The sequence below is a fragment of the Trichoderma camerunense genome (assembly GCF_050948025.1).
Source record: "Trichoderma camerunense strain CBS 138272 chromosome Unknown V8C40scaffold_22, whole genome shotgun sequence".
Lineage (NCBI taxonomy): Eukaryota > Fungi > Ascomycota > Sordariomycetes > Hypocreales > Hypocreaceae > Trichoderma > Trichoderma camerunense.
The window spans coordinates 1-511,138 of NW_028145348.1; the positions used below are offsets into that span (position 1 = coordinate 1).

At 50.7% G+C, this 511,138-nt stretch overlaps 155 protein-coding genes and 2 non-coding genes across 157 annotated transcripts in view; 90 read left to right on the top strand and 67 right to left on the bottom strand.

Annotated features, from left to right (window-relative positions):
* Window positions 1-1,978: 1,978 nt before the first annotated feature.
* On the bottom strand, window positions 1,979-2,068 carry V8C40DRAFT_t195. Its single transcript has one exon. It is a non-coding gene; the product is annotated as a tRNA-Val (tRNA).
* A 3,504-nt stretch (window positions 2,069-5,572) lies between these two features.
* On the top strand, window positions 5,573-10,364 carry V8C40DRAFT_256356 (ABC transporter B family protein). The gene has a single exon (XM_083218258.1). It carries the CDS (start codon window positions 5,919-5,921, stop codon window positions 9,939-9,941), a length of 4,023 nt encoding a protein of 1,340 aa, XP_083068380.1. The 5' UTR covers window positions 5,573-5,918; the 3' UTR covers window positions 9,942-10,364.
* Window positions 10,365-11,367: 1,003 nt separating this feature from the next.
* On the top strand, window positions 11,368-14,100 carry V8C40DRAFT_283246 (uncharacterized protein; the record flags this gene model as incomplete). Its single annotated transcript, XM_083221914.1, has 2 exons — window positions 11,368-12,348; window positions 12,397-14,100. 2 exons carry the CDS (start codon window positions 11,368-11,370, stop codon window positions 14,098-14,100), a joined length of 2,685 nt encoding a protein of 894 aa, XP_083068381.1.
* A 389-nt stretch (window positions 14,101-14,489) lies between these two features.
* Window positions 14,490-15,242, bottom strand: V8C40DRAFT_256359 (uncharacterized protein). The gene has a single exon (XM_083218259.1). The coding sequence runs from the start codon at window positions 14,843-14,845 to the stop codon at window positions 14,576-14,578; it is 270 nt and encodes an 89-aa protein (XP_083068382.1). The 5' UTR covers window positions 14,846-15,242; the 3' UTR covers window positions 14,490-14,575.
* Window positions 15,243-15,877: 635 nt separating this feature from the next.
* V8C40DRAFT_256360 (uncharacterized protein) lies at window positions 15,878-18,883 on the top strand. Its single transcript, XM_083218260.1, has 2 exons — window positions 15,878-18,266; window positions 18,358-18,883. The coding sequence occupies exons 1-2, from the start codon at window positions 16,601-16,603 to the stop codon at window positions 18,555-18,557; spliced, it is 1,866 nt and encodes a 621-aa protein (XP_083068383.1). The 5' UTR covers window positions 15,878-16,600; the 3' UTR covers window positions 18,558-18,883.
* Window positions 18,884-18,939: 56 nt separating this feature from the next.
* V8C40DRAFT_256361 (nucleoporin Nup186/Nup192/Nup205) lies at window positions 18,940-24,789 on the bottom strand. Its single transcript, XM_083218261.1, has 5 exons — window positions 24,490-24,789; window positions 23,821-24,432; window positions 20,034-23,753; window positions 19,537-19,958; window positions 18,940-19,399 (listed from the first exon to the last, which is right to left on the bottom strand). The coding sequence occupies exons 1-5, from the start codon at window positions 24,677-24,679 to the stop codon at window positions 19,343-19,345; spliced, it is 5,001 nt and encodes a 1,666-aa protein (XP_083068384.1). The 5' UTR covers window positions 24,680-24,789; the 3' UTR covers window positions 18,940-19,342.
* Window positions 24,790-24,922: 133 nt separating this feature from the next.
* On the top strand, window positions 24,923-34,857 carry V8C40DRAFT_256363 (DNA-binding protein kinase TEL1 domain-containing protein). The gene is made up of 8 exons (XM_083218262.1): window positions 24,923-25,315; window positions 25,372-25,419; window positions 25,479-25,521; window positions 25,572-26,966; window positions 27,019-27,356; window positions 27,414-31,878; window positions 31,936-34,379; window positions 34,457-34,857. The coding sequence occupies exons 1-8, from the start codon at window positions 25,270-25,272 to the stop codon at window positions 34,474-34,476; spliced, it is 8,799 nt and encodes a 2,932-aa protein (XP_083068385.1). The 5' UTR covers window positions 24,923-25,269; the 3' UTR covers window positions 34,477-34,857.
* A 327-nt stretch (window positions 34,858-35,184) lies between these two features.
* On the top strand, window positions 35,185-38,510 carry V8C40DRAFT_283250 (non-ribosomal peptide synthetase; the record flags this gene model as incomplete). The annotated part of the gene is made up of 1 exon (XM_083221915.1): window positions 35,185-38,510. The coding sequence occupies one exon, from the start codon at window positions 35,185-35,187 to the stop codon at window positions 38,263-38,265; it is 3,081 nt and encodes a 1,026-aa protein (XP_083068386.1). The 3' UTR covers window positions 38,266-38,510.
* Window positions 38,511-39,072: 562 nt separating this feature from the next.
* On the top strand, window positions 39,073-41,579 carry V8C40DRAFT_270207 (cullin family protein; the record flags this gene model as incomplete). Its single annotated transcript, XM_083220164.1, has 3 exons — window positions 39,073-39,492; window positions 39,555-41,464; window positions 41,522-41,579. 3 exons carry the CDS (start codon window positions 39,073-39,075, stop codon window positions 41,577-41,579), a joined length of 2,388 nt encoding a protein of 795 aa, XP_083068387.1.
* Window positions 41,580-43,480: 1,901 nt separating this feature from the next.
* Window positions 43,481-45,705, top strand: V8C40DRAFT_283255 (uncharacterized protein). The gene has a single exon (XM_083221916.1). The coding sequence runs from the start codon at window positions 43,555-43,557 to the stop codon at window positions 45,493-45,495; it is 1,941 nt and encodes a 646-aa protein (XP_083068388.1). The 5' UTR covers window positions 43,481-43,554; the 3' UTR covers window positions 45,496-45,705.
* A 605-nt stretch (window positions 45,706-46,310) lies between these two features.
* Window positions 46,311-47,920, top strand: V8C40DRAFT_116522 (PIF1-like helicase domain-containing protein). The gene has a single exon (XM_083210861.1). The coding sequence runs from the start codon at window positions 46,454-46,456 to the stop codon at window positions 47,729-47,731; it is 1,278 nt and encodes a 425-aa protein (XP_083068389.1). The 5' UTR covers window positions 46,311-46,453; the 3' UTR covers window positions 47,732-47,920.
* Window positions 47,921-50,179: 2,259 nt separating this feature from the next.
* Window positions 50,180-53,488, top strand: V8C40DRAFT_256374 (YjeF-related protein N-terminus-domain-containing protein). Its single transcript, XM_083218263.1, has 2 exons — window positions 50,180-50,952; window positions 51,058-53,488. The coding sequence occupies exons 1-2, from the start codon at window positions 50,835-50,837 to the stop codon at window positions 53,160-53,162; spliced, it is 2,223 nt and encodes a 740-aa protein (XP_083068390.1). The 5' UTR covers window positions 50,180-50,834; the 3' UTR covers window positions 53,163-53,488.
* A 382-nt stretch (window positions 53,489-53,870) lies between these two features.
* Window positions 53,871-54,319, top strand: V8C40DRAFT_256375 (uncharacterized protein). Its single transcript, XM_083218264.1, has one exon. The coding sequence runs from the start codon at window positions 53,921-53,923 to the stop codon at window positions 54,185-54,187; it is 267 nt and encodes an 88-aa protein (XP_083068391.1). The 5' UTR covers window positions 53,871-53,920; the 3' UTR covers window positions 54,188-54,319.
* A 636-nt stretch (window positions 54,320-54,955) lies between these two features.
* V8C40DRAFT_116542 (PalH/RIM21-domain-containing protein) lies at window positions 54,956-57,952 on the top strand. The gene has a single exon (XM_083210863.1). It carries the CDS (start codon window positions 55,218-55,220, stop codon window positions 57,690-57,692), a length of 2,475 nt encoding a protein of 824 aa, XP_083068392.1. The 5' UTR covers window positions 54,956-55,217; the 3' UTR covers window positions 57,693-57,952.
* Window positions 57,953-60,075: 2,123 nt separating this feature from the next.
* On the top strand, window positions 60,076-61,954 carry V8C40DRAFT_116553 (TLC domain-containing protein). Its single transcript, XM_083210864.1, has 2 exons — window positions 60,076-60,660; window positions 60,740-61,954. The coding sequence occupies exons 1-2, from the start codon at window positions 60,478-60,480 to the stop codon at window positions 61,913-61,915; spliced, it is 1,359 nt and encodes a 452-aa protein (XP_083068393.1). The 5' UTR covers window positions 60,076-60,477; the 3' UTR covers window positions 61,916-61,954.
* Window positions 61,955-64,120: 2,166 nt separating this feature from the next.
* Window positions 64,121-67,823, bottom strand: V8C40DRAFT_116575 (uncharacterized protein). The gene is made up of 4 exons (XM_083210865.1): window positions 67,705-67,823; window positions 67,147-67,599; window positions 64,805-66,990; window positions 64,121-64,738 (listed from the first exon to the last, which is right to left on the bottom strand). Exons 2-4 carry the CDS (start codon window positions 67,588-67,590, stop codon window positions 64,375-64,377), a joined length of 2,994 nt encoding a protein of 997 aa, XP_083068394.1. The 5' UTR covers window positions 67,591-67,599; window positions 67,705-67,823; the 3' UTR covers window positions 64,121-64,374.
* Window positions 67,824-72,744: 4,921 nt separating this feature from the next.
* Window positions 72,745-73,947, bottom strand: V8C40DRAFT_116626 (uncharacterized protein). Its single transcript, XM_083210866.1, has 2 exons — window positions 73,309-73,947; window positions 72,745-73,061 (listed from the first exon to the last, which is right to left on the bottom strand). Exons 1-2 carry the CDS (start codon window positions 73,753-73,755, stop codon window positions 72,858-72,860), a joined length of 651 nt encoding a protein of 216 aa, XP_083068395.1. The 5' UTR covers window positions 73,756-73,947; the 3' UTR covers window positions 72,745-72,857.
* Window positions 73,948-79,055: 5,108 nt separating this feature from the next.
* V8C40DRAFT_256401 (uncharacterized protein) lies at window positions 79,056-80,545 on the top strand. Its single transcript, XM_083218265.1, has 2 exons — window positions 79,056-79,595; window positions 79,680-80,545. Exons 1-2 carry the CDS (start codon window positions 79,468-79,470, stop codon window positions 80,047-80,049), a joined length of 498 nt encoding a protein of 165 aa, XP_083068396.1. The 5' UTR covers window positions 79,056-79,467; the 3' UTR covers window positions 80,050-80,545.
* Window positions 80,532-84,057, bottom strand: V8C40DRAFT_256403 (AAA family ATPase CDC48). The gene is made up of 6 exons (XM_083218266.1): window positions 83,769-84,057; window positions 83,668-83,695; window positions 83,550-83,605; window positions 83,246-83,495; window positions 81,692-83,183; window positions 80,532-81,626 (listed from the first exon to the last, which is right to left on the bottom strand). The coding sequence occupies exons 1-6, from the start codon at window positions 83,810-83,812 to the stop codon at window positions 81,037-81,039; spliced, it is 2,460 nt and encodes an 819-aa protein (XP_083068397.1). The 5' UTR covers window positions 83,813-84,057; the 3' UTR covers window positions 80,532-81,036.
* A 1,037-nt stretch (window positions 84,058-85,094) lies between these two features.
* Window positions 85,095-86,465, bottom strand: V8C40DRAFT_116703 (chromatin associated protein KTI12). Its single transcript, XM_083210867.1, has 3 exons — window positions 86,305-86,465; window positions 85,215-86,191; window positions 85,095-85,101 (listed from the first exon to the last, which is right to left on the bottom strand). The coding sequence occupies exons 1-2, from the start codon at window positions 86,308-86,310 to the stop codon at window positions 85,223-85,225; spliced, it is 975 nt and encodes a 324-aa protein (XP_083068398.1). The 5' UTR covers window positions 86,311-86,465; the 3' UTR covers window positions 85,095-85,101; window positions 85,215-85,222.
* A 651-nt stretch (window positions 86,466-87,116) lies between these two features.
* V8C40DRAFT_283259 (uncharacterized protein) lies at window positions 87,117-88,169 on the top strand. Its single transcript, XM_083221917.1, has one exon. It carries the CDS (start codon window positions 87,264-87,266, stop codon window positions 88,050-88,052), a length of 789 nt encoding a protein of 262 aa, XP_083068399.1. The 5' UTR covers window positions 87,117-87,263; the 3' UTR covers window positions 88,053-88,169.
* A 4-nt stretch (window positions 88,170-88,173) lies between these two features.
* Window positions 88,174-89,417, bottom strand: V8C40DRAFT_256411 (Smr domain-containing protein). The gene is made up of 3 exons (XM_083218267.1): window positions 89,275-89,417; window positions 89,105-89,205; window positions 88,174-89,054 (listed from the first exon to the last, which is right to left on the bottom strand). Exons 1-3 carry the CDS (start codon window positions 89,306-89,308, stop codon window positions 88,461-88,463), a joined length of 729 nt encoding a protein of 242 aa, XP_083068400.1. The 5' UTR covers window positions 89,309-89,417; the 3' UTR covers window positions 88,174-88,460.
* A 6,513-nt stretch (window positions 89,418-95,930) lies between these two features.
* V8C40DRAFT_277623 (guanine nucleotide-binding protein subunit alpha) lies at window positions 95,931-97,207 on the top strand (the record flags this gene model as incomplete). The annotated part of the gene is made up of 4 exons (XM_083220977.1): window positions 95,931-96,048; window positions 96,138-96,480; window positions 96,548-97,104; window positions 97,164-97,207. 4 exons carry the CDS (start codon window positions 95,931-95,933, stop codon window positions 97,205-97,207), a joined length of 1,062 nt encoding a protein of 353 aa, XP_083068401.1.
* A 1,805-nt stretch (window positions 97,208-99,012) lies between these two features.
* Window positions 99,013-100,515, bottom strand: V8C40DRAFT_116814 (DUF3716 domain-containing protein). The gene is made up of 2 exons (XM_083210869.1): window positions 99,650-100,515; window positions 99,013-99,475 (listed from the first exon to the last, which is right to left on the bottom strand). Exons 1-2 carry the CDS (start codon window positions 100,332-100,334, stop codon window positions 99,066-99,068), a joined length of 1,095 nt encoding a protein of 364 aa, XP_083068402.1. The 5' UTR covers window positions 100,335-100,515; the 3' UTR covers window positions 99,013-99,065.
* V8C40DRAFT_116813 (cell proliferation protein CDC123) lies at window positions 100,516-102,118 on the bottom strand. The gene has a single exon (XM_083210868.1). The coding sequence runs from the start codon at window positions 101,937-101,939 to the stop codon at window positions 100,698-100,700; it is 1,242 nt and encodes a 413-aa protein (XP_083068403.1). The 5' UTR covers window positions 101,940-102,118; the 3' UTR covers window positions 100,516-100,697.
* A 313-nt stretch (window positions 102,119-102,431) lies between these two features.
* On the top strand, window positions 102,432-102,987 carry V8C40DRAFT_277625 (U2-type spliceosomal complex subunit CWC21; the record flags this gene model as incomplete). Its single annotated transcript, XM_083220978.1, has 2 exons — window positions 102,432-102,661; window positions 102,717-102,987. 2 exons carry the CDS (start codon window positions 102,432-102,434, stop codon window positions 102,985-102,987), a joined length of 501 nt encoding a protein of 166 aa, XP_083068404.1.
* A 715-nt stretch (window positions 102,988-103,702) lies between these two features.
* Window positions 103,703-105,069, top strand: V8C40DRAFT_256419 (uncharacterized protein). Its single transcript, XM_083218268.1, has 3 exons — window positions 103,703-103,918; window positions 103,974-104,111; window positions 104,164-105,069. Exons 1-3 carry the CDS (start codon window positions 103,757-103,759, stop codon window positions 104,863-104,865), a joined length of 1,002 nt encoding a protein of 333 aa, XP_083068405.1. The 5' UTR covers window positions 103,703-103,756; the 3' UTR covers window positions 104,866-105,069.
* Window positions 105,070-105,186: 117 nt separating this feature from the next.
* On the bottom strand, window positions 105,187-106,579 carry V8C40DRAFT_270225 (BRCT domain-containing protein; the record flags this gene model as incomplete). The annotated part of the gene is made up of 5 exons (XM_083220165.1): window positions 105,187-105,543; window positions 105,645-105,875; window positions 105,939-106,042; window positions 106,107-106,304; window positions 106,396-106,579. 5 exons carry the CDS (start codon window positions 106,577-106,579, stop codon window positions 105,187-105,189), a joined length of 1,074 nt encoding a protein of 357 aa, XP_083068406.1.
* Window positions 106,580-106,963: 384 nt separating this feature from the next.
* Window positions 106,964-109,601, bottom strand: V8C40DRAFT_256423 (indole-3-glycerol phosphate synthase domain-containing protein; the record flags this gene model as incomplete). Its single annotated transcript, XM_083218269.1, has 2 exons — window positions 109,092-109,601; window positions 106,964-109,035 (listed from the first exon to the last, which is right to left on the bottom strand). Coding segments are annotated over exons 1-2 (2,282 nt in total), but the record flags the coding sequence as incomplete, so codon positions are not given.
* A 134-nt stretch (window positions 109,602-109,735) lies between these two features.
* On the top strand, window positions 109,736-115,945 carry V8C40DRAFT_256424 (nucleoporin subcomplex protein binding to Pom34-domain-containing protein). Its single transcript, XM_083218270.1, has 4 exons — window positions 109,736-110,006; window positions 110,065-110,986; window positions 111,038-114,172; window positions 114,235-115,945. Exons 1-4 carry the CDS (start codon window positions 109,936-109,938, stop codon window positions 115,570-115,572), a joined length of 5,466 nt encoding a protein of 1,821 aa, XP_083068408.1. The 5' UTR covers window positions 109,736-109,935; the 3' UTR covers window positions 115,573-115,945.
* On the bottom strand, window positions 115,643-116,679 carry V8C40DRAFT_256427 (protein transporter TIM9). Its single transcript, XM_083218271.1, has 3 exons — window positions 116,593-116,679; window positions 116,445-116,514; window positions 115,643-116,344 (listed from the first exon to the last, which is right to left on the bottom strand). The coding sequence occupies exons 1-3, from the start codon at window positions 116,598-116,600 to the stop codon at window positions 116,159-116,161; spliced, it is 264 nt and encodes an 87-aa protein (XP_083068409.1). The 5' UTR covers window positions 116,601-116,679; the 3' UTR covers window positions 115,643-116,158.
* Window positions 116,680-116,848: 169 nt separating this feature from the next.
* On the top strand, window positions 116,849-120,708 carry V8C40DRAFT_256428 (uncharacterized protein). The gene is made up of 2 exons (XM_083218272.1): window positions 116,849-117,201; window positions 117,282-120,708. The coding sequence occupies exon 2, from the start codon at window positions 117,406-117,408 to the stop codon at window positions 120,586-120,588; it is 3,183 nt and encodes a 1,060-aa protein (XP_083068410.1). The 5' UTR covers window positions 116,849-117,201; window positions 117,282-117,405; the 3' UTR covers window positions 120,589-120,708.
* Window positions 120,709-122,630: 1,922 nt separating this feature from the next.
* On the top strand, window positions 122,631-126,904 carry V8C40DRAFT_256435 (Rho GTPase-activating protein). The gene is made up of 3 exons (XM_083218273.1): window positions 122,631-123,483; window positions 123,887-124,042; window positions 124,101-126,904. Exons 1-3 carry the CDS (start codon window positions 123,330-123,332, stop codon window positions 126,512-126,514), a joined length of 2,724 nt encoding a protein of 907 aa, XP_083068411.1. The 5' UTR covers window positions 122,631-123,329; the 3' UTR covers window positions 126,515-126,904.
* Window positions 126,905-126,966: 62 nt separating this feature from the next.
* Window positions 126,967-129,243, bottom strand: V8C40DRAFT_256439 (protein GPI10). The gene is made up of 3 exons (XM_083218274.1): window positions 129,010-129,243; window positions 128,650-128,880; window positions 126,967-128,566 (listed from the first exon to the last, which is right to left on the bottom strand). The coding sequence occupies exons 1-3, from the start codon at window positions 129,211-129,213 to the stop codon at window positions 127,106-127,108; spliced, it is 1,896 nt and encodes a 631-aa protein (XP_083068412.1). The 5' UTR covers window positions 129,214-129,243; the 3' UTR covers window positions 126,967-127,105.
* Window positions 129,244-130,940: 1,697 nt separating this feature from the next.
* On the top strand, window positions 130,941-132,462 carry V8C40DRAFT_270232 (ornithine-oxo-acid transaminase; the record flags this gene model as incomplete). Its single annotated transcript, XM_083220166.1, has 3 exons — window positions 130,941-131,399; window positions 131,496-132,197; window positions 132,325-132,462. 3 exons carry the CDS (start codon window positions 130,941-130,943, stop codon window positions 132,460-132,462), a joined length of 1,299 nt encoding a protein of 432 aa, XP_083068413.1.
* Window positions 132,463-132,957: 495 nt separating this feature from the next.
* Window positions 132,958-133,425, top strand: V8C40DRAFT_256445 (uncharacterized protein). Its single transcript, XM_083218275.1, has one exon. It carries the CDS (start codon window positions 132,967-132,969, stop codon window positions 133,345-133,347), a length of 381 nt encoding a protein of 126 aa, XP_083068414.1. The 5' UTR covers window positions 132,958-132,966; the 3' UTR covers window positions 133,348-133,425.
* A 3,851-nt stretch (window positions 133,426-137,276) lies between these two features.
* Window positions 137,277-138,259, bottom strand: V8C40DRAFT_117069 (uncharacterized protein). The gene has a single exon (XM_083210870.1). It carries the CDS (start codon window positions 137,926-137,928, stop codon window positions 137,380-137,382), a length of 549 nt encoding a protein of 182 aa, XP_083068415.1. The 5' UTR covers window positions 137,929-138,259; the 3' UTR covers window positions 137,277-137,379.
* Window positions 138,260-140,503: 2,244 nt separating this feature from the next.
* V8C40DRAFT_117081 (serine/threonine protein kinase ATG1) lies at window positions 140,504-144,016 on the top strand. Its single transcript, XM_083210871.1, has 3 exons — window positions 140,504-140,879; window positions 141,080-143,588; window positions 143,650-144,016. Exons 1-3 carry the CDS (start codon window positions 140,751-140,753, stop codon window positions 143,790-143,792), a joined length of 2,781 nt encoding a protein of 926 aa, XP_083068416.1. The 5' UTR covers window positions 140,504-140,750; the 3' UTR covers window positions 143,793-144,016.
* Window positions 144,017-144,770: 754 nt separating this feature from the next.
* V8C40DRAFT_283277 (uncharacterized protein) lies at window positions 144,771-146,192 on the top strand. The gene has a single exon (XM_083221918.1). The coding sequence runs from the start codon at window positions 144,935-144,937 to the stop codon at window positions 146,036-146,038; it is 1,104 nt and encodes a 367-aa protein (XP_083068417.1). The 5' UTR covers window positions 144,771-144,934; the 3' UTR covers window positions 146,039-146,192.
* On the bottom strand, window positions 146,193-148,469 carry V8C40DRAFT_283279 (kinase-like domain-containing protein; the record flags this gene model as incomplete). Its single annotated transcript, XM_083221919.1, has 7 exons — window positions 146,193-147,232; window positions 147,291-147,581; window positions 147,641-147,687; window positions 147,745-147,945; window positions 147,998-148,289; window positions 148,346-148,386; window positions 148,464-148,469. The coding sequence occupies 7 exons, from the start codon at window positions 148,467-148,469 to the stop codon at window positions 146,305-146,307; spliced, it is 1,806 nt and encodes a 601-aa protein (XP_083068418.1). The 3' UTR covers window positions 146,193-146,304.
* Window positions 148,470-149,871: 1,402 nt separating this feature from the next.
* V8C40DRAFT_256462 (DNA-directed RNA polymerase I subunit RPA49) lies at window positions 149,872-151,562 on the top strand. Its single transcript, XM_083218276.1, has 3 exons — window positions 149,872-150,056; window positions 150,118-150,428; window positions 150,494-151,562. The coding sequence occupies exons 1-3, from the start codon at window positions 149,915-149,917 to the stop codon at window positions 151,355-151,357; spliced, it is 1,317 nt and encodes a 438-aa protein (XP_083068419.1). The 5' UTR covers window positions 149,872-149,914; the 3' UTR covers window positions 151,358-151,562.
* A 202-nt stretch (window positions 151,563-151,764) lies between these two features.
* Window positions 151,765-152,988, top strand: V8C40DRAFT_256463 (ClpP/crotonase-like domain-containing protein). The gene is made up of 2 exons (XM_083218277.1): window positions 151,765-152,101; window positions 152,283-152,988. The coding sequence occupies exons 1-2, from the start codon at window positions 151,914-151,916 to the stop codon at window positions 152,911-152,913; spliced, it is 819 nt and encodes a 272-aa protein (XP_083068420.1). The 5' UTR covers window positions 151,765-151,913; the 3' UTR covers window positions 152,914-152,988.
* On the bottom strand, window positions 152,904-155,960 carry V8C40DRAFT_117199 (COG1/VPS51 family protein). The gene has a single exon (XM_083210873.1). It carries the CDS (start codon window positions 155,596-155,598, stop codon window positions 153,010-153,012), a length of 2,589 nt encoding a protein of 862 aa, XP_083068421.1. The 5' UTR covers window positions 155,599-155,960; the 3' UTR covers window positions 152,904-153,009.
* A 63-nt stretch (window positions 155,961-156,023) lies between these two features.
* V8C40DRAFT_256465 (rRNA-processing protein SAS10) lies at window positions 156,024-157,556 on the bottom strand. The gene has a single exon (XM_083218278.1). The coding sequence runs from the start codon at window positions 157,424-157,426 to the stop codon at window positions 156,062-156,064; it is 1,365 nt and encodes a 454-aa protein (XP_083068422.1). The 5' UTR covers window positions 157,427-157,556; the 3' UTR covers window positions 156,024-156,061.
* Window positions 157,557-159,607: 2,051 nt separating this feature from the next.
* V8C40DRAFT_256470 (chloride channel) lies at window positions 159,608-163,529 on the top strand. The gene is made up of 7 exons (XM_083218279.1): window positions 159,608-160,250; window positions 160,360-160,736; window positions 160,807-161,937; window positions 162,001-162,333; window positions 162,399-162,779; window positions 162,840-162,950; window positions 163,016-163,529. Exons 1-7 carry the CDS (start codon window positions 160,037-160,039, stop codon window positions 163,076-163,078), a joined length of 2,610 nt encoding a protein of 869 aa, XP_083068423.1. The 5' UTR covers window positions 159,608-160,036; the 3' UTR covers window positions 163,079-163,529.
* A 1,417-nt stretch (window positions 163,530-164,946) lies between these two features.
* On the top strand, window positions 164,947-166,441 carry V8C40DRAFT_277637 (aminotransferase class-III-domain-containing protein; the record flags this gene model as incomplete). The annotated part of the gene is made up of 2 exons (XM_083220979.1): window positions 164,947-165,146; window positions 165,232-166,441. The coding sequence occupies 2 exons, from the start codon at window positions 164,947-164,949 to the stop codon at window positions 166,439-166,441; spliced, it is 1,410 nt and encodes a 469-aa protein (XP_083068424.1).
* A 1,209-nt stretch (window positions 166,442-167,650) lies between these two features.
* On the bottom strand, window positions 167,651-169,206 carry V8C40DRAFT_117278 (uncharacterized protein). Its single transcript, XM_083210874.1, has 3 exons — window positions 168,975-169,206; window positions 168,790-168,904; window positions 167,651-168,732 (listed from the first exon to the last, which is right to left on the bottom strand). Exons 1-3 carry the CDS (start codon window positions 169,002-169,004, stop codon window positions 167,939-167,941), a joined length of 939 nt encoding a protein of 312 aa, XP_083068425.1. The 5' UTR covers window positions 169,005-169,206; the 3' UTR covers window positions 167,651-167,938.
* Window positions 169,207-171,057: 1,851 nt separating this feature from the next.
* V8C40DRAFT_117283 (uncharacterized protein) lies at window positions 171,058-172,255 on the top strand. The gene has a single exon (XM_083210875.1). It carries the CDS (start codon window positions 171,426-171,428, stop codon window positions 172,122-172,124), a length of 699 nt encoding a protein of 232 aa, XP_083068426.1. The 5' UTR covers window positions 171,058-171,425; the 3' UTR covers window positions 172,125-172,255.
* Window positions 172,256-177,168: 4,913 nt separating this feature from the next.
* V8C40DRAFT_117337 (uncharacterized protein) lies at window positions 177,169-180,382 on the top strand. Its single transcript, XM_083210876.1, has 3 exons — window positions 177,169-177,695; window positions 177,805-179,423; window positions 179,518-180,382. The coding sequence occupies exons 1-3, from the start codon at window positions 177,302-177,304 to the stop codon at window positions 180,277-180,279; spliced, it is 2,775 nt and encodes a 924-aa protein (XP_083068427.1). The 5' UTR covers window positions 177,169-177,301; the 3' UTR covers window positions 180,280-180,382.
* Window positions 180,383-181,253: 871 nt separating this feature from the next.
* On the bottom strand, window positions 181,254-182,698 carry V8C40DRAFT_256483 (25S rRNA (uracil2634-N3)-methyltransferase). The gene has a single exon (XM_083218280.1). The coding sequence runs from the start codon at window positions 182,486-182,488 to the stop codon at window positions 181,499-181,501; it is 990 nt and encodes a 329-aa protein (XP_083068428.1). The 5' UTR covers window positions 182,489-182,698; the 3' UTR covers window positions 181,254-181,498.
* Window positions 182,699-184,826: 2,128 nt separating this feature from the next.
* Window positions 184,827-189,042, top strand: V8C40DRAFT_283289 (uncharacterized protein). Its single transcript, XM_083221920.1, has 3 exons — window positions 184,827-185,763; window positions 185,882-185,977; window positions 186,126-189,042. The coding sequence occupies exons 1-3, from the start codon at window positions 185,275-185,277 to the stop codon at window positions 188,940-188,942; spliced, it is 3,402 nt and encodes a 1,133-aa protein (XP_083068429.1). The 5' UTR covers window positions 184,827-185,274; the 3' UTR covers window positions 188,943-189,042.
* A 56-nt stretch (window positions 189,043-189,098) lies between these two features.
* On the top strand, window positions 189,099-189,488 carry V8C40DRAFT_270246 (uncharacterized protein; the record flags this gene model as incomplete). The annotated part of the gene is made up of 1 exon (XM_083220167.1): window positions 189,099-189,488. The coding sequence occupies one exon, from the start codon at window positions 189,099-189,101 to the stop codon at window positions 189,486-189,488; it is 390 nt and encodes a 129-aa protein (XP_083068430.1).
* Window positions 189,489-190,502: 1,014 nt separating this feature from the next.
* Window positions 190,503-192,806, bottom strand: V8C40DRAFT_256486 (E1 ubiquitin-activating protein AOS1). Its single transcript, XM_083218281.1, has 2 exons — window positions 192,234-192,806; window positions 190,503-192,159 (listed from the first exon to the last, which is right to left on the bottom strand). Exons 1-2 carry the CDS (start codon window positions 192,478-192,480, stop codon window positions 190,778-190,780), a joined length of 1,629 nt encoding a protein of 542 aa, XP_083068431.1. The 5' UTR covers window positions 192,481-192,806; the 3' UTR covers window positions 190,503-190,777.
* A 1,602-nt stretch (window positions 192,807-194,408) lies between these two features.
* V8C40DRAFT_277641 (uncharacterized protein) lies at window positions 194,409-196,067 on the top strand (the record flags this gene model as incomplete). Its single annotated transcript, XM_083220980.1, has 2 exons — window positions 194,409-195,184; window positions 195,257-196,067. 2 exons carry the CDS (start codon window positions 194,409-194,411, stop codon window positions 196,065-196,067), a joined length of 1,587 nt encoding a protein of 528 aa, XP_083068432.1.
* Window positions 196,068-196,564: 497 nt separating this feature from the next.
* V8C40DRAFT_117396 (uncharacterized protein) lies at window positions 196,565-197,753 on the bottom strand. The gene is made up of 2 exons (XM_083210877.1): window positions 197,076-197,753; window positions 196,565-197,010 (listed from the first exon to the last, which is right to left on the bottom strand). The coding sequence occupies exons 1-2, from the start codon at window positions 197,657-197,659 to the stop codon at window positions 196,884-196,886; spliced, it is 711 nt and encodes a 236-aa protein (XP_083068433.1). The 5' UTR covers window positions 197,660-197,753; the 3' UTR covers window positions 196,565-196,883.
* A 988-nt stretch (window positions 197,754-198,741) lies between these two features.
* V8C40DRAFT_256493 (uncharacterized protein) lies at window positions 198,742-199,457 on the top strand. The gene is made up of 2 exons (XM_083218282.1): window positions 198,742-199,308; window positions 199,380-199,457. Exon 1 carries the CDS (start codon window positions 198,876-198,878, stop codon window positions 199,074-199,076), a length of 201 nt encoding a protein of 66 aa, XP_083068434.1. The 5' UTR covers window positions 198,742-198,875; the 3' UTR covers window positions 199,077-199,308; window positions 199,380-199,457.
* A 396-nt stretch (window positions 199,458-199,853) lies between these two features.
* V8C40DRAFT_117489 (uncharacterized protein) lies at window positions 199,854-201,798 on the top strand. Its single transcript, XM_083210878.1, has one exon. It carries the CDS (start codon window positions 200,148-200,150, stop codon window positions 201,630-201,632), a length of 1,485 nt encoding a protein of 494 aa, XP_083068435.1. The 5' UTR covers window positions 199,854-200,147; the 3' UTR covers window positions 201,633-201,798.
* Window positions 201,799-202,540: 742 nt separating this feature from the next.
* On the top strand, window positions 202,541-205,252 carry V8C40DRAFT_277643 (CCR4-NOT core DEDD family RNase subunit POP2; the record flags this gene model as incomplete). The annotated part of the gene is made up of 3 exons (XM_083220981.1): window positions 202,541-202,552; window positions 203,685-204,110; window positions 204,242-205,252. 3 exons carry the CDS (start codon window positions 202,541-202,543, stop codon window positions 205,250-205,252), a joined length of 1,449 nt encoding a protein of 482 aa, XP_083068436.1.
* An 804-nt stretch (window positions 205,253-206,056) lies between these two features.
* V8C40DRAFT_256500 (glucose-induced degradation complex subunit FYV10) lies at window positions 206,057-207,939 on the bottom strand. The gene is made up of 3 exons (XM_083218283.1): window positions 207,735-207,939; window positions 207,102-207,641; window positions 206,057-207,030 (listed from the first exon to the last, which is right to left on the bottom strand). The coding sequence occupies exons 1-3, from the start codon at window positions 207,783-207,785 to the stop codon at window positions 206,404-206,406; spliced, it is 1,218 nt and encodes a 405-aa protein (XP_083068437.1). The 5' UTR covers window positions 207,786-207,939; the 3' UTR covers window positions 206,057-206,403.
* Window positions 207,940-208,578: 639 nt separating this feature from the next.
* On the bottom strand, window positions 208,579-209,658 carry V8C40DRAFT_270254 (uncharacterized protein; the record flags this gene model as incomplete). Its single annotated transcript, XM_083220168.1, has 1 exon — window positions 208,579-209,658. One exon carries the CDS (start codon window positions 209,656-209,658, stop codon window positions 208,579-208,581), a length of 1,080 nt encoding a protein of 359 aa, XP_083068438.1.
* Window positions 209,659-210,633: 975 nt separating this feature from the next.
* V8C40DRAFT_256503 (metallophosphoesterase family protein) lies at window positions 210,634-212,741 on the bottom strand. Its single transcript, XM_083218284.1, has 2 exons — window positions 212,066-212,741; window positions 210,634-212,006 (listed from the first exon to the last, which is right to left on the bottom strand). Exons 1-2 carry the CDS (start codon window positions 212,244-212,246, stop codon window positions 210,856-210,858), a joined length of 1,332 nt encoding a protein of 443 aa, XP_083068439.1. The 5' UTR covers window positions 212,247-212,741; the 3' UTR covers window positions 210,634-210,855.
* Window positions 212,742-212,955: 214 nt separating this feature from the next.
* V8C40DRAFT_256504 (uncharacterized protein) lies at window positions 212,956-214,565 on the bottom strand. Its single transcript, XM_083218285.1, has one exon. It carries the CDS (start codon window positions 214,357-214,359, stop codon window positions 213,115-213,117), a length of 1,245 nt encoding a protein of 414 aa, XP_083068440.1. The 5' UTR covers window positions 214,360-214,565; the 3' UTR covers window positions 212,956-213,114.
* Window positions 214,566-215,081: 516 nt separating this feature from the next.
* On the bottom strand, window positions 215,082-217,784 carry V8C40DRAFT_117549 (F-box/WD repeat-containing protein). Its single transcript, XM_083210879.1, has 5 exons — window positions 217,178-217,784; window positions 216,508-217,097; window positions 216,079-216,441; window positions 215,652-216,000; window positions 215,082-215,587 (listed from the first exon to the last, which is right to left on the bottom strand). The coding sequence occupies exons 1-5, from the start codon at window positions 217,628-217,630 to the stop codon at window positions 215,354-215,356; spliced, it is 1,989 nt and encodes a 662-aa protein (XP_083068441.1). The 5' UTR covers window positions 217,631-217,784; the 3' UTR covers window positions 215,082-215,353.
* Window positions 217,785-221,072: 3,288 nt separating this feature from the next.
* V8C40DRAFT_256514 (Mn(2+) transporter ATX2) lies at window positions 221,073-223,396 on the bottom strand. The gene is made up of 4 exons (XM_083218286.1): window positions 222,934-223,396; window positions 222,861-222,877; window positions 221,781-222,788; window positions 221,073-221,724 (listed from the first exon to the last, which is right to left on the bottom strand). The coding sequence occupies exons 1-4, from the start codon at window positions 222,964-222,966 to the stop codon at window positions 221,538-221,540; spliced, it is 1,245 nt and encodes a 414-aa protein (XP_083068442.1). The 5' UTR covers window positions 222,967-223,396; the 3' UTR covers window positions 221,073-221,537.
* A 1,147-nt stretch (window positions 223,397-224,543) lies between these two features.
* Window positions 224,544-226,478, top strand: V8C40DRAFT_117607 (MFS transporter). Its single transcript, XM_083210880.1, has 5 exons — window positions 224,544-225,007; window positions 225,080-225,094; window positions 225,155-225,556; window positions 225,616-226,069; window positions 226,131-226,478. The coding sequence occupies exons 1-5, from the start codon at window positions 224,729-224,731 to the stop codon at window positions 226,433-226,435; spliced, it is 1,455 nt and encodes a 484-aa protein (XP_083068443.1). The 5' UTR covers window positions 224,544-224,728; the 3' UTR covers window positions 226,436-226,478.
* A 433-nt stretch (window positions 226,479-226,911) lies between these two features.
* Window positions 226,912-228,124, top strand: V8C40DRAFT_256518 (uncharacterized protein). The gene has a single exon (XM_083218287.1). It carries the CDS (start codon window positions 226,969-226,971, stop codon window positions 227,959-227,961), a length of 993 nt encoding a protein of 330 aa, XP_083068444.1. The 5' UTR covers window positions 226,912-226,968; the 3' UTR covers window positions 227,962-228,124.
* V8C40DRAFT_t194 lies at window positions 228,045-228,123 on the top strand. The gene has a single exon. It is a non-coding gene; the product is annotated as a tRNA-Arg (tRNA).
* Window positions 228,125-228,576: 452 nt separating the features above from the next.
* On the bottom strand, window positions 228,577-229,256 carry V8C40DRAFT_270261 (uncharacterized protein; the record flags this gene model as incomplete). The annotated part of the gene is made up of 2 exons (XM_083220169.1): window positions 228,577-229,065; window positions 229,209-229,256. 2 exons carry the CDS (start codon window positions 229,254-229,256, stop codon window positions 228,577-228,579), a joined length of 537 nt encoding a protein of 178 aa, XP_083068445.1.
* A 3,454-nt stretch (window positions 229,257-232,710) lies between these two features.
* Window positions 232,711-235,444, bottom strand: V8C40DRAFT_277649 (stress-activated map kinase interacting protein 1-domain-containing protein; the record flags this gene model as incomplete). Its single annotated transcript, XM_083220982.1, has 3 exons — window positions 232,711-232,830; window positions 232,988-235,337; window positions 235,422-235,444. 3 exons carry the CDS (start codon window positions 235,442-235,444, stop codon window positions 232,711-232,713), a joined length of 2,493 nt encoding a protein of 830 aa, XP_083068446.1.
* A 312-nt stretch (window positions 235,445-235,756) lies between these two features.
* Window positions 235,757-237,281, top strand: V8C40DRAFT_256524 (mitotic checkpoint regulator, MAD2B-interacting-domain-containing protein). The gene has a single exon (XM_083218288.1). It carries the CDS (start codon window positions 235,872-235,874, stop codon window positions 237,057-237,059), a length of 1,188 nt encoding a protein of 395 aa, XP_083068447.1. The 5' UTR covers window positions 235,757-235,871; the 3' UTR covers window positions 237,060-237,281.
* V8C40DRAFT_117669 (uncharacterized protein) lies at window positions 237,199-239,144 on the bottom strand. The gene is made up of 2 exons (XM_083210882.1): window positions 238,351-239,144; window positions 237,199-238,227 (listed from the first exon to the last, which is right to left on the bottom strand). The coding sequence occupies exons 1-2, from the start codon at window positions 238,965-238,967 to the stop codon at window positions 237,339-237,341; spliced, it is 1,506 nt and encodes a 501-aa protein (XP_083068448.1). The 5' UTR covers window positions 238,968-239,144; the 3' UTR covers window positions 237,199-237,338.
* A 1,151-nt stretch (window positions 239,145-240,295) lies between these two features.
* Window positions 240,296-240,802, bottom strand: V8C40DRAFT_256529 (uncharacterized protein). Its single transcript, XM_083218289.1, has one exon. It carries the CDS (start codon window positions 240,746-240,748, stop codon window positions 240,317-240,319), a length of 432 nt encoding a protein of 143 aa, XP_083068449.1. The 5' UTR covers window positions 240,749-240,802; the 3' UTR covers window positions 240,296-240,316.
* Window positions 240,803-240,861: 59 nt separating this feature from the next.
* Window positions 240,862-242,848, bottom strand: V8C40DRAFT_117646 (GMC family oxidoreductase). The gene has a single exon (XM_083210881.1). It carries the CDS (start codon window positions 242,725-242,727, stop codon window positions 240,976-240,978), a length of 1,752 nt encoding a protein of 583 aa, XP_083068450.1. The 5' UTR covers window positions 242,728-242,848; the 3' UTR covers window positions 240,862-240,975.
* A 1,507-nt stretch (window positions 242,849-244,355) lies between these two features.
* Window positions 244,356-246,664, top strand: V8C40DRAFT_283298 (catalase; the record flags this gene model as incomplete). Its single annotated transcript, XM_083221921.1, has 11 exons — window positions 244,356-244,383; window positions 244,476-244,611; window positions 244,691-244,714; window positions 244,781-244,991; window positions 245,049-245,141; window positions 245,214-245,221; window positions 245,310-245,433; window positions 245,521-245,808; window positions 245,900-245,984; window positions 246,055-246,468; window positions 246,536-246,664. The coding sequence occupies 11 exons, from the start codon at window positions 244,356-244,358 to the stop codon at window positions 246,607-246,609; spliced, it is 1,485 nt and encodes a 494-aa protein (XP_083068451.1). The 3' UTR covers window positions 246,610-246,664.
* A 1,705-nt stretch (window positions 246,665-248,369) lies between these two features.
* V8C40DRAFT_283301 (uncharacterized protein) lies at window positions 248,370-249,611 on the bottom strand (the record flags this gene model as incomplete). Its single annotated transcript, XM_083221922.1, has 2 exons — window positions 248,370-249,169; window positions 249,242-249,611. The coding sequence occupies 2 exons, from the start codon at window positions 249,609-249,611 to the stop codon at window positions 248,370-248,372; spliced, it is 1,170 nt and encodes a 389-aa protein (XP_083068452.1).
* A 1,598-nt stretch (window positions 249,612-251,209) lies between these two features.
* Window positions 251,210-252,931, top strand: V8C40DRAFT_256534 (Dyp-type peroxidase). Its single transcript, XM_083218290.1, has one exon. It carries the CDS (start codon window positions 251,339-251,341, stop codon window positions 252,551-252,553), a length of 1,215 nt encoding a protein of 404 aa, XP_083068453.1. The 5' UTR covers window positions 251,210-251,338; the 3' UTR covers window positions 252,554-252,931.
* On the bottom strand, window positions 252,813-261,951 carry V8C40DRAFT_256536 (uncharacterized protein). The gene is made up of 7 exons (XM_083218291.1): window positions 260,878-261,951; window positions 260,651-260,822; window positions 256,084-260,594; window positions 255,960-256,011; window positions 253,677-255,889; window positions 253,545-253,604; window positions 252,813-253,449 (listed from the first exon to the last, which is right to left on the bottom strand). The coding sequence occupies exons 1-7, from the start codon at window positions 261,641-261,643 to the stop codon at window positions 253,352-253,354; spliced, it is 7,872 nt and encodes a 2,623-aa protein (XP_083068454.1). The 5' UTR covers window positions 261,644-261,951; the 3' UTR covers window positions 252,813-253,351.
* A 1,272-nt stretch (window positions 261,952-263,223) lies between these two features.
* Window positions 263,224-264,492, top strand: V8C40DRAFT_117741 (uncharacterized protein). The gene is made up of 3 exons (XM_083210883.1): window positions 263,224-263,421; window positions 263,502-263,552; window positions 263,644-264,492. Exons 1-3 carry the CDS (start codon window positions 263,354-263,356, stop codon window positions 264,227-264,229), a joined length of 705 nt encoding a protein of 234 aa, XP_083068455.1. The 5' UTR covers window positions 263,224-263,353; the 3' UTR covers window positions 264,230-264,492.
* On the top strand, window positions 264,493-265,885 carry V8C40DRAFT_117745 (uncharacterized protein). The gene is made up of 2 exons (XM_083210884.1): window positions 264,493-265,077; window positions 265,134-265,885. Exons 1-2 carry the CDS (start codon window positions 264,756-264,758, stop codon window positions 265,703-265,705), a joined length of 894 nt encoding a protein of 297 aa, XP_083068456.1. The 5' UTR covers window positions 264,493-264,755; the 3' UTR covers window positions 265,706-265,885.
* V8C40DRAFT_256541 (nucleolar complex-associated protein-domain-containing protein) lies at window positions 265,837-268,071 on the bottom strand. The gene has a single exon (XM_083218292.1). It carries the CDS (start codon window positions 267,990-267,992, stop codon window positions 266,001-266,003), a length of 1,992 nt encoding a protein of 663 aa, XP_083068457.1. The 5' UTR covers window positions 267,993-268,071; the 3' UTR covers window positions 265,837-266,000.
* Window positions 268,072-268,298: 227 nt separating this feature from the next.
* Window positions 268,299-269,719, top strand: V8C40DRAFT_256542 (rRNA-binding ribosome biosynthesis protein RPF1). Its single transcript, XM_083218293.1, has one exon. The coding sequence runs from the start codon at window positions 268,366-268,368 to the stop codon at window positions 269,608-269,610; it is 1,245 nt and encodes a 414-aa protein (XP_083068458.1). The 5' UTR covers window positions 268,299-268,365; the 3' UTR covers window positions 269,611-269,719.
* Window positions 269,720-269,766: 47 nt separating this feature from the next.
* Window positions 269,767-271,003, bottom strand: V8C40DRAFT_270274 (triose-phosphate transporter family-domain-containing protein; the record flags this gene model as incomplete). The annotated part of the gene is made up of 4 exons (XM_083220170.1): window positions 269,767-269,842; window positions 269,891-270,081; window positions 270,136-270,771; window positions 270,845-271,003. The coding sequence occupies 4 exons, from the start codon at window positions 271,001-271,003 to the stop codon at window positions 269,767-269,769; spliced, it is 1,062 nt and encodes a 353-aa protein (XP_083068459.1).
* Window positions 271,004-271,485: 482 nt separating this feature from the next.
* V8C40DRAFT_277658 (Phophatidylserine decarboxylase domain-containing protein) lies at window positions 271,486-272,865 on the bottom strand (the record flags this gene model as incomplete). The annotated part of the gene is made up of 1 exon (XM_083220983.1): window positions 271,486-272,865. One exon carries the CDS (start codon window positions 272,863-272,865, stop codon window positions 271,486-271,488), a length of 1,380 nt encoding a protein of 459 aa, XP_083068460.1.
* Window positions 272,866-275,674: 2,809 nt separating this feature from the next.
* V8C40DRAFT_277659 (dTDP-glucose 4,6-dehydratase) lies at window positions 275,675-277,221 on the top strand (the record flags this gene model as incomplete). Its single annotated transcript, XM_083220984.1, has 4 exons — window positions 275,675-275,765; window positions 275,853-275,988; window positions 276,079-276,614; window positions 276,671-277,221. The coding sequence occupies 4 exons, from the start codon at window positions 275,675-275,677 to the stop codon at window positions 277,219-277,221; spliced, it is 1,314 nt and encodes a 437-aa protein (XP_083068461.1).
* Window positions 277,222-277,594: 373 nt separating this feature from the next.
* V8C40DRAFT_117811 (uncharacterized protein) lies at window positions 277,595-281,048 on the bottom strand. Its single transcript, XM_083210885.1, has 6 exons — window positions 279,920-281,048; window positions 279,539-279,842; window positions 278,612-279,474; window positions 278,220-278,534; window positions 277,972-278,147; window positions 277,595-277,908 (listed from the first exon to the last, which is right to left on the bottom strand). The coding sequence occupies exons 1-6, from the start codon at window positions 280,488-280,490 to the stop codon at window positions 277,771-277,773; spliced, it is 2,367 nt and encodes a 788-aa protein (XP_083068462.1). The 5' UTR covers window positions 280,491-281,048; the 3' UTR covers window positions 277,595-277,770.
* A 13-nt stretch (window positions 281,049-281,061) lies between these two features.
* V8C40DRAFT_256549 (ankyrin repeat-containing domain protein) lies at window positions 281,062-287,637 on the top strand. Its single transcript, XM_083218294.1, has 6 exons — window positions 281,062-281,536; window positions 281,602-282,032; window positions 282,097-282,739; window positions 282,805-283,432; window positions 283,500-287,255; window positions 287,311-287,637. Exons 1-5 carry the CDS (start codon window positions 281,395-281,397, stop codon window positions 286,945-286,947), a joined length of 5,292 nt encoding a protein of 1,763 aa, XP_083068463.1. The 5' UTR covers window positions 281,062-281,394; the 3' UTR covers window positions 286,948-287,255; window positions 287,311-287,637.
* A 2,213-nt stretch (window positions 287,638-289,850) lies between these two features.
* On the top strand, window positions 289,851-291,699 carry V8C40DRAFT_256552 (glycosyltransferase family 71 protein). Its single transcript, XM_083218295.1, has one exon. It carries the CDS (start codon window positions 290,036-290,038, stop codon window positions 291,515-291,517), a length of 1,482 nt encoding a protein of 493 aa, XP_083068464.1. The 5' UTR covers window positions 289,851-290,035; the 3' UTR covers window positions 291,518-291,699.
* Window positions 291,700-292,475: 776 nt separating this feature from the next.
* V8C40DRAFT_117851 (SMP domain-containing protein) lies at window positions 292,476-297,017 on the top strand. The gene is made up of 3 exons (XM_083210886.1): window positions 292,476-293,392; window positions 293,456-293,970; window positions 294,028-297,017. Exons 1-3 carry the CDS (start codon window positions 293,102-293,104, stop codon window positions 296,846-296,848), a joined length of 3,627 nt encoding a protein of 1,208 aa, XP_083068465.1. The 5' UTR covers window positions 292,476-293,101; the 3' UTR covers window positions 296,849-297,017.
* Window positions 296,994-298,167, bottom strand: V8C40DRAFT_117855 (uncharacterized protein). Its single transcript, XM_083210887.1, has 3 exons — window positions 297,672-298,167; window positions 297,291-297,597; window positions 296,994-297,229 (listed from the first exon to the last, which is right to left on the bottom strand). Exons 1-3 carry the CDS (start codon window positions 298,013-298,015, stop codon window positions 297,140-297,142), a joined length of 741 nt encoding a protein of 246 aa, XP_083068466.1. The 5' UTR covers window positions 298,016-298,167; the 3' UTR covers window positions 296,994-297,139.
* An 809-nt stretch (window positions 298,168-298,976) lies between these two features.
* On the bottom strand, window positions 298,977-301,278 carry V8C40DRAFT_117877 (kinase-like domain-containing protein). The gene is made up of 5 exons (XM_083210888.1): window positions 300,834-301,278; window positions 300,171-300,785; window positions 300,008-300,105; window positions 299,275-299,960; window positions 298,977-299,211 (listed from the first exon to the last, which is right to left on the bottom strand). The coding sequence occupies exons 1-5, from the start codon at window positions 301,185-301,187 to the stop codon at window positions 299,084-299,086; spliced, it is 1,881 nt and encodes a 626-aa protein (XP_083068467.1). The 5' UTR covers window positions 301,188-301,278; the 3' UTR covers window positions 298,977-299,083.
* Window positions 301,279-301,743: 465 nt separating this feature from the next.
* On the top strand, window positions 301,744-304,296 carry V8C40DRAFT_270283 (protein kinase family protein; the record flags this gene model as incomplete). Its single annotated transcript, XM_083220171.1, has 5 exons — window positions 301,744-302,562; window positions 302,631-302,912; window positions 302,963-303,370; window positions 303,431-303,693; window positions 303,756-304,296. 5 exons carry the CDS (start codon window positions 301,744-301,746, stop codon window positions 304,294-304,296), a joined length of 2,313 nt encoding a protein of 770 aa, XP_083068468.1.
* A 352-nt stretch (window positions 304,297-304,648) lies between these two features.
* On the bottom strand, window positions 304,649-308,669 carry V8C40DRAFT_283309 (uncharacterized protein; the record flags this gene model as incomplete). Its single annotated transcript, XM_083221923.1, has 3 exons — window positions 307,520-308,669; window positions 306,658-307,459; window positions 304,649-306,611 (listed from the first exon to the last, which is right to left on the bottom strand). Exons 1-3 carry the CDS (start codon window positions 308,496-308,498, stop codon window positions 304,649-304,651), a joined length of 3,744 nt encoding a protein of 1,247 aa, XP_083068469.1. The 5' UTR covers window positions 308,499-308,669.
* A 2,468-nt stretch (window positions 308,670-311,137) lies between these two features.
* V8C40DRAFT_270285 (carbohydrate-binding module family 1 protein) lies at window positions 311,138-312,683 on the top strand (the record flags this gene model as incomplete). Its single annotated transcript, XM_083220172.1, has 3 exons — window positions 311,138-311,913; window positions 311,981-312,600; window positions 312,664-312,683. 3 exons carry the CDS (start codon window positions 311,138-311,140, stop codon window positions 312,681-312,683), a joined length of 1,416 nt encoding a protein of 471 aa, XP_083068470.1.
* A 1,106-nt stretch (window positions 312,684-313,789) lies between these two features.
* V8C40DRAFT_270286 (uncharacterized protein) lies at window positions 313,790-314,807 on the top strand (the record flags this gene model as incomplete). The annotated part of the gene is made up of 5 exons (XM_083220173.1): window positions 313,790-313,882; window positions 313,943-314,248; window positions 314,384-314,512; window positions 314,567-314,648; window positions 314,701-314,807. 5 exons carry the CDS (start codon window positions 313,790-313,792, stop codon window positions 314,805-314,807), a joined length of 717 nt encoding a protein of 238 aa, XP_083068471.1.
* A 268-nt stretch (window positions 314,808-315,075) lies between these two features.
* Window positions 315,076-315,976, bottom strand: V8C40DRAFT_283312 (type 1 glutamine amidotransferase domain-containing protein; the record flags this gene model as incomplete). The annotated part of the gene is made up of 3 exons (XM_083221924.1): window positions 315,829-315,976; window positions 315,151-315,763; window positions 315,076-315,092 (listed from the first exon to the last, which is right to left on the bottom strand). The coding sequence occupies exons 1-3, from the start codon at window positions 315,901-315,903 to the stop codon at window positions 315,076-315,078; spliced, it is 705 nt and encodes a 234-aa protein (XP_083068472.1). The 5' UTR covers window positions 315,904-315,976.
* Window positions 315,977-318,160: 2,184 nt separating this feature from the next.
* Window positions 318,161-319,822, top strand: V8C40DRAFT_270288 (ankyrin repeat domain-containing protein; the record flags this gene model as incomplete). Its single annotated transcript, XM_083220174.1, has 1 exon — window positions 318,161-319,822. The coding sequence occupies one exon, from the start codon at window positions 318,161-318,163 to the stop codon at window positions 319,820-319,822; it is 1,662 nt and encodes a 553-aa protein (XP_083068473.1).
* Window positions 319,823-322,480: 2,658 nt separating this feature from the next.
* V8C40DRAFT_256565 (uncharacterized protein) lies at window positions 322,481-324,017 on the top strand. The gene has a single exon (XM_083218296.1). The coding sequence runs from the start codon at window positions 322,499-322,501 to the stop codon at window positions 323,849-323,851; it is 1,353 nt and encodes a 450-aa protein (XP_083068474.1). The 5' UTR covers window positions 322,481-322,498; the 3' UTR covers window positions 323,852-324,017.
* Window positions 323,714-327,813, bottom strand: V8C40DRAFT_256566 (cation-transporting P-type ATPase PCA1). Its single transcript, XM_083218297.1, has 2 exons — window positions 327,236-327,813; window positions 323,714-327,175 (listed from the first exon to the last, which is right to left on the bottom strand). Exons 1-2 carry the CDS (start codon window positions 327,690-327,692, stop codon window positions 324,234-324,236), a joined length of 3,399 nt encoding a protein of 1,132 aa, XP_083068475.1. The 5' UTR covers window positions 327,693-327,813; the 3' UTR covers window positions 323,714-324,233.
* A 2,404-nt stretch (window positions 327,814-330,217) lies between these two features.
* V8C40DRAFT_256569 (kinase-like domain-containing protein) lies at window positions 330,218-333,451 on the top strand. Its single transcript, XM_083218298.1, has 4 exons — window positions 330,218-331,563; window positions 331,620-331,919; window positions 331,983-332,364; window positions 332,432-333,451. Exons 1-4 carry the CDS (start codon window positions 330,735-330,737, stop codon window positions 332,811-332,813), a joined length of 1,893 nt encoding a protein of 630 aa, XP_083068476.1. The 5' UTR covers window positions 330,218-330,734; the 3' UTR covers window positions 332,814-333,451.
* A 399-nt stretch (window positions 333,452-333,850) lies between these two features.
* V8C40DRAFT_270292 (uncharacterized protein) lies at window positions 333,851-334,681 on the top strand (the record flags this gene model as incomplete). The annotated part of the gene is made up of 2 exons (XM_083220175.1): window positions 333,851-334,018; window positions 334,043-334,681. The coding sequence occupies 2 exons, from the start codon at window positions 333,851-333,853 to the stop codon at window positions 334,679-334,681; spliced, it is 807 nt and encodes a 268-aa protein (XP_083068477.1).
* Window positions 334,682-335,101: 420 nt separating this feature from the next.
* Window positions 335,102-339,228, bottom strand: V8C40DRAFT_270293 (uncharacterized protein; the record flags this gene model as incomplete). Its single annotated transcript, XM_083220176.1, has 3 exons — window positions 335,102-336,554; window positions 337,291-337,758; window positions 337,826-339,228. The coding sequence occupies 3 exons, from the start codon at window positions 339,226-339,228 to the stop codon at window positions 335,102-335,104; spliced, it is 3,324 nt and encodes a 1,107-aa protein (XP_083068478.1).
* A 2,733-nt stretch (window positions 339,229-341,961) lies between these two features.
* On the top strand, window positions 341,962-343,738 carry V8C40DRAFT_117953 (FAD-dependent oxidoreductase). Its single transcript, XM_083210889.1, has 2 exons — window positions 341,962-342,218; window positions 342,288-343,738. Exons 1-2 carry the CDS (start codon window positions 342,176-342,178, stop codon window positions 343,499-343,501), a joined length of 1,257 nt encoding a protein of 418 aa, XP_083068479.1. The 5' UTR covers window positions 341,962-342,175; the 3' UTR covers window positions 343,502-343,738.
* A 39-nt stretch (window positions 343,739-343,777) lies between these two features.
* Window positions 343,778-344,899, top strand: V8C40DRAFT_256580 (ubiquitin carboxyl-terminal hydrolase). The gene has a single exon (XM_083218299.1). The coding sequence runs from the start codon at window positions 343,976-343,978 to the stop codon at window positions 344,732-344,734; it is 759 nt and encodes a 252-aa protein (XP_083068480.1). The 5' UTR covers window positions 343,778-343,975; the 3' UTR covers window positions 344,735-344,899.
* Window positions 344,900-344,976: 77 nt separating this feature from the next.
* On the top strand, window positions 344,977-347,307 carry V8C40DRAFT_256582 (general substrate transporter). The gene is made up of 3 exons (XM_083218300.1): window positions 344,977-345,285; window positions 345,347-346,140; window positions 346,206-347,307. The coding sequence occupies exons 1-3, from the start codon at window positions 345,105-345,107 to the stop codon at window positions 346,824-346,826; spliced, it is 1,596 nt and encodes a 531-aa protein (XP_083068481.1). The 5' UTR covers window positions 344,977-345,104; the 3' UTR covers window positions 346,827-347,307.
* A 1,001-nt stretch (window positions 347,308-348,308) lies between these two features.
* V8C40DRAFT_118020 (actin interacting protein 3-domain-containing protein) lies at window positions 348,309-352,132 on the top strand. The gene is made up of 2 exons (XM_083210890.1): window positions 348,309-348,951; window positions 349,035-352,132. The coding sequence occupies exons 1-2, from the start codon at window positions 348,754-348,756 to the stop codon at window positions 351,876-351,878; spliced, it is 3,042 nt and encodes a 1,013-aa protein (XP_083068482.1). The 5' UTR covers window positions 348,309-348,753; the 3' UTR covers window positions 351,879-352,132.
* Window positions 352,133-352,497: 365 nt separating this feature from the next.
* V8C40DRAFT_256587 (Elongator subunit IKI3) lies at window positions 352,498-357,284 on the bottom strand. Its single transcript, XM_083218301.1, has 4 exons — window positions 356,847-357,284; window positions 354,962-356,691; window positions 354,560-354,902; window positions 352,498-354,493 (listed from the first exon to the last, which is right to left on the bottom strand). Exons 1-4 carry the CDS (start codon window positions 357,002-357,004, stop codon window positions 352,810-352,812), a joined length of 3,915 nt encoding a protein of 1,304 aa, XP_083068483.1. The 5' UTR covers window positions 357,005-357,284; the 3' UTR covers window positions 352,498-352,809.
* A 372-nt stretch (window positions 357,285-357,656) lies between these two features.
* V8C40DRAFT_118067 (DUF3984 domain-containing protein) lies at window positions 357,657-359,261 on the top strand. Its single transcript, XM_083210891.1, has one exon. It carries the CDS (start codon window positions 357,958-357,960, stop codon window positions 359,041-359,043), a length of 1,086 nt encoding a protein of 361 aa, XP_083068484.1. The 5' UTR covers window positions 357,657-357,957; the 3' UTR covers window positions 359,044-359,261.
* A 2,672-nt stretch (window positions 359,262-361,933) lies between these two features.
* On the top strand, window positions 361,934-363,701 carry V8C40DRAFT_118083 (uncharacterized protein). Its single transcript, XM_083210892.1, has one exon. It carries the CDS (start codon window positions 362,208-362,210, stop codon window positions 363,198-363,200), a length of 993 nt encoding a protein of 330 aa, XP_083068485.1. The 5' UTR covers window positions 361,934-362,207; the 3' UTR covers window positions 363,201-363,701.
* A 36-nt stretch (window positions 363,702-363,737) lies between these two features.
* Window positions 363,738-365,277, top strand: V8C40DRAFT_256595 (uncharacterized protein). The gene is made up of 2 exons (XM_083218302.1): window positions 363,738-364,347; window positions 364,516-365,277. The coding sequence occupies exons 1-2, from the start codon at window positions 364,193-364,195 to the stop codon at window positions 365,006-365,008; spliced, it is 648 nt and encodes a 215-aa protein (XP_083068486.1). The 5' UTR covers window positions 363,738-364,192; the 3' UTR covers window positions 365,009-365,277.
* A 20-nt stretch (window positions 365,278-365,297) lies between these two features.
* On the bottom strand, window positions 365,298-367,150 carry V8C40DRAFT_118095 (uncharacterized protein). The gene is made up of 2 exons (XM_083210894.1): window positions 367,089-367,150; window positions 365,298-366,990 (listed from the first exon to the last, which is right to left on the bottom strand). The coding sequence occupies exon 2, from the start codon at window positions 366,898-366,900 to the stop codon at window positions 365,548-365,550; it is 1,353 nt and encodes a 450-aa protein (XP_083068487.1). The 5' UTR covers window positions 366,901-366,990; window positions 367,089-367,150; the 3' UTR covers window positions 365,298-365,547.
* Window positions 367,103-369,046, top strand: V8C40DRAFT_118090 (uncharacterized protein). The gene has a single exon (XM_083210893.1). The coding sequence runs from the start codon at window positions 367,304-367,306 to the stop codon at window positions 368,387-368,389; it is 1,086 nt and encodes a 361-aa protein (XP_083068488.1). The 5' UTR covers window positions 367,103-367,303; the 3' UTR covers window positions 368,390-369,046.
* A 2,221-nt stretch (window positions 369,047-371,267) lies between these two features.
* On the top strand, window positions 371,268-372,073 carry V8C40DRAFT_118150 (uncharacterized protein). Its single transcript, XM_083210895.1, has one exon. The coding sequence runs from the start codon at window positions 371,429-371,431 to the stop codon at window positions 371,879-371,881; it is 453 nt and encodes a 150-aa protein (XP_083068489.1). The 5' UTR covers window positions 371,268-371,428; the 3' UTR covers window positions 371,882-372,073.
* A 1,611-nt stretch (window positions 372,074-373,684) lies between these two features.
* On the top strand, window positions 373,685-375,546 carry V8C40DRAFT_256607 (signal transduction histidine kinase). The gene is made up of 4 exons (XM_083218303.1): window positions 373,685-373,778; window positions 374,074-374,326; window positions 374,387-374,541; window positions 374,750-375,546. The coding sequence occupies exons 2-4, from the start codon at window positions 374,306-374,308 to the stop codon at window positions 375,009-375,011; spliced, it is 438 nt and encodes a 145-aa protein (XP_083068490.1). The 5' UTR covers window positions 373,685-373,778; window positions 374,074-374,305; the 3' UTR covers window positions 375,012-375,546.
* A 763-nt stretch (window positions 375,547-376,309) lies between these two features.
* Window positions 376,310-377,565, top strand: V8C40DRAFT_118211 (kinase A anchor protein). Its single transcript, XM_083210896.1, has one exon. The coding sequence runs from the start codon at window positions 376,674-376,676 to the stop codon at window positions 377,421-377,423; it is 750 nt and encodes a 249-aa protein (XP_083068491.1). The 5' UTR covers window positions 376,310-376,673; the 3' UTR covers window positions 377,424-377,565.
* Window positions 377,566-377,932: 367 nt separating this feature from the next.
* V8C40DRAFT_118216 (uncharacterized protein) lies at window positions 377,933-380,242 on the top strand. The gene is made up of 3 exons (XM_083210897.1): window positions 377,933-379,147; window positions 379,232-379,444; window positions 379,542-380,242. Exons 1-3 carry the CDS (start codon window positions 378,295-378,297, stop codon window positions 380,039-380,041), a joined length of 1,566 nt encoding a protein of 521 aa, XP_083068492.1. The 5' UTR covers window positions 377,933-378,294; the 3' UTR covers window positions 380,042-380,242.
* A 2,047-nt stretch (window positions 380,243-382,289) lies between these two features.
* V8C40DRAFT_256621 (uncharacterized protein) lies at window positions 382,290-384,163 on the top strand. The gene is made up of 2 exons (XM_083218304.1): window positions 382,290-383,005; window positions 383,076-384,163. The coding sequence occupies exons 1-2, from the start codon at window positions 382,728-382,730 to the stop codon at window positions 383,557-383,559; spliced, it is 762 nt and encodes a 253-aa protein (XP_083068493.1). The 5' UTR covers window positions 382,290-382,727; the 3' UTR covers window positions 383,560-384,163.
* Window positions 384,164-384,469: 306 nt separating this feature from the next.
* V8C40DRAFT_256623 (tRNA lysidine(34) synthetase) lies at window positions 384,470-387,344 on the bottom strand. Its single transcript, XM_083218305.1, has 2 exons — window positions 387,009-387,344; window positions 384,470-386,951 (listed from the first exon to the last, which is right to left on the bottom strand). The coding sequence occupies exons 1-2, from the start codon at window positions 387,136-387,138 to the stop codon at window positions 385,012-385,014; spliced, it is 2,070 nt and encodes a 689-aa protein (XP_083068494.1). The 5' UTR covers window positions 387,139-387,344; the 3' UTR covers window positions 384,470-385,011.
* Window positions 387,345-388,027: 683 nt separating this feature from the next.
* V8C40DRAFT_256624 (uncharacterized protein) lies at window positions 388,028-390,377 on the top strand. Its single transcript, XM_083218306.1, has one exon. The coding sequence runs from the start codon at window positions 388,427-388,429 to the stop codon at window positions 389,960-389,962; it is 1,536 nt and encodes a 511-aa protein (XP_083068495.1). The 5' UTR covers window positions 388,028-388,426; the 3' UTR covers window positions 389,963-390,377.
* A 207-nt stretch (window positions 390,378-390,584) lies between these two features.
* V8C40DRAFT_283318 (uncharacterized protein) lies at window positions 390,585-391,447 on the bottom strand (the record flags this gene model as incomplete). The annotated part of the gene is made up of 1 exon (XM_083221925.1): window positions 390,585-391,447. The coding sequence occupies one exon, from the start codon at window positions 391,445-391,447 to the stop codon at window positions 390,593-390,595; it is 855 nt and encodes a 284-aa protein (XP_083068496.1). The 3' UTR covers window positions 390,585-390,592.
* A 658-nt stretch (window positions 391,448-392,105) lies between these two features.
* Window positions 392,106-393,506, bottom strand: V8C40DRAFT_277681 (bZIP transcription factor; the record flags this gene model as incomplete). Its single annotated transcript, XM_083220985.1, has 2 exons — window positions 392,106-393,362; window positions 393,429-393,506. 2 exons carry the CDS (start codon window positions 393,504-393,506, stop codon window positions 392,106-392,108), a joined length of 1,335 nt encoding a protein of 444 aa, XP_083068497.1.
* A 1,759-nt stretch (window positions 393,507-395,265) lies between these two features.
* On the top strand, window positions 395,266-397,118 carry V8C40DRAFT_283320 (major facilitator superfamily domain-containing protein; the record flags this gene model as incomplete). The annotated part of the gene is made up of 3 exons (XM_083221926.1): window positions 395,266-395,507; window positions 395,572-395,854; window positions 395,924-397,118. The coding sequence occupies exons 1-3, from the start codon at window positions 395,324-395,326 to the stop codon at window positions 397,116-397,118; spliced, it is 1,662 nt and encodes a 553-aa protein (XP_083068498.1). The 5' UTR covers window positions 395,266-395,323.
* A 45-nt stretch (window positions 397,119-397,163) lies between these two features.
* V8C40DRAFT_256628 (uncharacterized protein) lies at window positions 397,164-400,517 on the bottom strand. The gene is made up of 2 exons (XM_083218307.1): window positions 399,289-400,517; window positions 397,164-399,181 (listed from the first exon to the last, which is right to left on the bottom strand). Exons 1-2 carry the CDS (start codon window positions 400,183-400,185, stop codon window positions 397,688-397,690), a joined length of 2,391 nt encoding a protein of 796 aa, XP_083068499.1. The 5' UTR covers window positions 400,186-400,517; the 3' UTR covers window positions 397,164-397,687.
* A 1,255-nt stretch (window positions 400,518-401,772) lies between these two features.
* V8C40DRAFT_256630 (mitochondrial carrier domain-containing protein) lies at window positions 401,773-405,132 on the bottom strand. The gene is made up of 6 exons (XM_083218308.1): window positions 404,723-405,132; window positions 404,530-404,610; window positions 404,188-404,395; window positions 403,166-403,893; window positions 402,915-403,080; window positions 401,773-402,837 (listed from the first exon to the last, which is right to left on the bottom strand). The coding sequence occupies exons 1-6, from the start codon at window positions 404,892-404,894 to the stop codon at window positions 402,285-402,287; spliced, it is 1,908 nt and encodes a 635-aa protein (XP_083068500.1). The 5' UTR covers window positions 404,895-405,132; the 3' UTR covers window positions 401,773-402,284.
* A 199-nt stretch (window positions 405,133-405,331) lies between these two features.
* Window positions 405,332-407,093, top strand: V8C40DRAFT_256634 (uncharacterized protein). The gene is made up of 2 exons (XM_083218309.1): window positions 405,332-405,636; window positions 405,708-407,093. The coding sequence occupies exons 1-2, from the start codon at window positions 405,477-405,479 to the stop codon at window positions 406,514-406,516; spliced, it is 969 nt and encodes a 322-aa protein (XP_083068501.1). The 5' UTR covers window positions 405,332-405,476; the 3' UTR covers window positions 406,517-407,093.
* V8C40DRAFT_118393 (Alpha/Beta hydrolase protein) lies at window positions 407,084-408,648 on the bottom strand. Its single transcript, XM_083210898.1, has 2 exons — window positions 408,077-408,648; window positions 407,084-407,967 (listed from the first exon to the last, which is right to left on the bottom strand). The coding sequence occupies exons 1-2, from the start codon at window positions 408,462-408,464 to the stop codon at window positions 407,114-407,116; spliced, it is 1,242 nt and encodes a 413-aa protein (XP_083068502.1). The 5' UTR covers window positions 408,465-408,648; the 3' UTR covers window positions 407,084-407,113.
* Window positions 408,649-409,477: 829 nt separating this feature from the next.
* V8C40DRAFT_118415 (uncharacterized protein) lies at window positions 409,478-409,856 on the top strand. The gene has a single exon (XM_083210900.1). The coding sequence runs from the start codon at window positions 409,564-409,566 to the stop codon at window positions 409,774-409,776; it is 213 nt and encodes a 70-aa protein (XP_083068503.1). The 5' UTR covers window positions 409,478-409,563; the 3' UTR covers window positions 409,777-409,856.
* V8C40DRAFT_118407 (uncharacterized protein) lies at window positions 409,632-410,545 on the top strand. Its single transcript, XM_083210899.1, has one exon. It carries the CDS (start codon window positions 409,872-409,874, stop codon window positions 410,349-410,351), a length of 480 nt encoding a protein of 159 aa, XP_083068504.1. The 5' UTR covers window positions 409,632-409,871; the 3' UTR covers window positions 410,352-410,545.
* Window positions 410,546-410,879: 334 nt separating this feature from the next.
* On the bottom strand, window positions 410,880-411,742 carry V8C40DRAFT_256639 (uncharacterized protein). The gene has a single exon (XM_083218310.1). The coding sequence runs from the start codon at window positions 411,696-411,698 to the stop codon at window positions 411,411-411,413; it is 288 nt and encodes a 95-aa protein (XP_083068505.1). The 5' UTR covers window positions 411,699-411,742; the 3' UTR covers window positions 410,880-411,410.
* Window positions 411,743-411,797: 55 nt separating this feature from the next.
* Window positions 411,798-413,172, bottom strand: V8C40DRAFT_256641 (uncharacterized protein). Its single transcript, XM_083218311.1, has 2 exons — window positions 412,980-413,172; window positions 411,798-412,916 (listed from the first exon to the last, which is right to left on the bottom strand). The coding sequence occupies exon 2, from the start codon at window positions 412,574-412,576 to the stop codon at window positions 412,085-412,087; it is 492 nt and encodes a 163-aa protein (XP_083068506.1). The 5' UTR covers window positions 412,577-412,916; window positions 412,980-413,172; the 3' UTR covers window positions 411,798-412,084.
* A 1,948-nt stretch (window positions 413,173-415,120) lies between these two features.
* Window positions 415,121-416,063, top strand: V8C40DRAFT_118484 (DUF4452 domain-containing protein). Its single transcript, XM_083210901.1, has 2 exons — window positions 415,121-415,519; window positions 415,589-416,063. Exons 1-2 carry the CDS (start codon window positions 415,262-415,264, stop codon window positions 415,871-415,873), a joined length of 543 nt encoding a protein of 180 aa, XP_083068507.1. The 5' UTR covers window positions 415,121-415,261; the 3' UTR covers window positions 415,874-416,063.
* A 1,765-nt stretch (window positions 416,064-417,828) lies between these two features.
* V8C40DRAFT_256648 (uncharacterized protein) lies at window positions 417,829-418,251 on the top strand (the record flags this gene model as incomplete). Its single annotated transcript, XM_083218312.1, has 2 exons — window positions 417,829-417,931; window positions 418,025-418,251. 2 exons carry the CDS (start codon window positions 417,829-417,831, stop codon window positions 418,249-418,251), a joined length of 330 nt encoding a protein of 109 aa, XP_083068508.1.
* A 374-nt stretch (window positions 418,252-418,625) lies between these two features.
* On the top strand, window positions 418,626-419,990 carry V8C40DRAFT_256649 (mitochondrial carrier domain-containing protein). The gene has a single exon (XM_083218313.1). The coding sequence runs from the start codon at window positions 418,875-418,877 to the stop codon at window positions 419,748-419,750; it is 876 nt and encodes a 291-aa protein (XP_083068509.1). The 5' UTR covers window positions 418,626-418,874; the 3' UTR covers window positions 419,751-419,990.
* V8C40DRAFT_256652 (WD repeat WDR48 family protein) lies at window positions 419,790-424,088 on the bottom strand. Its single transcript, XM_083218314.1, has 6 exons — window positions 423,633-424,088; window positions 423,320-423,401; window positions 421,923-423,240; window positions 421,644-421,854; window positions 420,451-421,580; window positions 419,790-420,373 (listed from the first exon to the last, which is right to left on the bottom strand). Exons 1-6 carry the CDS (start codon window positions 423,664-423,666, stop codon window positions 420,164-420,166), a joined length of 2,985 nt encoding a protein of 994 aa, XP_083068510.1. The 5' UTR covers window positions 423,667-424,088; the 3' UTR covers window positions 419,790-420,163.
* Window positions 424,089-424,168: 80 nt separating this feature from the next.
* V8C40DRAFT_256654 (uncharacterized protein) lies at window positions 424,169-425,173 on the bottom strand. Its single transcript, XM_083218315.1, has one exon. It carries the CDS (start codon window positions 424,963-424,965, stop codon window positions 424,762-424,764), a length of 204 nt encoding a protein of 67 aa, XP_083068511.1. The 5' UTR covers window positions 424,966-425,173; the 3' UTR covers window positions 424,169-424,761.
* A 1,461-nt stretch (window positions 425,174-426,634) lies between these two features.
* Window positions 426,635-428,720, top strand: V8C40DRAFT_118589 (uncharacterized protein). Its single transcript, XM_083210903.1, has 4 exons — window positions 426,635-426,859; window positions 426,917-428,271; window positions 428,335-428,488; window positions 428,544-428,720. Exons 1-4 carry the CDS (start codon window positions 426,811-426,813, stop codon window positions 428,672-428,674), a joined length of 1,689 nt encoding a protein of 562 aa, XP_083068512.1. The 5' UTR covers window positions 426,635-426,810; the 3' UTR covers window positions 428,675-428,720.
* A 2,019-nt stretch (window positions 428,721-430,739) lies between these two features.
* Window positions 430,740-431,668, bottom strand: V8C40DRAFT_118585 (uncharacterized protein). Its single transcript, XM_083210902.1, has one exon. The coding sequence runs from the start codon at window positions 431,552-431,554 to the stop codon at window positions 431,036-431,038; it is 519 nt and encodes a 172-aa protein (XP_083068513.1). The 5' UTR covers window positions 431,555-431,668; the 3' UTR covers window positions 430,740-431,035.
* Window positions 431,669-433,527: 1,859 nt separating this feature from the next.
* Window positions 433,528-434,487, top strand: V8C40DRAFT_118613 (uncharacterized protein). Its single transcript, XM_083210904.1, has 2 exons — window positions 433,528-433,591; window positions 433,692-434,487. The coding sequence occupies exon 2, from the start codon at window positions 433,881-433,883 to the stop codon at window positions 434,187-434,189; it is 309 nt and encodes a 102-aa protein (XP_083068514.1). The 5' UTR covers window positions 433,528-433,591; window positions 433,692-433,880; the 3' UTR covers window positions 434,190-434,487.
* A 149-nt stretch (window positions 434,488-434,636) lies between these two features.
* V8C40DRAFT_256665 (uncharacterized protein) lies at window positions 434,637-436,058 on the bottom strand. The gene has a single exon (XM_083218316.1). It carries the CDS (start codon window positions 436,039-436,041, stop codon window positions 434,785-434,787), a length of 1,257 nt encoding a protein of 418 aa, XP_083068515.1. The 5' UTR covers window positions 436,042-436,058; the 3' UTR covers window positions 434,637-434,784.
* A 1,496-nt stretch (window positions 436,059-437,554) lies between these two features.
* V8C40DRAFT_118651 (aspartic peptidase domain-containing protein) lies at window positions 437,555-440,076 on the top strand. The gene is made up of 3 exons (XM_083210905.1): window positions 437,555-439,119; window positions 439,197-439,344; window positions 439,399-440,076. Exons 1-3 carry the CDS (start codon window positions 438,196-438,198, stop codon window positions 439,704-439,706), a joined length of 1,380 nt encoding a protein of 459 aa, XP_083068516.1. The 5' UTR covers window positions 437,555-438,195; the 3' UTR covers window positions 439,707-440,076.
* A 3,679-nt stretch (window positions 440,077-443,755) lies between these two features.
* On the top strand, window positions 443,756-445,538 carry V8C40DRAFT_256676 (fructose-2,6-bisphosphatase; the record flags this gene model as incomplete). Its single annotated transcript, XM_083218317.1, has 3 exons — window positions 443,756-444,404; window positions 444,485-444,598; window positions 444,723-445,538. Coding segments are annotated over 3 exons (1,282 nt in total), but the record flags the coding sequence as incomplete, so codon positions are not given.
* A 158-nt stretch (window positions 445,539-445,696) lies between these two features.
* On the top strand, window positions 445,697-446,595 carry V8C40DRAFT_283326 (uncharacterized protein). The gene has a single exon (XM_083221927.1). It carries the CDS (start codon window positions 445,829-445,831, stop codon window positions 446,561-446,563), a length of 735 nt encoding a protein of 244 aa, XP_083068518.1. The 5' UTR covers window positions 445,697-445,828; the 3' UTR covers window positions 446,564-446,595.
* Window positions 446,596-448,030: 1,435 nt separating this feature from the next.
* On the bottom strand, window positions 448,031-450,826 carry V8C40DRAFT_118734 (LIM-domain binding protein-domain-containing protein). Its single transcript, XM_083210906.1, has 6 exons — window positions 450,301-450,826; window positions 450,024-450,235; window positions 449,349-449,951; window positions 448,989-449,291; window positions 448,591-448,908; window positions 448,031-448,533 (listed from the first exon to the last, which is right to left on the bottom strand). Exons 1-6 carry the CDS (start codon window positions 450,605-450,607, stop codon window positions 448,060-448,062), a joined length of 2,217 nt encoding a protein of 738 aa, XP_083068519.1. The 5' UTR covers window positions 450,608-450,826; the 3' UTR covers window positions 448,031-448,059.
* A 3,381-nt stretch (window positions 450,827-454,207) lies between these two features.
* V8C40DRAFT_256682 (HbrB-like-domain-containing protein) lies at window positions 454,208-457,366 on the bottom strand. The gene has a single exon (XM_083218318.1). The coding sequence runs from the start codon at window positions 456,892-456,894 to the stop codon at window positions 454,378-454,380; it is 2,517 nt and encodes an 838-aa protein (XP_083068520.1). The 5' UTR covers window positions 456,895-457,366; the 3' UTR covers window positions 454,208-454,377.
* Window positions 457,367-458,777: 1,411 nt separating this feature from the next.
* On the top strand, window positions 458,778-459,306 carry V8C40DRAFT_118775 (uncharacterized protein). Its single transcript, XM_083210907.1, has one exon. The coding sequence runs from the start codon at window positions 458,862-458,864 to the stop codon at window positions 459,162-459,164; it is 303 nt and encodes a 100-aa protein (XP_083068521.1). The 5' UTR covers window positions 458,778-458,861; the 3' UTR covers window positions 459,165-459,306.
* Window positions 459,307-460,142: 836 nt separating this feature from the next.
* V8C40DRAFT_277691 (uncharacterized protein) lies at window positions 460,143-471,263 on the bottom strand (the record flags this gene model as incomplete). The annotated part of the gene is made up of 9 exons (XM_083220986.1): window positions 460,143-462,577; window positions 463,013-463,016; window positions 463,289-463,416; window positions 463,472-464,600; window positions 464,661-465,795; window positions 466,996-467,000; window positions 467,173-470,100; window positions 470,187-471,074; window positions 471,135-471,263. The coding sequence occupies 9 exons, from the start codon at window positions 471,261-471,263 to the stop codon at window positions 460,143-460,145; spliced, it is 8,781 nt and encodes a 2,926-aa protein (XP_083068522.1).
* Window positions 471,264-472,045: 782 nt separating this feature from the next.
* Window positions 472,046-474,216, top strand: V8C40DRAFT_118832 (uncharacterized protein). The gene is made up of 3 exons (XM_083210908.1): window positions 472,046-472,784; window positions 472,855-473,554; window positions 473,617-474,216. The coding sequence occupies exons 1-3, from the start codon at window positions 472,295-472,297 to the stop codon at window positions 473,948-473,950; spliced, it is 1,524 nt and encodes a 507-aa protein (XP_083068523.1). The 5' UTR covers window positions 472,046-472,294; the 3' UTR covers window positions 473,951-474,216.
* A 215-nt stretch (window positions 474,217-474,431) lies between these two features.
* Window positions 474,432-476,774, bottom strand: V8C40DRAFT_118852 (major facilitator superfamily domain-containing protein). The gene is made up of 5 exons (XM_083210909.1): window positions 476,660-476,774; window positions 475,978-476,530; window positions 475,303-475,911; window positions 475,106-475,248; window positions 474,432-475,032 (listed from the first exon to the last, which is right to left on the bottom strand). Exons 2-5 carry the CDS (start codon window positions 476,526-476,528, stop codon window positions 474,587-474,589), a joined length of 1,749 nt encoding a protein of 582 aa, XP_083068524.1. The 5' UTR covers window positions 476,529-476,530; window positions 476,660-476,774; the 3' UTR covers window positions 474,432-474,586.
* Window positions 476,775-478,845: 2,071 nt separating this feature from the next.
* On the top strand, window positions 478,846-480,417 carry V8C40DRAFT_118859 (acyl-CoA N-acyltransferase). The gene is made up of 2 exons (XM_083210910.1): window positions 478,846-479,901; window positions 479,967-480,417. Exons 1-2 carry the CDS (start codon window positions 478,885-478,887, stop codon window positions 480,327-480,329), a joined length of 1,380 nt encoding a protein of 459 aa, XP_083068525.1. The 5' UTR covers window positions 478,846-478,884; the 3' UTR covers window positions 480,330-480,417.
* Window positions 480,418-480,494: 77 nt separating this feature from the next.
* On the bottom strand, window positions 480,495-482,725 carry V8C40DRAFT_283335 (uncharacterized protein). Its single transcript, XM_083221928.1, has 3 exons — window positions 481,725-482,725; window positions 480,959-481,668; window positions 480,495-480,897 (listed from the first exon to the last, which is right to left on the bottom strand). The coding sequence occupies exons 1-3, from the start codon at window positions 482,390-482,392 to the stop codon at window positions 480,554-480,556; spliced, it is 1,722 nt and encodes a 573-aa protein (XP_083068526.1). The 5' UTR covers window positions 482,393-482,725; the 3' UTR covers window positions 480,495-480,553.
* A 1,253-nt stretch (window positions 482,726-483,978) lies between these two features.
* V8C40DRAFT_118914 (non-ribosomal peptide synthetase) lies at window positions 483,979-489,801 on the top strand. Its single transcript, XM_083210911.1, has one exon. It carries the CDS (start codon window positions 484,263-484,265, stop codon window positions 489,678-489,680), a length of 5,418 nt encoding a protein of 1,805 aa, XP_083068527.1. The 5' UTR covers window positions 483,979-484,262; the 3' UTR covers window positions 489,681-489,801.
* Window positions 489,677-493,435, bottom strand: V8C40DRAFT_256711 (DUF4050 domain-containing protein). Its single transcript, XM_083218319.1, has 2 exons — window positions 492,735-493,435; window positions 489,677-491,712 (listed from the first exon to the last, which is right to left on the bottom strand). Exons 1-2 carry the CDS (start codon window positions 493,021-493,023, stop codon window positions 490,232-490,234), a joined length of 1,770 nt encoding a protein of 589 aa, XP_083068528.1. The 5' UTR covers window positions 493,024-493,435; the 3' UTR covers window positions 489,677-490,231.
* Window positions 493,436-496,682: 3,247 nt separating this feature from the next.
* On the bottom strand, window positions 496,683-498,917 carry V8C40DRAFT_256716 (PAPA-1-like conserved region-domain-containing protein). The gene is made up of 3 exons (XM_083218320.1): window positions 497,390-498,917; window positions 497,189-497,295; window positions 496,683-497,119 (listed from the first exon to the last, which is right to left on the bottom strand). The coding sequence occupies exons 1-3, from the start codon at window positions 498,345-498,347 to the stop codon at window positions 496,880-496,882; spliced, it is 1,305 nt and encodes a 434-aa protein (XP_083068529.1). The 5' UTR covers window positions 498,348-498,917; the 3' UTR covers window positions 496,683-496,879.
* A 1,311-nt stretch (window positions 498,918-500,228) lies between these two features.
* On the top strand, window positions 500,229-501,653 carry V8C40DRAFT_119075 (peroxisomal membrane anchor protein conserved region-domain-containing protein). The gene is made up of 2 exons (XM_083210912.1): window positions 500,229-500,652; window positions 500,714-501,653. The coding sequence occupies exons 1-2, from the start codon at window positions 500,356-500,358 to the stop codon at window positions 501,503-501,505; spliced, it is 1,089 nt and encodes a 362-aa protein (XP_083068530.1). The 5' UTR covers window positions 500,229-500,355; the 3' UTR covers window positions 501,506-501,653.
* Window positions 501,599-506,138, bottom strand: V8C40DRAFT_256720 (uncharacterized protein). The gene has a single exon (XM_083218321.1). The coding sequence runs from the start codon at window positions 505,600-505,602 to the stop codon at window positions 501,886-501,888; it is 3,717 nt and encodes a 1,238-aa protein (XP_083068531.1). The 5' UTR covers window positions 505,603-506,138; the 3' UTR covers window positions 501,599-501,885.
* A 653-nt stretch (window positions 506,139-506,791) lies between these two features.
* Window positions 506,792-508,136, top strand: V8C40DRAFT_283339 (ras family-domain-containing protein; the record flags this gene model as incomplete). Its single annotated transcript, XM_083221929.1, has 5 exons — window positions 506,792-506,812; window positions 506,893-506,905; window positions 506,989-507,378; window positions 507,435-507,515; window positions 507,578-508,136. The coding sequence occupies 5 exons, from the start codon at window positions 506,792-506,794 to the stop codon at window positions 507,709-507,711; spliced, it is 639 nt and encodes a 212-aa protein (XP_083068532.1). The 3' UTR covers window positions 507,712-508,136.
* Window positions 508,081-509,677, top strand: V8C40DRAFT_256729 (ribosome biogenesis protein BRX1). Its single transcript, XM_083218322.1, has 3 exons — window positions 508,081-508,532; window positions 508,593-508,810; window positions 508,875-509,677. The coding sequence occupies exons 1-3, from the start codon at window positions 508,411-508,413 to the stop codon at window positions 509,441-509,443; spliced, it is 909 nt and encodes a 302-aa protein (XP_083068533.1). The 5' UTR covers window positions 508,081-508,410; the 3' UTR covers window positions 509,444-509,677.
* Window positions 509,678-510,221: 544 nt separating this feature from the next.
* V8C40DRAFT_119229 (histone deacetylase HDA1) overlaps window positions 510,222-511,138 on the top strand; it is a 3,163-nt gene continuing 2,246 nt past the window's right edge. Inside the window, exons 1-2 of the mRNA XM_083210913.1 lie at window position 510,222; window positions 510,556-511,138. The exon at window positions 510,556-511,138 is cut by the window's right edge and continues 1,128 nt beyond it. Coding sequence (XP_083068534.1) covers window positions 510,693-511,138 — 446 coding nt within the window. The 5' untranslated portion in view covers window position 510,222; window positions 510,556-510,692. The remainder of the gene's footprint in view (window positions 510,223-510,555) is intronic.

The window sequence follows — 511,138 nt, forward strand, 5'->3', positions numbered from 1 at the left end:
AATATAATTATAATAATTAAATATTAAGTAATAAAAAAATAAAAGAATAAGGTAAGGACTTATAAAATAAGAAGTAGGTTACTTATACTATAAAAAGTAAAGTCTTAAGGATAAAACTAATAAAAGGGGGATATTATATTACAACCTAATACTTAAGGTTATAATAATAGGCTAACCGACCAGGTGTAAACGGATTAACTATAATCTAAATAGCTAATTAAGTCTTACTTATCTTACTTATTTAATAAGCTTAGTAAGCTTATACTCTTTATACTTATTTTATAAGCTATATAAGCCTAAATTTAACTAAGTATATAAGTCTTATTTATATACTTATTAAAATAGTTTAAATAGCTAGTTGTAAATATAAAATAATACTTAATTATACCTACAAAAGTATTATCTACTAGTTATATAAACAAACCCTTTTACCTTTGTTAATTACCTACTAGTCCAGCTTAGCTTATCCGCTAACATAAACCTAGCATAAGGTTTATCCCTTAGGAATTCCTCTTATACTAACTATATAGGAGCTCAGCTTGTTATAATAAACTAATTAACCTTAGCTTATTACCTTAGGAACTTACCTTATATTATCTAATATTAGGTCAGGATATTACATTTATAGAAAGGCGTACGTCAGCCTGCAGCATCTGCGACGGATAGCGACACTACTCATCGTACCACTTTATCAGCGAATACACCATATAGGAAAGTAGGTGTATATACACACGGAACAAAATAATGTGCCGACAATTTCATAGATACTAGGGAGGTAGAAGTCTTTTCGGTGCAGACAGGTATATGTATTTTGGATACCTGTTGGCGGCGAGCTTCAGTCACATCCGACGGAGGTCATTTGACGGCAAGTACAAGAGATGAGGATCTAATTACGGGAACTTGTATAGACTATCGTTAGATATTAACATGAGGGTCGAGAGCATGAGGGTGGGATGCAAGGCCTCGAGTTGAACCTTCGAGTCAAACACTTATGTCATCGAACGTAGCTGTTTTGGCGGACAGGCCATTGTCATACTCCTCCTGCCTCGGCCTATGACTCAGTGATGGCATTGTGGTCAGATCGGCCTCTTGAGTGAGATGAGGCAGCACTCTGCCTTTACATCTGTCCTGTGATATGCACTCGAATTTAGGCTCTCTTGTTCTGATCTAAAATATCATGATGTAATCCCTCTACATGCCGAGCGAGTGGGATGTTGCCCCTCTTCACAAACTGGCTGAATCGACCGCGAATATTGGAAATCCTGGAGGTAAGACCGTAAGCATACTTTATGTAGCTGTGATTTGCTCGGCAATACGCACTCGGTTGTTAACATAACTCCGATACTTGATTTGCCTTCCTCTGTTTTTACTAGTAAAACGAATTAGGTAGCATTTTCGATGTTGGTACCAGAGGAACACGATTTCAGGCATCAAAATTTGCGAGTGTCGGAAATAAAGGGGGTTCAGGCAACAATGTAACGGATGGAATATCCCACGTAACAACATCCCTCAGACGCTGAATCCTTTCCACCGTCATCGTAGACTAGTCAGGCATCTTTCAACTCCCCGAACCCCGTGTTTCTACTCGAGCGGCGCTTTCAACGTGTTGGTGACCGTGTAATCTCGTCCAACTCAGGGGGGCATGATGCTTCTTCATCAGATATGATAGATTCAAACGCCTCGTTTACGCCTTCTGTCTAATGACAAAATTGACTGACCCCTATATTCTCATTCTAGGTAGTTTTGCACTCCTTCAAGTTCCTGCAGAGACCAAAAAGTACCTGCCTTAGGTATGGTGTTTGAGTAATCTGACGTCGGCCAACGGATCGAGCAGTTTTACGAAGTAGCCTTGACTGTACCCCACGCGTGATCTCCGAATCCTCGTAATGGAAATAAAATCAAAAATAAAATCAAAAAGTAATGAATGTGATTTACGATGTAAAAAGTGTTTTAAATTATACACTGAGGGCAAAAAGAATGATCTCGCCCGGGCTCGAACCGGGGACCTTTTCGGTGGCGTCAACAGATGTTGTTAACGAAATGTCATGACCAACTAGACCACGAAACCATTGATTCCAATTTGGATGCCGAGTATTGGTGTCTCCAGCACTCTTGAACGATTCAAAACTACGACTGACGAACCGTCCCATCTTGAGATGGCTGCTGAAGCACACATTACCTCGCTGCTGTGAACTTCGGGTAGGTGTTCCGGATGTCGGTAATGCTAAGAGCCCGGATGGGGCCGTAAACGGGACGACCGCCGCCAATCAATATACAGTGAGCAAGGAGCGTATTCGGTCGTATTCACCCTCAGCTAGCGGCGAGGTTGAGACAAGGGGTGTAATTACATGGACCATCTTCTAAATCATGAGTTGATGCCTATTCTGCGTTCTACTCATCCAGCACAAGACGTCTGTCTGAATATGTAAATAAACAAACTTAAGAGGGAATACGTGACGGACAAATAAAAGAGATTATAATCTGGCTGCCAATTTTGGGGGATTGATTACCTTTACAGCCAAGTTGAGTCATCCCGAGGAGAAGGATGACGAGCTATTGCCACTTACGAATTACGAAGTACGATATGCTGCCGTTACACCAATCTGCGCGACAGCCGGACTGTACAAGCACCCCGACCGAAGGATTGATCCACGCTGATGATACAGCAGTTTAAACATAATTTTCACACCATCCTTGCAGCGCGCATGGCTATCGCTAGATTGGCTTTCTGCTGCTAGCTGTTTGGTAATGTCGGGATTCAGCAGTTTAGATGAGTAACGGGGTTATGCCGTCGGGATTCGGGTTCGCATGGCAGGGGGCATGACACTAAGCTGTTTTCTGAAAACGAAAAGTAAACGAAGCTGAAGGTATTATTAGCACCTGCAAAGCAATGATTGATTATATCTGGAGAGAAATTGAGCTTCAGTTGACCGAAGCGAAACAAACGAAGCATGAAGTAAACGGTAGATCTTCTTTAATGATTGATGCTATTTGATTTATTCACAGGCATTATTCATCTATACATAGGGAGTATCAAATCTTGTGCTCTGCTCCATAGAAGTCAATAGTTCTTTGCAACGGAAAATAAATGCGTGACCGCGTAAACCATAATCGGTGGTCGGAGAATATATATCATATTTCGTTCCCCGGGCGCCGCAAATAAACAAGCTTTTTGCCAGTTGGACTCCCCTATCATCCACCGCATAGTAACCTTGAAGTAAGGGATGGCGCCCCTCCTATTCGTGCTGGCGGTCTGGATTTCGGCCATGTTCTGGAGTGCGAGAAGTCGCAAATCTACCTTTGAGTACTGACGTCAGCTGACAATTCCTCATAAAGGGCAGATGCAGCGAATAAAGATGTCTTTTTCGCTTTCTACAGCGCAGATAATAGAAAAAGCCATATCATGCATGTCCTCTTGGCCACATCTAGATGGAACGTCAAAAACGTGTTTTGCAGCGTCTAAAAAGCACATGGCATCAGTAAGCATGTACCAGCCCGCCGTCGGGTCGGGTTTCAAAGCTTACGCCTTACCGCAAGCCTTACCGCAAGCCTTACCGCAAAGTAGGGGCTCTGCTAGTTAAAGTGGCGGCGCGGGGATACCAATGGATATGTTTTCAATGTTGGCAAGGGCCCCTGCCTCAGCTACGGAGAAAAGCCCTTCGAGAAGCGCCACCACGTTAAATCGTGGCGTCTACGGGATTCGGAGTCGGGCAGCGCCCCGGTGAAAGCTTGAAGGATGCGCAAAACAAAGCGAGGAGTCATTGCCGCAACCATTGCTCCATAGTTGTTAGCAGGAGCAAACGTTGGTGGCACACTAGAGTGATGAGTCAACTAATAAGGGGGACAGAATTCAAGGAAAATTGATCATGAGAAAATAATGGTATCCTATTATTATTTTTGTTGATTTTCTGTACATCTAGAAGAAATGGGTTGACGTGAGATTGGATTGATCGTCGCCAGGGGGATGACGTCCTTGCGGTTGGTGCTTTGTTTTGTCTTCAAGGTACCTATGTACCAGTACCTCTTTGCGCACAACCGCAGGGACGGATGCGGGCGGTGCCGGGGTGATTTGTGCAAGCAGCATCAGATGCGTAATATTACTGCATAAAAGTAGACTTGCCGACTCCGGTGGAGATAAGATAATCGTATCTACATACCAGGTTTTCAGGTAGGTAGGTGGTGGTGAGAGGATAGGTGAAGAGGCGGATGTATGGACCTAGCAAGTAAGAAACATACAACGACCTGTTGTACTTCGCAAAATCTAATCAATCATGGCAAGACACTGGTTTCACGGGTGCTACCCTTTGTTCTAAGCACAGTATCAACGTTGCTGTACTTGTGTCGGCAAGATGCCTCGAATCTCGCAACTGGTGAGCGAGATACGCGTACTCGCACTCGCGCGGCGAGAACTGGAGACAAGATACGGGCGACAGCAGGCGCCGTCGCTACGAATACAAGTAAAATGTATGGTGTCTTACTTGCATTTGCAGTCGATCGCCGTTGAGAGTGAGTGAGTATCTCAAACATGGCCCGGTAGCATGAGACATGACGTGGTCGAAGAGCCGCCTACGAATGCCGTATGTATTCACTCTACAACATTAATCTCTTTCGCCGGGTTTCGTCTCATCTTCATCTGAAGCTGTACAAGGTCTCTCCAGTCCTCATGGCGCTTCTCCCCCACTGTCGCCCGCAACAACTAGCCGGGTTGCGTTGGTGGACTCGGCCTAGTGGTTCAATTAATTGGCTGGGGAGACAACGGCTGATTTTAATGAAGCTGCCCGGGCAAATGAATTACACGTATTACCAGAAGTACTCGTACTTTTGTTCTGTACCGGTACATATATGCACTTCGTACTTCGTACACGCAAGGGCATTCAAACAACTCCGAATCCCTCGTCCAGCCCCGGCAATGTGGCCCTGCATGAGGCAAAAGGCGGACAGAGAAAAGAGACTGTTGCGCAAAGGAGAAACAGGTTGAACGACTCGCGATACGGCGCCTACAGTGCAGTGGAATGCCTGGTGCTCTTCCCCTCAATAAGCGAGAAACATCCATACCTGCAATGGATCGTATCGTATCGTACCAGCGCAGTGGAGTTGCATGTTTCCCTCCTATTTCCAGCCTCTAGTGCCAAATAGCGGCCTTCAATCTCGCCAGCGCTAGGTTCGTCGGGTCCAGCCCAATCCCGTATCCCAGCTCGGAGTAGCCTAAGGACTTTTTTCTTCTCATCCCCGAGCGCATGCATCCTGGAATGCGTGGCATTCTATCCCCAATTACGGGGGTTGTACGTGTACCTACCTTATCTGTACGAGCATCGATGCACGTACCAGGGAAACCGGACCAGGAATTTCGTACTCTGTGCGAAGGCGCTAAGGCTGTTTGGGCAGTAAACGCAACTGCAAGTCGCGGCCAGGAAACGTGCATGTCGTTGTAGTGCAGCAGGCACCGGCTTTGGCTCTTTCCGGCTCTGCTTCATTACTAGGTATTCACTTGCTGGGTGGGGCCGTGCCGAATCGATGCCTTCTTATATTCTAGGTCGTTGCTGCCTCCGTGCTTTCTGGATCCGAGCTTCGCTATATCTTTAGGCGCCTCGCCACGTTGGCCTTTGCTTTCATCTTTCCTATTTCCTAAGGCCATCGTCTATAATACAAGGCATCACCCTTGCAGCAACCGCAGGGGCGCAGCTGTTTTGTCTTGTTTCTTTTTTTCGCATCTCGTTTGATCTTGTAGCGCAACATCAACTCACTCTCGTTTGCTGGAGTGACGCGCTGCTCATCTCGTCTCCCCCCGGTCGGTAGAGTGAGGTCCCGATCCTTGGCTGCATCGAACTGCACATCTCGAACTGGCATAATTGGCCTCTCTTTCGAATAGCCGCCATTTCTCCGTCTACCCGCCTGTGGCAGGCGCGGCAATTGAGACGATGACCGCCGACATATCGGAAAAGTCGCCTATGGGCGCGCAATCAGTCCCGACCTCTAGCCACAGCGCTTCTTCAGATGTCGATGCCACGCTTTCATCGAGACATGGCAAGGAGGCGGAAATCGACCTGACAAAGGTCGACTCCAAGCCGCCTGCTCCTCCCCCTCCCAAGTCGGACGACATCGATGAGCTTTATGCTCATCTGCCAGCCAACCAGGCTGAGATCCTGAAGCGTCAGGTCTATACCCCGGAGATCAAGGCCGGAATCAAGGCCGTCTATCGATATGCCTCCCGCACTGATCTAGCCATCATCTTCGTGTCGGCCTTCTGTGCCATTGCTTCTGGTGCTGCCATTCCCATGATGACTATCATCTTTGGTAGACTACAAAATACCTTCCAGTCATACTTTTACAGCGGCGGTAGCATGACCTACGACCAGTTTATCAATGAAATGAGCCACTTCGTCCTCTACTTCGTCTATCTGGCCATTGGAGACTTCGTCGTCACCTACATCTGCACCGTTGGTTTCATTTACACTGGTGAGCATATCGCTGCCAAGATCCGCGAACACTACCTACAGAGCTGCATGCGCCAAAACATTGGCTATTTCGATAAGATTGGTGCCGGTGAAGTCACTACACGCATTACGGCTGATACCAACCTCATTCAGGATGGTATTTCGGAAAAGGTTTCCCTTACCCTCGCAGCTCTGGCTACTTTCTTCACTGCATTCATCATCGGCTTTGTCAATTACTGGAAGTTGACTCTTATCCTCTCATCCACTGTGTTTGCCTTGCTTCTTAATGTTGGCACTGGCGGCCGTCTTATGCTCAAGAACAACAAGGCTTCTCTCGAAGCGTTTGCTCAGGGCGGCAGCTTGGCTGATGAAGTTCTCAGCTCAGTTCGGAATGCTATTGCCTTTGGAACCCAAGATCGCCTTGCCAAGCAGTATGATAAGCACCTCGGAAAGGCTCAATACTACGGAGTTCGGGTCAAGTCTGCTATGGGCGTCATGATCGCCGGCATGATGCTTATTCTGTTTCTGAATTACGGTCTGGCTTTCTGGCAGGGCAGCAAATTCATCATCGAAGGAATTGTCCCACTGTCCAAGATCCTGACCATTATGATGTCCGTCATGATTGGTGCTTTCCAACTTGGCAACGTCACCCCCAACATCCAGGCTTTCACCACTGCTCTTGCAGCAGCTGCCAAGATCTTCAACACCATCGATCGAATCTCTCCGCTCGACCCTTCAGACGACAAGGGCGAGAAACTTGCTGACTTCAAGGGCAACATTCGCCTGGAAAACGTCGAGCATATTTATCCCTCTCGACCCGAAGTCAAGGTTATGAATGGCGTGTCGCTTGAAATCCCTGCTGGTAAAACTACTGCTTTGGTTGGTGCTTCCGGATCTGGTAAGAGTACTATTGTTGGTCTCGTTGAACGATTTTACGATCCTGTCGGAGGAACCGTTTACTTGGACGGCCATGACATTAGCACCCTCAACCTGAAATGGCTGCGTCAGCAAATGGCCCTTGTTAGCCAGGAACCCACTCTCTTCGGAACGACCATCTATCACAATATTCGCCATGGCTTGATCGGAACGGAGCACGAACATGCGACTGAGGAGAAACAGCGCGAGCTCGTCATGGCCGCAGCTGCCAAGGCCAACGCTCACGACTTCATTTCTGCCCTCCCTGAAGGATACGAGACTAACGTTGGTGAGCGCGGCTTCCTTTTGTCTGGTGGCCAGAAACAACGTATCGCAATTGCTCGTGCCGTCGTGTCAAACCCAAAGATTCTCCTGCTGGACGAAGCCACATCTGCTCTCGATACCAAGTCTGAAGGTGTTGTCCAAGCTGCCTTGGAAGCTGCCTCTCAGGGCCGAACCACAATTACCATCGCCCACCGATTGTCCACTATCAAGGATGCCCACAACATCGTCGTCATGTCCCAAGGTAGCATTGTCGAGCAAGGTACCCACGATGAGCTCCTTGAGAAGCAAGGTGCCTACTACAACCTTGTTTCGGCCCAGAAGATTGCTGTCACTCAGGAAAACAACGAAGAAGAAGAGGAAATTTCCGAGAAGGAGGAGATGCTTATCCGCAAGATGACCACCAACAAGGAGGAGTACACCGTTGACCCTGATGATGACATCGCCGCTAAACTGGATCGATCTGCTACACAAAAGTCGGCCTCGAGTATTGCCCTTCAGAAGCGCAAGCAAGAGGAGGAACAGAAATACAGCCTGTGGACTCTTATCAAGGTCATCGCTGCCTTCAACGCCCCCGAATGGAAGCTGATGCTGGTCGGCCTCTTCTTCTCTACCATTTGCGGTGGCGGTAACCCAACCTCTGCGGTCTTCTTCGCCAAGCAAATTGTCACTCTCTCGCAGCCCGTCACCCCAGCGAACGCCCACCACATCAAGAAAGACTCCGACTTTTGGAGCGCCATGTACTTGATGCTCGCCTTTGTTCAGTTCTTTGCCTTTGCAACCCAGGGTGTCCTTTTTGCCATCTGCTCCGAACGCCTTGTCCACCGCGTCCGAGACCGTGCTTTCCGCGCCATGCTGCGTCAGGATGTTGCTTTCTTTGACAGGGATGAGAATACCGCTGGTGCTTTAACATCGTTCCTCTCCACCGAGACTACCCATGTTGCTGGCCTTAGCGGTGCCACTCTCGGTACTTTGCTCATGATGTCTACAACTCTCATCGTTGCTATTGTCCTGTCGGTTTCGATCGGATGGAAGCTCTCGCTCGTTTGCACTGCCTGTATTCCCATCTTGTTGGGATGCGGTTTCTTCCGTTTCTGGCTGCTTGCTCACTTCCAGCGTCGCTCCAAGGCCGCTTATGCTGCTTCGGCCACTTTTGCTTCTGAGGCTATCTCTGCCATCCGGACTGTTGCTGCCCTTACTCGTGAAGAGGACGTCCTGAAGCTGTACCACGATTCACTTGTTGAGCAGCAACGACGCAGTCTTAGGTCGGTGCTGAAATCCAGTTTGCTGTACGCTGCCTCGCAATCGTTGAACTTTTTGGTCTTTGCGTTGGGTTTCTGGTATGGTGGTACCCTGATTGGCAAGGGCGAATACAACCTTTTCCAGTTCTTCCTCTGCTTCATGGCCGTCGTTTTCGGCGCCCAGTCGGCTGGTTCCATTTTTTCCTTCGCCCCCGACATGGGCAAGGCTCATCATGCCGCTCGGGAGCTGAAAGTCTTATTCGATCGTCAGCCCACTATCGACACCTGGTCAGAGCAAGGCCAGCCGTTGCCCGAGGTCGAGGGAAGCCTTGAATTCCGCGATGTTCACTTCCGCTACCCTACTCGTCCGGAGCAACCAGTTCTGCGAGGATTGAACTTGACCGTCCAGCCTGGACAGTATGTTGCCCTGGTTGGTGCCTCTGGCTGTGGCAAGAGTACTACAATTGCCCTCTTGGAACGATTTTACGACCCATTGACTGGCGGTGTATACATTGATGGCAAAGAAATCAGCACGCTCAACCTGAACGAATACCGGTCCCACATTGCTCTGGTCAGCCAAGAACCGACGTTATATCAAGGAACTATCAAAGAGAACATCCTGCTTGGAACTGCGGACCCAGATGTCACAGACGAAGCCGTGGAAATAGCTTGTCGCGAGGCTAACATCTATGAATTCATCATGTCTTTGCCCGAAGGATTTAACACCATTGTTGGTAGCAAGGGAGCTCTGTTGTCTGGTGGTCAGAAACAGCGTATTGCTATTGCTCGAGCCCTTATTCGCCACCCCAAGATCCTTCTTCTTGATGAAGCGACTTCTGCTCTTGATTCCGAGTCTGAACACGTTGTGCAGGCTGCCCTGGACAAGGCTGCTAAGGGCCGTACCACCATTGCCGTGGCCCACCGTCTCAGCACGATCCAAAAGGCGGATGTCATCTACGTCTTCAACCAGGGCCGCATAGTCGAAGCCGGTACTCATGTCGAGTTGATGAAGAAGGACGGCCACTATGCGGAGCTTGTCAAGCTCCAGAGTCTGGCCAAGAACAACTAGAATCTTTCTCTCCTCTTTTTTTTTTGCTTTTTAATTTTTTGCGCATGAGATATCCGGACAGCAAAAAGCTGCCCTATCCATCTATTGGCGTTGATTGGTGACATAGACTGAAGAAAGTGCATGCATTACACAGCCTTTCATCTAGGGAGAGGACGAATCCATATTTTGTTTTATAAAAGTTGTATCTAATTGCGGTTACTCATGGTGTATTACCCAGGACCACACTCTTCTCTTCCTTGTTACTCTTGTCTTATATTTTTGTTTTAGTGATGGGGCTCTAGAGGGTTGTTTGTTTTCATTTACGCAGTGTCACAGGGGAAAGAGCAGGGGATGAGATACGGAGACCCAAGGTCAGACACGCAGATATGTACGACATGATCAGTGCTCAGCGCTGAAGATGGATGAATATAAAGACAATTCAAGACTTGAAAATGAACATTGTAGTGATTGTACTTTGAATCCTGTAGTGTGGCTTAAAATGTCTTGGTATTTTATGTGACGAGACAGCGCTGCTATTGACGCAGCTTGATGTTCTGGTCATCGCGCTCCTCTCCCATTGATCACCAGACCTTGGTGTCACCAACGCTAATGGGAGGAGAATCGGTTACAACAGCCGGCAAGACATGACGATTAGATGATTGGAATAATTGCGAATTGCCTCGGTGATGACATTTCTCCTTGAGATAGCATCCGTGAGAGCGGTCGCCTTTCTGTTGAGTGCCGGTACTCCATGCTAGAAAGCTGGAAGGATCTTCTTATGACTTTACTAGGTGTACTTGTAGAGCAGTGAATAGGGCTATATAGCGTAATAAAAATTCAATTCGGCATCTGTTGGAAAGAAGTAAAACTAGAATGGATACATTTTGCATGTCGAGCGTTGGAACCGCAATGTGAGGTGGGCTAAAAGTCAGGCACTCTGGGTCATGAAGACACAATCTCCTCCTCTTTTTGGCCGATCGGCTGCTAGTAGAGTTCAAAGATGTTAAATTGATTCGCATATGTCCAAAATGTGGAAAAGGAGCCTGGCAGCTGTCCGCCGACAACATATTTTGAGGAAGCATGTCACATAATGCTCACGTACCAACATGAAAGGTAGTTACTGAGTACTAGGTGATTCAAGATAATGCATCGTCGCTCTCAATTGACGTATTGTAATGCTAAAAAGAGAAATTGAGCCTTTGGACAATAGAGTGACATTATTGCTTATTGAATTGTCTATGGGAATGTTATTTCAGTTTTTATTCTTGGGCGGGTCAATGCACATTGCATGCTGGAGTGATTGAAAAGTGAAGAGCATGTCAAAAGCGCTGAAAGCAGCAGCGCGCACTCGAGTACATTATTCGCACCGACTGTTGAGAATGATGATGCCTTCAACTCTCTTCAATCATATATTTCACACGTTATTGCATCGACCAAAGAAGCCAATATGACATCCAGCAAGCCTATCGCCAGTCGCCCTTATATCCCTGGCGGCCTGGTATTGAGCGACTCGAAAAAATACCAGCATCTCGAACGCTTTTATGCGGAAAACATGAGCTTCATTGAAACGGCTCGCAAACTACTCTCTTACTTCAGCCAGAGCCCTCCGGATCTTGAGAAGAATACCCCCGTCAAACCTCAGCCGTCGAACAATCAACACCCAAAGTGGACATGGAAACCGTTGAGGGGCCGAGCGTTTAGGTTGTCGGGCATCAGAGGCAAGAAGAGAAAACGAGAAAACGATGATGGATGCTTTCATCCACAAAAAAACAGACTGCTCGAAGGAGGCGCGATCAAACATGTCACGGAGGAGGAGATCAAATACGACGACATAAAACCTCGCAGTTTACGCGAAATACTTTACCCTGAGCTCGATGATATGGGCCCAGATTTCACAAACTGGCCGGCATTTGCATTGGAAGAGCTGGAGGCGGAGCAGGAGAAGGAGAGGAAGAAGAAGGTGCAGGAGGAGAAGGACAAGGAGAGATTTGGAGACTCAACATCGGACTTGAGCGACACATTGGACAATCTCACAATCTTCGATGGCGATGACACCCTCATGCGTACGCCATATACGAGTTCTGAAATTGACAATGAATCCGAAGTATCTATGATGGAAAGCATTTTGGACTGGGGAGACTGGTACCGTTCAAGAAGACGCGATTCCGACAGCTCAATCACAATTCCTCTTCGCATCGATGTCGACGATGTCGATATGGATGAACTTCCTATTGATCCTCTCGATCAAGTTCCTGTTGTTCCTGAAGGTGCCACCTTGAAGGAATTATTTTCTCTTCTTGGTCAAGCTCCTGTTGTTCCCGAAGGTTTTATCATGAATGAATTCTTTGGTCTTCCCGGTCAAGCTCCTTTTATTCCTGGAGATACCACCCTGGAAGAATCATCTCCTCCTTCCGGTCAAGTTCCTGTTGTCCCTGAAGGTTTCGTCATAAACGAATTATTTGGTCTTCCCGGTCAGGATCCTTTTATTCCTGGAGATGTCATCCTGGAAGAATCATTTCCTCTTTCTGGTCAAGCTCCTGTTATTCCTGAAGATGCTATCCTGCAGGAAGAGTTTCCTGCTCCCGATCATGCTCCGGTTGTTCCTGAGGATGTCATCCTGAAAGATTCGCCCTACCCTCCCGATACTGCTCCTGCTATTTCTGAAGAAGTCATCCTGAAAGAATCATTTACTCCTTTCCGTCAAGCTTCTCTATTTACTGAGAACATCATCCTGAAAGAATCGTTTCCTGCTCCCGATCATGCTCCGGTTGTTTTTGAGGATGTCATTCTGAAAGACTCGTTTCCTCCTCCCGGTCAAGCTCCTGTTGTTCCTCAAGATATCATCTTGAAAGAATGGACTCCTCCTCCCGGTCAAGCTCCCGTTGTTCCTCAAGATGTCATCCTGCAAGATGTGTTTCCTGCTCCCAATCATGCTTCTGCTGTTTCTGAAGGATTTATCATGAATCACTTATTTCCTCTCCCCGGTCGAGCTCCTTCTTTGCCTGAAGGTGTCATCTTGAACGAACCGTTTCCTCCTCCCGTTCGTGATCCTGTTGTTCCTGTAGATGCCAGACTGAAAGAAGTGTTTGTGTGGCAAGAATACCGCATGGAGGCGGCTCCGGGGCCCGAGTGCAGTATGGGAATGAACGGTGAGGCGGAAGAGGCAAACGACGATGCCAGTATGAAAGCAGCGTCGGAAGCGAGTTGGGAGACGGCGACGGAAAGAGGAATCGGTGCCGAAAGAGAAGTTGAGGCCGAAAATAAAGCTGCAGCCCAGAATGAAGCTGCAGCTGAAACAGACGTCGAGTTTAGGCCATATGTGGGAATCGAAGTGGAAGAAACAGGAACAAGAACAGCAGTGAGCAAAGGCAAAGGAAAGGCCGGCAAAAGGAGTTATGAAGAGTTCGAAGACGCCGAAATAGGAGACGCAGATGCCAGTGCCAATGGTGAAAGAACAGGGAAAAGAACAGCAGTGGACAAAACAAACGTCGGCAAAAGGACCTATGAAGAGTTCGAAGACGCCGGAATAGAAGACGCAGATGCCAGTGCCAGTGGTGAAGAAACAAGGATAATTCGGGTGCTAGAAAGAACAGAGACAGAGACAGAAACGGCAGATTACAGTACACAAGTGGAAGAAGCAGAGGAGAAGAAAGGTGTAAAAGAAGCAGACGACGTTGAAGGAATGGAAGCCCGCGAACCTACACCTGAAGACGCAATGGATGGCCTCGAGGAGATGACATCGGAAATAGCTCATATGAACATAGTGGCAAGCGAACCAGAGCCGGCACCTTCAACGCCAACACCACCTTCAACACCAACACCAGAATCAAGAGTGATGAGAAAACAAAGATCTTTAGTGACACCAACACCGCCTTCAACACCAACACCAGCGTCAAGGTCGGTACCAAAACTAAGATCTTCAGTGCCAGAATCAGCAGTTGCAGATGAAGTTGCAGATGAAAAGGCTGAATTGGAGTTTGCATATCGAGAAATGCAGTCGCTAGCCGACCAAGTTGACAACATTGGCGACAATGACTACGGCTATGGAATTGAGCTATGCGACGACTGCAGGCAGGTAGACGAGGATATAGCAGAGCACGTCCGAGATGTGCGAGAAAGGATCATGGAAGAGTTGCTGGTCATTGAGCAGAAGCTCCGACCTTATTGTGTTGGAGAGTGAGGCTGAGAAATGAAGGGGATGTGGGTATGGAGAATGAGGTATCTGGTTGGCCTTTCTGATGCATATATTTTTCTTTTCTCTTTTGTATCTATCATGGCGGATTTGGCTCTCATGGTTTTCATTGTTTGATACCCGACCCTCATTGCAGGCTTCGATGACGGGATATTACTGTCCGATGGTTATTTCCTTTCTGTCAATATTTAGTGGCTGGCTCACTTCAATTCGTATATCGTCTCATTAGGCTGGCACCTACAATGAAATATTAGATGTGAATATTGTCTTTATCCTTTGGTGCTTGAGTGGCTACTATATGTCGATTTGTTACATGTTTTCTCGGAGAACAATACCACAGTATCCTTCTTCATGGCTATCAACTATTGACGCGGGTTCATTATACTTACTACCTCATGTCCTCCAGGATGGACGTTACGACAAGGAGAATGGCTGAGCTCGGGCAGCAGTGCCTGATGCGCGTCTAGTACCTCTTGGCCATAGACATCCATGGAAAGGCTTTGCAATCAATGCGCTTGTTTTTGCTAGATTCCAATCGATGGCCTGTTAAGTCTAGTTGTCGCGTGCTCACCATGGAATGCAGCCACATCATCAAATTTGTAGGCAGAGGTGATTTCTCTGGAGTCCAAGCTCTTGCAGTTGGAGCAGCAGCTCGGAAGAAATGGACCACAGGCAGGATATAGACGCTGGCACAGGCATCAATATTAGCAAAAGAGTCCCTTGCGCGAGGCATCAGCAGACATCTTCGTACATAGCCGTCAATGTGCGAGGCGAGCTGCAGGGCACGCGTGCATTGGTCGTAGCGAGGACTTTCCAGGAGTCCTAGTTGCTAATACTTCACGACCGGCTAATGATTTGGAGGGCCTGATACGTTTCTAAGCAAGGTGTAACAGAAGCTTGTATCACAAGGGGGAGATATGAAGGGGTTTTGGGCTTGTGGTTGGTTGTTGGCCAGCAAAGGAATTGGGTGCAAGGGGCCTTGGACATCGTCTATCATGAAAGGCATTCTAATTTTATCACTGCCAGGTCATCATCACTCACAAAGCAAGGGGGGAGACGAGACGTCGCCCATCACATCGTTTTCTCAACAAACAAAGGCAAAAGACGTGACAGAGATGGAGAGCCGAGCCGCCTTGAGCGTGCAGTGACCCTTCTTCCACTGAAGCGCTGTGGCTCAGCGAGTATTGATTGACACATAGGCCGGCCTTGGCTGCATGCTTGTTGCCATTCATTCAGCCGCAGCTGGACAAGCAAACAGGCGAATCGGCGAGGCGGCGGCTGTTTGTCTTCCAGTTGTTAGTTAGTCGGCGGGAGATGCCGTAATGTTACGAGTAATAAGACTAGCATGTCGTGATATAAGCGGCCGGCGGTCGTGGCGCCACCTGGAAGACGTACCATCTGCGGTAAACGACGGCCTTGAATCGAGGCAAGCAGTGAGTATCACGATAGCAAGAGGAGATTTGAGAGTGAAAGGTGAAGATGGGAATCGCAAGTAAATTCAAGATGAAAATCACGTAAACACACAAAAGTACATGCAGGGCTTGTCTTGGCAGGCGGTGGATCGATGAAACGAGAGGCGGCAAATTGCAAAGTACATACTCGTATGTACGGATACCCATGAAAGAGATGGATTCATCTAGTACCGCGGAAGAATAAAAAACAAATATTCACACCTTCTATATACCCTCAATATCCGTACATCTGCTTTTTTCATCATTTTATCTCTGTATATTTGCGGTAGATGTGGATTAGTAGGAGCCATTGCCACTACCAAAATCATTCCCTGGGCCTGTACTAAGCATATACCGGTAGTACCAATATTTCCCACCTAACAATTCCATCAACCCTGTCTTCCTCTTTTTTTCACTCTTCCGGGGCTCGGTCTCGCACATACTTTCCATGTCCCGGCAAGACTCGGCAGAACCCTATCAAAAGCAAGCAATCAAATCAACAAACAAAACAAGCCTGAGACTGAGACATGCAGCCCAATTGCCTCTTTCTTGCTTCATTTCCCGCTAGCTTTGGGTCCGGGCTCTGACTCGGTGCGGCTGCAACAGCCAGCCTCGGCGAACCCGTGGTCGATATTACGGCTGTATTACCACACCTCCGCCTCATTTGTCTCTTTTTATTTTTCTTGCTTTTTTTCTTCCTGTTTCCTTCCTTTTCCCATTTATTTTGCTTTTGCCTCCAAACTCTGGTGTTTGATGCTAGTAATCATGGTTCCTCTTCTCCTCTTTCACATTTCCCCCGTCTTAACTTAAAGCCATTCAGCCCCCTCCCTCCGAGGTTAGCTGCCGAGATAGAAAGACAATGATATGCTACGATGCAAAGATTGGCGCCCATGATACCTATCCGGTGATTGATTATTAGCATCTATCTATCCGAGAGCCTATATTCCCACTTGCTGCCCTTCTTGCCTGCACCTCGCTGGTGTCTGGCATTCATCCTCGTCTGTCTTTTTTCCTTTGTCTGGCCTTTCGTCAAAGGAATGCGTCAGTCAATGGCTCCACGCCGGACATCTGGTTCGGGCCCTGGCTTTGACTTGGGCATGGAGACGCAACCGTCGTCGACTCTGACTTTCTCGACGTCTTCAGGATCGGCATCGATATTACTGCCGCTATCAGCACAAGCACAGACACAGACACAGTCGTCAGCATCAATATCGACATCGACATCGATTTTGCCGCCTTTACATCGCTCGTCGCGGCCACCTGCGCTCTCTGCGGCCTCTCTATTCTCTGCTTCAGCTTCAGCTTCAGCCGCTGCTAGTCCTGCCTCTGGTCCTCCGACTGCTACTGCTACTGCTTCACCATCTACCGCACCGCCGCAGCGACTCTCGTTTCCCTTTTCACCACTTCCAGCGTCTCCCGCGGCTATTTCTCCCTCGGCCTCTGCGTTTGCACCGGCGCCTTCTACAGCTTCAGCTTCTGCATCCGCTTCTGCTACCGCTGCTGCTGCCTCATCACCATTTCCCACCACCACCTCCACCGCCCGCCCGATTCTGCCGCCGCTGCCGCCGCTGCCTCAGGTTTCGCCACTCAACCGATTCCTGTCGGAGCGTCCTCACGCACTCTCACACTTGTCCGAATTTGCCTCTCCACGGCCATTCCCAGTCAACCTCGATAGCCTCACCACGCTGCAGCCTGATCCCTACTCGCCCCTCAACTCGCCCTTCAGCCGCCATCCGCTGCTGCTTGGCCCGCAGTCGACGGGCTTTTGGTCGACTTACCGCACCCAGCTCGACCAGCCAACCGACTGGCTGCAGGATGATTCTGCCGCACCAAACATCGGTGTCCTCGCTGCCAGAGCCTTTGGTTTTAACCTGAGCGACTTCGCATCCTCCTTGACGCCCTTCACTTCGCAGCCGCCCTTGCTCCAGTCACCAACGCTGCCGCCGCGACGTTCCCCAGACCCTCGCTTCCCGTTTGACTCCGGCAGCTCTCCTGCGCCACCTCCGGCCTCAATCGTCAACTCAGCATCCGCTTTGCAAGCCAACTCCGCTACCACCTCGGCGTCTGCAGCGCCTTCTTCACGTCATCTTCATCACGCTCGCGCGCCGAGAGCAACATCCACTAGCCGGATTAGCGCTACGACGGATACTCCAGCCTCGCCACCAGCCTCTGGCCAAGGCTTCGCTCATCCCCCAAACTCTGCTGAAGCCGCTTTCGATAGCGATAACAGTGCCCTCGACGAACTTTTCTACGAGCTTGACGGCTTTCCTGGCTTCCCGCTGCCCATCGCCGACACTACCAACACGCCTTCTCTCTCCACATTCACCACCATGCCTCCGGCATCAAGGCGATCGCTGCGCAGCCGGGCTCAGCAGCCGCCCGAGGATCACGACTCCTCAGCTTCTACTCCAAATGCTAGCAAACGGCGGAGGATTTCTACCTCTGCCGCTCAGCCCACATCCTTAGAGACAGTGATCGACGACGATGACGGCGAAAACTGGCCCTTGTTCGGCTCCACCCCGCCGAGACCTGGGTCGAGCGCTGATTTGAAAAACGAGGATTTTACTACGATCGACCTCACCGAAGTTAACGACGTCCCTGAGGAGCTGAAAAAGCCGGAGGTGGATAACAGAGTCAAACTGTCCGCGTTCCAGTGCGTAATATGTATGGACGACGTGACGGGACTGACTCTCACGCATTGTGGTAAGCTGTGCCTCGCTTTGTCTTGCAGGTTGCAAGCTGCAAACTGCAAGTTATGGATATAATATTCACGTAGAATGCTAACAAACCCCAGGACACCTATTCTGTGCCCAATGCCTCTACTCCTCGCTTAGCATCGAATCAACAAGGGGCAAATGTCCCATGTGCAGAGCCAAGATCGACATGAAGCCTCGTGATAACTACTCAACCAAGACAAAAGGATACTGGCCGCTGGAGCTAAAACTCATGACGAGAACGCGCCAAGGCAAACGCAAAGCGCAAGCCATGGAATAATAACGCCATACTTACACCTCTTCTTCTTTTTGTTAACAACGCATTACGAACAATGATACCACTACCTGTTTGTACGGATACTTCAGCCAATGACGCCATTTTTATCAGTCTCACCGTAACCGAAATCCTCTCATATATCATTCGGCAATACCATCACGACTCCAGCGATACATCTCAAGGGCACAGACGTTATTTATCGAGAACTGTTGCCCCTCTTCTATTCCCACTGCAGCAGAAGTCGTTAGCTAGACTCTCGATTGCTTTCGCATAAATATTCAGGCTTGCATATGACCATATAACCTCTTTATATATAGCGTTACTATCACTACAAAAAAAGAGAAAAATATACTAAATTTGCAGTCAATCTAATTTTCGATATCCCTTTGTAAGATTTTTGCCTGTGACATTTTCATGAAAAAGCGACAGAAATCTGGTAAAACACACACCACATCAACATGTTTCACTGTGTCAGTGACTGCATCTTGATAAAGCTACTAGGTATAGACATCTATTGTCTCTAGACGACCTGCTTTCTCTTTCTCTACCGCCACAATTTCTCCTGCTACTACCATTCCTATGAAACATTCATAGTTCATGTCTGCGCAATCCATTCCATGCAAACGCCCATCTGTTCTTACTTTCATTCAAGAAGAAACGAGCAACAACTCAAAAATCAAGAATAAAAAAAAAACCACAAAAATAACAAAGCACCTTGCCATTATCATGCCTTACATATTTCTAGAAAAACCTTAATAAAAACCCAGATCCTCTCTCACGCTTCTCGCCTAATGAAACAGCGCATGGTCAAGCTGCTTGGGCTCTGGCAGGATATCATTTTCAAACTATGAAAGGATAAGGTTAGCACTTTCACGTAATTCTCTCAAACGGTTAGAAGACCAAAAAATAAAAAGGGCTCAAAAAAAAAGTCTCAAAAGAAAAGTGCTCAAAAAAAAGTGCCCAATGGCTTGAGTTGGCTTACTTCCAAGAAGCTTGTTGCAGCAATGACGACCACCAGTGCGTCGGCGAGTTCTTCGATCCGCTCTTCCAGGCGTTGGTCTTCATTCCCGGTGCCAATGCCCGCGCTGCGCTTCAAAGCATGGCTGACAAGCATGCGGTGATCCGTTAGGAACTTGCGTCCTTGCGTCACGTTGTTATTGCCGCGACTGAGAATAGCTGCGCCAATGATACGCACAACTCTGGCAAGCAGGTCGTAATGCTGCTCCAGGGCGCGAGGGTTTGCTGCGTCGATCTGTAGCTCAGGATCGGCGGCGAAGAGACCAGAGTTTTCGAGGGTGCGGAAAATGTTGGCGTGGAGGATGTACTTGGCGCCGGTGCGAGACTGGGCCAACTGGAGGATGATGGAGAGGCGGGCATTTTGGAAGTTTTGCTGATCAGTATTGTCTGGACACAAGTATCGTTAGCATGAGTATGAGACCGGCTTCAGGGTTCTGAGAGAATGGGGAGGGGGGAACGTACTGGAAGCAAAGACATCATGCCATTCCTTCATAATATTTCGTAGAGAATCAATGAGGATACCGATGAAATTCAGCTTGTTAAGCGTCTCAACAATATAGTTCTCTCGCTCTTGGCTGTCCATGTGAACCAAAGCGCCCAGGAAGATCAAGGCCGCCGTCTGGCATGCCGGCTCTCCGCAGTAGGCATCGTCGCAAACGACATTAATGAGTCGCTCGCCATATACCTGAACAGTTTTGAACGTCTTTGGGCGGCTGGCGCTCAGTGGCCCAACATCTTCTGACATGCCCGTCAGATACCGGTAGCAAATCTCGTAATAGACAGATCTCAACTGAGGAGAACCTGCCCACTTGCCAATGGCCTGGAGACAGGTTTGGAAAAGCTGGTACAGCTTGTCGCTGACTAGGTTGCCGATAGTTCTATTACTTTTGTCATCGGCTGAAAGAGGCGAGAGATCAAGCTTGAAGAGCAAGACCCTTGCCAGTTTGGCCAGCTCCAAAGCTTCCTCCGGACGATCTGCAGCGAACATTTCCAAACTCGGCAGAATAGCCTGTAATGCTTGAAGGAAGAATGAGGTCTGTGCTACACCTTTGTAGTCACAAGATTCAACCATGACCAGCAACACCTTGATCCATGACCGCAAGACTCGGAGGCATTGCGAGGCAATTTGTTTTTGCCTGTCAGACGAAATAAGATACTCCATAATCATAACCTCTTCTCTTTCGATAAGCGCCATGTCATTAGCCGCGATGACTGCATTCTGCTGCGCTTCTCCTCTCTTTAGCAAAAGGATCTCTCTGACTCGCTCCAGGTTGTATACTTGGTTGGCGTCGGCATCTTGCTCCAGGCATGCAGAGAGATCCAGGTCTTTGTAGAATTGAATCGACGGCGGTGGGATCTCCCAAAATCCATCTGGCAAGAGGAAGTCGAACAAATCGAATACAGTCGGGGTTTGTATTGTCTCATTGCTCTCTGAAACAATCTGGCCGTTGAGGGCATCAAATATGCGTCTCTTCACACCAGGCATACGCCCCTGGGCTATTTTGCAAAGTTCCATGGCTATGTATTCCATAGTCATACTTCGAAGGGTCAGAAACTCAATCAGCGTCACGGCTCCGTCAGTCATTGGAAATTGTGAATTTCCAACAGTTTGGCCTTCCCAGGACAAGTCTGGCTGGATAACCGTCTCACGAGTAAGAAGATGGAAGAGAAGTTCATTCTCTCGAAGCTCTCGGACGACAATTCCGGATGACAGTGGTGAACTCCAAAGAATATTTAATATACGCATCACGCGAGATTTGATGCCAATCAACCACTGTCTCATGCCGCCGAGTGCATCGTTGGAAGGAGACTCTAGTAGGAGCCCCAGTATACTGTGAAAGAGTGAGGTGCGGGATGCAAAAGAGCTGTTGACTTCGACCGAGAGCGAATCCAGTCCGCATTTAAAACCCAGCAGCAAGTGCGCAATGGTAGGCTCCTTTGGCGTCATTCGAAGGCACTGATATAAAAAGTCCAAGATATACACCTTTGTTACATAGAGAGGTGAATCTGCTCCGCTCCCAGCTTCAAGAGGCGTCATTACTTCGGCGATGAACGCTCGCGATATGCCTTCGTGCTCTCCATTTGCTTCCATGGCAACGATTGCTTTGTTTCTATGGGCGTGGCGAGTAGTTCCAGACCAGGCAGCTGTGATCTTGGATGATGAAGACATCTTCTCCAGCAACTTGAGACAGGCTAAAGTCAAGTCAGGGTGACCAATGCCGCAGTACTTGCCCAAATCTACCACAAGATTCAATCTCGTCACCAGCCCATCCTGGAACGAAGCATACGCAGCATTGGCGACAGGTTGCCTACGTGAACCAGACTGGGTTTTAATTAACGGACGAACAAGATCGAGGTAGGTGGTTTCAAGGTCCAGAACTTTCGTTATGACCTCTATCGCACGCAGCACACCCAAGATGAGCGGTGAGTCCGGAGTCGCGTTGCCGATATCGACAGACTTTTGGTGAATGGTGTTAAAGAGGGCGGTCATCACTTTGTCGTTGAACATCCACTCCATCACCCGCGCAAAAGGATGCATCTTGACATATGTCGCCAAATCCGTCGTCGAGACCAAAGAGTCGATAGCAATGTTCGTCTCGTTCGCCAAAACCAGGAGATCTTCGTTAAATGTAGTGAGGCAGGCAAGGATAAATTCCAGGCAGCTGAGTCTGAGCACTCTTGTTTGGTGAACGTCTTGAAGATCCTGAATCTTTGATGAAAAAACAAGACCAATCACAAAATCGATATAGACTTCAATTCCAGGCGCTCGAGAGCTGGCACCAAGGTTCTCTGGAAACGGCAATCCGTCGTTCAGAGGGTTGGAATCGCTTGCAGGGGTAACCAGTTCGAGCAAGAGCCTAATGAAAGACTCGGGATCCTCAAAGCCATTGCTCATCTCGTCAAAAATGCGATCCATTGATACCAGGGGTGCTGGTTGCAATGAACGTATCGTGCCCGCAGTTGTTGCACCAACGTAGCCACCCGAGATCCAATTCTCTAGACATCTCCACATGGCATGGTTCTCCTGAAGACTCTTGCGGCTAACCAGAGACTTCAAGGCCAGGAAGACGCAGCCACGCAGTTGTGAAGGTATAGGGCTGCTAGCCAACTCGTACAGCATATCGACAAGATTGTAGCCCGAGTTCAACAACAAAAACTGTCTAGTAATCTCACTCTCGCTCGCCAGTTTCGTTATCAGGCGCAGATAGCATTCAAGCATCATGGATGACTCAGGCTCGGTTTCTATGACGTCGGCAGCCGGCTTTCCGCCCCGAAATCTAGTTGTCTGGGCTGGAGTAGGCTTCTGCTTAATCTTGTCGGAGAAGAAATCAAGCTCTTTGAATATTTGAGCCCATGTCAGGGATTGAGTCCTTCTCATTTTGCCAGACGAGTGATGGCCTTCGTCTAGGAGGAACTCGTGGGCTGCGGTGGCACATTCGTCATTCACGGAAATAGCCTGGAGCATCTCACAAAAGGCTGCAACTAAAGGCGTTGAGGCTCTCCGGGAAGCCCAGTGCATAAATCCAGCGAGATTGCTGTCTGGGTCTTGCCAAAAGTTTGCAGAGGCATCAGGTCGCCCCTCATAAGCGTATGCGATGATTAAAAGGAACCTCTCCAAATCCAGGTCTTGTTCGTGTGTCTGGCTGAGCTGGCGCTGCTCATCTTCTTCCACTCTGAGCTTTCGGAGGACATCAGGTAGATTGGTAATGAAGGCATCAACGAAAACCTCTAGCTGCGACATCAAACACAGCTGAAAGAAGTTGGAAAATTGGGTTCGCTCGGAAACCAATGGCGATGACTTTCGTTGCAGCCATTTGCGCATGCCAGCGCGAACAGAGTCGTGCCAGTCTGGAGATCGAATATCTCCAGCCACCGAGAGCATGAAGTCAAACGCGCCATCTTTTAATGAGTCCAAGAACTGCTTTGACCTCTGACGATCCTCTTCATCAAGGTCAGTGCCTGGCGGGATAGCAGATTCGGGAGGATCGTCTAGATACCACCCGCTATACTCTGCAAGCCACCAGGCACGAACTGTAGCATGTAGAAAGGGAAGCGGCCAAGTGGAGTCATCTGAGGGTGGGAAAATCTTTGTGTTGAGCTCTCTTCCTTGCCTCAAGTCATAGCCTCCTTCAGATGATGCAAAGACAGACATGTAGGCGCCGATTGCAGGAACGAGGTGGACTATTATCCGGATAAGGTACGCGTTAGTTCATACGTCTGCTGGAGAGAGGCACGTAAAGGTACTGACCTAGTAATGTGTCATACTTATCCCACTTTTTCAGAACGGAGATGAATTCTGTAAACTCGGCGGTTTCGGCTTGTCTCTTGTCCACACACTCGCACAGGATGACACCCAAAGCTTCGTGCTGCTGAATCAGGCTCACGCGAGAGAACTCTACGGTTTCCAACTCCTCTGGCAGATCATCCGTGGGCACGTTACCCAGAGTCTGAGCAGCTGTCATTTTTTCTCCCAGCTTTTGTAGCCATGACTTGATTTCAACCATGGTCTGTAAACAAGTCGAAGCAAGGCGCTTTGATCCATTATGCGTTTTCCGCAGTAGGCGGTTTTCGACGTAAACTTTGATGGCCTCTAACGCGCTCGGCTCTTCTCCTTCGTAGTCCTGGTTATTCAGCTCCAGGAATAGCCTGAAAGAATCCAGTGCGTACTTCCGCTGCTGGTGAAATCGGATCACAGCACACTCGAGAAGCGATCGCCCCAGCACAGAGACATCATCCTGAGAGTCGAGAAGGTATCTGGCAGCTTCCACCTCGTCAAGGTCGATCTCGTCCGATAGCGCAAACACATCTTGCTGGAACTTGTCGTTGACCGAATACTCGCTGCCGTCAATAGAGACCTTGCCTAGAAGATGTGAGCTCATGTCGTTCCCTCGCTGGTTTGCAAAGTCGTGCATCATACCGGTCTTCACCGTACTGCGGCTCTTTTCGCTCTTCTTCGGACGCTCCCATAGTCTCCCCAACTCCTTCTCAAATATTTCAAGCAGCAGCTCGTTGCTCAAGTTGTCAGAGCTGCTGCCCCCACCGCTGCTCAGCGTCAACAGCTCGCGGTGCAGGGCCTGGAGGGCGTCTAGTGTCGTAATCTCGGCCATCTTGGCAATCAAACGCTATTGCATATTGGAATTGGAATGAGTCGCGATATCGGGAGCCGCCCAGAACCGCCAGACGCGCAAATCGGTGCCAGCTTGAGGAAGCGACCGTGTTGGTGGATTGGAGCTTCTGGATATTTTGGCGATTCTGCCAGCCTCGTTCGCGGCGCCCTTTGGGAAGGCGGTGAGGATTTTGCCGGCACAATCAACAAGTCCACGCTTGTGCCTAGCTCAAAACGCAGTTCTAGGCAACGGGCCGCAGCTCGTGGAAAGCCTGGAGACAAGTGAATTGTTCGTGATTTCAGCGTAAAAAGTGGCCTGTTCTTATATATAACTTGTGCTTTTTTTTCTGTGATTTTTTCCTTCTTTTTAATCCAGCTCGTTGTTTTTTTCTTTATGATACTCTCATCATAGACGCTCATACGCACTGCTGCTGCTCCAACGGCTTATTGACGGCTGCAGCACTGTCGCGACGCGAACCATTCTATGGCCAAAATACATATAGAAACCCGATACGCATCAGCAAGCAAGCAATAGTCATATTATAGAGATTAAACTTGGCGATTCATTTTTTTTCGAATGCAAAAATCACAATGGCATCCTCTGACTCTCACGGAGAGAGCGTCATGCTCCTTGCGAGTGCGTATATCGTCTTCTCTTATAATGTGTCTTATTCTCACTAACAATGACCCCAGACAAGGTGAAATCAGGCAACGTCAAAGAACGTGAGAAAGCTGTGGATGGTACGTGAAGAGCCACAGTTGCCCAAATCGAGTTCAGCATTATTAATATTCTTCTTAAGATCTGTCCCAATTTTTGAACCCAAGAAATAGATCAGCGAATCTGTATGACCTACTCTCCCGTGTATGGTGCCCCTAGCTCTAACATTATTCAGGTCTAAGCTGGGAGACAAAAGCTACCACGAGATATTCGAAGCCATATTTAACTTCGTGCTCCGTGAAAAACCAAATTATTATGACAAGAAAAAGTCACAGTCGACAGCGAATACTGCCGCAACACGGCTGTCCAAATGTGCGGCCGCAGTCAGGATGGCAGCAATCCGCGGAGCCGCCAAGATAGGACGAAAGACGATGCTTGCCGTCATAGATCACATCACCCAAGTCCTGCCTGGACCTGATGAGGACTTTGTGCGGCCGCTATTGCAAGGTTACGTCAAAGCATTGACAGAAATTGTGTCTCGGCAGGCTAACGCTGAGCTCTTTGCCAGAAAAAAGGCGGAGCCATGGCAGGCCTGTGTCGACTTATTTCTCGATATTGCCCACCATATCCTTCCGAATGAATCCAACACAGCTTCTTTGCCTCATACTACGAGGCCCTCTCCCGCACCGACTGCCTCTTCTCGGACCTTGCCAAGGTCAAACTCGGCAACACAAGCCCAACGTCATACTGGACAGACAGAAGGTGGTCCATTGAAGGATGCTCTTGAAGGACTCTATCACCTAGTCTCAGCGGCCAATGCTCCGATTCTTCGGGGAGCGCAAGACATTACCAACCTAGCCCTGAGAGTCTTGAATACCAAGCACCTTAGCCCCGGTTCCACGCAGACACTGTGCTTTTCAATCATCAACACAGTCTTTCGAGCCACTGAAGCAGATAACCTTGACGATGCGATTGCTTTGGCGAAAGACCTGCTACCTCATATGGGCTACTGGTGGCGTGCGGAAAAGGTCTCTCAGGATGAACTCATCAAAGCTCTAAGGAATGAGATATGCAGGAGTATATATCTTATGCATCTACATCTGGAGCATCTTGCGGTTAATCTTTGGGACGCAAATGTACGCAATGAATTGGAAAACCTGATCGAGCCCCTATGGCAAGAGTATTCCAAACGAAGCGAGGCATTTCGTCTACAACTTGCTGATTTGACCTTCACCCCATCACCATCACGAGGACATGTCATGCAACTTGGCCTATTTGGACTCCGTCCTCACAATATCGAAGGAGAAAGCCACTGGGCAATAGTTCAGAACCTTGCCCTCTTGGAGGCGATATTGTTACGTCCTAAAAAGGATACCATCGACAACGATGCCGACAATAGAGAGCAACCCAGGAAAAGGCGACGGATCCAACAGGACCCAAATCCCATCAGAATCAAGCTCAAGTCGCAACATGCCGGAGTTGTTCGAACTGCTTTGCAGCTGGTTCCATTCATGCTTGTAACCAATACGTTGAGTCACCACGAAATCGACGACCTTCTTGTAGACCTTGTTGGTTTTGCTGGAGATAAAAATACCATCACAGCGTCTTGGGCCCTAATTGCCTGCGCCAGGTGAGATCTCGAACCGCGCCTGTGCCTACCACTGCTAACCATGTTTCTATAGCTGCGCTCTATGGTCCAAAGAGTGTCGACTTCAACAGGATATATGGAGGCAAATATGGCATTTGGCTGCCCGTTCAGTCAGCCTTCCAGCTACAAGTCGTGCTGCTTGTCTCTTACTGCACAGCATAATCGAAACTGATATTTTGCCATACCATAACCTGTCCGACGATATAAACAGCATAATTACAACAGCAGATATCAACGGACCTGGTGTGTTATGCGACACGTCTCTTGCATTGATGTCACATTTATTCCATGTTCGCAATTCAAGGCTGCCCAGCGCTAGCCATAGCACCTCGAGCCACATCATACGATGGGGTTTCTTACGGTGGAATCCGAGTACGTTTCAAGGTCAGAAAACTCCATGATACATGCTAACACCGATATACTAAACAGGTGAGCTATCATATGCATCATTTCAATCCGCACATACACGCCCCAATGATCTCGTCAACATTTTGCATCTATGCTGTGGAGCCCAACCCATTTCTTTAACTCGCCAAGATTCTGCCTCTGGTGGTTCATTGGGCGAGACATGGATATCCCAGAGAGAGATTGGAGATTTTAACGAATACCTTCTCTTATTGGGACATGAAACTAGCGATACCATTTCCAACGAGTGTTGTTATTCATCGGCTAAGGAAGCTCTCCCTCTGGCTGCTGATGCCACCAGCTTTTTCGCTCTAAAGAAGCTTGTTTTAGAACTCCTCTATCCCAAGCTCGAAGAGCTGAAAGAGTTGTGTGTGTCATGGACGAAAAAAGCCAGTGACGGCGGAACCCAAATATCATTTGACCGGTTTCGAAGCCTCATGTCTGCTTGTATCATGGGAACGTTACTGATACCACATCTGAACGACCTTAATTCGACTCAATCTTCTTCCCTCGAGACGCTTCTATTGGAGCTAGCCGAGGGCGGTATTTCAGCTGCATTGAGTTCTGTTGAGCCTGCAGCTTTCATCGAGTTGACTTTGAAAGAGCTGAGGCCCTGCATACCCGAAATCAGCACAACCAATCTAGGCCAGATGTGTGCGAATAGCCCAGGCATTCTCAATCTTCTTTCCAAGATGTCCGAAGTCATAGAGCATCGACAGGCAAGTCAGCGCTCAGGAGACCATTCAGACTTCATGGATCTGGATGACGATTTCGGCTCCTACGACAGCCAAGTTGTGACGGCATCCAATGCTTATTCAGCCCCAAGGCAGAATATACAGCTCTGTCTAAATTCCCAAGCATTCGACATCGACACGAGGCTGCGATTAACACTTCTGAAACTCATCTACCAGGATAGAAGTCAACTGGGCTTATTGACACCTTCATACATCAAGGAACTCTTGGCACTGTCCGATGACGAGCTACTCTCATGCCAGCGTCTCTTAATAGAGATTGTTAGATCAGATCTTATCATGGATGGAGAATCGGCTTTGGATATAGTCGAGAGGCTTGGAGAGATAGTCGGGAAACCCGAATATCAGTCATGTGAAGTTGCCCAGACCACTTGCATTGAGGTGATCGATGGCCTAAGCAATACCTGGCTTCATGATAACCAGAATCTGGCAGATCGTGTTGGTGATCTTTATGATCACTTTGTCAAAGTCTGTTTGCCTTCCAACATTCTTTCTCCCAAGACTCAAATGTCTCTCGCCCGCTTATTATTCACTCTTTTGAGAATCAATCCTGAGTACGGGAGTAGCCTGGGGCTTGATTCATGTCGAACCTCGTTGCTTCTCATACTGAAGAAGGGTCCAATGAAAGTCAAATGCTTCATTGCAGAGAGGGTGGCTGATATATTTGAGCTCTATATTTTAATGTTGCACGATGAGGTTTTTGTCGACATCTTAGACAACCTTCCAGCAGACCCTGACAATAGCGCAGGCATTGCCTTCCGTTTGTTGGTTCTATCCAAGATCGCTTGCAGCTGGCCTACTCTTCTCAGGAGATGCACCTATCATATTTTTGAAACTCCGGGCAACATATCACAATCAGCGGATTACGCAAAACGATGCTTAGCTGACATCTCCCTTGTCCTAAATCTCAAGTCTCCAACAGAACTCTTTCAGCTGTTTTCTCGCCAGCTGCTATACACTTGGCTAGAAATGAAGACTGTTGAGACCATTCCGTATTCTATCTTTGGATATGCCAGCCTTGGGGATTTGCTGAAATCTGCACAAGCTGAAGCCATCGGTCTAGCAATAATGCGAGGACAGGAGAATACAAGTGCCGACATAGCTCGACTCGTCGGTATACCAGAGAATCAGCTTATCCAACAAAACTTTGCAACCGCGCTGTCATATGGCTTACTATATGCGACTACGTTTGGGAGCCAAGAAAAGATAAAGGGAGAAGATCGCATCAAGCAAAAACTGGGCACAAAGCCATACATCGAGTCGGTATATGTTCATTTCATCGACATTGTTGCCCTTTTGTTTGATCTCATTGATCAAGAAGACCCCGTAGAGAAGGTCTTTTTGAAACAAGCGCACCTCAAATATGCTGGTGAAAATTTGCAAGCAATCAAGGCTATTGCACATTCACCTGCCAATCTTCCGCCGAATCAACAACCAATGTTCAGAGCCAAGCCTGTGTTCAATGAACTTATCCGTCTTTGCCAAGGCACGGAATTCCAATTTCACGATCTTTGGACACCAGCCGTGGTAGTTGCGATTGCTCGGAGGCTGTTCAATACAGTGCATCCGGCGCTCGGCTCTCTTCATGCATGCTCTGTCCTTCGCAAGGTGAGGATTCTGGTCTGCTTGGCTGGGCCTGTGGCTTTAGAATCGTACTGCTTGGAGATGCTCTTGAGCTCTATTCGAGGCTTCATTGTGGACTCAGAATGCGCAGACGATGCGCTCGGAATGAGCCAATATTTACTCTCTCGGGGTAAAATATACTTGACCCAAGTACCATCGTTTCTTGCTGGCTACTCTCTGTCCGCCTTGGCATCTCTGAGGGTTTTCCTTGAGTCCAGTCAGTCCAGCACTACACAGGAGAGCCAGTTCAAGGCCACTATGAGTAAAGCACAGAAGTTCCATGAGTGGTTCAGCCAGTATCTTGCAGATTACACATCCCCAAGATTCGAGAGCCAGTCGCAGAATGACCTATTCAAATCCATCACACTGTCGGCAGCCCATATACGATCTTCCGGGAATGCGGAGAAGAATACTTCGGAAAGCAAGCTCCTTTTAGATATACTAAATGATGAAACAGCAGAGAGCCAGCTCCTCAACGAAGCTTCGCGCCAACTTGCTCTTGGCCTTCTTTGTGGCGATTTTACAATCCCAACACATAGTAGGAACGACGTTGTTGATAGCGATCAGAGTGCCATTGCTCATGCTTCAGCGGTATGGAAGAGTTGTGGAGCGCAAAGCCTCAGTGAGAACTATCTATCCTGGGTAGGACGAGTCGTCGGTCGTTCGTTTCTAGCCTCTGGGACCATACCTGAAGATATCTTGCGAGAATCACGGCTTGATCAATACGAAAAGATAGCACCAGGGCCTCATGGATCCGAAATGGGGCTTCTTCATCTCCTTCAAGGTCTTACGATGGATCCCAACTCTGTGACAGCCGGTTTAGCTGAAGCCACTTTGCGAACCGCAATATCGCAAGCCGTCGTGGAAGATGATGGACCCCTTGTCACGGCGGGGCAGCGAAGCTTGTCTGAGTCGCTTTTCGTTGCATCTCAATGGGGCTCATACCGCACTCCCCCTTCAGAAGCGGCATCTGCTGAACTACCTGAAGATGATCAGTTTTCTTGGGGTGAAGATGTTACGTCGCAGAACTGGCTACGGCGATTGAGTGCATTCCTTGCTCAATCCGTACCCAGTTCAATCCTTCTCTCTGTACTTGCGCCAGTACTACTAAAGGTCAATGGATTTGCTGAAAAGGCCTTCCCTTTCATCGTCCACCTAGTGCTCTACTTCCAATTGGAGCAACAGCAAGCTACGAAGAAGTCGCTGTCTGGTGCCCTGAAGCAATGGCTAGGGTCGACTGAGCCTACGGCTAGAGATAACATCAAACTCCTGATCAACACAATTCTCTATCTTAGAACCCAAGAATATCCCAAAGAGGTATCTATAGCAGATCGACTGCACTGGCTGGATGTTGATTACTCTATGGCAGCAGCATCCGCAACCCGTTGTGGTATGCACAAAACGGCTCTCCTATTCGCTGAAATAGCCACTTCGGAAACAGCCCGCGCATCTCGAAGGGCTTCCATTGCCAAAGAAGCGGATATCAACGAAACTTTGTTAGCGATCTTCGAAAATATTGATGATCCGGATGCGTACTACGGCCTACCTGAAGATGCAAGCTTGTCAAATGTCCTATCTCGTTTGGAATACGAGCAAGAAGGAACGAAGAATCTAGCATTCCGAGGCGCGCAGTACGATAGCCATATTCGCCTGCGACAAAATGCTTCGGAATCAGACGCCCATGCCCTAGTGAAAGCGCTTGGCGCTCTTGGATTTGCCGGGTTGTCTAATTCTCTAATGCAAACCCAGCAGAATCTTGGCTCAACTCCGTCTTCTATAAAAAGCACGTTTCATACTGCTAGAAGACTCGAAATATGGAACCTTCCCGTGCCAGCCACAAGCGACCACCATGCTGTCGTAACATATAAGGCTTACCAGACTATGCATCAGGCTACGAACCTCTTATCAGTCCGGACAGCTGTATATGATGGTTTTGCTCGTACGATGAAAAATCTAGTCGGCGGCAACCGCAATGCAACAGCATTGAGGAGTGGATTGGGAGCTTTGGCAGCACTCTCTGAGCTAGACGAGATTTTAAACATTGCAGATGTAACAGAACTGGAGAGTCTGATGAGCCGATTCCAGGAACGTAGCCAATGGATGAAAAGTGGCATGTAAGTGAAAATGTCCCCAAATGTCAAGTGAAGCTGCAGCTACTAAGACGCATACAGATATGACGACGTCAGCCAAATCCTGTCTTGTCGAGGAACGACCATGAGTATGTTTACTCAACACGCATCACTTCTTGGAAATGCCACACTCTCCGTGGCAGGCATACGGCAGATGGAAATCAAGTCGATGCTTTTAGCTTCCGGTATCTATCGCTATCACCAAGCTACACAAGAATCGCTAAACATTTCGACGGCTCTAAGTGATCTTATAAAGCCTTGCGAAGACTTGGGCGTTCATGTCGATGTTGCTATCAAGATAGAAGTGGCAAACTCATTATGGGATCACGGAGAGATGACCACATCGATTAAAATGCTTCAGGGCATCGATAACATTACAGCGTTGAAGAAACAAGCAATACCTGTGAGCCGGTCTGACCTTCTTTCGAAGATTGGCCATAGGATGTCCGTTGCACGTTTGGAAAAGCCCCGAGATATACAAAAGAAGTATTTAGAGCCAGCACTTAAGGAGCTCAAAGGCGGCGTCGAAGCAAAAGAAGCGGGCTTGGTATTTCACCAGTTTGCCGTCTTTTGCGACGAGCAGCTCCAAGATCCGGACAGCTTGGAGGATCTCACACGTTTGCAAAACTTGAAGAAAGGCAAGAATGATGAAGTTGAGGAACTAAAATCGCTTATTTCCTCCACGAGAGACTCGCAACTCAAAGCCAAATACACACATGTCCTGTCAAAAGAAAAGCAGTGGCTTGAACTTGACGAGCAAGAGCTACGCCGTGTGGAAATGACTCGCAGCGAGTTTGTTCGTCTAAGTCTTGAAAACTATCTGCTATCACTGGCGGCTTCTGACGAACATAATAATGATGCCTTGCGATTCACGGCGCTGTGGCTAGAAAAGTCGGACGATGAAGCGACAAACAAAGCAGTAACGCGACATCTCTCCAAAGTCCCTACGGCCAAATTCGCAGGCCTTATGAGCCAGTTGACATCACGACTGCAGAACCAAGATTCACCGTTTCAAGAGCTGCTCTCAAATTTGGTATACAATATTTGCGTGGATCACCCTTACCATGGTATGTATCATATCTGGTCTGGCACAAAAGCGAGAGTGCAACAAAAGGACGAGGTTGCAGTCCTTCGTGTCAGGGCCAACGACAAAATCGCAACAAAGCTTGCAAGCACAAAAGCCGTTGCCGATATCTGGGTTTCGATTGAGAAGACAAGCAAAGGCTATCACGGCCTTGCTCTAGAAAGAGACCAAGCGAAGTACAAGTCCGGTGCCAAAGTTGCGTTGAAAGATTCTACAGCAGCCAAAAATTTGATGAACTATCTCGCAAAGTTTCGCATACCTCCCCCGACCATGCACATCGAGGTCAATACCAACAGGGATTATTCCAGGGTCCCCTTGATCTCAAGACTCGAACCAACTATGACAATCGCCTCGGGTGTGAGTGCACCGAAGATTATCACCGCCATTGGAACGGATGGCGCAAAATATAAGCAGTTGGTGAAGGGTGGGCAGGACGATCTTCGTCAAGACGCCATCATGGAGCAAGTCTTTGCGGCAGTGTCGTCCCTGCTCAAGCTTCATAGAGCTACACGACAAAGGAACCTAGGCATTCGAACATATAAAGTGCTTCCGCTGACAGCCTCGTCTGGACTTATCGAGTTTGTCCGCGACACAATTCCTCTACATGAATTTCTCATGCCAGCACATGAACGATACTACCCACGCGATCTTAAGGGCTCGCAATGCAGAAAAGAGATATTCAATGTCCAGAACAGAACGGTAGAACAGCGTATCAGCACATACCGAAAGGTCACGGAAAGGTTTCAGCCCGTCATGCGATACTTCTTCATGGAATACTTTGTAGACCCCGATGAGTGGTTCGTAAAGCGGCTAGCATACACGCGCAGCACGGCCGCTATATCGATGCTTGGACATGTGCTCGGCTTGGGTGACCGCCACGGCCACAACATCCTGCTGGATACCAAGACTGGAGAGGTCGTCCATATTGACCTGGGTATCGCGTTTGAGACTGGCAGAATTCTGCCGGTGCCGGAGCTTGTACCTTTCCGCCTTACCAGAGACATTGTGGATGGTATGGGAATAACAAAGACAGAGGGCGTATTCCGCCGCTGTTGTGAGGTCACTCTTGATGCTCTCAGAGAAGAACAGTACTCAATCATGACAATCTTGGATGTGTTACGATACGATCCTCTGTATAGCTGGTCCGTGTCTCCGGTACGGCTGGCCAAATTGCAAAAGGCCCGACAAGATGATGACGGAGCCATTGATGACGCCGACCAAGCAGATGTGGACACGAAGAAGGGAAAGAAGTCTGGCAGCCATCTGAATGAGCCATCTGAAGGCGACCGAGCCCTGGAGGTTGTGAGGAAGAAGCTTTCGAAGACGCTGAGCGTGACGGCCACAGTCAATGATCTCATCAACCAGGCAACAGACGAGCGAAATCTTGCGGTGTTGTATTCTGGTACGTAATACTGAGACCTTTTCTAATCTGACTTCTCACTTGGTGTGACAGCTGAATATACTAACTCGTCTTTATAGGGTGGGCTGCTTATGCATAAGATATCGGTTATAGCCCCGATATGGGCAGATTGACAGGTGGCAAAGCAAATCTGAGATTGAGGAATGTTATGATGTAGTTAATTGAAACATAGTCTGACAGCGAATCATGATGGGAACTAGAACAGGCTCGAACAGGCTCGGCCCTGTGTAACACGACAACGAGGTCGGGAACATGAAAAATTGATCTTGTAATAACACCAAATCGAAATCGAAAACACACACATGCTTTCATATCATAATTAACCCAACCATGGCACCGCAGGTAACCCTGAGTAAGAAGTTAGTTTGTAAATTATCTTGTAAGCTTCAAGATAATTACGAGTGAAGTTTCAGCTTTGTTCATACATCGTTTAGCTGGCGTCACTCCATCCTTTCGAACCGGCCATTTCCATATAGAGCGTGGGCGTCATTATGATCGTGATTGTGATCAATCGTATTAGATTTTTCGTGACATGGCCGTGATGCTGGTTTCCCCCTCTCTTCTTGATGGCCGTTCACGAGGCTTCGCTGACCTGAGCAAAAAACTGTGAGTCGAGCATATGGGGGGATTTGCGTAGATATTTAAACAGAATGATATCCCATGTTGTCAGAAATCCAAACACTACTCCAGTAGCAATATCTTGGTCACATCATCTGAACTTCTCAATTCTTTGAAACCTTCGTTGTCTTGCCAGAGTCCTTTTTTCGTGACGATGTTATCCTTAAACATGGAAGAAATGGGCATTGGCCCGATTGTCGCCGCCATGTCCCGCAGCAAACCAAATGATATAGCCGTCATCTTCGATGAAAGCACCATTACGTACAAAGATCTCCATCTCATGGCACACTCGCTGGGCCATGAATTAGTGGAAGTTGGAATTGCCTATCAAGATATTGTGGGCATTCTTACTGGACATGGCGTCCATCATATTGTTTCCCAACTCGCCATTGTCTATGCAGGGGGAACTTGCCTTCCATTAGAAGAAACGCTTTCCGACACAGATATTCATGCGCGTCTCACGTTCGCCAAGGCTAGATACCTGATTGTTGATGACATTAACCAAAATCGCTTGCAATTTGGTGGCTCGACGATCAATGTGGATATTTCAAAGCATCACAATTCCAACTCTTTCACGACAACTCGTCCAGGCCAAGTCCGTTTACCAAAAGACACCCCCTATGACTTTCGATCTCATGTTATATTCTCATCGGGAACTACTGGCATGCCGAAGGGAATTCAAGTTCTTGGTCGTGGCATTGTAAGGTTGGCTCTTGATGAAATCTGGAGACAGTCAACAGTCAGTGGGCAAAGATTTGGTCATATTAACAGCATTGGCTTTGATGCTTCGCTCGTCGATATATGGGTTGCTTTGCTACTTGGTGCCGCCATTGTTGTGGTAGACCGGCGGGAGCTCCTGAGCCCTGGCAAATTTGCGGAGACTTTGGCGAGAAGAGATGTTACAACTCTGGTGACCACGTCGAGCCTCTTTAGCAACATTGCAAGCTTCAGTCCAAATGCCTTTTCCAAAATACACACGCTCATAGTGACTGGGGAGTTGCCCAGTATCGGGGCATGCAAGATCGTCTTCCAGGAGGGTGCGCCGAAGCAACTCGTCAATGCTTATGGTCCAGCTGAGTGTTCTATCTTTTCATTTTTTCATCTTATAACACAAGAAGATGTTGATCTGGGTCGCATGCCTCTCGGAAAGCCCGCATATCAAACAGAAGCTTATGTCCTCGACGAAGATGGAAAACTCGTCACCAGTCCGGGGTCTGGGGAGCTTTGGCTTGGTGGACCTGGTTTATCCCCTGGCTATCTCTTCGACGATGAGAAAACATCGGAATCCTTCATTTCCATGGTCCATCCTTACAATTCAAAAATACACATTAGTCTGTACCGTACAGGTGACAAGATTGACATATACGACGATTATATGTGTTGGGCGGGTCGCAAGAATCGGGAGGTCAAGCTCAACGGCCACCGCGTACAATTAGAGGTTGTTGAGATGGAGCTTATGCGAACAAAGCTGGTTCAAAATGTCGTAGCTTTGAAGCACACAAGTTCCATCTCAAATGCTAACCATCTTATTGCCTGCGTTGTATATGGGAACGGACAAAGAAATTTCTATGAGCTTCTTGTTGAGGCAAAGAGGAGACTGCCCAAGTATATGATTCCGGAACTCATTGAATTCGAACAGCTACCATTGAACAGCAATGGTAAAATTGCCCATGGAGAGATGTCAGAACTGTTGGAACAGAGGCTCCAAAGGCGTCACGCCTGTATCTTGGCCGCCAACACGCCGGATTTTGGAGGACTCAACGAGACGGAAAAGGGACTGAAGCAACTCTGGGCTCAGATTCTCATCGCAGTTCCTACAGAGGCCATAAATATAGAGAGTAACTTCTTTCTCCTTGGTGGGACTTCTCTTGGTGTCACGGCATTGATAGGGCATATCCACAAGACTTTCCATGTTGCTCTTCGGACTGATCAAGTCTACGAGAACCCACTGTTCAAGGACCAGGTTTTGGTTATTGAGCAGGCCCAAAAAGGCCAAAAGTCGGGCTATGGGAAATCAGTGACAGCCATGATGCAGGAAGATGTCAAGCTGTTCAGCGGCAAGATCAAATTCCTGTCTAGCAAAGCTCCACAACGAAAAGACATACGCAATGTGCTTTTTACTGGAGCAACCGGGTTTATAGCGCCCTTTCTGTTACAAGAGTTATTGAAAGTGCCTGAAATCGGCAAAATTCGCTGCCTCGTGCGAGCTACCACGGGCGATCAAGCTTTGAAAAGGCTGTCGGATAACTTCAAGCGGTACGGCCATTCCATCACTGAGTCGATCAAGTCCCGGATTGAAGCGGTAGCCGGTGACTTTAGCCAGCCAATGCTAGGCCTCGAGACGAGTGCCTACAATCGCTTGGTCGATCAGACGGATGTCGTCTATCATCTTGGAGCACATGTCGATTACACGCAGCCGTATTTGAGCCACGTCGAGACCAATGTTATAGGAACATATCACTTACTCAAATTCGCTAGTGATGGGCATTTGAAGCCGTTCCATTACATTTCCAGCATTTCTGCTTTTGGTACGACTGGGTTGATGAAGGAAGATGGCTTGCTTAAAGAAGACGAGTCACTGGAGCGATACCTTGAGCCAGCTCTACAATATGAGAATGGCTACGGGCAGAGCCAATGGGTGGCAGACGAGATGGTATCTTGCTTGATGCGTCGAGGGTTTCCGGCAGCGATTTATCGTCTCGGCTTTACACTATGTAGCAGCACCAATGGGATGGGAAATCCAGACGACTTCATGGGTCGACTTCTCTCAGATTGCACAAAACTTGGCTCCTATCCTCTACTGCTCAATCAACGAACGGAGATAATGGCTGTGGATCATGTTGCAGAAATCATCAAGGCCATATCAACATCGGATCAGAACCTAGGCCATGCGTACCACATCACGCCAGACGTTGGGAAATCGATCGACATGAACGAGCTTTTCGAGTTGACTGGAGAGCTATGTGGGATCGAGCTGAAAAGTCTTCCATATGCCGCTTGGATAAAGCAGCTCAAGACTGCTCAAACCAACACGCCTTTGAGGATGTTTCCATTGCTCCCAATGTTAGAGGAAGAGGTGCGTGGCCACAAGACCCGATGGGAGCTGTATGAAGGAATGGCACGCTTCAGTGTTGATAATACGGTGCGTGCTCTTGAACGAGCTGGTGTAGATGCGAGTATCTTGACGTCTGTTACGCATGAGGCACTTAAAAGATACCTTGATAATTGCTTGGAGATTGGCAAGGAGTAGGACTGTTTCTTACGTGTATCTACCTCGATATCTTCTTGTCAGATGTTATCATGGTTATCTAAGTTTGCTATAGAGAGAGGAAATCCAAGAAAGCGGCAGGATTTATATTTAAACATCATGGCACATTGTGAGATATCATGTAAAGATGTGGCTAAAGGATTTTTCTCGTCATGAATGAATGAATGAGTGAATGGGTCATTGATATCAATGGATTGGATGTCAGATGATGCGCGTCAGTAGCTGGCTAGAGCGCTACGATCAACTTTGAAGGGGTTCTGCAGCGCGTTAAATGCTCTATAGCGCGTCGCTAGGCCAAAAACAACTCGCCAAAAACCCCCTGTAAATCGACCCGTGGACCTCAATTGGGCAACTGGGGGCGACCTGAGAATTTCGTTATCGCGGGGTCCCGCCTAAACTCCTCCATCTCCATCCATCATGACATAATAATCCAAGCTCCCAAAGTTCGACCCAAAACCGCCAGTCCAAAGTCCCACCCGATTACTCGATCTCCCCCAGTGCTACAGATTACGGCATCTGCTAGCAAACAGCGACAAACCTCCGACTAGCCCGTCTCGTCTCGTCTCCCGATCATCGAGTCTGCCGTGCGTGCCACAATCCCGGTCCCGGATCGCTATCTCCATCTGTCAACAATCTTGGGTTGCGCCGAGTTGCCCGTGCCAATCGACGTTCATGCAACCAGCGACTGTTGAACCGACCTCTCCCTCTCGCCGCCGCCCACGCCTTTCCTCATCGTCGTCGACTTCACCGTCCGCAGCAAAGAGGCCTAGGTTCTCCGACAGCTCGACCATGGCCAGTGCCAAAGCGAGGGGCAAGATGCCCGAGGTCATCGACCTGACAAAGCGCCAGTCGGCGTTTCAACCGCATAGCGGAGCGCGGAAGCTGGTTATCAAGAATCTGCGCAGCCCCGTCAACCATGAAGCGCGGATCCAAGAGTACTATGCACGGACGGAGAGAGAGCTCGAGGAAGCTCTCGACGCAATATTTAGCAACAAGAGTCCGGCCATCCCGCTGGAGCGTCTCTACCGCGGTGTCGAGGACATGTGCCGCAGTAACAACGCCGAGAAGGTGTATCGGACGCTCAAGGATAAGGTTGACAAGCACCTCAAGACCATCGTCTTACCCAAGATTCAAAGCGCGGCTAAGGTCTCCAGCCTTGAGGTCTTGAGGAGGACGCTGGCAGAATGGAAGACGTGGAATTCTCAGACGGTGTGGTTGCACCCTTCTCATTTGATCTGTGTATCATGGCATAAAGCTAACTCGATATTTAGATCCTCATCAGGTCGACTTTTAGCTACCTTGACCGTACATATCTGCTCCTTAAATCCTTCACATCAATAAACGACCTGGCTATTACGCGCTTCTGTAGAATGGCCTTCTCGTCACAGGCTGCTCAAGCAAGCCCAACCATTGGAGCGGAAATCATCTTGGCAATATGCGAGCTGATCAATTTCGATCGCCGAAATGACAGCCGGAAGGAGCCTGAGCTACTCAAGGATTCTCTCATGATGCTGTATGTGCTGGGAGTATATACAAAGCAGTTTGAACCCGTCTATTTACAGCACTCCGAGGCGTACTTCAAAGAGTTTGGAGAGACCTGCAGTCCTCTAAGTTTGAAAGAGTACATCGAGAAATGCGATCGCCTCTTGGAGCTCGAAGATCGGCGCTGCATGACATACAACCTGGACAGCACAACACAGAGACAATCGATGACGCTGGCGCACAACATTCTTATCGACCAATATTCCGACAAGTTGCTTCATGGGGGTAGCTTGTCCAATCTATTGACCGATCGAGATGTGAAGTCCCTCAAGGGATTGTATGACCTTCTTAGGTTGTCGGGCATACAAAAGAAGTTGAAGACACCTTGGAGCGATTACATCCGGGAAACAGGGGCTTCGATTGTGGCTGACAAGGAACGAGGGGATGAAATGGTCCTTCGCCTCTTGGACCTGCGGCGAGCGCTGGACCTGACAGTGCGTGACGCATTTAACAAAGATGAAGATTTCCTTTGGGGAATGCGAGAGGCGTTTGGCAATTTTATGAATGACCGGAAGATTGCCGACTGCTGGCCATCGGGCACATCCAAGATAGGCGAGATGACTGCAAAGCACATTGACATGCTGCTTCGTGGTGGTATCAGAGCACTCCCCAAGGAACTTCTTTCCGATGTCAAAGATCGAGCTGCAGCTGAGAAGGCAGGTCATGCTAGTAGCGCTGACGAAGATGCTGAGCTGGACAGGCAGTTAGACCAGGCTCTCGAGCTGTTCCGATTCATAGAAGGCAAGGATGCCTTTGAGGCCTTTTACAAGAAAGACTTGGCTCGCCGCCTTCTCATGGGCCGTAGCGCTAGTCAAGATGCCGAACGCAACATGCTCACCAAGCTGAGAGGCGAGTGCGGCTCAAACTTTACACATAATCTGGAGCAAATGTTTAAAGATCAGGAGCTCGCCAGGGATGAGATGGAGGCCTACAAGGAGTGGTGCCAGGGCAGCCCCGACCGCGTTGGCAAGGTGGACCTGCAGGTTATGATCCTGTCTGCTGCCGCCTGGCCAACGTATCCCGATGTAAGGCTCAATGTGCCCGAGGAGGTTGCCAAACGCATCGACCAGTTTGATAGACACTATAAGAGCAAGCACACTGGCCGAGTCTTGACATGGAAGCACTCTCTGGCGCACTGTGCCATCAAGGCAACCTTTCCCAAAGGAACAAAGGAGCTCCTCGTCTCGGCGTTCCAGGCCGCCGTACTCTTGCTCTTCAACGACGTCACCGGAGATGGGTTCTTGGCATATGAGCAAATCTCGGCCGCCACGGGCCTCCAAGGCGGTGATTTGGACCGAACACTTCAGTCATTGGCCTGTGGAAAGGCGCGTGTGTTGACAAAGCATCCTAAGGGGCGCGATGTGAATCCTACGGACACATTTACTTTTAACAAGGCTTTTACCGACCCCAAATATCGTGTCAAGATCAACCAGATCCAGTTGAAGGAGACCAAGGAAGAAAACAAGGCTACACACGAAAAGATTGCGCAAGATAGGCGGTTTGAAACCCAGGCTGCCATTGTGCGCATCATGAAGAGCCGTAAGACTATGGGTCACGCGGAGCTGGTGGCCGAGGTCATCAACTTGACCAAGAAGAGAGGCAGTGTTGAGCCGGCCGCCATCAAGAAAGAAATCGAGAGGTAAGCATCTTAAAAGTCTCCGAGAGTGACGACCAGATAAGCTAACTACTGCAATAGCCTGATCGAGAAGGATTATCTTGAGAGAGAGGAAAACTCTTACACATATTTGGCATAAGGGGGCTGTAGTTGGATGTTTGATACACACATTTGCTTATATTCGTTTGCTTTGGCACTGATAGAAGGCGTGGCGGGCCAAATGGTACATGAGGCGTGTTAGAGTCACTCGAACAACTTGGATTTAGCAAGCAGAAAGCATGTAGCTACATGAATTCCACGATCCCATGACGACCGCGTGTTTTGGTCCTTGCTACGTTTTTTGCCCCTTATTTTACTTGCTCCTTTTGCCCGATCTACGTTGTACACTGAAGTCGAGAGATTGGATGCTCTATTACAAATCGGTCTGCTATCAGGGAAGACAAGCGTGTAAGAAGGATTGCATATTTCTACGACTGATTGGTGATTTTCAGTGCGATGGGAAAATCCCTCACACCGCAACGTCGATGATACTCATAGTGCGGCATCTGAACGTGTGCAAGTTGACCATCTAACGGTGAGGTTTGAATAAGGCGACCTCCTCCGTGCTCTATACTATTTGTCAGACCCCTTTGGAGTTGATTCTGGCAGATGGAACGAATAGGCCGCCAAAGTTGAGTGAAAAGAGGCAACCCAAAAGCAAAGTGCCTTGTTACGTTTTGTTTGCCAGTGCATCACCATCCACAAACTGCCACGTCAAAGAGGCTTGCGGGATCAACCCACTGAGTCACTACACTCGAGCCTCCATTCGAACCGATCGTCGCGTCTTGTTCTGATCAGATCCCACTGGCGATTCCGACGGTCAGCGTGGCACGAGGAATGCCTGGTTTCGGGGCTGTCAAGCCCATGTAGATGGTTGTACAGAGTACCGAGTTTCTCCTCAGTGTAACACGGCGGGAAGAATCTTATGTTCCGGCTAAGACTTTGAAGCTACACAGGAGCACAGACGTGCTACCAATTCTTGTTACTGGATAGTCTTACTGTGCTGCAAACGGTGGGATTAGACACCTGTGGTTAAATGAAGACTCCATTTAGAAACAGGGACGCGTTCGCCCTCTTACACGTAGGGTTGGTGTTTCAAGAACTACGCGGCGTGTCGAAAAGTGAGGCTTCACAAGCGTGCAGGCCATTCTCGACTCACGGCATTTACGGCGCAAACAATCGGCATCCCGTTTTCGATCAAATGGTAAGGCGGCTAGTTGCCTCATTGGAGCTGAACAGATCAAAGGTGTCCAAGGCTAATGCGGCGTGTCGAACTGGTGGGAGGGGGTGGGAAAGATAAGGCGTAATTACTGTACACTATTGATGCAGGGATCCCTGCATATTCAAATGTTTCGATGATGATATCTCGCAGAATGTGAGGCGGAAGTGCTACTTTCACATGTTTCCCCTCGGACAAAAGGGTGCTGCAACACTTACACAAGAACTACTTATTAGACTTAGTACCAACCAAGAGAAAAGAAAAACGTGGTCTACATGTACATGAGGAGAACCTCCGTGTTTCATTTGTGAGGCTGATGCGATTACTTGCAAGGCCCCAGATGAGGTTAGCACACAGCTTGCACCATGACAGCTGCACGCTTAGACTTGTTATGCACAACATCCCCCGCACGGAGGATTCCGAACCAAAATCCATCCAGCTCACCGAAACCAACCAACTAACTATCTAAGTACCGAATGTAACATTCCTGTATTGTACATGTATGCATACAAGTATCGACACCATTTCAGGACAAGAACAGCTGGCAGCTTTCGCCTCACTATCCTGTCCGTGGAGTCGCTACACACCACACGTACTAGTATTCAATGCTCGGTCAACCCATTTCGCAGATTTGCTTCTTGTGTTCCGCCTCACTTTTTTGATTAGCTGATTCTGCCACTTTTAGCATCGAGATATAGGTAGATGTAGAGGTAGACGTAGAGATAGCTCGGCATATATAAATCGGGGTGTGTCTTCAATGTTTATCTGCCTTGCCTGGCTTCAACTCTCTTCCATCATCATCAAGATATCAATCAAATACTACAAGTCAAGTCATCTTTTGAAAGCCCGTCTCAATATGATTTCGGGCTTGCCTGAGGGTGTTGTTCAGCTCAGCAGCAATCGCAGAGCTGGACACCCTCGCCGTCCCGAGCCACAGCAATCCTCTCTCCAATCATCAGTTCATCAAATAGGAGATCGAGGCCTTGCGCAAATGTCTCTTCCAAGACAGTCCATGATGCAACCTCGTCCTTCATCATCATATAATTCACATATGCCCCCCATCCCAGCACACAATGCGCGCACATCACATCAGCCAATGTCCGAGTCTCAGCCACGGCGAAATGTCGACATTATTGATACCCGCGACGGAAACATCACTGAATCAGAAGCTCGCAAGCGCCTCTCCTCTCTCATAGTCATCCGTATAGAGAGATTAGCCGATCCATACGACCTCGACGATGAAGGCAATCCCATGCGTCCAACCTGGGACAAGGCAACACACACGGTACGAAGAGACATATCTCAGGAAGACGCGAGACGCAAAGTCCGTGAGCTGAATAAGGAAACTGGCTCTGTGACAGACAAGAAGAACGAGCTTTCGTCGGCGATCCAGAGGCAACTAGAGCATGCGTGGAATAAGCTGGATAATATGGAGTCGGACCCTCGCTTGGTTTACACACTCGCTCAGTTGGATTGGAAGTATAAGAGAGTCGAAACTAGAGGCCATGGTGGGAAGCATGAGAGACGGAACAAGGATAAGAAGAAGAGCAAAGAGAAGCACAAGTCTAAAAGGTCACCGTCAAGATCAAAGCCTAAGAAAGAGCGAGTATCAGTGACGGCATACTTTAGGAGGGAGCCAGGACGCAATGAACATTGCTTGAAGATGCTGAGGGCCCAGAGACAAGAACATGGAAGCAGAAGTCTGCCTCTCAATGAGCATATACCCATGGTGATCCCGGGTCAGCCACCTCGCCCACAGCCTGTTCAGAATAACACTGCCCGTTCTCTGCCACACTTTCAGACTCACCAGCCTGCATTTGATCCTCAGGTTCAATGCCGTTTCCCTTTGAGCCAGCCTTCAAACGCATTGGCCGCTCGTCCTAATGGATCAGCTCCTCCACCTCCTTTTCCTCCTCCTCCTCCTCCGCCTTCATCTCAGCCAGCATTATCATCATTGCCGGCCCGGATTCCCCCTCCATCAATTTCTTCACGAAGCAACCTCTCTCAAGCAATCGAGGCCCAGAATCGCAGGATCCAATCAAACGCACCTAGAATGGAGCGCCAGGCTACAGCAGAGTCGCACAACTCCAGAAGCTCCGTCACCTCCTTCGACTCCCTCTCCAGCGAAGACTCCGAAGATGACATCCTGACACCAAGCTCTTCTGTTGGCCACAGTCCTCCTCAGCATGATGGGCAAAGAGGCCGAAGCAGGTACCGCCAGCATCAGAATGGAGGCGAATCCGTCGCTCTGGAAGTGGCCCGCCGTCAGAGGCCAGCCGACAGGTTCGTTGGTATTCCTCCTCCAGCGCCTGATCCTATCAAAGCAGTGCCCGACGCAGAGATTCCGAGGCGCGTTGAACAGAGAGCGTACCGCGAAGGCGTCATAGATGCACCTGGAATGGCAAGATCCATGCCTACGGGGAACATGAGCTCATCACGCCAGCCTCGAATCATACATGATCCTCCAGAAAGTCAGAGATCTCTTCCTCATCGCTCAGGAGGGTACTCTCTGAGCAATCAAGACATGGATCGATTGGGAGAGAGGTTCAGCCGGACATCATTAGCAGATGAACCCAGAAGTCGCCCGGAGCCAGCAAGACGATACCGCGATGATTCCGATGACGAAATCATGCTACCTGGATCGAGTCGCGGTCCATGGAGAAGGCAAGATGCTCAAAGATATATGGCAGATAGAAAGCGTACTGATCAAGATGCGTGGGATCTGGGTAGGAGTGGTCCGCTGCGATATGAGGAGAGCCAACGGAGGGCATCGACTTATGCAGGATATGAGAGATAAAGAATGATTTTCTTGTAATTTGATGTGTAACATTTGTCTTGGTTCAGGTTTGTTCTTCACACTGGACAGCTCATTACATAGCTGTTCTTTGCTAGCCAAACTGGCAGTACGACTGAATTAAAAGAAAAAGAAAAAAATACTAAGCCTTTCAACTCTTGAGATCAAGAAAGATCAAGTATTGCCTTGCAACTATAATGACTTTGAGCTGTGATAATAAGCTGTCGTTCTTTTCCTTCTCCCTAGGTGGCTACTACCCACCTAGGTAGTAGGCAGCATTTATACTGAATAGGTACTTGGTGTTCGCTGTGTATAGAAGCTAATTTCTCCACCAAGACCATCTTCATCTAGCAATCAAGTAAATATACATAAATTTCATATATATACAGATAACATCTATCAATTTTCCGTAGCACTCTCTATATTGGAATTATGGATAGCCAATCTCTTGGTCTGTTGCCCCAAAGCTCGACGTTGTAGGTTAAGTACGGGAATGACGCAAATGCTTATCGTTAGAGCTTGAATGGACTAACACACACCCATCGCTATTAGCCAGGTACCGCCTAACCCCCCAAATGTATGTTACACAAAATATGTTACTCGATGGCTCGTTGACAAGATTAAAATTTTGACCATTCATTCCCCTTATTGCTCTATTTCCTTAGAAGGGTTATCGTCAATGGTAAGTGTACATATGTAGCAACAAATGCTTAAGAGCGTGCAGCGTGTAAAGTGGTCAATCGCGGATGACTAAGCATGTCGTGTACAAACAAAATAAACCAAAGCTTGCATGGATACGCGATCCCCAGCGCGTTGATTGATTGCACAGGCCCTAGACGCGCCTTCAATATGCACTAGCAGCATCTCGATCTGACAAGTACCCAGGCAGTAACTGATTGATGGTGGTATTGGTTTGATACTGCTATTCTTCCAGGCCTTGCCTCCCCCTCGGCACCTGTATATGATCTCTATCTTCAACCTCGCTGTTCGACCCTCGCCGACCTCGCGGAGCCTTCAAAGGGCAGCGCACCTTGCCCATGTCCACTCGACTCGCCCGTCTTTCGACCCGATGTTTGCAAAGGCTCACAAGACGTTCAAGGCCAATGAACCCCCCGGTCGCAATGCCCTAGCCAAGCAGCTGTTCCCGTCCAGCAGCCCTGCGGCTCCCGTGACCGACATTCGGGATCAGCTCAAGAAGCCTGTGGCTAATGCTAACAGCGTTTCTGTCCCTGCTTCTGCTTCGTCGGCGAGGACAGCCCCGTTTTCGAAACCTCTGCAGGACCGATCGTCGGGCCTCATGCAACAGCAACGGTCCATGACCACCTCGAGCAGCGCCGCCACGGGATCGCTGGCGACGCTCTACACCAATTCGGATTCGTTTAAGGACGTCGACGTCGTTGACCTTACTGGGCCCGACACAAAGACAAAGGCAAAGATTCAGGAAGTTTACTTTGAAGAAGATGATTTTAGCGACGATGCGGACCTCGATCTTGATTTCAAGCCCCCCTCTGGGGTTCCTGTTCTCCCCGACCCAAAGCCAAAGCCGATAGAAGAAGATATCCTCCCTCCGTCTTCTGCTGCATTCCCGCCAGCGACTCAACCATTAGATTGGTCCTCTTCTCCCACATCACATTACTTCCCACCTCAACTTCAAAAGACAGCTGCTTCTTTGAAGCGTGATTCATCTGGAGAGAGTGAGATGACGGGATTGCCCGCACCAAAGAAAAAGCGAGTGTTGCCGGCAAGCTTCCGCTCCGAATCCAGTGACAGCCAAAGCCAGGATGCTCCGGTCGCTGCGATTGCCCCGCCTACAAAACCACCGCGCATGTGGGACGCTCCCGTCAGTGCCATTAACGAGCAAAAGAAACAGTTCAAGATTCAACAGGCATCGCGGTCAGAATCCCAAGGGCTAGACGAACAACCCCCCCAGTTTGGCAAAACCCACGATGGGGCTAAAGGCGATGCCATCCATCTGAGTAAGGAACAGGAGCATGTGCTCGACCTTGTAGTGAACCAGGGGAAAAGCGTGTTTTTCACAGGCCCAGCAGGAACTGGAAAATCTGTCTTGATGAGGGCCATCATCAACCAGCTCAGAACCAAGTATGCCCGAGATCGCGAGCGGGTGGCTGTGACAGCCTCGACAGGTCTTGCGGCGTGTAACATTGGAGGAATTACTCTTCACAGTTTCTCGGGTAGGCCACACGTTGACATTGCCGCAGGCCTAATGCCCGTCGGTTGATGGTTATCCAGAGACACAAACATAACTAATACTTTGGGGATAGGTATTGGCCTTGGAAAGGAAGACGCAGCTACTCTTGTCCGCAAAATTAGAAGGAACCCTAAAGCCAAAAACCGATGGCTTCGTACCAAATGTCTCATCATTGATGAGATATCCATGGTGGATGGAGATTTGTTTGACAAACTGTCACAGATCGGAAGAACCATTCGCAACAACGGCCGACCTTGGGGCGGCATTCAACTCATCATCACAGGTGATTTCTTTCAGCTCCCGCCGGTTCCTGATGGGGACAAGAAGCGTGAAGCCAAATTTGCCTTTGATGCTGCTACTTGGAGCACATCAATAGATCACACGATTGGCCTTACACAGGTTTTCCGTCAGCGCGACCCCAAATTCGCTGCCATGCTGAACGAGATGCGACTGGGGCAAATTACCCAAGACACAGTAGACACTTTCAAGAAGCTTGCAAGGCCACTCGAGTTCAACGATGGTGTGGAGTCGGCCGAGCTCTTCCCTACGCGAGCACAGGTAGATGGGTCCAACGAGAGAAGATTGCGAGATTTGCCTGGAGCACCAATTAAATATGATGCAATAGACACAGGAGATGTCAACATCCGAGACAAGCTACTGGCAAACATGATGGCGCCGAAATCCATCGAGCTCAAGATGGATTCTCAAGTCATGCTCATCAAGAACTTGGATGGATCCCTGGTGAATGGATCACTTGGCAGAGTCATCGCCTTCTCTGACGAGAGGACATTTGACATGACCAACATGGACGACTACGATCCGTTTATGGACGACGCCATGGCAAAGGCACGCAGGAAGCTGAAGGCCTTTAGCCGCGAACCTGACCCAGACGGTTCAGGCATGAAGTATCCTGTTGTGCGCTTCATTTCCACAGATGGAGTGGCGCGAGTAATCCTTTGCCAGCCCGAGGAGTGGAAGGTGGAGCTTCCCAACGGAGAGGTTCAAGCCAAGAGAGTCCAACTTCCCTTGATTCTCGCGTGGGCCCTGTCCATCCACAAGGCCCAAGGCCAGACTCTGGAGAGAGTAACGGTCAATCTGGGACGGGTGTTTGAAAAAGGACAAGCTTATGTCGCGCTCAGCCGTGCCACCAGCCAGGAGGGGCTGCGAGTCTTGGGCTTTGACAAGAATAAGGTCATGGCCCATCCGCGCGTCATTACGTTCTATCGGCAGCTCTACAGCGCCGAAGAAGCAGCGGCGAAAAGGCCAAATTCGATTGCGGATTTTATCTCAAATCGGAAGGGCGTTGTAAATACCCAGGTTCGAGAGGTTGTTGACCTGGACTCGGAAGAAGAGCGCGCAATGGCATATTAGCGAGACTTCACTTGTTTTGTCATGTCGAAAACCGTAGATCAGTGTAATCTATGAAAGCATTTGTATCATCACTTCATCATTCTTACTATATGATTCCCCCCTCATGAATATCTAGATACGGGAGTGAGGGATAGTTGCGATGTATCGTCATCACCAGACTCAATTTTAAGGGGTTCTAGACCAGCCCCAATGAAAGACAAAGGTCTCAGCTTAATATAAAGTTGTCAACACCCAAGACTCAAGCCTATTGATCCCGAGAGTTGCAGTCAGGTGCAGAAAAGTCTTAGACAGGCCTGCATGTGCTTGGGGGCGATTGGGTGCGGACGGACGGAAACTCCGGGGGGGCACGTTGTCAGAGATGCAAAAACATCCACTTGATCCATAAAAAAACTGTTGAGAGACAGGGGAATATGAATCAGTCAGCGACTTAGTCGTGTCTGTGTCTGGATACGGAGTCGTATTACACTGGAGTAAGAAATGATGCTGGGAGTGAATCCCGCATAGACCCCACGAAGTGATGGTTAGGATGACAGACAGTACAGGGGAAGGATACAGTGAATATGTACCTATACGGAAGACTCGATGTGGCCATCCTGTGTTCTGCTTATTCTGTTCTCTTAACATGTTCTGTTCACCCTAAATTAGCATCAATTGTATAAAATAAATAAATTAGAAACGCAGTCGGAGGCTCCTCTTCTGCAAAAAGACACATAGCTATCCCGGGAATATTCTGGGGTATTATGCCAGATAGCATCCTCGTGGGGTGTGGTAACATTCGGTCAACCTAGACTTAGTAAGAGGAGCTCGAGCTTATTACTGCAGAGGGCAATCTGATCCATATGATGGCATCTGGAACAGTCATTGGAACACCAGAATTGGACTGGAGTGTGACAGCGGGCTAGGGATGTGCCTGCAGGTGCCCGCACTGGTTAGTGGCTGGCTGGGCAAGTAAGATCCAGTTGAGGCGCTGACTATGTTACCACAGCGCGATTGCCCGTTGCTGCAGGGGGCTTCTTACAGGCTCCTTCAAGCTGCTACAGGGCTCCCACCCAGCGCCGTTTGGCCTACCTAAGCATAATCCATCCATATCAAGACGCGAAGGGCTCTGCTCGGCAACCCGTTTGAGCCTAGCGCAGCCACATCCCAAACCGCTTTCTTTCCGCCCGCCAAAGTTGCCAGCCAGCAATCCATATCGTCCACCAAAATTTATCGTCTTCATCCATTTCTTTCGCACGCACTTTTCCCACGTTCTCTCTACCGAACCGGCGGAGGAGAGGCAGCACCAGAGAGGAGGCCCTTTGAGTTTTCTCTTTGACGCTGTTCGAATTGTCCCCACGACCACGGCGACTGCGCTCGCCCTCTTCACGACTCGTCTCCGACTGCGCGCGTGTCCCAAATTCCTCCTGACGTCGTTGGACCTGTTCGGAAGCTGTCCTCCACCTGCGCTGCTCTTCGTGACAAGTCACCGCCGATCGAGCGCCCACCGCGCCTCCGTCGTCTGGGATTTCTTCTGGCCGATTACAGGAGGCCGGAATCCGTCTCCATTGGGACCTTCACTCTGCAATCATCTCGTCTTTACTTCCCAGAAGAAGCCTTTGTTGTGAGGGCTTGCCAGGGTAGTGGTTTGTTCCTAGATGACAGCGTAAAGGCCACAAACGACGGAGATTGCCACTCCCTTTGTTCTTTCTGACCATCAGGGAGACGACGCAGCCGAGCTACGAGGGATTGGACCAGGAGCTGCCGGGCTGACTAGCATCTCAACATGGCGAGCCAGTTCACGGGCCTGCAGATGCGGGTGGTGCTGAGGGATCCTGCTGAGTACATGCTCACGGGCACGGTGAGCGATGTGCAGGCAGGGAGCAGCCTCACCTTGACAAATGGTAAGCGCGTTCCCTTTTCATCTTACTTGGTGCTATTTGCTTTCTTACTTTACGCCCCGAAGACCACGACATCTAGTATGCACAAAGACTAACCCACCGATACAGTATTCATCGATGCGACGCGCGAGTGGGTTCCTCATATTCGAATCGACGCCTCCAACATTGCCGATCTCGAAGAAATTGGTTGCGATGGACCGGATTCGAAGCCGCCAGTCCCAAAATACCCTACCCAACAGTCACCCAGTAAACCGCTGGTACAACCACCCGCGCAGCCAACTCAGCCGGCCTTTGTTGACCCAGCTATTCTGAGTCTAGGCAGGCGGCCCAAGTCGAATACCTTGAGCAGTCAAAAGAACCCACCTGAAAAGCAAGGCGATGAGACCGACGCAACGGCGCTGCCGGGAGTCCTGTATGGTATACATGTGGGGCGACCCTCGCTCGACTCGGGCGATGATGAGAATACTATTGTGGCGTCGGTTAAGGATTTGAAGATAGATCCAGTAGTCATCCTCCCCAAGGATGTGTCCATTAGTAAATCTCGACCCTCCAAGGAGGTACCAGGTTCCGCACAACAGCAACAGAAGAAGAAGGCAAGGCGCCATCCCAAGGCTCATAAGGAGCATCTAGGCGAACCGCAAGTAGCCGTTCAAACCCAGGGACATGGAAAGGGCTGGCGGCAGACCCCTATCTTACAGAGCACCGCCTCTTTCCAGCCCTTCAGTTCCCTCAAGCGAAATGGCAAGGGCGTCAAGAATCTCAAGGACAATGGATGGGCATCTGAGGACGTCACCGAAGAGATGGGAGAGTTCGACTTCGAAAACAACCTGGCCAAGTTTGACAAGCACAAGATCTTTGATCAGATGAGGAAAGAAGACCAGGTTGACGATGCAAGCCGCCTTGTAGCACACAACCGCCGGCCTAAGCCCGGAACGGCTGGAGGCAAAAACCTGCACTACTCTGAGAATGTCCTGGATATGCCTTCGACCTCACCGGCGCCAAATGCCGACTACTGGAACAGTGAGGCGGATGTTGGGGCTAACGGATCAGAGAGACTAAGCGGCCGTGAGCCCAAGAATGGCAGCCAGACTGGCAAGCGGCCCGACAGCAAGACTGGAGGTCGGCGTTCACAGTCACGCAAGGCGAGCACTGCTGCTCCGGTTGGATCACAGCCCCTTAGTAGGGTCAACTCCAGCCTACGATATCAGGCATCTCGCCGCTCGAGCCCCACGACGGGGCATCGCAGCACCGACTACGAACAGCAACAGCACCAGCCTGGCCTCTACCTCATTCCTTCAAACCGTCGAGTGGAAACGATATCTACGCTTCAGATGCTCAATATCGAGAACATTGCCGCCAACGAGATTGGATTTAGCGAGACCCTGATGGCGGAAAATGCGGGCAGGGGCATCGCCGAGGTGGCAGTTACTGCGCTGTCGGATCCGGCTATGAAGGTTCGGTTCGAGATGGTCGTGGCCGGAGCGTCCAGCGAGGCCACCGTGCGCTCATCTACGATTGTGATTCTTGCCGGTAACAACAAGTCAGGCATCCGTGCGCTGGCCGCTGGCCGTCACCTACGAAACAAAAACTTTGACGTGGTTGTGTGTCTGGTCGGTATCGAGCGCGAGCGCGACTTGCTGGAGGATTTGAGGCGGCAGATCCAGCTCTACAGAAACTTTGGAGGCAAGGTACTGAGCAAGCACGACTTTTTCGAGTACCTCCGAAAAAGTTCTGCAGCCCCTAACGGCCTATCCATCTCTCTCATCATCGATGCGTTGCTGGGTCTTACCATGTCGTTTGAAGAGCTGAGAGTGGGTGATCAGGCGTCAGTATACGAGCTGATGGAATGGGCAAACCGGAACGAGGCCTTTGTGCTGGCGGTCGATGTTCCTTCGGGGATTGATCCGACGAGCGGCAAGGTTGCCATAATCGACGGAGGCCACTTGTTCGTCAAACCACGCTACGTTGTCGCTATAGGAGCACCCAAGAAAGGGCTTCTAGAAGTCGTCACACCCCCTCTCCACGATGATCCCTCCCTATCAACAAGCATTGCGCAAGAAGATGAATGGCGTCTGTTCATTGTTGATTTGGGCCTGGGCAGTGCAATCTGGAGAAAAGCTGGCACCAAAATACGGAGAGGCATCGAGTTTGACGGTAAATGGGTGCTGGAAATGAAGTACCGCGGAATCGAGGAGGACGAAGACGAAGACTAAGACCAAAAAACACACACACCACTTATATACATATAGCTAAACGTTGTTACGAATATCAAGACAGAAGAACCAAAAACAGGATGGGAAAAAAAGGAGGGGACATTGGGTTGAGAAACGTGATAAAGAGGTTATTATGCATCTGCCTGGCCGGGGATCGGCTTGCGGAGGCTTTTCAAAAGGAGTATAATAGCGAACTGTAATTATAACACAGCATCATGAGGCGTCAAGAGGAGGTCGAATTCGAGTTTTCGACAAGAATGTATTCTGTATTCTAGCTTGAGGAGGGTTGATACCAATAGCAATACATGGAGGAGAGATTTCCAAACTGAATGCCTGGCTCGGTGTCTATTATTGTATTCCGCCTTAGCAAAGCTGCTGCGAAGGGTACGGTACCTCCTCATTGGACCTATTACTGTGCGTGCCAAGGTAGCATGAAGGTAGCATCGGCTCCCGGGTTTTCTAGAAGGTGGTAGGTAAAGAACTACCAAGTCAAAGGAAGACGAAGGCCTGCACCGCGCGAGACTTTTGTGAGGATAGAGCAATGCCAAGACTGCGGGATAGCGGAGACAAGCTTTGCCAAGAAGACGGCGCGCTGGGCATGGGCAAAGACGCAAATGGGGGGCCTCTTGCAGTTCGCCGTTCGCGTTCTGGATCTTCCATTTTAAGGGGTCGCTGAAGATTTCTTGGGGTTCTGGAATCATGCATGCAAGCACCTTAGTAGGGCCTCTTGGCTGCTGTTCTTTGGGTGGGATGGGTTCATGGCATCATCAATGCTTGTTGCTGTTGTTGTTGTCGTTTTCAACAGGGATGCAACTGGCCGGGGAGCTGAGATAAACTTATTGTGCTACTTTATTTTTTTCGATGGAGCTCCACACAAGAGTGCAAGGCAACAAAAGTTCTCGCTCGGGGGGCTTATGCCGACTTGCCTCTTTTGTTGTCTGGGACGGTTCGCCGAGACACGTGGGAGGGCGAAACTCTGTGGCCGATTGGGGAGATTTTGGCTGTTGGATGGGCTTGATGCATGAAGGACGCTGAGCATTGGTATCTGCATCTGCAGCTATATCTGCATCTATCTATGCATGGAGTCAATAGCATATACTACTGTATTTGATGCTTAGTGAGAATGGAGGAGTAATAGCGAATTGACGCGAAGCCATCTCTGACAAATGTTCATACGACGCATTACGGCACAGTACCACTGTGCAGACACTGTACTGTGTGCCGCACCCTGAGCCACCGCCGAAGCCCATTGGCCCAGGCTCTCTGCAGTGCCCCGTCCCCGCTCCCAGGACAGGCGCCGCACCACGTTGTACCGCCACCAATACAGTGCAAATTGCCAGCACTCGACATCCAGCTCCTCGAAAAGGGTGCCCAGGAAGAACAACACCAAACTCCTCTCTCGACCCCTCTAACGACATTCGCTCCGTCTCGACGTTGCCAGATCGATCGCCGATATCTACCGCTTCAGCCTTGACGATTACTCAACTACTGAACGAGACGACGTTTCTCTGCTTTTTACGAGACTCCTGATTTTGAGCGCACGCGGAAGTCCGGGGCTGAAACAAAGGGCTTTTTTTTCGCGATCGAATCATTGTTACGAAGTCTATGTTTGACAGCCGCCACTGATTGATATGACACTCGAATTGCTCACGCCACTCTGAACCCGACGTCGACTGAATATTCCTTGCCGCGATTCGATTTTCGGCTTCCTCCAGAGATCTCTCAGAGCGGTGCCGCTGACTCCGCCTGTCCGTTCGATTTCGCGGATCGACTCATCATCTGTCAGCGTGTCTTAGATTTTGCGAAGCTACCTGAAGTTTTGCTCCGCCTCAGTCCCGTCAAAACAGGCGGAAAAGGAGAAGAAAGCATTGCCGGGGCCTGCTTCGATATCACGCCCACAAGCATCTTCCATGGCGCACCTGCGATAGGACCCCCGACTGGTCACCTCCTCCCTTGTCGTCGCCGTCTTGCCGGCTGACTCTTGTGATACCGCTTACGTCTTTTCGCTTTTTTGATATCCCGTTTCGATCCGACTCCCATCCAACGATAGCGGCCATGTCGATAACGGCCATGGCCAACGTGGCCCTCGCGGCTACGTCGTCGATGGAGGCGTCCATGGCGCTGTGCACCAGCACGTGGCTGCCGGCCAACGGCATCCTCTCACTGGACGGCCAGTCGGACGACGCCATCCTGACGCTGGATAACGACGCCCTGTTCCAGGCGCCGTGCCCGACGGCCACGATCCCGAGTGTTTCTGTCGCCATCAGCGACCCGGAGACCACCAGCAGCGGAGGCTCGAGCCTGGACCTGCAGGACCTGGGCGACGGCGATCCGGACGACAGCCCGCACTTTTCCGACTTTCGAGACCCCTTTTACGCCTCGAGTTTTCCCATCTGCTACGCCCTGGCGGCTACCACCGTTACCGCCTACATGCTCGTTATTATGCTTTTTATCACGCCACGGTCCTTTTTCGACAGCGGCGTTGTCTATCTTGGCCGCCCCAACAGCTTCACCAACAGCTCCTCGGGAGGTGTGAACATTGGTGGGCGGCCGTGGCTACAGAAACTAGCCGCCTTGACGGTCGCGATATCTCTAACGATTGCCACGGCGGACACATTCCGAATCGCGAAGATCCAGTACATATGGGGAGTGCAGAATGCAAAGGTACTTCAGAACGAGGTCATGGGGAGCACCGAGCTCAAGGCCATCCGCATCGTGTCCGACACGTTTCTCTGGCTCGCCCAGGCGCAGACGCTGATCCGCCTGTTTCCGCGCCATCGCGAGAAAATCATCATCATGTGGGCTGCTTTCTTCCTCATCAGCCTCGATGTCATCTTTAGCGCTCTCAACAGCTTTCTGTACTCTGACCCGGACAGTATTGGGAATTCTATGCCCAAGAGTTTTGCTCATCCCATCCCCGCGCTGAGTTACCTATTCCAGCTGGCGCTGGGGGTGCTGTACGCCGCGTGGGTTGTGTACTACGCAATTATGAAGAAACGATATGCCTTCTATCATCCCCTGATGAAGAACATGGTTTTGGTGGCCAGCATTTCTTTGGGCGCCATCCTGATACCAGTCGTCTTTTTTATCCTCGATATTTCAAAGCCAGAGTTTACTGGCTGGGGTGATTATGTGCGGTGGGTTGGTGCGGCGGCAGCCAGTGTGGTGGTGTGGGAGTGGGTGGAACGAATTGAAGCACTGGAGCGTGAAGAGAAAAAGGATGGAATACTTGGAAGAGAGGTGTTTGATGGAGACGACACGCTAGAAGTGAACGCAGCAGAACTCCCTTGGTCACGAAAGCGAAAGGGATACAAGGTGGAAGGTGGTGGAGGTGATGGCAGAGGAGTGATGGTTACGGAGAGGGAGCAAAGACCTCGAGAAGGCAACGGTTGGCCCGGTGTACCGGTCATGAGCGGCCGAAATCGTGAAAGAGAGCGCGGCAATGGACACGGCCGCGATGACGACGAAACTGGCGGCGGGGCAGCAGGGGAGAGGACATCAGGACATATTTTGAGGCCGCCAGTGTGGCTCACGCGACCTGCCCCAGCCATAACACAAGCTAGCAGAACAGAAACCACCAGCGCTGCCAGCAGCACCGTTTACGCCGTGAGATACCAGGGAGGCTCCGATACCATGGCGAGAGCAGCTGATCTGGCGAGAGCAACTCAGATCCGACCCACGACAGAAGCCTCGAGACCCGAGAATCACCCCCAGAGTCGCCATCCTGCTGTGGACGATGGGGTTTCGACAAGCCAGTCGCCTACATCCATCTCTCCAGGGGACTCTCCATCCGTTCACATTGCGATACGGGAGCCGGAGAGGTCGATGGATTTGGAGGCGAACTCTAGCTCGGGCGGCGGTCGTTGGCAGTCACTGCTGCGCCGTGGAAACGGCAGCCAAGTCCCTTCGCCGCTGCAATCGCCTAGAGGACTATCAGATGCCCGCTCAACCTTTACGACAAGAGCCCGAATCGATACCAACAGATGGGATATCCGGAGCAGGCTGGAAGAGTTTGCCGTGAGCCAAGCCGACAGGATCCGAGAAAGGTTCCGGCCTACGACGGACACGGACAATCTCCCCGTGACAGTAATACCGGCGCCAGCACGACGAGGCGCGGCGCTGCAGCAGGTTCTGGAGGAGGAAGGCGAGGAACTAAGCAGCTCGGCGGCATCGGCCATACGGCGAGCGCGGGGATCCAGCAGCAGCAGCTCTTCTGAGGAGGTGTACGAAGTCAGGGGCCGGAATAACATGGCGCCCAACGCATACTCGAGAACGACAGCATCAGCGCACGAGAGGCCCATACCGCCAAATAATCCGCCGCTGTGGCCGGGGGTGCGCAATCGACATCTCTATGACGACGACGATTACTCGTATGACGATTCTGTAACGGAAACTTCGTCTGTGATTTCACAGGAGCACGAGCATGCACATGGACACGAGCGGGAACGAGAACGAGAACGAGAATCTGAACCAGATACTGGACAAGACGACGGACGCACGATACCGCCTGGCGGGTCTGGTGCCTCATAGAGTTCTATGGTTCTCTCTCTTCTCTTCTTCATCGTTGTGTGCGTTGCTTGGCTTGGTGTTTTACCGTTACGAAGCGTGTAATGAAGGAATCTTGTCTTTGAGCGAGGCGTTTTTTTGGGGGGTCACGGTTTTTTTTTCATGTATATGCGGTGTTTGAGTCCCTTTTTACTTTAGGGGGAGAGGTGTATGAGTATAGTATATAAAAATGTTGATGGATGGAGATATGGTGATGACGATACCCGGGGGCTTTTTTGAGGAGATTGTTATAAGAAGTTTATTTGGGAGGAACTATGTGTAGATGGGGGGAACGGCTGTGAGAGCGAAGGTGTTGCTATATTGTATTTAGGCTCTATGTCAATATTTACCATGAACTACTTGCTAGGGTTTATCTGATGGCAATGAAAACATGGTTACACAACAAATCTTGACGTTTAAGCTCATTCAAGGCGATATTATAGAGGGCCACAGGAGACTCGATTGGATAGTTCATCATATATACGTTCGGGGCTCTTCTGCACAATGCTAGGCATATTAACGGATACTATTCACAGCGTTTTTAACCTCCCCCCGGGTCGTGAATTGAGGCTGTCGTTGACCGAGGAAATGCAGATTACTCTTCACAGCATTTTTAAACTTCCCCCGGGCCGTGGATTGAGACACCCTCAGATTGCTCCATTACGTCACTTTCCGAGGAGACAGGGATTCATCGCAATCACAAAGCTCCGTAATCCGCCTCAAAAGCAGCATCGTCAAAAAAAGAACCAAGAATGCAATATAGTACAGTACAGCAACGGAGTACATAAGCGGACCATTCGGGTCATCTCAGGCACGAGCTACCAGCGCCACACGGAGCTTTCGCAACGACCATTCCGCCGTGATTTTAGTTTTCTCGGACCCTGGATTCGCTGCAAAGTTCCGACACTTGGGAATTAGTAAGTATACGCGTAACCGGCTTCCCGTTGAATCCACTGATTTTATGTTGCATAAGATACCAAAAAGCGATATATCGTACTTTTGCGCGGATAGTCGGTTATTACGTTGTGCGCTAAGAGGAAATAAGAGAATATGGGAACAAAGGGAAAAACAAGGCACGGGTGGGCGGCCAGGGGAGACCCCTGCATCCCGTGGTAGGGAAAAAGCGAGCTAGGCCTGGCAGGGATTTGGCACTTGGGACTAAGAAAGAAAAATAATTGGGGCGGAAGTGGGACGGGATTGTCAGGGGGAGTTGAAAGCAGAGAAGGATTTGATAGATGCTACAGAATGTGGTTTGTTCAACTTATTCAGGAGATGCTATTGTGACGAGGGGACTTAGTTATCTATTTGGTTGGAGGACTAGGAGTAATATTACAAGTACAGTAAGCAAATAGCGATCAGTGTTATCTCAGGCTCTTGATATAGTACAACTAGTTCGTGATTTTCCTTGGCGCATCTACCACTAATACCACCCAGAGCCCGCAGTAATCATACAATGAGCTGATCAGAGAGGAGAGACACGGGATGGAGCCTCTCATTAGCTACTAAGTGGGAGGGAGCAAGACGAAGGACAACATTTACAGAGCCAAGGCTATACTCAGCGAGGTGATCTGTTTAGGTATGAATTACATCAATAATTCAGGGTCCAGCAGCTGTCAAAAAAATAACTTTTCGCCATCAACGAAGCTTAACGGAACCCTGCGCCATGTCAAGCCTCTGCAATGAGATACAAAACAAACAAACAAGTCTCAATCCGATTTGGCATCTGTCAACAAGGGTAGTGTAGCCGGCACTTCAGCTTGATTCCCTCCTGGTCGTTGTTGGTTATGCACATGTCTGCCGTTACATGAGTCCTACTACAGTAAGGCTCAGGCACAGATTCCCCCCCGATACCCATAGAAAAAAAGGCACCTGCCTCGGCACTCCCCTGGGTACCGTCTACCTGGCTGCATCCTCACCAACAACAGTGCGCATCGGTAGACTCTACATTTCCGTTGGGGTGATCTGATCTGTGTTTGCCTCCGCCCAAAATTTTTCCATAGCTGAGGTGCCCTGCACTTTTACTGTACCTTAACTGTTTCCCTCTTTTTACTCCTTTGCATCTTTCTTTGTCCTACCAAATGCCGGCTTTCTCTCCTTTTACTTGAACCCTAATCTAGATCCCGCCTGGTAGCAGACGACAACGGCGTCATCGAAATAAAAAGAAGTCTCCGTCAAATCTCACTCGGCGTCTCCAACAATCGACGTGGCCTCGCCGTCCCGGTCCTGCGTCCTCCCTCTCCTTTTTTATATCCTTCATCTGCATTTGCCAATTGGACCAACAGCAGCTGTCGCTTTACTCGTATGCCCAAGAAAATAGACCGCTATTTTTGACACTCGACCCCTCTGACGGTTCATTAGACCGAAGCCTCTTATTAGTCCCAATTGTGAGACGAGACAAGCGGATAAGCCCACGCGAGTCTCTCACCCCAAGACCACCAATCAATTGCGCTTGCGCCCCGCGACGACAGGGGTGCACAATAAGAGGCCAGCGATCCTACTTGGAGTAGCATCGTCTGCTCAGGTTCGACTTTTCGTCCCCTTTTATCCTCCTCCTCCGCCGTGCAGCATCCGACCCTTTCGTCCCCTCTTTTGCTTGTGACAAGAGGCAACTTTGCGGCGTTTCGCGACCAACGAAACAAAGCCGCCCCGAAGCTCAACCGAGTCACAGCGTTGGGACGAACAATTCTCGAGGCGACAAACCAGCGGTCGAACTCGAACCAAGACATAAGACAGACAATCAACTTCGTTCGTGCTCGACTACTCGTATACAATGGCGGGGGTCGAGCCTTTCCCGCTGCTCAACACTTCGGCAGACCAGCTGCACAGTGCTGACGTCAACGTTGCGAGGCGCAGGCGTAAGAGCAGCGGCCTTGGAGGCGAGATTCGTGCTGGCGACACGGGCGCGCCAGCACTGGCCTCTAGCAGAGTCAGTCTCAATGCCCAGGACTCCGAGGTGAGATGAGATGACTTGAGAATTCCCACTGTACGAGGCTTTCGTTTCATCAGGCTGACCTGACCGCCACAATCAACAGCACGACTCGTCTGAGGGCTCAGAAGATGCCTCTGGCGCTCCCAAAGTTTCCAAGCGCCGTCGCACTCGCGGATTCTTTTCCCAGGCTCGCCAGACCATGGTTAAGCACACCTATGTCCTGCCCGCCGTCCTGCTGCTCGTCTTCCTGACTGGCTATGCTGTCAACCCGTCGGATTCCAACCCGCTACACCACTTTCTCTTCTTGTCGTACCCGATGCCCCAGGATGACCCCCTCAAGCCCATCCACTATGGCAAAGGCAAGTGGGACATTGCGTTCGTCGCCTTCTACACCATCGTCCTGTCCTTTGCTCGCGAGTTCATCATGCAGGAGGTCTTGCGCCCATTGGCCCGCATGACGGGCCTCAGCAAGGGCAAGCAGGCCCGTCTCATGGAGCAGATGTATACCGCCCTTTACTTTGGCGTCCTTGGACCTGCTGGCATGTACGTCATGAGCCGCACGCCCGTCTGGTACTTCAACACCCGCGGCATGTACGAGGGCTTCCCCCATCGCTCGCATGAGGGTGTCGTCAAGTTCTACTACCTCTTCCAGGCTGCCTACTGGGCCCAGCAAGCCATCGTCCTCCTCCTGGGAATGGAGAAGCCGCGAAAGGACTTCAAGGAGCTTGTGGGTCACCACATCGTCAGCCTGGCCCTCATTGGCCTGAGCTACCGCTTCCATTTCACCTACATTGGCATCGCCGTCTACATCACCCACGACATTAGTGACTTCTTCCTCGCCTCGTCCAAGGCTCTCAACTACATTGACCACCCCATTGTTCCTCCTTACTTCGCCAGCTTTGTCGTCGTTTGGATCTACATGCGCCACTTTATCAACCTAAAAATCATCTGGTCCCTCTTCACCGAGTTCCGCACCGTTGGTCCCTTTGAGCTCAACTGGGAGACTCAGCAGTACAAGTGCTGGATCAGCCAGTACATCACCACTGCCCTGCTTGCCTCCCTTCAGGCCTTGAACCTGTTTTGGCTCTTCTACATTCTGCGCATCGCCTTCAGATTCATCCGCGATAAGGAGGCGACTGATGACCGATCTGAAGACGAAGATGACGATGTAGATGAAAAGCCGGCCTCAACCAAGCACAATGGCAAGATGGCTGTCCCTTCTCTCGAGGTCCACTACGAGGCCGATGAAGACAAGGCGACTGCTTCTGCCAAGCATTAAAGAGTGCTTGACAACATACAGTCAACAAGAAAGGGGGGTGCGCATTATTTTTGGGTGGGTTGGAAAGCGCTATTAGTCTAATAGACGTACGATTTACGCAAAAAACAAAGCAAGCGGATTTGCGAAAAACAGATGCAATTTATAGGAATAGCGGTGTGAGAAGCAAGTTTTTGAATCATGCTTCTTTTCTTTTGGTCTTTACGTCTTGGAGACGGACCTACAACAATAACTAAGGGGAGAGTCTGTCCGGATATTGGAGGGCCGGAGACAGAACGTAGGGGCATGGGAGAACTGGCGTTCATCTTGTTTTGAACATGACAAGGGGAAACAAGAAAAAAAAGAGAGCCTTGGGTTTTAATACTAATTTTAATTTGATGATGCTTCTTCCTCCTTTTTCGGGGAGGAGAGGAAACTTCTTGATGCAAACTTTGGGAGAGGCGAGATGATCGATGAAGTATTTAGGATTTGGACAAAAAATTGCAGAGTTGGAGTTCTATTGCAATACGCTTTTGGAGAGGAGAGAAGGGGGGCGTGTATGTGTATTCAAAATCAAGCCTTGTTTCCTTTCATTGGTAGTTTTTGATCTTCCTTAATGAGAGGTTTGAAATAGGGATTCGGGTTGGATGAAATGAGGGTATACATAGGCAGGCAAGGGGGGAGCTACGAGGAGAGAGGGAGCTTCTTTCTTTTGCTTCTTTTGCAAATAACTTGAATGCCTAATATACTATATACTTTGTAACTATTTAATCTTAATGACTCAAATTTCTCTCAACGCATGTTCATGCTCCTCATCTCATGAGTATCCGTACAGAATCCGAACATCAACGCCATTCATGGACACAAATACATCATCCAGACAATAATCTACAGCAATTAATTCCTCAACTACAAACATCACATTTCACTCACAAGCAAAGACAATTTTTTTTTTTACCAAAATTGTTTTCTGTTAATTTTTCATGCTACCTAAGTTATCAAGGCTCGCCCTATACTTCTTAAGCAAAGTGGGAATATCCGTATCTGGTGCCCGATTTTTTTGTCATCCAGAGACCGTTTCATGGTCTCGGTTTCCCTGAGGAAAGAATCCCAAAAGTGTATGTTACCGACGCAAGTTAAATCAGAATAAGAAAAAAGCACAAACCCAAACGGTGAAAGCCATCACCAATCCCGGATATCCATCCAGTCCATAGGGCGTAATTTCGAAATCGAACAAAAAGAACAATGGGAAAACAAAGCCAGGTCATGCATTCGTTGCCCGTGAACAAGTCAAGGTCCCTTGGGCCTCGTCAATGGGCGTCCATAGTCAGATATCCTTCCAAAACGAAAATAAAAGAGCAAATCGTGTCATCAACATGTCCCCCTTCCTCGTCAACCTCTGCTGTCGACATCATTCGTCTCATTGACTCTCTTCGAAATGAGGAAAAAGTCGTATGAACGGGTCAAGGCCCCTCAAAAGACGATAGCTGTGAAACAGAAAGTGCTTTCAGGAAGGAAATGAAAAGGAAAGAAATTGTTGCAACCAGTCAAATGATCTCACACATAATCTCAACATTGAAACTTGATACCTCATAGTCAAACAGCAACCGGCGAAAGTCCATGAATTCGGGGTGCCCTCGACAGATGATGAAACAAAAGAGATGCAGAGCCGATGCAAGAAGCAGTGGTAAAACAACACACATTATATGTCTCCGCCTGTGATTGCGGCTATATCTTGTCTCCTGACGAAAATTCAGAGGTGTATTATTAAGTCCGATCCATCAGGATAGATTCCAGTACGAAAAAGTTGAAGTAAAGAAAAAAGAACAATGATGGCAGCAGTTAGATCCGAGTCCTGTTGCTCAAATGGTCGCGAAATGTAAAAGATTTGAAAAGAACAAATAAAAAACAGAGACGTCATCGTCGTATTGAAAGCTCTAATCTCAATCGAGTGTTGAAAATGCTTCGCATGCATAAATTTGACGTGAAACAAGAGGCCGTCTCCAGGCTTCAAAGGATCGAAAGAATCAAATTTGGCCGGCTAAAAGGCAAAGTGTCTTATGCTGCGCGCATAGAAATGTTGAATAAAAGAAAATAATAAACAGTAATCCTATTCCCCAACGCCGGTGCGATGCAGTCATCATGCTAGGTCGAGTATGTGAGGTTTTGTTGACATCAATCGTGTTGTTGTCCGATGCCAAGGAGGGAAAAGTGAACAGACCTGCGTTTTCGAAGCTGAATGGGAAAATCGCAAAGATGATGAAATAAAACAACGAAACAAAGCGAGACCGGCCTGGAAATATGCCGGTAGGTTGATATCAGACGCATAAATGGACGAAAACAGAAATGCAATGATTTGCAAGAAACATGCGTACCCATAAAAAGGTAGCGTGTCTATGCCCGGGTGGTTTGGTATCTTGAGAGCTTTCAAAATTGGCTTGGTCAAAGCGACAACCAGCCTTGTGAAAGAACCAGAGCGAAATCTACTGGCGCTCGCGGGGCCGCTCCTCTTCGTGAGTCGACTCGTTGTCCGACGAAGATGCCGAAGGATGAGCCTCGCCGTTGAGTTGAGGCTGCTCAGTAGCGGAGCCGTGACTCTCATATCCGTCAATTTGGGCCGCTGATTTGTTCTTACCACCCATGTTTGCGGCCCTCATAGCACGTTTGGCTTGCAAGGAAGCTTCTCTAGCGACATCCAAGGCGCGTTCGGCTGTGACTTGCTTCTGCCACATGGAGTAGTAAATACCCTTGGCAGCGAGAAGGTCGAGATGGTTTCCCTTTTCAACAACAGTACCGGCATGAAGGACGATGATTTGGTCGGCATGCGTAATGGTGGACAATCGATGCCTGGAAGAAAGGAAAGGCTGTGTTAGTTTCCGTAGAGCTTTTATATCACAGATGAGAGTCACTTACGCGATAATGAGCAGTGTGCGTCCCTGGCCGATACTGGTCACATTCTTCTGAATTTCCTGTTCTGTGTGCGAGTCGAGGGCTGAGGTGGCTTCATCCAACATGATAATTCTAGGATCCTTGAGGATGGTACGGGCAATGGCCACTCGCTGCTTCTCACCACCGCTGAGTCTGAGACCTCGCTCTCCAACCTGGGTGTTGTAACCATCTGGGAATGACATGATCCGATCATGAATGCTAGCGGCCGCACAGGCAGCGTACACTTCCTTATCAGTGGCTTGCGGGTTAGCATACTTGAGGTTGTACATTAGGGTCTCGTTGAAGAGGGTGGTGTCCTGGGGGACGACTCCGATATGGCGGCGAACCGAGTTGATTGTGAGATCCTTGACATTCTTGCCGTCGAATTCGATGCTGCCCTCGTCACAGTCGTAGTATCGGAACATGTGTCGGAACAAAGTAGATTTGCCACCACCAGACTCGCCAACAAAGGCCGTTGTGGTTCCCGGAGCGCACTCGAAGCTGATGTCACGCAGGGCAGGTCTTCGAGCGTCATAGGAAAAGCTCACATTCTTCCATCGAACGTGCCCAGTAAAGTTTTCGAGGGGCACAGCATTGGGCGAGTCAACGACGGTAGGTTGAATCTTGAAGAGCTCCAGAAGACGCTCACCAGAGATCATGGCCTGCTGGACTGTTCGATAAAAGGAGCCGAAGAAGTTGAGAGGACCCTGAAGCTGGGTCATGTAGGACACGACGACGAACCAGTCTCCCGTAGATCGCATGCCAACCAGGACTTGCCAACCGCAGAGCAGGGCAGCCACTATTCTACCCAAGTTGAAGACGAGAGTCTGGCAGATATTCATGAGGACCATGCCAGTCTGAACCTGAGCCTCGGCCTTTTGGAAGACATCGACCTTGGCTCGGTATCGGTTGGACTCGTACTCTTCTGCGTTGAAGTATTTGACCGTCTCATAACTAGAGATAGAGTCGTTCTTCACCGCCTCCTCTTCGCGATCAGCGTTTGTCATCTCTCGTCGCTGGTCTGCTCTCGTGGCGGCCATCTTGATTGTCATGTAAAGGTACCAACAGGTGTCCACCAAGTTGAGCTGGGCGTAGAGGGGACCAAAGTTGAAGTAGAAGACGGAGATTGAGAGGAACAAATCGAAAAGCATGGGGATCACCTGGAACGTCACTTGCTCGAGGAAGGCATTGATGGCAGAGCCCTTGTTGAGTGCAGAGAGAACTTCGCCAGTGCGCTTCGACAAGTGGAAGTCGAGGCTGAGAGAGTGGACATGGTTAAAGGCCGCGGCTGTCAGTCCTCGATACGAGTATTGCGAAACGGGTATCCAAAGCAAGGATCGCAGGGAGCCAAGAAGGCCCGACTGTCCCTGTAGCACCCAGAGAATGCCCAGAATGAGAAAATCTCTGAGGGGGAAGTTGTCGCGGGTGATGGGCTCGCCACTTCGGATGACCTTTTCCAGTTGGTTGACGACTTTGCCGATCTGCCAGGGAACATAGACGTTGACCAATCGTTGAACAATGACTAGAGCAAAGCACAGCAGTACCTGAAGCTGCAGCTTGACAGAGTCTTTGGGCCAAAGATACGGGAAAAACAGAGAGTAGCCTCTAACGTACTCTAACCATGTCTTGTGGGGGATCTTCTTCTGACGGTAGAAGGCAGCTTGGTCATCCTTGCGTGCGTAGGACGATGCGGAGGGCTTGGCAGCGTTGGAGATGGTTCTACCACGAGACCGTCGGCCATTAGCCTCAGAGCCTGCGTTTGATCGAGCGTCAATGGAGGAGCGAGGCTGCCCGTTAAGCAACAAAGGCGTGGTTTCAGTGATGGCACGTCCTTCTTCGGCCCTATCCTCGACGCGACGGCTCTTGAGAATCCAAGCAACGCAGAAGAGAGAGATTGAACCGATGATGTGGAGCAGACGGACGAAATAGAGAACGAGGTCAATCTTGGTCCACGAATCAATGCAGTTCTGGTCCTTGGTGGGGTCTTCTTGCTGGACAGTACGCAGAAAGTGGCAGTCTGCGGCAACAATGGCAGTGGAAATGAAGAGGATGAGTTCACCAATGAGGCCTAGAACCCAGATGGCCAGATGAACAACGTTGGGACCCTTGCGCCAATCAAACAGCGAGAAGAGAATATAAAGGTAAAAGAAGGTAGAACCCAGGACGTGAACCTATGAGAGAAGCTGGTTAGTGGATTACAGGGAAGGGAGGGATTGGGCGCGAGGCCATTGGACAAAATTTCCAACAAGCAGATGCTAGTCGAAGCTCGGCCCAAGTGCCTGGGACCGATAGATGGAAAGACAGAGCATGGGGGGGTGTTATCATACCACAGACCACTCGCCAGCCCATGGAAGTCCATCCTTTGACCATTTATAAGGGTTCTCATGATAGAAGGCATGGACAAACATGGAAATCCCGGTGGCCACATAGCTTAGGAAGACAACAGCAGCGAGATAGCGAAAGACGTTCTTAGCGATGCGGCCAAAACGGGGACCGATCTTACGTTCGCCGTCGTTGCGTCGCTTGCGCTTGGTGATGGGAAGGGGCTTGCCTCCAGGGCCCTTCACCTTGGGCTGGACAAGGTCCTCTTCTTTCTTGGAGTTGAAGACAGAGTACCAGGCCGCAAGGGAAATGAAGGCAACGAGAAGAACCAGAGAGTAGACATATTGGGTATCGCGAAGGAGGATATCGGCCAAGGTGAGGTCCTTGGCACCGCCGGGGGCGGCAAAGGCGCCACGAACGTCGTCGGGCGGCGCGTCGTCAGCCAACATTTTGGCAAGCTGCGAAGGAAAAAAAAAACAAATGGTTAGCAGAGGTTCGTGGCGTGACGGGCGATGGAGAAAAGCTTTGGGGGGGTGCAGAGAATGGGGAAGGGGGAGAACTACTAGGCCTCTCGAGAGCAGCAGATGGAGGCAAGGCGAGGCGACGGATGCGTGATGCTGAGGCGGCGCGAGTTGCGAGAGGGTGTGTAGAGCTTTTGCTTGGGATCTTGGGATCGCGGTGATGGAGTTTGGATAGTGCAAGGCAGAGGTGAGGTGATGTGATGCCGAGAGAAGAAGTGGGAATGGCAAGGTCAAGTGTTGCGGCTGTCACGGGGGGGCAAAGGAAAGAAGAAGGATACGAGGGAGCAGGCTTACAATGAATGCTGGGGCCAGTCACCTGAGATGAAGCATTGCCGGGCAGCTGGCAATTGGCAGCTGGCGATGAGGGGGAAGTGAAGTGAGCAGCAAAGGAGAAGAAAAAAAAGAGGGGATATGGATGTCGAGAGACGCTCAGCTGCCAAAGCGAGCGAGCGATGAAGAGGGCAAAACCTGAAGTGGTGATGGCAATGCGAGAGAAGGAGGAAGTACATACACACGCAGAGCAGAGACCAGACGTCAAAAACGACGGTTTTGGGCCCTTACTGGCCGATGCACAAGTGGATGCAATCCATTGATTCATGTCCATAGGCCCATTTGATCGCTTTTTGGGGGGTGCGGTGGAGCTGCCTGTCTCCGTCTGCTCGGTGGTGGCCGGTACGCTACGGCACTGCACTGCGCTGTGCTGCACACTGCAGGCCGTTCTGCTTCTACCCAGCTGCCAGCGACAGGGGGGGAGGGGTGTGCCATGACCGCTGTAGCGCTGTAGCGTCTGCTGCAGAGGCCCGCATGCAGTTGGGCCTAGCGCTGTGCGTCTCCGGCACAGGGTGGTCTGGTGGGCTAGCCGCCGCACCGCACACCAGCTGACTTGAGGGTGTGGTCAGAAGGCCCAGCAAATGCAGTGGCGAAAACAAGCCACCCGCAACACAGCAGGGCATGGCCACAGCACACAACAGGGATTGAGGGGCAATGGATCAATACTATCCATATCGAATTGATGAATTGACGCTGCTACTCTACTATACGGCCTCTCGCAGCTATGCTATGGACCTCTTCTCCGCAGGGCCTCTCCGCACTTATTGTAGTGTTTTGGAATAGTCGGTTGCGGCCAGCTTGGCGCTATCTCGACCTATCGTCCAAGGCACGGCACTAAAGCATCGCAACACCAAGCTACCAGCTGCTTATCGAAAGTTACGGCCCCTCGACGGTGCTAATTGATATTAATAGCTGGAGCCCTGTGCATGTAGCCTTGGCTCCCCCGTCCCAAGCTAAGCAATGGGACAGTTTGACGTGCTCTCGTCAGACTCAGCAACGCGTCCGTCCCTCAAGCTGCCACATAAGACATAAGACATAGGAAGACACAAAGACACAAACCCTCCCGAGTCCCGCGGCAGTGCGAGGAGGAGGGTGACGGCTCTGCTGGCAGACGGGACGGCAGCTTGATTCACGAGTTGATTAACTGACGAGTCTAGTTCGTTCGATTTTCCATCAGCCAGAGGCAACCAGAGGCAGCCCTGCCCGACCAACGCCAACCGTGCTGCCCACCCCTGGAAGAAGAGCTGCCATGGCCCGCCAACCGCCTTGTTTGCTTCGTTCCTTTGGCTCGTTTCTCCGCCCCGAAACCCAAGGAATCGGAGCCGGGGTTATTGCTAGATGGTGTGAGGTGAGGGGAAGCTCGGAGCTGCCTGCATCTAGAGCTGTGGGCATGGGGCTGGAGCTGCCTTTTGCTCAAGCTCGTCAGTCTGTGGCATATGCACCTCACTCCCCAACTGCTGCTACGTACTCGTACTTACACCAGAATATTAAAGTTATTTGGGGTATGCTGCTCATGCTCATGCTCGTGCTCATACAGACAAGGTACTCTAGGTACCCAAGCTAAATAGACGTAGGGCGAGGTGGATGTGTTTTGTCCTTGTCTCGTTCGAGATCCCGTTGTGGGCGGCCAACAAACAACAAGGACCACTCGGAGCTGCAGCTCGCTTGCCGTCAGTCAAACGGGATAGGCTTCAAGTGATGCCAGCGCAAAGTTGCAGCATTTGCTATCCATGTGGTGTTACCCTCTCGCTTCGTCCACGTAGGAGCAATCTGCTCCAGATGCCCATCAGACAAGTCGGCTGGCCGCCGTTGGGCAACATTTGGGTTTGGGTTTGAAGCGGTGACGAGGAGCTTGGGAAAAGACACAAGAAACAGGGAAAAGTCCGCGCGGCCGCTTTGCCTATCTACCTGTACTCGTACATATGCGTATGTGCCTTGAGCTTCTGCCGCCAGCCGAGCCGGTTTAATTGCTTTAATTGCGCATTCCTGCAGCCGCCGTTGCGGCGATTATCACTGCATGCTGTGACAATTAAGCGATGCCCTTGATTAGACATGGATGCCGCGCCAATTGGGCAAGCTGCTGCAAAGGCAAGGCACTTGTATCCTGGACACACACATCTAGCCGACGAGTGACGATTCTGCCTTTAATCAGGCGCTGCTACTGTCCGCCTCCCAAATGGCCGACATGGCCTTGCCAACAACACCCCAAGAATAACTCGGAATAACTGGGGAAATCGGCAATATCAAAAACGGGCACGAGTGCTACTCCCAACGGCCGCATGCGCTGCATTCGTGGCATCTCGCTGCACTGTTCATCTTGCGCTCCGGGAAGCTGTGATCTGTACCGTAGCCTCCTGTAACAAGTCATGGTTAGGCAAGGCGACGCTCAGATGGGCCGTGTTCCAAGCGAATGCAGCACGCCCCCAGGCGCTTTGAATCGGGATCTAATCGGAACAAGCCCCGCGATCCGCATGCTTGTCATACGAGCCTCAGCAAGGGAGCGTGAAACGTAACGGCGGCGGCGGCGGTTGGCAACGGATCGCAGGTTTCGATGCCCGTGCTTGTAGTGCCAAGCATCTAGACGATGATGCCGCTGGTTGCACGTTATGAGCCATTCTCGTACGTCCCTTTAACAATTGTAAGGCTCCGTACTCGTACGAGCAACGCCCGAGGCGCTGCATACCTGCCTGTATTCGTATATACTCGTACATGTAGTTAGATTAAGAGGATCAAAGAGGGTGTGGCGGCGGCAGCTGTCGTGGTGGTTGACAAAGAGGTGGTGACAGCTTAGAGGCGCTCTGTTTGGCCGCCTTCAGTGCGCCTCGTTCCCTCAAATTCGGAGCTGCGGTCAGAGCTGTGAGTGTGTGACGCCGATTTCCAGCTTTTTACGAGGCACCAGTGAGGTAAGCTGCCTCCCGGAACCGCTAGGCAAATCAAATCGCAGAGTACTGCTAGTGCGTGCCTCATCAGTCAATTGTTACTCATCGATGTGAGCAGTAAGATATTACTGCCTGTATTCTCGATTGCCCAGAGTCCAGCATCTGGCGGCCATTGGCCAGGACATGAATCCTTTGTACGTGTCGGCCTTGCGCCCGCCGCATGTCTACCTCGCATGTATGTAGCTCCTCATATTACCTGTCCCAGTACGAGTTACATGCGGTTTTCCAATGCAGCACACACTTACATGGACTTACATGTGAATTGCGCCGCCCACCATGCGCGGCAGGCCTAGCTGCTGCTCGTCGATAGTATGTGCAGATGCATAGAGTCGTCGAGACCTCGGGACAGTTCATGTACCGGCCTGCAAAATCCATGCCATTGAATGCGAGTGTGCCGCGTGCGTGTGCATCTTGTACGCCTCGCTGCCTTAATGGACCCTTTATTGTCCAGTCTCTGGCCGAGAACCCCGAGCCCAACACTGTCGGGAAGTTGGAGGGGAACACGATATTGCCTCTTGTTGGAATGACTTCCTCTCGCAAGGGAAAAGCGAGGCGGGTATTTCAGTCCCAGCCGATTGGACAGACCCTGTTCCCAAGCCGCTGTCGATGCAGTGCCCCTAGCCTTCGAGTTCGGCATTGGCAGAAAGAAATGGACCCATGCTTGTGCATCAAGCTGTTGGTTCGATGGTACTTTGTAAGGGAAAATATGTCAACACCACGCAAAGATGCTTGATCTCAACATCTGCAGTAAGAGGGGGTGCAGAGAAGAGCAATCCACCTTTATGGCCGAGGGCACTCCGCCAAAGAAGCATACACAATCTCCCTACCACTTCCCTTCTCTTTCCGCCTGTCCGTATCTCTCGAATTCCAGCTGTACCGTTGCTCGAACGGGTACTTGGACACCCAAGAGTCTGCATCTGCACGTGTGGGGTATCCAACAAGGGGTGGCAAGGGTGCAGGAGACGCTCTGCGGCCTGACATTCAAGATCCAGTAGCACCGCGCCGCTCGTATATGTGTACCGCCCAGCCGGAGGTGTGTGCTAGGACGTGCCGTCTTTGCTCCCACCCACAGGCGGCCATAGCTTGCAGACGCCGTAATACTCGTACTTGGACGGCCAGTAGCACTGCTCAGCACCGCTCCATACGGGTACGATTCCTCCATTCTTGATTGTGAGCGGTCCACGTACGAGCTCGAATGGGCTCCGGCCAAGACTCGAACAGGCTACTGGGCCCTACAGTAGTCGGCTCCTCCTACCTACTGCAGGTCCCCAGCTTCCGGGTCGCACGATTGAGAGAAGAGAGAACAGGCTAATGGCCTTCCTGTGACTAGCCCGAAGGAGCCATGATGCTTGTTTGGTTTAGTGTTTGTTATTAAAGTCAATCGGGGCATGCTTGTTGCTCGAGGACTTGTTGGAGATTGTTTGTGCCAACAGGCACGGAAGGGTAATGGTAGGGCTGCTGTGGAGCTTGGTCCATATCCGGGCCTCTGCTTCTCCTTTGTCTCCGTCCGCCTGGAAAGCAACAAAGAAGTGAGCTGTCGCTTTTGCCGACCAACGAATCATGCTAGCAGCCATGTTAGCACTGCTTGCTGCTCGGTGACGGTATGCGCGTACCCATTCAATTCCTCCCCGGGCGGGGACCGCGCCTGTTGGCCAAGGGTCGAAGGGTGAGCTGGCTCCAGCTCGAGCATCTAGAAGCATTCGTGACGAGAACAAGACGTCAGTCGGAAATGCGCGAGCTCCAGCCTGCGCTCAAAATGTAACAACCTAACTTATTCACCGCCTGCTACCTGCATTGCTGTGGTGGTGCCCCGTAATGCATACCAATGCAAGACCGTATGCAATCCGCGGTGTGGCAGTCCAAAGCGCGGGCAACAGCCGCCGTCTTATTGCTCAGCGTCAATAGAGAGGAGTCCAGAGTCCAAACTCACGCAGGAGAGCCCAACACGTACACGTACTCGTAAAACCAGTGACTGGTCCATGCTGCGCTTTGAAGACCAGTCGAATGAGCTGGCCACTCGAACATGGGAGCCACGAGCACTCGTACGTCACCGGCAGGCAGCTCGATGTTGAGAGAGAAGAGAGACCCCAGGGCGTCACACTGGTTGCATCGCCGAACTACCGCGGCAATCTGACATCGGTCCGTCAGTAGCTGGACGAGGATGTTCTCAACCATTTTCCTCCATAATAGATAGTAGTCAAGGTATTTGATTGGGCTTGCAAGCCACTATGAATAGCATCGTTCTCTCGTGTAAGAAGGGAGTATGGCACTTGTCCAATAAGAGCCAACCCGGCGCTAAAACCTTACTGGCCTTTCCAGGAGCTTCTTCTAGCGGCATGAAAGCTCCAACAACTGTAGACAAGACAAACACACTTACGGAGTAGTCTCGATGAAGATCGTCATTGCTCGGCAATACTACCTGGAGCAGCAGTGTAGCCATCGTTGCCCAAAAGGGGGAGAACGGGCTCGGTAGCTGGCACAAAATTAGCGAGAAAGGGAGAGGGAAAATAGAAGATAATTGGGATGCAATAGCGGTCGGCGAACGGCGCGGGTCTCGGAGGCCTTGCCAACTCATAGATGGATGCACTCCGGCCGGTGTTAATCGACCTGGCCATTCGGCACTCCCGGTTTCTCCCACAACACAGACAAAAAAGCTCACAGGGATGCGGGATTCCATGTTTCCACAAAGTGCTCGAGAATAGGCGATGCCGAAAACGTCCATGGCCTGGAGCTGTGTAACGCGAGCGACGCCCTTCTGATACAAGTCGGACGGAGTAGTACATATATGGGCGTCGAGATGAATCCTGGCCATATGCAAGGCCATGGTTGAGAGAAAATTTTTCTCTCCCAACGCGCAAGGTATAGAAACTAACAGTCTCCAGGTTCCCTAAACTTGCCGTCTACCTACCTCAAGGAGCGCACATGCAGCTTACCTACTGTACTCTTGGGGACTTGAGCCTCTTCGTCGGCCTCGCCATAGACCTGAATGCAACTCCCATCTATCGTTTCTCTCCGTTGATGGTTGATTTCAAATAAAGAAGTTGCTGCTGCAAAACGTGCTTGAAATGCTCCCTGCCTACATCCATAGTACTTGACAGATTCATTCACCGGCCCAGCCCTCGGCACGGTTGACAGCCGTCAGCCATACGAGTACGAAGACGCATCCCAATGTCACCTTGTTTTCCGTTGACCAGACGGCTACACTTGAATGAGCAACAACTACGCCGGTGCCCGCATTGCGCTCCGAGTACCTGTCACGTACTCCATACCGATCTCCTCTTACCAGGCAAGGGCCGAGGATGGATACGCCTGCCACCTTTATAATCGCACCAAGGACGGAATACTACCGGCAAGTATGGGGAAGGGAGGGTGCATGTTTCTCTTGCCAAAATTAGCGCGCAAGGGCTGCGGTACGGGGGTTCCTTCCTGGTAGCATCCGTCCTCAGAAGCGACCTTGAGGTATCCGCAACCACGAGGGCTTCCTGCCGGTCTCGTCAAGGGACTTGGCGCTCTGTGCCGTATCTGCTACTCTGACATGTACCTCTAGCTGTACTGTACGAGTACTCTGGACTACCTTAACCTCTTGGGCAAAAGATTCCCGGAGCTCTAACTCGGATGCAGCCTCAGGCTAAACTAAACTTCATTACCTCGACACCTCATCCATCCTTTGGGCTCTTGAGAAGCTCTTCCACAAGCTCCCGCGTTCGTCCCACCGCCGTATTCCATGAGCTTAGGGTCCAGACTTGCTTGGTTCGTGCTAATGACCAATAGACAACCTACGCAATTCGTCCAGCGCAGAGGCTGCTTTCCGCTCATCATGGAATCCTTGCTTGCTTTGCGAGAAGAGAAGCTCGACCGCCGCATAAGTGAGGGTGGGGAAAAGGCCATCTGGACAGCTTCATGTCCAATTGCCCGGTGGACTGCAGCCCCCTCAGCCATTTTCCTGTCTCACCTGTCGATTGCCATTCCATTGACCGGGTTGCGACATGTTTCACTCGCTGTCCCAGCTGCATGAGAAAAGCATCCAATTCCATCCCCTGCAAACAACCCCGGTCAGCCGGTCAACCTAACCTTGCAGGAGCCAGGGCCGCCTCTCCCCTCCCTGCCTCCATACGCTGAGCATCAAATGCCACCTGTTGTCGTCACCGCTGTTCAACGAAAACTTTGGGGACCGTCCACCTCGCCAGGCACAAGCACATAGCATGGGCTGAGTTGCATATCATGCTATGGCCCTGTGTCATCATCGGGTTCCAGCTACTACTCAGGAGCAGTGGAGCAAGTAATTGGCAAAATGATTATATTCACGACAATGTTATACTACTATCAGGGTCGTGTTCAGTGAGCTTCAGCCACAGCATCAACGTAGCCGGCGTTGTGTGTCTGAGTTTCGGCCTGGGAAAGGCAATGTTTCGCTGAACCTTGATACCGACAGTCACGCCATGACCTGTGAGGGACAGCGACCGAAGCAGAGAAACCCGGCTGGTGAGATGTCCTAGTGCCTGTCTTGACATGCGTCGGGCATAGCTGCAGCCGGTCAGCCCGGTTTTTCAAAGGCCTCGTCTTTGCTTAAACGGCTCAGAGAGCGACCGCCTCTCCCCCAGCAATCTCGCAGAAGCTACTAAGCACAGCTGCACATCTCAAGATGATCATTCTAGACAGGCCTGTCTCTTACACACATTGCATCTACTCCATCAACTTGTCATTGCTTTGTGGTGTGTATAAGCAACCAGCTGGCCTACATCAAATCATCTCGGCCATATACGATTATGCACTCTCTCCGTCTCTCAGAATCTTTATTATCCAGCTCCCTTTCCTCCGAAAATACACACACAACAATGGCAAGCCCACTATTGTTTGTACAACAAATCCCACTACTGAGTAGCTGCCTGCTCATGTTGCATATTGTGGGTCATGGGATTTAACCTTGCCAGGCATTTGAGCCTTGGAACCCGATCATGTTGGAAGTTGCAAAAGCGTACTGCGTGCCCCAGTCTCAATTGCTTTTTTTATCTTCGTTCAAGCCACTGAGACGGGGGCTTTCTTCTTCTCTCGGCTTCTACACTCGGATACATGGCATTATTACCCAAATGACAGTTCACAAATGCAGTCCAGCTCGCAAGCCACCATGTCTTCCAATTACGGGTGAGAGTCAGCGGGATCAGCCATCAAGGACAGAGCACGTCATACATCCCAAAACCACCTGCTACACCGAGTTATTCTCTCGACGGGATCTCTTTTCCTGCCTTTAAGTAGTTAATTGTCTTGGCATTGCTCCCCCGCAGCTTGGTGTGTAGTACCAGGTCTTCGGATCGTCGCCCCCTGGTCTTCCGATATGGTCAAGCTTTTTGTGATACAACGGCTGAACTCTCTCAACGTAAGACGAAGACTATATCGGTTTATACCCGTCGTTGAATTTGCAAAATCACATGGCTCAATGGTTGATTTGGATACCGGCATGGCTATACTTGCCGCGTCCATCATGTGGTTAGGCGTGTTGGCACGAAATTGCATCGAGGCCCATTTGTGGAACATATTTCCTTTTTTCAATCACACAGACATCTCCTCACCAAAGTTCAGGATGCTAGCAGTTGGGCACTCACCAACATCGAATGCCATTTTTTGCTCCCTCTTTTCCATCCAAAGTTATCTCGGGCTCCCTGAGTATTCCCATTCATACACTGACACCTCTCCACCCACAATTCGAAATGGTGTGGGAAAGCACAGTTCTCGCCCACACACGACATGATACCGGTATCAAACCAAGTCACGCGTATACGGTATATTTTTCAGCGGCTTTGGGGCGTACAAGTACATTAGCTCTGATTTGTCCATTTGCAACCCTCGCGATGGGAAGCAACTCTGATTGGCCACTTTTGACGAATCAATGAGGCTATTCTCCTCCCTTTTCCCAAGGGAACAAGAGGGCTTTGCTTTTTGCAGGTCTAGAACGGGTATAGACATCGCGGCATTGATTCCCCGAGATCAGTCGAGTCCTGCAGAGAGATAACTTTTCTGCTGCAGCTAAGCTCGCCGGCGCGACGCAAGGCGCAACCCGGATTGTGACAAGCTGAGACAGTGAAAAATGGCCGTCTGTACTCCGTGCTCCATACTCCGTAGGGGGGCATATTGGTATGTTTCCCTCCTAGGCAAGTAGCTTTACAAATATGTCTCACTTTCTCTCCGGTCTGGCGGCACGGGTGCAAGGGAAAGACCGTTATTCATGTTCGTGCAACATTCTCCGCTCTCTGAATCGAATTGGTACTACTACTGGATAGGAAAACCCGCCATTGGCCAGCGATACGCAAACCTGGCTTTTCCGAACCAACCTCCGGCCATGGCGGGCCGGTACTTGTGCTTGCCTGCTATTGGAATTGGTAGTCTGACAAGGTACACAGCGAAAGGGCCAACCCCAACCCAGACTCTTACCGCCTCGCAACGAGCTAGAAGTGGCCGGTGTCTTTGCCATTAATCGTTTGCAACCATTGCACTCATGATAAGCTAATGATGAACGAGCTGTAAAATGACTTGAGAACCTCCACAAGGTAATGGTGCTCTTGCGAAGGACCAGTACACTCTGAATCAAGTTGGAGGATACCGATCTCGTCTCGATTATCAAGCATCACGACAAATGCCATGAGACAACGCCAACATTGGTATCTGGCTCCATTACCCTGCCATAATAGAGACATATGAGCCTCAAAGTTCGTAGAGGGTGTTATCAAGCGTGTTAGCCCATGTAATCATGTCGACTACCAACTACACCCGATAATGAAGACTAATTTGGCCATAATAACCACTGGAGGACTGTAGGCCCATCCTCCGATGAAGCAGTCTTTTCCATTCAAGATATCTCCAGTCGTTACGGGACAGTCATCTTCCTGGGGCTGTAGCGTGTCCTTCTTCAACTAGCACTTCGGACTGGTTAGTAGGAATGCTTCTAAAGCCGGTTACAAGGAACTCATCTTTCCCTTCTTTTCTTTTAAAATAGTATATGAATTGTGACAGCTGGTTCGATAGTTCATTATGTCCAGCCTTTTGTATTAAACGCCTTGAAGCAATCTGTACGTTGCCTTTGAGATTCAAGCTGTACGAGTGACAGATAAAAGTTTCGAATAACTACTGTCCAGACGGGATCTGTGCCAAAGACCCAAGATATAAAGCCCCGGGAGGACACAACGAAAGAGAATAATATGATACTTTATTATATGCGATCATGTCAAAGAAGATTTTTTCTTTGGTAATTGGTCTAAGCCGAACTAAAAGCAACTCAATCTAAGCCTTTCATAAGCCCCATTAGACGAGTCTATACGCCCCTACAACCACGGAAGGGCACTCTCAAAGTCTTGACAGACGCAATATGCATGAGAGAGGTATCAAGAAAGTAATGACAACGCCAGGGGAGAAATACCGGTCGTGTATATCTCCAAATCATTCTCTATGCCCTCGATCCCAGTAGAACAAGAGCCATGCTGCTGGCGCCCTCATCGAGATATCACTGCTCAAGCAACTGTCTTGTGGCTAGTTGAACAGTCACTTGACCATGGCTACAGATCCGTACGAGATACAAGCAACATAAAACACACCGAATCCAGCACCTTGCAAGATCTTTTTCTCCCACGTGTCTAAGAGAAATACCCAATCCAAAGCCCCATTTCAAAAGAACCCAGGTACATACTGATTCGACTCCCCCGGCCTCCAGCCAACCAGCTCCATCGACCCCATCGACTCGACCCCACCTCAGCCTTGCGGCTCACCGGCTTATCTAACCCTCCCCGCCACACGCCCAGCCACACGATGCCTCTCCAGTACTAAGCAAGAGAGCCTATCACGGACCAGACGCCTTTGGGCACGCAACCAAAAGCTCCTCCCGCCGGCCGCATCTCCATCCCGTCAGCTTTGCACAGACGCAAACGCACATTGGCAGCCTCAGCCTCGTTTCCGACTTTTTGCTTCCCAAAGGCTCGATTTGCAACCCCCCGCCTTTCCCCCTCGTCCATTGGCCAATTCTTTTCCTCGCTTTCGCTTTTCTGTTTGGCTTGGGGACGGTTTTTGTATGCTGCCGTCTTGCTCCGTCTGGCGCGCTGGAGTGGTGTTGAGACTGTGAAGTGGAAAGCTGCGTCTGTTTCGCCATCGCCCTGGTGAACGAGGTAAGCCATTGTGCTGTCATCTTTGTCTATTGCCTTTTTCTTTCTTTTTGTTTCTTCTTCTTGTGCTACTGTTTTTATTGGCTCATCGATTGGTTTGCTAACGTCTATTTTAATAATCACAGTTGCCCAAAGCGAGAAGAGAGAACAACCCCCGTTTCTTCTCCAAGTTTCAACACCATCCACCGGCAGCCTCCCGTATCCTTGCCTCCATCTACAACTCTAAACTTGTTTCAAAGTCATCCACTTCGAGGACAACTATACTCCTTCGGAAGGCTCTACCGCCTCACCACCTCCGACTAATACTTTTCCTCATCACTTTTTGCTCTAACATTGCGCCATCATAACTTCGTCCTCCTCGACTGAACCGCCACACCAAACTTCAGCCCATCATGTCCCAGCGACCATCTACACCCGTCAAGGTGCCGCCCTCGGCAGCAAATTACACCCCCGCGACGCTAGACCCAGACTTGCGATCGCAAATCAACACAATCCTGCTGAAAGACGGCCACGTTACCAAGTCAGTGCCGTCACCACCCTTCTCCTTCTTCTCCTCATCATCATCCCCCCGAAAGCAATTCGCTAACATGCCCCAACCGTGTAGAATCCAAGAAGCCCTCCTCCACGCCCTCAACTCCAACTCCTCCAACTGGCCCACCGCCATCCAGAACCACGCCCTGACCCTCCTCCGCTCCGGCGAAGTCACCACTTTCCCCGCCCTCCTCCGCCGCGTCCTCGACGACGTCCGCGAGGGCCAGCCGTCCACATCATCATCATCATCATCAACATCCAGCGCAAACGGCAAGTCATCCGCGACAACAAACGGCAACGGCGACACCAAGAAGACAAACGGCGCCTCCTCGTCCGAAAAGCTGCCCCTCGCCATCCCCACCTCCGTAATAGAAGAGGCCCTCCGCATCACGAGGGAAAGCCTCGACGCCGTGGTCGAGATCGAGGAGAAGGGCAGCGGCTAGCAGCCTTCTTTACCCCTTTCTCCTCCTTCTGGCATTTTCCCTCCTCCTCTTCCACCACCACCTCCTCCTCCTCAACCTCCATCCTCGACAAAGAAGCGTGTCTCGCTATCATCGGCTACAAAGACACCTCGCCAAGGCATTTTTAAAACAGGGCGCGCACGTTCGGAATAGTTTTTGTTCACTTCACTTTTCTTTTTCTTTAACAAATGCTTTTTTTGCTTTTCTTCTTGCTTGATTATACTGTGATATAGATAAGGGGATGGGAGATGGGTTTTTGAGGACATAGTTCATAGTTGCTTTTTATCTTCTTCTTTCGTCTTCTTCTTTTTTTCGCACAAGTTGGAGGAGCATGGTACATTATATACGAAATGAGCTATCAAGGCGCGTATGAGGAAATATGATACCGGCCATGCAACTATATAAGTTTGTTCAGAGCCATACTAGCTTTTACGAAATAATCCAGCTTCCCTGGTCAAACAATCCAGATGCTTCACACTCACATGAGTCAATTCCTTACCATCTGCCAAGCCATCATCTGCTGGCAAGATGCTAATTACATACAAGTAGTCGGCAAATCTCGTAGATTTTCACACAAGATTCATACATCAAGGCACTACGTCTCTTATTGTTTACCAAATCAATTTCATTCGTCTATCAAGCTAACGTAACCCTAATCTTGTGGTCCTAGATCCCAGTAATCACCGATCCTCAACTGAATTTCGTGTCCTGGGAATGTCTTGATGGCTGAGTCTGTAACGCCACACCCTGAGCTAACCTCCCCTTCGCTCTTCTGCAACTCTAATCATTCTACCGCCCTCCCGGGTCGAAATAGTGTGCCACCCGATGCCGTGAATTAGACTCCTACCCGACCAACTTCGGGCTGATGGATGCAGATGTAGGAGGAAGCTATTTTTTTATATTTCTTTTTTCCTTTCAAATACAAGGGATCCAGGGTGCTGTTTCTTTATTGCCCATGGCCGCCATACTTTAGTCGTAGAGATCGTCATCGTTACCGGCATCACCAAAGGCGTTGCCAGCGTCGCCACCAGCACCACCCTCAGCTCCGTCAGGGAACTTGAAGTAGGCACCAGGCCCAGCGTTCTTCATCTGCTGAGCAAAGGCCTCATATCTGCGGATCTCAACATCGCTGACGGATCGGCGAGCCATCTGCATGGCCTCCTCGAAGTGGGCCTTGGTCAGCTCAGGAACAGGGTCCTCAGCTTCCTCATCGACATCCATGTTGTCGCCAGCAGCCTCACGAGCCTTTGTACGCTCAATGTCTGCTGTGATGGCCTCCTTGATGGCAATCTTGACGGCGCGCTGGGTGATGAATCCCAGATCGGCACCAGAGAAGCCGTGAGACTTGGCAGCGATGTAGCCGAGGTCAACGTCGGCAGCGACAGGAGTCTTGCGCAGCTGAGCCTTGAGAATACCAAGACGGCCAGGCTCATCAGGAAGAGGCACGTAGATGAGGGAGTCCAGACGACCAGGACGGCAGAGAGCAGGGTCGAGCTGCTCGGGTCTGTTGGTAGCACCAATGACGAAAACGTTCTTCTTGGAAGTCATACCGTCCATTTCTATCAAGTTAGTTAGCATAAAGATCCACAGGTTATGTTAAGGGCGCCGGCGGCGGAATACTTACCAGTCAGAAGCTGGTTGACAACACGGTCAGAGGCACCGCCAGCATCGCCCACAGAGCCACCACGAGCCTTGGCAATGGAATCCAACTCGTCGAGGAAGACGACGCAAGGAGCAGCCGCTCGGGCCTTGTCGAAGATGTCTCTGATGTTGCTCTCAGATTCACCGAACCACATGCTGAGCAGCTCAGGTCCCTTGACGGAGATGAAGTTGGCAGCGCATTCGTTGGCGACAGCCTTGGCCAACATTGTCTTACCGGTACCAGGAGGTCCGTAGAAGAGGACACCTCGGGATGGGGAGAGACCAAACTTGAGGAACTTTTCGGGGTGGTCGACGGGGTACTGGACGCTCTCTCGGAGGTCCTGCTTGACTTCCTCCAGACCACCGATATCCTCCCAGCGGACGTTGGGAACTTCCACGACTGCGACCTCGCGGAGAGCAGAGGGGTTGGACACGCCCAGGGCGAATCGGAAGTTCTCCATGGTGACACCAAGGGAGTCCAAGACTTCGGCATCAATGGTATCCTCGTCAAGATCAATGAGATCCATCTTCTCACGAATCTGCTGCATGGCAGCCTCGGAGCAGAGGGCGGCAACATCAGAACCGACGTAACCGTGGGTCTCAGCAGCAATCTGCTCTAGGTCGACGTCATCGGCCAACTTCATGTTCTTGGTGTGGATCTGGAGAATCTCCAGACGGCCAGTTGGGTCGGGGATACCAATGTCCACCTCACGGTCGAAACGACCGAATCGTCGCAGAGCCGGGTCAATGGAGTTGGGTCGGTTGGTGGCGGCCATCACGACAACGTTGGAACGAGCCTTCATGCCGTCCATGAGGGTAAGGAGCTGAGACACAACACGGCGCTCAACTTCACCGTTGGTCTTGTCTCGCTTGGGGGCGATGGAATCGATTTCATCGATGAAGATGATGGCGGGTGAGTTCTTCTCAGCCTCCTCAAAGGCCTTTCGCAGGTTCGACTCGGATTCACCAGCCATTTTAGACATGATCTCGGGACCATTGATGAGGAAGAAGAAAGCGCCAGTTTCGTTGGCAACGGCACGAGCCATGAGAGTCTTACCGGTACCAGGAGGACCGTAGAGCAAGACACCTCGAGGCGGCTTGATACCAATGGACTTGAAGAGCTGAGGATGGCGGAGAGGAAGCTCAACCATTTCTCGGATCTGGGCCATCTGCTTGCGGCATCCACCGATGTCGTCATAGCCAACCTCGTTCAGGTTGTTCTCCTCCTCGTCTCGCTGGATAGGCTCACCCTCACAGTGAATGACGGTATCCTGAGCCACGATACCATATTCTGGAGGATCCACCTCGACAACCTTGAACTCGACTTGCCTCATGCCACCACGGACGATGAACAGGTCACCCTGCTTGACTGGTCGGTAGGCTTCGCGGAAGTATGGGGCAAGGAAAACGTCGAAAAGGGAGCCAGTGAGGCCCTCGACAGTGTCGGCAATGGGGAGTACAGCAATTCGCTTGGCCTAATTGTAACGGTTAGATGTGCTGTTTTCTCGTTAAGGTGGCTGATATCGGGGGTACTCACATATTTGATATCGGGGCAAGGGGAAATGGTAATCATATCGCCGTGCTTCACTCGGAGGTTGTGGCGGACGACTCGGTTGATTCTAGCACTTCCCTCATCAAGCTCCTCATCGGCAAGAACGATGAGCACTGTCTCCTTTCTCTTCTTGCCTCGTACGAGGACGGTATCGCCGCGGAAGAGCTGGAGGGCGTCCATGGTAGCCTCGGACAGGGCGATGATACTGTTGTCATCGTTGACGGCATCGGTAACCCTGGATTTTCGTTAGTATGTGATTTCGTGTTGTTCGTTCGAGATGAGCACATACATCAACTGGTTGGGCTTCTTCTTCTTCTTGAGGATGGCAGTGGCAGTGTCATCTTCCTGTGATAAAGTTAGTTTCCCCGCCCTGGATATCTAAGCAAAGCAAGGTGGGCTGAACGAACATGCTTGATCTCCGCGCCGGAGGGGTCGCTGTAAATGAGGTGGTTAGCTGGTTCTACCTTCTCGATAGTTGGGCCAGATCATCTCCAGAGGCTATACGTACGTCAAGTTGACCTTCTTCTTGTGCTCTTCAGGCTGAGAAGCCATGGTGTCGGATGACGGCTGCGTTCACGACGATGTGGGGTGAGAACAGGACCAAGGCCGGGGCTCGAGGAAACGAAGAAAGAAAAGAATACGCAGATGCTACCTCCTCAAAGCTGGTCTGAGAAAGAGGGAGGAGAAGGAGAGTTGATTCTTGAACTTGTAATCGGGGAGAGAATGGTATGATGAAGGAGAGAAGGTTAAAGCTAGAGGTGTCCAGAGAGAGTTCCCATAGATCTGGCACACAAGGCCTAAACGTAGCCACGGGCACCCACACGCCCCCGGAGCAGAGGGGCACGGGCCAATGACAGCGCGCGCTGCCCTGAGCGGAGCGGAATATCGTTGATGCAGGGGGCCTTTGAGCTGCGTACCGGCTCATTGTCGCTGGCGAGGCTGCGCTATGGCCGCCGACAGTGGAATCTTCTGCCGACTTCCACTGAAAGAGCGCCAGGCAACTGGGGACGCGCAACAGGCTACCAGTGGCATGTACCGGCAAGGTCGCTAATCAGCGCCCACACACACAGAGCGACTCCCTGGCGACCTGCCCACAGAGTACGATGACGAGCTGCAGCCTGGGCAGAGCTGATCGAATAAGCAGATTGTTGCACGTATTGCCACAGTACTGGAGGCATCTACCAGCTTCTATTTGCCCCCTGATAGCGTTGCGATAACCCAATTTGAACGTTTTGATACTGTTAATTTTATTGCCTCGCTGCGACGAGCCTGGAGGAAAGTACACGACTACCTACAGGTACTAAGGTAACCTTGATGTCCGCTGGCGTTGACATGGGTCCTGGTATTGTGATGAAGTCATCCTTAAGTATCTATTGACTCCATACTCCATACATTTTTGTTACTAAGCAGATGCCGAGGCCATCGTAACGTCTCACAACACTTGCATTCTACTGTTATGAAGCGCCTTTGAGTGAATCTTCCTTGATGTTCAGGGGGGGTAGATTCAGGTATTGACATTGAATGTCTCCTAACTGATTTGTTGTAGCTTCCGTGATTCTCCTCGTGGCGCGCGTTCGGCTTTGTTTCCCGCCGCCACTGAACCTTGCCTGCTGTAAGCATGATCCATATGCATCTCTTGTCTAAAGCATCAAACCAGCCTCCTCCCAGCATCCCATCAGCGTATCTGATTACATGCATTGAGCAATTACCAGGCATCCAAACTTCGGTCACCCTCATCTATATTCCATTGGCTGGCCTCTTGATTTCTAATTCGTGGCCTACTCTCTCCCCATGTCGTCTACCCTGCAATATTTTGTAAACCCGTGGGGCAACCCTATGTGCTATAGAAAAGAACATGTTAAGCCTGCTATCAGAAACGGCAAATCTGAGAAGCGCACGGAGTCTGTGAATCCCCAGCAAAAAGGTAGAGACTGTAGGTATCATCCGCGCTTACTAAACGTCTCATTCATTCTCAAATGCGTTATTGAGGTAGTTGATAAATGACTCCCTCAACGAGTCGGCAGCCATGTTGGTCACCTTCTCCAGCCCAATCCCCCCTCTATTCAACCCCATAAAGGCTCTTCGATGCCTCTGCAGCTCCGGCAAGCCAATCTTTCTCGCCGGCAGCTCAACGACAAGTTCTTTCTTGCCACCACTAAGGGAGACTTTGACCTCGCCGCCGCCATCATCGCCCTGTTGGTCCAGGATTCGCTTCACAATGTCTTGCGTTTCGCGATCTAGCATGTACAAGTAATCGCCACTGGCATCGCGCCCTCGGGGCTCCGTAGCCTGGTTTGGCCTGATGATTTTGCGGCCGTCTCCCGCAACGGCCTCCCAAAGAGAGTCAAACGTCTTCTTGACCTGCTCGTCATCGTCCTCCCATATTATCGTAAATAGAGGACTATCCCAGCGAGTCATGGGATTAGGCTCCTCATGTCGAAAGACGAGGTTCTCCCAGTTTGCAGGCTCATACGACTCTGCAGTGTCGCCCGTTATGTCGGCCCCCTCCTCATCAGCCGTAGCCTGGCTTCGTTTTAGCCTGTCCTCGTTAACCTGCTGCGCGCGCTCCTTGGAGCATCCAATCTGTAATATGCAGCTCGGCGTTCGAACGGCCTTCGCCTCGCAGTGTAGCTGGTACCGCCAGCCTTTGATGTAGTTCAGGCCATCGAGGATGACAATGTCCTTGTCGCTTAGCACTCTCTTCACGGCGCCGTATATAGCTGCCCTCGCATCCTTTTCGCTGGCGTTGGCCGATCTTGTATGCACCGGCACCGTGGAGAGGTCGTACACGGATCGCGATATTGAAAGCGAGTCGTCTGATATCAGGTGCAGCCTGTACTTTGTTCCGGGGATGCGCTCGGCGAGGTAATCATGCAGTTGCTTTGCCCGTGTCGACTTGCCCGACGTGGGCAGTCCCGTGAGGATGATGAGCTATAGAGAAACGCATGGCGACCATGTTAAAAATGGGAACCCCCTCATTTTTTTACAGAGTGATGGTGACGATGGGCTTGCGTGCGGAATGACGCAGCGAGTAACGTACGTACCGGCATCTTGTTGCCGAGCTTAAGGACTTCTTTGTGATGCTGTCGTTACTGGTTTATGTGGGGGAAGAGGAATTTTGTGTGGCAGTACTCTTAGTCGGCTTAGTGTGAATTTTTTTGGTGGTGAGAAACGACAAGTAACGTCACTCGGCACAGTAGTAAAGGCGTCCATCTCGCCCATGGATGATCTTCGCCCATACATAGCCTCAGCTAATTAAACAGCCTGAGTGGGTAAGAGCAAGAAAAAAAAGTCTTTGTTCGGGTACGCCGTCCTGAAAGGGCCAAGCTGGACAATATATCAAACAAGAGACTGACGAAACATGACTCCTATTTCTCTCAAGCCTATCTCGCGCGGCTACTGCACCGCCTCACGGCCTACTGAAAAGGCCCATTCCATTCGAGCAGGATGCAAATCCTTCTGCCGGAGGTCGGCAGCACGGAGGACGGACCGCCGAAGAACGGGCGCTAACTCATGCCTGGCTAGGGGACTTGGAGAGATCAAGAGAGATGGCGCTTTTCCGCATCAGGAAATCGATTCAATCTGGCCAATCAGGCGTGTGTTCCTGGAAGCGACGAGGCCTCAGGCTTATCGAACCTATTTCAGAGATGGCCATTCGAGGAGTGTTGCAATTGCTCGTTTTCAGCCTAACAGGATGCCGGTATCCGTAGCGTTCATGGTTATGGAGAAGCTTACAGGTAAACGCGTAACTGGGATGAAAATGAAAAGTTATATAACCTGGGGTTTCGTTGCTGTTGAGAGAGTCCAAATCAGAACATCATCAACCTCGCAACACAACTGAATAGAAGACTCAGAAGACACTTTCGTCTTATCTTTGAAAATCATAATATTATTATTAGACATCATATTATTGTTTTCGTTCCCACCTCTATTACTTCGAGAAACATAATCAGTTCAGTTCAACTCAACTCAACTCTCCCCTTTACACATTACACAACCAACCATGGGTCGCCCTCTCCAATCATACGATGACATTGCCATCGCCGAACTTGCATTCTATCTCTTCGCCCTAGCAGGAGGCATATTCCTCTGCCTCAAGCATGGCTTCGCCAAAAACGCCGGCTTCCGAGCCCTCATCATCCTCTCCCTCGCCCGTATCATTGGCGCCTGTCTGCGCTTGGCGACAATTTCCTCCCCTGACAACATCAACCTCTACATTGGTTGGATGACACTCGAAGGCATCGGTTTGGCGCCTCTCATCATGCTTGCTCTTGGCCTCCTTACCCGCGTTTTCGAGTCCATCCAGACCAAAGGCCGCACCCTCATCCGACCCCAGCACCAGAAGTTCGTTGAGCTTCTGATGCTCCTCGCCATTATCCTCCTTATTGTTGGTGGCACCGAGTCTGACTTCACCATCGTCGACGGCAAGCCAAAAGTCAAATATTCCACCGTCAGCCACGCTGCAGAGGGTATTCTGGTAGCCATCACGGCTCTCCTGGCCTTTGCCATTGTCCTCGCCATCCTCAACCAAAGCCATGTTGGCGCCGGCGAGCACCGAATCATCTTCACCGTGGCCGTTTGCTTCCCGCTTATTCTCGTGCGCCTCATATACTCGTGCCTCCTCATCTTCGGTGGCATTACTTCTACCCCTTGGCTCTATCTCGGCATGTCCTCTCTCATGGAGATGATTGTTACTCTTCTTTCGGAGATCCTTGGGTTCAACTTGGACAAGGTCGTGCCGCAACCAATCCCCCGAAGCGACGAGGAGATGCAAGCTTTTAGCAGTAAGTAGGAGAACTGCTTTGAAGGGGTCTGCATTGATGGGGTTTTCAGGATGGATTACTAAGGGCGAACAAAGGTTACAATAGGATCAGCGCGGAACGGCAATGGGATGATTAGAGAAATACCCCTTTGATATTTGACTCGGTATAGCTTGGCATAAAGAGCTTAGATTGTTTCATTCTTTCACAAATAGTATCAGTTTTCTAGAATCGATTAGTTTCTGATTTTGACCTATTTGATCTCATTGGTGTTGTTTATTGAAGCGTATCATGGTAGAAATGCATGAAGCCAAGATCCCATGTGGTATATGTGTGTATCTAAAACAAAGGTATTTGAAAAGCAAAAGAGGAATCTCCAAGTATCACTCAAATAGCCAAAACTAGCAACATTGACGCCGTGGTATTGCTTTGCGTCCACTCTACATGACCGCGCAGCAAGCCTTTTCCAGCTTTTGCAGGAGGAGAGGAATAAGGCCATCGGCCGTCTCTTCCTCTTGTTCTTGATGTTGTTGGTGATGCTGTGGAGGTCGGTGCTGTCCACCGTGCTGCTGTCCCCCATGGTGAGGAGGCTGGTATTGATCTTGGTGGCCTCCATATCCGCCGTGTTGCGGCGGGATAGGCTCTCCGCCCTGGAGGTTGATGTATATCCTGCCAGCATTCTCCTCTGTGCTGTACTGGAGGCCCAGTTCGCGACACAGCTCCTCCACCTTGGGCTTGAGCTTCTGAACGTGGTTCGACGAGTGGTTGCCCTTGCCGACAATAGCGTGCAAATGCGTCTGGCCACGGGCCTGATCCGCGCGAATGCGCTGCTCGAGAATGCGCTCCGCCTCTTCGACGAATTGTCCGTGAAGGTCGATGCTGTCGCCGTCGACACGGCCGGGGGCGTTGTTCTCGCGGAAGATGTAGTCGGAAGCCTGGCGGTTGTATTCCTTCATCTTGGCATCGTGGGCCTTGCCTTGGTTGGACAATTCCTTTGCTCTGGCACCGTCGCCATCTTCGTAGGCGCGTTTAGACTAGGCATGTCAGTCTACAGAAAGTCGTCTCTCGGGTCGGTTCAACGTACACGTTCGTAGCAGTCGCCGCGCTTGTCAGCTTCGGCACGGGCAAGAGCGCGTAGATTATCATACTCGCGCTCTACTTCTGGGTTTTCTTCGTGATGGAAGGCTGCCGTCTTTGGGTCAGCCAATTGCGCCAGGTCGAGAGGTCAGTAATCAAGGGCAACAAACGACTTACCACGGCTGCCCAATTGCGTCATAGGAATCGACATCTTGATCTCTGGGAAAGCGGACGCCTCGATGGTGCTCAATTGCGATCTGGGACACGAGTGATGCGGCGCGGGCGAAAGGGGCTGTCGACAAGAGCAAAACTCGGTGATGTGCAAGTTGGGCGCTTGCGGTCAAGCAACTTTTGGCCGATTGGAGGCGGTGCCTGGCGCCGGCTGGAATCCGAACCAACCAGATCTGAAAGATCGGTCACAACGCAGATCTGGCGCCTCCACATGCGACCACTGATGGCCATTGTATTTTGGCCCTGATTTCTGATGTCGACATTTACTTCATCACATTGTTCTGGGACGATGCACAATCGAAGTTTGCTGCCTTTTTCTGCGTCAAGTTACATGTAAACTGCGGTTGCATCTTTGGTGCTATCGATCTCTATGAGCACAGACAAAAATCGTACTTGACACCTCTGACGTAAAGACCTAGAGGAAGCGCCTACCCAGGAACAGCCTCAAGGATGCCTTGATAATTCGTCATTCTCGCTACTTTTTTCCCCCTATAAAATGGCGAATACTTGAAACTGACTCTATAATCTTCTTAACTTAAAAGCGACAGTAGTGTTAAGCTCTTCAATTGTCGGCTGCTTATGCCATCTGTACACAGTCCAACTACTCTGTAGAAAGCGCATGATTACCACCATATTGCTCATATAACTCATTTCTTTCTATGCTCTCTGCTTTTGTGTAATATCTCTAGTAGCTAGTACGCTGTGGAATCTTCTATTCCGTGTGGATCATGAGTGTCCGAATAGAGATCTCATCTCCATGGTAAACACCATCTCCCTACCTCCAGATCATAACCCCTACAAAGGGAGATGTGCACCTGGCAACCATGTGGCTCAACCCCTACTCAGCTAAGGAGTACCCATCTCATAATTGCGCCACCACGAGTATTCACCTGTGAAATTGGAGAATTACAGCCTTGGCACGGGCGATGAAATTAGGGATGCTACTTGCGATTTCTTGGAGGAGCCGATGTAATCACATGCGGCCACTGCTTCAGCTTGCTAATATAACTGCATGATACAGAGGCTTGTCTCTCCCATATTTACTCGGAGAACACCGCATTTGATCAGAGCAGTTCATTTCATCACTATAAATATCTTGAAACTCATGAGTCCGATGAGGTGACGGGAAGCCCCATCAACCCGACGATCCACGTGGATATTGTCCGTCGTAAGGCGCAGAATGTTGAAGAAAGGACTAAAGAATTTGACCCAGAATCCCGAGAAAAAGCAAATATGGAGAGACTGGGCATTTGAAACCATTCGTAGCTGTAACGATTGGCCGCCCGTTATAACCATGGAGTTAGCAGTAAGCCATCCTGTTTGACAATCTGTAACAAGATCTGCATATGTTATGCACTTGCATTGACTCCCGTAGAATGTCCCTAATGGAAGCTACCTGTTGAAACTGCTACTACAACGGCTTCAAAGAGAAAGCGAGACAGAATAAAGAAGCGATCTTCCCTCCAAGGCAAGGATGATGCTAGGCGCAATACGAACTTCAGGCGACGACTGGGGATGAGACAGGCATCCTAGCATAGACTGTTGGAGATCACATCGCAGTGTTCCAGGTCAATTTCAACATGGCGCGCTGTACAAACCGCTGTTGTCAAGCCATCGTCTGGTGTCAGGAGTCTAGTACGCTGGTTTTGGCGTTTGGGGTTTCCTGCTCGGCAGTTGGAGTTGCTCCCGTTGTTTGGGCGCATGCAATCACATGCCGTCCTCGGGATGTTCTTACATTGCCGTGCCGGCTGTTCTAATGGTCATACGTCTGGCGCATTATCGAGTGGGTTTCGACAATGCTGTATGCATGAGCCAAGTTATTTCGCGGAGTTTTTTTCTGTATCGATATATGACTCTCAACTATCCGCACTCCGCATATAAGTATGAATGCAGTGAGAGTCATGCTCATGTGCAAATACTGATGATCGCGATGATCACATCGCCCCTTCGGCCATGTTGACCGGGAAATAGGCGACGGCCGTTACATAGCAAACAGAAAACCTACAGCAGCCTACGCGAATGCCATGGATCGGATATAAGGTCGATTAACACGCAACGGTTTGGGCAGTACGTACCTCCAGGCGGTTTGATGCCTGTCAATCGGAATTATGTATCGTCACGAGCGGAAAGGTAATTGAATACGGTGTGGCATCAGAAACATCAATGCGTCATTCCCGATCTCTGCTTGCTTATGTTGCTATAACGCGGAGAAATATACATAGTACGAGCAACGGCACGGGGGCACGCGCACAGACACTGCAATAAAAAACGGCTCCATGGCTTTGCATTTGCCCAGACTTGTCATCTCCTGCAGCGGCGCGGCCCCGGTTCAGGGGATGGGGATTGGTGATGAGTGTCTCATCCGCTCTTGATACAAGATCCACATGCGAGAGAAACAGGCTGATCACGACGCGCTACACGCCAGGCACCTGTAACTGTATCAATCATGGGGGCATGAGTACGCTGCTGCTCCGTGCTTTCAGCAGTCAATACGTAAATCGAACGTTCAAACACTTCTCTGCGGCATCAAGCAGAGCGAGACGAGATGCGAGGCTCTGCGGGCGCATGCTTCGGGTGAACAACCTGTTCCGAGGATGATGTGTATAACACTGATGTGGTCAGCATCTTGTGTTAGGATATTGGCGTACTCGTATGTAAAGAAGTATTACAGATCGCTTCCTCACCGAGTATGTGATGGGTGCGTGTAATACTCGTAATACTAGCCGGGCAATGTAAGTGATCGAACGATAGGTAACCCACGACTCCAGGGCTCGCCTGCACTCATGTCCGTAATCGTGCAGCCAGCGATTCATATGGGACATTTGACAATTGATTGATCAATCCAATACTCTCTTCTATCCACCCAAAGTACATGTACCTGTTACGGTATTCATCAACTCTGTGGAGCGAGCCAAAATGAGGGTGCTAGCGATTCGGCGCAGATGAGCGCTCGACGGCTGCCGCGGCGTTTGGGGACCTGTAACTACAGTAATAGCGTCTGGCACCAGTCTGTATCATCAATGGAAGCCAGCATTACTGGAGTAACGTGAACAGATGCAGATACTCAACTCGTAGTAGTACGCACTAGGTAATGGTAATACTACCCGCGGTGCTTGGAAACCAAAGCGCTGATGTTTGGTTGTGATTGCGCGGGATACGAGAAAAGGCATGGGTGGCACTGAAGCAAATGGAAGTCTCAGTACCTGCGACAGGACTCGTACCATCCAGGTAGTTGCAGGTAGCTCAGGTTACAAGCTGGTAGCCGCCCCCATATTCGGTGCTAGGAAATCATACCAGTTGGCCCCAGAATGCCCCAAGCTGCTAGCACCACGGAGCAGTGGGGCATAATGTGTGAGAAAGGTGGTACGTAGCGTCAAACCGGGCAATGGATTTCTGTCCATGTTCCCTCTGAACTTCTGTTCCCCTGGCCATCATCGTGCTGTTTTTTTTTCCTGCGCTTGGCGTGGCCGGGGCCCCTTATTTTTCATATGTTGTTTTTCTTTTCTTTTTTGCCCTCAAGAAGACAACGAGGCTGTCTCATGCTACACTGTTTCAGCCTACTACAAAGAGGAACAGAAGATTGATCCTTTCTACCTCTCAAAGTCTTGTAGTTCGTACAAGTACGAGTACATTAGTATGCCAGCGCACTCCATGCCTTTACGGTACTAACCAGCTTGCGGCCGGTGAAAAACGGTGGCGTTTTCTGGGTCTTGATGCCGCTCGGCTGGACGCAGATGCTCACATGTAATTTGCGCCTGCAGGCAGATGGACTAATGCGCCTTCGTCTGATTATGCTCCGTAGTCTTGCTCCGTAGCGGTACTGCTGTAATATCAAACACGATGTTTTCGTCTGGTCTTTTTTTAAGGAGAGAAATTGATTGATTGTGTTTAGCAAATATTACCGCGCTGTACTTGGAGTCAGATTGGATCAATACAATAATAGCTGGGTGCCTTGTTAGCAGCAGCAAACAGGGCTGTGGCACCAGCATATGCGCGGAGCCATGAGGGCGGACCTCTGGCTGACTTTTGCTGCACGGAGTAGTCCGTGAAATCGTACGGAAAGAGTCCAAGCGCGCCGAGACCGTTGTTCTGGTAATACCTGTAGGACGGAGAACCTGTAACAGAAGGCCAGAATTTGTTCGAGAAGCCTCAAGCTACGCGACTAAAGATCAAATGGCTCCGTTTCTGCGTACGGAGAAAGTACCTGTACTAGCAGGCCCTGGTCGAGGACCCCTGACCTGCTCGGGTATCCGCTCTGTAGCATTTATTGCCCTGGGAGAAAGATTTGAAGCCATTGTGGCGATCATTAGCGATGGCGAGCAGCAAAAGTGCGGCCTGCCATGTATTTGTTGCTAGTAGATGTTGTGATTCATCCATCCTGTATGATACTGAGTGGGCGTATAAGTTAGTACTAGGTAGATGTTTCGTTTCTAGGATTTAGACATTAGGATGAAGGATTCAACAAACAATAATCCCGTCACAAACGCAGCAGCTGTACTCGTACTGTAGCAGACGGCAACAGGCAAACGCGCGCATCAGCATCGTCAATGTTAAAATTGAACGTGATGGATGAATTGCCCTTTCTCCCTGGCTCCAGAATCACATTTGCACCCACCCAGGCCAGGGGGCCCCCTGTCGTCGCCTGCTGCTCTAGGACAGTCGCTCCACCGCGATAGTTGGAACTCCAAACCTGCTCCAAGGGCTCCCGGCGCTCTCAGTGGCCCAGACCAGGGGCTCAATTGAACCGGCTAATGCTCGAACCCCCGTTCGTGCCAAATTGAGCATCCCAGAGTCCATGTGGCATGATGATTGGTCGCTTAATCAAGATGAGTGAGCCTGGGACATTAAAGTGCAAGTAGGGAATACCGCGTAAGAGTAGTGCGTGCACAAGTCCAGCGTTAGTACGGAGTACATACGATTACTCGTACAGTAGACAGACGGCACGAGGCCAATTGGCCTGCGATGCCATCCATCAGATCCATCCTTTTCTGCGCTTCCTCTGCCTGCCAGCCTGCCCGCTGCCTTGCCGTTGGGCTGCGTCGCACCGCATTGCCTTGCGTCAAAGCGTGTGTGCGTTGCGGTAGAGCCATCGCCCAATAGGGATCTTGATCCGTCCGCCATCTGTCGCCTACTCCGACGTGAGGCTGTACAAGATGCTCGCCCTTTGGACCGACTCGACTCGAGCTTCAAACTGCTTGCTCCTGCCAGCCCAGCCCATGCGGCCGCTGAAATTACAATCATGCTCGTCCGCCTGATAGCTGCACAGTACGCGCCACTGGCCCGTGTAACTTAGCAGGTCTGCGGAGGCGCTTGATCGGGGATGCAATTAAAAACACATCATGTATCTCTGTTGATCCTGGTCAAGCCACCCTGACGAGTACAAGCACTAAAAGCTGTGCTGTGCTTTTGGCAATTTGTGGTGGAGGTGCAGCAGAGCAATTGCTTTCGCCAGGTACAGGTACACGGTGCCGCAAATGGGGCAGGCCGAGTGTCGGCAGCCGTGCGCACCGTGTACAAGCGCAAAAGGAGATTCATAGTGCGAAATGGCCTTGTTTCAGCGCCTTCGCCTCGTCTATGCACTGTGCAATCCACCAGTTCGGGCTGCTGCGCGCACTTCCCCCGTCATAACGTGACGGCACCTCGCAGCGCGCTCCCTGCTGCAGCAGCGGTGGAGCCGCTGAAGCTGGAGCTCTGGCTAGGCAATTGCTAGGCTCTAGCCCGCCCAGACAGACCCTGGCGGCCCCGGCCATCTCCACAGTTTCCAGGGCGGATTCAGGTACGGTGCTTGCCAAGTACATCCGCGCTCCCTTTTCTCGCGCTGGAGGCAGCACTAGTACAAGTACTTGCATGTAGAACGTAGAATGTAGAATGTATAGGAGCTTGGCCCCCCAACACTGAGCCCCCCTACGGCAATAGTACCTCCTTCTCGGCCATACCTTTTGGAGCATCCTCTCGCTCGCATCCTCCCCCAGCCGGTTTTGCTCCTCTCGCCCCCCCCAATCTCCATTTCCGTCGCGGATCTCATTTCCACGACACCTAATTCTGCGTCTTCAACCTGCGCACCAAACTCTTTCCTTGGCCATCTTCTCTTCTCTGTTTGCGATTTTTGTTCGTGTCCGCCTTGAATTGCCCTCCATTGGCATTCATTCCTCGCCTAGCAGGCCGTGTTCTAGTAAGCTTCTCTCTTCTCTCCCTTTGCTTTTCTTTCTTGCTCTTCGTCCATTTTTCTCGGGGAGCATTGCCTCGCTTTCCAGTTGTCCTTTTTGCGCTGCCAATAGGGCTTCATCGATCGCGACTGCGCTTTTCGGTTCCTCTCGACCATCAGCCATCTCGTGAGCAACACGACGCGAAATCCTCGCTCAGAGCTTCTTGCTTTCGACGCTCTCTCGCGTGCATCGTCGCGATTGCTCGTGCGACCCAGCAGGCCGCAGTGTTTTCCCTCGACGAACCCCTGACTAACAGAATTTGCTCTCCTACAGTATCAACGTCGGCATCATTGGCGGTTCTAGACACGTAGCATACGCGAATCATTCATTTTCATCTTATTATAATTTTCATTCTCAAGACGAATTCTATTCATACCATCCCCCACAGTCGCCAAAATGGGTTGCGGAATGTCTACAGAGGACAAGGAGGGCAAGGCCCGGAACGAGGAGATTGAGAATCAGCTCAAGCGGGACAAGATGATGCAGCGAAACGAGATCAAGATGTTGCTTCTGGGTATGTACACCATTCGGTCGTGTTTGGTGCAGAATCTACGCTGCTGCTCCCTGTCGAGTTCCACCACCCGACTAACGACGGATTGATAGGTGCTGGTGAATCTGGAAAGTCGACCATTCTCAAGCAGATGAAGCTGATCCACGAGGGTGGCTACTCTCGCGATGAGCGCGAGTCGTTCAAGGAAATCATTTTCAGCAACACTGTTCAGTCCATGCGCGTCATCCTCGAGGCCATGGAGTCTCTTGAGCTGCCCCTCGAGGATCAGCGCATGGAGTACCACGTCCAGACTATCTTCATCCAACCTGCTCAGATCGAAGGCGATGTCCTGCCCCCGGAAGTTGGCGGTGCCATCGAGGCTCTGTGGAAGGACCACGGTGTACAGGAGTGTTTCAAGCGATCTCGCGAATATCAGCTGAACGATTCAGCCAGATAGTAAGTTCCCTTTTCTTTTGGCTCACGCTATCAAAAGCTGCATTCGCGTGCTCACCTCTATCACTAGTTACTTCGATAATATCGCGCGAATTGCCGCTCCCGACTACATGCCCAACGACCAGGACGTTCTCCGATCACGTGTCAAGACCACTGGTATCACCGAGACGACATTCATCATTGGTGATTTGACCTACCGAATGTTCGACGTCGGTGGTCAGCGATCTGAGCGAAAGAAGTGGATCCACTGCTTCGAGAACGTCACCACCATTCTCTTCCTGGTCGCCATCTCCGAGTACGACCAGCTGCTGTTTGAGGACGAGACAGTCAACCGAATGCAGGAAGCTCTGACGCTCTTCGACTCAATCTGCAACTCCAGATGGTTCATCAAGACGTCCATCATTCTCTTCCTCAACAAGATCGACAGATTCAAGGAGAAGCTGCCGGTCAGCCCGATGAAGAACTACTTCCCCGATTACGAGGGTGGTGATGATTATGCGGCCGCGTGCGACTACATCCTGAACCGATTCGTCAGCCTGAACCAGCACGAGACGAAGCAGATTTACACGCACTTTACTTGCGCCACAGATACCACCCAGATCCGCTTTGTCATGGCAGCAGTCAACGGTATGAGATGAATCCCTTGAGACCTTTATATGAAATCATAGCTAACTTTGTTATTTTAGATATCATTATTCAGGAGAACCTCCGTTTATGCGGTCTCATCTAGACGACTTGTTCTTTCTCTTTGTTTTCTATTTTTGTTTTAAGACGCACGAATACCCTCAAACTCGATTACGACCGCCACCAGATGGGCCACGGAGATACGGCTCATGATCTTGATTGTACTCCTTGCGCCAGCGAGACGACAGCCAGCTCAAGGAGCTTCTTTTTTTTCTGCGGGCTTCTCCTTCGCAATCTTGAACTGTCCTAGATAATGGTACTTTTTTTTTCTAAAGCTAAGACTCTATGGCGAACATTCGGCATTTACAAGACTTGTGAGAGCTATTACAAGGATTGTCGGGAGATGCTGTGTATCAAAATGAAATCTTCTTTTTCAATTTCAAAAGAAGAGGATATGGCCAACGTCGTGAAAGAAGGGAGGCCGTCAAGGGAGTGGAAACGGCGTGGCAGCTCATGGGAAGAAGGGAAACTACTTACATCTGACACGATTGTGCGAATGGGCGGCGGCCATTTACTTTGTTTAATTATGAAACCACATTTTTTTTTCACTCGGCCTGTCTCACTAAAAAAAGTGTATTGTCATATATTCCAGCTTTCCAGTTTTCTGTACTCGCATATTCAGTTTTTTTTCATCTTGTCACTTTTCTAATGTGTCGTCGCCTGAGTATTTTTTTTTTTTTTGTCTTTCTCTTATTCATTCTTGTTTTTTTCTTATTTTCTGAATCTGAACTCATGCGTAAAAGACCAGTTTTTTTCTTCTCGTTTGCGCGTCTTTCCTTACTGTCTTTGTTTCTCTTCTCTTCATTTTCTTTTCTTCTTTTTATTGCGATGGCGAGCCGAGGAGGGAAAAGGACTTGGGCATGGCAGTGGGTGGGGAGAGCGGGAGCGGGTAGTACGATCTTTGTTTTGCTTTGGTGTGTGAGAATTATAGCATGGAGGAGGCTGGGTGTAAAATTCGAGTATTTTATGTAATAGTCATGAATTGTCTACAAATACTGCTGTGTCTCGTGCGTGATTCTGTGAGTTTCCGTAGTGATTGCTGTTAACGAGTAAGAGTGTAGGTATAGAATAACCCAGTCGTATGAGAAAACATGTCTACTAGGGAATCACATCGAGTCACATATTTTATTCATCATTGGGGCAATTGTAGCTGCAGTTATGAAAAGTCAAATGGGTATTGTACGTCCTATAAGTACCAAAGCAGCAAAACTAAAAGGGGGTATAAATCCTCTGAAATAGCAGCCAACTTCTCAAACTCTCCCTGTACGCGTAACTCATGACCAAGTAAGTTCGTTAGTTCGTCAGCAAAAGTGATAGATGCCCAAAGTCCACCGTGTATGTGTACCAGATATGAAAGAAAACTGGCTAAAAAAATGATGAAGGAAATCAAATAAAAGCACGCAAGCCCACGGGCAAAAATCTGGGTGTTTTCAAGATCGAAGTGTATATGACGTCGAAATTATGAAAAGATGAAGGATCTTTTAAACTTTCCAATATCTCTCCCAATGTGGGATATCGAAACAGTAAGGCATCCAGAATGTGGCTTTTTTTGTTCATTGAATGAATACGGCTGGTATGAGCTGGACAAATTGCTTGATGATGCATCGCTAGTTGTAGCTCTTCAGTAGCCAAGCCTGACCTTGACAGAGCAAATAATAAAGAATTGATGGAATAATCTGCAGTCAAGAAAGTCAGTCCTTGGACGGAAGCAGTAAACTCGAGACCACGTACATACCATGTTCTGACCGACACCTTCTGGCCAAGGTCGAGCTGTCAAAAGAACTTTTCTGACATTTGAAAGTAGCATATTCTTCTTTCGTTTCTGCTCCCTCTTCTTTCCTCAGTATCATCGCCGTTCTGAGATGTAGCAGGTAATGGTAACAGCAAAAGTAGTCAACAAGAGCTCAACTCAGGACTTCGTCAGGAGGGGCATCAGCCATCGAAGCCTCAGTAGCCTGCGTGTGGCTATTCTGGGCGCGCTCCCTCTCCAAGGCAGCATTCTGCTCCGCCATGCCCTCAGGGGTCCTGAGGAACTCCTCGTATTCTGCAATTCGCATGCCGAGCTCCTTAGCAGCGGCTTCGATTCGCGCAAGAAAACGATCCCTTCGAGAGAAGGTGGCTACGTCAGTGATTGTCTGGGTGATCAGCTGCTTGGTCGACTCAGAGAGGCCCCACTGGGTGATGTCTGCGGAGAGATTGATGTTCGCGTTGGGCGATGTAGACTGCGATAGCACAGGTGGCTGCAGAGCCATGAGATTTGCCGAAGCAGCGACAGATGCTGCGAACAAGGTTTGCGGTTGCGGATGGTTGTTCTCTGTGCAGGATAATTAGTATTGAATACTTTATCTGATATGATGAAGGTGAAGTGTTGGTGACGAGAGCTGAGAGTGGAAAAGTGAAGGAGGAGGAGGATGAGATGAGGCAGAAGAGAATGTGTATATGTTGCTAATTTTGATGTGCAATTGATAGAGATGAAATCTTAACTCACCATGAAACGTGCACCTTGAGCCACTTGCGTTGAACCAGCAGTTTGTACAACTTCCACACATCTGGCCGTCATACACAACGCACTGAGTCCAGGGTCCATGACCCTTGTGGCAATTCTTGCACGGCTTGGGAGCGCTCTGTCCCGTCATGTGAGCGAGCAGGGCCTCAACGTTGCTTCGACGCTCAATGTTGAGCTTCTGGTCGACGCGACGTTGAGTCGGCTCTCGCAACGCAACTTCAGCGGCGAGCTTCTTGCACAGCGCACTGTCGATTTTCACCTGGTCTCCATAGGCGGCATAGGCCAAGTCTGCTGCAGTTCGAGCTGCTGGATCTTCTGGGGATGAGTGGTCGGGCATCTGGTGGTCATCAAGCTGAAAGTCGTCGGCGGAGCGAAGAGCACTGAGAGATGAGTGAAGAGGCGTCATTGAACCTCCATTGGCGAGCATGTTGATGGCTGTGAACTTATCGGCAGATTCAATTGGGCTCTCTTCAATGGTGTCACGCTCAGGAATAGCTTCATCGAGCGTTGTAGATTCATGGTTGACAGTGGAATTGGCAGCTTCTTTTGCGTATTGCTCGAGTTGTTCTTGAGCTGCAGCAGATAAAGACGATTGACGGCTGCCCCTGCGAGCACCAGATCCTGGTGCGGGCTTTGTCACTTTGTTTGGGCGTGGTCGACTAGGCATGATGGCAATTGAGATAGCATCAAACAGTTAATTGAGATTCCTCAAGCCAGAAGCTCTTGATGAACGTGTAAGTGAGGTCGTGATGGTGATGTTTTGGGTTGGAGCGGCAACAGCTGGGCGCAGCTGTAGAAACCCGGCAACGCAATAGAGAGTCTGGGCCTTTTTAGGCAGATGCGTACTGTGCATAAATAGTGAAATTTCCGTAGAGGAGTCGGTATTTCGCACAGTGTTGATACTCTGCCGCTTGTGCAATGCTTCAGATTCAGTTCACTTTTTGCTGACTGACGTTAGGGCATCATTCAGAGTTAGCATCAATGGCCTCGCTTATTATTCTATAGCATTCACATTTGATTTTATTTTCTCTTACGTGCTAGCATTCAAGTTGCTCGGCTGCTCCCAGATTCCCTGGCCGCGGCCCTCGGTAATCTCCTTCCATCGCTGGGCAAACTCTCTCAGGCCACCCTCTCCTGCAAGACTGGCATCGACAACCTCCTTGGGAAGCTTGTGAGCAGAGTACTGTGGGGAGCTGAAGTTGTACGCCTCTGGGTCGTTCTTCCTGACAATGCGGACTTCTGGCTGGCGATCTGGGCTGTACTCGGCATCGGCATCGTCATCCGTCTCATCGGCCGTCTCCCCTCCACTCTCATCCGCACCCTGACCCTCCGAAACGGATCCGTACAAGGGATTCTCAACTTCCATGGTGAGGAGCTCCTCCCATGCAAAGAGAAGGCTGTCCGTGCTTGGGGCCCATGGGTTAATATCCATGAGTCTCACCTTTCCCAAGCCATCTTCTGCAAAGGTGTTTCCAGGGATATAGATGTCAAAGACAAAGGAGGAATCGGGGAAAGTCAATCTCAGCTTCTGGCGGAAGAACGTCCTGATCTTCTTCCACAGCTGTCCCTGAAGCCTTTCCAGAAAATCGTAATGGTTGAGGTCTCGCTGGGTAATTCCAATGAGCGACCGATGCTTGACAAAGCACCTAAATTCCAGAGCAACATGAGGCGTGAAGAAAGGTCTAAGGACAAGAACCGGCGTAAACGGTCTCATTGGCGGAGTATCTGTGCAGTCGTCGAATGCATGAAGAAGGTCATGCGAGACGAAAGAAGACGACTTCAGGAGGAGATAAATGTCGTTTGGAGTTGTGCATTTGAGCGTGTTTTGATGCGGCGATATCCATTTGGCGTCTTTTGGAGAAGACCAGTTAAGCTTCGGCGCGACAGAACCGCCCAGTTCGGCGATTTTCTGTTTGATTAATTCGTGTGTTTCCGGGAAGCGCTTGTTAGGAGGAAGTCTCTCCTCCTCTTCCTCGTCCTCGTCGTCAGAAGAGTCATACGAAGAGATCCGAGGATGCGTAGCGGCAGAGCTTGACCATTCTGCCTCTTCTGGCTCATTGGCCTCGTCGTCGTCTGCGAGAATGATGCCGTCTTCATGGAGATATGATATAAATGCCGGTGGAAGAGGTATTATCCGCGACTTGAGACATGAGCTTCGATATTTGGGGAACCAGGCATCGTATGAACAATTTTGAATATGGTCCCTAGTAACTGGTGGGAAGACAACCGTTGACTCGCCCTCTCTGGGGAGGATCTCGGGAAGGTGTGGCATTTTGGAAGAAGAATGTGCTGTACAGAGGAATGATCGATCCAAGAGAAAGCTGGGAAGAGCGATGACAATAAATAACTGTCTATATGACTATGTAGACAGGCTAAACGGGTTAATTCAAGATGTTGACTCATAAGGATGCATCTCGCATGTAATAATGCAGGGTAAGAAAATGGCAGAGGGGCACATTTTGCCCCTCCGTTATCGAGTTCTGCCATGACTCTTTCACCTTTATCAGCGGGAAGCTTTCACCGCCCAGCGCTATTCTCCATTCGCAGCGCTTCCGGCAGCTAGCCGCAGTGGACTTTCCAGCAGGATGGGCGCTAGAGCCGCTAATGATGACAGTTCCAGTTACCTGCAGCGCTCTGGCTCCAGCAGAGAACCTTGAACCTTGAATTTTGAGTCTCGACGCGACACAGCCATCAAGCTCCATCTTCGAGCTGCCATTGTATTGTATCGCCGCAGATGACGCTTGAGAAATACGTAACAACGAAAATGTCTGATAATGTCGGTCTGTCGACGCCGCGAGGCAGTGGAACCTCGGGCTATGTCCAGCGGAACCTGGCCCAGGTCAGGCCGCGTGATTACGCCGCGCCGTATCCCAAAGATCGAGACAGCATGCGACACAAGCAGCGACAGCCAGACAAGGCAATTCTCGAGCACGATCGAAAGAGAGAGATTGAAGTCAAAGTATTTGACCTAAGGGATCAACTTGAGGAGGAGGAGTATGTCATCTCCCTGGTGAACACGCAAGTGGCAGCAATGTTAACCATCTCATAGGGTTGAAGAAGAAGAGATTGACCGCCGGTGCGACGAACTACGAAAGAAGCTGCTTGCGGAGATGAATTCGAAAAACAAAGCCAATGCGCCGAGGAGGGCTTTCAAGGAGCATCAAGTGCACGAGATGGCCGATGCCAAGATCAAGGAGAGCGAGCGTCTCAGGAGAGCCCTGAAGATTAGTTCCGACTACGAGGAAGGAGGACACTGGAAGAAGCAAGAGGAGAGATTACAGGAGTCACTGGCAAAGAAGGAAGAGGAAGAAAGGGACTGATTTGCCCATTCGGCGCTTCTATCGCTTTTGATACGAAAAAGCGATATGCTTGGCTTTATCTGTGCTACCGGTTTGGTACTCATTGGGTGGGCGATATTGGAGTTTTGGCGTTTCTTGATCATGCGAATCTATGGGGGGACCTTTGTTTTTAGCCATGCTGTTGGTATTGGCGAGAGGGACGACGAGGTTAATGTTTTAAGCAGCTCAATAATTCGTGTTGAGTAGCGTCGTGATGCCGAAGAAGGACTGGTTTAGGACATCAAGGAAGCTACTGCTAGGTTTCTTTTGAAGACTACTACTTGGTTGAGGTGTTATAACCACCCTCTTGGACTTTGATCCAAGCCAATCTTAAAATCACAGCCTTGTTCCAGTCTCCAGAATAAGTTGTATAATTAGAAAGGCAACTTCGTGCTACTCAGTCTCCTCTCTTATGTGAGTGTGGTGGTAACGGAACAAGACATCACAACACAGGATTCTCCATTGATTCGCGGGATTAATGAATCGGCAGAGAAGAACGAAAGCGACGATCCTCCACCCTCCACAGCATTTTAAAGCCCTCCCGGGGTCTTCAAGCTCGTTCTTGTGAAATGTCAGCTGCACCTTGTAAGTGACCTTCTGGTGGCGGCAAACTGCCTAAACTGGTCAACTGTGGCGCACTGTGAAGCTTCAGCCACATATACCATGCCAGCGACGTAATTCTACATGTAACAGATCACCTTCCTGTCGCAAAACCAACCACCAGTCACTGCAATCTATTCTCATAGCGATCATGGCGATACTTCCAAATCTGCCTGCTGGAGAATCACCGAATCTATCTCCGGTAGAGCTTGCGCAGCTCCTCTCCCGGCTAAAGCAGTCTGTGCTGCATCCGAGCCCCGAACGCGAACGAAGGCTGCGCAACAGCGAGTTTGAGAGGACAAGGGTCGAGGCTGTGAGACTGGAGCAAGACATGGCTGCTGCTGAGTGTCGCTAACTCCTTGGCATAGAACCTTCAATATGCGCGAGCGGCGCTTACGAAGCTAGAGCAGACGCTGCCGGGACGGAGGACGGATACGCAAGGCGATCTCACGGCACAAAAGGAAACCCTGGATCTACTGTTTGATTGGCTAGAGGACCTAAGAAAGGTATATTAATGGTCCTCTCAGCAAGATATAGAATAATGCTAATATAAGCTAGGTGGCCGTAGACGAAGACGACTCATCCGAAGGCGAAGACCTCCTGGGGGACATCATACAAACGCCGAGCGAGAGCCAGGACTCTAGACGGTCGTCGAATGCGCCGGCGGGAGAAGGCTACTTTGAAAACGAAATACCGGATGCAGAACCCCCCTCACCACCCTCACCCCCGACACAAGCTGAATCTATACCCGAGCCCTCTACGACGACTACTCTTGCACCCACCGAGACTGTCAGCGAAACTCTACCTACACAAACGAGTCAAACATTGCGCGCCCGCCCCTCTGCATCATCCCCGACTCCCTCAGCTCACAGTACAGCTCGTGCTGCGCTGTTCGCCAACCGCGCCGCACCCGCAAGTCCTCAAGCAACGACAGCTACAGCAGAGGCCATCCTGGACCAACAGCGCGTGGAGCAAGATGCCATCTCAAACTCTATTCTCATGATGGCGAGTCAACTAAAGGAGAGCTCGAAGAGTTTCTCGGCAACCCTCGAAGAGGACAAGAATTTACTGGACGCCGCTGGGTCTAGCATGGAGAAATCGGGGCACAGCATGGAAGCAGCCCAGGGGCGGATGGGATCTCTCAGAAGAATGACTGAAGGGAAGGGTTGGTGGGGGAGGATGATGCTGTATGCGTGGATATATGGCTTGATGGTGTCGTTGATACTGTTGGTGTTTGTCTTTCCAAAACTGAGATTCTGAGAGGGCTGGGGTTGCTGATATGGAATGATGTATCATGATGGGATTGGTTGTTACGATACCTGTACAGCATAGACGAAAGCGCTGACATTTCTTGATTTCGATGTAATATTAAGCGGCTAAACTAGCTTTTCACATATTGCTTTTCTTGTTCAACAGCTTGCCTTGTGCCTGTGGCCTTTAGAAAATGGATATATAAGAATTAGATGGCTCAGCATTTCACTTATGTGAGATCTGGCATTAGCTCGTGTTTTGTTGTATATACGAGATTCTGACCGAAATTCTGACTATCCGAGATTCTGACTATCCGAATTCATTGACCAGTCACTCAGAATATGTCATTGATACATCCGGATCCATTGCTGCAGCATCATCGGACTCCAGTAGCGTTTCCTGTTCATCTGCTTCTCCTTCATCCTCCAAGATATCCTCTCCTGTATCATCGACATCGACACTAACATCTAAGCACGTTCCGGAATTTTCGACAGCCTTTTCATTGAGGGGGGCCCTTTCATGACCCTCAACATCAATGGCGATGTCCTCGGGTTCAGTTACAACATCGTCTTCTTTGACCTGAGTATCTTCTACCGGGGGCCAAGGCAATCCCCTCAACTGGGCGTTGATTTCCAGACAATACTCGTAGCAGAATCGAAGGCGGCGACCAACGGGCTTTCCACCTGTCTACACTCAGTACGTTTAGCCTCCGCCACATAAATGAGCACACTTGATGCAGCGTTCCCCAAGAGACATGTAATCGAAATCTTGGGAGGGAATCAACTTACCGGCGGTGTGTACTGAAAGAACGAATTCGACATGGTATTCTGCCCAATAACACGATCCTGCCATTCGATTCCCGTCTTGATACGGAAAAACTCCATGAAGAGATCCATTTCTTGACGCCAGGGGGCGGAGCAGGGGCTTGGCCGGTGGAAACTGGGCTGGCTGTCTCCCTTCTTCTTCATGAACTTTGCGGTGAACCAGTAGAGATGGGGCTTTGCGTTGGATTCCCAGAGCTATATCGTATCTTCTGTTAGAGAGCAATTCAATAAACCTTTCTTGTACTCATGATGTCTTACGCAGAGAGTATAACGCTGCCCTAGCTCTCCTATTTCAACGTCGTCGCGGGTAATATCAATCTGGTACGAGAAGAATGTTCGATCACTATAAATGTGGAAAAAGTCTAGCCAAATCATTGTCAGTTCAAGCATTTGGTCTCTTATATGGCGTAGAAGTATGGACCTTACTCGTATTCACAGCTCTCTCGCCCTCTCTCTTCCCCTTTTCAATTCGAGCTCGTTCCCGTTTCTCTGCATTTTGCTTGGCGATGATATTCCTCATGGAATATTCCCGTTCTGGTTCTCTCTTCTCATTGACGGCGGAGATTTCGAACCAGTCGCAGTGGACGATGTGCTGTCGCTTCCCATGGGCAAGGGCCTCTTTGACTATATACATAGAGTAAGCGACATGCTTAAAGCAGGGGCAAGGAGAATGTATGAATCTAGAGGGAAAATAAGGAAAGGAGAAAAAGATTACTTCTCGGGAGTTTGCGGTCGAATTGCTCTCGAGTACAGAGGAGATGCGTGACTTGCTCGTCGAATTCCTCTGTGAAGGTGCCTTTGCGGATGGATGTCCATTGGCGGAGGTTGTCGACGGTGAGTTGGCCAGGCAGAGGGCCTGCCGTGGCGATGACGAGGTTTTTGAATATGCGACGAGGCATTGTTTTGAGTTGGTTGCAGAAGAGGAGACGACGTTGGTGGGAGAATACAGGAAGAATAAGGATATTGGAGGGAGATGGTTGAGATTGCAGAGTATCGAGAGAATCAAGTTCTAGGTAGTAAGCTGAATGAGATTGTATGAATTCAGGTTTGTAGCCGAGGAAATTGTAAGGGCATGATGCAGTACGAAATTGCATTGGCGGTGTGGTTGTTAACGAACTCAAGACAACTTACACGCGAGATTGGAGTTGTCTGGTGGTGAGTGGACAGATGCTGTTACAACCAGCTGCGGCACTGACACAAACCTCCTCGACTTGATTGGAAGTTACTTGGCTTATGTGATAGACAGACAAACACTGGCTATAGATAGCGCATCAATGATGTTGTGAAAGATAACAGACGACTTTTATTGGGCTGGCAAATTTAGTTCTACCCCTGTATTTGTCTATCAATATCTCATAGCGAGACCATTGGCATCTCTTTATTGAGAATCTACCTAATTGCTTTCCCGGCATTGACAAATGCATTGATTTTGGCCAAGCTTTGCTTACCATCTTCCTCAACACCACTGCTTACGTCCACTCCAATGACTTGGCTGCTAAACTCTCCCAGAGCATTGACCACTTCTGCAACATTGTCGGGGTTGAGTCCTCCGGCCAGGAAGATCTTCAAGCCAGGGTCCTTTTGAAGTAGCTCCTTGACGTTTGAAACGTCCAACAGCTTTCCAGAGCCAGCTCCAGAGTCTAAGAGAGGAACAACGTGATATCCCCGGAGACCGACAGCGGGATGGTCGGGCTTGAAGCAGCGGATGACAGGCACGGGGATCACCTTTGCCCATTCAATCGGTTCCTCACCGTGAAGCTGAACAAGGTCAAGGTTGTAAAGCCTCTGCTTCTCCAAAACTTCACTCAGGGGCTGGTTCTGGAAGATGCCCACCACCTGTGTACGTGAGGTCTTGAGATTTTGTGATGTGAGGGAAAAGAAATCCGTGGCGCCTGATGCCGCGATCGGTAGCTTTACAGAGGCTTCTGATGACTTGGAAGTTGCACGAACTGCTTCTGAGATGGCCAGGGCAACATCGTGAGGAGCAGCTCTCTTCGCTCCGGGGACGAAGTTAACGCCGATAAAATCAGCACCTGCCTTGACTGCTTCTAATGCGGCCTCGACGGTTCGGATTCCGCAGATCTTGACGTGTATTTTCTCGGGAGAGTTGTTTTTCGACGGTGGTTTGCTTCCGGAGCAAAGTTCACTGATGAAGGTTGTTGCATCTGGTGCTTTCATAATGGCCTCGCCCACCAGGACAGCATTGATTCCATCCCTCTTGCAGTCAAGCACGTCTTGATGCTTGTTGATACCGCTCAATGCGCAAATAATGGTAGTATCTGGTACCATGCTTCGCAGCCGTCCCGTTGTGTTGATGTCGACTTCAAATGTCTCGAGGTTTCGGTTGTTGACGCCAACGACCTTGGCACCAAGCTTAACTGCAATCGTCATTTCGTCGGCGTTTTGAACTTCCACCAGGGGTTCCATGCCGAGGGATAGCGAGTACTTGTACAAGCGCTCTAGTAGCTCGACCTCGAGCATCTTGACGATCAACAATACTGTGTCTGCTCCAGCTAGTCTTGCCTCCAGAATTTGGTACTCCTCAAAGATGAACTCCTTCCGAAGGATTGCCGGTCTGTTTGGCATACCATCCAAAACCTGGCGGACAGCTCTCAGATCTTCAATGCTGCCCTTGAACCACTCAGGCTCTGTCAAGACAGAGATCACACTTGCACCAGCAAGCGCATATTTGCGTGCCTGAACAGGAGCCTGAACTTCTAGCGCAAAGATACCCTTTGATGGGGAACCGCGCTTGATCTCTGCCATCAGGGCCACATCAAAAGGTGACTGCTTTAGCCGGCTGACGAATGGTACCAAGGGGGGAGCAGCATTAAGGTCGTATGCGGCTTGAAGGTCGCTCATTCGCTGAGATGGAATTTCCTTCTGCTTGGCTACGGCGGCCTTTCGGTTTGCGTAGATGGTCTGGAGAATGTTGTTCTTTTGCGGCTTAGGCGCAGCGGAGGTGGTGTTTGTTGATGATGCGGCCTTTTGGAGTCGGGTGTTCTCTTCCCAGGTACCGCCCTGCATGTGGAGGAAGTTTCTAATCATAACACGGCCCTCAGCAGTGAGGATACTCTCCGGGTGAAACTGAACACCCTCAACGACATAGTTCTTGTGACGAACTCCCTGGATGATGCCGGCCGAGCCATCTGGCTTAGCCACCCAAGAAGACACTTCAAGGCACTCGGGCAGAGTGAGATGAGTGCCAGCAAGGGAGTGGTATCGGGTCACAGGAAGGCCCTGAGGCAGACTGGCAAAGACGCCCTTGGCGTCGTGAGTTAGGGGAGAAGTCTTTCCGTGCAGCCACTCTCCAGCGGAAGAGACTTCGCCGCCATAGACGTCAAAAATGCATTGCCTTTTTCGCAATTATTAGCCACATGAAGAATTGAAAGGGTATTTCAACAAACTCACAAGCCCATACAGACCCCCAGGACGGGGATTTTGCCAGCAAAGTGTCGAATTGCATCTCGACTGACTCCAGAATCAGTCTGAGGATGTCCAGGGCCTGGGCTGATGATGAGCTGAGTTGGGTTGTGCTTGATCAGCTCGTCCACAGTGATCTTGTCATTTCGAAACACATGGACCGTGGCACCCTCGAGAACTAGGTACTGGTAGATGTTCCAAGTGAATGAATCGTAGTTGTCAATGAGGATGAGGTTGGACGCTGTAGCCACTGGAGGAGACGGATCTGGCTGATGAGGCGAGTGGTCGATGATGTCGAGCGAAGGCATCTTGAAAAAGCCGCAGATACGGCGATGAGGGGATAATTGGACGGGAAACGCAGTCAGCAGAAGGAAAGAAAGTTTCGCCCTCGAGAGTTGAACAAGTGAGAGTGAGAATGAGAGTGAGAATATCCGTTGCTCTACGATTCTCGGATACGTTCATATGAGTCAGCTTCACTAACACCAAGAATTTCTTGTGGCGCTACTTTAGGAATACAGTTGATTGTCGCCTCCGCCCAAGTGCCGATAAAGCCCCGATCTGACAAAAAGGTAACTTTGTACTTTTAATACAGTACAAATATCTTAAATTGCTGCTGAAATAGCACTGTGAAGCATGGATCCCGGCTGATCCTCGGGTTCCTGGGAGCTTCACCAAAAAAGTCAACATGCAGCTGTTGTTGATGCTACCGACTAGAATCTAGTCGCCAAGTTTCTGCCAAAAGCGCGTCAGACGTGGATTTTCAGCATCCTCGCACCAACAGGCTCAAGGTGATGCGGCGAGCGTCTCTGCCGCCTTATTGACACTCGTGGCAATGGCGCCGCTGTCGGATACCAATTATTTTCCCTCCGTGGGACAGTGCCTCTCTGGGGAGAAAGTGCTTCTGTGAGTACCTACTGTCGCATGCATTTTGATGGCGGATGCAACTAATCGCAGTGTCAAGGCCTTGGAAGCTGGTCGCCACAGCTCTTTCGGATGGCACTGGCAAACGGCAGACGAGCTCTGCCATCACAAAGTTCTTCGACGACGACTATGTCCGTGCCCTTTTGAGCGAACCCTCGACCGCGTTTGCGCCGCCTGACGAGGCTACAAACAAGAGCTTCGAGACCAAGATAGCACCAATTAACGTCACCTCGGCCTCGACTGACCGATACGATATAAATCAATTCAAGGATGATGCGAAATGGCTAAGCAACAATGCAAAAGTCAACTTGGTGGCCGCCCTGCGAGTCGTTATCATCGAGTACCAATCCCGCTCTTCAAGCCATCTTTTGGGTCCTCTGTCATCCCATGACGCCGCCAATCTCCAAGAAGCTGCAGGCTTGCAAAATGGCCAGGGAGCAGCATTTTTGTCAGATTTGGGAGCATCAGCCGCGTTGGATGCCGATGAGATATCAGCAGAATTCGACAAGCCAGAGGCGAGGAGGCGTCGCTTGTTTGATACATTCTTGACGGAGCGTCGCTTCTTTATAATGGCTGCGGATTATGCCACGTCCATCAAACTGTATCGACGTTTGCCCATTTTTGCTCCTGGGGATAACAAAATCGCCGACCTGTACAAATTAAGGATGTCCTCTCAACCGCGTGATGAGATGGAGGCGATGCTGCCAGCTTATTTGGATGTCGTGTCCAGCTGCATGAGCGGGATCGAGGCCGGCATGAGAGCATTCACGGACGAAGCTTTGCTGCTCAACGATGAAGTGGAGCTAGAATGGCTGCGAAGCCTCTTGACTGAGATCGTTCACAGCTTGTCTGTGGTTCTCCAACTGGTGGACTGCTATGGTAGTGACTTCCCCCCATCCTCTGCTATCAACCAGTGGTTTTCGTTGATGGAAATCTACGGCTTCTTTGATTCTATACAGCCAGTATGTGTCCCCTTGAACCCTTCACTCTGTATTGACTAACCGCGGAAACAGATCAACCAAATCACTGCTGAGTTGATTATGCCGATGAAGGCCCTGTCTTCGGCCATCTCCATTGGCTTGCTCAAGCCTGCACGGGCACTTGCATATCTATCTGATCGAGACGAGGACCCAGCACAAGCCGACGACGTGTACGATTCGTATTTGCTTTCGCCAGATGTTTTGGAGCAGGTCCACAAGAGCATCCTGGACGCGGCTGGGTTAGACTCTGAGACTGCTTGCCCCGTCATCTTCACGTGGTCGTTTCTACTACACCGACTCAATGTATCCTACCAAACTAGAACCGACAAGCGGGACAACTTGATACAGCAAAGCGCCCGCGAAAAATTTGAAACTCGGAGCGTGATGCGCACACCCACTCGGCGAAACTCTGCTGGAAGCATCTACTCCATTGAATCTTCGAAATTCGATGGCTTTCTTGAGAATTCGTCTAGTCAGAGGGATATGCAGGTTGTTGAGCAGCTTGCTGCTGTCGCTACGGCCCAAGGCAGAGTCTTTGATATAATGTCAAAGATGACTCAAACTTTGGGTCCGTCTATTGACGGCAGCTTGTCACCCCTGATTAGCTCGCGCCTTCGTGTCATATTTCTAGAGCTATTGAAAGTTTCGTATCCATTTGTTGGATATCAGTCGGACTCCGTAAGCTGTCTGCACTCCCTTCTTTCTCCTGGCCGAGGTTACTGGGAGCTATCCGCGTCGGAGAATATGCCCATCGCCCAGGACATCCTTGGATCTATGCTGCGAGATGATCTAGCCATGGACTTCTTTTTCCAGCAGGCACTTGATCGGTACCCTTACGAATTCCTTCCTTTTATCACGCTCTGTCGCACGCTCTGTACTGCCCCACAATCGATTCAGGACGATAGGACGGACATAATTCTCGAACTGCTACGTAAGACTCCGACCATCACATTCACATTACCAGATACATTTCAAGGATACGAGCTGGTCCAAGAAGATGAAAACACAAACTCTTTCTGCCTTTTAGAGGAGGTTCCTCTGATCTCTCTATCATCCTCTTGGAGTCGGAGGTACATTGAAGATGACGCATACAGAATACCAGTGGGCACCTACGGGCGATTTATTACAGATACCGGCCGCGTTGTCTTGATGGACTACCCTCATTCAACCTTGTCGTTGCTGGGACGGCGACTGGAGATTAGCCTTTCCCAAGAAGGCTATCGTTGCGAGCTGGGAATGTTGCAACCGGAAGAGACAGCTGAAGTCATTTCGTTGTTAGCGTCACTACTTCGAATGGAGCAGCTGAAGCTGGCAAAGCAAGCGGATAGCCGCGCATTGGTTCATTACGATGACGACCTGCTATCCGAGACCAGCACACACATCAGTGCTGGGAAAGATATTGTCACTATTGTGTGCGAAACGATGGATTATTACATGCAGGATGAGTTGGCCATGACTGAAGATACGGCTGTGGGCGTCCTTAACGCATGTGTTAAGTTTCTGCATGCTGTTCTACAGGTGCAGCCTAGCAGAGTGTGGTCGTACCTCGCAAGGACAGAGTTATTAAACTCTGAATCAAGAGCTGGCAAACTCACCAAGATTACGGGCAGTCTTGACCTGGTCTCGGAGAGATTCGAATTCCTCTCATCCTCACTGTCACTGTTTTCCGCACTTATCGACACAGTCATGTCTTCCGCCGTCCAGCGTCGGGCTCAAAACAAACCCCTGGGCCGACAGCAGTCAGAGTCGAATCCGTGGATTGGGACTGCCGACAAGGTGCTCTCCAAAGTTAGCTTCTCGATTGCACAGACGTCCGTTGATGTTTTTGAAAACACGTCGACGTGGATGTTTGACTCGGAAACGAGTAGAACATCGCTGCTGCAGACAGTCGTGCCCATTCTCAACAAGATTGTCACTTACACCTATGGCATGGGAGATTCTCCTAGGTCTGACAATCTCACATCCTGTCTTCGACCCGCCGCTTCCCACATCATTGATTGCTTCTTATCGCCATCGAGCGGAAGCCTGCGATTCCAACCTCTTCTCTCCTCATTCATATCTACCCTCACAAGACCAGATTCAACCCTATATCCCCTGCGATCCCAAGCCGTTCGAAGCGAAGTCACGTCAGTGCTCGACTTTTCTACCACTCTTCTTCGGGTTGCAAACTACCTTGAACGTTCTTCGACTCTAGTTGAGACGTATCTATTCAAGACTTCGACGTTATCAGCCCGGCTCTGCGCAGTATCAGATCACTTCCGCGGGCCGGCGTTGTCGCTACTGGAGGCGCTCGTCATCAACGCCGCTCAGTCCACCGGTGAACCACCCTCTCTTCTAGGATATCTCGGTCCCCAGGTTTCAAAATCTTTCCTCCATATCTTGGCAGCCATTGGTCAGCCCTATGCGTTGGCCAACGAAGTAAAGATAACTTGGAGATTCTTTTCTTCGATACTCAAAAATCGACAACAGTGGATGTCTAACTGCCTGCTCACAGGGCAAACGCCACGAGAGGCAATGAAGAAGGATGCTAAGAAGAATGAAACGTCTGAGGATTCTGTATTTGCAACGGCATTATCTAAACTCAAAATTTTGAAAGATTTAGAGACTGGGGAAGCTCTTGTTATCTTGGATTTCGTTACATCCGCGCAGAATTACTGGCCTTGGACGGTGTTTACTCTTCAGAAGGACACAGCCTATATGGATGGGCTTCGAGCCTATGTGCGTGATCTGAAGCCCTCTCACCAAACTGTCAAATCAGACGCAGTGCTAGCCAGCACTCAGGCGAGAATCGCTGCGTACATTGCGGAGACATTTGCAATGCAGCTCTACCATTCGCGCCATCTTGGTAACGCGGACACATTCGCCAAAGGACTGACCAATGACTTGGACTACTACCTTCGTGACGGTGTTGAGGTGGCTAGCTACAACAAGTCTCTCCATAACAATTTTGCGAAGAACTTTTCCAATAAGTATTTCGGAACCTCTTTGGACAACTTTAAGCGTACCTTGGTGAGTCCAAGGGAACTGGGCGAAAATTATTATTACGACCTGGATCGTGCCGATGAGGTTCTGCGATTTGATCCCGGATGGCAAGGGAGGAGAGGCTCCGGATTCTTGAACGAGATGAAACTGGCAAACGCCAACCTGTCTTTGGTCGATGCCCAAATCGTAAGTGTTACCTCTCAATCATATGCACGTAAGGTTTATTGCTAACCTCTAACTTCTTCAAGGCGCTCTTCCACGCATGGGAGCTTTTGTTGCTTGAATTGAGCACATGCTTCCCCGAGAGCGATGCTACCCATAAGCACATGATGCAAGTTGCTCAGCAGTGCCTGAATGCCAACCAGCTGGTCCCTGGCCTTGAAAGCATCTTCCTCAAAATTGTCGACAGAAGAGCTAATCTGGCTCTCATTCTAATTCAGCGCTTGGCTCAATCCACTCTCGCAATCAAGGATGTTAACCAGCTTCTGGAGACTTTGATTGGCACGATTAATAGTGTTGATGAGCCGTTTGAATCTGAGTCTCTTGGTTATTACCGCACACTTCTGAAGGCACTGTTCGTCACGCTGCGGGCATATCAAACAACATCCAGCAAGATGGCGGCGAGTTCACAAGCAGATCTTGAGGGATCCATGGTGACTGTTACCCAAACCATTCTCAACATACTTGACACTGTGGTTGCAAGCGGGTTCCGGTCATTGGTTAGCTTGATTCATGATAAGGAGACAGATGTCTTCCCAGAGGATGTTGCTCTCCTTACAGCAATCATGCAGGCTTGTCTCAGTGTTCCTAATATTGAACAATCTCAGACTCAAATATTGAACATCATGGCATCACATGACGCTACGCATGCAGCAACATCACTGTACTCATGGGCTGACAAGCTGGGCGAACATGGCGATCCCGTCTATGGCGAGCTCAGCATCTTGTTCTTACTGGAGCTCTCAACTCTTCCGTTGCTGGCGGAGCAGCTTGCTTGTGACGGAGTTCTTGGTTCTATTCTCTCAGCTAATCTCACCAAATTCATGCTGAGGACTAACGTCTCGCCATATGCGGATGCGTCGATTGCACAACGGTGCTACGGAATATGGGTCAAAGGGATGCTTCCACTCATGTTGAATTTGCTCACTGCCCTTGGAGCAACAGTTGCCCCAGAAATTACATATGTTCTGAACCAGTTCCCGCATCTCCTGCAAGCTAGCGTGGAGCGATTTGAAGCGCCTGGAGCCAGTCGAACCAAGGAGAAGTCTACCCAATACCTGACGCTCCTTGGCACCTCGGAGATTCACTCTTTGGCACTACTCACGCGCGTGCTTGCGGCTCTTCGGATGAACAATAGCAGAGATATACCCCCGGTCGAATGGGATGCGACGGGACTTCTTGAGAATGTAGACTATTGGCTCTCCAGCAGACGGCTTTTGAAGGAGCGACTCCTGCCTCTAGGGCAACGAGAGATGGAATGGAGAGGAAGGAAATTGGCGGGGGATTGTGACAACTTGCTGGAGGAGAAGGTGGTGGCACAGCTTGAGACGGTTCGAGACGTGCTGGGCGAGGAATTTGAAGGTTGAAATGAATAAAGGTCGGATTTTGCGGTTCGAGTTAACGCAACTAGAGAAACATGGGGATGGTAATGAATTTCAGGAATAGGCGTTGGACGTTGGGCTACTACTGCATCAGATGTATCATACAAGTCCTCCCGTGGATAACAGGGTTGTGTTTCGGTTATTGACTCGAGCATCTAAACTTAATTCCCATTGAGCAAGATTTTTATATACCGCGTGGTGTATATCGGTTGATGGTTTCCAACAATGAGACATGACCAGAACACCTCTGCCCCCACTCCCAACTACTCCTTCATATCCCGTAATAATGATACAGTAGATTTCATCTCCATGAGCCAAAAATGCGTATACCAGCGATTGCATCCCAGCTGGGTTTCCTTCCTTTCTTTTTTGTTTTTGTTTCCCTTTCCCACCATAACGCTTTGTATCATACAAGCTCTCGGAAGTTGGGGAACTTTTCCCTCAACAAAGACTCAGACGCCTGGAGGGAGAATCAAAAACCCCCCTCCGTCGATCCCGTCATCGATAGCAAAGATTTTTGTGTCGTGGAACAAGTCGTTTTACGTTTTTCAATTGTGTTTGTTGTATGTCTTTATTTCTGCATCTGCTGCGTAATTTGGGCGTTGTGCTCCTGGAAGCGCTCGCTGACGCGCTGCTGGGTGGCCATCCACTTGAGGACGCAGCGGTTGAGGCAGCCGGTTTCCTTGGAGGAGAGGGACTTTGAGGTGAAGTCGTCGACGCAGGAGGTGAAGCAGTGCTCGACGAGGCCGCCGAAAGCCTATACCACGGGTGTTTATGTTAATTGAGGATTCTTATATATATGCTTTCGGATCGCATATGTGCGTAAGTGGCGGGAATGAATAGAGATGGAGACATACGCCGACGAATTCCTTGACTTGACGCTTTTGCATGCGCTGCTCGAGAGTGCGCTGCTCGGCGGACGTTAACCTGGGAATTGGGCGAGGAGCGTTAGTTGAAAATGCATATGTTAATGGATTATAGGGAATGTGAAGGGGGAAGCTGTACATATCCATGGTGGCGGTGGTTTTTGGGGTGGTTGGTGAGAGGGATGTTGAGGAGGAGGTTGTTTGGCTTGGAGGAAGCTCTTTGGACTGATGACGATGAAATTTTGAAAGTATTCCGCATTCAAGATGTTCCACCCCCACATTTGGATTGGCGTGTGCGAAGGTTGTTATTCGCACGGACTGGTGGCGTGGCTGTTTTGGTGGACGGTTGGAGGTTGTACAGTGTGAGGTTTTTAACCTCTGGTCCACTAGTAGTACCTACATATGCTTGTCTGTTCAAGATCTACAGCATTGAAGATACCTTGGACTTTATTTGATACTTCTACTGTTACCGGCATTCGTAGATTTATATTCATACAGGTCATGAGATTCTAATACGCAAAATGCTTTCGTATCTGCACGCAGTATCTTCCTATGCTCACAATGGCTGGGGATTGCCAATAGAGGAAAGTATACTATGCACCCGTAAGGCGTTGCATTCATATCGCCGCTCTTCAAAGAATTTGTTAATCAGGGCCCAAGTCAGCTGTATAGATGCTCACAAATCGATCTATCGGATATACTTCTACCTGAAGATAGCGGTAGTAGAAGAAAATAGTGAGAGTAGCTGGTAAGTACAAGGGAGTCGCTCCTTTATATGCAACCAATGATGGCGCAGCCCCTCACATGGTAACAACCTCACTCTCTCAGCCGCACGCCAAGGGACGACTTGAAGCAATGGAAGATAAGCCCATCATAAATCGGCTGCCATCCTCTTTATCTTCTAGTATCGCTATTGTTTGCTTCTATCGCTACTTTCTTCTATGCAAGCACAATGTCAAATGGTACTAGTCCAACTCAACCGATACGGCGGAGCGACTTCAAAATAGCAATCATCTGCGCCCTGCAAGTCGAATACGATGCAGTCTGCCTCCTTGTTGACGAGTTCTGGGATGAGGACTTTGGCCGAGCAGAGGGTGACCAGAACTTTTACACGGCGGGCTGTGTCGGCAACCACAATGTTGTCATCATCCTTCTCGAGAGCATGGGGAAAATCAGCGCTGCCAAGGCTGTTGCAAATATGCGCGTGAGCTTCACTGCCATTCAGCTGCTTCTGCTTGTTGGAATATGTGGCGGGGTTCCGTCAGGCCCACGGGGAGAGATTCTGCTAGGCGATGTCATCGTTGGCGATGAAGTGAAGCTCTACGACTACGGCAAGCGATATCCAGACGGATTTCGACGCTCAGAAGACCCTGGATACAACATAAGCAGCTTCAATAGGGGTGTTCGTGGATTGCTGGGTGCGATACAGACAGATAGGGGCATGCGGTCATTTGAAGATCGAATAAGCCATCATCTGCAACACCTTCAGGAAGTGGCCAGCAGCCAGAAAATCATCAAGTACAGTTATCCAGGATCAGCAGAGGACAAGCTTTTTGCTTCTGGATATCGCCACAAACATCATCAACGTGCACCATGTATTTGCCGTCGTTGTCTTACCGACTCAGACCCCATATGTGAAGAAGCGATCAAGGCTTCATGTCTTGAGACGAATTGTGATACAAGCCACATCATTCCGAGGGAAAGGATAGCTGCAAAGCGAATGCTAGGACCGGAAAGGGCCAATGAGGCTCAGCATCCGACTGTGCACTTTGGACGCCTTGCGTCAGCGGACATGGTCCTAAAGTCTGCAAAAGACCGCGATGCGTTGAGCCAAGAGCTCCAGGTCATTGGATTTGAAATGGAGGCCGCTGGATTTTACAACGAGTTACCATACGTGGTGATTAAGAGTGTTTGCGACTACGCTGATTCCCACAAGTCCAAGGCATGGCAACCATTTGCGGCGGCAACAGCTGCATCTGCTTGCAAATCACTATTAGAACGCTATCACCGGACCGATTCGATCCCACAAGAGCTCTTTATAGATCACGGAGCTAGCAAAGAAGATCGTGCACATGCAGCCATTTGGGTTATCCCATTGCTCAAGAACGAGCGGTTCGTCGGCAGACAAGATGTCTTGGAGAAGCTTAAAGAAATGCTATTTCACAAGCAAAGCTTCAGCCGGGCTGCATTGGTGGGATTGGGTGGTATGGGCAAAACACAAGTCGCCCTACAACTTGCATACATGATGAAAGATGTGTTGCGAGACGAGGGTGGTAGGGAATGCTCCGTTCTTTGTATTCCCGCTCTAAGTGTTGCGACGTTCGAACAAGCCTGTGCCGACATCGCGAGGCACATTCCCCAGTCAAATAAAACGGGAAAAGATGATAAGCAGATTGTCAAAGACTATTTTAGCACAAAAGAAGCAGGCAGATGGCTTCTTGTCTTGGACAACGCAGACGATCACGATCTCATATTCGGGCACAGTTCAGCGCCGGGAGGTTTATTGCAGTACCTACCTCGAAGCGACTTGGGCTGTATTTTAGCCACCACTCGTGATCGTGGAGTTGCTGTTGATTTTGCTGAGACTAATGTTGTTATGTTGTCAGAAATGGGCATGGATGAAGCGGAAACCTTTTTCCGAAAGTCATTGATCCAAAATGGCTTTGTCGGTGTCGACGAAGATATCAAGTCATTGATTGAGTTTCTCGAAAGAATCCCACTGGCAATTGCTCAAGCAGTGGCATATATGAACGTCAACCAAGTCACAATCCGAGAGCTTCTCAGTCTCCTACAGGGCGTTCCGTATGACCAAATCAGTATCTTGAGTCGACACTTTCGAGACTCGACGCGGTATCAAGAATCCCAGAATGCGATTGCCTTGACATGGCTGGCGTCATTTGAGAAAATCACTCAGACAGACCCAACAGCGGCAAAATTACTAGCATTCATCTCATACATTGAACCCAAAGGCATACCGAGATCTCTACTTCCTGAAGGAGAGTCTCGGGAGGAGTTTCTGCATGCTATCGGTACTTTGCTCGGCTATGGGTTTCTAACCCTACAACGGGAAGACTTCTACGACATGCACAGACTTGTACATATAGCTGCTACTGTATGGGCAAGGCAAAGATTTACAGATGCCATGAATCCGAATCTTGCTTTGGAGCATGTTGCGTCTGTCTTCTTGGGTCCCCAATACAACAACCGCGAGAAATGGATGGCATATATTCCGCACACACTGAAAATTTTACATGACAGATTCAGGTTTGATAATGAGAGTTCCCTAATTCTAGCTTGCCGTGTAGGGCAATGCATGCTGGTCGAAGGAATGACCCAATTGGCTGTGTCGATGCTGGAGAACCTAGTGGCTTACACGGATATGCGAGGTGACAAGGACTCAGTCTGGCAATCACCTCAACATGAGCTTGCGAGAGCATACTATTACGACAGGCAATATGAAAAGGCGGAATCAATACTGGAACGTGTGGTGGCTGTGCGAGAGGAAGTCCTTGGGGAAGAGCACGAAGAAACAATAAGGTCACAGGATGTACTTGCGAAGGCATATCGCGAACTTGGAAAATACAAGGAGGCAATATCAATACTGGAACGAGTGGTGGCCGTTCGCAAAAAGACCTTGGGCGAAGAGCATCAAGAAACAATAGGATCACAGCATGCTCTCGCAAAGGCCTATCGCCAAGATGGACGATTAAACGAGGCGAAATTGATGTTGGAGCATGTAGTGGCTCTTCGAGAAAGGATCTTTGGAGAGGACCACCCGTTTCTCCTAGTATCACAGTTTGAATTGGCAAAGATCTATAAGCAAGGGGGGCCGATAGACAACACGAAGGCGTTTTCGATACTGGAGCGCTTGGTGGTTAGGGGGATGAGAACGAATAGGATAGAGGATCCGTTTTATTTGAGCTCACTGCACGAGCTCGCAAGCTTGTACTATGCAAACGACGAGACGGACAAGGCGGTGCTGCTGCTGGAGTTTGTCGTGGCGATGCATAGGAAGATATTGCCCGAGGACGATTATCGCCGTGCGCGGTCTGAGAAGAATCTTGTGCAGATGTACAGGTCTTTGGAAACAAGGGCACAGCATCGTGATGGAGAATGTAGCGAGAGTAGCAGGTAGTAGAAGGATATACCTATATAGCAAATGCTGGAGGAATATAGCAATAGCAGCAGATACTAGAGGAATATAGCGATAGTAGCAGACACTTGCAAATAAAACCTCCTAAGGCTACATGATTCGCAATCGGTTACACTGACACAGATGCACTGATATCTACAGTCGTATCAGGTAGCAATAGCTACAATCCTGCCAGACTCCTTTTCCAACATGTCTGATATACTGACGTACGATATCTTCATTTGTCATTGTACTGATAATACGATGGAGCCACTTTGGCTGCTCGTAATTTGGACTCACCGGACGCATGGCTGGCTACGAAAGTTTCTGAACGAAGCAACTGCAGGACATTGTGCATCTCGGACCTGAATAGCTTCAAGTCTATGCCCAGCCGGTATTAGCACCTGAATATGATTTTTGCCTTGGTCTACCGTTAAAAACACACACAAGAGCTGATAAGAAAGTCCGTATTGCATTGCTACCTGAAGTGTTGGACTGCAGTCATCGTGAGCCTTGAAAAGCCGAGCGCAGCGTGGCTATGCTCGGTGTTGGTTTGTTCTTTGTAATGCGGGCAAAACAGACACAAGGGCTTACCTGTACAAGTATTTATTGGCTCTGACAGGACCGAGACGACTTCACGATGATGATATACGGAGTCACTGACAATGTCTCTATTCTCTATTCTCCATAGCCCTTGTTCACAATTCACAACCTACTGGTTCGGGCCATGTTCGATACGACGCCAGTCAGCCTGGCCCCCTTGACCTGCCCAAGCCACAACGGCATCGTGAGGGCGCCTTGGCATAAGCCTGGCGGCGATTTGATGGGATTTGGAAGTCGATGATGCGCCTGTCGCGTCGGGAGTAAACAAATACGAGAGCAGTCCGTGAACGCCTGGGAGGCTAGTCGTTTGATAGTGCTAATTGACGCGTATATGCAGGAATAAAGTTAATTGAGCAAAAAGATGCTTGTTAGGAGTTAGGCCAGGTGAGAGAGAGACAAGCTGGATGGAGAAGGGACGGATTGGATCAGCAATTGACTAGCACGGACAGGCTATGCTAAAAAAAGACACAAGATGGAGTAGTATTAATCAATCCATCCTGGGCCTTGGTGATGATGATGCCCTTGATTTGTACATGTATGTGCTCTCCATCTAGGCTATTATACGAAGTACTCCTACCAGGACGAGTAAGACCAACATGAAAATGCACCAGCTTACAGTTAGTAGGTTCCATGTTGTTACAGGCTCCCTCGCCCGTTCTGTACTGTAGGACTTGCGCAAGGCTGCAGCAGCACGAACATCCATGTCATCATCCCCCTCGCTCGCTCGCTTGCTGCAAGCTGATGATAATGATCCAGCTGCCGACTAAAGTAGCCCTTTTCCTGGAACAGCCAAACAGCTCAAATTAAACCACAGTCACCGTCACGGGTCCCAGCTGAAAAGGATCAGGCGTGTCTCTAGCTGGCCCCCTCCAAGAAGTCCAAGAGCTCTCCCTCACCCGTTTTTTGCAGGGATCGTGGCCTTGTTTGCGCAGCCTTTGGAGATCCAGGCGCCGATCATCCCAGAGCGAAACATGCTGGCCGCCAACGTCATTCGCCATTATGCCAACCCCTCGTTCGGCCGTGCACCGCCTCATTCTTTTTCCCCTGGCATGTTTTGGAGTCTGTCAGTGGTGCATCGTATCAGGTTGTTAGAGTAGAGGTAGAGGGGCTGGTCGGAAAAAGTCGAGATGCTTGCTGCAAGTGCCCTGTAGCCTGTAGATTTGGGCACTGACTGTGCTGTGCGCAAGCACCTGCCACTGCAGCTTGTACATGTTTGTAGCTCCGCGTCCCGCCAGCCGTGCAGATGGCCTGCAGGTAGCGGTACCTTGTGCCTTCCCTCCCACCGGTCCCTTGGCGCCTGTGTTTCACCCAAGCCTGCTGTCGCCGCCAGTCATCAGCACGCTCAGCACGCAGACAGTGGCTCCAGCAACTCCAGCTAAGCCCGCGCCACACGAGTGCCTGCAGCCCCATGTACCGGTACCGAGCGACGTTCCCCCTCTCCAGCCATCTCCACGAACCATTGGCCCTGGAGCTGCAAGAATACGACTGCGCTACCAGGAGGTACGCCGGCCTTGTAGCGCTGTGCTGTGCCACCCGCCACCAAAAACCTCAGACAGCGACAAAGTGCAACACCACAGCCAAACGCCGTGTCACCTCCTTCATCCCCGTATCTTGATCCTCACCTCTTCTTTTCCTCTCTCCGGCTTCTCGCTCCTCTGCTCGCTCCTCTCCCCGGAATCGCCTCCCTCATGTCTCTATCCCGTCGGGGCACCTCGCCGCTAGTTCACCCTCACCCTTGGATCGCCCGCTCTCAAGCCCGCCTCCCTGCTCGGCGAAGCGAATAGCTGCAAAGGCTAGACGGTCGAGACAAAGTCTTGGAGACGCTGTTCTTTTACATCCTCTCATCCTCTCATCCTCCCGCCCCGATTGCGCTGCCCGCCCAGAGATCGTCGACTCTCGTTTCCTTCGCGGGCCTCGATCCGACCACCTGCTGCGCTGCCTGGTTGCTTTGGCATTTGCCTTGCACTCTCGCTTTTGCCGCCCCTCGCTCGCTCTCCTTCGGGAGCCGCATCGCTCATTGCGCCCCCCCTCCCGCCAGGGCAATCCGGGACCTCGTCGAGACGCTCTGCCCATTGAATCTTGACTCTGGCCGCGCTGCCTCTTTCTAGTCCGCCGGTCCTCCGTGCGCCCGCCCGCCTGCCATGACGTCTAGCAATCCGAATGCGCACCAGGGCAGCCCGCCTCCGCAGCCTGCGCTGCCCAACACGCCCGCGTCGCCGCCGAACAAACGCGATCTCAAGTCGTGGTGGAAGAACTTCAAGCTGCCCACCAAGCACCAGGAATCGTCTCCGCAGGGTACGCTCTCAACCTCAGCCTCCAGTACCTCCCCTCCCGCCGGTCCCTGTGCATTCATCCGCAGACACCTTGCCTCGCTTAGGACGCTCTGGTCGCTATTCAGGTCTTCTGGTATCGATTTCAATTTGCTCGGTTCCTTTGTGTGCTGCATAGGCCTGCTGATGCCAGGGACTTTGGTCGCAATACAAATTCTCGTTGGATAGCCTCGTCTATTGAGGCAGCGTGTCAAGCGATGCAGATCCTTCGCCCATGTTTTGCTTTCTTCCTCCGTCTTTTCAACCCCACTGTCCCTTGGCTACCTCTCCCCCCAAGACGAATGGAAGAAAAGAAGGAGAGAAAAGAAAACATATCAGTATATTTTTTTGGTCGTATTGACATGTGCAACTAATGCCATGAATTTTAGACAACCGCGGCCCGGGCATATTTGGAGTTCCTCTCCGACAGAGTATAACATACGCAAACGTTGCCATCTCTCTTGTTGACGAGAATGGCAAAAGCTACATCTATGGCTACGTTCCCATTGTCGTCGCCAAGTGTGGTGTCTTTTTGAAAGAAAAAGGTACGTTGGATGGAAGAGCAGAAATCAATTCTACGCCGCTACTAACACCTCGAACCAGCTACTGGTGTTGAAGGCATCTTTCGATTGAATGGATCCGAGAAACGAATCAAGGAGCTCAAGACGATATTCGATTCGCCTGATCGATATGGCAAGGGACTCGTCTGGGACGGATACACCGTCCACGATGCCGCCACCGTACTCCGAAGATATCTCAACGACCTACCCGAGCCTGTAGTGCCTCTGGACCTGTACGAGAAGTTCCGCGACCCCCTTCGAGGGGCTACAAAGCAGGCAGTCGGCGATACAGACGGTCCTCAATTCGTTGAAAACTTTGACGAGAGGGGAGCCATTATCAAATACCAAAAGGTAATTACTGAATTGCCCCCGCTTAACAAACAGCTGCTTCTTTACATCCTGGATCTGTTGGCCGTCTTTGCTGCCAAATCCGATGAGAACCGCATGAACTCTCAGAACTTGGCAGCCATTTTCCAGCCCGGCATGCTCTCTCACCCCTCTCATGCAATGGCCCCGGAGGAGTACCGCCTGAACCAATGCGTCATCATCTTCCTCATTGAGAACCAAGACCATTTCCTTATTGGTATGCAAGGCACTGAGGCAGATGAAACCACGATGCAGCAGGTGGCCTCCGGGCCTTCCAACGGACCCCGTACGCCGAACCCAGATCGGAGCTCGGGCCTGGGGAGAACGGCGTCCAACGCCAGTGCGGGCGCTGAGAACGTTCGAAAGGATGGCATGATTCGACGGAACCGATCTGTCTCCTCCAGACATTCAAGGGTCGACGGCGCAGCCACTCCCAACAGCCCGGCCCTAGCAGCAACGCCCACTGGCGGTGGTTTAGCTAGGAGCAACACCGTACCATCCAAGAAATCTCCAGCTTTGGTCGGGGGGAAATTCAAGAAGACCGAGAGCCCTGCTCGCGCGCCGCACTCCCCGGCATTAGAACCCTTGACACCAGCTCACCCACCCGCGGAGACCAAGCTGGAGGTACCCGCACGAGTTTCCACGCCGAACGAAATACATAGGACCTTTGATGAAATGCATCTTTCCCCAGATCGTTTGCTATCACCTGGTAGGAGCCAGGAGAGATTGCTAGACTCGCACGAACCCTCCACGCCATCGAAGCATCACCACCAGAATCTACAGAAGCTGGAGCAACTGTTCCACAACGATAAACGGCAGCCGAACAAGCTGAAGAAGAAGCGGATACCAGGTAGCATGAGCATCAGTGCACAGAGCTCGGTTACGTCGCTCCCGCATTCTGCCTCGCCAGGTACAGAATCTGGGAACCCCTTGGAAGCGGCGCCGGCTTTTGCACAGCCCATAGCACAGCCTCAGTTCCGCCCGACTGCCATTCCTCATTCAGTGCCTCAGCCGTCGCCTTTTGCTTCGGCGCCCTCTGTGGAGACTCAAAAGCAACCAGATTTACATCACCAGCACTCGACCCCTGTGATTCACCAGAATCATGCTGATCACCACCACAATCACTCAGTTTCTCATTATCAAGAGCAACTGCGACCTGAGGATATCTCACGGGATATCCCACAGGGGAAGAAGTCCCCCCCTGGTTCGGTTAACTCATCTTTCAATGACGGCTCGGACTTTGAACAAGTGGCTCATGAGACGCCATTGCCCGCAATCGTCGAGACGGCCGATAAAGAAAAGAAGAGTCGATGGAGATTGTCGAGGCCCACCAAGAAAGATGACTCTGCAAGTGGACAGGGCAGTCCCAGGGCATCGCCACCGCAGTTTAACATAGGCTCAAACAATAACGCAGATATTAGCACCACCTCGATTGGAAGCGCCATTGCTATGCCCCGGAAAAGCTTTACTGGCGAAAGTTCAGAGCATCTACCCAGTGGCAGTGATCGCGCGTACACGTACGAAAGCTCCCGGGACGATGATAAGGACGCTAAAGGCCCGATTGGTTGGATAAAGCACAAGTATCGAGAGGCCAAAGAAAACGCCGACCAGAAGCGGACCAAGTCTCCGCCTCCTCCAGAGCACCATCAAGGATTTGGCCCAAGTCTGACGGCGTCACGCGGCAAGAGCTTAGATATAAACCGAGACCTATCTCGAGAGGAAGTCAACTCTATTGGAAAGCCAGCTCAACAAGATGCTTTTAAAGATTTGCAGAAAAACAGGATAAATGCCCCACCAGAGGCGTACAGAAAGCTTGGTCAGACAGAGGCAGTTCAGAGGGAGCCCGCTCAGGGCATGACGATCCACAGGGTCATTAGTGATACAGAGAAGGCACCGGCAGAACCCATTGCTCAGAAGGGCGTAACACTCGTTGACGCCCCCATGGATGACCCCCCCATGGAAAAGGCTCCCGAGACGAGCGGCCAGCCCAAGACACAGGTTTCAACAAATCCTCCCTCTGAGGCGGTGCCACCTGTGGAACAGTCATCGACATCTGCTGTAGATAAAGAGCAGGAGGGAAAACAAGCATAGTGACTTTGGTTGAAACGCTTTTTTTCCCAATGAGACGAGATGTATCTAGGATTACGAGGAGTTGGCGGGATGTTTTTTTTTTCTTCTCTTCTTCTACCACTCCCCAATTTTTTGTTCCAAATTTTTTTTTTAGAATTAACGAATTTCCTTTGTCGTCATGTATTCGATGGTTTGTTTTCCCCCGCGATGAAAGAGGAGAGAGTGGAAAAGGAACTTTTGACGTCTTAAAAACATTGGTTGTATGTATGTGAGGAAGCATGTTGGAATTGGGAAACCACTTAGGTACGAAACTATTTAGTTTATGAGAGACATGTGTCGGAGTTGTGCCGTTGTGCAAATGTAAAAATGAGATGAGAGAAAACAAAATACAAGTGATAGAATCTAAACAAGTTGGTTTTTTTTGTGTTAAGAGGTGAATTATTGTGAGAGTTTGCCGATTACTATATAATATTCAGGTGAGAAGTAGGTAGATTATTATGCATATCTAAATATGTGTCGTACGAATTAGTCGCTCGCTATTTTTCTCCTCCTCGTGATGCCAGTACATTCCAAACAAGAAATTTCACAAAACCAAAACCCGCGAAATCGCGATCAAGCTTTTATGCCAGATTCTCCGTAAACCCCTGTATCCCAAACCATCATATAACCAGCCCTCCGCCAATCCTCGTTGAAAAACCCATTGAAACCAGCCCAAACAGGTGTAAGTTGCGATATACCCAGCCCCTTACCCTCAGGAGTATCCAGAAACTCGCGCAGCCAAGGTTCCACGCCTTCGAAGCCGACAATGTACCGCGGGACGGGGACAACGGGGTTCTCTGGGGCGAAGAGCTCGTGGCGGAGGAACGGGACGGGGTTGTCGTAGAAGCGGTCGGCTTCGTCGCGGTAGAGGTCGCGCTCGGGGGTGTTTGGCTGGGTGTGCAATGGGGGTTCGCAGGTGAGTGCGTAGGCGGATAGGCCTGGGTAGACGAGGTGGGAGCGCCAGGGGGTGGAGTGGCAGGGCATGAGGAAGAGGGCGAAGAGGTCTTCCTGCGTGCCGTTTGGGGGAGAGCTGTAGTGAGTTGCGTGGGCGGAGTGAACGGCGGAAGGGTGGATGCGTTCGTATTGTTTCCTGAGGAATGATAGGACAGTGAGAGGGGCTGGTTGGTGGAGGAATGATAGGTAGCCGGCGAGGATGACGTTGACGCCCAGAGCAGTGAGGAGGAGAGGTTTGTTGCGGAGGCGAGCGCGGCGGACAGTGGGTGACTTGGTTCCGGAGGGCTGGGGCGCGGATATCTGGGCTGCGGAGGAGATGGAGGGAGGTGGGCTTGTCTTGGGGACGGTGGTGAAGAAGGCCGCGGCTCGCGGGGCGGCGAGGACGCTGAGGGCCGGGAGCAGAGGGTAGATGAAGCGGACTTCCTTGTGTGAGATGAGAGAGAGCGCGGCGACGGTGCTGAAGACGGTACAGGAGAGTGTCCTGAGGATATTGGCCTGATCAGTGGTCTTAGATGAAGGCTTGATAAGTGCCGGGAGGACAAAGGGCAAGCTGGTGGTGCAGAGCAGAGGAATGCCCTGGAGGAGATAATAGTGCCAGGGGTTGCGACCATAGAAGACGGCAAGCGACTTTGAAATGTTGAAATTGAGCCAATTGTAAGGCGGAAAGGTCCAGAAGCCAAAGTAAAGACGATCAGCCGCAATCGAAAGGCCGACGACCAAGGAGCCGCACAGGATGGCCTCTCTGAAGAGAACCAGGACAGAAGAGAAACTCAATGGCGAGTTGCCCTGCAGCGTGATCCTCGTCAGGGCAATGAAGACAATGGTGAGCCAAATGAGGACATTGGTAGGGCGCAGGACGACGGCAAAGGCGGCGAGGCAGAGCGAGGCGCGGAGGCGCCAGAGCTTGCCGCGCAGGACGTTGAAGGGATTCGAATTCTCCTTGATGGAATAGGGGGCGACGCCGACGAGTTGCCAGGGCCAGTAGCTTAGGGCCATGACGGTGAGGGTTGTCTCTAGGGAGTTGGAAAATGTCCTGGTGGAACAGTACCATTGCCACGGATTGAGGAGTTGCATGAAGAGCTGTGTGAGATGTGAGTATGAGTATGAGTATGAGTGTGAGTGTGAGGTCCGGGGATGATTCAGGGGGTGAAAGTGAAACTTACAGCAAAGAAGGACACATTGCTGTCAGAGCCGTAGACGTTGGCGGCGAGATGCCAGGTGTACCAGTCACCCAGAGCGGCAATGAATGCCTGCAGGATACGGGGAGCGGCAATGACAATGGCAGAGCGGATGGCGTTTTCTGGGGGGAAGACGGCGGAGAGACGATCTGCGGCCATGTAGGCGCCTGAGAAGAGGAGAGGATGGAGTGAGGATCTCAGTTGATAATGCCATTCCTATGGAGTTGAGGAGAGTTGTTAGCTGGCATAGTCAAAGATATGAATTTTCCAGTCGATTTGAAGCTAATATTGGCCTCCAATTGATAATGTATGAACATATATGGATGGATATAAAAGACAACATACCCATGTGAGCCACGCGCCGCTGTTGGCACCAAAGGCGAGGCGCCAAGCCGGCTCCAGAGCCTGGAAGAACTCGTCCGGCTGGAAGAAGGTGGCCAGATACCAGGCATTGACGAGGCGGATGATGAAGATGTCCCGCAGGGGAACGGGGGAGAGGCGCGGCTTGGCCTTGAACGAGGCCGACGGAGCGCGTCTGTGGCCGGCCATGATATCGGGTGAGTTGGCTGAGGATTTGGCCAGTTGTGTTAGTGGTTGATTTGGAGGTTCCACTGGGGGAGAAAAGGGTGGTGGACGCGGGTTTACAGGGTTTACAGGGGGCGCTAGAGGGCGATTGGTGGCCTAAGCTGCCTGCGTGGTTTGCGTCTAGGGGACCTCGGGAGCAACTATTGATTCTTGGATGGATGGCATCAACCTTTCAATTAATCAATCAATGGGAGCAGAGGAATTTACAATTGATTTGATTGCATTTGTTGTTTGTTTGCTTGTATTTTCAATTTGTCAACAATACCTTATAGTCAATACTACCTACCTAGCAATGCTATGGGGATCGGCTTCAGTGATAGCTACCATACCTACAGCAGTATTGTTGTGTATCATGTACACCTTGATAGCATTCAGACATTGAGACTCTATGATAAAGCACAGTCGAACATTACAGCACATGGATTACGCTATGGATTCATCTATTACTACCTGTACCTATTTCTATCAACACCGCTGAACCTTCAAATGCACCGATACTTCACCTTATCTGTTACCGACAGATCAGCAGCATCATCACATCCCCCTGCAGCAAGCATTACATCATCTCACCTGAGCTTGTGATTGTGCCAATCCATGATTCAATCACACACTTCGAGTTTGCTTGCCAATGCACGGTACGTAATACTGCCACGGTCATTGGCTGGACACCGCTCTTGACACGCCTTTGCCCCCACTTTTATTGCAGTAACCTGAAATCATGGCCAAACTGTGACTGTGGGGGTTTTGCTGCACTTGCTTGTCCATTCCGCGACTCTTGGAATATCCAAGACATTAAGAGAATCACCAACAAATTACTGCTGATTGCTCTTCATAGAGCTAAGCCTACCAAAAGGATGAGCTATCCAGGTAGCTTCCGTCTGTCCGCCTGCTGTATGCTTATTTGGTTCCAGCTTCAATCCAATCCCTGCAACTCTTTACATTCTCCGGATCCTCGGCCAGCCAGCCAACCCACGCACTAATAGCCCATCTCGATGCCCCTCCATCCGCTGGGTTAACTTGCTGATTAGGGGTCCAAAACTACGGAATGCCGAAGCCAGCCGGCCGCTCTCGTCTCGTGGGCCATCCGAATCCTGCGAGCCTCGTCCTCCGGTTCGGCGCCACGGCGTTGATTTGGCGCAACATGTTCCGCATCTCCACCCGCTTTCTACTCCCACTTGCACTTAGGGGTATAGCGGCGGCGTATCTCGTCTCCAATGCCTGGATCTGGGTCGAGTAGTTGACACATTGATTCCACGCTTCTTTTCTCGACTGGGCTGCTTGTGCCTAGAATTGCCTTGCCCGGTCAGGTGGTCTCCGACGCCTGTAGGTGGGTTTCGCCAAACACAAAACTTTATATACCCACTCCGTATCTTTGATCGGCTCCGACTCACAGCTTCTTTTTTTCTCTTCTTCTTTTCTTTCCATAGCAATCGCGTGAATTTCATCATCCCCTCCTTCAGTTGGTATGTTATGTCCATTGCACAACAGCTCCGAATCACGGCTTCCTTTTCCCACCCTTATCTCTGCCCCTCCCCCCTCCTGCATCGGCTTATCGTCGATACCCTTTTCTTCCGACATCTGACACCACCTTCATATCTGTTCCATTTTGCTGTTGGTTCGTCATTGACTAACGCCCCGGACCTAGACCTAGACCTATTCTCCTCAAATACAACATCAGCAATCTATTCACCATGGCGTCCGCTTCCCGCTTCCACGCCGCATCCACCGATGCTGCCATCGCCGCCGAGAACGAGTTCGCTGCCCACAACTACCACCCTCTGCCCGTAGTCTTCTCCAAGGCCCAGGGCGTCAACGTCTGGGACCCCGAGGGCAAGCAGTACCTCGACTTCTTGTCCGCCTACAGTGCCGTCAACCAGGGCCACTGCCACCCCCAGCTCGTCAAGGCTCTTGTCGACCAGGCCTCCCGTCTGACGCTGAGCTCGCGAGCCTTCTACAACGATGTGTTCCCCAAGTGGGCCGAGAAGGTCCGCAACGTCTTCGGCTACGACATGGTGCTGCCCATGAACACCGGCGCTGAGGCTACCGAGACGGCCATCAAGATTGCCCGCAAGTGGGCTTACAAGGTCAAGGGCGTTGAGCAGGGCAAGGCGCTGGTCTTTTGCGTTGCCGAGAACTTCCACGGCCGAACCGTAAGTGTGCCAGCCTATTTTGGGCAAAATGGACTGATTCAAGAGAATCAGTACTTGAAACGCAGCTCAAGAGGTGGTAACTAACATTGTCTCCAGATGACCGCCATTACTCTGTCTACCGACCCCGAATCCAAGGACAACTACGGCCCCTACGTCCCCAACATTGGCGCCACCTCTCCCTCCACCGGCAAGCCTATCCGTTACAACAACGTGGCCGACCTGGAGGAGGTTTTGGAGGCCCATGGCAAGGACACCGCCGCTTTCATCGTTGAGCCCATCCAGGGTGAGGCTGGTGTTGTTGTCCCCGACGAAGACTACCTGGCCAAGGTCCACGCTCTTTGCAAGAAGCACAACGTTCTCCTCATCTGCGACGAGATCCAGACCGGCATTGGCCGTACCGGCCGACTGCTCTGCTCCGAGTGGGCCGGCATCAAGCCCGACATGGTCACTCTCGGCAAGGCCATCTCTGGAGGCATGTACCCCGTCAGTGCCGTCCTTAGCAGCAAGGAGATTATGTTGGTTGTTGAGCCTGGAACTCACGGTTCGACCTACGGCGGCAACCCCTTGGGCTGTGCCGTCTCCATTCGGGCTCTGGAGATTCTCGAGGAGGAGAACATGACTGCCAACGCCGAGCGTCTGGGCAACATCTTCCGCGACGGCGTGGCCGCCCTCAAGTCGCCCATTATCAAGACGATCCGCGGCAAGGGTCTGTTGAACGCTGTTGTCATTGACGAGTCGGCTGCTTCTGGCCGAACTGCGTGGGATCTCTGCCTCCTGTTGAAGAGCAAGGGCCTTTTGGTAAGTCCTATGTCTGCCTATCAGGCATCTCTGCGTTTTTATCACGGCTGCCTTATTCTGCCTCGTGTCCCTATCATCATTACCCCTCTTTCTCTCTGAAGTTCCTTTGCTAACGACCCTCCTCTAGGCCAAGCCAACGCACGGAGACATCATCCGCTTCGCGCCTCCTCTCGTCATCACCGAGGAGGAGCTCAACAAGGGCCTTGGCATCATTGCCGAGGCCCTGAAGGAGCTTCCCACTGCCCCTCAAACCAACGGCCACTAAATATGATATTTGACGACTGCTTCCTCTAGCAGTCTGAAAAAGTGGTGGTGGTGGTGTGTGGCTTGACGGCGTACCGTCCTACGAGAAGTAGACGCAGCTGCCTCGTGAGCGCGAGCTCCGGGAATTATGAGGGCGACCCACGCGGAAAGAGAGACGAAAGAATTTCCTTTTTGATTTAACACGTCAAACATATAAGATACCCAAGGGATAGCCAGGACCGGTCATGAAGCAGCATAGGAACGGGAGCATATTTGGATTTTGTTTTGGGACTCTGTCTCCCCATTTGGGGGGATATTTTTCTTTCTTTTTTTATTAGCATCATTTGGTTCCGGAAGCGGTTTTTCCCTGATAAATAGTCAGGTCGGACAGAATGCCATTGTCCGCGGCGCAAAATGGTTTTTTTTTGGTAGTGTAGGCATACCTGTTAGAAACGCAGGACGACGACGAAATGAGATGAGATTTGTCAAAGCTAGGCCAAGGCAGAAGTCTATTTCTGCCATGTGAATGTATGCGTGTCTGCATCTACTAGCCGCATGTCTACTCGGAACAAGTTTGTCAATGATTTCTGTCACTACCTACGTGTCAAGTCTATCGAACTTTGTATCTCGTCTAGCGGTCACTTGCATTCAAGCGGAGAAGCTTGGGCTTTCAACACCACGAATCCATGCATCTACATACTTCCGCAACTACCTTTTTACTACTGATTGGAGCGGCTCAAACGGCATCCGGTCTGCATATTCCGCCTCTCATCCCATTCGTGTTTCTGTACTCGTACGACGAGAAGCCAAAAACCACTTGGGCTTGGCTGACAAGGTAACTGTCGTACGCCCCCCTCTCCCTAATCGCCGGCGTATTTTTTTGAAAGAGCAGGCGTTCGTGCATTAACGCGGTGGCCTGGCAAGCGGAGGACAGAACAAACTGAGACTGAGAAGATTTCGAACACTTTCGAGTTAAATCATACGCCTACAGAGGGAGGAGCTGCTAAATCTACATTTCTTTACTAACTGCTGCTATATATAATATTTCTCTAGTAACTGCTATTATATATAGGTTTCTCTTGATTACTACTATATTTATATTTCTTTAGTAACTGCTACTTTATTTATGCATTAAAATTTAAGTGTTAGCGGAATTGGCGTTCTCCTGCGAAAGTACTCCTCGATGAGTTCATTAGGTGGTCATATTACTCAATGTATGTACGTATTCATTTTGCAGTCTCACTTTTTCTGACCTTCGCTTTTGCCTGGTCTGTTTAGGCCGTGCCCTATCTGTGTGCAGTCCTCAAGACTATTGACTATTGGAGCCTGTAACATATATGCAAGGACACTCTAGGTCAACGTAAGTGGCAGAAGCGCGTGTGGTTCACAGCATTAAAAAGTCCAACTCGGGAAACAAGCCGAGACATGGCCGATAAGAAAAATGTCTTTTCTTTTTTTTTTTTTCGCTCCCCGAGATGGAGTTGGTTATCTCGGAGGGCCTTTCGGGCGCCACAACAAGGCAAGGGAAAGGGAAGGGTGTGCTGAGTCTAGATTCAGGCCATGGCCAATGGGATGGCAGGCTCGGTGCCTAGAGGAGTAATTCGGGATGGGTTAGCCAAGGCAGCGTTATGCAGGAGATATGGGGTTTGAGAAAGCGGGGGATAAGAGCGAGTATATGCAAGGCTTGTAAGGGGCGTGTGAGTGTGTGTGAGTGTGTTAGTGAGCCGAAGTGTGTGATGAGCTGTGTGATAGTGTTTGTGCTAGATATGCAGGACTAGACGGGGTGAGTAATACAACAAAAAAGAAAAGGGGAGGGTCGCATTATCTTTTCAGGTACTGCGTGGCTTTGATATTGATTGATGGAACGGGTAGAGTCACAGTTCTAGAGGAGCGAATGTGTGTGTGCGCGTTAACCATTCGATGTGATAGGTTCATGGCGATGGCGTTGTAGCGTTGGATGCCTGGATTATGGAGTAGCAGTCTATAACTAGGATAGACGGGGGGTAACACTGCCATCTGTCTATAATGCCTCGTCTGCCTGGGGATTGTAGAAAACAACGTGGCTATTGGATTAGAATAGCCATCTTGTCAATTTGACGCCTTGTCGCCGCAAGGTTTTACCCGCAGGATGGAGACGTAATGTGGGTGGCAATGAGGAAAGATTCGTTCTCTCCGTAGGCCTGCAAGAGGCTCAATGTCGTATTCTCAGAGGCCTACGGAGTATAGAATCCATGTGAACTTGGTCAGCATGCATGAGACAAGCAACAAGGTAGGGCAGACTGAAAAAGCCCAATTCGGCAAGCCTGGTCTATCATCTTGACTTTTTTCAGAGGCCCATGATTTCAGTGCCATGGGGTAAATTCCGACAAGCCGACTAGTGGTGAATTGATTGCGGCTTGCAGATCTTGTGTTTTTCTCACTGACTGATGTCATGATGCGCGGTGTAGCTTCAGGTTGGGGTTTCTCCTCATGAAGGGGTTCGGGTGCTTGTGCTTGGGACGTGGTTCACCATGATAGGACGTGAGAACGGCTTGTGTTGCCGTGCGTCCTGCTGTGGCTCATGTCTAGCTGAGGCCGTCGTGATCGATCGATGCAGCGCCTTATGCAGGGCGGGCTGTTTCGACGGTCCTGTAATCTAGAAGCCGGGCCCCAGCTCTTAGAGATTAAGGTAAACTGACAGCCCAGCCCACGATTGCCTCGATGTTAGCGCAGAGCCGTACCGGGCCAAACAGGGAACAAGCCCGGCTTGATTCTCAGCTCCTCCTCACGTCGATCCATGGCCCCCTCCCACGAGAAATACAGCCAAAGCCGGCGCATCGGTCTAAGTAACAGCCAACCAGCCAGCCGCATGGGACACGACATGTCACTATGAACACAGGACTGAAAGCCGCGAAGCCGCCTCAAGCCGCCTCAGACACGGGCGAGCACGTTGGAACTGAACTGGCGTCGAGATCCTTGCCTTGTGTGCATGAGGAGATGGGAGAAAAGGTGTGTTGTGTGATATACCGTCTTTTCATCACCATAGGATCGCACGTGTCGCCTGGCTAGCAGCTCAATGGTGATGGCGATGCAGTAGTGTGGAAGAAACGCATAAGGTAGGCAGCGTCAGGTGACGGATGAGCGAGTGTTTTGACGTGATGGGAGTTGAACTATGGGAAGGGAAACTCGTCGTTTTTCTCACCTCAAATCTGATCAGGCAATTCGAGGCCATGGGGCCTGAGGCTGGTGATGTCAAGGGCCGTCAGCGTTGACCGAGTCGAGCAAGCCAAGGGTGGCTGGATTTGGTGCATATGATTATTGTGATGATGCCCATGAGATGCGATGCGATGGGTCCCCAAACCCGCCTAGAACGAACCCCATCAAACGGATGCTAAAAATAAAATAAAAAAAATCCATGGAAAATACTGTGCTGTACAGTAACTCCGTACGCTCAGTGCGACAACGTCCCCTCGCGTACAGATGAGAAACAGCCCGTATTCGTGAAACCCACCCCCTTGGAGCGTCAAACGAAGAGTGTTGAGCGCTGGTGTTGCTAAACGCTAAAAACAAGGCCCATGTCACAGGAACCCCCGGACCTCGGGATCAATTCGCTATTACCTTGGTACTATTAGACTGTAGCAAAGTAGGTACACACCACAGTTCTGTACAGTTCTGTACAGGCGCTGCCTCTCTTGAATTTTATTTTGTTGAGTTGCTGGATGACGAGTCCCAGCTGCATGAACGGGTACGGTATGCAACTATGCAAGGACGGGTCCAGGATATGGAGTCGAGAGTTTGATGTATAGACAACTCTGCAGCAGCACCGCCAACTCCTCTCCTCGATTGCGGACATGGGATTGGCCGTGACTGCGTTGAGCAGGCAGGGGGGGCCACTTGCGAGTCAAATCAAGCCATCCCACGTAGGAAACGGGCTGGCTGATTTGACGCAGAAAAAAAGATGCATCAAGTACACGCTACAAAGCACAAGGTGTGTAAGGTAGAATGTCGCGCGGCCTTGGGATCAGATTGGGAGGGAGGCCTGGACATGATCATGATTACTTGCACGGAAGCTGTTTGGTTCTCCCCCGGAGCAAAAGTGCGAGCACGCAGCGGTCATTGAGAAGGGCCCATGTTTCACAGCAACGGACGATGGCATCGTGGAGAAAGAAAAGTGAGGCTGGGAAAGCTTGATTTGGGATGCGACAATCCGCTCGATCTTGTCTCAAATCGCCAGCAGCCATTGGCGGCATCAAGGCATCCGCCCGCTAGCATCGGCCTGACCACGAAGCAAAAAAGCAAAATGAAGATAAAGGCCGGAAAAGGAAGAAAAGGCGGGGGAGCACGAGCTGTCAACACACACCCAACACAGCAAGTAAGAATGAGGTAGAGAAGACGCAACAATAACAGTTCGAGTGCGGTGAGCCTAATTTAGGCCTCGTTGGGAGCAATGTCCGGCAGAATTTTAGTGACCAGTCGCCCGCTTTGGCGGTGGCCGTTGTGGGCGTACAGTAACCTCGATTGGCTTGCAGCAGCATTTCATGTCTCGTACTCGGTACATGACGCAGCGGCAGCCGGCAACACCAGACCAGAACGGAACAGAGACGATGCATGTATGGATGTACACATGCGCTGTTGTGCGCCCGCTGGGTACAAAGTATAACCTGGTATGGGCTGTTTTGTGTATACTTTTTCCCATGGCGCCGCCTCTCGATGCAACTACTGGGGAAGACGCCCTTGCATGGACTACAGTATGACTATGACCATCCAGGAGTAGCACCGAGATGCCGTCCTCTCTCGAGTGTGAATCCATCAATCAATCAATCATTTAATCCATCCGCAAAGGTGCTAATGGAGGCAGCCGTGATGATCAGACAGAGAGGCAGTGCCCTCCTCCTCACCAGGCACGCGGACGAGGCATCAATCACTCCAGTCGTCCAGACTGTCACCGGCCTAAAAAGTCCTACATGAATGACCAACAGCAAGAAAGAGTGGGTTTTAGCGCGGCCTCAAGGTGGTTCCCCGATTTAAGGGTCCTCCGGCTGTCTCGCGGTGGGTTCCAAGCCAAGGCAATAGCTGGCGGAGATGGGGGTTGCAATCCGTCGACGCTAGAACTCGCGGAGCCTTGAAGTGCGCACCTTGCGAGGTTTCCATGTCCAATGCTCTCCCAGGATGTCATTATGTACGAGCGCTTTGTATGTATGTACAGAGAGGTGCTTTGTACTGTTACAGACTCGTACGTGCTCGTCTCGGAGCCTGCTTGGCCACGGCTTGCTAGCCGCTCATCATGGAGGTCCCAGTGCATGTACGGTGTCTGTCTGTCTATCCCGTCAATAGTACGAGTACATACGAGCACTAATTGTAATTGATCCGTATCCAATGCAAAGGAGGGAGCAAATGATATGATAGGTACCCTATGATGCATCAAACGAGCGACTTTGGCTGCAATGCGCCGGCCGGGCTTCTCTCTTTGCCACGACTCGCACAGATGCACGGTGATGCAGCACGCCATTCTCGGTCTATGTTTGACAAAGCACTCGCCGGGCTCCTTCTAGGCAGTTCCGCCTGCGAATGAATCATGATTCTAGCCTCGAATCTTATTCCCAAGTACCGGACGGGACTTGGTCGTAGCGCAATGATGCGAGTCTCTCCCAAATGCACGCCAGCCGATCCCCGGCCCCAGCGGTATCGTTTGTATGGCTGGTCCGGAGCTTCACCAGCGCTGCACGACCCCAAACGCTGCCGCGATAAGGGTGAGGTGAGAAAGGGGCGGCAAAGAGACGGTGTCCTTGCATCCGCCAATTCGACGAGCGCGTTGTCTGCAGGCAGAATTACGAGAATTATATTGTCGGATGCTGGATTGCACAGTATTGGTTGCTGATTGCCCGGCCGCTATCGCTGCTGCTATCAAATCTCTTATCTCCAATGCAAGACTCCATCCAATATCGCAGTCAGCGACGCAACAGTCTGCAAGGCCGCATCAGTGCTTGTGCCGCTTGGCGCCTCCGGCGATTCCACACACCATCAATCCATCAATAAAAGGTAGGCGTCCTAATACAGTACCCATCGTACCAGTTGTACATGATTAGTACGTACATGCATTGGATGCGCTCCAGCACCGCACCGCACCCTTATCAGCGCAGCTGGTGGTTGTTCCATCATTGATGGCAATTGGCCTACTAATTGGCGTCTGCATTTGCAAGCAAACTGCGCGAGTACATGTACATTGATGCCGTGTGCCGTAACTTTAGCGAGTGCCGACCTATTTGCAAAAGTGCTCAGTGATCCAAGTCCCCTGCCTGGTAGCAGATGGACGTTTTCTGCGGTGGCGCATTCTCGCTCAGAGGTACATACGAGTACGGGCTGCATCATCATGATGGATCATCTTCTTCTTCTCGAACCATTTGACCCACGAGTCCGCTTCGGGCTTTGGGTGTTCTGCAGGTACCGCGCCATATGACATGGGGTCCAATTACGCGTGCGTTCCGCGGGGAAGCCTGTTAGGGATGTACTTGCGATATACTTCCATGCCGCCCGTCGTCCTGCACGAGTACAGGTACTCTTAGTACTTCGTGCGTCACAAGGTACTCGTACAAACAAAGAGCGGTACGAGTACGTGAACGTGAACATCGATGAATATGAGCACAATGCCCAGTCCAGTCGTTTGACGGGGGACCCGCCGGCTTTAGCGCCGACCTGCTATCAATTCAAGGAGCTGGTACAGGTACTTGTGTTCTCCGTAGATTGCGGCAGATTGCGGCAGCGACCCCCTGCGGTGATGCGCTCTGGCCAGCCAAAGAATCCAAAGACCAAAGAGGTACCCAGTACTGCGCAACCCCGTCCGCGGCTGCTGCAGTACCCGCCACTTTGCAAGTCGCTCCATGTACCTACAACGGCATCACGAGCCCTTCACAGGTCATCCAGTCCAATGCAGTGACCTTCCGCTGTGTGTCTCGTCTCGTCTATCTCTCTCTTTTTTCCCTCTTGCAGCCACGGCGCCATCCTCTTCCATCTTCTCGCCATCCTCTCGCTTTTCTTTTTTTTTCCCTCCCTTTTTCTTTTTCCGTTTCTTTTATCCCCGGCCTTATTTCTAATCTTACCTTTCTCCCTAAGTTTTTCTTGCCGCACTTCTAGTTGCCGCTTCGAAACCTTCGCACTATCATCCTTATCATCTGACCACCCTTGATCTGGGACCCTCGGTCGGATCGATCACACAGCCCAAGACCAGTCCTGTCAGTTTGGCTTTTCGCCCCAAGAGCAGCCCAAACCCCATCAAGCCCGCCTAGCTTGTGGCGTCGGTACCTACGCCGTGCTATCTGAGTCTCAGTCTGCCGTCGTGGTGCGTTATCTTGCTCCTTGTACCTCGCTGCATGGGCGATAACCCAATAACGACCCCCGGCCCTCGTCTCCATTTCTGCATCACTGCGCTGCAGCCTCTTGAAAGCCTCCCACGCAAACGCCCCGCAAACCCAGCGTCCATCAGGGTTGGCTGCTTCGAGTCATACTTGTCGTCGTCTTGCGTCTTCGCCAGGCGACAGCGCTCCATCTCCATCCAGGTGCATCTCATCTGCTTCCTAGCTCCAGCGCTGGGCTCTCTCGACGTCTCTCTCTCTCGAAACCTGACCAGACCAGACGAGACGAAGCTACCGCTTGCCAGTGCGCCGTAGCACGGCTCTCTTTCAAGTGTTAGTCACGCCCTCCCCCATCCTTGTCACCCCCAGCTTGCAGCAGCTACTGTATCCCTTCCGATCCCCAACCCGGCCACAGGATCCTGCACGCCGGCGCTCGTCTGACTCGGCTGCGGTCTCTCTCCGACAGTCCCCTGGCCTTCTTTTGTTTTGTTTCCTGTTACCATCTTTCTCTTTCTCTTTTTATTTTTATTTCCTCTTCATCCCGTCCGTCGCCGAAGATACCCTTTTCGCTCCCTCCGTTATCCATCTACTCCGTCATATCTGCTGTGTTGCTAACTCTCGTCACCATCGACTCTCAGCAGACCCTACGACATATATACACTCTTCACCTTATCGGACACCTGCCGTTTACCTCATACCATCGACGACTTTCCATTCTGGGTCTTCGATTCCCGCTACACCGACTTCCCATCTTGTTTCATCTCCCCTGGCCCGTTCGCCTTAATAGCCCTGTCTCGTCGCGTCTCATCCAATCTCGCCCTTCTACTCCATCCTTTACACTCTTTCTGCCCGTCTGGAGCTTCTTCCATCTAGGACTACATGACAGCTTCGTTCGACGGCACACACCCTCGAAGCTTGTAAGCCCCCGGGCTGTGACCGACCTCGCTCTCTTCCTGCCATCGACAACGTAACACAGGAAGCAATGGCGAGCCGACAGGATGGTTCCTCCCTCGGCTCCCGGCGGTCGGGTGGACGGAATGTAGGCCAGTTTGCCATCGACAAAGAGATTGGCAAAGGAAGCTTTGCGCAGGTCTATATGGGCTGGCATAAGGTGCGATGAACCCTATCCTAGTCATGTTTCACCAGCCAGTTTGCTCTCCGCCATCGTCAACGGTGTACCGTACCTCTTTGGATGCGGTCAGGTTGTCCTGGCCGGCTTAACAGCAACTCTCATCTCTCCTTGCATCTTCAACCCCCAACCATTCCTTCTTCATTGAGACGCGCTTGCTAACCATGCTTTGCATTCAACAGGAAACAAAGGCTGCAGTGGCCATCAAATCCGTCGAACTAGATCGCCTGAACAAGAAACTGAAAGAAAACCTATATGGCGAAATCCAAATCCTCAAGACCCTACGGCATCCGCACATCGTTGCTCTCCATGACTGTCTCGAATCCGCTACACACATTAACCTTGTCATGGAATACTGCGAGCTCGGTGACCTTTCCCTCTTCATCAAGAAACGTGACAAGCTCATTACCCATCCTGCCACCCACGACATGGCCCGCAAGTATCCCAGCGCCCCTGACTCTGGCCTTCATGAGGTCGTCATCCGCCATTTCCTCAAGCAGTTGGCGAGTGCCCTGGAGTTCCTACGGAGCAAAAATTACGTCCACCGAGATGTCAAGCCGCAGAACCTCTTGCTGCTGCCCTCACAAGCATTTAGGGAAAAGCGAAACCTCCCCATCATGGAGGCAAGCCAGGATTCGTTGATACCAATGTCCGGCATCGCTTCCCTACCGATGCTGAAGCTTGCTGACTTCGGATTCGCCCGTGTATTGCCCTCAACGTCTCTCGCCGACACCCTTTGCGGCTCGCCCTTGTACATGGCCCCTGAGATCCTCCGTTATGAGCGGTACGACGCCAAGGCTGACTTATGGTCCGTCGGCACTGTCCTGTATGAAATGATTTCGGGGAAGCCCCCTTTCCGCGCGAGAAACCACGTCGAACTCCTGAGGAAGATAGAAGCTGCCGAAGACATCATCAAGTTCCCCAAAGAAGTGATCATTACATCTGAAATGAAATCCCTAGTAAGAAGCCTGCTCAAGAGGAGCCCCGTGGAGAGGCTGAGCTTTGAAAACTTCTTTTCCCACCCCATCGTCGTTAATGAAATCCCCGGACTGGTCGAGGATGACATTCCTAGGCCCGCCAGGCGTGAGCCAAAGTCAATCCCCCAAGCAGAGCCTACGGCAACATCACCGCGCGTTGGCTCTCTGCGAAACGGAGGCTTCGAACAAGCCCCTGCTCGATCGTCTCGAGAGCAACTGCCTCGGTCATCGCCGCTGATGGAGAGTCCCAGCGAGGGCCGACATCGGCCGCCTTCCGGTGAGATTCACCGACGGTCAAACTCACCCCGGGAGACTGGAGCCGCAGGCCTGGGTATTCAGCGCCCGACGGTACCACATGCAGCCTCACTCCCGAATCATCCCAGAGTTTCTAGGCAGTCTTTGCACAACACCTCGCCGCCTTCCTCCTTGAGCCAAGACATCCGCAAGGCTCGGATCCCAAGCAAGGCTCTGACAGAGGAAGAGGAAAAGGCGGCTCAAGATGTCATGTTCGAAAGGGACTATGTGGTTGTTGAGAGGAGGCACGTCGAAGTAAATGCGCTTGCAGATGAGTTGGCCGCAAACGAGAAGCTCGCCTCGCAGAGCCCGACTTCTCTGAAATCGAAGCCACTGGTCAGGCATTTCTCGCAGCAGGGGCCCCCAAATTCTACCACTGGAGCCGTCGCAGCTCCCCCATCGCGGACGCAGCTTATCACGCAGGGCCGAGCCGGCCAAGACCGGCGCTCGTCATACGAGAAGGCCTTGTCTGCAAGCCCCGGGTCGGCTTCGAGCGCCATCACCAAGGCCATCCAGGATGCCAGCCTCCGCTTGTTTGGTGTCAGGATGCCCATTCGCCCCAAGGGTCAATCTCCACCAATGTACCAGCCGTTCCCGGCCTATCCGACGCCGCCAACCTCGGCCGGACTCATTGGAGATGGGAAGAACATTGCGTCAGAGGACGACGATGTCCGCTCCGCGACCTTCATTGAAGACCTCGCCACCCGAAGTGACTGTGTCTATGGATTCGCCGAGGTCAAATACAAGCAGCTTGTCCCCATGGCACCATCCACAAATCATGGACTGGGAGGCATTGCAGCCGACCAGTTATCAGTGGACGACGAAGGTCTTACAGCCGAAGCCGTGGTGGCACTCTCTGAAGAGGCTTTGGTACTCTATGTGAAGTCACTTTCTCTTTTGGCACGGGCCATGGACATTGCCAGCATATGGTGGTCCAAGAAGAGCAAGGGAGATGTTACCACCGGCCTGTCGGCGGCAGTCTCTCAGTCTGTCGTCCAGCGCATCAACGCCGTGGTCCAATGGGTGCGACAGCGCTTCAATGAAGTGCTGGAGAAGTCCGAGATTGTTCGCTTGAAGCTCATTGAAGCTCAGAAGCAGCTGCCAGAGGACCACCCAAGCCACCCGTCAAACCAAGGAATGGACTCGATCATGTCCTCGGCAGGATCTGGGATGGATCAGGTATACCTCACACCAGGCATCACAGCTGAAAAGCTGATGTATGACCGAGCTCTCGAGATGAGTCGAACTGCGGCCATTGATGAAGTCACAAATGAGAACTTGCCTGGTTGTGAGATCTCATACATCACGGCCATCCGCATGCTCGAAGCCGTGTTGGACAGCGGTGATGATGCAGGTCTTACACGAACCAAGGAGAGCTGCAGCGATCTCGAGAGCGATGAGGAGGCTCATATCCGAAAGAGTAAGTTGCCTCATTTGTATAGACCCGCCAGTCCTAGAACAATAGCTAACAAAATTGCTAGTGATTACTATGATCTCAGGCCGGCTTTCCATGGTCCGCAAGAAGCAGCGCATGATTGCCGAAGCCAACAGCAGAACACAACTAACCCGTCGACGAAGTGGCGATGTTACGCCTCGCAGTCCCCTCTCACAGGCGTCGACTTAATCTGACTGCGCGAAGAAAATAAGAAGTCTTTAAAAGCAGCAATAGCAGCACACATCAGATACGATACGATAAACAAAAGGCAAACCCCTACATAACACTGGAAGCCTCACGGCTGGACATTTTTTGGACGACACCAGTATTATTGCTCGAGGTCCCGAGCACCTCTTTCTCTTTCCTTCTATGGGTTTTGCCCCTTTCTTTTGAAGGCGTTGAGGCAGCTTGCAAAGACAAGCACCAGAACAGAATCCCCGCTCAGGTAACGGAAGCGGGCGTTTGGATGATTATTTGATATTTCAGTGTTTCAAGGTTTTAGGCATATCCATGGCCAGGCGTTTTATTATATTTCTACTTTTTATTTCGTTTATCCTCTTTCCCAGCCAGGGTATGGCTGACTATGTTTTATTCTCTTTGGCTTGTTCTTTTCTTTCTTTCTTTTTTTGGTCTAGGGCTATACTGCATATCCGAAGCTAGGGAGACCAGTAGCTGCTAGCAGGCGCAGACGACCAAGGGATTGAGCAAGAGAGTGAGCACGCGTTTGCTCTTGTATGGAACAGCTCTGAACAGCAGTTTTCCTTTGCCTTCTTACCTTCTCTTTACACTCATCTTCTTTCTCGTTATAAGCTCTAGTAATCTCTTGTCCATCTTTGGCTTTAGCCATTTATTGTTGCTATTTTCTGGATTTTGGGATACTTTTCTATCGTTTTTGGGACATGGCAACGGGCAACGTGGGTTCGGATGGGTCTTTCTTCAAACGGGACGGTATCGATATGTGACCAAGAAAGAGTCACGGGTAGCGGTGGGAACGGATATGGGCGAGGACTGGTTCTTGTGCGTGAATTTGTATGATTTTAGATTGTTGCGTTTCAGCGCGTAACCTAGTCCATGATACCAATACCATTGCTGCCAACGTTTTTTGGAAACTGTTGTGTTCTCTTCCGCCTTGTGATGCTGTATGATTGATGGGTGAATGTAGTTTACCTCTATGACGGGACGGGTTTGTACAGAAGCAATTCACTATAGGCTGTTTTAAATGGCTGTGTTTTCAGTTTTCATCTTGTGTTTGACCAGCTCCTTGTACATTGTAAACACTACATCTGAAGGAGCAGAGAGTGTGTATTCAACGCAAGGCTCGTTCCCCCAAAATGTCTTCCACGCAAATTACACAACCGTCACTCGCATCTGACCACCCAAGCCAACCATCCAACTCATATCTCAAGAAAGCAGAGAAGATAAACGACAATCACCAGCCAGCAGACCTCTTACTCACAATCAGCCATGCCGCCGTAAAACGCCAGCGGGAAAGCATTCAGCAACGAGAGAACCAGAAGAGCTTAGACCGCAAGTGGAAGGAAGAACACGTGTTGAAGCCACAAATGGAACGGAAGGCAGAGGAAGAAGCTGAAGAAAAGGCCCAGGAGTTGGTGACTGAACTATTTGAGAAAGAGTTGACAGAGTGGAGAGAGCAGCGCGACAAGTCTTCGGCGAGAAACTATCTTTCGAGAGCAGAGGTCGATGAACAAGTACACAGATTAGTGGAGGCAGTCATTCAGGGCATCGGCATGGAAAAGCGTCGCATGGAAGATGGGACGGAAGAACCGCACGAAATCTGGCGCTCAAGAATGATTGCCCTAAGGAAGCAAATAACCGCCGTCTGGAACGACAACGACAGAAGGATTCTCATGGGCGTGCCGCGTTATGTCGAGGGATATCCGGTCAGGGAAAGGATTCGGCCTCCAATCTTTTTGGCTTTGAGGAGGCAGAAGATGTCTGGGCTGAGGGGGTGTTTGCAATGTGAAGTGAAGGGATTGATGTGTTCGATGAGTGTGCAGGGGAGGGTGTTGGGGGATGAGTTGATGGATAGAGGGTGTAAGAGGTGTGAGGCGGATGGGGATCGGTGTATTGTTGACTGTGAGCTCATTGAGGAGGAGGAGGAAGAGGGAAAGGTGAAGGAGAAAGTCAGCCATGTATGGGATTGGTGGGATGGAGCACCGGAGCGGGAGCTGGACGAGGATTCGGCAGAGGAGGCCGTGGAGATGTGGGAGCGCCGAAGAAGGGGAGCGAGGCTGGAGCTGATAGGGGGCGCCATGCAGTGGGTTGAGGTCAGAGGTTTCGCGCCCCAGGGCGGTGACAAGAGCGATGGTGGTGATAATAGCGAGAGTGGTGACAAGAGCGAGAGTGGTGACAAGAGCGAGAGTGGTGACAAGAGCGATGGTGGTGACAATGGTGTTGCGAGTTCGACGGCTTGATTCAAAGAGGGCATGCTTATTTATGTGCATTGCAGAAAAATAGAAAATGTTGTTTGAAATGTTTCATTCTGAGGAATCTGGTGATATATCTGAAAAGCATCATCTGGATTCTCTTGCATATCTATCTTCTAGATGGAGTCATCAACCTACCTAAGTGATTTCATTTCTTTTCAATCCTCAACTCAAAGAGAGTCCAAATCTGAAAACATTCACTCCTAAATGAGTCGACTCATTCGCAGCAGCTCACATCTGCAAAACACACATCTTCACTGGAGAGATTGCCGTTTTTCCCCCGCAGGAGTGAAGCTCTTACTTTCCTCGCCTCCAGTGTCCCCATTCTCCATAGCAGCCTGCATGGTATCAGTCAAAAATTTTGCATCCAGTCTTTTCAGCTCTGCCAAAACATCTTGTCTATGAGTCTTGGAGTGTGGTGGCTTCAAGTGCCTGTCAAGGCCAGGCAGAGGGAGCTGAAGCACATCGCAAACTCGCAGTTGATGGGGTGTCATAATACGGGTCCCTGGCTTGCGGTCCTCGCCATGACGATCCCGAAGTGGTGTATTCTGGATCTGTTCCTCGTTTCGAGTCACATCGGGGCTTTCTTTTGACAGCTTAGGCTTATATGTTAGCACACCAGTTCCATGCGGTGGTGATGGCAACCCTGGCAATGGCCCTACCCTAGCCGCCTTCATGTCTTGTTGGAGACCTCGAAAGTACCCTGACGTGTCTGTGCAAGGTGGCGAACTCCACCGTATCGATTTATGAGCACTATTGGTAGATAATTTGGTAGGTACTGATAGGACTGGAGGAGATTGAAGGCTAGCCAAATCCCAGGGCATTGGCTTGAGCTGAGTGTCGTCGCCCAGGTCTGATAGGCACCGTCTATCAAGCTGTTGAAAGAATTCAAAATGCTTTTGCGGTGTACAAAACCAATCGTGGCATTCTGCCTCGGCGGCAGTTATTCGGTTTTCTGGTGTTAGCTGAAGACATGCCAAAGTAAACCTTTGGCTATTTGAGGAACGTTTTGGCGAGACGTCTTTGATCATAGCCTTCACCGTCTGTTCAATGGATTGTTGATCTATGCGAGTCAGATTTTCGAAGCTCTCCACATCAGAGGTCAGCAATCGCAGCGCGACAATGCCAAGTGACCATAGGTCAACGGCCGTAGTTTGGGCCTCTCCGGTTGAAAATAGTTCTCTATAATATCCTTATTAGCCAAATTCTTGCTGAAAAAGCAATAGATTCTTCGTCTTACGGAGCCTTGTATTCAAATGTGCCAATATCCGTCACCATTCGGCTGCGGCGAGGAACAGCGCAGGCACCAAAATCCGACAGCATAATTCGATGATAGGCAATCTTGGGAGAGTATGCCAGCAATATGTTTTCCGGCTTCAAGTCTCTGTGGATGATGCCCTTTCTGTGAAGGTATGCGAGGCCACGTACCACTTGTCGGAGAATAATTCGACAATCAAGCTCTTGAACAAATTCATGGCGATTGATGAAGGAGACAAGATCACCTCCGGACGCAAGCTCTGTGAAAATGTATCTAGTTATATAATCAATATTTTGGCGGTACTTGGGGGGCGTGTTAGATTCGTTGCTCACAGAGAATGCGGAGAAATAACAGCGTCAATGTAAGGCAAGATGTTGGGCTAGAGCAAGTTAGCATCCTGTTGAGACGTCCAAGTCTTCATTGGAAGCAGACTCACGTGCTTGAGCTGACGGAGAACATCAATCTCCTGAAGTTTCCGATATAATTCCTCTCGAGGCATCTTGCCATCTTGTCTACCCAGGTTGACTAACTTGCAGACAAGCTGCCGCTTAGTCTTCTGTTCGACGGCCAAGTAGACAGCTCCCTCTGCGCCGGTGCCAAGGCATCGTGGAGATATGACATATTCGTTTTCAAAAACCTTTTCTTGTTAGAACGAATGAACACTAGTAACGGGGGCGAGGAGGACGAACTCGGCATTCGTCTTTCTGAATGGCCGTTAGTGGCCGAGGTGGAGGCGTTCGAGGTTGGTGGAATATGAACTTCCAATGGGGTCGAATTTCAATGGAATCACCATCCTGTAAGAGATATCCAGAAGATATTTGGGGGCCAACGCCAATAATATGGCCGTTGACAAAAGTTCCGTTGATAGACTTGCGATCTCTTACATAGACGTGGTTGACTGATGGTTCGTAGACAATCACGTATATCTCACAGTGATTTCGAGACACAAGGTTTTCTGAATCGGTCTGAATAGAGAAAGCGCTGCAAGTATCATCAGCAACGCAACTCCACAGACCAGATATTAGTCCACAGCCTACTTGGCATCCGGGTCTCGTCCAATTCTGAAGATTTCTTGCTCCTAGATCGGAAATTCTTCAATAGGCTGGTCACTGATCCGGCTATCCACCAAACGGAGATATGCAGCGGGCAATTCACAATCATCATCGCAGCTGTTGTCTAAATTGGCTGTTGCAGCTTCCATGACGAGCAATTCAGTATCTCAAGAAATATCAAGAGACTTCAAGGTGCATAGAAGGTCGGCTAAAGGGTCAAGAAATTCACGAATGCATATTTGAAGGAAGAAACCCAGAATTCTCAAATTGAGTTTCCTCTGCTTTCCTATCGACGCTGCTACCCTAGAAATTCAAGAATACCAGTAACCAACCGACTTACAATGCCACCTTCGCTCCTGCTCTCTCAGTTGCTCCATCATGAAACGACACACAGTACATACACGGTGTTTACTCATATAATTTGCACAGTGTATCTTGATGCCCATGCACGGGCCTCAGTGAGGGGCCCACGTGATACCCGGGGGGTTTGTGCCCTACAGCGGCCTTGTCAAAGTGCTTGAAATTCCCCCGCTCTCGCGAAAGTTCCTTTCTTGTACCTCATCCCAACAACGATTCTCATCAAAGAACAAGTAAGGTTCCCTGCCCCGCGGTGCATTTGAAGGCATTTCGCATCGACAAAGGGCATTGGCGTTGTGCCAATGCTTCGTCTGATGCGAACGCCGCCGCCTTGCTGCTAGAATCACCCCACTAACAAGCTCCCAGACGCATCGTTCAAGATGAGAGCCAAATGGAGGAAGAAGCGCGTTCGTCGCCTTAAGCGCAAGAGAAGAAAGATGAGGGCTCGCTCGTAAGTTCTATCCAATTTGCTGTTGCTGCTGCACAAGAAGCTTGAAGCTAACTGGATAACCAGCAAATAAACGACTCGCTCTACTACCTGACTTGACACATCTTTCACATTTTGAATGAGTTCACGATAAAACACGACAAACAAGGCTGCTGCACCACGGTACCACACTATGAACGATTACGACCATCAAGTTGGAATCGGCATATCGGTGCGCTTCGCCAATTCAGCTACGGGAGTCAATGGACGAACGCGAGAGATGAGGACTGGACAACTTCAGCCAGGTGGAGACATCGTTTTGAGGACGCGAAGGCCATGAAGCAAAAAGCTGCTGCAAGAGGCACGCTTAGGATCGATACGTTGCTTGACAAGATCAAAGGCAGAATTTACTTCATTTCCAAACCATTTCTAAAGCTCCTACGTGACGTATTTTTGTCGTAATTGTTGCAATGGTAAGCATTGATTGAGCTGGTGAAGCTATGATGCTCGTGTGACCTAATTTCTCCAATACAGTTTGTGTGCGAGCTGGCACTTGCTACCGATGGAGCTCTGCAGCTATGCTCCCCTGCTGCCATTAGTGACGTACATTGCTGGGACTTTAGCTGTGTGGGGTTTCGTCTCTCACCGCCCGCCCGGGTAAATACCGGCGAAAGATTTCCTGCCGCCCGATAACCAAAATTTTTTGGAGCAGATATCCCACTTGGCATCAAATTCAGGTCGAAGAAAGATTGCAGACGCTCAACGCAAAAATGTCGGATCTCAGCAACAAGAAGAGAAAGAGAGATGGGGAAAAGGCTGGTTCTGCAAAGAAAAAGGTCGTCATTGACGCACCGGCTTCAATTGCAACCGTCTCCTCTGTTCTCCGGCCCAAATCATGCCCTCCTGTGATTGGTACGCGGCGCATTTCGTTGTCGAATTGGGTCGTTTGCGCATCTGCTGACAATCCATATAGCAAACACTCCAGGAATGGAAATGCCCTCGAATTTGGTTTTCAACTCATATATTCCCAAGAATGCCTCCTCAAAGTCCAAAAAGGCAGCCGACAAGGCACTCCTGCTGCACTCCACGACGCACCGGAATCTGGACTACACGGCAAGAGAAGAAGAGTCGCGCGACTCAAAGCCGCTTCTGAACCACTTTATCGGCATCTACGATCCTAAGACTGGCAAATTGCAAGTTGTCGAAGCAAAGAAGATGGTCGTACGAGGCGCCGTTCGCTCTAAACAAGTGCCAACTTCTTTAGATCAGACGGAAACCAAGAAGGTAAGGGCTCACACCTCAATGCGAAATCTTCTGGAGATACAATGTGAAATTCTAACGTACAACAGAGCATCATGGACCAGAGGACAGATCTTGGACAGACTTTCGGAACGAAGAAGGCCAAGAAGGTTATTCAAGACAAGGTGTTGAACGCCATCGCTCCGCAGAAAAAACCTGGCGACTTCAGCACGCCCAAGTTGGACGATGCCTCCAAGGCTATCCTCAACTCCATTGGCGCAGTCACATCCACAATGGCCTCAAGAGAAGAGCTGCAGGCAGTTATCGACGAAGCCAAGCCGGTACCCAAGGCGAATCTCGACGCAGAAGACATTTACGACGTATACCGCCCCGAGGAAATCATCGGAACAGATATTCTCAATCTTGTTCCTATTCGAGAATGGCAGGAGAAGGCGAAACACGGCGAGAGCATCCAGTTCCGCTCTCGATATGTCGTCTCTCGCGTGCAAGCCATTGCCTCCAACGAAGATGCCGAGATGCGACTGCGCGTGCTAAGATACCTCTCCATCGTCCTGCTGTTCTATCTCTACTCAAAACCCGGCCGCCAAAAGGGCACTCGGCAGTTGCCGCCCCGAGAGAAGCTCCGGGAGCTGCTTGCTCCAGCCCCTGAGGCGGTCGTTGAAAATATTCGTCGCAAGTTCTCGGATAATGGCCAGCTGAGGAAATTCCACATTGACCTGCTCATCGCGCACTGCTGCGCACTTGCCTGCATCGTGGATAACTTTGAGGTGGACACGCAGAACCTGAGAGACGACCTGAGGATAGAGCAGAAGGTGATTAACCAATACTTCCACGAGATCGGAGCCAGGGTGAAGCCTGTAAAGGACAAGGCGAAGGATCGAATGCTGCACATTGCCAAGCTTGCGCTACCACTAGACTTTCCGAAACAGCGACAGATCAGAGCTCGTCGATGATGGATATAGTTTGTACGAGGGGTCTGAAAAAGTGATAAAAGACAGAGATGTGAAGGGTTTTTACAAATGGGGGGAGTTTTGATTCTACGAGCGGGCGCTGTGAGATATATATACATATTTCCCATTGTTCGACTGCTCTCACTGCATAGAGGCGTCGTTTTTCAGAAATACACAGTTTCGCATTCACTCATATCGATAATCAGCCATTAAACTAAATAATCCACCGTGAGAAACATTACAATTTATTCTTGAAGGCATTAGATTGACAGGGTAGGCGCAAATTGCACGAATTGGCAGCCAGCGGGATCTCAAGCCGTCTCGATGCCCCGCAGAAATGTTACCCGTAGACCTCGGTATGTCTGGGGTAAAAGCGCCGGGATCTCATCTCTCACCTCCAGTCTTACATACATATATAACAAAACAGAGAATCACTGCTTTTTCTTTTCTTTCTTTTTGCGATTTCCCCTTAGATTCATTGATTGTTATACCATTCATAAGATTTCGCTATATAAAGTATCGTTAAAAGAATTGATACAGGAATAAACCAAGCACAAACATGTCGTCCAGCGTAATCTCCATCGAATACCGCGGCCGCGTCGCCGTCATCACCATCGCCAATGAGAAGAAGCTCGGCGCGATGAATCAAGCGCAGTACTTTGAGCTATCGCAGGCGCTGAGGGAGGTGGCCAAGCATGATGAGGTGTTTGTCACGGTTCTGCTGGGCAAGGGCCGTTTCTTTTCAGCGTACGTGACTCTCCTCCAATGCAATCTATTATTCTCCTATCTATTTAAGCGGCCTCTTTTTTCCCTTTCTATACATGTTTCCATATCATCATGAGAGAGATATTCTCATCATGGGGGAATGTGAAAGAGACAAATGAGTTGAGAAATCTCGTGTATATCTCATAGCTAACCATCAAAACAGCGGCGCGGATGTCTCCATCGGCAGAACAAGCCCCAGCGACCCCGACGAAGCTCGCAAGCAGTGGCTCCAAACATTCGTCGCCTTCAACCTCAACATCACAGAGGCCTTCGCCTCACACCCAAAAATCCTCGTCGTAGGCCTCAACGGGCCCGTCATCGGCCTCACCGCCGCAATCGTCTCCCACGCCGACTTCATCTACTGCGCGCCGCACACTTTCCTCCTCACCCCCTTCTCATCCCTAGGTTTAGTCGCCGAGGGAGGCTCCTCGCGCGCGTTAGTCACGCGGCTTGGCCCGGCGAGAGCGAATGAGGCGCTCATCATGAGCAAGCGGATTACGAGCGCGGAGCTGGAACGGTGCGGCTTCGTGAACAAGATCTTTGAGGATGTGAAGCAGGGCGAGGATGAGAAGTTTAGGGAGCTGCTGCTTAAGGAGGTGGATGAGAGGTTGGGGGAGCATCTTGTTGGCGATAGCTTGGTGGGTATTAAGAAGCTGATTCGGGGGCCGGAGCAGAACATTGTGAACTTGAGCAACTTTAATGAAGTGTTTGCTGGTTTGGAGAGGTTTGTTACTGGAGTTCCGCAGGAGGAGTTTAGGAAGATTGCGAGTGGCGAGAAGAGGCACAAGCTGTAAATATGAAGAATGACGTTTCTAATTGTATGTACTTAATCCGTAATGTCGTGAAAAAGACAGCCCGCTGAGGGAAGCATTGTGCTATATTTGCGTGTCTCATGCTAATAATCCAAACAACAGGCTCGTCCGGCTCCAAAAGTGCTTTGCTGCCTTGCCGACGTGTTGACGTGATGAATCTTCGAGACCAGTGCGGTCATACACCGCATCTTCCAGCTTTTGGAACTCATCCCCCGTCTCACCCGCTTCATTTCCGACCGAGAGACGAAGGAGAGAAATGTCAAACAACCACTGGACACAAAGATCTCGCAGTTGGTCGTTGTTAGACGTATCGTTCTCTTCTTTCTCAGCCTCTTTCCCCTTCTCATCATCAACGGCCTCCTTCTCCTTCTCATCATTAACGGCCTCTCCCTTTTCCTCGATCTCTTCCTTTGCATCTCCGTCGTTTTCTCCTTGACCATCTTCTTTTGGCTCCGCCTCTTTCTCGGTATCTTCTTTTGGTTCTTTTTCTTCCTCTCCATTGGCCTCTTCCGGCTTGGTTTCTTTCTCCTCATTCTCTTCTTTCGGCTTTTCTTCTTCCTTTTCTTCTCCCTGTTCAGTCTCCTCCTTCTCCTCGTTGACCTCCCTGTCAAATACTATGCTCTGGAGTTCTTGATTCCAAGCTTCACATAGTCGCCGGCTAACATGTTTCTTCAAAGCGGCTAACGCAGCCGCAGTCCACAGATCAACTCCCGCCGCCGATAGAGAGAGCAGTAAGCTATGGAGGAATTGGAAAGTCTCTGGTGATGGCTGATTTGGTAATGCAGGGTTGCCCTCCCAAAGGGGTCTACCAATTGCTATCCTCACAGAGAGTCCAGCCGTCACGAATTCATCCACAGGGGATTCTGATGCTGAGAGAACAATCGTCTGGTGGAGCGCCGGGACCATGCTCAGGCCAAAATTCTTAATGGTGTCGCGCTGTGGCAGTTGGCGACGAATATCTCTCAAAACTCGAACCAGATACATAGCGATGGCGCTGCTGCTGCCACTCTCGGATTTGCCGTCCCACAGCTGCTGCATCTCCTTTTCGAGGCTCTCAAAGGACGCATCAAGACTGATGTCTAGCTTCTGCTGCAACATCTTCGGGTCGTCCTTACTTAACAACTGCTGTCTCGCCTCTATAGTCTCTTCATCTTCGATTTCGTCAAAGTCGTTATCCCATCGCTGCTTCTCTAGTTGCCCTACAACCTCTTTTACGTCGTCGATGATATGAAACCAGGGGTAGTAACAGTTGATTGCCTTGGAAACAGCATCGCTGCGGCCGTAGAATCGTGAGGCGACCTCTTGCAGGAACGGGCGAGCTCCGCTGGATAGGGCATCCTCGTAGCCTTCTTCATCCCATAGTCCTGGCACTTTCCCTGTCGTGCCATCTTTCCAGCTTTCCAGCGTAGCCTTAATCTCGGAGCCAACAATATGAAGTTTGGTGACTTTCGAGTCCAGAACGGCAAGCATTTGCGCATTGACGGCCTTTCGCAAACTGTTTTGCATCTCTTCGGGATCAATCCCTCGCACCTTGCTGCCTTCACGTATCCATAGCTGAAGAAGGGTTGTTCGCAGCTCCGTTATAGATTTGAAATCCTGCATGGTCTCTAGCGTCTTGTTCAAACCACGAAGCAACACCTCTTGACCCTTTTCAACCCAGCTGTCAAACATCTCCCTCGCCTGCGTCCCGTCAAGGTCGTCATGTCGAATAAAGGGCGTAAAATATTGAATCTCTTCGCCACACCACCTCTCGAAAATGTCGAGTCGTAGTCCTTCCAGCTTCTGCAGCGAGGCGTCCTCTAGAAGGGGTTTCTTCGTCAGGGCATTGAGCGCCTGTGAGAGCTTGTTCGGCACCAAAGCCTGAACATCCAATAGAGTTCGGGCGTAGAGCGTAAGACTCTGGATCACATCCTCTGAGCTTCCGACGCGCTCGTCTTCTTCGGAATCCAAGGCCACCGCTAGGGCTTTGAAGCGCACTTCAAAAAAGTGCCGTAGAGTATCCTTGGCACCGGAGCTATTTGCAAGACTGTGCGCAGCCAGAGCCTTTAGCACGTCGTCCCTGTCAGAGTCGGCACCAGCCTTCTCCATGGTCTTCTCCAGGGTTCTCTTGAGCCGGCGGCGCAAGCTATCGAGCTTCTTCTTGGCCGCATCGGCGGCTTGTCGAGCCTCGTCGTTAGGGAACTCAGTCCCTAAACTCTTGACCAGGAGGCGGCTCAATACCCATACTTTGGCCGTCAGCACCAGTCTGTCGCCTGTTTTGATGCTCTCGTCCAGCTCTCCACGACCCCTCAGTAGCCTGCCGACTACCAACAGGCACCCATCTAGCAACCTTTGCCTAGCAGCCTCAGCAATATCTGACTTGCGCTCCTTTTCAACAAACTTGGCCATGCCAGCAACCTTTGTCGACACCACTGCCCTGCCACACCGCCAGCCCATGTTACCAAGGAGCTCCTGGACCGCATCGTTGTCGTTGCGCATCTGCACAATGGTATCGGCCGTGCCCAGCAGATCGCGATAAGACCCGCCTACCCGCGTGCGCAGGCGACTTGCTTTGTCCTCGATCTCGACATGAAGGGCCTTGTGAATGGAGCGAATCTGCGGGAGTGTGTGGCTCGCGGAGAAGATCTGGTCGGAGGTGGTGAACTTGCTCGCGTCGGGAGCAGCCATTGCGGCTTGGTTGCGTGGTGACTGCGAAGCTTGAGACTGAAAAGCTATCGTATGAATGACATTGAAAGATATGACAGTCTGTAAAGACAGCTAGTTGCAAGCTCAGGATTGCTATCGTAGCTTGGAGATGATGGTGTAGTTGCGAAAGGTAACTTGACAAGTAATAGGTCGTGATTTAGTATGAAGGTGGGGCTGAAATGACAGCTCGGGTGGTTCTTAAATTAGCACCTCAACAACGCCTAGTTACCATGAACATCAAAAGAACAAGTCCATGGCCACGCTCCATCATAAAAATGACGTTACTCTCTTATGAAATGCTATTATAAAAGGAGATTGAGAAAATATTTAAATATAATGATGGCTCATAAATGATGTCGACAAATGTCTCGAATTCACTTTACAAATTTACAAGTTATAAGTCGAGTTGGACAATGTGATGTGTATATTAATCGCAAGAAATATTCTACAGCTTGGTGCTCTTGATAACGGTGGCATTGATACCGCTGACTTCTCCCCGGTAACCTCCTTTGGGCTCGCCGCCCTGCCACACTGGCTTCATGCTCTTCAGCTTCTTCTGCTTAGCCTCGAACTGCTTTCTCCTCTTGACTCTAGGGTTTCGCACGTCCTTGCTTCTCCTGGGTGCCAGGCCCTTGTTCTTCTGGATGGCATATGTAATCTTGCGCTTGCCATCCTCCCCGATGACCTCTGTTTCTACCACCCTGTCGGCCTTGCTTGCGGCCGCATAGGCGGCAAATCGAGCAGCCTTGTCGTCCTTCTTGGCCTTGGAACCATGAGCCACCATGTCGTAGTACTCATCTTCATCATCGCGAAGTGCATTGGCAGTCTTGGTGTCGTCTTCGTCGCTATCCTCGCCAAGGGCCGCGCCCAGCTTGGAATCTCTCTTTCCTCGCTTCTCGGCCTCGGCAAGGAGGCGAGCTTGACGATCTCGAAGACGCTCGCGGTGGGGGATATCCATGTCACCGCCGGCGTCACGACCAGCACCGGCACGACGGTTGGCCTTTTGCACAATCTGGGATGTGTAAAACTTCAAGCTCTTCTTGCGTGCTGCCTTGTCAGCAGCTGCACGAGCATCCAAAGTTTCCTCTTCACCAAAGTCTGAGCTGTCGTCATCCTGGTCGCGCAACGTCTTGTCCTTGCTCTTAGCCTTGGATTTTGTGTTGATAGGCAGGTCATAAAGATCAGCGACTGTCTCCTCAATCGCCTTGGCCTTTGCCAGCTTCTTGGCCTTGCTTGCCGCAGAAGCCGCACTCTCCTTGGCCTTCTTGGTCTTCTCCTTTGTCTGTACGATTGATTCGTATTCGTCCGCCTCAGGGATAGAATCAATGTCTTGCGCCAATGATGCGTCGGTGGTGCTGAGTGATCTCATGTCCTTGACTCGCTCCCACGCCTCGCGGCATTGGACCAAGGTCTCCATCACATCGTGGTCACGAAGCTCGGCAGGATCAATTGTTTTCTGTGCTTTGGCGGCGTCTCGGGCCGGTGATGTAAGGATGGCCAGGTAACTAGCCAGTGAAGCAACGTAGCAGCCAAGCACCCAGTATTTGATGGCTGCCAGAGACTTGCCGGTCGAAGCCTTGGCATCTGCCCTTAGAACCTCCAGCTGGGGCTGCAGCTCTTGGAAATCCTTGACGAGATAGTCAAACTCGGGATATCGAGCAGAGAGCAGCTTCAATCGCTCCTCGGGACCCATGTCGTCGGTGATCTCGACCTCCTTGAGAACCTCGGTCACGGTTTCTGCGCTTTCTTGTTCTTCTTGCTCAGCGGCAAGCCACTCGTCTCCGTCAAAGATGAAATCCTCTTCTGCCATCTTTGACAGCTTCTTTTGCTGCAATCTCTTGGCCTCGGTCTCTTCCTCGAGAGCATCGGCCTCGGTCTCGATGTTGTCCGCATTGTAGTATTCCTTCTTGAATGCACCCCACCAGCCCTCCTCTTCACCCTCCTCTCCTTCAGCTCCGTTCTCTTCATCTTCTGAATCATCGTGCCCTGCGGCAGCCTTTCGTTTTGATTTGCTCGGCCGGGGCTTCTTTTCTGAATCTGAGTCTTCGTATCCTAATACTTCTTCGTCTGAGAAGTCAATCTCTTCTTCGCCCTTTCTCCGGCGCTTCATGTTGGGCTCGTCGTCGAGCATGATTGTGTCTCGGTTCATGAAAAATTCGTCTTCTGAGTTGGCCACATCTTCGTATGTGTTGACCTTGAGGCGAGCGTCTGCCGGGTCCAGCTCTTTTGGCCCGCTGGACTCGGCAGCGCGGGAAGCCTTTCTCTTTTTTGCCATGGTTGGAGATGTGGAGTTTTGTATTTGGAGGATTCAAAGACTCAATCCGCGTCTCTGGAATAGAGTCTGTGAAGCCTTGGTTTAAAAGCTGAGAGTGGTGTGTCGCTGCGCCAGTCGATGGCTACGGCCGTTGGAACTTTTCGACGGGGCTCTGAAATTTTCCTGGCTGATAAGATAAGAATTTTGGAGTTCCTGGCACTACCAAGGTACGTACCTGCAAGAGTGCATCCGCTGCGTTTCCACCGGAAATACGTGCGTCCGCCACCATTTTAGTAGCCGCCTAAACCGCCGCTATTACAACCTTCAACTCCCAAGCTGACTTGCAGGAAAATGACACGGGATACTCCAGACTCCATACGGGGTATAAGGACGCTTGCTTTCATCTGATCTGGGGAAATAAAAGTTGCAGATAGACTATCGTGGAGGTGCTGATGCCGCATCGTCACATGAAGAGTGCATTTTCTTGTACTAATACCACCCAACACTACCAAGCCCCCTCTCTGCTTTCCATGGAGGCGAATCATGTAGACGAATCATGTTAACGGAGGACCGAATAAACTTGGAAGCTTGTTTCTATATCTACCCACTAGACATAGAGGGGGGCGATGTATAGATGGCGTGACACCTCGAAAATAACGATACGACTTTAAAATCCGTATTTCCCGCAACCCTTTGATAGCACCAGCAATACATCTTGAGGCTCCCTCCCACACCAACATCAAGCAACGCCTGGAGAAGATGCAGCCATAACGTGAGATGCTTAGATCATCCCTCCACCAACAGCAGAGGCGCACACCACACAAAAGCCTCCCCCACCCCAAGCATTGTTTGGCTGCCGCCCGCCTCAGCCTTTAATTGCGCCTGTGGCGCCCTTGTGACAGGCACGATTCGACTGCGTCTCTTGATCTCTCTTGATCTTGTGTCTCCCGCATGTGATATGCTCCCTCCCTTAGTACAGGCACCAACTAAACATGAATTCCAACCCCGGACTCCCGGTACTTGTCATTGATCCGGGGTAAATGGTGTTGCTATATACATCCAGCCAATGCATGAGTCGTTAACTGTGAGCTGTACTCGTAACGCTACTCCTGCTCACATGTTGCAGCATGTACAAGCTACCGCTGCAAGGCTGCTGCTTGCCCGCAATGCATGTCGGATGATGAAATACAAGGCCCACTCAACTGAACCCTGAGCATTTGTGGTCCAAGATGACGCACCCCCGATTCTTTGCCGAGCCAGTCGCAAGCACGGCCGTGCATCGTCCAAGTTGCGATAATGCGGCCCACGACCCTGCTTGCATGGCGGATTCCTCATGCCGAAGGCGGTACTGTACAAAGCCTTTTTCCATGTCTTGGGTTCAATGCAATACTACCTTGCAGGTACAGCAATGCCATGGACTTCCACCTATCGTAGCAGAATATTGTTTGTTATCTGCGCCTATCTTGCTCGTATCGATGCACCAAGATCAACAGCCAAAAAACAAAAAAACCACCCAGCATGGACCCATGGCTGCCCAAAGACCCTCCGCCCATCAAACAAAAACCCAGCAATCAGTTCACCTGACGGCGCTGATGGGGATGCATGTGGAATAGCTCAGCACCAGTGGGCGGCGCATGGTTGCTAGTTCGGCAGGCGAGGCGCTTGGCGACCCCAGAGCTGGAGCTAGAATAAATTACAGGATAGGCGCTGCATCCCCCGAGACGCGCCGATTTTAACGGTCAGCCTTGCCTTTAATCACGAGTATTATCAGCTGCATCATTTTTATTTTGATGGCTTCAGTTTGTTGTTCCGTGGCTTCCTATAAGCGTCATTGATACCTGCTGTGTTCTGTTCTTTGCCTTGTGTCAACCCAGAAACCAGAAACAGAGAGACACAGACAGAGCCTTGCCCCCCTTGCCGAGGGTACTCCGTCACTCCATCTCCGAGCCAGGGCCTGATGACCAACCTACCTCTTACCTAGTGCATATCATATCATACCTACCTAGTACTACAGAACTCGTACTATTGCAGTGACCTTGATAGCCCACGCCCCCATCGAGGCTTACCGCATCCATGAGTCCGTTATAACTCCATCATTTCTCGTCTCCTCTTGTCATTTACTGTACTTGTACTTGCTTTCCCATCTTCCGCATCAAACCCACCGCCATGGCGGATCGAGATGGCTACGGGTCGGCATCGCAGCCCGCGTCCCCCCGTTTGTCTCGCCGTCCCTTTCCCATGCGCCGTCAGAACTCGGCAAATGAGCAGCCTGACGAACGCTCCCCACTGCTGCTAAACAATTCTCGATCGCGTATCCGAATCCACGGCGGGGCAGCCTCACCACGTCCCAATTTATCCCGCGACCAGAGCTACTCAGGAGGTATGTTCGGACGGAAGAGATAGAAGAGGGGAGCTCTTTCATCGAGGGGATTCCGAGGGTCGCATGCAGCTTCAAGAGACTCGGCTAACAGCATTCCGTGATTTCACAGACAGCAGCCGCGGAACTCGACACCACAGTCGCCGCTCTTCTTGGAGCGCACGCCTCGTCCATGCCTTCTCCGAGCGGTCCATGTCAGAGTCCAAGGGCTCCATCTTCCCCGACGAGCGCGTGTGGTACGATCAGTTCACGAGCACCGACTGGGTGCACGATACAATCGCCGATTCCTACCGTGTGAGGGCGCTTCGGAGTAGGAAGGATTTTTGGGGCCGAGTCTTGACAACCATCGATGGTAGCCAGGGATGGATTCTCAGTGCCCTCTGTGGCTTCGTCATCGCCTTGATAGCGTATACAGTCGACGCGGCCGAATCAGTGTTTTTCGATTTCAAGGATGGGTATTGTTCGAGAGCGTGGTATTTTGACGAAAAGGTAGGGGCAACTCATATGAAGAGAGGGTGAGAGAAACGGGTCACGGAGTGTTCACTAACATCATATCCAGAGATGCTGCCCCGGTGGGCGCACTGAGTGCACAGACTGGAAGACATGGTCCCAGGCGCTGCATTATCATCCGTTCGGGGAGAAATGGACGGATTTCCTCATCTACGTCGGCTGCGTCGTTGGCTTCGCAGTTGCTTCGTGCTGGGTCGCCCTGTGGACAAAGACGGTGGTTCCCTCGGCCTACCGTTTGACAACCCTCGACGAAAACCTGGCCGCCGAGACTCCTCAAGCCGCCGACGAAGGCCCCGGTGATGATAGTGCCAGCCCCCGGCAGGTGGTCGAGAGGAAGCCTGAGAACCCGCCAATGGTCTACTACTCAGCAGCAGGTAGTGGTGTCGCCGAAGTTCGAGTCATTCTCAGCGGCTTCGTTCTTCACGGATTCCTTGGTCTGAGAACATTAATCTTGAAGATGCTGTCACTGATCCTGAGCGTCTCTTCGGGGCTGAGCATTGGCAAAGAGGGTCCGTTCGTCCACATGGCGACCTGCGTTGGCAATATCGCATGTCGTCTCTTTGCAAAGTACGATCGCAACGATGCCAAGAGGCGAGAGGTTCTTTCGGCTGCTGCAGCTGCTGGTGTGGCTGTTGCATTTGGAGCACCGTTGGGAGGTGTTTTGTTTGGTCTGGAGGAGGTGTCATACTTTTTCCCAGCCAAAACCCTCTTCCGCACATTCTTTGCCTGCATCATCGCCGCGCTGTCCCTCAAGTTCTTGAATCCATACGGCACGCACAAGATTGTCATGTTCGAGGTCCGCTACCTGGTTGATTGGGAGTATTTTGAGCTGGGATCCTTCATTTTCGTTGGTATCGTCGGCGGTGCCATGGGGGCGCTCTTCATCAAGGCGTCCAAATACTGGGCACAAACGTTTCGCCGAATCAAGACCATCAAGAAGTACCCCATGCTGGAGGTGTTCCTCGTCGCGGTTGTGACTGGCCTTATGAGCTATTGGAACCCCCTGACCAAGGTCTCTGTGGCGAAGCTGCTCCTCAACTTGGCATCTCCGTGCGACCGCACCAAGGGCGATGGACTTGGACTCTGCCCGAGATCGGTGGATGATATTCCTGAGATCTTGAGAATGTTAATCATTGCCTTTTTGATCAAGGGTTTCTTGACCGTTATAGCCTTTGGAATCGTAAGCTCCCTCATATCATTTTCTCTTCCCGTTGCTCCGAAATCATACTAATTCGCTCAACAGAAAGTCCCCGCCGGTATTTATATCCCATCTATGGTCGTCGGCGGCTTAATGGGCCGGATTGTTGGTCACCTGGCACAGTGGCTGGTTCTTGTCACACCCGACTGGAGTGTCTGGGGTGGTTGCGCAACTGCATCGGACGGAACCTGCATCCAGCCCGGAGTTTATGGCCTAATTGCTGCCGGTGCAACCATGTGCGGTGTCACACGGTTGTCTGTGACGTTGGCTGTCATTCTGTTTGAGCTCACTGGCAGTCTCGACTATGTGCTGCCATTCTCCCTATCGATTCTTGTGGCAAAATGGACAGCAGATGCCATTGAGCCAAGCAGTATATATGTGAGTGAAACCACAATGGGTGGAGGCGGCTGATGAAGAGTGACGTACTGACTCGAGGATGATAGGATCTCCTTACAAACATGAATGCCTATCCATTCTTGAACAACAAACACAAGCCCATCTTCACAGGCGACCTGACGGAACTCGTTCGACGTTTGCGAAGGGAGAGGGTGATTGATATTACGAATTCACCAATGGTCCCTGCCTCGAGTCTCCGCACCAAGCTCGAGCTCCTTCATCGCCATGGTGAGCTCGATGGCGGTTTGCCCATCCTGAGGGAAGATGTCCTAGTGGGCCTCATTCCGGCTCCAGACCTTCAGTTTGCGCTAGACCAGCTTCAAGACGAAGGCTCAAACCTCTGCTTGATGGATCAGATCCCCAGCATCGATGACGACGACGTTGGCAGCGAGCCCGATCCCACGGACTTTACACAATTCATCGATCCGGTACGTATTCAGTGATAACACAAGATAGAAAAGTTTTTGGTCCGTGCTAATAGCGTACAGGCACCTGTTGCCCTAGATATCAGGTCGTCGATCGATCTGGCGTATGAGTGCTTTGTTAAGCTGGGTCTGCGGTACGTTTGCGTCTTGAGAGACGGCAAATATGCTGGCATGGTAAGTCACAGTCCGAAATCAATTATCTCTGGGCGGTGAAGTTTCTAAACATGAGTGTACTATAGATTCACAAAAAGACATTCGCCAAGTATACTCGAGAACTAGAAGAAGAGCAAGGCGGCCATTGAGAGAGACTATCGACGTGGACGTTGGAGATTGTACCAGTATAGAAAACAAGTTGTACATCCGAAGAGGAAAGAGGTAGACTTGTTGCTTTGCATGCATATTCATGGCGCATTTGGTGTGACCGATGGGATTCCAGTCGGCCAACCACGGGTTGTTTTTTTGTTGTTTTTCTTCTTTACAGAGAGCAAGCATGTCGACTTGCGCGCTGCCTATTGGGCGGAATATTGCATTTTTTGGATGTGTACATGTACACATTGACAGAACATCCTTGGAGATGGGAAACGCATTGAGATTGCGCAGCTACAGGTTTACAGGCCGTGCTGCAGGATTCGTTTTTGGCGACAAGATCGAAAGAAATTACATTATAGATGCTTCTATTTAAACCGAGATGCGACCGTATAGTGAAACAATCCATTCTCTTCTATGTAACTAAGATGTGAAGCGCGGCTCAGGTCAGTAATGCTTATGTTCCTATTGGAGTCGAGCCGGGCCGGAGCCGGAGCCGGTGATGAGGAGCTGACCGGAAGCCATGACAGAAGCTCCCGGGACAAGCTCTTGTACACCCCTTTGGGGGAAAAAAGAAGCCCAACCACTTACTCAATGGCAGCCGGCATTACTCAATTCCATATAGATAATGACACGAAATACAAAAGAGGAAAAAGCCTGTTCTTCCCGTTCTAGACAATTTCGTAATAACTGCAACACTCGATACGGCGGTGCTAATCATGCACGCCTTTACATTTTATTGCCTTATCTTGGATCCGATTACAACACGCGAATCGGGGCCCCACGTGGTTGTCATAGCCATAACGGCAAAATGGCGTCAGTCAGGCCGCCATAAACTACTCGACTTGTACTGGCGCGCCCTTGACGCAGGACCAACTAAAACGTAAGACGAATGAAAATGCATGGCCCGGCGATGGTCAGGTGCGGAAGGGCGGCGTTGGAAGAGATTGGACAATTAACTGGGGGGAGGAAGGCCGAGGTCGGATGGGGGGATTATGGAGATTTGGAACGCTGATATCGAACATTGAGTGTTTGGATGGAGTTTTTCGGTGTACTTAGATTTAGAGCTGATGGAATTGAATTGAGGCTTGGGACACTATTCAGAACTAGCACGGGAATCTGATCACAGGAACGAGAGTAGAATCACGACCAAACGATTACCCAAATAGATCGCCTGCCCGACTTGGCCAGCTTGGCGGAACTGTTCACCACGGCCGGAGGATCCAAGATGCTAAACAGCCAATGGGCGTCCACCCGGGATCCCGATTGCGGCTCCTCGACGGACCCCAAGCAAGAACAAACCCAGACCCTCTAAACATCCATATGTTGTTTTGTTGCTTGTAGCGGTTTAGTTTAGCTCAAACGCCGTTTCGGTTCCAATTGCAATCATCTCTCTCTTCCCCCGCATTCCCCCCACATGCACTGATAAGCCGCCGCCATCCGTCGATAAAAAGGGTCGAGGGGTCGCACCCAACCAAACAGTGTGAGACGGGTTGACGGAATCTGTTTTGAAACCAAATTACCTGTGTGTGACCATCTTTTTGAGAGACATCGGCTAGGTGCAAACAGGCCATACAAGTGAGAAGCCTCGCCAATTGGAGCTGCACCGTCGCCCAATTGCACCTCACGTGGCTCTTTGAAGCGGGGAGACGGAAGCGAAGCTCTGTCTGTCATAGCTACGACACTGACGACTCGCAACGACATACCACAGCAAACAAACAAACAAATTACATAAAAGCACACACGCAGCTCGCCCAAGATGCCTGCCCTCCGTGCTGCTCAGGCATTGCGTCCTGCTATCCGATCTTCTCTGCGCGTTTCCTCCTCCTCTTCCTCTTTCTTGAACCGCAGCCTCGCTGTCAGAATGGCTTCGTCCAAGGCCTTTGTCCAGGGCGAGCCCGATGCCCCCGTGCTCAAGGCCAGCATCCCTGGACCTCAGAGCTCCAAGAGGATCGCCGAGCTGAGCGAGGTGTTTGACACGCGCAGCATCAACATGATGACCGACTACACCAAGAGCGTGGGCAACTACATTGCCGACCCTGATGGCAACTACCTGCTCGACGTGTAAGTGCAAACAACACGCCCAACCCAAATTCCGAATCCTGCGCTCTCCCATTGCTGTCAACTGCTAACACATCTTGAAAAACAGATATGCTCAGATCGCCTCCATCCCCGTTGGCTACAACAATCCCGCCCTGGCAAAGGCCGCGTCCACGCCCGACATGGTCAACGCCATCATCAACCGCCCTGCCCTGGGCAACTTCCCCTCGCACGACTGGGCCGAGATCCTCAAGACGGGCATCCTCAAGGTGGCGCCCAAGGGCCTCAACAACGTCTTCACCGCCATGGCCGGCTCTGACGCCAACGAGACCGCCTTCAAGGCCGCCTTCATCTACCGCCGCCAGCAGGAGCGCGGCGGGCCCGACGTCGAGTTCACCCAGGAGGAGCTCGACTCCGCCATGAACAACCAGGCGCCCGGAGCTTCATCTCTTTCCATCCTGTCCTTCAAGACCGCCTTCCACGGCCGTCTTTTTGGAACCCTGTCCACGACCCGCTCCAAGCCCATCCACAAGGTCGACATCCCCGCCTTCGACTGGCCCCAAGCATCTTTCCCCAAGCTCAAGTACCCGCTGGAGGACCACGTCGAGGAGAACGCAAAGATTGAGCAGGCCAGCCTCGACGAGGTCGAGAAGCTCATCAAGACGTGGCACATCCCCCCCGCGGCCGTCATCGTCGAGCCCATCCAGAGCGAGGGCGGCGACAACCACGCCACCCCCAACTTCTTCCGCGGCCTGCGCGCCCTGACACGCAAGCACAACGTCCTCCTCATCGTCGACGAGGTCCAGACGGGCGTCGGCGCCACGGGCAAGTTCTGGGCCCACGACCACTGGAACCTCCAGGACCCCCCGGACATGGTCACCTTCTCCAAAAAGGCCCAGACGGCCGGCTTCTACTACGGCAACCCGGAGCTGCGGCCCAACAAGCCCTACCGCCAGTTCAACACCTGGATGGGCGACCCGGCCCGCGCGCTGCTCTTCCGCGCCATCATCGGCGAGATTGAGCGCCTCGACCTCGTCAACCACACCGCCCGCGTCGGCGACTACCTCTTCACCAAGCTCGAGGGCCTGCAGCGCAAGTACCCGGAGCAGTTCCAGGACCTGCGCGGCAAGGGCCAGGGCACCTTTATCGCGTTCGACAACCCCAAGCGCGACCAGTTTTTGGCAAAGGCCAAGGAGTTTGGCATCAACATTGGTGGTAGCGGAGCCAGCGCCGTGCGTCTGCGTCCGATGTTGACGTTCCAGGAGCACCACGTCGATATCCTGGTGGATGCCCTGGAGAAGATTGTCAAGGCTCTGTAAGGGAGAGATGAAATATAAAATAAAAACAAATATTAGCGTTTTGATATATATAAAAAAGTAATGTATTCTGTTATAGTTACAATGACATAGCAAAAATTGAATCAAAACAGAATTGAGAACCACCTTTGATGACTCTTTCAAGAATGTCTACAGAAAACTATCCAAAAAGAAAATGAATGTGTATCATGAGTGTTAACCAAAATGTGCCACATCGATTCTTCTCATGACACCTCAAACACATTTCTACTAAATCAGTCTCTCGTCTCTCTATCTAGTAGATTTACATCTGCCAAATACTCAATATTTGGAGATATATCAATCTCCCATTTCGTACTGCCATATCCCTCTCACTTTGCAGTACCATCCATTCACTTCATCACCAAACCAGCAAACAAAAAACCAACATCTAAATCAAACACAAAACAGAGACATCCGCAGTATCAAAATAGATTAACTCCCCTATTTTTAGAAACACACACTCAACATCCCGTTGCCAACGATTTCTGTCCAATAGCCAACATCCTCCCTTGCCAACGATTTCTGTCCAATAACCAAGTCCCCTCCCCTTGCCTACGTTGCTGCTCCAATCGAACACCCATGTTCAACCCAAGACACTCAAAACGCCTCTTTTTTTTTTCGTGCAATCACAGTGCAGCAAAATATCTATCACCCCTTGAGCAAAATAGAGAGAGAGATGAAAGCATTCTATTCGTCGCTATCCAGTAGAGACTATTCCGTACCAATACGTACTCGTATTCTGCGTGGTATACGTGTGCACATTCCAAAGGCCAAAGGTACTAACTGCAGTCGTTACATCGAGAATGGACAAACTGCAGAATACTACCTCCCTGGCCATACCCCCCCGAGCGCCTCTATAAACAAAAGATAACCTACCAGCCAACCTCGTTGATCTAATCCACATACCTGAATAGTACTCATACAATCTTCAGATGCCAAAAAGAGATTTTGCATCGTCGAATTCCCTATGGTGCAGAAATGAAGGCTACCCGTGGTTGTGAAGAAGGAGAAAAAAGGGGGCCGAGGTGCCGTTCAACGGCAAGCCCAGCCAAATCTATCCGTAACATGTAAAAGGAATGAAAGCAAGTGCAAGATAGCAGATAGCCCACCCTATCATGAGATCATATCATTCATGATTGCCTAACTCATTTGCCAAGCCCAAATTCATCATGGTTCATTTAATCCATCCATGTCAAAGCGGCCGACTTCCAGGCCATGCAGTCACCAGACGCCGCTGGCATGCTTCGTCCCCACACAGTAAAAAGGAAGGAAAGGGAAGAAAGGCGGTAAACAACAAGATGCAGGTAGAAAGACAGAAAGCCGCAAGAATGCAATAAAAAAGACAAGTTGAGGGTATATAAAGTCACTCTGAAGGAAAGAAAGCTGAGAAGCTGCATCAAAAACATAAAACGTATCCCTGTGGAGCATCTCTGACGCCGTTGGCCGAGATGCGCTTGAAAAATCGAAACCACAACGTTGCTAGGCCTTGATCTGAGATGGTGGTGCCGCAGATCCAACCGGCATGAAAGGTGACTGTCGTGGTTCCGGCTCCAGTGGGACTGGGCGAGGGGGTTGGATTTGCCCCGACTCGCGAGCACCTGTGGAGTCTGTCTCACTTGACGCTCGCTGCGGCGATGGAGTTAGACAGAGAATATGTAGGATCTGCGTCTTGCAACTTACTGGCCGATTACCATAGTCCAGAGACGATGGAGGCGTGGTAACAGGAGGTAGATAGGGACCAGGAGGAGGCGCAGGAGGAGAGGTAGAAACCGAAACTGCACCCATGGCCGTTCGTCTTTTCTTCCTACCTGGCGGCGAATCGAGAGGTGGTAGGGTATGAACCGAAGGATGCGGCTGAGAGTTTTGAGCATCGTCCTGTCGTTGAGCTGCTGGAAGAATAGTTCGAGGCGTATTCGGACCGGGGTTGAGCTGAGCAGGCTTGGGGGCGATGGTGGCAAGTCGTGCCGGAGCGGCTGTCTTTCGGTCTATTCGCGAGGGGCGTCCTCTCTTCTTTGGAACTTGAGTACTAGGGGCTTCGTACTGAACGGGTCGTCTATCTTCAACGCCATCCGCCAGCTGCCACGGTGACATATTGCCAGGCGACGTCGGCATGGCCCCAGGCGTTTGGCCGCCAGGGCTCGTTCTCGGCGCAATCTGTCTTGGCTGGTTCATACCGTTGCTGATCAAATGATCATTCTGAGACATTGAGGATCTGTGACCTGGGGCTGTCGATAGGAGGTTCGCGACTTGCATGCACTGTTCTAGGTTGCGGCCTATGTAGAGTTAGAAAAAAACGAACCCGTCACAGTAATGATATATCGTCACCATACCTGTTGGTATTTGCATGGTCATCCACTTTGGGTCGAGCACATTGGACTCAACAAATCGTGCCAGTCTTTCGATATCAACAGTGCTGCATTTGATCATCTCTGCGAGAACAAACCGCTAGACAAAGACACTTTTGTTAGATTTTGGCTTTCAACAGGGTTTCCAACGACTGTGTGATCCAACATACCTTCTCATCCAGGGAAAACGAAGCAGCCATGGTTTCTGATAAGGTGGGGGAAATGGTGTGGTGAACGTCAGAGAAGAGAAGAGCAAAGGAGAATAGAACGTGATGCCGATTCTCGTGCAAACATTGACGCTGCGGTAAGTATAGGGTTTGAAAGGACCGCCGAAAGAAAGAATATGACGAAAGTCAAAAGATACAAGTCCAGAAAGTAGTCGAGATGAGGGAGTTTATCGTCCAACTGCAACGCTGCGAGGCAGGGCGAGAGAGTGTCGTAGTACGGCTCTGATCAAGATAACCTGATTGTGGTGGTTGTGCAGCCACTCCTCCACGAGACCCCTCTCAGGCAGATCTCGCAGGGCCAACAGTTAGGACAAAAAAAAAGTAGGCCAGAAACTAGTCGAGAAACAAGGCCTGGTCAAAAAAAACAAGCCCTGCAGATGGGCGTTGCTCCCCCGGCAGGCAGTGGAGGAGGGACTGGATCCTCCGTTTTCCCTGTCCGTCAATGTCGTCTCCAGCCCACTATCGTGAAGAAGAAAAATGCACGACACCGGCTAGCAGGCGCGCGGCTTTTTCCAAGGGCCTCGTGGTTAATACGAGCGGGTTCTTGGGGGTCTCGAAGAGAAACAAAAACAAATGGAGAGGCGCGGGTTGTGCAGCGTCGATCCGCGACATGCAGTAGCACGCTTGTTGCAGGCAATGAAGCGAGCAGATGCAAAGAAAGACGAGAAGGGTGCAGATTGCCGGGATGGAGAAAAAGCACGGCCGGTTGCCAGATGTCAAGCCGTACGTAACGCACCCCCGGCGGTTTTTATGATGACCTGACCTGATGCGAACGAGCTTGGGGGTCCGAAGTGAATGTGTCGACAGTTGCAGCAGGAGGCGAAAGGAGAAAAGTTGAGAGAGGAAAGGAATCAAGGTCCAGTTCCAGCCCGTCTCTCTTTTAAGAGGTAAGAGGGACGTAGACAAGAGAAAAGGTTGCCACGGTGGGCTGGGGGAAGCCACCACTTGTTGCGGGATGCTGATGAACCAGGACCTCTTTGGGGAAGGGAATAACGGATCCAGATCGAGGCCAGACCAGAGAGCAGAGCAGAGAGAGCCTGCGAGGCAGTTTGTCCAAGATCCGAGAGGCGAGGCGTTTGCAAGCGTAGCGTCCAACAGGCCGCGCTGCGCCGCACGTCTAAAGCACCTGCGTTTGAAATGGAAGTGGACTATAGCCAACCTGGACGTGATCCTGTACCCGTCCGTCCTCGTAGGCGCGGTGAAAACGGTGTTGAGTCAGTCAGTACAGCAGCAACACGCTTGTTGGCACCTCAGCAGCAGGTACTACTAAGTAGGTATGGAGATAAGCAGTCTGGTGCAGCAGCCAAGCAGCAAGCAAGCAAGCAGCTTCTCCACGGCCCGGGTGATCGATGCTCGCCCTGGATCTGGGTTTGGTTTCCAGGTTGAGTGAGTTGCTCTGGTGCAAAGCCCAAAAAATACTACCCGCCCAGGGCCCCCCTGGCCTGTCTAGTGGTAAAAAAAATCGATAGAGGCGATTCGAGTGCTCGTGCTTGTGCTTGTGCTTGTACCGTCTGTACAGTAAAGCAAAAGAGGCACAAGTACAGTGACCACGAGCTGGAGCGTAAAGGAGCGCAACTCGCACACAAAAGCAGAGGCCGGCACGAAGTACGTGTACCGAGGGCCGTACCTCGTACTCCCGCCCGGCCAGAGCCACCATCTGGGAGGTACTTTGCACATCAAATGATATGCCCAGGCCTCGTAGCTATTCTATTTTAGCACCCGGCAAGGTCGAGTATGACGGCACCCTGCAGTGGCGATTTGACACAACGATCCAGAGGCCGCCGCACTAATGTAGGGAGGGCCGTCGACAGGCTGGCGGAGGGCGTCTGGGTGGCGTGTCTAGGTCTAGCCAGTTGCAGCCGTTGGCCAGTAAAGGTAAAGGCAAATCCCAGGTCAGGTCTGTCAGGTCTGCCGGGGAGCTGCAGCACATCGTGAGATGGAGCCGCGTCTGCATCCGGACCGTCTCAATCTGTGAGTGAGTGCTCGCGACGGAGCCTGGAGGGGCCCCTGTGGGCGAGCGAGCCGGGGTCTGTGGAGGACGGATTTGACGCTATACGGACGGCGGAGCGCTTCAATTTCACGACCAGCCAGACTCAACGGAACTGAACTGAACTGAGCTCAACAGAGCTGCAGTTGCATTTGCACTTGCACTTGCACATGCGTCTGCCGCATCCACTGGCGCATCCACCACGACCGGCCAATACTTGCACAGCTGAGCTGAGCTGCGATGTGATGCGATGCGGGAAAAAACAATAAACAAAAATAAACATCCCCCAGGCCAATACCTGTCCTGGCCTGGTCTGCTCATGCTTGTGCTTGTACTTTGTGCTTGTACTCGTGCTCTTGTGCTTGTATCTTCAAGGGTTCCTTTTCCGCAAGTGAGTGAGAGTGAGCATGGGCCATTTGCATGCCTTGACGGGCGCCTGTTTAGCCGGCGGGCGGGCCTTGCGGTGGCACGGGTACCAGACGAGACGGGCAGGGCCTCCAAAGCGGGATAGGCCCTTGTCTGCGTTGCGGTTGCGGACAAGTACCTTGAGTAGTTGCACTTGGAGGTGGTGTACTTGTTGTGTACTCGCACCTGGACAAGGCAAGGTCCAGGATGGACCCAGGACTGGGTACTCGTACAGTATTGCCTCGCCTCAATCTCGAATCCATCCATGGATCTCCATCGGCGCGGCTGGTGAGCTCTCGGCGTCTTCGCTCAGCCATCCATTTGATCCTTCACGGATCTCTCTCCAGGACATGAAGACCCTCCCCCAACAACACCAACACCAACACCAACGCCAACAACTGCGAGCAACAGCCACAACCCGCATCGCATCGCAACGTAACGCTCTCGCATCTCCATCTCTCCATCTCTCTCTCACTTCCTCTCTCTCCCATCCCGCCCATCGTCATCCAGCGTATGATAAGTCACTGCCTGGCCAGCATGACCAAGGTTTCATTCGTCCACCTGCGTGCGGTTGGGCGGGTCCTCTCGCACATACGCAGTCGTCCACGGCCGCCTATGTTTGGCCCGTCATACCAGGGCATGGCAACTTCGGTGAATGTCGTGGCTTTGGATCTGTCCTGACTCCATCCTGTGCAGTCTGAGGACCCATGGACTCTCGACTTGTCGCTCTTAGACCACCCTCATCCCATCGATCCCCCCCTCCAAATCCTCCCTCCCTGATGTTGCTTGTGCTTGTTCTCCCTCCCTCCTCTCTCCTCCGCTTGGTGGTCGGCGCAACCATCAGATCGCCCGACGAATTAATCTAAACAGCGCGCGAACCACCTTGGTCAGTACCGCCAACTACCGAAGAGGCCCTTGAGTCCTGCTGTCGATGGATCCCAGCAAGGCCCCGGGTGCTGGGCATGGCCACGGCGCCATCCGATTTGCTGCGCGCTACCACGCCTAGGCGATGCGACACACAGCCGACGCTCCAGACGCCGTCAAGCACCTTTGTCGAATGGGTGTGCCCATACCTGACGTGCAGCTGCATCGTGGCGGACCTTGTTGCGCTGAATCGGCCAATCCCACGCCAGCCATCGGCCGCCTGACTGTCTTGCTTTGCTTCCCGTCCCTCAGCACCAAAAGCGGCAAGCCTGCTTTTCGTCTTTGCTGTCTCTGGTCTCTCTCATTGTTGCGTCTTGGCTCTCGTGTCCTTCGTCCTGGTTCCCTGCCCCGGGTGGCTGCTTCTGCTGGCGGCTCTCATCATCTCTTGCCCGCCTGTCTGTCTGTATGTCTGACCCAACCTGAGTGATCCTGACCAAAGGTGGGGGTGGCCTCTCAGGTGGCCGCATCGCACCAGATATGCATCACGGTGGCCATTCGCTCCGTCGCGGCGGGCGACAATCCTGTGCTTGCACCATAGTACATGATGCAAAGTAAGGCTCCGGAAAAGAGATTTGATAAAAACATGTCGTTTGATTGCCCGCGTGATGCGGCATGGCGTCGAGCTGACTGCAATTCGCCCATTGGCCGCGAATGCTCCGTACCAGAACCAGAGCACATTGGATGGCCACAAGACCACTGGATGGCAGCGCACCAATCACGCCGCGCTCTGCGCTCTTGTCAGATGTCTCTGCCGCAGCGCAATCCACAAGTTCGTCACCAGTCACTGGCGAGACTCAACGCATGGCTGCACAGAAGGTCATGCTTGGACGGTGGCGGGCCCGTCCCGTTAGCCGCGCGATCCAGGCGGGCGAGGCATCGCGACCACATCTCGACGATTGCTTCATTTTTTTCTGCCATACGCTCGACGACAACAGGACTTTACCTGGGCCCAACTATCGGTGTCCGCCTCTCTTATATAGGCTCGCTATTTGCAAGACGAACCGGTTCTTTTTGGAGGCCAATACCTCATGCATAATGAGCTGGCACCCACCAGACCCACTCATGTACAACACATCATAAAAAATTCTCTGCGCAGAGGCCGAACATGATGCTGGCCTTCGATGACTGCTTCTATTTTCCGGCTCGGACTCCCCTGGAATGATAGTTTATCATGTCCGCCTTCCAATTGCATTTTCGAATTCAACATGGTCATACCACTTGCAATGCCCTGTCTTTCTGTTACGTCGCCACGTGGCTGCGGCATCAACCGCTTGCATGGTTAAATCTGGGGTTGACACTCTCTATGCAATTCGCTGGGTTTCAAAGTACTCTCTACCCAACGCAAACAGTCGTTGTCTGTCGGCAACTCTGGCCTCTTCTCCCTTGCGTGCACGCCAACTATGACTTTCCGCATGTTTCTAAACCTTCGTTCCAGAAGTCGGCGATCCCGATGTTTCCCAACTTGGGGTAAGCACTGTTCAAATGGCGGTCAAGATGGGATTCTGCGGTTGTTCTCCATACGTGGCCGACGGTTTCTTTAGCCTTGACGCACGAGATGTCATTGTTTCCCGCCCGGCCGGTACAAAAATTCCCAAAGTTGGGAAAGCATGCCTTTTAGCTGCAAGGCCAACAGGACCCAATGTAAGTGAACCAAGTCAATTGCAACTGATGCCCTGGGAGACTCTTTGATAGTTGAACACAAGGCTGAGGCTACGGCCAACCAACCAACGCTGCCGCACGCATCGCTTGGGAAGCGGTGCTTCTGACGACATCCCAACCTTGCCAACTCATCCGACACCCCCTTGCGAAAGGCGCTAAACAGCTTCCATGTTTGGCGCCGAATGTCTGAGCCTGAGATGCTATCATTGGCCCATGCAGTGTCTGTCACAGCGTGGCTCGTACATTTTGCAGCTGAGCAACCCTTTCTAGAACTTCCCCTGCAGCCCTGCTCAATTCGCCAAAAAGAGCCTATACGGAGTGCAGTTGAATGGGCATCTATGTCTCTCGATTAGCCAACGATGTGCTGCATATACACTCCGTGTAATATCCGTGAAATTAAGTGGCTGCCATCACAAGCCCCCAGCAATGCAACTCTCTCATCCTTCCAATTAGAAGTCTTCCCCATTTTCAATTCAATTGCAGTTTGTAACGGAGCTCTTGGTCGCGTGTTGAGTCTATTCAGTGAATGCGTTAATACCACAATTGATCTAACATCTTCATTCGAGAAATACTTGATGAATGATCCTCTGTACGCAGTCCAAAGTCATGTCAATTGAACTTCAAGACGTCATCGGCCATGTGTGGTCGATCACGTGATGTGTTCATGCAGGTACCTGCTCATCTATAAACATCCCGGGCAATAGACGAGGGTCTTAAAAGAGATGCAAATTGCAGAACTAGATTGCACAAGTGTTTCATGGCAAGAAAAGGAATTTGCAGAGAAATCGTAAAGATGTTTGACATAAATATCTAGATTTATAGGTAGATCTAGGAGATCTACCCTACTAAGTATGGACGGATGTTGTGCATGTAGATGGATCAACGAGATGCAGATGGATCTACAGCATAGGTAAATCTTCTAGATAGACAGGTATGTATGCCTGCAGTAAATATTGACACTTAAAGAATCGATAATGATCATCTGCTAGTAGGCATTGGATGCTATTTATATATATATATATATTTATTTTTAAGAAAAATGCCAATTGGTAGCCGCCCATTTGGCTATTATCAGCTCTTCCGCCCAATATCAACCGTCCTCGTCACTTTTCCTTTTACATTATCACCTCTTCCTCTTTTCCGAGCATCTTACGGATATTTCATATTTAGCAATTATATCCAGAAATACCTCTCGAATGTGGAGAAAAGCCTCGATGCTCTGGAGCAAAGCCGTACCCAAGAAAGTTTGTACAGGTACAGATGATGCGCAGGAACAACTTCAGATGCCGACCATTGTACAAATTCCTATACCGTCCAACGTGGGCTTTTTAATTATTTACATGTAAAGGGAAACAAAACCTCCGCTCTCACACGAAATCTACACATGTCTGATGTTCGAACGATACAATTGACTGCTTCTTACTATGCCGCATCTATCGACATCTACTTCTCGTCGGATATGGGTAAAAATGACGGAAGTGTGCCAAGAGAATGGATGAATCTGAACAGGTCATCTATCTTGTTTGTCGATACCTATAGCTACGCATGATGGCGAATAGTTTGACGCATTTTGCCAACAAGTCGCACCCGTCATATAGCGCATGACAACTCTTCGCACATTAATCTGGCACGGCCTCTCGTTACCAGATACCAATCTGGCTGGCATGAATGTAGTAGACGTTTTAACCCATAATTATGTGGTCTTTGGAGAGAACACAGCCGATCTCATTTACAGATTAATTTGGTCTTGTGCAATTGATTAGGCATCACTCTCTCGCCGTTCGATCGACTGACAAGCAAGCTGCCAAGTTTGACCATTGCAAGAGCTTTCTCACCCTTCTTTTTTTTCCCCCTCAATGAAGAGTTGCTCATTTTCCACATCAACGTCATGAGTATCTGAGCGGAGCTTCATCTAGTCCTCTCTAAGGGTGCTTTGACCAAGTTCCATTTCTACCTAGGTAACTATGCAAAGATTAGCCGACACACCCAGTGACGACTATACCGGCTTCATAAGGCAATTTAGGGTGCAGAGCATGTCAAATACTCTCGATGATCATCCAAATGGATTAATGACTTGGACCAGTAATTGGTAACCGACTGCAGGTTCATGGAGAATATAGGCCGGCCTACTATATCTCCTGCTCTCTAGCCTCAATGAAAGATGGCTGATGAAGGTCCCCGTATCGAAATCTGTGCATCCACTTGATAGCGATAACAATGCAAAATGGAGGTGCCATTTATCTCCGGCCATCAGTCAAATGTACATGTCTATGCATTTCAAGATGAAATAAAATCTCAGATCTTCTCAAAATGTCTTGATCGACGTCTTCGAGTCGTCAAAAAGGTACAAGAACGTGTTCGCGGATTAACCAACGGACCGGACAACCAATGATGGACAAGATTCGCTATTGATCATCCGTCTAAGTGAACGCACTACCTTTTTAGGAAGTGGCTTGTTTCGCGAATGTGATTCTCGGAGATATTTGAGAACACCATTAAATCCAGTCCTCTGCCATTGACTAGGTACATAAGGTAGATGACTTGGGTCGTCCCATCATTTTAGAATAGTAAGTATCTTTACACTATTTGAGTAATTCAACATGTGCATTGAATAAGTTCTTGCAATCATTACTGCGCTTTTATCCTCAACCTGGGGTATTGCGCATTCAACACATTTTTTTGTTTTATATAATTACTAATACTAGTGTTCGTGAATGCCAGGTAAATTTGAGGGAAAAGAATAGATAAATAGATGCTATTTCTCTGTTCATATGATATAAAATATAGTATATAAAAGTTTTATCGAGTTTCAATATTAATTAATTAAAATTACCTAGAATCAACCCTCTCCAGGGTAGGCAGATGCGTCCCCGTTTAAAAAGCGTTAGTGCTGGAGCGCCTTCCTGGGCCTTAGTCCCTGCCAGCGGCTGGGGAGAACGGCGTCCTTGGCTGCAAGTCCAGGTCCAAACCCGACCTCGAAAAGCTTCTTTTGTGTCTTCATTCCAACTCCCTCAGCCCTCGACCTCTGAAGCGAATCCTGATGCAGCCCGTCCCTTGATGCATTCGCTTGCCCGCCGTCCTCGCGTTTCTACCCAATCCCGCCCACTTCGCTTTCTACACGTGGTTCCCTGCCCTGCGCGTACCCAAGGGGACCGAGGAAAAAAAAAAGGCTGCTACCGCGACGCCCTTCTCTTCAGCCTCCCGCCCTTGAACTGAGCTCTTTTCCCTGTGCTGTCCCAAGAGCAACGTCGCCTGTCTTGCCTCTCCGCACCCGCGCTTCAGACCAGGACGTCAAATGGAGGATGACGAGAACACGACGACCAGAATGGAGAAAGTGAAGCTCGAGGATGCCGCCGACAGCGGCGCGCACTTGGAAAGCGCAGCGAGAGCCTCTACCTCGACCCCGAAGCCGCGGAGTAGCGAAGCCCCGTCTCCTGCCTCACTGGATGGCACAAAGTCGCAGAGCGATAGCGTCGGAACCCCCAACTCGACGGCCAAGCCCGCGCGGTCGTCGCGCAAGTCGTCACAGAAGCCCACCGCTCGCGAGGTCCCCTTGTATACCCACCTCCCAGACGTTACCGACGAATCTTGCCAGACCTTTCAGGTCATCCCCGACTGTCTCTATGGATCCAAGCACCTGGGCTCGACCGACAATGACGCCCTCGACTGTGACTGCAGAGAAGAATGGCGTACGTCTAGAACTGCCGGCCCCCTTTCTTACCCGTATCGCCCTTGGATTTTCTTGATTATTACCTGCATTCTTCTTCCCTTTTGGCTATTTTTACTGACGGAAAGCAGGAGATGGCGAGAATTTTGCCTGTGGCGAAGATTCAGACTGCATCAATCGCGCGACCAAGATGGAATGTAGCGCTAATGCGGGAAACTGTGGTGGCGGTTGTCAAAACAGGCGGTTTCAACGTAAACAGTACGCCGACGTGACAGTCATCAAGACTGAAAAGAAGGGCTTTGGCCTTCGCTCCAATTCAGCTCTAGAACCCAACGATTTCATTTATGAGTACATCGGGGAGGTTATCAATGAGCCGACTTTTCGGCGACGGATGCTCCAATATGACGAAGAGGGCATCAAGCACTTCTATTTCATGTCGCTTAACAAGAACGAGTTTGTGGACGCGACCAAAAAGGGAAACCTGGGTCGGTTCTGCAATCATTCATGCAGCCCCAATTGTTTTGTGGACAAGTGGGTGGTTGGTGATAAGCTTCGCATGGGCATTTTTGCTCTGCGCAAGATTCGAGCAGGCGAGGAGCTCGTCTTCAACTACAACGTTGACCGCTACGGCGCAGAGCCTCAGCCATGCTACTGCGGAGAAGCAAATTGCGTCGGCTTCATCGGAGGAAAGACACAGACTGAGCGCGCTACCAAGCTGCCCACCGCTACTGTCGAGGCACTGGGTATCGATGGCGCTGACAGTTGGGATACCCATGTCCCCAAGAAGCCCCGCAAGAAGCGTCCCGACGAGGATGATGAGGAGTATGTCAATAGCATACAGCCCAGAAGCTTGGATGAGGACGATGCTCGCAAGGTCATGGCCACGTTGATGCAATGCAAGGAGAAGTGGATTGCAGTCAAGTTGCTGGAGCGAATCCAACGCTGTGACGAGGAACGCGTCGTTCATTGTGTGATGCGCATGCACGCATACCAAATCCTGAAAACAACTCTCAACACATTTATCGACGATCGCAACGTGGTCATGCAAGTCTTGTCCATCTTGGACAAGTTTCCCCGGTTGACGAGAAACAAGATCCAAGACTCCAAAATCGAGGCGACAATCCAAAACCTGGCCGAATCCGAACATGAAGACGTGGCCTCTCAGTCCAAGAAGCTCCTCGACGAATGGAGTAAACTCGAAGTCGCCTACCGAATACGAAGGCGAAAAGTCGACCCCAACGCGCCGGCACAGAATATCATTGATGAACGAAGGGGGCAAGCCCGTGAAGAGGAGGCGGCAGCGGCAGCATCCCAGCCAACTCCCAAGACTGCGTCTCCACGTCCCATCGATGCCCCCAAGGGACCGCGAAGCAATGTGCCACAAAGGAACAACTCATTCTACAACAACAATGGCCATCGTCAGCGCAGACCGTTCCACAACTCCTTGCCTGCAGGATGGTTTACCGCCAAGGATGCGGGCGGTAACACGTATTTTTACAATAAGCAGGGCAAATCAACTTGGGAGCGGCCCACACAGCCAGCCGCGGAACAGACGCCAAAGGCTCCGTCCAAGGCTATACAAGAGCAGCTGCTCATTCAAAGCATCATTGACAAGGTGACAAAGGAGGGCACACCCAAGCAGCCAGCTTCGCAGACTCCAGCGCCTGCTGAGGCGTCTCCAAAGGAGCCTAAGAAGGACAAATGGCGGTCTCTACCGGTAGAGAAGCAGATGAAAGTCTACGAACACACGGTATGTTGTAATATCAAAACCCGAGCCTAACACGCACTATTTCCTCGCATTCCCATCTTCCATCTAGGCTGAGACTGACATGGCAACTGCGTAGGTGTACCCCCCGGTGAAGCACGTATTGGACAAATTTCGACACAAGCTTCCCAAGGAAGAGCTAAAGAGGCTTGGAAAAGACGTCGCGAAGAAGCTTGTGGCCTCTGATTACAAGAACAATCGAGTCAACGACCCTGCCGCGCCGCTTACCGAAAAGCAAGAGCGCAACATCAAGAAATACGTGAAAGACTTTTTGGACCGTGCAGTTGCCAAGTTTGAGGCACATCACAAAAGGAAGGCATCCGAGACTTCAAAGAAGGGCCCGGACACGGAGCAGGGTGCCAACGGGAAGCCAACCCCCGACGCGGAAAAGGCTGGCGAGAGCCCAATCGACTCTCCCCCAGAGCCAGAAGCTGCCGCGGATGACATTGTTCTTAGTGATGTGGAAGATGACTCGCCCGATGCCCCTGATCGTAAACGAAAGCGTGATATTGACGCCGTGGAAGCTTCTGCAGAATCGCCTCTTGATGGTCCTGACATGAAGAGGTTAAAGGAGGATGGTGCAGACGGTGCCACTCCTCCACCCCCGCCTCCGCCTCCTCCAGAGAACCCTGGTGCAAATCGCACGGAGGCGGAACTGGCTTTGCTTAAACAAGAAGAGGAGCTGATGCGAGAGAATGAGGAGGCGCAGAGGCTCGACGACGAAGAGCAGGCAAGGAAGAAAGAGGCCGCCTCGCGGTTGAACCCAGATGGTCCGGCTGGACAGCAAACGTCTATGGACGAACATGGTAATGCCCGACAACAGGAACTGTTGGGCCATTAAAAGTTACCAGCATCTTAATCAGGCTATCCTGGATTGCACATATTACAAATTAATGCACAAACCTCTGATTGCATGGGAGTTTAAAGGGTCACGATAGAATCTGCATTGTACCATATGGTTACTTTTCTTCTTCTTTTACCCCTTCTTTTTCAAAACGTGGGGTATTTGTATATCATATCCCCCTCGGGTTTTATTTTCACCTATAATGGGAGCGGAGGAGATGGATTGTGCTTCAACTCCTCTCTGCTCCCTCTTTATTTGGCTTTCTTTATTCTCTATATCTACTCTTTTTATGACTTTAGGAAGCAGCAAAAAAAGGAATCTGTTTTTGGTCCCACGTTTTCTTTCTTACTTTCTGGGACAGTAATTTGGGTTTGGTTTGGCATACCGGGAAATTGGAGGTGGAGGCTTAGGGAGGGAGGGGATTTTACTACGAAATGGAATGGATGTTTTTTTACAGACAATGAGGCGTCGTCGCCAACGAAGTTCACCACCGGTGTCTGCGTAATCGGAGAGGAGGGGACGGGACAGGACAGGAGCAAGAAGGACGAATTTACCTCGATTTGAACAAAAGGGCTTCTTTTTCGGAGGCTTGGGAGCGACTCGCTATATTTGATATACCTCGTTCTTACCTATCTCTGTTTCTTCCTTGAGATGACATCTGTGCTTTTGTGGCGTTTTAGGCTTGTGATTTGCGGCAGGGTATAGGGGATGTTTTTCCATTTGTTGGTGGGTTCAGAATGTGTTTTGCATATCGCGTGCCTTGGCGCGGGAAATGGGACGGAAATATACAGGGGGAAAAGATGTTGATTTTTGCTTCTCTCTTTTTTTTTTTTTGCATCCCGAGGTTGATTTGACGTGATCAACGGGGCCATGGAGTCTTGGATATACTTTCATTTTCATTTTCATTTTATTTTGTAGATGACACGGGAAGATTCGGAATGAGATGACACGGGACGATTTCTTATGACTGTGCCAGGGTAACGTAATATTGAATTAACTTCAACTTTAGAGGATACAATAAAGGTAGAGACCATGTCCCGAAACAAAACGCCACCATGCCGCCCTTGTCCAAATGAAGATGCCGTGATTATCCTTATAAAACGCTGACCTTGGGGTTGTCAATTATATATGTACAGATGTGTTGCCCATTATATACCTTAGGTAGGTGTCTATATGCTGAAATGAAATTATATGGTAGATGGATCGCATGATTAAATTACTCGTCATCTTCGTCGCTTGAAGAGTCGTCGCCAGATCGCTTCCGCTTCTTGCCAACCTGGCTCTGTATTTCCTCCTTCCTCATAAAAACATAGCTCCTTGCGGGTCTGTCCTCGCCCTTCCAGCCAGAGCTTTCCTCCCCCTTCTTGTTCCTCACGACGCCAAAAGTGCGAGCGTGGTGATAGCCCGGATACGAGTCGGCCTGGAAGCGGAAGCTGCGCTCGAGCTGGAGGCCAGCGTGGCGGCCGAGGTCGCGGATGTTCCAGAGGGTGTAGGGCTCGCTCTCGAAGAGGGTGACGACGATGGAGCCGCCAGGGGCGAGCGGGGCGGCGGGCGAGGCGAGGGCGCGCTGGAAGAAGGAGACGAGCAGCTCCTGGTTGTAGCGGACCTGGCGGTTGACGTCTGTGGACTTGCCGCCGACGTGGGGGAAGTTGAAGATGATTCGGTCGTGGGGGACGCGGGCGACGGAGGGAGGGAGCTTGGTGGCGTCGACGTTGTAGACCAGCTTGTTGTTGACGATCTTGCGCTTCTTGGAATTGACAGCGTCGGAATTGTCGTCGTCCTCGTCGTATTCCTCGTCTTCATCGTCGTCGTCATCGCCGTCCGGTTGACCGTCTGCATCGGCATCGGCCCCGGCGCCGTGACTGGGGGGATCCGGGCGGCGGTTGACGACGGCAATGTTGGTATCCACGGCGGGGTACTTTGCTAGCAGCTCGGCATGGTCCTTTTCCAGCACCGTCGCCGTGACGTTTGTGCAGCCGTGGTGCTCGATGATGGACGCGGCAAAGCTCAGGTCGCCCTCTCCCACCAGCAGGATGCGGTCGCTGGGGCTGAAGGGGATCACCGGCTCGTCGTGCTGCTGCTGGCGGTGCTTCTTGGCCGGCTTGGGTTGGAGGGGCTTCTTCGATTGGCTCTTTTCCTTTTGCTGCGGACGCCCGGAAGGTCGCTGTGCTGCCTGTTGGCGCGCTAGCTTCCGCCTTTTTGCCATTGGACGGTTATTGGAAGCAGCGCAGCTTCAAGGGGTTGCAATTCGTGGGGGAGAATGCGATGTCGAATGATGCAAAGAAGCGGCATGGAAGAAAAAAAAAAGCTGAGGTAGCTGAGGCGGAACCACTTTTAGGGCGTGTGCTCCCAAAGAGCAAAAGGTCGAAAAAAGAAAAAAAGGGACCAGTTACAAAGCACAAGGGGAAGATCTCACGTGCAACTACGGGCGGGATGGCGGCAGCGGATTGTGAGATTGGACCAATCAGTGATAAGACTTTGGGGGTCGACGCCCAAATTAGGTGCCGCCGTCCAGAGCCGCGCTAAAATCGTGCTGTAAAGCCCGCTGTTTAACACGATTGCGGAGCACTGCGCTACAGCGCTTCTGCAGATGACGGTAGATCGTGTGCAGCGGTGGTTTTTGACATCTGAGTTGTGAGGCGGGTCGATGCGGGATGCGAAAGGACATGAGAAAATGGGTAAAGGAAAATAAGTAACAAGTTAATTTGTAGTAGAAGAAGGAGAATATCCGTCAATTATTGCTGATTCCTATAGTGGTTGGCTATGAAAGCGGAAAAAAAAGCAAAATGTTGAAGATCCATCAAGAGGTATTGAGGCATCAATTGCATCCATCAATTGCGGGCAGTTGTTTGTAGGGGACTAACACCACTGTGGATGGCACCGACTAACAGTGGCAGCAGCCCTGAGGGTCGTCATAGAACAGGTCTGGTAGGCGGGCTAGTACGTACCTCTTTTTTATCGCGCCGTCACAATCCTAAACAGGCAATTCAACTGGTGGGGACAGGGCGGACCTGTTTTCGCTACTGTGCTCGTGGCCACAGGAATCACTGCAAAACAACGTCAATGAGACAGAGGGGGAGCAGCCTCAAACAAAGGGGGGGCATCGTGTCGTAAAAGGAAGTCGGCGTCTTTGTACTCAGAGAGAGAGAGAGAGAGAGAATGTGTGTGTGCTCTGCGATTCGATTCTATTGTCGTGGATCTTGTATGGGGAGTTTGGTGGCTCGCTTTCGGAAGCCTCATCACCGAGACGCAGCAGAAAGTGAGCTCAACGTGATTTTCGCCAGGCACCTTGTTGCGCAATGCAGCTTTTAGGCTCTTTTTTTCGGGGCTTCACGGATGCCAGCGGTCCACCTCCCAAAAGAAGCTCAATGGGCAGTGACATGAAAGTGAAATCAGGCTCTGCCTTGCATATCGTGCCCAACGCACGCACAGCAGGCCCGCGAGCACGACGCGGGAGACGCGGACAGCGCCGGCATCTGGTGTCCCGACATGTGCATTGGTTTGCATTTTGCAGCTGCGCTATGGCGTGTTCTCATGAGATGGCAGCATCTGGCCATCAACCATCTACCCACGTAGCCACGGCGTTGTTCGTTGTCGCGGCACCCCTGGAAACGATGGACCAGGGCTTATTCTTTTGAACATGTCCATCGTCAGAAAGGTCGCCGTCATGTCAATAATGCAAGCCTGCAGCGTAAATCATCAAATGCTTTCCTCGTCTCTCGTAGCAACCGCTTCTTCTGGCGTTACTCAAAAGTGAGCGCATGTTGAAGTTCTCGCAGCCGCGCTTCTCCACTCTGCGGTGAAGAGGAGTCTCGTCTCGTCTGGCCTGTCCCCTGCAAGTCACCGGTACCTGCTGCCACTCAAAGTCCCCTTCAAAGTCCCTTCCCCAGCAAGCCCACTCGAGCGCGGCAGCCGGAGATTCACCTGGTCCGCACCAACCAGAGGCGCGGGAATAAACAAAACCGGTCTAGAGGCGCTGCGTCCGACTGCGTGCAGTGGGCGATGTGCAATGTTCCCGGTACCACGGAGTGACCCTTCCCCCCCCGTCCACTGCTGTAAAAGTACACGCACCAGCTACCTAAGGTACGGTACACGCCTGGCGGTTGGGCCGGGGCCCAGAAAAGGGATTGGCCGCACTGGACCTTTTTCGTTCTCGACAGCGTTGCCGCGTTTCTTGAGCTTTCACCGTCAAAAATCTTCCCGGCACCTCGCCAGCGCATTTCATTTCATCTCAGCAGCTGCTGCGTGCAAGTCTTATTATTATTATTCTTATTGTTCTCGCTGCTCAATAGCTGCTGCTCCTTTCCGTGCTCTGCCCATTGTCTGTGCTGCGCGGTGAGTGAGCCGCCTCGCCAGTCAGACGAAAAAGCCGGTGCTCTGCCCAGCCTTTTTTTCTCGTCCGGCCTATTGCAGTAGACGCCTCAGTACAAAGTCAGCTTCTCTTCACTTTCACCCCAAAAGCGGCACTGCGGTTCCCCAGCCTTAGTGGCTGCTGCTATTGGTGTACGTACCTCGTGCACTTCACCAGCCGGACCTTTTTCTTTTCAAACGCTTCCATGTTTGTGGCTGCTCCAACCCATCAACACAACATCGTCAAAACTCGCATTCTCCCTCTTCTTCATCCATCTCGTCTTGCCTCATCCCCAACCCTTGCACCGCATTGCTGCACTTAGGTCTGCGTCTCTGTTCTTTTCGTCGTCGTCAAGCTTCTCCTTCGGCACCGCGGCGCGCGTGCTCTTTCGGCTTACTTGACACTCTTGGTTGGCTGGCCTGACCCCGGCTTTACAACTCACAAGCTGCGTTTTTGTTCTCTTCTCTTCCCAGACACCAGGCCTTTTCTACGCCTCTCTCCTCATCTTCACACACTCAGCTGCCCATCTAAACATCCCCTCGCCTCCCATCTTCATCCTCTCATACTCTTCCATCATCGCCAACTCTCACCCGCAACGCCACACTCCTTCTCTTCATACATGGTCGGGCTAGTCTCTCACCATGGCTGCTGAGAACGAGTCGCTCACACGGGAGCCTGCCACCCGTGGCCGCGGCAGAGGTGGGCGCGGAGGCCGTGCTGGCCGAGGTCGAGGCGGCGGTAGAGGCGCTTCCTCGTTGACTGGAGGCATTACCAAATCAACATATACCAAGACCGGCCGCGGTGGCACGCGGAGAGGTCGAGCCAAAAGCTTCGCAGACTCTCGCGTCCAGGCCGCCTATGAGCGCCAGAGAGATCTCAAGGCCAACTATCAGGCCGTGGCGCATGCCCTCAAGCCCGCCCTGCAGGAACTCGCCGACCGCGCCATCGAGGAGATCCTGGCAAGGTCGGACTCACTTCGATTCTCCAGTGAACACCTGCCGGTCCTGCAAGAGCTTCACGATCGCCTCGAAGAGAAACTCAAGCTCTTTGACCGCCAGCTGGAAGCCAATTTAAAGCTTGCTGAAGGCACTTACGATGCCGAGCAGTATGTTCTAGAACAGGAATTTATAGTACGTCCATTTTCCTTTCATCCCTACCCACGCCGAGTTTTTTCCCCTTCGGCTTTGCTTTTTTTTACACCCATTCTTTCCGTGGCGGCACCCTAGCTGACAGTTCTCCGTCTCGCAGAATGGTCTTCAGGACATTGAAGAACAGTTTTATGACGGTCAAGGTAACCGTCTCCGCATTCTTGCTGCGCTGGAATCAAGAGATCTCCCAGTCGATGTAAGTATTTTGCTGTTCTATTAGTCATGGGATGCCCTGATCGGCACACCGTCCCCCCTTCCACCCTCCTAGCCTCTTTTAGCCTCCGCTCGAGGGTCATGGGTGCAGCTTTATCCAGACGCTTTTTACTGACGCGATACCACCACAGATCTCCGATGACCAGTATGAGTACAAAGTCATTACTGATCATCAACTCGACAATGATTTCGGCATCTATGAATGCTACAAGGATGGCCACTTGGTGCCTTATCCCTCCCGCGTCGAGGGTACCGAGATGTGGCACAAGGTGCGCGATGCTGAGGCTGCCGCCGCTGCCGTGACTACCACCACGACCTCTTCTGGCACTCGAGGAGGAAGAGGTGGCCGAGGCCGAGGCAGCAACAAGCGCCGCGCCCAAGACCAGCCGGATGGCCAGCCCACACCCAAGAAGACGACTCGCAGCAACTTTGATAGCCAGCTTCTGCCCGCCGCCCCAATTGCTCCCGCCAAGGGTCTCCTCGCAACTGAAATTGAGGCTCACATCGAAGGCGCTCCGGCCGAAGAGGACTCTGCTCCTGCCTCTCCCGAACCCGTTGTCATTCCCAATGGTGCCACTTCTACTGCCGTCGTCAAGTCCAACGGCAAGCAGTCAGCTCGTGAAAAGAGCCCACCTCTGCCCAAGAACATCTCGGAGCCTGACGAGTATGGCTGCCGCATGTACAATCAGAGACCGTCCATGAAAGAGAAGGGCATTAACAGCCGCCTTCTCGCTCCGCGACTCTTCTGGTTTGATGATCATGACATTGGCTTCCGTGACAGCTCCAATGACTCTTCCAAAGGCCACACTCGCGCCAAACGAGGTAAATACCTCGACACCCCCAACAGCAATGGCATGCACTTTGACTACTGGTGCAACGGCTATGACTACTCCAACACTCGTCCATCTGATTTCGACCAGGAGCTCGTCAAGAAGCATGGCCTCCACCCGAAATATGGCATCTTCTTGCCCAACAGCACAAACGAGCCGGAGCCTACCATGCCGTTTGTCATGCCCGGAAAGCCCGTGGTCTACATTGCCGAACCTTCTGGTCGCATCTCTCACGCTTCACGCTCATTCCAGAGGACGATTAACTATCGTCGTGTGGAGGATGCGCCTGTGAGAGTGAAGATGAATGCGGCTATGCGGCGCTTCTGCAAGATGGGCGACATCCCCTTGGAAGATATTGCCGTCACAGAATACGTGTACACCGATGAAGAACTTCGCGCCCGATCTCTAGGCACGGCAGCCCTGGAGCTCGAGTCTAAGCCCGAGGTCGTCGAGACCTCGCCCGAGACTGATGAACAGGTCGCCACCGAGGAGGAATCTGCTGAATCGTCTCAGGGTGGCCTTGCTGCCATGTCCGTTCTTACCTACGCGACTGCATTTGTGGAGGCGGAAGAGAACACGCGAGTTGTGGTGCCTGCACCAAAGCCTGCAAGATATGATGCCATTAGAGATGTCTTCACGGATTCCAAACCTGCTGGGGCACCTGCCGTTGAGACGAACAACAACCTCAACCTCAATTTCCTTGCTGAGCTGTGCAACGTCGAGACTCGTCTGCAGGAACCCGAGGGCAACACCATCAAGGCCCCGACTCCTCTCATGCCCATGCCCATGCCCATGCCCGAGCTGGAATCTGATATGAGAACCACGCGCGAAGATTTCCCACCCGTTGCTCCTTTGAGCCATGCTCCCATCAGCAGCCAGCATGCCCCTATTGAGCCGGTTGGAGGATACATCCGAAATCCCCAGCCGCAACGAGAGCTCCAGCCAGTGCAGCCAGTCGGCCCAGGTCATGTAGCCGTCTCTCACCCCCCTCACCACGCTGTACCAGAGCCAATTGCCTATCAGCAACCTCCGCCTGAGCAGCCTATGGTTCATGCACCTCCGCCAAGAGCTATGGAGTATAAGCAGCATCCTGCACCTCCCCTTCCTCCACAAGCGCCTCCTGTCCAGGAACAGCACCAACCCTACTACTCTTCCTATGGGTATAATGTGCCGGAACCTCGAGACATGCATATGGGCTCTGGACGGCCAATCGAGCCAGTCTACGCAAGTAGCCGCATGGCAAACTATGGCCCCGAAGGCCCCGGTCCGGCGCCGGCTCCTGCACAAACTGCTCCTGTGCCTCCTCCTGGCCCCAACACAGGATATCCCCGTACCTACTGGTCGTCCCAGCAGCCTGCTACTCAGGCGCCGCCGCCACCACCTCCCCAACAGCCGCTACAGCCACAGCCACAGCAGCATTATTCACAGGCTCCTCCTCCAAGGATGCCCTTCTCTCATAACCCAAATCCCGAAACACTCCCGCCTCAACCCCTTCCCCCCCTCCGACCACCTCGGGGCCGGGCTCAGCCTGTCCAGGATGACATGATGCGAGACCCTATGATGAGGCCAGCTGTTCATAGCATGAACAGCTATTATAATCCTGCTCCGGCTCGATCTTACCACCATGGGTACCCTGCTGCCGAACCCCTTGCTCCTATGCCATCAATCGGACCGGAAAGAATCCTGCCCAACCCTCAGCAACAGCAATCCTACATGGGACCATCCGGTCCTGGCTACGCGCCTCAGATCCTGTCTCCAACTTTTGGAAACCCGCAGCCCATGTCCGGCCCTATGGCCCAAAGCCCCCCCGGGACGCCACAAGGGATGCACGGCTCTATGCATCGCCATCGATCCACACCTTCGGGATCTTCTGATGCTGGATCTGGAAAGTATCGCAAACTACAGCCCGCCCCAGTCCCCGCTCATCGAGCATGGTCAAACAAGCCCGAGTTGAAGACCATTCCCTATGATCACAAGGAAACGGGCTCATTGGCTGCCCTTCCGAGCTCTGGTCCAACGCAAATTAGAGGATGGAATGTTAACCAACCTCGGAAGCGAAGCAAGGCTGATAAGCAGGACAGAGCAGACTCAGGAAATGACCGGGATGATTCCAGATAGAAACGGGAAACACCTGGTCAACCAGTGGCTTCAGGGGATTCTATTAACCACGAGGCTGTGGCCCCTCACCCCAACTGGTCTGTTCGATTTGCCGAGCCAATCACTCAATTGCCACCTCTATTTCCGCGCAATCCCCCCCCTGTTCCACGACGGACAATGACTCTTGAAATGGATCTCGATCAGCCCTTTACACTGCCTGATGAAGGTGCTGGCAACCCTATCGAGTCAGCCGTTTCTACTATGGATACCGCCCCTGCTGAAGCCTCAGCTTCTCAGGATGGGACGACCTCATCACGTCGTCTTCGCCCAAGAAAGGCAAAAACACCCGCAACCCCCAACATCACCGCTTCTACTCAATCAACTGCGCCCCGCCGTTCTCGTGCTAAGAGCACAACATCTAAAAAACCAAGCCGAGCCGCATCAAAGAAGAAGGCTGCTCGAAGGGAGACTGCCCTGGCCACCACCCAAGCCGAACAGCAACTTGTTACCGAGACTCCAGCCGCCGCTCTTGACTCTACATCTCAGCCAGAGGCTGGAAGCAAATAAAGGATAATAGTCCCCGCCATGGACTTTCTAAGAAAAGCACTCACCTTCGTCGGATGACGTATATATAAACGATCACATCTGGTCCTCCTTTTACCACCCTTGCGACATTTATCGCCACGATTATACCCTTTCCTCATAGCAGTCATTGGACCAAACCGGAACATGCAGGAACCAAAAAGAAGTCTGTTCAAAGAAGATATGGCAGACACGAAAAGTATTCAGATACCAAAAGCTACTTAATTCGGCATTTTGTCGGCGTTCAGAGGAGATATGAACTGAATCTTAGCTCTTCTTTTCAACGGTGCATTCCTATTCTTTGTGCTTATGCTTCGGCAAGCCTCGTCTTGCATTCAATTTGCAATTTATTCTTCTTGTTTATGAGGGGCTCCTCCCCCATTTTCCCATTTGGCTTTTGAAACCACGGCTTCGACTGCTTTTTGGCGGATAGCAGTGACTTACTTGTCCATTTCGCTCTCGACTTTGATGAGGGTAGGAAACAACGGAAAGATTTACGACTTTTTTTCTTCCCAGTTTTTTGATTTCCGGCTTTTCTGGTGTACCAATATGAGATCTCAGTTTCTTTCTTACCTTTTCCCATTTCTCTTTTCATAGTGTTTCCCATCGGTCAGTCTGGAAGAATCGGGAAGCTACCATCTGGAAGGACTCGTTGTTTGTGGTCTACTCGTGCCTTGGAAGGCAGAAGGGTTTGGAAGGGGAGAGGGTATAAAATCTGGGACACTGGTTGCTGGTAGCATACGGAAGGGAGGGGGGCAACAAAAATTTGGGAGACTCTGATCATTAGATGCTACGACGACGGCTGTGATAGATGGGAGGAAGTGTTGGTATTATTTCTCTTTACTTTACGTTTTTATTTCTACCTGTGCATTGCATGAGAGGTAGCCTGCGACATGGACTCTCTGGTAAAAGAGATATAGGATGATGGTTTCTTCTTCTTTTCCTTTTATAGGAGTTGAGGGAATAAATGATGAGAATTCTACTATGATGACTACTCTTGACTTGATGAGTGATGTTTCTGTGCTGTAAAATTTGCAAAGATCTCTTGAGGCACGATTATGTGCCAACTACTATGAAAGTACACTCTTAACATACAATATGCCCAAATCCATTTGTTTTCTGTATCCTGTCCACCTCCCCTGTCAGTTTGTATTTATCGACTGTCTTGTTTCTTGCCCCAAAACGTCTTGTATATCGTAAATCTCGTCATCATTTATACTATGGAGCCCAGATGTCCCTTTCCCCCCTTACGTCTCGCTGATGAATGCTTAATCTCAGGGTGCGGCCTGAGCTGGTGCGTCTGTTGAATCGTTGGCGCTTGTGGTAGCTTGCGGCTGAGCTGGCGGTGCGGGCACGGGTTCACTTCCAACTGCTGATACAGGTACTTGGCCGGCATCAGGCTGAGGAATGGCAACGTGACCGGCCAGATCGGCGCCTGTAACGGCGGGAAGAATGCCCATGGGCATGCCGTGCGACTGGGCTAGGGCGGTCGGATCCAGCGGTGGCATGACCATGCTGGCGTCGAGGCCGAGGGGCATGTCGGGAGGCATCATCATGCCGCCGTTGGGAGCCATAGGGTCGACAGGGCCGCCAAGGGAGAGCAGGTTTGCGCCGAGGATGCCCTCCGGGTGCAGGGGGTACATGAGGGCCTCCATGGTGGTGCCGTCGAAGATGACCATGTTTTGGATGGGCTGCTGTTTCTGGCCCAGCACGTTGATGACGTCTTGCGCCAGCTGGCCGCCGAGGATGGCCGTGACGGGAGCAATTTCGCTGCCTAGGTTTTGCAGGAAGCTGCGCAGGAACTCGGGCTTGAGCGTCTCACTCGGGAGGTTTAGCGCTTTGTGCTTCTGCGTGGCGATCTGGGTGAAGAGCTTAAGGTCCTCGCGGTTGCCTGGTAGACGGCCGCCTTGGATCTGCATAAACTCCCACAGGGCGCGTAGACAGGACAGCGTCGGGGACACGCTTCTTAGGCGGCGCTTGGACTTTGTGTACTCCTCCGGCAAGCTGGCGACGTCGCTGGCAAGGAACCAGGTGGAATAGAGCTCCCGTTTTGTGACGGACTCGATGACTTTGGGGCCTTCCTTCTTGGTCTTGACGTCGACAATGGACCTGGTGCGCGTTTCTTGCTTGGGCTCTGTGGCGACGTTTCCGAGGTCGCGCTCAATGACGTAGTCGTGTTCTATCAGATCACTGAAGATGAAGCCGTACATTCCGTGCGTTCCTGCAGCGTAAAAGGCCTTGCCATTGAGGCGAGTGGCCGTGTTGATGAGATTGAATGAGTCTGGATCGAGATCCGTGGCGATGACAATGTCGAAGCCGGCGAAATAGCTGGGCCCCTTGGCCTTGACCCCTTCTGCGTCGACGTGGATCTGGACGCGGGGATTCAGCTTGCGCAGCGCGGCGCTGGCGGCCTCGGCGCGGTTCTGGCCAACGGGGTCCTCGATCTCGGAGAGAAGGAACTGCGCGCCCAGGTCGGCCTCGGTGACGAGAGCGTTGTCGAGCACGGTGAGGGAGCCGACGCCGGCGAGGACGAGGTTCTTGGCGATCTCGTTGGCGAGGGCTCTGATGGTGATGAGGAGGATGTTTGCGCTTTGGATCTTGGCCTGGGCGGCCATGCCCCAGAGGCGGATTTGCCGATCATAGAGAGCGATTTCATCTGTGGAGAGAAAATGTGTGTGTGAGATGAATGAAGCTTGTAACGAAACATTGGGAGAGGGGATGAAGTTTTACCTGCTGTGATGGCCCTGTCGGGCATAGCGAGGCCAGCAGCGGGATTCCCGTTGTTGAACATTATGGGAGCCATGATTGAGGGATCTGTGATGGCCGTGGCGGCGAGAGAGCCGTCTGGCATGAAGCCTTGGGTGGACATGATCATGGCAGCCATGGCATCGGGATTCATCGCAGAAGCGCCGCCGTTGGTGTCCAATATGGGTGCTGCGCCGGCTTCACTGACGCCGTTATTCGGCTGTTGCTCCATTGTCACCGGTATTTTGAAGGGAATGATGAGATGTGCGGTGAGAAGATGGATATGGCTGGCCCAAAAGGTTTGAAGCTCGGAATGAGGCGAGGCTGCGAAGTTCTGGTGGGATCTCGAGTGACGGTTTTGAAAGATGAGTGACGCAGTTGATGCCGGAATAAGACCGTTTAAATATCCCCCGTCAGCTCTGGCACTGGCGGAGCTCCAGAGACATGCATCCAATGCGATGCAGAGTGACTTTGGTGGTCGATGTAGAGAGCAGGTTGGATATCAAAGCGGTTGAAGATGCGTGCAGCCTTGCGTGTACGTAGCCGTGCAGTGGTGATGCTGGGGGAGTGGCGCTAGGGACAGCGAGATTGTGCTAAAAGGGTACTGGGGTGGCGGCGCGATTTATTGCTGGGCTACGGTAGCATTTTAACAGTGGGTCGATGGAGAGTTGCTGTACAGGTACTCGATGTCTGGTAACCAACCAACTGGCCGGGCTGGATTCAAGTTCCGTTGCTTCAGTGAGATATTAGATACCGACTATATGATTGTGCGTGAAAGGTTCTAGTTGAATTGATTTCATGTCATTGGTCTAATTCAGCACAACAAAAGATGACTGGCATTGTCAGATCAGCCCGCAAGTCCCGGGTGTCGGTCAACAGCTGTAATCAAGCACTTCTCCAGTCTCTCTCATGGCCATGGGGTTGGATCGGCTACTAGCTAACCGTCAAGTTAGAGTCTCCAATTCTACGACGCAATGCCATGTCTCGTGAGAACCTTGACAGTAGAAAGTATCCGCACGGCTCCACCAGTTGAGGGGGAAGAGGACAAGTGCGTTGGTATGGTATGCAGGGTCAAATTAACTTGTCCAAGCACGAGTAACTGCATCTCCAGAGCTTCACGATAACGGATACAGCACTTGTCAAATACGGCACTGCGTATTAGCGGGGCTGGCTGTAAGTCCAAAGACGCCATCACCGGCATCAAACTAGTATTATTGGCCCCAGATAGCTCTCATGCATCTTTACCTGCAATGTTGCACTGCTACTGCTGGAGCTCGCAATATCAATCCAATGTCTTCCATAACCTTGTCCTGGTCCTCGGCGGCTAAGGCAGAGGGTACAGCCAGTTAGCGGCAGGACTAGCACTAAGCGACCCCGCGTTGGACTCGCCAACTCTGCCGTCCCCAGCACGCGCGAGAACTTGAGAATTGATGACCTTCAATCTTACCTTAGTACGAGTACTCCTACCGATACTCACGTTTATTCTCTTTGTCCTTTTTGTTTTGCCTCACTCGACCATACGGATCTTCAGACCGTGACTGACTCGATAAACCCAAGACACTCGAATCCTTTGTCATCTCTGTTCCGTCAGATTGGGCTTCGGCTTCAGCATCGATTGGGTGAGTGAGCAGCTGAGGCCGGCCATTAGCCGTTGTAGCCCTCTCAAGGCCAATAAGGCAGAGGCAAAAAATACACCCGAAAGAGACAATGAGCTGATCAGGCCGATGACTCTTCCATAGTGGCGCGTCTGGCTCTTTATTAAAACATCCATATTACCTATCTTCTCTACCTCATTTCCCTTTGCACCCACGCGTCCATCCATCCTTTGCCACTTCCCAGCACATCTCCTCTCCTCCATCTAAACCCTGCTAGGTGCCGTCCCTAGTTCTCAGTGGCTGAATTCAATTTGCCGGCTGCCCATCATCTGCAGCCGTTTGGGTCACTTGAGCACCGCCCAACTCACGCCTCTGCCTCGTAGTCGCATCGACAGCCAACCCTGGCAGCTCGCATCGATCAAGAGTAGCCCAACCATTCAACCGTCCTTGTCGCTGGGCCAGAGCCATCCTAACCCTCTGACCCTCTCAACCTCTCAACCTCACAGCAGCTGTCTTACGGCGACGTCATCGCCAGGGTCTAGGTAGAGTAAGTCGCTGTTCCGCCATGTCGTCGAGGTCGGGCTCGGGACAGAATCCCCAGCGGCCTCGAGACTCGCTGCAAGACTTCCCTCCGCTGTCTCCGCCATCGACGCTGTCCTCTCTGCGCACCCTCAACTCGCCGCGAGGCCGCGATGGCGCTGCAGCTCCCCGTTCGCCACCGCGATTTCAGTGGACTTCCACGGCCGCCCGCAGAGCCGAGCGGATTCGAAACCTTGACGAGCGCCTGGCGTCCCGCGCCGAAGAGAGAGAGCGCCATCCAGACTACGGTGCGCGCTATTCGCTACGACGATTTCCTCGCATGCATGCTCATGCCACCGAGGGCCGAAGTTCCAACTTTGAGGAGCTGGACCGGTCTCTCGACGAGGCAAACTCCAATCTCAGAGCACTGCTAGATCTGACCCATTCCGCCCTCACTCACTCCTCTCTTACTTCACTCCCCCAGCCTCTCCGCTCGCATGATTCCCCAGAGGACAACCGCCGGAGCAAGCGCCGAAAGCTGGACGCGGACCGACTCGGCTCGGGGGGTGTCAAGGCCTTCCGATATGGCAGATATGGACAGGTAGAGCCGGGCCATTTGCGAATGGAGATTGTGAGCTGCGACGGCGGCATGTTCTCCAACCAGTCATCGTACGCGGCCGAAAACATCCTCAAGGACGACAATTCAGTCTACTGCACCAAGGGGAACAGATGCAATATTATTCTGCAACACCAAGGCGCGACGGTATTCACCCTGAAAGAGCTCATCATCAAGGCTCCATGCGCCACCAACTTTTCCCACCCGTACGTTCTGTCCGGCATCTGTCCCTTTGGTGGGTTTTAAATAGTTCATTGTTGCTAACTCGATTTCCACAGAGTCCGGGAGGGCATGATTTTCATCACCATGAACCAGGACGATATGCTGAATCGCACGGCTCAATATCAGATCCAATATGGCCCGACTTCGAGGCAGCGGTCACGAGCTGGAGAAGGGGACAGTGCATTGGTCCTGGAGCGAGAACCTCGCCATATAATTTCTATTCAGCACCATGACGACGGCACCACGAGTACCAGAACAAGGACCTCCTATGTATATCGGCCTGACGACGACGAAAATCATCTGCCCGAAATGCCTGAAGAATTTAGCAGGGAAATGTCCGATTTCCGCGTCACTACAGAGTGCAGCGATGAGGAAGACGACGACGACGATGGCTTTGACGGGCCACGATTCCATCGCACCCCCAACCGCATTGGCTCTCTTCCCTTTGAGAGTCCAGATTCTGACGCGGAGGATATCGTCATGCCTTTTAGCCCTCAGGACACTTCGGACGACCATCTTCTTCATCACACCCGTCGCCACAACATCATCCATAGGCAAAGGGACAGAAGTCACGACCATGCGCCCAGCTTCTCGCTCTCTGAGGCAATGGATGCGCATGCTACTGCCACCCAAGAAGCTGTTCGTGCGGTTGGCGGCGGTGGTTTACTTGCTCCTCACGCGCGGTTCTACATTGAGAAGAAGAAGAGCAAGTGCACCATCAAGTTTGATCCACCAGTCTCAGGTCGCTTCATCCTTCTGAAAATGTGGAGCTCGTCCCAGGACCCAGGGAGCAACATTGATGTTCAATCAGTCATCACTCGAGGCTTCGCTGGGCCACGGTACTTTCCTTCTGCTGAGTTGCGATGAGCACGGACAGGAATTAATGGAAAGGGGGGCGAACAAACTGATGGACGTGCTCAAGCGGACACGCCGCTTTGTTATTTTTTTTTGGTTAAGCGAACTATGCACTGTACGAGGACATTTCAGGCGCAGGGGTTTGGCAGGGTATATACGGGAATTTGCTTTTTTCTTGCCATTCTGTTAATTTCCCACTCAAGGCGTTTCTCTCAAAACATTGATTTGGACGATGGAATGACTGTTTTGGAGGCGAAGAGGCGCTCGGGTGTTGTTGAAGGATATGATATGACATGGCGCTTCATCACGGTAAGGGTACTAAATGGTACATCCATTTCAATGCTTTCATTTCGGAGTTGATCATCCGGCACCCGAGGCGGAAGCCGTGGGTACTGGAGTCAGTTTTCAGTTTTTCTTCTTGCTAAACTACCAAGGACGGATCTTTTTTACTACTGAGGAGGCAATAATCGAAGCTGGAGGGCTTTAGCACCTACTAGGTACCTAGTTGTTTGACGCTGTCCGGCCTTGGCATACGAATACGACTACCAACCTAATAATGGATGATTCAGTTTGCAATTACTCGCGAGCAATGGACAACTCATGATGGATTGCGTGCTGAAGATTCTAATTATCAGACTACCGGTAAAACAATGTACGTGCGTAGCCCAACACGAGCCCCAATGAAACCATTTGGGCACCAGCGAACAACCTAAGCACCCCGTCAGTGCACCCAAACTACTCGTACTCACAACGCACCGACAATCTAGTGTAACAAGGATTATCCGTATTTCTTCTTCTTTTCCCTATCCTATGCCTCTGTGATCTGAATTATGCAATGGGGAGAAAAACAAGGCCCTTAGACCCCCGATCTTTACAAGCATGAGCAAGAGTATTAGGAGGTGCGATCGGGTGGCAGACGGCGGTGGAATATCCTGCGAGTAAAGCACCAATGAACCTAAAAAGAAGTATCAATAGTTGTATCCTTCGTAGAAGAATGAATAACGGTACATATACACTTACAAGTTGATGTGAAGCAGTATAAAAGCTGGCAATGTCTCCCTCCACGGGTCCATGACCTCGAAAATGAAGCCGCCCCCAATCCCTCTCAACGGTTTCTGAAAAGAGTGCGTCGCGACATCATCGTCAAACCCGCGAGGGAACTTGAGAATCCCAGTCGGCTTGTCGGGCGTGCTCCATCCGATCCAAGTAATCGTCATGAGCGGAATCAGGGTGAAGAAGACTCCCCGAAAGACCCAGATGGGATCGAGGGCGGAAGGTTTCGGCCTGAGGATGGATGTGAGGGCCATGAAGGAGGCCGTGAAGGTGCTGATGGAAGCGCAGGCGGCGACGAAGAAGTAGAGGCCCCAGCGGGTGAAGTCGCAGCCGCCGGATTGGCCGTAGGAGGAGTTTTTGCAGGGGCCCGTAAGGATGCGGGAGCGGGCGGCGATCCAGGCGGTTGTGGAGAGGAGGGTGAGGGTGAGGTTGAGGAGGGACCATATGGGGACGAGGTAGGCGAGGAGGGTGTTTGAGAAGGAGTGGAAGCGGATTGATGCTTGGGACACTTGGGATGTTTGTGATGTTTGTCTTGGTTTAACTCGAGGCATCACGGAGGAGATGATGATGAGGAGGAGGATATGACGTTTGTTTGAGAATTAAAGAGCGTGTCTGTATAATCTGTTATTGTAGTGGTTTGTATATCATGGACGGCCGTAGTGATGATATTAACGAGAGAGGCTTTGATGAGAATGACAACGATTGGAGACGTTTCTCTATGTTGTATATGGAGTGCTTGGTTTAAGTCGGCGAGAGGCGTAGATGTAAGTACACGGAGTTTAATATTGAACAGGGTTTGATATAACGATGACAGCACGTACCTGCCTCAAGGGGCTGTGACGTTGGGGCCGTGAGACGTCATTTTTGGAGAGAGGAAAGAAATACTCTTTGGTTCCAACAGGATGGGTAAAAATGGCTGTTGATTCTCTATTAAACAAAAAACAGCTTTTGTAAATGATGTAGATGGCACCGGATATATGCAACCTGGAAGCTTCCCAACTGACATCCCTCACCCAAATCCAGATTGTGAGTGTACGTGCCATCTACATACGACCGGTGCTTAATCAGTCATAATTTCTTTCACTAGGTATATTAAGTTAAATGTTGAATCATTACTGATATTTTGTAGCCATCACAGGGTTCTCCATATGCTGTTAGTCGAGGATGCGTTGCTATGGGGCCTGTCATTTTCCCTCAATGTACGCCGTACCTATCGATAGGCTCTTTAATATGACGTCTAGCCTTACTAAGCAGCAACTGAATGCCAGTTTCGATAATGAGCATTGTAGGAGTTTAATGGTTTCCATCACCCATCGAGGTCTCAGCCATTCTACTTCCCAACAGCCATAGCAACGAGAAGAGTGGCTGACAGAGCTGAGTGAGCCCGCTACACATGGTTCGACCCCAATGCAAGTTGAATCTTTAGCGACGTTAGTGGCCTTTAGTGAGCCCGACGCACTGGCTGGCTGCTGCTCCGGACTGGCTGGAATCGCCGGCAGCTGAAGATGGTTGGATGGGCCCCCCACCACCCTCGGACTGGCACAGGCACACGATGGGCTCGAGATGCAGAACAAGGAACAAGGCACATCAGAAGCGCTGCACTTAGTGGCCAGTGGTTCTCTATCTATACCTACGATACGGATATACGGAGCACATACTTTGGCGCGGATCTCTTTGCATGCAGCGCAGCAAGGCCGCCACGTTGCGATGCCTGCTGTAACTGCAATTGGCTGCGGGAAACAGAGAACAGATCAAATGTGACTGCCCATGTCCCTGCTATCTATCACAATCTGCAACTTTCTTTTTTTCTTTTCCCCTCACGTCCACGTTGCACATCCACATCTACCGTACCCTTTGCATACCAGTGCTGTGCTATTCATCATTTTGTTTTTTGTCTCGCTTTGCCTTGCTTTCTCGCTGCTGACTGCATCCGCTTTGCTTGCTTGCTTGTTTTTGCTCGCTGCCTAGGCCAGGTACAGCTTCACCGACTTGCCATAACCAGAGCCCGCCTTCGTTGCGGATCCCCCGACCAGCACAACCAACGAGTGACAGACAGACAACGCACAAATCTGGGGAGCCCAAACTGCATGCTCCATCCCGCACGCTTCGTGCTCGCAGGTACGCCGAACTAGCTTCACAAGGCTTGACATCTGATTGCAAGTCTAGCCTCGAGCTGCCCGTTTCAGTGGGCCGCCCAGAGCTGACGTCCGGTGTATCAGCATTCCAGCTGGGCCTCTCACATGCCGTCGCTCCCACGCATCTGAGACATACAGGTTTACCAAGTGCCTTAGACAGAGACATTCTCACAGTCTCGCCTCAGTGAAACAGAAACAGACTCTGTTTTGGTCGCGAGGACAACGGACCCGTTGGGCTGACGGACAAGAGAAAAAGACAAGGAGCCCCCCGGACGTCTTGACTGGAGTCTTGCTGCATGAGTCGAGTTGTGCGTGACCGCTACACCGTTCACAGCATCCTGTGCATGCGCTTGCAGCCGACCTGCAGCTCTGCTTGTACGTCTGCATAGGTTTGCATACCGCATACATTCAGGTACACGCTGCATCCGTTTGCGCGCACACGTTGCTTCTGCTCGGTCGCTTTCCACTCTGAATTGCGCCCCGGTGGAGCCCGTCGTTGTCCAAAGAGCGAATAAGTCGCGGAAGCGGGATCGACGTCGAAACTTGCGCCGACTCTCGGATTCAAAGGGACCGCCAGGAAAATCGGGGTCACGTTTCCTGGTTCTTCGAGGTTTCCATCATCCAGAGCTCCTCTAAACCCTTGACTAAAGCTTGTTTTTCTCTTCCCGGGTCGAGACAAAGAAATAAAAACATCTTCTTCTCAACCCAGCTCTTGCATCGAATCAAAGTTACAGCGAAAGAACTCAAAAAAAATCCTTCAAACGAATAGAAAACAAGGCCGCTGTGGCGTCTAGCATCGGTAGCGATCGCGAAATATACTGGGGGGGCTGGTTGCTGGTCTGGTCCAATATTCCGTCCACTTCTCCACTCCACTACTTTTCTACACCGCGCCAGACAAAGTGCAATGGGCAGCTCGACTGCAACCCCCGGCCAGGGGTATGAGCAGACTCAGACTCCTCCTCTCTCACCGAGCTTAAGCTTGGCCCTGGATTCTCCATCAACACCTCGTGCGACCCCGACGCCTCGTCCCAATCCTCGCCTCTCCGTCGACCGAAGAGACGCCCTGCTCAATGTGGGACCAGCTTCTCCTCCGAAACATCAATCTCCTCTCCGTCAATCTACTAGCATCTCCTATCAAGACAACAACGCTGGACGTCCCGACTTGCCGCCGTTTCTGAAGCCGAGGCACAATACCAAGCTTCCCAGAGGCCATTCGAGGTCGAGATCAGAATTCGCAACCACTACTAGCAACATTCCTTTAGCAGTTGGGCAAAGCCCCGAAACATCGTCAACAGTACCCTCAACGCCCTCTTCGCATACTCAAGTCCCCAATTCGTCTCTTGCGACGCGTCGCACTTCATTTGGAGAAGTCGGTCAGGATAGACGCGCGTCGAACCAAAACGACTACAACAGGCCCAGTACCGCCTCTTCGCCCACCCGTAACTCTGCCCTCTCCTTTATTACTTCTAGGATGCCGGCCATGAAGGTTCTCGCCCCTGCGCCCACCGTGGTGGCGCACAACGACGAGCTCCTCAACCTCAACATCGAAACGTCTCTCTTTCCCAAGGGCAGCCCCCCCGATGGACAGGCATTCTCGCCATCAGCTTTTATGAACCTGCAACAGACGGCGACCGGCCTGCTGAAGAAATTCCAAACCGCCTACCACCGCCAGAACTTGACGATCCAGGAGCTGATGGCTGAAAAGGAGGCGATGGATGACGAAAAGGCCGAAGCCGACACCAGAACACGGCATCTCAAGATGCAACTGGAAGGCATGGCTCAGAAGCTAGCCGACACTGAGAATGTGATGCAGGCGCTGATGGAGGAGCTGAACAAGGAGAAGAGGCTGAGGATGGAAGAGCGAGCAAACGCCAGAGACAAGTTCCTGACGCCATCCGAAGGATCGATATCAGAAGACCTGTGCGTCGAAGACGATCAACGCAAGCGAGGATGGAGGCGCAGCGGTGAGACCTCCAAGACCGATTTTAGCTTCGAGACGGATGAGGATAGCGTCGAAGCTGCCAGCATCTTCTCTCGACCTCGCAGCCCTACCAACACGGCGCTAAGCATCATATCCGATGTAGACAGTCCTGCGGCTCCCATCCCGCTCTCAAGGACATCGACCTTTGGAGGATCCGCAGCCCCTCGGCCACTCCGGAACTCTCAGCCGCCGCAAATGTCCACGTTCCAGAAGCTGTTCAAGGGCATCTCTGGCGACCCCAACAAGGACATCAACGGCTGCCGCAATTGCCAGGGCCAAGATGCCAGCATCGCCTGGGACACGGTGGGCCTCCTGAAAGCCGAGAACAAGCATCTCAAGGAGAGGGTCGGCGATCTGGAAGCCGCCGTCGAAGAAGTCCTAGACGTTGTCAACGGCGTCGGGCAATAACACGACCTCTTGCATATCTGAGTTTTTGGCATGTCTGGGTGTTTTTTTACAAATAGCCGGTGTTATCAACAATGTTCTGGCATGAAATTTGGAGTCGGACTTTTTTTTTTTTTTTATGATGACATATTTCTTTTTTTTTCTCGACTTTCTTTTTGTTAATCTCTTGATTTTTTTTTTCTCCCCCCTTTTTCCCTTCGTTCATCCTGCGCGGTATACGGTAAAGGCATGTCAGCTGGGATGAGCTCTCAAAAAAAAAAGAGGGAGCTCCAGCTGCGGAGCATATCCCGGAAGCAAAGAATGAAAACTAGCGTTTATATGAGAGACGTAGAATTATGATAGGAAACATGATTGAATTCAAACATTGTTTATCTTTTTTTTTTTACTCAAAGAGGAAGGGGTTCATGCTTCAAGTGTACATAGTGATATCCATTGAAGTGTTTGGGCAATCAAGCCCCCTACAATTTGTTTCTTCGCATGGAAAAAGGAATGTCATCTTCTTGTGCAGCTAGGCATATACCTCACATTGTGTTGTTTTTTAGCATAGTTTCTTTCGCTACACCATGTTCTAAATAGAGTTTATATTGATTTGTGTTGGATTCATTTTTGCCCGCCGAAAGACCAGGCCTGAGTTTTCTTCTCTTCTGAGAGATGTATATACATTTCCTCTCTCTTGCCCTCTCATACACAAGTCCCTCTTCTCAAAAACCCCTCCTCACACCTCCTGACTGCCCTCGCCCGCAAAAAAACGCTCTAGTGGTGCCCCTCGCCATGTCCCTCGCCGTGGTGTTCGTCGTTGAGGAAGAGATACTCGTAGGCGCAGTATCCGGCAAATGCAACAGACGCAATTCCCAGGCCGGGAAAGCCGCTCCGGAATCGGTTCCATCTGGAAAAGGTGCCCTTGTATCGCCATGCCTCGCTGTGTGATGATATCCCCAGTTAGCTTTCACTCGTCCATGTTCTTGCTCTCTGGCACTTTCTCCCTCTCTTGCTTGACATTGGAGGAGGTTGCCAGAGGGGAATTTGAAAGGGATAGACCAACGCTCTCTCCCAAGGGTCGTATCGGGGCTGGCCAGTGGCCTCTTTGAGGGCTCGCATGTTGAAGCCGGTGATGTTGGGCTTGGGCCCGTGGGCCGCTCGGAGTGCTCTGTCGGGGGCGCAATGGTTAGCCATTCGGTAGATGCAAAAGCGGTGTCAGCTGAAGGCATTGTCGCCGTACCTTGTCGCCAGCATGATGCCAATTGAGGGTGCCTGCAATCTGATCTGATCTCGACAGGCCGCTTGGATGGCTCGATTGGAAGTTCCGCAGCTGGCTCAAGATGCTGTGCTGGTGCCGGAATAATGCGGTGGCCGAGAAAATGGTGGCTGCTGGGCGGCATGTGGTGCACGGGCCATCTCCGGCTATTAGGATGGGCTTTCGCTTCCGTCACCTCCTCCAGAACGAAACACCAGCGATCGTGTTCTTTTATCTTGATAAACATCTTCCCCTCTGCAACATCCACAGAGCGTTAATCAACCGCACGAGTATTTTGTTACGGACTAATTCAGCCAGGTGTACGCACAGGCAAAAGACGAAAAACGACCAAAAAAACAGAGAGCGAGAGAGAGACAGCTGCAGGTGGAGGAAAGCCCTGTTCAGTACACTGCAATTATCTGTTACCCAACACTATTTGATATCAACCGCCCCGCGACGACGTCTGCTGTCTCGACCACAGCGCCCGAGTCACGAGCCTCGCCGCAGAACCGAGAGCTGAGAGCCGCTGCCGCCTACTAAAGGCCATTGTTGCGCCCAGCCCCTCGTGCCCAATGCAAGCCCGAAGAGGCCGTGGAAATTCAAGATATTCCCCCCCTTCGTCACGTTAGAGACAGCCCGAGTCCACTCCGCAACAACAGCGCTCCAACAGCAATTTTCGACGACGCGGCGGCCGCCTTCGACGATACAACAGCTACCCGCCTCCCAATCCTCGGCAGGGCTACTACGCTGGCCCCGTCGACCCTGAACCCTTTCATCATCAGCTTCCGCAACACACAGCACCTAATCTCATGCCACCCCAGCTCCGGGCCTTCGGCGGCGGGCCCGGCGTCGGCGCGCCTTTCCACCAGCCCGGCTTCCCCTCTCACGGCCAGCCACAAGGAGGACCCTTGGGCAACCAGTATCTCAATGCCAATGCCCAGCTGAACCCCTTCACGCCGAATAACATCAACTCGTTCAACGCCGCAGCCCTCAATGGCGGCGCTGCCTTCCCCGACACGGGCTTTGGCAGCCAGAGCGCAAGGATGGGGTTTGCGCATGGGCCGGGGGCGGCCCTCCAGCAGCCGCAGCATGGCGGCCAGGTGCAGCACAATGCCTTGATGGACCATCCCACATTGCGGACGCAGCCGACTAATAAGGGCCGGATACGCGAAGTCTGGAAACACAACCTCGAGGAGGAGATGGCCGTGCTAAGAGACATCATTGACAAGTACCCTTATGTAGCCATGGTGAGTCTTGTCTTGTTTGAGGCGTTGCGAGCCCATTGTTGCCATTGATGATGATTTTTGCCCTTCTTTTTATCTTTTTTCTTTATGGAGGATCAATCCCGCTGACCGAGTGGGGTGGTAACTGAAAAAAGGACACGGAATTTCCTGGTGTAGTAGCAAGGCCCATGGGTGGTTTCAGAGGGAAGAGTGACTACCATTACCAGTGTCTACGGACCAACGTGGACATGCTCAAAGTCATCCAAATCGGCATCACGCTGTTCAACGAAGACGGCGAGACACCACCAGCACGACCGGGTCCTGAGCTGGGGCTCAGTGCGGCAGCCAGGCGGCATCTTAACGGGGGCCCATTCCCTTACTCGTGGCAGTTCAACTTCAAATTCTCTCTAAAAGACGACATGTACAATGAGAAGTCGATTGAGTCTCTCCAGCAGGCCGGCATCGACTTTAACCTCTTGGAGCGCGACGGTATCGACCCTCACCAGTTCGCCTCTTTATTGATACCGTCGGGTCTGGTATGCTTCGATAACGTCCGATGGATATCTTTCCACGGTGGCTACGACTTTGGCTATCTCACAAAGCTGCTCATCTGCACCCCCCTTCCAAACGATGAAGTGGACTTTGACCACAAGATGAAGCTGTATTTCCCCATGACATATGACGTGAAGCACCTGATGAAGTTTGCCATCAAGCTTCACAACAATGGGATGCTCACCCCCACCGACCCTGGCACCACTGAAATCCTGCAAAAGTTTGAGCACAAGTCGGGCCTGGAGAATATTGCGGAAACTCTCAAGGTTAAGCGCATCGGGTCTGCTCACCAGGCTGGCTCGGATTCCCTGCTCACCGGCAAGGTCTTCTTCCAGATGCGCGACAGAATATTCAACGGTGAGATTCCCGACGACCACCTCGGCAAGGTCTGGGGCCTGGGCATCCCCGACGTCGGCATACCCATGTCCATGATGGGCCAGGGCGGCGATCAGAACGGCAACACTCCCAGCACTCCCAACACGGGCACGGCGCATCTCGCGACGACTCCGGCTCAGAGCCACAACACGAATGGCCTGCCCAATATGGGACCCATGACTCCCGGTGGAGGAGGCGGCGTTTTTGGTAATTTTGCATTTGGAGGGAACGGCAGATAGGGTCCTGCCCGGGAGCATATGTCATCTTATAATTGAATGATGGCACCTTTTTTCTCTTTTCCCTTTGCTTTTACATCCTTATCAGTCCCATTTTGGGTCTTTGTGTGCTTATAGCAGCTCTTTATATCTCTTTTGCACTCTCCAACTCCTCTTCTACTCCATTCTCCGAAAGCTTTTTTACTTTCACTACTATAACATTGTAGCCCGGAAGACAAAAGGCAGGAGAAAAATCGGAAGGAGAAGAACAGAAAGTGGACAGAGGCGTTAGACAGGCTTACTTATTAACCCTTGCTAAACGGCTTTCGTTTTCATGTCTTGCCTCGTTACTGGCTTTGTGTTTCTCTACATCCCGCTTGTATTCTCTGGTTTTTATTCCTTTTGAAACTTAGCAAAGGTGGGAATGGGAACGAGGAAATGGAATTTTAGGGTGGGAGCAAAACTGAAATAACAAAAAACGGGGTGGCGATGGGGAGTTTTTCTTCTTCCTTTTATGGGGGGTTTTGCTCGATGATTATGTAGTTGGAACTCTTTGCAAGGGAGAGACGGAGTGGGATAAAAAAACAAAAAGAATGGGAAGAGGTGAAATGCTGTTACACAAAGACAACTAAACTGGCGAGGGTTGAATTCGCTTTTTGCGATATGGGGGAGGAGGCTTGTTTGTGTGGTGGATGTATTGAGGGAGCTTTTTTCTTTTTTGTTCAAGGGATTGGGTTTAAGGAACATGGTATGCGTGTTCTGTGTATTGTATGGTACTTTTGGAGGGTCAAGGGAGGAAATTCAACGTTTTTGCTTTTCTTGTCTGCCCCTTTTTATTCATGGCCTTCTACGATGTTATGGCTTAGTGAAACATGATATGGTAAAAGAGGTGATTATTGAATGACTTGTCAAGAATACTCAAAAGTCATGATTTCAAAGTAACACCCTGGCTAAAGAACAACAAAAAGGAGAAGGAAGAAGTTGTGCAGTCCCGCAATAAAATGCCCATGCTGTGAATCTGAGAGTACCAACCAAAAACAAAAACCATTAAACCAACTGACCATTTCCTAATGCCCAAGAACTATCATGCCATGTCAACAAAAAAGAGGGGAGAAATAACGGTCTCCATATCCACACGCAAAGTGAAAGAATAATAGCAAAAGTAGCAAAAAAGCTCAAGTGATAAACACCTTCTTGAGCAGCTCATTAAAGAAAACCTCCCCAGTAATCGGATCCTTGACCATGCTAGGCGGCAAGCCCGACTTCCTAGCATAGTCGTCCAGACGCTCTTTACCATACACCCTGCCGTTTGGAAGCAAGAAGAGGTCATGTTCAACGTGGCTCTTCGTGTGATGCGCATAAGGCACATTCCGAGCCAAGTCGTTGAGCTCAGTCGAGCAAATAGGACAAACGCCGTGACCCAGCGTAGAAGACCCCGCCTCGTTGTAAGCGTCGTCTGGATTCGACGAGTGGCAGGCCGGCGTTTTGAGGGCCGACAGTCCCGAGGACAAGGCAACGTGCAGCAGCGGCACGGACGGCAAGGCTAGAAGGCTGTTGTGGGCGGTGGTGAAGACGTCGGCGAGTTCGTTCCAGCGAGAGGCCTTGTACAGGTCGCTGTAGATGCCGGTTGTGGTGCCGTCTGGGGGGATGGCCAGAAGGCCACATGCCTGCTTGACCTCCTTAGGGTACGTTTTCCAGTAGGGCATGAGGTACTTTCTGGCGTGGGCGATGGCCTCGTTATCTGAATGTGTGCGGATGAGCTCAATGTATTGCTGCATTCGCAGCATGAATTCCAGCTTGCTCTGCCACGTTGGTTAGTATATGGATGTATATCAACAGGGGAATAAATGCATGGCAGCTCAGCATGACTCACATCCATCTTGCGTAGTTCTTTTTTATTCTCCGTACACCAAGCCAACGCCTCGACAACGCTCTGATTCAGCAACGCCTCTCGAATCCGACTCATGGCAACAAACGTCTCGACATCGACCAGATTCTCCATGCCCTTCTCGCTCGCCAACTCCTTCGCACTGTTGTTGTAGCCGTGCCTCAAAAGGTAGTCGGTCAACAATCGATCCAGCCGCTTCCTGCTCCAAGCTTCGTACTTGACGTCGTCGACGCTCTGCATCGTGTACAGCTCATTAAGGTGCTGGATCCGCGCCGCCGTCTGCTCGTGCAAACGCCCTTCTTCCTCGGCACAGGCGCCGAGCTTGCGCTTGACGCCTCGCATACGACTAATCATGGAGTCGAGATTCTTTAGCACATCCTGTTGTGAGGCTTTGCCGGCGATGGCTGCGGTCGCTGATTCTTTGAGGAGGGACTTGAGCGACGAGGTGTCCTTCTCGATGGTGAAGTGTGCAGCGCGGAAGTTTTTGCGGAGAAGTTCGTGGGGGAGACGTAAGAGGGGTTGATCCTGAAAGAGAGGTGGATGCATTAGCAATCAGAGATTATTCAGAGGGAAAGGAAGCTTGGAGATGGGGAGCAGTAACTGCGAGGATGGGCTTACCAAGAGCAGGTGGTCACTGTGTTTGATGCTGGAGTTCTCGTGGTCCGCCATCTTGGAGACCGCAGGTTCGGACGATAGCGGTGCAGTATGATATATTTTCTGTTTCCAATTCTTTCTTCTGGTCTGAGTGTCAAAATTGAATGAGCGGCGGCTGGTTGGTGAAGAGGCAAGAAAGAAGATGAGCTGCAGGTTGGGAGAGGAAGCGAGAGCGGATGTCTGGGGGAGCTTATCGATACGCGGCAGTGATGCGATGTCACCACCAAATTGGGCTAGATTCAGTAGTGCAGGGTAGCTCTAGGGAGAGAGTAATGCACTTACACATTCACTTAGTTGAGAGACACGGGCAAGCGGAGGACAGAAAAAGCGACATTGCAAATAAATGAGTGCATACATTCAGTAATGTAAGCACTTGACTGGCTCATTAAGTGGTGCTTTATAGGAAATGCCCAGTATTTAACCAGCCCCTAAATTTTACGATATAACTACTATAGCATTTACTAGAGAAAACATTAATATAATAGCAGTTACTAGAGCAATATAAATATAATAGTAGCTACTAGAGAAATGTAGATATAGTAGTAAATATTAGCGAAATGTAGCTGTAGTAGCAGATACCTTAAAAACAGGTGTATAATTTACCGCGTGGGTGTTCGAAATCTTCTCGGTCTCGGGTTTTCTGTCCCTCGCTTGGCAGAGTGGCAGAATCGATGATGCACTTATACATTCACTTGAATGAGAGACACGGGCTGCTAATAATCATTATCAATTTTATTAATATTATCTAATTCCCAACTGTTACTATAAACTTGCAATCATAAACATACTCCATCTAATCATACGCCAGCTATCCACGATGGCAAAATACCCTTTTCACAAATCCCTTGACACGAGACCTCATCCCTTGCCTAATAGTAGCCTTCTTGCTGAGTGTCTCTAAGGCTTCCCTAACCCCAGCCTCAGCAAGACCAATCACCACCAAATTCTTCCGCTCAAGCTCTTTCTCCAGCTCCTTAATCCGCCTCGTCTGCTCATTGAAAAGCATCCTCAACACACCAGTCCTGGCCTCCATACGACTGGCCATGTACATCGAGCTATGGAATGCGAGGTGATCCAAGTCTTCCCAAGTATCGTGGATTTGCTCGGGAGTCAGACTGGGAAGTTGATACGTTTCCTCCCAACTGAGTTCCTGTAGATCCTCTTTTAGATCTACATCCTTAAACCACTTAACGACGTCCATGATTCCGTGGAAATCAACTTCCCATTTGAGCCGCTTCTTTTTGTGCGGCGGGAGAACTCTGACCAGTTTTGTGAAGTTATCCCTGATTTCCCTCGGGACGTCTGCACACCCGTACCTTTCCTCGAATAGCTCCTCGATGGAATGGTACATTTCCATTGCTTCGGCGCGAGTACAAGTCAAGACTTTGCGCTTCGTGACCATGGGGACAGCCTGAGGCGCACGCAGGCCACGCTCGACTTGTTTGTCGTCATTATTCCAGACCATGTACTGCCCGTATGTGCCCTGGAAGAAATTCTCTTCTTCTTCTTTATCATCATCGTCTTCACCATCCCTTGGATCATGATGATTTTGTTCATTTTGTTCCTCGTCTCCAGTATGTCGTTCGACTCCAGTATACTCGTCGTGTCCAGTATGCTCTTCGACTTGAGTGTTTTCCCAATCTTGAATGTCTTTTTCATCTTGAGTACACCTTTCGTCTTGAGTATACTCTGCGTCTCCAATATACTCTTCGTACTGAGTATACTCCTGATCTCTAGAGTACACCCCGCGACGGACAGACTCTCTGACTGAAGGATGCTGCTGACGTTTAGCTCTTCGTATATGCTCCGTCAAAGTGTCTGGCGCCACTGGGCGAGGGAATGGGTACTCGGCAACATCAAATCGGCGACGGAATCGTTGTGGAGCCATTGTTGCTTGTTGAATTGTTGCTTGTTGAATAGTAGACGATGAACACTGAATCGGCGTGAAAGCTGGCCTCTAGATAATCCTCGTCCTAATTGATATTGGCACAGACGTAGTGGGCTGTAAACAAGTATATTGTGAAAGTGTGTAATTATAGAAGAGAAGAAACAACCGGATAGGAGGCCTGGGGATATCCCATACTTATAGAAGAGCAAAAAAACCCCAAAAAAGCCCCAAGCAACTCGAAATGTGCGATAAAAGACTTTAAAGATAACTGAACTATAAGACTGAAGACTATTGGGATATCCTATGCGCCACCACAACTTCAACCCGGTTGACTTCGTCTGTGAGATTTAACTTCAGGAGCATGACTTATCAGTGTATATACCTCTTCATTTACACTACCGATACTTTTAATACTTTATGAAGAATATCATAGTCTTAATGAACTGCTCGCTGGGATATAGTCTTTCATTGGACTAGTTATTACAATTTTACTCGACTTCATCAATGTACCTAGGGAAATATCAGCCATCACCACAAGCCCCCTACCTTTTACTTACGCAAAGGATGAGTCAAACAACATCACAAAGTATGTTAAACGCCATCTCGAGAGAACGTACAAGGAAGACGCCAAGACCTGGACGCCGGCCATGATGAAAGAGTTCAAAAGACTGGCACCGCAAATGAACTTCGCCATCTGCGAAACCACAGGCACTATCACGAGCAACCGCATCCATAAAAATGGAGTTAGAGATGGCACGACCTGGGTGCACTTCTGGTTTCTGCGAGAAATGTTCGGTTCTGGCTTCTGCGAGAAATGTTCGGACCATACGGTCTGTCAACGCGCAGTTGGTTTGAGGGGCTTGCAACAAAACATCCGTGGATGAGGGATGACGACCTGTCAGGCAAGGTATCCAAAGTCCCATATCTCAAATGTAACACCACATCAATGATAAGTAGAAACTAGAGAAACATACTGACCGTAAAAGATACTGGAATAAAGTCTTGATAGCTATATAAATTACCCAGTAGCCACAGTAGTAGATACAGCAGCAGTATACAGAAAACACAAATCAAGTCAAACTGTAAGAGAACTTGGATAACAGAAAACAAAAAAGGTCATATCTATCCAATACATTCTAGACAAAAAATCAACAATACCCAAACCATAAGATAGAACCCCCTCTTCTTCACCAACACTCAAACCCGGCGGCGCACAGGACGAACCTTTTTCTGAAAGGACCCCGGCCCCGGTGTTGTAACAGAGTAATCGCAAGTCGGACAATATGTCTGGTTGTTCGGAGTCTCAGGATACCAATCATTCCCGTAGGTTGCGTTCAACGACACCGAGCCCACCACATCGCCGCTCTCCAGCCTAATCCACGTCTTCGCCTCCCAATTCTCACGAAGAGTCCTGAGGTCCACGCTGACCTGTCGAGAGCCACGGATCCAATTGCCATATCCTCCGTATCCGGAATGCTGTCCGAAGCAGAGGTTGACGCCTGTGCCCGCTACCGTCATCCCTGGGACGAGTTTGTCCCATTTGTAACACCAGGTAGCGCCATGATCGTGTCCCGAAAAGACAGCCATGAGACCTGGAGTCGAAACGATGGCCTTCATAAAAGGAACATCTTGGCCACCATAGGTGCATGATCCATCGTTGCGTCCATCAGCACACCATCCTTGTGCTTGTTGAGCAACTGGGTAGTCGTCATTAATACCAGGCTGGTAATTCCGATTAACGGTGTCTCGCCCAACCTCCGTCTGTAGAGCCTGTGAAGCCTCAGTCGGAATGTGAACAAACGCCAACGACGGTATGTTTCGTCCATGCTTGGCCACAAATTGCTGATTCGTTTGCTCGAACCATCTCACGACGCTAATGTCAACCCAATCTGGCTGGCCGACCTGGCTCCCATCCGGATGGCGCTCCTGAAAGTAGAATCCGCCGCGGCTGTCAAAGAACCAGAGTAAAAGTTCAGGCGCGCAATCCAGCTCGTTGCACCCTGCGGCATAAACCGGTAAATAGTAATTGGAAGTACCGGCATCTCGTCCCGGAACCATGCTGCGTGTACGGGCATTTGGCCAACGATGCTCTCTCTCTAAGATGCCTTCACCAGAGATGTTGAAGCTGTGGTCGTGGTTTCCATATGTAGATGCCCATGTGAGGTGTCTTTCGATAAAGGGCTGAACAATCTGGTCGATGTAAACAGTGCTGTTTTCCAGGAATCCATTCTCTCCGGTGATGAGGTCGCCGTTCAGAACGACAAGTCCAGGAGACTCTTGATCGAGCACTTTGTTGATGACCTTCACCGAGTTGATATCCTGTTGAGGGCCCCAAGTATCCCAAGCATCTGTTAGAAGCATCATTAGCTTAACTGGATCTGTGCTCATGTCGTGTAGTTCAACTCACTCTCTCCAAAATGAAGGTCCTCAAAGATGGATATCTGAAAGGTCCCATTCCGAGTAAAACTCAGCGGTTTCGATAAAATTCCATCATCTTGTCCAAGTTGAGCCTGTTTCGGCTCTGGAACCAGCCTGTTCGTCGGCATCGCCAACACAGGCGCAAATAACAGCAGCGGAGTAAGCAACATGATTCTCTGCTTGTGTGTGTTTGTTTGTTTATATCTTTTTGAAAATTGCTGAACAGGATAGATAAAGCGCCCAACGCTCTCTCTTTATATAAACAGACTCTAACAAGGTTTTGGGCTTGCCATGGAAACGTCCGTAACCTTTTCCCACTCACAACAAAACAACGAACGGCCACCCTATTTATAATTCAGCCATGCCCATGGGGAACTTTCCGAAGCAGCCACCGAATGCTACAACGCACAAGAAGAATTTACCACAGTGAGGAGGAAAAAGGAAAGCAACGAATACAGGGGGGTGTGAAGGCCTTCGGCAGCTGCTTTGGCTTTGCCCACAGAAAATGGGATCATCCGACCAAACGGAACAATGCCGCCGCCGTGATCTGCCGCAAGTTCACATGAAAAGATAACGGCAGATGCAACGAGATCAAAGAAAGAGATTAACATGGTTGAGTTGTGGTTACATTTCGGCGACATTGAGCATCCAGTCGAGTTCAAGGAATGCGCAACGTGCGTCTTTTGTCTTGCGCGGAGGATCAGCAGGCTAAATGGCAGTTGTCACGGGTTTGGTCAGAATCACACTGTTAGAGAGGTACCTGCAGTGAGGCTGCAGTTTGCGTGGTAGACCAAGTACAGTTACATCTTATTCACGGTTGTATGCCCTCAGGTTGCCGTGGCATCACTCATGATCTGAACCTTTATTGATAATTATAATGGCTTATAGTTTTTACTGTTTATGGCTCATATTTCCAAGGTTTATCGGCCGATGAAACCCAATCTAGGTTGCGATTCTGGTCATTTGATCCAAAAGCTAATCATCCCAGCCAACTTCTATTATACATTGTACACATCAAATCCAATCTCGATACAAAACCTACTCCTTCTTTGACTTTGTCTCCTTCTTCGCAGAATCAGCAATCTTCTTCGCCTTCTCCTCCTTCTCCTCAAGAACCTTCTGGATATCCCCCAGCGTCTCCTTCAGCAACTGCTCCCCTTCCTCCTTATGCTCCTCCGCCACCCGTCCCATCTCCTCCAGCTTGCTCAAGATCTCGCTGCCCTGCGGTATCTTGTCCATGTACTTGTTCAATGACCCCCATCCGCTCTCATCAGCCTTGTCGCTCACTTTCTGCGCAGCCTGCTTGATGTACTGCTCCAAGTCACCCACATCTCCAGACTTGGCCGCGTCACGCACCTTGCCGAACAACTCCCCAATGTTTCCCTTTTTCAAAGCATCCCCATTCTTCTCTAGTAGTTCCTTAATCTTGGGACTCTTCTCAAGATACGGCTTCGCCTCTTCCAGGCCCTTCTTCCAGGCCTCGTCTCCCAGCTTCTGCACCTGCTTCACCTTCTCATCAATGAGCTCCCGCGCCTTTGCCAGGCTCGAGGCGCTGAATCCGCCGGCAAAAATGTCCTTGACCTGCCGCCATGTCTCGTCCACCTGCTTCTTTGCCTCTGGGCCGTACTGCTCGCCCATCTGCTTCAGCTGATCAATGTTGCCCCCAAGCTTCTCCTTCAGCTGCGGATGATTATCCACAACATCCGAAAGCGCATCTCCGGCAAGACTAGCAATCTTGCTCGCCAAGTCCGCCAAGACTTCAAACGCCCGGGAAGCTGTCTCAAGGCTCAGGCCAGACTTGGAAATCTCTTGAAACTGCTTGTATGCATCGTTGACCAGCTTATCCGCCTCGTCGCCGTGCTCCTTTCTCACAGTCTCCCAGTCCTTGAAAGCCGCATCCACGTAGCCGCGGCCACCAGGTATCCAGCCCACGTAAGAGTAGGCAAACTGCTTGATGGAATCGACTGCCTGTGACGCGCTGGGAGTGTTTTCCTGCAGCTTCTTGGCGGCTTCTTGGTACTTCTTCTCGGCTTCTTTCACCGTCTTATTCAGCTTGCTTGCTGTTCGTCCAGCTGGAGTGAAGGAGTAGATGCCATAGAAAAGCGCTGCTCCGGCCACGCCACCCAAAACACCCGCTCCAAATGACCCATTGGAAGCTGCAGTGGTTGATGATGAGGAGGTAGACGAGGTTGACTGGAAGCGAATTTGGTGGCGTTTTGGGGCTCGCAGAGCTACTCTGCCCTGAGACAATGGTAGTCTGGCGACCGATCTTGTGGAAATCATGTTGAATATGTTGGATATGAGATGATGAAAGCGGTAGATGAATGAATTGGGTGTAGAAGAAGGAAGTAGATGATGTGAAGTTGAAATTGAGTAGTGAAGATGAATACTATATTTTGTCTACTAGGCAGTCCTTGATATATATGTATATTTTCACACGGCAATTCAATTGCTGATGTCAGTACGGAGCAGTAAATTTTAAATATGGCATCGTGACGCAATTATTAGACACAGATTCACCGTGCTCGTCTAAACCAACAATGACGCTCTGGAATCATGACGTCAATCATACTCTTGGACTACGGCTCACATGGAAAATATCCACTCCATCGGCTCGGAACCTTCAGCTTGGCCTGAAACGGAACAATTCTTGGGGTCGGGCTAAAGCTACCTTAATTAAATAGACGGGTATGCATATTCTAAGGTAATCTCGAGAGGCTATCAAACCTGGCATCTGATCTGCTCCTCTCCTCTCCCCCCTGTCGAATCGAATCTACCTCTACCTAATCCTATATTCACTGGTATTATCGCTAGCAATACTTGAGTGCCCATGATCCCGAGTCGCTGGCGCTCATCCTAGAAGGAAACAAAAACCCAATCTGCAGCAATAAAGGAAAGCTCCACGACCCTGTCGTTTTCAAACTGATAAACATCCCAAGCTTCATGCCCTTTGACGCGATGCAATTCCCCCCCAGCTATGCATGAAGTACCAAATGATGCAGCAACGCAGCAACGCCATTGAAAAAAAAAATAAAAAAATAATGCTCCCACGAGATCCACGCCGCGATCTATAGCCTAAACCGCGCGCCAAGTATATAAAAAGCCAAAGAGGGCGAGCCAGCCGCTCCAATCAGCTTAGCCCTTGCCTCATTAATGAATCCTGTGTGATTCTTATCTCATCTCTGTCTCTCCCAGCAAAAAGTCCCAGGCCGTAGCCATCATTGCGCCAGCGATTGAGGCCGTATTAAAACAAAACTTTTTGTGAAAGCTGTGCCGATTAATCATCGCGGAAAAAAGTCCCTTGGAGCGGAGCTGTTGATGGGCCGGCATCCACCATGTGCATGTCTTGAGATGAATCGTCTCGGCTCAAACCCGCCATTGTCACATCACCACCTCGGTAGTCAAACGCCATGGCACTCATCGGGCGGTCAGGATCATCTTCAAGAACGCGCTGTTGAAGCGAGAACGGGCGATCATAGAGCACATCTTCTGGAGGAGAGAATGACCAGACCTATTCCAGTATTAGTAATTAGCACTCTGGGTTAATTTCAACCTAGGCGAAAGTGTTAACTTACCTCCATGACGGTGCGGCCTTGCCTCAAAGCCAAAGCAACACACTTTTCCTCTTCAAAAGCAACCCGCCAAACCGCCTCGCCTTGAGCAATCAGTTCGCGCACAAGGTGGCCCGTCTTGAGATCCCAAATCTTGACTCTGCCGTCACTTCCTCCGCTGACAACGCGGGTGTCGTCGAATTGCAAGCTCGTGACGCTGTTATCATGGGCAGCAAGGCGATGGATGGGGCACATCTTCTCCAGGGACCATACTCTGACTGAGCCGTCAGAGCCTCCAGTCACCAGAGTATCACCTCGCATCTGCAGCTGCCCGACAAGAGACGTGTGGCCTTGAAGAATGGCAAGGCACTCTCTATTGATGATAAGAAACATGTGGTTAGTAACAGAGTTTCTAGCTTAAACGACGACTGATGTGACGAGCACAACTTACCCAGTTTTGGGGTCCCAGACTCTAACGTTAGTATCCAGACTCCCAGTCACCACCCTCTTGCCGTCAAACGCAATAGCATAGATCTGACTAAAATGTCCCTGCAGCGTTTGCAGGCATCGGCCCTCTGAAATGCTCCAAACCCTGGCAAACGTATCGTAGCTACCGGATACTACAATGTCGCCCTTGATCTCTAGGCACCGTACACTAGACTGGTGTCCAACCAGGACGTTCTTGCAGAGACCGGTGCGGATGTCCCAGATTCGCAGAGTGGTGTCTCGGGAACCGGAGATGGCGGTGTTAGCATCAGCCATCTTCAGGCATCGAACAGTCGATGTATGGCCTCGCAACGTATGTAGACAAGCGCTGTCACGAGGTTAGCATCACAAGGAGAGCAGAGCGCAAAGCTGCCATTCGCAGTCTTGGACTTACCCAGTCTTCAAATCCCAAACGCGCACGTCTCTATCGCAGCCACCGCTGACCATGGTGTCTCCCCAGGGTACCATGGCCCAGACTCCCATGACATGGCCCTGCAAAGTCCTCTGCGAGTTGCCATCCGTGTCAAAGACGTGAATCTTTGCATTGTCGAGAGCGACAATGATGTATTTTGGCGTCAGATGCAAACTCGTAACCACGCCTCCTTCTTGTGTAATGTTGCGGGTGATGCTTGTGCCGCCGGACCGCCAAGCCGCCTCCACCAGATATCTCTGCTTGAAGTGAGACTTGTATGAGCGTATCTTGGGCCTCCTGCTGTCATAGCTCATTGAACTTGAACCGTGTGAAGTGAAGGGGAGGGCCCCAGGGAAGCTGCTGGACATTTCGCTATCCATATCGACGGCATAGGCCGAGGACCTCGTCGTCATGATTGGAGCAGAGGGTGACACTTCTGACAAGCGGCGACCATAATCGTGTTTCTCGCAAAGGTTCTTCCACGTCATGTCGTCGCTCAGAAGATCTCGCCACCTCTTAGACACTTGCGACGCTCGCGCAAGAACTTTGGGATCATCAATGAATGACAATATCTGAGAGAATGTCAGCGGAGAGAGATCAAGGAGAAGAGGGAAAATGATGTATCTGCAAGCTGCAGGCTGCGAGTTCGTACCCGTAAACATAGCTCATCCGGAAGACTGGTAAATGGGTCCTTCTTCAACAACGGGCTGACAAATTGGTGAACAAAGCTGAGCTGCTGGCTGGTACAGAGATTCAACAAATCGGCCAAGATTCTCGTTCGTTGAGGACCGGAACAGTTCTGAAAGTGATGTCGAACTTTGGCGAGGAAGAAATCTTCATCATCGGCGGCATCGCTCCAATCCGGCTGGCAGTGCGCAGGTCCTGGAGACGCGGCTGGGGTTGGCGGATCAGGAGCCGATCCCGTCAGCTGCTGATCAAAGTCGGCGGCCGGCGTGGGCATGCTCGGTGTTGGTGGCCCTCTCATCTGGCGCTGTTGCTTTTCGACTCGATTTAATAGCAAGTTGTTGGTGTTGAGCGTCAGCTCTTCGCTCAGCAGGCTCCCTCTCCTCTCGGAAAAGCTCATCGGTCTACCGTAGCCAGCCATGGTCGTCTAATTAAGCAAGAGGCGTCGCGTCGCAGTCGTCGCCCCGGGAATATGGTCAAAAAGAGTAGTATGCTACCAAGTCGGAATCAAAACTGGAACAGGCTTGACTAAATAAGAGTGGGAAAGGAGGTTTCGGACGTGTAAGGCGAATGACGGAATGTATGGAGAAAGCAAAAAGAAGGCCCTGGCCTAGTCTAGCCTGGCACCAGGCGAATGTCAGCTTATACGTGCTTGTACGTGGCTCGCAGGAGATGTCGGTGGGAATGAAGCGTGCTGGATAGGATTATTGGTTTGCTTGCTGTGTAAGCAGTGAAAGATGCATTACTGGCACCGCAAATCCAACGCCGTGCAATATTACCAATCAGATATTGAAAGGGGAAGAGTGTCAAGGGAACGCAGGGAATATTACACTACTGGTGCAAGTGATGGAAAACTGGCAGTAGAAGCAGAAGCAGAAGCAGAACAAGAGCATACCGATAGTTTAGGACATGGGTCAGCCTCCTAATGTCTGCTCAGAGAAGCGGACCAGAAGGGTCCAAAGTCCAGAAGACCAAAAACGAGTGGAAGCCTGCCGGTGTACGAGTAGGTACAGTACGAGTACTAGGGCGAATGAGAGCCCTGGAAGACGTGTCGCGCGTTGCTGGACTCCCTGATGATGCGGTCTGGATGACGGAGCAGTGCCGAACTATCGAAGGGATGATGAAATGGAGTGGTGGATGCGAGCGTCGACCGCCTTAGAAAGGGATTGGGACAAGACAATCCCTGGTTCCTGATCTGCTCGGCAGGGCCCCCGTAGTGTCTTTTTTCGGGTTCGGGCAAGAGCCGGGGAGAACGCGCAGCAGTTGGATTCTGGCGTCGGATCGGTCGGGGTTGGAAAGAGGCGAGGCTCTGGAGGCACGATTCGACCTGGTTGTTGTCGTCGATTGCTCAAGTTGAGGAAGAGCTGGAGGTGAGCGGGAGGGCGAAAGAGTTCCAGCGGGTGGGTGACTTCAATTACCTGAGACCGACCGACTTTGGGCGTCCCGGGGGTGGTACAGGTACATTGAGCGTAGGTGTAGCGGGCGTACTGTACCTTGCGAGTGCGTGCCAGGCGGTGGTGCGTTGCAGTGTGTCGCATTGCACACACACGTACCGGTACAAGGAACTCGAAGCGACTAATGTACCCGGAAGGTGAGGGTGGATCATCAGCATGACCATGGCGCCAAACCTGCTGGGCCGGTCTTAGCGGTTTGGGTACCGATCTGGCACATGCCCGCACATGTCCCCGCGCAAAAACGGGGGGAGGCACGGCACAAGATACGCTGCTCGCTAACACAGCGCAACGACCCATGCGCGTCAGGCGTTAGGGCGTTAGGGGCAGCACTGTGTCACTGTCACTGGGCTGCTGGACTGAGACGCAGACAGCACCAGCGGCTACTCAGCCGGATGCGGCGCCTGACTGGCCCAGCGTCCGGCAGGGGGACGCCCTGGAGGCCCTTGCAGCGCCAGAAACCTGAACACCGTTTTAACGTTACGGAGAACCCGATGGTGGACGGGCGGCTTCTTACTGAGGCTTTCAATCTTTTCGTGTATCGGGGTTCCACTGCGCCCCGTTCAATGTCTCAATGTCTTTCTGATACTCCATCTTCTCCTCATCTGGCCTCTACGAGTACATACACTCTCTGCTAGTTTAGTAAGTGCTGTATGTGCAGGTGCATGGATGGTATTGACGGTACATGTGCGTGCTCCTCCATGCAAAACGCTCACATACCTCCATATGCACCTGGGCTGATTGTTGGTCACCAGACTTGCCATTTTACCCCATACATACTCCAGGCCAAAGGTGCCAGACAATATATTGCTCTCGGCATTGCCTCCTCCTCCCCTCTTTCTCAATTGCTCATTGCTCATTGCTCATTGCCGCTTCAACCGCCCGTGCCTTAACAGCTGTACAAGGCCAGACCAAGTAAACATGCGTGCTTGTGATGTGTATGCTCGTCACTGGCTGGCCACATGTATGCTTGCATAAGGTACCTAAGGCACTGCACATAGGGTACCCTCGAAGCATGCATGTAAGAGGTCAATGCTTCATACGGCGTCACGTAACGGAGCGAAACATTTGATGAAAAGAGAAAAATGAGAACAGACGAGACTGTATTGATCATTAAACACTGTCAACTATCCACTTACGACAGAATGCCATCAATATTACAGTTTGGTACTACCACAGTAAGGGCGCTGAGAACCGAGCATCGAAGGTTGAATCTCGGTCAATTGTCTTATTCAAGGGGCAGGCCAGGCTTACTCGCTGGTCTCCATTCCCACACCACCAACCACGGCCACCGGATGGAATGCTGACCATGTCGCCTTTGCGGAGCACCAGCCCGAGCCCTTTATTAGGATAGGATTGATAGGATAGGAAGCTCATCTCATCGGGGCATGCAACTCACTGCCGCAGCAAAAAGTACATACAGTACTCGTACATACATACATACCTTACATACCACTATTAGGCACATACATACAGACTGGCTACAGTACAGACACGCATCAGTGGCCTCATCTGACCACTGCGTCCTGCGTCCATGGCGGCCGAGGTTGCACAGAAGCGTACATCATGTACATGTGCCTAAAGCCTGTTGCTGAAGATTTTCAATGGTTTTGGTTAGGTTCATGTTGGTGTTGATCCGTTTCAAGTAGCACCCAATCCTAGTCCTACATGTATTATACGAGACACGAAGCTGCAGCTCGGAGCAAATCCTTCAGCAGGAGGGGCATTGATGTTTTATTACCCAATACTATGTATTTCGTACTATGTATTAGTAGATGCCTTGCCGTATCCCTGGCCTGACAAATCCGATCGTCCATCTGCTACATACCGACAAGTCCAGCAAGGCGGCGGCACCACGTACATGGGACTGAACTGGACTCAGTTTCTCCATTTCAACGTGGCCTCGTTTCACTTGGGCATTCAAATCCCAGCACGGAACCTGGAAAAAATAGTAAAAAAATATTCGCCGCTAGATGTCCAGCATCAGCAATCGGCATCGGCACCAAAATGACCCCCATCAGGGACCCATCTTGGCCTAAAAAAAGTGTCCGTCCAGGCAGGGGTCCTTTCTTCATCCCAACTTGCAGCTTGTTTCATATTCATGTCCACTCGGTCACAGAAATCATAAGAGATTGATTAATTTTTCCATTTTCTTTTCCACAACGTTACTTTGGCGGCGCGCGCGCGCATCGTGCAAAGGCACAGATCTAAAAGATTGGATCCAATCCCCTTTTGCGCTACGTCATTTTATCTACTGGCCAATCCAGACGGGGGGGCCTGAGTTGTGTTACTGCATTGACCCCGTTGGGCATGAATCTGATGTTGAATGAGTGGGCTCATGGATAGAGTTGGCGTGTAATGCGTTGGCCACGTTTTTGCACGAGGACAGCTTCATATTATGGCGTGATTTGCTATGATCTGAGAATAGCTGCAAATCAGTCCCATCACTTGAGCAGATGGTAGACACATCATATCAAGCGTAGGGTGCTCAATGGCACAGCTTACTACACCAACGAACATCTACTTCCCATCTTAATCGCTTTCATCCTTAATTGACCAAAATCACCAATGCTTTTTGTCTTCGTCAGCTAGGCCAGACATCTATCTCGTACTCTATATAATTATATGCTGTGTTTGATCATCATCACAGCGACTAGATGTCTCGCTCTGCAAAGTGCAATTCTATAGCCATCCGCAAATCCGTCTACATCTGTGGTAGATCATCCCACAACAATACTCGCAGTAGTGCTGTTTTAATAAAAAAAGGAAAAGAGATATAAGAAACAAAGGGGAAAAGTAAAACAAAAACTCAGAAACATCTCTTCTTTTTAATACCATCTTCAAGCCTCTAGTAGTATGTGATACTGGGCACAGCATCTAATGGCCCATTTGAGCAAGAAGAGGAATCATCATGCCCGCAACAGTGGCTAATGTGTCTCGCATCTGAGGACCCTTGGACTTTCGCTGGTGTGCCGAGCTTCCATCCGAGTAGCCGTTCATCCCAGAGCTGTGGTCGTGGATATGGACACCGCTGTCTTCTTGCATGGCGTGCATGGCGACATATCTATCCGTGATTAGTCGACTTCTTACTGACCTAGAATCCTTGACAACAAAACTTACAAAAATGTTCCGCCCGAGAACAGCAGTAACATGCCGGTCCACCACTGCCCCGAATATCCTTTCAAGTGGTCGCCACCAAGTAGTGTAATCATAAGCCAGGTTGTCAAGGCACCCACAGGAGCAGCCAGACTAAAGATGACCAAATGGCCTCGAGCTGCCCGCTTTGACAGGCCCTGCTTCAGCAAAACTGACGTTAGGCCAAACGCTGCGGGAGCCTTGTGAATCATGATGGCAATGAAAATGACAAAGCCCAGCCTGAGGTTGGATGAAGTCGCGGATGCTCCCATGGCGATGCCGTCAGCTGCGGCATGAATTACCAGCCCGGTGGTTGTTGCCAAACTGCGAGCTCTGCGGGGGCTTGGCGTAAGGGAGTTCAGGAAGCCGTCTGCTTCTTCGTCAATGGACGCCGTATCGCCTCCTCCAAGATCGTCCAGACTCATATGGTGAGTTTCTGGCGTAGACCGTAGGCTCTCAGTAGCGTGCCTAGGAAGTCTGTCGATGAGAAACATGAGAATGAAGCCTGAAATCATGGAGAAGCCTATTTCCAGCGTTGGTACGTCGTGGGCGTGCGGCTGCTCTGCGTCGGCACCACTGTCTTCGTGTTCCTCGTGCTCGTCGTGTTCTGGGGTAGGTTCGGGTGATTCCTCTGGTATATCTTCATCATCTTGTCTTTTTGTAGCTCTATAAGTCTCCGTAACCTCGATTCGTGGTGAAATGCTGGCCAAGTCGTCGTGGATCGTGTTTCGGGCTACTGTCGTTCGTACAACGGGAAAAGCTTCGACAATGTCGCGTGGCTCAACGCCAAGGGTCCATGGTGATCTGCGCACTAAACTCCGTGCTTTGTGAAGGTGTGAGGCTTCTGCGGGCGTTACAGCAGTTTCAACGCCCTCGGGTATGATGACTATAAGAGATGTGCCAACCAGCACTCCAACTCCAATGCTTGATATCAATCGAAGTTGTGATTGTGAAAGTGTCATCGATAATGGCAAGGCTCCGGCGAGAAATGAACTGTTTCACGAAGTCATACATCAGCCATGTGTTTCCATATAATCGCAATCGTCGGGTAGAGGTGCAGCTTACGCCACTGCCATGACAATCTACACCGGCCACAGTTAGCATGATACGCGACCTGAAATCGATAGAGCAGACTTACGCATAGGCCAACAAGTAAGAGAAGGCCGCCCATAGTGAAGGTGAATAGCGAGCCGGCGCAAACTCAGCTTGTTCGTAGGAATAGGGGGGTTCTGTTATCGCAGGCTCATCTGCGCGGCATGGCCTCCTCCCCAACCAGCGCTCGCCTCTCTCTCTCTCCTTGCGGACGAAGAAGGGATTCGGTCGCCAAAACTCTAGAAGCAGGCGCGTGTTAGACCAGACGAGACGAGACGCGAGAATTTACTCGTAGAGAGGCGATGCAGCAGAGGCGACGTGGGCAGAGGTTGGATTTTCGGTTTGCGATTCTGTGCACAAGGCGATTGATTGGCCGAGATCAGCCAATTCGTGTCCTAAAACCCCCGTTGATCAAAGCCACAGCGAGGCCCCACTTGCCTGGATGGCTTATATCCGCCTGGCTAGGCTTGCTAGGGTTCTGGCGATTAGGGAGATTGGCTTGGACCGGGCACTGGATACAGTTTACATGTACTACAATACAGTACTCGTAATTGTCAGTTGCGGAGATGTTGCAGACGAATCAGGATTGACATGTGGTAATTGGATTCGTGTTGTCGTGAATCCTTACAAATGCGCATGGCGCAGCTGAGATGGCGCATGTTGCAATTTGTTAGTGAGATTGACTTCATACTGTAATGGGCACTCCAAAGAGCATTCAGTTGGAAATTGATATTAGTACTCCTCCAAGGTACTTTTAGTGTTTCATCAACTCAATTGTCTACATATTTTTTTAAACATTAATATATGAATTGATAATTCGAAGAGATGATTGATTAAATCAACAACTTACAGATCTCAATGCACCACTTTCCAAGTATGGGTCTATACATGCGTGCTGCTGTTTCAACTCCATCTTGTTCACATGATACGATGCTCTACATTGACTCATCTTAACACTTTGTCATCATCTTTGCCGATTCATTACAAACCAGACTCCCCCAAGATGATCCTTCGGAATATCCGTTGACACGCCCTTTTTTAACTGAGAATCTGGCATTTTGGCTTCAATCGAACGGCTCCACAACCGCGATGGACCTTGAGAGATACCCCACAGAACAAAGGATGACTCTTTGGAAGCTTAAAACTCGGCACAGCCTCGTGGTCAATGCGGATGCCCGACATTCCCCGATCGGTCGCTCCCCGAACCCCAGCCTCGGTAGCTTGCAACTTGAATGCTCTATCAACAAAGGATCAAATCGCAAGTAATCTTTTAACTGCTTATTGTCTATAAACCACCAATGGGAATAACTCTGGATGCTTAAACAAGTCATTTGTGCGATTGGATCTCCATATCGTCAAAGCGCTAAGCCATTAGCACCCTTGCCCCCATGGGTTGAACTATCAAGATTACGTGCCGGCTTTCTGATTAAGGCTTGCCCTTGTGACCGCCTCTGGCGAATCTGGCTTTGACAAGTTTTGTTTTTTTACGTTAAAATAGGAGCCGTGACAGGAACACTAACTCGCCAGATCGCCGCTAACATCCTGCTGCTTGGTAATTGCTCCCCGGTGAGCAGAATCGGGTAATGTTGCAAGTTGTAGGGGAACCCACGCTACTGTTCTAAATATCCGATTCACCGTCAACTTGAAAAGCAACACTTATGCCGGATCTCGCGAATGATCCGATTGGATCCCGATGAACACCCACCCCCGCCATCGTTCATTGTATTTATATGAGCAGCGTCCCGAGAAGGACTACCATTCTATCATCCAATCTTTGAGACAGCATCTCCTGGCTAAAATTCCAATCTAGCTACACCTTCCGCTGTTGCTGCCCATTCAGCATGGCAACGTCCACCATCACCGAGACTTTTCACCCCGCAGAAGAGGTTCCGCTCAGTGTCTTGCAGCCAAAGGCAGTCCTCAAGGACAGCCATGACTCCGACAAGCCGTTTGTAGATGCGCCGATTCTTGAGCCGGCCATTGCAAGTGATGATTCTGCCGCTCCCGAGGATGCCTTCGAGGCCAAGGTGAAGTGGAACTCGCCGCCGATCAACAGATATCGTGTCCTTGCTACCTTTTGGGCCTTTTTCGTCTTGGGCATGAACGATGGTTCCTATGGTGTAAGTCGATTGAAGCCTCAGTTGCCATGTGGGTTGCCACATTCAACTTGCTAACTACCTGTACCTTTGTAGGCTTTAGTTCCTCAGGTATGGCTTTCGCTGCCGGGCTCTCTTAATATTGATGAACAGTATTGACAAGTCCTTTAGCTGGAAGAATATTACCACTTAACCTACACAGTTGTTTCGCTCATCTTTCTGTCCCCGTTCGTTGGCTATACTTTGGCCGCATTGGTCAACAGCCCTCTCCATGTTCGTCTTGGCCAACGAGGTGTGAGCATGATAGCGCCGCTATTTCGCCTCGTCCCATACCTCGTCATAACGTTTCATCCACCGTACCCAGTCCTCGTTGTGATGTATATCCTGGTTGGTTTCGGCAATGGCATTGTTGACGCTGCCTGGAGCGCCTGGATCGGAAACATGGCCAACTCGCACGAAATTTCCGGAGTTTTGCAGGCCTGCTACGCTCTGGGAGCGACAATAGCCCCCTTGATTGCCACTTCTATTAGTTCGCATGGCCGTGGTGGTTGGTGGACGTTTTACTACATCATGGTATGAAGCTGATGCAATATTGATCAATATGGATACATTTCTGACTTTAATGCTTGCAGGTCAGCGCCTCAGCACTCGAGCTGGGCGCCAGCACAACCACATTCTGGACCCAGACAGGCAAAGTCTACCTGAGCGAGAACCCACACCAAAAGGCCGGCGAGAATGCCACATCAGGACGAACACGAGAAGCACTGAAGAACAAGCTGACCTGGTTCTTCTCTCTCTTCATCTTCTTATACGTCGGTACCGAGGTCTCTATCGGTGGCTGGATCGTCGTCTTCATGACCAAAGTTCGCAACGCCTCTCCGTTTGCCGGCAGTGCCACCGCGACGGGATTCTGGGGTGGCATGACAGTTGGGCGTCTGGTGTTGGGTTTCGTCACCTCTCGAGTTGGTGGTTTTCGGGCAATGATTCTGTATCTCGGACTGGCCATTGCCATTGAGCTTGTCTTTTGGCTTGTTCCGAATATGGTTGTCACTGCAGTGGCATCTGCCTTGCTGGGCATGATTCTGGGTACGTCTCCTCTCTGCTGTGACTACTCTCTCATACCTACATGTATACTGACTTAGAACAGGCCCCATGTATCCTACCGCAGTGGTCCTCATGACCAAAGTCTTGCCTCGCTCTCTCCACATCAGTGCCATTGGATTTGCGACAGCCATTGGAGGCTCTGGCTCAGCTGCTTTGCCGTTCGCGGTCGGTGCCATCGCACAAGCAAAGGGTGTCAAGACTCTACAACCTATTGTCCTCGCCTCGTGCGTTGTGATGACGATTGTGTGGTTGTTCCTGCAACAGCACCGACCAAAGGATAAAGAGGAGGGCCTCAGCATGGCCGTGTTCAAGCGGCTAGGCGAACGGGTCCGAAAATTGGTCAAATAAGTCGAACCGCTTGATACTGCAAAAGGAAATGTTCACTGGCAAATGGCAAATGGCACCGGAGATTTGGCTGAATATCGTATAGAATTTAGTTGTTTGGTATTGTCTGCCTCTTATAGATGAGAGAAGCTATGAGTACTTGTAGAGTGTTTAGGTGGTGATTGCAACACAGTAAGGAGTACGTAGTATATTTAGAGAAATAACGTCGTTCTATGCCTGTTAAGCTATCTTTTCTTTCTCTTCTACATATTTTACTTATTATAAGTTCTGAGAATCCCAGTTTGGGTATAAATTCCCCCTAATACTTTGCTTTCTTCAATGCAGAAGTGATATGTAAATTCCGGGTAACGAGATCGGGGCGCGATGGCTTGTACCCCACACGCCCACTTTCCCACTAGGGGCTTGTGGTGCCTGGCAGGTACATGTACTCGTACCTTAGCTTCCATGCTGGTCTGGCTTCTGTCCCTTTCCAACCTTGACGAAACAACATCTGAAGCAGCACAACTTTGGATAACGTCGACCATGGCGCTCCGATCATGAGCCATGAACCACCGTCTCCCAAGAGGCGGCACATTCTTTCATCCATCAACCCGGAGCAGTCACCAGAGAGACGCCAAAGAGAGAATCCACGGGTCGCTTCGTCAAATGACGTCAAGCCAACCGCCGAAGATGGTGTTGACGATGCAAACATGGACGCAACAAAGCCCAGACGGTCGCGGCTGAAGCTAAAGGGCGAGAAACGTCGTCGCCGCTCTCGCAGCAACGAGCGAGACCATGAATCCAGTCGCCATCGGCATCACCACCATCGCCATCGTCGGCGACGATACCGCTCTCCCACGCCGCCGAATCCCCACGAGCCCCCGACTCTTGATCCAGACGCCGCCTTTCGAGAATCGCTATTTGATGCCATGGCTGATGATGAGGGCGCCGCCTACTGGGAAAGCGTCTATGGCCAACCCATCCACGTCTACTCTGACGACAAGGTCGGACCAGCAGGCGAGCTTGAGAAAATGACGGAGGAGGAATACGCAGCCTACGTTCGACAAAAGATGTGGGAGAAAACCAACGCTGGTCTCATTGAAGAGAGAGAGCGGCGCGCAGAAGAGCGCAGGAAGAGGAAAGAAGAAGAGAGACAGAATCAAAAACTACACGAAGAAATGGATCGCAGTCGACGCCGAGCAGAAGAACGACGCCGGAGAAGACGCTGGGTCGATGGGTGGGACGCGTATACGCAAGCCTGGTCGAAATGGGATGGAACTTTGGACACTCTCGCTTGGCCGGTGCTAAGTGGACAGCGAAAAGATGTTAACGAAGAGGCTGTTCGCGAGTTCTTCATTCATGGCATAGGCTTGGAGGATGTTGGAGAGAAGGAATTTGCTGCGAAGCTAAAGGAAGAACGAGTGCGTTGGCACCCCGACAAGATACAGCAAAAACTCGGCGTACAAAGCGGCAGCGACGTTATCAAAGATGTAACCGCCATCTTCCAGGTCGTGGACAGGCTTTGGGGACAAGCGATGAAGAAGCCTTGAGCCATGTTCTTCCCAGACACGATTTGCGACTTCGAAACCGCCAGTCTTTGAGGCGAATAGCGACCGTCGCTTTCATCAAACAAGGCCGTGTGGCTCAATGGCAGAGCGTCTGACTACGATTAGTATATCAGGAGGTTGCAGGTTCGACCCCTGTCTCGGTCAAGCAAAATTTTTTTGCTCTTTTGCTCTTTTTTCCAAATGCTATTTTCGGTAGACGCCATTACGCCAAAGTGGATAAAGCTCATGGCGCTTTTTTAGAAATGGTGGAACAAGTCACATTATGGAGCAATTAGTTGCAAAAGCGGGCACTCAAAGGTGAATCAAGAAATGACAGTGTAGTAGATTCGCCGACTAATGCAGCCTCAGACCGTTATTCATAAAGACTCATCTCAACAAAGAGCCGAGATAATACAAAACAGCTAGGAAAAAAGAAAAAGAAAAGCTCTCAACCAATGTGTGCCATGTGTGCTCTCGCGAATTTAGGGGTATTCCGTTATCCATCCTTTCTCATGTTTTCTGTTCCCATGCCTCCCAGATAGAAGTACACTCTAGTATATTCCACCCACTCCTCTCCATTTCAGCAGACTTGATTTCCTGATGATAGCATTCGCTACCTTACATGTTGGCCAGGACAGCAGCTCCGCCAATCAGGGCTCCCATTGCGATATAGGCAGTCTGGACAGGAGCAGCGTCGTGGGACTTTGTGGACGCAGCGGCGGCGGCCGAGCTGGTCGCACTGGCGAGAGAGGCGCTGAGCTTGGAGATGTCGGCGTTGACCGAGGAGGCAGCTTCGCCAGTGGCAGTGGCGGCAACGCTGCTGAGAGAGCTGAACTTGGAGCCGGCTTCGGAGGTCAGGCTGGCGATGACGCTGGAGGGTCCATCGTCGAAGATGGATTTGACGGCGCTGGCTGCGGCGCTGGCCTTGGACTCGTTGGCGTCGACTTTGGACTGGACGTGGCTCGCGAAGGAAGAGGCCTCGCCAGCCTTTTCGGAGAGCCAGGTCTTGACGTCGCCGGCCTTTCCAGTGACCCAGGTAGAGATGTCGCCGATAAAGTCGCCCAAGTCAGGAGCGGGAGATGGGGCGGGAGAGGGAGCTGGGTTGGCCTGGAGATGATGTTAGTTCGCGATGATTCTCGATGATGTTTATACTAGTTGGGTTTTGTGAATGTGGAGATGTGGAAACATGAGAGTATGTTGATATGAATGGGATTAATAGTAGAGAGGGAGATGAGCGAGTCTGATCATACCTGCACAAGGGCCGCAACGGCGAGGATGGCAAAGCTAGAGAACTTCATGGTGGATGTGTAAAAGGAAGTTGTTGTTTTGGTAGATTTAAAGTTTTCAGGAAACGATGTTCGGTGCTGCAGGAGATAGATGGGTTGCAAGGATGAGAGATATCGAAGAGATCTGGCTAGGCTTGTAATGTGGACAATGTGGAGAGCAAAAGGGAAAGTTCGAAACGACGAGGTGGGAAAGGCTGGAGATTTTATAACAAGTGCAACGCAGCTGGAAGGGTGTGCTGCGTTTGACAGCCCAGCCCTTTTTTGTAAGTAAAACTTGTGAGACAAACAGAACCAAGGAAAAACTGCCTGGGCTGCCTCACTGGGGTGTGGATGGGGAGGGATGTAACACAAGCACAGCAGGTGGCTCAGATTTCGGGATGTACTTTGGTAGCCTCTTTTTTTTTGCCCATCACCAACAACCCAACGGGGCTTGGAGCAGTGGAGAGTCTGAGGGTTAGTTAGTAGCTAAAAGTAGGGGGAAGAAGGAAGAGGAAAGATGAGACATGGGAATTTGGTGGATACCGGGATGCTGCAGTACATCATGGGAGGGTCTTGGTTTGGGCCGTTGTAAGCTTCTTTTTTTTGGAGGGGGGAGCTATGGGAACGAGAACGATCGGGCCTTGAATCTGGCCTTTTTCTTTTTTGGCTTACTGGATTGTAGATTTAAGCGAGCTAGATAGATGGAGAGCTGGGCTGGGAATGGAATCCTACGAGGGTTTGCGATTGGCGATGGAGAGCTGGGTTTGTGCTTCATGTTGAGCGAGATGCAGTGCTGGTCTAACGCCAAGTCATACAATACAATACAGAGAGGGAGGGGGGAAGTTTGAGAAGCTGCCATTGAGGTACTTGGACAAGTCATAGCCATAATGCAGAGACCAGAGTACGCTCTGTGCCGTGATGTGCTGTGTTTTCGTATGGCATCACATCATACCTCACACCTTACGGCAGCCAACGAAGTTGACTAACATGGAAATAAGATCAATGGTCAATTAGGGGGCGATGCTACTGTAACTGGTACCCAACGGGAGGGAAATCCCTGTCCGGTATAGTAATATATCGAGGGTACGTATCGCACAAGTACCGCGCCAAGATTTGGCTTGGGGCGGGACAAAAGCGAAAAGAGCCAAGATTGAGAGCCAAGTTTTTGAGGGAGCGACGAGAGTACGTACTTTTGTTGCACCAGCCACCGCCACCCCGATTTAAGAGGAATCGAGTAATGGTATCGCGATAGTTGGATTATACGAGGCATGCTGTGTACTATGAGATTTATTTTTAATTCATTATTGTATTTTTTTGATAATTGTCTTGTTTGCTTGTTATCGGTATGCCCGCACCCGCCTTTGCCCCTTCGTCTAGACAGACGCAGCATCCCCAAAGCGCCGTGTGCCAGCTCAGCAGCCGCCGTAGGATTCTGCACGCAGGGCGGCAGGGCGGCTTTTCCATGTCTCGGAGGTTTTTTGCGAGTCTGGTATGATTGGAGAATGTCTGGCCCAGTGCTGGGATGATTGGACAGAAAGTTTGGGTGTGGCAGGATTTCTTTTTTTTTTTTCTTTTCGCCTTTGCCGACGGGAGAAGGATTTCAGGAGGATTTATGCTGTTGGTTCTATCTTCTTTTTCAGCATTGTTACAGAATAGATGCTAGTTGAGGTTGCTGAAGTGGCCGCGTTTTTGAATGCAAGGCTCGCGCTTAGTAGCCGTTTTGTTGTTTTGGGTGTTGAGTGACATTGGATCCGCTACTCTTCATGTTGTTTGTGTTGGGTGCTGTGTTTGCTACATGCCGTCTATCCGTTTCAAAAGCCGCTGCTCAGCCACACTTGACATTCTCGTAGCAATTCTTTTCTTGTTCTACCTAGGTATGGAAAGTACTCTTTTCTTCAGCTCAAGTTGAACGGGTTTTAGAAAGAACCCTGATAAAAAGTCCCAAGAGGCATCTGATGTCTTAATAGATAATTACGTCACTGGTGGGCTTTTATCGCGACAACGATGCCAAATTGCCTGCGCGGATCATAATCGTGTGGATCGTCCAGCTCACATCCCCCCTGTAAGAACCCGGTCGTAGCAGGGGTTCGCCTGCAGCGCCTGTAAACGCAAAATGGGGTCATTATGGATGTGGTAATACTGTATCTGAGGTCTTGAGAAGGGCGCAATAGATTCAGAACAAGATATCTTGGCTGGAACCTGAGAGACATATACCTGTCATGGTGATGATGACAATGACTCTGGTGCCCATGAGGCGTGTCTTGAGCGAGACCGTTGAATGAGTGGCTAATTCACGCCCGTAGTACAAAGCGACGCTGTGCCAAGGAGCAATAACGGTCGACTTCAAGGCTTGTAGTACCACGGAAAAGTCCGTCAATTACATCCAAGATGGCATCAATGTCTCATAGCTGCGCAATTCATACGTGAAGCATTGTGGCCGGGCATTCTTGTGCCACGACAACGGCATCCCGAACCGAGACATTTGCCTCGAAGCCAAGAAATCACATAATGCTGCGTCTTCACAGCCCCTACCCTCGCACGGGCACGCAGGATTGTTGCATCCCTTGTGGTAGCTGTGTTTGTATTCACCGCTCTATGTTCGAGAAGCCGTGTATGCCGTGGAATTCTACGCTGTGTGCCGTTTGTGTAGGTAGGTATTCTATATCAGTAATTTGGTCAAGATATCTAATTTTCGATTTCCCCATTCATTAATGCAGTACCTGTGCTAATAGTTTAGGCAGAATATCATCACATCTAGCATGGTACTGCCCATTAAACTCATCGGCCTTGGCCGTGTCGATCAAACGGCCCTCATCAAACTTAAATGGCATTCCATGTCACATCTTGAACCAACCCCCGTATCTAAAACCACCTTCTCCTTCCAACTCTGTAATGATGAACCGCTCAATCTAGTACAATAGTGAACATCATCATCATCATAATCATCTACATCATTTCAACCCCTCCTCTGTACATCAAGTCCTCAATCAATCCGAGACCCAACCATCTGACCATACTCGTACACTGTTCGATCGACATTAACAGCCCCCCCAGAGTGTCATCCATGGATCGCATCATCCCTGTTGTACGTAATACCGGTACCTGCGCTGAAAGTACCTCTAAAAAGCTTCCGGCCCGCCTAAGAAATGCTCCGCAGCGGGCCATGCTGCGGCTACTTTAGTTTCTACGTGCCGCTCTCACCATCGTGAATTTTTGCTAAATTCTCAGCCACGCCTCGTCATTCCGTTACGCAGAAAATGGCAGCAAGACATCGTGAACGCGTGTACAATTCGCCTCGCATGGTCGTATGACTCGTTACACAAAAATTTCCACCACCATTTACACAATGTGTTTAGCAACAAGAAGATGGAAAGAAAAAAGACGCTGCCGCTACCCGTAGTAAGTAAGCCATTGGCCGCGTAACTCGTACGTCCCCTCATATTCCAAACATAACTCCAGTCTCCAAACGCCCCCAAGCAACACGCAATCAAACCTCCCTATAAGGCGAAATGCCCTTTTTCAGCTCTGCCACAATCTCGGCAGCCTCATCAGCTCCTCGAGCCTCGAAATCGTAGCGTTTGCTCTCTGTGGCTTTGTAGACGACGAGCTATTTTTGGACATGTCAGTGGTTAGACAACAAATCTAAACGAGAGCGAGGCTGAGTGAGCTCGCCACGCAACAACAACTCCACATTCTGCGGGAAGCCATCACGAAGAAGAGAAAGGAAAAAAGGTAGTGAAGAAAGTTGGCAGTCGGTAGCTTACCTTGACGTTGGTGGGATGCTTCCGAGGCACCTTGCATCCTATCACGTTGCTGAAGTGCACCGTCGTCGTCTTGCCTCCACCTTCTTGAACGGCCTTGCCTCCAGAGGCCGGCACAATGTGAATGTACTCACCATCAATCACCAGCACCCTTTCGCTCATTCCCACAATCCGCATCGGCTGTTTGCGCCAGACCGTGTACCTCTTGTAGTTGGCACTGGGGAGCTCGTCTGGCTGGATGACCTCGCGCGCCAACGGGTGCGAGCCAGTCGTGTAGCCCTTCTTGTGGCCCTTTCGCGGCGCCGGCGCGTCCATCATCGGCACCACCTTGGGCGACGAGGTACCTGGCGAGCCCGTAATGGCCAGCGGCCCGTCCGTCGCAAACCGACGTCTGTAGAGCTCCAAATCCGTCACATTTCCTATCGACGACACTGGCCGATCCAGCATGACAAGTGCTCCCGATCCTGGCATCTTCAACACGTGGTTGGCCTTGTCGAGGTGTCTCTTACGGCATACTAGATCCAACACTTCCGCAAAATAGGTATCAGTAGTGATGTCGAGCGTCACCATCTGACCGGCCGCCACGTCAGACGACATGATGTAGATCCGTAGCAACTTCTGCTGGCCCCGCATCGCGTTTGACACAGTCGTGCGCGTTTGAGGGGCATCCGCCAAAAGTGCGTTTGGCCGGTAAGCCGTCGTCAATATCGGGTTCGGGCGGGGATGCACAGACGATGGCGGAGATGACATGCCACTGGCATTGGCACTGATACCGGCGCTTGCGCTCTCGCTCTCTCTTCTCATAAGCGTCCCCTCTTCTGCAATGCTGTCTTGAGAGGGCTGTGCTTCCTCTTCCTCGTCTTCCTGAGGTGTTATTCTCTGGTTGGCCTCGTATTCTGATTCCGTAGCAGCCACAATGGCAAACTCATCGTAGACTTTTGAGTTGGACCGCATTCGCCCGCCGCCCCTCATGTGGGCGTTGTTGACGGTAGTGGCTGTTGTCAGAGGTTTTGTCCGGTCAAACGGCGGGAAATCATCGTCGACATCGCCGCCTTCTTCCACCATTCTGAGCGTATACCAGTTGATGTTGCGCTTCTTAGGAGCAATAGGAGGCTCTCTCTTCTCTTCGTTGTACTTATACAGGCCCAAACCGATCAAGTCGGCTATGGTAACGGCTCTCTCCACCCCCTGGCCATTTTGCACTCTGGGCCGGATGAGCACTTCCAGAAACTTGTTAGGTGTCTTGGAGAATGCGGCATAGATGCGGATAGTCATGGCCCCTTGCGTTCCCTCTCCATTTAAATGAGCAAACTTCTGAAAGGGCACACTTGACTTGTACCGCTTGGCTTTAATCGCTGCAGAGAGCAGACTTTGAGGTTGAACGACGCTGAGGGGTCGGATGGTGCTCATCGGTCGTGGAGGCGGCAATGCTTTGAAAACTGATGAAGGAGCAGGAGCTTGTGATATTCGAATCGTAGACTGCCTGGTAAAATTCCTCGGAGGTGTACCCACCACCTGCCGAGTAGGGGATGCGTCCATGGGGTTGTTTCCCACGACATCGAGAATGGAGGCCTCGTCAATGCTTGCAACGTACTCTCCCGACATGTCTGAGCCCTCGTCCGAGTCATCATCGTCCTCTTCCTCTTCGCGGAGTAGTGAAGGGTCGGCGAGCTGCACACCTGGCGAAGGCTCTTCGTTGATCTTATCTTGCATCCTCATTGCCCTAGTTGCCGCTCGTGCGGCCTCTCTGTGCCTGTACGCGACTGGTACGTCAAACTCGTTCTCGGAGGACACTTCGCTGCTGGTCACTGTGTCTCGTCGTGGCCGCCCCGGCAAGATGTTGAGCGATGACTGTGAGCCCCGCCTGGGGGCTCGGGGAGAAGTATTCATGGGTTGAAGGTGCGATGCCTGACCAGGCGAGGATCCCGCGCGGTGTCGTACGGGCATCTTGGCAAACTTTATCTGCTGAGCCGCCCGATGTTCAGATTCATCCTCGCTCTCGTCGCTAAAGTCGCTGCTATCGTCCTCCTCCATCTGCTCACGGCGCCTGCGCCTCTTGGTTGCGGCTCCCGGACCCATGGTGTCGGCGCCTCCGCCCGTAAGCAAACCGCCATCTTCGAAGCCATCTTCCAGCGTCAGACCAGCTTGCCGCGGCGCCTGGAAATACTCTGATGCGATGGCTGTGGGGATCGGTGGAGAATGCGTGCGTTTGACATGTGAGGAGTTTGGCCGCCAGCCAGCTGACTTGAATGGCACGGTGTTGATGCTGCTGTCGTTGACGCTGATGAGTCGCTCGCCTACACCGTCGGCGATTTCGTTGAGGTAGCCGGTGCGAAGCTGGTAGGTTACAAGCCTAAAGCGGAGGATCTGGTTAGCCCTGCGCATCAACAGTAGTCGACGAACCATGTCCATCGTCCCATGGGACCTCCCGACTCACTCTTCTAGCTGGATGAGAGACATGGTGAAGGATGGTGGTTGAAGCAAGCCGGCGAAGCGGTCGGGGCTATTTCGAGCTGATGTCGCGTTGATGGGATTGAATTTGATGTCTAGTCATGTGCCATTGAGCGCTCACATGTTTGCCCAGCACAAGCCGGGCTTGACAGGGAGCAAAGGGTGATGGAGAGACGTTGCTGGAGCGAGGTCGAGGTCGAGGGAAGCTTATCGTGGGGTAGGATTATCAGGACCCCTGCTTTAGCGCCTGAAGCACTCACATGCGCTAAAGCGACCGAATAGCTGCCGTTTCATGTATCCACCACACGTCACTTTCATCGAGGTGCAACTCGAGTTTTCTGCTTCTGCAACTCTTTGATAGCCACGACTTGCAATCGCATCCTCATAACCGTAACCACACAACCCAACAGCCCACCCTAAGCTTCTCAACAGCAGTATGGGTCTTGTCGATTATTCCGAATCCGAATCGGAGCCCGAGGTTGACGCGCCGAAGCCCGCCGTCAAACCTGCCCCGAAGAAGCCTGCGTTCCAAAAAGTCGTCGATCGATCAAACCCGGGCAAAATCATCGTCAATCTCCCCCAGGCGGCCTCTTCCAACGACGAGGGCGCATCAAATGGCGATGGACCACCGGCGAAACGCGCGCGCACTGGTGGGAGTGGCGGTCTCTTTTCCGGCTTCAACTCGTTTCTCCCGCCGCCAAAGAACGCGGCAAAGGCGACGCTGAGCAAACCCTCAAGTGGCCAAGCTCGCCCAATGATCAATCTCAAGACCAGTGCCGAGAAGGGCTTCAGCCGTGATGAAGAGCCTTCAGGCACCTCTAGCAACGCAGATGCTGCGCCTGGAGGACTGAGCTTGCCACCTCCTAAACGATCAGCCGAACCATCAATACCGGATACGATGAAGCCCGCCGAGGAAGTCAAACTTGTGGGGAAACCGTTGATGTTTAGGCCACTGTCTGTTGCGCGGAATACAAAGAAGAAGCCTATCAAGAGTACGGCCGCTCAGGCGCCCGCAGCTTCAACGGCGAAATCAGTAGCCTCAACTCAAGCCGCAACCTCAACGGCTAGCACAGCGCCAGAACCGGTTGCAGCTCCAGCGCCGCCTCCGAAAAAGACATCACTGTTCTCACTGCATGTAGAAGAGCCGTCAGCTCCAGCATCGGCGTCAGTAGAAAGGGGGGCGTATGAACCACTCTTCGAAACTGAAGAATCCGCGAATCCATATGCTATGAATGGCCCAGACCCTTATTCCCAGCAGATAAACAGTGGTCAGATGGCTACCACCGCAGTGGCACCAGATACGAGAACAGAGTCGTTGGACAGCATCGCCAATGATTTGAATCTTTCCGCCGCAGCGAGACGAGAGCTGTTTGGAAGGGGAGGCCAAGGACAGACGGCACAGAAACTCATCAACTTCAACATGGATCAGGAATACCAACACAACGAAGAGCTCAGAGCCGCTGGCGAACAACAAACGCACAACCCCGTCCGCGCCATAGCCAGCGGCAAACACAGTCTCCAGCAGTTGGTGCGGAATGTGTCCAACCAACGAGAGGCCCTGGAGGAGAGCTTTGCAAAAGGCAGAAGCAACCGCCGGGAAGCTTCAAGCCGCTACGGCTGGTAATGAAAATTTCAACGGCATTCTTGTGATTTGGATACGTCAAACTTGTTTTTTAGCGACATGAAATCATTGAAGTGTATTTTTTTCCTCCCTAAATGTGTGCGAATTACATCGCCAGAATACCCTCCCCCCGGAGAAGAAAACGCCTATTCACCGCGCTTGCCCAAACGAAAGTAGAACTAATAGTATATAACATGAGATTTTTGAAGAGAAGAATGAAAAAACGTTCATATGCCACGTTACTTTAGTCAAACATCTTCTGAGAAGAAAAAAGGGGGGGTATCAGAAGGTTTCCACCGCAGCTGTTTTACCTATATTCAGCCCGTTGCCGCCCATGAGGAAACCCCATTCTCCCCGCGTCACGGGCGATATGTCGTCGTATGCGTGAGGCGTCATGGGCCCTATGGCGGGTGAGTGGGCTTGCAAGTCCTGGTTGGTTCCTGGACTGAGCATCTGGTCGATTGTAAACCTGCTATTCCACATGGATGCGTTAGATCGATCAATAGGCCGTGCCGTGTGGACTTCCTCATCGGAGTCGTTGGCCTTTACTGCTATTGACTTTTCTTCTTCATCTGGGATTTCAGGTTTGGGTGTGAAGTCGGTCTGTAACTTCAGCGAGGGGCCGATCCTGCGAGGTGTCGGCGGCCGGGAGAGTTTGACGGCCGTCATGGCGACTTTCACGATGCCCTCATCGAGGATTGTGCTCGAGGGGCTGATGGCGCCGTCCTCCCAGTCATCGACGAATTTGTTCTTTGGAGGAAGATGGAGCACGAAGGGTTGGGGTGGACGGTCCAGGGGCATACCGGCGATGCCGCCGACACGGTCAGCACCGCCGTAAGCTCGCCGATACATGCGGTCGAGCTCGGTGATGGCGGTGTTGCTGACGCTGAGCCAGTCGTAGGACCGAAGGAGGTCCGCTCTGGTGACCTTTCGGCCGTTGTTGGCCAGGACGTAGCGGCGCAGCTCGTCGACGGCGTCTTCGAGGCGTAAGGCCGAGGATGTTTTGGAGTAGTTGGATAGAGCGCTCTTGATGCTGTAGAGGCGGTCGAGAGTGAGTAGAGTCAGGCCGTCTGACGAGAAGAGAATTTCGTTTTGGACGACGGAGCTGTGGAAGAGCTGGGTGCTGAGATCGCGGGTGCTGGGGCTTGTGAAGGGGACAAGCCATCCGCTCCTGGAGACGAAGCCTTTGTTAATACATTTTCTTCTCTTCTCTCTTTCTCTCTCTTCCCCTGGTTCACACTCTCTTTCGAATCTCTACTGAGATTGAAAACTGGGGAGCATGTATTGCGCTTACCCAACGCCAAATTTGTTCCCCGCCTTGATGAGGGTGCTCTTCAGAATCTTCTCTGTTCGAGGCGACACATCGCCCGAATGGAAGCAGCGGAGGCCAGTGCAATTGGGTGTCGGCGGCCCATTGCTATCGGTGGTTGTCAATGACGATGTCGTGGACGGCGTCATCGGGGGTGGCGACAAGGGCGTGGTGGGGGAGAGCGGCCACCGGAACCGAGGACTCGGCGATGGCTCGGTGATGGGAATAGGATACGAGATAGGCGGCACGGCGCTCCTAGGACTCGAGCCAACGACATGCTGCGAGGCGGATCGCATGAGATGCTTCAGAGCTACAACGGGGCTGGAGAATCCGAGCCGACTGCTGCTGCTGGAGCTGCTGCCACCGGTGGGCAGAGGCGAGTCCGGGGTTCCGGGCATCGAATGGGGGGTTGGCGAGGGGATCGAGTTGAGCAGCTGGTAGTCTCGCTTGACGATGATGAGGGTCAGGTGGACGGCCTTCTTCGCCAGTTTGCTGGATGTGTACTCGAGCACGGGGACGAGATGAGGCGCGATGTGGTGGGCGTCGAGAACGGACGGGCCGGCCTCGAGGGGGGAGGAAATGCGGTCCTTGAGCGGCGCCATGGTCTGGATCTCATTGAAGGGATCACACAAGAAGATATGCAAAAGGAGAGTGAGTCAGACAGAGAGAAAGTCGTCGCCCCAGAAATGCCTCTTCCCAGCTTCTTCGACGTTTAATCATACCCCTCCTCTAGGGTGAAGAAGAAGAATCTGGTTCGATGCTACTGCTGCTTCTACTGCCGCCGCCGTCCGGGACCCGACGTCGTGGAGAGCAGAAGAAGAAGCGGAGCCGGAGACGGACGGCCGGCGCTCAAGATATATCAATCTTTTGGGGATCAAAACAAGTCAACAAGCCCTATCGAACAAAGAACAACACAGGCAGGGCCCGCAATGTCACCTGAAGAAGAGCCCCAGAAGTCAAATCAGCGGAGCCTTGCCCCTGCGTCGAGTTATTTTTGACAATAGAAACCGTTGCTTTTTTTGCTTTGTTCGAAGAAGTGGAAATACCAACAACGCTAGGCCGGCCCATGCAGCAAGCCCGGCGCCTAACCGGGGGATGGAGGGGGGGATACACACGAGACGCCTGCTGCTAAGCTTTATATGGAGCAAGGGTAGGGGAAGAGATGCATATTCACACACGTTGTTGCCGGGGCATGGGAACATGTGGCCGGCCCTGGATCGAAGAGAGAGAGAGAGAGTTTCCACTTACATGGACGCCATGCAGAGGGAAATGGAATTGTGAAACTCGCCCTGTTAGGCGGCCCCGCTGCGGGAGGGCAGGTTGGGAACCATTCGGAAAAGCTTGTCCAGCTTGTTGACGAGTGAGGCAAAACATGTTTGTGTGTTGTCGGTCACGTCACGATGAAAAAGGCTGACAGGATTCGGGGGGGGAGGGTTTCACAAACGAGCCTCAGACGTCAAGTGTCCTACCAACAGAGAGTCCTACAGTACAAGGCAGCAGCCGCAAAAACAAGAAACAAGTGATGAGCAACACAACAAGGTGATTCCCAAGGCCTGGGGTTATTTTCTGCAATGCTCTTGTTTTGGGCTGCTCGTCACACCCCTGTCACCGCTAAGATTCGATATTGATGGTGGGGAGCGGTGTCTGATTCGTCGGTCGCGTCACAGGCCGGCGGCTAAACAAGGTTGGGGCCTATTTTTAAAGACGGGATTCTGAATGGTGATTGGTCGGACGAGTGTTTGTCGATGCGCTGGGAAACCTTGTATCGAACAATCTGCATGATGCTTTAGCGTTGGTGTTTCCGAGAGTCGGTTGGGATTGTGATGCGATGGGCAAGGGGGGAGGGACAAAGGGAAAAAAGAGTGCGGGTTTTTTCTAGAATGGGGTTAGGTGATGTGATATGGGAGAAACTGGTGGGACAATAACAATGAGGAAACTAATGATGCTATTTTTAATGTTTCTGGATGGAACGGAAATGCATTGCGACGTTGGTTTCGGAGTTGATGGCGATGGGGGGTCTTGTTTCGGGCCCCTCCTTTTTGTCATTTCTTTTCCATGTGGGAGAAGGAGAGGAAGAAGCTGGATCTAGTGGGGATATGGCGGGGTTGTTTTCTTCTTTTTCTCCTTGGGATTGATGCGTTGTCCCTGCATAAGGAGAAAGGCTAGATTCGATCGCTGGGATTGTTGTTGGTGTGGTTTTGATGCGGCTGAAAAGGTAGCGTGTGATTGAGGTTGAAGAGGGTGTGCAGGTGGTGATGGTGAGTGGATTGTATTGTGACGAGTGACGCTGTGGCTGGATATGCTGTTTCAGTTGATGCTGTTTGCCGATGATATATTGGCTTTGGATAGGTAGATGCTGGATCTGTTCGGTGAATATCTGCATTCTTTATTGGAATCATGTTAATTAGTTGCCACTTCACTTTTGCTGCAACGTGTTGGAAACAGTTGTTTTTAGCATCATATCAATTAAAGACTATCGTGTACTCAACTATCCAACTAAAACTCGCTCACGCCAAAACTCGCGTCAGTGTAAAACACACAAAGGAAATCTATGGTATCCACCCAATTAGAACATCCTGGAGGTAACAGTTGAAAAGCTTTCTCCCAAGCTTAGTAGAGGTCCTTGTAGGTAGCCTTGATCATGTCGGCACCCTTCTCGCCAATCATGTAGACCGAGTTCTGGATTCGGCAGTCGGGGATGACGGGCATGATGGAGGCGTCAATGACACGCAGGTTCTTGACACCGTGGACCTTGAGGGCCGGGTCGACGACACCCTGCTCAATGTTCTTGGAGAGACGGGCACTGCCGCAAGGGTGGAAGGCGGTCTGGCATCGGTCGAGGACGACCCTGCGCATCTCCTCGTCGTTGTCGAGGGGCATGTCCCAGGGGTACTCGTCGACAACGAGGTCCTTGAAGCCCTCGCCCTTGGTCAGGAGGTCGTAGCTGAAGCGGATACCCTCGCGCATGGCGATGATGTCGAGCTCGCTCTCGAAGAAGTTGAGGTTGATGTTGGGGTTGTCCAAGTAGTTGTTGCTGGCCAGGGTGACCTCACCGGGCTTGGAGATGGGTCGCACCAGGTCGACAACGACGGTGGTGTGAGCACCGACCTTGGGGACGGGGTAGTGCCACTGGAAGGCGCTTCCGAAGATGGAGACAAAGTCCAGCTCGAAGTGAGGCTGGCCATCGGGGCAGAGAGGGTCCTTTCCACCGTTGGCCTTGACGGCGGCGCTGTAGACGGGGTCCTTGGCAAGGTACTTGTCAATGCGAGGGAAGCCAACCATCTCGAGGAAGCCAGAGCCAACAGGGCCGGAGAAGTCCTTGTCGTAGGCGGCGTGGGCCTGGACGTTGGCCTGGTTCTTGCGGAGGATGGTGTTGTCCATGCCGTACTCGTCCTTGACCTTGAGGACGAAGGGCACAGCCGGGTGGTCAATCAGGTTCTGGCCGACGTGGCGGGAGTCGACAATGCACTCAATGTTGTGCTTGGCCAGCTCGCGAGCGGGACCGATACCGCTGAGCATGAGCAGCTGAGGGCTTCCGTAGACACCCTGAGACAGGATGACTTCGCGGTCGGCGTAGAAGCTGAGCTCCTTGCCGTCGGCGCCGACAACGGTGACACCCCTGCAGGTGCGGTCGGCGTAGTCGATGAGGAGCTTCTTGGAGTGCACCTCGGTGAGGACGGTGATGTTGGGCTTGTTCTTGAGGAAGAGGAAGCTGCCGTTTCGCTGACCCTTGTAGATGGTGTCGGCGCAGTGGTACAGGCCAATCATCTCACCATCGTAGATGTTCTCAGTCAGGGGCTCGCCCATGGAGGTCCAGGCCTTGGTGAGGGCATCACGGAAGGGAGCCATCTCAGGGAGCAGTTCGGCGTGGGAGACATTGATGGGACCGCCAGTGCCAATCTTGGCGAGCTCAGGGTCGTAGAGGCCCTCGTCGTCGTGGTAGGTGACACTCTTTCGCAGGTAGGGGACAAGAGGATCCCAAGTCCACTCCTCACCACCGTACTCAGCCCACATGTCAAAGGTAGGCTTGCATCCGGGGATCCAAGTGAAGTAGTTGAGAGAAGAGCTGCCACCGAGGATCTTGCCACGGGTGTTGGGCTTCTCGATACGCTCGTAGTCGTCACGCTTGACAACGGTGGTCTTGTAGGCCCAGTCATGCTTGCTGCCACGGAGGTTCATGGCGTTGGAGGGGGTCATGATCTCCTTCAGCTGGTCGGGGTTGGCAACACCGGCCTCGACGATGAGGATGCGGACATTGGGGTTCTCAGCGAGACGACCGGCAACGGTGTTACCGGCAGTGCCGCCACCGACGACGATGAAGTCGAAGCGGTCACCAGAGTTGACGGGAGTAGTGGAAGGCATGATGATGATGATGTTGTTTGTTGTTTGATTGGATTGGGTGTTAGGAACTGGTTTGTGTGAGGTGGTTTGATACTGAGCAACTATATATATGTTGGATGTAGATGCTGTATTGAAAGGTGTATTTGAAAGATGAAATTAAATGTTGATGCTTGATTGTTGGATCGATTGCTTTGATGTGTTGATTGATTGCTTTGATGTGTTGATTGTGTTGATGCTGTTGTGAGTGATGAATCCCAAAACCAATGCCGTCCACCACCTCCCTCTTATATCCTTCATCCCTCACAGCTTCACATCTCCAAGCCATCGTCATCGCCTCTAGTCTCTACAAAACCTCGGGTCTTCGGCATCCCACTAAACCGCATCAGATACGCCATCTGCATATCCTACGCGAGCCTGCCGGGCGTCGCCATGCAAGATCTAATGCAGCTGAAAATCCACCCACTCTAAATGACGACTGGCACTATCAGGTAGTGAGTGTAAGAGTGTAAGCCCAAAGAAAAAAGAAGCCGAACTTTGTTTTCTTCGGGTACAGCGCAAAGGGCCCCACCATGGCGAGGCTGAGCCGCCCGTTTCTCGGCATCAAGCCACAGCCGGGCTCCAGATGCTCATTGGCAGATAATACCAATTCTACGTCATCCCCTGCAATCCCGCGTCTCCCATTGGCGCATTATCCCTGTCAGGCTCGCGGCAGGCTCGCGGTGGCTCGCTGCGGTTCGGCGTCGCTGTCGGTGGGGCCCTCCGGAGATTTCTCGTCGTCCAATCAGCGTCTCCCCCTTGCTTCGGCTGCTGTGGCTGCAGCAACGCCTCCGATTGGTCGAGAAAAATGCCTCCTATTTCTTGGTGAATTTTTCTTGGAGTGTCACTGTGCAGTTGGCGTGTATGCCGAACTTCCGAGTTAGAGCCTGCCGGCGAGATTTGCAGCAGATTTTTGGTTTTTGCAATAGTTTTATTCGTCCATCTTAATTTGAGCTGCATAAGGCTGATGGCTAGCCAAAAGAACGATGTCACGAAGTTAGGGGTGCTGGGTTGTGAAGTCTATCACGGAGATGTCAAGACACGCTGATTGGAGACTCATGTCAAGACTCCTCTCCTAAAAGCTAAGCTATCTAACAAGTACATACAAGACGGGCAAGCGAAGCACTTGCAGGGCTTGATACGGATACTTCGTACTAACTACCTGATACTGCTCCGTAGGCTGGCTTTTAGCTGGCTTTCCATTGGCTCCGGCTCTGCAGGCTCAGGTCCCGATTGTGGACCGAGACGGCTCGGCCCCACTCTTATGACCGAAAAGTTTGCGACGGTTGGAACTCGGAATCGGGAATCGGGAGTCAAGTGTCATGCACAACTACGACATAGACAGACTTGAGTATACTCGATCGGGTCTATAGCTTAGCTACAACGTGTTGGTGTGAAGCGAATACATGTCATAGCCATTGCCGAAGTAAGAACGAGACAGTAGGACGTAGATAAAACTAGCAAAGCAGAAATCAAGTATATCAGTCTATTCATCCCCGAGGCTCATTGCACATCAATCATCTTCCTTTCCATCTGTGTCACTCTCCTCCCTCCTGAGACTTACAGAGACTTAGTCTATATCGCCACTCTCATAATCTCAATACTCCATCAACATGACTTCCTTTTACACCGGCGCCGAGGGTATGCCTATCTCTCCTCATTTCCACCCAATAACATCAAAGACTCTACTCTTTAGCCATCCAATTGTTTCGACTAACACCATGTCTTCCCAGGTTGCCCCTACCCCAATCCTTCCACAAGCGTTCAAGTCCGCAACCCCTCAGGTGGTGTTGGAGGCCTTGTGTTGCTTCAGGATACCCAGTTGATTGAGACCTTGGCTCACTTTAACCGCGAAAGAATTCCCGAACGGTACGAAAAGATACTCCAACGTAACATCAATCTCGTAATCTCAAGTACACAGTGACTAACATGATACTTTCGATTTCAGAGTTGTCCATGCCAAGGCTGCTGGGTAAGCCCGTTCTCACTTATACGCAGATATACAGCAATCAAGTCAACTAACAGTCTAAACAACCAGTGCTTATGGTGAATTCGAGTGTACACATGACTGCACCGACATCACTTCTGCCAGCTTCCTCAACACCATTGGCAAGAAATCAGACGTCCTGCTCCGTATCTCAACTGTTGGCCCCGAGCGAGGCTCCGCCGACACCACTCGCGATGTCCATGGTTGGGGCATGAAGATCTACACTGACGAAGGAAACCAGGACTTTGTCTGCAACAACATTGTGCGTCGTTAGAGTGACAACTGGTTGATTTAGTTTGTCTGCTAATGCATCCTATAGCCCGTCTTCTTCGTTCGAGACCCCATCAAGTTCCCTTCGCTTAACCGCTCTCACAAACGCCACCCCCAAACAAACTTGGCTGACTCGGATATGGTACGTAATTTGTCTATCTAGACTGCTTCTTAGAGGCCAAAGAGGATATGCTAACGTGGATATCTCGCTTAGTTCTGGGAGTAAGTAAACTTTTCAAATCAAACCAACGGCATAGTGTTCTCCTCAGATGAAATAAGAAACGCCCGTCTAACGTGATGTTACCTACAGCTTCCACCTCGGCAACCCCGAAGGTATCCACGCCCTCATGCACCTGTTCAACGACCGAGGCACTCCAGCTTCTCTGCGTAACATCAACGCCTACAGCGGCCACACATACAAGTTCACCAAGGAGGTAAGATGAGAATTTCCTTCCTACTTCAGACTAGGCCTGGACGCAACAAAAGATGCTAATTAAGTCGATTTTTTTCAAAAACAACAGGACGGCAGCTTCAAGTACATCAAGCTCCACCTCAAGGCCCAAGATGGTGTCAAGAACTTCACCGCCGCAACCGCCACCAAGGTTGCGGGCGAGAACCCGGATTTCCTCACCCAGGACCTCTTCGAGGCCATCGAGCAGGGCAACTTCCCCAAGTGGGACGTCTTCGTGCAGGTCATGGACCCCAAGGAGGCCGAGACGTACAAGTGGAACATTTTCGACATGACCAAGGTCTGGCCTCACAAGGACTACCCGCTTCGCCAGATTGGCGTTCTGACGATGAACCGTAACGTGAGCTTACCCCTCATTTTTTTCTTGTTTCTTCCTCGCTTGGTGCTTGGTTTTCGAAAAAGAGGAGTTATCACTAACCTTCGCTGTCTAGCCTCAAAACTACTTTACCGATATCGAGCAGGCTGCATTTTCGCCATCCACCATGGTGCCCGGCATTGCCCCGTCTGCTGATCCCAGTATGTGTTACAAACTAGGTCGGTCCTTTTTTTTTCAGCTGCTAATCAAATCCCCTCTTCAAAATTACAGTCCTGCAGGCTCGCATGTTTGCCTACCCCGATGCTGCCCGATACCGTCTCGGTGTTAACTACCAACAACTGCCGACAAACCGCAGCAAGGCGCCCGTTTACACGCCCTACCAGCGCGATGGCTTCATGAACTTCACAGACAACTACGGGGCCGACCCAAACTACGTCAACTCGTCGCTCAAGCCCACAACTTTCAAGGCCGCCGGCAAGATTAACTCCACCATCACTGAACACGAGAAGTGGGTTGGCGAGGTCAGCAGCTTCACGAGCGAGATCACTCCTGTGGACTTTGAGCAGGCTACAGCCCTGTGGCACGTCCTTGGCACCCAGGAGGGTCACCAGGACCGGTTCATTAACAACCTGGCTGGCCATCTGTCCGGAGCCAAGAGTGCTCAGATCCGAAGCAGGGTCTATGGTGAGTTAACGAAATGATATTTCCCCTGTTGACGGAGATTTTTGAGTGCTAATGGGTGTGGCGGTAGAATATTTCTCGTATGTGGACAAGGATCTTGGAGCTCGCCTCCGGGAGGTCACTGAGGCCAAGGTCGCCGCGTAAATTGCCAGGGATAGGGACATGGGCTGTAATTGATTCATAGATACCTAGGAATGGCAAAAAAGATACTTGGGACCTTGTTTTCTCCTGTGATTTGGAATGTAATGGTCAGCATACATGAAAATAAGAGCAACATAATCAGCATAATCAACATAATCAACATCCCAATGTCTCCATACGTGTTCACTTTTTCAACATCAACTAGATGTACTAGCTTGTTTACTGGCCTCTTCGGCTGACGCGGCGCATTTCTGGTTTAAACCTGCCCGTGCTCCACAAAATTATGGTTGATTTCTCTTAAAAATATCCATGATAAGAATCTTCTGTATGGTGGGGAACACCAGGGCCTATGAGGCCTCTCCTTCATACACTCCACGAGTCAATGTGCCAGTCTAACAGGCCCTTCTTGACATTCCCCCGGTTGTGTCTGCCGAATTTGCCTCTTTGTAGGCCCCAATACAAAGTCCTAACCTTCTCTTGACAGCTGCCAATCTGTATCGTCGTGTACCAATTCCAGATCTTGGTGTAGTAGCACAGGACTATCTATGTAGTATTGGCAGCTAGTAACACACCAGGAGCTCTCCAGGGGTGTTCACAGATCTAAACAATGTAGTTTTCATGTCTTCGCTGGACAAGACAACGTCTTGCGGAATGTGGGGGGGCTTGATGCCTCACTTACAAGATGCCGGAGGCAATAAAAGACACGTAAATGAGGAGAATGCTACTCCATTTTTGCAATTGTCTCCTCTTCATCTGCCTAAAAGTTTCTTGCAGCGCTAGTAGGTCACAGGTAAGACGTGAGACTTTTACACGAGATTTTGAGGCGCGATTTCGTGCTCGCCCTGTTTGTAGTGTTGAGTTCTTGGACAGCTACGTCTACTCCATACAGCTGCAACACATTAGCATTCCCACATGCCAACCGTTCTTCGGCAGTAGCACCTGTGGGGGTGAAGCCGCATCAACCGAGTCATTCATCCCACAGGGACACCGGGAGTGTTCGCCAGGCACCCCCTTGTAAGCGATCTAGATACTTGTTGATGTACCTATCGGCCGAGCGGTGGCGGATTTTGAATGATCCCACGTCTAGCGGTCCATCTCATTGCCACTTTGGCCGAGAGATGGGGTAGTTTGTGTCCGCGGACAGACTCGGAGGCCCCTGGGCGCGATGGAAGTGGTCGCGTCAGGGGGGGTTGTGTATGGTGTCCCTGCGGACCCCTGTTTTCGTCAGATACTATTGGATCGTGATCCAACAATTTTCCCGCACTCTCACAGCATGGACATCAAGGACAGAATGCAAGAAACACGAGCCGGGCAGACGTCATAAGCGCGGGGGTTTTACGGATGCATTCCTACATTTGTTGGGAAGACTTCTTGAACCACCCTCGCGATGAGAAACACTCGGCACGCTCTTCCGGGAAAAGCATTAGCACCACGATTGATTGCTAAGACCAGCATTACGGCTGCCACGTCAGTGCGGGGGATGAATATGGTGGGCGACTGAGTGGAATAATTGGAAGAGAGAGATGGTCCTTGATGCACGTCTTGAGCACGTTGTTGCGATAGGGTTGTTTGGAAATCAGGCTGATTTAGCCTACTCATTGGGCAGCGCCGACTCTAACTGCAGCTGTCTATCTCTGGTATCTGTACTATTGCTGCTCTCTTCTTGACTCTGGTACTATCGCTGCCTCCCTTCTCATATCTGCCACTACCGTTCCCCCCTCTTCTCGTATCTGCTACCATCACATTTGTCTTCGGGCCAACCATCAATATTCTTTGTCTTCAAGCCAACCATTGACATTCATCACGCGAGGACGGCGATTCAGCAGTTCCCAATTATCTGACAGACCAGACATCGCTGCGAGCCGTGCGTTGGTCCATTGTATATCAATCATCAGCTTCATCTTGACTGCGTCATCTGCCGGCATATTGAGGCTGAATACTTGCCCGGTCTCGAGAAGGGAGGAGCTGTATTCTTGTGATTCAGCAATAGGATCATCGTCTTGCTCTGTTATCTGAAGCATTTCCTGGATCATATCACGGTCTGGCTGAGCAGGATCTTGTGGACTAATATCATGACCCCTAGGCATCCAATAAAACTGTAATTGAATGGCGTGATAACCTACTTCATGAGAAAAAGGAATCATGCCTAAGTATTTAAGACCAATGAGACATTTCCTCCACCAGTCTCGAAGAGTCGGATGCAGGCAAAGCATGTTCCAGGCTTTGTCAGAGCAACCAAGCCCCGAACCAAGAAGCCCAATAACCTGGGCATGACTCTCTTTACCCAGGAGTCTGGTTAAGTGAGAGAATTGCTCACGATAATGTGCAAGGCCTGCCTGGGTTGCGTTGATTTCGAATGGCACAATATGGCAGACTTCTGGGTAAGCCGCTCCGGTGAGGACACAGACTCCACCATCGCGGGCGATGCACTTGGCTCGTTCGTCTGCATTTTCTTCAATAGGTATATCGCTGCCTGTAGACAGAGTGTGTGTGTCGTCGGGGGATACTGAAGATGCGGTGCCTCTATTGATGATGGCATCGTCCGGCAGTCTGCCCAGAACCACTAGATTACAAGATTAGTATCCAAGTAGACAGCAACCTGTAGGTCAAGCATTGAAATCAAGGAAGTGCTTACTAAATAAAAGATAATTCTCTATATTGATATAGGGTATGTAAGGAACCATTGGCGTGGCACTGATGCCACGCAAATGTTCCATAGGTATCACTAGAAGATACACCAATTGTAAAGCCGTAAACTGGAAATCCCCGTCAGGGTCGCGTTGCGCCATGCTGGGTGACTCGTGATAAGCCATTTGGATTACAGCAATCAACTCCAGTCGTGGCTCGATTTCCTCCAAGCAGATGATTGGAGCAGCATCTCTAAGGGATGGTCGGGTTTCCAGATACCAAAGGAGCTTGCGTTTGTCTTTAAGACTCTTGCCCGATGCGAGATATCTCTGTAAGGCCCTTTGAAGCTGTATACCTGCCAATAAGTGTGGGTTCATCCCGGCGATGGGAGGAAACATAACTAAGGGAGAATAGATTGAAGAAATGTGTCTAAGATGTTTTGCTTTTCTGAAGAATATAAGTCAAATTTTTTTATTAGGGAGTCTAGGGTTTGTGAAGAATATAAGTCAAGATATTTGATTGGGGAGTCTGGAGATGTTATATATATGTTTAATTTCTGCCTCTTATCGCATGAGGCGAAAAAAAGGAGTGATGGAAAGTTATTGAAAAGTAAACCGAAGCCCATAACCTTGGAGTGAATTGTTCAAGTTGCGAAAAGCGATAGTACCTATATATTCGCCGGGTCTTCCTATTTTCACCGTAGAATATTACTACTTTCACCGTAATAGCCCGTGCCCGTACAAAAGCTATTACGCGTACGCCACAGTTCCCGCGAGGCCACACCCAATTACAGTATGACGCCCTGGCGTATTACATATGTTACAGCATTACACAAGACTATGATATCGTGATTTCTTCACCACAGTCGATGAGGGGCTCTCATTTATATACAAATTCGCAGGCTATAAGAACTATAAAATGACAATCGAAAAGATCTGCAACAGCATTTTCTATGGCGAGGCTGGCTGCGACAGCTGCTACGTTAGAGACTGACCCTAAGGCTGACCCCGAAGCTGAGGAGGTTATTGAAGTTATATGTATGCTGGTCTCCTAATCCAGAGTCAACGAGCTGTATGAATAAGCCGGTTTGCGAGAAATGTTGACATTAAATTTGAAGTGCCGAGATTTTTTTTTTTTTTTTTAAATTCTGCTATACTGTAAATCCGTATGTAGGTGTTGTAATTGCGACTGAGGGGGTAAATGTGGCTTGTGATGTGGAGCACCACGGTGAACATAGCAATATTCTACAATGAAAATAGGAAGACTCTATTCGCCTGTGGCTTGAAAGTATGGTGATTATCTCTCAGCTTCCTTAATAGATAAAGCTATTCTGGAGACTATGCTTTTTTCCAAAGCTGGGATATCGCAAAATTAGCTTCACAGCCTTGATGTTAAGTACAATGGCTTCAATGCGGATATTATTGAGAGGTACCTACTAATTATACAGTTGAGGTATCCATAGGTATGTAATAACAAGGTAGCTTCTAGAAAAAACAAGAATACGCCCGTGTAACTTATGCTTTCCACCGTAGTCATCTAGATGAGTCTTACTCGACATCCTCATTATCTAATAAGTATACACGATCCCATTACGAAGCACCACAAAATTAATGTCCGCTACCGGAGTCATCTGAATGAGTCTAATTGAACATCCTCATTATCTAATATCAATATACTACACAATCGCATTAATTCAAAGCACCGCAAAGTAAACAATATACTCGTCTCATTCCAGGGTATCCCTCCAAAAGCAGTAAAACTCAGCGAGCTACCTCCCCGCTGACAATCCCCCAACCCCCGATTGGCCGCACGAATCTCGGAATCCCTTCGGATCTCCCTGAATTGGGTCCGTTGACGTCAGAGACAACTCGCCCAGCATCTGAATCTCACTAGAACCATCTTCAGCTTCCCATCCCAAAGAGAAAAAGCACATGCAAAGCTAAACTACATAGTGAAAAAAAGGAGGCTAATCCCAATCTAAAATTCACTGCTCATAGAACACCTTTAGCTTCGAAATCACACCATGAGCTTTTTCCCTTTTGTAAATAAATAAGCAAAACCACCTCATTTCTTCTTCGTCTGTTCCCCTTTTTCGAATTGAGGTATGGACGCGATAGTCAATCGCATTGCTCCCAGTGCCGTGCAGCTTCGAAGCCAGAGACTCGTCCGATTTGATTGCGGCCATCGTCTGTTTGTAGCTCAGTCTCAATCTCAGTCTCAATCTCATCGATTCCGTCAACTAAGACCCCGCTCGTCCATCTCAGCATCACGACGACCCTCACCCTCATCCTCTCACTTATATAAATCCTCCTCTGCCGCTCTCTTTCACTCATCAGTATCAAATTTCAAAAACCCAGTCAAATCCAGCACAATGAGCGTCCCCCAGGCCGTCCAAAACCCCCTCACAAAGGCCGCCACCTTCCTCGTCCTCACAATCAACTCCTCCTCCCCCTCCGCTATCCAAACCGTCCGCTCCGTCCTCTCCAGCGTCCAGGATCTCTCCAAAAACGTCTCCCTGCGCGACCTCAACTCCCAGTTCTCCTGCGCCGTCGGCATCGGCTCCGACGCATGGGACCTTCTCACGGACGGCATTTCCGGCCTCCGTCGTCCCAAAGAATTGCGGCCCTTCCGTGAGATTGCCGGCGCTCGCCATACCGCCGTGTCTACCCCCGGCGACCTGCTCTTCCACATCCGCTCCGACCGCCGCGACATCTGCTTCGAGTTTGAGCGCCAGCTTCTTCTCAAGCTTGGTGATGCTGCGACGGTTGTTGATGATACGCAGGGCTTCCGCTACTTCGACGCCCGCGACCTGCTGGGCTTCGTCGACGGCACCGCCAACCCCGTCGGCCCCTCCGTCCCGGACGCCGTGCTCATCGCCGACGAGGACTCCGATTGCGCGGGAGGCAGCTACGTCGTCGTGCAAAAGTACGTCCACGACATGAGCGGCTGGACCGGCCTCTCAACAGAAACCCAAGAGGCCATCATCGGCCGCACCAAAATCGACAACATGGAGCTCGACGACCAGCCTGACGGCCACCAGCAGGCGCACAAGACGCTGGCCACAATCGAGGACGACGACGGCAACGAGTACAGCATCATCCGCGACAACATGCCCTTTGGATCGCCAGGAGCCGGCGTCTTCGGCACGTATTTCATCGGCTACTCGCGCCGCCTGTGGGTGATTGAGAAGATGCTGGAGCGCATGTTCATCGGTGACCCTCCTGGGAAGCACGATCGCATTCTGGACTTTTCTACGGCTTTGACGGGAACTACCTTCTATACGCCGCCGGCTTGGGTCTTGGACCGGCTCGGGGACTGAGGTGTTGTTGTTAATCTGATGTTATATAGGAGGAAGTTGGTGACAAGACGTTAGATGGCATGCACTTCAAATCACGTGCATATGTATATACTTACATCAACTGTATATGTCACATTGACATGGTTCATGTAAATTAAAGTGACATTCCCAGAGGTGGCTTTACACTGCACATTCAGACACGTTCTGTCTTGTCGGCCCAGTCTCGGCATCTTCCGGGGTTGCCGTTTCTCACAAGCAAATGACATTCACTACGGCTTGCATAAAAAGTGACGCGGTGGTCCTCTGCGAGAAAACCAACAAAACAGAGAAGTGGGAAAATAAATAAAGAGAAAATCAGTGGTATAACATTGCTTCATACCAGTCTATTCAGTCCTTGCCGCGATTAACAAACAAACCCTTCTCCTTGCCCCAGTTCGTGATTTCGTAATTGCTATCTCATAGTGAGCTGGGATTTCCCTGCGCCTTTCGCCCCAATGCTATGCCCAAATCCATCACTATGGTCTTACAGAACCTGCTCACCCATGCGCTTCTATATGTGCCTGTTGTTGTTTCAGGCGACGGCGGTTTCCTGATTAGTCCGTCCGGGTGAGTAAAAACGACATAGGGAGGAAGGTGTATGATGAGACCGGCAGGAAAATAAAAGAATAAAGGAAATAAAAACAAGACCAAGAAAAGAAAAAAAAGAAACAGTATCAAACAGTAAACATCAACCTGGACCCCGTAAACTCCACACTTGCCTTCTCTATCGAAATCAAGCAAGTTTGTCAAATCACCCTTCTGTCGGAAGCAGTACACGCCTCATATAGCGTTTGCATCATCCGGCTCCCCAATTTGCTGAACTCCAAGGTCTGGCGGGCAATCCACCGGATCTGATGAGATACAAGAACCCTCCCAGTCTAGAATGTGTGAAAGCAAGGTTAGCAACGGGGGTCGCTAAATCTTCTGAAGCGCAAGCGGCGGATGCGCAACTGGTGGGTGGCAAGCAGCATACCGGAACCATCATCCTCTACTTCTTCATCAACAACAAACCTCCTCAAAGAACCTACGACTTCTGTGTAGATGGCGTTAGCATTAGGAGAGCCACTAGAGCTTCTTTGTGAGTAGTCAAGAGGTATATGCGTACCGTTTTGGAGCATTCTGAAATCGGCACCATTGTCGTCACTATCCGGGTTTTCGCTGAAATAAGCGCCGCATTTACTGACTACTCGCACCACAGCGCTCGCACTCTCACGTCCAATGAGTATGCGACGCCTAATATGTGCATCGCGGAGGTAGAGCAGGCACGCTATCCCCAGCCTTTGGATAACATCTCTTACGGCCTCTCGTCCATCGTGCATTGTTGTGTCTTCTCCAGAGACCTCGGGCGCTAAGCTGAAGAGCTCTGTATCCAGAAATTGCTCGGTATTGTACCTCAGTTCGCTGTCTGGGATTACAAGAAGATGAGGTACCCAATCTGGCAAAGTTTCGAGGCTATTGGCTGCCGTGATTTGAGCCATGGAACCGTCTCTTCTCTTCAAATGTAACGATGTCTGAAAGTGCTCCAGAAACGCCATGCCTTCAGTGCTATGTAGGCTCTGCGCCTGAGCGGCTATATGCCGTGTGAGGGTCTGGCCGTGGTTAGCAGACAGAGTGTTTTCTAGATAAGCGCTGGCGCCTCGCAGGAATGGATCCAACGGCTCCGTCGTCGATTCTCCTTGAAGCTTTCTCCGTAGCGTGTTAAATACCCTGAGATCCATTTGGGTCGACACTGCTGTTAAGCGGCCCAAGATATTGTGGGTAGCCTCACGCGCTTGATCAATGGCGAGGAGCTTTTCGACGAAAATGCTCGACAGCTGACGCTCGGGGTGGTCGTGGATGATGTGGACTTCATCGGAGGTCCAGGGAAACGGTGGCTCGCGGAAGGCCAGTCGTTCTTCTGGCGCGTCGACAATATACTGCGCGCCTAGTGTAGGCTCGAGCTGCGATAAAAGGTAGCTAATGAGCTTTAGGATCGATGCATATGGCGGTGGACGGTTAGAAGGTCGCCGATAGATGCTGTGCAACATTTTTGCGTAGTTGGGCTGCAGGTCCATGGACGCATCAGCTGCAATAATGCGCAACAGCTTGACTAGAAAGTCGTTCCCCAACATATAAGCAACCTCCCGTGGCCCGAGCATGGCAAACTGGAGCATCATGCCAAAGACTTCATCCCAAGAGCGAATATGGAACTGAAAGTATCGCCAAAGACGGTCAAACGCGACCATAACCTCTTCCAAGACGTATGATTTCGGAGGAGACTCTCCGCGGCCTGAAGAGTTGGACTCAGACTCACTCACATCATCATCCTGTATCGTAACTGGTCGATCGTAAATATGCGGTGTCTCAGTGGCGATTTTACCCAATACAATAGCCATTGTGGAACCAGTAAAGGCACGGACGTTGGCGTCTGGATTTCGTTGCACCAAGCCCCTAAAGGCCTCGTGATGGACATGGAAGTAATTGAAAAACGAAAAGGCGCAGGCTCCGCAATCGACTACGGCTGAGCGGATCATGGCCGCGAATGAATCAAAACTTGGTGTGCCTTCGACTCGAGTAACCAGTTGGTCAAAATGGCCAAGAGCCATCTCCATTGCTAGGGTTTTTAATGCGTGAGGCGGTACGGTTGTTGGGCCATTGTCTGAACTTTGGGGCTGAGGCTGACCTGGGCTGGGAGAGGATGCATATTCGAGAAATTTTGCGTGCCTGAAACAATGCTGTACAAATTCTACGTGACTGGGATCATACAGGCAGTGTCGTTTGAGCAGCAGCGTATTGTCATCGAGAATATGTTGCTTCAGGGGGGTGTCGGTGTCAATGTGCAGAGGGGTTATGGCCTCCTGAATATACGGCGTGGTTTGCTCTGCAACGAGGGATGAAGAGCGTTGGTAGAACAACATGTAGGCGCTGTAGGTCTTGTCAAAGCTTGAGCCACCGGAATCAAGGCTCATTTGCTGGCCTGCGCTACCCCCAAAGGCGCTGGCCGCCATTTGACGCGGGTCCCATGGCGTTACGACATCGTCATTGAATTCTACCCAGCTGGGACGGTCCACCGTCGATGTTCGCTCTCGGATATAAGAGTAGTAGTGCCCTGATTCTGCCGTGCCCGCATGAATAAGGATGCCCACTAGCTCAAACATATCCTCTTGCTGATCCGTATCTATAGGGTTACTGAGGTGGTCGATTGTATATGGCCTCATATCGATTGTCGAGGGGAACGAGAAGTAGTCATTGATTTTACTCCGTTGCTGTGTACGAAGATTAAAGTCGAATCGCTTAAGGTGGAATATCAAGTTATCTGGTACTTCTTTCAGGCATGCCCTGTAAAGACGCTCCATTAGTAAATTGCCAAGTCAAGTTATTCCTTTCCTTCTTCTTTATCAAGACTGACCTCTTCACAGCATCGACGTGTCGGTCGCAAGAGGAGCACTTGTACTTGTTATCTGGAGAATTGCTCTTCGTCAGCCAAAACAACCTGAATAAAGCAACACATGATATGAGTGCGGTTCACTTACCACCTTCCAATACCTCTCCACGCACATAAGCCTGTAGGCTTTCCTGCAGTGTGCTCTTCCCATGTATATCGCATTGTATGGCAGAAAATGGCTCGAGTCGTTCAGATACATGCTCACACTCTTGCGACTTGACTTGCTGGACAAGCTGCCCACCGTAGATTGACCGCAGCGCTTTCTTCTCGTCATCTGTCATACCCTGTGACTCTAACCGGTCGAAAAATAAGCTGTAAAACTCTTCCACGTCCATTTGGTTGTGAATGTCAATTAGGACGTCATCATAAGTCTTGATAGAGCCGACCAATAGACCAGGGTCGACACAGCGGCGGTAACTATCTTGCAAATAGCCGAATACCTTTTGCGTGTGAAATAGCAACTGCTGAGAATCATCGGAATCGTCAATTTTGAATTCGAGTATGAATCGACGGAATGCTGTGTTCATAAAGAGCTGAGTGAGTAATGAATTCAAATAGCACGTGTTTGAGAGATTCCGCAAGCCCACATAGCCGTGCATTCTGATGGCCTTGTTGCGAGCAAACTGGTATGATAGTTCGTAGATATAGGGATCAATGCCATCTTCCTCATCCAAATAGTAGGGGACAAGATCATTGAGACACTGTAGTAACGAGCTGAACCTGGACCGGTTTTCCTTGATCAATGTGAAAATTGCTTCATACAATTTTGCTCGCGTGTCGGTTCTCAGCAGCACCTTTTGTACGGGCTGTGCTGGATGAATTCGCCGCTGTGGGAAGAGGTGCATATGAAATAGTGTCTCAGCAAGATCATCTGGCAAATTCGCAGAAATAGGCAGCGTGCTATCTATTTGCAGGCATCTGAGAAGAAGAGTCAACAGGCCATCTGCCACAAAATCCTGCGAATCTGGTTGATCGAGCCGTTCCTTCGAGGTGTGGCTGAGCAGCAGCTCACAGACCTGTCCCGCGAAGAGCGGAGTATTGACCTCGCAAGGTATGGCCTGGGCGCCTTTGCAAAAGAGGTAATCGAGCCCATCAAAGAACTCCTGGCATTGGTAATGAGAACCAACTGCTTCCAAGAGAAGGTTTGAAGCAACCAACCAAAAGTATTGCATCAGAGGAGACGGTGGTCTGGCATCTTCCGGGAAGGCATTTATAGCGGCTTCTTCCATTTCCACTGCCTTTTTCATCATACCGACAACATGCCTCCTTACGGCTGAGCGGGAGTCAAACAGAATCAGCCTATGGAGGATACTCTTAAACGAAGGAAGATTCACAAGGCCGTTCATAAAGACGCTGTGCATCAGACACAGTTGCAATATGGAGGAGAGCGTGGTGTCGATTAAAGCCAGCGAGGAATCCCCTTCCCCACCATTCACCGCGTCGGTCAAGATGTCGACAAGGCGACTTGGATCTGGATACGTAACTTCGTAGTCGGTAGGCGATGTTGCTAGTGCTCGTGCGCTTCGTAAGAGCTGTATAAAAGTATGCATTAAAGCTCCCATAATCTCAATCTGCAACGCAGGATTTATTTGATCCAGAAGGCTCTCATCAGACATTGCCTGTGCGATCAAGGTGGAAGACGTTCTTAGAATCTCTTTGTAGGAGACTCGGGAGACTCCACGATCCTTGTCCCATCCAACTTCGTCGCTATTAGATTCCGCCAGGCGAACTGATTCAATGTATTTGGAAAACGCATGGACAGCATATAGACATTTGTAAGGCTGGCCTTGGGGGAAAAGATCCGTGTACACAGTTGTTGGGCTCTCAAACAAGTCGATGATGTGACGGTCGGTGTGGAGCTTGACTAGGAGGCTGTACATTTCCTTTGCGATCTTATCTTCCATACCTAGGTGGCTCCAGAGCTCCGAAAAGTGAGACATGACCTGAATCTCGAGTGGTGATGCAAAAGGCGGGACTTGAGTCGAGCTTGAAAGGTCATTTTCCTCGCGTCTTACTAATATCATGCCTTCTTCAAGGTGTAGCCTTTCTAGAGACGTACGCATCTGCTGCGTCAGGGGGAGGAATTGTCGCCCTTTGTAAAACGCACGATAATTATCGAAGCCGGTCTCGAACTTCAAGTTGGATAACAGATGAGCTGCCGTGTTCAGCTTTCCAATGCGCAATAATTTTATTTCCGTTGCCTGGCCACCGTCAAAAGACTGGTATTTGAGCGTTGTGAGATCCCCTTCAGCTTGGCATGGCGTCTCGTAAAAGATTGATCGGAAATCGGGAGCGCACATGGTGGGTTTCGTATAATGAAACTCCAAAAAGACCCGGAGAAGCTGCAAAGTTCTGGTGAAGATACGCTCCTGCTCTTGCACCTCCTCTTCGGTTGCGACAATCACCATTGGCTCATCTTCACCGCTCGAGGTTCCATCGCTCGATGCTTTAATTTTCCTTGCAGAGTCATTCAACTGGACCAAGCAGCGGTCGACAAAAGCTGATTGAACGCGACGGGCTCGATTAAAGGGATATGTCGTAATGACTGGACTTTTAATGTAGACACCAACGGTCAAAGTGCCAATTGCCTCCTCTGCAAGCGCCGCATGGTCGGTGCCCATAACAAATCTCCAGAGTTGTTCAATGCCATTTTCCTCTAGAAACGTATCGTCGTCGAGGTCACAGTCGACATCAACATTATTAACTGCTGCGAGGACCATTTTCTTGACACAGAGGAGCATTCCTCGGCCAAAACAGGAAGAGGGGAGATTGGGCAAATATTGAGAGAAGCAGAGCTGCAGAAACGGATTTTTGGATACCTTCCCAGGGCCAATATCTATGAAGATATCCCAGCCTGAATTTCTATCGTCATCACAAAGACAAGCTGGTCCGACGAGCAGATCCCAAAGCTTTTCCCCCAACTCTTCGGAAATTGCGTCTGGTCGGAGGCGAATGAGATTGGCAATGAATTCTTTTCGTGGTAGGTTGAAGCGTCCGGAGACCACCGAAGGGACACCGACAGTCCTCGCTAGCTTAATAGCATGCTCCAATTCTTCCACCAGCAATCGTACAAGATCATGCTCTTGAATGAGAACGTTCATTTCGTCAGCCATATTTGGGCGAATGGCCATTGATAAACAGCATAAGCTGCCCAGTGTGGTGGGTGACTTGTCCGCAATATCTTTGACACAGCTTGAGTATAATTCTTGACGCCCTTGGCTATCTGGACCAAATTGCAAAAGGACCCTGAACCTATCCATAAGCGTTGATTGTGCTTCAAGGGTGAACGACTGAGAGGCGGGTGAACAAAAGAATGCCTGTCTGAGCAATCTCAAACAGAGGTCATAAGGAAGAAAGCCGAGCGTTATTCCCTCCGCTCTGCATCGCAATGTCAGTTCCGTGTGTAGCGTCTCCCAGACGGCCCTAATTGCCTGGCTGAATTCTTTGGGCGGAAGAGCTTGGAGCTTCTCATAGATGGAGATGATTGCAGGATAGTCGAGAAGATTTGCGATTGAGTTTGTCATCTTAGCAACAGCTTTCGCTACGCGGGGATCCTGACTTTCCGTAATTCCCTGCCACAAAAGATCGAGATGCGACTTCTGGTACATTTTAGTAACAACCAAATATCCAATGATGTTGGAGCTCTCAGTAATAAGTTCCGGATGGCAGGTGGGGCCGAGAATGTAATCTACCAGATTTGTTTGGAGAAGGATATGGCCCAGATGGTCAGTATAACGGCGGTTTGGGACAGCACTTTGAAGGCCGTGTCGTTTCCAAGCAGTGACGAGGTCAGAACACATGGTAGAAACGGAATTGACCCGTAGCTGCATCTGGCCAGATCGAATCAGCTTCTCAAGGATGCCCACTTTCCACCCCCATACAATGGCATCAATAACTAGCGGTCCTTCAAGATCCGGATACTTTGCCTTGTACTCGTTGAGCATTGTGATATTTCCCTCGTCATCACATAGAAGACAAAGTTTGAGCAAATCCGCCAATGCGGCGATTTGCACAGGAACACCATCACTGCTCAGAGTTCCCACATGCTTTTCAATGATTGCGAGTAATAGCGTCGAAAAATCTCCCCAAATGCTGTAGACATGGATCAAATCTGACTTGGCAGCGGCCTCATCCAGTGTGCTTCGGCGCGAAGTACGATAAGACTCATTCAGACAGTCTGTGAGAATCTGAATTATGGGCGTGAGAATATTGACCAGTCTCGGTAATGCTTGTACGATTTCGATGAGGCGCGTTGCAAAGACGCAAAGGGACTTGATGACGCCTCTAGCAAAGTCATGCAGTTGTCGTGTGAAATATGCAACTAAATTTGGTCTGCCCAATACAGCAGTATTAGGCGAGCCAGGATCGGTGCCGACTCCGAGGTTGTTGCGCTGCGCCAACTGATGGAACTGTCGAAGATAGTCCAGAGAAATCAATGGCGGGGCTTCGGAACTAGTTTGCAAAGCATCGATCTGCCAGTCGCGGACAGTATGGAAATCGACGATTACAAACTGCGCCGTGAGCGCAACGAAAGAGTGGGACAGCGTCAATGCCAATCTCTGCAGGATTGGCAGCCTCGGAGGGGCTGAAGGGGAGAGGCTAGGTAATGTCAGCTGGCTGATCTCAAATATTTGATTTGCACCCTGATGACATACTTTTTGTTTATAATTAGAGCGCAGAGACCCAGGAACGATTGCCAGAAGGCTCTGTTGTTATAAGCCGACTCACATATGACTTCCGGGTCTCTGGCCTTTGCGAACTCGACGAATAGGTCTAACCATACCCGGAGCTGCTCACAGATGCCCATTTCTTGCTCTATGGGTGGCTCTACAAAATGATTAGCTTCTCGAGGCCAGAGATGAGGATATTGCCAAATACAGACGTTCAGATAGGAATTGACGTAGACGGTTCACAGTCTCTGGTAGAGTATCTGAATCAAGGTAAGGAAACTGCATGGTAGGGTCTACAGGAGGAGGAGGATTGCCAGCATCGAGGGGGCTGAATGTGTCGGCGGCCAGTTCGATCCCTGCCTGGTCTGGCATCTCATGATCGGTAGGGAACAGCTCTTCAATAGGCGGGCTGAGGGAGGCGCGCCAGCCTGTGGGCGGAGTTCGTGGACCGCCATCGTTATTTGTAGTTACGTCAGGCTCAGCTTCTTCGACGCTCTTCTTGGCCTTGTCCTCTTCTGGGGTTGCTTCTCGAAATGTTGATGGAGAGACGTAGCGCACGGGGGCAGTAGGGGAATATCGCATACGGGTAGGAGATGCTGATGATGCTCTCGACGGCGGGTTTCTAAGATTAATAGTAGTGACACGGCTCGACGTCGGGGGGTCAGGAGGAATGGTCGGAGAGTCGACATTCTGAGGCGGGGTGCGAGGCTGTTTGGATTCCTGGCTGGGCTGGACGGTGCCGTCAAGGGAAGGGATGGTGTTGACCGTTGTGTAGAATGGGCTCGAGCCCGAGTCGGACAAATAGACGCCTGTCTCGACCGATGCAGATGGCGAGCCCGAGCCCGAGCCCGAGGCAGACGTGCGCCGGCGCTTGCGGGAAGAGACGTCGCTGTCGTCGAAGGGATTCGGCCGGGTCGAGCTTGGCTCAGGAGAGGCCTTGGGCCCCGGAAACTCGGACGTCGCTGGAGCCAAACCCATCTGGCCGGTGTGCGGGATCGAAGCAGCACGAAGCCTGGAGGTCCAAAGACGTCACGGCGACGCGAGGGCCGTCTGGGCGGCAGCTACAGAAAATTAACATGTGTGAGAGGATGAGTGCGGCGAGATTGAGATAAGCATGAGTATTGGGGCTGTGACTGTGACAGGGCTGAGAGAGAAGAGGCTGCAGCTATGCACCGTAGATGGAGATGGAGGACAAGCAATCTGGAGAGCCAGACCGATGCATCAACCCCAATATCAATCCCGGAAGAAAAAAAAGTGGTTGCAACTCGCGATCAAGCCAAATCGGCATTGGAGGGACGCGGTGCTTGTGTGGAACTAAGGCGAGGGGTAGCTATCAACTGAGGTAATGCTGTGGTGGGGAGGGCCAAAGAGGGAAATCGGGGAGCTTAGCAGCACATCAGGTATGCGGCTACTAAGGTGCCATCCATGGATGGTTTGCCTTACCTGGGGCGGGTGTTAGCGCAGTACCTGCGGCGGTAACTGCCAGTGGATCAGGCGCCGACAGGTACCTGATTCGTATATACTCGTATGGGTATTACTGAGTCAGTCAGTACTGGGGAGATAAAAGGGAAAGAAAGCAAGAATGCGTTGGTGCCTGAGCGGTCGTGATGGATGTGTAAAGTAATGCGTGCAGTAGTAAGGATGAGGCGAGGGCACGAGAAACTATGGGTGCTTGTAAGTTGTGAGGCAGCCGGTAGGCAAGTTATGAATGGCGCAGCCTGGATCAATGGATGGGTTTTATAGAGAGGGCAGGGCAATGGAAAAGGCACCTTCGATCAGCCAGCCAGTCCGTCGGGCGCAAAATCCAGCAATGCTTTGGGCTGCGTTTCTGCGCTCCGGCTGTGACTGATGCCATTAACTTTGCAAACGCCTGAATGCGCCACGGTGAGTGCCTGCCTTGTCCCTTGCAGCCGTGTCCAGCGTGTGCGAGCTATATAACCAGTACCTGGAGGCAACATTAACTTGTACAATTCTCGTCTCTGCCCTATTAGCATTGGGAGTATCTACGGGGCTGCTCGACTAGATACCAGGTACAATATAAAAAGAAGAAGAACCCTTAGGTATTTCTTTTAATCACTCACCAGGCTTAGACATTCTGCTGCTCTGTAAAATACACGATACCTCCTATTCACAGCTGATTTATGCACGTTTTCTGCTGCCAATAACTCCTAGGCAAGTTTTGCAATGGAATGGTTTTCGACTTTGATATTCTACTGTACGAACCAACGTTCTTACAAATATGGGTAATTTGTGAAATGCCCTGTGAAAGTTATCTAAAATGTACACATCAACCAATGGGAAAATTGGCCGCAAATATCTGGTACATGTAGCTACTATACTGATTTTACGGAAGTTAATTTGTAAGGTAAGTTTGATATAAATCGGTTTTCGAGCGCCACAGTGTTTTCTCTCGTCAAGGTAATTCTCGTTGGAGAGTTTTCCGCGGCATTTCGCGGCGACTGAGAAAGGCACGCACTGTATTATGCACTGTATATCTCGGACCTAGAGGTACGTACCTACCTAGGTGATTTGAGAATTTCCAGTGCCAAGCCCGTGGTGACTGAGGACAGCCATCTTCATACTCTCATCCCCATAGATACTCTCAAAGCCCAACTATTATTTTTTACCTTTTGGGTCTGATTCACCGTTCCTTGGTTTGATAGTCGACTTGACACTTGTCCCTTCGTCATGGCTGCGCCGTCAGCGAAAAAACGGCTTGTCCACCACCTTGACACGCCTTTCTCTACCTCATCATGGTACGTCCTCTTCAACTCTATATACCTAGAAGTACCTAGGAGTTTGAGCATAGAACTGGTGACGTAGCTAATTCCAATAGGCCCGAAATCTCAATTGATGACCAAGACTCAATCTTGGAGCTCCTTTGCCAGTATGTCATTTCGCCTCACTTTTGTCGTTGCAAACCGCGATGTCTCGTCGTGGTCTGAAGTTGACATCATACTGATAAATGACACCAAAAGCCTTTTGAGCCCTATAGGGCAGCACCGCCGAATCCACACAAAAACCTCCAAGGGAAAGAGGGCTGCAAAAAGGGAAAAGAGAGCCAAGTCCAAGGTAGATGAGGTACCAAACTCAGTCAAGATACCGACTCCGCCCAGTCCGGAGCTCAGTGCAAGCGTGGACGTTGGCTTTAATTCAATTACTAAAAATCTTGGATTGAATACATCACCTCCTGATGAGTCAAACAAGCACAAGGACTATTCCGTGATTTTTGTCGCTAGGGGAAGCCAGTCACAAGCGTTCAACCAGCACTTTCCACAGCTGGTCGCGGCCGCGTCTCGAAATTTACCCGACAAAGAGAAGATACGGCTTGTCGGATTTTCCAAGCCATGTTCCGAGAAATTAGGCAGCGTACTCGGCATACAGAGAGTCTCGTCGGTGGCTATTTCTCGACATGCGCCGGGAGCGGACGCTCTGTTTGCTGTCGTGCAGAATCTTGTGGCCCCAGTCGACTCGCCTTGGCTTAATGAGACGCCTAGCACCACCTACAAGCCAACTCAAATTGGCTCTGTGGAAACAACTATTGGAACGAAGCGGGAGAAATGAATCGAAAAGGTGTCATGTTATTATTGGGCAAGGTCTCAACAAGCAGTCCTTGGGATTACCGGAGCATAGTAGCGAAATTTATACCATAGAGAATCAAGCTGAGTGACCTATTTGCTTGAGCAGGCGAGAATCTAATTATTACCCGTGGGCACTATATTATACCAGAATTATTTCTAATTACCTACTAGATACTAGGTAAATAGCAACCTAAGTAATTTACAATTAAAATGCTGTAGCTGGTGAAGAACCAGCAGCATCAGTTTGATGCTCTCAAGGCACCCTGCATACACTAATACTATGAGCACGCTGCACTCTCCTCCAGGGCTTTTATTTGGCCTATGCAACACTGAGATGCCTACCAGCTGCCCAGTGCTCTGTTCTAGGTTGTTTTTCACGTGCACGCATAAAGGGCAGCTGCCATCACTCCTCAACCTCAACCTCGTCCTCACCTTCACTTTCTCAACTCTTCAACTACCTTATCTATTTCATCGCCTCAGAAATCATCTGGATCAAACCATAACAGGAAATGAGTGGCTTTGGTGATGACGAGAAGCTCAGGGCAGCAAGAGAGCTTGCCCAAAGCTTCTCTAAATCCAAACCCGCAAAGAAGAAGAACGTCGGTGGTGGTAACTATGGCCCTCGTCCGGTCATCTACGTGCCGCAGCATCACCAACCGGCACCATTGATTCGACATCATCCAGTTGCCAGGCCAGCTACCCAGAATATCCCCCCTCCCAGTAAGAGAAACTACTCTGCTACCACCACTTTCTCCACTGGTAGGGCAGGAAAGTCTGTCATTGGGACTTCGGGCTTGGATTTTCTCAAGGCGTCTGGTGCCAAGGCACGAGGTAAGCATAAATAGTCCGACCAGTTTAATAACAGGTGGCTGACTGGCTTCTTTCAGATACTGCGCAGCCTCAGCCGAGCACAGTCTCTATCGCCAGTGAAGTAACCAGCACCATCAAACAAACCGAGGAGACCAACACCACCAAGCAGACCGAGAAGATTAGCACTATTAAGCAGACTGAGAAGATCAAGATTACCAAGCAACCCGAGATTAGCAATGATACTTCGACAAATGCTCACCTTCCCACTATACCTCCACAAGCACCAGGAACTGCTCCCTTTGGGAACATCCTTGATGCTTTTCTATCCATTGTTGCAAAAAAGCCAAGCTTAGATCAAGAAATCGACACGTTGACCAAAATCTTGCCCAAGACGTTGGATCTCAATGCTACTGCACCAGCGGCTTCAGATGCTCCGCCAGCCAACGATGACAATGTGCCTCAGGGATCCAATGTTGGAGCAAGTCAAAACCGAGTCTCAGATCATTCGCCCTCAAACAAGGTCTCTCCCGTCGCCACAGCCGTCGTCTCGAATAATGGTAAGGCCCAGGGACAGACTGTCCGCACAAATCGAGTGTCGAAAGTCTCTGTTACAGTGACAAAGGGATTGGCAACCTCGTCGTGGGCATAAAATGTAACTATAGGAGCCAACTATTTCTTTCAGGCCGCTTAAGGTCCTGATATTCTGCAGATCTATCTGGCCATTGTTGCCAGCGACAGACATACCATAGGTGGACAAAAATGCTATCAGTTTAGTGGTCAGGAATTATTGCTTGCTCATATGGGCTCTGGACAAGGTCGGTCAATTTAAAATGATTTATTATCTTGACACTTTTATACTATAATGCAGTGATGTAAACCGATGCCTTATCCAATTTTCCCATCTAAATCAGCGCTCCCCTGCTCGTCTCTAATTGCATGTTGTATTAAGATGATGTGGGCAAACTCTTCTCAAACAACTTCAACCCTTCTCTAACCTTTGGTGAAAAATGCTTCTTCAAAAGCTCGCCCTCCCACACCGTCGCGGCAAAAGGATTGCTGCCTTCGACTGTATCGCTTAGGGCGTTGTGGCGCCCATCTCCCTTGCGCTCCTCGGTGTTCCACAAGCTGGCAATCTTCTTGCCGTGGGTGTTCGCCACGTCGTTGAGCAGGCCGAGAGTAGCCTGGCAGGACTTGTCGGGCAGTTGCAGCGCGGCCGTCATGAGCTGCTTGCTGAAGGCGGCCAGCTTGAGAGGCGGCACAGAACGGATGTTCCATGCAGGGAGAAGGATTGCGGTGAGGGAGCGGAGGAGCAGGACGGTTGTGGTTTGGACGTTGATCTTGGAGACGTTTGATGTGGAGTTGGCCATCTTGGTGAGCTCGAGATCGGGGTGGATCGAGAGGTTGAGGAGGGAGGTGAAGAGGTGGGTTGTGAAGTAAGTGAGGTCGAGATGGAGAGTGTTGCGCGAGTTGTGGGCATCCTGGCCCTCGAGGAGGGCGAAGGCGGTGACGGTGCAGAGAAGAGCTTCGCGCGTCAGGTTTCTCATGGAGACGCTGTCGTCGCCCTCATGTTCGGCGGCGAGGTCGGCATCAACATCGTCATCGGCGTGTCGGATCAGATCCTTCAGCGCCTCGAGCAAGTCACCAAAGAAATCTTGGTTGATAAGGTGAGCGTATTTGGCTAGACCCTCGAGCACGGCACCCATCAGATGGGGAGCGCGCATTTTCAGGATGCGAAAGTACGTGGCGAACACGAGCTTGAGAGTCTCAGACTGCATCTTCTCTCGTTCCTCGTGGTCGACCAATGCATCTGCGGCGGCCATGTCCTTCTCCAGGGACTTTTGCTCCTTCATCGCCTTTCTCATTCGCTTCGTTCGAAATTCTTTCTTGCCCTTCTTCACTTTAGCAGCCTCAGGGCGCTCAACCGTGTCTTGTGATGCCTTGCCGGCGAACTCAGATAGTAGGCGAAGGCTGAGGAAGAGGTTAAGAACGCTTTCTTTTACCTCATAATCTCGGGCTTTCATCATTTTTGACAATAGTGAAACTGCCTCCATTGTTGGCTTGCCATCCTCGTCTTCGCGGAACAATGTCTCCAGCGCCTGCAGACACTTGACCGAATTGTTATCAATCTTCTTCCGGCTCAGCTTGTTTACCAAGATCCTCAGTAGTTCAGAGCGGAAGTTGAAGTGCGGGACTGCTGCTATCAAGGTGCAGGCGCATGTGATGGCAATGCCGGAAACACTCTGTCCTCCTCTCATTGCAGGTGTTTGGTCCTTGGCGCACCTAGCCAATTCCTTGACAAAGTTCTGATAGCCAGATACCAGCGCCTGTTCATACTGGCGCATTGTGCGAACTTCCTTTGACACCTTCTCCGTCGGGCCGTCTTCGGTCTGAGGCCGTATGCGATATCCAGGGATGATGTCTTTGTATACCGACATTTGCGTCATGAGGGCCAACATCTGAATGGCAGGGATCTTGGACTCGCCAATCGTAGCTAGGGTCTTGAGCGAACCGACATGTTCTTCTGGATTTTCATTCAGAGCCGTGGCAGCCTTGGCCAGCTCTTCTTGCGCCTCTCGGATCCGCTGAGCCTCGGAGACGGTGGGCGCCTCTTCTTCCACCTCCTCGGGCTCTGATTCGATGTCGTCCTCTCGGCCCTCTAGCCATTCCGTGTCGCTCTCGACAGATACCAAGTCTTCCTCCTTCTCAAGCTCCCGAAGGACCTCCAGGCGACCGTCGGCGGTCTTAATTGGGAGCTTGGTGCTTTCTTTGCTGGCCTTTTTGCTCTTGCGACGACGAGTCTCGTAGCTGTCTTCAAGATCCCAATTGGCGGCCTGTTTGAAGAAATCCTTCTGAGCCTTTCTGGATGCCGTGGCTTGCGACTCGTCATCCGAGGCATCGTGGGCCAATTTTCTCCTCTTGGTACCGTTGGTCGTCATTTTTACTGTTGGGTTCCCAGGTTATGGGAAGTCGACCGGAGAGAGGTGAAGTTTGTTCAGCGATAGAGACACCAGCCTCACGATAAGAGATTCTTGTCTCAAAACTTTTTTTTCGAGCCAATTTTGTTGATATATGAACCCTGGCAGTAGACATAGTAGCACTAGACCCATCTTTTCTCACGATTCAGCCAATTAAGAATTGTAAATGAGATTTTTTTCTTATCTTTATCTAATCGCATAGGCGTGAATATAGCAAAAAAAGTTACATGCCGCTAAAATTTTCTGACAACTTGATGCGTCGGGTCTTGGATTTTACCATCAGCCATTTCTCCAACACTAATCTCTCGTCGCCGACTGTCAAAACGTTGTCACGATGGGTTTCTCAAAGCCTCCCGTGCAGGCGCTCAAAGTAGCCAACAAGGTGAAGCGCAAGGAATTGTTTATCGCACACAAGAAGGCGAGCAACAAAGAACGCCACGAGGAACGACATCGCCGCCGAAGAGAAGAGAACCGCGATCCCGAACTCAAGGCCGCCCGTCTTGCTAAGAATGTCCCGCGAACATTGGAACACAAGCGAGTCTGGGACGATGTTGACGATGATAGTCTTGGAGCTGTTGTGGATCTCGAGCAATTGAAGAGGAGACGCATCGAGCAGGCCGAGGCCGAAGAGCGAGCGGCAATCGAGGCAGCAGAGAAGATGGATGAGGATGATGACGATGACAACGACAGTATGCTGGATTCTGACGAAGACGAAGACGAGGAGGCGCGAGAGGCTAGACTAGAGAGGCAACGAGAGAAGCGAGCTCAGAGAGTCCCCAGCATTGCTCCATCAACAACGAGCACAAACCTCGACCTTACGCCCATCTCACTAGCTCTCAAGTTCCCTTCTCTCTTCAATGACGAGCCTCCTCCCGAACCCAAGATTCTCGTTACCACGTCCCTCAACTCCACCCTTCACGACGAGGCACACATGCTCTGCACTCTTTTTCCGAATTCCAGATACATCCCGCGATCATCCCACCGCTACGGATACAAATACTCTCTCCGCGAAATCTGCAAATTCTCCGCCAGCAAGGACTACACTGCGGTCGTCCTTATGAAGGAAGACCTCAAAAAGCCCACGGGTCTTTCCATCGTTCACCTGCCCAAGGGCCCCACGTTCCACTTCACAATATCCAACTGGATAGAGGGCAAGAAGCTTCCCGGCCACGGCAATCCTACAAACCACTACCCCGAGCTGATGCTCAATAACTTCAAGACGCCGCTGGGCCTTCTCACTGCGAAGCTCTTCCAGACTATGTTCCCCCCGCGCCCGGAGTTCGAGGGACGACAGGTTGTCGCGCTACACAACCAGCGAGATTTCATCTTCGTAAGACGCTTCAGATACGCCTTCCGTGATAAGCGTGCGACCGAAAAGAGCGTCGTCGATGCTGAGGGCAAAGCGCTTGAGGGTGTCGAGAGCATTCGCGCTGGATTGCAGGAGCTGGGACCACGCTTCACGCTGAAGCTGAGGCGTGTTGATAAGGGTATCGGACGGGCTGGAAGCGAAGGCGAGGATGCTACTCAATGGGAATGGAAATCTAAGATGGAGAAGGATAGGAAGCGTTTTAATTTGTAATTTATTTATGGCATTGAGAATAAGACTACTAATTTTATGTTCACTATGTACCATGTTGACATTTTCTTGACAACAAGATGTGCCCTTGGGATAGTTCGCTAAATACATCCATCGACATATGTATGCCATACCCTCTCTCGTCTACGTTGACTTCCATCACTTTTCATCTACGGGCCCAATTTGAGATCTATTTGCTTTCATCTTCTTGTGCTTTAACATGATGATCGAGTATCTACTCGGTTAGCCTTCAATAGCATTACGGGTGTGTGGTAGGACTTACGAAGTGATGCCTGCAACTGCTATCACAACTCCAACTGCAGATTTATCACTAACCGCACGACCGGACATGGCCCATCCAAGACCCACGATGGTGCAAGTCTTGACGTGGCCGACAACCGTACTCGATACGGGACCTGTTTGTGCCACAATGTAGAATTGAGAAAGATTGACCAGTGAAGCAAACACTGTGGACTAATAATGGTAAGCTGAAATTTCACGAGTTGGGGGCGGGCAGAGGAAGCCTACTACAATAACAAGCACTCGTGTGCTCAGTCGAGTCGGCACATACATGGCGCTTGGAAAGTCATCGACAAGTGGAATAAAGAAGAGGAGAAAGAAGCAGGCCATTGGCGCTTGAAGATAGAGAAGTTGCATGCTGTTCATGTTGAGCTTGCGATGATAGCCCGCAATCCAGACCGTGTAGAGAGAAGAGGCAAAGATGCCCGTGAACGCAAATATAATTCCCAACCTGGAGGTGGTCTTGATGGCTTGGTCATCTACTGGAATGGAATCGAAGTAAGTGACCAAACCGACTCCTACGCAGGCGGGGATTAGGGAGAGAGTAGCTCCTCTGGGAAGACTGCTGCCGTATAAGAGGAAGTTCATGATGGCGACCGTTGGTGTCAGCAGTATTCGTGCAATTTGGTAAAATGTGACAGTTGAGTAGGCCAAGGATAGATTGGGCAGAATGACGTTGAAACACATTGCGGTACCCAGTGGAATCAGGTGCAGCCTAGGAGCACGACGAGGGACGAAGATGCCAAATGGTGATCGAGAGAGAACAAAAAGGAGAAACCAAGTCATGAGAAAATGAATAAAGGCAAACGTAAGCTGAGATTGCTTCCACCGCAGCTCCGAGAAAATGGCCTTGTTGGTGAAGACCTAATGCATTTGTTAGAAGGCACACATATATGCTAGCGTCGGGTGTGTTTTGGGGATTACTTGCTATGCCGACAGTCGCCAGAGTATTGACAATCATCCATGCGATGGCATGGAGAGGATTAGCCCTAGGTTTGGGTTCTGCGGTCCCGTCAAGTGCCAAGAAGGGAGGTTCAGAGGTGGCATCTTCAGCGGGATTTCTGCCTCTGTTATCCTCAAGGTCATGCATTTGCATTGCTGAACTTCGTAGATTACTTGGACAGACGAGAGAAGACAGATGCGAAGCTGTAACAGCGCAGCGAGAGCGGTAGGAAATTTACAGAGCTGAATATCATCTGCATCAAGTTCCTCACCAGGATGCTGTTGTCTGGAAGAGATGGAAAATTTAATCGTTGGTGAGTTTGACAAATGTTGGGAAGCAAGAGTTGGAAGGAACACGTTGCTTGACCGCACCTTACTTGTATTGAGTATCGCCAAATGGCGTATCGGCTTATAATACTGTAATGTAATTGCATATCATCAAAGTTCAGACGATGGAAGAAATTTGGATTTTGGATTATAATAGAATAAAAGATGCCTTTGTCTCGGGGTGGGATATATCTTTGCTAATACAACATGAAAATGGTGGGCTTCCGATGGTATCTTGATCACATCTACTCCCCCCTCTTGAATATATACCTGATACTAGTAGATTACAGGTGCAGGATGACATCAGCATTAATACGCAACCGCTAGCGGACTTCGAATTGGCAAATTCTTCTCCCTGTTACCCGGAATGGCTCCTGTAACAAAAGCGAGTTTCACTCCATGTCGGAAAAGGAGGCAGTGAGTAGAGCCGCCGTGATGGAATAGCCCAATCTCCTCTCCCTTCTCAACACTGGCAGGAAGAGATTTGGCGTCGAACTTCTGCAAGATCTCGCAAGACGAAACGTCAGCCATGCCGATATACATGGCTGCCATGAGACCAATTGGCTTCGGAGCCTCGATGAAGAAGATGGCTCGCGTGGCAATGTGACTGATATAGCTCTGGACGCGATTGGGGGAAGCTGGATCAGGGCCGTCTGAGGATGTGAAGCCCTTGGTGACAGGCTCTGAGAAATAAGTGCCATCAACAACTTCGGTATGGACAACTTTCCCAGACACGGGCGAGCTCCATCTGTGGTAGGACGTGGCGCTCAGAAATGCCTGATACACAGTGCCACCGACAAACTGCTCGGCGAATTTATGTCCATGAAGCATCTCGCTGACTGAGTATGCTTGACCTTTAAGCCAGAATGAGTCGTACTCTTGAGCATTCGACTGCAAAGCAAAGGGCTTGGACTCGCAAGAATTTGCTATCCACTCTGGCTGCCCTGGAAAAGCGACTGGACGAATTTGATCAATGTTCTTGAACTTGCGAGTGAAGAAGTCATCCCAAGATTTGAAGCCCCAGTGTTTAGGATCTCCTTGAGGATCACACTGGAAGATCTGCTGGAATGTCAACTCCTGGCCAGTAAGATTGGTATCGTTTTCGATGCTCATCAGAGAATCTTGGCTGAGCCAACCATCTTCACCGGTCGTGATGACATGTTGGGATTTCGAAGTCATCAGAACTTCGGATTTCCAGGTATTGAGGATGTATTTGAGCTTTGAGTTGACCTCGGGCTTGAGGAAGAAGGCATAGCCGCTGGCTGTAGCCATTGGCCAATCCAGGATGGCGTTGAATGGGAATCCAATCAAACCAGCATCGTATTCGAGCTTCTTCCAAGAGGGAGCCTTATTGTTCATAACAAAGTCGAACATCTCGAGCATTTCGTGGTATGATTTGATTTGTTTGTTCCCAATAGGATCCTCATTGTAAGGGGCTCTGTCTGGCACTTCGTCAAACATGCCTGAAGCCAGCATTCGAAGCTCAGCAGTGCTTTCAATAAGCTCTTTTAATTGCTGTACTGGTTCACTTAAGAATAGTGAAGTTATAGAGGCATCGCGCTTGTGTTTGTTGACTTCGGCGACTAGATCTCGCAACCAGCTGATAAGAAGCTTGGGATTTTGGGGCAGCCAACCACCGACCCGGCAAGACTTCTGCTGAGAAGCTGTAAGAGTACGCGAGGGTATCATGTTGATGTTAGAGAGTGGCTTCTCTTTTTCTTCTGGATTGATGAAGACATGCATGATTTTTACTTGATAATATATGTAGGCTTTGCTAGATGCTTAAATGATCAAAGTGGAATGTTATTTTGACCTGATATTTATACAGTAGATTCTTGATCGAGTCCATCTTTTGACTAAGCCTGTCAGTCTGACTGATGCATGAATTGCCTTGCATATTTTATTAGTTGTATGATGTGTGTTACATGCATTCTCAGACATTCAGCCGTCATATCTCCACTCTGTGTACTCAGAAGCTCCCTTGAATTCCCAAGCGAAGTCTATATTATCAATAGCTTAGAACCTGCCAGATTAATGCTGCACGGACAATTAAACGTACCTAGGTATTGCCATGGTAGCACCAATATTGAGCACCGGCCAGATTCGATGACGAGAATTGAGTGGCCGTTCAAGTAGCACATTCGTGTGTGTAACAGCGGCTCACAAATTAGTTGATTAATCTTGCATGCTGATGAATATGCGTGACAACACCGAAACCATGGCCGATACAATCCAATGTTGGCAATAATGCAAATCGGCTTCAATCGGCAGAGAAGTGTTGCCCAGTAATGGAGAATAAGACAGCTGGGCAGCGGCAGCAACGGTTGACTGGTGGTTGGCCCGTGGCATTAACTGCATGCATAGATTCTCAGCCGCTGAATTGCACACTTCTTGTAGTTAGCAACATCTTCATTGGCATGGCAAAGAAATGCGAATCATCGTCCTCATTGGTTGTAGAGCGCGTTTAATGGTCGTGTCTAGTTGCTATCGTGATCTAATCTTGACGTCTGTTTGGAGTATTTGTTCCGATACTACGTGCATCCGATGAGTGAAGGCTGGGGCTGAAGTGAGACACCTGGTGGTAGGTAGCAGCACACTGCATTACATCAGCTTCGGTGAGAGCCCCGATGCCACCAATGTATTATTGTCCTACTACAGGTAAGTTATTACCCCTTAATAGGTACTAAGTACTAAGGTAATTTTACCTGTCTGTGGAAAGCCATTCATCGTGTCGTCAGCAAACCACAGCCAGTTGCTAAACAGAGGTTCAGCTCGATTTATTTCTCCCGTCTCAGCGTAGCTGTCTTGTATAAATGGCAGGCATCATGTAATCAACCCGTTTAACCCCTGGCTGTTCCGAGGCTGACCTGACCAGGTTATTTGGCTATACGAAATTACTGCAACGATACGCGGCCCCAAATACGCAGTACGATCTAAATAGACACCCCGGTCGTCGAGTTGCTTAAATGCTAAAATTCTGCCATCACATGGAAAGGCGCTGCGGGACGGGATTCAAGCTTTCGGCCAAGGACCCTCAGTGGCACTTAGATAGACGGACTTGACGGGATCTTGCGCCTAGCCGCGCCAATACAGTTGATGGAATCGCTGCGTGTAGGCCAATGTGACGAGTCCTGGTGTGACTCCTGTCGATCCACGGCTTCCACAGTGCTAACGCCGTTCTGGCAACTTTGCCCATCTAGAGAGTTCTAGGTTCCTTAGTACGAAGTGGTTGATCCAGCAGTTGAGTGGCTATGGCAGTACGAGGCGCAATAATAGAAGCGGTAGCGGTACATTGAAAGCAGCTGCGGGTAATCAATGCAGCAGCCAGCCTAGACCGGGTCGATTTCCAATGAATGGCTCAAATATTGCCCGGATTAATATGCTTTCGTACCTGAGTACGGAGTACGTCATGCTCTCTCAGGTACAAACAGGGTCGAGGCAAGGTCGGTACGTACCTTGTTTTCTCTGCCTTGTGGGAACGAGACGGAACGGGACCCTGGGGTGGCAATTTCAGCACCCGGCTACTTTAAGAGTACTTATTAATTCTGCTAATTTATGTGTTCAGTCCAGTAGACTCTGGGTACTTTCCAGGGTTCGACAGGCTGTTCTGACAGAAGAAACATCGCGGAGCTAGTCCTATTGCAGACAAGGCGTGGGTGAGACGTTCCCCCTCCACATCGCAATTAAAAGCAGCCAAATCAATCACGAGCATGGCTGGGTGATCGTCTGCAAAGAGTGGATTCCGGCTGGCACTGGCTTGAGACAAGGCAAATAAAGCCTTGCCCATGCGCTGCTCTGCCCGAGACTCGTGCGACCGTCAAATCGAGACGACGACGGACCGATGGAACGAAGCTCTGCGGATTGCGCCGTCATCACCGCCACCACCGCTGCCGTCTTCGAATCTGTCTGTACGAGTATTTGCCCTGCCGCCGCTCCGCGCAGATGCGATTGCGATCTTGAGAGCGCCCAGAGTCCAGAAAGAGTCCAGAGTACATGCGCCTTGCCTCTGCCCGGCCCTAGCACCGACGGCTGGAGCTACTGGAATCGCGTGAAGCGCTGAGAGTGTGTCAGCCAATTTCGAGCGTTAGCAGACAATCAACGCGGCTCACGGAACCAAACCAAACAAACCTGGTACGGCCAGACGTTCGTTTCGTTGGGGCCTGCGCAATATAAACCGCCGCTTGCGCCTGCCCTGTCCGTATCATACCTGTAACTGGATCCAGACCATTCACCTTCGCTTTTTGCATCTGAGGAAACTGCGCTCCGGGACATGAAACCGTTGATCAAAGCCCTACGACCGAACCTCTCCCGCTGCCTCTGCCTCTCCCACTCAACACCAATGTTGTCGCCATCGTCCTCTCCGGCGGCATCGTATCCCGCCTCAACCACCTCATCCTACTCTTCTTCGCCCTCTTCACACTCGTCAGACGCCGCGCTGGCATCGCCGTTCCAGCGCAGCGCCCACAGCCGAAACCAATCTGCAGGCCAAGCCAGAGCCATGGATCCAGCCAGGAACCCTGATGCTCTCATGGCCACCGCGATTCACCAGCCCTACTGGAGACCCATGGTCAAGACCTCCTTGGCCAACGGTATGCATGCGCCCCGATCTGGCACACATCCCGCTCCCATCCGTCCATGTCCAAGTTTGGTAACTGATCCATGACGCTGTAAAACAGGCACCATGAACGGCCATCGCAGCTACTTCCAAGAGCCTGACATTTGGCAGCAGGCCCCCGTCCTCACGGGCACCACCGAGTTCGAGCCTCGCTCAGATGTCAGAAATATTATGATTACCGGCGGTGCAGGCTTCATGTAGGTTTCAGATTCTCAGACAGCCCTTCAGCTCCCTCAATAGTCACTCCAATGGCCATGCACGCATGACTAACATTTGCATCACACAAGCGCTTCCTGGGTTGTTCGCCATCTCACCTTGACATACCCCCACGCTTACAACATTGTGTCGTTTGATAAGCTCGATTACTGTTCTGCTCTCAACAATACCAGAGCCCTCAACGACAAGCGAAACTTTACGTTTTATCATGGCGACTTGACCAATCCCTCCGAAGTCCTCGATTGCATGGAGCGCTATCACATCGATACCGTGATGCACTTTGCCGCTCAGTCACATGTGGATCTGAGTTTTGGCAATTCGTACAGCTTTACCCACGCAAACGTCTATGGCACACATGTTCTTTTGGAGAGCGCCAAGAAAGCTCGCATTAAGAGATTTATCCATGTATCAACAGACGAGGTTTATGGCGAAGTTGGCCACGGCGAAGACGAGCTGCAGGAGTCCAGCATCCTGGCCCCGACCAACCCTTACGCCGCAAGCAAGGCTGCCGCCGAAATGATGGTCCACTCATATCACAAGAGTTTCAAGCTCCCGACCATTATTGTTCGCAGTAATAACGTCTATGGTCCCCACCAATATCCTGAGAGTGAGTGTTGTTTTTAATTCGTCTCATCATGAATCAATTATAACTGATTTGGCTAGAAATTATACCCAAGTTCATCTCCCTACTCAACCGAGGCCACCCTGTAGTTCTCCATGGGGATGGTAGCCCAACCCGGAGATACCTTTTTGCTGCAGACGCCGCGGATGCTTTTGATACGATACTTCACAAAGGCCAGATTGGCCATGTCTACAACGTTGGCTCTGCCGACGAAATCTCGAACCTCGAGTTATGTGGCAAGATCTTATCTGCCATGGAGATTGCCCATGACACTCCAGAGCAGTTCCGAAAATGGGTCAAGTACACTCATGATCGGCCGTTCAACGATTGCAGGTATGCTGTCGACTGGTCAAAGCTACGCAATCTAGGCTGGGAGCAAAAGACTACGTTTGAAGAGGGCCTGCAGATGACGGTAGAATGGTACCGGCGCTTTGGCGAGCAATGGTGGGGAGACATTAGCCATGTCCTCACTCCATTTCCCATTGTTAGCGAAGGCGAAGTTGTACCCGACGTTGAGCATCTCGCCAAGGATGATCCTCCAACACCCGTCGAAGATTACCCCCTGAATGGCATTTCTCATAAAGCAAGCTGATTTTTTTTTGTCTTTCTCCTGTCGTAGACTAAGCGACCCACTTACAGCCGCACAATGTACGGTTATTTATTTTTGTTAAATGGTTTGGACGTGTCAACTATATCGATGAATTTGGCACGATATTAAAACGGAGTTTACGGATATCATGAGCATAAGAACGGCGCCCACAGCACCCATAGCAGAGATTATACCAGGGTTAGAAATATTTAAATACACACAAATAGACACTTTATCTTAGCGGTATTAGTTATCCCAATCAACGTATGACAAGAGGGCGGCTAGAAGCAGGTTTTGTCTTTAAGCGATATGGATGAATCTTGCTCACCATTAATGTATTTCATTGTATGAACAATATGTCATTAAGCTACACCAAGCCACTGAATAGACAAAAAGGTACTGTTCACGCTCATGTTCTCAAATCATACATCTGTCTTATTAACATGCGTCATATGCAGCCTATCATGGCCTCGCTACGCTCAATCTACCAAAGTGTCATAACTCATTCACATACTCATACTTGCCAACAGATAAATCACGCAACAAGAACGCTTAACATCCTCCACCGCCGCACCCACCACCACCACCACCGCATCCGCCTCCGCCTCCTCCTCCTGCGCACCCTCCTCCTCCTCCTATGCCACATGCCGCTCCCCCACCGGCCATTGCGGAAGCACATGCTCCCTGACCCTGTGTAAATCATGATTAGCTTGTGACTAAACTAGGACCTCAATGGAGCATATCGTGACTTACTGGGTTGACAGAACATCCACCGGGGCCTCCACAGCCTCCCGCGGCGATATTCCCGTTTCCACAGGTTCCGGCGGCGCAGTTGGCCCAGGCTCCATCTCCCGCGGCGATGTAGCACGGATCCCAGCCGTAGTACAAGCCTGGAGCGAAGTAGATGGGATACATGAACGGGCCATACACTAAAGGGGGAGGAAGCTTGATGTCAGTATGTGGTTTATTTCAAGCGGACATGAGGGGAATTGCTTTCTTACTGTAGTAGTTGTATCCCCAATGATCGTAATACTCATCCCTGGGTGGCAGAGCCCGTCCCTTCTTCTCTGCTCGCTTGGCGGCCTTCTGGTAGGCCTCGTTGAGCCTCCGGTTCTGCCGCGCGCGGATGTAGGCCGTGAACTTTGCGCGCTCGGGGGTTTCGAGGGTTCTGACCGAGTTATGCGCCGAGATATGCGCCGAGTTGTCCGGAGGGCAGAGCTTGGCGGTGCCGGAGTCGTGGAAGGTGTCGGCGAGCTTTTGGCTGGAGGAGACGTTGAACATTTTTCCGAGTTTGGAGCCCTGGGAGACACGGATGGCTGGAGTAGTTTATTCATTAGTTTCCTTGTCATGATAGAAGGCGATTAGATGTAGAAATGGTGGGGAGGGAGCTTACACTCGCAGTACCAGCATGTGCACTCGCTGTATACTTCTTTGAAAAGTTCTTGATACGTCTTGGTAGTCCACTCAAATGCGTCGCTTAGTTCACCCTCCTCAATCTTGTCGTCGTGGTCGATAAACTTCAACGTCTCCTTTACGGTGTAAGTGTAGTAATCCTGGGGACTCAGTTGGTGGGTATGCCAAGCCAGATCTACATCTAACGTAGGAACGGCCATCTTGAAAGGATTCTTTTTAATAATCTGCATGAAACGGTTGTATTTTGTGATGAGGCGGCCCATGGTGGCCTTGGCGGACGGGCTGTGCAGCCAGTCAAGCTTGACCATTTTCTCGACGAAGACGCCTTGGCGCATGACGGCACCGCACAGATCGAGCGCGAAGGGGGAGAAGTTCTCCCAGTAGCGGCTCATCATCTTGCGGGTGGTGATCTTGGCGTCGCGGCGTATAAGTTGGAGTCCCACGCGGCGCGTGGAGCCGTCAATTCGACGGACTGCTTCGTCGCTCCGGATGGTCTTCTCGATGAGGTCTCGCACGTCGGCCATCGAGGGAGAAGATTTGGGGCTAACAGATTTTGGATCGAGGAGCTCTACGATCTTGATGCGCAGCTCGTGACGGATCATGCGATTTGGAAACATGCGAGTAAAGTTTGGAACGACCAAGGGGTTGGGTGTAAGTGCCGGCTGGCCGGATGAAATGTCGAGCAGTGTACCGGGCATTGGGACGTCTTTGCCGAGCAAAAGAGTAGTATCATGGATAAATTTGGACAGGGAAAGGATTTCCTTGTTGATGGCTTTGTCGCAGGACGGGCACTGGTGTGAGAAGTTGCCGTCGCCATATCCGCTTCCAAGGATGCCAATGGGGCTATATTCAAGAAATGTTAGCTGAAAAGGACTGTTCTGGGTGAATTCAACAAAGTGAAGCTTACATCGACGAATCTGCATCTTCGACGGCTCCGCAGGTGGTCCAAGGTACTTGCATGTCCACCTTGCACCACGGGCACTTGAGGGTCTTGACCATAGGATCTGCCGAGTTGTTCCATTGGCGCCCCGTCCGAAGCCAGTTACTCTTTGCCACTTCACTGGGGTCTTCCTCAAAATTAACGGTGATGCCCTCAGATACTGCCTTCCATGGCATGCCCGAGGTCCAGTATTCGACCAAGCCGGCGCGCATAGTGTCTTCGAGGAAGGCTCTGGGGTTCAACATGTGGGTATGCATAACCATGAGGACGTCTGGAGATTTTGTGTTAGTCAAAGGTTATCTATAACCGCAGTAGAGCGTCAGCTTCTAAGCTGTAAAGATGACTTACCCAACGGTGGAATCGAGTCTCTGGTCCAACCCAGTGGTTTGCCACTGGTTGAAAAGGCGACATACTTGGGGCTATCCGGTGTCGACATATCTTGTTCGGTCAACATGGTCTTGGTTTGGGCCATTGCATGCCACCACGCCTCATATCTGTCTACTGCTCGTGCAAGAAAGATGGCCCATCGCTTTTCGCGTAGACGACTGAGAGCGAGCTTTTCTTTGTCACCTTCACCAAGCTTGTCTAGCTGAACTCCTGGAGGTAGAGCCGCGCCGTGAAGGATCTCGCTGTCCCATGTGGCACGGCTGTCGAAGATGCCAAAGAGGCCATCAGTATACCCAACATCTTCTTTGAGGGTATCGATGGCGTGAAGAAGCTTCAAGTGAGCCAGAGTGGTATCAACATTAGGGCCGCCAGTTGATGGACCAGAAGAGAGGGAGAGATTTGCAAAGGCAGTCGTAACGTCGATGTTTTGAGATGGATCAGTGGCATCTAGAACATCTTCCGTTGCCGTGGTATAGCTTGGCGGCGCTTCACCAGGAGGCGGCGCCTGGCCGTTAGACGCCTCTTTGGTCATGATTTAATAAAACAAAAGGGTATAAGGTGGTTTTTGATACGAGGAGAAATGAGACACTGGTGATGTTGTTGATGGAGGATGCCAGAGCTATATATTGTTGCGCTTATGCTCTGGATGATGATCACAGGATGTGCACAGCCAGTGGTGACGTCGTCTTATAAGATTGTAGAACAAACGGAGTACATGTACTCCTACACAAAGCACAAACCAACAGCCTCGCGTGTAAGGCGAAAGAGAATCCTTCAGGAACACACGTGATGGCCCAAAATGACGATGAGGCGAGACAGATCAATAGATCTTGCCAAGGCGCGGTCGGTGTCCTTGGACGGATAAATGTGCCGCCACATTGGTGATCGGTCTTGGACAAAGTGCCCAAACGGGGAGAGTCACGCAAGTACTTGACGACATGGCGCTGGTTCCGTTTGTAAGAGAGAGGCGCAGCGCATGTACCTTTTGTTAGCGCGAAGGCATCGATCCGATCCCTGCGGTACGTGGAGGTACCTGTGCTAAAGTATTACGGGCGTAATCGAGTCTAGAGTGACAAAACTCCATAAATACGTGTACATGTAACGTCCATGTATTTGGTGATCCTGCACCTATTCGAGAATCCTGTATCAGATGCACGGAGCATCTCTCTGTTGGAAGCATCAAAATATACATTGCATGATGCTTAAATCCATTGGACCAGTCGAGGCCCGAGTTAGACCAATAATGCTCTTAGTGCAATGAGGGGATTTCCGCGAGCTGAACCACACCGCTGCAAGAGATTGTGGCTATGTAAGTGACCTCTCGCCTCATTCAGGCATCAAACGTCGGTCCTGCTTCTTTGAGCATTCTCATGGGATCATGAGCGCTTTATGTACCTTCCTCCACCTTATCCAACAAAGGGGATGAACTACACAACATGCGGAAGTCGTCCAAGATCGACAGAATCAAGGATAAGACGGAGAGGGTGAAGGGGCTATTCTCTCTTAGAAGCAAAGATGAAGATAGGGCTACAAGCTCTCCAGCCACACAGCAGGCCGAAGAGTTGAAGAACTCTCATAGTAGGATTCATCAGGATGATTCTCTCATAACTTTAACATCAAGATTAATTATTGTGGGGTATCAGGTCCTTCTGTTCTTCTGCCCTTGTCCAACACATCACCAAACACAGCCACATTGGGCGATGACGACGAGTATCAAAACACTCCCATTGGTGAGCTCTGGAACCTCGCGTACAAGAAACTACAACAAAAAGACGGGGCACTCATTGAAGAATATGAGGCGAGACTCCGCGAAAGCGTCACTGCCGCACCCGGACCGGCTTTAGCCGCGGAGGAGAACAAGGGGAGGTGGATGAACATCATGCTACGATGTAAGATGGAACAAGTCCAGAAGAACATTTGGAAGTTTTCCTTTCGTAGCTCTGAGATTCAGCCGGCTGGAGTTGTCCAGCCCATCTTGGGCGTTGTCAAACTGGCCAATGACTTTCTCACCACAGCTTTAGCCTCCAACCCCTATGCATCATTGGCGTGGGCTGGCGTCAGCGCATTGTTGTCGGTACGTTTGAGCGTGACCTGCGGATTCTCCGTTATGGAGTGGGTTGACTGAATCAGGTGCTTAGCTGTTTTTGAATCCCATGGATCAAGCTGCATCCCTTGCCAAAGGGTTGGAGTACATCTCATTACTCATCGTCCAGGGTCGAATGAGAGAAGATCTCTATCATCGACGCTATGAGACAAGACAAAGCGACGACCAATCAGCTCCAGTATCGCATGTACTTTATAAAGGCTCTTTGGAAAAGTTATATCGACAAATACTAAAGTTCCAGGCAACATGTTATTGTTACTACGCCAATGATGGGGCCACTCGCTTGGCTCGTGATCTTATCGGACGATATAATTGGGTTGGATTGATGGAACAGATACAGCGCCAAGAGCGTCAGATGGGTGCTATCGACCAGGCGTGGAGCGATCAACAGTATAATGAAGAATGCGCTGCAGCCGAGAAGCGGCATAAGGAAACGATACACAGTTTAATGACTGCTGGTGCGGATATTTCCAGCCTACGCAGGGCAGTAGAGGAAGCCAATGCGAAGCAAGATCACCGGGATTTCTATCGCTGGCTATGTGATGTTGATCCATCGGATATGTACAATGCAGCTCGTAACAGGCATGAAGCTGGTACTAGTGAATGGTTTATCGAAGGCGAGGCATTTGAGTCATGGATGAATAATCCTCGCTCTCTTTTATGGCTTCATGGTAAAGGTGAGTTTCGTGTGTTCTCTTATTCCCCTTTCAAGTCCCTTCATATACCTAACATGCCTGGCCAGCTGGTTCCGGAAAGTCGGTCCTAAGCTCCTCAATCATCAAATTCTTGCAAAGCAAGCACAAAGACGATGCTACAATCGCTACAGCGTACTATTACTTTAGCTTTAGCGACGTTAAAAAGCAGGAAAGAGATGCTATGCTGGCGTCTCTCATCAAGCAAATTTGTTGCTGCCGCCCCAATATGCCCGACTCAATTACAAAACTTAGAAAACACAGAGATCAAGATATGCGCCCACCTACCGATGAGCTTCAAGAAGTGCTTATTGCGACTTTACGCGGGTTTTCTAAAGTGCACATCATCATTGACGCACTGGATGAATGCCCAGAACTTGGCGGGCGGCGCGAAGATCTCATGAAGACGTTGCGCTACATCCTCAATGCTGCACCTGATAATCTTCATGTGATCTGTACAAGCCGAAAAGAGTCAGATATATATGCTGAACTTGAATGCCATTTATCTGAACCCACGAGGATAGAATTCGATCTGTCTTCGTACATGTATAAAGAAGCAATCAAGCGCGACATCGGCCAATACATAGACTCAACGCTCGCCGATGCCAACTATAAATCTTGGTCAGATGTCATAAAGAAGAAAGTCAAAGAGATTCTCATTGAAAAATCAGATGGAATGTAAGTCTTGAAGAGATCCTGTTGTTCGCCTTGTTCAAAAATTCCGCGTTGCTAATTACTTGGCAAGGTTCCAATACGTTCGCTGTCAATTTGAAGTACTACGGAGCCTCAGATCTTCGAATGAAATACTACAGGCGCTACTAGATCTCCCCGAAGGACTTGATCAGACATATGAAAGGATACTTCGCATGATTGATCCCAAATACCAGGAACAGATCATAAGTTGTCTGCAATGGCTCGCCTTCTCATATACACCCCTCTCTGTGGAACAACTAGCGCACATCTTTATCTTGCGGCCAAGCGACATGGATACAACCCAGAAAATAATGCAGCGTCTGAATCAATCAGAGCAATTGTTCGATTCCCAGGATGTTTTGGCATACTTTTCAGGGCTTGTTCTCGTGGAGTTTGGAATAGTCCGCTTAGCACATTTCTCAGTCAAAGAATATCTAAATTCCACCCGAATTCACCGAGATGATGCGGTATCGCTTGGATTTAGTGAAGCAGACGCTCATCTTTCGATCGCGTACTGGTGTCTTGCGTATCATATATACTTGAGTACTCCGGACAGCTATACCATCCAGACTCGATATCCTTTGAAGAGCTATTCAACCACCTATTGGCCAAGACATATTGAAATGGTCCCTTACAAAATCTGGACCGCTCAAGTTATTGAGAAAGTAGCAATATGTCTTGCCATGCGAAGCCAAAGTTTGCTCAACATGATACTTGGCAGCAAGCGGTTCCAAGATCAGTGGCGAAAAATGCAAGAGCTTGCCTATTCAGACATGGCAGAGATGCTAATGCGGCCACACTGTTTCACAGCCTGGCGTGGCTTTACTCTTTTAACTGGACATATTCTTTCACAGAGCTTCGGTGTGAAGCAATACTTTGTACAAGAGGATTGCGATATAGCGCTGTACTATGCGATTCGTGGAGGCAGTACACGGGTTGCTCAACTTCTGCTAGATAAAGGCGCCAACGCAGATGCATCGACAATAGCGACAACTAAAGGCGAGTCTGGAGATAACAAAGCTGGAGATATGCTTCAATTAGCCGTGTTCCGAGGGAACCCCACGATGGTAAATTTGCTCTTAGACAGAGGTGCTGAGATTAATGCTCAGCGCGGCGGATGGGGTTCAGCTTTACAAACTGCGGCTTCAGATGAGCATCTCAATATGCTAAAGCTTCTGATAAAGCGCGGGGCGGACATCAACGTCCCTTCTAATGAAGCCGGATGCGTTCTTTTGTCGGCTTCAGGGAATATGCATTGCCTTCAGTTGCTGCTCGACAATGGAGCAGATGTCAACAAACGTGGCACTGGAAGCATGGAAAAGACGGCTCTTTGTGAAACGGCAAAAGCAAAACACTGGGAGGCATTCGATTTGCTAATTGATCATGGAGCCGACGTCAACCAAGGTGGAACGGGAGGCTATCCCCTCCACGAAATGACCACAAACTTCAGGCCCGGCATGGATAGAATATTTCCTCAATTGAGACGCACATTCGGCCTTTCGAAAGCCGTGGATGGAGAATTTCTCAGACTGAAACTCTTACTCAGCCTTGGTGCGGATCCAAATGCCCAGGACGGAAAGGGTGAAACCGCATTACACAAAGCATGTGGACATCACAAGCTCACATGTTCTCCTACGTGCGTTCAAATAGCACAGCTTCTAATCGACCATGGGGCTGATGCGAACATCGTGGCGGAATCTCATGGAACAGCACTTCAGAGAGCTGCATATAGGGGCTGCGTGAATATGGTAAAGTTGCTTCTCGAAAATGGCGCCGATGTGAAAATACAAGGAGGAACATACGGCAACGCACTCTCAGCGGTATGTTACAGTCCAAAAGGTCTTGGGACAAAGGCAGAAATGATACAACTACTTGTTGACCATGGAGCTGATGTCAATGACAAAAGCGGCACCTATGGGACTGCGCTGCAAGCAGCAGCTTGTTATTCTAAGGAAGGTGTTAAAACGATGCGAATTCTTCTGGAACTAGGCGCCGATGTAAACGCAGCGAGTGGTTTGTTCGGAAACGCACTGCAGGCAGCTTGTAAGCTGGGGGACATTGACATGGTATCCTTACTGCTCGACTATGGAGCGGATATCAACGCAGTCACCGGTGAAGAATGTGGAACTGCACTTCAAGCGGCTTGTGCCTCGATTCGATGGAATGGGAGCGAAGACATAGTGCGTCTTCTGCTTGAACGAGGAGCCGATGTGAATGTCGAGGGTGGAAAGTACGGAACCGCTCTGCGGACGGTATGCGCCAAATGCCCAAGCGACAGCCAAGTTGAGATAATACGACTGCTACTCGATCATGGTGCTAATGTTAACGCTGTCACCGCTGGTGAATATGGGACTGCACTTCAAATAGTCTGTGCCTTCCCTCATTGGCAAGGGAGTGAACAAGTAGTGCGTCTTCTGCTTGAACGGGGCGCTGATGTGAATGCAGAGGATGGAAGATTGGGGACAGCACTGCAAGCAGCATGTGCTGCGAAGTGTGAGCATTGGAGCCAAGTTAAGATGATACGTCTGTTGCTTAAACACGGCGCGAGTGTTGCCGGTGTGCAAAGCAGCGAATGTGCCAGCCCACTTCAAGCTGCTGCTGGCTTTCATGCTAGCAAGGATGTCGATGGAACCGCTCAAATGCAGCTTCTTTTGGATCATGGTGCCGATGCCAATGGTTATGTGTCTGACGAGTTTGGTTCCGCCCTTCATTGTGCTCTCTCTCTTGAAGGAACCCTCCTCAAGCTGGAGAAGGGCGACCCGATAAATCTAGAAGCCGTGTCGGAGATGGTGAGAAAGAGGGTGCGGCTTCTTCTCGATCGCGGCGCTGATGTTAATCTCAAGGGGGGCAAGTATGGCTTCCCACTCCAAGCAGCCTGCTCGATCGTGTATGACATTTATGAAGATGGACATCCACGCAAACGCTGGTACCGTCGAGAATCCGATACTCCCGGCATACAGCTTCATTTAATCGAGATTGCAACTGATGCAGTAAAGATGCTCCTCGATGAATGTCCCCATATTGATGTTAATGCCCGCGGTGGAATCTTTGGCACTGCTTTGCAAGCGGCAGCATACTCGGGTCAGACGACATCAATACAACTGTTACTGGATCACGGGGCTGACGTAGCATCAAATGCGGTTTGCGGAAGATATCGCACTGCTCTCAACGCAGCCGTGATAAGAGCTCATTGGGACATTGTCAAGATTCTGCTTCAGGCAGGGGCAAAGCCGGATTGCCATTTGCTTCCAAATCCAGATGAAAGATGGCTTGAACAAGTCCGAAAGGAAGACGGCTCGGTTGCGGCGGAGAGATATAGAAACTTTTGGGAGGTTGAAAAGTTGCAGCATGATCAGGTGCTGCTCGAACGCGGGAGACATGTCGCCTATTACCACTTTGCAACGATGTGGTTGCTTGCTCAGATTCACCTGCTGACTGGCTTCATAACGTTAATTTTCGATTTTTCGATATGGAAGAAGAAAGCGGCCATGAAGATGTAACTAGAATTTCATTTCATGGAATTACCTTTAATACACTACAACGGTCGTATACAACAGATCTGGGGGGTGGTTAGTGCCACACACATTACATGTACATATATGGGACCAACCTGCTATATGTATTACTACACCATATATGTATTCTACAAGCCGCGACCTTCTTTCTATAAGACCCCCTAATCAGTCATTCCCGGCAAGATTCGATCAGTTAATCCAAAGCTGGTTGTCACGCTCTTCAGAGAGGAAGGAACATTACACCCTTTGCGAAACTAGTGGATATATAGATGCTCTCACATACTAAGTACAGTGTGAGTACCTGCTATCTAGGGAGATAAATTTCAGCTAATATTTTTTTGAAATCAGAGACCATCGCTGTGAATTGCATCACATCACGAATTCCACCTTTGCGGCGCTTTGCGGCCGATCCCTATAATGAGGTACCAAGTACGTGGAGAGGTCTTCAACAAATACATTTGCATGACTCAAACGCACGGCTGATATTTATAAAAATTGACAAAACATGACACTGATGGGGAGATAATCCATGATTATGAGTGAGCACACTATGCCATAGCTAAAAGATTCATAGACATAACATACCACATGATGTTGCTCTCATTAGATACCGTTTCACCTTTCCATATAGGCACATATATAGGCTATAGTTGAAGAATATCCATCATTTGATAAGTAACATCCATAGAATCAGCGTTGTCCAATGTCTCTGTTATAATTTATCCCTCCTACTCCGCAGATACTGTCGTATTCCTCGTATCCATCGATTAGACACCCACGAACCCATTTTCTCATCTATATTCCTTTATCCAATGTTTGTTTGGTTCAGCCCATCAATGTGTACTCCGCCATTCATAACTTGAGCTATCACTTAACCAGGGTGTATCTTGATACCCTTAAAGTTGGCTGCGCCTCAATAGTGCCGCAACACGCGACAGTAATGAAGCTACGACCTTCCAGCTTCATATTAGTCTTCTGAGAAACTTCTATAGTTTTTATTTTTAGAAAATCCAAGTTGGCTTTTTCCGGGGGTCTCCTTAATTGTCCGACCATGGTTGGTTATGAATCCCAACAAACCATATTGCCCACTGGCAGGACCCAGTAACAGGTAGAATAGGCGTCTGATTGCGGACTTTTTTCCGATCCTTACATGCCCTAGTCCACCACATTACCATTTCAGGAGATAATGCGGACCTTGATAATCAGCAAGTTCTAGTGTATTCGTAATCCACGTCGTATCATTTGCCTAACAAACCTAACCAGGCAGTACATCCAGTCTTGGCTCAGCGATGACCGCCGAAATGCGCCTTCTCCTTCGGAATTCGGCACAACAAATGAAGTAGAACCAACGATAGTGACCTGTGATATCCTGGTCAAGTGGTTGGGGAGAGATAGTCCGGGCTAAATGACTGCAACTGGTGGTTGCAGAAACTGTCGAATAGCCTAAACAACAGATGAAGTTCCTACAAGATAGATGAAAATAGTTACCTAACAGGGCTTCTTTCCCTCTTCTCATCCCAGGCGGTATGACCAGTTGTTGCTCTATATTGTCATGACCCTCACTGAAGAAACTATCTAACTGAATATTTGGAACTCTATTGTCAGAGGCTACCTGGATCAAAAGTAACCATCCTAGCCATAGTGAGGAAACTAGATATCTCTTTAGTTCAACTACAGTATGTAATGCTGGCTACTGGCTACATCGGTGATATAATTGCGCCGTCTCCATCTAGCACCCATAAAACTGGTGGATAATTAACAGCGAATGTAGGAATTAGAGTGTAGCTCGAGCCAATGAAGGATAGATGGGGGTTGTTTACGGAGTATACCCCACTAATATGATATACGATGAACACTTTGGTTGAGTGTTTCTATAAAAATGGCTTGAATAGAGACACTGGCGTGTCCGCTTTCGACCCCGTCACTTTGGATATGCTCATCTAGAAACTTGGTCTCTTATAGCAATTTCTTGATCAAGGAACAATGGGGAGAAAAAGTAGGTAAAAAATCATATGATACATTGAAGTTGCAATGAGAATACTGATCATGAAACTGTAGGCCGTTTACCCGATGCCTACATGTACCTAATAGTAATCACTCCACACTCCGTACAAGGTGCGATGATGATGGGAGTAGAGTACCAGTTGTAGTAAGACACTACCAATTGAGTATTACAACACACGACTCAATGGTATACACGTAAATCCCCAACTGCCAAGACTTGGATAAATACAATGTCGAAGAGGCGTAGCGAATCAAATAAAAGCCGACATGTTGTATGTTGCGACCTGCAGCATAATGTGGACCTTTGAGATGCAACGGCCAGCCCAAATAGGGCTTGTTGACTATTCCATTTAATACATCCTACAAGGTTCATCCACACATTGATAGAGGTACTCGGCTCTATCATGTATGCAATTGATGCTCGGGGTTAAACAAGGTTGGTTAGTTGGCTGTGAAAACTCGTGTTTGCAATGTGGGTGCGTGGCGCAGTACGTGGTCATTGCGTGTACACTATTGTTTCCAGAGATGTAAGCCGATAGACCGAACACCGCCGAATGGCTCATTGGACGACGCGGCAACATGAAACAAGGAGGCTGTAATATATCACAAAAAAGAATGAGTTTAAAGTATTAACGTTATTCGTAAATACGAAAATGCGGTTCGACAGGGCTCGAAACAGTGGCATTGCTTGCATGGGTGCCCATAGACGCGGCCTCGAAATAGAACTGAGGCAATACGAGAAAAGGGTATGGCTGCCAATAACCCAATAACTAGTTTTGACGGGGGGACGCAAAAGTGGCACCGCGGCAGAGGCCATGACAGATGCGAGTACGTGGACTTCTGATATTCCCTGCTAGAGAAGGAGATGCAAAAACTAGCCAATAATTTCGTAATCCAAGTTGTGATTCGTCTTACCCGCGGGAATCTCATGTCCGCAAATGTCACTCTCTATCTCCATGGCGGGGAGTCTCTTTAGATCCGTTACTCTCCCATTAAGTATTCTTGGCATTGCTTTTTTCGTCTTTAGTTTCCAATTGCCGCTCTATCTTATGCTTCTTCTCGTATCATAATGCGTGGATCTCTCGCTCGTTTACGCGCTTGTTTTGAACGTTCACCAAGAACCGTCGTCTTGTTCGTTGTCGTTGCTATTGCACTCTACTTTAGTGTTCGTGACGTCGCTGGCGATGTTATCATAGAGACACTGGATTCGAAATATCCGGCCGATGGATCTCTCAGGGACATTTTGAGGATAGCCAGAGACTACCACAGGTACCCTATCGAACCTCCATACAAAGACAAGTTTTGGGAAGTTGGTCAACGGTCTCGCAGCTTAACCCGATGGCTTGATGACCTCAATTCCCCGTGGGGGTCTAAACTTCGCAACTTTGAGAAAGAGAGGCTTGTTACAGCGATCGAGACGACGGCCACCTCCCTATTTCCATTCCTCATCCCGGAGCCGTCAAAACCTGGTGGCAAAACACCACTCTTGGACTTTCGGCGCTCTTTTACCAAAGGTTCAGAGGGGATCGTCATCCCCGCCGGCGGGAGTGATCTACAAATCAGATTTGCGGGACATTTGATTGCAGCTCTCAGAGATGTTTTTGGCTGTTCGCTGCCCATCCAGATTGTCTATGCCGGGGATTCTGACTTGCCAAAAGAACGTCGCGATGCCCTCTTGTCGTTTGACAAAACAAACAATACAGATTTCCTAGATGTGTGGACGGTATTCGACGATGAAACTCTGCGTCTTCGGAGAAAGGGCTGGGCCATCAAAGCATTTGCGGCTCTAGCATCTAGATTCGAACAAGTCATTGTTGTCGATGCCGATGCTGTATTCCTTCAATCACCGGAAGTGCTTTTTCAACAACGAGCGTATACCGAAAACGGAGCGTATTTATTCCACGATCGACTACTATGGCAGCATTCTTTCGAAGACAGACACGAGTGGTGGAAAGATCAAATCAAGGAGCCATCACCAGCGATGAACAAATCTCTCGTCTGGACAGAGGACTACGCGGAAGAATGCGACTCAGGGGTCGTCGTTCTTGACAAGTCTCGAACCGAAGTCTTTGTTGGCCTACTCCATATCGCATGGCAGAACTCATGGGCAGTACGGGACGAGGTTTCCTACAGAATCACCTACGGAGACAAGGAGACGTGGTGGCTTGGACTAGAGCTTGCTGGCTCAAAATATGAATTTGAGGAGCACTATGGCTCGATTGTTGGGTGGGAGAAGGAAGGGAAACCTGATGAAAAGGCGGTATGCAGCTTTGTTATTGCGCATACGGATGAAAAGGACAAGCTACTGTGGTATAATGGCAGCTTGCTCAAGAACAAGCTGGTAGATCCAGACGGGTACGAGGTTCCATTGTACTGGATGATGGATGGCGAGTGGCAAAAGGGAGGGAAGAAGGACATGAGCTGCATGGTGGGAGCGACGAGAAGGCGATTGAGTGGTGAAGAGATTTCGATACTGCAGGACAGCATGGAGGCAGCTGTGAAGGTGGATGCAGTGATCGCCAGCATGAAGGAGGAGGAGGAGGCATCGTGAACATGGATATGTATTGATAGCAATCCATACATTGGGTGGGAAAAGCGTGTTGTTTGCTATTAGCGAAATTGGAGCTGATTGATGACAGCCATAGTTTTAGGATACCAAGACGAAGCCTTTGCTTTACTCCATAATACCGAACGATTAAACGACATATTAATCACAAATTAATCCTTCTATCTCCATCGTGATGATGATGGGGAGATGACCACTGAATATTGCGTGCAATACCCTGGAACAGTGATACCTGGTAGCTGACTGCCCCTGCTGAGTCATGGTTTAGCTCCCGAAAAGATCGTGCCTCCTTCTGCTTCTGTCCATCGCAAGAAACAATCCTTGCTGCAACATTTAACCGTATCAACCTTTTTACAACGTCAATGGAAAAAGGGGCAGCAATCAATGTGTGATTCAGCTGCTCGATTTGGTGGGCTCGGGACAAGCCCTCCGGCAGCCAAAGATGCTTCACTTTTCTCCCTGATTTTTTTTTTTTTTGCTTCAGTGGGCCATGGATGAGCTGATGGTGATGGTGGCTCAGCCAAAACCAAACCAGCTTCAGTGCCTCCCCACCCGCGCCATCTACGCAATCTCGAGCCGATCGCTTCCTAACACGCCCATTTCCGAGATCTCTCGGCTTGGCGATCTTCGGTTTTGCGACATGGTTTACAGCATGATTTTCCTTCGATTCATTTTTCGATGATTCTTGTGCGACGAGGTGGCATCATCTGAAACAGGCGATATCATCACTAGCCATGCAGCTTTGATTCCCTTGCATGGCAAGCATGGTTACGTCGTTGCGACATGATGATATGGGATCCCAGCCGATGGAAGCACAAGCATAAGCACAAGCAAAACACAGCAAAACACGGCACAGCGCAGCACAGCAAACAAGCAAATTTCACAGTGCGCGGCTTTATAGATAGCACCCCCAAGAGCTCACAGTGATTGAGATTTGAGGAATCCCGAGCCGCGAACGCTGTGGCCTCAATCGCCAGAATGACGAAAGGCCCAAAGTTTTCTCAGCTGAATGCATGCATTACTGGTAAATACTGGAGCTGCCAAGCTCGGCTCACGACCTTAATCTGCAGCTCGAGCTGGAAGCTAGATCCCCACCAACTTGTCTGATGCGCTGCTCTAGCTAGCTCGTGGCGGCCATCACAATACGTCATCGAAGAGACATCCGCGGATCAAGTTTGCAGCTCTGATAGCGAGCATCGACGTTTGCCACGGCACGGTCGGCTTGTGCAAATAAGTTGGCGCCATGGAAGCGATTCAAATTGACTTTGTCCATCTCGACAACTGTCCTGCTCCACGGCTCTTGCCAAGGCGCGTGTTATTCCCCGCGTTGGTTTCTCTGAATGCGTGGTGGCTGCCGTTGATGCTGTCAGAAGGGAATCGAGTACATGTATATCTGCGGATTCGCTCGTCGTCATAACTCACCTAGATCTTACCTAGTCTGATTTTGAATTCTCCGATGCCTAGAATCGACAACTATCCGGAGCTCTCAACTTCGAATTAATTTATCAAACAGAAGCAGTTGTCTCTCATCCTCCTAAACCAGAGACAAGCTTCTGTAACACCGGCGCCATGAACGTCGACGACCATGTGGTGCCCTCGGGCGGGCAGCACTACAGCGCCACCAACCGTGTGCCCAATATCCAGGAGTTTATGCAGCGTCTTGACGCGGAGAAGAAGCAACGAGATGCCGAAATTGATTCCGAGCTCAGACGCAACAAGCGCAATCCCGATGTCAAAGTTCATCGTAACGAGCTTCTCAAGAAAAAGGGCACGCGGAAAGTGCGTGATCCAGTCACTGGAAAGGATGTTGAGATTCGTGATGCGGATATCGATTTTACCGAGGCCGTGGAAAACCCACAGGTATGCTTTCTTCCAAATCTGAGCGCGTCGCGATAGCCTTATGCTCAACTAACTTTCGAATAGATGTCTGTTCCTAACGGGAACCTGGGAAAGCCTGCCACCATTGCTACCTCATCTCAGCAGTCTGGTGAAGAGTACCGCTATGCTCAAGATGTAACTGCGCCTCCTGATCCCATCCAAGAGGGATCAACTTCCGACGTACCTATTCGCAGTGAGAAGACGTCAGTCCTGTTTTACAAGACTCCGTCGGTCAGCTACGAACCAATGTTTGCCTCTCTTGAACTGCGATCAAACGCCTTGTGCGCCGGAATTTTCATGGGTATCGTCTTCTTCGGTAGGCTGTTTGGCGGCGGGCTCCTTGGCCTGATTCCCTTGGCTATCTGCGTTACCTCTGGTGTCCACCTGTGGGTGAAAGAATTGATCCGCCAAGGACGAGACTTGGAGTGGTCCAGTGAGCAGGAGCGTGGCGAAACTGCCACTATTAACTTGATTCCGGAGTCTGTCGAATGGATGAACACCGCAATCGGCGTCTTTTGGGGCATGATCAATCCTGAAATGTTTGCTGGTGTTGCCGACACGTAAGTTTACCTCGCTATTTCAATTTCTGCTACAAACAGCTGCTAACTACTGTGCAGCATCGAAGATGTCATGGCCGCCTCTGTGCCTGGTATTATTGAACATGTGCGAGTGGCCGATATTTCCCAGGGAAACAATCCTCTCCGTATTCTAAATATGCGAGCCCTCCCAGACTCTCACGTTCAGGATATCAAGGATGAAATCCACAAAGAAAATGAAAAAGTCATGGACGAAGATGAACTTGCGGCCGTGTCGCAAGCCGGGGCGTTTTACAACATGGAAGTTTCGGTCGCATACCACGCAAAGCCCTCAGGCGCTGATATCGCCTCAAAGGCGCGGAACATGGGAATGCAGCTCGTCTTCTACCTGGGAATCAAAGGCCTCTTTGGCGTTCCTCTTCCGATCTGGGTTGAGCTGATTGGCCTCGTTGCTACCGCACGTGTCAGACTGCAGCTCAGTCCCGAGCCCCCATTCCTAAAGACCATGACCATAACTTTGATGGGAGTTCCCAAAGTGCAAGCTGGATGCACTCCAATGGTTGAAAGAGCCCCCAATATCTTGAACTTGCCCCTCATCTCCAATTTTGTTAACTGGGCTATCAGCGCCGCAGCCTCGATGTACGTCGCTCCCAAAAGCTTAACCTTGGATATCAGCAAAATGGTTCAGGGAGACGATATCAAGAAGGAAACTGAGGCCTTTGGAATTCTCTTTGTGAGAATCCACAAAGCTACTGGCCTTAGCAAACAGGATCAGCGTGGCAGCAAAGGCGGCGGCTCTGATCCGTATATTACCATTAGCTGGAGCAAGTTTGGAAAGCCCATGTTTTGCACCCGTGTCATCCAGGATAATTTGAACCCTGTCTTCGAAGAGAGTTGCGGACTGCTGGTTACCAGCGACCTCATTAAGGCTGACGAGCAGCTCTCCGTGGAGCTTTGGGATAGTGATCGATCCTCTGCGGATGATGAGGTCGGCAAGATTGAGCTAAGCATCCAAGAGCTCATCCAACACCCAGGAAAGATGTTCCAGCACGTCTCGACGCTGAGTGGTCTCAAGGCCGAGAGCGTTATGCCCGGCGAACTCCACTGGGAAGTTGGGTTTTTCGGAAAGACGCAATTCCGCAAAGCCTTGCGAACTGATGGCCACAACCCCAATGTGGTTAAAGAACTAGGCGACAAGCCCGAATTCCAAGAAGACTGGGGTACGATCCAGAATGCGGAAGAGGACGCCGTAGTCCATACCCCCCCTGACCCTCTTTGGCCATCCGGAATCCTCAGCATTGTGGTCCACCAGATTGTCGGTCTAGAGCTAGCCAATGTCAAGGGCTCCCAGGGCAACCGCAAGGGCAAAGAGTACGAGCCTGCAAGGCCAGAAGCTGGCGAAGTCAAGGAAGAGACAAGCAAGAGACTACCGAGCTCATACTGCACTATACTCGTCAATGATGATTTGGTTTACAAGACGCGAACCAAGGTGGTGTCATCGCAGCCCATCTTCAATGCTGGCACCGAGAAGTTTGTTCGCGATTGGCGCTCTGCCATTGTTACCATTGCAGTCCGAGACTCCCGTAACAGAGAGCACGATCCAATCATCGGAGTTGTTCCTCTCAAGCTGTCAGATATCATGCAGACTAGTAGCGAGGTGACACGGTGGTACCCTCTCGATGGTGGCATCGGCTTTGGCCGTATTCGTGTCTCCCTTCTCTTCCGTTCCGTGGAGCTCAGGCTGCCACCCCCGCAGCTGGGTTGGGAAATTGGAACCTTCGAATTCCTCTCCGACACAATCAAAGTTACGAATTATACGCCGGCAAGCAAGGTTCGGATCCGTCTGCGCACCGGAGGCTCTTCTGCCAACGTAAAGAGAGACCAGTCCGTTCGTGAAAATGATGGCATGACATTCAACATTGGTGTCCCTGAAGGTGAAAAGAAACTTCGACTGCCAGTGCGCTATAGATATAAATCTCCAATTTTCATGGAATTCTATCCCTCAGGTAAAAGGGGAGCTGATGCGTTTGCTGCACTGTGGCTATTGGAACTGGTTGATAACCAGGAGAAGGAATTTGACATTCCTCTGTTCAAATGCGACAATTCTCAACGACTTTCACAGAACTACATCACGCAGGAGAATTTTACTACTATTCCCGATACGAATATTGAAGAAATTGGACGGGTTCGATTCAGAGGTCGATTCAAAGCTGGTACCGACTTGGACCATATCAGATTTGTCACTGACAACGATTCTCGCGAGACAATCGAGACATGGGAGGCTTGTTATGCTGAGGGTGTGCGAGATGTAGAGGTTCAGCCTGAAATACCACCATTGACTCAGAAATTGCATGACGAGTCTCTGACGCAGGGCCGAGATGTACTTGCACAGGCTGACGAGAAGGAGAAAGGCCGCTGGTTGGCAAAGGATGGCACCGACTGGACCGGAGCGTTTGGCCAGGATCCACAAAACTCGATGGCTCAACCCATGTCCAGCGCAGATACTAATGGTCATGAGCATTTTGAGGTAGACACGGATGAGGACGAGGACGAAGATGCCGAAGAGAGAGACCAAGTTATGGGTATGCGCAGGACAGAGACAGACCCAACATATGGCTCAGCCCCGTCTGAAGGTAGTGATGAGCGGCATTCTTTGGATAGCCGTGCATCAGGTGCGTCGAGGAGGAGCACCGGTAGTACTGGGAGTAAGAATCCCATCAGGGCGTACAAAAACTACAAGGAGAAGAGCCGGGATTTGAACCGCAAGCAACGCGGGCTGATGCAGTGGCTCCCCATGCGAAACGCGCGTTTTGCCAAGAACGAGGCCAAGTTTGCTGTCCGCAGAGTGAAGAGAATGGGATCTTTGGCTGGGCGAAAGCCAGATGTTGAAACGGAGGTGTAATACCCCTACGAGTTGCTATACCTGTCATTATTTTAATGTCTTCTATTTTCTTATCTCCTAAATCTTTGTTTCATTGGAACTCTTACGGCCCCGAATGGATGGAACTGAGTGTTAAAAAAACCTATGATTTATGACACAGCTTTACGACAATGGTGTTGGAGGTGTCGGACAACGCTCTTTTGATCACCTCTAATAATTCTTTTGGACACACTCTCAATTTGAGAAAATACCTGTCAAGAGTATTTGTACTTGTATTTATTATATTTATGATATCACAAACGCTATAGTTATCTAAAATTTCTCCACAAATGGGCGGATATCCAATTCTTGCGTGAAAGATGATCTGTGTTGTGTGTGTAAGTGCCAGTAGCTCTCGGCAATCTGCATATTCTTTGTTAGCCACTTGTAGAAGAACAAATAGAGGGTTTGTCACAACACTTACAGCATCGGGGTTGATCTTGCCATCCTCTACACCATTGTTGACAACTCTATCCTTGCCCCAGGGAGTGTCAATGCCACCGTCAATGACAGCCAGAGCGACATGCACGCCCTTGGGGCCGAACTCGCGGGCCAGGGACTGGGTGATGGCACGCTGGGCGAACTTGCCAGCGGCAAAAGTGCTGAAGAAGGCGGAGCCGCGGAGGGAAGCGGTTGCGCCGGTGACGAGGAGAGATGGGGGGTGAGGGGAGGAATCAACGGCTGCCAGGAGAAGAGGGAGAGACTTTTGGGCGAAGTAGAAGAGGCCGTTGCTGTGATTTTTTGTCAGCGAGTGTTTTCAATGGGATTGAGTATTTAAAAGGTAGGTAGATTATGGGAAACTCACGCAGCAGTGTCGAGGCTAAGATCCAGATCGGAGATCTTCAGCTCCAAAAACGGCTTTCGAGCCATGCCGGCGCCGCCATTGTACACGGCGGCGGCGAGCTTGGAGCCGGGCAGCTCCTTTTCGATCTGAGCGAAAGCGGCATCGACGGCGGCCGGGTCAGCGGCATCGGCGGTGATGCCAATTGCGGTGCCGCCGGCGGCTTTGATGTCGGACACGATGGACTCGTAGGAGGAGGGCTTGCGGGAGAGGAGGACGACGGCGTAGGACTGGGCGAAGCGGCGGGCGATGGAGGCGCCTGTGCCAGAGCCGACGCCTGAGACGATGGCGAAGAAGGGAGGAGCCATGATGTCTGTTATTCTTCTTTTTTGGAGGGAGAGGAGAAGCGGAGATTGAGTGAAGCTGTTCAGTCAAGTGAGTGTGAAAGGAAGTTGATGTGGTATAAGTGAAAAGAATGAATGAGATGAAAGAGTGTTTATATACAAATGGCGATGCTAGATCGACGAATTGCGCAAGACAGTCGCTCGCATTGTATCAACAACCGACATTAACGAAACAACAAGAAGACGCTGATAAATCCTCCCCCCATTTCCGCATACTGCGGTTTGTTCCGGACTGGGAGGGGACACATACGTGATTGTGCCATCTGGCTTATAAAGCAACTATGCCTAGATGCAGGCATGTGGAGATGGAGGGGTTTGACTTGATTGGGAAAGACGGTGATGACGGGGCGGGTTGGTGCGGGGTGGGCGTTTTTAACTCATCTGGAATCTTTTTTTCTTCTTTTTCCGCTTTTATCTGACTCTGCGGAGTACACTTTGGGGGTGCTGGGTTTTGGGTTTCGTTTTTGTTGTGAGGTGGTGTGATCACTAATTGATGTCCCGGCATATGATGCTACAGCTCTCATCATCATTTAGCTCTGGGGTTGCAATAGGACCAGCTTGGCCTCGAATGGCGTCATCAGATCTCGCAATGAAAACGCTCCGGTGGTGTACGAACGCATGAAAGAAAAGCAGCGATTATTCATAACCAATTAGTCACCTAGCTAGTTTTCGGGTGGATTCCGCTTCATCCGGGCCGGAGCCGAGGTTTGGTGCGGCCCCACACGGCGCGGGAGCCTTTTTGGGGCCGGAGTAAGAATATGCGATGCAGTGTCACTATGTGTCACTATGTGCATGAGATGAGATGTCTGGCTATGCATATAATATAGAGAGACTTCCTTGGAGTACAGTTGGACTAAGAAAATGCAGGGTTCATCGCAATGATCCGCAGTACCTCTTTAATTATTGGTGAGTAGTCTCATGTCTATGCTCTTATGGCAATAAACGTTATCAAGGCCATCGACTCTGGATCGCTTTCAACTTTTTAATCGGCACACTTAATCTCATGATACCATAATACGAGATTTGTTGTCCTCAGAAGCTTTTGGAGCGAAATTCACGAGCCAAAGTAGCGTGAGCTTTGAAGAGTTCCAGATATGCCTCTGTGTACCCTGTCTCCGCTGCGGACTGAAGATACGTAATTGAGGTGTGCGCGCGCATTCCTGGACACGTCTCAGTGGTTTGAACTGAGAATATACAAAGAACAGGGAAATCAAAGGACTTACCTTCGGCTGAGAGGGCCAAGCCTACTATCCTAGCAGATTCGATTTCTTCTTCCACAACATCGCAAACGTTCCAGAAAATCACCGCTCCAATCAAGAAATTTTCAACTGGGCTGCGGTCTCCACCTTTCTCAGATAACAACCGAAACTGGTTTTTTGAGAGATGCGCTTCTGACTGTTGAAACGCTTGTTTCTTCTCGTTAAGCTTCCTTGCATGAACTACTGCGGCAAGGGCTGCATTCATAGCCTCCTCAATCTTTCGGGGATCTAAATTGTCGGCGTCATCGTTATCAGCCTTCTCAACTTCGACTTCACCATTATTATTGGGCTGGAGGGGCTTTTCTTTCTCGCCCGTGGCCTCGCACTTCGGCTTCAACGCCTGTTCAGTCTCCGCGGCACCTCCCAGAGTGTTCGGTGGGGATATGACAAGCTGAACTCGTAGGTCAAGCAGGATCTCGGCAGCAGAAGCTGCAGTTGGTCTGAGCAAAGGATCTCTGCTCCAGCATTGCGCTATCAAGTCCCGGGCGCTTCCGAGACTAGAGAGGCCGCTTGCGTTCACATCTCCCGGGAGGTTAGCCATGTCCAAGGCTTCGCGCAATTTGGCGTAATCCTTATCTTCCGCCCCGACTTCGGTCGGAATGTCATATGGAACCGAACCTGTAAGGCACTGCCAAATAATGACGCCGAGACTGTATCTGGTTAGAGAGGAGGGATGCTAAAAGCATTTGGTGCTCACCTCCAAATGTCCGTATATTTGGTATGTTCTCTTAGTCTCTCGTACTCCGGAGCTTCGTATCGGACATCGTACTTCAAACCAGTGGTCTGTTCAAGAATCTGATTGCTGTCAACAAAGGTTCATAACGTATCTTTAGGCGCTACCGGTAGCTACGAGTACTTACGTGCCTTGCATTTTGCAACTTCGTGAGGAACGGAGCTAATCTCCCAGATGAGAGCTCTTGGAGAACAATCGAATGATCGGAAACGGATTTCAGCAGAAGCTGAGCATTGTGGTACCAAGCCATCGTCTTTGCGATATCATATGCCAATGATACGCGAGCTAATGGGGTATCTGGTAAACCATTATCTCTGCATGCTGACGCGAGTGTCTTGCCGTCCTCTAGATCTTGCATCACAACATAGTAGTTCTCGCCGAGTTTGACAGTTCCAAACAGCCGTTGCACGTATGCTCCTGCTTGAATGTTCTTATATATCTTCAAAAATTCTGGCATCGACCTGGTCAACTCAATTTTGTAGCACACAATTTGACTAGCGCTGTTGATAGTGCCGCGTTTTAAGAGGCCATCTTGGGCCTCAAATGAGAAGGTAAAGTCCTTTTCTTGAAAATCTGTATGCAATTCAACAATTGGAGCAGAGGATAGCGAACCTATCTTGCTTCCTTCAATTAATTTTGCAGACGCTTGCAGGTAAAGTAGAATCTCTTTCTGCTCTCCCTGAGTCTTCAATACACTCCCCAGTTGTTTGCTGATGAGGTCCTCTCGTGACAATATTTCAGCCTGCTCATTTTCAGTTTAGGTCTTTTATGGAGTAACTAAATTGCATACCACTGATTCGACTATAAAAATCGATTTGACAGACGAAATCTCGCTTGTGAGCGACTGGTACTCGTGTGTCCAGTATAGCTTGAGAGATCTCTCAAAGAATCTCGACTGCTTGATCGCAGACACGAAGGCGTCAATTCTGTTCAGACATGCCGTGAATTGGCCTAATGTCTTGAAAGAGGTGATTGCGTCTCTATTCTTGCCCAGAAGATATATCAAGATGCAGGCTTGGTGACCCAGTGCCTCGCATTTCTTTTTTAGTCCTCGAACTTCATTGATCTTTTTGATCAGTGCAATTAGTAGAGTCGTGCTTTCTGTCATACAGCCTTGAACGGCAAATGCAAGTTCAGGTCCCATCCTTGGACAACAGACAGTTGCCCGTCTCAGTTGGTCTTCTTTACGGTTAAGTTGTGATTTCTGCGAATGGAGTGTGGAACTTCGTTGCAGGACATCCACTTGAAAGCCCGAGGTGAGGAATCAAAACGTTCTAGAGCCTCACCTGTGACATAGTAGTGCGTCCAACGCGTACAGAGGACGAAACACGACGAAGCTACCCCGCAGATCAGGGATAGGGTGAAAATGAGGCTGAGAAGGCCCGACGATTGATAGGCTGACGGCGTTCGAATTCGCGTTTCTTGGTATTGCTGCCTAATGTAGCATAATTACGCGTTTCTTTGACGCTGGCATCTCGATTAATGCGTATAATGCACACGACCTTTCAACCCCTTGCGTCGATGCCACCACAACTCTTCGTATCCATTTCTTGTACTTGATCCCAGTAGTAGATGTAAGTCGCCCATTTTCCTAATACCATATTAATCTGGTTATTGATTCCACCCGAATTCAGTTTCCCTATGAACGTTTAAGTCTCTACCGACATATTTATTCACTATCACCTTTTGACAGCAGCAACATGTCTATAGACATTAAAGTCAGTGTACATGACTATGAAAAGAAGCTTCTTCGCGACTTCTCCAAATCTTTTCTATCTCAAGCCTTTATCAACGGTCTTCCAGATATGTCAGTGGAAGCACAAGTCAGATTACTGCATTCATGGTCTTGGACGCGAAAATTGGCAGAAGACGCTTGCACAGTATTCTTTTCCGAAGACTGGATCGCAAATCATGGCAAGTCCGCAGCCACTGCTTGGTCTGTAATACAGAGATTCTGGGAACGCGATGTGAGATGTTTCTACAGTAACCACTCCAGATTGGCTTTGCTACTGCGTGATAACCCTGAGCTTGAGTCTCAGTTTAAAACTACAGAGGATGGTGAACTTCCCACGCTTCGACTATACCTTTCGCTCGAGGACAGATGGTACTGGAAGATCGTAGCAGTCATTCACCTCATAGCTGACGGTGATGATAAGGAGAGTCGGAAGATTCTGACTCAGCTGCGTCAGTCCGGGGCCCTCCGTGAAGATGCCCATGAGAGCTCCAAACAAGAAGTGGACGACGCCAGCCTCCGGTGGCTTAATGATACAATAATCAGCGGCGAATCTTCCCAATTTGAACAGTCGCCAGCTGTCGAAATAACGTCAATACTACAAAGCTGGGAAAGCGTCACAACTTTCGAGATATGGAGTTTGGTGCAAATGTGCTGCACAATCTTTCGCAGTTCAGAAGATACAAGCCGTAAACTCGATGCTGCCCTGACGGATTGCAAGTTTTTGGAGTCGCATGTGGATTCAGGCAGTGGATTTATTAACAAGAAATGGAAGAACCATTCCAAAGTAAGCTTCAATATCTGTGATATCAATATGGGGCATAAAGAGTAATCTCCATCTTCAAATACCTGCAGGGATTCGCTTTTCGGCATCCATCACGCTTTCTGGAATTCATACCTTGGTCCAGTCTAAGCCTCGATATGCGAGATCCTGGGAGTCAAATGCTTGTCTGGCGCCCTGAGCGTCGCGCTAAATTCGACCACCACTTACATACAGAAGAGGAAGTATACCGATTTTGTGTCAACAATGAACTGTACTTTCAGGAATACCTGCACGAAGATGGTATAATCTTCCAGCAAACACCTCTAAAAACCTCTGACATATGGGGAGAATTACACAACTACTGGATGAAATGGGTTCGTGTGAGAAGCTCCTTATTCATTCGCCTTTACTAATTCGCACTTAGAACGACTGTGCAATTACCCAGCATGCGGATTCTGGACAGTGGCTTCTGCTAGAGACTATTCCAGGTATACAGTTTCGTAAACTTTATGAGGAGAGGGACCATATTGCCGCGCAAAGATATTTCCAGCGATTTGTCGATGATTGTCGTTTCGGGAGAGTCAGTGAAGTAGCAGAGGCCCTTGGTTTGACAGGTGAGAGCCCACAGTACGATGGATTTCTTGAGATCATACCTTTCAACGAGATACACTCTATCAATTTCAGCCCATTGGCCGGTACCAGTGGTCTCGTCTACCGGGCGAAGTGGACGTGCCCCCAAAAGATTGATATGCCGGCTTCCGAAATCCGAGAAGTTGCTCTTAAAACAACTAGGTTAACGGACTCAGTGGACGAGCGGAAGTTTCTGAGCGAGGTAAGTGTTCTGGAATACAAGTCCTCACGTTTGGGCTAGCCATGGTGACCGTATCGACAGCTAGATGCTTCTCTGCGAGCATTAGCAGCGAGATCAGTGCGCTGCATTCGCTTTTATGGAATCACAAAAGTACCAAGTAATTGTGAACCGTTCCCACTTGACACGCTGTTCATGGTATTTGAATGGGCCGAACTCGGTTCCGTATTGCAATACCTTGATAGCCGTTTGACAGGTGCGATGAAGGACTGGGAGATTGTATTTGACTGTATTGAAGATATCGCGGTAGGTCTCGATGAGTTGCATAGGAACAATATCATTCATCGGTAGGTTCTTTTCCCTTCCGAAGTTGGTTTCACGCCTAGGACATGAGACTCATTTCTAACAGAGACATTCACCCAAATAATGTCTTAGTTACAACAAGACCTACGCCCCGTGACGCGTTTACCTCGATCTCAATCGAGATACTGCTCGTGGATCTTGGAGAAGGTCTGGTAACTGACAAAGAGCAATCTCTCGGTCGAAAATACTACGGAAACGTGGAATACTGGGCGCCAGAAGTACGGAAGCACCATCAATATAGCTTCGCCTCAGACATTTATTCTGCCGGACGTCTAATGGCGGAGATGGTTCAGGCCAGATGGCGAATTGTGCTTCAAAGGACAGGAGAAATGGATCAGTTTATGCCAAGAGAGATTGTGCAGATAATCCGTATGTGTATGGCTGAGGCGCCTGAAGCTCGACCGAATGCCGAAGACTTGGTATATCATATCCAAGACGTTCATATGGAATTAATGCGTGAGACATCGGAAGGTGATTATGACATAGTCTTTGACAATATGGTCGACGGAAGCCACGAGCTCAATACTGCAATCGAAAGTGGGAGTGGCGAAGTTGCAGATCTGGATGAAGATGGAATACCCTTTTGAAGCAAATTGAGTCGACTCTATGCCGCTGCTATTGCCGCCGAATGTGGCTGATTCGTATAGTTCTTTTGAACGGGCTATTTGCCCAGAATCACTACAAAGCAATTACGCTACTACCTTTGTGTGTGTATTATTTGGATGTGTGAGCTAATCCCTTCATCATTACTATTTTTGTCTAGTTCCTACATAAAGTTCACAAAAACTGATTATTTACATAGCTTCTAATGCTCTCCTGATGATATATCATCTCAAAATTTAGAACGAACTTAGAACTAGTTGTAGATCAGTCTTGGGAGGCTTTTAGTAACTTCGCCAGAGCTATACGGACATCCTCCACCGCCTATGGCAACAGCATCTAACCCCTATTATCACGAAGCTGCAGTTGATTGTTGACCAGTAGCTTTGCGAGTGCCTTATGCCCGTTTTTGTTTGCTAAAGATAGCGGCGTCAGATTCCTTTTATCCTTAGACTCAGCCTTCGAACCTTTTTCAAGCAGAAGCCTTACTACGATTTCATGTCCATTTTCTGCCGCCAAGGACAGCGGCGTCTGGCCTCCGTTATCTTTCGAATCTACCTCAGCACCCTGCTCAAGTAGCACCTTTACTACTGCCTCATGCCCATTCTTTGCCGCCCATGATAGCGGTGTCCGGCCGCTTCCTTGGATGTATATTTTCGGGATGCACCGAGTCGAGCCATGACTCGTTATGCTGTATGTTGGGTGCCGATTATAGTTGTATGCATCATGGCAGTTCCCCCCTTGAGAGTGATACGCCCCTAATGAGTAATAGCTCCCTGAAGAATGATAGTTTCCTGTAGATCGATAGCCCCACGAAGAGTTGTTGTTCCATGAAAAATCATGGGTCCATGGAGAGTCAGGGCTCAATGGAGAGTGATCCGTTGCTCTGCCCCTTTCTAAATCCAGTACCCTACCGCCCATTTCCTTGGAGTTTATATTGACCTCTTTCCTCGTAAGTAGTAGTTTCACCACTGTCCCGTGTCCATTTTGCGCAGCTCGCATCAGCGGTGTCCACCCACAATTGTCCTTGGAGTCTGGATTGATTCTGTCCACCCCCAATAGCAACTTCACCACTGCCTCATGTCCGCATGATGCGGCTTTTGACAGTGGTGTATGTCCATCTATATCACAGCAGTTCGCATCGATTTCCTCCCGTGTGAGCAGTAGCTTCACAACTCTCTCGTGGCCCTTGTTCGCAGCAATCCACAGCGGTGTCCAACTGTATTCGTTTCTCGAGTTTACGTCGACGTTCTTCAAAAGTAGCAGCTTCACCACTGCCCCGTGCCCATTCTCTACAGCCAAAGACAACGGCGTCCGACCCTGCTTGTCTTTAAACTGTACCTTGGCGTCTTTTCCAAGCAGCAGTTGTACTACTGCTTTGTGCCCGTTTACTATAGCCCATAGCAACGGCGTGTTACCCCTATCATCCTCAGATTCTAGCTCAGCACCATTCTCGAGCAGCAGTTCTACCACTTTCAAGTGGCCATTCTTTGCCGCCAAGGACAATGGCGTCTGACTGTCAGTGTTCTTGGCATCAATTTCTACTGCATTTTGAAAGAGTGCCCTAGCCGCGTCCTCAACTCCAAAGTATGCCACTAAGTGAAGAGCTGTCATACGCCTTGGTACTCGTTGACTGTAATTTGAGCTTCGTGGGGGCATCATCAGCGCTTGACTCGCTGCTTCTATCTTTGACTTCTGCTTTAGGAACTCCATGACTTCCTGGCATAATGTCAAAGTCTTACGAGCATGGTGTCCCCAGTTGCGTGCCGCGTAGTCATAGAGATGATTCGATTGCAGCCGCTCATTGAAGCTGTCATCCGTTGGACAAAACCCATTCTCGAAGACGCTAAATGACAGGTAGGTAACGCATATTGTGGTAATGCTGGCATTCGCATTTGGGAACCAATGGCTTTGAGTCCGCTCAAAGTATTCTTGTGTTGTATAATGCACCAAGCGGATGATATTACTCGCCTCATCAACAGTAACTAAACCCGCGCACACAGAGACAAGATCTTCAATCTCTGGGAGATTATCTTCGTCCAAGTCATAATTGCCTATTTCTACAGCAAGTGCATGCTGAAGCTCTAATGTAGTCAGTCGTCTCCTTGCACAGGTGATCCAAGATAGGACCTGTATTGCAAGCTCTCTCGAGCCCGTCTGCCCCTTGATTCGGTCCATCGCTGCGTCATATGTTTCAGTATATACTTCAGATCCAGTGGGGAGGGCTTCTAAAGCTGTCCGGATAGCTTTTGGTGTCCATTTACTTTTCAGGGAATCAAGATGAAGCTTTGCGAGCAGAAACCTACAGATAGTTAGCTTTTTCGCGAAGGACGAGAGGAGCAACATACATTCCGTCAATCGCTTTGACGATTTTGAGCTTAATTTCTTCTTGTAGATCTGGCCTCTTTAAGACACATCCTGGGAGTTCCGACATTTGACTATCAAGATATTTTTGTACATCTTCATCACTTGCAAGGATTTCAAGAGAAGGATATTCCTTGAATGCCCTCTCAATGTCCGGGATTCGTCGTGAAGTTGCAAAGAAATTTATTTTTGTCTTCGCCTGAAGGTTAAAAATTTCCATAAGGAGTGTCGATCGGCACTTGTTTGATGTTTGGCACTCATCAAGAGCATCAACGATAATAAAGACCCTTGAAAATATAGCTGCCACAGACTGCAGAGCCTCGGAGATTTCGTCTATTGACGGCCGCGTCTTCTTAGCTTGGTGTTGGTCATAGAGATCTTTTACGCCGCCTGGCAGAGAAGACTGGCCTTGGGCTAGTTGTTTAAGCAGACTTGCAAGTAGGTCGTAGGCCGTATGTTCGCCTTTCTGCTGGAAGTTACAATAGATGTAAGCAACCCCAATTGAGGTATCATTAGGGTATCTCTTGCAAAGGTCGTCTACCACAATTGATGTAAGAATAGTCTTCCCGGCTCCTGGAATCCCCGGGCAGAATAAAGTTTGCTTATTGGTCTTCAACCAGGTGGAGTACTCTGTAGAATCTAGAAGCCATTGACCAGTTCCCGGTTGCCCTCTCTGTAGATTGTCACTCTGTTGGGGGCCATAGTCAATATTCGTAAGCCAGTGAAGAATTTTAGAATCTTCTTTTCTGTCCAATTTGCACTCGACTTTTTCAACATAATGATGAACTACAGACTCGTTAACAATTTGCTATTAATTCGGCAAAGGGACACTAGATAATGACTCACCTCGAGAAAGAAGCTCTGTAGCCTTCTCCTCAGCTTCAACCCTATTGGGAGGGAGCCTGTATAAAAGGTCTTTAGCATATGCAGCCGCTGCCATCGCTGCATAACCTTGCCACTCTTTGTTCTTGTGTGAATCAGAATAATCGCATATGCCCCGGATAACTAGGCACGGGAAATGGTTCATTAACCCTGCCGCTTCCATTTCAAAACACAAAACGTCCATTTCCGCCGCAAGTCTATCTCGAACCAGTGCATCTTTCATTAACTGGTTTGCAGAAGCGATCAGGCCGTAGTGAACTGCCGGATTATCCTCCTCGTCTCCCCGCTCAGATCGTAACACTAAGTTTGATGGATCTTGAACACAGTCTGTGATACAGCTGGAATCGTGAGTCGCTTTAGATCTGAACAGTATGTCTGTACTTATATCCGGGCGCCTGTACCTCCTACTCAATCTTGGCTTCTTCTCAAGCACGTTATTAATGGCCTCTTCAAGTTGGTGGCCATCGATCTCATATTGTGCCTGAAGTCCATTTATTGCTGTTAACAGCACCGTTGGCGGCTGGCTTAAGAACCCTGTTGTGCAAAAGCTCCGGTTCTGTATTGTCTTGCCAAAGTCATATTGGAAAACACCGCCCTTTCCATCTCGAGGTACACTGACTACGATGTCGCCGAGACGAATATCGTGCTTTTGGCTTGGCGCACCGCCGCCGATACCAACCATCAGACCGATCCTAACGTTCGGGAAGCTATGTAGCATATCTCTAGCTACAATTGCGGCAGAGGCTATGCCATATTTTCCACCAGGCAAAACGGCTATGACAACATTGTGTTTTCCAATCTTGCCTAGGGTGTAATCGTTATTATCGTTAGGGGACACATATTCAGGCCCTTCGTGCTTTTCGTCAAGAAAAGCTTGCGCGGCAACGTACTCCGTGCTTATGGCGCAGATCCATCCAACTGTGTAGTCGTTAGGGTTTGACATGATTGCTAGCTAAGTCATTGAGGTGATGGAAGAGGTGAGACTCTCTATTCAGCTCGCGCGTCAATCAAGACTAAGAATCCGGTAGCCAAGACTTATGAAGTCATATCAAGTGCTCCGCTCCTCTCATATACGAAGAAAGAGGGGGAACGTAGTAAAATAAAATTGCTAAACGTGATGTCTGAGAGAGAAAGGAACGTAAGGCAGATTTTACTACATGCAGCTTTCACCCCGTTAGGCTGAAACGTGAAGGATTCTGGGCACATTGCAGCCTAGTCGCAGTCACATCGGTAACATGAGCTGCCATATTCGCTTGGCGATCAAACGCAGCTCGAATAGATCTTCTAGACATTAACGAATGAAATAAATCCAGTGGGATATTGACGAGGACCAACCCTAGATTTAATATGACGAAGAACTAAGTTGATTTGAGTCTCAATTACACACACAACGACAATAGTATCAGGAAGCAAAATATTGCTTGGAACAATTGACTATTTTTAACAGTATATCCAGGCTTTGGCAATTTTTGCTACATTAGAATAAAATCTATTTTTCTAGGTGCTCCCTGTAACCAGTTGGGTATGGTATGGCAAGGATGCGCATTGGCTGAGTGACCAATCTGGAGATGAGTGGTTACTAGCATTAATGTCATCACGCGAATTCTACCATAAGACCTTCAAGGAGGAGTATCAGGGTTACTTCACTCATTAGATAACCTAAGATAACGTAAAGGAGGAGAAACTTTGCCCTACTTCGCAATTCTTCATGAGAATGTAGCAGGCGAACGGTCGCGATACACAAGGCAAAGTCCCCATGCTGTCTTCCGCACGCATTCTAAAGTCAACAAATATTTAATATGGATAAGAAAGTTTTCTTCAAGTTTGAAGACGCTGTAGAGAAGATCTCGAGGGAGCTGCTTGATGAAGTATCTTATGAGGAACTGCTGGTTCGGATGATGGTTACGACGGACAAGCATCGCGAAGCAGTAGACATGCAAGTGAATGTGGACGAACACTATCGCAAGACTTATTTTTGACATTCTTACCAGTAAATCGCAAAATTGTAGAAGCTCGCGAATACTTTTCACCACTTGCGTCCGCATAGGAAGGTATAATCCCTTCAACTCAAGGTCGTCAAGGTCCTTCCGGATGCAATCAGAAAGTAGCACCGTTGCCCAATGTAGTAAAATGCCTATAATGGTCCACATTGATGATGCACATGGTGAAGACAGATATCCCCCATGGAGGTTGCCTCATCTTTATTTCATCTGGCATCTCGTTCTCTAAGAAGGTGGATCTCATTAGATCTTTGTGCGATAGGCCGATCAATGGCCAAGTCAACGACAGCTAATTGACACAGGCTGTTATATATGTTTTCGTCCTTTTTATCGTTCGTTACTGTTATTCTGTCCTATATACTTGTTCCTAAACGTTTTAAGATTACATGATTATATGGTTTATGGTAGGTGAGGCTATACGTGTCATTTTGGATCCTGCCCGGATCCTTCGTGGTGACTCAAGTTAGAACGACTGTATATATTCGGATAGATGCACTGTCTCAATATGGTTTAGATATAAATGTATGATCGGAGAATCCGATTGCATAGATTGGACTGGCTAAGTACATGTAGGTTGGATCGATCGGACCGGCTGGGTTGATCGGGCCGGTCAGCCACGACGTTGAATGGCCCATCTGAGCCAACTGTCTGTCATAGCCAAAGGAGCATCCGGTGGACAAAACATCTATATAGTCCCATGCGACTGTATTGTTGTAGTTACAGTTGACTGTGCTTGGTTGATCAATAGGTTTGATGGGATTTGTTGCGCTTGGATCTCTTGTTTCGGGTTGCAGCGTGATGGTGCTACCATGATAATATGCGGTAGGCATTATGAAGGATGGTGTTCGGTGTAAAAGACCTTGGCTAATATTTGTTTCAATATAAGAAACTCCTTACTTGGCAACTGCATGTAGAATCTAGCCAATCAGCCTAAATCATCTTATATAATAAGCCTAGCAAAAATGTATGAGCCCCTTGTCGTTTCTTTTTTCTTTTTGCCTTTCCTTTTACCCGTCAGTCGATTATCGCCAATATGAGTTTTGCCGAAATTGCTAAAGGTAACATAGGTTACAACACATGTAAGCAAAAGGCCTAAGTCAATCTAAATGGCTCTTGGCGATAGATGGAAGAATTGTAGGCCCCTCTTAAATTTCTTTATCTTCATAGTGCTAGCTTGCAGAAATGTACTACGGTAGCATTCAGATGCCATTTCGATCCAAGTCTTCTGTATAGCCTTTTTATCAAACTAGTTGTTACAGTTTAATGACCCAAGCATATTGTTTGTATATAACCTCTATACAACGGTAGCATTAGGACTACAGAAAACGGCAAAACTGCCAAGATACCTTCGACCCAACCTATAGGGTCTTGGGGGTTATTACCACTTCTCATAGCCTAACAGCATGAAGACACTAGGAATTAGCAGCTTTTGGATTAGAACAGATGCAACGTGGTTTGTCGTTCAGGATCGCCGGTGCTGTGTAGAAAACATCTTAAAAGGGACCGCAGTTCCGTATCATTGTCGTGGAATCATTCCTATCAGGTCTTGCCAAAATCTCTCTTCTTGGCCCATAGTTTCAAAATGGCTCTCTCCGGTCCCTTCCCGCTAGCTACGGCTGTCCTTGTTGCATGTATTGCCCAGATTGTTGCTGGTCAGCAACCTGGAACCAGCACTCCCGAGGTCCATCCCAAGTTAACGACCTACAAGTGCACAACGTCTGGGGGATGTGTGGCTCAAGATACCTCCGTCGTCCTTGACTGGAACTACCGCTGGATGCACGACAAGAACTTCAACTCGTGCACCGTCAATGGCGGAGTAAATACCACTCTTTGCCCTGATGAAGCGACTTGTGGTGCCAACTGCTTCATCGAGGGCGTCGACTACGCTGCCTCTGGTGTCACGGTCTCGGGTAGCTCTCTCACCATGAACCAGTACATGCCCAGCAGTTCTGGCGGATATAGCAGCGTATCTCCACGACTCTATCTTTTGGGATCTGATGGAGACTATGAGTTGCTTCAGTTGAACGGCCAAGAGCTGAGCTTCGATGTCGACCTCTCAACTCTGCCATGTGGAGAGAACGGTGCCCTTTACCTCTCTGAAATGGCCGCAAATGGTGGTGCCAACCAGTACAACACAGCTGGCGCCAACTATGGAAGCGGTTATTGCGATGCCCAGTGCCCCGTCCAGACCTGGAAGAATGGTACCCTCAACACTAACCATTCAGGCTACTGCTGCAACGAGATGGATATCCTTGAAGCCAACTCAAGAGCCAATGCATTCACTCCTCACTCTTGCACGGCCACCGCTTGCGATGCTAGCGGTTGCGGTTTCAACCCCTACGCAAACGGATTCCAACGGTGAGTTTATTCTTTCCCTAATGACGTTGGCAAACCCTAGTAAAGCTGACATCAATGCTTCGCCTAGCTACTGGGGCCCTGGGTTCACACTTGATACCTCCAAGGTCTTCACCATCATTACACAGTTCAACACGGACAATGGCTTGCCTTCCGGCAACCTTGTGAGCATTACGCGCAAGTATAGACAGAATGGCGTTGACGTCCCGAGTGCTCAATCTGGCGGTGACACTATTTCATCTTGCCCGTCCGCTTCAGCCTACGGTGGTCTCACAACCATGGGCAAGGCTCTGGCAAACGGCATGGTATTGGTATTCAGCATCTGGAACGATAACGGCGGAAACATGAACTGGCTGGACAGCGGCAATGCCGGTCCCTGCAGCAGCACGGAGGGTAACCCCTCCACCATTGTTGCCAACAACCCGGGCACTCATGTCATCTTCTCCAACATCCGATGGGGAGATATTGGTTCGACTACTGGCTCAACCGGCGGTAACCCTCCTCCCAGCACATCTAGAACCTCCACCACGCCTCCTCCCAGCACGACCCTGAGAACCTCTACTTCAAGCAGGACGACTACCTCGAGTGCTGCAGGCTGCACTCAAACCCATTGGGGCCAGTGTGGTGGTAACGGATATACCGGCTGCAAGATTTGCACAGCAGGCACAACTTGCCAGTATAGCAACGATTGTGAGTACTTCCATTACCATTTCGCTGCAAAGCATGTTTCAAATTCTAACCACAGGAATATAGACTACTCGCAATGCCTATAGAGCCGATTTGGTCGTATAGAACGCTGCCTTCAGTTACCAATGTGCGCTCCGATACAGTGAACATCTGTGTTAGCGTGGTTATGTAAATAATCTTGAGAGAATTTTTTCTCGAACATAAAATTAGACACTTGAATGTCAAATAACAAAAGACTTTGAACTACCTACAAGAAAGAAAAGCCCTGCAGTATTCCCATCTCTCGCTTCATAAGTCACATATGCTCGTATAGCAAAACTACCTTTATTGGACAAATTACGACCTAGAGAAGCAGAAGTATGATATCATTGAATAGAACTTTTACTTCAGTTCTAGTGATCCGGTGGGATTTATAAATATACGTCAATGTATAGCAGCTGGTGGTTAACTGTAATATGGACATGCTACAACTCGCTCTATAACCAACCTCACGCTAAAAGCGCGGCTCCAACGGGCTGCGTGTTAACTCAAAATACATATATACATGTATCATGCTACTCAGGTAGTAACAGAAAGGTAAAAGGCGCTATATATGAGATTTTAGCAAGCTGTGTTATACAAAGTGCAGACGCATTAAACTACCTATACTATTGACATTTATTGGTTTTTAGCCAGCCACTCTCTTCCAACCCAAGCAAATCAATTGCTCAGACGGGCCATTAGTGTGCCAAGATGCCCCTACAATTGCCCATGCAAGCGGAACCGAGGCCGTTCCAGTGGGACGTGATGGAGTAAGCTATTGGCTCAGCCCTGAATTTGTCCAGCTAATGAGGGCGCTATTAACACAATAACTCAAGCGGCTGTAAATAGGTACATGTAATCGCTTCCATTCTTGCAGATCTCAGATGCCATATTATCCTTGCTTACTATAGGTCAGTCTAATGGCTGGGTACTCAGCTTGCCACAAGGACTCAGCTCAATTACTGCAGCCAGTTATAATACATTATTGACAACCAATATTGCAATGCACTTACAAATATATTGTCGTTACTATTCATATCAAATATTCGCATATATAAGTCACTCATTTATCTATCCTTATTCAACCGTTTAAACTCGAAGCTTTTGCAGCTTTAATATTGTTAGTCCCTTTTAAACCTCTTTTCCTTTTACTCCCCCGAAACTGTACAGCATGGCTCTGCCCCCTTCAGCTCCACTATACGTCAATGTCTTTGGAAAGACTGGTGAGATCGGTGACTTCGTTCGAAACTTTGACTTCAGCAAGGTACATCAACGCCAGATAGATCAATCTACCATATAAACTTCCGCTTACCTCACTTCTCAGATAAATCCTACTGGATCAAACTCTAATGAATTTCTTCACATTGATCTAGCTCCATCATTTGGGAAACTAAACAAGGAGTCGCTTCGGGAATTGGATGACCACCTGAAAATTATGATCGCCGGGAACTTGAAATCTCTAGGAAATCAGCCCGATAAGAGCTGGGATGCTGTTTTGGGCAATATGATGCACAATCCGTTGCTTGATCCTCGTGATGGAGGCCCAGGGGTCTTCCGGGCCGATAAGTTTAAGGGGAGTGTTAATGGTTTCAAATTCGACGGTTCACCTGACGCCAGCATTGTGAGAGAGGTACGCACTCGTGTTAATAAGATGCCATTATGCTCAATCTAATGTTATCAGTAGGTTCAAGCGTGGTTTTAAAATCTCATCTCAGATGATGATGTCCTTAATAGCACCAGGATTGATGTCGAAGTATTAGCAAAGATTGTTGCTCAGATCGGTGCTATCCTTGATAACTTCGAGAACTTCTTTGCTAAAAGCGAGTATCATGAACAAGCATTAATTGACATTCGTGTGCTCCGATTTCCCGACGTTGATCAGCCGTATTTCAAGGTCAGTCCGAATTTCTACCTAGCTAACGTTAGACTAATTTATATGCTGGTATAGATCTATCGCATTAAGCTGGCTGCTTGGTCCGATTCCTCCCGTAACCTGATACACCAGGAAGATACGAGTGGTATTACCGGAGGTAGGTTTACAAATTATGTTATATAATATACACGTACTGATTGGATATCTAGAATTTAATAGCAGGGTCTTCCGACCTCATGCATATGTTATCCAGCAGTTGAACTCTGCGACTTTCCAGAAGGCTGTTGCTACTGCTGATTCTCTCTTTGATGAATAGACATTGGAGATAATTATTGCGTGTATAGATCATATATTGCCTGTCAACCTCTCTAAGTACATGAGATATCCGTAATCATTCTGCTCTAAATTATCGCTCCTAATCGCCATCTTTGACCAGAACGGCCCTTGCCGGAAGCATCATGTCGTTAGTTACTGCAATGGTACTGCTAATACCCTACAAAACAATCGCCAGATTACCTCGCCACTCTCTTTTCAGCTGCTGTTCAGAACCCAAGGATGATGTTAGGAGTATATAGATCTACCCCTTAGGCAGAGTCAAGACCTATGGAAGTCATATGGTTAGCCTATTCACGGAAAACGTCAACAGTTGCCAAACATACCAAGTGCCTTAGCAATCGCAGCGCCAACACCCAGAGCAGAGTTGGGGTTCTGGCCAGTGATGATGCGACCATCAACGACAACGTGCTCCTTCCAAAGGTCGTCTGCCTTGACATATTTGCCACCCACGCGCTTGATCTCGTCCTCCAAAAGAGCAGGCATGAACTCAGTCAGCTTGATGGCATCTTCTTCTGCGTTGCTGAAGCCAGTAGCGGTGCGGCCACTAAGGAGCGGCTTTCCGTCGACAACGGCATTCACGAAAACGATGGGGCCATGGCAGACGGCCGCAACAACTTTGCCAGCATTGTAGAAGTCCTCAATCAGCTTGATGGACTCCTTGTCGTTAACAAGGTCGAACATGGGGCCGTGGCCACCAGGGTAGAAAATGGCATCAAACTCAGATGCCTTTCCCTGAAGATCCTTGAGGGCTACGGTTTTCTCCCAAAGATGCTTCTTGGTTTCGTAGAACTTGACTGAAGCATCGTCCTTGAAGTTCTTCACTGAGACTTCGTCAATGGGAGCCAGGCCACCAGCAGGGGAAGCCACGACGATTTCAGCCCTGGGGTTTGCCTCGTCCGGACCAATCAAGTGGAAGTAGGGTCGGGCAAACTCAGGCTGAGATTTTATGATTGTAAGTGGCTATTTCCAAAACTCAAAGGGACGAGGCCTAGGGAACTAACCAAGTACCACCCAGTGGGTGCGCCATTGTTCATCTTAGCAGCGCTAGTGAGAACGAAGAGAATTCTGGGAGACATGTTGAAAGATTTTTAGGAGTGATTTCTAGAAGTGATTTCTGGAAGTGATTTAATGCTTTTGGTTTACTGGAAGATTGATGAGAATGATGGAGGATATGTATTTCAATTGATGCATGGTTTCCGCTGGTCTTTATACTTGACAAGCAGCATTAGGGAAAGTCTTTCCACAAGATAACATGGGTGCATTGACATCACGGAACCAGCTGTTTGAAGCCATCACAACTCGCCAACAACGATTTGCTCAATAAGCACAACCTGCTAAATGGAATCTTTCAAAACATGATTCCATACATCTCAGGTTGTATCGTTGTTGTTTTTGTCTGCTTTCTAAGCCTATGGTGGGCCAGAATTCAAAGGGCGGAACTTGCCGCACCGGGTGACGGGACTTTGTATGCGGAACTCCGTCCTAAACATTCCGACCAGGTGTAGGAAGCGGAAAATCCGTCCGCGTTCTACTGCTGCTACTTTTAACTCTCCATTATTAATTTTTGTCAATTATCGAGTATTAGCCTCAAATATCCTAGTTTCTACTTTGGTTGTTATGCCATGTTACTTCGTGGGGATAATGTCGGGTATTCGCTCTTAAGGGATGGTCAACTGGTTTTTGTCGCTGTTGTTGAGTGTGATTGACAAGAACATTGAAGCTTGCGCCATACGTCTATGCCTATTTCCGATTCCAATTAACGAAAGATGGCTCGTACATCGCACCCTTTTTGGATTGCTATTACGATGCATCATGAGCCTTCGCATCCACATCCATAGGTGGCCTAAATAAACAACTAAGATGGAATTTGGCTTAATAAACTGATTGCTATAGTCTAGACAGCCAGTGGTTAGCACACCTTCTTTTCTACTCCTACGCACTTGTAAGGATAACTGTTAATCATACGGTCTATATGTGCATGTCCAAGGTAACCACCGGTCAAGGCCTGGGAACATTATTAGATCAATTTCAGGATAAGCAGCACATTAAGTCTTTCTAAGTTTTAAATTTGGCGATAACTCGAGAAATTTGCTAACGAGGTAAGTCTTTGACTGTATATGCATAAAATTTCGGGACCAAAAATCGAGCAGTTAACCGCAAATGCAAGACAACGATAGATAAATCTGCCTTCACATCACACCATCATTACCCGCAATCTGAATCATATTCACGGCAGACATTATCAGATGAGGAAGGGCAGCCAATACGGTGGATTGATCTCCCTAGAATATTCGCGATATCGAGAAAGAGAGAGACTACAGGTAAGCAACTTCCTCCAACTTTGTGAAGTTCGGAGCTCCATGGAGCATTTAATAGAACAAATAATAAACTTTATGACCAGCACTTCTCAGATTCGAATGATCCACGACGCCGGATGGAGCGTACCCGAGCAAATAATCGATCTACGAATTCACGACCGTTACTATTTCGATGTCAGAAAACCGTTGTGTCGGAAAACAGATCCAATATCAAGGTACGATCGAGGAGATATGATGGTTACCACTCTTCAGGCTAGAAAAAGTCAACTTTTCGATGAAAAGGACCACCCTACCAGCAATCCGGACGGACTCGACGAGGATGAGAAAGAAGAACAAGAAGAAGAAATAGCCACGTATACCTATTGATCAACCACCACCCGACAATTTGAGGGCCTTAGAGGTAAACACATCTTGCAAATTGGGCGCGCAACGAATCTCGTAACGTGTCGTCTTCTTGTCTTGTCTTAGGAAAGGTGTACGTGTACAATATCTGATGGCGTACGTAATGGTACATTTCTGTTCCTTGTTTAAAGAGAGCCTATCTGGCGGATACAATATTTTTGCCACCTGGCATCAAAGAATTAATACCAATGCACTGGTTTTGTTTGTTTCGTTGCGTGAGGTTAGGTCATCTGACTTATCAGACAAAACAGTGCCCCTGAGAGCTCTCTGTCCGCTTTGTCTGGTAGGAGATACCAGAGCCAATGAACATACTTTTCTGGCCTCGCAATAAAACTTTGACTCACTTTAGTTCAGGCTTCATTCGCCCTTTGGCTCGTATCCCTCAATCGGTGGCAAAGCTCTTTGTGAGGCTCGTTAGACAAAGAATCAAGTTTCACACACAGAACTATTAGTACCAAGCACCCAAATACCGATATATAAAAACACCATCTCGCTCTCTCTACTACACGACGACAGTTCTTCTTCTTTCCGCTCTTTTTATTTACAACATCAGGATCACGTCGAAGCAGCGACAGAAACTATTTTAATAAACCTCCCAAATATAAACGCCAACATGTCTAGAGATTCGAGTGATAACCCTCGTCATTGGGACGAGCAATTGTTGACGGCAATACGCCACGAATTCTCATATGCTTTTAACCAACTCATCTCAAAAGAAGTCGACGTCAACAAGCCATATGATGGCTTTCCCCTCCTAATGCATGCTATAAATTTCGGAAACCTAGAAGATGTTAGCATTTTGCTAGATAAAGGGGCAGATATAAATTGGAAAGATGCCAATGGCAATTCCGCTTTGCTTAAGGCCGCAACTAAGAAAAGTTTCAGGATGGTCGAGTTTCTGCTAGAAAAAGGAGCAAATGCCGATATAAGTGGACCGGACGGGCAGAGTTTAATACATCTATGCCTTGAGTCTCCTCAGGCCCTGGAGAAGGCATTGGAGCGCATCCCCAACCCAGATCTGAAGGATGATTTTGGGTACACTCCGATATTTCGCGCGGCTGCGTCATTTCAGACTCTGGCCATTGAGCTACTTGCGAAATTCGGCGCAGATGTTAATTTTAACGCGGTTGGGGGGATACCACTTACACACGCTGTGCGTCATAGTGAGGGACGCCTGGATGCTGTGTATTGTCTTCTCGCCGCGGGAGCTGATGTTAACCACAAAGACGGCAACAATTCAACAGCTCTGCACTATGCTGAGACGGCTGCAATGATAGGTCTTCTCGTCAAAGGGGGGGCTGAAGTCAATGTGAAAGACAATTTTGGGAACACTGCTCTTCATTATTTGGCCCAGCAAAAGTCGCCCGATCCCTATGCTGTTGAAAGACTGATTGAACATGGGGCAGACATAGATGCCAAGAACAATCGAGAAGATACACCGCTTATGTGGTTTGTAAGGGGAAACAGCCCTGAACGCCTACGCATAGTCGACTATTTGCTTTTGGGGGGTGCCGATGCGAGCCTCATGAACAACTCATTGGAATCGGTACTCTACTACGCATGTCGTGAAGGAAGTATACAGATGGTGAGTCGGCTCCACGCTGCTGGAGCACGGGCAGACTTTCAGCCTAGCTTCAGCCAACTTGAATCTTACCAGACCCCCCTGCATGCTGCCTGCATCAGTGAGTCTAGCGAGCAAGAGGTGCTTGAAGTGATTTGGCACCTCTTGGAAGTTGTAAGAGTGGACGTGAACCAAGTTTTTGGACTAAACGAAACTGCCATTCATTATGCCTGCCGGCGGAAGAGCTCAAGTGCTTTGAAGCTGCTCACCGACCAAGGCAGATACGACGCAAAACTTGAAGCGCCCGATGGGGAGGGCCGCCGGCCGATTCATCTGGCCGCGGGCTGGCGGTCCGACTGCTTTCAACACTTGATCAGCCTCGGGTGCGACGTTCATGTCACTGACGACATGGGCCGCAACGCCCTTCACTGGGCGGCAGTAAGTAACAATGTCGACGCAGTCCGTCGAATTCTCGACATGCCAAATTTTGCGATCGACAAACGTGATGTTAATGGGTGGACGGCGCTATGCTTGGCAGCCTTTGAAAGACCTTTATTTGGCGAAAGACCTTTATATACCGGCAACACTCAGGCAGAAACTGTTGCGCTTCTCCTTGATAAGGGAGCTGACAAGTCTGTACAAGTTCTAAGTCCTGAAGGTAAGATCTGGACTCCACTTACCATTGCCGAGATTTACAACGCTGTGGATGAGTGAGAAGGCTTCTCACCCCAAGTTCTAACGAGGGCAAGTCGGACTCTGTTCAGGAATAGGAGTGTTATACGGGATTGTGTAATAAAAATTGTGCTCAATGTAACTTTTTGTAAGAACGTTTCGGACATGTTTCAATTCCCTAACAGAAAGGAATGCAATTTGGTTGACTTATGGTACAAGGTATTCTGGCCAACATTGCGAGGATTTTAGCCTTGGTTTCAAATACTTCCGTCATAGAAAAGCAATTTATGTAACAGATCATGAATTCGATAGCAAATGGTCGTCTTCAGGTGACAGCAGCACTCGCTCAGAATACGATTCTTAAAATTGGGTCTCTATATGGTAGCGTGTATAAAGACACAGTGAAGTCTGGGTGGAATTGCTGGATTTTCTTATGTATACTTTAGGCATTGAAGTCTTTTTTGGAGTTTTCATATTCACATCGGAAATGTTAACTCTCAATATCCTATAATCGTCCCCTTTCTCCTCTAAATCCTCCAGAAACGGTGTTACCGACAGTAGGAAAGAAAATCCCATCTGTAGTCATCATTAGTCACTGCCATCCAAATTCGAGTACTATACGCTATCGAGGAAGTCGATCTCACAGCTCCTGTTAGGATATTCGTCAAAGAATAAATATGTAAGGTAGACATGGTGTGTTAACTCATCTGCAGCGACTCCAACCGCTCTTCCATTAAACCGACCACATACAAACCACGACAGGAAGTTGCAGCTGGAGATGCAGAGATGAAACCACCAGAGCTGCATCTTCGATCCTTTTTGTTCCTTTTCCATCAATCTTTGTCATTTCCTTCTCAACGGTCTAGATATTTGCCCATGCCTTTTGTTATTTTTCTGGTCAGCATCTTCACTGCCGCTTGGATGAGTCGATGGCCCTGCATACTGTCGCAACCAAAGGCCATCTTGACGCATTCGCAGTGCCAAGTGAAGGACAGAAAAACCGAGACCGAGAAAGATTCGAATACACACGCGTAAAATTATACGCCTGTTCTTTGAGTACTTATCCGCTACTATACTTATAGCTATATTTTCCTAATAACTACTACTATATCTATATTTCTCTAGTATCTACTACCATACTTATATAGCAAAATGCCGGTGCTGGCTGAATAGGCACCCCCCTACAAAAGCACCACTTGATGAGTTGATTGGGTTGTTATATTGCTGAATGTGCATATGCACTTAATCATTTTGCGGTCTCGCTTTTTCTGACCTCCGCTTGAGCCTATTCAACGAGTAACAATCCGTCTCAGAGCGATTCTCCAGTACACTGGCTCCAAGGCCGTCATCAGATCCTGCAAGGATCTTCGTCGCGTTTGGAGGGGATCTTCATCATTGGCGGCTTCCCAGCAGATCCCTAGGATCATCCCCCAGAGTTCCAATGAAGATAATGTAATGCAGAAGCACTACACCTAGCTGTGGAACTGCTCTCCAAGTGAAGAGTGTCATCCTTTTGAGGGATAATATAAGCCGACTAGCGACATTCGCGAGAGCTAAGAAAGAGAGAGAGCAAGTCTGTTTCAGGGTTTTCAACTGGCTTTTCAAGAGCCAGAGTCACATGGACGTCTCGGAATTACCTGTGACCGGACGATGCCTCTGCTTCTGAGTTACAAGGCCAAATCCCCGCTCCGAATCCAGAAGTATGTTTCCTACATGATGTCACGTATGAGCTTTGTTGCTGACTACACGTACAGACACGCAAAGCAGATAGCTGTGGGGAAAGTTTCGTCTTCAGCAGCCTTCATGTGGGTTGGAAGAAAGGGGCGTCACACTGAGGGTTTGGTGCTTTGTTGCTTTTCTTTTTCAGTCTGCCCTTAGATCTATAGATTATGTATGTACATGTATGTAGCAATTACAACCCTATGTTTTCACTCATCTAGCTCAACCTGCCATATGTCTCCGACTCGGAACTGATCGATGAACATGACAAGGCAATCTGATTCAGCTATCTACCAGCAGCAGAAGACTTGATTGCAATGTTCATCATGGATACGATACAACGATGAGCTATTCTATGTCTCAGAGGAGCTCTCAAGCGCCATATCCCAAAGGGATCTTTTGATGCGTTTGGAGCGATTCATCATTGACGAGTTTTGCGTCATCCTTTTGTAAAGGCACTCTCAGTGGAGAGCGCCCAATGCCGAGGCATTGCACTTCCAGAGCTTCTTGACAAGACCAGTGGTGAGCACAGTAGGGGGTCCGTCCTCTTTATATACCTCAGGTACGTGTTGAATTCAGAATAAGTTTTTGAATTTCCAGTAAAGGGCCGATATGCACGAAAGTGAAAGTGGCGCCTCTTGAAGCCATAGCTAGGCAATGTTCCCGTAGCGCAGTCGCAAAGGTTATTTTTCTACTCAATAAAACTCAAGAGCCCTGTGATATCCTAAAATTCTACATCCTAATACGGCGTGCTCCGTACATGTGCCATCCTCATAGAAATCCCAGATATACGTCCAAGGTTTCGAATATGAGAGGCTTGGATGGAGTTCATGCGAAGGTACCCTGGAATAAGTACACCGGTTCTTATCGCTTATCAATAAGTTCCCAAAATGGCAAAAGATGGGTCTAGCAACCACCTAGCGCCAAGCTCTTCTCGATGTCACTGCTCGCTGTTGTTGTGCTATTCCTTCAAACCCTCACCACCAATAAAACAACAGAATGGATAGCTTTCCATCCAAGGAGGAACAGCTCCTGATGGACCCTGTCGAGTTCTGGAGCAGCCAAAAGGCTCCCAAAAGGCCTTCCAGCTCCGCCTCGCAACGGCCATCAGTGCGCTCTGCAAGCAAGGATCGCGACGACCCGCTGCTCACGGCGCCTCCTGCTCGGGCCAGGGCTCCCGAAAGGAACGAATCGCGGCAGTCGCGAATTGCTGTGGTTTTGAAGTCGCCGGCCCATCTGAATAGATCGTCATGGTCTCACGTCGAAGGCGAGAATGGCGGTGATTACAGAGCGGCGACGGCGTCGGCATCATCACGACAGGCTACTCCCAATTTCGCTTCACGCGCAAAGAAGGAAACGCCGGTGCCTCTCCCTAAGACGCTCATCACAACATCAACAACGACAACATCAGCAACAACAGCCTCAATTCGCACACCAGTGCCTCTACCAAAACCCTTGTCAAGAACATCAACACTAGCAGCCGGACCCGCAGCTGCGCCAGTGGCTGTATCAACGGTAGCACGAGTGGCAGCACCTACACCAATACCTCTACCCAAACAGTTGATAAGAACACCAGCGCCAGCAACTTCAATTCCAAATGCAGCAACACCACTTCCAACTTCATTACCGGCTCCAGGCTCGTCACCAGTACCTGCGCCGGGTTCTCAACCAAGCGCCGGTCGGGGACGGCCTAAAGGTTGGAAACCCGGCATGTCTTATGCTTCACTACGAGGCCCTGCTTCTCCAAAACCTGTCAAAGAGAGAACAGGAAGACCTGGTCGGCCATCTAAACCGAAGCCTCTCCTTCCACCAGGAAACCCAAAGCGCCGCGGCAGGCCGCCAAAAGCGCCATCTCCTCTACCGTGGCAAGTCTACCGGTCCCTGCCAACCTCTTTTACTGCATTTTTGTGCGAATGGAGTGGCTGCAAGGCTGAGCTTCATAACCTGGATACGTTACGACGCCACGTCTCTGTGGTGCACTGCCGGAAAGCGCCACTTGTTTGTTGTTGGGGGAAATGCGCGCAAAGCTCGCAAAGCTCGGCCCCTTACCAGTTCCCTAATGTACCCTCGCTTCGTGCACATATTGAGAAGAAGCATCTCATACCTTTCAGTTGGCATACGGGTGATGGGCCGCAGAACTATGGTGCCCCTAATCAACGGTTGAAAGATGAAGAGATTCCGGATTATCTTAAAGACGATCAAGGCAATCAAGTGACGCCGTCTATACGAGATCAAGAGGTGGAAGATTTCGCAACGTGGAAACACAATCGTCAGAAACTAAAGGATCTGCTGGTCCAATTGAATGACAATCTACCAAGCGAAGAATCAGATTCTCCTATTGACGAAGATTGATGAGGAAAAGGAATAAGCTTATGATACCCTTGGCTAATGATAAAACTAGCACTAGCTGATACATTTTGTTCACAAATGATTCAAGTATATAGACCTATTTCATATAGCGAAGAAAGAAGAAGCAATTCATAATTGGGTAGGATGTTGAATCTTTACCCTTACACCGTACTTCATATACGCATCCAGATCATACTGCAAAGATGCGAGCTGATCATTTGCATCTTGAAACTAAACGCACATAGTAAATAACGGGTAAAGAAAGAAAAATAACAGTGCGCAGGCGCATGAAGTCGCCTCTTGTCGCAATACTGTAAAAGGCACTGCGCCGATGCCACTCACACCACAAAGACACCTCTTCAACACACAATACAGCTGATCACGGCTAGATGGTAGACCATCTCAACAGCGTGGCCGCAGCAATAACAGGCAATACACTGACGAGCTCGCCCAAGCCAGCGTATTCGGGCGGGATTCTCGCATTGACAAACGCCCCAGCAGCCAGCAGGATGGCGAACAAGTTGTACACAAAGCTCCAGCCAAAGTTAAAGGCAATTCTGCGCATGGATTTTCGGCTTACCGCAATGACGGTGAGGATACCGGCGAGGCTGGGACGCATAAGAACAACATCGGCTGCTGATTTGGCGACATCGGTACCTTCTTCGTTCATGTGTACACCAATGGTAGCCTGGGCGAGGGCGACTGCATCGTTGGTTCCATCGCCACAAAAAATGACGACGGGTTTCTTAGTCTTGCCGATCTTATTGGTCTCGTCTGTAGAGGCAGGGCTTTGGAGAAGGTCCTGAATGTATGCTTGCTTGTCAGCAGGAGTGCAGCGGGAACGAACATTGGCCTCGATAATATTCAATCGTGCTGCGACAGAGCGTACAGCACCATCGTCGTCTCCTGAGATGATGTGAACCGATATGCCACGAGTGAGCAGAGCCTGAATCGTAGAGGTAGCATCTGGTCGAATTGAATCTTGGAGGGCAAAAAGAGCAGCGATGGAACCGTCAATCATGAAGCCGAAAACTGTGTACCCACGTGCCAACATGGATTGTACAACCGGATTGGGTTCAAGGCAGAGCCAGCGGGAATTGCCTGCCTGCAGAGTCAATCCAGATCCCTCCGCGATGCCTTCGACGCCTTTCCCTGTCAGAGCCTTTGAGCTCGATACCGGTGCAGGGGATATGTCCTGGCCTTTTAGATGCAACGCCATTGCAGCAGATACTGGGTGCTTGATGCCATCAACAAGACCCAGAAGGAGAGACTTTGTAGCGGTCTGGTCACCATCAGCATACCATTCCTGTACCACTGTCAACTTGCCCTCCGTAATTGTACCAGTCTTGTCGAACACTACGTGTGATGTCTTGTAAGCAACCTCAAGACTTTCCGCCGATTTAAAGACAACGCCCCGTTCAGCGGCAACACCGCTAGCAATGACGACAACCATGGGTACCGCTAGGCCGATGGCACAGGGGCAAGACACTATCAGAACAGTGATCGCGTAGGTGATTGCTTGGATCGTGGCCTCGCTTCCAGATTGCCCACGGACCTTGATGCCAACGGCGATCCAGATACAGAAGACAATAATGGTGATGGCAACGACGAGGGGGACAAAATAGCTTGCAACACGATCAGCTATGGCTTGAACCCTTGGTTTCGACAGCTTTGCCTCATCCACCATGCCAGCAATAGTACTGATCGTATTGTCACCGGGAAGTCGAGTCAGTCGAACGTATAATGCACCCGAGCCATTGAGAGATCCGGCAATGACTGGGGAATTACTATGCTTCACGACCGGCATTGACTCTCCTGTCATCATAGATTCGTCAACTTCGGAATTGCCAGACATCACCGTGCCATCGGTCGGAATCCTCGAGTCGGGAGCGACCTTGAACACGTCTCCATACTGGAGGAGACGAGTATCAATCTCCTTTTCGCCTTCGTCAGTCACAATGAGCGCTGTGGTGTTCTGAAGAGATCGAATCGAGATAGATTCCACGGCCTTTTGGCGGGCCATAGCAGCCACCCAACGGCCTACCATAATAAGGGTCACGAGTAGAGTGCTGGTCTCGAAGAACTGACCGGTTGACAGGGGCTTTCCTGAAGCCAAGTAACCAAATGAGACAACCGAAAAGATGTAAGCTGCACTAGTACTGAGAACAATGAGAAGGTCCATTTCAATTACCCTCGAGAAGACGAGAGCTTTGAGTGCCTTTGGATAGAATGGACCAGCGACTATGAATTGGACGAGCGTTGCCAAAGCCAAGGATGCCGAGCTGTATTCCAGCTCGTGCTTGGGGAGCGGAGCCCAAGCCATGACTAGAACAGGGACAGTGAGGCAGGCAGACAGCAGTGTCATGTAACCGATATGTCGAACGTGTCTATTGCCTGCCTCGAGTGTTGGATCCGCGCGAGCCGTTGCGAGCTGGATTGGAACGTCACCCCAACCACGTTCAATCAAATCTCTTGCACCGATAATGTCGGCATTAAAACTAACATTGACGGTTTTGTCGTCAACGACTTTCACTTCAGTAACCCCGTCTGGCCAAGGTTGGTTAACAAACGCAGCTACATCGCCGCCGCAAACAATGATATCGAGGTTAGAACCTTGATTCGTAATCCTTTCACATTTGAACTCCGTAGTTCTTTCAAGGTGCTTCGTCACCTCAGCCGCAGAAAAAGAGCCAACTAGGTCAAACTCAGCGCGAGCGAGCACTAAGCTGGTCTTTAAGTTCTTGACAGACGGGAGGGCACCGAGACTCCGAATCAGCTTTGTCTCGCATCCAGTGCAAGTCATGCCTGAAATGCTGAGAATTACATGTTCTTTCTCATCGTTGGACGACAAGCTCTTTTCCACATCAGCATCTTGGGCGATGCTGGTAAAGATTTCTGTCGACCTTTTGGCAAAACGAGTTGGTCGCATTTCAGCGCAGCAAGAGTCGGCACAAGATTCCGCCACGCTCGAGGGCTTCGACTTAGCTGGAACTTTGCCATTATTCAGGCGTTTCTCATTCAAGTTGACCGACTTCTTTGTGGAACAGCAGTTTCCACCCGCCCTATCGGCGGCACAGCAGGAGTCAACAGACGAACGTGAACGGAGCGATAACGTCTCTCTTGAACGACGTCGCACATTAACCGAGGTTGAGCGGCGTTGAAGATTACAGCATGTTTCTTGTCCAAGGGCGATGAGAGCACGACAGATGCATCCAAGGGCCTCGAGTTTCCCCATGTACATGTCCCGAACCTTGCGAGAGTGACCATCACATGGCTTGCCATTTTTGCCTCGACCGCAGTTGGAGGTCGGCTTAATATTGCTTGGACCTGCGAGTTGACAATGTTAGAGATATGCTTGGGGGTTTGTCGAGCAATCGGGTTGCTTACCAGACCCAAGGCTTTCGCATTCACGCAGCGCAAGGCGATCCAGGCAGGTTTGGTCACAGCATGGAGAGACTTTACCTTCGCAGCAGGATGGTGCTTTCATGATATCGGGGCATGGTTTGTCTCCCTTGGAACAGCAAGCCTTGCTGCAGTTGGACTGGGAGATCTGTGGAGCACAGCAATCATCCTTGAGGTCGATCTCTTGAGCCTTGCTCTCGCATGTCTTGTCGGCCTGTAGCTCTTCTACTGATTCACCACAGCATGAATCCTGGCATCGCTTATCGTCTGATTGAATCGATTCGTTGCATTCAGTATCAGCGATTTCAACCTTCCCGAGGCTGGTATCTGGCACGTCGTCAACGCAGCAGGAATCTTCTTGCTCTGGAAGCTGGGTAGAGCAGCAATCTTCCTCCGGCGGTGCCTTGGAGGGCGGTTCACAGCAGCTAGAGCCGCAGGCCATGATGAAAATTTGGGTGATTCTGTCGACTCTGGATGATTTGGATTTGGATTCAATTCGAGACACGTCAATGGAAGTCAAGTCAACGAATGCCAAGCGTGCACGGTAACCCAAAATGGCGACTACGGACGGATGAGAGATGACCCCTCCCGAAGGTCATCAAATAGTATCGCGGGAGACATGTTGCCAAGGATCTTGCTTCTGTTTTGTGACAATAGCGTCTGATACATCTGTGAAGCATTTGACACGTATATATATTGATGACTATAAATAGTCATTCAGCATTAGAATGTCAAGCCCATGGATCGATTCACAGCATTTGATGCTCAAGCTGGATCGATCGATAGTTGGCTGAGCCTAATGAGGAAGAGTGTCCACTTAACCTTAATTGACACAACGACAAACTCTATCAATATTCTTGGCGCAAATGGCGCCTTCACTCTCGCTTTTTTGTGAATCTAATAATTCAAAAAAAGCATAGCGATGTTTGTTGGGTTCATTTACCCTCACACTACTGGCTACATGCAGCTTGAGGGAGCTCCTCACCTCTCCAGATGGCATGGTTAGCTTGTTGGCTTTACAAATGCTAGGCCGAGAGAGTGCTACCCTATTATATACTGCCCGTGTATAAGCGAAGAAGATATATGCGTGCATGCTTCAGTCCAGCTTGTTCACGGAGCCAGGGTCATCCCATCTGTTTAGTGCAAGTGATGACAGTGCTTATCCCGAACGATATTCTTCAATGCTACCATATGCAGCACAAGTATGCATTCCAATACACCAAATACGGACATAGCTCTCGGGTTTTAGCAATCCAGACGACACCAGATACCAAGATTGGCAACTGGCCGCTTCAGCCTCCATGCTATCTGTCTAGTAATACGAGTATTCAATGCTCATCACCGGGCTTCCGGTCGGCATATACAAAAAGGGCGCGCGCGGCTGTGGCGCTGCAGGGAAACAATTGCAATGACGGGAATCACGGCGCCTCGTCCAAGCCGATCAGCATTGGCGGAGCTTATGGAGCATCACGACCCACCCCTTTCCGCCATGTCGGGCTTGAAACAACCGGAGAATGGAGCATCGTGTTCTATTTTTTTCTTTTTCTTTTTTGCCATTCCTTGTTTCGAGCAACTGATGGGATGATTACATCATGGCATGAACGGCTGCACTCCGTGTTTTAGCGCGAAACAAATTCCGATTGCTCTCATCACGGAATTGGCTGTCAAATGTTTGATTGATTGCATGGGTGCTCGGCGACATTCTGTGACAAGACAGGCATCACGTCAGGCCTTGGGGCTCGTATGATGGCCCGTAGAGTCGCCAGATTCCGAACATACCGACCAGCCGTTGGTCTGTTGGTCTTGTCTGGTCTGGGGCATCGCAGTGCAGTGCATTGCAGCGTAGTGCTGTACGAGTACCAAGAACGGAGTCCGTCCGAGTGCTGGTAGAGGCGATTGATTCCGGGCGCAGAGAGAGAGGCAGCTTTGTGCGGCAGTGTCTCGGATGACAGAACTCGTGAAAGCTGCTTTTGATGCTGAGAACTAATGCAGCCCTAGCCTCAACTCAGGCACATCAGGCAGTGGTACGAGGTCAAGCTTCAGCAGTCATGCATCAGCCCTTTGCAAATGCACATCAGGACGGATTCGTGGTGGAGACACGGGCGCTGCTGCGGATAATAGAAACATGGATGTTTGTGAATTCTGCCTCATTGGCCTGGTTGGTAAGCAGCTTCATCTGCCGCAACGCGTCTCACTGGAAGGGAAAATGTGAGGGAGAGGGGAGAAGGTGGACGACTCCGCAGCGAGGCAAGTACAGGTACCTCGCCCGCAAAAGTACCGGTACGAGCAGCAGCCACAGGCACAGGTACCGACAGGCACTGAAGGGAGCACTGTATTGGATGACGACTGCTGCACCAGCACTTCAACAGCGCCTGAATGAACACGAAAGCGAATGCGCGCGCGCGGCATGGCGTTATAGGCGGGTTCCGGTACAGCCCGGCATCTGGCAGTCAAATTTGCACGCTCAGCATTATAAATTGGTTTCTGCACTCCGACGAAGCCAAGATCCGACGCCCCCCGTATCGGGATACCGAATACCAGGTTTTGAAAATGGAAATCAAATGCATCGGGTGGCTGTGTGCCTGTGCCTGTTCCTGTGCGTGTGCTTACGAGCGGGCAGAGAAGCGTATTGAATGTTCGATCCAATGTTGATGGAGGCGCCATGCCATCGTTCTCATGACTCGCTCTGCAGTACCTCTACCAACAGCCCGAAAATGTTCACGATGCCCTTCTGACCTAGTCCGCTACGGGGCTAACGCGCACCCGCTAGCTGGCTCTCCCCAACGCCCCCTGAACGCCTCGTCCTAACCGCTGTGGCCCCCCGTAACTCAATTGTGCTGCCCCGTTGGAGGACTGTAACAGCCTGAACTGGGCGCCCTCCCGATCTGGGACGCCAAGTACCTGTACCTGCCCGCGCCTCCACAAATCTCGCCCAGTGATAAGCCTGCAGAGACCAGTGACGCTGATGCCTGAGGCAACGTGGCTTGCCGTGAGCGGACCGACCCACCAGCTTTGTCTCAACTCGCGGTACCTCGTCCAGCCGCTTCAAACTGTTGGCAGAAACCGTCGAACTTGCATCCAACAAGACCATCGTTGTCCATAATTCAAGCCTCTTTTCTCGCCATCCCGCCGAAAAAAGTTGCCTCTACCGTCCAGCGCCTGCTTCCTCGTCTGCTGTGCGAATCATGGCTGCAGTTGCTTGATCGAAACCCCCGTTAGCGTCACCCGAACATTGATACCGTCAATCCACGTCCCACCTCCGCATCCACTCGTCGTATCCTCTCCATTTTCATCGTCATCGTCAACGCCTGCGTTTGCGTCTGAATCTGCATTTGCATTTGCATTTGCATCTGCGTCTACATCTGCATCTGCGTCCTCGACTTCGACTTCTTCTACGTCATCAAGTCTTTCGCTTCCTTTTCGTCATCATCACCAATCATCGTCGTCGTCGTCATCTCCATCTTCTCCATCTCCTAAACCAGCAATGCCATCCTCAAAGGTCGCCAACAGCTCTGCTGGGGGCCAGGTCAGCAATCGCCTGCGCAACTTCTTCCGCATGAACAGCAGCGCGAGTAGTATCGGCGAAAAAGAAAGGAGCAGCAACTCGCTTAACCTCAACGGGCCTTCGAGCAACGGCAGCGGCAGCGACTCGCACTCGACCAAAACTTCTCGACACACCAAGCTATTCAACAGCACCGTTGGTCGCCTGAGGTCACATACCGTCGCCAGCGAGAGCAGCAAGCTAGAAGAAGCAATGAGCCCTACGGCGCTTGCCAACCCCTACTTTGCTCACCAGGGACAGCCTGGCCTGCGCCATCACAACGAAGGTTCTGTGCCACCAAGTCCTCCCGATACGCCAACATTGAAGGTGTCGGGCCCAGATGGCACAGAGGCCGAACAGGCTACAAGCGAAACTAAGGAAGAGCTGGCCCGCAGGTTAAGGAGGGTTGCCAGTGCACCTAATGCCCAGGGACTCTTTGCGAGTGCTGGAAACAAGGGCGAGCGCCCCGGCACCGCTGAACTCGGCAAAGACCCCTTGATCCAGAATGCCAAGTCAGGGTCACTCGGCCTCGTCGACGGCGGCAAGGCCGATGCAGTACAGCAAGCATACAGCGAAGATACTCTGGGTGCTCTGCCTCCTCCCCAGACCTCTTTAGCCTTCCGCAGGACGTACAGTTCCAACTCGATCAAGGTCCGCGATGTCGAAGTTGGGCCTGCCAGCTTCGACAAGATCAAGCTTATTGGCAAAGGTGATGTGGGCAAAGTCTACTTGGTTAGAGAAAAGAAGAGCAACCGGCTCTACGCCATGAAAGGTAAAAATGCGAGCTTGAAAATTGACACCTCTGCAGTCGCTAATTTGGTCCCATAGTCTTGAGCAAGAAGGAGATGATTAAGCGAAACAAGATTAAGCGCGCCCTCGCTGAACAGGAAATTCTTGCGACAAGCAACCATCCCTTTATTGTTACTCTATACCACTCGTTCCAGTCAGAAGACCATCTTTATCTCTGCATGGAGTACTGCAGTGGAGGAGAATTCTTCAGAGCACTCCAGACTCGCCCTGGCAAGTGCATTCCAGAGGACGACGCTCGTTTCTACGCCGCCGAGGTCACGGCTGCTCTGGAGTACCTCCATCTCATGGGTTTCATCTACCGAGATTTGAAGCCGGAGAGTACGTAACCCCTCCAGATGGGAAGAGAATGAGGAGACGCAGCTGACTAACGTATTTCTTTAGACATCCTGCTTCACCAGTCCGGCCACATCATGTTGTCGGATTTTGATTTGTCAAAGCAGTCTGGCCCTGGTGGCAAGCCCACGATGATTGTTGGCAAGAACGGAGCTAGGACAGATTCTTTGCCCACAATTGACACGCGATCATGTATCGCCGACTTTAGAACGAATTCGTTTGTCGGCACCGAGGAGTACATTGCCCCCGAGGTGATTAAGGGCAGTGGCCACACAAGTGCAGTGGATTGGTGGACACTGGGCATTCTCATCTATGAAATGCTCTACGGAACCACGCCTTTCAAGGGCAAGAACCGAAATGCCACCTTTGCCAACATCCTGCGCGAGGACATTCCCTTCCCAGACCACACTGGAGCGCCACAGATTTCAAAGTAAGTCACCATTGTCCTATATAGAACGACTTGCCACATGAATTGTTGCTGACCCTCCTCATTATAGCCTCTGCAAGTCGCTCATCAGGAAACTGTTGATCAAGGACGAGAACCGCAGGTTAGGTGCCCGAGCTGGTGCCTCTGATATCAAGGCCCACCCCTTCTTCCGAACGACTCAGTGGGCTCTGATTCGCCACATGAAGCCTCCTATTGTCCCTAACCAGGGCCGTGGAATCGACACCATCAACTTTAGGAATGTCAAGGAGAGTGAAAGCGTTGACATCAGCGGGGCCAGAGCCGTTGGTGTTCCCCTGGATAGCGGACTGGCAACACCCGGCACTGAAGCTGCAGACCCATTCCTGGAGTTCAACAGCGTCACGCTTCACCACGATGACGATGTACAATTCCACGATATAAGTTATGCTTCATCACCCTCTTCTAGAAGTTGAGATGGCCCTTTGAAACCTGGGGATCCGACATCGAACCGATTACTTTTCTTCTCTCCATGAGGCTCCGGCCCAAATTTTGATATCATGCGTGTACACGGCTAAGGTTATGGGGATTGTTAAGATTACGACATTTGAGTCTTTTTATTCGAGCGACCGAGTTTTTTTTACCGTTTTGGAGTTGACGCCTGCATGGATATCCCGTCATTCGCTCCTTTTGCTTTACAGCAGGCAAGCTAGCAGATACAAACTCATAGCGGATTCCGTACGATGCCCCTCCCAAAGTTGTCGTTTAGGATTATTGTTGAAGAAAAAGTCTGTTCAGCATCGTTGCAAGTCTGTCCACTTGAATTCGGCGTCTTATTTGGTTTTCTTTTCTCTTTTTTTTTTGGGCGTTTCTTGGGAGTTGTTTTGGCGCCAGGGAGGGCATGTCATGTAAACTGTCAACAGTCTATGAAGATACGTTTGATCTACAAATAGAACAAGGATATTCTGACGAGTCTGCGTGTGTCCTTCTGTGATTGTTTTTCTATACATGGCTACTATCTTATTGGAGGATCTTGTCTATATTAGTGTCAGAAGGGTTAATATGAGCTGTGAGATTTATTCAACAACGTGTTCTCCTGACTCATGTGATATATGTACCGTGGCTGGAAAGTGAATGCCGTTCAGTACAAGCAGGTCCGGCTAATAAACGGCATGGGAAGTTCATCTTTGGCATCGATCTTGCGAGAAGTTGAGCAACGCAGCTGCCAAAGAATTGTCCACCCAAGGTCCTTGTTTATAGATCCTGAGTAAACACCAAAGTTTTCTATCCTTCATACTATTTGCCTCTCATTCTTCAAACCTTTTCATCAAATATTTCAAATAACAAGCAGCCTAACATCACATTCACTTAGTAGTATACACAAAAGACAGCATTACGCACGATGGACATGACCCTCTGTGAACCTTTCTGTTCTGCCTTAGTTCAACCTTCCTATTCTACCACAGCTCAACCTTTCTGTTCAACATCAGACCACGCACCCTCATATGCCATCATGCCGTACTCCCAGCAAGAACCGCCGTCTACAGCGCAACGCACCTATTGGATCTCCTACATCCCGCAAAAGAACCCAGAGCACAGCCCCATGAGAAGCCTCGCCGAGCTCCGCGACAGACTACACCTCGAAATCGCCGCTCCCCTACCCAAAGTCCTCGTGGTCCCAGTATTGGTGGATAAGACTACGTAGAGCGTGATCGAAACCTTTGGCGGCCCGCCCGTCAATTTCTACGAAGATCACCTTTCAGGCACGGCGCCCACCCCGACGAGGTACAGCGCGCCGCAGATGGCCTGCCGCTGGCGATTCCCCCAACTCGTGACGGACGGGTGGGAGTGTAGCGATACGAAAATCAGCAGCGCGCTGGGTAAACATGTGGTGTTGTCCGCGTCGTTTTGGTGTGCCAAGGTGCCGATGCTGTTCGTCTCGCAGCCAATGTTTACGACGAGGTCGAGCCGGCCGTTTGAAGATAAGTGTCTGGATCAGGAGATTGCGTGGGATTTTCCTCCGCAGTATAGCGGTGAGATGAAGATTGAGGAGTATATCAATTTCAAGGTGTATCATCGCTGGGTGGCCTTTTTGGGAGCCTTAAGACCGTCTGACTTGACGCGGGAGATGCTTTTCGAGGTGACGAGGGCGTTGGAGCAGAATCTTGAGGAGGCGCGGTATTTGCTTGGACGAGGATGGGCGATGAGTGGTGCGAATGTGGGAGATTGGAAGGAGTTGCTGGATAGATTGATGAGGAGGGTGGACATTATGGCGTCTGGAGTCTTTTCGAAGGAGGAGGTGGAAGAGTACATGGGAGAGGCGGAGGCGGCGAGGGCGGCATGAGATGTCTGGAGCAATGAGCTCTTTCTCGTGTCTTGGGCGTCTTTTAGCGATGGATGGGTTGAGTATACTTGATCATTCTTTGTATGTAGCAGCGTTGTCTTTATAGAATCAAAGCGATGAACTCACAAAAGACTTTGGTGTACTGGTCTCATGTGTAGTAAGTATGAGAAAATCGTTTTTATTTCTTATGTCCTTTCCCCCTTTTCCCTCTTGCACTATATCATACAGTCATGGTTATGCCCCTCGTCCGCCCTCCCCTCCAAGATGTGATGTTCCCATTGCGTGACAACAAAATAATAGTATGAAAACCCCGTTCCTCGGTACACATACATTGATATGCTGGGACAGAAGGGAAAAAATGAAACCCCAATAAAATGCCTCCATGAGTATCATAATCATCGGAAACCGCTGCTGCCCATCTTATGCCATCATCTCGCCCGCATTCCCATCCTTCTTCCTCCGCGCAGACGGCCCAATCTTCTCCTGCCCGCCCATCCACGGCCGCAGGCACTCGGGAATCGTCACAGTCCCTTCCTCCTCGTCCCACCCGTTCTCCAGCAGCGCGGCCAGCACCCTCGGCACCGCCAGCGCCGTGCCGTTGGCCGTCCAGGGGAAGCTCAGCTTGCCGCTGCTCGTCTTGAGCCGCGTGGCGAGGCGCCTCGTCTGGTAGTCCGTGCAGAGGCTGGCGGAGGTGACCTCCCCCCAGCCGCCGCTGTGGTGCTCGCGGCTCGGGAACCAGGCCTCCATGTCGATCTTGCGGGTGGCCGAGGCGCCCAGGTCGGTGGAGGGCATAGAGAGCACGCGGCAGTAGAGCCCCAGGGACGAGAGGATCTCGGTCTGCATGTCGAGCATCTCGTCAAAGACCTCGCGGGCCTCGAACTCGTCGGGGCTGGTCCACGCGAACATCTCGACCTTGGAGAATTCGTGCACGCGGTACAGGCCCTTTGTCTCGGCGCCACGGGCTCCGGCCTCGGCGCGGTAGCATCGCGATACGGCGACTCGCTTTAGGGGTAGGTCCACGGCGTCGATGGTGGACATGGCCTTCATACCGGCGAGAGGGATCTCTGATGTGCCGGCAAGACACATTTCAGGTACGCCACGGTCAATGTCGGCTTGAGACTGGGCAATGGAGTAGACTTGCTGCTCGCCGTTCTGGTCTCGAGGCTGAAAACCACACGCGGCGCCAATGTGGCTGTATACCATGCTAGGAGGCGATACCTGAGTCCATCCGTGCTTGGTAGCAACGGCGAGGGCATACTGGATGAGAGCCTGTTCAAGCTGTGCTGCCTCACCAAGCAGGTAGTACCATCCCCAGCCAGACGCCGTCGCCGCTCCAGCAAAGTCAAGAATGCCCAATTCGGCGCCAATGTGAACGTGCGACCTCCAGAGCTGCTCCGGTCCTTGCTCAAAGCTCGGCGGCTCATTGATGTAGCTCAGAACCTCGGCTTCATCCCCCCTAGGCGTGTCGGCGCTGGTGAGGTTGGGAATCTCCAGCGCCAGCTCCTCCATCTGCGTAACCGCATCGGCCTCCTTCTTCTCAATTACAGCCAGCTCACTCTTGAGCGCCCGAGCCTCCTCCTGGATCTTCTCCCGGCTCATCTGTTTCACATCTTTCAGATCTTCATCGTCATTGCTCGTCGCCGAATTTGCCAGCTCTTTTCTCAGTAAATTAGACCTCTCCCTCAGCGCACGGCCATCCTTCTGCAGTTGCTGCCACTCGGCGTGCAGCTGTCCAATCCTCGCGGGGTGAGACGCCTGGCGCTTGTAGTTGCGCTCCAGGCATGTGTTTTCATAGAGCTCCGGGTTTTGCCGAATGTGCTTGATGTCTACGATGGGCTTTGGCGCGGACGAGGGACGCTTGACGTCTGAGAAGCTCCGCGCATAGAGAATTCGGGCTTGTAGCCGCCATTGAGGGCAGCGCAAGCGAGCCAGAGACGTGGTCATGGCGGATATTGTAGAGGCATGGTTATGATGTCAAGCCGAAGCTATTTGCAGCTCCATCTGATGATGGTGGTGTGGTGGTCGGAGAGCTCTGCCGATATGCGATTAAGCGGAACACTTACAGTGCGAGACGACACTGTATGTATACTGTCTCGGGTGCCATCCATCAATCCAGTCAATCAGATCATGCAAGTAATGAATGGTTCCCGTCGGTAATATCTGCCAAGGGTTCAATGTTTCACACAATCACATCGTTAGGCTGATCCTGGTTTGAAGTTCGCCGTGTATGCTTAAATGTTACAGTAAGAACTTTAATCACCGCAATGCGAGAGACACAGTATTTGCATTAAAGATATATTTCATCATTGACACGAGTCTGGTGTCACCGCTATTTTATCTGCGCTCAAGCCAACGGCTCTCCTTTTGAATCGAATCTAATACATCATTCATACCCCCCTTTCCCCAGAGTAAGACATTATTCATGTTGTATATATATAACGCTTCCAAATCCAATAGTTTAAATAAACGCCATGCTCACACAGCTGCCGTCACCCCCTTTTTAAATGGAATGGTATCAACCCAAAGCAAAAATCTCAATCCGGAGAGATGAAAAGAGCATGCCAGAAAAGACGAAATGAACGCTCCACACTGCGTCGTAGTGACTTTACACATTCTCCGCGGGACCACCGGCCTCGCTTTGTTTCGTCGGGGCATTGGCCAATGCTGCGTTGTGTTCCTCCTCCTTCTCAGTAGTCTCGTCTGCGCTCGTATCGTCCGTCTTAGGCTCATCCGCCGGAGCAGAAAAGACTGGGGCGATCTTGCTCTTTGACCTAATCTTGGCGCCATAGAAGTAGAAAGCGAAGGGAATGGGAGCAAGTACAAGAGCTACGCAACCCAGTAGTGTCGAAGCCCACTGGATGTGCATGCCGAGAAACATTTGACGACCAAAAAGCGGGAAAGCAGCGCCGAATAGAGATCTCATAAAAGTGTTGCCGGCAAGAGCTGAGGCGGCGAACATGAGGTATGCATCGACAATATAGTTAAGGGCCTGAAGGAAAATCGACATGAGACCAAAGCCGGTGAGGATACCGCTGACAGCCGGGGCGGCCCAGTGAATGCTCTCCTTGTATCCAGTCCTGACATGTTGTTAGTTGACTGATCAAACGAAATAATTGGAGATGATTTTGAGAAAAGACGACTTACCATCCGAACCAAAAGATACCGCCGGCAAACGCAACGCCACCAACCATCATGTTAGGCAATCGCCACTCGGGAATGGGAATACCGTGGTTGGCCTCGAGCTTGCGGTTGTACCACGGAACCTGGAGAATGATGGTGAGGGTCGCAATAAGCTCACCGATGATCAGGCCAAAGAAGGTCAGACCGGATTGACCCAAGTTGAAGCCATGGACACCGACGAAAACCAGAGGGTATGCGGTAAAGAAAAGGTAGAGCAGCCCATAGATGAAGCTCATGTAAATGGAGAGAAGCAGGATGATGGGCTCCGTGAAGAGGAGTCGCAAGGGACGGGTGAAATTCTTGCTGACGAGCTCGCCAAAGTCGATTTCAATTTCCTCTTGTTTGGCGTGAATGCCCCAGTTCTTGGTGCGACGTCGCAGTTCCGAAGCCTTGCCAACGAGAATGACTGGTGGGTACGACTCGGAGAGGAAGAACAAGTCTAGAATGAAGGCGGCGAATCCCATAATGGCAGGGAGATACTCAGTCCAGCGCCATCCTAGATATGATTCGACAATGAAGCCACCGATGAAAGGCGCCAGCATGGGACCGGTAAAGACAGTCATGGAGAAGATGGCAATCGCCGTTCCTCGAGTCCTGTTGTCGAACATGTCGGAGAAGACCGCAGCAACGACAGCCAGGGGGGCGGCACCGAAGAAACCACCGAAGAATCGACAGATGAGAACGGTCTGAATGTCCTTGGCAGTGGCGGTTGCGATCGTGAAGAGGGAGAAGCCAAAGATGGAGAGGACAATGGGCAGACGTCGGCCCTTGAGTTCGGATAAGGGAGCCCAGAGACTGGGACCAAAGGCGAAACCCAACACATAGAGTGATGTGCCTAGAATGCCAACCTCGAGGCCAACGTCAAACTTTGCTGCAACTGTACTCGTTGCAGATGAGAAGATGGAAGATGTAAAGGTACTCGTGACGGTGGTGTAGGCCAGCATAGCAGCCGTCAAGATCTTCTTTCGAAGAGGCCAGTTCTGGGCATGTAGGGGGTCGTTGGGTCCGTCAAACTCGACGACGTACTCTTCCTGGGCTGGTAGCTGGGGAGGATATGGCTTGCCGCCGCCAAACGACGGCAATGGCTTTCGAGAAGCTCTACTCTCAGTACGAATTGAGCCTCCAACAGTGTTAACGTGCTGGCTTCGTTGAGTTGCAATGCGACTCAGGGCGGTGGGGTGGCGCTCCAGATCGTTCTGCGTAGATACACGACTCATGTTTCTGCGGAACACGCTGCCTTCTGAAGACGCGGACGAGGCTGAGGATGCCGTGATGACGCGCTCTATTTCGTTGCTTGCCCGGCTCTGATAGCGCTCGGGGGAGGCAGAGCGCTCTGCCTCCATGAGTTCCCGGTCGAGGGGATCCATGGTGACCAAGTCGGTGACGCTCCTCTCTATGGGTGATGTGAAATCTGCAATCTGCTTCCCAATTGATAGCCGTAGCAGCTACAAGAAGGAGCTACAGGAAAGGAGAGGCCAGAGAGAAGACGAGGACGAGGCTCGGGATATTATAAAAGATATTGAGTGTTCGAAGAGGATTTCTGTTCAAGAAGAACAAAATCTCCAGCGCCGAAAGAGGAGAGAGAAAAGAAGAGGGATGTGAGAGCTAGAAGGGCCAGGGCCGAAAAGCTTGTCGCAGGGACGGCAGTTGTGCGATAGGTGGAACGAGGAGTCTACGGTACGATTGATCGGGAGCTAGGTGGGCCAAGATATCATGTACTCGCTACTCGGCTGTTATAGACCGGCCGAGTGTTACCGGAACAGGATAAGCAGTCGGCAGGCTAGTACGGGTAGGGAATAGTTGACGAGCTGGCGGGGCGAACTATTAGGTAAGGTGGATACCGATGATGAAGAAGAGTTACGAGTGAGTCGTATGAGGTCGTGAGAAGAAGAGAAAAGGAAAGAAATATCGGTCGTATACTTGATAATAAATGAAGACGGATAAAAAGAGTCGCCGGTGGAGGATATTCGCTCGTTCCAATGCTAAAACAGTCTATAAAGACAAACAAGGGTGATGAGTACACCAAGCCTATTGCATCAACTTAACTAACTAGCAGGGCGACACAAAGGATCTCAGCGACTGCACGGAAAAGGATGGCGGATAAAATAAAACAACCAATGCATGTAAGACATAACAAGCGGCGCACCGCTTTCTTTTATGGGCGGCGGACTCGATGCCAGAACATGTCACTAATTGCTACCGTCGACACTCGGCTTAAAAACTAGTTGATTACGGAGCATGTTCCGCTGAATATACGAATATGCTAACTACCTACTACAACCAGAGGTTCGGCCCCCCGATGTTACCCAGCCCGTCGATGGGGCCGGCTTTGAAATCTCTGCGCTCCCTGACAGGGCCTCTCCCCTATTTTTTTCGTTCTTGTCCTGCGGCAAACCTGCTTGGATGGACACCAGACAATGGAGCCAGCTAAAATCCGAATGCCAGATAGGGCTCGAGCTAGGGTCTTCGACTACCGGTGCGCATCCCGGATGTCTGGCTTGGCTCCACCGCTGCGTCGAAACATGTGGCATATCTACGAAACAGCACGAATCGTGGTTCTAGGCTCGGGAGCCAGCCGCAGAACAATTGATGCCCAATGGCTTTTTTCTTCTGTTTTTCAAACATGTCCCCTGTTCTTTCAGGCTGTTGCCAAGCAGTATTGCTCCACTGCATATCCAGCTCCGTCCCCTATGTCATTTCGGCCTGCTCTAGATAGAGTCATCTAAGACATGCTACATTGTTAACTCCTCGGCACGGAGACAACGGCCACGAACGCGGCGGGTTTTGCATAATCGATCATCGTACTCCGTAAATACACATACACATTCACGTATGATTGCATGGCTTGCATGGATATATCCACCGTGGGCGGACATCCATCAGAATTATTTCTAATACCGTAACACTGCCTCTCTCGGGCTTGGTCCCCATGGAGTGTCCGTCCGATGGTTCTTCTTCTATCCGCAGTCTTGTCTCGGCCGGTTTCGCCTCTGCCGCTTACCTTTTGCTGTGCAATGACGTAATTCCGCAATCTTTCCAGCATCGATTTTTTTTTGTCGGCAGCGGAAGGCCGAGAAGCGAACCTCAGCTGTCGGACCTAGCACTAGGCGAATTGCGAATTAGGCGTGCAGCGAGTTGGTCAGCGGCTGATATCGGAACAAAGGCCTGTTTATGTCGTGTGAGAAAGTGGGATCTCTTACTGACCCCGGAGTAAAAGCTTGATTCCCTATCAGAAAGAACGAGAACGAGAATCGCCTCAGGGATTCCTCTAGTAGATTCCAGGACCTGCACATCTTGACAACCCCTGGCGGCGCGGCCATGATTTATGCGCCGGCTGGGTCATGTCTTGATTGGCCGGTGAACATGTCCGGGAACGGAGAATATCGTATAAAGTCCGACGCCGAGGTTTATCGCAGCGCATACTGTAGCGAATCCCATTTACTTGCAGACACGGCCTTGTCGCCCAGGAATACAGGAATAGCATCAGCATCTTCATCCTGAACCGGCAACTTTAGCTCCCGCTCTACCTTATCAAATCTCTGTGCACGAACGATGGAGCCGTGCACAGCGAGGGATGGTTACCTCAGCAGGCTTAGATAGGCACCTGGCATCGGGGTTTGTTTGTCTTGGTGATGACTTTGCATGCCCAGAATGGCAACTTACATTGGTAATCGATGGTTGCTAAAGGACTACATTCATACCGATTCAAAGTACAATCAAAATCCTGTATCCCAGACCCAGAAGAAACAAAGACACTATTGGTCTCCAGAATGTGTACAATCCTGCTACATGCTACGCTGTTCTCATATTGGCTTCTTCAATCCTTCGCTCAGTCTCCCTAGCCATCAAAGAACGCGACGCATAATCTGCAACACGTATCAATAAAGAATAGTCGACTTTTCACTCAACGAATCCAATAGTACACAACGATAATGTCGCTTCGTAGGCAAATGATCCCATTTTCCACGCGTCGCCTAGGGGGGGCTGACCGGATCCTTCCAAAGTCCATGTCGCTAAAAAGTCCGGCTGAGTGGCTGAAGCTGAGGAAAAAGTGACACGAACAAAAGTCTAAACGGAGAGTTGGGCAGCTCAAGCTTCACTGACCGGATTTTACTCAGATGAATACAAAAGGGTTGCAGTCGTCGTCTTATTTTGAGGACGGATGAATCATTAAACCATCAAAACAATTCTCGCATCGCAGCCTCTCCTGTTTTCATCGACGTCTCATTGTTAGCTTTACACCCGCAGCTCACTTACACGCTTACAGCTACTCCGCACAAGACCACCACTTTATTGAAAAGAACTCCATTCAATATGCAGAACCTCAAGATTGCCATCATTGGAGCTGGCCCAGCTGGTAAAGTGCCCCAATAACTAAGAAAACACATTTCGCTGTCTCAACGCCGGTAGCTAACCCTTTAAATAGGCTGCACTCTTGCCCGGCTTCTTCACCTTGGAGGCATTCAAGCCACTGTATTCGAAGGCGAGGCCTCTGCCAATGTCAGAACTCAAGGCGGAACCCTCGACTTGCACACTACTTCCGGCCTGGCCGCTGTCAAAGAAGCTGGCCTATGGGACATCTTTCTCTCGCATGCGCGCTACGATGGTCAATACATGGCCATTGTGGACAAGGACCTTTACTATTACGTCGTCCGAGGGGCTGACGCCGAGTCAAACATCGCTTTTGGAGAACGCCCGGAGATTGATCGTGTGAAGCTCAGAGAAATCTTGCTCGACTCTCTTCCTGAAGGAACCGTTAAATGGGGACACCGCCTGCAAAAGGTTGAGGGCACCACCTTGACTTTTACCAATGGAACTACCGCCAGTTTCGACCTTGTTGTTGGTGCCGATGGTGCGTTTAGCAAGGTCCGCCTATCCATTGCGCCAGAGCTGGTGCCCGAGTACACTAGAGTGGCAATGCACGACATCTCCATCCCCGACGCTGAAAAGACTGCCCCTGAGACTTACAAAATCGTCAACCGTGGGAGTATTTTCGCCAGTGCGGACGGCCAGCGATTCACTCTCCAGCAAATGGGCGATGGCAGCATTTCCATGGGCTTTAATTTCGTGCGCGAGGATCCCGACTGGATGAAGCCCGAGAAGTGTGGCTACGATTCCGAGAATCTCGTCGAGGTGAAGAAGGCGTTGGCGAAAGAGATGGAGCATTGGGGTCCTCAGTTTCGTCAAGCAGTCGACGCTGCTCAGGGGCGAACAATGACCAGATCGCTGTGGCGACTACCCATTGGACAGAAGTGGCAGCACAAATCCGGCGTCACTCTTATTGGTGATGCGGCTCATTTGATGACGCCTCATGCTGGTGAGGGCGTGAACCAAGCCCTTGAGGATGCCATGCTACTTGCTCGAGTGATCCTTAAAGCTCAGAGTATTGAGGAGCTCGACGAACAGATTCGTGGATTTGAGTCCGACATGATAGCTCGTGTCAAGCCGATTCAGGAGCTCGCTTGGGATCGATGCCAGGGGCTGATGTTCACCGAGGGCGTGCCAAAGACTCTTGTTGACAGGGTGATGCAGCGTCGAAAGCAGCAAATGGCCGAGGGCAAGACTGCAGAGGAGCTCAAGAAAATGGATGAAGCCATCGCCAAGGCTCAGGCAGAGGCTGATGCTATGAACCGAACCTGATGCATAGAGCTACGAATCCAGCTTCATCAGGAAGAGGTTCCTCGTAGCTAGATTTGGGGGCCTTTTGCCTTCCAAAGATTGTTTGTTTTGAATCGTTTTGATATTTAGTCTGGTATTGTGTTCACGCAGGGTTGAGATGTCAGCGAGCGAGCAACATTGACGTTGATTTGGATATGTTTCGTCACATGACATGTATGGGCTTAACAACCCAATCAGATACTTCCATTATTTTAAATATTATCATATATCTCTTATGAAATGCTCTTTCCTTTCCAAGTTGATATAAACATGTGTGGCAGGCAACAGAGTGCCGCGTACCTGCTGCGTCACGGCTAAGCAACCCCGCGCCGAACGTGTTTCTCTTAGACAACCAAAATCACCACCAGAAGATTAACTTGACCTCTTAATAAACATCAACTCATCAAAAGCAACAAATCGTTGTCAATAACCAGGCGAAAGGATACATCATCCAACATGCCGACCGAAGGCGTTTACATTCGTCCATCCGGGCAGAAGACCTTCATCCCGTTGGAAAACAACCCGGAAGTATTCACATCGCTCGTGCACGACCTCGGAGTGTCGCCCGATCTCGGATTCTACGATGTCTATAGCCTCGACGATGCCGATCTTCTTTCGTTGGTGCCTCGTCCAGTTCTAGCACTGATATTCATCACTCCCGCACAGATGTATTTTGCTGTTCGAGAGGAAGACAAGACTACCGTGTCGCCTGCACAGTTGACCTACGATAAAAGTGGTGATGAGGAACCCGTCATCTGGTTTCAACAAACAATCGGGCATTCATGCGGCCTTATGGCATTGTTGCATTCCGTAGCCAACGGCGAAGCGAGAAAGTTTGTTCAGCAGGAGTCCTTCTTGGATGGCTTGCTGAACGAAGCTACGCCGCTTAAGCCCGTTGAAAGAGCAGCCTTGTTGTACAACAATGAAGAGCTTGAGAAGAAACACATGAAAGCTGCTAGAACTGGAAGTTCCCATCCACCCGGGGCAAACGAAGACAACCATTTCCATTTCATCTCCTTCGTCAAGGGGAAAGATGGTCATCTGTGGGAGCTGGAGGGTGCCACGGACGGCCCCGTAGACCGGGGATTGATGCAAGAAGGCGATGATGTGCTGAGTGAAGGAGCTCTGGGCCAAGCGATACGCAAGTTTCTGGCAGCCGGAAATGGGAATCCGAACTTTAGCATTGTGGCATTGGCCAAGAAGCCCGCTGAGTGAGATATCACGTCGTGATGAAGAAGCCTGTATCTAGACTACAGGAAACGACAGAGATCGGGATAGTAAGCATAAAACGAAAATGAAAATGCCATGATTCCATCGGCCAATAAGACATTTCCGAGCAATACAAGCATGTCGCCATGTGGCATTGCGTATCTTATCAGATCCATATCTTGATCTCAAACAGGGCTCCTTTTAAATGCATGGTGGGACGGGAAGCGTCACTGAGAACTAGTGCCGGGGTCACGCCGCCATTTCCATTTCGGAACTTGGAATCCGACTTGCTCCAAACAACTTCAACTTCAACTTGCCTCTTGAAGCTCATGGGCGCGACACAATCGCGGCACCAGCGTCGGAGTTTGCTATCGCAATGGATAGCTCCCAGGCGCCGCTGATTTCGAGCAACCGCCACGATGACGATGCGCCATACGATGCCGTTGACGACGAGCCTGGATCGAGAGCTTCCCCAGCGAAGGCGATCGACGGCCATCCTGGCCTGTTTGTTTTGATCTTGACCTTTGCTGCCGGCATAAGTGGACTCTTGTTTGGATGTGAGTATTTTTGGTCGTCTGTGAGTTACGGGAAGCTGCTGACGAGTCGAGTGTTCTCTAGATGATACTGGTGTCATATCTGCCACGCTCGTCTCGATTGGAAAGGCGCTGTCGGACCGAGATCTTACTTCGATGGACAAGTCGATCATTACGTCGTCGACCTCTTTGTTTGCGCTTCTCATATCGCCGTTCTCGTCCATCATTGCCGACCGGCTCGGCCGCAAACGAGTCATTCTATACGCCGATGTTTTGTTCATCGTCGGCGCAGTTCTGCAGGCTGTTAGTTCTACGGTGCCAGTCATGGTAGCCGGCCGCTGTATTATCGGCGCCGCAGTGGGAGCGGCAAGCTTCGTGGTGCCTCTATACATCGCTGAGATTGCGCCCTCCTCATACAGAGGCCGTCTGGTGACTATCAATGTGCTCTTCATCACGCTTGGGCAGATGGCAGCGTACATCATTGGCTGGGCGCTGTCTACATATGCGTCGAAAGAGACTGGGTGGCGGTGGATGGTGGGATTGGGTGCGCTACCGGCGGGTTTGCAGGGTGCTCTTGTGGCCTTCATGCCAGAGACACCGCGCTGGCTGGTAAAGGCTGGGAGATCCGATGATGCCAAACGTGTGATTCAAAAGGTCAATGGTGTGCAAGGACGATTCGATGGCACTGCAGATGCTATTATCAAGGAGATTGAGATTGAAGTCCGCGAAGAGGACGAGGCACGGCATCTTCAAGATCGCCAGGCATCGGGCCCTTGGAAGGGACTCGGTGTGTGGCGCGAGCTCTTGGGTGAGGGCAAGCATCGCCGAGCACTAGCTATTGCGTGTCTCCTACAGGGACTGCAGCAGCTGTGTGGTTTTGTAAGTGCTTCTTGAGCAACATGAGTTTACAATCTTCCTGTGACTAACTTGGAATGACTACCTAGAATTCGCTGATGTATTTCTCGGCCACCATATTCTCCATCATGGGGTTTGAGAGTCCTACACTCACGTCTCTCATCGTTGCGATTACTAACTTTGTCTTTACGCTTATTGCCCTGGGCCTCATCGACCGTATCGGCCGCCGACGGATCTTGTTATACTCAATCCCTTTTATGGCTTTAGGCCTGCTGTTAGCCGCAGCCGGTTTCTCATATTTATCTTTGGAACCGTCACCAGCCACTCGTGATGAGGATGCCACAACACCAGCAGGCGAAGGTGAGACCAGGTCGGCCGTCGTCGTCCTCGTCAGCATCATGATTTACGTGGCATCATATGCTCTGGGCCTAGGCAACGTGCCATGGATGCAGAGCGAGCTGTTCCCTTTGTCCGTACGTTCAGTGGGCAGTGGAGTCGCGACGGCAACCAACTGGGCAGCAAACTTTGCTGTTGGCTTGACATTTTTGCCGCTAATGGATGCATTGAGTCCGTCGTGGACGTTTGTTCTTTATGCGGCGGTCTGTGCCATTGGGTATGGCCTTGTTTGGCGGATATATCCCGAGACGGCCGGTTTGAGTCTGGAGGAGGCCACAGCGTTGCTAGACAATGGATGGGGCGTGCGACGATGACTGAGCGGTTGACTTGTTTTTGTAATTTAATTTCATCTGATAGAGCAAGGGACATAAAATCACGAACGCGGAATTAGAGTCAGTCTATTGCGTGATACATACGGAGTACCTACTTTTGCGGACTTTTCAGGGACCGCGTTGCCATGGTAGCTGTGTAAGAGTGTCTGGGATTGTGCAAGGTATCATGCAAGGTACCGCAGTCGGTGGCTGGAACCCTTCACCTGGGGGGGCTCAGCAGGGGAGCATTCTAGAAAGCTTCCAGATGGCGCGTTTGTCGAGTACGGTAAAGAGAGGGACACTTGCACATTGAATCAGTCGGATGCAACGGATGGATCGTGATAGATGCTAGTGAGAGACACGCGCAGATTGTGAAACTGGATGAATGTCACGCAAAGGGCACATGTACTACTAGGTAGACTAGACTGCCTGCTTACTGTCTTGGTACAATTTTACGTATGAGTATACTAATCTATTAAACTACGTGAAATGAGTCGGATTGATCTGTGCCGAGAAATGAGTGTCTATCGTCAATCTCAGATGAAGCACTACACAGAGACAATGTGGTAGATCTACAGTAAATCTACAAAGTAAGTAGACCAGGCTTGACAGGGCTATTATTAGCACTGAGGACACAAACTCGTATCTTGCAGTGACTATCCATCAACCACACTTTAAACTCATGGTGGGCTCCGTTGGGCAGCTATAAATAAAATCCACGGCCAGTCACATCGAAATGCTGCCCAACGTTATAGCGCACTTCAGCCACTAACAGCCTCCGGTTCCTGCGCTGGCGCTATTCGTTTTGATCTGCTGATGTGCAAGTTGCGCATGTCGTGCCCCCCGTCGATTGGCGGTGCATCAGGGCTGGCCAGTCACTGGGACGGGATAAAAGATAGGGGGTTGAAAGAGGAAAAAAAACCCTTGGAAGAAACCCAACGATAAAAAAAATTGTCGTGGTGTGTGCGTGTTTTATGTGGCTTCTTCCATCCGTCACAGCTGAAGAGTCCCTCAACGCTTCCATCTCATCTTGTTTCATCTCTATCTCCGAGAGAAACTCACTATAAGCTTCCCTATCTCAGCACCTACTGTAGCCAACTGCACTGTTTCTTTCCGATCTGCGGAACAGAGATAACGAACCCTTGACCTCTAGAACCTTGTCTGAGACACCTTTTTATTCTTAAATCAGCGGTACTTCGTATTCTCTCTCCTCAACGCAAACGGAGCTTTTATGAGCCTCCATCCATCGGACCCGAAGCTTCTCCGGGCTGTACCTTAGCAGACACTGGCAGAGGTAAAGGTACATGGCACGTGCAGTTCAGGTGGACGAACGGACTTGCGCTTACCACACACAGACCCCCTCTCGCTCTCTTCGCTCAACATACGAACCCAGCACACAAACCAGCCTCTCGCAGCGCCATTCCTTTTCTTCTGCTTCTCTTCTGTTGCCGTCTTTAGGGTTACCTCTCAGTCTCTGACTCTCAGAGTCCAGTCTTCCGCAATTCAGCCATCGCCACATCTGGCCTTTCGCTCCTGGCGCCGACTCTGTGTGTGCGCATCCCGAATACGGCCTCTTTGCTTCTGCCGTCTGCCTCTCGTTGGATGATGTGACGCTTGTTCGTTGTCGCACTTGACTATCGCTGTCTGTGTCTATAAATTGCTCGGGCAAAACAACTCAACGCCCAACGACCGACCTACTTTGCATCCCATCGGGCATATATCATTGCTCGTTCGTTCGCTTTCAGATCCGCCACACGACGCTTTCTTCGACCCGCTAGCCAGCCACCCGTTTGGCTCCCGCGATCACGGCCCGTCGAGCGAATATCAGGGGGAAGCCGATCTGACAAGAAACCACAACGCTATCCTGTCTTTGGAAGGGGCCAAAAGCGAAGAAGAAGAAGATTAGAAAGGTGATATAAGAAGCACAACGATGCAGCCGCAAGCTTCTGCAGCCCAGAGGGCGTATTCGCAGCGGCGATCCCCAGGCGCGATGGATCCTGGGCCTCCGCCCAACGTTTCGGTGCGAGCCATCTCTCCTGGCATCCCGCCCGGTAACCCCCAGCGGGCATCCAACGTTTCCATCAGATCCGCTCCGTCCAGCAGCGGTTCAAGAAGAACAACTCGCGAGGTATGTCATCCCTGGTTTGTCCTCTTTCTGGCGCCTGGGCGGCGCAAATCCAGCGGCGCGACTCGAGCTGACCGTGTGTGCAGGGTTCATCCGGATCGGGAAGCGGCTCCAACATGCCCTTATCGCAAATCGAAAAGAGTGTCACTCACCTCCTTGTAGCCACCAAGCAGCTGCTTGAGACACTGACACAGTGGTCGCGCGGCCAAGCAACCGATGCGCAAGTCTCCGACGTCTATGTGCGATTAGGCTATGAGTTCAACATGGCTTGCCGGGCCTTTACGGCCATCAACGTCGACACCTCCGACCTCGGTAACGTCCCCGATCTACTGCGAAGCATTCTCGAGGCCTGCCTGAGCCAAGAAGCGAGCGCCGAGAGCTTGGAGAAATATCTACCTAGGATTCGAGATATCATCATCAACCTGCTCCACGGTTTGAAGCGGAAACAGCAGAGATTACGCCAGAAGCAAGGGCGTGATAGGGATGGCTCCGCTGTACCCGAGAGAACCACCAGCGTTAGTACCGTCGGAAGCGGAAGCGGCCTGACCAATATGCTGGAAGATATGGACAACCACCGATCGAGTTCACATCGGCCAGGATCGGGTCCGCAGCAGAATGGTGGATCATCGCCCACGCGGCGCTTCAACGCTGATCGAGACCAATCTAGGGGTTCGGTCGCTTCAGAGGTGTCGTCTGCTTCCAGCACCACCATGCAGAACATTCCTGTTGTACCGCCCTACCCGACAGACGACTCATCTCTGCCCGCAGGGCCACCGGCACCAGAACTCAACATTGACGCTTTTCCACCGCCGCCTCCGCCACCACCGGATAAGACATCGAGTGCCCTGGCAGCGCTGCAAAAGGGTGGTGATTTGGAGAGAAGAGCGTCCCGAAGATATTCTCAGTACCAGATTTCAAAGCACCTTGGTGGATCCGGAAATGTCGTCCCTATGCTGCCCTCACAGACTGGGCCGACGCCGAACAGAGGAAGGAAAGAAGCGAGAGAATCTCTACGCGCCGTCCAGTCGCGCGAATCTGTTCGACACAGTCGGACCGCATCCCAGATCAAGGCCGGATCCACCTTCGACAACTCTCCTATTCGAGTACCTACTCGGGTAGAAGAGGAGGCTTTGCCTAATCAGCCATCGGTCGTTGTCGAAAGCCCATCCGTGCAAACTCCAGATGACAAGTATGCTCCCAGCGCAACTCTCTCCGGCCCTCTGAACGATTCCAATCCTTTCATGACTGAAGCTCCACGTCCGGGATCCAAGAAGGAACAGAAAACCAAGCTAGACGATGCCCCGACATCAACGCCTCACCCCGCCGAATCGAAGCCAAACGAGCCCTACTTCCAGGTTTCGCCTCCACCGACGCCGACAAAAGACCTGACACTCTTCCTCCAGTACAAGTCAAAGGTTAAGAAGATTGTTCTGCCCGAAGGCCGCGACGAACTTTCCATTGGGCGCCTGCAACTGGCATTCATCGAAAAGTTCTCATGGAACACGCAGCAAAATGGGACTGATTTACCTGAGATTTATATCCAGGATCCTGTCTCTGGTGTGCGACACGAGCTGGAAGATTTAAGCGACATCAAGGACCGAACTGTTCTGGTACTCAATGTGGAGCCGCTGGATGAAGTTAAACGGCACATTGATGAGGGCATGTTTGCGCTCACCAAGATTGTTCGAGAGGTGAAGCAGAATGTTGATGACCAAGCCGTCACTCTCCAGCGGGTGTCGGATCGTCAACAGGAGGCGGCCAAGGAGATGGCCCAGATTGTCTTGGAGCAGGCCCAACAGATGCCCGTGCCAGCTGCAGACGGAACAAAGACGCTCTTGGGAGCCGGCCGAAAGCTCGACAGTGGCCAGATGGGAGAAATACAAAGTCTGCGGCGCGACCTCGCTGTTCTCCGACAAACCTACTCAACTTTCCAGTCTGAGATTCAGACTTCCATGTCCACTCTTCGCACCAAGGCCGCCAATGTCAAGTCTGTGGCTGCCAAGGCCGCGATCCCTAGCATGGACGGAGATGCCGGTTACGCCTATGTTTCCAACGGCCGGAAACAACTTAACGCTGACTCCGACCGATTGGTCGCCAAGGTTGACGATCTCCAAGATTTGATAGAAGATTTGCGAAAGGATGTTGTGCACCGTGGTGTCCGACCGCTACCTCGACAACTTGAAGGCGTTGCTAAGGATGTTACAAATCTTTCCAAGGAGCTGAAGGCAATGGAAGACTACATGCACAAGGAGAAGCCAATCTGGACCAAGATTTGGGAGAAGGAGCTTGAAGACGTCTGCCAAGGTCGTGATGAGCTGCGCATTATGGAGGAGCTGCTTATCGATCTGCGCGACGACTTGGAGAAGGCATCGGAGACCTTTACACTCGTTGAGCAGGCTACAAAGGAGCAGATGAAGGACAGTGGAACGGGTCACAGTGCTAGTACTGCCCGTACTTTTTCCAAAGGCTTGAACAACCTTGGCAACAGTCTCAACCAGAACGCTGCCAAGGAGGATATGCTGGGCGAAGTTCGGGCTCTACAACCCAATCACCAGGACCGTCTAGAGGCAATCGAGCGCGCCGAGAAACTCCGACAGAAGGAGTTGAAGAATCGTAACGACAATGCACTTCATCGCGAGATTCACGCCTTTGTTGCTGAAGGCAAGCTGAAGAAGTCTGGAGGTTTCGAAGAAGTTGAGCGCGCCCGAATTGCCAAAGACGAGAAGATTCGACGTGAGGTTTGGGAGCGGATGAACGGCTATGTTGCTGGAGACGACGAAGAGGAAGAAGAAGAGGAAGAGGAGGAAGAGGAGGAGGGCGAAGAAGAAGGAGAAGAAGTTGCAGAGGAGGAAGCCAACGAAGGCGGCAACGGAAGCCAGCCTGGTTCGCCCAAGAAGACGGATGCCGCCACGGCAGCCAATGAATCGTAATGAGACATTGTTACGAATCCTTGCGATAAACAGAGGAAGGGAAAGGGGTTGTATGCTCTCTTTTTGCCGGAGCAATTTTCCTTTCGACCACTTGAGTGGCTTTGTACATGAACAACTTGAACGTCGCCCTTCTTTTCAATTTCACCACTCTCCGGCTCTTACCCCTTTCCTCGATCCCCCTTTCTTTTCTTTTCTTAATGTTGATTGATATGAGGGAATCCAGTTAGACGATTGGACAAAGATATCTGTCATTATCATGACGTCTCCTTTTATTTTTTTCTGGGAGTATGTTGCTACATATTCCGCCTTTGGATTATTCCCTCTACTTCGCTACTGTTGATCGGGCTGGTCTGGTCTATCCTGTTTATTTCACTTTTTTTTTGTATGAGATTGATGGTAAAGAAAGTATATGTGTTACTTTTTTGTGGTGGAAGAGGGAAGGAGGATTTTCATTGATGGATGAACTGATTGACTAATTAGCTTGTGATTGAATTCATAGCGGAGGCGAATGACGGATTCTGCTTTTTTATCTATATCTTTTTTTATTTATTATTATATTAGTTGGTTTTATTGTTTTTTAGTCTTTTGTGTTGCATGTAGGTTGGATTTTTTTTTCGTTGTAGATTGGAAGAGATTGGGGGCTCCCCTTTGTGTTTTTGCTGAGATATGGCGGAGTGTGTTGGTTTTTCGTGGAGGAGATATTTAAATCAAGAATATATACGCAAGACTGAGCTGAGCCCATTGTTCAAGAAATGTATTTGTTGATGTAGTCATAGAGCGAGTGATGTTTCCAAGAAGTAAATTTACTCGAATTGAATCGTTGAATAGCAAACAACAGATAGACTTCCCTCTTTTATCGACGAAGAGTAAATTTACTCGAAATTCCCTTTAGAGCCATACATTTGATAATGATAATAAAAATAACTCCAAATCATCCCAACAATGCTAGTTTCTTCATCCCTGATATCACCGGTGGCTCCATCTTCTTGCCCTGCTCTTGTATGAACTCCTGGAACACGCCCTCACCACCCGTAGCTTTCCACTCATTCGCAGCAGTAGCTTGTTGTTGGTCCTGCTGCTGCTGCTGCTGCTCGGCCGACACGGCAAACACTTCTCTCACAGAAGCCTCACACGCCTCCGTGACATCTGCCATGAGCGTCTCCGCCGCGCGAGCTCGTTCTGCCATACCTCTCCTCACGAGAGCAAACACCAACCTCTCGACGTCGGACTTGGACGCCTCCACACGCTCGACTAGTCGTCTCACGCTGTTGACAAGATATTCCTCCTCGTAAACAGTGCCCTTTCGCCCTCGAGCACGCTTCTTCTCCTCTCGCCTTCGGTTCTTGCTGGTAGCTCTGCTGACGCCCGTGCCGGCAGTACCAACACTACCTGCCTTGCCAGTATATCGCGTGAACAAACTCGCCGAAGTGCTAACGCGCGAACTTGCTGCAATGGAGACATCATCAGGGATGTCCATCCCACCAGCACGCTCACCCTCGTAAAAGGCAAGAGGATCTTCAGCAGCTTTGAGTCTCAGTTCAGCAACGCGAGGGACCTGTGCGCGGAGTTGAGCTTTGCAGTCGGCCAAAAACTCCGTAGTTCGACCTAGCGCCTCAGCGAGCCCGACATCAATGGCAGACTCGAGCAGGTCGGGACGTGAATTCTGAATGACGAGGCGGATAGCTTCGGCGAAATGGTAGCCGCGGCAGAGACACTTGACAGCCATCTCGAGCGAGGCAAGGTAATCGAGATGAATAGTGGCGGCAGAGGAAAAGTCCTTTGCCTCCCAGAGAGCATCTGCAAGAGCGGTGGCAAGTTCGGCTTTGTTGTCTGCGGAGAGGGGGGGATCTTGTTGGTAGGCAGTGAAGAGACATTCTTGCCAGCATGTGGCACCGGCTGAGCGGTAGCAGCTGGTGGCTTTGGCATAGTTCTTGATTGATTCATATGCCAGGCCTGCTTCCCGGTATTGAGACTTAGACTCTAGATAGATGGCATAGATTTCGGTCAGAGTCTTTAAGCGCGGTGGGTCGTATCGGTAGAGTTTTAGTGAATCTTGGTAGAGGTCGTGCTTGCTAGTGTAGTTGCACAGCTCATCGAATGCATCCAGAGCTTGGAGATGACCCAAAGCCTTTTGTCGGCGAGCGAGATGATCGTCAATCTCAAACTTGCGACGAAGCTCGGAAAGTACGTGGAGGTTCTGGATGAAGGGGAGATATTCTCTTGGGTCTCGCTGAGACTGCTGCGCAACGAGCAAAGCAAGATCAAGATTGTACAGGCCTAGGGCGTTCTCATACACCCGGTTGACATCTACCAGGAAGCAAATGTGCTCCACTGCCTTTTCGGCAAGCTTTTCATCTTCTTGCATGAGTTCAGCAACGAGTGTCAGTCCGTCATCCATAGCAGGAGGGACCTTGCAGACGTGAGCGGAGATGATATTTTGGAGATGAGTCGCTTTGTGGGATTGAAGAGCCTTGAGAACTGCGTCACAAATGGCATTGACCTTGGAGCCGTGAGGCTTTTGTGAAGGCAAAGTTTCAGGGGCTGCATTGATGCCGTAGGGCTGGGCTTTTGTCCGCTTGGTGTCCTGATACATGGTCTGGGTGACATCTTCCTCCCTGTGAAATAAAGTCAGTGATTGGGGGTAAAGAGCATTTTTATTAGAAGGTCTCGGTTATCCGTACCTGAGCGATGAGAGGAAGAGATCGATGTAGGAAACCTCCTTTAGTTGGTCCAAGAAGAGTCCAACGCAGGAGAGGAACTGCTCAGGCTTGTGGTCATACAGAATGTTCATATCGACTCGCTGTGACCGGCAGTATGAAAAGGCTCGAGCGTAGTTCTTTTCCTCAATGAGGCTTCTGATGCCAGCAACTACCATGGCTCGGGGGAAGATGGTCTCCAGGTTGCCTCGTGGCATCTGGAACACGATGCTCATGTTGGTTGGCATTGCAGTAACCAGACGGGAACCACGCTCCACGCTGCGACATCGCTCATCCTTTTCGGGATCATCCCCAGGAACCTCCAAATCTAGACCAAGTTAGCACGATGTCAGTTGTTTTATATATCTCGCGGAATCTGAAATTTACCTTCAACGTCTGCCACCAAATGCACATACTTGACGAAGTGGTTGCTAGTGGTGAAGATGAGATGATTTGGCGTAACAATAAAGGATGTGCAGTTCTTGGCCAGCAGTCTAGAGTTTGCAAAGATGTGGCCCGATCTTGAAAGACCAAAAGCCATCTCAACGTCATCATGCTTGCTGACTTCGAACCACGGAAGCTGTGTCGTGAATTGAATGGGAAGAAGGTCATCGCCAGAAGTAGACAGCCTATACAATTTGCCATACTGGTCTTGGCCGTAGCTTTCCACGGTAGAATCATCGTCCCGTGTTGCGGTGGCTGCCAGGGTCAGGCTGCTGTCCAGCATGCTAATCTCAGCAGAATTTCCTTCGCCAGTAGATACAACCAGCTGCAGATGGCCCAGGTCATCTTGGTAGCCCATACAACGCAGGCTGTTGTCGGACACCCAGCAAATTCTCAGGGGCATGTGGTGCTCTGGCATATTAGGGGTATCGAAGGGTAGCTTGAGCCTTTCCACTGGCCTAGTAGATCTTCCGTTCTTCAAGGGCAGTTCGTAGAGATCCACGCCTTTCTGATGCAGAACTGCGAATGAGGAGTTTTGGTGTCCAAATGCTACATCAACAACAGAGGACTCCGCCCTGACCTCAAACAGGGCCATTGGAGGAGGCACGTTGGCAGTGCGGAAGGGGGTAATCTTGACAGTCTCGCCATCGATGACAGCAACTACGCCGTTATCGTTGGGCAGCCGGCATGAACCCCGAGACGTGTGGAAGATTTGCTCAGCCAGGATGAGGCTCCCGGAGGATGCTGCTGCAAACCAAAGGGCCTTTTCTGAGTGCCATGCTAGGCAGGCAAATCCTGGCTCCATGGCAATTTCTTGCTTGAGATACCAGTGGTAGTTGCCCATGGTCCATAGCTGGATGGTATCCGTGAGAATGACTGCCAAGACTGTCGAATCTGAGTTCCACTCGAGTCGGATGCGGGCGTCACTAGCATCCAAAGCCGTCCCGTTCGGCGATCGCAGAGTGAACTGTCCATGCCGTAGGCCGTTGCGCTCAAAAAAGACAACATCAACTCGATCCGACAAGCGCTGAATACCAGCAATGAGATTGCCAGATGGTCTCCAGCTCAGAGCACTTTCAAACCCATCGACGGGCTCGCTAGCGCTGTCGAGCTCTCCCTCACGTGAATACACCCTGATTACTCGTCGAAAGCCCTCTTGGACCGAGTTGATGGCCACAAACGCGCCATCCCCGCGCCAGCTAATAGATACCGCCCCGTCCTCGTTGGTGCTCGGAAGGCCCTGGTCGACTTTCTCAGGAATCGTGGGATCTCGGAGGGCCTTTGCGCCACGGCCCTGGAATTGCGTTTCCTTCTTACCCCAACCAACAGAGACGTGCTTTGACGCCTTGAGATCCTCCTCTGTCATGGTGATTTCGGCAACGGGGTCGAAAGCGCCTCCCATGAGGACAACAGTGTCGGCCTTAGTAACCACGGCAAGCAGCTCCTCGTCCGGGGACCATCGTGCGGCCGCAATTCCGGCATCAATAGATCCCATAATCTCAATGTGAACATGGCCGGTCGAAAGATCCTCCCTAACTGTAATGATATCACCGCCTTCGAGAACGAGACATGTTGTACCACTGCCACTGAGGTGGTGGATATTGACGATGCGGTCGACGAGGAGATCGGGGTTGGGACTGGGCGCATCCCATCGAGTGAGCACACGACGGTTTCTTTGGGAATCTACATGTCAGCATTCTTTCTCTTTGTTCTACACAGCCGCAAAGACGGTAATTTTGTGAAGAGAGAGAAATCGCAGGAGAAAGAAAAATTGTGCCCCGCCCCCGCCTCAGTCGCAAAACACAAACACGAAGCAGCAAAAACGCACATGGAATCAGCGTCCGACAATCTGACCAGCTCAATCGTCGGGTTCTCGGCAGTCGGCCCGATAGTGCACACAATCTCGTCATTCTCGGGATCCCAGCAGGCGGCGGTGATGTCGGGATGCCGCCATCTCCCGAATCGAAGGTTGCGAAGGTTGCGCATCGTGAAGAAGCGGCTTGGAGGGGCTCAGCGCATGAGCGGGAGAGAAAAAGCGAAGGCCCTTGTCGATGGGCTGATCGATGGAACGGGTGGGAAAATCGGGTGACTGGCCTCGTATGGTCGTTTTGTTTGGTTCCCTGCTCCAAGGGTGTATTGTATTGTATTGCCCTTTTGAAGCCGAGCGTCGTGGATGTTGAGGCTATGGGATTTATGTTGTTTGGCCGTAGAAAAATAATTTTGGATATTTTTTTTCCTCCACCAAGGCTGGATGCACAGCGATGACTCGCAGCCTGAAGCCGTAATTTTTGCGGCAGATCGGCGCTAGCAAGGGCCGACGTTGATTAACGTTTTTTAACACTGAAGTGAGCACAGTGCATGCGGAGTAATTATGCTCTTTCATTGTTATCATTATTGGTACATGAATTGATGCATTATGATCTATGAGATAATCAGTGTAATCCTGTAGTAAACCATCGGAAGCAAAATACAGGTTTGGCAAGGTATTGATTGACAAGTGCATGCGGGAATCTGTCGGCAAATGTTCCATGGCGTTGAGGCTGCATGCATTGCAACCCCCCGGCTTCATCACCGCCTGTAAATCAGCCCTTTGCAGCGTCATCAGCGGCCTACAGTGCGCTGTTGCCATTGGCCTCCAGCGGCAGATGACGGCACTCGGGCGAATCACGGGCAGCCTCCAACCTCGGGAATCAAGTTCTGGTCCTGCACGTTGGAAGCTAAATCATATCAACCGTCTTCTTCCGCCTCCTCCCTTCAATATTTGCTCTGCTCCCTTGTTGTCCCCTCTCCCAAATGCAATTCATTGGCACTTCATCTTTACATGTGCTGTTGAATCTCTGAGCATAACGAATTGATTGCAGCACTCGCAGCTGGCAGCGTTTGATTCCCAGCATCTCGTCAAGCCGTCACTCGGCGGTCAAACTCCACCACCATCCACCATGGACGTCTCATACGTTCCTCATGCCGAACGCGTTCGCCGCAAGAATCGATCTTCCACCAATGTCAACCATCTCTCCCTAGCTCCTCTGACGACGAAGCTTCCCATCGACGATGACGAAGCCATTGTCGACGCCGCTGTGCCTCTGTCGCGACCGAGCACCTCATATCTGCAGGGCAAGTCTGCTCCCACCACGCCTCGGCTTCTAGCTAGCTCCGCAACCAAGCCTCGGTCACGATCGAGGTCGCAAAACCGGACACCATCCGCCTCGGGCGCCCCAATCACAAAGAGCAAGTCGTCGTCGCATCTCACCCATGCGGCGAAAAAGTCTGCGACCGGCACATCGACGCCCCGCCGCCGACACGACGAGGGAACTGACGGCGATTGGCTGCTGAGGACAGGTGCATTGATGACTTTTGAGGCGAGAGAATTCAAAGGCCAGTCGTGGCTTGTCTCGCGGCAGAGCTCGACGAGCCTCACGGGAATTCGAAGCATCGAAGACGTGGCGTTTGAGGATGAGCTGGCTCGGGAAAGAGAGATGACGAGCCTGCTTACAAGCAGGCGTGGCAGTCTAGCCGACGATGACATGTCCATTTCTGTCATTGGTAGTAAAATACACAGCCGGTCTCACAGCATTCACGGCAGCCGGAGTCAACTCATGACGCCTGTCGAGCGACTCATCGACGACGGCTCATACTTTCCCAACCAAGAGTCGCTTGCCGGGCCCGATTTCATCGACCTCGACGAAAGACTAGAGGAGCTGGAGCGAGACACGGTAGAGGACGCCGAGGCTGCAGTCAAGAGGCTGATGCGGCGAGGCACGGGGGCCAAGGCCGGGTGGATGACGAGCTTCATGGGATGGAATCTCTTCTCGGTGGACGAGCACGAGGAGGAGACAGATGAGGAGTCAGATTATGACGAGTCGCTGGCGAATTCGCGATCACAGGAGGACCGGAGCGCTTGGCTTCAGCGTCACGTCGAAGGTCCTTTGGACCCGGAGGACTTTGTGCCGCCTCCAACGACCGACGAGGGAAGCTGGAGCGATGCGGCATGGCTGCTCAGCGTAGCATCAAAGGTGATCTTTTGAGAATGGAGCACGCGGGCATCTATCTCCGGCAGCAGTAGTAATGAGTTTCTATCTTCAAAGCCGGCCTCATGAGCTTGTCATTCCATATTCTTTTTTTCTTCTTTCTCTCTTTATTCTTTCAATTTAGTGTATTAATAGCAGTGGTGGTTTTTCCCCAGACGAATCGATCGATCGATCGAGCTGCAAGTGGATACAAGCTCTTTTACAGACGGAAACCGAGGCAGTGCATGGCCATCTAAGCCCATATAATCAATGTCATGTCTGCTTAGGTACAACAAAGCTGTGTAGTATCCCATTTCAACCACTCATTCTCCATAGAGCACACGATACACTTTGTACATTGAATTAATGCACAACGCACATCATTGCATAAAGCACATCCCGACCCAGGACAATCTCCACCGCATGTCTAGCTTTAGGCACGGCTCGCCTATCTCCCTAGCACTGCTGTACTATCTCCCATCCAGCTCAGCTTGTTCGGATTGAGAAACGGGCAATACAAGACCCCGGCCTCGGTTCCGACGGTTGGGACCTTGTCCATGCCGCGTCCTCACGGGAAGACTTTACGGGAAGACTTTGAATGAGACACACTCGTGCTAAGCTGTACGAGTACAAGCAATTTCCAGCGCCGCGGGACTTTGAATTCCCCCGCAGAGGCCTCATTGGGCAGAGGCACAGGCACCATGTCTTGTCTCGATGGACGAAGGGATGTGAATGAGTCCTAAACCCAGAGAAAAGGGACCCTGTTGGCGTCTATCCATTGCATACTTGTACATGTGAATCCCACTCCGGATGGGCTCCCATGACGCCTAACAGGAGCGGCATCATGTATGTATGAGATGTAATGCTATGTCATGTCATGTCATGCCATGTCATGTATGTACAGGTAAGGTATGCACTCAAAACGCTTCACAAAGCAAGTTTATTCCAGTTTCACGGCGCCCAAGGCATTGGGTACGAGTGGCCCCCCGATGGTGATGCTCCACGGTATTAGCCATGCATTCGCCGTTGCCGCTAGCTCTCACAGCCCATGCAAGCCACCCAATAACGAGCCGGCAAAGGGAGAGAAAAAGGGCTGGAGAGAGACACTGAAGAGGGGAGGGGGAACTCGGGCTGCAAAGCCGGGGCAGGGTTGGTTGATATTTCGATGCTACTCTGGAGTTTTTGGCGGAGATTGGGCTGCTCAGCTCTTTTTTCACCCCCTCTTTCAGCTTCATCACCGTGACCTATTTTGCACCTTTTTTCTTTGGGTATTTAAATTTTTATTTTTATTTTTTGGTCTTCTTCTTTGTTGGTCTTGATGGGCACAGCCTGACTCCAATTTGAAAACTACTGCAGCTAAATAAGGCGTGTGATGAATCGTGCAAGTCTCGTCTACCCACGTAGCGCTGCATCAACAAGAAGGCGTATCAAATATACAGCACCACTCACTCACTCACATGCAGCATGTGCTGTGCTGTGCATTCCTTTTTCTAACCCAAGAATTCAACCCTTGCATTTGACTCACCGCGGGCTGCTTTTTAACTCCGAGTACCCTTGTTCTCCCTTACAGCTGAGGCGAGAGTCCAAAAAAGAAAAGAGATGAAAAATGATTTGGAAGGTGAGAAAAAAAGCAAAGAGCTTGAGCATAGCATACCTAGGTAGGTATGCAGACCAGGATGTGTGTGTATGTGTTGTTTTGGTGCAGCATCAAAGATTGGACGGAATATTTACAAAAACATCGGGCCATGATAATCGACCCATTTTGCGGCTCTTACGATTTATTCCTTGAATGTTTTTTTCTTTGCTTTTTTCAACAGTTTACCTTTGCTTTTTATGCTATATTCAGCCTATCCAATCAGCTCCGCTGCCGCTGTTGGTCTCCCGCACCTCTAAACCATGATGGCTCGCTTAAGCCTGCGACCTAGACATGTATCACAATTATTGTTTTATTTTTGCTTTTTTCCCATCTACCTTACCATCTTTTATACCGTTTTTAATACTCGTAACATGTAGGTTCTAAGGGGGGGTCACGCAACCCAAGGCCAAGGATGCGGTGAAGCTTTTACTGTAATCGCCCTCTCTTCAAAGCTGAGCTCGGGTCGTGCGTGCCATGATCCCCCATGACTTGCGATGGCAAATTTACATGCATGTCCATGTCCACCTTTTACACGTATGTCTCCCCCGTCTCCATCAAGTGGATATCAATCGTCGGGCCACTCGTACTGGTAAAAAAACAAAGCATCAAATCAAGTCCATCCAAAGCATTGACTTCGTGGAGCCCCCCCAATGAATATGATGCAAGGTTCAACTTCCCAGCGCGCCAACCACATGCAATATAGTCTCGCTTCAGCATCACCCATGGATGGACCAATTCGGCACTACTTGGAGCTTGCAATCTTGCTTTTTTATCCCGCCTTGATTCGCCTCTTTTTAGACCCCCCCAAGGCTGCAGCCAAAAAATGGTCAATGCCCTCCCGAAATCTCTTGTGACAAGTGACCAGCGGGATGTGGCTGGTCTGGTCTCATTGCTCCAGACAGACCGAGACCTGCAAGTATAAGCATAAAAACGGCCCTCCCAGACCAATGTTTCGTAGTGCGTACATGCGCCTGTACATGAACATGCATATGCAAGCATCAAATCAAAAAAGTGTAGTGATGCCGGTATTGGACCTCCCGGTGCCGCGGGTCGTTGGTCTTGCACAAGCTTCGTGTCTTGTCTTAGGCTTCTCGATCTGTATCGCCGATTTGCCTTTCCCTTGACTTCTCCTCTTACACTCTCTTGCTTCCCTCTTTGCTGTTTTGTAAAAGAGTCGCCTCTAATACTCACACATTTCCATCCTACGTCTCCATCTATTACATCTACTCCGTATATAGGGGCTATAGCTCTTGGTGGTTTCAATTTGTCCTCACGCAATCATTTGCTACTTCCTGTCAGGACGTGGTCTTCGTCAATCTTCTTCCATCAGTTTCATCTCGCTCTCCTCCAGATCTTCTATTCCAGCTTAGTCGTCGAAACGAGTCTCGCCAAAGTAAAGAATCGAAAAGAAAAAAAGTCTTGATGCCCGCCAAGTCAACATTAACATGCTGTTGACACCGGCAGAGCGTCGCCCAAACCGCACATCTACATCTCAGCCACTCGCTTCTCCCGCCTCTCCTCCGCCCCGAATCAGAATCATCGACAAATGGCCATGTCAGACAACCTCGTGTCGCAGGGCCGCGTCCACGACGAGCTGACGCACATCGTCATGTACGTCTTCTTCAGCCTGGCCCTCTACAACGTCGGCGAACTCGTCTGCCACATCGCCGTCACCTTCAAGCGCTTCCGCGGCCTCTACTGCTGGAGCTTCCTGGTGGCCACCTGCGGCATCGCCCTCAACGCCGTGGGATTCCTGCTCCGCAGCATGGGCACCTCGCTGTCGTTGTCGACGTACGTCTACTCCGCGCTGGGCATCGTCGGTTGGGCGGCCATGGTCACGGGTCAGTCACTCGTGCTGTACTCGCGGCTGCACATTATCCTGCCTCGCGAAGGGCTGATTCGTGGCATTCTCATCATGATCATCGTCAATTCCATCTGGCTGCTGGTGCCCACTACGGTGCTGCTGTTTCTCTGCAACTCGCCAAGCGCGGCGCAATACCAGGTGCCGTACTTCATCTTTGAGAGGATCGGGTTGACCGTCTTCTTCGTCCAAGAGGTCATCATCTCGGTGCTGTACATCCACGAGACGTACAAGATCCTGCGCAGCTACAGGGGGCTCGTGACGGGCGCAAACCGGACCACCATGGTGCATCTCATCCTCATCAACTTCGTCATCATCGCCCTCGACGTCAGCATCTTGATCTTGCAGTACACCAACCACTACGACCTCCAGACGGCGTGGAAGCCATTCGTCTACAGCATCAAGCTGAAGATGGAGTTCAGCGTCCTGAACCGCCTCGTTGAGCTCTCTCAGTACATGCGCCGCAACAGGGGCCTCGCCCTCATCGACACTCCGGCCGTTGGCAGCACGGCACTGCCGTTGGGCACAGTTGCCGCTGATGACGGTCGCATCATTGCGAGGAGGAGGAGCATCATTCCCGACGAATCTGCCTTTTCGACGGTTACGTCAAGCGTTGGGCTGAAAGCACCGCCAAGTCGGCCTGAGCCGTCCATTTCGGTATCACGGCTGCAAGTATAACGATGGCCAGCAGCGACTGTTCTTGCGGTGAGCAGGGTACAGGCACATGTGCATAAGAAAAGGTGCCAGGGTTGGGATTGTATTGGCTTTCGGACATTGTTGCAAGTTTTTGTACATTTTTCTTTTTTAATTATTTTTGGTACATGGCAGGGATATCATTCATGGGTACGGGTTGGGAGTTTTCAGGAGGAGGAACATGTCGTTTAAGTAATGCATGTACACACGGATGGAGTCTGGGGCATGTCGTGACACCCGACGACAGCAACAACGGCGTTTGTTTGATGGCTGGATCTTGATATCCATCGCGTTTGGAGGCTTTTGATACTTTTAGCAGCAATTGAATTAGTGCTGCTCCATTTTACTCCGTATAACTAGGCTGTCGCTGTGGATCCCGGATCTCGCCACCCGATCTTGACATGTCCGGCCGATTTGGTTGATCTTGGACGAGACAGGATACACACAATGGAAGTACATATAGAGATGGCATTCATGAGATTAGAATCGTTAAAATATCCATTCCCATCAAAGAGCCATCATCACGGCATTTGTCACCAATGCAATCAATAAACTCCCCGCTAATCATGCCGCATCAAATGTCATTCCATCTTGACCTCAGCTCAGCCCAGCTGACGACGCCCACGCGCCACACAAACCGAGGTTCAACATTCCCCCCTCAACACCACAGACAAAGGGCTTGATTACATAGATGGTGGCTTTTTTATAATGGAGATATTTTATTATCTCGTCAGCAAACATGTGCGATACCCCGAAAAAACGAAAACGAGCTTAGCCTCCCGTCTTGGCTCCAGCACTTCTCGCCACGCCACGCACGCAGCTCCCGAGCTCCCGGTTCCGTGGGGTCATTGCTGTCGAAGTTTAATTCTCGTTTCCCTCTATATGTCATATGTTCTCAATCCCGGCTCTTCCTCTTTCTACCTCTTCTCTTCCTTTTACTTTCAAATCATTTCTATCTCGTATTGGATCATTTTTCAATGAATGCTGTGAACAGCGACAAGTTCGTGCCGAGGAGAGCCGGAGCTCCGTCGCCTCCGCCTCCGCTTCTTCCTCCCCGGCCTCGCGATGTCGGCCGTCTCCTCCGGGACGACAGTAATATCGATCTCCCGCCTTCATACGAGGCGTCCACCCTGTAAATCCCCCAGTCTCTTAGCTATCTCAGCGTTGCACAACATGTGTATTTTATTCGATAAAAGAAACGAGAGAGACACACACAGAAAGCGTATCTGTTCGCCTCCGCAGCATAGAAATGTTGAAGACTGACATGGCCTCCTAAACCCCCTTCGCCCCCCAAAAACAGCCGCAGACCAAGCGACGCACACATCCGCGTCGCCGTCCGCTCCTCCCAACACGCCTCCAACAGCAACTCCTCCCTACCATCCCTCATCGCCGGCCGCGACGGCCGCACCAGCATCAACACCACAGGCTACCTCCTCACGACCCCCATGAGCGCCAACCTCGACCGCTACGACCACTGGGGCCAGAGTCACCCCGCCGACGGCTCCGGTTGCTTCTGCTCCTACTCCGAGGGGTGCTGCTACTCGAGCCGCGGCGGCGTTGTGTGCTCTGATCGCGACGGCTGCTGCTGGGGGGATCGCGGCGGGTTCTTCTGCAGCGACCGTGAGGGGTGCTGCTGCTCCGATACGAACGGGTGCTGCTTCTCGAACGACAAGGGGGCGTGTTGCTCGGATGGCAGATCTTGCTGCTTCTCGAGGTTCGATATGGAAGATTCCCAGAGGGGAGTTCCGACGATGACGGTTGAGACCAGTTCGGTGAGGTATAGTCCAAGGTAACCGGAGATGTGTGTTTTTGCTGTATTTTTATCTGTACCATTATATGTGTTGGCGTTTGGGCTGTCTGTTGATGTTGGGATTTGTACTTGTATATGCATCGATATTGGTATCGGCGTCTGGTTTATATAGCAGTCTAGGCCATGGCGTTATGAGCAAACGTCGGGATGTTTATGTATGTAAGCTCGAGGACTATTTTCATCAGCTCTTCAGATACTTGTAGAGTTATCCATGAACCATCAAAATTGACATCCATCAGCAGACTTCGAGAATTGATGGGCCTCGTCGTACTAGAAAAGAGAAAGAAACGTGGGGAGTAAAATAAAAGTAAAAATGTGTTTCCATTCCGCTGTATAGGTAAGTAAATTTGAATCATGTTGTTAGAAAAGTCCATCGCTTCCCAAATCCCGCTAAAGTTTCGTATATCATACATCAACGCTATCTGTCTGTCTGTGTGTTCATCAACTCATTCTCAACATCCAATTATATATAGTAAAAAAGAAAAAGAAAGGATAAAGAGAAAAGTATTCAAAAAATGCCCTTTACCAAGCAGACTGCGTCGAGCCCAGCATCAACTGCCGCTGGTAAAACCGGCCTCCGGTAAACGCCGTATAAATGTCGTCCACTCTCTGTTCCAGGTTCTTGTCCGTCCGGATCGCCTTCTCCACCCGCCTCATGCGAGCCCGGCTCAGCATCACGCCCCGCGGCCGGCGCTCCTCGAAGGCGTACCAGCAGTGTCGCAGCTCGTGGCCCTTGAGGTTACAGGCGGGACACAGCGGCGACTCCGAGTCTTTGACAGAGGCTGCGTCGTTGATGGCCACGTCCGCTTCTGACCCGGAAAATTCAAGATCGCGAATCTCTCGGTACACCTCTAGAAACGTCCACAGGCGGTCCTCTTCGCCCGGCGAAGTAGCATCTAGCTCCACCACTTCTTTTTCGTCCGAAGGTTCTGCTTGTATGCGTCCAGAAGATGTCACGTCAGTGCTGCTTCTAATATCGCTCGGAGCTGCTGCTTCCTGTAGGTTGTTGGCGTTGGTGTTGCTGCTGCTGTTGCTGCTACTGCTGCTACTGCACTTGTGCGTCTTTTTAAAAGCAATGGCCTCCTCGGCCTCCGTCTTCCACTCGATGGCGGCAAGGTCCAGCCTGTCAGCCCCCATCATAAACTTGTCAAACAGTGGCGGCGAAAAGGGCAGGATGCAGTCGGCCAGATCACGCAGCCAGGTGCCGCAGTGCGTCTCCGGAAAGTTGAGCTTGTGGCATCTCGTTACGGCGCTGTACCACTCATGAGCCCAATCCGCCTCGTTGTTGTCAAGGTCAAAGCGCTCCAGCACGCCGTTGTAGTGGCTCCGCTCAATCTCGATGCGCTGGCGGTACGTCGGGGCCGTCGTTGCCTTCAGGATCGCTATCCACTCGCGCAGTGACTGCTTCTCGTCAAGCAGTTCTGCCTTGGCCGGGACGATGGTACGTAGGATCAGCGCCTTGGTCTTGTCGACCATTTCGTTCTGGCGGTCATACTCCTGCTTCTTAGAGTAGTAGATCTTGTTCTGGTTATGGTAGAGGCCAAACTCGTCCTTGGTGAGCTCCGACACGTCTCTGGCATGAGGATTGAACTGCTGCACCTGAGGCGGGATTGGGCACGCACGCAAGTCGTCAACCGCCTTGTCGGACCACATGTACCGCCAGATGAAGACGTCGACATAGGGCTGGATGTCGCGCCGCCACTCGTCCCAGTCGCGATACCACTTGAGCACCTTGGGCTCATGGTCCAGATCGTCCAGCAGCGTCGAGTCGTCGTCGCCCGTGTGTCTCCATATGTCGGGATGAGGGTGAGGGTGAGGGTGAGGATGGGGTTGAAGGGGGGGTTGAGGGTGCGCAGGCGCGGTCGATTCCATCATGAACTAGATGCTTTGTCGTCCGTCCTCTTTTCCTTTTCCCACGTCCTTCTCCCAAGAGTAGAATTGTAGCAACGGGGATCAGCGCAGCGCCTGTGTTGGGTTAGGCGTCAAAGCGAAGAGCGGGAGAAAAAGGCTGATCCATCCATAGGATAGGATGAGCCAAACAGATCGCTGAGCCGTCCTCGTACCTGTGTACAGTACACTGGTCTAATTGCATTATCGGCATGTCGAAGATCCACCTGCATGAGCCGAATCAGACGATGCTATGCTGGCTGATGCGTGCTTTATGAAGCGAGGAAAAACAGGAAAAGATCAAGGTGAGACTGCGACAAAAACGTGGTTCCACATGGCAGCGACAACACCATAGACTGGCAAGTGTAAGTGCAAGTGTGCTGTCTCTGCCATGGCCAAAGTCCAGGTCGGCTTCGGAGCACGTATCCCGAAGTACTGCGTGACTCCCACCATCGCCGCTTACCCGGCAGCCCAGAGGGCCAGGAGGAGTGCTTATACTTGTACGAGTACACACTACATGTACAGATGCAGATGCAACATCCCCCGCTCGCATATTCCTCGAGACCATATTAGGAGCACCGCTACTATTACTACAAACTTGAACAGAAGTGTCAGTGCTATGCAGCAAACAGACGCCGAGTGGAGCAGAGAGGCCCTGGACGAAGCTATTGGCAGCGGGTCTCTCGACCGTGTGCTTCATTGGATCGGTACAACACCGAGCAATAGCGCAGCAGCAGAAGATGCTGACCGGGTCTCATCAACAAAGGCTCGCGATATCCTCATTGCTCGCGCTCAAGATCCATTAGTTATCCAAGGCATCAGCTCGGTCCTATCCAAGCCCGTCAAGTCCAGTGATGACTTCTACACTGCCTGTGCTGCTCTTGACAGCATCCTTAGCGACCTTCCCCCTGCAACATTGCGACTCTACAGGTCCGGCATAGAGGCTCTAGCTACCAATACCGCATACAGTCCTCCAGGGGTTTCCCTGCCGTCTTTGACAAGCCGGGCAAAAGATGTAAGCAAGTTCATCGACTTCCCCGAGTTGACTTGGGCCCCGGAGCACAAGATGGACTACATGGCAGAGCGAAGTCTTTCGGAGAGAGTCCACACGGCGCAGCAGATGGAGCCCCATGCCAGGGACCTACTCGGCTGGCTTGCCGACTACAACTGGCCGCCTTACTCGGGCTGTGCGAAGCAGCTTGCTCGCTTTCCCGAAGTGGCAGTTGACCCGATCAAGGAGATTATCGAAGACTACCGAGATGATGATCCAGAGTGGCTGCTGCATCTTCTGGATTTTGTAAAAGAGAGTGTGCCTATCGGGGTGCTGTGGGAAAAGCTGGAGCCTGAGCTATCGTCACTGTCCAGCATCGAGGCAGATGAAGAAGATGACGAAGAGAATCGTGATCTTGCTGAAACCGCCAAAAGTATGCTTGGACAGCTAAATGAATGGAAAAGGGAACAAAGTGGTAACAAATAACGCCTCGATCCAATACGATCAAGAGCCGTTAAAGAAGGTCTTTGCTCCAGATAATCTGCTGCTGTTTCATAGACATTCGCAACTCCATCTTACCTATGCGTATATGCTTTCCACCTCTCGCCAGCCATTAGAGATAAAGTGTAGTAACAATAACTTACACCATGCTTTCGTTAGGTTTAATTAGAAAGATTTGCGAGCAGACACATGGCTTTTATCTGCGTTTCCGCTATGATGAAAGTCCCGACGAAAGACCCGATGAAATTACCGAGCTTCTCTTTACTTACAAGGCCTTAGCATCGATCTCCACCCAACGCATGGCGAGTTGTCCGTGCCCTGAATATGACCGCCTAAAGATCCTATTGTGTTGTATTTCTTTCTAATAACAAGCATTAGGATCAATAGCCTAGCTAGGGCTGCGTTTTTACGGTTGGCAAAGTGTTTTGAACCGTTCGCAACTGAGTTGCTTAGTAGCGGTGGCATGCAGGAGACATGTAAGTATGTAAGGCTTACTACATGCGGTGAAGAACAAGAAATGCAAAACACTTGGGGCAACTATTGGATTGCAATGTTGTCCCTACGAGAGGGCAGTTGACAGAAATGTAGCTTTTGCCCGGTGACATGCGGATTCATTATAAGTCTGGCAAAACGGCTTCTTTGGGCTGGATACGACTAGGCGTTGAAGCATGAAGCCTCCTTTAAGCTTAAACACTGAAAGCTACTAAGGTCTCCTATTTTAACCGCGGTGAGAGCCAACAGACACTGGAAGCTGCATCGTGCTCCAGTTGCCAGGCTTGCGCCCCTCGTGGAGATGGCGATTTCATTTCTTGACTAAAGGGTGCATGTGTTCTGCTGGCTGCCATGGACCACCCTCTGGCTTCCCTCCCTTTTCGTATCAGAGCGGTCAGTGGAGGGTTGCCTGGCCAGATTGGGTCATCATGCGTTGGTCATCCTGAGTGATACGATTCCAAAGGATTCCCTAGTCGTTGCTCATCGGCGCTGGCCGGCCCTACCATATCAAAGCCGACTCAAGTCAGCTGCCTGGCGGGCTACTTCGCGCGACTCCCGCCATCCTTGCTTCGCCAGCGCCAGTCCTTCGCCCTGCGCCGCGGGTTGCCAACGTGAGACCCGGCCACTGTGCTCTCTGATGCCACAACATCATAACTGAGTCGCTAAACAACGTCCATGTCACTTGGTGGTCAAGAGGCGTGTGCTGGGGGCTGCCGATCATCACCGCGTTGAGCACAACTACACGGCGATGAAAGTCTAGAACACTGATAGACAGAAATGAACGGCATGCCAAGCCGGATACTGGCTTCAAGGATATTTCGTTAAGCAGTTGCGGACGTTGTTTCGCCCCGTTGACGACGCCACGGCGGTTGGGATGCGCCTCCTCGCGCAGGATTGCCGCTCCCTCCTCAAAAGGCGGCTTTGGTTGATTGATTGTCTGAGCCCGAGGTTTCCCAGCATGCTCATGTCGTGTCCATGGCCACAACGTGACGCTTCCAGCGGCCCTCGTAGGGCCTAGCGGTTTTGCTTGGGCGCAAACTGTGGGCTATTGCGTGAGCCGTGGATCTTCGGACTCTCGGAGCTGGGCTGTTTTAACCCCCTCCAGGAGAACGGCATAATAAGGGGGTTTCGCTACCAGAAGATTGCATATACACGCACTTCGTGCTAAGCAGCATTTGGCTCAGCTGCTGGTGCTACCCCCGTAACTTTTCTCGACCGGCGTCGGCTAGGATCTGGCAATCCAATGGCATCTTGATGGACGTCGGAAGTTTAGCAAGGACCAAGGCGGCTCCTACATACGAGTACAAGCATCCGTGGTTGAGGTGGGAGTCACGAGCCCCGCTAGTGTGGGAAGCTTGATGTGGGCAGCTGGGATGGCTTACAGGCGGTAGTACCGGTACAAAGTCTGGAGGTCTCTGGCGATGGGTAAAGTGGTGTGTACATTTCTTTTTCCTAAGCACCTGGGCACCTTACGTGAGTGAACCCCTAATATTCATGTTATCCAGGTATTCATATATGAGCATGTGCGGAGATAATAGCCTGTGATTCTAGAATCCCCTGAAAGAAGCTCAAATGGCTAGTTCGCTTCTAAGATCAAGGTAGAGAACAGTATTCAGTACAAGTACTTACAGGTTGCCGGGCTTGGCTCCGTTGCGCAAAGTGCTTATAACTGGGCTGGAACCTTGCGGTATGATTTCCTCTGCAGCTATTTTGCTTACTGTACCAACACATCAGTGGACCACAGATACTACCTCAGGTTTGTAAATTCAATGCTGATCCATGTACAGTTGCACCAGATATCATGGAGTGCGTCTTGGATGCACCATCAGGCATAATTGGATGCCCGCAAAGATGTTGAGTCGGGTATCACTGTAGCAGCATTACCCATATGGGGTACAGGTACCTTGAAACAGAGCGCGGAACCAACCACTGAAGCTCTTTTTACGCGGTCCCATGAATGAGTAAGGCCGGTACTAGACTAAGGTATCAATGTGTATTGACGTCTTGCACGCCTCTTCTTCTCCTTCTTCCAACCCCTTCTTCGGAATGCACTCCGTACACGCCTCACCACTTCGACGTTAGCACCTTAGTACGGAGTGCTGTACGCACAAATACCAGCACCGATGAACTCCGCCGTCGGTGACAACCCCAGGCTTGACTCAAGCGCGGCATCAGCGCGGATTTGCGCTGCTGGGAATCTAGAACCGCCATATCCATCCTGGAGGGAGGGGGGGCCTTGCAAAATGATGTAACCACCTCCCGCTTTCACGAACCCCCTGCAGCCATAGACGTAATAGGTGCCATCAGCTCGGGAAGCCATCAGTGGCAGGCGTAGGAGGCTGAAGCGGTCAAATTTCAACTCCATCTGTACGGGCTCTAGTCTACTATCTAATGCATCCAATATTCCCAGAGACTCGAACAATGCCAAGTCCTTACCTACATCTCCATATCGCCTAAGCAAATGTGTACTGGGCCTCTAATAGAATACCTATTTCTCGTCTCTCATGTCGAATCCTCACGACCATTTACTGAATGCACCTTACTTTACTTGCAGTGACCTTATCTTTCATCTACACACACTCAGCATGTGGGATGCCTCAATCTGGCAGCAATAAACTTCCCCTCCCCTCCCTTTCACACAACTCTTCACCCACCTGCTTCTTTCTTCTCTTTTTTTTCCCGCTCGCACATGTGGAATTGTTTCATTCCTTGCTTGCCTCCTGTGCTCCCCAGGAGTTCCCCCCTCCATGTCCACCCCTCCATCTTTTTCTTTTCTTTTTCCAAACCCTCATTTGTTCCTCTGCTCCTGATTCGACTCCCTCAAGTCTCCCCTGCACGGAGAACTTGTGCGTCAAATTAGCTTTACGGAAGGCTGGCCCTTGGCCTTCCCAGTCACCGGCGGATTTAAATGGATGGATGCTTGTGCCTGGGTTTCACGCGGGACCCCGGCTGCGGCATCTCTACCTAGCACCCAAGTCTGCATGACCAAGCACAGGACACTTCCCGGAGAGAACCACAAGAGGGGAGAATCATTCCCAGACTCGGGTGGGGATTTTTGCTTTCCGCCAGCATACGGAGGTCTCTCCCCGTTGCCTGTTTGAGTGGTGAGTTGAGCTAAGCTGCGACGGCGCGGCAGCGGGTTTGCTCTACCACTTACTTACCCGAGTCTAGATGTCCTTGTGCTTGGGTGAGAGATGATATCGCGCCATTTCCCGTCCAAGCGGCGCTCCGAACATGCCAGCAGTACTATTGATTATAAACATATACTACTAATGTCCTGACTACTAGGTCGCACAGTAACCACAACGAGAGAAGCGGGACCCCAGCATAATCCATCATCTTTTGGCGCCGCCTGCCGAGATTCTCGCGATGGGCGGTGATGTGATGACAGTGCCACAAACAGCCGATGGAGATTCGCCCGACTCCGTGAGTGAATGCGAGAGGCTACAGCTGCCTGCAGCAAGAACACGGGCAAGGGAGAGTGAAAAAAAGAAACGAAGCAAAACAAAAAAACACGCCGTTGGGTACTCCGTACACGAGCTAATGTAACCACCACATGGTGTTGCTGTATGCGCAGGCTCTGCTTGTACGCCCACACCAGGTACTTGTACTTGTTCGACACCCGATCCTTGCCTGCGCACTCCAACCACACAAGTTCAAAATCTTCAGGCTTGCAACCCCACTATGCGGCCCGCTGTGACAAAGGCAGACACAGACGTCAGTGCCCCTCCCCCCACTGACGTCTTTGGCGCAGATAAACAGCTCTGGCCATGCGCGCGTGCATCAGCTTAAGCTAAACTGGGCTCAGCTGCGTGTTAGTACGTGCATCTCCCCCTTCAGCGGCCTGAATTGCTTCAACCCCCTGCAAACCGGCCCTGGCCCCCCTCTGTGCCATCAGCTGGATGGGCCAGTGACAAGAGCCCGGAGAGACGGCTATTACTAGCACTGGGCTTGACTCTGTGTGCTCAAGCTGCATCATGGGCCTGTGGGAGCGCCGCTTGGGCATCGCGCAGGAGAAAAGAGAAAACATGCAGAGGGTGGCCGCACCATCCAATCATGTGCGCCCCTCCCATCTACTCCCGGTCATGCTCTGGCTTGATATAGAAATAACAAGGAAAAGACACTGGACGAGAAAAATTTTCTTGCCATGGCAATTCCCTCAGGTAAATTGCTCGCAGCGCACAAGGCCGCGCCTTGGCTGAGGGGGATCAGGCAGTTGAGTGACTTCTGGTCACCCAATCACCAATTTACCCACGATGGCTGCAAGCTTACCTTTCATTGCCACCATCCTCCGCTTCCTAGTTGAGGATAAAGCAAAAAGAGGACCAAAAAAGGGAGTAAAGATTAAAAAGTAAAAATAAAAAAAGTAATCCGCCTACTATAGTAGCACTTACATATACAGGTAGGGAGGTAGTATCGGGCTGATATAATCTCACCAGCATCATCCAGCTACTGTACTAAGGTAGGTACTTTGTTAGAGCGATGGAAGTTTGTACATCTGCAATAACGCGGAGCTCGTAGCGTTACCCGCTAGCCATATTGCCATAGTACCGCCCTGTGTGGCCTAAGCACCCGACTGTCGTAGTTCCAGTCTGTAGACGTGCTCGACCGATGCCTGTCTGGTTAGTGCGAGTTGAGGACTGATGTGAGGTTGGGTCGGGTGGTTCTCCAGAAGGTACATGTACCTGTACCTGTACCTGTTCCGCGCTGGTATTCCCTGTATTCCCTGTACCAGCACGCACCAAAGCTCTCCAGCTCTCTTCCTCTGCCCCTCAGCGATGCTCAATTTGAACTCTTACCTCAACATCCTTCTTCAGCATCGCGTGTCCTCTCCAGCCGCCTGCAAAAGAGGTGACCCTCGTTGACTGCAACAGTCGCATTAGTGAGTCAATGTCCTCCAGCTTGCCTTGTTTCACGATCCCCCCCCAGATCTCGGCATCGTGGCCATTCGCTCGCTTCCGCTGGTCGGCCGTTCTGCCACATGTACCGAGACCCCTCCCTCACTGCACTGCTCCCCTCTCGCCTCGCAGCTCATGCGTGCAATCCCCTGTCGTGCTAAAAACCTCCATGCCTGGTCCTTTTTTTTCTCCTTTTGCTCTTTTCCTCTTTCTACCCCTTCTTCTTTTTTTTTTCTTCCGCGTCTGACTGACTGGTTACATCTCTTCTCACCTGTATAGCTCTGGCAGCGCAGCTTCTTCTGTCCGATTTGGTCGCCCGTAGATCCTCATTTGTGTCTCGCTCGCCCAGCTCAGCCTGTGGGTCGCATCTCCTCCAACTATTAAATCCGTTCACCTCGGACGCTCCTTGGCCCCCACACCAAACCAAACCTCGCTCGACCCCTCCATCGTGGCCATCTTCTTCTCTCAGCAGCCGAAACGCGCACATTTCGCTCCTGACACATCTCTAGCAATGGCGCTCCCCGACGACAAGGTTGGTATCGCTGCGCTCGCGAGCTTGGTTTGGTACAGGCTAACGCTCGAGCCCATCTAGGAGCTCGAATCCATATTCGGCGATGCTATCGACCTCACCACCTTCAAGCAGATTCTCGAAATGGACGAGCCCGGTGACAACGAGTTCAGCTCGTCCATCGTGTTCGGCTTCTTTGAGCAAGCCGAGGAGACATTCGAGTCCATGGACACGGCCCTGTAGGTCGACCCCGCCACCCATCACTTGCACTGCGTTCCAACTTGTCCTTTGTCCCTTTGCTTCTCATATTTTCCCCGCACCTCTCCCAACAGCCTTGTTATAGGACTCGATGACCCTCGTTATGATTCACGCAAACAATTTTTCTCGCCATCTTTACACTATTGCATCTCACATATGCTGACAATTGCATTTCTTCGATTCGTCTAGGAGCGATAAGGATCTCGAAAAACTATCAGAGCTCGGACATTTCCTGAAAGGCTCCTCTGCGACACTGGGGTTGATAAAGGTCCGAGACGGCTGCGAAAAGATTCAGAGATACGGCAAGCAGGAGAATCTCGACGGTTCTCCGGAGCCAGATGCTGCTGTGTGCCTCGAACGCGTCAAGGAGGCTCTCACGGCAGTCAAGTCTGACTACGAGGAAGTCGAGACGGGACTAAGGAAATTCTACAAAGAGGACGAGGATGAGTAGACTGCTCGAATTATCGTCACTCGAATTGGATTATGACAACATTTTTGAAGGCTACGCGCCTTGACTCTGCCAAGCAACGCGAGAGCTCAAGATGCTGCCTTCACAGTAGGAGCCACTTTTGCTCCAGGCTGTTGTACATTCTCATTCGAGGGGTGAAACGATGCACGTTTGCACGTTTCCCACTCCTCGACTTAGCCTCTCTCTCTCTTTCATCGCTTTTGTCTTTTTATACTCTTCATACCGTCCGCTCACGACTCCTTTTTACGCATGCCATCACCTATACGTGGTGGCCGCAAAAACAAGAGCCGCGACCATCGCAGATTTGGTATTAGTCGTCCGTGGGCTGGCGCCTGAAACTTGGCAGGATATAGGGAACGCGCAAGGCTGTCTTTACATGCGCAATCATGGGTTTATGGTAGCATCATGATATTTTTTGGGAGCTCAAAAAAGTTGGTTTACACACTAAGAAGAAGCCTATACAAGAAGGAGAGGGGTAGCGTAGAAGAGATACCAACAAATTTAAAAAGTGAACTCCATGATGGCCTGCCGTCAATGAAAATATCATTTTGTCGTTTCCTTCTTTTTCCTCTCCCCTCTCCCCTCTCCCCTTCCCCCTTACCTTTTTTCTCTTCTCTTTTCACTGCGTAAAGCCACTGATGAATGGCGGCGTCTCTTTTCTCGTATCGAGTGCTCATAAATTACGTAGTTTGTGCCACCAGCCCAATGCAGTTTGGCGCGATCTGGTGGAGATCTGTGGCTAATATCGGCAAGTCTGATCAACACATGCACGTGGCTGCCTCATTCATCTACCTTAGTACGACGAGAATCAAAGACATCGAAATCAATTTTATCCAAAACACAATCACTGCATCTCGTGTCTGCTTCTCTTTGACAAACGACTCAGGTACGTTGCCATATTCAAAGACCAAGCATAAACACACATCATCCCTCTACATATTGGCGTGTGGGGTATAGTCAGGACCTGTACGATTATCCAAAGCTCGAGTCATGGAGGGGCCTTGTCTACTGGGTGGAAGCCCTGGTTGAGCCCCAGATCGCATGCATTGCCCATCATCTCCATCCTTACCCTGTGACACTTGTTTGAAGATGCAAATCTCAATCTGCGCAGACCAGTCAGACACGCCTGAAGCCCGTGCGTCCAGGCTAGTGGCTGGGCCGTCGTGGCGTTGATTTGCCCTCGAGTCGGAGCTTACTGTACAGCAATGAGTTGTACAAAGGCCTTTGTCCCACCGACTCTGCGCTGAGTGGATGAGCTTTTGATATCTGCATTGCTTCACGTTACACACGGCAGTCTGCTATTTGCTAGGTTCCATTGGCCGGGCGGCCGCACTCGAGATGTCGGATATGATGCGGGTATGACGGCCACTCATGACCTTGCAACGGACCCGATGAAGCATTGTCGTGGCCCGGCATTGCGTTGTCTCAGTCATTTCATGCCTTCTACTCCGTGTCTCCTTCGCATTTCTTACCCACTGCGTCGTTTGTGTCCTTACACTGCATCGTCAATCTTACGCTACACTGTTGACCCCTTGTTATTTAGCCCAAAGTATTGATCATATATGACAGCTCCTTACCACTGGCCCTTCGCAGATACCACCATTCACAGCGGTCACTTGCAGCCGCACCCCTCCCACTACAAGCATGCCCCCAAAGCTTACTCCAACGCACTTCCTCTGCATACCCCTCGCTGGGGTGCAGCTGGCCACGGCTCTTGCGGCGTTCCGGGCCGACGTTACCAGTGCTATGAGCTTCGGCCTGCCGGAGGACGCCGTCCGGCCCTTGGGGACGCTACACCTGACTCTGGGAGTCATGTCTCTAAAAAAGGACGGTGTAGAAAAGGCAGTGGATATACTCAAAGGCCTAAAGCTCAAAGAAATACTCGCCGAGACGAGATTGGCCAAGGATGCTAACACATCTGCCGCTGTCTTGGCATTGTCAGGCGGCAGCAATGATAGCAGTCAGCTCCCCAAGACAAACGGCCTATCTCTGACAATACGAGGTCTTCATTCAATACAGTCAGCAGAAAGAGCTGCTGTCCTATACGCACCTCCTTCGGATCCTGAAGGCATCTTATACAACTTTTGCAAGCAGCTACAAAAGCCATTCCAAGACTCTGGATTAATGATTGACGAAAATCGCCCACTATTGCTTCACGCCACCATTTTCAACACCGTATATGTCAAAAACAATCTCGGCCCTAGAGGAAGCCGGAACAAGCGGGAAAGGTTGACAATTGATGCACGCGACCTGTTGAATAGATACGATGACTATCTGTGGGCCGAAAATATGCCCATCGCTCGTGTGGCGCTCTGTAGAATGGGCGCCAAGCCCATTCCAGGAACAGACGATGCGGCATACGAAGTTGAAGCGGAGGTTGAGTTTGAGCCTTGATGTAGCTCACGGCTCAGTATTTGGCAGCATATGCCAGTAAAGGCCGTGTGTCAACGGTCCATGGAGCCGTACGAGCAAGCAGTTGATTTTACAAGATTGAGACCACCCTTGAATAAGCTCAGCTATCTTTGCTCTGTCAGCGAATGGATTTCCCTTCAAAATTGAGATATAACTTTGCAGACCTGACCGTGCTAGCGATCCACTCGTGTGTGAAGTTTTACATCTCTTTCTGCGCATGTGCGATCGACTTATACCTCTCGGCTTACAGCGTCAACTCACAATCGTTAAGACGCTAATATGCTATCCCGATTTGGACAACCTTCACGACTGAGCAGCATTGGTTGATGAATCAACTCAGTTAATATTGAATTGAATACATGATTAATTGAATCACCAACTACAACCATATATCGATATTCGCCAGCAGTTGCGACTTTTACGTTGCTGTATTTTAGCACAGCAAACATATGGAGCCCAACAAGGCGCCCCGCGCCGTCTCCGAAATAGCAGCTCCGCTCCGGCCTTGTCGCCCAGCCCCTCCAACTACCTTGCACAAGCTCTTCGGCAGATTTGTGGGAGGCGTTGCATATCCTGGCATCTCACGGCCTTCCAGGCAGCCACCAAACCAGCACGTCGAATTAATTTCCCTTGCTTTTGCTTTGTCTGGGAGAGTGGGCAATCAGGGGAGCGGGCCATCTCCTGTCGCCTGCCGCGAGCAACAAGCAAAAGCTGCCAGAGTGGCCTGCTGGACGCATCAGCCATCATGCCGAGCCAGCATCGTCTAGCCCTCTACTTTGGCATCACCTCTGCGACTTGACGACGAACCGACACGAATCCGAGGCGCGACTCGGGACGATACGATACGAGAAACATGAACCCATCTGATAAGCGCCGCGGAGGCGGGCGCAGCAACAGCACCGGGCCCGCCTGGCGAGCCGGACACGCATCGCATGCAAGTCGCCATGGCAGCACAGCAAGCAACGCCGACAATATGCCTGTGATGCCGCCTCGCGCGGCCGTAGTCAATACGAGCTCGACGGGCGGAGACGATTCTCACAACGCAAGCGGCACACTTGCGGAACGAAAACGAAAAGAAAAAGCGCGCGAGAGAGACGGTGTAGCCAGCAACTCGTCCTCTTCCAGCACGGCAAGGGGATCCAGTCCGCATGGCGTATCCAGTAGCAACGCCAGCAGCAATAGTAATAACAGCGGCGGTGGGGGCAGCCCGGTCTCGAAGCAATTACGCCGTACGCAGCAGTCAGAGGCAGCCGCAACGGCCCATCTGCTCCGCGAAAAAGACGATCGCATCGCATACCTAGAAGGCGAAATGGCCATCATGGAGCGCGAGTTCCACCAGGAGCTCGACAAGCTGAGCCAGACGGAGAGCGAGACGGCCACCTTTTGGCAGGGCAAGCACAGCGCGCTGAACCAGCAATACCTGCGCACCGACACGGAGCTCAGGCTGCTCCGGGCCGAGGTCGACGTGCGTGAGGCCGAAAGGGAAGAGCTGCGGCAGGGCGTTGAGGTTCTCCGGCGCGAGCTGCAGGAGAGAGACGACGAGATCCGGAGGCTGAGGGGTCAGGTCAGGGGCTTGAAGGACTTTGTGAGCACAAGCACCAGGACGGACGATCAGACGAGCGACGAGGTGTTTGGGGATGGCATGACCAAGCTGGGCAACGGGCTGCAGAACTGGGTCATTACGAACTTTCGAAAGGCAAAGCTGGGTGAGTGAAGAATTCTCATGCCTCTCAATGGATGACGATTGTTGGAAAGAAGGGGGCAGTTGATTGGACTAACAAGAAAGGCAGACTTGACCAAGGCCAGTGACGCCACGCTTACAGAACTCAGCCAGCTTGTGCCCATGTACGAAGACCTCATCCACACATCAAAGGTTCACCTTTTGCAGTCCATTGTCTCGAGCATCCTCGTCGAGATGGTCTTCAACGCCTACTACGTTGGCCTATCAGAACAAGATACGCAGCACATTCAGCAGATGGAGCAGCTGCTCTCCTCATTATGCGGTCCGCCCACCCCCCTTTACCCCCCCTTTTATCTGTAGAAGAGAGAGAGAGAGAAGAGGGAAGAAGAAAAGATTTCGAGACTAACATGGAGAAACAGCCTCGACCGATGTCGTAAACCAATGGCGCTCATCCACCCTTGCGCTCCTCCGCCGCGAGGCACACCACCTTCACGATAACACAGACGCGTTTGCCGAGGCCGTCATATCTCGCATCACCCAGCTGCTAGACAGCATCATTACGACTTCCTCATCGTCATCGTCATCATCATCAGCCCCCGCAGCAAACTCAGCTACGGCCCGGGACTCGGCCCTCCGCGTGCTCATCAAGAACTCCATCGAACTCGCACGCCTGCTCGTGGTGCAAAAGGCCCGACTGCGGGTGTACATGCCCAGCATCCTGCCTCACCAGCAGGTGCTGTTCGAGCCGGACACTATGGAGGACATGGGCGGAGAGGAGGACGAGGAGAACCTGGCCAACCGGGAGATTAGCTGCGTCGTCTTCCCCGGCGTCATCAAGCACGGGGACGAAAACGGCGGGCACATGCAGTTCCGCAACGTCATTGTCAAGGCGAGAGTCTTGTGTAGCCCAGAAGAATAGACCAGAGAGAGGGGACAGAGAGAGAGAGAAACGTTACTAAATTCCAACACTGTAGCCTGTGGTTCCTACAAAGCACAGCCCACGAAATTAAAGCATCTAGGCTCCGAAGCACACCATGATAAAAAAAACCATCTTTTCGCTTTCTTCAAAGAAGGATCCCGGCGTTTTTTGCCTGCACAATTACGTCGTTGCTCAGGCCCTCCGTGTCTCCGTGCGAGGCGGAACCGGACCCCCAAGCTGCTCTCAGCCTAGAGCGGAGGTACGGGAGGCGGGCCGTGACGCCGACCCGCCACCATCCCATCCTAATCCCATCAATTTCAGTACCATCCACAACTCAAAACCTCATTCTCGTACGATACAACGTTGAAGTGTGCCTGGACTCTGGCTGAATCTAGTCGAAATCTAGTTGCAAAGTACTCGTACAGGCATGTATCGCTCAGACCGGAGTGGTACTGGTTCTTTGTGGGTTGGTGCCCAATCTTGCGTCTGCCTACGGAAAGACGTGCATCCGTCCATACGGAGCAGAGCAAAGCGTGAGCTGGAAGGAGGAGTCTCTTGAGCCAAACGGGAAAATGCGAGCAATTGCATTCGTCGGAAAATGATCCGCGACGTCACTTTAGAATGGGCTGGGCTGAATGGTACAACCTTTCTCGCTTCTAGCTCGTCGGAGCCTCTTAACCCCCATGTCTTCCTTATTGTCTCTTTTCGCCACCCCAGACAACGTTAATTAATATCTCGAGGTCACGGGAAGCAAAAAAGGCAGACAGGAATAAGTCATCCGACACCTACGAGGGCGTCATACAGCAGGAATTACATCAAGTCAATAGGACTTTGATTGATTGTTCGAGAAAATTTATCGGGGATGGGCTGTGCAGGCATGATGATGCGTGTCAGTGTTTGGGACGGGGTAACTCTACACCAACGTTGCCCTAAATCGCAACTAGCAGATGCTGCTACTGTACCTCATGTGTTTCGTATTTGTCAGGTTCGTACAAAATGGCGTCTGCAGGGTGCCAAGAAGAAAGAATTCACTAGACTTGTCCCGCATATGAGTTCCTTTAGCTACCTTTGCCGTGGCAAATCTTGTGAATACGGCGAGCGAGTGTCACCGGAAAGACACCAGGCCTACGCTGGAAGTAAAGACAAGGTATTCGGCAACCTGACAGCTAGCCCAAAAACAGAGTGATCAGCAATTTCGGGCTTCGATACAGAGCAACATGCACCGTTGGCACCTCCGAAGCACCTCCGTGCTTTTCGGAGAGACCCAGCAGAACGGCCACTTGTACTATTTTGCGTATTCCCCCGTCACCTTTCCTATCGTATCGAGAGCTCCAGGTCTTACTTGGGTTTGGCGGGGTTGGACCCAGACAGAAAAGACAGCGGGGACCCCACTAAGGTCAGAGCCGCACGATTTGAGCTGGATCTGATCCCCCGCGGTTTTCGTTTCTTTGCCCGTCTTGAGAGAGGCCGAGGCACGGTCAAGCAAAAACGGACGCCGTAGCTCGCCTTGGAACATTTGGGGGGACATGACCCTAGCTCAGTAGCCCGGAACCAGCTCACAGCCATGATTTGCTCCCCTTCCCTTGATTTGCCTGCCAACGCAGGACAGCTAGTCGGCTTTACCGCCGTGCCGCCATCTTATTACAATTCACTGGCCACAAGAGACGCGGCCGTTTTGATGAAAGTCGTAAATGCCTGGCAGCCTTCGTCGTTAATCGGTGTGAAGCTGCCGTTTCATTCGTCGATGGCGAGACAGCCTATGACGCGGCCCTGGTTAGACACCTGAGCTCGTCCTCGGTCGTTCTAATGAGGCGGGAAGGGAAGAAAGGAGCCATTGCCCTGGCCTCGTTGAATGTCAATTGCTTAACGGCTTGTCACGGCTCCCAAAGATTCTTTTTATTGCCCACGAATAAGTTGGTGGCAGCGTGTAGATATCATCCATGCTGATTGTTCAGAACCGTCTTGTTGGCCAGTGAGATTGGCACCAACAAGCCTTTAGATGTATGCCAGCGTTCAGATGACCAGTATGATACTGCCGCCCATCAATAGAGGATGGCCGACACCGCTCTCACACATAGTTTCCATGCATCCATTTGGCAATGTTTGACGATCTGTGTTCATGCCCGATAAGCGTCAAGTACTTTAGTACGAGTACCCTCCTCGCGTTTTACCTGCATACCTACTACCTTAGCAGCAGGTAGTAGTTAGCTGGTTGGTGGAGTCAGTCAGACAGTCTGCAGCAATCCCAAATTAAAACACCAAGACGCCCAGGTCTTTTTTCACCCTTCTGTGCACCTCTGTCGAAGGGAAAGGACGTAGAGTGGTAAAAGAGCTTTTTTTTTTCTTTTTCCTCAACCACCACCCCTACCTCAGGTTTTTGTCTTCTTTCCCTTCCGAGCAACAGGACGGCATCCGCTGCCGTGTCCAGAGACGCTTTCGCACGAGGTCGTCCTAACTGTGACATAAGCGTCATACGCATCACGGCCCATCTATTTTGCCTGGTCGTCTCTTGGGGGCATCCCGACTGAGTTTCGATCATCGCAGCCATCATCAGGTTGCCTGGGCACGGAAGCTTGTTGATATAATAGGCCATCGAGTCGCTTGTTTGATTGCCAGAGAACGATCCTGGGTAGGCCTGATAGCTGCAAGCTGAGCTATCCCAGAAGACGTGCAGTGGCCCTTCAGCATGGCGGGACAACGGCATATCCCTTTGGTTGTTGAAGACATAACCCATTTCCTGCAGGAGCATAAAGAGACGAAGGTCCGTTCCACGGTAACGGGAAGCTCCGATTTCCAGTGGGAGCTACCTCAAGAGACGCCCCGCCGTGTCTCGATTCCTCCTAGACATCGTCGCCGTCATCGCCTAGAGGCACACGTCATGTCCATCACAAGTGGTGAAACTCGTCGCTCTTCCATCTTCGACTCCGTCGAATCTTCATCCTCCGCTTCGTCGGCCTTACCAGGGTATGTCCTTGCTGCATCTTCATGTTTCTTGTCTTGGGCCAACTCGCTGATGTGATTCTCCACTGCGCAGGCGACGGCTCCCGTGCGAATTCTACTGGTACGGCGATTGCGAAGAAACATTCGATCTCCGTGACATCGACGGCTGGGTAGATCACGTTGCGGCCCACCATCTCGATATGATACTGCCAAGCAAGAGCTGTTGCTGGTTTTGCGATGAGGTCGTGTTCCACGCCCAGCCCGAAACCCAGCAACAGTGCCGACTCCGCTATACGGACAGAATGCATCACATTGCGGGCCACTATCATCAAGGGGCAACTCTCGCTGATGTTCGCCCTGACTTTGACTTTCTCGACCATCTCCGGATAAATAATTTGATATCTGAAGGAAGCTTTCAGCGTGCTAGAAACTTTCACGAAGCACCTCAGCCAAAAAATGGCATCAACTCTGTGCCGACACTTGCAAGAGTAGATCGGGGAGCTGTTATAGAGGTGAGATCTCGCCCGCTACGTCGCTCGCGAGGTCGCCCCGAATCTCATACCAGTTATCGCTCATAAATGTGTGTTGCAGGGCTATGGCATATCATCCGAGAGTCGTGGTCAGACATCTTATTTGATGTTATGTCTGCCGTATCGGTTGTCGTCACGGCTGTCGTCTGAAAACGGCGCCCAGTAACGTGACGCGGGATGTCACAGCTGCTGCAGATCCGGAGATTTGTGTCATGATGGTGATACGATCGGCGGGACGATCGATGTCACTGGTTTGCGTGTCTTTGGTGAGCTGGCCCATCGTTGTGTGTCGGGGTCAAGGTCATATATCAAAGATGCATCTCTACTCCATTCACGTTAGTCTCCTTTGTTCACTTCCTTTCTTTTCATGACTGTTTGTGTGGACACGACAGACGTACCCTGGTGGTTTTTCAACTGTATCTTCTTGTTGCATTTTGTCATGGTAAATGTCTTTTGGTTGTTATGAGGCGATTTGAATTGCTGCTGGTCTTTGAATAGGAGAGATCTAGGATCTTCTCTTTGACGCCGTGTGAATGCGGGCATCTAGCGGACAGACTCTGATAACGAGCTGCATGATTGAGGTTCTCAGGTTCAAGCTCCAAGTGTTAGGTTTAGGTTCATAAAAAAAGCAAGAAAATAATTGGATTTCGAAGGATAAAAAGAAAAAGGAGAAGACAATATTGCCACCGTGAATGTTCGCCGCCTTCCACGCGTCGTTGTTGATTCGCGTTATCCGAAGGCAACAGCCAGTCAGAAAAGCGGGCTGTCAATCAGAAGGAAGGTTCGGAGAAATATCGACGGGCTCTTTTTTTCCCATATAGGAATATTCAAGGGCCAAGTACTCACATCAACCTCCAATAGGCAGATATTGCTGTAGTTCCACCAGCGTGGCAAAATATATTGCTTCTTTCTTTCTTTTTCTTTGTGTGGCCAGACATCATGAATCAGGGCTCTGCATAAAATTTTATATAAAAATTTTCACATATTAGGTAGCAACTACGTCGCCTAAGAGCTGAGCCCAACCGCGCCAGTTGTTTAAAAGCGCATCGAAATATCGGCCTAGTGATACCTCGCACGTACCGGGTCCCTCGGTCGAAGAGAATGAGTCTACGCTTCGGCGGAAGAATAATCTGTTATGCTTTGTTGGCACCGGTACCGGGGAAGTGTGCGTATAAGTGCCTTGATTATGGGTATAGGAGGCTATGCCGGATATCGACCTATCAAAAGCACAGTCTTGATAGCTGAAAGCAAAGCATGCTCACCCCTTTCGACAGCTGTTTGTTGGTCACGCGCACAGTCATCAGTAATACGGGTATTAATACGACACGATGCGTACGGTATTATTCCATGGCTACTACTCCATAGCGGGCTGTTCCGCTGGTCTGCAACACATAGATTGGCCCTTTATGCATTGGCGTTTCACCTTAAGGGGCAATCGCCGGGCTCTAAATCTCACTACTGATGTAGTGAGATTCTATATCATTGACTCGCCGAGAATTTCTATGCGCTGAGAGCTCGCCTTGCTTGGCTACTCTTCCGTGTTCCTCGAATCTGCAGAATACTCTGCTTTCTGGGTGGGAGACGGGGACGGCCCAGAACTGACATTCTACTTTCCTTTCTTTTGGCAGATGAGAGCAAGGTGACGTCTATGTTCTTATACCTTGCTTCATACTTCACCCACCTCTCAAGGCCGGGAACGTGAATTCCCAAAGTCGGCAGTGCCAGCAATGTCAGAATTGGCTCCGAGTTTTCCCCTTGGCCAGACTCTTCAACGCTGTAGAGGGCGGGCAGCGAGTACCGCACTTTGCCTGGTGCATAGTGTTTGAGAACTTTTTCCAAGTTGGCGCGCTCCCTCGGAGGCAGGGCCATGCGAAATGGCTTTGCGTATGAGGGTAGAAAAGGAAGCACGTGGAACTTTGCGGCGACACAGGCGCTCACCCTTATCCAGAACCGTCCATCCCACAATTTGGCGGTTTTCCACCCACGCCAATGACGGTATCGACTTGGATGATCGCCATCGGCTTCCAACTTGAGGACGCCTGCTCGATAGTTGAGGTAACCGGGCAATTTCCGCTCAGGTAACGGCTGCCTCGAGGAATATGGTGCTCTCGACAGGAGCCACGATGCTGAATTCATCTTGGACACAGGTTCAAAGAGCACACCTGCAATGGAAAAGGCCTTTGGCGGCGCTATTGGCACGGTATCGACTGTCTCTGACAAATCTGGGAAGAGCCGGTCTACAGCATTGTCCAGATTGGCGAGAGGCGGCAGATGGAGCTCTGGGGTTACAAATGCAATGAGCTTGCGAATTGCCATGGTGGCCATCAGCCGACGGGGGCGTCTGCGAGCTTCTTGTCTGGCCTGAGCAAACGGCCGCCTCATTTGATGAGGCTTTTCGCTCCAAATTGTGGATAAGTCCACGAGTAAAGTACCCGCGTTTGGATCGAAATCCTTGATGACCCCTTCTCGAACCAATAGTCTATGGGCTTCAGCCTCTTCCAGCTGAGCCCTCTGTCTCGATCGGTGAGCTAGTGCTAGGATAGAGGGTTTCTGTAGAGCCTTGGGCAACGTATGGGCTCTTGTGAGTTGCCGGATGGCATTACGAGTTGTGAGTGTTGGATCGGTATTGGTGTGATCTTCAAACCATTGGACGCCGTTGGCCTCACATGTCGCAATAAGCCGATTCTTATCAAACTCCAAGAGTGGCCGGTATATCATGACACCACCGTCCTCGCTCTGCAGGGGAGTTAGATACGGCACGCTGGGATCGAAATCTCGGGACAGATGCCCGGGAAACGGTCTCCCATTTTCATCGAAGCTGAGATACGACTTGATCTGATCCCACGGCTCTGCTGCTTTGTCGTCTTTCAAAGAGAATCGCAGTCGCTTCATGACGCGTGCTGGTGGCTTGAAGCTTAGGAAAGGGTGCTTTTGTTTCTGATCATCGAGAAGGCCACTCTTGTAGACACTATGCAACTCGTAACACTCTGGAATGGCATTAGCTTGCCGTATGCCTTGGAGGCCTCGGTACCCATGACCGGCGAGCAGCCGCATCAAGACCGTTTCGTACTGATCATCCTGATGGTGCGCGAAAAAGAGGCTAGGGGCCTGGAGATATCTACAAGTAGACCCCAGAGCTTGATACCGCATAGTGCGAGCAACACTTTCGACATTAGGCAAGGTGGTTGGTTCAATGCCATGCCACCTATGCTCCCTCCAATTCAGGGACTTGATGACGGCCTTCAGGCCAAGCCGCTTCAGCTCCTGAGTGACGCAGGAAGCTTCCTGGGAGCTCTCCTCGCGCAGCTTGTGGTCAACAACGATCCCAAAGGCACTCTCGGTGGGGTTGTCAGCTATTTTGATGCCCCTGTACACCCTGAGGAGGGCTGAGAAGAGATATGCCATTGCCATTGAGTCTACACCTCCGCTGACAGCCAGGGCTATTGGGGCGGACGAGGTCAGCCGTGAAATCACCAAGAATTCCGTGTATGACTTGCCTATACGCTGTGGCCGGGCATAATAAGCCGTAGGGAACCGCGGCCGGCATGTTGCCAGCACGGCATCGCGGAACTCGTTGACGGAGATGGGCTTTGATGCATGGTGGAAAGCCAGCGTCTGCGAGCTCATTCCACCCGACGCTGCAACGGCAGCTGGGGCAGCTTTGGACGCCACGGTAGCACGATTAAGGGGGTTCCATATAGAGAGAGATCGGGATATCGGGATATCTATGGTATATAGCACAGCTGGCGACAAGTAAGAAAAATGCTTGGTTTGGGGGGATTGAAGCTAAAATTCAAGGTTGCATCCCAGCTACTTTGGTTGGTGGGACAAGGGAAGAAAAGAGGCGAGCTAGAGCCGTAGTGGGTTGGAGCTCTCAAAGTGCCGCTGTTATGCCGGCTGAACGAATGGATCAGGCGAGGCCATCACAAGCACCGTTTGATTGACAAGCGGGCGCTGGCATCCAATCGGCTGGCCAGCAATGCCGCTTGCTGCCAGGCACATGTTCTTTTGTCATTTCAGGGATGGCAAAGGTCAAGATACGGGGGAGTGAGAGAATTTGTGTCCCGGTCTGCTGCATTCCCGTAGTGCACTGTACATCTTCACATGCCCGGCGAGCTGCCTCCCAAACCCTCAAGGTCTAAGAGAAAGGAACCAGCATTCTATCTCCATAACAGGCCCAGCATCAACCCCTCGTCACCGCGTATGTACATCTACCGATGCGATACGGTACGGGGCATGCATACGCATGGATACATGTATTTTGTTCGATGGAGATCAAATGGATTTAATGGAGCTTCACTCAGTGTCTGAAACCAGCCAGAGATTGAGCACCTGCAGGCGCTGATTTGCCCGTCGCCACCCGAACCTACAGGCGACCGGCGTTCCGGTTTAGCGGTCTCGGGCCTGCATGGCGAGGCTAACTGCAGCACTGCAGCGGTTGCGCCAGCGAACAGATCCAACCGGCCGTTGGCCCACCGAGTCTGCCTTCAGCTCCATTCGATGCATGCACACACGACAGCGATTCGACGCGACGGCGATTTTCAAGTTTTCATCTCATTTCAAATCTTCCGTAGCGTCTCAGTGATTGTCGTTTCATATCGCCATCCCTCCCTTTTCTCTTCTTTTTTTATCCTTCTTCACCTTATCATCTATCAAACACCTCGCGCAGGTTTCGCAGAGTCGGGCTTTCGAATTTCTGGTGACGCTTCTTCGCTCCCCCACTTCCACCACTACCTGCGAGAGAAAAAAACAAGGGCTGGGCTGGCTCAACTCTTCCTTGCTCATGCAGCAGCGCCAATCAAGCTGACTCGCAACAATCCAATCCAATCGTCGATACCCCAAAAAAGCAAAAAATAAACAAACCAACAAACATCATCATCCCATCGTCTCACCATCTACAGTCGCCTCATCCCACATGGTCTCTCAATCTGATCCCCCTCCGTCTCTCGCAATCCGCGGCACCTCGTCCCTTGTCTCGCGCCCGTCTGCACGAAGCAAGCGCTACAACCGCTCACAAGTCGGAGGCACCAACTCATACTTACCGCAGAATGAATTCCCCGTCTTCTCCCACAGCGGCGATGTCGAGATCCTGATCCGCGCCGGGCCCGTCGAGAACCGATACCTGCTGCACCGCCACACCCTCACCAGATGCAGCGGCTTCTTCGAGGCCAGCACTTCGTCCGAATGGTCGCGAGCCCAACCACTGTTGCCAAGCGGTCACGAGTTGTCCAAGATCGGTGAGGACGGCAACGCATCCTCAGCGGATGGAGGTTCTGAGCTGGGAGGAGCCACGCCCACGAAGAAATGGAGATACGAGCTGGACTCGGGTTCGGGCGACAACGACATCCCCATGCTGGTGCAGCGAGACGAACCTCGAGACGACGGGCGCTCGCTTGGGTCGTCTCTCTTCGGTCCCGGCCCCAAGACATCATCGCAGTCGCGCTCACATCACAAGAGCAGCAGCTACCCGTCCAAACGCGACTACTCTCGCTCTGTTATGAGCCTCGGCCAACAGCCCCAGACTCTCTCGCAGGCCGACGAGGATCTGCTGCGGGATTACGACAACCTGTTCCGCACCTTTTACAACTACCCGCCCGTGCTGGACAGCATCAACGTTGCCGACGCCTATGTGCAATGCAAGAGCCTGCTAACGCTAGCTGATCAATACGATGCCCTGCCCGTCATCGGCCCCCGCGTGGACCATCACCTGCTTCAGTTCCAGTCCCGCCTGTGGAAGCAGATCGCAAAGTACCCCATCTCATACCTCCGGCTCGGCTACCTGGCCCGCAGCAAGGTCATTTTTCAGGAGGCCCTGATCCACGTCGTTGGCCAGTGGCCCGCGGGTGAGCGCAGCCTGCGCGCCACCATGCCCGATATTGTGCTAGACATCATCGAGGACAAGGTAGACGAGCTGGAGGAGACAGTCAGCCGCGTCGAGGGCCGCCTGTTCCGCCTCAACCTCACCACGTCCCGCGGCGAGCGCGTCAGCCCCAACAACGGCTACCTCGACTGGCTGGCCACGAGCCTCTTCCGCCAATGGATCGCCGACAACACCACGCCTCAGCCACCCCCCGAGTTCCGCCGCCCGGGATCCCGAGACACAAACCGCCCCGCCGCTCCACTACCATCTGCTCCTCCGGCCCCGCCTCTCACCGCAGTCGGCCGGGCCTACCGTACACTCGGCTCCGGCAATCCGAACACGTTCCTCGGCCACGACGAGTGTAAGAAGTTCCTCAAGCTGACGCCCGAGTTCTACAGCCGCGAGAACCTGCGGCGCTTCGAGAAGCGCATGGACGAGCTTAAGGCCATGGCCCGGTCCGTCGTCCGACCCCTTATGAACAGCGGCCTGGAGCTAGATTTGAGCGGCTCTAGCCGCGTTGCCGATAGCATCGGGTACTTGACGTGCACCGAAGTCGGCAACAGAGACCTGCCCTGGACGGTAGATGAATGATACCTATATAAGAGAAGCAAACTGACGAAGAAGAAAAAAAAGGGGGAGTATATAATGAGAAAAACAATGACAATATGAGCAAGCATGGGAGGGAGTGTTGCATAACAGCATGGCAATGATATATATGTACGCATGCTTTGTCGACAATTTTTTGCAGATTTGGCAGAACATGAAATGAATGAATGAGCCGAGATAGGGGGCGAGATGAGATGAATGGATGATGATCACGTTATACGACGACTTTTTTGCTGGGTAGCATACCCTGACCGCATCACACGAAATGAATTGGTTTTTTCTTCTTTTTTCTTCTTCTTTCTTCTTTCTCAAGTTTATATGCCTTTACTTCTGGTTGTATAAGATTATACCCCCTTTTTTGTATTAGTATAATTTATAATACATTACATCTATTTTCATATCCGTTAGGCTCACCGACCGATTCAACCATCATTCAAACAATGATTCATTGTTGGCTTGACCAAAATTATACAAGAAAAGGTTGTTCTCTATTAAATTGATCAAGAAGTACCTACGGTTTGTATTGCATGCCGAACTGTAGTGTAGTAGCTAGATAACGGCCATTCGTCTCTTTGATTGCATAGCTCTTCTCTTCCTTGCCCCAGTTCCTAACAATCACCATCCCTGAGCGAACCCGTCAATCGTCGTAAGAAGGAGATCTTCCTTAAGAATCTGCTCCTTCTTTGCCTTGAGTTCGTTAACATCCCACTCAGCCCAGACAAATCTCCCACTCAAAAACTCTGCCTCTTCAGGAGCAAGCCAAGCAAAAAACTGACCCGCAACTTTCCCATCCGTCATGCCGGTCGGTGGCCCCGGAGCACCAGACTTAGCAAAACCGTCCGATTTAATGCTACCGGGGTGGCAGTTGATGAATCGGACGTCTGGGTGTTCAAAGCGGATGCGTTCGAAGATTCGTGCTTGGCCTAGCTTGCTTCCGGTGTAGCCTGACCATCCGTGCATTGGGAAACGCATGTGAGTAGCGAGAGTAGAGACGCTGAGGACAATAGCACTTTTGTCTTTGGGCTTGGCTCTGAGGAATTGTTGGGTAACGGTTGCTGTGCCCAGGATATTAATCTCAAAGCCGGTCCACCAACTCTTCAAGTTTTCCTTGATAAAAGGTCCTTCGTCTGGGAAATGACCAGCCTTATTGATCAAGACGTCAGGAACACCAAATGTCTTAAAAATATGCCCAATCTTTTCTTCATCGGTTATATCAGCCGCAAAGGCCTCAAATACGGTGTTTGGAAAGGCCTCCTCAAAGTGTTTCTTTGCCTCTTTGATTAGCTCAAGGTTACGACCAACGAGTCCGATGCGCTGTGCGCCCGCTGCCGCAATTTCTCGTGTAATGTGCTCGACTACGCCTCGGCCGGCGCTTGTAATGAGGAAAGATTTGCCAGTAAGTGGATTGGCTGCCACGGCCTTAGTAAGGGCATCATAAGGACTGACGTGGGTTGTAGTAAAAGAGGCCATGTTTTCTATCTGTTTATGAGAATTTTCTGCAAGTGAAGGGGCTCCTTCATCGTGTCTTAGGTTAACTATTTATATTGTTGCCCATAGACTGCATCATAACGTTTTGATTCCTGCCGTATCAGTTCAAGACAAAAGTTGCCCAACGTATTGCTAAGCTCAAGCTACCGAGAGGATTCGATAATAGTTTTGTTACTTACAAATCATTGTAAAAGGTGCGAAAAAACCACGATTGAGTGTTTTTGTTGCATCTATAATATGTGGTTATTACTCAGCCTAAACGGGATTATGAATAAAGATGCCGATGCCAACTCAAAATTAGTGGGTGTGAATGTGTTAGAATAGTAATGTATAGAAATTACTATGTAGTTTCACATTAGGCAGCACAATGATGTGATAGCGAACACTACGCATCAATATCGTGTTATGCATGTGTCATTATCAGCTGCGTTGAAATTCGCGATAGTATAGGGGTGTATAGATACAAATTGGCTAGGTTACGATATGCAATTCTCAGTCCACAGATTCAACGGCTTCCCTTAACTCTATTAAATTGTTCGCTATGCAAATACGCCTTTTGAGAGCCTCGAAAAATACGCATATTGAATCAGAGTTATTATCCCTTGTTTGCTAGTCAAGTTCGTTACAACTTTCATCCAGATCAAAGAGAAGCGGCTTCAATCAAATCGGGCAAACGTTCTTTTCGATACCCAGGCCCATAAGCTAGGCAATGTGACGCCTTCGTAGCTAGGAACCGTATAAATGTAGATTCCCAGAATCTCACAGTCCGTTTTGTAGAGGTTGGCTGAGTTGGAACTGCCGTCACCCTGTTTACTCCCTGTGGCACGGCGGGGAAGAACACATTTGCGTTAATCAGATTGGGTTTTCTCGTAGAATTTGTTTCCATATGTGCCTCGCGTTGGCTGTCCCGCTGCTCTAGGTCGATTTCGAGGACATCTTCAGTTATCCTCCGAAGTCCATTGTGTAGCAAATAAGCCTCGACGCCGCTCGCACTAAGCAGCGGCTGTTGCAGGCTAGAGCTACGCCGGTTTTGCATTTGAATGTCACTCAACGCATCGGAACCAACAGCAGGGCTCAGCGTGGGAAACCCTTCATTGTCTCGGGCATTCAAGGTGTGAAATCTCGTTATACCCAGTCGATAAGCTTCTCGTTGCCCCGGCCCCGAGAACCATCGAATGTTAAATAATAATTCATCTCTCGAGTATAACTTGAGCGCATAGCGAAATATATCTTCCGCCGCATCTGAGCACAACGGGTCGTTTACCTCCAGCAGAATATAGTAGACATAGTATAGGGTGGCCTGAACGATGAGGGTACTCATGGACTGTGCTACGGGATGCCCAACAACCTGGCCAAGAGTAGCCCTGTATGAAAACGGTAGATCCTTTGTCCAACCATTTCCCAGTATATTGATAGGAGACCCGGTAAGCTCAGGAAATGAAGATGGAGTTGAGTCAAATTGATCAAGAAGACCCCATAGGCTGCTCGAATTCTGTGAATTCCACTGCAAAGCTGAGACTTGCTCAGATGAGCTTGTGTCTTCGACGATTGCTGCTGGCTTAGCTGTCCTCTCATTACCAGGATTCCAGATCTGCTGTGGAGTTGGTTGGCGGATGTCACCCTGATTTACAGTGTCAGGAGAGTCCCACCTCGGGTCCGACGAACTCGCAGCTAAAGTGAGAAAGGTGTGGATGGATTCTTGGGGTCTCCCTGCCAACATAAGGTCTTTCTGCTTCTGATTTGACCGAATAACATCGTTCACAAGAGTGAGGAAGGTATTCCCCATCCGGTCAACTATATCTTCAAGCTGGGATATTCGCAGCTCACTTGCAACTTCAGTGGCTCGTTTGCGAGCTCTGAATATGCTTTGAGCCTGTCTGTTCTTTTCTCTTTGGATCTACGCTGTCAAGTAAGCTCGCACTGTTCGATTAAGTTGTCAAATCACCGAACAGCACTGACGAACCTTTGCGGGTGAATCGGCAACACTCCCTTCTTTCCGAGGGCGCCCCTTTCCCCTCTTCGAGACTCCTCGTGCGGACATGTTACGTCGAAGGGCAGTTGGATGATGGGGTACCACTGCCGATGACGGTCAAAACAGTCAAACATTCCGTTTTGAAGCTGAGAGACGGAGCAATCATCGAGGCGAAACTCTCTGACTAAGTTGTAGAATGCTCCGGACGTGAAGGATTGCTTACTTATCAGTTGCTTGTAAGCTGAAGGACTTTAGAGTTTAGATCGGCATATTTACGTATAGCGTCCGATCGATCGAGAAAGGTGGCCCACCAACCGAGATTGATAACTCTTCAACTGAGCCAATGGGAGCTTTTATCATCTGACTTATTCCAGTTTTGAAACTCGTGCTCCTTTAGGCTTTTGACGCTATTGGTTACCCAAGTTGTGTATCTCGTGTATTACAGATCCGAAGGTAGTTGATAAAGTAGCTTTTTCAGTTGTGTAGATGCTATTACAGCTATTACAAATATGGTGAAACTGTGAAAGTTTGGATGGCTGATTAAGTTGGATGAATAGTAAGGTTAGTGATAACCGGAATGTAGCTTACACGAGCAGGCTGACGGCGAAAGGATGTAATTTGACAATACTTTCCACACAGAAATAGACTCTACACAGACAGAAATGCCGACGATCCTTTTACAGAGCTAGATACAACTAAATATGATCAGCTATTCACAATTTACAAAGCCCATACAAGCCTCAGTAACAGCTGCATCGAATCTGTACAACTACGTTTGCCTCAGCCTTGAGTCCGTGCAGAAGATCCCACGCCTCTCGTCATTTATGGCGCCGCTTCGTCGGTTGGAGCGTTTGCAGTGAAGTTGGTCTCTTTATCCAACATTCATCCAATCTATGCTGTTGCGAGACGAGAAACAGATTTATAGAGTCGCTTCTCGACAGCTCCAAGGGAAACCGTGTCATCGACAATCGCAAAGGCCCTGATTTTGTCACTGCCGAGATCCAAAGATGGCGCGGATCAGATTTGCGCCTGCGGTGCCAAACGTCCAGAAGTGCCGGCACCGATGGATCAGCACGCCCAAGTAGGCTAGAATCATCAAGGCTTCAGGCAGCAGTGTTCGTAACACGTCCACGTATTCCGCCTCAAGGGTGACGATAAAGGCATCTACTCCATCGTAGAGCATGTTGATCCATCACAGTCGAATGGCTAATCGTGCTGATAATTAGCTAATGTGCATATTCGGTTGACATACACCTCGAAGCCACAAAGAAAAAAAAGCATTTTGACAGCTGAATTATTTATAGTCTCATCTATTCACAATTCACATCTCGAAAAGCGGACATGTTAGTAAATTCCCCGACTCAATTTGTCAACCCATCCTAGCCGTCAAACTAGCAAACACATCTAGCTCCAATCCCCTAAGCAGACTATTACCCACGGGGAGATATTAATAAGTTTTCCGTATCTCTAAATAAACAACACACCGAGATTTATAAGCCTTTTAAGGGAAACAAGCCTATCATCGTACGCTGTTTGCTGGCTTATATGCTTCGTGTGGACGCAGTATCCCAACTTGTCGCCGAAAATGAGCCACGTAATAAAGTTGACGCCCAATTTTTCTCTCCAGGTTTCCACAATCTGGTGTTTGACAGGTAGAATGCTTTGGAATCTTTTGCTGTAGCTAAGCAGGACGTGGTAATTCAGGCGTTGAAGTTTTTTTTTATAGATTATCTAGATTTCGAGTATATGATGAGACTCAAACCCGCGCCGTTGTACAGCAGAAGATAATCCCCAAGGACTACCAGTTGTCCCAAGACCGTCCAAATAAGAAAAAATAAATAGAAAAGACATCTCCTTTATCACGTCACTCACGATAATCCAGGCCAATGGATCCGCCCAAGCAAGCGGTCCCCGTCATATCAGATGGCAACACAACCGACGACACGGAAAACCAGAGATCACCTGAAAATGAAAAGATAGTCGACACTTCACCCCCCTTGAACCAATCCATCTCGTCCTGGAAATGGTATTCCATTTGCGTGGGATTATACCTCACTGCCGTTCTATATGGTATGGCCTTCACAAACAAAAAGATATTGCCATTATTCTCAGTAAACTAACAAAATACTCACAGGCCTAGACACCTCCATAGCAGCAGACGTCCAAGGCCCCGTCCTGGAATCTCTAGGAGAAATCGAGAAGCTGTCCTGGGTCGGCATCGGTTTTCCTATGGGCTCTGTAGCCACCATCCTGTTGCTCGGCTCCCTCTATGGTTCCTTTGAAATCAAATGGCTCTATCTCGCGAGCATCATCCTGTTTGAAGTCGGAAGCGCGGTATGCGGAGCTGCGCCGTCAATGAACGCCATGATTGTCGGTAGAGTCGTGGCGGGAGTTGGAGGAGCCGGAATGTATCTTGGGTGAGACTTGAACAAAACTATGATACAGAATCTCAAGAGTTCTCATGCTGACAAGATTGTATCATCCAGCTGCCTCCACTACATAGCCGTCTTCACCAGCCTCAAAGAACGTGCCCTCTACAACGCCCTCGTCGGCCTCTGCTGGGGAACAGGCTGCATCCTCGGCCCCGTCGTCGGCGGCGCATTCGCCAGCAGCAGTGCAACCTGGCGATGGTCCTTCTACATCAACCTCGTCCTGGCCGCCGTCACTGCACCAGTCTACATTCTCTGGTTCCCTCGCCACAACCCTCAGCCTGCAATCCCTGCAAGGGAGAAGCTCGCGGCCGTTGACTGGGTTGGAGCCGTGTTGAACGCAGCTACTTTTACGCTCTTCATGGTTGTTCTGGCGTATGCTGGGACCGCCTGGGGTTGGAGTTCTGGGGGTTCAATCGGTCTTTGGGTTGCCTTTGGCGTTTCTCTCGTCAGTTACGCCGTCCAGCAGGCGTTTTGCATCTTCACGACCGAGCAGAACCGGTTGTTTCCCGTTCAGTTCCTCAAACGACGAACAATGCTTCTCCTCTACTTCACAACTGCGAGTGCCTCTGCAAGTCTCTTCGTGACGGTCTACTACGTACCCCTGTTCTTTCAATTCACAAAGAACGATTCGGCAATCAAGGCCGCCGTGCGCTTGCTGCCCTTTATTACTCTCAACGTCAGCTTCACCATGGTCTCAGGCGCCTTGCTGCCGGTATTTGGCTATTACATGCCATGGTACCTACCCTCAGGAGCCCTCATGCTAATCGGCGGCGCGCTCATGTTTGTCGTGAAACCCAACACAAGCGTCGGTGCGATATACGGATACGAGATTCTCATTGCAGTTGGTTCTGGTCTCGCAGCGCAGCTTGCCTATGCAATTGCCCCCGCAAAGGCAAAGGCGCACGAAACTTCCGCCGCCATTGGATTCATCAATGTAGCCCAGCTGGGCTCCATCGCCATTGCACTGGCAATCTCAGGTTCCATCTATCAAAACCTTGGACTTCGATTTCTTCGGGACGCCTTGCGAGAGTTTGACTACAGCAAGGCGGACCTAAAGTCGGCACTTGCTGGCGCCAAGTCTGTTATATTGACGCACAGCGATGCACATGTCAGGGAGTTGGCTATTGGTGCGATTGTAAAAACCATCAGTTCGCTCTATGGCCTTGTCATTGCTGCGGCGGCTTTGACTCTTGTCAGTGCCGTGTTGATGAGACGCGAGAAGCTGCAGTTGGAGGTTGCAGCAGGCTAGTTTAACCTTGCTGCTATTACATATATTGGTTTTACAAGGAAATTGGTTTAGATAACAGCTTCACGTATAGATGACATAAATTGAGACGTTTAGATTATAGTTGTCATGTTTTGCCTTGACAAGACATAGCTGGAGCTATCTGCTCACTTCCCTCCAGAGTATAAAAATGTTCTTCCTACACTGCACATATATGAAACGAGAAAAAGAAAAACAACAGAAATCAGATCACCATGCAAATGTGCTCACAACAAGAAAGAGCGGCTTATCTCCCAATAGCAGAGAGTGTCTCAACATTTCCATTTCATATTCTCATAAACAAAAAGAAAAAGAGAAAAAGAGAAAAGAGAAAAAACATTATTCGTTTGCTTATTTTCTTCAAGAGTCAACTCCTGGATCAATTCCTTAAACATGTCGCTTCGCTCTTCTCTGATGAATCAATTACTTGTCGAGTAGTCTCATATCCAACTCCTCCTCTCCTTTCCACACACTGTTTGTCCTCTCGTTCTCTGCTTTGTGGTATCATCTTAAACAGCCTCCTCTTCTTGCCATCATTGTCAATTAATCTCCATTTAAGAACTTCCTATAGCCAACTCTTCGCGGCCAGACATGGAATCGACAGTCAGACTCGACCTGCCATCGCCCTTGGTTCCATCGATACGTTTGATGATACCTCCCGCCCGTGTATATTTGATATCCTTGCCTCGAATGTCCTGTGACCCCGAGAAGGTAGTCATAGAAAACTTTCCTTCCCACGAAGCGGGATAAATGAGTTTAAAGTCTCCACTGACGGAAGCATGATGAGACTTGAGGTCGGTTAGTCCATGCGGTTCCTCATCACCTCCACCGTTGGCGGCAGCGGCAGCCATGCTCGGCTTAACATCCATGTACGGTGGCGGAGGAAGCTTGGTTAGCCGCTCGTCAGGGTGAATGATGATCCAAGGCTCGTCGTTCTTCGGTTCATCATCGTCGCGGGCAGGGGGCTCCAGTGGATCAGAGTGGCCGCCAATGCTAGCGGCAGAGTGCTTCCACAGCGGCTCAAAGACTGTCAATTGAGTTTGTCCACTCTTTGTGTCGGTCGAAATGGAGGGTGGTGAAGAGCTAGAGCCAAAGATTGGTTGTAGCCTGATCTTTTGGTCGCCAGACACCGTCTCGAATTTTGCCGTTGAGGTAAAAGCCAAGTCGGCTTTAATCTCACCAGAGGCGGACGACACGCTGACGGCGTAATCTCGCGGTGGGAACCTTTCCTCGCGTTTTTTATCACTGTCGTAGCCCAGGGGCTCGGTCAACTTGATATGTCCGGAAACAGAGTCGATGTTGAGCACGGCCTGTTCAGGCTTCTTATCAGACGAGGGCTTCGGGGTGATGTCAGTCTTGATATCGCCGGAGACCGTGTGAACCTTGAGAAGGTCGTATAGGGGGAACCAGCCTGTAACATCGCCACTGACAGTCTCGACGATGATACTTCGTGAGGCGAGAGTGTACGGCGCTACATCCCCCGACACACGACCCGTAGTAACATCTCCTGCGACGGTTTTGATCTGAGCATCAGTGGCAGAGCTCAGAACGAGACCATCTCTAACAGCGACATCCAGGTGAATAGCATCAACGAGGATCGATTCGAGTGCTGCTTCACGGGGAATGGACACGGTAATTCGAACTTGGATACACGGCTGCCAGGAGCTGGGACTACTCCAGGTGACCCAGCGGGGAATAATGACTTCAAATCGTTGGTCCCGCTTGTTGAACTCAACATCGACGTGAAGGCCCTGATAGTTGGTCGTGATTTCAAGCTGAATGTCGCCAGTAGAAGAGGGGTCGACAGGCTGCAAGATGACTTCGCCGTATACATTTGGTGTGACTCCTCGGTGGTTTCCATTGTCCTTCTCAAGCGTCTGAACAATGCTGAGCTTCTTGTTGTTGCCAAAGCTGATGACCTCGTTTATTTTCGCCGACTTGTGCGGCTCGCCCAAGCAGTTTCTGCTGTTTCTAGGGGGCCACGACATTGGGGGAGGGTTGTTGGTTGGAGGGGCTTTTACAGGCGACTCGTCAATGATGCCAGGCTTCTAAATTGTCTTGTTAGGTGGTCACAGTAACACGAGGTTTGTAGCACTTTTGCATGAATTCACTACTCCTTTGAAGAAAGAAATGACACGAGCTGAGCTCTACTCACCTTGGGGCTACTAATGTTAATGGTGCTGCCGAAGAGGGCAACTATAATAGAAATGATGACGAGGATACCAAGGATGGTCCGAATCCTCTTCCTCGTAGTAGAAGAGTTGGTCGAGTTCCTAATCCTTCGCCACAGTGGCTCTCGAGCTCCGTTTGATGCTCCGCCCATAGACTCGGGCTGACGTGGGAGTAAGGTCTGGTTCTCCTCAGGCACACCCATGGCTTCGATATCGGCTTGTGGGGGAGCAAAGGTCTGATAACCGGAGGACAGCGGCGAGGAAGCGGAAGGGGAGTATGCGGGAGGTGCGTCAGACGGCCGACGAACCGTATACTGTCTGGGTGTCTGGCTTGCAGGACTTGTAGGCTGAAAGGACGATATCTCTTCGTCAATGCTACGTCTGTGATGATGGCCAGAAGAGGAGGGGGATGACGACGACGCTGAAGCCGGCGTCGACTGATAATGGGTATCAAGCCGGGGGTACGGCACAACTGGGGAGGATTGGGAAGGATGGGAAGGGCTGTAGAAGCCAGCTTGGCCCTGAGCAAACGGCACGGTCTGGTGATGAGGCTGGCTATCAGTCAAAGGCGTCGACCGGCCAGCAGAGGCACTATTTATCAGCCTCTCCTCCTCAGCCTCTTTCGCCTTTGCAGCAGCTCGATCCTCGTTCAGAGTCGGGTCCTCCACCATGACATTGGGCACAAAAGGCACGTTTGCTGATTGGCGCTGCTGCCGAACGGGAGGGGACGGCGATGACGTTGCGGCCTCTTCTAGACCGGACGACGACGCGTGGAAGTAGCCGTCAGCGGGCGACAGCGCATCCGCATCCGCATCGTTCTGGTCGTCATTCCAGGGATTATCATCGCCCGAGTAAAGGTTATCGGAGTACGGGGCCGGCATGTCGTCAGACCCGTCAGGAACCGAGCAGAAGATGCAGCCAGCGGGAGCAAAGTTTGTCTCGGGGAGCTGACGAACGCCTGCCGATGTCTAGCCTTTAGAAGCCTTTAGATGAGGCGACAGATGCAGAGTGGGTTGCACCAACAAGCCGCCGGCAGTGGAGTTGCAGCCCTTTTTTGCTTTTGGCAATGGGAAATTGCGATTGAATACTAGACAAGACGCGCGTTATGAGCTCGGCAAGCTGCTCGAATCCTCTGCTAAAGGCCTCTATTTAGCAGAAGCGAATAGCCAGATGGGGAAAAGCAAGAGGAAGAGAAGGGAAGAGAGGGAGAGAGGAAGCGAAGGTGGTGTTGAAGAGCCCGGATAAGCTCCTCAGTACTCGTCAATATGTACGTACACTCACTCAATCGCTGATAGCAATCGGTTCACCAAGCACATGGCCTGTAAGCGCGCTCAACTTTACCCCGTCGCTACCTTGCTACTACTCGTGTGGGCAGCAGGTTCTTGCGTCCTCTCAAGGTACTATCCATGTCCAAATGCCTTCTTTCCAGGCTCTCTTTCTCCTCTCCGCCTCTCCACACCTCCATCTGCTCCTTCCGATCCGCTAATCCATTGACTCTTTAGGACCCGCTGAGGTTGCGATAAAAGAAGAGCCGCTACTTGTATTACTCACACAACCAAACTACCAACCTCCCTCTAAACCCATGACTTGAACAGTCATCTTGGCAACTCAATTGAAGAGGAAATCCTCCTCTGGATTCAGGATCAAACAGAGAACAGCAAGGATAACCTCACACAGAAAAAAAAAGAAAAATTATTCACAAAATATTCCAACTTGCAAAAGGCGCACGCCATGCCAACAATCCCGCTAATGCCATTTGCAAAAGTCCCCCCAACCCGTCCACCACCTAACCCCAAGCTAACTCCAAATCAAGCAAGAAAGGAACAAAGCCAACCCCCAATCAGCAGCAGCCTCCAGCGATTAGTTCCGGCGCTGGAGCTCTTTTGCTTTCCTTTCTCCTCTTACCATTACGAGTAATACGGCACCATACTTGTAAGCTCTCTCGCTACGGGCCGGGGGCCACGCACGTGCTGCGATTCGTTTTTTATCTCCATACTTGCTTTTGCTTGTTTTTGCCTTTATGCAAGTTTGCTTGCTACTGTACCCCGTCCGATAAAATCTCCAACTCCCACGAGGCTGCGTAAGCGAGCAACGTAACCCGGAGACAAAGCGCGCTCGTCATTCGGGGCATCTCTGATGAATCAATGACAACTCCCAACGCCCATCACCTTTTCATTCCCGCCACTTCCTCCTCCTCCTCCATGTCACCCTTCCACACAACTTTTAGCTTCCTAATTGCTAATCGCCATCCATCCCCCTGCTGCCTGGTCATGGCGCCGGCCAGCTGAGCAAAAAAAGGCCTGGGGCAAATCAAGCAATAAAGACGCTCGGCCAAGACGCCGGCTCCAGAAATTGCCCCGGCCCTTGCCCACCGGTCACGGAGCTCCTCGTCTCCACTTTTCCGGGTACCGATCCCGACGTAAGACTTCACATATTGGCAACCTCTCCTCTCTTTTCACGGCTCCTAATTCTGTTCAATGCAATGTTTCATTGAGAACCAAGTCTCTTACAGAATCTATAACATGGTAGCTAGATTTCGTACAATTCCTCCTATGCCTTTGCGTTCCTTCGTGAAGCTTCTCGTGTGGAAAGGGTCGGTTTACAACCAACTCTCTCTTCTATCCTTCGTTTCTAAATGCCTTCCTTCCCCTCTCCCGCCTCAGACTTCAAATAATATGGAATAGTGGTTTCTTGTTTGCAACTCACCACATCCAAACACTCAAATCAAGCACATGGCTGCCGATCAAAAGCCGGCCCTCGACCCTTCCATAACCACTCGCCAGCAAATCCTGGCCTCATCTCGAGCTAAACAGACACCGAATAAAAGGCCGTCCAAATGCGAATAAAGCTCGCTACCAACCAATATGTCCGACAAATGAGATTGACAATGCTAATGCAATAAATCGATGCGCGTATGGTATCATCGTATCCTTTCTAAACTTGTTCGTTGAGCCAATGATTGATGAAAACATAAATTCAATCAGTGCAATGCGAGAATGCGTTTTGCGTTTTCGTACACCACCCACGTTATGCTCAACGCAGGGGCAACTTTGAGCAGATTTGGCGTCAGGCCCTTGTAGAGACCTCGGACTCCTTCGTGCTGGATCGTCTTCTGTGTAACGTCCCAGATTCCCGTGTAGGTTTGAGGGTGCATCACGGTGCCTTGTGTTTGCAATCGTGTCCGAACCACGTTCAACGGGTAGACGACCGACGCTCCAAAGGCTCCGGATGTTGCGCCGATGATGCCCGTGGCGATGTTGCCAGGCTCGGCGTCGTCTTCGTGGCAGCCGGCATATTTTGCGTAACGGATGCGGTAAGTATTCTTGAGGAATTCAAACATGCCCATATCGATGGCACTATATGGGAACATGCCAATCAATCCCATGGTGACACCTCGGTAGCAGGCTCGCAGACCGCCATCGGCATACATTTTCATGGCCGTCTGGCGAACGAGGGCGCTCCCCTTAAGACCGCCCTGGACCGTCTCGCACTGAAGTCGAAATTTGAGGGTATCAAGGGGATAGACGCAGAATCTGTATTTTCACAGGCCATCAGAAAAATGAAAAAGGAGAAGGGAGAATTAAAAGCAATCATATCAGTCACCACTTACTGGGCAACCATTCCGGCCAGACCACCAGCAACAAATTTTGAGTACGAATTAATGTTCTTGGCATCCCCGTGGCCCTCGAAATTAGCCAAGGCACGCTTGGTCGCTTCGTACGATCCGAACTTGATGGCCGTCTCTGGCATGATTTTCACAACATTCAACCCGTTGCCTTTTCCAGGTAAATGTCAACGTCAGCTCAGATAATATCAAAAAAGAGATGCCGGCATTGGGACCAGAAGGATATATAAGCTTACCAGCAAAAAAGCTGCGCAACCCGCCCGATCGATACAAGTCCTTCACAGCATCGCTAAAGGGCCTCGCCGCATTTCTAAGCGCATCAACGATACGGCCTTGCTTCAGCGCTGTCACCGCCGTCTCGGCACCGCTGTTGGTGTTGACGAGCAAGTAGACCTTCAATCGGTCGAGAGGGGCCGTGGCCGTCCGCGACACTCCACCGGCGATGGCACCCGCAAGGAAGTAACCTGGATGGGGAGCAAAGTCTGTCAGTCTAAACTTCTTCTTGGTCGGTGCAGCTCCGGTAGAGGACTCTTCACGGTGCTCGATTGAGGTGCCATCGCCGTCGATCTGTGGAGTAGCACCTGCCCCTGATGGGCCTTGCTCGACTTCTGAAATCCCGATAGCAGACGCATGCGCCGTCGCGTCCACAAAACTTCCTCTTGCATGTTGTAACGGCACTTGGACCTCCGGCTCGACTGTCCCAGCAGCTTGCGCAGGAGATGGCGGAGGAGGTGATGGAAGCTCTGGGGGCGCCCTCGGATAGGAGGGAAAGGCAACTCGTAGGAGAGAGCCAAAGAGAATATTAAGAAAAGAGCTAGAGCCGGCCCTACCTAAGCCTTCCAGTGTTTCCCCACTCACAAGGGAGTCTCCCTCCGGCGTGACATTAACCACCGAGTAATAAAAGGACAACACGGCCTGCAAATGGGACGCATCCTGGTTCCCAGGCATGAAAAGCAAGAAGTTCCTGACGTTTGTTCGGTCAGCTGGTGAACGGTTTCCATGTCACAACCCATTCGGAGCATTTCTCCGTGAGGCATATAATCATCATCAGGGCAAGCCAGGGGCGCATGTTTGGCGGTTTCAGGGGAAATCGGTCTTGTGGTGTTGAGCGTGCTCATTTGTCCAACTCAAGACCGCGGCACATGACCCCTTGGGGGTGCGCGCCTGACAGCGATCCGCCCCGGATCGATCAACCAGCCCCCAATTCTATGCCCATAGCAAATCAAGGGGATATTTCTTTCGCTTTTGTCTCACTTACCGCCATTCGTCAAAACTGACGTATCCGTCGTTGTTCTCGTCCATGTCGCTGAAGAAGTCGTGCAGCCGGCGGTTTGATACAGTCAACCCCGCAGCCTTGAACGCCGCCTGGAGCTCTGTCTTATCCAGCTTGCCGTTGCCGTCGCGATCGATGGATCTGAACAAGTCGTAGAGTTGGCTCTCCGCCTTTTGCACAAAAACTCGAAACTCTGCGAAACCAAGCAAAAAAAGTCCCGTTAGTAGCCGTAGCTTGTGTTTGTAGCGCCTGCAGCGGCAGCGGCTTTGCGTTGAGCACAACAGCACAACAAGCCCACGCCTTGCGCCAGAACAATAGACAACGCACCTTCATATTGAATCTTTCCATCGCCGTTGGTGTCAACCTCCTTCATGATCCTCTTCAACATGGCATCCGCATTCTTGAGCGCTGTTCGCAAGAGGTAAAAAAAAAACCGTCAACACCTAGACAGAAAATGCGGGGCGGGATGCGCAAACGCTGCGAAGCAAAGAGAAACAAAGAAAAGAGGGAAAATCCTCACGATGGTCTATCTTCCGAAAGCCCTTCTGCAGGCCCTTCAGGTCCAACTCTCCATTAGCACAGGGCCCCAGCTGTGCCCAGAGAGCTTCAACACGATCATGGTTTGGGTTCTGGTTCTTGTTTTGCGGCTCACGAAGCCCCTTCTCCACCTCGGTAGCTGGCCTGGCTGTCATGGCTGTGGCATGTCTCGAAGGCGAAGGCGACGGTTCGAGGCGGCAATTGCGATGCCCGCGGTGGGTTCAGGCGGGCGCGTCGTCTTGTCTTTTCGTTTGGGTGCTATCTCAAACTCATCGTAGAGATCTGGAAGCTTGCGGTCTGGCAGGCGATGGCCAATTGGGAGCGATTGCGGGCCTTTGACAGCTACTGACGTCGTAGCTCGGGAGCAGCAGGAATCGAGGCCGCGGATCTTGGGGAGAATTGCTTGCGATATGGGGAGGGGACTGCCACTACGTAATAATTTCTAGGCGCTGCAAGGCCGCTGCTAGGGGGGGAAGCACAGCGCTGTGCAATTAGGGGGCCCGATAAGGCTCGAGATCGCTTATCGCCCCGCAGCCTTGTTGTGACCCCAAGATTAACTTGCGGTTGGTCACGATCTCACCCATACAGGATTACGGGATTACTATTGCGGCACACACACATTGAACTTACAATCATCATTTGGAATATTCGTTTTCTGTATATTCTGTACCCATCAGTGCTTCCCATTGCCCTTTCAGACGGAGAGGTGCCTTCGCGGCCCCGTCTCCGCCGCCATCATGTCCGCCAACTACTGGGAGTCGACACAGCGGCGGCATTGGCTCTTCACCAAGGACGAGCTCGCCTCGATGCGCCAGAAGCTAGAGGAAGAAAACAACGAGCTCGTCCGCATGTTCCCTCTCCCACAGCCGCGGCACATGGCCATCTACTTCAATCAACGTGAGTCGTTGCGCGTCGCAGAATCGGTGTCGTGTGTTCCGCTCAACTAATCCGCCCGTCTGTCTATCCAGAGCTGCTGAGATTGGGGAAGCGTCTCACCATCCGCCAGCAGGCCATGGCCACGGCGCAGGTCTACCTGAAGCGCTTCTACACGCGAGTCGAAATCCGTCGAACGAACCCGTATCTCGTCATTACTACTGCGATATACCTGGCCTGCAAGATGGAGGAGGCGCCGCAGCACATCCGCCTGATTGTGACCGAGGCCAGACAACTCTGGCAGGACTTCATCGGGCTGGACACGTCCAAGATTGGAGAGTGCGAATTTTATCTTATCAGCGAGATGAGCTCCCAGCTCATTGTACATCAACCCTACCGAAGTCTACTGGCCTTGCGCGGCGAGCTATCCCTGGTCGATGAAGACGTGCAGCTTGCCAAGTCGATCATCAACGATCACTACATGACGGACCTACCATTTCTCTGCTCACCACACATTGTCGCACTGGTAGCAATCCTCTTAGCCCTCGTTCTGCGTCCAAACTCCACAGTTCCAGGACAGAGCGCCTCGGGATCTGCCGCAGCCGCCGGTCTGGCAGCCGCACAAGCCGCTCTCAGCCAAGCACACACCGCTCGATCAGGCCAGGGCGGGATTCTCTCCGAAATCCCTTCGACACCGGAAGTTAAGGAGAGAGTTCAAGAAGCTAGGATTACCCGTGTCCAGCATTTCGCGGCGTGGTTGGCAGAGAGCGACGTTGATATTGCTGCCATGGTGGACGCAACCCAGGAGATAATATCCTTCTATGAGTGCTATGAACAGTACAATGATAAGCTTACGAGGGAACAAATCAACCGGTTCGTCAAGGCGCGAAATCTCGACAAGTAGGCACGTCGTAAGGCCCGACCGAAGAGCCAACCGAAGAGCCAACTGAAGAGCCAACTGAAGAGCCAACCGAGGAACCGACGGAAGAACATACTAACTGAGAATCCGAATGCAAATACCCTAAGATAGGGATGGATTCTGACTCTGGCGCTTATTCTCGAACAATCTGACTGGCTGTCCTTGGCCAATAACAGGAACCGTCAATAGAATAGCCGCCGTTAAGCCCCCGTTCCGGAAGCGTTTGTGATCGCCAAGCACGTTTTACCATACACATGATATTATTTGGAAATGAGGGACGAAAGCATTGGGTACATGGCGTTTTGGAAGGGTGTCTTTTTGGAATGCTTGAAACAATTTTCTTTGTCTGAATTTCCCAAAATAGCGTTTCTATTTCTATACTCGTATTTCTTTGTTTTGGAGTACACGGGACCCAGTCATGGCATGGTTTTGGTGGGGGGATATTCTCGAGGAAATCGAGGCATCAAGACCTTATATATATATACTCATACGCATATAAATAGAACAGCGCCGGTCTTCTAATCTTCTTCTTCTTCTTATCAAAATCTGATTTATATGTGTCATAATCTTCTTCTTCGAGCTCTAATTTCTATGTCTAATCTTTTTAGATCGAGTTCCGCTACCGCTGCTGTTACTCTTGGATGACTTGCTATTACCATGTCGACTGCTCTTCCACGACGACATGGCAACATCAGCTACTTCTTTGCCCTTTGAAATGGCAATTTCGTGGCCCCCAGAAATCACACAAACCTCTACGCCCTCTTCTCCCAAAACGGCCTTGGTATCCTCAATCCACTCGTCCTTGATAATCAACGTATCTTTATCCCCCAGAATGACGCACACTCTCTGCAGCCCCTGACCAAGCTCCCGATTAGCAGCCAGCTTCTCGCCCAAGATAGCCCACATCTTATCATGCTGCCCATAGATGGGCGCATACCGAATCGTGCTCATGTACGAGTCGACAAAGGCCGGGTTGGCATCCAGCTGCCAGCCCACGACGTCACCAACTCTGACAGAACTGTTCCTCCCGACAGCCATAGTCACATCGTCAAAGTTGACCTCTGCTGCTTCATCTCCATCGGGAACGTCTGCGCTCTGCCCGTGCTGCGGCGCTATGCGTGCCCGCACCCAGCTCCGGAGCAGCCACTCGGGCAGCACGCCGTGGGAGTACAGGAGGCGGCTCTTCCAGCTGAGGTGGGACTCGCGCACGAGGCCTCCTGGGCAGACTACGGTGAGGGAGCGCAGCATGTGCGAGTGATACGCCGCAAAGGCCGCCGCCAGAGCACCCCCCAGCGAGTAGCCCAGGAGGTGGAAGGAAGAGGCACCAGTCCAGGATAGAGACGAAGATGCTAAGACGAGAAGAATCTGAGTGGTATAGAGACACTCATCGTACGGCGCATTAGAAGGGCCATCGGAGTAGCCTCTCCCAAACAAGTCTGCATGCGAACGCCGTGTAAGTAGCAGCCTCGTCATCTCACACCTCTCATGAAGATACAGGTTTATATACGCAAATATACAACAAAATACAGACAGAAATTGACTTACCAAAGACCATGACCCTGTACCCCTTCCGCACAAGCTCCCAGGCAATCCCGCCCATGGCAATGCACGGCGTCCCGATGCCATGCACCAGAAGCACCTTTTCGCCCTCCTCAGGCCCCCACTCAAACACCCTGACGGTTCCATATACCGTCTGGACGTCCTTGCCGCCCGGGAACAGCTCCGGAGGGTACGGCGCCGCCTTCTCGGGGTCTTCCGTATCGGTCCCCGAACGGTCCTTGACGCGCACAATGTCCGTCTTTGGCGACTTTGTCCGAGGCGACAGCGATGGCCTGATGAGCATGTAGAGTGACAGACATGCCGCCGCCGCCAGGACAGCAGAGCCCCTCCTTGTGAGCTGGTCCGAGCGGAGCCGGAGTCCGTACGGAACCATGATTTTTGCGATTTTCAATTCTCGGAGTGCGAATCGCACAAACGGGCTGACGGAGGGGGGGAATCTCTGACTGCGCCTGGCAGCGCAAACTGTATGAGCAAAAGCGCCGAAGAGGGACGATATCGGTCAACAACTGGCCGGAGGTTGGATTTGTCGGTTGGGATAATCCGCCTCCGAGGGTCACCCCGCCAAGTTGCCGAGGATACAAGCGTTTCCTTCATACGAGGACATGGCAACAGCTTCTAAGCCGAGGGCAAGGCATATTGGGATTGAGTCGTCTACCGCGGCTTCAACCTTGTGGCAGCTATCACCAGGTCTAGGCAGTTGCAATAGTTGTGGCGAGTTGGCATTTGCCTCTACGGAGCATCATGGGGTTGTTGTGGTGCTGCCAGTTGCTTCAGACCACGTTGCGGCTCTCCAGACAGCTTCAGCAACTATTCACCAAAAATAACTCGAAGCCACTTCAGGGGCTGTTTGTTCATGACTCCAGTTTCACCCTCGTAAAACCAACTCAGCCTCAGTCGGCCGAAAAGACTAGGCAATGCGCTATGATGAAGCCATCGGTCGAACCACCTAACGGCAGGCCGTTGTTGAGTCTTCTGCAACAACAAAGCACGTCCTCTCCTGCGCTCTACGTCATCCCACGAACCCCCTGCGTGCTTCCATGTAAGGGCAGAGAAGGAAAAGAAGGGGAATCCGAGAAAAAGCCTGAATTAATTAGCATCTCCGGGCCTGAAAGTGGAGAGATGGATAAGATCGGAGACGTGGGATACAAGTTCCAGAACTGTCTGGCTGCAGCTCGGGAGTCTGCATATGCTATTGGCACCGCAGCACCTTATCGGTCGGCATGTCCGTGTGGCCGCCCAAACGAGCAGCTCACAAAGAATGCGCTGCTTGTTCTCTCAACAAGCCGGAAGACTCGCAGTAGGGGAGGGCGGAAGACCCGGCGCCACGAAGCCACTTCTGGGGCCACGATGGCTTCGCACCGTGTGGCTGGGCTGAAAGAGTGGAAGAGTGGCTGCGTTACCGTCCGCTCCGCCCAGTGGTGGCCGAGCAACCCTGATAGCCAGCATCAACTCCAGCACCAGCTCCAGGAGGCATGTACCTGACCTCCAGACGCTGGCCAAACCCAAAGTACCTCTCTTCCAGACCACAAGTCACCTCCGGAGAGCGTCAAAGGCTCGTCTCTCCACATGCGGGCGACGACTCCACAAAGCCATGTCTTGCTTCTCCACCTCACAGACTCGGGACAGCCAACAGGAATCAGGCCTCGGTATCCATGGACAAGGGCCTGGCCAATGAGAACAGGTAATCACATTGATGGCCTGCCGCCACACCGCTCTTTGATGGGGTTCGTCCAGGGTATCGCCAGGGCACAGCTAGGGTAGAGACCGGGGGGGCCTGAAGATGCTGCTTTGGGTACTTGGTGAGTACTCCAAGTCTGGCCGGTTGGCGAACAGATATTCCATGTACTACTTCGTAGGACTTGCAGACCCCGCGGAGTGCAGGCAGACTGACGCTCTCCGGGATCGAACCCTTGCAGAAGGCCAAAAGAAACCGACAGAGAAGAGCAAAGGAACGGGGCGTTCTTCATCCTTTACGGAGTGCATCCGGAAAAGAGCCAATAAGCTGACGATCGATCGTACAGTACGAGGACTACTCGCTGTTAGGTACAGGCACAAGGTACAGGCACAACCCCAAAGCCGCTCAACATCAATATCAAAGCGCAGTGGCCCGAGTACGGAATCCGAAGTTCAAGTATGGGGTGCAGATGCCGACAGTCCAACGGACCTGGAGAGCCCAAAGGTGCCGGGCGCAAGCAGCAGCCGCAAGATGGAGCGGCGAATCGAGCCGGACACAGCGGGCGATCTGGGGTTCTCGAGATGACCATCGAAATGGTTTGCTGCTTGTACTGTAACTACACGTCCGTGCAGACCTGAGCCTGGGGGACCGTATCCGGCAATGCTCCGAGACATGCTGTGCGCTTTGCGTAGTCTGTCTGCAGGGAGATGAGATGAGGGATGCCAGCATCGAAAAGAGTTGAGCGGCGAGCCTGAGCGTGAGCGCGAGCGCGAGCAACCAGCTTGTAGCTTGTGCCGGCACCAGTGCGCTTCCGTGCCACACATTATGGCTGTTACTCGAACCAGGAGCCAGACCACCCATCCATCTCTTTTCTTCATCCCAGGGTCACGTCGGAGCCGACCCGGCGTTTAACTGCTGTACTGGCAACACTAGGAGTGGCCGTCTTGTACAAACGTCGGCGCTTGTGGCTTGAATGACGCTTCCTTTAGCGCTCTCAACATGGCAGTGTTCTATTCGAAGTCTCAACCGGTGTAGTACAGTAATAGCTTGCTTCTGCAACGAGACGCAACGCTACCGGCTCAACCGTGAGAATCGTGCAGTACGCCGCATAGTACTAGCTTTTAATAGGTCCTACGGCAAGGAGGACTGCAGATGGGCATCATGACCAGCGGCTATGGCGCTACTGCGAGTTGTTACTGAAGCAGACCACCGACAGGCGATAGGGTAACAGTGATGACGGCATCCCCTTGGAGGCATGGTCAAACACATGGCATGATGTGGCAGCAAGACTTCAAGAATAGCTCTCGGACACTGCGAATGCTACTGCTACACGCACGGCTCCAACCGCCAGCGGCCACTTAGATCCCCTCCATCTGGAGTATGTAGATCAGATTGGCCAGAACCAAGCCTCGCTGCATTGGAGTCGAACCAAGCCAGCCATGGGGAGGCGAAGCAGCTCTCTGCAGATCGATGCCGCGGTGTAACAGGTCGAAGCCCGGCTCGATCCAATGCAGCTGTGAAACCTGAAATTAGATTCTTCTTGGGGGGCAGCCATGAGCCGATCGTTCTTGGAAAGTTGCCTCCCAATTTCTATCTGCGTGTAAGTGCGGGCGGATTTGCATTCATGATCGGTATCCATATCCATCACCATATCCAAACGGAGTACTTTCCGTCGGAATCCGGTTGATCTGTATAAGGCATGACTGCTAGACAACGTCGGAAAGCAAGCTTTGGAAGAGCAATCCCTTGGTGGGATCTGCAACGCCGGGAAAGGATTCCCATCATCAGATTGGATTCAATGCTGTGCCGCCAGTGAGCAGCAACCCGGGCTGGCTGCCGACAGTGGCGTTGGTTCGACCTGTCATTTGATAGAGCAAAAAACCTTGCTGCTGCTCGTGGCGCTTGTGTCTGCATCCTTTTTAGCATCGTCATTCCACCTCGACCACCCAACCACCACGCCACAGTGCGGATCGAGACGTGCGAGAACCCAGCACCCAGCTTACTAGAGCCGCCACCTTTCCCCCCAGAGTGGATTAGTGGTGAGAGGTTTTGGGTCTGCAAGTGTGAGTGGATTTGATGGCTTGCTCGCAGTCACACAACATGGGCGTGAAATGACCTGAAGGCTTCTCTAGAGTTTGGAGCCGGTGGGCGGCCGGGCCGTTGGAAGTGTCCTCCTTATCGTCCACATCTGGCACAAAAGAGCTCATGGCTTCGTACCTGTATCCGCGAGATGGTACCTGTGATGATCCCTGAGGGGAAAGTCAATCGACCAATGTGGCGAATATGGATTCCATGGCACAGGCAGACACAGATTACGATCAGAGTGCCTTGGAGTGATGTTTAACTGCCCGTACCATTGTGCATCGGCGGGTCAATAAACAGACCCAAGGGGGTCCAATGCTCCTCTTCTCCCTGCCAGGGGCTGCCTGGGTTTCACTAGCCCTGAAGGTAGCTGGCGCAGGTACCAAGTATGGAGGCAGATGACAAGGCGAGAAACGGAATGCGTTTCTCAGTCGGTCCCCTAGCGATGCGGATTTTGGGGTGTGCAATTTCAGAGTGTCGAAACAGGCCAGAAATGCGACACACATCATGGCGATTCCGTCCTTGGTGCCATGTCCAAGGACGAACCATGGTGGTATCGAGCGGTTCTGACACTGTCTCTCCCGCAAGTGTCTCGGCACACGCATGCGCTTGTGCGGCAAAAACATCGAATTGCAAGTCAATAAACCACACGCGGCGAAAACAAAGACAAAAATAAACATGAAATCAAGGTAAAGAAGGGCATGACTGACTGACACTGGAGCCAGCATGTCGGTAGCAGCCGTCCATGCAGATGCGGGCCAGCAAGGCCCGAGATTGAAACCTAACCAAAGTCGAACCTTGCCGTGCCGGACATGCTCATATGCGGTTGCTCATCGAAGTTGGAGTGATGGATCTTGGTCTCTTGTATACGCTTTGATTGCTTCGTAATTGCAAGTTGATGCCACGGAGCGGCAATCCAATTCACGAGGCGGAACATCTCAATAGCACCCCAGGCGCCGGACCAGAAAATACCCAAACGAACAAGCAACCGGAATTGCCCCAATTTCCGAGCAGATGATGGCGAAATTTCACCATGAAGAGAGATGCTCCATGTCCGCGGCTGACAAGCTGGCAAGCAGTTTTATTAGTCCTCTGGTAGCAGCGAGCCCAAGCCAGAAGCTTCAATCTTACTGTTCCTGAACCTCGCAACGATGGCGACTTACTGTGCTCGGCACCAGGTGCCAAAAGCGAGGCAGCATCGCTTGGAGGATTGGCACCGAGTTGGTCAGCAGCAGATCGCGGACTAGCAGTCTCACGTACCGACGGCGCACTAGCCGCGAAAACGATGCAGTCAAGTGATCATTGATGCCGTTTGTTGGCGAGCTGGAATGGGCCAGCAACCACGAGGGGGCCCAGTTGAGGTCCGGTCGGCAGATCCTGGGCCCCAACGAAGAGCGATCCGTTATTTCGCACTTGGTACTGTGTCTGTACGAGCGCCCGTATGTTGTGATTTGTACAGTATTCGGACAGTGTGTATTGTCAGGGTCCAGTCTTCTGTACTCGTACGCAAGCTCTGGATAGGGTAGAAGGATCTTGGTACCGCAATGTGACTGGACGGGTCCAGTTGCTCCTAGAAGGACAGTGCAAAAGTCTCCCGGCTGCACTGACCATGAATGGATATTCTGCCTTTAATCTCTTGGGTGAAGCCGTGAGTCCACAGTGCAGGACGTGGTCACGCAGCAGGTGACTTGTCCTCCACGCAGTCAGCCACGCAATTTGCTGGTACCGGCCAGCGCAGAGCATCCACGCTGGCGGCGCTGATTCTGGCACGCTGTGGATGAGAGGCTCCAGTTGGCGATGGGGCGCTGAGTTGCTGGGACATGAGAGATCCATGGATGCTTGCACAGTCCTCGGCCAGCCATGCAGGGGCAGAGGCGGACTCAATGGCAAAACCACCCGGTCCAGCGTGGACTCGTACGGCACCGCACTGTGCTCGTACAGTATGGTGAATGCCGGGCGCGGACACTGTAGGAGCGAGCGTGTATGCATGTCCTACTGTAGGGTCTTGGATGCGCGCGGTTTGGGGTTTGAGAGCTGCATCCAGTCCAGTCTGCGGGCATGTCTCAGTTGCCAGGTAGCCAATGCCTGTACTCTGTGTGAAAGCGGGCGTGGGTGTGCAGCAATACCTGTACGGAATACCAGACCAACCTGGTACATGTACGAGCAGCGACTGCATCCGCCTGTCCGTGCACGACAACAGAATCTGGGGGTTCTCTCTTTCACTCTCTCTCTGTCTTGGGTGAGACCTGGTCTGAGAATCTGTAGCAGGAGTCGGGCGAGCTTTGTGGCGAATGAGACTCATTTGTCACTGCGCAGAGGCCGCTTGCAAGCATTCAATTCAATACTGTAGATGATTGATGGATCCAGTCAATCGTTTCCACTACGAGCACATTGATACGAGTACAGTCAATATGTACAGTACAGTAAGCGCAGAGCAGAGCAACACAGAGCAGCGCCGTACAGTGCGCAATCGAAGCTGCAGTGCGGTCGCCACCGACCTGGCACGGTCCCCCCAGGCCCCCATCGAACCACCACGCGGTGCCAGGCCAGGACCAGCACCCTCGCCGTTGCGCTGCGTTGCGTTGGCACTCTCACGGTGCCACAGTGCGCAATCACGGAAGATTGGCTGACTGAACTGAACTGACTGTCCAGACTGCACTCTTACAAATGCCCCCCCCGGTACGTACCTGGTATTACGCACACAACAAGTTCAACAACACAACCGCCGCCGCCCGGAAAACCACACAGTGCCCACCCACTGTGTAGCCACGCACACCCCCAGCAGGCCCTAGGCCCAGTACGGCGCCCCGGCCAGGACCAGTAGCGCTGCTGCACGCCAGCCCAATCGCTAGCTGGTGGCGAAGACGGCCTATCCTGGCTCGCCGGAATCTTATTCGACAGGCTGTGCCCAAGTCTCTCTCGCGTCCCTCCAGGTCCCTCAACCAAACAAAAAGGCCGCTGCCAGCCCCCCAAGAGGTTCTGCCCTGCTCCTGCTTTTCTGCTTCCCACCCTTTCTATTCTTTGTACCACCCGCCCCCAAACCCGATCCCATTCTGACTACCGCCAACTTACCATTTACCACCTTCGACACCAAAAAAAGTAAAAAATTACCACCAACGGATTTCTGCATCTCTTCAACACTCAACTTTTTCCCTCCACAAAGTTAGATTTCTTTAGTACATCGCTTCGCCACGACAACAGCGCCGAGTTTATCTTGCTTCGTTGTCCCTATCTGTCTAATTTAATCTCGCTTTTCAGGCCAAGAAGACTTGCTGCACCCTCTTCCTGCCCTACCACCTCCGCGACCGCTTTTAACGCACACAATCTCAAATCTCAACCACCACCACCACTCGAAACGTTGCTCCTCTAAAACTGTTACGCTGGATCCCTAGCTACCTCACAGATTCGCAATCATGTCTTCATACTACGGATTCAACGCGCATACTGCGCATGCTGCCCCCGTCTCCCACCACCACACCAACAGCCGCAATCGCAGAACCCCTCGTCTCAACGTCTCGCAGTCGCAACGCCAGTTCCGCGGCGTGCGCAGCATGCGAGAGCTCAACGAGACGGCCGCCCTGTCTGCGTTCCGCACCCGGTTCGAGGCCGGCCGATCCTTTGACCTTGAGGACGACCTGGAGTTCTGCCCCAACCTGTTGACTGAAAGCGACGTGAGTTATCCTCCGAGTCCGGTGGATTCTTCCCCTTCACGCAGCCTCTCTGACTCGCCGCTGCAACAGTTGGTGTCCATCTCTGCTTCTGAGCGCTCGTCGCTGGCCAGCAACTCTCCCGAGGCCTCTCCTACCCAGCAGCCTCAGACCGTCGCCCCCGCCTTTTCTCTCAACTCTTCGTCTCCTCCCTTTATTCCTCCTCCCGGCGTCCAGCCTTTGACTGTCGCCTTCCGGATGGCTGCTCGTCCCCGCAATGCCATCCCCATTGTCAACCCTGCCACTGGCACCTCCGTGCCCAGCCCGCCCCCTTCACTATCGCCTGCCCGACTGCAGCAATCCGTTCGCCGATGGTAGAGTGCTTAGCGGGTCGTCTGCGCTCCCTCGCATGGGGGAGATTGCCATGGCATGATAACCATGGAGACGACCTCAAAGCACCGCTGTCGGTTGCCGTGATCGCTGGATGGAAAAAAAATCGACACTGCGCCATTTGCAGCAAGCTTCTTTTTTCTGGTCTTGGCGGGTACAAGTGAAACTCGACAAAAAAAAATCAAAAGTGACATCCCTCACTTCTCTTGCGGGCTGGGTTCCTCGAGGCTGTTGACTCCCCTTTTATATCTCTTTACACCCAAAAACAACTCACCTTCCTCACAACACTCTTACACATTACCTCCACCCACTCCTATGTATAAGCACCTATAATCGCCATACACCGATTTGTTTCGACAGGATTTTCTTACGAGGATATTACCGGCGCGACTTGAGAAAGATCGATACCATTTTTGTTTTTTGCTTTGTCATTTTCTCTTGCCATTTCGCCTTGTTCGATCAAGGCTGCTGGGGCACGTATGGCGTTTTTCTTTTTATTTTTCCTCCTTGTATCACGGCAAATTTCCTTGCAGTTCTCTATAATTGTGTTGCATCGGTAACCGACAGTGGAGTTGTGGGATTTGTTTCTTTTTACGATCATCCGGCGTCTCACCATCTTGGGAAGCGAATTGTCCTTCCTGCTTAAAACCATAAAATGCCTTCTCCCTTTGTTGCGGTTATACGGGTTTTACGAAGTCATCAAGACAACAAAAAAAGAAAGATATAGAAGCGATATCTTATGAAAGTGTTGGGGGGCACGGCTGTTCTTGTCTAGTCACATATGGGAAATACCTTGGGCTGGCGGGGTTCTGGAAAGATGAGCGGTTCTTGTTTGCGCATCACCATACTGGAAACGGTTTTTTTTTTATTATCTTTTTTATTACCGGGAAATAATGGGGAGTTGGTCTGAGTCGATTTCTTGGGGGAGTTGATTGCGGCGCCGCTGTGTGCAAATCGAATGGGGAAAGCGGCTTGTTCTTTTTTGTCTTGAGAGTGTTTTTTTACAGCCTACAACAACTTTTGGCCCTCCTCCTTGAGGGAGGCGGCGCGTGGATTCTGTCCTGTCTGGTTCTTCTTTTCGCTGCTCTGACAACACGCGAGCCCCTGTGTTACTGGATATTCTAGTCTGGGAAAGACAAATATGTTTGATCTTGTTTGATTATTTTCTTGCGAAGCATCTTGGAGTGGATGGGAGGGAGCTATGACAATGATCTGGTTTGCGGGTAGGGTTCCCGGGGTTCTCAGGCCCTTTTTTTGGAACGCCCTGGTGTTGCAATTTCATGGGAAACTTCAGTGTCCGGGATTTTTATGGCGCATGTGTGTGTGGTTTAGATACCGCGGCTTGAAAGGCCAAACAGGACGAAGAATATACGAATGTTTAAACAAATGCAACGATGCCTCTTGAAAACGTGACGATGAATGTGAGCGTATTTCGTATAAGTAGTTTGACATTAGGAGTGATGTGTACGGAGTCACAGCGGTAGGTTTCACCAGCATTTATGTTGTGTCGTGTTGAAATTGAGAGGCTGCATTCATCGATGAAAATGATGGGGTTCGTGGCGGAATTCAATGTATAGAATGGAATTGTGGAATTATGCTTATCTTGATGTCCCTGATCGTGCTGAAATTACCGAGGATCGTGTTGTTCCTTATATTGGGGGAGATTGGCAGACATGCTGCAATGGTGACGTCACACGCCGCTCTGCTTGTAGCCTCGCTTGTTGGAGTGACTTGGCGATGTGCGGTGTCTGTGACGTCTCGATGCGTATCAGCAATGTGGAGAGTGACATGACGTTTAGAAAAGCCCTTTCCATTTAAAAGGCTCGTGATTGTCTTATTTCATTCATCTCCTTCATCATTTTTTATCTCAATTTCTCCTTATACAATACTCTGATCTAATCTCCTCAGTTCAAGTCACAATGCTGTTTGCCAGTGCTACCAAGATGATGCCCGTCTCCAGCGCCTTGCGGACGCGCGGAGCTATTGCGACCCGCGGCTTTGCCTTTTCTGCAACAAAGAGACTGGGTCTGAAAGAATCATCAAATCGTACGTTTGTTCCATCATTTTTCCCTTTCAAGTGAATGAAAATTGCCTTGTTTTCGAGGGGAGACAGCCTGTTCTAACAGATGGACTTCATAGAAACCAGCGTTGACTACGACCACCACAAGCAAGACTCCCTCGCCAAGCAGAAAAGGGGCTCAGGCCACTGGAAGCCGGAGCTCGCGTCCGACAGCGAGGAGGCCGTCAAGGCAGACCGGGCGTCAAGAGATCATTTAGCGGAGAAGATGGATGCGTTGCAGGAGAGGACCAAGAGGGCTGCTGAGGAGACGAGCAAGGCGGGCACGAGCATGAGAGATTCAATGTGAGGGGGCGAAGACTGAGGGTTTTTTATTATTCAATATTGTTAATTGTGAACACAAGATGTAAATTGGAATTGTGACTTAATGATGGCGGAATGAGACTTGTCTTGTCTGTATAATGGCATCTACATAAGATGAGAACGATCGCGTACCTATATGCATACTCACATAGCCTCGGGAAAAGCCAACACCCACTACAACATCTCCAGCAATTGCATCATCAAATCAGCATCACATGAAAGTAAGCAAAACCAATCCCAACACACATAACCAATCCAAATAATCTCTACAATGTACTTCCATCACCAGTACAATTATCAATTCCCCCGATGCTAGAGCTCTCCCTTCAGGGTAAGCCAAAGTCACACCCTCGGCAACACACCTAAAGTGCTCGCATTTCCGACCGGCTTGCAGCGGTTATCGATAACCCACACCACCTAAACTCCCACCTATATCGGCATCCCTCCAAAAAGAAGAGCTTCGATTAAACGCATCACCAAAACTCCCCCCAAAACCTTCCCAATCCCTCCGATAAAAAGGTTGGGCTTTCACAGCCCTTCCTCTCCTCCTCCTCCCTCCCTCCCACTCCTCAATTCTATTCAAAAAAGTCCCAATCGACAACCCCCGCAATGGCTCCCCAACCGCCATCCTTCCAATCCGCCCTCCTCGCCGGCGCCCTCGCAGGAACAACCGTCGACCTCTCCCTCTTCCCCCTCGACACCCTCAAGACCCGCCTCCAGTCCTCCGCCGGCTTCTTCCCCTCGGGGGGGTTCTCCGGCATCTACCGCGGCATCGGCTCCGCCGTCGTCGGCTCCGCCCCCGGCGCGGCATTCTTCTTCTGCACCTACGAGACGACTAAGGCTTTCCTTGGCCAGCGCATACACGGCGGCGGAAATGGTGATATTTCAAGGACGTGGGTACCCGCAGACGTCCTCACGCACATGCTCGCCTCTAGCTTGGGCGAAATCGCCGCCTGCTCCGTCCGTGTGCCCACAGAGGTCGTCAAGCAGCGCGCCCAGGCCGGCCACCACGGCGGCTCCTCTGCCCAGGCGCTGGGCCACATCCTGAGCCGGTACTCCGCTCCCGGGGGCAGCCTCGCCGCGGTCTGGCGCGAGCTGTACCGCGGCTGGGGCATCACCGTCTTCCGCGAGGTGCCCTTCACCGTGATCCAGTTCCCGCTGTGGGAGGGCATGAAGGCCTGGGGCCGGAAGCGCCGCGGCGACGGCAAGGACGTGTCGGCGGGGGAGAGCGCGCTGTACGGGAGCCTGGCGGGAGGCGTGGCCGCGGCGTCGACGACGCCGCTCGACGTGCTCAAGACGAGGGTCATGCTGTCCAAGGAGCGGGTTTCCGTGGGCGACGTGTTCCGGCGCATGGTAAGGGACGAGGGCGTGCGGCCCTTTTTTGCTGGCATCGCGCCGCGGGTGACGTGGATATCCATTGGCGGTGCGATATTCCTGGGGAGCTACCAATGGGTCATCAACACCATGAACAGCATAAGCTCATAATTAAAAAACGTCACGGAGTTTGAAGAGAAAGTGGGAACATAAAAAGGGAAACAAGAATCAAAATGGGACTATATAGATAGGCGCTATGGCGACGGGGATATATATATGTATCAACTTGGCTGTATAAACAGGAACAAGAATTAGGAGGGCTCTTTGTATGAATAGACCAGCGTATCAATACTGTATATCCTCTTCCCCCCATCCATAATGATTTTGTATAGTAACGACATGAGAATAGACGACACAGACAACTGTTTAGAGGATAACAATATATCTTCGGGCGCGGACATAAATTATAGATCAAGGAGAGAAGAAAGAAGAAAAATCATTTTTAACGTGACGCTGTCAGGGATCTGATATATAAAGGAAAGTACAGAACAAGGTATAACAAACAATTGCGTTGCCGTTCACGCCTATACACCGTTGGTAGTCTCAGTCGCCGCCTCTCCTGCGGGGAGTGGAGGGACTGGTGGTACGCTCGCGTCCGCGGACTGTGTACTAGAAATTGTTGGCAATGGGAGAATCTCTTTGCGGCCGTTGGCTTTGTAATAGAGCATAATGTCGCTTCCGCCCTTCCAGACGTGGGTCCGGAGCGTGGCTAGGTTCATTGTTGGATGAAGCAGCTGCAGCAGAGGGTTGTTGTTAGCCATTTGAAGCTTGGGATGAAAATAATAAAGCAAAGGCTTGTGGGTATGCTTACCTGGTCATTGCAATACAGTTCGAGATACTCTTCGGGCTTGAGCGCGTTGGGATCCTCCTCTTGCTCTGGCTCAATCCTCTCGGAAACATAGCCCAGAATCTTCTTCACCCGCAGCATCCGGTTAGCGTTCAGACGGCTGTTACCATCCGTGGCAATGGGAGGCAGGTTGCCCATAGGTTGCAAGACAAAGGATATCTTGACGGGGTCTTTCAGGGGGATCTGGTTCTGTAGCAACACGTCACCGAGCCACATAGGCGCCTTTTGCTCGATGATATCGGCATCTCTGCCGAGATTCTCCACCGTTCCTTGGTACAGATTTGCACTGCCACCAGACGTTTCCTCCTGAATAATGACCTTGGTCCCCAGAGGGAGTTTCAAAACGGGTGTGTCGGATGGCAAGCTCGGTGTTACTCGTGTCTCGACGAACTTGTCGGGAGACTCGGCAATTTGCTTATCATATTCGTTTCGGATCTTCTGGATCACGCCAAAGAAGCTGTCATCAACCTCCTTTTCGTGATTGGAAGAAGACTCAGACTCGTCGGCCTTGTCGTCCACAACGACGGGCTTCTCTTGTGTTGCTTGAGATGCCGACCGGCCGATTCTCTTGGAGCTGAATGACATGCGGAATTTTCTGCTGAATGGCGATTTACTGTCGGCAGCCTTCTCCTTCTCCTTGGATTTCTCGTTGCTATTATCCGTAGACGTCTTTGGCTCTGATGTCTCTGCAGCAGCAGGAGCAGCCGCGGCGCCACCAGCTGGCGCAATGCCAGCCGTGAAGTAGTCGTTCTCAGCCGATGGACGAGAAGCTTCCCTTTCCAAAGGGCTCGCAACTGCTTCCTCTGGCACGCCTTGGAGCGTCATTTGGACACCAGGCGACGCCAGCCCAATCGCCAGACCAGGGGTGGTCACTTGAAGATGAGGAGCAATCGCGCGTGGTGTCAGGAGCTGATCTGACATAGCTCCAATGCCAGGCCCGGGAATGACGATTGACGTGGGCGCTTCTGCCCGGGTGGCAGCCTGTCTTTTCTCCACGCCCTCGTTCAGCTTTGAGCGATGTGACTCGTCGCGTCGGATTTCCTCGTCAATAAGATTGGCAAACAAGTACCGTAGGATCCATTTGCCGAGGCTCACTGGATCATCATGTTAGCTAGTTGAACATAGATTTGGAGAACGAACAGGGCATTGCCATTTACCTCTTTGATCATCCCTGAATTCAATGGGCTCGTCCAATTCGAGTTCGTCAGCGTACACCTCGGCGTCGAAGCAGTTGAAGGGCTCCAACACGACAGTGAGATTGCCAGAGCTCAAATCAACTGAGCACCACGGAGCCACTGCTTCTCGCGTATTAACCTGCCTTTCGACATCTTCGAGATGCTGCTTTCCAAAACTCTGAATAGGTTTACACTGCATAGCTGTAAGCATGGGGCCACCTTAAATCACAGCGGCAATGAAGGGATTGTGGTTAGGCATACCTTGATCAAATCCCACAGCAATACATCACCAGCCGTATCCAAAGTCAAGACCCTCCTCCTATCGTTGAGTAGCTTGTGCTTCAAAAGGCCGAATTGACCTTCAATTGTCTCTACTGGCAGGGTGTGGATGGGCTTGATTTCCGGCTCGGGTTGTTCCACGACCACTTCTGAATTCTTTCTTGATAAGCCGTCATTACCGGGGGTTGGTTCTGGGTCCAGAGGCGTGCGCGACGGAAAAGTGGCTGTGTTGGATATTCTCAGAATCGACTCGGCGGGTATCTCCTTTTCCTTCTTGGACGACCCATTTGTTTGCGGCTGAGTAGTTGCCGTTGATTGCCTTGTCTTGTTGGACGCAGCCGACATTGCGCGCTGACGGCGGTACTCTTCGGGAAGCGGCAGGTTTGCGCCTGTGTCCACGTCTTCCCAGCGGTTAATTGACGATCGGTTCGTAGCTGTCCAGATGTGACCGCCTGCAGCCACAACCTTGGAGACACCGAAATGCTCCTGTGCAACAGCGAGACTCAGTCCATCATCCATATCCTCTAGGCTACCTCGTACGTCAGTCTTGGCGACGAGACCCGACCTATCACTGCTGTAGAAGATGCCGAGGCGAGGGTCATCCGAGTACAGAGACCAGATGCTCTCGTCATGCATCGTAAACGTGTACATGCAGCGACCGCCCTTGACACTCCACATCTTGATAGTCTTGTCGGCACTGGCGCTCAATATGGTATCGCCCACGTCGTCGATTAGAATGGCGCGAATATTGTCTATATGGCCGACGAGATTGGAAACTTTGGAGCCAGTACGAGGATCGTAGAGCTTGACCGTCTTCTCTGGGCCGCCGCTGGCAATGAGGTTGCGACCGACGGCGAGAGCGTAGACAGATCCCTTCTCGGTCGTCTCCTCGCCCTTGACGTTGACCTCGAGCGTCTTGCCCCCGCCATTGAGATCCCAGAGGCAAATTTTGCGGTCCAGACCCGCCGAGGCAACCCAGTTGGCATTCATATCGCTTGGCGGCGTTGCGACGCACTTGATGTAGTCGTCGTGCTCTCCAATCTTCTGGGCGCGGGCGCCATCTTCCTGAGAGTGCGGTCGCCACACCTTGACAGTGAGATCGGAAGATGCCGATACTAAGGCGGTATTGTGCTGTGCCAGAGCGAGGTCGTTGATCCAGTGCATATGCGCCTGCGTCTGGGCTCGGAACGTCGTGGTCGATTTCGATTTCGCGGATGCATCGTCGATGATGTCGTTTCGGTGCCGCAGGTCAAGGTTCAGGTCCCAGGCGCAAATCATACCATCTCGGCCACCAGAGTAGCTGAAGAGAGAGGGCGTATGTTAGCGAAGCTGTTCTGCTGGACCACAGCATAGACACTGGCAGACGCAACATGGCTTACAGGATGGCGTTGTCCGCATCGACGGCGAGGCCATTGACGCCGAGGCGATGGCCGCCTGCCGAGGATTTGGCATTCTCGAGCACTGGGAAGAGGCGGTTAGCAGTTGGAAACCAGAGTCTCGTCAACGGCGCTGTTGTGCATGGTCCATCTCCCAAGTACTCGCATGAGAGCTGTGGTTCGTCTGATCTGGGTCGTCGGTCGCGTGCGGGGTGGGCTCATTAACAAGCCTGTGTGCAGCAGTTCGGACTGCAAAGGAAAGAAAAGGAACGGAATGGAGTGGACAGATGGCGGGAATGCAGGCGGGAGGTCTCACCATAGCTGATTCTTTGACGCGCCTTCTTGGCCATGGCGAAGCAGAATCACAGAGCTCGACAAACTGGCGAGTTTGTCTGGCAGCGAATGGCGATGTCTCGGAGAGGGAACCTGGAGAAGTTGCGGATGCTACGCTGGGGATTCGCAGACGACGGCCAGAGAGCGGTGGGATTGGCCAGCAGCTCCCCTGTAGGCCCTGCAGAAGTGCGGCTTTTAGCGCTTGCGGGTGTCATTCCACGTGTGGCTCAGTGGCCGTGGAGCAGTCCAGGCTACTGCTTGGAGCTAATATCTCGTAGCGAGGCGCTGCACAGGTGGCTAAAAAGCGTCGGGTCTGGTTTGGTCAGCAGCTAGGCGGCGCTTTAGCCGGCAAGCTTTCCCCAGGTGGGGGCCAGCAGTGATCAGCCTGCAATCCTGGTCTTGATGGAATCGACAGGTCCATTGATGGTCGTCGTAAATGGGGTAATGGGGGCGGACTGCGAGTGTCCGAGTCTGGATTTGGGGGGATTTGATGCATAGATTTCGCGTCACATTGGGTTACTAAGCATGAGCAGACAATGCAGTAGCGTACTACCGAAGATACGGGTGTAATGAAAATGCTGATAAGATTGACGCTCAACTTTTATAATTTAAGGCAATGCCTAGAGATATAAAAAAAAAACAAAAAAATCTCGTATCCAATTATATGCTTTCTTTGCTCTTATATCGTCGTCATTCTTCATCCTCGTCTCCTCCACATGCAGCTAAATGAGCACGTTTTATCGTTCAAATCATCATCTATACCACACATACAAAGCAGCTGCAGTTCATTTCCAGACCAAAACTAAAACCGAACATGCCGAAGATCCGACTGGTATAGCAAAAATATTCAAAGAGGTAAATAACAATATCTCGCGGTGAGTATGTCAATATTGCGTTCTGAGCTTTTCTTTTCGTTCCTTTTTTTGTCGATATTGTTGCGGTTGCTGTCCAAAGACGGGCTTGGTGAACAAAGCCATTGTTTCTCGATATAGCGACACAAGTCACAGCTTCAGTCGATATCGTACACCGACTGAATCTGCTTCGTTCCGGTTGCACAAGCACAACTCGACAGGCTTCTGATATTTATTCTGTCCCCGCTTGGCGGTCTGGTCTTACATGACCACGCATTTGCACGAGCAGCCCATGGGACACCATCGCGCAGATTGGACTCTCTTGTGGCCTTCGCACTGCGGGCAGTCTTCGGTGTCGTAGGAGAGGTCGTCTGTCCTGCCGGGACAATCGTCGCGATAGCAACGCGTGTTTCCTCTCGAGACCTGATGCTTGCAGCGATATTCGATGACGTTGCGTGTACACATATTGCTACTCGGTTGTCTGCTCTGCGCCGGAAGCCGTTGATGGGTAGCTCGGGATCGTTTGCGGATAAAATGATGAAACGTTGGGTGCGATGGGTGGCACGTTGAAAACGAACAATGCTTTTCTTCTTCTTCGTCGCAAAGTCAAGTAAAAAAGCCAATCCGTTTCATGGACGATATCTCATATTGAACGAGTGTGAAGTCTATACAACAAATATGACGAGAATCACGAGTCAGTTGACCAACGGTCCCTTCAGGTATTTAATAGGACGGCCACGCGTAATAAAAAGCACACAAAAACCCGATCCAGCCCACCGTTGGCTGACCCTATACGAGCAAGATTCCGTGGCTACCGGACCAAAAAAAGCATAATGGGTGCGGCTTAGACTCGGCGGCGCGCGTAATCAATAGCGTTCGGGAAAGACTTGAGACCCGAATGGAAGGATTTTTTCTCATGTCACCGTACGAATACTTTGTGAATAGCGCGCTACCTAAGACCTTCCGGGTACCGGCGACCACTGAACGGGCAGTAAATACGGGCAGAGACAATTCATACGAGTACGCGGGCAGCCAATTCCGCAGCTTGTCTCAATCAAGTGCCCCTGTCGACGCATGTGACTTGTTGCTTGTCCGTTGCTGAGCTTGAACTGAACCTCCATGGATTGCCGACGAACCTTGCTTGCTCGGCAGGACTAGGTAACAGACCAGCAGCGTGCAAATCAACTTTCGCGATAGCCGCGTCTCGTGGCCTGAGCATCAATCAATCACATGGTGTCATTGTCATCCATGCCTCCTCACCAAACGGCTGGTTGACAGAATGAAATGAAATTACGAGTGCACTTTGCATCGGCCTGGTGTGATTTACGAGTAAGTCAAGGGACCTTGGATGGCACCTAGATCAAGCTGCAGGGACTCGTACCCGCTCCTCACGCTCGCCACTTACAGTACAGCAACTTGTCGAATGCAGCATGAGATTAGCTTCTGCCAAGTCGAGCGTCGAGTCCCCAGGCCGTGTCAATTACGGCTAAGGCCAGGGTGGTATTCCGAACGGAGCGCCGAGGACGAAAGCAGTAGTTGAGCATTGCTGTAATATTACTCGTACTCGAGAGGCCTTTTTTGTCACCCAGTCCAGTCTTTTCAGGTACCAGAACGGCGAACGGCGACTGGGGTCCCGCCTCTAAACGCTCTAACGCTCTCCTGTAACGGTCGAACCCCAAACTTGCCCCGGCGCATCGTTAATCCGGTCGCCTTGAACTACACGAAAAATTGCATCAATATCATGGCCATCGCCAGTCCTTCCACCATCTTCCAGCCTCAAGGCAACCACTATCCACAGGCTCAGCGACAAAGCGCTTTTTGTCTTCACCTGGCTTTGAGTGAGGCGACTTCTCGGGATTAGCGCTGCGACCGCCTGGACGGCTTTGTATACTTGGTCCGACAAAGGCTGCGCTCTCGCTCTTTCTTCGCAAAATCCAACTGATAGTGCCTGAATCCATCTTCTACCTTGCTTTTCGCAAGTCGCATTGTGTCCAGCGAGATACCATACCAATCCGATCGCAAGTGGTTATACGACGTTGATTACAATTTGGGTCGCCGGGTTTTTAAAATTGCGCGCGTGTCCAATCTGTGAACATTGCCTATGCTGTGTTAATCAAAATCAATCCACCTACTGTTGCTGTTACTGTACTCTCGCTCGCTCGCTCGCTCCGGCTCTCAATCTGCCATTGACCCCCGGTTACCGACGCTTTCTGCCCATCAGTCAATCGCGCTGTACCGTATTCTAGCAGCGGCTTACTACCGGCTTGGAACATACATACACTGCACTCTATACTGCAATAATCCGTCGCCATGGCCGAGCCTGCGCATCCTGATATCCAGAGCATCTTGGCCGCGCTTGGTGAGACACCAGAAACCTGTGATGGAGCCCAGACCCCAAACTGACCGCGCGCATCAGCTTCCCAAAGGCCACCGTCGTCAGCTTCGACCCAGACGCCGCCCGCATCTGCTGGCGCATACCCAGCACCGCCTGGCAGCGCTCAGCCAGCGTCGTATCAACCCCCGCCCCCAGGCGTCGCGGGTTTTGCTCCTCCCGGCTCTGCCCTGCCCGCTCCCGCCTCCAGCGGCAATGTCGACCTGAGCGCTCTTCGACCCGTCAACTCGGGCACAATGAACTTTGACGATGTTATTTCCAAGGCTCGAGCGTATGCGACCGAGAAGGGCATTACGCCTTACGACCGCCCGCTTGTCTATGGCTCAGAGTCGAGAACCTCTGACAGGTCTTTCCGCCGATCCAGATCACGATCTCCTCCTCGCGGCGGCGGCGACTATCATAATGGCAGCTCATACCGGGACGATCGTCGTGGGGCTCCTCAGGGTCGAGAATACCGCGAACGTTCTTACTCTCCCCCATCACGTGGGCGCACCTTTTCCCCTCGTGGCGGCGCCGCCGGCCGAGAAAGATCTCCTCTGAGAGGTGGTGGTGATGACAACTCCGAGACGATTCAGATAGAGTCCAGTCTGGTTGGCCTCATCATCGGCCGCCAAGGAGAGAATTTGCGACGGATTGAAGCTGACACGAATTGCCGTGTCCAATTCTTGGCGGCTACCGATGGTGGTCCCTTCCGACAGTGCAAGATCACTGGCCCACGTGCTCGTCGTGCCGAAGTCAAGACAGCCATCAATCGCATCATCGAAGATAGTGGAATGGGAGCCCTTAACCGCGCCCAGGAAAAGCCTCGTGATCCTGCTCGAGGCGGAGCAGCGGCTTTGAGGGATGGCGAGGACCATATGCAAATCATGGTTCCGGATCGCACAGTTGGCCTCATCATCGGACGAGGAGGCGAGACTATCAGGGATCTACAGGAGCGATCTGGCTGCCACATCAACATTGTTGGGGAATCTAAGAGTGTCAACGGTCTGCGTCCCGTCAATCTCATTGGTAGTCGCGAGGCGGCCGCTCGGGCCAAGGATTTCATCATGGAAATTGTGGACAGCGACAGCCGGGGCGATGGTCCGGCCTCTGGCACCAAGAAGCCCCCCAGCGCTGCTCGCAACGAGGGACCGCCGAGGGAATTTTCTGGCGGTTCTGACAAGATCAATGATGCCATTTACGTCCCGTCAGATGCAGTAGGTATGATCATCGGCAAAGGGGGCGAGACCATTCGGGAGATGCAAAACAGCACTGGCTGCAAGATCAATGTGGCCCAATCATCAGGCCCTGGCGAAGTCCAGCGAGAGATTGCGCTCATTGGAACCCGTGATAGTATCGCTCGTGCTAAGCAAGCCATTGACGAGAAAGTAGAGGCAGTGGTAAGTTGATGACAAACACCTTGTATCGTCCTTCAGCAAATGTCAATACTAATGCATGGGCAGCGACAGAAGAGCAGCGGTAGCGGAGGCCCCCCCGGCGGCCGAGGTCGCGGACCGCAGGATGATCGACCGAGCTACTCCCAGCAGGGTCCCGACTCGTCTACTAACCAACCTCCCCAGTCTTCTTCAGCCGATGGCTCAGATCCGTATGCCCAATGTAAGTGTCTTCTATCTGACATTGAGACTTGGACCCTACTGACTCCTGTCGCTAGATGGTGGCTATCAAAACTATGTCGCTCTTTGGTATCAGTCCTTGATGTACCAGCAGCAGCAACAGGGGGGACAAGCGACACCTCCCTCCGGAGGCCCTCCTGCCGGTGCCCCTCCTCCCGGAGCCCAGTAAAGCTTGCATGTGTTTTGATTGCAAGCAGCCGCGTGCTTTCGTGACTGGGTGTGACCTTGACACTGGATGCTGGCCTACTAAACTCGCAGACTCAGCGCCCCTTGAAGATACCATGATTTTCTTGACTAGCACCACCCCCGAAGCTCTTCTTCCCGACTTTAATCTCTCTTGAACAAGAAAAAAAACACACAAACATCCAAAAAAGCCCACGACTATATGACACTATTCCATGGAGTCCACGTCTGTACTCACCAAATTTTTTATACCCCGCCATTTTCCCTTCTTTCACTCTCGAGGATCGCTGAATATTTCTGTTCGATTCTACGGCCCCGTTTAATATGATGAACGTATACCCCCTTTTTCTCTTTTGTCTGGTGGCCGTCTGACACGGAGACCTGACATGCTGGTTGTGCAAGCGACGTCCATGCCTGCTTACTATGATCTTGACTCCCGTATTGCCGCAGTACAATCATGGTCCTGAGGTCAATGTCCCTGGAAAACCGGATGACAAGTTGACAGAGCTAGGTGACAGACTGCATTGCTCTGATTCTGGATGTTGCAACTGGGTGTGGATTCTCCAGCGCTGTGACTTTTGGATTTGCTTTGACATGTCGACATGTTGCTCACCGGCCTATTGCTGCGAGAATGACGTATTTATTTCCTGACATACATATCTATCAAAGCAATCCTGTCCATCAACGGACGATGATGCTAGGATATGGTTTGTGTCGGCTTCAATATGTCACAAGCAGGTGACGTGACTTGCAGCGACAAGCCAACAATAGAGAAGCAGAATGACGAAGAGAAGAAAAGCGAAGAAGAAGAAACAAAAAAAGCAGAAAAGAAAAATGAAAATGAAGAGAAAAAAGAGAAAGCTACTGGATCTTTGATGTCGCTTCCTATCTGCTACGCAATCTACGTAATCCAGCCGGACTCCTCATTGCCTACGGATACCTACCATTCGGAACAATTCTAGGACATAGTCGAGTGACGAAAGGACGTTGCTGTTTTTGGCCTATGATCACCTAGTCCTGCACAGATGTGCCAGCGCATCTCTGCCCCATGTTTTATCTTCTTTATCTTTTTTTAAGTTGACATTTCTCGCATCAGTCGAGGTGCGATGCGTTGCAATGTCTTGATGTTGGAACTTGGCCGTGCTTCCTGCTGTGGCTGATGAAGGGAGCGGCGACGAGCAGCAAGGAGTTGAAAAGAGTTGCCACGGTTTGTATATTAGCATAATTCGCTACATCAAATAATACAACTGCCATTGTGAAAGAAGAAGAGCATATATACTCGTACATCATACATAAGCACTGCCCGAGGGCGATCATCATGGGTCTGACAGGGATGCAGAAGAGCTGAAAAGATGTCCCCCGTCTTACTTTTTGTTTGCCGCAAATATTTGCGATTGAAGGCCTGCAGGCAGCAGGGCCTCGATCCTGCTAGTCGAGGCAACTTGCATGTGCGGCTGGCGAGGGTCGAAAAGGCGTGACTGCGATTGGGGGTTTTTAGGGTCGAGATGCATTATGCGATGCAGATGAAATGCATGCGGGACAAGGAGGAGAGGCAAGTGAGAGGCGTCCAATCGGGTGGTGCTGGGGCGAGGAGCCGGTGAGATGAGTTTTTGAGGGTGATGGAGTCTGGAGAAGCGACGTGATTGATGCGAGTATATGCGGGCTTCGATGGGGGATGTTGTCAAATCAGAGAGAATACTAACCTTAGTACCTATCCACACATACATACGCGTACCTTGAGTGTTAGTTTTCATCTCATGTCCATGCTATGTATGCACAACGTCGTGTACGAGTTCTCGTATGTGCACCCGCCGGGATGGCTCGACTTGGCTCGACTTGGGCCGTACAAATCGCGGCACGCGGGGAACATCTTCCTGCTGTAGGCTACCTGTCATATTTTCCTGCCATCCCAGTGTCTATCTTAGTTGCGGTGTGGGCTGGAGCATCGAGCATCCCTGGCGATCGACTTTTGTTCCCTTTTTGCGAGGAGCTGGTTATGGAGTCTGGCTGTAATCGTATGTAGATGCCAGGGTATCATGTGCTTGGGAAGAAACACGTCTATTACCTGCAATCCGTAAAGAAGGGCACCGATGCTATCAAGAGCCACTTTTTATACGGAAGAAGAGTCCGGGCGCGTATGGCGGAAGCCAGGTTGCCTGCGGATGTGAAGGATTGTCTCGGGCTTTGCGAGCTGGACGCCGAAACCTTTCATGCTCGAGGTCGTGTACGAGTATATGCAATGCACATGCAGATGCAATGCACGCAGATTGAAAGGGCTATCTGTCCGAGAGCTGCTATAGGGCTAAATACGTGCCCCAATTTCGAATGCATGCAGAGAGTCACCGTCTCATGTCGTCTGTACTCGTACTTTGGGGGCGGAAGACTGCTTCCCGCTGGTAGCCCTTGCAAACACACACGTACATACGCACACACTTGCACGGTTGCTGGCATGGCATCGTCCAGCCTCCCATGAATCACGACAATGGCCGGGCCGCTTCACCTGGCCGCAGAAGGCCGGGCTCCATGTGACTCGTTTATGCTGCTTTCTGGCCCTGTTGCTTGTTTTATAGCCGAGACGATGAACCGGTTCTTGGGCCGTTAGAGACGGTTGAGAGAGAGGAAGCGTCCGCTCCCGGTGCACGGCGAACAAGGAGCGAGAGACATGCGGCGATGCTTGTCGGCGACGATGGGAAACGGGTGAGAGACAAGAAGGCGGCAGGATGGCATCTGGCCGTGGTGAATCAGGGGCGGGATTAAGCTTGGTATCGTAGGTAGTCTGTGCTGATGGCGTAAGAGTAAGAGGAGGAGTGTGAGTATGAGTATGATGAGTTGATATTATATGGATTCGATATATGATCCAATGCATAAGCGAGTGGAAGTGAAGATACACGCCTACCTGAGGTATCGATAGGCGTGCTTATGACTAAGTGATTCTTTGGAAGGAAGGTACTGTATCCGTACCCAAATATTACATCAATATTCTAGGTACTAACGCAGGTAAACGCAGCCATTTTGCTTCCGTCATCCCCCATCCGAACTTGTGCTCGTGCATCGCAGCTCCAATTTGCAGCATCTGGCCAATGAACGTAGCCGTCAATAGCTGGCAGCAGATGCCAGATGCAGGCTGGCAAAATGTGTACGACAAAGACCCCTGGCCTCTTGTTTCCTCTCCACTCCCGGGGGCATCTGAATCACCCTGTCAGTTTCCTTGACCCTCACGCTCATCGCTAATCTGTTGGTCGATCTTCCGCTCACTGCCTCCGCAGCCGTGAATCGGATTTACGACTCTATTCATCAATGATACTTTTCGTAAAGGCATGGTGGCGCCGAGCTCCCCCCTCTCGTCCCGCCCATCCGCCCGCCGTGGGCGTGGACGCCGTTCGGGCTACAGAGACTGGTGGAGAGAGGAGACATGACATCTTGGGCCTCGCAACGCTATATCCCGCCCGAGGCGGCGGAAGGAATCCGGCGGCAACCTTGGTGGACTGCGGTTCCACTCTCTAGACTTTCCCTCGATCCCTTGGCTGGATATGGAACAAGCTGCGCTTTTGGCGGCTGCTCCTTCGCGACCCGTGACGCTCGTGGCAGCTCCTCGATGTGTTTTCATTTGTCCAGCCAAAGTCCATTTGTGTCGAGGCTAGCTTTGTCTTCCTCTCGACGACTCAGATCCAAGGTGGCGAGCGCACAAGTGTGTCTCTCAAGCCGTGCTTGTCGTGGTACAAGACAGGACGGGAGGAGACGCGGGTAGTACCCTTGCCAAGTCGCTCCATAGCGTCACAGCCCTCCAAAGGATGGACGCAGATACATTGAGAGCGGTAGCAGAAAGTATACTAGGCCGTAAGAGCGGTAGAGGTTCTCGCATTCGATGAGATGTCCGGCGGGCTTTGAGACATTCATTGGTGCGTGCATGCAACTAACAGGCCAACTCTTGCTGCAAGAAAGACACAGCACACCCCCTCCTAATACACTATAGGACAAAAAAAGGGAAGAGTAGTCGCCTCTAGGAAAAAACGATAGATCTCTCCACGCATGTCCAGATTGCGTGGACCAAGGACATCAGCAGCAGCATGGATGGACGCCGGCGGTGTCTCGTCTCGCGAAGACGGCTCCGTTCGACTCGACTCCCTACCTGTGCCTGGCCGGTGACCGTCTGTTCCGATCGATACCTTGATCAGTCCTAGCCGACGCAGCTTGGTATGCTCTGGATGTTCAAACATTGTAGCTACTACAAGCTGGGGACCCACCCTCTATTTGCCAACATATTTTGCACAATCAATTACGTGGTGGGCTCGGCCGAATATGACAAGTGACAGACGGTGATGCTGCTGTGGCCATATCGAGTGAGCGGAGAAGCGTCTGTATGCAGGCGGGCTGTTAATCAATGGATGTCTTTTGTCATTTCTGTTTCGAGTTTGTCCATCTGGGAGGGAGATTCGAGTGTCAAAGTATGCGCACACAGATCCATTCTTGAGCTTGTGATTGTTGGCTGGTATGTCTTCATCGCTTTCCGCATGGAAACTTTGTTCCGCACTACACAAGAAACGCCATTTTATGCACTAATCCTTTCCTCTTCCTCTCTTTCATGATTTTCATTTCCTTCTTCTTCACCTCGTCTTCCTGAAGGGCGTCATCTGGTGCTATATGCAGCGACCCGCCTGTTCAAGAGCCAACACGAATGACAAGGCACACCGTTTCTTGTCATCCGTGCAACCCTGGCAGCACCCAACTCAATTACGACGCAGGCTTCTCGTACAACAAACAATTTCGGTGTTCATTTATCGAGTCAACCAACGCAATTCGCCGACTAAAGAGGGGACAGAGGAGAAAAGAAAATTTACGAGTGTTTCTCTCGATCAAGTGGACGGAGGCCCGTGTGCATTCCCCTACTAACACAATTTCATTAGTCTGTATGGACCCCCCCCTTCTTGTTTTTTTCCACAATGTGAATGAATTCATGTGTTGTTGGTTGCAGAGGCAGCTCGAGCTAATGTCCGTTTTCCTAGTCCCTACAGACTAATCTTTAATACTGCCCCCATGCCGAGGAAGACTTTCTTGCTCTTCCTATCTTTCGGTTACAGAATCGTCGAAATTTCTCAAAAGCTGTTCATTGATGGAAACACGCAATTGGGCGTAGTTCCTGGGCCTTGCTTTTAACAATCATCCACACCGACCCTTTTCAAAGAACTTCAGTCATGTGCCGTCTGGTCATTTTCAGCGGCACTTGCACTACGTGCGGCGAAGAACAAATATGGGAGGATCTCACACAACAGCTGTCATGTCTCGAGGCGAAAAACAACGGAATCTTTGGAGATTGCTCCAAAGGGGTTTATCAAGAGCAACACCACTTCGACCAGGAGTGTGACCAGTGCAGCGAGGAGGACGAAGGAATTGGTGATGTCGAAGAATTGGGAGCAGAGGCCGAGGAAGGCCTTGTAGCTCATGGGAAGCGGGGGGCTTCGGAAGAGAGATCGACGAGTTCACGAAAGAAGGCCAAAACTTGAACAGCCCTCGATACAACCCAACCCTTGTCACTTTGCGTCGATTGAGTCGACCTGTCTTGCGAGCGAGCGTGGCGTACAACAACTTTCTTTTCCCTTTTCGTCTCTCCTTGGCCAATACAACGGTTTCGGGATATACAGGTGTGATGGGTACAATACTGGGCGTTGATGGAGTTGAAACATGATGTTTTGGGGCATCGGCTATAAACAAACGACCTTCACATGGTTACGATTTCTTTTGTTTTTGGATCTGCATTCTCTACCGTCACCCGGCATAACTAATTATAAAAAGGCGGCGTTGTGGTGATTTATCGGGAACGATAGGTTCTTTTCTACTGTGGAGAGAGGAGTCCATCTCTGGTGACGGTGGTGCTGATAGGGGGCGGCTTCAACAAAACTGGATGTGATCAAATTTGACTTATCGATACTTTTTGTGGCACAAAAGATGCCTGGGGTATTATCATTCACTGGCTTCACGGTTTATACGTCTAGTTCTATCCTGAATATTTCTACAACTATGGATGAACGTCTTTTGAGAGAGCGCTTTTCCTTTCCTTCCTCATCCGATTATGGCTTTAGTCCTCCTCATTACATCTACCTATACATCCATGATTGTTTCTTGTTTTGTCTCTTTATCCCTAGCTAGCATTTCAGCTTCCAATCCAACCTCGTCCCCTCCCCACGTCTCCTTGACTGCCTGCCAATATCGCTGGCTATCTTTCCTAACAAGCGACACATGCTCTCCGCCCTCAAACCTCTCCTTGCGCACCTTGAAACCCGAGTCTTCTGCCCTCCTCGCATGGTCTTCGACGTGGCGCCAGCTGATGACGGCGTCTGCCGTGCCGTAAAGGTAGGTTCTCTGGGTCTCCCTTGGGAGCAGACTACCTCTCCTGAGAGCTTCAGCATTGAGATTTTGAGCAGGCCGAGTGAGGCGGAGCTTGTATATCAGCCAGGCAACGGCAATAACCATGTGAACCAGCGGAGAAGTCCAGCGAGGCAGAGACTGGAGGAGAGCCCTATGCGTGCTCTCCCAGACGAAATTTCCCGGGCAAGAGTCGAGGCAGAGGGCATACCGAGGGATGACGAGCCTGTTCCCAGCGGCGTCTCTGCCGAGCTCTTTTCTCAGGAGCTCGCGGATCCTGGCGGCGGTGCTGACGCCGCCGTTGGAAAGGATGTGCAGCAGGACCCGGGGCTTGTTTCCGCCGTTGCTGAGGGCTGCTGCTGCTGCTGCTGCTGCTGAGGTCTCTGGCTCTGCGAATTGCTTGAGGATGCGGATGGCGGGCGGGATGTGCTTGCGGGCGAGGCTCGGCCAGAAGACGTGGGATGCAGGGGAGCGGATGAGGAGGATGCGTGAGGATGGGAAGAGGGCGCGGTGCTGGGCGATGTATTTTGCTATGTGGACGTCTCGGGCTCCCATCCAGCTGAGGACTAGGATGAGTTCTGGATCGTTGGAGTTGCTGTTGCTATTCTTGTCGAGGGATGCAGGATTTGGTGGGATGTAGTATGATACGGAGGGACTTAGATGCTCCATGTAAGAAAGAGGCGGTTCCTTTTTCATAACCATGATTTTTTTAGACGCCATTCTCGTTTGTGTATTCGTATAAGTCGTTTTCAGAGGTGTAAATGGTGGTCTTGGTCTTGAAATAGTTGAGCTTGAGCCACGGCAACTGTGCAAAGAACGAGACGGAGAACGAGGATGAAGACGAGATCCCCCGTCTCGGGCTCGGCGCAGCTGCTGCAGCGCGCAGCTGAAAGTCGAAGCGAAAATCACATGGCGAGACTGGAGCTGGAGGGCATCGAGGCCCCGGAGCATGCGCGGCAACGGCAACGGCAACGTGGCGGCGAGGGAGGGCATTTGTGGCAGATTTAATGGGCACTATGAACTATGGAGATTTGGATGTTCATGCGGCGGGTTGTGTGTGGTTTGGGATAGTGTCGCAGAGGTAGCCCAGGTTGGCAGGAGATGCGACTGGCTGGCACTTGATTTGATAAGGGTAGAGGGAGAAAAGTATGGAATGCGCATGTAAAAATGACATAAATGTCTTTTGGAATTGTATAGTGATTTTACGTTTTGGTTTACGGGAGTTTTCAGTCTATGAAGGTAGGTATTATTCAATTCGAATTGTCGATGATATACACTTGAATCCTTGCGTGTGAATTATATAGCCTCGGCTTAAACGGTAGACGGCAACCTTTTTTTTTATACCCGGTGAAAGAAGCGCGGGATAAGGCCGTTGAGAAGCGCAATTGGCCGACTTGATTTGCCAATCGGGGGATCGGGAATATTGGGGGCGCCGACGGATTTGCCGTCAATTTTTGTTCTATGGGAGTTTTCTAACGTTGCGGCTTTGTGAGGTTTCCTGTTTGGGTAATTGCTGGGTTGTGGGGGGTGGGATGAGTTTTGTTGTTAGGAGGATGGGAAGAAGATTATCGATATTATATATAGTTAGTTGTTGGAGAAGATATTGTTTAATGTTTGATTCTGTAGAGTTGAATTATCGCTGATGTTGGATCATGTCGTCGAACCTATCGTTACTCTTGTAGTTACTTATTGAGACCCAAGTATGGCTGGGTAACAAGCTGGGATTAGACAAAACACTCGGCGTTACTTGTCTCGGCAAATAAGCGAAGTTGATATACAGAGTGCACGATGAGGTACCACCATAAGATGACGGATCGGGATGGCAGTGCTGCATGTTGTATGTGATGTGCGACTTGAGGTATGACGAACATGGGGACAAGACTCGACGGCATCGTTTACGGATGGGAGAGTAACTGGAGAGAGTTTACAAGTAACATATCTGGATCCAGTTGGTTTAGCGTCCCTATATTCAAGTTGTTTAGGAAGATGTCTTGTGGAGAAAGGGGGCTGGGAGGATGCAGCATCTCGAGATTCGAACCCGACGGCTGTGATGGAGTTGTACAAGGGGGTTTCTATTAAGGGGTGTTGGACGGATATAGGCAGTTCTTGAGAAAGGATGTCAAAGTTAAGCTTGATTTGACATTTTTTGTCTAGAGGTAGAAATGAGTTGGAAAAAAAATGATATACCATTTGATCGCAACGAAACGGTATAATGAGTATGATGCCCGGCTTCAATGGCTGCATATAACATAGCTCTTCGATAAATGTCAAAGAACTCATCTAACAATAATCTCAAGCAGGCGATATCAAGACTTGGCCAATCTGCCGTGTATCTCGAAAGACAGAGCTTTTATTACCTGTGATACAGGAAAGGGTACAAAACAAAACAGGGTCAGAGCAAACGTCTTAGCTAAAGAGCTCCAGAGAAGCGGATGTCACATCGGGCCATCAATATGAAGATGCTAGACATTTCAAGTTTATTGTTTAGAGTCAATTTTCTGAATTTGTACGCATGTGCTAGGATCATGATTTTTCGTATAGCCTCGAGTTTGGCCAAGGTACATGCGAGTTGTCTATAGGCCTCGATTTGACAACTCGGCTCTTATTCTTCAAACTGCAGCAGATGGCTCACCACCCTTTGCACATAAAAGTGTACGATATATGCTACTATGAGGATATCGCTGCAGCTTCTCCTATATCATCCAAGACGCAACCTCGTACCAAGTAAAGCACCAACACAAGACTCGACGATATCCTTCCCGTCCATCCACAGAAAAGAAAGCAAACAATCACCTTTTTATTTATAATCATCGAGTCCGTCCGGCTCCCCTATCCGATACTTGCACAAAGGACACCCGTCAGTGAAACAGGTGGCACGTCGATGCAAACAACCGTTTTCTTCTCCATTTCTCCGTAGCCAGCTGTCGACAGGCTGTGTGCCTTGACCTCGATTCTTCCCCCTTTTCAACGTTTGCAGCTTTCTCTTTTAACCTCCATCGGTTCAAGATATCAAGACAGTTTTCTTTTACCTAAACCACCTGTCTCGCATCTTCATCTCCTCTTCTCTTATCATCCAACTTCATCTCCTTCTCCTAGTTAGCTGTGTTTGTCGAGCATTTGTTTTCCCTATCCCAACTCAATCCAATTATGGTCGTGGTGAACCTCACGCAATGGCTCATCTGCCTCCTCGGCAGCTTCGTCATCACCGCATCCTCCGCTGGCCTCCCCCAAGTCAGGCGTCATGCCCCTGACTGGGACCTCGCAAAGCCCATGAACGGCCTCACTTTCCAGCGAGTCAAAGCCGTCAAGGAGCCCAGCCAGGACCGCGCCACGATGCACTTCTCGCATCTCAAGGGCATCAAAGGAAGGCCTGGCCAGCAGCACTCGGCAGTGTCTGCCCTCAGCCGCGTGCGAAGCAGCCTCAACTCCAATTCCCCTGGTTCCTTCAAGCAGTCGTTTCAAAATGTCAGCGCCCTGACTGATGCCTCGACGCAATACGCCATCCAGTGCGGCTGGGATGGCGTCCCCGTCTGGCTGCTCTTTGACACGGGCAGCTCCGATACGTGGGCGACCAAGACGGGCTTCAAGTGCGCGGACCTGGGCGGTGACGCTCACAGCGAGTCTGCCTGCGGCTTCTCCAAGCCGTACATCGACGGCTTCGGCCACGGGCAGATTGACGAGCTGCACTTCTACCTCAAGTACGGCTCGGGCGAGCGAATCTCGGGCCCGATGGGCTACAGCGACATCTCATGCGGCGGCGTGACGGTGTCGAAGCAGCAGGTCGGACTGGCCAACAGCACGTACTGGCACGGTAACAACGTCACCGTCGGCATCCTTGGCCTTGCCTATCCCGCCATCACGAGCGCCTATTATGGTGATGTGGGTGATGAGGCGCCGTGGAACGCCATGAGCTACACGCCGTTCCTGACCAGCGCCATCAGCCAGGGGAGCATCGACCCCGTCTTCAGCGTTGCGCTGGTGAAGAACTCGACGGACGGCGTCATTGCCTGGGGAGGGCTGCCGCCGATGGACTGGCAGTTTAGGGGGTTTGCAAAGACGGATCTGATTGTGGTGAGTTTGATGATGTTGATGCTGATGAAACCTGCTATTTGATGAGGGATTGGGGGACTGACATTGAGGCGTTGCAGGCAAATCTCGTCGGCCAGCCCGAGACAGCGTGGAAGTATTCGTTTTACACGATTGTGCCCGACGGCATGAAATGGGACCAGACGACGGACACGACCAAGTATCCGTACATTGTCGACACGGGCACGACGATGCTCTACCTCCCTCCCCGTGAGTATCAACTAAGTACTATATGCACTGACACAACTGACACAATTCCCTTAGCACTCGCCGAAGCCATCGCCAACTCGTTCCAGCCGCGCGCCGTGTACCTGTACCAATGGGGCACCTACTTCGTGCAGTGCGACGCCATCCCGCCGCACTTTGCCATCCTCATCTCGGGCGTCGAGTTCTGGATCAACCCGGCCGACCTCATCTATCAGGACCTCGTCGACCCGCTGACGGGCTACTGCGCCATTGGCGTTGCCAGCGGCGGACCGGGGCCGTATATCCTGGGCGACGTGTTTCTGCAAAACGTCGTGGCCGTGTTTGACGTGGGGGCGGCCGAGATGCGCTTCTACGGGAGGAAGTGAGTATAATTAGGGCTTTATCAAGGCTTTACTTTACTGTAGGGGGATTTTCGGTGTGTAGTCTTGGTTGATGTGGTGGGATGGGATGGCATAAGTTGTACAGTAGGGGCTGTTGCTTTTTTCTTGTCTGCTCTGCTCCTATGTATTACGTGGTTGTTGTGTTTGAAATGTCGTGAGAATTTGGGACATTTTAATACAAGATGTAATTTTTTGGCGGATACTTTACTTGGCCGTTTGCGTCCTCTGCCTCTGCCTCTTCTTGTTATCTTTCTGCTTTCTTGTTTAATACCGTCTGTCTGCACAATTAATTCGACCAGATGCGTCGATGTCTTATCAGCAGCATCAACAAGATGAAACGAAGAGCAATGCAAAGGAATGCAAGCCGTTGCTGAAAGGGGGCAACACGATGCGACCAAAGGCTTATCACTATCACAGTTTCCCTGTACTAATAACACCGCGTACTTCGTAGCCCCAATCCAAAAAGCCAAAGCCAATCCACCGCCCCCCCAATCTGCCATTATCAGGCTCTTGCGTGCTTTTGCCCAATTGCAAAGGAGGAAAAAAAAATTGCCAGCTTCTCCCTGCATCTTACAACGGTCATCGAACAAGACTTGACTTTTTCTCTTCTTCTTTTCTCTTTCTCTTGAAGATTCAGCCAAACCCCGTGAGTGATATCAAGATCGACAAGACAACGCGGCATTTCCTTTTGCTGGGCAGCTATTGGTCACCGGCGACGACAGACTATGAGAGGCGTTGCTGCTGGGCCGCCGACGGTGAAATCGCCGTCGGGGAGGACGAGAGCGAATACATGGAGTTTCAGCAAGGTGAGATGAGCATTGCAGTCTCTTTTGTCTTTATCTTTGTCTTTTGCCGCTCTGGTTCAATGTGTCGCCTGCTTCGATTGCAGCGTCACCCGACAGACGCTATCTGGACCTTTCTACTCTTTTACTTTCTACCAGCACGGGCTCCGATATGCGGACATGATGGGATGGCTGCCGGTCAAGTGACTGCGAGCGAGCAAGGAAAATTAAGAGCCTTGGCGAGAGTGGTTGCAGATGCAGATGCAGACGCAGGCGGTGAAGGTTCCACCAAGCGCAGCATCAAAGTTGTATTGCATCGACAAGGCATTGCAGACGAGCCAGCATGATACGCACAACGGGAGAAACATTCGGAGAGAGGAAAGACTTCCGGAGAGCAGAGACCCGGCATGGCTTCGACCGGCTAAGATTGCTTGTCGACCTGCCGGCCCGGCTACGCTCAGGCCATTGCAACATACGAGATGAGCAATCAGTCCCATGATTGGTTTTTTTCTTTTTTTACTCCAGGTTGTTCTTCTCTGCATCATCGGATAGCCCCGGGTGAATGGCAGCCTTTGAACCGAGAAAAAAAAAGTGACAACTCGGCTAAGGGGCGTGTTCCTGCAGAGGCGACCATTGCCTGTGGCCACGATGCCCGAAAGAGGCAATCATGGGGATGAACCCCGAGGTGGAGAGACGATTACAGTATGATGGAGGTCGACTCTGCGATCGATGCAGCAAATCGTCGGACCGCTGCCATTGGGCCGCGTCCGAGATGGCGAGATGGATGCGCAAATGGTTCGACGCGGAGACAAAGGACAAGGGAAGAGTTTGACCTTGGCTCTAGTCTTCTTCATTTCACTGGCGGTCACCTGCCACCCACGAAAACGAGACGCTCGAATCGGAATCGAAAATGGAGTGTCGGCCGGGACGATTCGGATTCATGGAATGGATAGCTGTCAGGGGCTGCAGCAAAGCTTGGAAGGGCTTCCAGCGGCTCGCGGCCCCGCAGTGCACTCGCCCAGGTGCTAAGCCCCCCTAACTGGCTCGCCCAGCTCCAGCTCCAGGGCTTGTTCCCGCCGTGAGCCGCCGTCTTGGAGCTCCAAATTCCCCAGAACGGCGCCCCCTCCCCCACTGCGAGTCGCTCGGTACAGGGGGCGGAGAGCCGCCAGGCAAAATCAACCACGCAATATGGAGTAATCGTAATTACTTCGACCTCCGTGTTATAAGCACGACGCATCACGGGGACACTGGATGGGATTTGGGGGGGAAGGGGGTGAAGGCGAACCTTTACTGTACAGTGCAGTGCAGTGCAGGTACAGGTACCAGCATAATTGGGTACGGGCAGCAACAGACACAGGCAGAGTCACCAACCAGTACAAACGAAAAAGCAGCTGAGTTGAAGCCAACAGGAGACGACAGTCAATGCGGGGTGTGGCCGTTTGCTGGAAGAATTGAAGCCGTGGCAAGCATTGGAGAAAAAATACATGAGACAGGGGGCCCTTTTCACCCCCTGTTCTTGATATTTTTTTCCTTTTTCCTTCTTTTTTTTCCATCTCCATTCCTTCTTAATTCGGCTCCCGGCTCTGTCCTGAAGACATCAGTGCGCAAGGTGCACTCGTGCTCGCTCTTGCCGAAACTGGGCTGGCTGTCGTCACTGCCCTTTGGGTCGCCTATCCGCGTGCCTCAGCTCCTCCCCCCCGGCAGGCATTTTGCATTTATTACTACATAGGTAGCAGCTGCCACCACCACCAGCTCGCATTTGCACTCACACACACACCTGCAAGCCGTCGGCTGTTCCTTCCTATTCCCATTGACAGGATAAACACACGTTTTGGGCTGTTTCTGCTTGGCAGGAACTACCTTTCCGAGTATCTACCACTGCCTATCTGGGTATTGGGCATTGCCCAACGTGGTGCGCACTTGCTCGATCGGATACCTACAATTACGGGTACCTTGATGATCTGGGGTATCTTGTAGTTTAGTTTGTATCTGCCGGTCACGAGCAGCCACCACCGCCAACATTTGGTACTAGGCAATACTTCTGGGTGCCGATATACCACCTGTCACGTCTTTTCAGGTTTTGCATCTTTTTGCTCTCTTCATCATCATCGTCTTTCTTCTTTGTCACAATCACTTTTCCGTCTTCCACGGACATTTCGGCAGATCTGCGTCACAGAGATCTGCATCAGAGAGGATTTCAAGCTTTTCCTCTTTGTTTGCTCTCTTCTCCTCTTCTCTCCTCCTCTTTGATCAAAACAATCGGCAAAATTGACATCTCGATATTTTCTGCCTCCAATCACAGCCGTCATACCACCTGTGGCGTCTTTGCCATCTCTGCTGCGGTGCTACCCGCCCTGCAGCAATTTTTCCCGCTGGTCGTCTGCAGGCTTGCCTCGGCTGTGGGTTTTTCGTCGACCACTGAGGCTTAGTGCCCATCAGCCACTAAAGCGGCTTGACGTCGATTCTCAACTTTGGACCTTTTTGAGCTGCCTCTGTCTCTGCCTCACCTCTCCCACACCCTCACGCGCGCAGTCTTGAATCAACACCCCTTCACGCACTCGCCATTGCCGCGCTCCTCGTCACGCTCTGCTCAATTAGCCGTCTCTCGCCCATTGATTGAACCTGCTCTCGGCCTCTGCAGCCACTCTCACGCAACCTACGCCTGACATCATCTGCGTCGCTCGGCTGTCTCCCGGTTTATCCATCAGCTGAACCTTCACCTTCGCCTTCGCTCTCAAGAAGGAATCCGAAGGCCCGGCCGTTCTCTGCCATCTATTGTTATTGTCATTACTGCTGCTTCTGCTGCCACTGTCTCCTCTACTCCTGTTTCGCCCTCATATGTCTCAGCCGCCTCGCCGGATGCCTCTGCTATCACACCCTAAACATCGTATTAGCATACTTGATCTTACCAAACTGCCGTTGCAGTAACGCCGGCTTCATCTTCTTGACAATGCCGTCGAAAACTAACAATGGTGTGGGGGTTCAGGTCGAGGACACAAAGATATGCGTTGTCATGGTTGGTCTCCCGGCCCGCGGGAAGAGCTACATTGCCCAGTTAGGTATGTTTACTCCATAAACGTGGTTTTGCTTCTTCCTCGTTACGAAATCATCCCCTGCTTCCGAGATATTCCTATGCAACACATGTGTCCCGCACCATGCACATCTCCAAATGTCTACACTTTGGCCATTTCTTCCCCTCCTCCCCTAGCGTGCAAAGTGCCTGATTTCCTCCAATTTCTCACGCCACTTTTACATGAACCTACATGAACTCTGGCTAACAGTGTTTCTCCTCTGCTTGTTTGGATACACAGCCCAGAGATATCTGCAATGGCTGTCGATTCCGGCAGCGACTTTCAATGTCGGCAACTATCGGCGCAATGACGCTCCACAGCCGACTGCCGACTTCTTTGATTTTAACAATCCCGAAGGAGAGCGGAAGCGCCGTGCGGCTGCCGAGGCCGCCGTTGCTGACATGCTTGCCTGGTTCCGCACCGGCGGTGTCGTCGGCATCCTTGACGCGACCAATTCCACAAAGGAGCGCCGTAAATGGGTCATGGACACGTGCACCGCTCACGGCATTGAAGTGCTCTTTGTCGAGAGCAAATGCGATGATGAAGAGGTCATCATGGCCAATATCCGTGACGTCAAACTAACGAGCCCCGACTATCGCGGCCAAGATCCCGAAGAAGCGGCCCAAGACTTTCGCAATCGCATCAGCCACTACGAGAAAGTCTACAAGACCATCAACGCCGACGAGGATGAGGACAACTACACCTACCTGAAGCTGATGAATGTCGGCAAGCAAGTCATTATTAACCGCATTCAAGACTATCTTCAAAGTCGCATCGTCTACTACCTCATGAATCTGCACATCCGTCCACGATCAGTCTGGCTATCAAGGGTAAGTAATCATCCCAGGCTGCGTTCAAGACGCCTTTCTTCTGGTCAACTTGCTGATTATCATTTTTCTCTTACTTATAGCACGGAGAATCTCTATATAATCTGAGCGGTCGCATTGGTGGCGACATGCTGTTGTCTCCCCGAGGCGAGCTGTATGCCAAGAAGCTGCCGGAGCTGGTGCGAGAGTCTGTCGGGGTACGTTTTATGCCCCTTCCTGATTGCGATTGCCTTTCTTGAAACGTGAAGCTCTCGCATTTGCCCATTGGCGAACATAAAAATTGTGTGCGTTGCGGTAACAGTGCTGACCATGAGTTATTAGGATGACCGCCCTCTGACGGTGTGGACCTCGACATTGAAACGTACCATTGCCACGGCCAGATTCCTCCCGCCGCACTACAACCAACTGCAGTGGAAGGCGCTGGACGAATTGGATTCGGGCGTGTGCGACGGTTTGACGTACCAGGAAATCAAGGATCGCTACCCCGAAGACTTTGCAGCCCGCGATGAGGACAAGTACAACTACCGATACCGCGGTGGCGAGTCATACCGCGATGTAGTCATTCGCCTGGAGCCCATCATAATGGAACTGGAACGTAGTGAGGACATTCTCATTGTGACGCACCAGGCGGTTTTGCGCTGCATCTATGCATACTTTATGAAGAAGGACCAGGCCAAGAGTCCCTGGATGAATGTGCCGCTTCACACATTGATCAAGCTAACGCCAAGGGCGTATGGCACCGAGGAGGTCCGTTATGAAGCTCACATTCCTGCTGTAAGCACTTGGCGAGGAAAGGGAAGTACCGCTAAGCACGAGAATCCCACTCCCGAGAGCCTCTGAGCAGTCACGAGATGAGAGCTGTGGGGGAACAGAAAGGAAGGACAGGATGAGAATATATTGGAAGCATATAAGTTGATCATCAACTGAGAGCATACGGAGTTTGGGGGAGATTAAGGATCAGAATCGCCGACCAGCGGCACAAAAGGGCTAGTATACCATCTTATTTACGCATTGTACTCGTGTGGTTATTGGATTGGAATTGGTGTATCTTGTACACGGAATGCATTGTCATCGGCCAAGGATTAAGGGGTGAGTTTATCATTGCTCGACTCTAAATAAAATGCAATAATCTATCGATTCCTCTTTTGCCGTTTGTGACTTGCCACACGTAGGATCTCAGCCATTGCCGAAGGAAGTGATTTGTTATATTGTTTGTCGTGGATGTCTGTGCATATGTGATTCACAACCAACTTCGTCTCTTTGTCGGTTCAACTTTTGATGTGTCGTAAATCACTGTCAAAAGAAGCTTTTGTCTAGAAGAAGGTAAATCATTGATAATCGAGAACAATTATGAATAGCCGCTCCCCTTTCATTTTCTTCTCGAGGACATTATCCTTCTCACTTTACATGAAGGTATCAAAAAGTATATGAGTGAGCGGATGATGGCGTTTTGTCAATATATCCCTACAGTTGGAATGTCTCGGCCGCTGCAACACTACGTCTTTCAACAACCCATGATGATTCCTATGCAAGTACCGCAGTTTGTGGCGTTACAGCAGCAGCAACATGTTCCGCTTTCTACGATGATGATCATGTCTCCTCCCCCTGTCGCCGTCATGCCCATGTCGTTTCCGTTGACAATGTCCATCTTGCCGCCGGGAGCTCCTCAAGCAACCCCAATTCCGCCGAGCAAAGGCTTCAAGGTCGTTTACTTTGGATACGCACCCACTGAAAGCCGTCAGCCATGGTGCGCAATCCACGCATCCTGGGTCAACATCATGCCCAGTCGCGACGGGCTCTTGGCGGCCATTGCCTCGTGGGCTGGACTTCATGGCTTGACGATCCGGCATGCTGGGGGCAGGATCGACGCCGCCAAAGTGAAGCTGTACGTGATGCCGGGGGACAGTTCGGGCAGAGACGGGGGATTGTACGGGATGCAGATCGTGTCGGGGGAAGGGCTGGTATTGCCGGCGGATGTTGTGAAAGTGGTGACGCTGGATGTTGACGAGAGGGTCTGGGAGGAGGCTGTGAGGGATGTTAGGAGGGAGGGATATGAGGCGCTTGTTGTGGTGGATATGAGCGTGAGTGCTCCTGATGGTGGTGGTGATGCAACTCCAGCTCCTGATACTGCTGCTGCTGCTGCTGCAACAACTACAGGCTGAACTGACAGGCTGTAATATGCAGTATCACCACCAGCATCATCATCACAGTCGCATCCGAAAAGGCATCATGTTCACGAGAGGATGGAAAAAGGCATCATGGCACGTGTAATAGTAATCAAAAAGAACTTTCATAAATAAAGCAAAAATCAGTATGTGCTACCAAGACACTTTCCATCGTATTCCAAAAGAGAACAAAAAAAACAGACAAACAAAACAAAACAAAGAAATCTCCCAATACACTATAAAGCTGTGAAAGCATTGACAAAAAAACAGTCAACCGTTGTACATCCTGTATTCCAAAAGCCAGAATTTTTTTTTGTCTTCTCCTTTTTCGATAACAAAGAAATAATAGAATAATAGAAACATGCCATCTTGCTTATATATCGAAATTCGATTGCAAGGAAGGAACTCCAAAACACCGGCAAAAAAAGGGGGAACGAGTAAAAAGCGAAAAAAGAAAACATGTAAAGAAGGAGGAAGACATCCCCCGTCAAACAAAAGAGAGAGATAGAGAGAATGGCTCAACCGACACCCCTCTCTATCGCCCATTTTGTTGCCTCATCTGCCTTGGAACAGCCCTCTCTGATCTTGCCATTGGAAAAATGGGATATCCTGCCCTTACTGGCTTTTGGGGTAGTGCTTTTATGCTGTGCTAGCCTCATCCTAAGGAGCACACTGCTTGTAAACAGTAGTAGGGACAGACGAAATCTCCCAAGTTGAAAATATATATGGAAAGAAAAGAAAGAGGCCTGGCCTTGAGAACGTGGAACCACGAAAGGGAGAAAAAATCAAGCGAGACGCAGTAAAAGCAAAAACCACCAGGCAGGTCGAGTCTTCCAGATAAAATTTATCGTACACGAGTAACTCCGTTACCCAAATTATAAGAGCCTATCCTCCTTTTCTCTCCCGCCAGCGCCAACACAACTCTAATGTTCCCTTCGCTAAACTGTCGCACAACGTTGCAAGACCCAAAACGCCGCATCTCATGGCGTCTACTCCGTATATATCGTCATGTAGAGAGCAGAACAAATGTTGGAAAGAAGAAAAAGAGCACTGGGTCTTTCCGAGGCCGCGTGAATCAACAATGCTTCCCACTCAGCGTGTCCAACTGCTCTCCGGGTCTTGTTCATTGCCAACATATGCACACACCAACCGCTGGGTATCAATCCACCGACACAACAGGACGTGCGGGAAGCACGGCGTTTTTCAAACAGCTAGCAAGACACGCATACTGCCAAAGCGACTAGTATGCCGTCCCAGTTTCTCTTTTGTAAAACAGAGCTTTTTCCAACTGGTCCAATATCAATCAAAGGCCAACATAAAACAAAACACTTGTGGAAAGCAAATAAAAAAAAAAATCAAGCAAGAGACGCCACCATGCTGCATGATGATTAGGGACATGAAAATAAACATGGACGTGATGCGTGCTACGGCATAGTGTGAGCCGTGGGCAGGCAAAGGTGTCCAACAACGTAAATCGTCTACCACACCGCACCTCAAGTCGCGCTGCCTTTCATGCGTTTGGCCATTCGGGGGGTTTGAGGCTTGCCCCTCCCCTGTATCCCGTTAACCTGACCGGAACCCGGGGTAGCAGAATCATCTTCGACCTTGACGGTAGATGGTCGGCGGCGCTTGTTAGAAGCCGGTGATGTGTTTGCGCTTGGCCCGCTTGAACTTGTCCCCTGCTGGCTTGGCTGGAGCTGCATGCCGGGTGCTTGGCCTGGCGCAGGGCTGCCGATGTGAGGCGATCCAGGCAGGTTCATGTGCACTGCTGCAGGACTGGCTCCCATTGGGAACTGCCCAAAGCTAGGTGTCCTTGGCCCTTGTGCCATGGCCTGTCCATTCATTATTGGCGTTGCGCTGTTGATTTGAGTTGCTACGTATTGCTCAAGAGCGGCGTAGGGGCTGAGGCCAGGGTTGGAGTGGTAGAACCCAAACAAAGGGTTCATCTGGCCCATAACTTCTACAATCTACGCAACTAGTTAGCCTCTCCCTTTCCCTCTCGCCCATAACCCGTATTCACATACCTCGAGGAACTGATGCACAGCCTCTGTGACTCCCTTGCTGTTTACTGCCGAGTCTGGTAGATCGACCAGAACTCCGGGCGGCTCCTTCTGAGGGGACTTGAGCTGGCGAGATTTTCCCTTCTTGGACATTTCTGGTGACTGTTTGCCATCCATCGTATTTAAGCTCCGCCATTCCTTAACCCACTCGTGTGCAGGCTTTGCAGCTTCGATTACATGTTTCCGGGCGACGTATTCTTCATGTCTTGTGGTGAGGAACTCAAACAATTCTATCTTCTGTTCGGCATCAAACTGAGCGCGCAGTGTACCCGTGGCCACGAGCTGAACACAGGCAAAATTAGCAATCTGGGTAAATGAAATAGACGAGGCCGTTTGGTCATTGCAAGCGAAGAAGAACATACATGTGATCCCGTCTCATACCAGTAGACGAAACTAGCCCTGGGGTTTTCAATACAGTAGCAATCCCCTGGCAGTGGCCTATCACTGCTGCCGCTGTCGAGGATAAGCTGCATACTCTTGACGCCACTGCTGTAATTGGTGTGGAAGAAGCGAGCAATCGCTGGGTAGGCAATTTCGTATTGCTTGTCTGGTGTATCTTCGGACTCGCCAACATGCAATGAAAACCGGAAGACGCCATTGGGTGATGAGAAGAACTGGGCTACAAATCTATTCCAATATGACAGGTCGTCTTTGCTCTTCGCTCCCTAAACAGTTGTGTCAGCAATCAAAGTCCGCTTCGAGTATTTCGGAAAGAACCTTACAGGGAAGCCGCTTAGGCGTTCGCCAAACTGCATCAGTTTCAAGAGGCATCGTGTCTTCATCCCTTCTCTCAGCTGCTGCTGCATCATAGAGTTGGCCATGAGCTGCTGGGTAGCAGCAGCGGCCATCTGAGCTTGGTTCGGTGCTTGAGCTTGCTGGGGTTGGGCTTGGCCCGGCGGGATCTGGTTTGCGTGGACAGGTGTCGGTGCGGGTGTCTGCGATGGTGTCTGCTGTCCTGACGGAGCCGGTGTACCGGCTTGTGAGGTTTGCTGTGGAGTTGGTTGTGACTGAGGACCTGGTTGCTGCTGCGGCTGGGGTTGAGGTTGGCCTGGCGGCTGCGGGGTCTGCTGTTGTTGCGCACCCATCTGGGTCTGAGCGCCAGCGGCCATCGGGTTCTGCTGTGGCATGCCCGGCATAGATTGTGCATTCATCGCCATATGTTGGGCCTGGCTGTGATTGGCCGACATTTGTTGATTGTGCGCTGCTTGTTGCTGGGCCTGTTGCTGGGCGGCTTGTTGTTGCGCTTGCTGGGCGGCTTGTTGCTGGGCTGCATGCTGTTGAAGAGCTAGCTGTTGAGCCATGATCGCCGCCTGGGGATTGTGCTGCTATAGCAAAGAGATGTAAGTAAGCGGCTTGATCCTGCAACCACTGTCAAAGCATGCATGGAGGTAACTTACACCCACATGGCCCAACCCAGCGGCGGCATTGCGTTGCCTGAGTTGATGAAGCTGCTGAGGGCTGAGCTGCATGCCCATGGGCATACCGTTAACACCACCGGCACCCATGTTTTGAAACTGCTGGGCGAACATAGCCTGCTGCCGCTGCTGCTGATGAAGAAGTTGTTGTTGTCGGATAGCGGCCATTTGCGCGCTTGGGTTGTTAATGTTGACTACGTAAATGAGCTAAGTCAGTTCCACGAGATCTCTCCCAGGTTCTCTTTTCCCTTTCACTTACACTGCTGTTGCAAGTGCTGCTGCTGTTGGAACATTTGCTGTTGCTGCGCAGGACTTAGCTGATGGACCGCGTGCGGACCAGGACTGGCGCCGGGCGGTATGGCACCCATCAAAGCAGGATTGACCGGGCCTCCTGGGCCGGAGACGGCAATGTGACCGCCAGCGAACTGGTGAGGCATTCCGGCAGGCGCGCCTTGCTGGCCCGCGTTGGGAGGCATGCCAGGACCGCCCATGGGATGCCCTGCGACTCCCGGATGCCCCATGGCAGGGTGCCCCGCGAAGTTGGGGCCCATACTTGTAGCCATCATCTCTAGTTGAGGTCGGCTATCCACAGCGTGGATATCGACAAGCGCCCGTAGACACTATCGCGGGAGCATACGATGGAGGTTGTGAGAGGATGCGCGCGCCGTCGAGAGAGAGAGAGCCCGCCTGACGATTGCTGTCGGTTGAGATTCGCTCTGTTGTCGTCTCCTTCGGTTCTTCTTTCGAAGTTCGCGTCGCGGCAACGAGAAAGCGTGGATTACGGGGTAGTAGGCGGTGGAGACGGTTGCACCGTACCCAGAGCGTCCAGGAAAAATTGGGAGGGAAGGAATATCGATCGAGGGCGCAGATCCGTGTCGGGAATAAAAACCGAATCTATGGCGAGAAGAAGCGACGAGGCGTGCAGTGGCGACGATGCATCGGCAGCAGTTAATGCGGTCCGATGGGTAGTCGGTGGTGCGATGCGTGATACCACACCAGCCCGACTCAAGACGTCTGCGACGGGGTGACAAATAACAGCTCTAGCGGCTGAGTGGGCAGCAGGCAGGGGAATAAGCCCAAAGGAGAAGTGACTTGGTTTTCGGGGATAGTAGATCGGGGCGCTGTAAGCAAAAGGAAACGAGAGAGAGAAGAGGCTGGCAGATGGGACGCGATGCAGGGCGCGAAGACAAGAAAATATCTCCCCGACCGAGATTCAACGGGATTCTGCAGAGCCAGCTTCCAGCCTAGTCCAAGGCAACCGACCCAACCGGACTGTTTGGCAAAAAGGCGTGGAAAATTGCCCAGCGCAACTCCCAGCACTGTCCCCCACAGGAACGGGGGATGGAGGCAAAGGCACGGGACGATGATCAGGATCAGAGGGCAAGTGAAGACGGGAATCCAGAGACAGGCGAAAGACAGAATCAGAATCAGAATCAGAACCAAAAGGTTGTGTCGGGTCCCAGGCCTTCTGGCGAGACGAAAGACGTCGCAGTGCAGGCAAGGCGTCGATAATGCCTGCGGGAGCGAGACGGCGTTGGATCTTCTTTGCTGTGTGGGTATGAGTGGGTGGCCGGCGAGTGACCAGGGGAGAGAGAAAGGTCCAGGGGATAGCAGTGGGGATTATGCAGCTATCCCGTACCAGAGCCCCGCTTCTGACGATGGCAATCAAAAGGCAGCGAGAGGCGTGTTTTGGGGGTGCTGACCTGGTATAGCGAGAGGTTTTGCAAGTAGCGCGGTAAGATGGGCAAGATACGAGCACATGTACCTGCTCTCATACGGAGACGAAGGAGAAAGAAGAAGAGAGGACAGAAATCCGACGAGATATGGACGGAAAGATATCAGCTCAACATCGATTCTTCTTTTCTTTTTCTCTCCCTTTTTTTTTTCTTTTTTCCTTTCTTTTTTCTCAAAGCAGAAGGTGTGGACAAAATGGTATGCTGCATAAGGCTCTTGACTCTATCTCTTCCTACATGTACCTACATGTGCTCTCTTGATAGGCCGGACACATTATAAGCCTCACTTTGACGTGGAAAGGGCTCCGATAAAACTCATAGTATAGTGCAAAACCAGGAGAAAATTTACCGGCATCAAACACGCATAATTATAACCACTTTTTCTTTTCTTCTTTATCCAAAAAGACACGCGCCTCAGCCGTTCCATCTCTACAAGCTAATGCTCCACGCCAGTTTCTGCAAAATCCCAAAATGGGTGGCTGGGTCCGTTTGCCAATTCTCTTGTAGCATTTCTACCTCTGTAACGGGGGTAAATCACGCGCTAACAAGCGCCGCTAGTATCGTTGTATGCCTATAAGCGAGGATCTGGCATCTCTTTCCTGCATGCCTGCGATACGGAATACCTGGTACCTGGCAGCATCGCCCGCGCCATCACCCGAAATCGAGCGTCCCCCCAAATCTGACACCTCGCTCTTTTCTTCTGACAAAATATCTCTGGGTAAAGACAGCCGAGGGATATCGGTAAGGCTTGTAAGACTCTAAAACCAACATACTACCGCCTGAATACAGCCTGCTGCACTGCATTTCGACAATTATCCGCAGAGATACTCGTGTACACCTACATGTACATGACCATCTCGCAACAGCTCCCGCGTCACCTACCGCTGCATTCAGCCTTAGCAGGTCAGTTTTTCCGGTCACTGGATACGCAACCCCCGAGGCGCCATTTTCCGCTGCCGCCGCTAATGCCTTAAGCGGGCGGCGGAGTCACGTGAAATTTATACAGTGCCAATGGTAAGAAAATTTTGCTAGCACTGTCTGTGAATATCTTCTTCCGCTTGCGAGCTTCCGACGGAAGTTTTTTCCTTCCTAACCTATCTTCTTCCGCCTGCAAACTCTGCACCCTTGCATCTCGGCTGTCTTGTCCCAATGCCAGCAAATGATTCGAAGAGTGTGATTCTTGGCTCCCGATGATTTCTGGTTCATTTGGAAAGGCGGCGTGGTTGCTAGGATCTACTTGAGGATTTGCTTTGCAAACGCGGTCCTGGTTTATGGTAAGTTTTTTTTTTCGTCGCGATATCTGCTTTTTTGCCCTCCCACAGGAAATATTTCTATTTCTCATTCCCCCTTTTCATGATGACACTTATTAAACGTCTTCTTTTCCCAACCGAATCGACCATGAAGAAAATTTGACTGCTCGGATCCTCAGGGTCTGTTACTTGCCAGTATACTTTGTCTGACCTTTACACTCATTTGCTCACTGCAGAACTTGTTTCCTGCTTGACCAGCTATGCTAACGCCATGGCAACAGATTTCCAGATACCTCGCCATTTGCTATCCCATTTCGATTCACGACTAACCCTGCAGCCACGACAATTGTCCCTGATTATCATATGGTAAGTCTCTTTTCAATATACATATCACAGCGCTTCAACATGTGTTTTTCATGATGAAATTTCCATCACTATTCGCAGTTTCCACTCGAGTTCCGATGAGCCTTTTTCTGGAACAGATGAGGGTTATTACTTCCTTGGATGTCTGATTAAACACCTACCTTTTTTTTCTTTTTTTCCTTATCGCAATGTTGGTTTATCATGGACTAGCTGAGCCTCTAGCTAACATTTGCAAAGTTGAACAGGGATTCCAGAGCTTATCCGCTCCTCGTAGACATTCTATATAGAACTCTCACAAATGAAAATATATCATCTTCCATTTTTACTGCTTTCATGCTCTTTTTTCCCGTCTCAATTGTGTCTATGCCATTGCTTGGGTAGTTTCTTGCTGCATGAAATTGTAATTCGACTTTTTAGTGGAGCCGATTTGTGCCTGAATTTTTTCAAGGACCCTTGAATGCCGGTCCAAGATGAGATTAAGCCATTTACGGCATAGCTTGGATGGCATTATGTAATCGATACTACATCTCGGAGGCGTTACCCTAGAATGTTTGCAAATGGCATGTTCATTACGTCGTCGTGAGATAATTATCTGAAGAGAAAAATCCTGGGCTGGATGTCTATGAGTATTTATTCATTGAATATGATTGGTTGCTGTTTTGTGGCTTTGTACTTGCAACTAACCATTGTAAACGCGTTTGTGAGAATCCATCAGGAGAAATAGGCCCAAAGAACATCTCGTATAAATCAAGATACGAGATATCAATAAACAAATTGAACAAGACATCTCACAGATTAAACGTTATAACAAGACTTCAAGTAAATTGCATCTTTCTCTTTTTAATATCATCTGGAATTTGAGAATACACCTCATATCGTACTGTTGTAGTCGTATACTCTGCCCGCAAAGAAAACGCCATATACACTCCCCTACTGTATGTAAATGAAAACCATATCACAGCCTGCGAAAAAAACCAAATAACAAAAAGCTTATGCAACTCGCACCTCTTCACGAATTTCATCTCTCCGAACTCGACCTCCGACAATACCCATCCTGTTGCGCCCCGTCCGCCCTCTGCCCAACCAGTTGAGCTTGAGCATCTTGCATAGCTCAACCATCTTCCTGTTACCCTCGTCGTCGACATCTCCGCCCACGCCCCCAATGCTCGATAGTACGCTCATACATTGGAGCATCCGGCCCACCATGTCAGCCACCTGCTTCGAATCCTCGACATTCTGCTCACGGACACTGCTAAGGGCACCTGAAGGGGTAAAAGGACGAATCACTCCATCGCTGCCCCGGCTGCCAAGACTGACGTTGCTCACAGCTCGACTGCGACTGCCAGCAGAGCCGTCTCCGAGTAGTGTGGTGCTCGTAGAGTTGTAGGAACCAACTGAAGGGTCGAGAGACATGGCCGTGCCTGGACGGGCCATGGAAAAGAAGGATTCAGGGGGCGACGCAGAGAGGCTGGGTTCTAGAGGAGGGGAAGCAAGTGCCATGTTTGCAAACGCCGAGGGTAGAAACTCGAGAGACAGGCGGGAGAATATCGTTTTAAGAGTATCGTACCGCGGTAAGATGACGGCGTCTCGGTAGGCCGTCAAGACCAGCCTTCTCACATCGAGAGCGGCAGCTGCAGGCAACACCCGTGCTTCCTGTCCGGGCGAGGGAGAGGGAGCAGTGACAACGCCACCCCAAAAATCGCGAGATTGTTCAGCTGTCATGATAGTTCCACAGCCTGATACCTCCAAATCAAGGGGCAGTAAGGCCGCCTGCATATACGGTAGGACTGAAGTAAAGGTAAAGAGCCACAGCTCCACTAGAGTCGGCATGAAGCGATCGTCTGGCGTTCTTCGCAGGGTTTTGTCCATCGTAGCGAAGCCTGAGGATAAAAGCTCCCTCAGGTCCTCTAGCATTTTATTCGGTGACCTCTTATGAACACACCATTGAATATGTAGGTTGACAATGCGGTTAATGTCCTCAACTGGGACACGAAGATCCTCGCCCTGGAAAATGACTAGAAGCTTTGGCTTTAGGTAATGCCAGGCATCGTCCATGGATAAGTTGGTCAGCACCGATTTCCCAAAATCAATCGGCTCGAACAAGCTGCTAGACTGTTGTGACATGGATGGCAGGCTGCTGCTTCCCGGCCAATCCCCAGGGACCGATTCGCTGTCCATGCGACTGTCAGATCTCTCCGCATTTTTCTTGTCCTTCTTGGCCTTTGCAAAAGTAGAAGTGGTAGGGCCTGGGCTGGCGGGGACGCTGAAGTTATAAAGGCTGTTTGGCGCATTTGGATCGGTAGGCCTTGAGTTACTAGCAGCCGATGAGAGAGGCAAGTGATATTCATCTTTGAGCTTCTGTTTCTGTCTTGACAGAAAGTGATGTTTCTTCTCCTTCTCTTTGGTTTTCTCCTCTCCAGTCACCTCGCTTGGCCGAATGGTCGCTGATGACGAATTGTTGAGAGCATAAAATGACTGGTCACTGGGATTCGCGAGGCTGGTCGAGCTAAAGTTGCTTCGCTGAAGAGCTGATAGAGCTGAACCAATCTTGCCTGGGCTTGGCAATGCCTTTTCCTTAGTGTCCTTGGCACTAATCTTCGAAGGCCGAGAGAACAGCTTTGCCTTTGCTTTTTCGGATTTTGAGAGAGGCTTCTCCGAAATGGTGGAGGTGGAGGCTGCGGTGGGTAGAGACGGGAATGGCTGCGGTTGCGGTGATGCAGACGGGTCCCTGGGAGAATTGCTAGGAGAACGAGGGAATACAACATTGGCCGCGGCTGTAGCAGCAGCTGAAGATTGCGATGCGGCTCCCAGCCTGTCTTGGTGTGCTCCTCCTTGGGCGTTGAAGGCAGATTCTCTCGGCGCACTCGCCTCCGTCAAGCTCAAAGTGGGTGGGCTTATAGGGCCTTTGCTCCCGCTCCCTCTCCTCGCGCCTTCAGTCTCTGGGGCTGTCTGGGAGCGCTGTCGCGACTGGAGGATATTTTGATGAGACATGACAGCCGCCTGCGCAGCGATCTGACTGGCCGACAGTGCAGAGGCCGCGGCCTGACCGTTGTGGTTCATGGCGACTTGGGAGAGATTGGAGGTGCTTGTCGATGGCAGGGATGGCTCAAACATGCCCTGTGTGGCAGCGTGTTTCCTCGAATGCGTTTTGAGGACGGGCGATGAAGCTCCCTGAGCTGCGGTTCGGGCTGCGGGTGCGGCGGGGCGAGGATAAGTCTGCTGGATGCTGGCGTTGCTCGAGTTGACATGGCTGGTGGAAAACTGCGTGGAAAACTGCTGATAGATGGGCGTGGAAGGGGTGCCAGCGCTCTGCTGCCGCGCCTTGGGAACGGTAATGACAGGCGAGCTCTCCTCGCTACTGCTGGGAGAGTCAATGCGCAGGGGAGGTGGTCGTGACGACACCGGCGTCTGAATGTCGCTAGACGAGCGAGGCATGCTGGGCAAGGGAGAGAAGCTCCCAGGAGCGCGGCCATGGGCCCGTCCCGAGGCTGAAGTTGAGGGTTGCATCTCGTTGGAATGGCGAGGGGCTCGTTACATCTTGACTGAGCCGCAGCGATTCGGGCGTTGTGTCAGGCTCGAGATGGCCGTTGGGCCCCGCGGGCAGAATTGCTTGCAGGCCTGTCGATGAGGCAATGCGGGAGTTGAGGAGACAGGGAGAAGCAAGGAAGATGAAGCAAGAAGCAAAGATGAAGAAGAGGTAGAAGCAAGCATTAAGAGGCTAAGCTTCGCTGCTAATAGATGATTTGGTGGTTGGGGCGGCAAGGTCTCGTGGCGTTGCGGCCGGTGCTAGTGTCAGTGTCGCAGAGGAGCCGATCGACACACATGCATGAAGCGCTGTCGCATCGCCCTCATCAAGGGTTTTCAGTGCTGTACATGCTGTAAGTTATGTACAAGTGGTGTAAAAGAGAGAGATAGAGAGACACGTCTTAGAGAGTGATAACCTGAATTCTATAAATCACGAGGTGCAAATAGACTGCAGTATTTACCCCAGCTTGCCTCAATATTAATCTCCATGAAACACAAGCAGCTTCAGCAGTTACCAACAGGTACCTCATTTCCCCTCCAACAACGCCTGCACCCACAAGTACCGATGCGTGAGGCTCGGCCTGGGCCCCGAGCTCCGCACTCAGGCTAAGGAGCGGCTGCTGCATTGTGGGGCTCACAAACTAGCTTCAGCCCAGTATAAAATAAAAAATCCTCGTGTCCAATTCCGGCTTTTGCTTCTCCCCAAGCATCGCCCTCATCAACGCTGCATTTCCATGCTACAAACGGAGAGCCTGCGCAAGCAGCCTCTCGCATCTTTTGCTCCTCGCATGTGGGAAATTCGGAGAAAGCTTCAAAGCAGGAGGAGCCCTCTCGGGGGTCTGCCTCTTGTGCTCGGTTCCAACGTTGACCGTTGTGTTCTCGAGTCCGCCTGTGATGGCCTGGCGTCACCCCGACGTCTGCAACAGACATCAGAAATCTCAGGCCCGGGAGGCCTCGTGTGTATACCCTCTTCTGGGGGGAAAGACGCGTGGGTTCTTTCTCGGTGCCTATGGGAAGTCGTTGCGAAGCTTGTTGCGCAAACTTGAGTGCGATATGCAGCGTTTGTTTTGCTTCTGGCAAGATGAATCACACAATTCCGATCATTCTGTTGAGGGCGATGCTTCACCTTTTTTCCTCCTCAGGTATGATTACATATATACACAAACCTCACAGCCCCCGTATATTCAAGAATTCTGCTAATGGTTCGCATCTCTTCTCGAGTTTCCTTGATACGCACATAGCGACCCTATACCGAGGTCCTGTGCCCTCTCGTAACGGCCCTTCTTTATACGGCTGCTGTAATTCTTTGTTAATGATAGATGGAGATGATACCCAGTATCGTTCACCTAACTGGCTGTTGACCAGTCCATCGACTTGGACAACAGCTCTGTTGATACGTATTCATGGCCCTCTGAGGGCTACTGTAGAGATCAGATGAATGACTCACACTGATTGATTCATCCCATCCATGTACAGTCTCTCCCCTGCCTCGGAAATTTCCATATTTGGCTGGAGCTGTAATACCGTAACTTAAACACTCGCCCAGCAGCTTACATGCCTGTTATCTGGTCAAAATCTACAACTTTGATCTAGGTACTGAGCCATCGTCGAAGATCGCCGCCGAGGCATGTAGGCCCCTGCTGATGCATTCGCCTCCCACAAATCGTATTTGCAAACTACCTTATTGAATTACAACAATTCATATCATCGATGAAGCGTATAGTAAACATCTTGAACAGATACGAGTACCTCTCTGCTGGCCATCCAAAACCGAGATCAAGGCTGGCAATCTACCTCCCACCGCCACGTGATTCCTGCCCCTCCATGAAGCACCAAAGCTCTCTCAGCAACCCCACTACCTTATCCATCTTCATCTCCCCTTCAAACAAAACATCTACCAAGTAAAACTCCAGTTTCATCCCATCTTCTTCTCGCCGAACCTCCTCGCAATGGCCCAATCTGCACCTTCAGATGCAGCCCTCACGGCGTCCTACTCTTCTCCCACCAACGCTCCCTTTAGCATCACCGAGTCCATCTCCGCGCCACCTGCCCTCGACACGGCCGGCAAGTCCAAGTACCTCGAATCTCTACGTGCCTCCATCGGTACAGCCCAAGACCAAATCAACAAAGAGCTCACGACCCGCATGGAAGAGGATAAAGCACGCGAAGAAGCCGCCGGCGCCGTGCACACCGTAGACGACGAAAAGGAAGAGGAAAACTACGGCGAGGAAGTCCAAGAGGAGGAGGATTAAATCGCCCCCCACAGTCATTTGAAACGTTAAAAGACAACATACGATTTATTTAAAAACAGCACGCCTTAGAATGTGTACAGAAGGGTATAGCCACATCATACGAACAGATAACAGCCAACCCGTTTCAGCGACTCCAACGAAGATGAAGAGCAACCTAGCTGAGAGAAACGAGAAGAAGAAAAGAGAAAAAAATCCGACAACGTGAGCGTCTAATAGCCTCTACCCCAGCTGGGCTTCCTCAAACCATCAGCTTTGGAGCCCGTTGCTCTGCTCAAGCAGCCGTAATGGACCACCGTATTGTCTGTCAAAACGGCTACCACGCTCCCGCCCATTCGCATTCCACCAGCCAATTTCTTGTGGCAGACGACGCAATGCCTCTCATCTGTGATGATGACATGGCGGTTCCTACCGCCCTGACCCCCAGGCTTGCCGTCTCCCAGCTGTAACTCAGCGGCCACGGCTATGCCCTCTGCTTTGCGCAAGCCAGCCACGATCCGGGACTCGTTGACAAGGCTATTCGCGGCCCGGATTCTGCCGCGGAAGTATGCTTCGAGAGAACTGACAGGAAGATCGTTCGGAATGAGCCCAAGAGTTGATGTGGCGGGGAGGCGAGAGCCGTGCTTGGAAAGCAAATCCAGTGCTGGTTCGAAATTTGGCTTGTGGGGTGGAGGTGGCTGAAGGTATAGAGAAAGTAATGTATGGTATACAGATGACACGGACTCGTCTGAATCATCCGAAGGAGTTGTGGATGGAGCTTGCAGTCTGTGTGCACGGTTACAATAGCTAGATGGTTGTTAGCTGTCACTGCCATCATTTCTCATTAAGATGCTCCGGCCACGTACTCTTCTGCCTTGACATAATCCTTCATTTTGAAGACATAAATCTCGAGTGACTGCCTGTGCTGTCCCATGTTGCTTAGGACAACCGCTTGAGCTTCATAGAAAGCGGGTTCTATGCGGCGTTAGTATCCGTCAAGCATCAAAGGGCGAAAAGAAGAAACCAAAGAATTCTCTTACCATCTTTGGGGATCAAAGCAAATGCCTTGGTGAGACTGTAGACTTGTCGAGATTCTCGCAGGAACTTGACAAATCTCTCTTCAAGATCATCCCAATCATGGCCCCTCTCACTATTACTCAGACTTGAAACGTAGAGCTCGACAAGGCGATTATGGAAATCTGCCGTGCTATCATCGAGTTCCATGATGATGTGTTCCAAGTATTGCCTCTCGAGCTTCATATCTATGTCTTGTAAATAAGGCAAGACTTTCTCGCGCGGTAGGGTCTCCGCATTCTCAGTGTCGCCTATGAATATTTCCATAGCATACTCTGGATTCGCCTTCAAGGTCCATTTAGCATGCTCAAGGATAAGATCGATTTCAGAGGGTGGAAGGCTTTGGAGGTATTGTATAGTGCGATCTGGGCCGTGCAAAGCCGGCGCAGCTTCATTTGGCTTTGGTGCAGCGCCGAATTTGTGTAATAAGTCCAGTGCCGATTTGTGAAGTTTCTTGCCGTGGAAGAAGTCAATTAGCTCCGTATAGCGATTGTGTTCCAGCAACTTCTCATTGACAACGTCTGGGTCGCAAAAGTTGGGAATGCGAAACAGGGAGCCCGCAAGCGAGGGCTGCGAGAACATGTAGGCACGAAAGAGAGTGGTATCAACCAAGCGGAAAGTTTCGCGTAGCTTTTGCTCGCGTTCCTTGTCCGATTCATCCATGGTCAGCTTCAGGAGTCGGTCTTCCGCCTCTTCCGCCGAGCTGGGCTGGTCTGTTCGCGGCTTCAGTTTGCCAGTCACAGGATCGATGACCCGCTGGAGGCGAGCGCGAGTTCCAGCAAGGTAGCTATTCAGCTCCAAGACGGCCTTCGTGAGCTCTTTACCCGAAAGTGGCTTGTCTTCTGGCACTGGTGTTTCTTTGGCATTGTCTGAATCCTCGGTTTCCCCATCCTTTTTCGAGATGATGGAAGCGACCTCAGCTGGCTTCCGCTGCGACCCCTTGAAGTATTTGGCAAATCCTCCCACAGCAGTAGGCGACCCGACAACCTCGTTGGTCATTTCTGGGCTATTTGATCTCGTCCCATTGGTCTTTTTAGGACTGGTTTCGGTATTCTCTGGGGCTTCCTCATAGTTTGCCCACCTGGATAATTCTCCTGCAATGAGAACAGGATACATCCTCAGGACTCGTTCTGGTGGTGCATGGACATCGTCTTCATTCATCAGATCCATCGACTGTCGATACTTCTTCTGCTTGAACAGACTCTCTGCCTTCAACATCTTGACCTCTCGTAGAGTCTCTGCCTTGTTCTTCAAGAGAGCATCCTCAAGCATTTGCAGTATGCTAATCGCTTCATCAAACTTGCCACTCTCAATGAGTTCTCCAATTTGAGAGTCATAGTCTGTGGCTCCCATTTTCCACACGCAGCGGTCACTCGAGATGTGGAATCCTTTGCCAGCATGAGCTAGGCTTACAGTAGGCGGAGGAAAATGTAGCTGGGCAGCTCCAGGTAGTGTAATCGTCTGCAGGAGAGACAAAGTATCGGGGTTCCGGACCTCAAGAGAGCCCTTGGATGGAGGTTGCAGCGCAACAATATACGGGTACGAATACCCGATGGATTCAGGGGCAGATTGCCACGGTATCTGCCTCTTCTCTAGGGCCTTACCCTCATCATTGACGAACAGCGTATTGATATCTTTGGCAAGAAGCATCTCCCCGTCAGCCAACTTGGTAGCCAGTGGCTTGGGTATGTAGCTCCCTAGACCCATGTATCCCATTCCTGCGCTGCTTACAGCTCCGAATCGGCTGCCTTGACCAGACACTCCCACCGTACCTGGGCTCACAATATCCTCGACCTGCTGTGTCATGGCATCGACAATGACATAGCCTGCATTCATGCCGCAAACGATTTTCGTCGCGCTCGCCCATGTAATTGATCGGATCGATTCGGAAAGGACGACTTCTGAGACCTCGTCACTGAGCTCGCTCTCGTGCCAGCTCCATAGCAGCAGCCGCCGCTTGACAGCAACAGCCAGTCGACTGATGATTTCAGGGACACCCGTATCAGGGTCTCTGACGATATTGGACGTGATGGCAAAGCATGACGCATTCTTGGTTCGCGAAAGGGTCTCAATGAGGTCGTAGGACTGCAGGTCGTGGAGCGAGACGTGGTAGTTGGACAGGGATACGATTGTGTTTGCCTCCTTGATGATGGCCAGCTGTTCTACCGCCCGCGTCGAGAATCGTTCCACCTCGCGCAGTAAATCTGTCGGCTTGGCTACCGAATCCGCGGCGGTGTGGTCGCCATTCTGGGGAGGAGTCGCATTTGCGGTGTGTGGAGGCGTCGAATCGCCATTAGCGGGAAGTTCGTTGAGGCGGTAGATGCGAAGGGCGCCGTTGTTGAGCCCGACGAGGATGCGGTCGCCTGGAGATGCGGTTAAAAAAGACACGAACAGCGGAAGAGCGCATCAATGAGCAGAAATGCCGTCCATACCATACGCAAGGATCGTCTCGATCTTTGACTTATCCCGCTGCCGCAGCTCTATGATAGGACGGGCTGTAAAGGCGGAGAGCATGGCGCCAACCAGCTCCAGGGAAGGAATGTTATCTTGTCAGGACGTGCATCAGATGATCATCGATGTAATTCGAATCTTGGCTTTTGTCTTTCTCGTCTTTCTTTATTAAAAGCAACAGAAACGCTGAATGTCGTGTAAGAAGCCGAGGTGCCTTACGGTGCCATTTTTGCCTGAAGGAGGTGCCAGAGCTATCCCACGTCAGGTGCCGCCGCTATTATCCCAACGACGTCAATGCACATGCGTTTGGCCTAAGCTAGCACGGAGCAGGTCGCGACACAGTGCACTTAACTGCCGTAAATATACTGTCCAATATAATTGTTGGATGCCAAAAATACAAGTATTCAATTCCAGCTTTAATAAACAATTGCAGATGAGTTATAAGCTATAAGTTATATTCTTGCATTGCTCAACACAATTTCTTACCACATATAATCCGCGAGATCCATGTAAATCATATGCCATACACCCAACCAACCATACGTGTAATCCAATTCTATATGCTCCGTTCGCCAATTCACACCCTCACACAACCGTCTCACCATCTAGTCCAAGCCAGCAACTTCCATAATGCCATATCCGAGCGTCACGACAACCACCAAGGTAATCAGACTGCTTGGCACACCTCTGCTGATGAAGTGCTTCACGCTCAGGTAGCGCTGGCCGGTAGCATCTTCCTTCATAATGGCGGCTATGCCACGTTAGCAGTCGCACAAGCGGAGGGGGGAATGGCTGCATAAACTTACTCATATTGGGGAAGCCACTGGTAGGCAGACCCATCGCAGCGCTGCACATTAGAACGCCACCCATAACAAGGAGGTTGGGGTGCGGCTGGTCCATAGCCACGCCGACATCGTACACCAGAGGAAGGAAGATGAGAGCGGCTACTGTGTGGCTGATGAAGGTGGCAATGACAAGAATCAGAGAAGAAAAGACGACGAGAACACCGTACAGACTCATGCCCTCGACCCTGTGAGACACGAGCTCAGCAAGGGTGTGGAGCAGACCCGAAGATCGAACAGCTTTGCCGAGTGACAATCCACCAGCGGCCAAGATGATGATGGTCCAGGGAAAGTTGTTGAAATCTTCCTTGGTCAAGATGCCGATGCCAAAGAAGAGTACAATAGGAATAATGGCCACAACACCCATGTCTCCAAATACAGATTCAAGGGTATGGCTTGTGCACCACAAAACAATGGTGATGATAGTAACAATGGTGACAAACCATTGCCCAGCGGTAAATTTCTCCTTGAGAGGACGGATAGGTGCAATGGACGTCCCCTTGCCGGGTTGGAATGTAATCAGTAGAAGTAGCCAAATCAAGACGATTGAGACCACACCAACGGGGATGACAATGAAGAACCACTGAAGCCAAGTCGGTTCGGGAGACATGATTCCCATGGCTACAACGTTCTGCGGTGACGCAATTGGCGACAGCATACCGCCAATGTTTGAAGCGAGGGCAATGCCAATGATGACGGCCTTGGACATGTTTGAATCCGATGGCAGAGTCCGTAGCATGGGCTCAATGATAGAGAAGCAAAGTACGGGCGCAGCAACGTTGCTGATGAGCATGGACGCAAAGGCAGCAACAAACATGTTTGCAAGCAGTACAGTTCTGGGCTGAGTGCCAGCTTTGCTCAAGATGAGCGTTGCAAGACGCTTGTCGATTTTGCACTTGGATAGAGCGGCGGCGAGAGTGAAGCCGCCAATCAAGAGCATAATAACAGGCGACCACATGGAAGAGAAGATGGCCGCGGTGGCTTCCTTGGCAGTCAGGCGCTTCGGAGGCTTGCTCGGATCTTCTTCACGAACCACCCTGAGAACGACAGCTAAGAAAGGGATGAAAAGAGACGTAACGAAGAGAGGAATAGTCTTTGTACGTAATTAGTAAGGATATATGAAATCGAAAATTGAAACGACAGTTTAACATACCTCAGTAGCCCACATCAGACTGACAAAAACGAGAAGTGCCAGACAGTTCTGCTGCTCAGCGTTTTCCAAAATGGGAATAAACAAGAGCAGGAGGAAAGCCGCCACGGAGATGACCAGGGTGAGCACAGAACTGTTGGATAGCCATGATGGCAGAATGATTCTGCCAATGGGTGTTTTGATTTGCGTTTCCGCGGGTCCAGTCTCGTCGTCGCCCTGTAGTCTCTTCGGTGCGACACCGGAGTCTTGTCCTAGCAATGTCTGTCCAAACCGGGCTGCCTCTGCTCTTCGCTCAATACCGATGAGGTCTCTCCAAACAGTGTTGCGTTCCCAGACAACGTGCTCACGAAGATGGGAACGCAAGTCCTTCTTGGCAAGCTCCTCATCACCGCCCAGGACCACGTCGGCGTAGGCAACCTCCATCTTGGCAATGTTTTCGTCGAGCAGCTTCTTGGTATCTGGCTTGAAGGGATATGCGGTATCGACATAGGTGCTGATGTAGGATGACCGCAGCTCTTTATCAAGAATCTTGTCAAACTTCTTGAGGACCTTGCTGAAGCCTGTCTTGTTAAGCTGTACGTAGGACTTGAGTTCGCAAAGCTGAACATAAAGAGATATGATGCGCTTCTTCAACATGATACCGGACGAGTACAATGTCGAGCCGAAGATGAAGGACTGGTCGCCATAGTCATCAATGGTTGTGCTATATCTTCTAGATCGACCAAACTCTGAAGATGCAGTCATGTCCGGGATGCTTCCCGCGGTCCGTCTCCTACCATACTTGCCCTTGTGTCTGGTGAGGCCGGTGGTTTCATCATCATCGGTTGCGCTGTCATCATCGTCTGAGCCATGGCTGCGCAGGCTGGAAGGCCGAGCATGAGTGCTGTGGGTCTCGGATTGCGTCGGACGCAATGTGGTGGACGTTTCCATGGATGGACCCTCTCCTACATCATGTAGAAGCTGGCTGACTTCCTCAAGCAGCTCCCCCTCCTTGAGAGAATAAAAGGAGCATATTTTCTCCAGCTCTATGCCGAGTGATTTGCTGAAGACATCTTCCGGCTCCTCATTCGATATAAGGGGCCGCGACTCAGCATCGCCGGCTCTCGCTTGGTGCGCATTCTTCTCGAGTTGGTATATCCTTGGGAGACGTAGAGTTAGCTGATGGACAGGCTGACGTCCTGAGCTCAGAGGGGCGAATCTTACAGCTTCTTTAGATTGCTATAGGCAATGTAATGGCTGCTCCAGTCCGGAACAGCATTGAACTGGATGCTGTGGGAGAACTTCATCTCGTCCTGTGTCTCCAGCCACTGCCGTTTCAGTGCCTTTTTCTCTTCTCGTTGGCGTTGACGGTCCTCGATGATGTTGCGCTCCGCAATCTCTTTGTAGTCGGAGAGCTCGTACGTGTCGGGAGACGCGGCCAATTGTACACTCCCTCCTCGCTCAAAAGCGCTGATCGAGCGTGGATTGTCGTTGACAGAGGATGCGGTCAGGTCTGTAACAGGAACAGAGGAGGAGGGATTGCCCGGCTGCTCTGGGGGCTGAATGGTGGTAATTGATGGTCTGGTGTACTGTGATGTTCGTGTGGCTGCCGAAGCCGAGGGTTGCGTTTGAGGGTCTCGTGGCTGTCGTTGGTTTGGCCCAGAAAGCACTGCTCAAAGTTTCTCCACGCCGGATGCCAATCGAACCTTTGCGACGCCTTACCTAGTCCTGGTCTCCGTTCGAGTCAATCCTGGACCTAATCCCAAATCCCAACGCGCGATGGGCGGCGCTACCGGTCTCCAGAAAAAAGTGCGGCCATTACCTTATCGACGAGGAAATCCACGAGCTGTGACTGGCTCAGGGGCGGGAGCACCGTTTGCGAGGCCGGGAGTACGAAGACATGTGACCTGTAGCTGACAGCCCTGCGCTAAAGAGGTCACTGCTCGCTAAGGGACAGGGGGGATTTGGGGGTTTGGGGGGCCTGCAGGGAGGGCGGCCGCGGCGGAACGCACCGGGCTACAGGTGCATGGCGACCTAGCCACAGCGTCTGCTAGTGGCCCATGCACGCTACAAGCCACCTCCATCCCATCCATCCCGCCTTGTGAAGAATGATGGATGGGAGGGGCGGGCAGATGGATGGCAGATGACTTGCTCTCGAGACCTCTTTGATCGAGTCATATTAACGATTTCCGATTCTCAGATGCTGGTACCTCAACTATATATTTCCCCTTGGATAGCCGCTCACATCGTCTCGATCCCCCACGTGTTGGAATTGACTCTGGCTATTGGCTGGTATCTATAGGTTCTTGTGCCCAAAACGTCCAAAATGTTGACCTCTCCCTCTATTAATTCACACTACCTAAGCTGGAATGCAGCTTCACATTACTACCTTATGTACATACATACTAATCTATCCTAACATCTGCTGCAGGGCGTTGATCCTATACGATTCGCTCCTCTCCACAAGCTCCTCGTGACGTCCTCTATCGACCACTTGGCCGCCCTCGACTACAAAGATCACGTCAGCCTTGCGGACTGTGTGTAGTCGGTGAGTGATGGCAATCACGGTGATGCCTCTGGCTGCCTGCTCCAGGCCTTCTTGCAGCGCCCTTTCGCTCTCTGCGTCAAGGGCACTGGTACTTTCGTCGAGCAGCAGCAGCCGCGGCTTTCGCACTAGCGCTCTCGCAATGGCCAGTCTTTGGCGCTGGCCTCCAGATAATCGAGATCCGTTAGGGCCACATTCTGTCTCATAGCCCTTGGGTAGCGACATGATGGTGTTGTGGATGTTGGCTAGCTTGCAGGCTTCTTCAATCTCCGAGTCGGACGCCTCGTGACCTGGAACGGCACCGAGTCCCACGTTAAACTTGATGGTTCCATCGAACAGGGCACAGTCCTGTGGCACTACGGCGATATCAGGACGGAAATCCACTCCCTCACGAGCGCAGATGTCGACCCCGTCGATTTCGACGGCTCCACCAGTAGGGCGATACATTCTCTGAACAAGTGACATGATGGTGGACTTGCCAGCTCCCGATGGCCCCACGAGACCACAAAATTGACCGGCCGGTATCGTAAATGACATGCCTTTGAGAATCTGGATGTGTGGCCGAGCAGGGTATGCAAATGAGACATCACGGAAAGTGATTGTGGCGCCACCACGACTTGAATTGAGCACGCGACTTGAGCCTGCATCTGGAATGGCTTCAACATCCTTCTCTCCGCGTGATAAAATTTCAGGCTCAGTGTCCTTGGCATCAAGGCGTTTGGAAGACCCAAGATTGATGAGACTTAGGATTCTGGATGCTGCTGCTCTGGACCGCGAGACCTCAGGGGCCAACGTAAACATCTGGCCCCACAACTGGGCACTGACAAGCATGGCCATGAGAATGATGAAGAATTGAGCCTGGCTGTACTCTCCCTTTGTGATTCTGGTCGAACCCCACCAGTAGGCAAAAGCATAGATGAGGTTGCCGATACTGTTGGCGATGGCGAGCCAGAAGTTAGTATAAGCACTGGCTAGGGCCATCTCCCGTTGCGGAGCCTTGAGTGCTCGGCGATAAGTGTTGAGAATTTCTTCTTCGATTGAAAGCGAGGATACGGTTTTATAGGAGGTGACGGCTTCGACAGTAATGCCAAGCGCATTTGAGAATGCTCCGGCATGCTTACGCTCAAAGCGCGAAAGGGATCGTACTTGCATGATACCCGAACCCAGGAGTATGGGGACTGTGACCAAGCACACAATGGCAATTTTCCACGCAATAATGTGCGACAGAATAATGGCCACCAAGAAGTTGACGACAATCGAGAACATTGTTCCCATGATAGATCCGCTGAAGCCACCAACAGCAGCAGCATCTGCTGTGATGATGGAGAGCAACGAGGATGGCGAACGGCCTTCTGCCTGATGCCAGTCGAGCTCTTGTTGATATAGCGATCGGAAAGTGAGCACGCGGATTTTATAGAGAAGCTTTTCCGCAATGTAGCCAAAGCCATACCAGCTCCCCGTGTAAGCGAACAGCTCAACGACCGCCAGCATGAAGAAGAGACCGCCGAAGAACTTGCCCGCCCATAGGATCTGATGGGTCGAGTTGCAGGGACTCACTTTTTCGACCGTGTTGCCAAAGATGACACCCGCTGAAGAGAACGTACCACCAACGATGACGGCGGAGAAGACGGCCAAGAGGAGCATCAGTAGATGCGGTCTGAGCATGCGACCAAGGCTCTTGATGATTGTCCAAGCTGACTGGCTGTCATCAAGTGTCTTGTCTTCTGCTGCAACAGGCTCTTGTCCGGATTCCTGCACATTTGAAGTAGAAGCTGAGAGCTCTTCCTTTGTCGTCGGAATGGCTTCATCTAGAGAAGCTTCGGCCTCCTTCTCTGAGAGTATGATGTCGGCATCACCCTTGGACGTGCTCGACAGAGATGGCGTGTCGTCATGTTCCTTGGACGCCAGATTCTGTAGGCGGACCATTCCGGCGTACGAGCCATCCAGGGCCATGAGCTCCAGATGAGTGCCTTGCTCAATGATTTCGCCATTGTTCATAACGATGATGTTGTCGGCGTTCTTGATTGTGGACAAGCGATGCGCGATGGCGATAATGGTACGACCCTCAGAGATGGACTCGACTGCCTCTTGGATGCGTCGCTCACTAGCTGAATCAAGGGATGCTGTAGCTTCGTCGAGGAGAAGGATCTTGGGGTCTCGGATCAGAGCACGAGCAAATGCCAATCTCTGCCTCTGCCCTCCGCTGACGAGCTTTCCGGCAGTACCAACAATGGTTCCATATCCGTACTCCAGTCTGTCAATGAAGCCAGAAGCGTCAGCCAGGGACGCAGAGCTGCGGACCATTTCAATGAGTTCAGCCATGTCCTGACTATGCGCCTGTGCGACGGTAGTCAAGTCTTGTCCCTCTCTGACCTTTGCTGCCACTTCAGCAAGCCCCTGCCCTAGGATGATGGATTGGAATTTTTGATACTTCTCCCATGGCGAGTTGAATAGTCCCAGTGCAATATTTTCCAAGATTGATCGATCCAGAAGCGATGGTTCTTGTTGAACCAAGCTGATGAAGCTTCTCAAGTTTTTTACGTTCAGTTGCTTTAGGTCATGTCCGTCGAGCAACACTTGTCCATCTTGAGGGTCGTAGATCCGCGTCGTCAAGCCAGCTACGGTAGATTTGCCACTACCAGAGAGTCCGACTATGGCGGTATACTTGCCAGCGGGACAGTCAAAGGAGACATTCTTGAGAACAGGCTGATCCGGCCGAGAGATGTAGGCAAAGGTGACGTTTCGGAATGAAACCGAGGCGGCGGCAGAATCCGAGAGTTTGAGGCCGGAGTCGGATCCCGAGTTGATGATGGCTGGAGTGTCGATATCTTGCCGCAGCTTTTGGAATGCTGTGGACGCACCCCCCAACAGAGGCAAGAGAGGCGCGATTGAGCCGAAGACAACACATGCTATATTAAGCTGTCAGTAAAGATACGAAGCATCGCTATTATCCTTTGGAGCTTACCGTCCACAAGGAGGAATATCACGGTATAAATCTCTCCCACCGATACGCCGCTGGGGTCGGCAATTGTCTTGACAATCTGGTGGCTGCCTTGCCAAAAAGACAAGGCATTTGCCGCGTAGGCAATGAAGTAGAGAGTGCCGGCTTGGACGGCTGCGGCAAATGCTTTCTTGATGCCCTTTTTCTGAGCAGTCATCATGTGGGAAGAAAACTTGGCCTCCAGGCGCGGGCCGGCACCAAAAGCCTGGACAACTGCGATATTGGATAAGGTCTCCTGAGCAATGGACGAGGCAGACCCTATCGCGTCGGACATGGCACTGGTAAATTTCGCCGTGAATGCACTTCCAAGACCGGCCATGAGGAAGAAGGCGGGTATAAGGGATAGGAGCATGGCCGCAAGCCTCCAGTTCTTGATGAAGGCGACGATGTACGCCGTCAAGAAAAAGGATGTGCAGGCGATGCAAATGCCAACCTTCTCGGAGGTACCCGACTGAACGGCTTGTACGTCTGCATTGAGGCGAGATGACAGCTCACCGGCCTGGCGTTGGTCGTAAAAGGTCGCGTCTTGCTGCAGCAGCGCTTGGAAATAGCGGTCTCTGATGCGCGCTTCCAGTCGACGGCTGAAGATGCTCCAGCAGACGATGTAGATGTATATCAGGGCGAAACTGGCAATACCGATGTAAGTAAGCTCGAGCACCTTGCTGTCGATGGAGGATTGGATGCGCGAAGCCTCGTCCGCGTCAGGGGTATGGGCATCGCAGCTGGCGGTGTTGAGGTCGTCAACGAGCTGGCCGAAGAGGATACCCATGAGAGGGAATGGGACTCCTGCTGCCGCTGCGGAAACTGTGCCGGTGACGAGGAGGACAATGTCGATCCATTTTGGGTTGGCATAGACGAGAAGCTGGAAGTAGACGAAGAATTCCGAGATGAACTACACATGTTGGTGAGCATTATCATGTCTGCAGACAAAGATTGGGCAAACTGAACTAACATTTTTGGCCTTGTTTTGCTCTCCTTTAGCATTGGAGATGGATTCTACCTTGGCTTCATCACCGCCTTGAGGCACCGCGGCAGCTTCAGTCACGCCATTGGGGACTGCTGCGTCTTCCTGAGCGGCCATTACTGACGAGTAGCGGTTTGTTGATGGAGATTCTACAAGCCGCTACACTCTCATGGCCTATCTCAGCACATGAAGAGATGGAATGGTCTGATGTTCAAGATAGAATCGACGCCAAAGCTACATGTAGCTGCACAGCTTCCGGCAGTTGAGTGTCTAGTTGCCGTCACGCGAGGTCCGCAAATCTTCTAGCTCTGTCTACATGATCGACAGCAGACGCGAAATGGGCCCGGGTAATACTGAAGGGACACTGCCATGATGCCTTCTCTTCTCCCTGGAGCTAATCCACACTCAACTCAGAGCAGCTCTGGATGGACCCTTGATGAGCCAGCAGGGTATCATTTTTTTCTCTCTCTGGGCCACCAGTTAGTGCTGCTACGTGACGAGATGCTCCACGACAAGACCGACAATATCCACCGCTTGGGCTCGTGAAAAGGACACAAAGTACCGTTTCGTAGCTCACATGTTCCTCCATCTGCAGAGATACACGCCCCTCCTCGAGCGAATCCTTGTCTCGCAACTTGTACCGGTACATTGTGTGGCCCAAAGCGGGACCATGTTCGGATCAGATAATTTCTCTCCGCGAAAACGTCTCCACTAAGCGTCCGAGGATCGGCCCAAGATAATCAAAGAACGAAACTTGGCATGGGGGGAAACCCAAAGAAAAAAAAACCATTGCGTAAAGAGAACTGGGCCCCGAAAAAATAAATGCCTCTTTATCTTTGAAGCCGCGCTGAATTGCTCGGTCTTCGAGGGTGGAGCGTCGGCCGTCCGGGGGGCCGGGATTTTCATAGCCTCACGGCCTCGGCCTCGGATCTGATAAGATGGGACGCCCTGCGAGCTGCATGCACGGAGTAACTCGGTGAATTGCGTGGCTACCTGGGTATAACTAGGGGGGAGCCATTTTGCTCACACACCCCCCTTGGACCTTTGGATGGGATGTTTTTTCGAACTTGCGGATGGTGTTTTGCTCTAACGGAACGGAGTAGTCCCGCTTCACACATCTTGGCGTCGATGGCAGTGACGAAGCAACAATGATCTGCTCTAAACCATTCTCTGCATTGAAGTCATCGAGTCCTAGCATCGGCGTCTTGACGGCTCGGTCATCGTTTCGGCAGATCGCGGCTCAAGCGGTTTCGTCGCAGCAGGCCAAGCGCTGGCGGACCACAAGCTGCACCAACAATTCATCTTTTTCCTTGATCAACACTCGACCAAATACTAGTCATCGGAATCTCTTGAGCCCTGTCCAGCTGCGTGGCCTTCACTGCTCTTCACATCTCCGTCTTGCTACCGAAAGCACTGCTATTTCAGCTCACGCCATTATGGGTTCGATTCCGGAGACTGCCCCTGTCGTTAGGGTCTTTATTGCTGGTGGTTCTTATGCAGGTCTCTCTACGGCTGTCAATTTGCTTGATTTGGGTGATGGCTTGTCACCGCGCATGGCACGTGAGGAGTATACACACCACCCTAGTGTGCCGAAAGTGAACTTCCAAATCACCATTGCTGATGAGAGAGATGGCTACTGTAAGTTGTATCAACATTTCTGCATCATTCTTAGTGCTGTAAGTCCCAAGAAGATTCTAATACGGTATAGATCACTTGATTGGCTCTCCACTGGCTCTTGCAGAATCGGAATACGCAAAGAAGGCCTGGGTCCAGTTCCAAGATCTCCCTGCTCTGCAAATCCCCAACGTCCAATTCGTTCAGGGCTCAGTGTCGAGCGTCGATTGCGATGCCAAGACAGCAACTGTTGTCGATAGCATCACGAAAGAGCCCGTCACCCACCAGTACGACTACTTCGTCACTGCTACAGGCCTGAGGAGAGTGTGGCCTGTCGTGCCCCAGTCTTTGACTCGAAAGCAATATCTTCTTGAAGTTGAGGCGCAGATCAAGGCTCTTGACGGGGCCAAGGATGGCATTCTCATTGTTGGTGGTGGTGCTGTTGGCATTGAGATGGCTGCCGAACTGAAGCATGTGAAGCCTCATCTCAAGGTGACTTTGGCGCACTCACGAGACAAGCTTCTGTCATCCGAACCGCTGCCTGACGAATGCAAGGACAAGGCTTTGGACCTGGTCAAGGAAACTGGTGTCGACGTGTTGATGAACCATCGCTTGGCTAGCTCTACCAAGGTCGAATCCCCTGATGGCTCATCGAAATATGAGGTCGAGTTTACGAATGGACATAAAATGACTGCTAGCGCAGTCGTTATGGCTCTTTCTAAGAGCATCTCGACGGCATCATATCTCCCTTCGTCGGCCACCGATGCCGAAGGTCTCGTCAAGATCGTGCCCAAGTAAGTTTACCTTGCGATTCCTTAACGGAGCAAATTGCTAACATTTATGCTCTCTTCCTAAGCATGAGCTTCGACCCTAGCACCCCCAACGCCGCATCCCATTTCTGCGCCGGCGACGTGGCCAAATGGTCCGGCATCAAGCGCTGCGGCGCCGCCATGCACGGCGGACACCTCGTTGCGAACAACATCCACCAGCTGGTACTGCAGCAGGTTGCGCAGCACCAGCCCAAGTTCCAGGAACTGCCAGAGATTCCGCCCATGATTGGGTTGGCGGTGGGCAAGAATGCTGTTGCCTACGGACCGGATGAGGGCGTTATTTCGGGTCCTGAGGTGATGCAGGCGTATTTCAGGGATGATTTGGGCTGGGGAAGTAAGTCATTTATATTCATGACCTAACTAGTCTCTTTTATGTTCAGGATGCTAATGAAATGGTACAGTTTGCTGGGATTGGATGCAGCTAGGAGGCCGAAAGTTGGATGCCAAGGCATAGGAGACGAGTTCTTCGTAATTAATCGGAACAGCAAGAAGGCGGATATTGATAAATGGGTCGATGGGAGAGGTTATTGGCGTTTAGGAGGCTGGCATATTGCTTTGAATGGAAAATGCACGAATAGAGTAGATTAAATGAATGTCGGATTCAAATTTATCCTAGATGATGAAACGCGCACCGTTCCGAACATTATGTGGTCAAAGCCAGAAGGATGAGTATGCTCTTATTAGGCTATTCTTTACATGGCAAACTAATTTCAAGGGGAATATAACTCTGACTCTGACGTAACCTAGGCTCTAGAGATCCGGATGGAATTTGAAGGAGAATAACGTCCGCTGCGGCTTCTTGCACTCGACACCTGAAGTTTGCAAAGTATGTTTATATAAATTGATATTGAATTATGTTTATTAATGAAATAATTTGTAATCTATGAAATCACCGACAGGCAACTATAGGAGTAGAACGATTCACACATAATATGGTGAGATATCCAATCCCATCATGGCCTATTTCTTTTTCTTTTCTTTTTTGGCCACCAACGCCTAAAAGACGGTTCCCTTGACCTGCTTGTGCTCTCTCACATCGATGTTTCTCCACATTGCCGTGCCAACAACAGACAATGATAGCACGGCAGTGCCAGCAATCAGCATCATTTTCTGGCTATCACCATAGGCCTGCTGAATGGCAATGCGTTCGGGAGATCCCATCGGGTAGGACAGTTGAACATCGAGGCTCCCGTAGATGTCTGTAAGATTTCCTTGCGCAGACTCGGGAAGATATAGGCCCAATTTCTTGGGGAAAACAGCCTGCCAAACTGCAGCGGCGACGGTAGATCCAATGGCACCACCAATAGACGACGCCATCGCCTCTACAGCCAGCACAACCGCAACATACTGGTGAGAGGTCGCTGCCATGATGGCAGTTTGCTCGCAGATAACAATGGTACCACCAGCAAAGGCAATGAAGATTTGGCACATGATAATGTATCCTGATAGTAAGGGGGGAACTGTTAGCAAGAGGTACAGCTGAGATGGGGATGATGGGGTTGGCCGTAGTCTTACCTATGTTAACATCGGGCTGACGGAAGTGAATCATCAAGCCAACGCCAAGAATGGTGACTGGGACTCCAAAGAAAAGGCAGATGGGCTTAAACTTTCCGGTGTAGCGAATGACGAAGCCAACCAAGATTGCCCACAAGCAGGAACTATTGTCTTGTTAGCAATACAATCACCCATAGAGATGGCTTCTCGTCTCATACCCTATGCTATAGATGTTGCCAACATAGCTGGACTCAGTAACGTTAAGCCCGTTGACCACCTGGAGGAAGCTGAGGAAGTAGCTGTCCCAAATATAGAAGCTGACGAAAACAGAGGCAGCGAGGATATTGGCGCCAATGACAGTGCGGTCAGTGAGAAGAGAGTAAGGAATAAACGTAACGGCCGCAAAAAACCGTTCCCAAATGGCGAACACGATGAGAGCGACAAATCCTCCAACCAAGAGGCCGATGATGAGAGGCGATTTCCATCCATCCGATTGGTAGGAGTAGATGTTGAAGGGGAGGAGGAACATAGCCAGTCCTCCAGACAGAACAAGCAGTCCAATGACATCAAACTCTCGACCGTAGTAGATCAAAGATTGGATAAAGGTACCCTTGCTTTCTCGCTGGCGGATTACACCGAGCTGCTTCGCCTTCTTGTTGTAGTGCATGAAGAGGAAGAACAGCGGCAGGGTGATGACCGGAGTGATGATGGCGAAGCTACCGAACCCCCATCGGAAACCGGGTCCGTTCAAAAAGGCAGTGGAGATGGGACCGGAGAGCCATGTGGTAACGATGTAAGGCGAACTACTGTAAGCGAAGATGAGGCCTCTGTAAATACCTCTGTGTTAGCTTTCTTCCGCATTTATGATGTTTAGAGCACGTTGCCAAACTGACCGATTGCGCAGAGATGTTGTATCTGCGAGGAAGACTGATAGCGAATAGTCCAAGCCGTTGTAGCCAACCCAATAGAATACTTGTGCAGCGGCGTAGGTCTCAACGTTATTGCAGCCAGCCATCATAATCAAGCCGAGTGTAGTAAACGCGATGGAGAGAATGTAACCCTGGGGACGGCCAAAGATGTCGAGGACCTTGGCCAGGGTCAACTTGAAGACACCTCCTATGATGCTGCTCATGACGCTGACAGTCGGCGTTAAGGAGTGCTGCTGAAAGGCGGATGTGACCCAAGGCGTCAAGTTTCCGGTCGTGCCTTGTTGCATGCTGTCGACAAAGTAAATCACCCAGATCATGACAAAGGCAGTCCAGAGGGCGCTCTTGGTCCAGACGGAGGTGATGGCCTCGATGTTCTGCACACCGGCCTGCGCCTTGGAATCGGGGCCGTCATCCTGGTCGGAGTCTTGAGGGCCGCCGACATTGATGTCCAGCTCGCTTTTCCCAGTTTCGCCGCCGTCGACGTTGTCGCGCTCGGGGGCTTTTTCGACGGACATGGCTTGGAAGAGACAATGTTAGCCACTTCTGTCTGAGAGAGAAGCGTACAAGATTATCGTCGCAAGTCGAACGGTTTCAAGGCCGTCTTTATGGTTAAAGTTAACCACAACTAGGAAGGGGCTTTACTTACTGGATCCGTAATTTGCAGCTTTCAGACCTTAACAATCGGTGATCCCGACCATCGAGGCCATCAGCAGGGCCAACGCTGCTACTTATTTGCCCCAGAGGTCACCAAAGAAGAAAACTGAGGAGTTCTAGATTTTGCCGCTGACATGGATGACGAAGAGGTGTAGACAGGGTTCGAGGATAGTCGCATGCGGCACTAGTCGTCACTGCACCTACCCAATCAATCCATTGTTTCAATCATACGCAGTACATAGACTTTTGATATGGACCACTTTCTTCCATGGCAATTCGGGGATTCAATCTTCGTTGGGAATATGAAAAGGCCAATAAAAGGCTAGTCTGTGAAGGATAAGCGGCCATCAGCACTCCGTCGGTCTCCATCTTGGTCTGGGATCGAGGACGTAGTTCCAACATCCATCTTCTTAGTGTTTTTAGTATGGATGTGCCGGAATGTGGCGGTTGACCCAAGTTTCCATGTAAGAACTACTCGTCCACCAAGTTTTTGCACGGCCAACGTACAACATACAAGAGGCTGGTCGGCACTTTTTGCCGCGTAAATGATGGACCTGTGCAACTATTTCGTAGCCGGGGCAGGGTTCCATCCTTTCTGTTAGGCTATCACTTTCGTTGTCACACTAGCCAGCAGAGACCCATCGTTTCTGTGTCGTAAAAGGTTTTTGTTACCCTCAATCGGTTATCACGACGGATCGAGCCAACGGCAATTCCAGGTGACATATCCTGTCTCAACAGATGGAGCATGCTCTCTTCTTTATCCGGAGCCATGATTCGCACTCGCCCATCGGTCCCATAAAGGGCCCGAAGTTACAGGACCTTAGCAATTCGAATGGAGAATCATGTAATAAGCTGTTGCTGTTGTTGCTGCTGCCGCTAAAGTTGAGACCTGAACCTCTTCAACCGATGGTGTGTTCATGTTCTCGAAACGGGTACTCGGCACTTCTTGTGCTCCACGAAATAGGGCAAAACCGCCGATGGTGATCAACTTTGCGTATTCAGCAACTTCCTAGTCTAGTGGAGGAAGAAATACGCAATGGTTGGTGGAGAATCTCCAAGGAGGGAAACGACTCGAATTATCAGATCATGTATGTCCAGGGCTTGGATGCGTTTAGCCGCTCCGACAACCGGACGAACCCCAATAAAGTTATCTGATCCGCCCAAAGCGCAAGGATCGGGCGCCACTCTCGTGCTAGTAACGACTCAGAACAGAATCCAGGCACAAAGAAAGAATAACCGAATCATTACGAAATCAAAAGAAGAAGAAGAATAACAATTTTGGGGGGAAAGCCAAGGCACTGAACCGAATATGGAGCGTGCGAGCGAGAGGCGGAGACAGAAAAACTCTGCAGGTGGGAAGCCTGAGCAGATTATCTCCCAGACTGATTGATTAGATCCACTGATCTAGCCTCGACTTAGCAGGGTTGCATCGCCTATCCTTCGGTCGATGGACTCGGCTGGGCTAAGCTGGTTGACTCGTCGCTTTTTCTGCCTCTTACGGACACTGAATGTACTGTACAAGCACCAACAGGCACCAACATGGGACTGGGATGCAGGGGAGGGGGTGAGGTCAGGTCCGGGATAGTCCAAGTTGGAGTTTTGGCCTACTAGTATTCTTCCAAACTTTGTCTCTGTACCTGTACTCGCACCAACACCTGGGCCTGGTCATGGAGGAGTTTTCTCCAACTCGTACGAGCTTAGAATCGCTAAGCATACCGGTCGGTGCGTTCTCGCTGCGTGGTGATCGGCCGTCGATCCTTTCATCACTCACGGCAAGAAAAAGTACATCCGAGCGTCACCTATAGCTCCAGTCCCGAGGTGGTTTACTCATGACTTCAGCTGTCTCCATGTAGGTAGTACCGTGGCATACACATGCTAGGGCTGGGCAAATTATGTGCATGTACCGAGTAAGTATGAGGCGGAAAGGTGCGGGCATGAAGCCCCCTTCATGTCAAATCTGTCGGCCGAGGCAGCTTGGCAAGCAGCCAGTTGTTTGCGGGTGAAGCTTTACCTATAGCTGCTGTATTAGTAGGTAGGTAAATTTATTGTCCTTGTAGTATTTAGATGTTTTTGTTTTATTTTTTATCTGAATTCCTCTCTTTTGCTACCTATTTGTCACTACACCTTTCATTCTGGCTTTGGATAGCCGACTTACACGCCGTCCTATTGCAATCGATCATATTGTTCTTCCTTGTTTCGCCGTAAACCAAAGCTGCAATGGCTGCTGTTTCTCTTTCATCAATACCCCCTGATCAAACTGTGATCAAGCTTCCTCATCCCTATCATACCGAATACACCATCCAGAAAGCCTCGGTCGAGCCAACCGCAGACAACAATGTTGAACACTATCGTCTCAACATTAAGCCCAACGCCTCTTCCGGAAAGAAGCCTCCCGTAGAGCTTCACGCTGCTCACGCCGTCTTTACCGAGCCAATTGATCTCAAATCAAGCGAACTGCCACCGCACTCAAATAACAGCGCCTGGGCGCGCGCCAGACGATCACCCTGCGCAACCGTATCCTGGGATACCCTTACAGAGCGTCCTACTCTGGCGCAAGCGTGGCTGATACTCTATGTATTGTTCACTACGCGACCTTCTACAGAAACGCTCAGACTTGAGCTCACCGGCGCAAACGCCATTGTCTTGGGACAGCAACTCAAGGATGTTGCTCTCGCCATTGACCATCCGCTCCGCCCTCAGGAGCAGCCTGGGCCATCCACAACGACAGATAGCATTGTTGTCGTGGCCTTGCGATCAACTTTCTGGCAGGGCGCTGGATCTCCTTTCGGTCCTCGACCTGTTTGGTGCCCCGAGGAGTCTTCATCGGCTCTACCCTCGTCCAACCCGTTGCACTCGTATCCCCTCACGCCTCTCCAACATACAATGACGATAACTTCGGCCGGCGATCCTCAAGATCCTGACCGACGCCAGCAAATGTGGCATCCGATTCGCCCGGCTAAGCCAGCTCCTGGCGCCGTCATCTATAGTCGATGGATCCCCCATCTGCAAGAGACATTTTCGATGGTGTCGCTGGATTGGCAGGATGCTGAGCATTTGAGGCTCTTCCACGAGTGGCAGAATGATCCTCGTGTGTCGCAGGGTTGGAATGAGACGGGAACTTTGGAGCAACACCGAGAGTATCTACGAAAGATGCATGTTGATCCACACCAAGTTGCTGTTCTGGCTAAGTGGGACGACGCCTACTTTGCGTACTTTGAGATTTACTGGGCCAAGGTAAGATACAAACCATCACAAGCTCTAGATTTAATCCAGAAGAAGATACTGACTCAATTGTATAGGAGGATCGACTCGGAAGCTACTACGACGCCGGAGACTTTGACCGTGGCCGCCACTCCCTTGTCGGCGATGTCCGTTTCCGTGGCCCGCACAGAGTATCAGCGTGGTGGAGCAGCTTGATGCATTACCTCTATCTGGATGATCCTCGAACCATGTATGTCGTGGGCGAGCCCAAGGACAGCAACTCGACAGTCGTCATGTACGATCTCATCCATGGCTTTGGCCTTGACAAGTTTGTCGACCTGCCGCATAAGCGCAGTGCTTTTGTGCGCTGCCACAGAGACCGATTCTTTCAGCTTTGTCCGTTGGGGGATAATGAGAAGGCTGTCGGTGGTATGAGGATTGGGCTGGTTCCGAAGCTGTAGGTGCATGATGGAGAGTGTTTGAGTAAGTCTTTGGGGGAAATAAATGTTCATGTAGTTCTATAAAATACATAGGTTGTTTTGAGATGCCAGTTATCTCCCAAAAGTCCAGTTATATATACAATAAAAGAACTTGACATCTTCATTTTATCAAGCAAAAACACATAAGCTCTCTCTATTTTAACATCATGCTCTACAACTATGTACAAGTACTCTAAGCAACTTTTCTACAATTTCGAAGTCTTCGCCATCTTACTCAAAATCTCATCTCCCAGCTTCGCCATCTCAAACTTGCGAATCTTTCCGCTTCCCGTCAGAGGCACATCCGCAGGCACGCCATCCTGGCCCAGCCAAAACACATGCGCCGGGGCTTTGTGATTGCCCAGCGTCTTGCGAACCCAATCTCTGACTTCCTGGTCCGTCAACTTGTTGCCGCTGTCGCCCAGCTCCACGAACGCTCCGACAACTTCTCCGTAGTGTTTGTTCTTGAGGCCGACGACGATGGCGCGGGAAATGGAAGGATGGGCCACGAGGCGTTCTTCGATTTCTAGAGGGTAGATGTTCTCGCCACCTATGTGTACGACAAACATTAGAATTGGGGGCTGTGACAAAGATTTTTGGGTTTACTTTACCTCTGATAATAATGTCTTTGAATCTTCCCGTGATGGAGCAGTAACCCTCTTCATCAAACACGGCCTCATCGCCCGTATGTAGCCACAGTACTCCCGCCGCGTCGCGAATCATTGTCTCATTAGTCTTTTCCGAATTGTTCCAGTATCCAGCCTGTAGCTGATATCCAGCCATACAAAGCTCGCCTCGAGTGCCAATCGGCACAATGTTACCGTCGCGATCAACAATCTTGGCCTGCGCGTGTGGCATCAGTGTCCCAACTGTCGTCAATCTCCTTGTTATCGCGTCGTCCGTGAATGCATTGAAGCATGTAGGTGAAGCTTCCGTGAGACCATAACTGCTAGTAAACTCGGTCATGCCAAAGCGGTTGACCAGAAGCTCCATCAAGTATCGCGGAACCGGGGCGCCAGCAATGATGCCCGTGCGGAGCTTGTCGCACTTGAAGTTGGCCGGGGGTTCGGCCTGGAACAAGGAATCAAACATGGCTGGAACTCCGTGGATAGCAGTGCACTCTTCGTCGGAAATGGCCCTGAGTGTGGAAGGAATGTCAAACACCTCTGCTGGGTAGACAATCTTGCCGCCGTGAGTGACGATGGCCAGGAGGCCGAGGACAAGGCCGAAGCAGTGGAAGAGCGGCGGCGGGCAGCACAGGACGTCTGAATGTGTCAGGCGCATTCTGTCACCGATGAATCGAGAATTGTTGACCAGATTACTACAGAGAATGGAATATTAGCATTGGCGACACGGAGGAGAACAGAAACAACATACTGATGTGTTAGCATAGCTGCCTTTGGTAAACCTGTTGTGCCGCTTGTGAACTGCAGATTAACAACCTGATGAGGAAGGACCTTGCTCATGGCTCTATACAGCTTCTCATGGCTTTGTCGAGAACCAGCCTTGACGAGCTCATCATACGTTGGGTATTTGTCGCCCTCTCCCCTCAGGATCACAACCTGGATAGGAGAAGCCTCATTGTGTAAATCTTGCAGCAGTGCTGTATTATCCGTCCGTCCAATTGTACGAGTCACAAAAAAGACTTTACAATCGGAAAAGGTGAGGCCGTACTTTGCTTCGGTCGCCGTGTAAGTGTTGTTCAAGATGACGAGGATGGCACCGATCTTGGCGACGGCGAAGAAAACTGCGGCGTATTGCTCGCAGTTGCCAGCCATTATGCCGACACGGTCACCGACGCCAATACCCATATTGAGCAGAGATTGGGCCAAAGCCGAACTTTGCTGGTTGAGTTCGTGATATGTCCATCGCGCGCCTGTCCACGGAATAACGAGGCACTCTTTGGTACCATATTGGTAGGTTTGGAGCTCGAGCAGCTCGCCGAGAGTTAGGTCGACGAGAGGAGGATCAGATGGGCCATGAAGCAGAGAAAGCTTCTGGGTAGGCGCCGTAGGATCTGGCTGGATGGCTGTTGGAGCGTCCATGTTGGCAAGCTGATGTCTTGATAGGGAGCTTGTAAGTGAGAAACTCTATCATTACAGCTTCCACGAAGACTTCACTGCCTACAATACAAAAATAACGAAAAAACGATCCTTCTATCTGCTAATTGGCGCTTCTCCTACGTAACCGAGGAACTTGCTGAACTGGTTGATCGAGTCCAGCCCGTCTGTCACTTCTAGACCCACTGCAAATCCGGCTATTTGACACCAAACAAAGCCTAGCAGTTCATGTATATCATATTAACCTGACAATGTGCCAAGCTGAAAGCCACCTCTAATCCCAGAAGAAGCTGGGCTCTCCCACTATTTCGAGACGAGGCCCTCTCCCGCTGTCAGGGCACCCGAGAATTGCCGAGGACAGGAACAGGCGCCAAGTCCCCTCGCGGCGTTTTCGCGGCATCAAGAGTCATAGATCCAGTAATCAGATGATCTGATAAGATTTCATCATGGGAGGGACATCAGGAAGATCCACTTGATTTGTGAAACCACGGTCTTTGCCCCGTTGACATACGAAGTACCGAAATCGGCCCTGGCCCTTGCATTTGCCGGCACAATGGAGAGAATGGGGAGGGATATGAAAATTTTTCTTATCAGATCCTCTAGTTCATCCCCATAATGTGGCCGTCGCTATGGCCAAAGTAGCTCTACATGTGTGTTGTGGAGGGATGGTGGACAGGGGAAGGGTGTGTTAGTTGCGATAGCCGATGTTTGCATGTGAAGGCCGCTACTTGGCCAAAAGAGGATGCTGGGATGGCTATTGCCAGTCGAGTAATTAATATGCATAATAGTATCCGCAGGTGATGAGGTGATTTTAATGTATAATTGCTCAAGTATGCTTGGCACTGCGCAATTCGTTTTGTTGGAGTAAGAATCTGCCGTTAGAGGTAGTTTCTAAGGTTTACAATAAGAGCAGACTCTCGCTAGCAAGTTTGTGTCTTCGCTTTTCTTCTCGGTTCATACTTGCGTCCTTACCCTCCATAGTAAATCCTCATCAAATCTTTAAAACAGTTGCAATAATGGAAAATGCCGCGTATGTGCCTGCTGTACGTAATCGTTTGCCGTAGCGGTTTGTATCGTGAAAACGACCCCATCTTCCGTATTCGCGTCGACATTGTCAAAGTACATCATTGCCGGTACTTTTTCTCTCATCCTCCACCTTTGGCTGCACAATTTCTTTCCTTCTTCCAACTCTCCACTCCCCACCCAAACGTCGGCGTAAAACACCAATCAGTTGTCGAGATGGAGAAAAAAGTTATCAGATCGTCCCAAGGCCCAGCTGCAGGCTAATTACGCTCCACTTGGCATCCTGGAGCTCCCCCACCAGTTTTTATCTGATCCGTCCGTTAGGCCCGAGAACGAACAGGTTCCTTCGACGTACCTCCAAGTTCTCTGCAAAACAACCCCCCCTCGCTGCACCTTGGATGGGTCAAAGATCCTTGTCGTGCGTCAAACGAAGGATAGCCGCACCCCTCACTTTGAAACCTGCACGAAGCTTCACGCTTGAACGTTGAAGCTTGGGGCAACTGCTGCCGTCACATCGATGGAGATGGTGCCAAGCTACGATGATTTACCCGCAAGAGTGCACGCTGTACGGGTACTGGTTTGAATCACTGGAAGTGATGTGTGAAGCTGCTTTAGCTCCGAGACGGCGCGGCGCGGGCATCGTCGGAGGTGGGAAGTGACAGCATTTAGATGGTGGAAAGAGGCATGTGCTTGTATCCTTGGACTCTAGAAGCCAAGGTTGAGCAGCGAATCTTCATGCTTTTCTTATACCGTCGAACGATCGAAACTTTGCCTTCACCATTGATGTAAACCCTACGATATCGTCTAATTACGTCTCAGCAAATCAGCCGCAATGGCTATCGATGGAGATGGAAATGACTATACCGGCTCAGCCAAGCTCGCAATAGGCATGAGTGCGAGCCCTGAAGAGTTGAAGAAACCAACGGCTGAGCAACAAAATGGGGTACCAACCAGAGAGAACGGCATCGCCAGCACTGTCGACCTCGAACAGCTATGGACGTGGAATCAGCATGTACCTCCATATCTACAGCGCTGCATGCACGATATCATAACAGAAAAGTCCCAACAGCAGCCGGACAAAATTGCCGTCGAATCTTGGGACGGAAGCTTGACGTACCAAGAGCTAGACAGTCTTTCATCACAACTTGCCAGGCAGATTCTACAGAGGAATGCGGGAGCCGGTAGCAGAATGCCGCTATGCTTTGAAAAGTCAATGTGGACGGTTGTTGCCGTCCTGGCAGTCATGAAAGCTGGTGCTACATTCTCCCTCACAGATCCGAGCCAGCCAGTCGCACGACTACAAACAATAGTCGAGCAAACAGGGGCGAACCTCGTCATCACTTCTGTGGCTCAGAGCGGGCTAGGCAAAGAAATATCTAGAGAGGGAGGTCAAGTTCTCGCCATATCTCGGGACTATTTCGATGGAATCAAAGAGCCCGAATTGAATCAAGACTTACCTCAGGTATCTTCAGAGACGCCAATGTACATTATTTTCACGTCTGGGAGCACAGGCAAGCCAAAAGGTGTTGTCATTACCCACTGCAACTATACCAGTGGTGCGGTTCCCAGAGCAGAGGCCGTTGGCTACAAATCCACTTCCCGCTGTTTCGATTTCCCCTCCTATGCCTTTGATGTAAGCATCGACTGCATGCTGTGTACACTGGCAGCTGGAGGACAAATATGCGTGCCATCAGAAGAAGGTAGGATGAACGATCTTAGCGGTGCCATTCGACAAAGTAAAGCCAACATGGTTCACATGACTCCTTCTGTCGCCAGAGTTTTGGATTCCGACATCATCCCATCACTGGATGTTCTCGGCCTAGGTGGTGAGGCAGTGTCTGCGAGCGATGCCGCGGCTTGGAGTCAACACACTAGTTTAATTATTGCGTATGGACCATCTGAGTGTACCGTCGGTTGTACCATCAACAATACGGTTACCATCTCGACGGGCATTGGCAGAGGTGTTGGCGGCGTGACCTGGATTGTCGATCCTGATGACCACAATATCCTCATGCCCGTCGGGGCTGTTGGAGAGCTCATCATTGAGGGCCCAGTGGTCGGTGTCGGCTACCTCGATGAACCAGAAAAAACAGCAGAGGTCTTTATCGAAAACCCTTCATGGCTGGTTTCCGGCTATACTGCCTTCCCCGGAAGACCTGGCAGGTTATACAAGACAGGCGATCTTGTGCGATACGAAAGCAACGGCTCCGGTTCCATCGAGTTTGTGGGTAGAAAAGATCAGCAGGTCAAGCTTCGGGGCCAGCGAGTAGAACTCACGGAAGTTGAGCATCACCTACGGACCTGTTTGCCAAGCGGCATCAAAGTCGCAGCAGAGGTGATAAAGCCAGAGAATGGAGGTGCTCCTTCACTTGTGGCATTCCTTTCAGAATCCATCTCTGCTGGCGCTTCTGGAGTAGATCCGGCCATCGTCGAACCATCTTCGGAGCTTAAAGCTGCCTTGGCAACGGTCAATGAAGCTATGGGAGCCAGAGTGCCACGATATATGGTCCCAGCAGCATTCGTGACTCTTCAGCATATGCCTTCGTTGGTGTCTGGCAAAACGGACAGAAAAAAGCTACGTGAGATTGGAGCTGCAATTCCACGAGATGTTTTCAGCCGAATGCAAGCAACTGAAGTCCAAGAGGAAGAAGATCCAGAAACAGAAACAGAGAAAAAGTTGCAACAAGCATGGATCAAAGTCCTCGGATCAGACGCAAATATATACAGACAGAGCAACTTTTTTGCTTTGGGAGGCGACTCTCTGCGTGCCATGAGACTTGTTGTCACTGCTCGCGAGAGAGGCATCTCCTTGACGGTTGCTGATATTTTTACGAATCCAACACTTAGTGGCATGGCTTCAAAAGCTACCCAGGCGTCAGAATCTTCCTTGGATGAGATCCCACCGTTTTCATTGTTAGAAGAGGATTGGGATCTAGAAAGTGCACGAAACGAGATGTCCGCTCTCTGTGACGTTGAAGCCAGCGCTGTAGAGGATGCGTATCCATGCACTCCCCTCCAGGAAGCCCTCATGGCCTTGTCAGCCAAAGTCAAGGAAGCCTATGTCGCCCAGAGAGTTGTGGAACTCAAGGACGTCACCACTGCTGAGAAGCTTATCGAAGCCTTCGATATCGTACAGCAAGATAGTCCCATATTGCGCACAAGAATTGTGCAAATCCCCGGACGCGGCCTTGTACAGGTTGTTATCAAGGAGAAGCTGAATAAGTTCTCAGGTACCAATCTCGATGAGTATCTGGTGAATGATAGGAATGACACAATGGAGTTGGGCAAGAATCTTGTCCGATATGCTGTTATTGATGATGCCACGACAGGAAAGGTCAGCTTCGTGCTTACCATTCATCATGCGTTATACGATGGCTGGTCTATGCCCCTGGTTGTCGATCGAGTAAACCAAGCCTATAGCGATCAGATCTCATCACGACCAGCGCAGTTCAAACACTTTATCAAATATCTGTCGACTATGGATATGGGTAACTCTGCAAATTACTGGCGAGATCAGCTTTCAGGAACCAATCCCTCCCAATTTCCGCCTCTACCTTGGCAGGGATATCAGCCCCAGGCCGATTCATTGCTGGAACAATACATTCCTCTAGAGGATGGGAAAGCATCAAATGCTACCACTGCTACGATTATTAGAGCAGCGTGGGCTCTCGTAGCATCTCAATACATCAACAGCACAGATGTCGTCTTTGGAGAGACGTTAACCGGTAGAAACGCACCTGTTATCGGGTCCGAGGAGATTGAAGGACCAATGATCACAACCGTTCCCGTGCGTGTTCAGATAGACCGAGATATGCATGTTTCAGACTATTTGCAAAGTATTCAAGAACAGGTGGTGGACCAGATTCCCCACGAGCATTTTGGCTTGCAACATATACGCAAACTCAGCCCTGACGCATACGATGCATGCGAATTGCGGACAGGCCTGGTGCTACACCCAAGTGCAGATGATGAGCCTGTTCAGTCCGATGATCTCCCAGCGAGCTGTCTTGTTCCAGCGGGAGATGCAGAAGCTGCTCAGGAGGCTCTCAAATTCAACACCTACCCTCTCATGCTGGTCTGTTCAATAGATCCGCGAGGATTCCTCGTCATGGCCAGTTTTGATTCCAAGACTGTCTCGGTTCCTGTAATGGAAAGGGCCTTGGACCAGTTTAAGCAGATTGCACAGCTGTTGTGCAAACAAGGCTCATCTACTCTAAGCAGTCTTCAATCATCTTTGGCTAACACGGATGCTGAAGAGCTCCGAGATACAGTGCTTAATGCGGACATTAGCGAAGCAACCAAGGAGTTTGTCGGCATTCAAGCAGCCTATGTCACGGATTCCAAAGATCCAAATACTCTTGTCCCAGTGTTCGCAGTTGGCGAGCTGATCGTTCAACACCCAGATGAATTGCCCAATTTGACTGAAATCTCTCCGCCAACCTGGATTGAATCAGTATCCAGTTCAGCTGCCCTATCACAGGGCAGATTCTACAGAACAGGACGTTTGGCTAAGTACGACTCAACTCAGAAGCCTGTTCGCATCAAATTGATAGATTCCTATAACGAAAGAAACGCACAAGCGCCCCAAGTAGGAGTGGCCAAGAGTCGAATATCAGCGAGCTCCAGCAGACAGCGCAAGTTGCGCAGTCTATGGGCCCGCGTGCTGCGCATGAGCGAGGAGGATATTGGCCTGAATGATGGATTTTTCGTTCTCGGCGGTGATTCCATTGCCGCCATGAAGCTCGTATCAGAGGCTCGAGTCGAAGGAATCAAATTGACCGTGGTCCAGATATTCCAGAAACGGACCTTGTATGAAATGGCCAGCGCCATGGAAGAAGTCGAGAAGCCAACGTCGTCCACAGACGTGGCCACCTCAGATAAGAGAGCGAAGCCATTCTCTCTGCTCACTCTACAAGATGAGGGTGAGAAGTTGCGTTTCGTCAACGACATCATTGCTCCTCAGTTGGCCGATTCAACCTGGCGTATAAACAATGTTCTTCCTACACGCCCTCTGCAGCAGATTGCCGTCAGGGGCACGACTCAGCTCCCACGCTTCTCGGCGCGATACGAAATCATGTATTTCGACAAGGCCATCAATAAAGAAAAGATGGTGGAGAGTTGCAACCAGCTCATCGCTCGCAACGAGATACTGCGCACTGTCTTCACGGAGCACCAAGATGAAGGCTACGCCGTCGTCTTGGAAGAACTCGTGCCATCGTTTGTCGAATATGCCATTGATAGCGACGTCGAGGGATTTGCGCAACAGCTGTGTCGTCTAGATGCTTTGACGAGAATGCCACTGGGATCAAGCTTCGTGAAGTGGTTCCTCGTTGAGTCAACCACCGGCCAGTCATGCCTCATCTTCCGCCTCTCGCACGCCCAGTACGACGAGATTTGCCTCCCCATCATGCTCCAGCAGCTCTCCAGCCTATACCAAGACCAGCCAGTCCAAGAAACGGTGCCGTTCTCCGCCTATGTCCATCACGTCCTCGGCCGTAATCTTCCCGAAAGCATTCCTTACTGGACAGACCTCCTTTCGGGCTCATCCCTGACCGTCCTCAAGCCGGACATCCCCGTCCAGCAGCGGAACCACTTCGCCATCCAGCACACCGTGGACATCTCCTCGCGCCTCCGCGACATCACCGTGGCCTCTCTCCCCACGGCCGCATGGGCCCTGTGTCTCGCCCGTCGCCTCTCCCTGCGCGACGTCACGTTCGGCGAAGTCGTCAGCGGCCGCAACATTGACTTTTCGCAGGGCCCGGCCAACGCAATTACAGGCCCCTGCTGGCAGTACATCCCCGTCCGCGTGCGCTTCCCGCCGGGATGCACCGCTCTGGAGGTCCTCTCTGCCGTGCAGCATCAGCACATTGCCAGCTCCGCCCACGAGGGCATCAGTCTCAGCGAGATAGCCACCCTGTGCGGCACCAATTGGCTGCAGGCCGACGGCCCCAAGGCTTCTGACCTGTGGTTCGACTCCGTTGTTCATCAGGACGTCGAGCACGTCGAGAATCTAGCCTTTGCCGCTGCGGGAAGCGGTCGCTTGGAAACGCTCTATGTACACGAAGAGCCTTTGCGCGAGTGGAAGATCCAAGCATTCGTTCATGACAACAGTAACAAGCTAACATTGGAAATTGTAACTTTTGAGAGCTGGGGAGGATTCGCCAAAGAGTTACTGGATGACTTGGTCGACGCAGTAGCAAGCTTGCTGAAGAACCCTCATGCCATATTGTTTGAGAATGATACAGAGTAGAGATGCAATATGTATGTATATATATAGATATATAGATATATTATTCATGTAGCTATGATGTTGAATTGTAGGAAAGAAAAAGACGCTTGAGGAGAGATATTTGAAGCGCCATACCAAATGTTCCAACGTCCCAAGGAAAACGCAAACCCATACACAGACTCCATCACTCTCCCGTCCGTTTTGAAATTTCAGTAGAATCGCTGCTCGTTCGAATTCAAGTGTTGAGAAATATTCGTTCATCATGAGAAAAAAAGACAAGAGTATAAAAAAAACCCTGAGCGGCGGTGGTCATCCAATCCCTTTTCTTCGCCAAAACCTATTACGCTTGAATGGGTATATAGCACAGACCTCACCAATTCAGTGGTCTGTATATCATAAACAAAAAGCGCCCCCAGGTACAAGACCAAAAATGGCAATTTCCAGTTTCTCAAGACGCCACTGCCTCCCACAACATCATATCATGATTTAGGCCATTAAATGGTAAGTCAAAGTCGCTGTCTCCCCGTCAAGCCCACGTCGTCGGACGTATTATGTACTTTGAATCGTGACGATCAATGGTTTTGGCCTTCTGGTGCTCCCAAACCAAGCACTTTCTGAAGACTTTTGCGAATGCCCATGCCGGCGTGATACTCGTCGTCCTTATCGCGGCCAATCAATCCAAAACTCAATCTCCGCGCAGTGATGCCGATTGAGCCCCCTGTGGTTGTCGATGCCTTTTTGGCCTTCTTACGCCGCATTGTAACGACAATGGGCTCGGGGGCTGATGGCTTTGGGGGCCATTCGCCGTCACGTTTCCATCCTGTCACGCAGGAGCGTATCATATCTTGCAGGTTGATCGGGCATGACGGTTGTAGATTGTTAAGAATGACCTTGTCGTAGAGGCTAAGATAAAGCGAAGGAGTAATGGAAGCTCGGAAAGAATTGGTGGGAGGCAGGATTGGGTATGGGATGGGCAGGAGCGTCTCAACCGGTAGCAAGCGATCAGAGACGCGGTCAGAGTCTCTAGAGCCTTGCTTTTTGAGGTCCTTCTCGTCCTTGGCCATTGATGAGATGTCGGATATCGTGCCTGTAGGGCTATTTCCAAGCGGATTCGGATCGATCAAAGCAGCGGAAGGTGGTGATCCTGAGATGGAGCGGCGGAAGAAAAAGCGCCGGGGAGAACGAGGAGACACTGGTGGTGAAGAGACTGGTTTGCTCCGCACACGAACGGTCTTTGCACCAGTCCAAGCGTTCCGCCGTGCCTCAAAACAGGCCAGCCCCTCATTCCAAGCCATTTCCTCTCTAGCAGCTCTCCGGCGTGCAGCTCGCTTCTCCAAGATTGAAGTCTTGGTAACGTTATCGGTGGCCTCGAGTTTGTCTAGAGAAGTAATGGCAGCCTCGTCGTCGGACAGGTCAGAGTACCAGTCCATGCGGGGGCGGTAGTTCACAGCATCCTCTGATACAACGCTGTAGACTGAATCCGTATCGTCGTCGTTCTCGGCGTCAATGTCTTCATGGTCTGAAGCATCTTCGTCCTGATCGGTGCTGTCAACGGCGTAGCCAGCATCTTCGGAGGCCCGATCACGCATATCTTTGGCCGAATCGACCCTGATTGCTTCAGGTTCTGAATCTTTTGTAGTAGAGTTTCTTGGTTCATCTGAATCAGATGGCTTCTCGGCGGTTTTCTCTTCGGGCTTGCGGGCCGGTGCCCACTGCCATCCCCAATTGGTCTTGACTTTGGCGGCTAAGTACCGTTTGATGGCATCCTTTTGCCTGTACTTGTCTTTGCTGAGGAGGTCTTCATATTCGGGAGCAAGCCAAGGAGGTGAGTTTGCTGGATTTCGAGACTGGGGACTTTGTTGGCGGAGTCTAGACAAAGGGGACCGTGACCCTTTGTAAAAGTCTGAGAAGATCATGGCTGTGTCAGGATCTGCAGCCGAAGAGATGGCCTCTGGAACTGAGAAAGCCTGTAAGGAAGAGGTGGTGTGGTCTTCTAAAGAAGACGACGGATGCCGATGACCGAGACTAGTATCGGCAGTGAGATCTATAGTGTCTAAGAGATCGGGCAATAAGACGTCAGCACCTTGTTAACGATATTTATCCAAGCCAAGAGAGAGGGCAAGGGTTGAGGCGGAGGCGGTGTAGATTAAAATGGATATAAGCTGCAATGGCGATGTAACTAGTGCTGAGTGCCGAAGCTTGTAGTGAACCATGAAAATAGAAGTGGTTGAAAGAAAAAAGGTTTGGAGCGATAAGGCGATGTGGTGAGATGAGCTGATTGGGGAGCAACAAGAACAATACAAGCAAACTAAGCTTGAACATCTGGCTACGGCTGAAGCTGACGGTACTAACCTTCACTACCCAACGAGCCAGTGACTCGTCAGATGGCGTAGCTTCAACGGTTGTCTCAGTCTCGGGCTGAGACCAAAGGAGGGAGAGTGATACTGCTAAACTAGCAGGGAAAGAGAATATAGAGAATATAGCGAATGTGTAAGAGGGAGCGGGTGTAAGAAGCTAAAGAGAACCAGGAGGGGGGAAGAGAGAATGGAGACAAGCTTGACAGCTTAACCGAGGAAGCAATAAGATATAAAAACAAGGGTGAGGACAACAGGAAGAGGCTAGAGGTGGTTCAGGGTTCATGTTGATGCCTCCCAGGTACGAGTACCTCAGGCACCGGCAGTGATGAGGAGCGCAACCATTTCATCATACCAGCTGTGAATCCTTGTACCACTGAGTACCAGCTGATGCAATGTCTCGGGAGGGGAGGAGCTCGCACGACGTGCCACATTGACAAGTCGAATTAGACAGCGGTGCAACAAATGGTGGCTTGGAAACACTAAAGCTTAAAAGCACACAAGAGCAGGGCAAAAGACAGAAACAGCCGCGTGCAAAGAGGCGTCAAGGAAGGATCAGGAGTGGGATTGGTGGGATTGGGATTGGGATGAGCATTTCAGGATCAGGAATGCGAGGCTGTGGGCAAGACAGGAGGTGAAACAGGGTGGATTGACGGTTTGTTGTTTTTTTTGTTGTTGTTGTTGATGTTGGTATAAAAGACGAGGCTATGCGCCAACTTACCGTTTAAAACTGGCTGTTGCTGGACGGCTGACGAGGGGTCATTGCTGTAAGTTGCGGGTGATGCAGCTGCAGAAGAGGCGGCAAAGGCAGCGCAAGTGACGGTATCGCTGGTGCTGGCGGTGGATGAAGAATGAGGAGAAGAAGACAGTTGAGGCGAGGCAGAGGAAGCAGAAGCAGAAGCAGAGACAGAAGCAGAAGCAACAGCAGGGACAGAGACAGAAGTAGAAGCTGTGGCGAGAGAGTCTCTCACAGCCGGTGGCGGCTGCGACGACATCATGATGGGCTGCATAACACACGCGAGCCACACGAGCCAGGGCCAGGGCCAAGACAAAGACAAAGACAAGGATGCGCGGATAGCAGATGCAGGATCCCCGAAAATGCCAATGCCAGCTTGTGTGCCCAATCCAATAGTAAGGCCGGCAATCAGAAAACGGGGGGGAACGACGGCATGCAAAGGGAAAATTGATCAATCACGAGAGGTCCAAGATCAGGTCAGGCAAGGTCAGGTCAGGCAGCAAAAATGGCCGTTTGGGCCCTGGGGGGGGGCAGCCACAGGGCTCAAGGGCACGGAGCCCCGCTGAAGCGCGCTGGAGGGGCAGTTGAATCTGCACTGGACGGAAGCGGGCAGATTGGACCGTTGAAGGCCCCAAGGTTGGAAGGCAAATCACTGGATAGCGCAGTACGTGGCGGCGGAGTACCACCTTCTGCCAAGAGACGTTGAAACTTTGTGAAATCTCTGCACCGTGGGGACTTGCAGCCGGAGTACTCTTTTACTGCCCGACCCAACTTGTCAAGTGGTTTGAGTGGCTCTAGGTTTGGTGCTAGCACGCTGCCTCAACGCCATCACGAACCATCGACAGGCAATCGGGAGACTCGGTGGGGCGGGCAGGGCTGGACGAACGAGCCTCGTCGTGTGACCCAGTTTGCTGCCTTTTTTTCTCTCTTTTTTTTTCTTCTCCCCCCGTATCTCCCCTCCCGTGGCACCACCTGCGATCGGCGCATTGGATGATGCGATTGCGCTACAGTAGCCGAGGCTCGTCACTATCAACTGTTGTTTTCTGCTAGGAGAGAAAGAGACGCCAAGGATTGTCCTCCATGGCAATCCTAGACAATCCTGATCCTTGAACTTTGATCTCGTTCGTCCAGTCTGCATAGATTAATTGCATGTCCGCATCTCCGATTCGTATTCCATCGTCATATCCACAGCCGAAAATTGATATCACACCGCACCGCACGGCCGCGGCACGGCAGCGTCGCAGTCGCAGTCCCCGAAGAACATGGAGCCTTGCAATGCCCCGAGCGAGTCAACATACATGCACCAGTACAACATTGCAACTCTCCGCACCCCGAGTCGAGCCAAGGCAAAAAAAGGTAGGGCTATGCTGCTGCGGTAGGTCTAACAAACAAACACTACGAGTCGAGTCCACACTAGAACTAGCCGGCGCCAAAGAGATATGGTTACTTCGACTTGGCCACCATCCTCGTAAGCAAGGCGCGAGTCAAACTGCATAGCTGCGGCAAGCAAAACGCCCAAGCAAAATGCTTATTTGTCAAGTCATGTCATCCAACTGAAGCTCCCCGACATCCGGAATGAATTGGTGCTTGCATAACGCCCAGTAAGCTGATGAGTCACCTTAATTTGACAAGGAATACGGAAGAGATAGGAACGAAGCAAAAGACAAGGAAGAAGATGAAGAAAATTTCTTCAGCCCGCCCGGCTTCTTACGTGGATGCGCCCCGTCAGTGTTGCCATTCAGTTCTGTGCCATTCTCTGCCGTTCTTGTACACACAATCGCACACCGGCTTCACCACGGAATACGCGGTCAGAATCCTACTGTTTCATCCGCCAATAGTCATAAAAGCAAAGATCGTCCATGTCATACCCCAGCCCAGGTCTAGGCCTCATCCGGACCCCGACGTTTAGCTTCAAGCCATGGTGCTAAGGGGCGGCACTGCTCGAATAAGCATTTGAATTTTGATCCATCATCATTCACATCGTCTGACAGTGGTGGTCCCTTTTTCCCTATCGCAAAAGCAAACCCTCATCTCTCAGCCTTTTACCACCCTTTAGCCTCCCCGCTCCTCTTTTCCCCGCAATGGCCATGGAAACAGACGTGCCAAGACAGCAGCCTCTCAGAGCTAGCAGATGCTAGTTCCAGAGCATGTGCTCAAGGTTTGCCGCCTAGTGAGTGATTCGTGGCGACCAACAGCTATCAGCTGAGACCATCTCGCATCGACTCTTGCTCAAAGCGGCCTCCCAACTGCAGCCAGGGATCCAATGGATGGCAAGGGGAAAACAAGAGCGGTATGCACGAGCGGGGGGCTGCATGTGAAGCTGTCTGTGTCCTCGTAAGCAATCCTGGATCACCAATCATGGAGCGGGGATGTCGAGGCCGGGCTTTTATCCTCATTCACGTCGGCACTCTCCGCAATCGTTAATGTTCCGCACCTTGTAGCATTTTGAACAAGCATTCTGAGCAAGCATTCTGAATTCCATTGTAGGCAATTGACAAGCAAAGCTACCCCACCAGTAGATGAAATTTGCATCTGTTGATTACAAAAGTCAAGACAGGGAGATGAAGTCGACTTGGTGTATAAGATGATGACACACGGCGCCGCTGACTAAGACTCCATCCATCCTTCAGAAGTGACTTACATGTACGATTCACCAACGAGCATAGCCAGGTTGATGAAAAAAGAAAAAGATAGACATCTCACCAAGCAGATAAGCCAACTCTAGATAACGCGGCTGACGCAATCATGAGCATCATGGTAGAGGTATACCGTAGATGATAGCAGCCCCATGTAAGTTAGATGGGAGGGAGGGGTTTGAGCTTCACAAGTAGCAGATTGATGCAAGGGCGGCGGATGTGATCATCTAGGCTGTTAAGTTTAACCTAAAAAGGATCAATAGGCATTATCTAGTAAATAAGCATATTAGATGCCTAGAGAAAAAACATGAGCCGTCTATGCAAGGGAGAAACTTGCAAATAGTAATATGCTGCAAGGGGGGATCCATCAGTATAGATAAGTTATTTCGTTTCCTCCGGGTGCGAACAGCAGGTGCACGTACATATACTCAAATTACAATGATTTGAATAGCCTGTGGACAGTCAGCATCGGAATATCATCTCAATCGCTTCCTGCCGAGATATGTTTACTTGAATGTGTGGCAGTAGTCAACCAGCGGCTCCAGCTGGATAGGTACCCAAGATCATATAATACAAATCGTATGTAGTTGAAACTTCCATATATTATACCTCATAATAGAAGAAATGGTTAGCAATGGATACTAAGTGAATCATAATTACTGAGGCAAACAAAGGAGATTTCTGTGCATTTCCCTATGACACGCCAGATATTACAGCTGCTAGGGTGCGGGAGAGCCACTCCTTTGCTTTAGAAATGAGGTTATCGAGTTTGACATCGTATAAGGAGAGTATTTGCCTATCGTTTAACCTACTGTCAATATGGAACCTAAAGTAAATGACGGAGAGAGATGATGAAAGTACACGTTTGCTATGTCCTGATTAGGCCCCAAGCACCAAAGGACCAACCTTTCTCAACTGGACAGACAGACTCAACGATGGGACAATTTTTAAGATGGAACAACTGATATGTGTAGTCCTATCAAATTAGACACATATTATAGCAATATATACTGGCGAATAAAACATTATATGCCGTCCCACATACATGTAACCATCATCCCTTGACTCTAATACCGTCGATACAGTAGCAGTTTGCAGAAATTAAAATCCCATCAAACAGCAGGCTACTATCTTAATTGCATGTCAATAACGATATCGACACATATACCAGTATGGGCAAGAATACTATTCCAATGTCAGCAGCTTCCAATGGCAGAATTAACCTGCCTTCACGACAATCCCAGACACGCCCCATTCACACGAGATACAGTTACTAGGCAGTGCTTTAGGGAAACAGGCTACATCAAATTATAATTCGCTCAATTACCGTCTGCATTACGGATATGTTATACAGCTTTATAGATCCTAGTCATGCCCCTTTGCCCGTACGCCCATCCTTTGCCTTCTTCCCAGTCCTGTTGTCCTCATAGTATCAACAGCGCCAGAAATATCCTCTTATTATTATCTGATCCCATAGGCGCATTGTGGCCTGATTTAGGCCACTTCCACTACTGGCTTCCCCAATGATGGCTTGCCCTTGTCTCCAAACAAGGCACCGGCAGGCCCTTCAATGATCTCCTCTGGAACGGCAACTCGGTTGCCGCTCTTGTTGCTAACCCAGCGAATGAAAACAGGGTTGGCTTTTTGCGAGTCCTGATCCTGTGCGTCGGCGGCGGCTGCTTTACGATTGATCTTTGGGGCCTGCTTCTTGAGAAGCTTGTTGATGGTCTCCATCTGTAGTGACGGTATTAGCAATCTGACGGGTATACGAGGGGTCTCAACCCCCATAAGAGTACTACTCACCTTGACTTCTTCATTGCGCTTCTCACTGAGGTTGCGTCGCCGTCTAGCCATTTCTTGACGACGCATGGATAATTCTTCCGCCGTAAATACTTTCTTGACTTGGATTTCTGCAATAGAGGGTCAGAGACGTGGTCTTGAATAACCAATCAAATCGCATGTCGCATCTCATGAAGACGTGCAGATGCGCAGAGATACACTCACCATCAGGCAATTTCATAAATTCTTGAGGTATATCCTCAAATCGGGCCCTCTGTCTTTTGGTCATTTTGGCGAGGTCTGGCGTTTCAGCCCGGCTGCCTTCTTCGCTATCGAGCTCCGAATCGCCATTGGCCTCTTGTTGCATGGCAATTTCATCGTCCTCCTCAACCTCCTCCTCATCTCCAGCAACTTCGATTTCTTCTCCTTCGGCATCCTCATCTTCCATGTCCTGGTTGCCATAAACAATGGTATCATCGCCTATGTCGCTGTCTGCCGGATCGCTAAGCTCGTCGTCATCATCCTCATCTTCCTCGTCTTCATCTTCATCTTCATCCCGATTCACCCTGGATGAGGTGACCTTCACCGTGGGTCTCGACTTGGTAATCCTCGAATTCTTTGCTGAGGGGCGGCCAACAGGCTTCGGGGCCATGTCAATATCGCCATCTGCATCTTCTTCGCCCTCGGCATCAACTTCCATTTCGTCTTCACCTTCAGCGTCTTCGTCGCCAAGCTCTTCCATTTCGTCATCCTCGTCTGCTCTCGTATCCTCTTCATCGTCGTCATCTTCCTCCTCGTCATCCTCGTCGTCATCTTCTACTACTACTAGTTCCTCCTCTTCCTCCTCTTCTTCGTCATCAGGGCTTGAATCTATCACATAGCTCTTTTTCGCGCCACGATTGCGCTTCCCGTGCACAATCTCGCCGCCCTCAAATGGGTCGGCCCGGCGATTGCCTCCCCTGGTAGACCTACTGTTGGGGAGCTTGACTGTAACGCTAAGATGCGTCTCTTCTGGCGATGAAGCTGTATCGCGCGAGGCCGATGCGCCACCGGCACGTCCCGTCCGTCGCGATGACATTTTGATATCTGAGTCTTCCTTTTCGCTTGTGTCAGCCCATCTGGCGTGGACGGAAATCACTTCTTTGGCCTTTGCAGCGGCCGAACGCCGCGGACGTGAGGACATGATAGGCCGACTGCACTCGCAGTTGCTTGATGTGTTTGGATAATGCCGGGTCTATGGTTCTTGTGTTGCGCGCGGGCTTTTGGTAACAGGAGCCAGATCAGTGGCAATGGCGACGGCGGTTTGTAAGGGTTCAATGTCGCTTGAGCGATGTGCACATGTGGCATGTAGTTGGGATAAGCTCGGTCTAGCCACTAAAGCAAGGCCGCGCAACTGGGTTTTTGTACGGACACGAGCAATTGCTCAGGCAATTTCCACAACATGACAGGCTGATCCCAGCCCCTAAAACAGCAACTCTGCCGCGGATGGGGTCTTGAAGCTCTGCCTGCATTTCGCGCCACCCAACCCTGCCTTTGATGGATATTGAGACTTGGGCGCTGGTCCAATGAAGCAGCCAGGTGTAGGCATTTTATACTCCACGCCAATGAATTGGCCACGACAAAACACTAACCGTCCAACCTCAGCACTTGAGAGGTAGATCCCAGCATTGAGCACTCGCCAATTGTTATGTAATGATTGGGATGCTGCACTTGCAGTCTTTGTTAATGGTACTTGGGCCACAGACGCCAATGATGATGGACAAAGTCTCATCCAGAGTGACGAATAGAAAAACAAAAATGAAGAGCAGGGTTGGTACAGCAGCAGGGAGAGCCCCGAAACGATGGCGACAGAGACAGCGCAGCCGGCCGGGTCATGATGCATCACATCCGCCGAGATACATATCGGGCAGGCAAACAAACGAAAAGAAACTGCGTGGGAAGCTTCCAATTGTCTTACCTTGTTTGTACCTTTACCGGCGAGTGCAGCCAATAATGGCTATTCGTGTTGCTGTTCTTATTGGACCCAAGCTGTGCAATCACGATACGCGTGCTGCAGGCGTATGCGAGAACAGGTATGCCGGGATCAGCGCGCAGGACTTGATCTATCACTGTTCCAGAGGCTAGAAGTACCGTGTTGAACCAGTGGTGTTAGCACCGGTACAGGTAGTCGATGCCTAGAGTGAGCGCCGAGCTATCAGGGATCCAAGCGAGATAATTCGATGACTGTTGAGCGTCGCTGCGATCAAGGCAGGGTAAGTTTCGACGTGATGTCTAAAAAAATTTAAGAGACGTGTTGGTGATGGCCGAAGCGCGGAGAGAGGGAGAAAAAAGAAATAAGCCCGGAATCCAAGGGTCGTAAGCCAAAACAAACGGCGCAGTTGAATGTCTGTAGGCGTTGCTTAGCGGCTACGGCTCTTATTCAACGGTTGTATCTCAATCGCATGTTAATTTTTGGTGTTGAGAGCAGCTGATGGGTGAGAGTTTGATGACCCCTTGGGCCCACTTTTGTGACTTTCTCAGCGTCTTTTTGTTAGTGCTCTGTACATTATTATAGGCAAGTATCTACGATTTGAAGCATCTATTGCTTTTATGTCGGGAATGAACTTCCATTGGGGAGTATGCAGCTCTACGCACTGTCAATTGGAGTGGCTCGCTTCTGTTCGCTACTCTTCATCCATACAAAGTCGCGGATTTATTCTCCATTATCTACCCCCGTCAACTCCAAGGTCACCTTAGGGTAGCGCGGAACCAACAAACAGTATGGCTGCGCTGCAAAGTCGCAACTAGATTTGATATTACCCTTGTCTCATAAAAACAGTGATTATTTGTGTTATATAATTATTTTAACTAGAGAATAATAGTACGTAGTATATGTTAAGAATTGGCGATGCTGGTGGCAGATGATAGGTAGAATGTTTCTGTGTGAGATTCTCCAGAGGTACATGCCCAGGGATGAACTTGAAGGCTGAACTTGGTAGATAATTCGTACAGCTCGAGCTTTTATTGGCTCACAATCTTAGTCATTGACATATCCACTAGAGCGCGCCGCGTCTTGCATGTGCCGAGGCCTGTGACAAAGCCGGATCTTACCCGGCCAACCGACGTCCGGGGGTGAATGTTATCGATGGCCATCTCGCTTCAGCTGACATGCTTCCCCTACGAAGATATGTGAAATTCCAATAACAGCACAAATGGACGACTCAGAAGGCAAATCATCACCCGAAGGCGTGCCCAAGTGGCAGCTGAGCGCGCCCAGCGATAATGCAGATAATGCCGCCGCGGATGCATCACAGCCGCAACAAAATAGCGATACAGACAAGCTAGAAGTTGCGCGACGGTTTCTGGACGATGATGCTGTCAAGACAGCTCCCCGAGATACCAAGATCGACTTTCTCAAGTCCAAAGGCGTAGAGGATGAAGATATCGAGCATCTCCTTGGTGGGTTAGAAGAGGCGCCATCATCAGCGAAGGATTCAACACCATCAGATGTATGTAAACACATCCCTATCGGGGCGCTTCATTTCGCCATCAGACTAACATCAGTGATAGGAGTCCAACCAGAAAGCATTGCAAGTGCTCGAAAAATCATTTGCACAGAAACCACAACCACCCGCCGCTCCCGAACCGCCGAAACCCATCCTCGCAGGCAGCGATCGGCCTCCCGTGGTGACATATCCCGAGTTCCTCACCAAGCCCCAGCGCACACCCCCCTTGGTCACGACCGACGGGCTCCTCAATACCCTCTATGCCTTTGGCGGCCTGTCGGCGCTTCTATATGGCGCGAGCAAGTTCGCCGTTGAGCCAATGGTTGAGAAATTGACAAACGCGCGAATCGATTTACACGAGACCACCGCAAACCGACTGGATTCCATCCTTACCCAGCTCGAAAACACCGTCTCTGTCGTTCCTTCGTACAAGAGCTCCGGAAACACCGCCTCGGAGGCGACTGAATCCGAAGACCCATCTGAAATGTTTCACCGCGATGTCGGCACCCAGACGTCTTTCCCCAACAGCCCTTCATCCTCGACTCCCAAGGGGAAAGACGAGGCGCAGTCAAAGGTCCAAGCAGATCGTCTTTCGAAATTGGCAAAGTCGCTGAAGGGACTTACGGACGACTTTAGGAAGCAGAGCAACGAGTCCCAGGATATTAAGGTACTGCTGGATGTCTTCCGCGACGATCTCGACAACATGACATACGGACACCATGCCGAATTATTCGGAAACTTTGACAAGAGGAAGAAGAAGGACTCGGAAGACGAAATCCGGAAAGTAAGGGATAACATCCGAAGAATAAAGGGTGTTCTTTTGAGCGCGCGGACTTTCCCTACCTCTGCTAGGTGAAAGACAGATTCAAGCGCGCATTGTGTTTTTACTGCTTAGTTGTTGGGCATTTAAACTGGCGAAAGGACGTATAGCTATGATTTGGGGTAGACTGATGATATTATTTCCCATGTATAGTACTAATTACAATTTGTATACACTCATGATCCGTGCCCTATATTGGCCTTTGTTATAGAATGTGCTCTCTTACTGGCTCCTTGCCGTCCATACATATAAATCCACAATGAAGATTGGAAGAGTGAAAAGAGAGAGAGAAAAGATGAAATGCCATTATATGTTCATGTCCAGATATCCTCATGACGGAGCTGATGCACCCTCCCAATGAAGTCGAAACAGTTCAAACGAACGATTCCCCCAATACGCAAGAACGAGACAGCCCATCAGCCTCGTTTCTGCAAAAACTCCTCGATTTTGTAAACTTGGAAAACGTCTTTCCATGCCATTACCTTGATATGTTCAAACCCCCGGCCCTCTTCGCATTGCTCGGTGTACCAGTCTATCGTTGGCTTAAAGAGATACTCGAAGCTCTTCCCTTCCAGCTTAGGGTCGAACTGTCGTGCCGCCTGGTGCAGCCGATTTCGACATTTCGTATATTTATATTGGCCGTGACCCTGCGGTGGATGGAAGATTCTCTTTCGGGTTGTTGGTGCGTCGTCTCCTGGCTGCAAGTTCCCCTTCATGTCGTCTTCATTTCTCCTGGGGGCGCTGCGGTGCTCCCGATCTTCTGACGACCTCTCAGGCGTGACAAGACTCCATCCCCTATTGGATATTTCGTAGGCTGGTGCAGGTATCCAGTCTTTCACCATCGTCAAAACGCTATCAAGCCATTGTATTGTGACGTCCAGAGCAGATGCACCACTGGGCCTAGCCCCGACAGCGCCCACCCAGACCTTTTCAAGCGGGAGCTTATCTCGTGCCCTTTCTTGTATGTGATCTATCAAGCGTTGCTGGCCTTCGGGGAGATCGGCATAGTAAAAAGTTTTGCCTTTCCTGCTGCTTTCTAAATAGTTAATGTCCCATATAAACAGCTCTAAATTCTTCCAAGGCCGCATATGTGGGTTGACCGGACGGATTAGAGCAGCCCACGGGGATCGTTGGACATTGTGAAATGTACGCGACGAAGCTTGCTGCTCGTCAAAGGTGTAAAACAGCCCTCCGTATGTATTGAGTGGCCCTCTGAAGGAGATGTTAAACACTCTCCAGTGATATTCAAACCACTGTTCATATGTATAATATCTTTGTTTGATGTCTCCCAGCCGGAAACCAACATCTGACGTCGAATATCCCACGGGGTACTGGTACAATTTCACGGGCGTGTATAACCCTCGTTTGAAGTCCTCTATCATTTCAAACAGTCGGTTTTTTATGTACGTGCTTTCGTCGTCTTTAGCTGCTCGTGGCCCAGACGGAGGCGACAACGGTTCAGGTTGGCTTGGGACCCCTGACAGTGCCTCGTCCGGATCGTTCACGACGTCGTCTTCGTAAATTGGTGCCTGAAGCGTTCTTGAGCGCCGTGTTTCGGTTTGCCAGCCACAGCCTATGACAGTATATCTTCGGTACTGTTCTATATTCAAGGTAGACCACTCGCCGAACCAATTGACCAAGCTTTGCTCATCGTTACCATCTATTGCTTCGGGCGCGAGGATAATACTTCTAGAATTTCCGTTGGGAGCATCTGCAATAAGCTGTTGGATGAGTTTGAAAGACTTCCATCGGCATTCTATTGCCTTGTCGGATATACCCTTGGCGCTGAGTTCCTCCTCTGAAGCGTTAACCGGATGCTTGCGTCTCCTCGCCGTCTGCTCCAGGTATAGGTTGTTCATCCATTCGTCAATCTTTGCGCACAGAACCAACTTCCTGGGTCGGCTCACGTCGAAAGTTTTGACGTAATTATTCCAGAACCACTTCAAAAACGAGTATGCATGCTCTGGCTCCGAGACTAAGAAGCTAGGCGTGATCAAGAAGGCTGCCCCAGGGTCAAACACACGGTAAAGGCGGATATCGCCCAGGGGGGACGCTGCCGAGCCCTCAGAACCTAGTGGATGAACGGGCAAAAGAGAGCGGCTGAAGATCCAAAACGTAAAGTGTGTTCTGCGCCCATGTAAAAGGTCGTTCAATCTGGGGATCTTTCGTATTGCCCAAAGCATGTCTTCATGAATAATGACAACTCCATTGGGCAGTTTTATGAAACTAGACCAAGAACCTCCTGCGTAACTGACCCGAATATCGCAGTCGCTCCGGTTATCTCGCAACCACCCAGTTAACAGGAAGGCTTCTTGTTCGGCACGATGGGGGAAGGCCAAGTAGAAGTTGTGCTTCTCGCCGTCTCTTGCGTGAATGGGGAGTAGCTGCTCATATTTCTGGCCGAAGATTTCATTCAAAGGTCTTGACCAAAATACTGAACCTTTGTCGCTCTTGCCTGGCACCATCAGCTGTGAAGTGGAGGCCAGCATGGATGGAGTTAGGGAATCAACTGGCTTGAAAATATGGTATTTGAGGACTATGTCATCGCAGTCTTGTGTTGCTTGACCATCGGTATTTTCAGGGAAGAACATGTATACGCAGAAGTTTTCGCTACAACTTAGCAATCCCAGAGACCCGAGTCTTAGATTGCTCGCCAAGCTTTTGAGGGCGTTAAGCTCCGTATATGATACCACAGTGCCTTCGCATAATTGTACCACTGATAGGCCGCCGTTCAAACCTGTCTGGCAGAAGAGATCCCGAGAATTGCAAGTATGTGTGAAGACGAGTCGCTCATCTGAACGAAACTGGTCTGCCCAAGCGAGGCCTCTTTCTTGGGGTATCCCATCAAAAGAGAGAGTAACAGTATTTGGCTTTTCGGGACCTAGTTGCACGGTTTTGCTCACTGCTTGATATTCTGGCTGCTCTTCGGAAACATCAGTGTCTGGCTGGGTCATTTCGTCGTCTGAGACATCTGGGGCCGGTGAAGGAGTCTGATCAGACACAAATAGACTATCGCTTGGGTCTATATCCATCGGTTCATCTTCCCAGTGAGCAACACCCTTTGTTGGAGATCTGCGTTTCCCGTTGGTTTGATCATCATCTTTAGAGCCATTAGCTGATGGCATAAGTTGTGGGTTGTTATGATCAAGAGAGATCAGTTCAGAAGGCTGACTTGTTGGCGCCTTGATCCCTTCTCTATCTCGACGTTGTAACTCTATCTTCCTTCTGAGTCGCGAATTTAAGAATTTAGGGTTGACTTCTGGGTTTGCCGCTGCTTCGCTCAAGGTTCCTCGCCCCTTGCGAGTACGACCGCCAGCGAAGACATTTGCGTACCCTGTTGATCTTGCTGCCGTCACCGGATTTGATGGAATGTGTCTCCTCGGCACCTCATGAGAAGTTTCCTCGGGCGGAAGAATGAACCTCACAGAAGCTCGCGTCGTGGTCTCGGCACTCTTTAATGCTGACTTTAACGGGGCCAGGGGGTTCACGGCTAATTTCTCTGGTGGGCTGGCCGTCCTGGTCTCATCAGGCGCAGGTGTTCCGAAAAGCCCCTCCTGTATAGTTTCTTGGGGAGAAGGAGAATCTTCAATCAATATTGCCGAAGAAGTTTCTGGGATTATCGCGGACTGATTTGTATGAGAAGCGGGCGGGTTCTCTAATAGGCTTTGCTGCACGCCCATTTGTGCAGGGCTTGAACCAGCCTGACCGGCCTCTTCCTCTTCTTCATCCGGATAATCGCTGAGTAATTGCAGAAACCCATACATTGGCATCATTGTCGTCGTGGGATAGCCGCGTCTTGCGCGCACGATGTTGCGAAGATTGTGTCGAGCAAGCTTCGACTCGTAGCTCTTCGTGAATGCATCTTTCCACTCCTTAAGTCTGAACTTTGGCACCAGTCCATTTCTTTGGTCTGCCTTATTCTTCTCCCAGATTCCCATGAGCTCATCTGTTACGTTTTCTCTGGGCTCCCAGGTTGCTTCTTCTATGGGCAGATCTTTCCATTGGATCAGACAGCGGGGCTCTCCGTTAACGAGCCTTTCCGCCAGGACCTTGTCGACGAACAGCTCATCACCGTTCTCATCATCGGTGGACGTGATTGAAATCTCATCGTCAGAATCTCCTCCAGACGCCATCGCCAATGATGATGTTTCATAGAGACGACGTTTCCAGGTGAATAGTGGTGATAGCTGGTTGTCCTGCCAGCTTGGAATTGTTTGCAAACGGCCTGGATGCAATTGAATTCACGTGATTGCACCTGCGCACAGATGTCGCGGCAGAAACCATGACTACCGCTGCCAGGATGGTTTAGAAGTGTTAATTGCTGTGCCAACCTTGAAATGAGTCCAAAGCATGCCCTGGGCGGCACTACAGGCCCATCTGATGGCTACAAGCTGCAGTGATGTTGTTGTTTGCTAGCTAAGCAGCTGCACGAGCCCGAGCACGAGCACGAGCTTGCTAAAACAAAACAGCACAGCATCAACCCACATGCAAATCACCTTACGTGAGCTCTGTGGCCAGTGGATTATTAACTTGAACCCTTAACCCCACATGCACTCTCCTAGTAAGGCTCTAATCAAGTAGTTTCCGCCGACGCTTGGGCGTTGTGTTTGTTTGGGCTCAATATCTTGAGCTGCTCATCTCCAGCTACTAACATGGAATCTATCTGCCTAGTAAGTAGTGCTTCGTGCTGTGGTAGGCATCTGAGATGGTGATACACGGCATTAGGCAGCCCTATAAGTGCCACCAATCAATAGGTACGAGTACCTCACAAGTACACGTACCGCCCTCAATTAGGAGAGACAAAAAAGGGGGGAGTAAAGTGTTATCATGGTCCTTTGGGTGCTAAAGAGATGAGGGTCCGGAGTCTCCATACGGCTCTCCTGTTGGTGGGTTCCTCAGCACCCAAAGGGCATTTCTTTGGTGTAGCAGAGGGCACTACCTGTTGTGCTAACGGCCATTCACAGGCTAACGAAGGAGCCCAAGCCGGTACCTCAAAGGTACATGTTGATTCATGCAGTGTCTAGGGCAGCGTGCAGTCGCCGGCAAGTCTCTGTCAGGCTGCGGGAAATGCATTCCTCGTTGCCTGCAATGCCTCCTGAGTTCAAATTCCCAGCACGCCCAGCACAGCACAGCGTAGCGCAGCACAGGTGACTGACTGACTGACTTAGCAACCCAACTACCAATCGTCAGAGCCGCGCAGCCACTTCTTCCCCTCCACATCCACAACCACAACCACACATCTCAGCGTCACAGCTTTCCTTGTCTGCACAGCATCAAACCACCTTCACTCACCTGCGCGCATCGACTCGTTCTGCTGCTACCATGGCCAACGACGAATATGATGTAGGTTCCGCCCCCTTCCAGCACTGCAACGAAATGAACACCTGGCGGAACGCTAACGGCGATGCTTCAACCCCCACTAGTTCCTCTTCAAAGGTGCCGCTCTCCCTTCTTCCGTGGATGGCCAACGCCGCCAATCTGCTCCGTGGCCGCGTGCATACTAACCCCGAGTCTGCTAGTTGTCTTGATTGGTGACTCTGGAGTCGGAAAGTCCAATCTTCTCAGCCGATTCACTCGCAACGAATTCAACCTCGACTCCAAGTCAACTATCGGTGTCGAGTTCGCCACTAGATCGATCCAGGTCGACTCCAAGACCATCAAGGCGCAGATTTGGGATACAGCCGGTCAGGAGCGTTACCGTGCCATTACTTCCGCATACTACCGTGGTGCAGTCGGCGCCCTCCTCGTCTATGACATCAGCAAGCACCAAACCTACGAGAACGTCACGAGATGGCTGAAGGAGCTTCGGGACCATGCCGATGCGAACATTGTCATCATGCTGGTTGGCAACAAGAGCGATTTGAGACACCTGAGGGCTGTGCCTACGGATGAGGCCAAGGGCTTTGCTAGTTCGTCTCGCGGTCCAAGAAACAAATGGCGTTATACTGACCAATGTGACCTGCAGGCGAGAACCATCTTTCTTTCATCGAGACGTCCGCCCTCGACGCCAGCAACGTTGAACTTGCCTTCCAGAACATCCTTACTGGTGCGATCTGTCCTTCCATCGTTCCCCTGCTACTTTCAGGACTAACACAATCCTCCATACAGAGATCTACCGAATCGTATCTAGCAAGGCTCTCGACAGCGGTGATGGTGCCCAAGCCACCATTGGTGCCGGCACTAATATCTCACTCAGCAAGGCAGCCGACGATGAGGCTTCCAAGGGCGGCAAGTGCTGCTAAGTTAGTTATGATGATGCCAAAGACATGTGGGGAAATGGGAAATATTTTAAGTCGCATGTTTCGAAAATGTACGTCGCATACCGAAAGACTTCGACACTGTGTCGAGGAAATGAGGAGGAGGCCTGATGCTTCTTTTTGTTTCTCAATTTAGAAGGGCGCAGACACTTTTGACTTTCTGCTGTTTCTGTTTGTCGCGATGGGGGTTTCTGGGCTGATCTATCCGGTGACGGCTACGAAGCCTCATCTTACGTAGCTAAATGACCTCTTAATGAAATGATTCGGTTTTTCAAACCTGGCAGCATCGTCTCCTCAAATTTCCTAGTCCTAAGCTACAAGTCCTTGTTGCTTTGCATTTATATTCCTAGGTAAGATATATCCCATCAATCCGAAGCCCAAGATTGGCGGTGATGAAACCACCTTGTCTCTAACAGTGGTATGCGGTACGCTCCGCAGAATTGCTTCCCGCCCTTTAAGGCCCCCAAATTCCTGCCTACCGAACCGAGCTCAGCGAGAATCCCCCACCATGATCCAACCGACGCTAAGCCGTGCCTGGACTGGCTATCGAGCGACCCACATTCATGATTTTTCCGATAAGAATTTCGACTGCTTATCGCATTGCGCTCCTCTAAATTTTCTAGCAGTCGCAAACTATTCTGTACGCCCATTCCCAACTGCTTAAGCAATCCCCTACTCTACAAGATGGCGGCCGTATACAAGTCTCTGTCCAAGGGCGGCAGCGAGAAGAACGAATCGTCGACCAATGGCGTCAAGAAAAACAAGCAGAGGGTGCTGATCTTGTCCAGCCGAGGTGTCACCTACAGGCAAGTCTTGCGGCGAGGGGCTTGATGATTGTCGTGACTTTTGCTGACTTTAATCAACAGACATCGTCACCTCTTGAACGATCTTGCCTCTCTGCTCCCTCACGGCCGAAAGGATGCCAAGTTCGACTCGAAATCCAGACTCGGCGAGCTCAACGAACTGGCCGAACTGTACAACTGCAACAATGTTTTGTTTTTCGAGGCGAGAAAGGGCAAAGATTTATATGTATGGATGAGCAAGGTGCCCAATGGCCCGACAGTTAAATTTCACCTGCAAAACTGTGAGTGTTTTGCGACCGATTTGGTTCCCTGGGGCGACATCTCGTACTAACGGCTCTGTTGCAGTGCACACGATGGAGGAATTGCACTTCACTGGAAACTGCTTGAAGGGCTCAAGACCAATCCTTTCATTCGATGCCACTTTCGAGTCCCAGCCGCATTTCCGCGTCATGAAGGAATTATTCCTTCACACATTTGGCGTTCCGCAAGGCGCGCGAAAGTCCAAGCCATTTATCGACCATGTCATGGGCTTCAGCATTGCAGATGGCAAGATTTGGATTCGAAACTACCAGATCAGCGAGGTCGAGCAGAGCAAATTGAAGGATGGCGAGGAAGAACCCACGGTTGGAAAATCCAACACGGACATCAACCTCGTCGAAATCGGACCTAGATTCGTTCTCACGCCCCTGGTGATACAGGAGGGCTCATTCGGTGGACCAATTATATACGAGAACAGAGAATTCGTCTCTCCCAACCAGATCAGAGCTGATATTCGGAGGGCAAAGGCCGCCAGGCACAACGGCAGAGTGGAGCAGGCAGTTGGCCGCGTGTCAAAGAAGGATGATCTGGGCCTCCTGTCCAACGGCAACCGACCTGCTAAGAACGAGCTGGATAAGACAACCCTGTTTGCATAGATGGTGTGAAAGTTGATGAGAATGATGGCGGGGATTCCCAAGACTTTGATTTGTATTTATCACAGGCGGCGCATAAAATGGATTACATGGCACGGCAGTCTTTCGTCTCGCAGTTAATTTCACAAACGCGTCCAGTACGCGCTGAGGCAATTTCCTTGCCAGATCAATAATTTAGACTGTTGGATTTTTTATATATTAATGGATTGTGGTTATACATTCAATCGTTGCCAATCATTACACATGCGAGAGAGCGTTGCCGCCTTGAATGTGTGAGATCAGGCTCCCGTGTATGCTCTAATACGTATTGCGCAGGATTCTCGTTGTCGCGTCTTTCTTTTACCAATCACAACCCGGAAAAGAAAGCAAACAATCTCAAAGAACAAAGGCCCATATGAAAGCGGGACAAAGACAAAGGACATCGATTGGACGTTGGTTTGGTTTGCTGATTTCTGGTTTCTCTTATGCTCATGTTACGCACCAGCCACCATCGCCGCAACTAGTGGCTGCAGCAAGGGCTAAAAAGTCCAAGCGCCAGTTCTTAAGCCCAGTGCAGCGTCACTTCACTAATGAACCAGTGCATCCCTTAAGTTCAGCCTCTATTCTATCTCTATCCTGCACTTCTCCAGGTTACCTAATTTGACGGCCCCCGGTCAGCCCCCGAGGGCCATACGAGGCGACTCTTCTCGTGTATACGCTATTTGAGGATATCGCTGGCATCTCGCTCCCTCGTCTGCAATTTTCTACGATTTGCTGTGAGAAGGGAGTGGCTGGGGTTGGAGGTGAGTTCGGCGGATGGCGATGCCTTCACGTTTGCATTCATTTTCACTTTGGGCTTCACACTTCATATTGGTGTTATCACTTTACTTATGGGGGGGGGGGCTTCTTTTCTGGCTTGCACCGATATTCTGTTCTACTATCCTGGCATTACTCTCCGGATATTGCCTCTTCCTCTCAGAGACTCTTCCTACGCGTTTATCCACCCTTCTCCTATGCCTGAGCGTTGCGCATAGTCTTCTTCTTTTCTTTCTTCCTTCTTTCTCTATACAATTCATAACTGTGGCAGTTTCATCTTTCGTCAACCCATGGCCTGAGCAATGCTAATGCTGCATTAGATTTACAAACTGCCTTCAACTTGCCAAGAGAAAAAGCATAGCCAAAAGTCAAGGTTGATACGGCGGCCTGAGGCCTGGGGAGTCCAGCTCCGTCATTTCGTGCGATATACTCACTACCCTCTACTATTGGGTATATCATGGCTGGAAATGTAGCCATGGAGGAATCTGAAGACCATGTAATGGGGGACACCGACATGACCAGCCTAAATGGTCATGGAAGGGGAACGCAAATGAACGACGACGACACTGCCTCAGATAATAGCATATATCATGAGGATAGTGAGCCAAGCGTTATAGAGGACACCATTGCCAAGCTACAGGTGCGCCGTGGTTTGCTCCCCACAGGCTGCTGTTACGATGATCGAATGAAGCTTCACATGAATGCCGACTTCAGTCCAAATACCCACCATCCTGAAGATCCCCGGCGGATCCACGAAATATTCAAGGCCTTCAAAAGAATGGGGCTTGTCTATACGGGCCCAGAATCAGAGCTACCAAGAATTATGAAGGACTGTCCAACCAAGTACATGTGGAGGATTCCAGCTCGGCCTGCCACTCGGGAAGAGATTTGCCTAGCACATTC

Excerpts from the sequence above, each read along its gene's own strand:
- V8C40DRAFT_116626 (XM_083210866.1), bottom strand. The coding sequence starts at position 73,755 with ATGGCCTTGCATATGGCCAGGATTCATCTCGACGCCCATATATGTACT. Across the intron at positions 73,062-73,308 it reads ATCTTCATCGAGACTACTCC|ATTGCCGCGGTAGTTCGGCG; the intron begins GTAAGTGTGTTT and ends GACCGATGTCAG.
- V8C40DRAFT_283277 (XM_083221918.1), top strand. The coding sequence starts at position 144,935 with ATGTCTTCCACGCAAATTACACAACCGTCACTCGCATCTGACCACCCA.
- V8C40DRAFT_118067 (XM_083210891.1), top strand. The coding sequence starts at position 357,958 with ATGGACGTCTCATACGTTCCTCATGCCGAACGCGTTCGCCGCAAGAAT.
- V8C40DRAFT_117396 (XM_083210877.1), bottom strand. The coding sequence starts at position 197,659 with ATGCCTCGAGTTAAACCAAGACAAACATCACAAACATCCCAAGTGTCC. Across the intron at positions 197,011-197,075 it reads ATACTGCTTCACATCAACTT|GTTCATTGGTGCTTTACTCG; the intron begins GTAAGTGTATAT and ends ACTTCTTTTTAG.
- V8C40DRAFT_117278 (XM_083210874.1), bottom strand. The coding sequence starts at position 169,004 with ATGGCTGCTTCGTTTTCCCTGGATGAGAAG. Across the intron at positions 168,905-168,974 it reads CGTTTTCCCTGGATGAGAAG|CGGTTTGTTCTCGCAGAGAT; the intron begins GTATGTTGGATC and ends GTCTTTGTCTAG. Across the intron at positions 168,733-168,789 it reads GACCATGCAAATACCAACAG|GCCGCAACCTAGAACAGTGC; the intron begins GTATGGTGACGA and ends AACTCTACATAG.
- V8C40DRAFT_256607 (XM_083218303.1), top strand. The coding sequence starts at position 374,306 with ATGGCGCTCCCCGACGACAAG. Across the intron at positions 374,327-374,386 it reads TGGCGCTCCCCGACGACAAG|GAGCTCGAATCCATATTCGG; the intron begins GTTGGTATCGCT and ends GAGCCCATCTAG. Across the intron at positions 374,542-374,749 it reads GAGTCCATGGACACGGCCCT|GAGCGATAAGGATCTCGAAA; the intron begins GTAGGTCGACCC and ends CGATTCGTCTAG.
- V8C40DRAFT_256428 (XM_083218272.1), top strand. The coding sequence starts at position 117,406 with ATGTCAAATGGTACTAGTCCAACTCAACCGATACGGCGGAGCGACTTC.
- V8C40DRAFT_256534 (XM_083218290.1), top strand. The coding sequence starts at position 251,339 with ATGGACGCGATAGTCAATCGCATTGCTCCCAGTGCCGTGCAGCTTCGA.
- V8C40DRAFT_256518 (XM_083218287.1), top strand. The coding sequence starts at position 226,969 with ATGAGCCATGAACCACCGTCTCCCAAGAGGCGGCACATTCTTTCATCC.
- V8C40DRAFT_118832 (XM_083210908.1), top strand. The coding sequence starts at position 472,295 with ATGATCTGCTCTAAACCATTCTCTGCATTGAAGTCATCGAGTCCTAGC. Across the intron at positions 472,785-472,854 it reads TGATGAGAGAGATGGCTACT|ATCACTTGATTGGCTCTCCA; the intron begins GTAAGTTGTATC and ends AATACGGTATAG. Across the intron at positions 473,555-473,616 it reads CTCGTCAAGATCGTGCCCAA|CATGAGCTTCGACCCTAGCA; the intron begins GTAAGTTTACCT and ends TCTCTTCCTAAG.
- V8C40DRAFT_256424 (XM_083218270.1), top strand. The coding sequence starts at position 109,936 with ATGGCGCCGCTGTCGGATACCAATTATTTTCCCTCCGTGGGACAGTGC. Across the intron at positions 110,007-110,064 it reads TCTGGGGAGAAAGTGCTTCT|GCCTTGGAAGCTGGTCGCCA; the intron begins GTGAGTACCTAC and ends CGCAGTGTCAAG. Across the intron at positions 114,173-114,234 it reads CTTTGGTCGATGCCCAAATC|GCGCTCTTCCACGCATGGGA; the intron begins GTAAGTGTTACC and ends AACTTCTTCAAG.
- V8C40DRAFT_256549 (XM_083218294.1), top strand. The coding sequence starts at position 281,395 with ATGCGGAAGTCGTCCAAGATCGACAGAATCAAGGATAAGACGGAGAGG. Across the intron at positions 281,537-281,601 it reads AGAGTTGAAGAACTCTCATA|GTCCTTCTGTTCTTCTGCCC; the intron begins GTAGGATTCATC and ends GTGGGGTATCAG. Across the intron at positions 283,433-283,499 it reads ATTGAAAAATCAGATGGAAT|GTTCCAATACGTTCGCTGTC; the intron begins GTAAGTCTTGAA and ends TTACTTGGCAAG.
- V8C40DRAFT_256493 (XM_083218282.1), top strand. The coding sequence starts at position 198,876 with ATGTCCCTGCTATCTATCACAATCTGCAACTTTCTTTTTTTCTTTTCC.
- V8C40DRAFT_256462 (XM_083218276.1), top strand. The coding sequence starts at position 149,915 with ATGTCGGATCTCAGCAACAAGAAGAGAAAGAGAGATGGGGAAAAGGCT. Across the intron at positions 150,057-150,117 it reads ATCATGCCCTCCTGTGATTG|CAAACACTCCAGGAATGGAA; the intron begins GTACGCGGCGCA and ends CAATCCATATAG. Across the intron at positions 150,429-150,493 it reads ATCAGACGGAAACCAAGAAG|AGCATCATGGACCAGAGGAC; the intron begins GTAAGGGCTCAC and ends AACGTACAACAG.
- V8C40DRAFT_117607 (XM_083210880.1), top strand. The coding sequence starts at position 224,729 with ATGGCAACGTCCACCATCACCGAGACTTTTCACCCCGCAGAAGAGGTT. Across the intron at positions 225,557-225,615 it reads GGACGTTTTACTACATCATG|GTCAGCGCCTCAGCACTCGA; the intron begins GTATGAAGCTGA and ends TAATGCTTGCAG. Across the intron at positions 226,070-226,130 it reads CTTGCTGGGCATGATTCTGG|GCCCCATGTATCCTACCGCA; the intron begins GTACGTCTCCTC and ends GACTTAGAACAG.
- V8C40DRAFT_116553 (XM_083210864.1), top strand. The coding sequence starts at position 60,478 with ATGGCGGGGGTCGAGCCTTTCCCGCTGCTCAACACTTCGGCAGACCAG. Across the intron at positions 60,661-60,739 it reads TCAATGCCCAGGACTCCGAG|CACGACTCGTCTGAGGGCTC; the intron begins GTGAGATGAGAT and ends CACAATCAACAG.
- V8C40DRAFT_256465 (XM_083218278.1), bottom strand. The coding sequence starts at position 157,426 with ATGGCAGAAGAGGATTTCATCTTTGACGGAGACGAGTGGCTTGCCGCT.
- V8C40DRAFT_256641 (XM_083218311.1), bottom strand. The coding sequence starts at position 412,576 with ATGCTGGCTCCAGTGTCAGTCAGTCATGCCCTTCTTTACCTTGATTTC.
- V8C40DRAFT_117069 (XM_083210870.1), bottom strand. The coding sequence starts at position 137,928 with ATGGCGTGCTGCATCACCGTGCATCTGTGCGAGTCGTGGCAAAGAGAG.
- V8C40DRAFT_256374 (XM_083218263.1), top strand. The coding sequence starts at position 50,835 with ATGGCGAGCCAGTTCACGGGCCTGCAGATGCGGGTGGTGCTGAGGGAT. Across the intron at positions 50,953-51,057 it reads CAGCCTCACCTTGACAAATG|TATTCATCGATGCGACGCGC; the intron begins GTAAGCGCGTTC and ends CCACCGATACAG.
- V8C40DRAFT_256514 (XM_083218286.1), bottom strand. The coding sequence starts at position 222,966 with ATGGGCGGCCTTCTCTTACTTGTTGGCCTATGC. Across the intron at positions 221,725-221,780 it reads TTCTCGGGCGGAACATTTTT|ATATGTCGCCATGCACGCCA; the intron begins GTAAGTTTTGTT and ends AATCACGGATAG.
- V8C40DRAFT_256411 (XM_083218267.1), bottom strand. The coding sequence starts at position 89,308 with ATGTCGATTCCTATGACGCAATTGGGCAGCCGTG. Across the intron at positions 89,206-89,274 it reads GACGCAATTGGGCAGCCGTG|CCTTCCATCACGAAGAAAAC; the intron begins GTAAGTCGTTTG and ends CAAAGACGGCAG. Across the intron at positions 89,055-89,104 it reads GCGGCGACTGCTACGAACGT|TCTAAACGCGCCTACGAAGA; the intron begins GTACGTTGAACC and ends TGACATGCCTAG.
- V8C40DRAFT_118585 (XM_083210902.1), bottom strand. The coding sequence starts at position 431,554 with ATGCATTGGATCATATATCGAATCCATATAATATCAACTCATCATACT.
- V8C40DRAFT_256427 (XM_083218271.1), bottom strand. Across the intron at positions 116,345-116,444 it reads AAGTCAAGGAATTCGTCGGC|GCTTTCGGCGGCCTCGTCGA; the intron begins GTATGTCTCCAT and ends CCCGTGGTATAG.
- V8C40DRAFT_256419 (XM_083218268.1), top strand. The coding sequence starts at position 103,757 with ATGGCGATACTTCCAAATCTGCCTGCTGGAGAATCACCGAATCTATCT. Across the intron at positions 103,919-103,973 it reads AGAGGACAAGGGTCGAGGCT|AACCTTCAATATGCGCGAGC; the intron begins GTGAGACTGGAG and ends TCCTTGGCATAG. Across the intron at positions 104,112-104,163 it reads GGCTAGAGGACCTAAGAAAG|GTGGCCGTAGACGAAGACGA; the intron begins GTATATTAATGG and ends AATATAAGCTAG.
- V8C40DRAFT_117953 (XM_083210889.1), top strand. The coding sequence starts at position 342,176 with ATGCAGAACCTCAAGATTGCCATCATTGGAGCTGGCCCAGCTG. Across the intron at positions 342,219-342,287 it reads CATTGGAGCTGGCCCAGCTG|GCTGCACTCTTGCCCGGCTT; the intron begins GTAAAGTGCCCC and ends CCCTTTAAATAG.
- V8C40DRAFT_256536 (XM_083218291.1), bottom strand. The coding sequence starts at position 261,643 with ATGGGTTTGGCTCCAGCGACGTCCGAGTTTCCGGGGCCCAAGGCCTCT. Across the intron at positions 260,823-260,877 it reads ACGTCAATTCCTATCTGAAC|AGCCACCCATAGAGCAAGAA; the intron begins GTCTGTATTTGG and ends ATCATTTTGTAG. Across the intron at positions 256,012-256,083 it reads TGGAGAGGTATTGGAAGGTG|ATAACAAGTACAAGTGCTCC; the intron begins GTAAGTGAACCG and ends GCAATTCTCCAG.
- V8C40DRAFT_256360 (XM_083218260.1), top strand. The coding sequence starts at position 16,601 with ATGCGTCAGTCAATGGCTCCACGCCGGACATCTGGTTCGGGCCCTGGC. Across the intron at positions 18,267-18,357 it reads ACTGACTCTCACGCATTGTG|GACACCTATTCTGTGCCCAA; the intron begins GTAAGCTGTGCC and ends AACAAACCCCAG.
- V8C40DRAFT_256435 (XM_083218273.1), top strand. The coding sequence starts at position 123,330 with ATGACGTCTAGCAATCCGAATGCGCACCAGGGCAGCCCGCCTCCGCAG. Across the intron at positions 123,484-123,886 it reads CCAGGAATCGTCTCCGCAGG|ACAACCGCGGCCCGGGCATA; the intron begins GTACGCTCTCAA and ends CATGAATTTTAG. Across the intron at positions 124,043-124,100 it reads TGTCTTTTTGAAAGAAAAAG|CTACTGGTGTTGAAGGCATC; the intron begins GTACGTTGGATG and ends ACCTCGAACCAG.
- V8C40DRAFT_117811 (XM_083210885.1), bottom strand. The coding sequence starts at position 280,490 with ATGACCAAAGAGGCGTCTAACGGCCAGGCGCCGCCTCCTGGTGAAGCG. Across the intron at positions 279,843-279,919 it reads AGACTCGATTCCACCGTTGG|ACGTCCTCATGGTTATGCAT; the intron begins GTAAGTCATCTT and ends CAAAATCTCCAG. Across the intron at positions 278,535-278,611 it reads CACATGCTGGTACTGCGAGT|CCATCCGTGTCTCCCAGGGC; the intron begins GTAAGCTCCCTC and ends AAACTACTCCAG.
- V8C40DRAFT_256470 (XM_083218279.1), top strand. The coding sequence starts at position 160,037 with ATGGCGGATCGAGATGGCTACGGGTCGGCATCGCAGCCCGCGTCCCCC. Across the intron at positions 160,737-160,806 it reads CGTGGTATTTTGACGAAAAG|AGATGCTGCCCCGGTGGGCG; the intron begins GTAGGGGCAACT and ends CATCATATCCAG. Across the intron at positions 162,780-162,839 it reads TTACACAATTCATCGATCCG|GCACCTGTTGCCCTAGATAT; the intron begins GTACGTATTCAG and ends AATAGCGTACAG.
- V8C40DRAFT_117549 (XM_083210879.1), bottom strand. The coding sequence starts at position 217,630 with ATGGCTGGCTACGGTAGACCGATGAGCTTTTCCGAGAGGAGAGGGAGC. Across the intron at positions 216,442-216,507 it reads GTTTGGGATTTGAAGACTGG|CGCTTGTCTACATACGTTGC; the intron begins GTAAGTCCAAGA and ends ACCTCGTGACAG. Across the intron at positions 216,001-216,078 it reads GTCTGGGACCCCAAAACTGG|AGAGTGCCTTGCCATTCTTC; the intron begins GTAAGTTGTGCT and ends TATCATCAATAG.
- V8C40DRAFT_283255 (XM_083221916.1), top strand. The coding sequence starts at position 43,555 with ATGATTTCGGGCTTGCCTGAGGGTGTTGTTCAGCTCAGCAGCAATCGC.
- V8C40DRAFT_256401 (XM_083218265.1), top strand. The coding sequence starts at position 79,468 with ATGTCCCAGCGACCATCTACACCCGTCAAGGTGCCGCCCTCGGCAGCA. Across the intron at positions 79,596-79,679 it reads AAAGACGGCCACGTTACCAA|AATCCAAGAAGCCCTCCTCC; the intron begins GTCAGTGCCGTC and ends CCAACCGTGTAG.
- V8C40DRAFT_256524 (XM_083218288.1), top strand. The coding sequence starts at position 235,872 with ATGGGTCTTGTCGATTATTCCGAATCCGAATCGGAGCCCGAGGTTGAC.
- V8C40DRAFT_283259 (XM_083221917.1), top strand. The coding sequence starts at position 87,264 with ATGGGTCGCCCTCTCCAATCATACGATGACATTGCCATCGCCGAACTT.
- V8C40DRAFT_118852 (XM_083210909.1), bottom strand. The coding sequence starts at position 476,528 with ATGTCCGTCGAAAAAGCCCCCGAGCGCGACAACGTCGACGGCGGCGAA. Across the intron at positions 475,912-475,977 it reads ACAACATCTCTGCGCAATCG|AGGCCTCATCTTCGCTTACA; the intron begins GTCAGTTTGGCA and ends AGGTATTTACAG. Across the intron at positions 475,033-475,105 it reads TCAGCCCGATGTTAACATAG|GATACATTATCATGTGCCAA; the intron begins GTAAGACTACGG and ends CCTTACTATCAG.
- V8C40DRAFT_116813 (XM_083210868.1), bottom strand. The coding sequence starts at position 101,939 with ATGCCACACCTTCCCGAGATCCTCCCCAGAGAGGGCGAGTCAACGGTT.
- V8C40DRAFT_118589 (XM_083210903.1), top strand. The coding sequence starts at position 426,811 with ATGGCCGAGCCTGCGCATCCTGATATCCAGAGCATCTTGGCCGCGCTT. Across the intron at positions 428,272-428,334 it reads ACGAGAAAGTAGAGGCAGTG|CGACAGAAGAGCAGCGGTAG; the intron begins GTAAGTTGATGA and ends ATGCATGGGCAG. Across the intron at positions 428,489-428,543 it reads CTCAGATCCGTATGCCCAAT|ATGGTGGCTATCAAAACTAT; the intron begins GTAAGTGTCTTC and ends TCCTGTCGCTAG.
- V8C40DRAFT_118859 (XM_083210910.1), top strand. The coding sequence starts at position 478,885 with ATGGCTGCTGTTTCTCTTTCATCAATACCCCCTGATCAAACTGTGATC. Across the intron at positions 479,902-479,966 it reads TTGAGATTTACTGGGCCAAG|GAGGATCGACTCGGAAGCTA; the intron begins GTAAGATACAAA and ends TCAATTGTATAG.
- V8C40DRAFT_256720 (XM_083218321.1), bottom strand. The coding sequence starts at position 505,602 with ATGGCGTCTGGAGGAGATTCTGACGATGAGATTTCAATCACGTCCACC.
- V8C40DRAFT_256595 (XM_083218302.1), top strand. The coding sequence starts at position 364,193 with ATGAATGCTGTGAACAGCGACAAGTTCGTGCCGAGGAGAGCCGGAGCT. Across the intron at positions 364,348-364,515 it reads TCATACGAGGCGTCCACCCT|CCGCAGACCAAGCGACGCAC; the intron begins GTAAATCCCCCA and ends CCCCAAAAACAG.
- V8C40DRAFT_256580 (XM_083218299.1), top strand. The coding sequence starts at position 343,976 with ATGCCGACCGAAGGCGTTTACATTCGTCCATCCGGGCAGAAGACCTTC.
- V8C40DRAFT_256729 (XM_083218322.1), top strand. The coding sequence starts at position 508,411 with ATGGCGGCCGTATACAAGTCTCTGTCCAAGGGCGGCAGCGAGAAGAAC. Across the intron at positions 508,533-508,592 it reads AGCCGAGGTGTCACCTACAG|ACATCGTCACCTCTTGAACG; the intron begins GCAAGTCTTGCG and ends TTTAATCAACAG. Across the intron at positions 508,811-508,874 it reads TAAATTTCACCTGCAAAACT|TGCACACGATGGAGGAATTG; the intron begins GTGAGTGTTTTG and ends GCTCTGTTGCAG.
- V8C40DRAFT_256565 (XM_083218296.1), top strand. The coding sequence starts at position 322,499 with ATGGATAGCTTTCCATCCAAGGAGGAACAGCTCCTGATGGACCCTGTC.
- V8C40DRAFT_118020 (XM_083210890.1), top strand. The coding sequence starts at position 348,754 with ATGCAGCCGCAAGCTTCTGCAGCCCAGAGGGCGTATTCGCAGCGGCGA. Across the intron at positions 348,952-349,034 it reads CAAGAAGAACAACTCGCGAG|GGTTCATCCGGATCGGGAAG; the intron begins GTATGTCATCCC and ends CCGTGTGTGCAG.
- V8C40DRAFT_256566 (XM_083218297.1), bottom strand. The coding sequence starts at position 327,692 with ATGGCCTGCGGCTCTAGCTGCTGTGAACCGCCCTCCAAGGCACCGCCG. Across the intron at positions 327,176-327,235 it reads ATGCGAAAGCCTTGGGTCTG|GTCCAAGCAATATTAAGCCG; the intron begins GTAAGCAACCCG and ends GTCAACTCGCAG.
- V8C40DRAFT_117337 (XM_083210876.1), top strand. The coding sequence starts at position 177,302 with ATGGAGGATGACGAGAACACGACGACCAGAATGGAGAAAGTGAAGCTC. Across the intron at positions 177,696-177,804 it reads TGACTGCAGAGAAGAATGGC|GAGATGGCGAGAATTTTGCC; the intron begins GTACGTCTAGAA and ends GACGGAAAGCAG. Across the intron at positions 179,424-179,517 it reads TGAAAGTCTACGAACACACG|GTGTACCCCCCGGTGAAGCA; the intron begins GTATGTTGTAAT and ends GCAACTGCGTAG.
- V8C40DRAFT_283289 (XM_083221920.1), top strand. The coding sequence starts at position 185,275 with ATGGCTGCTGAGAACGAGTCGCTCACACGGGAGCCTGCCACCCGTGGC. Across the intron at positions 185,764-185,881 it reads TTCTAGAACAGGAATTTATA|AATGGTCTTCAGGACATTGA; the intron begins GTACGTCCATTT and ends TCCGTCTCGCAG. Across the intron at positions 185,978-186,125 it reads CAAGAGATCTCCCAGTCGAT|ATCTCCGATGACCAGTATGA; the intron begins GTAAGTATTTTG and ends ATACCACCACAG.
- V8C40DRAFT_256541 (XM_083218292.1), bottom strand. The coding sequence starts at position 267,992 with ATGACGACCAACGGTACCAAGAGGAGAAAATTGGCCCACGATGCCTCG.
- V8C40DRAFT_117489 (XM_083210878.1), top strand. The coding sequence starts at position 200,148 with ATGGGCAGCTCGACTGCAACCCCCGGCCAGGGGTATGAGCAGACTCAG.
- V8C40DRAFT_256654 (XM_083218315.1), bottom strand. The coding sequence starts at position 424,965 with ATGTGTACACGCAACGTCATCGAATATCGCTGCAAGCATCAGGTCTCG.
- V8C40DRAFT_256463 (XM_083218277.1), top strand. The coding sequence starts at position 151,914 with ATGTCGTCCAGCGTAATCTCCATCGAATACCGCGGCCGCGTCGCCGTC. Across the intron at positions 152,102-152,282 it reads AAGGGCCGTTTCTTTTCAGC|CGGCGCGGATGTCTCCATCG; the intron begins GTACGTGACTCT and ends CCATCAAAACAG.
- V8C40DRAFT_256623 (XM_083218305.1), bottom strand. The coding sequence starts at position 387,138 with ATGAGCTCGCAGACGCTGGCTTTCCACCATGCATCAAAGCCCATCTCC. Across the intron at positions 386,952-387,008 it reads TGCCCGGCCACAGCGTATAG|CCCTGGCTGTCAGCGGAGGT; the intron begins GCAAGTCATACA and ends CCGCCCCAATAG.
- V8C40DRAFT_256503 (XM_083218284.1), bottom strand. The coding sequence starts at position 212,246 with ATGTTGCTTACTCCGCTGCTGTTATTTGCGCCTGTGTTGGCGATGCCG. Across the intron at positions 212,007-212,065 it reads GGACCTTCATTTTGGAGAGA|ATGCTTGGGATACTTGGGGC; the intron begins GTGAGTTGAACT and ends TGCTTCTAACAG.
- V8C40DRAFT_118415 (XM_083210900.1), top strand. The coding sequence starts at position 409,564 with ATGTACCTGACCTCCAGACGCTGGCCAAACCCAAAGTACCTCTCTTCC.
- V8C40DRAFT_118914 (XM_083210911.1), top strand. The coding sequence starts at position 484,263 with ATGGCTATCGATGGAGATGGAAATGACTATACCGGCTCAGCCAAGCTC.
- V8C40DRAFT_117646 (XM_083210881.1), bottom strand. The coding sequence starts at position 242,727 with ATGCCTTCCACTACTCCCGTCAACTCTGGTGACCGCTTCGACTTCATC.
- V8C40DRAFT_117283 (XM_083210875.1), top strand. The coding sequence starts at position 171,426 with ATGGGCCATTTGCATGCCTTGACGGGCGCCTGTTTAGCCGGCGGGCGG.
- V8C40DRAFT_117745 (XM_083210884.1), top strand. The coding sequence starts at position 264,756 with ATGAGTGGCTTTGGTGATGACGAGAAGCTCAGGGCAGCAAGAGAGCTT. Across the intron at positions 265,078-265,133 it reads GTCTGGTGCCAAGGCACGAG|ATACTGCGCAGCCTCAGCCG; the intron begins GTAAGCATAAAT and ends GGCTTCTTTCAG.
- V8C40DRAFT_256630 (XM_083218308.1), bottom strand. The coding sequence starts at position 404,894 with ATGACAGCCAGGCCAGCTACCGAGGTGGAGAAGGGGCTTCGTGAGCCG. Across the intron at positions 404,611-404,722 it reads CTTTCGGAAGATAGACCATC|CGCTCAAGAATGCGGATGCC; the intron begins GTGAGGATTTTC and ends TCTTGCGAACAG. Across the intron at positions 403,081-403,165 it reads GTTGCGCAGCTTTTTTGCTG|GCAACGGGTTGAATGTTGTG; the intron begins GTAAGCTTATAT and ends TACCTGGAAAAG.
- V8C40DRAFT_256552 (XM_083218295.1), top strand. The coding sequence starts at position 290,036 with ATGCGTGGATCTCTCGCTCGTTTACGCGCTTGTTTTGAACGTTCACCA.
- V8C40DRAFT_256439 (XM_083218274.1), bottom strand. The coding sequence starts at position 129,213 with ATGGCCGGCCACAGACGCGCTCCGTCGGCCTCGTTCAAGGCCAAGCCG. Across the intron at positions 128,881-129,009 it reads GCGGCGCGTGGCTCACATGG|GAATGGCATTATCAACTGAG; the intron begins GTATGTTGTCTT and ends TCAACTCCATAG. Across the intron at positions 128,567-128,649 it reads GCAATGTGTCCTTCTTTGCT|CTCTTCATGCAACTCCTCAA; the intron begins GTAAGTTTCACT and ends CATCTCACACAG.
- V8C40DRAFT_256621 (XM_083218304.1), top strand. The coding sequence starts at position 382,728 with ATGGCGGGACAACGGCATATCCCTTTGGTTGTTGAAGACATAACCCAT. Across the intron at positions 383,006-383,075 it reads GCTTCGTCGGCCTTACCAGG|GCGACGGCTCCCGTGCGAAT; the intron begins GTATGTCCTTGC and ends TCCACTGCGCAG.
- V8C40DRAFT_118095 (XM_083210894.1), bottom strand. The coding sequence starts at position 366,900 with ATGATGGAATCGACCGCGCCTGCGCACCCTCAACCCCCCCTTCAACCC.
- V8C40DRAFT_256542 (XM_083218293.1), top strand. The coding sequence starts at position 268,366 with ATGGGTTTCTCAAAGCCTCCCGTGCAGGCGCTCAAAGTAGCCAACAAG.
- V8C40DRAFT_256356 (XM_083218258.1), top strand. The coding sequence starts at position 5,919 with ATGACCGCCGACATATCGGAAAAGTCGCCTATGGGCGCGCAATCAGTC.
- V8C40DRAFT_256500 (XM_083218283.1), bottom strand. The coding sequence starts at position 207,785 with ATGGCGGACCACGAGAACTCCAGCATCAAACACAGTGACCACCTGCTC. Across the intron at positions 207,642-207,734 it reads ACAGTGACCACCTGCTCTTG|GATCAACCCCTCTTACGTCT; the intron begins GTAAGCCCATCC and ends CCTCTCTTTCAG. Across the intron at positions 207,031-207,101 it reads AAGAACTACGCAAGATGGAT|AGCAAGCTGGAATTCATGCT; the intron begins GTGAGTCATGCT and ends CCAACGTGGCAG.
- V8C40DRAFT_256628 (XM_083218307.1), bottom strand. The coding sequence starts at position 400,185 with ATGCCGGCCCCGTACTCCGATAACCTTTACTCGGGCGATGATAATCCC. Across the intron at positions 399,182-399,288 it reads TTAACATTAGTAGCCCCAAG|AAGCCTGGCATCATTGACGA; the intron begins GTGAGTAGAGCT and ends AAGACAATTTAG.
- V8C40DRAFT_256483 (XM_083218280.1), bottom strand. The coding sequence starts at position 182,488 with ATGGCAAAAAGGCGGAAGCTAGCGCGCCAACAGGCAGCACAGCGACCT.
- V8C40DRAFT_256445 (XM_083218275.1), top strand. The coding sequence starts at position 132,967 with ATGTATGCGTGTCTGCATCTACTAGCCGCATGTCTACTCGGAACAAGT.
- V8C40DRAFT_116814 (XM_083210869.1), bottom strand. The coding sequence starts at position 100,334 with ATGCCTAGTCGACCACGCCCAAACAAAGTGACAAAGCCCGCACCAGGA. Across the intron at positions 99,476-99,649 it reads CTCAAGGTGCACGTTTCATG|AGAACAACCATCCGCAACCG; the intron begins GTGAGTTAAGAT and ends TATCCTGCACAG.
- V8C40DRAFT_118651 (XM_083210905.1), top strand. The coding sequence starts at position 438,196 with ATGGTCGTGGTGAACCTCACGCAATGGCTCATCTGCCTCCTCGGCAGC. Across the intron at positions 439,120-439,196 it reads CAAAGACGGATCTGATTGTG|GCAAATCTCGTCGGCCAGCC; the intron begins GTGAGTTTGATG and ends GAGGCGTTGCAG. Across the intron at positions 439,345-439,398 it reads GATGCTCTACCTCCCTCCCC|CACTCGCCGAAGCCATCGCC; the intron begins GTGAGTATCAAC and ends CAATTCCCTTAG.
- V8C40DRAFT_118211 (XM_083210896.1), top strand. The coding sequence starts at position 376,674 with ATGCCCCCAAAGCTTACTCCAACGCACTTCCTCTGCATACCCCTCGCT.
- V8C40DRAFT_256639 (XM_083218310.1), bottom strand. The coding sequence starts at position 411,698 with ATGACGATGCTAAAAAGGATGCAGACACAAGCGCCACGAGCAGCAGCA.
- V8C40DRAFT_256375 (XM_083218264.1), top strand. The coding sequence starts at position 53,921 with ATGGCATCATCAATGCTTGTTGCTGTTGTTGTTGTCGTTTTCAACAGG.
- V8C40DRAFT_118393 (XM_083210898.1), bottom strand. The coding sequence starts at position 408,464 with ATGGTTCCGTACGGACTCCGGCTCCGCTCGGACCAGCTCACAAGGAGG. Across the intron at positions 407,968-408,076 it reads GTACAGGGTCATGGTCTTTG|ACTTGTTTGGGAGAGGCTAC; the intron begins GTAAGTCAATTT and ends GTTCGCATGCAG.
- V8C40DRAFT_117851 (XM_083210886.1), top strand. The coding sequence starts at position 293,102 with ATGAACGTCGACGACCATGTGGTGCCCTCGGGCGGGCAGCACTACAGC. Across the intron at positions 293,393-293,455 it reads AGGCCGTGGAAAACCCACAG|ATGTCTGTTCCTAACGGGAA; the intron begins GTATGCTTTCTT and ends ACTTTCGAATAG. Across the intron at positions 293,971-294,027 it reads TTTGCTGGTGTTGCCGACAC|CATCGAAGATGTCATGGCCG; the intron begins GTAAGTTTACCT and ends ACTACTGTGCAG.
- V8C40DRAFT_118484 (XM_083210901.1), top strand. The coding sequence starts at position 415,262 with ATGTCTTCATACTACGGATTCAACGCGCATACTGCGCATGCTGCCCCC. Across the intron at positions 415,520-415,588 it reads ACCTGTTGACTGAAAGCGAC|TTGGTGTCCATCTCTGCTTC; the intron begins GTGAGTTATCCT and ends CCGCTGCAACAG.
- V8C40DRAFT_256682 (XM_083218318.1), bottom strand. The coding sequence starts at position 456,894 with ATGCAACCCTCAACTTCAGCCTCGGGACGGGCCCATGGCCGCGCTCCT.
- V8C40DRAFT_117669 (XM_083210882.1), bottom strand. The coding sequence starts at position 238,967 with ATGGCGCCGCTCAAGGACCGCATTTCCTCCCCCCTCGAGGCCGGCCCG. Across the intron at positions 238,228-238,350 it reads GGGAACAAATTTGGCGTTGG|GAGCGGATGGCTTGTCCCCT; the intron begins GTAAGCGCAATA and ends CTTCGTCTCCAG.
- V8C40DRAFT_256634 (XM_083218309.1), top strand. The coding sequence starts at position 405,477 with ATGTCCGCCAACTACTGGGAGTCGACACAGCGGCGGCATTGGCTCTTC. Across the intron at positions 405,637-405,707 it reads GGCCATCTACTTCAATCAAC|AGCTGCTGAGATTGGGGAAG; the intron begins GTGAGTCGTTGC and ends CTGTCTATCCAG.
- V8C40DRAFT_256529 (XM_083218289.1), bottom strand. The coding sequence starts at position 240,748 with ATGCAGATATTCACCGAACAGATCCAGCATCTACCTATCCAAAGCCAA.
- V8C40DRAFT_256649 (XM_083218313.1), top strand. The coding sequence starts at position 418,875 with ATGGCTCCCCAACCGCCATCCTTCCAATCCGCCCTCCTCGCCGGCGCC.
- V8C40DRAFT_118734 (XM_083210906.1), bottom strand. The coding sequence starts at position 450,607 with ATGATGGCTACAAGTATGGGCCCCAACTTCGCGGGGCACCCTGCCATG. Across the intron at positions 450,236-450,300 it reads GCAGCACTTGCAACAGCAGT|TCAACATTAACAACCCAAGC; the intron begins GTAAGTGAAAGG and ends TCATTTACGTAG. Across the intron at positions 449,952-450,023 it reads CTGGGTTGGGCCATGTGGGT|CAGCACAATCCCCAGGCGGC; the intron begins GTAAGTTACCTC and ends TCTTTGCTATAG.
- V8C40DRAFT_256652 (XM_083218314.1), bottom strand. The coding sequence starts at position 423,666 with ATGGCCAAGAAGGCGCGTCAAAGAATCAGCTATG. Across the intron at positions 421,581-421,643 it reads ATTCAGGGATGATCAAAGAG|TGAGCCTCGGCAAATGGATC; the intron begins GTAAATGGCAAT and ends ATGATGATCCAG. Across the intron at positions 420,374-420,450 it reads AACTGTATTGCAATGACCAG|CTGCTTCATCCAACAATGAA; the intron begins GTAAGCATACCC and ends CCTCTGCTGCAG.
- V8C40DRAFT_118613 (XM_083210904.1), top strand. The coding sequence starts at position 433,881 with ATGTGCCGTCTGGTCATTTTCAGCGGCACTTGCACTACGTGCGGCGAA.
- V8C40DRAFT_119075 (XM_083210912.1), top strand. The coding sequence starts at position 500,356 with ATGGACGACTCAGAAGGCAAATCATCACCCGAAGGCGTGCCCAAGTGG. Across the intron at positions 500,653-500,713 it reads AGGATTCAACACCATCAGAT|GAGTCCAACCAGAAAGCATT; the intron begins GTATGTAAACAC and ends CATCAGTGATAG.
- V8C40DRAFT_283326 (XM_083221927.1), top strand. The coding sequence starts at position 445,829 with ATGAGTGAGCGGATGATGGCGTTTTGTCAATATATCCCTACAGTTGGA.
- V8C40DRAFT_256403 (XM_083218266.1), bottom strand. The coding sequence starts at position 83,812 with ATGGCTTCTCAGCCTGAAGAGCACAAGAAGAAGGTCAACTTGAC. Across the intron at positions 83,696-83,768 it reads AAGAAGAAGGTCAACTTGAC|CGACCCCTCCGGCGCGGAGA; the intron begins GTACGTATAGCC and ends CCTCATTTACAG. Across the intron at positions 83,606-83,667 it reads CCGGCGCGGAGATCAAGCAT|GAAGATGACACTGCCACTGC; the intron begins GTTCGTTCAGCC and ends ACTTTATCACAG.
- V8C40DRAFT_117081 (XM_083210871.1), top strand. The coding sequence starts at position 140,751 with ATGGCGAGCCGACAGGATGGTTCCTCCCTCGGCTCCCGGCGGTCGGGT. Across the intron at positions 140,880-141,079 it reads TCTATATGGGCTGGCATAAG|GAAACAAAGGCTGCAGTGGC; the intron begins GTGCGATGAACC and ends TGCATTCAACAG. Across the intron at positions 143,589-143,649 it reads GGAGGCTCATATCCGAAAGA|TGATTACTATGATCTCAGGC; the intron begins GTAAGTTGCCTC and ends CAAAATTGCTAG.
- V8C40DRAFT_118083 (XM_083210892.1), top strand. The coding sequence starts at position 362,208 with ATGGCCATGTCAGACAACCTCGTGTCGCAGGGCCGCGTCCACGACGAG.
- V8C40DRAFT_118150 (XM_083210895.1), top strand. The coding sequence starts at position 371,429 with ATGCACCTTACTTTACTTGCAGTGACCTTATCTTTCATCTACACACAC.
- V8C40DRAFT_118090 (XM_083210893.1), top strand. The coding sequence starts at position 367,304 with ATGGCCAAAGTCCAGGTCGGCTTCGGAGCACGTATCCCGAAGTACTGC.
- V8C40DRAFT_256587 (XM_083218301.1), bottom strand. The coding sequence starts at position 357,004 with ATGCGCAACCTTCGCAACCTTCGATTCGGGAGATGGCGGCATCCCGAC. Across the intron at positions 356,692-356,846 it reads TTGTCGGACGCTGATTCCAT|AAACCGTCGTGTGCTCACTC; the intron begins GTGCGTTTTTGC and ends AGATTCCCAAAG. Across the intron at positions 354,903-354,961 it reads TTTGGTGGCAGACGTTGAAG|ATTTGGAGGTTCCTGGGGAT; the intron begins GTAAATTTCAGA and ends AACTTGGTCTAG.
- V8C40DRAFT_116542 (XM_083210863.1), top strand. The coding sequence starts at position 55,218 with ATGTCGATAACGGCCATGGCCAACGTGGCCCTCGCGGCTACGTCGTCG.
- V8C40DRAFT_256359 (XM_083218259.1), bottom strand. The coding sequence starts at position 14,845 with ATGCCTCGCGCAAGGGACTCTTTTGCTAATATTGATGCCTGTGCCAGC.
- V8C40DRAFT_256582 (XM_083218300.1), top strand. The coding sequence starts at position 345,105 with ATGGATAGCTCCCAGGCGCCGCTGATTTCGAGCAACCGCCACGATGAC. Across the intron at positions 345,286-345,346 it reads AAGTGGACTCTTGTTTGGAT|ATGATACTGGTGTCATATCT; the intron begins GTGAGTATTTTT and ends AGTGTTCTCTAG. Across the intron at positions 346,141-346,205 it reads TGCAGCAGCTGTGTGGTTTT|AATTCGCTGATGTATTTCTC; the intron begins GTAAGTGCTTCT and ends ATGACTACCTAG.
- V8C40DRAFT_256711 (XM_083218319.1), bottom strand. The coding sequence starts at position 493,023 with ATGCAGCCCATCATGATGTCGTCGCAGCCGCCACCGGCTGTGAGAGAC. Across the intron at positions 491,713-492,734 it reads GCAACAGCCAGTTTTAAACG|ACACTATAGATCTCACTGCC; the intron begins GTAAGTTGGCGC and ends CCGATCTCTTAG.
- V8C40DRAFT_117199 (XM_083210873.1), bottom strand. The coding sequence starts at position 155,598 with ATGGCTGCTCCCGACGCGAGCAAGTTCACCACCTCCGACCAGATCTTC.
- V8C40DRAFT_256486 (XM_083218281.1), bottom strand. The coding sequence starts at position 192,480 with ATGGAGCAACAGCCGAATAACGGCGTCAGTGAAGCCGGCGCAGCACCC. Across the intron at positions 192,160-192,233 it reads CGACAGGGCCATCACAGCAG|ATGAAATCGCTCTCTATGAT; the intron begins GTAAAACTTCAT and ends TTCTCTCCACAG.
- V8C40DRAFT_256665 (XM_083218316.1), bottom strand. The coding sequence starts at position 436,041 with ATGCCCTCCCTCGCCGCCACGTTGCCGTTGCCGTTGCCGCGCATGCTC.
- V8C40DRAFT_256504 (XM_083218285.1), bottom strand. The coding sequence starts at position 214,359 with ATGATTTCCACAAGATCGGTCGCCAGACTACCATTGTCTCAGGGCAGA.
- V8C40DRAFT_256716 (XM_083218320.1), bottom strand. The coding sequence starts at position 498,347 with ATGTCCTCACGTCCGCGGCGTTCGGCCGCTGCAAAGGCCAAAGAAGTG. Across the intron at positions 497,296-497,389 it reads ATTTATGAAATTGCCTGATG|AAATCCAAGTCAAGAAAGTA; the intron begins GTGAGTGTATCT and ends CCTCTATTGCAG. Across the intron at positions 497,120-497,188 it reads AGCGCAATGAAGAAGTCAAG|ATGGAGACCATCAACAAGCT; the intron begins GTGAGTAGTACT and ends CCGTCACTACAG.
- V8C40DRAFT_256624 (XM_083218306.1), top strand. The coding sequence starts at position 388,427 with ATGGTCTCTCAATCTGATCCCCCTCCGTCTCTCGCAATCCGCGGCACC.
- V8C40DRAFT_256363 (XM_083218262.1), top strand. The coding sequence starts at position 25,270 with ATGGCATCCTCTGACTCTCACGGAGAGAGCGTCATGCTCCTTGCGA. Across the intron at positions 25,522-25,571 it reads AGAAATAGATCAGCGAATCT|GTCTAAGCTGGGAGACAAAA; the intron begins GTATGACCTACT and ends AACATTATTCAG. Across the intron at positions 34,380-34,456 it reads TCTTGCGGTGTTGTATTCTG|GGTGGGCTGCTTATGCATAA; the intron begins GTACGTAATACT and ends TCGTCTTTATAG.
- V8C40DRAFT_256361 (XM_083218261.1), bottom strand. The coding sequence starts at position 24,679 with ATGGCCGAGATTACGACACTAGACGCCCTCCAGGCCCTGCACCGCGAG. Across the intron at positions 23,754-23,820 it reads TAAGTATGACACATTACTAG|TCCACCTCGTTCCTGCAATC; the intron begins GTCAGTACCTTT and ends TCCGGATAATAG. Across the intron at positions 19,400-19,536 it reads CTGCAACAAGCTTCTTGGAA|TTTGAAAATGATATCCTGCC; the intron begins GTAAGCCAACTC and ends ATCCTTTCATAG.
- V8C40DRAFT_117741 (XM_083210883.1), top strand. The coding sequence starts at position 263,354 with ATGGCTGCGCCGTCAGCGAAAAAACGGCTTGTCCACCACCTTGACACG. Across the intron at positions 263,422-263,501 it reads CCTTTCTCTACCTCATCATG|GCCCGAAATCTCAATTGATG; the intron begins GTACGTCCTCTT and ends TAATTCCAATAG. Across the intron at positions 263,553-263,643 it reads ATCTTGGAGCTCCTTTGCCA|CCTTTTGAGCCCTATAGGGC; the intron begins GTATGTCATTTC and ends TGACACCAAAAG.
- V8C40DRAFT_116575 (XM_083210865.1), bottom strand. The coding sequence starts at position 67,590 with ATGTTGGCTGACGACGCGCCGCCCGACGACGTTCGTGGCGCCTTTGCC. Across the intron at positions 66,991-67,146 it reads GGGCTGGCGAGTGGTCTGTG|GTTCACGTCCTGGGTTCTAC; the intron begins GTATGATAACAC and ends CTTCTCTCATAG. Across the intron at positions 64,739-64,804 it reads CGCACACTGCTCATTATCGC|GCATCGATTGTCCACCATTA; the intron begins GTAAGTGACTCT and ends CCTTTCTTCCAG.
- V8C40DRAFT_117877 (XM_083210888.1), bottom strand. The coding sequence starts at position 301,187 with ATGGGACCTGAACTTGCATTTGCCGTTCAAGGCTGTATGACAGAAAGC. Across the intron at positions 300,786-300,833 it reads TTTTTATAGTCGAATCAGTG|GCTGAAATATTGTCACGAGA; the intron begins GTATGCAATTTA and ends GAAAATGAGCAG. Across the intron at positions 299,961-300,007 it reads AAATATACGGACATTTGGAG|TCTCGGCGTCATTATTTGGC; the intron begins GTGAGCACCAAA and ends AACCAGATACAG.
- V8C40DRAFT_116522 (XM_083210861.1), top strand. The coding sequence starts at position 46,454 with ATGATCTCTATCTTCAACCTCGCTGTTCGACCCTCGCCGACCTCGCGG.
- V8C40DRAFT_118216 (XM_083210897.1), top strand. The coding sequence starts at position 378,295 with ATGAACCCATCTGATAAGCGCCGCGGAGGCGGGCGCAGCAACAGCACC. Across the intron at positions 379,148-379,231 it reads CTTTCGAAAGGCAAAGCTGG|ACTTGACCAAGGCCAGTGAC; the intron begins GTGAGTGAAGAA and ends CAAGAAAGGCAG. Across the intron at positions 379,445-379,541 it reads GCTGCTCTCCTCATTATGCG|CCTCGACCGATGTCGTAAAC; the intron begins GTCCGCCCACCC and ends ATGGAGAAACAG.
- V8C40DRAFT_117855 (XM_083210887.1), bottom strand. The coding sequence starts at position 298,015 with ATGGCTCCTCCCTTCTTCGCCATCGTCTCAGGCGTCGGCTCTGGCACA. Across the intron at positions 297,598-297,671 it reads CTTAGCCTCGACACTGCTGC|CAACGGCCTCTTCTACTTCG; the intron begins GTGAGTTTCCCA and ends AAAAAATCACAG. Across the intron at positions 297,230-297,290 it reads GCAAGATCAACCCCGATGCT|ATTGCCGAGAGCTACTGGCA; the intron begins GTAAGTGTTGTG and ends AAGAATATGCAG.
- V8C40DRAFT_256569 (XM_083218298.1), top strand. The coding sequence starts at position 330,735 with ATGCCATCCTCAAAGGTCGCCAACAGCTCTGCTGGGGGCCAGGTCAGC. Across the intron at positions 331,564-331,619 it reads CCGGCTCTACGCCATGAAAG|TCTTGAGCAAGAAGGAGATG; the intron begins GTAAAAATGCGA and ends TTGGTCCCATAG. Across the intron at positions 331,920-331,982 it reads CCGAGATTTGAAGCCGGAGA|ACATCCTGCTTCACCAGTCC; the intron begins GTACGTAACCCC and ends GTATTTCTTTAG.
- V8C40DRAFT_118407 (XM_083210899.1), top strand. The coding sequence starts at position 409,872 with ATGCTGCTTTGGGTACTTGGTGAGTACTCCAAGTCTGGCCGGTTGGCG.
- V8C40DRAFT_283335 (XM_083221928.1), bottom strand. The coding sequence starts at position 482,392 with ATGGACGCTCCAACAGCCATCCAGCCAGATCCTACGGCGCCTACCCAG. Across the intron at positions 481,669-481,724 it reads GCAGCTATGCTAACACATCA|TAATCTGGTCAACAATTCTC; the intron begins GTATGTTGTTTC and ends CATTCTCTGTAG. Across the intron at positions 480,898-480,958 it reads CAAAGACATTATTATCAGAG|GTGGCGAGAACATCTACCCT; the intron begins GTAAAGTAAACC and ends TCGTACACATAG.
- V8C40DRAFT_118775 (XM_083210907.1), top strand. The coding sequence starts at position 458,862 with ATGGCCCAATCTGCACCTTCAGATGCAGCCCTCACGGCGTCCTACTCT.